Source organism: Pseudophryne corroboree, chromosome 4, assembly GCF_028390025.1.
Source record: "Pseudophryne corroboree isolate aPseCor3 chromosome 4, aPseCor3.hap2, whole genome shotgun sequence".
Lineage (NCBI taxonomy): Eukaryota > Metazoa > Chordata > Amphibia > Anura > Myobatrachidae > Pseudophryne > Pseudophryne corroboree.
In genome coordinates this window covers 610881802-611458517 of record NC_086447.1, presented here as the reverse complement: position 1 = coordinate 611458517, position 576716 = coordinate 610881802, and the positions used below count along the sequence as shown (strand labels likewise).

Below are 576716 nucleotides of genomic sequence, written 5' to 3'. Positions count from 1 at the left end.
TATCTCATGCTGTCCATATGAGCCATCACAAGGCCAGATTACCAGGTACCCACAAGTATTAGCCTGCTATTGCTACAAGCACATGACTACAGTAACAAAAGGAAGTATGTTTTGACTTCTAACCTTCAGCAAGATGCATCATGTAAACCTACTATAATCTGTTATAAATCACCATCCATAAATGTATACCAGAGATGCTATGCTACAGATTGTCTACTGTTCCATTTCATTACAGATTTCATAGAGTATCATCACAACCATACAACAATCACATAACTGCACAAGCATCATTAACCTTAAGCCATTTGTATCTCCAAACTAACTATTCTATGCCAATCATTTCACAACTACTTTAACACAAACACATATTTAAACTATTCTATGCCATTAAGCCATGTGTATACAATACTTAGCCTTCGTAAGATCAGTCCTGGTGATGAGCAAGCCATGCTTCTGGGTGCTAGGTTGGTTCTGAGTGAGTTTAATTTGTTTGATTCTCTTCCTAAAGACCGAGGCCTTCTTTTGTTGTCCTTGGATGCGGAGAAGGCATTCGATCACCTAAATTGGGCCTATATGCATGAAGTGCTGGTGTAATTTGGTTTTACAGATCAAATATTGTCTTCTATCTCTGCTCTATACAGTTCTCCCTCGGCCCAGGTGTTTAGTAATGGTTTTCTATCTACAGCTTTTCCCATTACCGACGGTACCAGACAGGGTTGTCCTCTCTCCCCTCTCGTGTTTGATTTGGCAATTGAACCTCTGGCATCCCTGTTTCGTGGTGATAATGCCTTTCCTGGGGTGACTATGGGTATGTCTTCACATAAATTATGTTTGTTCGCTGATGACGTTATTTTATTCATTTCCGATCCATCGCAAACCCTGTCCTATCTTTAATTAATTTTAGATCAGTACAGTGCAGCATCTTATTATAAATTGAATGCGACAAAAACTGATGCCATTCCTATTAATTTTCCTGACTCTCTTGCTTCCATGCGTAGTGCTTACAATTGGTGCTCAGACTCGATCAGATATTTAGGTGTTAATATCCCAGCTGATGCATCAAAGGTTTTTGAAGTGAATTAGTCACCACTTATTCATTCTCTTACCTCTCTTTCTCATTCTTGGCTTGCATTTGAAATTTCTTGGTTAGGCCATATGGCAGCCTTTAAAATTACCTTATTACCCAAACTTATATACATTTTTCGTACGATCCCCTATATTTTTCCCAAAAAAAGATTTAGTGGCCTGTACTGCTGTTTTAATTAAATATATATGGGCCTCTGGTCCACCTCATTTGGCTCGCTCTAGGATGGTTTAATTTGGTGGATTTGACCTTGAATCATGAGGCTATCATTAGGGTGGGTGTGTCTTGAACAGTTCTCTTGTCCCTCTTTCCCCCTGGAAGATTTATTGAAAACCCCCAAGTCTCTACGTCCATCCCCTAGTACATACTTGCCCTCTACTCAGGCATCTGTTAGTGTGGGATAAGCTGACTGCTAAATTTTCCTCTCCTTTACTTATGCCCCTGAATATTTATTTAAAAACATTAACCAAGGGGGCATGGCCTGGACGGGCATGGAGTCAGTGGCGGAACCAGCGAGCGGTGGGCCCATGTGCGACAAAATGGCTTGGGCCTTCCCCATCCCATCCAAGTCCACCCCCTCACCCCTGGAGAGGATCTGGTGAGGGGGGACCTGCTCAGGGAAGTGGATACCTAGCAACAGTGCCGTAACTAGACATTTTAGCACTGTGTGCAAGAAAGGGCATTGGAGCCCCACCCCTGCATGCAAAAATACATAGTGGCGTGGCTTCGTGGGGAAGGGGTGTGGCCACAAAATAATACCAATTCATAAAACGGTGCACAGTAGTCTCCATTATTCAAATTACACCGCACAGTAGCACCACTACACCAGGTAGAGACCCTTTTACACCTTATGGCGGACAGATTCCTCTTTTTACACATTACAGCAGACAGCGTCCCCTTTTTACACATTACGGCAGACAGCGTCCCCCTTTTTTACACATAACGGCAGACAGCGTGCACTTTTTACACATAACGGCAGACAGCGTCCCCTTTTTACACATAACGGCAGACAGCGTGCCCTTGTTACACATAGCGGCAGACAGCGTACACTTTTTTCACATAACGGCAGACAGCGTGCCCTTGTTACACATTACGGCAGGCAGATTCCCCCTTTTTACACATTGCGGCAGACAGCGTGTCCTTGTTACACATAGCGGCAGACAGCATACACTTTTTTCACATAACGGTAGACAGCGTGCCCTTGTTAAACATAGCGGCAGACAGCGTACACTTTTTTCACATAACGGCAGACAGCGCGCCCTTGTTACACATTACGGCAGGCAGATTCCCCTTTTTACACATTGCGGCAGACAGCGTGTCCTTGTTACACATAGCGGCAGGCAGATTCCCCCTTTTTACACATTGCGGCAGGCAGATTCCCCCTTTTTACACATTGCGGCAAGCAGATTCCCCCTTTTTACACATTACGGCAGGCAGATTCCCTGTTTTTACATATTACGGCAGGCAGATCCCTTATTTTTACACATTGCGGCAGGCAGATTCCCCATTTTTACACATTACGGCAGGCAGATTCCCCATTTTTCCACATAGCGGCAGGCAGATCCCTTATTTTTACACATTGCGGCAGGCAGATTCTCCATTTTTACACATTGCGGCAGGCAGATTCCCCATTTTTACACATTGCGGCAAGCAGATTCCCCATTTTTACACATAGCGGCAGGCAGATTCACAATTTTTACACATTGCGACAGGCAGATTCCCCGTTTTTACACATTGCGGCAGGCAGATTCCCCGTTTTTACACATTACGGCAGGCAGATTCCCCGTTTTTACACATTACGGCAGGCATATTCCCCATTTTTACACATAGCGGCAGGCAGATTCCCCATTTTTACACATTGCGGCAAGCAGATTCCCCATTTTTACACATAGCGGCAGGCAGATTCACCATTTTTACACATTGCGGCAGGCAGAGTCCCCGTTTTTACACATTGCGGCACACAGTCCCCCTTTTTTGTAGAAAAGAAAAAAAAGAGAAAGAAAGAAAGACAGAAAGAAGAATTATACTTACCCTCTCCGCTGGCTCAGGCTCCTCGGTGCAGCGTCAGACGATTCCCGGGCAGTAGAGAATGAGGAGGAGGGAGGTGGAGGAGGGAGCAGCAGCAGCGCTGTGTCATTGGTGGAGGCGCTGCTGCTGCTGCCCCTCTGCTTCACTATAGGCTGTTCTCAGAAGACAGCCTATAGTGAAGCAGAGGGGCAGCAGCAGCAGCGCCTCCACCAGTAACAAAGCGCTGCTGCGGCTCCCTCCTTCACCTCCCTCCTGTCACAACTGAGGGTTTAGGCTGACAGGAGGAAGCCTCAGTTGTAGGGGCTGAAATGAAATTAAACTTGGGAGATTTAATCAGACCCCTGGACATGTAAGCGTAGAAGGATTACCCGAAGGTGTGACCATGACAACCAGGTTAAAAGTCAATAAAAGTTTTATTAACAGACTTCGTGTAAAAACAACAGCATTCACAGTTGATAATAAGCAGTGGCAGATAATACAGTTCCTGGATCACTTTAACCGTAAAAGGTATCACAGAGCACTGGTAGGTTGAAGAACAGATGTTAAAGTCCTTTGATGGAATAACCTTACCAGGCCTGGCTGTAGTAGTGGAGATAGCCGAGGAACACGCCAGTAGGTGTATTAGATGAAGCTGGTAACTGGAATAAACTGTTGTAGTTACTGGATGGAACCAGCCAGGTGGTAGAGACACGGAGTGGATGCTGAATGGAATCAGCCAGGTGATGAAGACACGGAGTGGATGCTGGATGGAACCAGCCAGGTGATGAAGACACGGAGTGGATACTGTAAGGTGCTAGGGAGCGTGGAAACAGAAGAGTTGAAAAGTGGTTAGTGGATACTGCTGGTAAGTAGGGATCCGCTGGAACAACACCGGCACTTTAAGGAAGCTGGAATCTGCTGGAAGCAGATGGGTTAATAGCTGGAAGCTGGAACAGCCACGGAGGACTGCAGAGTCAGGCTGCACCGCAGGATGGAAGGCAGGTGCGGGTCTCTTAGTGGATGCTGGAGACAGGAGCTGGAACCTGGAGAAACAACCACAGGAGAGAGAGACTGGAACAAGGTTTGACAAACAAAGCACTGACCATTTCCTGGTTCAGGCACAGGATACTTATACCTGCTGCAGGGCAGGCATTGGCTGACCAATCATGCAGATTCCACAGTGCAGCAGATTGCTGGAGAAAGAACATGTGACTGGAACCAACATGACTGCGCCCATGTTAGTACTTGGAGGGAAAGCTGGTTTGGAAAACCATGTGGAAACATAGCAGTAATGGCGGCGCTGGCCGCAGAGGACAGGAGATGCCAGATTGACAACTGTACACTGAGACACGTGGATGACAGCGGAGGCCGCGGCAGACATGAAGCACCACTCTGACAACCTGCAAACTATAACACAGGAGCGGCGGCAGAGGCCGCGGAGGACGGGAGACGCCATGCAGGATTCAAACATGGCGCCGCTGTGAAAGCGTCTCAGAGTGACAGGAGGGATATGCAGAGTGTAGACACAGATGAGATCCGGCCTTGGAACGCTGAGCCAGCCTCAGGAGACATCTAAAAGGCAAGTAATGGCGTCCAGATACCCGGATCATGACAGCACCCCCCCCCCCTTTAGGAGTGGCCCGAGGACACTTTTTAGGCTTTAGAGGAAACTTCGAGTGGAAATTCCAGACCAAGGCAGGAGCATGGACGTCTGACGCATTGGTCCAAGAGCGTTCTTTAGGACCATAGCCCTTCCAGTCAATAAGTATATACTGCAACTGACCGTAACGGAAACGTGAATCCAGAATCTTGGCCACCTCATACTCAACTCCCCGTTGAGACTGGACTTTAGTAGCCGGAGGAAGTGCAGAATGAAACCGATTCAGGATCAGCGGTTTCAACTGGGAAACATGGAATGTCCTGGGTATTTTCAAGAAGGGAGGTAACTGAAGTCTGTAAGCAACGGGATTGATGACTTGTTCAATCTTAAAAGGACCGACGTAACAAGGTGCAAACTTCATGCTGGGAACTCTCAACCTCAAATTATTCGTGGACAACCACACACGATCACCCACTTTGAGAGCAGGAATCGCTCTACGCTTCCTATCTGCAAACTTCTTGTACCTGAATGAGGCTTTAAGCAGGGCCGCACGCACATTCTTCCAGTTATTTGAAAACTGACGCAAGGTGACATCCACTGCTGGAACAGAAGTTGCTGGAAGCGGTTGGAATTCTGGAACTTTAGGGTGGAATCCATAGTTGATGAAGAATGGTGTTGAAGAAGATGAGGAATGGTATTGATTGTTGTGGCTGAACTCTGCCCAAGGAAGGAGTTGAACCCAGTCATCTTGGGAAGAAGACACATAAATGCGGAGGAAGGCCTCCAAGTCCTGATTCACCCTCTCGGTTTGACCATTGGTCTGAGGATGGTAAGCTGTAGAAAACTTTAACTTGACTTGGGGGGCTTGACACAAACTTCGCCAAAATTTGGCTACAAATTGTACTCCACGATCAGAGATGATCTCTTCAGGAAGACCGTGAAGTCGGAAGATCTCTTGTATAAACACTTGAGCCAACTTGAAAGCTGATGGAAGACCGGTGAGAGGTATGAAATGTGCCATCTTGGTGAACCGGTCAACTACCACCCAGATGGTATTAAACTTGTTGCACATAGGCAGGTCTGTAACAAAGTCCATCGACAAATGGGTCCACGGTCGACGGGGAACAGATAATGGAACCAGTTGCCCCGCAGGCGACTGGCGGGAGACTTTATGTTGGGCACACTTTGGGCAAGAAGCAATAAACTCCATGACGTCCTTCTTCAGAGTTGGCCACCAATAGGACCTAGAGATAAACTCAAAGGTTTTCTGAATGCCCGTATGTCCGGCAAAACAGGAAGCATGGGCCCAATGCATGAGCTTCTTTCTTAACACCGGCTTCACAAAACTTTTCCCTGGTGGGGGCGTAGAGTCCATCCCTACCGTGGAGAATGCCAACGGATTAATAATAGGATGCTTGTCCGCAGACTCAGACTCATTTTCTTGCTCCCAAGAGCGGGAAAGGGCATCGGCCTTGCGATTCTGAGAGCCCGGACAGAACTGGAGTTTAAAGTCGAACCTGGAAAAGAAAAGTGGCCATCTGGCCTGACGAGGATTAAGACATTGTGCGCTTTTCAGATATAAAAGCTTCTTGTGGTCGGTAAGTATAGAGATTGAATGAGAAGCTCCCTCCAACAGATATCTCCACTCTTCTATAGCGAGCTTGATGGCTAGCAACTCCTGGTCGCCAATGGCATAGTTGCGCTCAGCTGGGGAGAACTTCCAGGAGAAGAAACTGCAAGGATGTAGATGACCATCTGACTTTTCATGGCTGGGCTTAAAGTAATGTTGTGGAATGTGAGAGGGCTCAATGATAAAATTAAGAGGTCCTTGGTGCTCCGCCATATTAGACAATATGCTGCCGACATTGTTTGTCTTATGGAAACTCATTTGGTGGGCGGTAAGATTCTTTCTTTAAAGAGACCCTGGGTGGGATGGGCATACCACTCAATGCACACTTCTGCCTCTCGTGGAGTTTCTGTTCTTATTAGAAGGACCGTCCCCTTTGTGTTGGAGTCAATACAAACGGATCCCTGGAGGAGATATGTGTTTTTGAAATGTAGATTATTTTATGGTCCTGTACTCCTTCTAGCTGTGTATGTGCCTCCCCCTTACTCTCCTGATGTTCTTAAGAAGGCTGCTGGGTTTATGGCCTCATATCCCGGGATATCTATTATTTGCCTGGGGGAGTAATAATGTGTTGGATGTGGCGTTGGACAGGTTCTCTGTATCACCACCTGCTGCGTATCCTGGGAAATCCACTTTTGCTGATGTGGTATCGGGATTGGGCCTGGTCGATCCCTGGAGATTGAGGCATCCATCTCTTAAACAATACTCCTGTTTCTCTCACTCTCATTCTTTGTTCTCTAGGATTGACCTGGCCCTCCTCTCGAGCGACATGGTTTCTCGGGTTAGTGATATTAGGTATGAGCCTAGAGGTATATAAGATCACTCCCCCTTGACCTTTACCTTAGATTTCCACTGTTCTAGGGGCCAGGCCGTATGGAAGTTTAACCCCTTTTGGCTTGTACATATGGGGGATGGCTCTGAATTGGTGGCCGCATGGCGGGAGTTCTTTGAAATGAACATTGCCGAAAAAGCTATTTCTAAATTATGGGACACGTTCAGGGCGTTTCTGAGGGGGACTCTGATTAAACGGGTGTGTAATTTGAAGTCCTCTTATAGGCGTCGGGAGGCTGAGTTGGAGGCCCAGAGTGTCGCTGCGGAATCACAGTATTTTCAGGATTTTTCAGACAGTTCTAAATTAACCTGGCTGTCGGCCCAAAGAGAATGGAAAGATTACTTAATGGAAAAGATTCAGCATAGACTCCTTTTTTCTTCCCATACCTTTTATGCTACTGGTGATAGGCCGGGGACATACCTGGCTTTCCTCGCACGGTGTGATAGGACAACTAATGTTGTGATTGAGATTATAGCCTCAGATGGTGTTTCTTTGACGCAGACTCCACAGATTGCATCTGAATTTGTGTCATATTATAGATGTTTGTACGGCTCTATATTAGATTGTACTTCGTTGCAATTGGACGAATATTTGGACACCGTTTATTTCCCCAACTTGTCCTGTGAAGCTTACGATCTTTTGGAGGCGCCCATCTCACCTGAAGAAATTATGGCTGCTGTTAAGACCTCCCCTGGTGGCAAGGCTTCGGTTTTAGATGGCATACCATCTGAGGTATATAATCAACACTTGGATTTCTTCGTCCCTCATTTACTTGAGTTGTATAGTCAAATTTTTGCACAGGAGTCTCTCCCCCCATCTATGGCGGAGGCAATGATTGTGGTGGTTCTTCCTAAGCCTGACAAGGATCCTAGGAAAGTGGAATCCTATCGCCCTATATCCCTTTTGCCCACTGATGTTAAAATTTTGGCCAAGGTACTGGCGGGTAGATTGAACTCAGTAATCTCTCATATAATACACCCGGATCAGAGGGGATTTATGCCCAATAAATCAACTTCCATTAATCTTAGACGTTTGTTTACTCACAAATTCCCCAAGAAGACTCTTCCTCCTCTATAATTGTTTTCTTAGATGCCGCTAAGGCTTTTGATTCTGTGGAGTGGGACTATTTGTGGGAAATCATGCGTAGATTTGGTATAGGCCCAAATTTCATTAAATATATCTGGTTAATGTACTCCTCTCCTTCAGCTAGAGTGGCGGTAAATTGATTTGTATCTCATTCCTTTCCTTTATCTAGAGGTACGCGACAGGGCTGCCCATTGTCCCCTACTCTGTTTGCCATGACTATTGAACCCCTTGTGTGCCTCTTGAGGGCAGACGTGGGGATCTCTGGTTTTAAAGTGGGTATTCGGGAGGATAGGGTGGCCTTATATGCTGATGACATTCTATTATTTGTGGATCGCTATGCTGAGTCTATGCCTAGGATCTTAAAAATTATTAACAAGTTTGGGCGATACTCTGGGCTCCTGATCAATTGGGAGAAATCCTCTATTATACCACTCCGGGGTGAGATTCCTGCCTCCCCAGTAATTCCTCTCCCATTGCGGTTGGTGGACTCCTTCATATATCTGGGCATTTGGGTGTCTAACGATCCTCAAAATTTCTCCTCCCTTAATATTACACCTCAAATAACGTATCTTTGTGGTAAAGTGAAGACTTGGGGGAAGCTACCATTGACGGTTACAGGGAGAGTTGATATGGTAAAAATGGTCTTCCAGCCTAAACGTTTATATATCTTACAGCAGTCTCCTGTTTATATCCCAATGAAGATTTTCAAACAAATAGATGGTTTGCTTTCCTCTCTAATATGGGCTAGTAAGCGGGCCCGTCTGAAATTGATACCCTGACCAGGACACGGGAATCGGGGGTTTAGCTCTTCCCAACTTCCGTTTTTATTACTATGCGGCACAACTGGCACATGTCTGGGAATGGGTGAACGATCTTGATGCCTTGGCTTTGCTTTCGCTAATGCTGCTTCATGATTATCCCGGTGGTTCCCCACTACAGCTACTCCTCTGCGGCAGCGTCAAAATGTCCACACTGCCACTTATAAAACAATCCATTTTGATTTTGAAATTAATGCATTCTGTGATGCAGGGTCATGGTGTCGATCCTGATACCCCACTGGACAATATTTACGGTCTGCCAGAGCTGTGTCAGCTGCAAGTCCGGGTGGTGTGGGGAAGATGGGGAGTGTACTCTTTGGGCCACTTATATGGTGATGGGATGCTTAAATCATTTCAGCAACTTCAACTAGAACATAATATCCCCTCTGGGTTTTTCTTTCAGTTCCTTCAATTGCGACATGCTTTGGCTGCCCAATTTCCCGATGGCCCTCCAGCCCTCGCTGACTCCCCGGTCAAATCAATGTTGCAGACGCTGGACTCTGGGCACTTGGTTTCTAGAATATATGGTCGTATACTCCAGATGCACCATACTGCTTCTCTTCGGGGTAAGTGGGAGTCGGATGTAGATTTGTTGGCAGATGATGTATGGAAGAGTGCTTTGGGGTCCCATCGGCTCTCCACTTCCTCCATTAGATACCAACAAATACAATTATATGTATTGCATAGGGTGTATATGACCCCAGTGAGGTTGGTGCATATTGGGGGATCTCATAGTTCGGGGTGCCCTAAGTGTGGAAGTCTTGGAGCTGACTTTTGGCATCTGCTTTGGTCATGACCTATGATCTCGGTGTTCTGGAAAGAAGTTATACGTGTCATAATTGATACAGGTATTCCCTATCCCATACTCACGCCTGTAACGTGTGTATTACTGGCTATGGACGAAGAGGCTTTAGATCCGCCCAGCAGGCATTATGTTGTTAATTTATGTGCTCTGGCAAAGGTCTGCATAGCTAGGTTGTGGTTGGCTGGGGAAGCCCCGGTACCTAAGGCATGGATCTCTTTGGTCAATGAAACCATTGCGCATGAAAAGTTTGTGTTCTTGGCTAGGAAAGCAGAAAAAAATAATAATTATGGTTTGGGTTAAGTGAATGGGTTCTAGATATTACAAGGATAAATAAGGCTCAGATGTATATTTATTTATTTATTTTTTGGGGAATTTCAGAGGTGGATAGCCCGTGGCCAGCCATGTTCTGTTGATTTGCAATACTGTTATGCTATTTATGCTTTGCATGTGCTTAAATTGGAAGTGGTATATTAGGAATGTCTTGCTCTAGGACGCCAGTGCTCTGCAGTTGTATGGTTTTGTCTGAATTTGTATCTGTCTGTGTATTATGTGCCCATTTTTATTTTATTTTTTCTCTTTTCTATACTGTTTATATGCAGCTGTCTGTATGCTGGTTATTGTGTCTGTTTTTATTGTTTTTAGTTGGTGTATAAGTTGTTAACGCAAAATTATAAAATCCAATAAAATATTTATTGAATTAAAAAAAAAAAACATTAATCAAATTGATCCCGAATCTGAATTTGTCAAAATGGCTTTTGTGTGGAATAACTGTATTTAGTGACTTGCTGGAGGGGTTGACCTTGCTTTCCTTCTCTGGTCTTCAATGCAAATTTAATATCCCTGCCGCTGAGCTTTTGTCTTATTTCAGATCTGTCATTGGTGGAATCACGTATCTAAGCAAGTGAATCCTGTTAATCCCCTGGTAGCTAAATTGTTTACGTGTTTTACACAATCCAATTCTAAAGGTGACATTACATTTTGGTATAACATTCTCATTGATTTAATCCCTGTTTCTAAGTCTACTGCACAAAGGAAATGGGAAACGGACTTAGGCATTACACTTTCTCTTACCCAATGGAGTAACATTTTTCAGTCCCCATGTACTATGTCCCGGTGCTTAAATCACACCCAGGACCCAACACGGTTCATGTTTTCCAGGTCACCTGTACATTTTTTAAATGTGACAGTTGGTGATACACAGTGCACCTGCTGGGTGACCTGGAAAACGTGAACCTTGTGGGGTCCTGAGGACCGAGTTTGAGAACCACTGTTCTACACCAACTGTTATCTTGCGCTCTCAGTACAGCTCCTCTTTACATTGTCTGGCTTATGTGCTCCATTACAATCTAGCTCAGTGGTAGCCAAACCTGGTCCTCGAGAGCTACCAACAGTTCACGTTTTCCAGCTCACCGGGCAGGTGCACATGTGCAGTTATTACTAACTGTCACATTTTTAAAGATCCACAGGTGGACTCTGTGAGGAGACCTGGAAAACAGGCACTGTTGTTAGCTCTCGAGGACCAGGGTTGGCTACCCCTGGTCTAGCTATATGTTTTTTTTTTTGTTTTTTTTTTTGTTCTCTCTCTGTGATATGATGTTGATGAAGCCATGTATACGTTTTGTGATTTTTTTTCTATGTCTTTGGGATCCTGCCATGTTCCTCTCTCCCTCCCCTACGCATCCCCTTTCTCTTCTTACTGTACCCCTTGAATACCTATTTATTTATTTATTTATGTATTAACAGTTTCTTACACAGCGCAGCATATTTCATTGCACTTTACAATTAGAACAGCAGTAATAAAACAAAACTGGATAAAAACAGACATAGAGGTAGGAAGGCCCTGCTCGCAAGCTTACAATCTATAGGGAAATACAGTAGGCATTGATACACAAGGATAGGTGCTACCTATTGCATAATGGTCCACCTGATTGCTAGGTTCTTAATGAGTTGTATGATATGATCACCCAGCAATTTTGGCCAAGGGTCAGAAGGGTGTGAGAGTAAAGTAAGACAAGATATGTGATGTTATGTGTACTGTACAGAGAGGATGTAATTAGATAGGGAGAAACTGAAGGTTTATGTGGGTGGTTTGGGAATTTGATAGGTTTGTCTGAAGAGGTGAGTTTTCAGGGAACGTTTAAAGGTTTGGAGACTAGAGGGGAGTCTTATTGTGCATAGGAGGGCAATCCACAGAGTGGGTGAAGCACGGATAAAGTCCTGTAATTTTGAGTGTGAACAAGTGATGCGTGTGGATGAGAGACGCAGATCTTGTGCAGAGCGGAGAGGACAGGTAGGGTGATATTTTGAGAAGAGTTTAGAGATGTATGTTGGTGCAGTTTGGTTAATAGCCTTGTATGTAAGTAAAAGTATTTTATATTTAATAAGGTAGAATACCGTTAACCAATGGAGGGACTGACAGAGCGGTTCTGCAGATGCTGAACGTCTAGTGAGGAAGATTAGCCTTGCAGCTGCATTCAAAATGGATTGCAGTGGTAAGAGCCTATGTTTGGGAAGACCAGTCAGGAGACTATTACAATAATCAATGCGGGAGATAATGGGAGCATGGATTAGAGTTTTTGCTGTGTCTTGTGTAAGATATGGTCATATTTTGGATATGTTTCTTAGATGTATGTAACATGATTTTGAGACAAATTGAATGTGGGAAACAAAGGACAGTTCAGAGTTAAGAATGACACCTAGGCAGCGAGCTTGTGGGGTAGGGATGATTGCTGAGTTATCAACAGTGATGGAGATATCAGGTTGGAAACTACTATTGGCCGGTGGAAATATAATTAATTCTGTTTTGTAAATATTAAGTTTGAGGTGGCGAGATGTCATCCAAAATGAAATGGCAGAAAGGCATTCAGTAACTTGGCTCAATACAGATGGTGACAAATCTGGGGAGGATAGGTAGATTTGATTATCATCTGCATACAGACGATACTGAATTCAAAAAGAGCTGATTAGTTTGCCAAGAGATGTACTGTAGTACAGATAGAGAAAAGAAGAGGACCTAAGACTGAGCCTTGCGGTACTCCAACTGAGAGAGGTAGCAAAGAGGAGGTGGAATCAGGGAAACGAACACTGAAGGAGCAATTAGATAAGTAGGATGAGAACAAAGAAAGGGCTGTGTCCTGAAGACCTAGGGATTGTAGTGGTTGTATGAAGAGAGAGTGGTCAACAGTGTTAAAGGCAGCAGACAGATCAAGGAGAATAAGTACTGAGTAATGGCCTTTAGATTTAGCAGTGACCAGATTATCAACTACCTTAGTCAGTGCTGTCTCTGTGGAGTGTTGGCCATGAAATCCTGACTGAAGTGGGTCCAGTAAGCTGTGTGAGTTAAGAAAGTATGTGAGGTGAGTGTAGGCAAGTCTCTCAAGTAGCTTGGATGTTCATGGGAGCTAAGAGATGGGTCGGTAGTTTGAGAGAGTGTTTGGGTCAGAATTGTGTTTTTTTCAGAATGGGACTACTCGCTGCATGCTTTTACAGAGAAGGAAAGATACCAGTAGACAGAGAGAGATTACAGATTTTAGTTAAGGTTGGGATGAGCACAGGAGACAGAGATTTACTAACTTGTGAGGGTATAGAATCAAGAGGAGAGGTAGTAGAGTAGGCAGATGAGAAAAGTGCAGATACTTCATCTTCATTTGTGGGATCAATTGAAGAGAAGGTGTTAGAGGGTTCAGGAAAGGGAATTGAGCAGGTCACTGGCTGTGGAAGTGCATACCATTTAATTTTGGATCTTATCAATCTTGTCCTTGAAATAGAATGCAAGATCTTGCACACTGATAGTGGTTGGTGGGATTTGTGAGGGAGGGGCAAGAAGTGATTTAAATGTATTAAAAAGTCGCTTGGGGTTACAGGCTTGAGCAGAGATGAGAGATTGGAAATATGTTTGTTTGGCAGTGTCCAGAGCACTATGATAGGAGTGGTACACGGTCTTATATGTGAGAAAGTCACTTGAACTACGAGATTTACGCCACTGGCATTCTACTTTACATGAGAGTTTTTGTAGGTGTCTTGTGTATTTAGAGTGCCACGGTTGACATCTAAGTCTATGTGGAGTGTAATGAGTAGCCAGAGCCACTTCATCAAGTGCTGTTTCTAGAGTTTGGTATAAGTGTGATACAGCAGTCTCAGGAGAGGTCAATGTAGAAATTTGTGAGAGCAGTAGTTGCAGAGAGGTAGATAGTTATTGAAAATTAATAGCCTTAATATTACTGTGGGTTAGAGGAGGCTTGGTAGACTTCAGGGACATTGAGTTTGAAGTAATGGAGGAGAGCATGCAGATGATAAGGTTTTGATCTGAGAGAGGGAAAGGAGTGTTAGTAAATTCAGAAACAGAGCATAGTATGGTGAATTCAAGATCAATGCAGTGGCTGTTCTGATGAGTAAGGGAGTCAGTCCATTGGGAGAGGCCAAGAGAGGAAGTTAGAGACAGTAGTTTAGAGGCATGGGGAGATTGTGGACTGTCAATAGAGATATTGAAATCACCCATAATGATGGTGGAGATGTCAGAGCATAAAAAGTGAGGGAGCCAAGCAGAAAAATCTTCCAGAAACTTTGTGGGTTGCCCAGGTTGGTGAAAGATAGCTGCAACACGCAGAGAGAAAGGGGGGAAAATCCTAAAAGAATGTAGTTTAATTTATGTAAATGCGAGTGAAGGAACAGGTGGTAAAACTGAGTGTGTGTTATATTTGAACAGTCAAATTCCAACCCCAGCTACTTTACTATTACTAGGCCTGGGGTTGTGTGTGAAGTGGAAGCCACCATGTGACAGTGCTGCAGGGGAGGCAGTGTCTGAATGTGTGAGCCATGTTTCTGTTATAGCTAGTCTATTGAGTTTTTTTAAAATGAAGAGTTCATGAATAGATGTTATTTGTTGCAAACAGAGCATGCATTCCATAAAGCACATTTTGGTGACTTGGAGGGAGATGGGATACATGTGATTTTTTATAAGGTCATGGATTTCCCGAGTGTAACAAGTACAATACCATCTGGGTGTTAGTTGACCAGTTCACCAAGATGGCTCAATTCATTCCGCTCACCGGTCTTCCGTCAGCTTCCAAGTTGGCTCAAGTCTTCATCCAAGAGATCTTCAGACTACATGGTCTTCTTGAAGAGATTATCTCCGATAGAGGTGTCCAGTTCGTAGCCAAATTCTGGAGAAATCTGTGTTCGGCACTTCAAGTCAAGCTAAAGTTTTCTACGGCTTATCACCCCCAAACTAATGGGCAAACCGAGATGGTGAATCAGGAATTGGAGACCTTCGTCCGAATTTACATTTCCTCTTCTCAAGACGACTGGGTTCATATGCTTCCATAGGCTGAATTTTGTCACAACAACCAGTATCACTCTTCATCCTCCTCCTCGCCATTCCTTTCCAGCTACGGGTTTCAACCAAAGGTTCCAGAGTTTCAGTCGCTTCCAGCTGTCGGTATCTGGACGCCATTACCTGCCGTTTAGGTGTCTTCTGAGACTGGCCCAGCGTTCCAAGTCCGGATCTCATCTGTGTTAACACTCTGCACATCCCTCCTGTCATTCTGAGACACTACCACAGCGGCGCCATGTTTGAATCCAACATGGCGTCTCCCGTCCTCCGCCGCCGTTACTGTGTTATTGCTGCAGGTTCTCAGAATCGTGTATCATGCCTGCCGCGGCCTCTGCTGCCCTCCAAGTGTCTCAGCATATAACAGTCATCTGGCATCTCCTGTCCTCCGCGGCCGGCGCCGCCATTATCACTATGTTTGCACATATCATTTCAAACTAGTTTCCCTCCAGGTTGCAGCATGGGCGCAGCCATGTTGGATTTGATCACATGCCCCAATTCCTCCAATCCACCATCTCTGGAATCTGCATACTTGCCCAGCCAATGCCTGCATAGCAGCAGGTATAAGTATCCTGTGTCTGGGCCAGATAGATGTCAGTGCTTTGAATGTCATACCTTGTTCCAGTCTCTCTCTCCTGTGGTTTGTTTCTCTAGGTTCCAGTTCCTGTCTCCAGCATCCACAAAGAGACCCGCACCTGCTTTCCATCTTGCGGTGCAGCCTGGCTCTACAGTCTTCCGTGGCTGTCCAAGTTTCCAGCTATCTACAATCTGTTTCCAGCAGCCAGCTTTCAACAGATTTCAGCTTCTACTAAACACTGGTGCTGATCCAGCGGATCCTATCTTACCAGCAGTATCCACTACCACCGGTAATCATTTATCAGCTATTCAGTTTCTACGCTCCCTAGCATCTCACATCATTCACTCTGTGTTCATCACCTGGCTGGTTCCATCCAGCATCCACTCCGTGACTTTAGTACCCGGCTGATTCCATTCAGCATCCACTCTGTGTTTTATCACCCGGCTGATTCCACTCAGCATCCACTCCGTGTCTTACCACCTGGCTGGTTCCATCCAGCTGATACAGCAGCATACTCAAGTTACAGATTCACCTGTTACAACTACTGGCATGTTCCTCGGCTATCTCCACTACTACAACCAGGCCTGGTAAGGTGATTCCATCAAAAGACTTTTACATCTGTTCTATACCTACCAGTGCTCTGAGATACCTCCTATGGTTATGTGATCCAGGAACTGTGTTATTTGCCACTGTCTTTGATTTACTTTGAATGCTGCTTGTCATTTCACGGAGTCTGTTAAATAAACTTTTATTTTGAATTTTAAACTGGTTGTCATGGTCACACCTTCGGGTAATCAATCTGCACTTACATGTCCAGGGGTCTGATCAAACCTCCCAGGTTTAACTTCATCTCAGCCCCTACAACTGAGGCTTCCTCCCGTCAGCCTGAACCCTCAGTTGTGACAGTAAGCACTGACCATATGAATCCAGCCGGAGACCAGGATCAAGCGGCTAGACCTATGCAAGAACTGGCAGCCAGACTCGAACATCAGGAGGCTGCACAAGGTCACATCATCCGCTGTCTCCAGGATCTCTCTACTCGGCTGGATGGGATTCAGACGACCCTCCGTGGACCCGGCACGTCTGGTGCGTCCACCACAGTGACTCCAGCAGTAACCCCACCCACCTTGCCCATTTCCATACCACGTCTTCATCTCCAACGCCAGCAAAATTTGACGGATCTTCAAGGTTCTGCAGGGGATTTCTCAACCAATGCGAAATTCATTTTGAGCTTCAACCTGGCAACTTCCCCAGTGACCGTACCAAAGTTGCTTATATTATTTCTCTCCTCAGTGGCTCAGCCCTTGATTGGGCATCACCGTTATGGGAGAAGTCTGATCCCCTGCTGTCCTCCTATACTGACTTTGTAGCATCATTCAGGCGCATCTTCGACGAGCCGGGCCGGGTTTCCTCTGCTTCATCTGAGATTCTCCGTCTACGCCAGGGAACACGTACTGTGGGACAGTATCTTATACAGTTCACAATCCTGGCATCTGAACTGGCCTGGAACGACGAGGCCCTGTATGCTGCATTCTGGCATGGCTTGTCAGAACACATTAAAGATGAGTTAGCTACCAGAGACTTGCCTTCTAAGTTGGATGAGCTAATTTCACTATGCATGAAGGTTGATCTACGGTTCAGAGAGAGAGCAACCGAGCGAGGAAGATCATCCGCTCCTAAATCTTCTGCTCCTCCTCCTCGTCAACCATCTCCATCCAAGGATGAGCCTATGCAAATAGGTCATTCCCGTCTATCTCCCGCTGAGCGCCGAAGACGCCTCTCCGAATCTCTATGGCCCTCATTCCGAGTTGTTCGCTCGGTAAAAATCTTCGCATCGCAGCGATTTTCCGCTTAATGCGCATGCGCAATGTCCGCACTGCGACTGCGCCAAGTAAATTTGCTATGCACTTAGTAATTTTACTCACGGCTTTTTCATCGGTCTGGCGATCGTAATGTGATTGACAGGAAATGGGTGTTACTGGGCGGAAACGGGCCGTTTTATGGGCGTGTGGGAAAAAACGCTACAGTTTCCGGAAAAAACGCAGGAGTGGCCGGAGAAACGTAGGAGTGTCTGGGCGAACGCTGGGAGTGTTTGTGACGTCAAACCAGGAACGACAAGCACTGAACTGATCGCAGATGCCGAGTAAGTCTGAAGCTACTCAGAAACTGCTACGAGGTGTGTAATCGCAATATTGCGAATACATCGTTCGCAATTTTAAGATGCTAAGATTCACTCCCAGTAGGCGGCGGCTTAGCGTGAGCAACTCTGCTAAAATCGCCTTGCGAGCGAACAACTCGGAATGAGGGCCTATGTCTCTACTGTGCAGCTCCGTCGCACACTATCAACGCCTGTCCCAAACGTTCGGGAAACTCCAGATCCTAGCTCGCCAAGGAGAGGGCCGGCTAGGAGTAATGATCTCCTCTCCATCTCCTCATGATTGTAACCTCCCAGTGTCGCTCCAAATTGCTCAACGTTACAGGAACGTCATTGCCCTCCTTGATTCCGGAGCAGCTGGGAATTTCATGACCGATGCTTATGTTAAACGGTGGTCCCTACCCACCGAGAGACTGTCCTCGTCCATCTCTTTGACTGCCGTGGATGGCAGCAAGATTTTTGACACAGTCATTTCCTTAAGGACTCTTCCAGTTCGTCTGAGAGTGGGAGTTCTTCATTCTGAGTATATTTCTTTCCTAGTGATTCCAAGAGCCACACATCCAGTGGTTTTAGGCCTTCCATGGCTCCGTCTCCACAACCCATCGATTGACTGGACGACTACGCATATACTGGCATGGGGTCCCTCCTGTGCTGAGACTTGTTTAGCCAAAGTTCTTCCTGTTTGTTCTTCCTTCCCCAGGTCATCTGATGTTCCACCTCCTCCATATCAAGACTTCACGGACGTGTTCAGTAAAGCCTCTGCTGATATCCTACCTCCTCATAGAGAATGGGACTGCCCAATCGACCTCATTCCAGGGAAGGTTCCACCGCGAGGCCGAACTTATCCGTTGTCTCTGCCTGAGACACACTCTATGGAAGAGTACATCAAAGAGAACCTGGCGAAGGGTTTCATCCGACCATCTTCTTCTCCAGCCGGCGCAGGCTTCTTCTTCGTTAAGAAGAAAGACGGTGGTCTGCGTCCGTGTATCGACTACAGAGGTCTGAACGACATTACCGTTAAGAACCGATACCCTTTACCCCTGATTACAGAACTCTTCGATAGAGTTAGTGGTGCAACCATTTTTACAAAGCTGGACTTGAGGGGTGCCTACAATCTCATCCAGATCCGTGAGGGTGATGAGTGGAAGACCGCCTTTAACACCCGTGATGGACATTATGAGTACCTCGTCATGCCCTTCGGATTGAGCAACGCTCCAGCAGTCTTCCAGCACTTTGTGAATGAGATCTTCAGGGACATCTTATACCGCCATGTCGTGGTTTATCTAGATGACATCCTCATCTTTGCTAATAATCTAGAAGATCATCGTTTCTGGGTAAAGGAGGTTCTTTCCCGTCTCCGTGTCAACCACCTCTATTGTAAATTGGAGAAGTGTATGTTTGAAGTTAAAACCATTCCGTTTCTAGGTTACATTGTGTCCGGTTCCGGACTAGAGATGGATCCTGAGAAACTCCAAGCAATCCAGAATTGGCCTATACCCTTAACCCTCAAAGGGGTCCAGAGGTTCTTAGGGTTCGCCAATTATTATAGAAAGTTTATACGAGACTTTTCCACCATTGTGGCGCCTATCACTGCATTAACCAAGAAAGGTGCTAATCCGCCCAAGTGGTCCGAAAAAGCTATGCAGGCCTTTCACCTTCTGAAGCAACGGTTCATCTCTGCACCAGTTCTGAAACAGCCCGACACCGACTCTCCTTTTATCTTAGAGGTAGATGCCTCCTCCGTTGGAGTAGGAGCGGTGTTATCCCAGAGGGCCAAAGATGGACATCTACATCCTTGCAGTTTCTTCTCCCGGAAGTTCTCCCCAGCTGAGCGCAACTATGCCATTGGCGATCAGGAGTTGCTAGCCATCAAGCTCGCTCTGGAGGAGTGGAGATACCTGTTGGAGGGAGCTTCTCATTCAATCACCATACTTACCGACCACAAAAATCTTTTATATCTCAAAGGCGCACAATGTCTGAACCCTCGTCAGGCCAGATGGGCACTTTTCTTCTCTAGGTTTGACTTTAAACTCCAGTTCTGTCCGGGTTCTCAGAATCGTAAGGCCGATGCCCTTTCCCGCTCATGGGAGCAAGAAAATGAGTCCGAGTCTGCAGACAAGCATCCTATTATTAATCCGTTGGCATTCTCCACGGTAGGGATGGACTCTACGCCCCCGCCAGGGAAAAGTTTTGTTAAGCCAGTTCTAAGGAAGAAGCTCATGCATTGGGCCCACGCTTCCCGCTTTGCTGGACATACAGGCATTCAGAAGAACCTGGAGTTTATCTCTAGGTCCTACTGGTGGCCAACTCTGAAGAAGGACGTTATGGAATTTATTGCCTCCTGCCCAAAGTGTGCCCAACACAAAGTCTCCCGCCAGTCGCCTGCGGGGCAACTGGTTCCATTATCTGTTCCCCGTCGACCATGGACCCATTTGTCGATTGACTTTGTTACCGATCTACCTATCTGCAACAAGTTTAATACCATCTGGGTGGTAGTTGACCGGTTCACCAAGATGGCACATTTCATCCCTCTCACCGGTCTTCCGTCAGCTTCCAAGTTGGCTCAAGTGTTTATACAAGAGATCTTCCGACTTCACGGTCTTCCTGAAGAGATCATCTCGGATCGTGGAGTACAATTTGTAGCCAAATTTTGGCGAAGTTTGTGTCACGCCCTCCAAGTCAAGTTAAAGTTTTCCACAGCTTACCATCCTCAGACCAATGGTCAAACCGAGAGGGTGAATCAGGACTTGGAGGCCTTCCTCCGTATATATGTGTCTTCCTCTCAAGATGACTGGGTTCAACTCCTTCCTTGGGCCGAGTTCAGCCACAACAATCAATACCATTCCTCATCTTCTTCGACACCATTCTTCATCAATTATGGATTCCACCCTAAATTCCCAGAATTTCAACCGCTTCCCGCAACTTCTGTTCCAGCAGTGGATGTCACCTTGCGTCAGTTTTCAAATAACTGGAAGAACGTCCGCGCAGCCCTGCTTAAAGCCTCATCCAGGTATAAGAAGTTTGCCGATAGGAAGCGTAGAGCAGTTCCTGCTCTCAAGGTGGGTGATCGTGTGTGGTTGTCCACGAAGAATTTGAGGTTGAGAGTTCCCAGCATGAAATTTGCACCTCGCTACATCGGTCCCTTCAAGATTGAACAAGTCATCAATCCTGTTGCCTACAGATTACAGTTACCACCCTTCTTGAAAATACCCAGGACATTTCATGTTTCCTTGTTGAAACCGCTGATCCTGAATCGGTTTCATTCCGCACTTCCTCCAGCTCCCAAAGTTCAGACTCAACGGGGAGTTGAGTACGAGGTGGCCAAGATTTTGGACTCACGTTTCCGTTACGGTCAGTTACAGTATCTCATTGACTGGAAGGGCTATGGTCCTGAAGAACGCTCTTGGACCAATGCCTCAGACGTCCATGCTCCTGCCTTGGTCCGAAATTTCCACTCAAAGTTTCCTTTAAAGCCTAAGAAGTGTCCTGGGGCCACTCCTAAAGGGGGGGGTGCTGTCACGAACCGGGTATCTGGACGCCATTACCTGCCGTTTAGGTGTCTTCTGAGACTGGCCCAGCGTTCCAAGTCCGGATCTCATCTGTGTCAACACTCTGCACATCCCTCCTGTTATTCTGAGACACTACCACAGCGGCGCCATGTTTGAATCCAACATGGCGTCTCCCGTCCTCCGCCGCCGTTCCTGTGTTATTGCTGCAGGTTCTCAGAATCGTGTATCATGCCTGCCGCGGCCTCTGCTGCCCTCCAAGTGTCTCAGCATATAACAGTCATCTGGCGTCTCCTGTCCTCCGCGGCCGGCGCCGCCATTATCACTATGTTTGCACATTTCATTTCAAACTAGTTTTCCCTCCAGGTTCCAGCATGGGCGCAGCCATGTTGGATTTGATCACATGACCCAATTCCTCCAATCCACCATCTCTGGAATCTGCATAATTGCCCAGCCAATGCCTGCATAGCAGCAGGTATAAGTATCCTGTGTCTGGGCCAGATAGATGTCAGTGCTTTGAATGTCATACCTTGTTCCAGTCTCTCTCTCCTGTGGTTTGTTTCTCCAGGTTCCAGTTCCTGTCTCCAGCATCCACAAAGAGACCCGCACCTGCTTTCCATCTTGCGGTGCAGCCTGACTCTACAGTCTTCCGTGGCTGTCCAAGTTTCCAGCTATCTACAATCTGTTTCCAGCAGCCAGCTTTCAACAGATTTCAGCTTCTACTAAACACCGGTGCTGATCCAGCGGATCCTATCTTACCAGCAGTATCCACTACCACCGGTAATCATTTATCAGCTATTCAGTTTCTACGCTCCCTAGCATCTCACATCATTCACTCTGTGTTCATCACCTGGCTGGTTCCATCCAGCATCCACTCCGTGACTTTAGTACCCGGCTGATTCCATTCAGCATCCACTCTGTGTTTTATCACCCGGCTGATTCCACTCAGCATCCACTCCGTGTCTTACCACCTGGCTGGTTCCATCCAGCTGATACAGCAGCATACTCAAGTTACAGATTCACCTGTTACAACTACTGGCATGTTCCTCGGCTATCTCCACTACTACAACCAGGCCTGGTAAGGTGATTCCATCAAAGGACTTTTACATCTGTTCTATACCTACCAGTGCTCTGAGATACCTCCTATGGTTATGTGATCCAGGAACTGTGTTATTTGCCACTGTCTTTGATTTACTTTGAATGCTGCTTGTCATTTCACGGAGTCTGTTAAATAAACTTTTATTTTGAATTTTAAACTGGTTGTCATGGTCACACCTTCGGGTAATCAATCTGCACTTACATGTCCAGGGGTCTGATTAAACCTCCTAGGTTTAACTTCATCTCAGCCCCTACAACTGAGGCTTCCTCCCGTCAGCCTAAACCCTCAGTTGTGACACCAGCAACATCAGTACCTGCAGCTGATATCACTCTTCGCTAGTTTCTCCAATACTGGAAGAATGTCTGGGCAGCTCTCCTAAAAGCTTCCTCTAGGTACAAAAAGTTTGCGGACAAGCGCCAGGCAATTCCTGCCCTCAAACTAGGTGAGAGAGTGTGGCTGGCCCCCAAGAATCTCCAATTAAAAGTCCCAAGTATGACGTTTGCTCCTTGCTACATCAGTCCTTTCCAGGTTGAACAAGTCGTCAATCCAGTTGCCTATAAACTCAAGCTGCCTCCATTTCTGAAAATTCCTAGGACATTTCATATCTCCTTTCTCAAGCCGGTGGTCCTGAATTGTTTTCATTCTGTGCTTCCCACTGCACCTAAGGTCCAAACTTAACGGTGTGTTGAGTATGAGGTCGCCAAGATTCTGGACTCATGCATCAGGTATGTCACCTTCAGTACTTGATCGATTGGAAGGGCTATGGCCCTGAGGAATGCTCCTTGACAGATGCATCAGATGTCCATGCTCCTAAGTTGGTCCAGGCTTTCCATGCCAGATTTCCTCGCAAGCCTAAGAGGTGTCCTGGGGCCACCTCTAAAGGGGGGGGGGGTGCTGTCACGATCTGGGTAATTCATCACCATTTCTTACCTTCCAAGTGTCTCCTGAGACTTGCCCAGTGCTCCAAGCCTGGATTCCACCTGCGCTGTCTGCATGCAGCATGCTGTGTAACTTGGCTTCAGTCTCTCACATGCTAAAGTTCAAACAGACTTTCCCTCCAGATTCAAACATGGGCACAGCATGTTTGGATTAATCACATGTTGCTTTACAGCCTATCAGCTGCACTCTGGACTCTGCCTGATTACCCAGCAGCTGCACTCTGGACTCTGCCTGATTACCCAGCCAATACCTGCTTCCCAGCTGGTATAAAAATCCTGCATCAAGGCTGCCTAATCGTCAGTGCATTGGTTGTCTAACCTGTACACATGTCTCTCCTGCTTGTGGATTCTTCTGCTTGTATCTGCAGGTATTCCAGCTCCTGTGATCCAGCTCCACTAAGAGACCCACACCTGTTTCCATCCTGCGGTGTAGCCTGGCTTCTGCAGTTTTCTAGCATTGCTCCTGATCACTTTCCACGATCAGACACCGGCTTCCTGCTTCCAGCATTGGTCCTGCTTCGCTTCCAGCCTCCAGCGGTGTCCTGGTATCATTGATAACTTTACCTTTCTGCAGCACCTCTATCCATATTTCACAGTGTACTTACCATGGTCTACCAGCTTTCCACAGTGCTCCTGAGTCACTGGTATTCTTCTAAGCGGTGCTCCACAGTATCTTCAGTTTTCTTCAACTTCATCAGCGGTATTCCTATATCGCCTGTGTAACGGACGCAGCCCCAGCTGGCTCATAAGGAGTACTTTTTGCCAGCCTGTTTCTGGAATGTAACGGACGCAGCCCCAGCTGGCTCATAAGGAGTACTTTTTGCCAGCCTGTTTCTGGATTCAGTGCATTAGTGTAAAGAGACAGGACAGAACTTGGTTATCACCTATACAGCATGCTGCCTGGATTCCCAATAGAACTGGACATCACATATTATTGTGAAACATTATCCCTCTGTTATGTGTGTTTGTGTTTATCAGGGAATAATATGTCTAGCCTGATGTTTTGTACAGAATGCATATGAAGATGTATATATATGAATGTACTGGTTATTGTGTTATAGTTTGTAAAATAATGTGTCCCCCCCCCCCCATGTGACTGCTTTGATAACCTGTTTGTTTGCTGTTGGAGATACAGCCAGTCTCAGATGTCAGTCCATACACCCCCCTCATTCTTCCCCACACAATGGATTCCAGGCTACACAATCAGATTACTTGAGGTTCATTTAGTTAACATCTATTGTGTGCTAGAGGACATGCCTGGACATGTTAAAGTAGGTCTATCTGAAAGTGTTCTGTAGTCAGCCCCTTTAATGTAACCCACCCAATACAGAGACAGAAGGTGTCGCCTTATGGTAGGACAGACAAAGGTTTGAGGATAATAGAGGCTATGGAAACAGAGAGTGCACGGAAGTTCCTGGCCTGAGAGGAGTGATGTGTTTGGCTTCTGAAAGCTACTGGTAAGAGAGTGCTGCCAGTGTGCTGAGGCCTAGAAGCATTGTTGGAATCCACTGGTTTCAAGAGGCTACTGGACGTGCACTGAGGGAGAGATCTACACAGAAGGTCAGAGAGAGTGGATGTACCTCTGGAGTGGAGACACTGACTAGGCATTGCGGTGCCGACAGTGGCAAAGGGCACTGTGTGAGCTGGTATCCCAGACCAGGACACAGAACTACTGCTGGCATGTGACATCAGGAGACTGTAATTCTAAGCTACTGTGGGGACTTAGTAAGTAAGATACCATCCTGGCATGTAATAGTTACTGTTTTGTGTACTGTGTGTGTATTTTTACAATAAAGGGCATTTGCCACTTTACTAAACTGTTTACCTGAGTGATCAGAGAATCCGTATCTTCACAGCCTGCATCAGTGACCATCCTACCATTGAACCACATTGTCCATCGATGCTCACCATCGAACTCTAAATCTACAGTGGTGAGTTCTGCATACCTTTTCATTCATAACGGTTCCATCCGGCACTCTCTGCAAATTACCAAGTACCATCTACGTCTGTGCATGTGTGTTGCTCCAGCCTCTGTGCACCATCTGCTCGGGAATTACTTTCCTCTCACACCCAGCAAAGGGTCCCGGACAGCAGGGATAAAGTGAGTAGCGGCTCCCAGCAGCAACCTAATTCATAAAGTTCTTCCAGTGAACATATATAATTGAGTCCACATCTGACATTATTTTTATGCTCACAGTGGTCTATGGATCACAGCGGTCAATTAATTCTGCAACACTAAATATCTATTCACCAGTCTCCAGCCACTTTTTACAGATTACAAATCTATATGAGAGAAAGAGCTACATGTATCTATTCAGTTGCAAATCTAGAAAATAGATCCAGTCACTATTGTTACTTTTAACACCGATACTTATCTATTACTGTCTTTTTATTCATACTGCAGAAATTAGCATTTTTACTGTTTAATATGTGCAAAATAAAGATGATTTAATCTTACCCACCGACAATTTATATCATTATGGGAGTTTTCTAGAACTGGTGATGTTGCCCATAGCAACCAGATTGTATCTATTATCTTCTAGAAGCAGCTAGATAAATGCAATGTAGAATCTAATTGGTTGCTATAGATAACATCACCAGTTCTAAAAAAAACTCCTGTGGCACCCCACTGCCGGGAGACCCCTGTGGAGTACCACTGGTGACTGTAAGCAGTAACTGTCCCTGGGCTACTTATAAACTTAATACACTGGATGCGGGACTGTACACTTCTAACCCGGTTGCTAGGCAACCCGGGTGATACAGTGGAAGGTAACCTGGAGGGTGTTCAGACCCAGAGGGGACCGCGGATGCCTGGAGAGTGAGTGCAGGAAGACTAGGAGTGGCGGATTGGCTGGCGCCACCTGGTGATGTCAGGCGCCGGGGAAGTGTGTGAGAAGAAGACAGATGGAGCCTGAGTGAAGTGAAGAGAGATGTGCGGGACTTGTGCTCCCCTGACACCCACACCTGTGACCCAAAGGGAGCCGGTGGAAAGAGTGGCTGGTAGTGACGCCTGCTCCACCTCCCAAGTCACGAGCACGGTTACTCAGCAAAATTATCCCCACTAAACAGCTTCATACATCAGTGGCACGGGGAGGATATTTACCGCTCGGCTGGAGGAGACACTCGTTACATACCGACGGTACTCAATTGGTTGGTATGCAAATGGTCTAATTGTATGGTGACCTTTTCTTCGTTATAGTCACAGTATTGTGTCATAGACACTATTTATACAAATTAACTGATCTCTTCGGATGAACCCTTGGGTGAACTACACCTTATTTAAATACAGGCTTGCCAGCCTATGTGAACATTTTATAATTAATGAATCAGTGCACTGTATTGTGATTTTTATTTAGGGATTATATTCTGATTACTATACCAATAGTTCAGATTAGAGCGACTGTGATACCTTAGCGGGTTTCTTCTTATGATCTAGATGGTTTAAAATTTGTTTGTGTTAAATTGTTTTATCTCATTGTGTGGTCACTCCTGAAGTATATAGTGTATATTATATATTATATATTTTATATATACTATATTTTATTTTTCCTATCCATATCTTGGATTATTAAGAAAACAATTATATTTAAAAGTGATCCTGTTGCGCACAGATTGTTTTTTTCTGTTTAATGCCACCCAGCCTCACTAGACTGTCCCCCCTGTTTTAGTGTCTCTGACCCAATTCATGCTCAAAACCACGGCCAGCCAGACCCCCACCAGCCCATGATGAAGGGCTCCTGAGTTGAGAGAGAACCGGGAAAAATGTCTAGAGACTTTGTTAATCTTCCTGTGCCCTCATTATGCCCTAATTATAGGAAACTGCTCCCTTTTTGTGGTGTGTGTGACAGGTGAACCATCTGTCAGCCGATCAAATCAGACTCTTGATGGTGACAGGTAATCCCTGTCCTGCTGCTCCTTTCAGTGATCTTTTAATGAAAAAAACTGTTAATCCAAATTACTGGGACAATAGAATGTTTGTCGGCTTCGCCGAACTGTTCTAACTGCCCATATTGAAGTTAAGCTGTGAAAGGTCAAATATTCAGAAGTAAAGCAGTGTCAGCTTGCAGCAACCAATAAGTTCATAATCATCTGCTTTATATTGAGGAGATAGGTATTTAGGGGTGTAGTACGGGTGACCGGCGGTCTCCTGACCGCCGGTCACCTTACCGACGCCGGGATCCCGGCAGCATACCGACGCCGGGATCCCGGCGGGGAGGGGCGAGTGCAGCAAGCCCCTTGCGGGCTCGCTGCGCTCGCCACACTGCGGGCTCGGTGGCGACCTGCGGTCGGTGGCGACCATCGGGATAGTGAGCCGTCGGGCTCACGGAGGAGGTCATGTGACTGTCGGTCAGCCGACCGGCGGTCACATGACTACCACCCGTATTTAGCCTTGATTAGCCCAGGCCTCCTTGTGAGTAGTGACTCTACTTACCCAAATTCTGGATAAAGCTGGTCTTGTTGTCCAAGGTAACTTTTGCACATTGATTTGGAATAAATCACTCTTGAGGAAACACTACCAGAAGTCCTGTGCACAGGCCGGACTCTTGAACTCACGTCCTTAAGTGACAGAATAAAAGGGTACCTGGTTTTAGGGTGATACACTGCATGCAGCAGTGAGTTATTCTGTTGTGGTATTGATATTGTGTGAAATTTTATAGTGTTATTGACAATCCGTTAACTGACTCCAGTGCTACTGTTATGCTAAGTCAGGATCAGCGTGACTCCTTCCTCTACTATACAGGTGGAGTCTTATTTAGTGCCACTTTACCCGATGCATCACCTGACCTTGCTTAACAGTATTAACAACATCAGAAAGCAAAAGTGTATGGTTACAGAAGAAATGTTGATCTCATGTGTTGTGTGATATGGAATATTGAAATGTGTTTTGCTACACTAAAGTACTTACCTGATATGTGCAATTGTCCCAGGGTCAGCCTACCTAAGGCTACATTTTCTACAACCCATTATTGCTTAAAATAAATTTGAAGCAGTTAAGCCTTTGTTATTGGTTATTAATCACGAATACATGAGCCAAGGTGATACTTACCTCTCTGCGAAGAAAAGCAGTCAACATCGGTCAAGATACATTCGTTAAGACAAGAATCTGTAGTATCCCTTCCAGAGTGTCACAACTAGAATTTGGCGCCCTACGAACAGGATAATGAATGGGGAAAGAAAATGTCCTCAACAGAACAAAGCAAAGAATCATCAACAACCTCAGAGCCAACACTGACAACTTCTCAGCCAAGCACACCAAAGTCAAAGGCAACCCCACCACCAGCAATGGCCAGTGTGAACCCCAACACACTCCCAAACTACTTTGGGGCACTGTGGTTACCCACATACTCTGGAAATGTGGACAAGAAAGACACAAGCTCATGAACAGAGTTTAAAAACATGTAGTAGGCCATGTTCAGACTCTACCCACTGTCCAAACAGCAGCAAGTAGAAATACTAATTGGGCAGCTGATGTTAGGTTCCTGGTGCTCAGAACAAGGGAGATGTTATGAAGCGAGTCCAGAGCACCAGGACGGAATGCTGGGAAAGGGGAATGGAAAGGGAATAGCCCCTGGCGCCCTATCTCCGTTGTCTCACCCGTGCTGTCAGTACACTCTTGCGAGACTATGGTTGCTTGAGCCCATGGCAGCCGCGTTTGAAGGGCGGATTACGTCTGCCCAACTTCGATGCCCCCTCAGGTCTTAATGAGAGACAAAGAGTGAACCGAGACAGGGTGATAACAAGGGGCCCTCTGACTAAACAACAAGGCCAGGGGCTACTAACAAACCTAAAACCAAAGTATGTGCGGCTTGCCGCCAAAGGAAAAGAACAACAAAGGAAATGCTGACCACACGCCGACACAATACTTTTGTGTACCGGCGGTGACAGCATAAGCAGAACCCTCTGCAAAACACCAGTGACAGAAATAATAAGGGAATACAGCGGCCTAAGCCAACGGACGCGGCCGTGCCGCTACTCACGGAACCGGTACGAATACTGGCAAACGGACAGGAACTCCCAATGCTGCTGACACAGACTCTCAGAACTGGAGGACAGGCAGAATCCCAAACGACAGACCGGTGGACACCAAGAAGCCAGAAACTTGCACAGGCAAAGGTACTGGACCTCAGGACAGGAACGCCTCACGGCAGGACACGGGATCAGACATAGGAATCGACACAGGGACTGACACAGGAATCGACACAGGAAGCTCAGGAACTAGCAGGAACCAAGCTCAGAACTCAAGCAGACTGAAAACCCAGGAATATCACCAGCATCTGTGAATTGCAAACAGCCAGCATATAACAGAGAGGCCTAATTAATAATCCCATGCAGCTGCCTTGTTGCATGATTCCAAACTGACCAGATGCAATTAGCAGCCAGGTGAGGCTGAACACAAGGGAACAAGCTGCAATTACACAGACTCACCAGCGGCAGCAGACAAGAGTATTCTAAAACAGAGCAACAGGAAATCCTGGCATGCAAGACAACTTTATAAACATAAAATAGGAATGAACCACTACCTGTGGTTCATAACAGTATCCCCTCCTTAAGGGTGAGCTCCGAGCACCCCATGACACCCACGGGGAACATAAACAGAAGTATAACATGAAATACAGAACAAAACTGCAAAACAGGAATGAGCCACAGCCGTGGCTCATAACAGCTGAAAGGCTAAGCACTAAGGAAGGTACTATCGTGGCTAACTTATAAAAAAATTAGATAAAGCAAGTCTTCCAGCTATTAGCAATGACGTTTGACACCACTACGTTGGCAGAGCTAAAATCCCGTTTTATATCTTGGAAACAACACCCCGGGGAAGCACTACGTGATTTTGCTTCGAGCCTACAAGAAGTATTGAAGAAAATACAAGACATTGACCCTTCAGAAGTGAAAGAGGTGGACGAAACATTAGACAATCAATTCATCGAAGGTGCAAGCGGAGAAGCACCCAACTTGGACTATTGAGACTCCAATTGCCCAGAGACTCATTCCTGAACTTCAAAGAGGCAGCTATAAAAATTATCGGCCCACTACGAACAAAAGAATCCCACTTCCCGGAGATGCCGGGCTATCAAGAAAAGGGGTATGATGGAGAGAGCCTCCAGACACTGGCACACGACGTGGTTAAATCCAAACAAGCGGTCATACAAACTGGGAAGAAACCTCAGGCTGATTCCATGGCTGACCTAAAAGGTAGAATAGAAGAGCTGACACTGTGGATGGATACCATGAGTCAAGAGCTACAGAGGCTGCTGAGACATACACTCCAAGAAAGGAACGAGTCCAGCTGGAGGACTGGCAGGAGAGAAGGGCGGAATGACCAGTGGGAACCCCCTCCCGGCAGGGGCAGGAGGATCATGGACCAATTTGACTCCTTGGGCCGTCCCATATGTCGGAGGTGTAACCTAAGTGGTCACATCGAGAGGGACTACTGACTGCAGGAGCCTTTAACCATCAACTCCCTGAAGCCAGTGACCAACCCTCAGTGTCAGGCCCGGGTGTTTTTGTGAATCCGTTAACCCGGAACCAACCACAGGTGTAGGTGCTGGGGTATGAAGAAAGCAGGGAGGACGAAGAAAGTTCCGCTTCATATATTTATTAAATAACAATTCAGTAAGGAGTTAAATGACTAGTTGTTAATCATCATTATACTGAAATATTGCAAGAATGGCAGAAATAATATGCAAGAGAAAACTCAAAAATAAATAAAAGAAATGTTCATGGAAACATATGCAAAAACAAGCTGAAGAATAAATGTTGAATTGTCCAAATATAAACAAGCTTTGATGCTGAACTGCAGATTGTGTTTAACTGGTTAATGCAGACATGGTGAATTAACTGTAAGAATTTGCAATGGAGTTTTGAGGGTTAACTGAGAAACTGTGATGAATTATCCTTGTAATGACAACATAGCAAATAAAAAGTACTGAATTGGGTTACTTGCGGGTTCCGGAGATCACTGTGAAACTGTAGTAGAAGACAAGGTGATGAATGGGTTAAATGCAGAGTTGAACAAACGAACAGCTGAGAGAAACAGAATCCTCCAGACTTTGAATGATAGGCAGACTGACAAGGTAACCTCATGCAGGACACTGGGAATCCAACTATTTCCAATAGGAGTGCAATTAACTGACAGCACAGCGGAGAGCCGGTGGATCTTTCAGCAGTGAAGGCTGCAGACGGACCTCTGGGAACGGAGGCGATATCTGGACCACGGGAATCACACAGGAATGCACGGAGAGAGCTCAGAGCTAGAGCACAGCTTTGATACAACAAAGCACTGGCCCAGAGTAACATAATCCCAGCCTACTTAAAGGCAGCACAAGCACGGGATTGGCTTACACCTGCCCACAGGTGTTTTCACAAGTGCTCAGTATTAGCTATTTGGTCTCCAACATGGCCACCTCCTATACAGCAGACACACCGCAGTGCCTTAGGCCATTTGGTCCCCGCACTCACAGTTCCCAGACTCTGCATTACCTGTGCCATTGATCACGCCGTGTCCCCACACGGGCGCACAGCACCGCGAGCAACCGCACTGGCAACGGATGAACCCCAGAACCCGCAAAGTTGAGAGACCGGTTCGTGACAGTACCCCCTCTTCTACGGGTGGTCTCCGAACACCTTTGAACCTTGTCAGGATTTTTGGAGAAGTATTTCTGTACCAGTCTTGGAGCATGAACATCTTCAGAGAAAACCCAGGATCTCTCCTCCGGACCGTAACCCTTCCAGTCGACCAGAAACTGTAAACGTCCATATCGGGAACGTGAGTCCACAATCTCTTTAACTTCAAATTCCTCATTCTGCAAAGAGTGAATTTTAGGAGGTTTGGACTGGGTAGTACGGAACTTATTGAGAATCAAAGGCTTCAGTAAAGATGTATGAAAGGCGTTAGGAATTCTCAAAGACGGTGGCAACTTGACTTTGTATGACACAGGGTTGAGTACCTTTACAATGGGAAATGGACCAATAAACCTGGGAGCAAATTTCTTAGAAGGAACTTTGAACTTGAGATTGCGCGTAGAAATCCAAACTTGGTCTCCCACTTTGTAATTCGGTACAGCTTTACGTTTTCTATCTGCAAAAGATTTATAACGAGCGGAAGTTTTGACCAAGGACTTACGTACACAACTCCAGATGCTAGATAGACGTTGAAGCTCTTGATCTGCCGCTGGAACCTCTAGGGCTGGCAATGGATGAAACTCTGGCACACGAGGATGAAAGCCGAAGTTAATATAAAAGGGCGTAGATTCTGAAGATGAATGGAAGAGATTATTATGAGCAAATTCTGCCAATGGAAGGTAGTCAACCCAGTCATCCTGTGAGGACGATATATATAGCCGGAGAAATGTTTCAAGGTCTTGGTTGACTCTCTCAGTTTGTCCATCTGTCTGAGGATGATATGCAGAAGAAAAGTTCAACTTGACATTTAAAGATGAACAAAGCGACCTCCAAAACTTGGCCACAAACTGTGTTCCCCGATCAGAGATAATTTCTCGAGGAAGGCCATGCAACTTGAAGATTTCAGAGATGAACAATCTGGCTAGTAAAGGGGCTGATGGTAACCCAGTTAATGGAATGAAATGTGCCATTTTCGAAAATCGATCCACTATCACCCAAATGGTATTTCGCCCTTTTGATGGAGGTAGATCGGTCACGAAATCCATTGAGATATGAGTCCATGGTTGTTTGGGTATGGATAGTGGATGTAATAGACCTGGTGGAGAACTTCTTGGACTCTTATGTTGGGCACATTTAGGACATGCTGCTATAAACTCTTGGACATCGGCTTTGAGACGTGGCCACCAATAAGACTGTTGAATAAATTTGAGAGTCTTTAGAACCCCAGGATGACCCATGAAGGAAGAGGAGTGAGCCCAGGTAAGCAGCCGTTTTCGAAGACTTGTGGCGACAAAGGTCTTGCCAAGCGGAGGAACTGGAGAGGTTCGAGTCATTAAAAAGGACGTAGGATTCACAATGGCTTGATTCGTGGTAGCATCATTTAATTCAGAAGAAGCAAAGGACCGGGAAAGGGCATCTGCCTTTTTGTTCTGAGACCCTGGACGATAGGTGAGTTTGAAATCAAATCGTGAGAAGAAAAGCGCCCATCGAGCTTGTCGTGGATTCACACACTGAGCTGACTGCAGATACAGAAGATTCTTATGATCAGTATAAACTGTAATGCGATGTTGTGCTCCTTCTAGAAGGTATCTCCACTCCTCAAATGCCAACTTGATGGCAAGTAACTCTTGCTCACCGATTGCATAATTACGTTCTGCCGGGAGGAACTTACGGGAGAAATATCCACAGGGATGGACCTTTTTATCTTCAAAGACTTGTGACAACACAGCTCCTACTGCTTCTGTAGATGCATCCACCTCTAGTAGAAAGGGACGATTCAAATCAGGCTGTCGAAGAATGGGGGCTGACACAAAGGCTTGCTTTAAATCAGAGAAGGCTTTGATTGCTTCAGAAGACCAGTTCATAGGATTTGCTCCCTTACGAGTTAGGGCTGTGATGGGAGCAGCTAACGTAGAATAATTCTTGATGAATCTCCTATAGAAATTCGCAAAGCCAAGAAATCGCTGAATCCCCTTGAGAGTTGAAGGAGTGGACCAATCTCGGATAGCTTGTACCTTACCTGGATCCATACATAGCTCTGATCCCGAAATGATGTAACCAAGGAACGGTATGGAAGATACTTCAAAAGTGCACTTCTCTAACTTACAATAAAGTTGATTTTTCCTCAGACGTGTCAGTACCTCTTTAACTTGGTGACGGTGAGACTTTAGATCCTTAGAGAATATTAGGATATCATCCAGGTACACTACTAGACACTTGTAGAGAAGATCACGAAAAAGTTCATTCACATAGCTTTGAAAAACTGCAGGTGCATTACAAAGACCAAAGGGCATTACGAGGTATTCGTAATGCCCATCCCGGGTATTAAAAGCAGTTTTCCACTCGTCCCCTGCACGGATGCGGATTAAATTGTAGGCCCCTCGGAGATCCAGTTTTGTAAACACAGTAGCTCCCTTTACCCGGTCAAATAATTCTGGAATTAAGGGTAATGGATACTTGTTTTTCACAGTGATCTCATTGAGTCCACGGTAATCTATGCATGGTCGTAACCCACCGTCCTTCTTCTTAACGAAAAAGAATCCGGCTCCTGCAGGTGAAGAAGATGGTCTGATAAATCCTTTGATTAGATTTTCCTGTATATAGTCAGACATAGCTTGCGTCTCTGGGATGGATAGCGGATAAATTCGTCCCCTAGGAGGGGTTTTGCCTGGAACCAGGACGATTGGGCAGTCCCATTCGCGGTGAGGAGGTAGAGAGTCTGCTGCTTGTTTACTGAAAACATCTGCAAAAGATTGATACACCAGAGGTAGGTCGGGAAGGCTAATTGACCGGAGAGGTACAATAGAGGCTAAACAGTCCTTGGTACAAGATTTCCCCCACGAAAGGACTTCCATGGTTTGCCAATTGAGTTGAGGATTATGTTTCTGCAGCCAAGGTAAACCAAGTATCACATCTTGAGAGGCTTTGGGAATCACGTAGAAGGAGAGGTATTCGGAATGGAGCACACCAACTTTCATCTCGAGACATACGGTTCGATGAGTAATTATACCATCTGGAATTCGACTTCCATCCACTGCTGTAACGGCAACTGCTGCTTCCAGAGGCATGGTTTGAACTTTAGACCGCATGACAAAGGCTGAGGAGATGAAGTTCTCGGCTGCCCCGGAATCTAGGAGAGCTGAAACTTTCACTGTAGAACTTGGAACTTCTAATTGAATAGACAAGGTCGGCTCTTTCCCAGAACGTGATTCTAGAGTAACTCCTAGCTTAACCTCTCTTGAATAAGCTAGGAGCGAGAGTTTCCCGGTCGGAGTTTGCAGAATTTAACTAAGTGTTCGGAGGACCCACAGTACATGCAGAGGTTACCCTGTCGACGACGAAGTCGTTCCTCTTCTGTGAGGCGAGAGCGCCCAATCTGCATAGGTTCTTCTGTCGTTACCGGAGACTGTGAAGAAGAGTCTTGTCGAGGCCTAGGATGATAACGTGGACTGGATCGCTCTGCCCTGGATTTCTCTAAAACATCGCTCCTTGTAGCGTAGGTCAAGTTTGTTACAGAGAGAAATCAATTCATCCAGTTTAGTTGGCACGTCCCGGATAGTTAAATCATCCTTGATTCTCTCTGAAAGTCCATTCCAAAACGCGGCGATCAGGGCCTCCTCATTCCAGTTTAACTCTGAAGACAACGTGCGAAACTGAATAATATATTGACTGACAGGACGTAAACCTTGACGTAAACGGAGAATCTCCAAGGATGCTGAGGTGGTCCTGCCTGGTTCGTCAAAGATTCTCCGGAAGGAAGATACAAACTCTTTGTAGTTAGAGAGGATAGGATCACCTCTCTCCCATAATGGTGATGCCCACTCCAGAGCCTGACCAGAGAGGAGGGCAATAATATATGCGACCTTAGAACGAGCTGATGGGAAACTGGCGGACATCAGTTCGAACTGGATCTCGCATTGATTCAGGAATCCTCTGCAAAGTTTTGGAGTCCCGTCAAACTTACTTGGAGAGGGTAACTGCAAGCGGGACGTAGGCAGCATCACAGGAGAAGCTGTAGTGGTAACTGGGACAACCGGAGTTGGAATCTGAACTTGAGACGTTTTAATAGCTGTATGAAGAGTCTCTAAACGGTCTGCCATAGTTTGCATAAACTGCACTATTTGTGTCTGTATAGACTCCTGGTTTTCCAGACGGGAAAGGATATCTGACGTAGCACCGCCTCCTGCGAATTGGTCACTTGACGGATCCATGTGGCCAGTGCTTACTGTCAGGCCCGGGTGTTTTTGTGAATCCGTTAACCCGGAACCAACCACAGGTGTAGGTGCTGGGGTATGAAGAAAGCAGGGAGGACGAAGAAAGTTCCGCTTCATATATTTATTAAATAACAATTCAGTAAGGAGTTAAATGACTAGTTGTTAATCATCATTATACTGAAATATTGCAAGAATGGCAGAAATAATATGCAAGAGAAAACTCAAAAATAAATAAAAGAAATGTTCATGGAAACATATGCAAAAACAAGCTGAAGAATAAATGTTGAATTGTCCAAATATAAACAAGCTTTGATGCTGAACTGCAGATTGTGTTTAACTGGTTAATGCAGACATGGTGAATTAACTGTAAGAATTTGCAATGGAGTTTTGAGGGTTAACTGAGAAACTGTGATGAATTATCCTTGTAATGACAACATAGCAAATAAAAAGTACTGAATTGGGTTACTTGCGGGTTCCGGAGATCACTGTGAAACCGTAGTAGAAGACAAGGTGATGAATGGGTTAAATGCAGAGTTGAACAAACGAACAGCTGAGAGAAACAGAATCCTCCAGACTTTGAATGATAGGCAGACTGACAAGGTAACCTCATGCAGGACACTGGGAATCCAACTATTTCCAATAGGAGTGCAATTAACTGACAGCACAGCGGAGAGCCGGTGGATCTTTCAGCAGTGAAGGCTGCAGACGGACCTCTGGGAACGGAGGCGATATCTGGACCACGGGAATCACACAGGAATGCACGGAGAGAGCTCAGAGCTAGAGCACAGCTTTGATACAACAAAGCACTGGCCCAGAGTAACATAATCCCAGCCTACTTAAAGGCAGCACAAGCACGGGATTGGCTTACACCTGCCCACAGGTGTTTTCACAAGTGCTCAGTATTAGCTATTTGGTCTCCAACATGGCCACCTCCTATACAGCAGACACACCGCAGTGCCTTAGGCCATTTGGTCCCCGCACTCACAGTTCCCAGACTCTGCATTACCTGTGCCATTGATCACGCCGTGTCCCCACACGGGCGCACAGCACCGCGAGCAACCGCACTGGCAACGGATGAACCCCAGAACCCGCAAAGTTGAGAGACCGGTTCGTGACACTCAGGGGGAAATCGACAATGTAGGTCCAACCCTGGAATAATTGTGTCCCAAATAAGTGGGCCAATGCCCTGTCATCATCAAAATTAATTAATGGGACACCTGTGCTTGCTATGCTCGACACTGGGTCACAAGTAACCACCATCCAGACAGATCACCAGCATTGGGGGGCGACTGACCTTATTCCTCCATCCCCAGCATGGTTGAGACTGTTGGCCAGCAATGGACAAGACATCCAGTGACAGGGATATTGAGAACATATTTCAATATCAGTCGGGCTGAGTTGCACAACCAAGGTTGCCTGATCACCGATGTGGATGACCCGACTGTCCCTCCCACCATCGTAGGGATGAATGTATTGCAGAGCTGCCTAGATGAGCTGATCTCGGCGTTAAAAGTGGAACTTGCCTTGGCCCCGCCTGTTGCCCAGAAGGCTCTAAGTGAGACGATTAGAATTATACAGGGACAACAACAGTTCATTCACCCCACGGAGAAGTCAGCAAAGTGAGAGTTACCAGTCACAGACCCCTGATGTTACAACCAAATGCAGAGACCGTGGTATGGGGAAAGGCCAAGTTCGGTCCCCAAGGGAAGACCTACAATGCAGTGGTTAAAGCATGCCTGACCCCCTGGGATGGACGATATTGCCATTGCAAGGGTTGTAGTCACAGTGACTGGAGGAAGAGTCCCGGTAAGGATCCTTAACCCTAAAGATTATCCTATACGACTCTACCGCCATGAAATCATGGCAAGCCTATCTTGGGTGACCTTTCAGGATGTATTAGAAGTATCCACCATGGTGGCACAGACGCTAACACAGGAGACAGAGCCCACCAAAGAAAAAACTGAATGGTGACGCGACGTCCACATAGGGGATGAGAGTATGTCAGTGGAATGTCGTGAAGGAGTAATACATGTGATCCAGGAGAATGCCGGTAATTTCAGCCAACATCCTGCTGACTGACTTCGGGAAAGTTCGGGACATCCAGCATTATATCCAACTGTAGAAGTTCCCCCAATTAAGGAACACCACCGACTGTTTGCTCCTGCATTGTACCAACTGGTGCGCAAGATGTTGGAAGAAATGAAGGCCTCTGGTGTGATCAGCAAAAGCCACAGTCCTTGGACGGCGCCTATGGTATTGGTGAGGAAAAAGGATGGGAGTCTACGCTTTTGCGTAGATTACTGGAAACTCAACCAGGTGACTCGTAAGGACACGTACCCCTTAAACCATATCGAAGAGTCACTCACCGCACTCAACTCCGCAGCCTACTTTTCAATGCTGGACTTGACCAGTGGCTATTGGCAGGTGGAAGTGGCGGCCGCTGATAGAGAATAGACAGCGTTTACAATGCCTATGGGCCTATATGAGTGACTACGTATGCCATTTAGACTGTGCAATGCCCCAGGAACCTTCCAGGGGATGATGAAGTACTGCCTGGGGAACAAGAATTTCAACATGGTGCTCCTTTACTTAGACGGTGTGATCATCTATTCCAAAACATAGGATCACCTGAGACAACTCAGAGAAGTGCCTGGCGGAGTACGGTCTAAAGCTGAAGCCCTCCAAGTGCCATTTACTAAAGTCCAGTGTCCAGTACTTGGGGAACATTGTACGCACCAATTGGGTCACCCCTGACCCAGAGAAGATTGCTGTTGTCAGAGACTGTCCAGTACCCACAACTGTAAAAGAGGTGAAAAGTTTCCTCGGATTTGTCGGGTACTACCAAAGGTTTGTCCCCAAGTTCGCACAGGTAGCCGGCCCTCTACATGAACTGATACTTGTGGTGTGGACAGAGACCCAACAAACTGCTTTTGATAAACTGAATAATCTGCTGATGGAGGTCCCGATCCTGGCATACCCAGATTGTAGTCGGCCATTCCACCTGTACACCGACACGAGCAACTGAGGCCTCCAGGCTATGCTTTCCCAAGAACAACAGGGCCAGGGACGCGCTATTGCCTATATGAGCAGAAGTCTCAGGTGAACCGAACGCAACAACGCCAAATACAGCAAGGTCAAGTTGGAGTTTTTAGTGCTGGTGTGGGCAATAACTGAAAAATGTAAAGATTACCTTCTAGCAACCCCCTTTGTGGCCTTCACAGATAATAACCCTCTGGCTCTCCTGAATACCGCTAACCTAGGAGCATTAGTGCAACAATGGTATTCCAGCCTGGCGAACTACAATCTCATGATTAAATACTGGAGTGGCAAAGTCAATGCTAATGCCGATGTGCTTGCCCGATTAACCTCAGGAACAGTGCCAGAGGTGGAGACGCCTAGGTTTCAAGCTGCTGTGAACTGCTGGCAAGGGGGTCCCACCAGTGCCCTTGCCCAAACAGAAGCCACTTGGCAACTGCCAGCAGATGATATAGTTTGTGTCAAGATACAAAACTTGAGCCCTATTCTAAGAAAATTGAAAGACATCTTAATATCCGGAAGACTGCTGTCCAAACCAGAGTGCCAGACATTAGACCCTGAACTAATCAAATTATGGAGGCAAAGGGATCGGTTATGAATCCAGAAAGGATTACTGATTCGTCGTGGCTTCAACTCTAGGACCCACTAAGCAATTGTTCAGGTCGTGCTGCCAAGGCAAGACAGCAACATAGTACTGAGGGCTTATCATGACCAATCTGGCCATTTTGACATCCAGAAGCTAGAAGCCACTCTACCACGTCGGTTCTATTGGGTGCATATAAGGGAGAATATCAAAGAATGGAACTCGCGTTGTTCGAACGGTGTTGTCAAGAGGAAGCCCCCTGCAGATCAGCGAGTGACCCTGCACCCCATTGTGATGCATCATCTGCTAGAGTTGGTCTCCATCGACCATGTGAAGCTAGAGCCTAGTCAGAGTAGCTACCAGTATGCAATCACAATTATTGACCACTACTCCAAGTTTGCGGTCGCCCTCCCCATTAAGAATCTGACAGCATCGACGACATCTGAACTGTGCAGAGCTTTCGTGAGACCCTATGGCTACCCGAAGAAAATATTGACAAACCAAGGGTCTACCTTTGAATCCCGCCTGTTTCAAGAGCTGTGCGATCTATTTGGCTGCCGTAAATTACACATGACCACGTACCACCCCCAATGTAATGGCGTGTGCGAACGGTTGAACCAGTTCCTCATTAATATGCTGAGGTCAATACCCGCAAAGAAGAGACGAGATTGGCCCAACCTCCTGTCCGAGATCACATTCCTATATAACAATACGGAGCACAGCACAACTGGATACACCCCATTCTACCTCCTGTTTAGTAGAGAAGTACAATTGCCTGCAGATGTCTGGCTATCCCTCCTGGAGGAAGTCACTCAAGGGGATATGCCGCAAATGGATTGGGTGCTGGAGCACCAGAGACGACTTAAGACCACCTACACCATTGTCAAGCAGCGTACTGAGCAGGGGCAGAAGCGTCAAGCTGATGATTATAACCGCCATGCACATGCTGAATCCCTTACAGTTGGAGAGTTGGTGTGGAAGAAGTGAAATCGTCGCAGTAGTAAACTCGATAGACGTTGGGAGACTACCCATTACAAAGTCATTGAAATTCCATATACAGAAAGTGATGTGTATAGAATTGCAAGCCTTGAAAACGAAAGGTCGATGGTTGTTCATCGCAACCAGTAAAAGAAATGTCTGTCCAGCCATCAAGAGGCGAAAAGACCACAGCCTCCAACTGCAGAGAAGTCAAGTTCACCAGAGCCCTTATGCAGCAACGACCCTATATTTGAGATGTTGAATGTGTTCTGGCCAGTATGGGGACTACACCACCCTACTGGCATGTCTGAAACTGTATCTCTCTTCTGTACTAGAAATTAATCATGTTGATGTGATAGATGTAACTTCTCCTGTGTCAAGGGTCCTAGTTCAAGATACAATGGGGTCAGCCGACACTAGGGAAGTAACGGAAGCACCAGAAGTGAGGAGGTCAGTCCGCACCACGCGGGGCCAAATGCCAGCCCGTTATAGGTGCTAATGTGACTTCTTTTGTTAACTATTTTATTTGTGTGCCATAAAGACACGCCTCCTTTCAGTAGGGCTATTTTTTGCACCCCACTGCTGGGAGACCCCTCTGGAAGACCACTTCTGACTGTAACCAGTAACTGTCCCTGGGTTACCTATAAACTTAATACACTGGATTCAGGACTGTGCACTTCTAACCAAGTTGCTAGGCAACCCGGGTGATACAGGGGAAGGTAACCTGGAGGGTGTTGAGACCCAGAGGGGACCAAGGATGCCTGGAGAGTGAGCGGGGGAAGACTAGGAGTGGCCGATTGGCTGGCGCCAACTGGTGATGTCAGACACCAAGGAAGTGTGCGAGAAGAAGACAGATGGAGCCTGAGTGAAGTGAAGAGAGATGCCTGTGACCCAAAGGGAGCGGTGGAAAGAGTGGTGGGTAGTGATGCCCAAGTCAGATCCCGGTGACCGGCTGAGTACGGCAATGCAGCTGCACCCATACTAGCCCAGGAGAGGGAGAGGAAAAGCTGCACGTGAGTGCAGCAAGAAAGGAGGGTGACCTTGGAGCCGGAGACTCTGGTGTATCATGTGACCGGCGATGTGACTGGCAGGAGCCAGCAACGACAGCAGATTCACAGGTACTGGGGTAGCCATAACCTCTACCAACCAGGCTTCATGCCACCCAGCCTCACTAGACTGTCCCCCCTGTTTTAGTGGCTCTGACCCAATTCATGCTCAATACCACGGCCAGCCAGCCCATGACGAAGGGCTCCTGAGTTGAGCGAGACCCTGTGAAAATGTCTAGAGAATTTGTTAATCTCCCTGTGCCCTCATTATGCCCTAATTATAGGAAACTGCTCCCTTTTTGTGTGAACGGTGTATGTGACAGGTGAACATCTGTCAGCCGCTCAAATCAGACTCTTGATGATGACAGGTAATCCCTGTCCTGCTGCTTATTTCTGTGATATTTTCATGAAAAAACTGTTAATCCAAATTACTGGGACAATAGAATGTTTGTCAGCTTCACCGAACTGTTCTAACTGCCTATATTGAAGTTAAGCTGTGAAATGTAAAATATTCAGAAGTAAACCAGTGTCAACTTAGTTCACAATCATCTGCTTTATATTGAGGAGATAAGTACTGAGCCTTGATTAGCCCAGGCCTCCTTGTGGATAGTGCCTCTACTTACCCCAATTCCGGATAAAGCCGGGCTTGTTGTCCAAGGTAAGATACTTCCTGGAGCATCCTCATAGGCTCCAGATGGCACTGCAGCAGCGATGCTGGCTGCAGTGCGCAATTCCGGCCGATCTGCTAGTCAGATACAGGGGCCATGGAGCAGTGATGGTGCCACCCACGAGGACCTGCTCAGCTGATCCAGTATAATCCAATCCTGCACTGTGCCTGCACACATGACTCACTCATCCAATGGCTGCTGACCAGAGTTCCAGCTGAGTATCATTGCCTTGACCAATGCATAACATCCTGTGCACAGCATGTCTTGGCTCCAGTCTCCTTAGACTCTCCTGTGTCAGAGCTCCATGGTACTACAGGCGCCAGCCATCCAGTTTGGCTGCAGCTCCATCTGCAATCTGCTCCAGTGTTCACCAGCAGTTAGAGACTCACTCCAGGTGCTGCATTACCATTCTTACCTGCTCGTTATCTGTCTGCAGTGCTGTACCATTTCACCTGCACTAGGAAATCTGCTCTGCTTCTCAGCTGTCTCCTGCTAAAGCCAAACCTGGTTCCATTGCTGTTTAGCTACCAACTGCATCCTGTATCCCATCGGTTCCCAGGCCGATTATCATCTGCTCCAATTTATCATCGGTTCCCAGGCTGATAATTATTGAACTCTTGTTCATCATCGGTTTCCAGACCGAACAATCCCCAAGAGACTCTATCAGCTTCCACACTGAATTCTATGCTAATATCATCACTGTTCCAGTTGCATATATTTTGTGTGGGAACTTTCAATAAATATAATTTGTGCACATGCACAGGAATCTACTTCAGCCTCCTCGCTCTCTCCATTGCACCACCACTGACCCACTAGTGCCCCCTCCGGGAAGAGACACAAACACAGACCTGACACTGAGGAGGTACTGGTTAGTACCAGTGCCATATTTACACACAATATATGAGCCCAAGGGTCCATGTGGGCATTGTAGAACAGTGCAGCAATATATAATGCTGGAAATTTGGTGAGTTGTGATCAGAGATGTGATCAAAGTTTCGACTATCAAGATGATTTGAATAATACAAAGAAGATATTTATAGTATATTCTTTGTATTTTTTATATAATTTATCTAGTCAAAACTGTAGAGTATACTGGAGAGTGACACTTGCCCCACTACACTGCACGTCACTGATGCTGGCTAGCCACAATAATCACAATTTTAATAAAGTTGAAACTGTATTGAGGGATACCAATAATAAATGAATCTCCTAAAAACAACCTAAAATAAAACAATGAAATAAATAAAATATATCATCAATAAGTACAGTAATTGTAGTTTTAAAAAATGCACTTCAGACCTTTTATGTTTGCTACTCTTCGGGGATTTGCCAGGATACCTTCTCACGGGTATACAAGCTTTGTGCTCTAAACCAACGGCTAGCATTTGGGTGAACGGTAGGGATTCTGATCTCTTCACCATAGGTAATGGCACAAGCCAATAATGTTTACCGTGACTGTAGAACCTCTTCCCTGTTTAATTCACTCCTCTCCTGATGTTAATAGGATATGGGTTGGAGATGTGGAATATAAATTATTATTATTTGTAGATGATCAAGCTCTCATCTCCCCATACCTCTATCCCACCGTTCTCGTCCACACTTTGGGGTAAATTTACTAAGATTTGTGATTGAGCCTACTGCAGCCTAAATCAATCTCGGATGACATCGACTGTTTGATATTGCAGCTTTTTGACAAAAAATACATGGTAATTTACTAAACGACCATATATTTTTTTAATTCGATTTTACCAATGTCAGTGTCATAGATCGGTCCTCTTCAGTCGATGTAGGCATCCAGGGGTTAAAAAAAATAAAACATGGGGGGCGTGGCTAAGCAGGACATGGAGTAGCAGCCGCATTCAGGTACTCTCCGTCCCATTGATCAAGAAACAATATCCTGGGGTGCCCTCCCGAGCCCCAATTTCACTGGACATTTGTGGGAAGTCTTCAGGACCCACTACATATTTATCCTGTGTGGCTGTGCTCTGAGGTGGCCCTGGATCCAAGGTGTTTGGCCGCGGCCTGTGCTGGAGTCCCAGCTTCCAGTTCCCAACTGGCAGCATCTCCCTGGGCGCAGACTGCTGCTTCTCCCTCAGCACCGCTGCCCGATCTGCAAGAGGGCGCTCTCCCTTGTGCCAGCTGCTATCTCCATGCTGAGGATGCCGGCTGCTGTGGGGTCTGCTTTCTGGGGAGATACGGGCGGCCATTTTGACTAACGCAGACATCCTCTCCCCCTCTTTGTGTCCCAGGAGCTACCAGACTTGTCTGCAGGGGCACTCTCTCCTTCCAGTGCTTGGCACTTTTCCCTCTACTGCTACTAGGTGACGCTGCTACAGGTGGGGAAAAGGTCAGCTGCAATATACCAGCAGAAAAGCCTTTTACCTGGGTGCACGTGGCTGACACATTCTGGAGTGGCAGCTTTGGAGTTCTGCTGGGTGTGGTTCTGCACTCTGCCACCTCTTCAAGTGCCGTGGTGACCACGTGTGTGCCTGCTTCATACTGCAGCTTTGTAAAGTGGAGCCTGAAGGGGGTCTATAGATCCCATATGAATCCCTGCTATTACTGGGCACAAATAGGAAGTAGCTGGCAGCCATCTTGTGTATGCAGTTAAAATACATCATGTACTTTATCAGGTTTGAAAGCCCTTCTATACCTGAGACATACTATTGCTCTCTCTGCTGCAGTATTACTATTTCATGAACGTTCACTTATATACAGTGTTTGCCTACCTATTGTAATATACGCTACTTTATATCTAATTATGGGGAAGCATCACAATAATTCAGCTGCAGGCAGGCTTGAAAGATTTGCACATACTCGGGGGTGGGGGGGGGGGGGGGGGAGTCGACAACACCTGAAAGGGATGAGGACTCCCTTCCTCCAACTTCCCCTAGTTCAAGCTGTTTTGACCATAATTCATCATTATCTACAAAAGGTCAGGGAATGGGTTGGATTGGTCGAAGCCTGTACATCAACACTGGAGAATAAGGTTTCCCCAATGAGTTCCCGTTTAACCTCACTCGATGGTCAGATATCCGATATAATTATAAAATGCTGGATTTGGAGGGCCGCCTTAGGAGGAACAACATTAGTTTCGTAGGATTGCATAAAAAAGAGAGAGGCACTAATCCGGAAAAATTCCTTGAGAAATGGCTGATAAAATGGTTTGGGGTGGAATACTTTTCACTCTTCTTTACTGTAGAAAGAGCACACAGAATTCCATTCCGTTCCCTCCCCCTAGGTGCACCACCACGTACCCTAATTGCCAGTGAGCGGGATGCTATACTCAACCTGGTGTGCAATAAGAGTCCATTAACCTGGAATGGTTCCAGGATCTCGGTGTTCCAAGACTCTGCACTGGAAGTGCAGAAAGAGCATGCCCAATTTATTTAGATTAAAAGACGCCTCAGGGAACTAAATCTGCAATATGCAATGCATTTCTTCAAGGCTTCAGGTCGTGGCTGAGGGTGAGACTAAATTCTTTGCCACACCTAGTGAAGCAGCGCTCTGGCTGGACCAATGGGCTCCGGCTCGGAGGGCTCTTGCGGCTGATCTCTGAAAAGCCTTCTTTACCACATTTGCTTTACGTTTAATGTTTATGTACTATCCAGTATATATAATGTGAAGGTTACTGTTATTGCTATTACTGTTCTTATAAACTTCATCAATACATTTACACAGTTTGGTACTTGGGGTGGTGCCCTTTAGTCATTTTTGATTAGACAGAGAGTAGAGATGAGCGGGTTCGGTTCTCAGAGAACTGAACCCTACCGAACTTTGCCTTCCGAGTTCGGTTCTGAGCCAGGCTTGGGTTTTCCTGCCTGACTTGGAAACCCAAACGCGGAAAAACATCATCATCCCCCTGCCGGATTCTCGTGGTATTTGGATTCCATATAAGGAGCCGCGCGTCGCGACCATTTTCACTCCAGTCTCGGAGAGTGTATTGAGAGGACGTGTCCTCAGTGTTCAGTGTCTGTGTGGGGGCGGGAAAGTGGGGTGGCGAGTTTTGTGCTGTGTTGTGCTGCTCAGTCCAGTCCAGTGTAGTCAGTGTATTGTGCTGCATCAGTCTAGCCAGTCACAGTGTTAGTGTCCTCTGCTGCCATATATCCAGTGTAGCTGTATAAAGTGGTGCTGTGTTGTGATGTCCAGTCCAGTGTAGTCAGTGTATTGTGCTGCATCAGTCCAGCCAGTCACAGTGTTGGTGTCCTCTGCTGCCATACAGTGTAGCTGTATAAAGTGGTGTTGTGTTGTATCAGACTCTAATGGAATTTCTGCGATTGTGCTGTTTGTTGTGCTGCATCAGACCAGTGGTAGTGTCCTGTCCATCAGTCATTCCAGTGACGAGGCAGTCACAGTGGTACACGCTGCTGCTATATGTCCACTGCTGCCGTATAATAATAATAATAATAACAACAACAACAACAACAACAACAACAACAACCGCAACAGTGGGGTAGGTTAGAGTTAGGGGTTAGGGTTAGGGTTGTGCTGCATCAGACCAGTGGTAGTGTCCTGTCCATCAGTCATTCCAATGACGATATATGCTGCTGCTATATGTCCACTGCTACAGTATTATAATAATTATAACAACAACAACAACAACCACAAGTCCCTTACAGTGTTGCTGTGTTGTGCTGCATCAGACCAGTGGTAGTGTCCTGTCCATCAGTCATTCCAGTGACCCAGGCAGTCACAGTGGTATACGCTGCTGCTATATGTCCACTGCTGCCGTATAATAATAATAACAACAACAAGATCCTTACAGTGTTGCTGTGTTGTGCTGCATCAGACCAGTGGTAGTGTCCTGCCCATCAGTCATTCCAGTACCACATATTGGGGTATATTTACTAAGGTCCCGATTTTGACCGAGATTGTGTTTTTTCTTCAAAGTGTCATCTCGGGAATTTACTAAACTTAAATCACGGCAGTGATGAGGGCATTCGTATTTTTTTGGTAGTCCAAGAAAAAAAATACGAATGAATACACCATCGGTCAAACGCGGCTGTTTAGGTATGGTTCACGGTCATTTACTAACCATTCGTATTTGAAATCTCTACCGTGAAAAAGCATTTGCGGCCGTGAAAAAATACAAATCGTAAAAAAGTCCTATAAAAAAGTAGACCTGCTTTTGATAAGAGTGTTTACATGTGTTTTCAATTATACATTAGTCACACCTGAATTTTTTGGACCTTTAAAAGGGTCCCAGGCACATTTTGAGCAACTCTCACTCTGAAATGGCTGCTACCGTGTGTAGTACAGATTTCTTGTTTGCTGGGGGATACCTGAGACTGCTCCATGAGGCTACAAGAATCAGGGCCAGGTAAGTGAACATGGTCAGCAGGTTGTACAGGTGTCGCGGAGGCTGCGCAGGCCTCGTTTTTTTAGGGGGCGTTTAAACTTGAACGCATTGTCCGATGATAGGGTCATACAGATGTTTCGGCTAAATAGAAACAACATTTTCCGTCTGTATGACCTTGTCAAACTGGACCTAGACCCTGAGACAGCACGCTCTCGCTCTGTCTCAGGCCTGCACAAACTCCTGGCTGTGTTGCACTTTATGGCTACTGGGAGCTTCCAGGCTGTGACAGGCAATGTAATTGGTATCTCCCAGCCCACCTTTTCAAAATATTTAAATCAGGTGAGTTTAAACATACATACACGTCTATGTCTAAGTGTTGCTTCTATTATGTATTATAACACAGTATTGCAGGGGTGGCCAACCAGTCAGAGACAAAGAGCCAAGAAATCTTGTTAGGTACATCAAAAAGCCAACTTCGAGCTGAAGGCGCACTTGCAAAAATGGGGTATGACCTTGTGCCTGCTAGGCCACACCCCTGGTATAAAATACATTGAAAAAGCCAGATCCAACAAAAAATAAAATGAAAAAGCCACTTCTACATCAAATAATTGAAAAAGCCAAATCAGCATAAAATATATTGAAAAGCCAGATTCACATAATACACTTCAGTTCCCCCATGTGTCACTCAAGCCAGCACCCGTCTGTGTCACTCCAGCCAGCACCCGCCTGTGTCACTCCAGCCAGCTCCCCTGTGTGTATTTGGCTCCCTCAGTTCTCAGTCTACGTAGTGCTGCTGCATGTCTGGCTGGAGTGCAGCAGTTTACAGATCTCTTGTGGTCACGTGACTTTGAGTGTTGGGAGCCACATTTGAATGAAGAAAGAGCCGCATGTGGCTCAAGAGCCACGCGTTGGCCACCACTGCAGTATTGTATTGATTACAGATCTTGACACTCACCTTATATTTTGTAATGTCCACTCAGGTTTTGGATGTGTTGGAACCCACATAGATGCCTCTATCTGCTTCCCTACCCAGGAGTCGCAGTGGCATGCAGTCAGGGTAGCTTTCTATGAGCTTGCTGGCATGCCCAATGTGCTGGGTGCCATAGATTGCACACACGTTGAGCTGAGACCACCTAGGGGCAGGCAATATATATTTACAAATAGACATTTTGGCCAATCCACTAATGTCCAGGTGGTTTGTGATGCAAATCTCAAAATTATGAGTGTGGTTGCAGGTTACCCTGGCGGCTGCCATGACTCCTTCATCCTCAGTCAGTCATCACTCTTCGATAAGTTTGAGGACGTACAAATGCATGATGGCTGGCTGCTGGGTATGTTCCAAGTGTGTTGTGTGTATGTGTGGTAACTTCAACCTCCTGATTTTTGTATGTGATTTACCATAATCCACATGTCCTAATGTTGGCTATATCTGTATTTCAGGTGATGGTGGTTATGGCTGCTACTCTTGGCTCCTTACTCCATTGTCCCAACCTGATTCTCCTGCTGAACACAATTATAATAATGCACATAAGTCTACGCGGAATGTGATAGAAAGATGTTTTGGGGTGCTGAAATCTAGGTTTCGGTGTCTGGATAAGTCTGCTGGGCTTTTGTTGTATAGTCCCTCAAAGGTGACTAGGATTGTGTTCTGCTGCTGTTTTCTTCATAATATGTGTTTGCGCCAACATCTGCCACATGTTGGTGATGAAGAAAACAGCCAGCAAGTAGGTGAGTTAGATACATCTGGTGACAGTGTGAGTACAGATGTAGGGAGGCAGGTAAGGCAAGAAGTGATTCGGCGTTATTTTAACGGTAAGTATTATTTAGTTATAAATAACCTTGCCTAACCACTTTTCTAAAATGTATTGTAGGTGTGAATGTTGTTTGTATTGCGTTAGTGTTTGTTATTTATACTGTTCTTTACAGTTATACTGTAATTTGAATAACTTACACTGTCACTCATTAGCACATTAAACCATACACATATTGCGTGTTGAAAAATGATTTGCTTGTACACAGGCATTTTTGGTGTAACAATTCCCAAAACTCTATTTTTTAACAACGATTTGCTGCATCCTTCATTTTTTTTTTGGTGTGTGCTGGGTGCAGAGGATTGACCTGGTTCGTTGGTCCGTGTTCTGCTGGAGCATCTAACAGGGGAGGTAACTGGGGTCTGGCTTGGTGTTGTAGTTCCCGAGCTTGAGCTGATTTGTTGGTATGCCAACACATTAATGCTTTGGCTCAGGTTGTGTATGCTTGCAGTCAGTTGGGTATTTGTGGCAGTGTTGCTGGCAATAATTCTGGAGAGGTTTTCGTTTACCAGTTGGTTGTGTCGGATAATTTGTATGAGGGCTTGTTGCTGCCGCTGTTGTTCATCCATGATTCGGAGTAAATTGGCTTGCATTTGACTGTTGTCTGCCCTCATCTGCTCTATCGAATTGGCAATTCTGCCAACCTGAACTATCAGTCTGCCTGAGTTCCGACTGAGGCGAGGAAGATGATGGGGCAGACTGGCAAGGTGTGGGTGTTCAGGCAGGCATAGTGTTGCGCCTGTTGTGTGGCCCAACTGCTCCAAAACTCAGGGGCCATTTGTTGCTGGGGTGGTGTTGGCCTCAATTGGGGGCTATTGGATGTTTGGGGTGATTGTGTTATGTCCTGCTGCGTGGTTGGCTGGGTAGGATCGATGGACTGCAGGTGTAGTGTGTAGGTAGCCTGCTGGTCACTTTCCTGCTGGGCGTCCTCGTCCATGATGGGTGGTTCTGTATGGGGTTGATAACAGCCACTATTTTTTTTTTTTATTATTTCTTTGCTTTACGTAAACATGCCTTACTTAATAATATTCATGTTGTAAATGATACAGAGATTGTGGGCTAAAATTAACTAGGTATCTCACCTTTTTGTAGACATATGTGGCTTCTAACTTTCCATACTCAGTGGAAAAATGATTTAGGGAATTGTCGGACTCTGAACCATAATGAATGTGCAAACACGAAGAACTGTCTCTATTTTAAATGAATGCATTTACAGATTGTGTATGAACCTTCCTTTTGTTAAACACACACAATACATTAAATGTGTTTAGGAACACACTCATAAATTGATCAAGGCAGTTAGTGTTGTGAGCAAAAATTACACAAATAAAATAAAGCACAAATTATTCTTTAAAAATGCATGTAAATGTCTTAAGGTGGCCTATGTTTAGAAATGGTGATGTTGGCCATGCCAAACAATTGGATTATAGATTACATTTATGTTGCTGTTTCTTGCAAAAAAAAAAAAATTATAAATTGGTTGCTATGGGCAACATCACATCTTAAAATGTAACTTCAAAAATAACGTAAAGCCCATGTGCTTGTTGTTTGTGATTATTACCTGGAATAAGAATTAACACAAATACATTAATTTTGCCAGTACACAAACAGTGGTGCAGATGAATTAACCTGGAGAAGACATAAGGAATTGATAAACCAGTGATATGTGCAAGGTGATAAAGGCACAAGCCAAACAGGTCCAATCTGAAATTTTACTGTTAGGATCTGTTTTGCTTCTGCCTTGATCACCTTGCACATATCAGTGGTTTATCACTTCATTATGCCTTATCCAGGTTAATTCATAGACCACACTGTTTTATATTTTTGTTACAAATAACTTTTATGTTTACTAACCAGACAGCTGAGGTGATTGTGGATCCTCGCTTTGTGGACTCGCCAAAATTGCTTGTGGTGGCAAGGACAACACTGCGGAGATGCGCCGTTGGGGTGGTGATGATGGTGCAGCAGATTCAGCCTCAAGACGGCGTCTCTTGGTTGGCCTCCTAGGCACAGTCACCGAGCCCTGTGATGGGCGCCTTAGTGGAGGGGGGTTTGCAGAAGAAGAACCTATGTGATAAGATAAACATTAACATTTTGTGTTTCTATGTGTTTGCTGAATATGTGATTACAGTGAATTCTTACCTGCATTCCCAACATCTGCATCACTTGGCAGTGTTGGCTGTGGCCTGGCTGTGCTGCTTCTCTGGCGTACTGTAGAAATATGAAGAATTACCTTATGACCATTCTTTTTTTTTTACAATGTTTTCTGAAAATCCTTCTTGTAATGTAAACATATGTGGAACCTGATGATAAGTAAACTAAACGATGCTTAAGCTTTTCTGCCTGACTTCATTGGGTGTGTATACTTAAATAAGAATCAATTTCACCAAATAATCCATACACAAAGGCAAATACTGCACAATATTATAATGGTTAAAAACCAAATCACATAGCTTGACACAACCACAATATTGCACGCTAAGGTACCAATTTAAATTCAAACCAGAAAACACTAGGCACAAATATCTGCACAAAAATGTAAAAAAAAAAAAATCATGAAAAACACATCAAACACACAAGGGACATCCCACAACAACACACAATAAACATAAATCCTATGAAATCTTATTCAAAAAACACTTTGCATTAAACATATTTATCACACTTCTTTAAAATACACCTAGGAAGATTTAGTACTGATATCAAATGGAAGGAAAAGGCCAAGGCAACCAGAGAAAAAAAAAAAAGGAAAAAAATATACATAATTGATATTAACACTACATCAGTCATGGCCAACCTGTGGCTCTCAAGATGTAGTAAAACTACACATACCAGCATGCCCTGCAACAGATTTAGCATTCACTAATAGCAAAACTGAGGCAAGGCATGATGGGACTTGTAGTTTGGCAACACTTGTAGAGCCACAGGTTGGCCAGGCCTGCACGACATCACCAACACATTAGAAGAATTAACAAACTGACAATCACAATTAGCTTGATGAAATTTCAAACAACAAAGGACAAAACACAGATGTTTACACTTTAAAATTAAAAAATACAACTCACCATCCTGCCTTGGCCGGTCAGAATCCCGGACATGAGTCGCACCAACCACTTCTGGTGGAAAGATTGCACGCACAGGCTCCTCCCAGTCACGATAAGATGCACGGAAGGGGTGTCCACCCCCGGTTTGACGGGCTGATTTAGCCTCCTTGGCCATCTTCGCCTTGTCACAGCGCTTTATGTCGTAGAAACGCTTACGACACGTGTCCTCGGTCCGCCTCACCACACCCTCACTATTCACAGCCGCAATGACCTTCCCCCAGAGAACAGGCTTCCTACGTGATGACACCTTGGCAGCATCATGGCCAAACAACTGCCTATGATGCCTCATCAGCTCCCGCACCAAAGCCATATTTTCAGCGTAGCTGAATTTAACATTGCACCCAGTCTTTGTAGTGGTGCGTGGCTGCGGAGCCACAACACCATCACTATCACTGGAGGACACAGCAGCAGCCACCCCCTCCTCCTCACTAACCTCCTCCACCTCACTCACCTCCTCCCTCTCACTCACCTCCTCCACCTCACTCACCTCCTCCACCACACTGATCTCTGACTGGGACATAATCAGGACAAACAAGAAATAACACTGAGAAAAAAAAACAGAAAACACACTCCTCTACTACCACTACACACCACACACCCAACTCACACACATACTCACTCGCTCACAAACAATGACAATAGACGTGAAAAAAAACAAGGACATAAAAGTAGACAACCTTTTAAATAACTACACAACAAGTATGACCAGACTACTTACACACACAGTACAGCACTCAACAATCGCAAAAATCCGCCTCAAATCCTCCACAAACTCCAAACAACTCTCCAACTCCTAACACACCTTCCTCTCCACTAGCTAAACCCACGAGGTGCTGACGGTTTGGGGCGTTTTTATAGTAATGTGCACAGACACTCCTCCATCACGAATCAAACCAATCACAGACGAGTGACAAAAACTAAACTTAGAAAAAAAACGCGGCCGGGAACGGAGAAACACTGCCGTGACTAAAATGTGACGCAGTCGTAAAAAAAAACCCTAACACGGCCGCAAAACCACTAAATCGGCCGCATTCTACCTTACAAAACTACGAATGACATCGACATGGGAAAACACGAAAATGAAAAATACGACAACTTAGTAAATTAGTCGTAATAAATTCAAAAAGTTGCAAATTTACACTTTCGATGTCATTCGTGATAGAACTTTAACCTCATTCTGAAAAATATGAATTTTAGTAAATATACCCCATTGTCTTATATAACTCCCAAAAAATAATGGAGAACAAAAATTTGGAGGATAAAATAGGGAAAGATCAAGAACCACTTCCTCCTAGTGCTGAAGCTGTTGCCACTAGCCATGACATAGATGATGAAATGCCATCAACGTCGTCTGCCAAGGGCGATGCCCAGTGTGATAGTAGAGGGCATGTAAAATCCAAAAAGCCAAAGTTCAGTAAAAAGAACAAAAAAAAGAAATTTAAATCGTCTGAGGAGAAATGTAAACTAGCCAATGTGCCATTTATGACACGGAGTGGCAAGGAACGGCTGAGGCCCTGGCCTATGTTCATGGTTAGTGGTTCAGCTTCACTGTCACAACTGAGGGTTTAGGCTGACGGGAGGAAGCCTCAGTTGTAGGGGCTGAGATGAAGTTAAACCTGGGAGGTTTAATCAGACCCCTGGACATGTAAGTGCAGATTGATTACCCAAAGGTGTGACCATGACAACCAGTTTAAAATTCAAAATAAAAGTTTATTTAACAGACTCCGTGAAATGACAAGCAGCATTCAAAGTAAATCAAAGACAGTGGCAAATAACACAGTTCCTGGATCACATAACCATAGGAGGTATCTCAGAGCACTGGTAGGTATAGAACAGATGTAAAAGTCCTTTGATGGAATCACCTTACCAGGCCTGGTTGTAGTAGTGGAGATAGCCGAGGAACATGCCAGTAGTTGTAACAGGTGAATCTGTAACTTGAGTATGCTGCTGTATCAGCTGGATGGAACCAGCCAGGTGGTAAGACACGGAGTGGATGCTGAATGGAATCAGCCAGGTACTAAAGTCACGGAGTGGATGCTGGATGGAACCAGCCAGGTGATGAACACAGAGTGAATGATGTGAGATGCTAGGGAGCGTAGAAACTGAATAGCTGATAAATGATTACCGGTGGTAGTGGATACTGCTGGTAAGATAGGATCCGCTGGATCAGCACTGGTGTTTAGTAGAAGCTGAAATCTGTTGAAAGCTGGCTGCTGGAAACAGATTGTAGATAGCTGGAAACTTGGACAGCCACGGAAGACTGTAGAGTCAGGCTGCACCGCAAGATGGAAAGCAGGTGCGGGTCTCTTTGTGGATGCTGGAGACAGGAACTGGAACCTGGAGAAACAAACCACAGGAGAGAGAGACTGGAACAAGGTATGACATTCAAAGCACTGACATCTATCTGGCCTAGACACAGGATACTTATACCTGCTGCTATGCAGACATTGGCTAGGCAATTATGCAGATTCCAGAGACGGTGGATTGGAGGAATTGGAGCATGTGATCAAATCCAACATGGCTGCGCCCATGCTGGAACCTGGAGGGAAAACTAGTTTGAAATAAAATGTGCAAACATAGTGATAATGGCGGCGCCGGCCGCGGAGGACAGGAGACGCCAGATGACTGTTATATGCTGAGACACTTGGAGGGCAGCAGAGGCCGCGGCAGGCATGATACACTATACTGAGAACCTGCAGCAATAACACAGGAACGGCGGCGGAGGCCACGGAGGAAGGGAGACGCCATGTTGGATTCAAACATGGCGCCGCTGTGATAGTGTCTCAGAATGACAGGAGGGATGTGCGAGTGTTGACACAGATGAGATCCGGACTTGGAACGCTGGGCCAGTCTCAGAAGACACCTAAACGGCAGGTAATGGCGTCCAGATACCCGGATCGTGACAGCACCCCCACCTTTAGGAGTGGCCCCAGGACACTTCTTAGGCTTTAAAGGAAACTTCGAGTGGAAATTTCGGACCAAGGCAGGAGCATGGACGTCTGAGGCATTGGTCCAAGAGCGAGCTTCAGGACCATAGCCCTTCCAGTCAATGAGATATTGTAACTGACCGTAACGGAAACGTGAGTCCAAAATCTTGGCCACCTCGTACTCGACTCCCTGTTGAGTCTGAACTTTAGGAGCTGGAGGAAGTGCGGAATGAAACCGATTCAGGATCAGCGGTTTCAACAAGGAAACATGAAATGTCCTGGGTATTTTCAAGAAGGGTGGTAACTGTAATCTGTAGGCAACAGGATTGATGACTTGTTCAATCTTGAAGGGACCGATGTAGCGAGGTGCAAATTTCATGCTGGGAACTCTCAACCTCAAATTCTTCGTGGACAACCACACACGATCACCCACCTTGAGAGCAGGAACCACTCTACGCTTCCTATCGGCAAACTTCTTATACCTGGATGAGGCTTTAAGCAGGGCTGCGCAGACGTTCTTCCAGTTATTTGAAAACTGACGCAAGGTGACATCCACTGCTGGAACAGAAGTTGCGGGAAGCGGTTGAAATTCTGGGACTTTAGGGTGGAATCCATAATTGATGAAGAATGGTGTCGAAGAAGATGAGGAATGGTATTGATTGTTGTGGCTGAACTCGGCCCAAGGAAGGAGTTGAACCCAGTCATCTTGAGAGGAAGACACATATATACGGAGGAAGGCCTCCAAGTCCTGATTCACCCTCTCGGTTTGACCATTGGTCTGAGGATGGTAAGCTGTGGAAAACTTTAACTTGACTTGGAGGGCTTGACACAAACTTCGCCAAAATTTGGCTACAAATTGTACTCCACGATCCGAGATGATCTCTTCAGGAAGACCGTGAAGTCGGAAGATCTCTTGTATAAACACTTGAGCCAACTTGGAAGCTGACGGAAGACCGGTGAGAGGGATGAAATGTGGCATCTTGGTGAACCGGTCAACTACCACCCAGATGGTATTAAACTTGTTGCAGATAGGTAGATCGGAAACAAAGTCCATCGACAAATGGGTCCATGGTCGACGGGGAACAGATAATGGAACAGTTGCCCCGCAGGCGACTGGCGGGAGACTTTGTGTTGGGCACACTTTGGGCAGGAGGCAATAAATTCCATAACGTCCTTCTTCAGAGTTGGCCACCAGTAGGACCTAGAGATAAATTCAAGAATTTTCTGAATGCCTGTATGTCCATCAAAACGGGAAGCATGGGCCCAATGCATGAGCTTCTTCCTTAGAACTGGCTTAACAAAACTTTTCCCTGGTGGGGGCGTAGAGTCCATCCCTACCGTGGAGAATGCCAACGGATTAATAATAGGATGCTTGTCTGCAGACTCGGACTCATTTTCTTGCTCCCATGAGCGGGAAAGGGCATCGGCCTTACGATTCTGAGAACCCGGACAGAACTGGAGTTTAAAGTCAAACCTAGAGAAGAAAAGTGCCCATCTGGCCTGACGAGGATTCAGACATTGTGCGCCTTTGAGATATAAAAGATTTTTGTGGTCGGTAAGTATGGTGATTGAGTGGGAAGCTCCCTCCAACAGGTATCTCCACTCCTCCAGAGCGAGCTTGATGGCTAGCAACTCCTGATCGCCAATAGCATAGTTGCGCTCAGCTGGGGAGAACTTCCGGGAGAAGAAACTGCAAGGATGTAGATGTCCATCTTTGGCCCTCTGGGATAACACCGCTCCTACTCCAACGGAGGAGGCATCTACCTCTAAGATAAAAGGAGAGTCGGTGTCGGGCTGTTTCAGAACTGGTGCAGAGATGAACCGTTGCTTCAGAAGGTGAAAGGCCTGCGTAGCTTCCTCGGACCACTTGGACGGATTAGCACCTTTCTTGGTTAATGCAGTGATAGGCGCCACAATAGTGGAAAAGTCTCGTATAAACTTTCTATAATAATTGGCGAACCCTAAAAACCTCTGGACCCCTTTGAGGGTTAAGGGTATAGGCCAATTCTGGATTGCTTGGAGTTTCTCAGGATCCATCTCTAGTCCGGAACCGGACACAATGTAACCTAGAAATGGAATGGTTTTAACTTCAAACACACACTTCTCCAATTTACAATAGAGGTGATTGACACAGAGACGGGAAAGAACCTCCTTTACCCAGAAACGATGATCTTCTAGATTATTAGCAAAGATGAGGATGTCATCTAGATAAACCACAACATGGCGGTATAAGATGTCCCTGAAGATCTCATTCACGAAGTGCTGGAAGACTGCTGGAGCGTTGCTCAATCCGAAGGGCATAATGTCCGTCACGGGTGTTAAAGGCGGTCTTCCACTCGTCACCCTCACGGATTCGGATGAGATTGTAGGCACCACTCAAGTCCAGCTTTGTGAAAATGGTTGCACCACTAACTCTATCAAAGAGCTCTGTAATCAGGGGTAAAGGGTATCGGTTCTTGACGGTAATGTTGTTCAGACCTCTGTAGTCGATGCACAGACGCAGACCACCGTCTTTCTTCTTAACGAAGAAGAAGCCTGCGCCGGCTGGAGAAGAAGATGGTCGGATGAAACCCTTCGCCAGGTTCTCTTTGATGTATTCTTCCATGGAGTGTGTCTCAGGCAGAGACAACGGATAAGTTCGGCCTCGCGGTGGAACCTTCCCTGGAATGAGGTCGATTGGGCAGTCCCATTCTCTATGAGGAGGAAGGATATCAGCAGAGGCTTTACTGAACACGTCTGTGAAGTCTTGATATGGAGGAGGTGGAACATCAGATGACCTGGGGAAGGAAGAACAAACAGGAAGAACTTTGGCTAAACAAGTCTCAGCACAGGAGGGACCCCATGCCAGTATTTGCGTAGTCGACCAGTCAATCGATGGGTTGTGGAGACGGAGCCATGGAAGGCCTAAAACCACTGGATGTGTGGCTCTTGGAATCACTAGAAAAGAAATATACTCAGAATGAAGAACTCCCACTCTCAGACGAACTGGAAGAGTCCTTAAGGAAATGACTGCGTCAAAAATCTTGCTGCCATCCATGGCAGTCAAAGAGATGGACGAGGACAGTCTCTCGGTGGGTAGGGACCACCGTTTAACATAAGCTTCGGTTATGAAATTCCCAGCTGCTCCGGAATCAAGGAGGGCAATGACGTTCCTGTAACGTTGAGCAATTTGGAGCGACACTGGGAGGTTACAATCATGAGGAGATGGAGAGGAGATCATTACTCCTAGCCGGCCCTCTCCTTGGAGAGCTAGGGTCTGGAGTTTTCCCGAACCTTTGGGACAGGCGTTGATAGTGTGCGACGGAGCTGCACAGTAGAGACATAGAGACTCGGAGAGGCGTCTTCGGCGCTCAGCGGGAGATAGACGGGAACGACCAATTTGCATAGGCTCATCCTTGGATGGAGATGGTTGACGAGGAGGAGGAGCAGAAGATTTAGGAACGGATGATCTTCCTCGCTCGGTTGCTCTCTCTCTGAACCGTAGATCAACCTTCGTGCATAGTGAAATTAGCTCATCCAACTTAGAAGGCAAGTCTCTGGTAGCTAACTCATCTTTAATGCGTTCTGACAAGCCATGCCAGAATGCAGCATACAGGGCCTCGTCGTTCCAGGCCAGTTCAGATACCAGGATTTTGAACTGTATAAGATACTGTCCCATAGTACGTGTTCCCTGGCGTAGACGGAGAATCTCAGATAAAGCAGAGGATACCCGGCCTGGCTCGTCGAAGATGCGCCTGAATGATGCTACAAAGTCAGTATAGGAGGACAGCAGGGGATCAGATTTCTCCCATAACGGTGATGCCCAATCAAGGGCTGAGCCACTGAAAAGAGAAATAATATAAGCAACTTTGGTACGGTCACTGGGGAAGTTGCCAGGTTGAAGCTCAAAATGGATTTCGCATTGGTTGAGAAATCCCCTGCAGAACTTTGGAGATCCGTCAAATTTTGCTGGCGTTGGAAGATGAAGACGTGGTATGGAAATGGGTAAGGTGGGTGGGGTTACAGCTGGAGTCACTGTGGTGGACGCACCAGACGTGCCAGGTCCACGGAGGGTCGTCTGAATCCCATCCAGCCGAGTAGAGAGATCCTGGAGACAGCGGATGGTGTGACCTTGTGCAGCCTCCTGATGTTCGAGTCTGGCTGCCAGTTCTTGCATAGGTCTAGCCGCTTGATCCTGGTCTCCGGCTGGATTCATATGGTCAGTGCTTACTGTCACAACTGAGGGTTTAGGCTGATGGGAGGAAGCCTCAGTTGTAGGGGCTGAGATGAAGTTAAACCTGGGAGGTTTAATCAGACCCCTGGACATGTAAGTGCAGATTGATTACCCGAAGGTGTGACCATGACAACCAGTTTAAAATTCAAAATAAAAGTTTATTTAACAGACTCCGTGAAATGACAAGCAGCATTCAAAGTAAATCAAAGACAGTGGCAAATAACACAGTTCCTGGATCACATAACCATAGGAGGTATCTCAGAGCACTGGTAGGTATAGAACAGATGTAAAAGTTCTTTGATGGAATCACCTTACCAGGCCTGGTTGTAGTAGTGGAGACAGCCGAGGAACATGCCAGTAGTTGTAACAGGTGAATCTGTAACTTGAGTATGCTGCTGTATCAGCTGGATGGAACCAGCCAGGTGGTAAGACACGGAGTGGATGCTGAGTGGAATCAGCCGGGTGATGAAACACAGAGTGGATGCTGAATGGAATCAGCCAGGTACTAAAGTCACGGAGTGGATGCTGGATGGAACCAGCCAGGTGATGAACACAGAGTGAATGATGTGAGATGCTAGGGAGCGTAGAAACTGAATAGCTGATAAATGATTACCGGTGGTAGTGGATACTGCTGGTAAGATAGGATCCGCTGGATCAGCACCGGTGTTTAGTAGAAGCTGAAATCTGTTGAAAGCTGGCTGCTGGAAACAGATTGTAGATAGCTGGAAACTTGGACAGCCACGGAAGACTGTAGAGTCAGGCTGCACCGCAAGATGGAAAGCAGGTGCGGGTCTCTTTGTGGATGCTGGAGACAGGAACTGGAACCTGGAGAAACAAACCACAGGAGAGAGAGACTGGAACAAGGTATGACATTCAAAGCACTGACATCTATCTGGCCTAGACACAGGATACTTATACCTGCTGCTATGCAGGCATTGGCTAGGCAATTATGCAGATTCCAGAGACGGTGGATTGGAGGAATTGGAGCATGTGATCAAATCCAACATGGCTGCGCCCATGCTGGAACCTGGATGGAAAACTAGTTTGAAATGAAATGTGCAAACATAGTGATAATGGCGGCGCCGGCCGCGGAGGACAGGAGACGCCAGATGACTGTTATATGCTGAGACACTTGGAGGGCAGCAGAGGCCGCGGCAGGCATGATACACTATACTGAGAACCTGCAGCAATAACACAGGAACGGCGGCGGAGGCCGCGGAGGACGGGAGACGCCATGTTGGATTCAAACATGGCGCCGCTGTGATAGTGTCTCAGAATGACAGGAGGGATGTGCAGAGTGTTGACACAGATGAGATCCGGACTTGGAACGCTGGGCCAGTCTTAGAAGACACCTAAACGGCAGGTAATGGCGTCCAGATACCCGGATCGTGACATTCACATGACGATGGAAGCCCTTATCCTCCCCTAGAAAAAATTAAAAGCGTTAAGCTGGAAAGAGCACAGAAAAGAACTGTGCGTTCTCAGATGGTATCACAAATCCCCAAGGATAGTCCAAGTGTGTCAGTGGTTGCGATGCCTGACCTTCCCAACACTGGATGGGAAGAGGTGGCTCCTAACACCATTTGCACGCCCCCTGCAAGTGTTAGAAGGAGCACCCACAGTCCAGTTCCTGATATTCAAATTGAAGATGTCACCGTTGAAGTACATCAGGATGAAGATATGGGTGTATCTGGCGCTGAGGAGGAAGTTGACGATGAGGATTCTGATGGTAATGTGGTTTTTTTTAAGTCAGGCACTGGGGGAGACTCCTGTTGTACGTGGGACGAAGAAGCCCATTGTGATGCCTGGGCAAACTACCAAAAAAGCCACCACTTTGGTGTGGAATTATTTCTCCACAAATCCAAACAACAGGTGTCAAGCCATCTGTTGCCTCTGTCAATCTGTAATAAGTAGGGGTAAGGCTGTTAACCACCTAGGAACATCTTCCCTTATACATCACCTGCTACGCATTCATCAGAAGTCAGTGTCACGTTGTGAAACTTTGGGTAAGAGCATAAGCAGTCCACTGACACCTAAATCCCTTCTTCCTCCTGTACCCAAGCACCTGCCAGCCACACCACCAACTCCCTCAACGTCAAGTTCCTCCTCAGTCAGGAACGTCAGTAGTCCTGCAGGCCATGTCACTGTCAAGACTGAGGTGTCCTCTCCTAACCGGGATTCCTCCATAGGATCCTTGAGTGGTACACCTGCTGTTGCTGCCGCTGCTGTTGTTCCTGTTGGGAGTCGATCGTCCTCCCAGAGGGGAAGTCGGAAGACCGCTTGTACTACTTCCAGTAAGCAATTGACTGTCCAACAGTCCTTTGTGAGGAAGATGAAATATGTCAGCAGTCATCCTTTTGCAAAGCGGATAACTGAGGCCTTGACAGCTATGTTGGTGTTAGATGTGCATCCAGTATACGCCATTAGTTCAGTGGGACTTAGAGAATTGTTTGAGGTACTGTGTCCCCGGTATCAAATCCCATCTAGGTTCCACTTCTCTAGGCAGCCGATACCGAGAATGTACAGAGACGTCAGAAAAAGAGTCACCAGTGTCCTACAAAATGCGGTTGTGTCCAGTGTCCACTTAACCACGGACATGTGGACAAGTGGAACAGGGCAGACTAAGGACTATATGACTGTAACAGCCCACTGGGTAGATGTATGGCCTCCCGCAGCAACAACAGCAGCGGCACCAGTAGCAGCATCTCGCAAACGCCAACTCGTTCCTAGGCAGGCTATGCTATCTATCACCGCTTTCCGTAAGAGGCACACAGCTGACAACCTCTTACGGAAACTGAGGAACATCGCAGAATGGCTTACCCCAATTGGACTCTCCTGGGGATTTGTGATAACGCCACCAATATTGTGCGTGCATTACATCTGGGCAAATTCCAGCATGTCCCATGTTTTGCACGTACAATTAATTTGGTGGTGCAGAATTTTTTTTAAATTGAGAGGGGTGTGCAGAAGATGCTGTCGGTGGCCCGAAAAATTGCGGACCACTTTCAGCATTCTGCCACTGCGTGCCGAAGACTGGAGTGCCAGCAAACACTCCTGAACCCACCATCAACTGAAACAGGAGGTGGTAACGAGGTGGAATTCAACACTCTATATGCTTCAGAGGATGGAGGAGCAGCAAAAGGCCATTCAAGCCTATACATCCACCTATTATATAGGCAATGAGGGGTAATGCACCTGACTCAAGCGGTGGAGAATGATTTCCGTCTTGTGCAAGGTTCTTCAACCCTTCGAACTTGCCACACATGAAGTCAGTTCAGACACTGCCAGCTTGAGTCCGGTCATTCCCCTCATCAGGCTTAGGAGCTAAGACGGAGCGATTCCGCAAAGTATGTGGGACTTGTGGATGGAGACCTTCATTCGCTTTGCCAGTATTCAAGGGTGGTCAATCTGTTGAAATCAGAGCACTACATTTTGGCCACCGTGCTCAATCCTAGGTTTTAAGCCTACGTTGTATCTCTCTTTCCAGCAGACACAAGATTGCAGAGGTGCAAAGACCTACTGGTTAGTAAATTGTCAACTCAAGCGGGACGTGACCCGTCAACAGCTCGTCCTTCAATTTTTCCCACCACTGGGGCTGCAAGGAAAAAGGATAAGATTTCCTAGCCCACCCGCTTGCGGTGATGCAGGGCAGTCAGGAGCGAAAGCTGATATCTGGTCTGGACTGAAGGACCTGCCAACGATTACTGATATGTCTACTGTCACTGCATATGATTCTGTCACCATTGAAAGAATGGTGGAGGGTTATATGAGTGACAGCCTCCAAGTAGGCATGTCAGACAGTCCGTATGTATACTGGCAGGAAAAAGAGGCAATTTGGAGACCCTTGCACAAACTGGCTTTATTTTACCTAAGTTGCCCCCCCCCCCCCCCCCCTCCAGTGTGTACTCCGAAAGACCGGTAACCTTGTCAGTGATCAGCGTAGGAGGATAGTTCCACTAAATGTGGAGAAGATGATGTTCATCAAAATGAATTATAAATTCCTCCAGGCAGACCTTTACCAGCAATTACCTCCAGAAAAAAACACAGGGACCTGTGATGGTGGATTCCAGTGGGGATGAATTAATACTCTGTGAGGAGGATGTACACAGTGAAAGGGGTGAGGAATCGGAGGATGATGATGAGGTCGACATCTTGCCTCTGTAGAGCCAGTTTGTGCAAGGAGAGATTGATTGCTTCTTTTTTGGTGGGGGCCCAAACAAACCAATCATTTCAGCCACAGTCATGTGGCAGACCATCGCTGAAATGATTGGTTTGTTAAAGTGTGCATGTCCTGTTTATACAACATAAGGGTGGGAGGGCCCAAGGACAATTCCATCTTGCACCTCTTTTTCTTCCTTGCATCATGTGCTGTTTGGGGACTAGTTTTTTTTTAAGTGCCATCCTGTCTGCAACTGCAGTGCCACTCCTAGATGGGCCAGGTGTTTGTGCCGCACACTTGTGTCGCTTAGCTTAGTCATACAGCTAATTTATTGCACCTCTTTTTTTTCTTTGCATGAGGTGCGGTTTGTGGCCTATTTTTTAAATCTGCCATCCTGTCTGGCACTGCAGTGCCACTCCTAGATGGGCAGGTGATTTTTCTGCACACTTGTGTCACTTAGCCTAGTCATACAGCTACCTCGGTGCAACGTTTAGGCCCAAAAACAATATTGTGAGGTGTTCAGAATAGACTGGAAATGAATTACCCCCAAATTATGTGATTTTAGCTGTTTTTTAATGTTTTTTTCAAAACTCATCCAGATCCAAAACCAAAACACAAAAGGGTGGTTTTTGCAAAACCAACCCAGATCCAAAACACGGGGATGGAACCAGAACACGAAAAGTGCCCGCCGCACATCTGTAAATTGGAAACGGGCTCATACTTCACCCACCCACAGTTGAGAAGAAAAATATCTGTACATACACATTAACCTATACAAGCCAGTGTATGATACAGTATATGTAATCAAATGCCCATAGGGCTTAGCCTATGTAGGAAAGACTACATGAAAGACAGAATGACAACATAAATCAGCTATAAAATAAGCCCTTGAGGACAAAGAAGTTGATTAGCTGATAGCACAGCACCCACTAGCAACCCTGAAATATAAGTTGGTAGATCATGTAACGCCCATTTAATAAGGGAAGAAGACAGGGGGAGGAAGCTGCTCTAGTTGAAGGCATGGTGGATTTATGATCTGAACACCGTGCCCCAAAAGGGCCAGATTAAGACTATCGGGGGAACTAAATAGCCTCCATGCACTAGTGAGATTTATCTCAGCAATCAGTTAGATCCTTTTTTCCTGCGATCTGGCCGACAGCTTCCTGGGAGCCCTGTGATTGCGATTTGCTACTTGAGTATATTTTTTTTTAAGTAGATTTATTGCATGCGATCTAACGTAATGTGATCCATATGATGTGATAAATCTCAATAGACATTTTTTTCGTGCGATTTCACATATGATTGATCTGTTGAGATGGGCTAAAATAAGCATATATAGGTAATGAGGATGGGCACCAACAGCTTTTATAAACACTTTAGGACAGGAATGTCCAAAGTCCGGCCCGGCGGCCAATTGTGGCCCGTACTGAAATTTCCACCGGCCTGCAGCCTCTGCTCACATTTCCCCTCTGCTCACATTTTCACAGGCCCGCAACCTCTGTGCAGCCGGAAGCAGGCAGAGCAGTAGACGCATGACGCAAAGTGTGGGACGCCAGAGGGCGGGACGCACAGTGAGGACAGTCCAATACAGTGGCGTCACAGCAGCAGCTGATGGTGGGGCCCCGCAAGCGCGCATTTACCTTTCCAGGAGAGGCAGAAGGACTTTCCGGCTTTCTTGCTGCCGGCCGCCACTGTGAAGCTGTGAAGTTTTTGTCATCTTTCTGGTGAGTGTGCGGGTGGTGGGGGCAGGAGTGCTGGACGATGCTGCAGTATGCTGGAGGGAGGGGGGATTAGGGGTATTTGCACACTGTATGGATGATTCTAACAGCGCTGCTTGGGGCATATGATGTGTATCTGGCAGCACTGGGGCCTTTGTGTATCTGGTAGCACTGGGGACATTTGTATATCTGGCAGCACTGCTGGGGGCATTTTTGTATCTAGCAGTACTGCTGGGGGCATACAGTGTGTATCTGGCAGCACTGCTGGGGGCATATAGTGTGTATCTGGCAGCACTGCTTGGGGCATACAGTGTGTATCTGGCAACACTGCTGGGGGCATACAGTGTGTATCTGGCAACACTGCAGGGGGCATATAGTGTGTATCTGGCAGCACTGCTTGGGGCATACAGTGTGTATCTGGCAACACTGCTGGGGGCATACAGTGTGTATCTGGCAACACTGCAGGGGGCATATAGTGTGTATATGACAGCACTCCTGGGGCATACTGTATAATGTGTATCTGGCAGCACTGCTGGGGGCCTAATGTATAATGTGTATCTGGCAGCACTGTGGGGTATTTGTGTATCTGGCAGCACTGCTGGGGGCATATAATGTGTATCTGGCAGCACTGCTGGGGGTATTTGAGTATCTGGCATCACTGCTGGGGGCATTTGTGTATCTCACCAAATCTGGCCCTCTTTGCAAAATGTTTGGACACCCCTGCTTTAGGAGAAGCTGGGACACAAACAGGATACACATGTTGAGGGATATGGGTGGATTTAAACAGTGGTGGACAGTGTTTACAAACAATACTTGGCAGCTAGTGTGTGATTGTTGCAGTTGCTGGGTGTTGGTACTCACTTGCAATCCGATTGAAGTTTGATTTGAAGAAGAAATAAAGTAGTAATAGCAGTGTGCAACTGTACTGATCCACTGCTGCTGGCACTGCTGCTGGTGGGCGTGTATATGGGAGTGTCCAAAGTGCCAGTCAAGTGACTCCTCCGAGCAATCGCATGCGACCAGATCGTAGGTGTACAAATGCACTGCAATGTGCACCTATTTCCGTGTGATTGCGATAAATATTATGGTCAGCCCATATGATCTGTGACTCCGTTGCAAGATGCACGGGAACCCGCCTTGCATCGCAATTGACCGAAAAGGGCATTCGATGTGACACTTTTTATCCAATCTGTAAAAGCAATTAATCACAATCGCATAAAAAGTGCCCATATCGCACTAGTGGATAGGGGCCTTAAGGGGGTGATTCAGACCTGATCGTAGATGTGCTAAATTTAGCACATCTATGATCAATTTCTCTGACATGCGAGGAGATGCCCAGCACAGGGCTAGTCCGCCCCGCATGTCAGGCCCTGCCCCCCCTCACACAAGTACGAAAGCATCGCACGGCAGCGATGCTTTCGCACCCGCCTAGTAGCTCCCTACCTGTGCTGGCAGGCGGCTACCCGCTACATTCTGGGTTACAGCGGCTGCCTCCGCCCGCCCACCCACCCACACAATGGTCCAGACATGCCTGCATTGTCAGAATCGTGCCCCAACAATGGCGTTCTAACGCCATTGACATGCACTCTCCCGCCCAAGGATCACCTCTGCCTGTCAGTCTCTATCGCATCTCACTGGGTCCGCACTAGGCAAAGGGCTTCAGACCGCGATCGCTGTCATTGCAGTGATCGGGTCTGAATTAGGCTCTAAGTTGTGGGGGCCCCCCACCAATAAAATTGACGCCGCCCCTCCGCCTATGCAACTACTATGCCCTTTCTCCAGACTCTCCACTGACTGGAAGCATCATAGCTAGGGTTGTGCAACCATCCCACTCTCTAATAAGGGGAGTGGGAGAGAGGGGATTTGGAAAGAGACAGAGAGGGTGCTAGGAAGGAAGAAAGAGCAAGAGAGAGTGTGTCAGGGAGAAAGAAGGAGATGAGAGAGTTTTACGAAAGACTAGATCCTTGGACCAGTAGAGAGCTCCTACGAAAGATCTTTGAACTTGCAAGATGCCGTGGAGTACTTCAGAACTATTTGGGAATGTGGCTGCCTTGGACTTGCTAGAAGTAAAGGGAAGCTCCAGCTCTATTAGGGTGAGACACCAAGAACCCTCAAGGGTTCACCATTAGCAACCCCACGCTGTTCCCTTAGTGCTCGTTGTGCACATCGGTACTGGACTTAATGCAACCAGCAGTACTAGCTCACCTAATAGACCAGAGATCTCAGACACAACTTGATGAGACTTCGGTACCAATGGGTCTTAGGTGATCCTCCCGTACCAGTGGTAACTGAGAGGTGGAGTAGAACATTGGCAGATGCAGACAGACAGTATGTCAGGGACGGCTGCACTCAGCTGTACTGAGTAACAGCAGTCTGGCCAGATGTATAAGAGCAGTAGTTGCTGATCCATGCAGGACACTAGCAGACGGTCAGGAATGCAGGATTGGTCGAAGCTTGGCCTAGCAGGATGTCAGCAGACAGGGCTGGTATGCAGTGTTAGTAGAAGCTTTATCTTGTAGAGTGTCAGCAACCAGACCAGATGTACTAGATTGTCCATAAGCTTGGCTTTGCAGAATCTTGACTGGCAGACTAGGTCTGCAGAATTGACCTGAGCTTGGCCTTATTAGAGGTTAACGGACAGACCAAGTGTGCAGGATGATTGGCAGACAGATCTGGCATGCAAAATGATCTGAAGCTTAGCCTTGAAAGATGTCACCAGACTGACCAGGCGTGCAGGATAGACCAAAGCTAACCATGCAGGAAGTTAGCTGACAACCCGGATTAGTAGGATTTGCTGGAGCATGAACTTTTGCAGGATATTAACCGACAGACCAGGTTTGCAGGATTGACTGCAGTGTGGACTTGCAGGATATTAATGGACAGACCAGATCTGCAGGGTCACCTGAAGCAAAGGGGCCAGGAAGATCCGGATTACAACACAGAGCCACAAGGGCTCCCGCAGTAACAGCGGACTCTAACCGGCAAGGACAGGAGGGAGAGTCTGGGAGATAAAGAGGAAGAGAGCTAATCTGAAGGCCAGCTGAGGCAAGCCCCTGCTAATGATTAATTCCTAGTAGCTGGTCCATAATCCCCCGCAGTCACCCGGAGTCCATGGTGCCCATCGGGGAAGCCACCGGGCAGAAGCGCTGTGATGTTCCGGTCACCTAGTAACAACCGGGACTAGCACTGATCCGCCACATCAGCTTGTAACAGAGAGAGATTGTGTGTCGAGGAGAGGAGAGGGTTTCACGGAGAGTGTTAGGTCTGTAAGTGTTTTTGTTGGTCAGGGGTGGTAAGGTGGAGGAAACAAGGAGGCTTTAGAAGATTCCTGCACATGTGTGCAATGATATTTATTTAGCACACAGGGGTATGAACAGTCACTGAAGCACAAAAACAATACTGACGGTTTGAGCAGAGAAGCTGACAGAGGTATAACAACAGTCATAGGTGATGATCTGTAAACCAGTGAAATTATTAACAGTGATGACCGGCCTGGAAGCCGATGACAAACATCGATGGTCGACTTGGAAGTCGATGGTAACAGGATCCAATATGCAGACGATAGTAATGCAGCTGAGAACAGTGAACACAGGCAATAGTAACTCCGGAGATTGGTCTGGAAACCAACAGCAATAGGTTCACATAGTCTGTATAGATGCACAAGTCCACAAAGCCAAGCAAGGCCAAAGCAGGAGACAGTCTGTAAATAGCAAGCTGGTTGTTTTAAGTGCCAGATGGAATAGCACAGTGCTGAGCACAGATAAACAACACACAGGTGAGAATGGTAAGTAGCACCTGGAGAGAGTCTCTTACTGCATGCAGAGGTGGAAGCTGACTGCGGAAGGAGTTGTAGCAGAGCAGGACGGCTGGAGCCTGTAGTTCCACGGAGACACTGGAGCAAGGAAATCACTGGAGCAAGGAGACGCTGTACACTGGATGTGACACGTTGTTCAAGGCAATGAGACTGAGCAGATGTTCTGGATTTATGCCCCCTGGTCAGCAGGCATTGGATGCTTGAATCATGTGTGCAGACACAGCACAGGATTGGGTGTTTGCAGGTCAGCTGACCGCAAGTGTCATGGCCGCGCCCATGCTGCACAGATGGTGGGTACACACTAGATGGACTTCAGGGGTACACAATGACAGTGGGCACTGTGTCTGCGGACAGAGCATTCATGCAGCTGCAGACTGGGGACGTGACCTCCGGAGGACTGCACACCAGCGCGCTGGAAAGTGAGATGCCACTGAACGACGATTTCCGACAGAGAGATAGAGAAGAGAGTAGGAGCGACAGGGAAAGAGAGGAGTGTGTGAGAGAGGGAGTGTCAGGGAGGGAGAGAGAGGGAGATTAGAGAGTGAGAATGCCAGGGAAAGAGAGGAGAGTGTGAGAGAAAGGGGGTGTTAGGGAGAGAGGGAGGAGCAAGAGAGAGAGAGAGAGAGAGAGAGAGAGTCACGATCCAGGTAATTCCTTATCAGTATTTACCTTCCAAATGCCTCTTGAGACTGTCCCAGCATTCCAAGCCTGGATTCCATCTGCACTGTCTGCATGCAGCACGCTGCATCTCATTGTCTCAAGTCTCTTCACTGTGATTCTGGCAGCTTCATGGTTAAAACTCACATGCAAGTTGACTTCCGGTTCCGGCGTTGCATGGAGTGACACGCAGCTCGTGTAGCTCCGGTGCCTTCCGCCACTAAAAACCTCATACCGCCCGTTCTGGGCGTCCATTGAGCGGCCTGCCATACCCGCTCACCCCCTGCAGCTCCGGCCACCCTGTATGGACTGTTTTCTGGCCCCCGTGATGCAGGGAAAGAACTCCCGCGCCAGGTCTGAGGTCCGCGGCTCAGCTTCTAAAATGGCCGCCGCGGCCTCCATAGACGCCGGAGCCCGCTCAGCGGCTGCACCCGCTGCTCCTGCAGCCCTTCCCCCCTCCAGCTCTCCTGCCCTGGTGGGCTCCACGGCTGCGGGGACCCCATCGCCCTTAGATGTACCTGGGCACCCGTTATCCTATGCTGACATTGTCAGGGCGGTAAAAGAAACTGTCCAGCCTTTATTCCAGGAACAAACACAGTTGCATGCTGCTGCATTACAGCAGGCTGTCCTGTATATCAAAAGCCAATACAAACAGCTGTCTAAACGTGTTTTGCAAGTGGAACATACTGCTGGTGAGAATTTCCAACAAATCGCCGAACTTTCTGATATCTCTGCTAAACTGCAGAAATCTGAAAACCTGGTATGGTCAAAGATCGACGACCTGGAAAATAGGTCGCTTCACAATAACCTTCGGCTTATCGGGCTTCCAGAGTCGGTTAAGGGACAGGCTCTTTATCATTTCCTCCGACATTCTCTTCCTGATCTTCTTGGAATACCAGATGTTTGCTCGGACCTAGTGGTGGAACGTGCACATAGAATGGGCCCCACCCGCCCCTCCTCCACTTCAACACGACCGCGTGCTGTATTGTTCCGGTGTCTCAACTTTCTCCATAAAGTGGCTCTCTGGTCGGCTTCTCGTCGTGTACGGGATCTTGTTTGGGAAGATGCCAAATTGTTACTCTTCCAGGATTTTTCTCCGGAGCTCACCAGACTCCGCAAGGCATTCTCACCTGTATGCTCTAAATTGGTCCAGGAGGGCCGAAAATTCGCATTGCTCTACCCTGCGCGCCTGAGGATATTTGACGGCACATCCTTTAAGGACTTTCATATCCCGGAGGATGCTGCTGCTTATCTTTCAGAAGCCGCCACCTCTGATTCATCGCTGAAATAGCTGTGCTCTCCTGAATCTGATCTTGAACTCTCCTCTCCCCTTGTTGCTCTGTTGCCGCATATTTTTCTTTCCCTAAACTTGTGGACTATGTGATCCTCTGTTGGTCTATTTGGACTTGTTCACCACATCCATGCTGGTCCTATAGGTGATGTATATGTACCTCTGAAGTAACATAAGTGCATTCTCTGTTATGCGTTCCCATGTATACATGTTTGTTCTTTTGAAGTTATATGTCCATGCTACCCGTTGTGTGTTCAACCTCCACCTGTTTGATAATATCTAGGCCCTCACCTCCATGCCCCCATCTCCCCCTCCCTTCTCCTCCCATCCCCTCCCCCCCCCCCCTCCCCTATGCTGCTCGATATAGTGGTATTGGCTAGGAGCAATGTCCTCCTCGCTGTATACGGTTACTGCCCCAGTTGACTTACCGTGAAGTCACATTCTCATTGTTATTGCGGAACCCCCCGGTGGGTCTTGTTTCTTTTTCTCTTTTCTATGTCTATATTGCCTTTTTGTCTACCCCTTCACTCCCTCCCTCCTGTGTCTCTCTCTCTCCTCTCCATTACCTGTGGGATTGTAGTATGTTTTCATTTGTGATTGCCCCAAGTCATTTGTCTTATGTCTGCCATTAAAGTGGGTATGTGGAACGTGGGGGGTATTCACTCTCCCATCAAACGGAAGAAAATACTGCTTTATTTAAATAAAATGCATATGGATCTAATGTTTTTGCTGGAAACGCACCTTCTTTCCCCGGAGGCCCAAAAGCTGGGTGTCCTCGGTTAGCAGGTGCTTTCTGATGCTCCTTACTCCTCTAAGGCGAGGGGTGTACTTATCCTTGCTTAACGCAACCTGCATATAGAGGTTCTCACCTCTTTGTGTGATCCTGCTGGTAGATTCCTTATTCTTGACATTTTACTTCATAACACCAAATATGTTTTATGTACTGTTTATGCCCCAAATTCTTATTCAAAGGTATTTTTCAAGAGTCTCATTACTAAATTGTGCCCATTTATGTCTCTCCCAATGATTGTGGGCGGAGACTTCAATGTTGTGATCTCCGCTTATATGGACTCGAATTCCTCCGCTCGTGCACGCCCTCCCCCTGTCCTAGGTGTCCCCTTCTTTGCTCATCAATTACATCTGACTGATGCTTGGAGATTCCTTCACCCTACTGATAGTACTCGTGTCTCTCGGCTGCCCATGGCACCTTGTCCAGAATTGATTTTTTATTGCTGTCGGATTCTCTGATCCCTCAAAGTAGTGAGGCTCAGATGGAAACGATATCCCTTTCTGATCATGCCTTGGTCTGGGTTTGCTTAACTACTTCGCTAGATCGCTGCTCTTCTAAGTGTTGGCGTTTCCCGACTTCCTTTACCTCCTCATTGCAGTTTCGGAATAGGTTGGAGACATTTTGGGAGGAGTTCAGACTGGATAATGCAAGCACTTTTGAGACTGATCCTTTACTGTTTTGGCAGACCTCCAAGGCAGTTCTCCGGGGTAGGCTTGTGGAAAATGTTTCCTCGAGAAAGAATCAGTTTCTTTCTGAATTTAAAACATCTCAACGATGCTTAACGGATGCTTACCAACAATTTAAACAGTCTCCCTCTCCTGCCTCAAAGAAAACATACTTAGAATGTAAATCCCAATTTAACACTGTATTAGCACTAGTGGGAGATTGTCATACCTTTCACAAAAACCACAGTTTTTACAGATTTGGCAATAAAACAGCCCGTCTCCTTTCTAATCTTCTGAGGGGATCTGTGCCTTCCTCGGTGATCCAGTCGCTTAAACGCGGTGATGGCTCGTTGGCTACTAAGTCTGTAGACATGGTGCAACTCCTCTCAGAATTTTACGTGGACATTTATGCCCATTCCCCTGTTGATGTCCCCACTAAAAGTTCTTTCTGGCATTCTGTCTCCCTACCCCAAATCCCGCCTTCAGTTGCTGAGGGCTTCTGCTCCCCAATTACTGCTCAAGAGGTGGAGGCTGCTATCAAACATTTAAAACCCTTAAAAGCCCCTGGACCTGATGGGTTCTCTGGCGAATTCTATAAAATGCTCCAGCCTAAACAGCTGGATATTTTGGTTCTGGTGTTTAATGCAATTCTAACCTCTCACTCCCTCCCTTTATACTTTAATGATGCTCTGGTCCGTCTTCTTCCCAAGCCCGGGAAAGATCCCCATCTCCCCGACTCCTACCGCCCCATTTCTCTCCTCAATGTTGACTATAAACTTTTTACAAAAAATATTGCTGACAGATTAAAGGGAGTGCTTCCCTCAATTATTCATCCGGATCAAACCGGTTTCATCTTGGGTAGGCATTCCACTAATAATATCCATAAAGTTCTTGCAGCGGCTAGCTGGTTGTACTCCAGCAGAGACCGAGACCCCAATACGTGCTGTCATTGGACGCGGAGAAGGCATTTGACCTTGTTACTTGGGATCACCTGCATACCATGCTGGAGAAGTTTGGGTTTCCGCTGGACCTGATTAACATGCTCCGAAATTTATATTCCCCCTCCTCTTCCCGTATTATGTGTAATGGCTACTTATCTGCACCCATTCCCCTTCACAGGGGCACCAGACAGGGCTGCCCCCTCTCCCCACTCTTATTTGCCATCGCCATAGAGCCCTTGGCTATTAAGTTGCGTCACCTTCCCGGATACTCTGGAGTTCTGGTCCGTGACCATGAGCTTCGTGTGAGTTTATTCGCGGATGATATGCTCCTCTTTATTTCAAATCCTGAAACCTCTATCCCACCAATTATGCAAGTCATCATTACTGAGTTTGGTACCTTTGCAGGGTATCGTGTTAATGATTTCCAAGTCTGAACTCTTCCCCCTCACTCCGGCTGCTTGTACGCGCACCTCCTCACCTGTCCTTACTCAATTCCAGATGAATACTACGAAACTTAAATATTTAGGTATATATTTTCCAGTAAATATCTCAGATTTATATTCGGCCAACTATACAGAGGTTTTTAACAGGGTATCACAGTTGCTGTCCACCTGGTCCTCTCTACCTGTCTCTCTATTAGGGAGAGTAGCCATCCTGAAGAGCATTGTGTTCCCTAAAATCCCTTATCTCCTCCAGATGATCCCTATCCAGCCCCCTAGCAAAGATTTATTGTTATATGATAAACTGTTTTCTAAATTCCTTTGGAACTATAAGAGATCTCGGATCTCCCTTCCTAAGCTTAAGCTCCCTCGCGCTAAGGGTGGGCTGGCGGTCCCTGACCTCTTGGCATTCTTCCGGGCTGTGAATTTTAGATATATCTCGGATTGGCTATTAGGCACCTCCTCATATGTTAATTATGATGTAGAGCAAGATCTTGTATATCCCTACGATCTCAGAGCGTTGCTACACACCCCAAAACCCCTCCTCCCATCTCTGGCGCGTTTTAATATTCTTTTTTGGGATATTTACCGCTCTTGGGGAGCCATAAACAAAGCTCTACACCGAAACTCAGAATATTCCCCTTTTATTACTTTTTGCGGAAACCCCTGTTTCACTCCACCTTTTGACAATACCAAATTCCTTGCGTGGAAGTCTAGGGGCATTGCCCTTATTCGTGACATATTTGACCCAGGTGGACTTGTGCTGTCATTTGCGCAATTAGCCGAGAGACACGGTGTGCTCTCATCTGATTTCTTTATGTTTCTCCAAGTTCGTCATTTTGTACAATCTCTCCCCATCCCTCCTGTGCACGAGCGGAGGATGGACCCTCTGTCCCCCTTATTGGTCACGTTACCGACTCTTTCATACAAAGTCAGCTGGTTGTACCAGGATTTGTTACCTAGCAAGCCTGATGTTCTCTGGCCCCCTATGTTATCTAAATGGTCAAGTGAGTGGTCCTGGGATCCGGAGGTGAACTGCTTCCTTTACCCCCTCCCCTCTATCCTGAAAGCCCTGCATTCTGCTCAGCTTCAGGAAATCCACTTTAAATTCTTACATCGGGCTTATATTGCCTCAGGACAGCATAAATATATGGTCTCTACAGACTCTGGACACTGTCTCAAGTGTAAAGCACCGAATGCCCTTTTTATGCACAATTTCTGGCACTGTCCAAAGATTAAAAGGTTCTGGAATAAGATACTGTGGTATGTAAGATCTACTTTCCAGATTGTGCTCCCTGACAAAGCCTAATATATCCTATATTAAACACTCTAAAAGGTTAATGAACACAGTACGCAATTGGCGTATGGAATACCGTAAGAGTACGCACGTAGCGTAACAAACGCTTAGCCGTGGACGAGACGCACGAGCGGCACGTTCGCTCGCGGCTTAAAAACGTAAAGGCAAGCACGCTATAGGCTGCCGACTAACGTAATGATATGCTATCAGCGTAGCGGATGCTCGAGACCACGAGGAGATCACGAGCGGCGCTGACGCTCACAGAGTTAAACCTTTGTAACAATATCATAAACAATGTACTTATATTGTAAACCTTTGTGCAGTGATAAGGTGTAAATGCAACACAGTGTAACTTTGTTAGTTTAAAAGCTGTATGAGCGAATCTTACGCTCTGAGAACCCTTTAGCAATATAATAAACACTCAAATACCGGTCTAAGGGTCTAACACCTTTTAAGGGAGAGAATGAACGTTCAATCGCAAAAGAATACACAATACAAGTTATACACTACCAAACTAACATAAAATACCTAACCGAGTTACTACACGTTAAAATACAACAAAGACACAAATACATTTAAGGGGGAAGGAGAGAGAGAATGGCTTACAACAAAATAGGAGATAAATATGGTTGCAGAGAACTTACGCACAAGGGGAACAATCGCAAGCGCCTTTCTGGATATCCAGCTCCCGATTATCAGTGATGAGAACCGTTGAGAAGAGTAGAGAGCTGGCCCAGATCGGCTTGTCTTTTTATACACTACACACAATACAGTACAATGGTCCCTACATTCTTATTGTTCATTGGACACAGGAATTCGTCTTTGCATTATAACAAAAGGTCATAGGTTGGTTCATACAGGTGGGCTGTGACTATTCCAAACTGCTCAGGTGGGAGGGAAACTGGGTTTCCCGCCGCATGGGTAATAAAGTGCAAATATAGTAAATGTCTATAAACTTCTTATGTCCATAACTATACGCACGAGCGAGTAATCCGCTTCAAACCAACACCGGAATATTGCTAATTATATTCTCTTCCGATGGATACTAAACACCACTGTGTAACCCCTGTCTGACCCTTCGTATCAAACAAAGAGGAATCTCTTTGTCCCCGAACATGCTACATTAACTAAACTTTCAGATTCTATCAAAGGGACCATAATCTACAAAATACATTATATGACTAAAATATGTAACGATCGAGTCGCCCGCTAGACGCACACAAACTCTACCGTAAATGCGCATACCTCGCGCCTGCGAGTGCACGCGGCTGCGAGTATACGCACGCACGGGAGGGCTCATGCACGTGCAGCGGGCACACGCATGAGGTGCATATATGGCAATGTGCAGCGTGATATTTTTCTGACTTTGACAGTCCACCCTTTGGCAGTCACCAATAACTGCCACTTCCTAAAACAGTTCAAAAAGAGAAAAATATATGTCATGTATAATACATTTCTATGATTGGGTAGGGGAAAAGAGAAGGAGGTGGGAGAACGGTATGACCTAGTGAGATAGCAGAAGCATGTGTGTATGAATCCATGTTTGGGGGGTCATGTATCATCGTGCCGTACGTGTTTTAAATCAAGCTTCGAGGTATTGCGAAGTATACATTTGAATTCCTTCTTATCCCGTGGTACGGGTCTGTGGATGGGCTGTCAAACTTTACCGAGCTCTTTTCGGCTTTTGGTTGCAACAAAATGGGGGAGCACATTTTAGTTGATGATACATGAATGGGGGGATATGTGAGTGCTGATATCTGTGCCTATATTCCCTATCGACTATGTGTGTCATTACCTGAAGGTTGTAGAGATGAAGATAAGAAGCAATTATGGTAAATGCAGTCGTAAACTATGTGAGTTTAATATACATTTGTTGATTGAAGTCTTGTCTGGTGTCTTGTCTTGATGTACATGTTGACTGTAGTCTCTTTGGGCTTTTGCCAAAATGCGAGCAAAAGCTTTCTCAATGTCCATACTTACAAAAGTGTTGGGCTATCGTAAAATTTTAAAATTGCTAGGGATATTGGGGGTCTATGGCATTGTCCATCAATTGTCTGTGTAAAAGGTTGTCAAATTCTTCTTCCAAGCGGATGTCTTTGTACCTTGGAGAAAAACAAAGGCGAAACGGGTGAAAGAAACGGACCGTGGAATCACATTTTCATCACAACATTGTATCAATGGTTGGGTCGTAAATCAAATCAGTCGTTGTTATTACAGTATCTTCACTTCTTAAACTCATCACTCGGGCGCTACGTTTACACTTTGTTAAACCCCGAACGCATCTAAATATCAGACCGACCAATATGATGACACCCAGAATACACAAAAGAAATTTCCCTACATCCATGATAATTCCTTGAGCCCATTCTCCTAAACCAGAGAACCAATTTCGCGGGTTCAACCATGACACCCAACCGGTCAGCTCATTACCCACAGCAGCGAGGGTGAGATTGTGTCTCCTGCGGAACTCCCACTTTAATTGGAGAATGTCGTCCATCTTTTGGTCTATGACCTCGACCGGGTCCTCGGTGCTATTCGTAATATAAGTGCAGCATTTTACGCCGTACTGCGTTGCCAGTGTGACACAATATCCACCTGTCACTGCCGTGAGATAATTAAGAACCATCCTATGCTGAACCAGTTCTGTTTTATAAGCTTGGAGCTCCCTTCCGGTATACCTGAATGTGTCATCATACATTTCAGTGATATTGTCTAGTAAATTTGCAAGCGCAGATATATATTTATAATTTATCACTCCTCTGGCGGTACGAGTGATATCTAACGCGATTAGGAATTGAATCCCGGTGGATTCATGGATCAGGTCAGAGGCCGGATGCTCTGTTCTTTCTATCAGGTGCCGTTTAACGAGGTGCTCGTAATGAGTGTGAGTATAAGGAGCTTGGGCACTGCGGTGAATATCCTTCATTTTAGTGTGGGATACGGTCATTACCTCAGGCAGTACTTTTCCAATATAACATAACCCTTCTGAGTTTGGGGCAAGCCACTTATACGCCTTCCTCCCGCATATGAAGTATGCATCATTGGGGAGAACATATGGGACGGAGTAGGACATTACCATATTACAAATTTTCCATAGGAAATCTCCTAACCCTAATTCTCCCATCTGTTTAGTACACGTATCTGTTTGTACGATATGTGCACAGTATCCTGGTGATACTTCTCCAACTCTCATGATCCTACTTCCTAGGGTATACCTATATCGGAAATATTTTCCACTACCAGCTATGTGGCGTATAAGTTCTGTATCTGTAGGCATTCTATCGGCTCTGTATGAAAAGGTCATGGTTTGGTTATTGGATTTCGGGGATTGGAAATGTTAAAACATACTAGGGATCTATCCACATGATATTGGTGGAGCTTCAAACTAGGAGGACTGGAGATATTAAACCTCCTGTCCACCGGCCTCCCACCACTTAGCTCAAGTACCTCCCCTATAGTTAAAGGGAATGGCACTAATCCTGATTTGCTATGGCCTTGAGGTACTTGAGAGCATACCCAACAATCTGTCTGATTTAACACTTTACCCACTAAGGAGTGATAGTCACTCAATGGATGCCGGTCCATGTGGATATTAAAACTGGACTGACATTTCTTGATGCACCCATCCTCAACTACACTGTCACAGAGTCTACAGATACAGTTTTCTTCAGCTAAAAATCCTTCACAATTCCTCCTATTGCCAATGCTATCGGATCGTTTTCTGATACTCGCCTTTGCTTGATGATTATGTTGTTCCTGGAAATCTACGCCTCCAACTTTGTCATCAGAACCCATTCCAGAACCTCTCTCGACCTCCATGGTACTCTCGCCGGAACAGACTGCTCTGGTCAACATCATGGTCAACAGGAAAATCCGGATCACAGTCTCTTGGGGCAAGTCCATCTTATAGGAGGAAATGGAGAAGAATGAGAAGGGGGAAAGAAATAATTGAGGGAGATGGGATGGGAAGTGGAGAAAAACAATAAAAGGGAACAGGGAATCGACAACTGCCTCCGATCTTATTATTCTCAATGCTCAGGTGCCGTCTCAGTCCTCCTGAAACAGACACTCCAGTGATACAACTTCCTCTACCGTCTGTTCTTTATCACGGGACCTCTCTGGATCAGCAACCTTCTTACAATGGGACGAATGAACCCAAGTCTCTCTCTCGGCAACCTTCAATGCTGTCGTGCTAATCAATAAGACTTGATATGGTCCTTCCCATCTGTCAATAAGGCAACCTGAGCGTAGAAAATTCCGTATCATTACATAATCCCCAGGTTCAATGTCATGACAATTACTATCTGGCAGATCAGGAATCACCAACTTCAAATTATCATTCTGATTCCTTAGCTGTTTACTCATCTTAACCAAATACTTTACAGTCACTTCATTGTTACACTTCAAATTATCCTGAGGGTTAATCATAACATGCGGTTGTCGACCGAACAGAATTTCAAAAGGGGACAGATTAAGAGGGGACCTGGGAGTGGTTCTGATGCTGTATAATACAATGGGCAAAGCTTCTGGCCATGTCAATCCTGTTTCCGCCATAACTTTGCTCAATTTATTTTTAATAGTGCTGTTCACTCTTTCTACTTTCGCACTCGCCTGGGGGCGGTACGGAGTGTGCAGCTTACTATCAATTCCCATCAACTTACACATTCCTTGAAAGACATCACCTGTAAAATGGGTACCCCTATCACTTTCAATTATTCTAGGGATACCGTATCTACACACAAATTCCTGCACAATTTTCTTAGCAGTAAACATAGCGGTGTTTGTGGCCGCAGGAAATGCTTCGACCCAATTTGAAAACACATCTATACAAACTAGTACATACTTCAAATTTCGACAAGGGGGTAATTGTATGAAATCAATTTGTATCACCTGAAAAGGGCCGCCTGTAGGTGGGATATGAGATGGTTCTGTTGGTATTGCCTTTCCGATATTCTTCCTCAAGCAGGTGAGGCATGTCATTGCCCTTTTTCCCGCATGGGAAGAAAATCCTGGGGCGCACCAATATGCTCTTACCAACTTGCACATCCCTTCCTTGCCTAGATGAGTCAGCCCATGTGCTGCTTCCGCTAAGCTTGGAAGGTATGCTCTGGGTGCCACTGGTTTACCCTGCCCATCTGTCCAGAGTCCTGAGGACTCCTGGCCATATCCTTTTGCTCTCCAAACTGCCTTTTCCTGTGTGGAACACAAATTTTGCATTTCACACAATTTCTGTGTGTTGACGGTATTAAATACCATCAGTTGTGTGGTGTCTGTCTGTCTGGGGGTACCAGCTGCTAACTTAGCAGCTTCGTCTGCTCGGCTGTTACCAAGTGATACCGGGTCTTGGTTATATGTATGTGCTTTACACTTGATAACAGCCACTCTGTCGGGTTCCTGTATCGCTGTTAGAAACCTTTTGATGTGAGCTGCATGCGCTACCGGTGTACCAGCTGCCGTCATGAAATTTCTGAGGCGCCATAGGGCTCCGAAATCATGGACTACTCCGAATGCGTATCTAGAATCGGTATAGATATTGGCTGATTTGCCCTTAGCCAATTCACATGCTCTGGTTAGGGCAACCAGTTCAGCAACCTGGGCTGAGTGAGGTGGGCCTAGCGGTTCTGCTTCTATGGTGCCTTGGTCATCTACGACTGCGTATCCAGTACACAAGTCTCCCGAGTCCGTCTGTCTGTGACAACTACCGTCAGTGTAGAAAGTAAGTTCTACATCTTCCAGTGGGTTGTCACTGATGTCAGGCCTTGCCGTGAAATTTTGGGTCAAATATTCCATACAATCATGCGTGTCATCCCCTGTCTTAAATCCTCCTTCACTATTACTCTCATCCTCCACCTTTTGTGCCTGTCCAGGCACACCTGGGAGATACGTTGCCGGATTTAATGCACTGCATCTCTTTATGGTGATGTTTACGGGGGCCATTAATGCCAATTCCCATCTTGTAAACCGTTCTGATGAGACGTGTCTAGTTTGAGCCGAATTCAGCAAGGCTGACACTGCATGTGGTGTATGGATTGTGAGGTTGTGTCCTAGCACTACATCTTCGCTTTTTGTTACTAGCAATGCTATCGCAGCGACACTTCGCAAGCATGTGGGGAGGGATCGCGCTACCGTATCTAGCTGAGCGCTGTAGTATGCTACCGGCCTGCTGGCATCACCGTGCTTTTGGGTTAGGACGCCTGCCGCGCAACCAGCACTTTCTGTTCCGTACAGCTCAAAGGGTTTCCCATAGTCAGGCATACCTAATGCCAGTGCCTGTGTTAGGCACTGTTTAAGTCTCTCAAATGCCATCTCGGATTCGTCTGTATGCGAGATCCTATTAGGTTTATTTGATGAGACCATCTCCTGCAAAGGTAATGCTAGAATGGAAAAACCTGGGATCCAGTTACGGCAATACCCACACATTCCTAAAAACGTTCTGATCTGTTGCTGGGTTTGTGGCAGAGTCATGTCTCGAATTGCTTGAATTCTATCAGCGGTCAGGTGTCTCAGTCCTTGTGTCAGACAGTGTCCCAGATATTTTACTTTAGTCTGGCATAATTGCAACTTGTCTTTGGAAACCTTGTGTCCTGTGTCTGAAAGATGAAACATGAGCTGTTTCGTATCTTTCAGGGACGCTTCCAGTGAATCTGAACATAGTAGTAGATCATCCACATACTGTATCAATATTGATCCACTCTCTGGTTGGAAAGACTGTAAACAATCATGCAAAGCCTGTGAAAATATACTTGGGCTGTCTATGAAACCTTGTGGTAATCGAGTCCATGTGTATTGGACTCCTCTGTATGTGAATGCAAACAAATATTGGCTGTCAGGGTGCAGAGGTACCGAGAAGAAGGCGGAGCAGAGGTCAATAACAGTGAAAAATTTTGCAGTGGGAGGGATTTGCATAAGGATGACAGCTGGATTTGGCACTACGGGGAACTGACTCTCAACTATTTTGTTAATCCCCCTTAGATCCTGCACTAGCCTGTAACCCCTCCCCCCACTCTTTTTCACAGGGAAGATGGGACTATTGGCAGTGCTGGATGTTCTTACCAGAATGCCCTGTTGTAGCAAGCGCTCTATTACGGGGTATACTCCTAACTCCACCTCTGGCTTCAGAGGGTATTGTGGGATTTTTGGAGCTATCCTACCATCTTTTACTTGTACAACGACTGGAGCTACGTTTGCCATTAATCCAGTGTCTTGTCCATCTTTAGTCCAAAGTGACTCTGGTATTTGGGATGTCATTTCTTCTACCTGGGATGAACTCCTATTTATCATAACGGTATGTGACATTAATTTTGATGGGGAGTCTAGCATGTCTCATACTTCCTGAGCGTGATTCTCAGGTATGTCTAAGAATACACCTTCAGGAGTACAATATATGACGCACCCCATTTTACACAATAAATCTCTTAGTCGGTGCCGATGCAGCCAGCAAAAAGGAATGCTTGGTATGCAAAGGCCCTATTGTAATCTCTGCTGGTTTGCTAACAGGGTAGTGCTGTACTACTCCCGTTACTCCCATGGCTGGAATTGTCTTACCAGTGGTTCTCATGCCCACTGTCGAATTTATCACTGATTTGGCCGCCCCCGTATCTACAAGGAAATTTAATGATTTACCAGCTACATCAATTGTGATCTCGGGTTCACTTCCAAGACTTGCAATCAATTTCACTGGCTGCAGATTACAGGTGTGGCCACACCCCTATTGGGTATGGTGACCTCCCTGAATCGCGCTGGCAGCAATTACTTGTGATGTGGGTAGATGGGAACTATCAGGGATTTGCCAGTCTCTTCTTGGGGGATACCTTTTGGTTTCCCCTGCATGTGGCTCATAGCTCCGCCCTTTCGGTCCTTGATCCCAATGTCTCGTATCAGGTCGTTGTCTATAGGGTTGATATGAATTTTGTATTGGTTTTGTTTTACAATCACGTGACATGTGTCCCTCTCTGTGACAACTATAACATTTTATACCTCTTGACTTACCCACAGGGGTCACAGTTCTGGGCTGAGGTGGTGGCCCAGTAGTAAGAGCCTGTATGCTTACAGCCATTAATTTATCACTCTGTGACTCCCTGTGTCTGATGATATTCCGATCATGCCCAGCAGCAGCCTCTCCCAATGCATCCACCGACATACCTCTCCAATCAGGCCTAGTGGTTTGTATTCTATTCCTTAAAACCTCTTTTAGACCGTCCATTAATACTGAAACAGCTACTTCCCTGTGGTGTACATTAGTTTTAATGTCATCTATACCAGTGTACCTAGCCATATCCTGCAGAGCCCGGTGAAAATACTCTGGTGTGGATTCACCTTCTTTTTGTTTTATTGTAAAGATTTTATTCCACTTTACTACTGCAGGAAAATATACCCCTAACTGTAAGTTGATTCTCTTTACATTATCCTGATTATACTCGTCTGTTAGTGGTACTTCCTCATCTAACTTGCAATCAGCGATAAACTTTAACGGATCAACACTGGGGGGTAAACATGCCCTCAAAACTGTCCTCCAATCTTTGTTATTTGGCTCTGCAGAATTTCCTAGCTCCCTAATATACTTTTGACATGCAACTAAGTCTTTCCTAGGATCAGGGAATTCAGACATCATTGATCTTAATTCTGCTCGGGAAAAGGGACAGTGCATGGCGATGTTCCTGACAGCTGCTAGGGAGAGTGCTGATATTGTTGTGGGCTCATCCTCTTGGTCACAATCCTGGGGAAAGTTCAAAACAGGGTACAACTTGCACGGATTAGTGTTAGCATTGATTACTTTAGTTACATTATCTTTAACTTCTATACATTTAACATGACCCTGAGTGCCATTCTCTGCAACCAATTTCTCTCCAGGTATGTATGGTGGTGGGGGTGCAGTGGCTATCAGTTTCCTGATAGGGTTAGATCCAGTGGCTTGCGCCAACCCCCTTTGTATTTCACCTTCCTGTTGCCACAATGTTAAATAATCATAATGTCTAATACGCCTTTTTGAAGATTTAATCAGGCAAACTCTTCTCCTTAAATTCTATAATACTTCTGGGTTAAAACTACCTACCCGGGGAAACTTTTCCCCGTCATGCACAGTCATCCTTTCCCATTCATTGCACAACATTTCTGTGTGATGACCATATTTCTCACACATGATATACCTTGCCGACCCGATTGGTCGGTTTACTAAATCAACCTGAACCTGGGTTGATCGCCCCTTACCTGAACAACTGGCCCCCATCTCTGCAGGTGCTGCTTTCACTACCTCTGACTTCAAATCAGGGTCTTCGGCAACCCTAACAGAAACCAAGATGCTCGGGGTAAGGCTGCGGTGGGGGTTTTGCTCCGAAGTCCGCCCACTTAACTCCCGTCCACGCTGGCCAATACGGCGACCAAAGTTCCCAGAGGTTCCGTACCCAACCTAGGGCACCTAAGTACGTCTACTTGCTCGGGCGTGTGGGAGTGTCTTACCCTCCCCAGCAAGTATCAGTCGCTGGAATGTCCCTGAGTGATCAGGCTACTTCCCTTAAAATAAAAAAAAATTACACAAATCACGTTAACAATGTGCAAGAAGCGTTCTTCTGAATTCAAGACACGCTAATGCACACAATCACATGCGGTACAATCGTATCTGCACACAAGCAACTAATCTTATGTGCGGAACGATCAACGGAATTGAAAATTTCTGCTGCAAATTCCTTCAGTAATGAGCTTCTTTGGCCTATATGGGTCTCGCACCAACCCTCTTCGGTTGTGCTCTCTACTTCTAGTCTGCTGTACCTGAACCTCCTGTTCTGTGACCTCCTGGTCTGTGACCTCCTGGTCTGTTATGTACAGCAGACTCTACTGCTCATTAATATGTCGAGACTAACCAAGCCACCCCACGATATCACTCTCGCTGGTGTACCTCTTTCTACTGGCCTATGGTTCCCACTTCCGTAATAAAAGAGAAATCTTATATATACACACTCTTACAATCGAACACTCTTATTTCTGTATAGAATTCCTTTCATTCAGTAATAGTCTAACCCAGAAGAATTGCAACACATAAAGTCTTTTTTTTCTTTTAACTTTAAACTTTTGGATTTGAGATAGATTTGTGTTATTTTCGCGTTACTTCCTTATCGCTATTAAAACAATACTATCGTGCGGTTTGTATTATGTGGGCGTATCCGTACGCTCCGTTGCGTGATATACGCTCCGTGCATCGACCCTTGCGTTGCGTACGCCCTGCCCTTGTAAGGACACGTGTACGCAGACCAAGTACGTCCACAGTAACACACTACACGTTTATCAATGTGAATGATCTTTAACAGTAATCCTTCACTGAACACCACTCAAATCTCCCTTGTATTCTAGGCGAGATTGTGTGCGTGCCTTTTACAATTATTCCCTTAAATGTTGCTTTTTATCTTTTAACTATTAATAACACCAAATGTCTCAGCACGTTTATCACTAGTGTGTGGCAATCAGGAGAATGAGGTACGGACAAATAATACTAAACAAGAAATACAGGTGTGTGTGCTTATGCGTACGTTCGCAAAACATAAACTAAACAGGTTTTAAAAGACAATAACGTACTGTTCCTACCTTCCGGTTCCGGATTCCTTCAGCACTCCTTACTAAGCGAAGCAGACGCTTATCTGGTCAGCACTACGAGGAATATTACCTCCCGCCCTTTGCTGACCGATAATGTGTGCTGAAATTACCTAGTGCAGATATGTGAAGAGCGGGCGAGTCCCCAATTGACAAAGCCTAATATATCCTATATTAAACACTCTAAAAGGTTAATGAACACAGTACGCAATTGGCGTATGGAATACCGTAAGAGTACGCACGTAGCGTAACAAACGCTTAGCCGTGGACGAGACGCACGAGCGGCACGTTCGCTCACGGCTTAAAACGTAAAGGCAAGCACGCTATAGGCTGCCGACTAACGAATTGATACGCTATCAGCGTAGCGGACGCTCGAGACCACGAGGAGATCACGAGCGGCGCTGACGCTCACAGAGTTAAACCTTTGTAACAATATCATAAACAATGTACTTATATTGTAAACCTTTGTGCAGTGATAAGGTGTAAATGCAACACAGTGTAACTTTGTTAGTTTAAAAGCTGTATGAGCGACTCTTACGCTCTGAGAACCCTTTAGCAATATAATAAACACTCAAATACCGGTCTAAGGGTCTAACACCTTTTAAGGGAGAGAATGAACGTTCAATCGCAAAATAATACACAATACAAGTTATACACTACCAAACTAACATAAAATACCTAACCGAGTTACTACACGTTAAAATACAACAAAGACACAAATACATTTAAGGGGGAAGGAGAGAGAGAATGGCTTACAACAAAATAGGAGATAAATATGGTTGCAGAGAACTTACGCACAAGGGGAACAATCGCAAGCGCCTTTCTGGATATCCAGCTCCCGATTATCAGTGATGAGAACCGTTGAGAAGAGTAGAGAGCTGGCCCAGATCGGCTTGTCTTTTTATACACTACACACAATACAGTACAATGGTCCCTACATTCTTATTGTTCATTGGACACAGGAATTCGTCTTCGCATTATAACAAAAGGTCATAGGTTGGTTCATACAGGTGGGCTGTGACTATTCCAAACTGCTCAGGTGGGAGGGAAACTGGGTTTCCCGCCGCATGGGTAATAAAGTGCAAATATAGTAAATGTCCATAAACTTCTTATGTCCATAACTATACGCACGAGCGAGTAATCCGCTTCAAACCAACACCGGAATATTTCTAATTATATTCTCTTCCGATGGACACTAAACACCACTGTGTAACCCCTGTCTGACCCTTCGTATCAAACAAAGAGGAATCTCTTTGTCCCCGAACATGCTACATTAACTAAACTTTCAGATTCTATCAAAGGGACCATAATCTACAAAATACGTTATATGACTAAAATATGTAATGATCGAGTCGCCCGCTAGACGCACACAAACTCTACCGTAAATGCGCATACCTCGCGCCTGCGAGTGCACGCGGCTGCGAGTATACGCACGCACGGGAAGGCTCATGCACGTGCAGCGGGCACACGCATGAGGTGCATATATGGCAATGTGCAGCGTGATATTTTTCTGACTTTGACATCCCTCTGGACCCAGCAGCGCTCCATGGCCTTAACACTACAGCCTGGTGTTTACCCCCCTCTCAAGCTCATTATGTCCCGTTTCTGTATGTTTTGCTGACTTTGGGAAAGAAATTGATTTTAAATCATTGGATATATAGAACTTCTCCCTCTCTTGCTAACCTCAAGTCCCTTCTTACTACTATGTTATATTTTGAGCATCAATCTACTCTCCCAGACCTTGACCGTAATGCTCTGCGTTTCTACAAGAAGTGGGGACCGTATATTGACTCTCTGCCATCTCCCCAACAACTCCACGTTCTAAAAATATTTGACTCACTTAGTTGGGATTCTTATCGCCATTATGTATTTCTATTGGTGATAATCCCCTTCTGGCCCCTAGGTGACACTCGTTCCCTTCCCATTGGCACGGAGCGGGATGGTCCCTTCGCTACTTATGTGTGTGCCGTGCTTCAAAGGTTTTAGCATCTGCAACCCCCCCCCCCTCCTCCTCCCTATTAATTCATATCCATGTCTCTGTTGTTCTGCTCTTTTTCTTTCTCTGTTGCTGTATTATTAATTTCGTTAGTATGTATTAGTGTGCAGATTTTATACTGTATATTGCACTTTGGGTCTGGACTTTTGACAATATGTACTACTGTTGGTGTGAAGCTGCATTGACACGGTTTCCCACGCTGTTTAAACTTACCCACGGCGTTAGTGGTGGTTCTCAATGCTTAGTCTTACCCTCTGTTGCCTACCTGTACCAGGCATATATTTCATCTGCACTTTGTATTGTACTGTACTGCATTGTTTTTCTATGTCTTTTGTGGAAAAAACCCAATAAATATATAAAAAAAAAAAAAACTCACATGCAAGTTACAAACAGTCTTTCCCTCCAAGTTCAAACATGGGCGCAGCCATGTTTGTTTTCATCACATGTTACTTTTCAGCCTATCAGCTGCACTCTGGACTCTGATTACCCAGCAGCTGCACTCTGGACTCTGCCTGATTACCCAGCCAATACCTGTTTCCCAGCTGGTATAAATATCTGCAAAAAAGGAGTTTCTGATCTGTCAACCCAAGGAGGGGCGATGATAACAACCCTGAGAGAGGTGTCTGATTCGTCAACCCCAGTCGGGGTCACCAAAGTTTCAACCCCAAGGGAAGTATCCAGAGCCAAGTTCCCAGATGGAAATTTTTGTGCTACAGATGCAGTTATGAACTCCTGATTGCCGTCTTCAGAGAGCATCACCCTGTTGGCATCCAGCATGGACCAGGTCCAGGATGGTCTAACTGAACACTCGGATACCACTCATTCTGGTTCTAACCGGATTCTGACTGCTTCAGTTCCAGCTGATTCAACGGTCTCCAGACTCAATCCGGTTCTATCCGTCTGTCTGAAGATTCCTTCAGTTCCAGCCGATTCCAATATCTCTGGACCCAATCCGGTTCTATCCGTAGGTCCAAAGACTCCTTCAGTTCCAGCTGATTCAACTGTCAATCCGAAGACTCCTCCGGTCCCAGCCGGTTCAAGCTTTTCCGGACCCAATCCGGTCCCATCCATCTGTCCGGATCAGCCTCCTTCGGTTTCAGCCGATTCCAGCACCTCCGGATCTAATCCGGTTCTATCCGTCGGTCCAAAGTCTCCGCCGGTCTCAGCTGCTTCAAGTTTGTCTGGACTCAATCTGGTCTCGTCCATAGGTCCGGTACAGTCTCCTCTGGTTCCAGCCATTTCAAGTTCATCAGGATTTAATCTAGATCCTTCTGTTTGTTCAGGTAAAGAACTTATTAGAAGTGTCCTGGGGCCACTCCTAAAGGGGGGGGGGGGGTACTGTCACGATCCAGGTAATTCCTTATCAGTATTTACCTTCCAAATGCCTCTTAAGACTGTCCCAGTGTTGAAAAAGGGGGGGGGGGGACCTGGACTGCACATCCCATTATAAAAATATCAACATGTGCCATCATGCTGAGGCTACTAATACTATGCTGGAGGAAGAGATATGCAGATGCACACTCTTAGCACTAAGAACACGGATAGTAAAAATAATTTAAACAAACCCTCACAATTAACATAGAGTATAATTGAAGTTCTTAGCACACATTTGCGCAAATATGCGGGCCCATGTACCGCGGCCAGGTGACTTCATTACATGGGTCCCTAACATTCTTAATACTATCACATTCTATAAATTTATTCAGGACTTACCTCTAAATAGGGCCTTACCAATGTGTGATCTGAAATGCAGGAACCCAGCAAATTAAAACACCTGAGGGTGAATGGGGGAGTGCCAATACCAGAGGAAGGAAGCCTTGCCTTCCAGTGTACAATATATACACCAGGGATGGGGTACCTTTGGCCCTCCAGCTGTTGTTGAACTAAACATACCAGCATGCCTTGCTACAGTTTTGCTATTTGGCCATGCTAAAACTGTTGCAGGGCATGCTGGGATGTGTAGTTCAACAACAGCTGGAGGGCCGAAGGTTCCCCATCCCTGATATACATAAATAGAGTGAAAAAAGGGGGGGACCTAAACTGTCCAGCTTTCCAAGCCTGGATTCCATCTGCACTGTCTTCATGAGGCACGCTGCATCTCATTGTCTCAAGTCTCTTCACTTTGATTCTGGCAGCTTCATGGTTAAAACTCACATGCAAGTAACAGTCTTTCCCTCCAAGTTCAAACATGGGCGCAGCAATGTTTGTTTTCATCACATGTTACTTTTCAGCCTATCAGCTGCACTCTGGTTTCTGCCTAATTATCCAGCAGCTGCACTCTAGACTCTGCTTAATCAGCCAGCCAATCCCAGTTTCCCAGCTGGTATAAATATCCTGTTTCTGGGCTGGAAAGTTGTGAGTGCTTCAGTTGTCATCCTAGTGAAACCAGTCTCTTCCTATTGTGGGCGTTCCTGCCTGCGATCTCCACTAGAGACTCACACCAGTTCCACTCTCCATGGTGCAGCCTGACTCTGCCGTGTCTCATCATTGCATCCTGTGACCGGCAGTTATCCGACACCGACTTCCAGCGGTGCTCTACCTTGCCAGTCACCATCGGTGTTCCTCCATCAATCTCCAGTCACCATCGGTGTTCCGCCATCGATCTCCCATTGCACCCTGCGTCTGGCAAATTACTATAACACCGGCTTCCAGCATTCCAGCTTCCCTGTTCCTGTATTCCGGTAATCTGCGCTCTCAAGCATCTCCTGTATATGCTCTCAAGCATCTCCTGTATATGCTTACAAGGATCACCTACATAACTCCTCGCTCTCAAGCTACAGTTTGCATTCCAACATTATTAACACAGCTCTTCAGTGCATTGGTGTGGTAAAGGACTCACCATCTCCAGGTCCTTTAAGACTGTTCTATTGCACCACACCTAGAGACTTCCTATGTGCATCTCTGAGAGCTGAGACTTGTCATCCTGTTACCATACTGCTAACTGTCGCTATCATTTGTGAGCTGAGTTCATTTAATAAACCTGTTGAACATATTTATTTATTTATTTATTTATTTATTAACAGTTTCTTATATAGCGCAGCAAATTCCGTTGCGCTTTACAATTTGAAATAACAATAACAAACTGGGTGATAACAGTCATAGAGGTAGGAAGGCCCTGCTCGCAAGCTTACCTCTGTTGTCATGGTCACGCCTTCGGGCTTTAGGTACTGCAGGTTCACGCATGTCCAGGAGTCCTATCTGGCCTCTCACATTTAAGTATACCTCAGCCCCTACAACTGAGGCTTCCAGTAGTGAGCACCAGCCCTCAGTTGTGACAGAGAGAGAGAGAGAGAGAGAACACTACCTGTTACAGCATCTCAGATCTCTGATGGGGGCTGGAACATCATGGCATTAGGCCCCTTCCCCTTCCCCATACAGCCTCAAATTGCAGCATTATGTCTGTGAAGAGGCAGAGCTCCAATAGTCAGTCACGCCCACCCACTGTAGAGAGATGGAGACAAAGATGTCTCCGTCCCAAAAGACAGCAATCATTGCCTGCAACTGTCCAGTAAAGGTGCGGAGTGGGATGGGTCAGGGGAATGTTAACAGCCGTGTGGGGGCCACTCGACAACTGCCCAGTCTGCTACAAACCTATAATCCAGTCATGGGCCCCAATGGGGTAAATTAGAATCTATGGCTATCATGCCAAATGTAAAATACTAAGTCCACTTATACATCTATTGTATTTTTCCTGTTAAAGAAACAAAATTATATTGTAGGCTTAAAATAATGGGATCAGTGGCGAAACTAGCGGTGGTACAGCCGGTGCATTGTACTGAGGCCCGCCACAGTGAAGGGACCCACAGGATCACACTGACTCATTATACTGTATGCCAGCCAGGTCCGTGGGCCGCCAGTCCTCCAGTACTGTACAGCAGCTGCCTGAGACCTAATGTACAACAGCTGCCTGAGCTGGCAGCTATTACCTCTCTATTACCTCTCTATTACCTCTTTATTCAGAGTTGTTAGCAAGGGTTAGGTTGGAAATGCCGGCAATTGGGATGCCAGCAGTCAAAATACCGACTGCGGCATCCCAATAATGAGAATCCTGATAGTGGGAAGTAAAGTATACTTACCTTCCGCCCTCTGGCCCCCTAACCCTCCCTCTCCGCAACCTAAACCTAACCCTCCCACCCCTGAAACCTACCCCTAATCCTCCATGGTGGTGTCTGAACCTAATTCCCCCTAACCCCGTGGCTTACCTTTCTGGCGCCGGTGTTGTGTACCTTTGTCAAGATGCCGATGCTAAAGAAGTAAGCAATTGGGCAAAACCATGGGGGTTATTCAGATCTGATCGCTTCTATGCGTTTTCGCTGCACAAACAGATTTATGTGCAGCTCTGCTACCAAAGCGTACGCACACTTACACAGCGTTTTTCCCTCCCCCTGTAAGTGGTGACTATCTGATCTCAGGGCAGCAAAGAACGCAGCCCAGTGATCAGATTTTAATTGTGCCCCATGTTGCATTGCAGGTAGGGCAGACATAACATGTGCTGAGAGAGTCTGGGTGGGGTGTTCAACCTGAAATCTAAATTGCAGTGTAAAAATAAAGCAGCCAGTATTGCTAAAAACTCTGAATAACCCCCTGAGTGTGGTCCAGTCAGAAGGGGAGGAGGGTCCTCGGTCCTCTCTTCTCTCTCGCAATTGCTCCCACCCCCACTCCCTTCCTGAGGCTATCCTTGCCACTGGGGATTTGACTATCCCTGTCGTTAAACCCAAGAAGGACTCGGAGACACTATTCCCAGCACTGCAGTTCTGGGCCCAGGTAAGAAAATTGTAATACTATATATTTGTCATCCACTTGCTGTCACTTTCTCCCTGTCACCCATTGCTTTCACCCTCTTCCTGGCATTACCCACTCCCTGTCACCCTCTCAGTGGCATTGCCCTATCCCTGTCACCCATTGCTGTCACCCTATCATTGGTGTCACCTTCTCCATGTCACCCTCTGCTGTCACCCTCCCTCTGGTTTCACCCACTGTTGTCACTCTCTCCATGGTGTCACCCTCTCCCTATAACACATGGCTGTCACTCTCTCCCTGGCGTTACCCTCTCCCTGTTACCCACTGCTGTGACCCTCAGGTTAGTTGAACCAACTGCGGGGCCTGTGTACTGAAGGGGTGTAACAAATCTGGGAGGCATGGTCATACTCCTTTAAAGAAAAAAAAAAGAGAGAAAACTTTGTAGTGCTCTGTCTGTGTCCCCCTCAGTCAGCAACAGGGCCACGTAATTAGTCCCAACTTCCCCCCTCTACCCCCTCAGTCTGTAGTAACAGTTTTTATAGATAGATATAAATCGATCTGTCTATAATATGAAACATGTAACATGTAATTGTATACTACGTTTTGTGGGCAGGGAAACATCAGGCCCTCAGCCAGCTAAGGTCTGGTGTGTGCAGTTAGTGATGAGGCAGTGCCACATTACAGGCTCCGTTCAGGGTGCCCAGTGCAGATTCTTCAGCGGCTTCATACCCATCTCCCTAGTCACAGCTGTCACACTTGCACATTCGGCCACTAACACCACTCGTTGGGAGCGTATGCTACACACTATAAGCTCCACTCATGAAGGGGGAGCGGTCCATTCCGAATTTCCAGTGGATTCTATCTTTTACCCAATCCTAATTTTTAATTTCTCTTACGTCCTAGAGGATGCTGGGGTCCACATTAGTACCATGGAGGTATAGACGGTTCCACTAGTAGCCACTGGCACTTTAAAAGTTTGAGAGTGTCGTCTGGCTCCTCCCTCTATGCCCCTCCTACCAGACTCAGTTTAGTGCCCGGAGGAGCCGGTCACAGATAGGGGAGCTCTTAGAGCTTCTTTAGTTTTATTTTTTTCTAAGAGTTATTTAGGCACAGGTAGGCTGCTGGCAACAGCCCCCCTGCTTCGTGGGACTAATGGGGGGAGTAGTGTCCACCCTGAGGGGTCTGAGCCACTATCTCCGCTGACAGGACACTGAGCTCCTGAGGGTAATGAACGTTACCCGCCCCAGGCGACCGCTCACTCCCGCAGCATGCCGCCATCCCCTTACAGAGCCAGAAGATTCCGGTGGCGAGTAAGTCACCGCCCCCCCCTGGCAAGCGGGGAGCCGGTGTGAAGATGGCGGCAACAGGGTAGGAGCGCAGTATTAATTGCGCTCCAGAAGCTCAGCGGTACATGGTGCGGTGCTGTGAGGGGCGCCCTGAGCCATCGCCAATACCCTACACTGGTCGCAAGCCTGTCAGGGACCTCAGTTACACTGCCAGTAACAATCCTCAGGCCAGTATAAAAAAATGAAGAGCGGGAAGCAGCGCCATGTTCAGGGGGTGGAGCTTCTCCTCAGAGCGGACCCAGCAGCGTTCAGCGCCATTTTCCTGCCTGCAGATACTCTACAGAGACGCCGACAGGGAGAGCGGTCCTTCCAAGCAACTCCTGCTATCCTGTGCGGTACTAGGGGGTTGTAGAAGGGGGGGGGGGGCTGTGTAAATACTGTGTAGTCTATTAAGGTATACAGTAAACGCCAGGTAGTGGTATTGTATCTACCTAGGAAAGCGCTGTGTGTGGGTTGGTTCCAATCTCTGTGTTTCTCTGTGGCCTTCTTGGGGGGAAATTGTCTGACATTTCCCTGTGTGTGTGTGTGTGTGTGTGTGTGACATAGGGACTCTGTGTCTTATGCTGCAGAGGACATTTCCTCTCAGGAGGAATCCATTCCATGTGCCAGGAATGTAATGTTTTATCTCAGATCCCTATTAATGAGCCTGAGTGGTTAACCTCTATTAAAGGTATGATCTCTCAGACCTCTACTAGGGTAGCTCATACTGAGACTGAAACAAAGGTTTTAAAGAAATCTATGGCAGTTTGGTCAGGTTCTGTCCCTATTTCTTCAAAATCCTCTAGCACATACCCACAGAAACTTGCACTTGCCCAGATTATGCAAGATGACACGGATACCGACTCTGACACGGCAGACGGTGATGGGGATGTGCTGAGGGGGGCGGCATCCCTTGCAAAGGGGGTGCAGCTAATGATTGAGGCCATTGGAGATGTGTTCAATATTTCTGACACAACACCTGAGCAGGTTGAGGTGGTTTACTTCACAGACAATAAGAAAGCCTCGCTAACCTTCCCTGCGTCTAAAGATTTAAATGCTTTATTTGAAAAATCCTGGGAAAACCCGGAGAAAGAATTCCAGATCCCAAAAAGGGTTCTGGTTGCTTTTCCCTTCACTGAGGAAGATAGGAAAAAATGAGACAACCCACACATAGTTGATGCGTCTGTTTCCAGACTGTCGAAGAAGGTGGTTTTACCTGTCCCTGGATCTACCGCGTTAAAATAACCGGCTGATCGTAAGATTGACACTACGCTCAAATCCATATACACTGCTTCAGGGGTGGCGTTGAGGCCTACTATTGCCTGTGCATAGATCTCTGAAGCTATAGTAAAGTGGCCAGGCACATTACTAGAGGATTTGGATTCACTGGATAAAAGTGACATTGAATTATTTTTACGTAACATACAGGATTCTGCGGGAGTCATGGTCGAATCCATGAAGGACTTGGGTACGCTGACTACAAGGATATCTTCCATGTCTGTCTCAGCTCGCAGGGGACTCTGGCTACGCCAATGGTCCGCAGACGCGGAATCCAGGAGAAGTGTGGAGAACCTACCCTACACAGGTCAGGCTCTATTTGGGGAAGCATTGGATGCGTGGATTTCCACGGCAACCGTGGGTAAGTCACCTTTTCTTCCCTCAGCTGCGCCTTCTACGAAGAAACCTTTTTTCTTCTTCGGCATCGTAGTCCTTTCGAACTACTAAGACAAAAAAGTCCAAGCCTTTGTTAGGGTCTCCTGCCCTGTGCTGCCACGTCGTCATGGCAACCGGGAGACAAGTGCTAGCGGAGTAACCTGAGCGCAGCTGATACTCCGGTTCGGGTCTTTTGCTGTGCAGTGGTTACAGGCATGGGATCCGGTGCTGGTTTTTGTGCTCACAGTCTGTGAGGTCTGACGGGGGCGTGGACAGCACCTGCTTTATAAGGCCTCTTCTCAGGTTAAGCAGATGCTGCTGAATCTTTGTTGGTTAGTCAGTTCCTGAAAGTTAGCCAGTACTGTGTAGCTTTGTATTTTGTTGTTGCTTACGGCAAATAGGCCTGGGCATTTGGTACTACACTCTGCCAATCCAGACCTAGCAGTAAGACTGGAGTCAGTCGTTTAGCCTGCTGAGGTTCTTTTGCTATTCTGTGAACCCAGCAGGTTTGTGGCTGTACTTTCAGACCTGCCTGCATAATCCTCTCTCACTGTGCCATGTGTCAGTTTAGTGGCAGTAAGCTGAACCTGGGCCCTGCAAGTGAGAATTAGGATTGTGGAGACTCTCCTTGTGTCTATTATTCCATCTCTGACCAAGGAGTTTACTGCCACACCCGTTGGTAACCCTTTAGGGTTTTGCTGTTGCCCTTAGCAACAGCATTTCGGGTTCTCTACGTATTAAAACACAACATCTTGCTTTTTCCATCTGAGCATTTCTAATACTAGGGAGACACCCAGTTTCTTAGCCTCTGGGCTTCTCTGTTCACTCTGTGTTGGTTTTGTTACCCTATCACCTTCTGTGTACGTTATGTCATATTTCCCAGTCTGTCTGTGAGTTCATTTGTTTTGCATCCCTCTCTGTTCAGACACCAGTACATTCCTGCAGGCACTGGTGTGTATAACAGTTCAAACACCAGTACATTCCTGCAGGCACTGGTGTGCATAACAGCCTCCTACTACCTTCTTTAGAGGTGGGTGGGCAAAATCTAAAAAGCCTGCACCTGCAGGCTCCCAGGACCGGAAGCCTGCTTTTAGTACCTCAAAATCCTCAGCATGATGGTGGACCACGCAGCCTGGAGGACGGGCTGGACGGTGCGAGACTCAGAAGTTTCAGCCACATCTGGGTGTAGTCCGGCCTGGATCCCTGGGTACAGAATATTGTGTCTCAGGGGTACAGGCTGGAGTTTCAAGAAACCCCACCTCACCGATTCTTCAAATCAGGCTTGCCAGCTTTACTGACAGACAGAACTGTCCTGTCACACGCCATAGGCGGCGTTCACCGCGCTTACCCCTGCGTGCTTGCTGGTCTGTGTTGCGGCCTCCGCCTTCGGTGGTCCACGGGCTCCGGTGTCTGGCTGACGCGGCTCCCGGCGGTTCTCTGGGGCAGGGGCGCCGCCATGACACCCGGCATCACGTGGGCGGAGAGCAGGTGACGTCATCAGACTGTTCCGCCAATCCAGTGGAGGAGTGAGATTCAAAGTCAGACGCCGGGCAGAGCCTCGGCACCTGAGTATCGTCTTTTCCCCTGACGTGAATGCCAGTGCTCTTGTTCCCGACGTATCTCTCTGCAGTCGTACCCCAGTGTGTCCGGCACTTCCAGCTGCCAGTTGCTGCACAGTTCAGCGTATACTGCGGCTGGTGTGTTTCTCTGCAATCCAGTCACCAGTGCTTTTTGGAGTCAGCGTGTGCTGCGGGCTGAACACCGCTCTCAAGTTCTACAAATCATCAGTGTCTTTAATCACCGCTCTCAAGTTCTACAAATCATCAGGGTCTTTAATCACCGTTCTCAAGTTCTACAAATCATCAGTGTCTTTAATCACAGTTCTCAAGTCATACAAATCATCAGTGTCTTTAACCACCGCTCTCAAGTTCTACAAATCCTCAGTGTCTTTAATCACCGCTCTCAAGTCATACAAATCATCAGTGTCTTTAACCACCGTTCTCAAGTTCTTCAAATCATCAGTGTCTTTAACCACCGCTCTCAAGTTTTATAAATCATCAGTATCTTTAGTCACCGCTCTCAAGTCATACAAATCATCAGTGTCTTTAACCACCGCTCACAAGTGTTTCAAATCGTCAGAGTCTTTAACCACCGTTCACCAGTTCTTCAAATCACCAGTATCTTTACAAACATCACTTACAAGGTCTTCAGTCATTATTATCTTGTACCAACACTCACAAGTACTTCTTTTCCTGGAATCCTTTGCATTGCTTACAAGTTCTCCTATAGGCCTGGACATTTCCCCATACGTTCCTTCTCTGCTATGTGACCTTGTGTTGCTCTCTTCCTGCAATAAAGTTCTTTAATATTTTCACCAAGCTTTACTGTCAGAGTCCTGTATGAGGAAGACCTATATTAAGCCATCCCTGTTCCGACCCAACTGTGGTTCCTCTCCCCTACCATCGGGAGAACCCCCGAGTTCACAACACCCCCAACCTAGGTCAGTGACAGTATACTCAGGCCTCGTGGACCCGGGGGATCGGAGCCCAGAGGCAAGTACCATCCAGGACTTGATTTCTCGAGTACAAAGTCAGCAAGCAGCACAGGGCCAGGTGATGCATTATCTCCAGGTATTGTCTGGCCGGCTAGATCAAATTCAGACTTCTCTGGCTTCAGTAGTACCGGTCCCAGCTCCAGTACCTGCTCCAGTGGTTGTTTCTAGTAATGTTCCATCCTCCTCTGGATCCAGGTCACGCCTTCAGCTCCCTACTCCTTCTCGCTATAATGGGAATCCTAAGAATTGCAGTGGTTTTCTCAATCAGTGCGAGGTACATTTTGAACTTCTTTCACATAACTTCCCTACTGATCGATCCAAGGTGGCATACATTATTTCTTTGCTCGAGGGTTCAGCGTTGGATTGGGTGTCTCCGTTATGGGAGCGATCTGATCCATTGGTTTCTAGTTACACCAATTTCATTGCGTCATTCTGGAGGATCTTTGATGAGCCAGGCAGGACGACCGCTGCCTCTGCAGACTTGCTTCGTGTCCGACAAGGCTCTCGTTCAGTGGGACAGTATGTGATTAATTTTCAGACCATAGCCTCAGAACTGCGTTGGAATAATGATGCCCTTCGGGCTGCCTTTTGGAACGGGCTCTCCGATCGTCTAAAGGACGAGTTGGTCACTAGAGATTTGCCGGATTCTTTAGAACAGTTGATCTCGCTCTGTGTAAAGGTGGATCTTCGCATGCAGGAATGAGGTGGCGAACGTAGTCGGTCAGATCGATCAAGGGACTGACCTTTTCCGTCTAAGCAAACAGTTATTCCAAGTCCTGATGAACCCATGCAGATTAAACGATCTCGGCTGTCCCCAGAAGAACGTCAGCGTCACCGTGAGGGTAGACTCTGCCTCTACTGTGGAGCCGCGGATCATTTTCTCAAGTTTTGCAAGTCTCGTCCGGGAAACGGGCAGTCCTAGCTTGTTCCGGAGGAGTCGAGCTAGGGGTTTCTTCTAAACCTTCTCCGTCAGTGGACTGTTTACTCTCCGTGTCTCTGTTCTCCGAGTCAATAGCCAAACCCGTTAAGGCTCTGCTGGACTCAGGGGCTGCAGGAAATTTTATCTCCCTTTCCTGTGCTCAGAATCTGGGTTTTCAGCTACGGTCGGTCGAACGACCTTTTACGTTGACTGCTATCAATGGTACCCAAATTTCTAACGGTCTGATTTCAAGTTATACAGTACCAATCAAACTGCAAGTGGGAGCTCTGCATCAAGAACATCTGGATTTCCTAGTGATTCGGGAGATGCCCCACGATCTGGTTCTTGGCCTTCCTTGGCTTAAACTTCACAACCCTCACGTCGACTGGAGTTCGACACAAATAACATCTTGGAGTCCTTTTTGTCATTCAAATTGTCTCACCCTTGTCTATCCGCTCCGTGTACCTTCCAAGTCAGATGAAGGGCTCATTCCGGAGGCCTATCGGGAGTTTTCTGACGTGTTCTCGGAGCAAGCGGCCAATCTGCTACCACCGCATAGACCCTGGGACTGTCCCATTGAGCTCATTCCGGGGAAAATGCCACCTCGGGGTCACACTTATCCCTTATCATTACCCGAGACTCAAGCTATGTCGGACTATATCAAGTCTAATCTGCAGAAAGGATTCATCCGCCCCTCTACCTCCCCGGCGGGGGGCGGGTTTCTTTTTTGTGAAGAAGGACGGAGGGCTAAGACCATGTATTGACTATCGTGGTCTAAATGATGTCACCATTAAGAATAAGTATCCTTTGCCGCTCATTACGGAGCTCTTTGATAGAGTTCGTGGAGCCCGAGTTTTCACCAAGCTTGATTTAAGGGGAGCTTATAATTTGATACGTATCCGTCAGGGAGACGAATGGCCTTCAATACCAGGGACGGGCATTACGAGTACCTGGTAATGCCGTTTGGCCTCAGCAACGCCCCTGCCGTCTTCCAGGGATTCATTAACGAAGTCTTTAGGGATATGCTATACCTAAGTGTCGTGGTATATTTGGATGACATTCTGATATTTTCTAAAAATCTCACAGAGCACAGAATACAGGTCAAAGAGGTACTTCTTCGATTACGAGAGAATCATCTTTATGGCAAGATTTCCAAATGTACCTTTGAGGTTTCTTCTATTCCATTTCTTGGTTACATCATTTTGGGCACGGAGCTTCGTATGGATCCCGAGAAACTCACTGCCATCCGGGACTGGACTCAGCCTCTTTCTTTGAAAGCGGTACAACGATTTCGGGCTTTGCAAATTACTACCGTAAATTCATAAAGGGATTCTCTACCATCGTGGAACCTATTACTGCCCTAACCAAGAAGGCTTCTGACCCAAGTCATTGGTCCTCCGAAGCTGTAGCAGCGTTCGCTCAGTTAAAGGCAGCCTTTATGTCCGCTCCAGTACTTCAGCAACCAGATTTTTCAAAACCATTCTTTTTGGAGGTTGATGGTTCCACGGTAGGCATAGGTGCGGTGCTTTCGCAGTACGCTCCAGATGGGAAGTTAAACTCATGTGGTTTCCATTCTCACAAATTCTCTCCTGCGGAACAGAATTACACCATTGGAGACAAAGAACTTTTGGCAATAAAATCTGCCTTAGAGGAATGGAGATATCTTTTGGAAGGTGCTAAACACCTAATTACAATTTTCACTGATCAAAAGAATTTGCTGTACCTCAAGACGGCCCAGTGCTTGAATCCCCATCAAGCTAGATGGGCGCTCTTCTTTACTCGGTTTTCGTTTGTCATTAAGTACCGGGATGGGACTTTTAACACCAAGGCTGATGCTTTATCCCGTTCCTTAACAGCTTCGGATGAGGAGAATTCCGTTGAGAAGGTTTTGATTCTCAGTCCAGTTTCTATGTCGGCGGCTCCCACCGCTCTGGGTCCTCCTCCTGGGAGAATGTCTGTGCCAGCTAAATTTCGACCAAGGTTGTTGCAGTGGGCTCATACTTCCAAGTTTTCCGGTCATCCTGGAGTTCAAAAGATGTGGGCGGTTCTACGAAGGTCTTACTGGTGGGACACTATGAAGAAGGATATTCAAGATTATGTCAACTCATGTCCTCAGTGTGCTCAGCACAAAATTCCTCGTTTGCCTCCTGCGGGGTTGTTGCATCCACTGTCCATTCCTCAGAGGCCTTGGACCCATATCTCTATGGACCTCTCTCTCCCAGGGTCACCATACTGTCTGGGCAATTATCGACCGTTTCTCTAAGATGGCACATATTGTACCTTTGACTGGGTTACCATCAGCTCCCAAGTTGGCTTTGTTATTTATCCGAGAACACTTCCACCTGCACGGCTTACCTCAGGAAATCATCTCTGACCGGGGGGTACAATTCACTGCAAGATTCTGGAGAGCTCTCTGTACGGCCTTACAAATAAAACTCAAGTTTTCATCCGCTTACCATCCACAGACCAACGGGCAAACTGAACGCGTCAATCAAGATTTAGAGACTTTTCTCCGTGTTTATCTCTCTCCCTCGCAAGATGATTGGGTGGAACTGTTGCCATGGGCCGATGTTGCCCATAATCATCTGTACCATCCTTCGACTGGTGAGTCCCCATTTTTTCATTAAATATGGGTTTCATCCTCAAGTTCCTGAATTACCCATTTGTCCTCCGGAGGATGTTCCTGCTGCAGCCTCTACTCTTCGGCACTTCAGTCAAATTTGGAGTTGAGTTCATGCTAATCTCAAGAGAGTCTCCGGCCGCTATAAGTTCTTTGCGGATAGGAAGCGACGAGCAGCTCCCCAATACAAGGTTGGTGACAGGGTATGGCTCTCCACCCGCAACCTCCGGTTAAGGGTGCCCACTATGAAGTTCGCCCCAAAGTTTATTGGTCCTTACCCCGTGTTACAAGTCCTGAATCCGGTTGTCTGCAAATTGGGATTGCCTTCCCACCTCCGGATACCAAACTCCTTTCATGTTTCTCTCCTTCGCCCACTTATTTTAAACCGGTTCCATTTAAAGTCCCCGAGGCCAACCTCTGCAGAGTCTGAAGCTGGGACGGTCTTTGAAATCAAAGCTATTCTTCACAAGAATCTACAGTATTTAGTGGAGTGGAAAGGTTTTGGCCCCGAGGAGAGGAGCTGGGTCAAGGCTACTGAAGTTATGGTTTCCCGACTGGTGCGGATTTTCCATTCCCGACATCCAACAAAACCTGGAAAGTGTCCGGGGGCCACTCCTGGAGGAGGGGGTACTGTCACACGCCATAGGCGGCATTCACCGCACTTACCCCTGCGTGCTTGCTGGTCTGTGTTGCGGCCTCCGCCTTCGGTGGTCCACGGGCTCCGGTGTCTGGCTGGCGCGGCTCCCGGCGGTTCTCCGGGGCAGGGGCGCCGCCATGACACCCAGCATCACGTGGGCGGAGAGCAGGTGACGTCATCAGACAATCCAGTGGAGGAGTGAGATTCAAAGTCAGACGCCGGGCAGAGCCTCGGCACCTGAGTATTGTCTTTTCCCCTGACGTGGATGCCAGTGCTCTTGTTCCCGACGTATCTCTCTGCAGTCGTACCCCAGTGTCTCCGGCACTTCCAGGTGCCAGTTGCTGCACCGTTCAGCGTATACTGCGGCTGGTGTGTTTCTCTGTAATCCGGTCACCAGTGCTTCTTGGAGTCAGCGTGTGCTGCGGGCTAAACACCGCTCTCAAGTTCTACAAATCGTCAGTGTCTTTAAACACCGCTCTCAAGTTCTACAAATCATCAGTGTCTTCAATCACCGCTCTGAAGTTCTACAAATCATGAGTGTCTTTAATCACCGCTCTCAAGTTCTGCAAATCATCAGTGTCTTTAATCACCGCTCCCAAGTTTTGCAAGTTGCCAGTGTCTTTAATCACCGCTCTCAAGTTCTACAAATCATCAATGTCTTTAATCACCGCTCTCAAGTTCTATAAATCATCAGTGTCTTTAACCACCGCTCCCAAGTTTTGCAAGTTGCCAGTGTCTTTAACCACCGCTCTCAAGTTCTACAAATCATCAGTGTCTTTAATCACTGCTCTCAAGTCATACAAATCATCAGTGTCTTTAACCACCGTTCTCAAGTTCTACAAATCATCAGTGTCTTTAACCACCGCTCTCAAGTTTTATAAATCATCAGTATCTTTAGTTACTGCTCTCAAGTCATACAAATCATCAGTGTCTTTAACCACCGCTCACAAGTGTTTCAAATCGTCAGAGTCTTTAACCACCGTTCACCAGTTCTTCAAATCACCAGTATCTTTAAAAACATCACTTACAAGTTCTTCAGTCATTATTATCTTGTACCAACACTCACAAGTACTTCTTTTCCTGGAATCCTTAGCATTGCTTACAAGTTCTCCTATAGGCCTGGACATTTCCCCATACGTTCCTTCTCTGCTATGTGACATTGTGTTGCTCTCTTCCTGCAATAAAGTTCTTTAATATTTTCACCAAGCTTTACTGTCAGAGTCCTGTATGAGGAAGACCTATATTAAGCCATCCCTGTTCTGACCTAACTGTGGTTCCTCTCCCCTACCATCGGGAGAACCCCTGAGTTCACAACACCCCCAACCTAGGTCAGTGACATGTCCTACTGGAAGCTATCCAGAAATTGGAAAAGTCAGAGGTCATTGTCCCAGTTCCACCTCATATGCACAACGTGGGTTACTATTCAAACCTATTCGTGGTACCCAAACCGGATGGTTTGGTCAGACCAATTTTGAACTTGAAATCATTGAACCCTTATCTAAGGACGTTCAAATTCAAAATGGAGTCTCTGAGAGCGGTGATCTCAGGTCTGGAGGAGGGAGTTTCTGGTATCCTTAGATATCAAGGATGCGTATCTCCACATTCCGATTTGGCCTCCACACCAGACTTATCTCAGATTTGCACTGTTAGACAGTCACTGTCAGTTTCAGGCACTGCCATTCGGTCTCTCCACGGCACCGAGGGTGTTCACCAAGGTGATGGCAGAGATGATGGTTCTCCTCCGCAGACAGGAAGTGAACATAATTCCATACCTGGACGATCTGCTGATAAAGTCATCAGGCAGGGGGAGGCTGTTGCAGTTTATTGCTCTCATGACTTATCTGCTTAGGGTCCATGGTTGGATCCTGAACCTTCCAAAGTCACATTTGGAGCCGACAAGGAGATTGTCTTTCCTGGGAATGATCCTCGACATGGAAGTGCAGAGGATGTTTCTACTGGTGGAGAAAGCGTTGGTGATACAATCAATGGTCCGGGATTTCCTGAAGCCAGCCTGGGTATTGATTCATCAGTGCATTCGTCTTCTGGGGAAGATGGTTGCTTCTTACGAGGCTCTGCAGTTTGGAAGGTTCATGCTCGATCCTTCCAGTTGGATCTCCTAGACAAGTGGTCGGGTTCTCATCTACATATGCACCTGAGGATACGTCTGTTGCTGAAAGCAAGGATTTTATTCCTCTGGTGGCTACAAATGCCTCACCTTCTGGAGGGCCACAGGTTCGGGATTCAGGACTGGATGCTTCTAACCATGGACGCAAGTCTCCGGGGCTGGGGCGCAGTCATTCAAGGGGAAACCTTCCAAGGAAGGTGGTCAAGCGTGGAATCCGGTCTTCCAATAAACATTCTGGAACTAAGAGCCATGTACAACAGTCTTCTGCAAGTGATACATATTCTGAAAGATCAGGCCATTCAGGTTCAGTCGGACAATGTGACGACAGTGGCCTACATAAACCGACAAGGTGGAACGAAGAGCAGAGCTGCAATGTCAGAGGTAACAAAAATTATCCTCTGGGCGGAAAAGCACGCAGTGTCGCTGTCAGCAATCTTCCTTCCAGGAGTGGACAACTGGGAAGCAGATTTCCTCAGCAGGCACGATCTCCATCTAGGAGAATAGGGCCTCCATCCGGATGTGTTCACAGAGTCTTTGGGGCGTATCTCAAATAGACATGATGGCCTCACGTCTCAACAAGAAACTTCAGAGGTACGGTTCCAGGTCGAGAGACCCACAAGCAGTGGCGGTGGATGCCCTGGTAACACTGTGGGTGTTCAAGTCAGTGTATGTGTTCCCTCCACTTCCTCTCATTCCAAGAATTCTAAAACTCATAAAGACAACAAGGGTTCAGGCAATTCTAATTGCTCCAGACTGGCCAAGGAGAGATTGGTACGCGGATCTTCTGGACAATGCTGGAAGATCCGAGGCCTCTTCCTCTTCGCAAGGATCTTCTGCAACAGGGGCCGTTCGCTTATCAAGATTTACCGTGGCTACGTTTGACGGCATGGAGGTTTAACGCCAGATCTTAGCCCGGAAGGGTATTCTGAGCAAGGTTATTCCTACCCTGATACAGGCTAGGAAAGGAGTAGCGTCTAAACATTATCATCGCATTTGGAAAAAATATGTGTCTTGGTGTGAATCCAAGAAGTTTCCAATGGTGGAGTTTCAACTTGAACAGTTTCTCCTCTTCCTACAAGCAGGTGTGGCTATGGGCCTGCATTTGGGATCCATAAAGGTCCAGATTTCGGCTTTATTCATTTTCTTCCAGAAACAATTGGCTGCCCTCCCTGAGGTTCAGACTTTTTTGAAAGGGGTTCTGCACATCCAGCCTCCATTTGAAGCACCTACGGCGCCCTGGGATCTAAACATGGTGTTACAGTTCCTCCAATCGGATTGGTTCAAACCTCTACCGGAGGTTGAGGTCAAGTTTCTCACGTGGAAGGCTGTCACTTTGTTGGCCTCAGCTTCTGCTAGACGTGTGTCGGAATTGGGGGCTTTGTCCTGTAAAAGCCCCTACTTATTCTTCCATGAAGATAGAGCTGAGCTCAGGAGGCGTCAGCAGTTCCTTCCAAAGGTTGTGTCGGCTTTTCATATCAACCAACCTATTGTGGTGCCAGTAGCTAAAGACTCTGTGATTACATCAAAGTCCTTGGATGCTGTGAGGGCTTTAAAGATCTATGTGAAGAGGACTGCTCGTCATAGGAAATCGGACTCTTTGTTTGTCCTTTATGATCCCAAGAAAATTTGGTGTCCTGCTTCAAAGCAGACGATTTCTTGCTGGATCAGGTTCACTATTCAGCATGCATATTCTACGGCAGGATTGCCATGTCCAAAATTTGTTAAGGCCCACTCTACTTATAAGGTGGGTTCTTCCTGGGCGGCTGCCCAGGGAGTCTCGGCTTTACAACTTTTCCGAGCGGCTACTTGGTCAGGGTCGAACACGTTTGCTAAGTTCTACAAGTTCGATACTTAGGCCTCTGAGGACCTAAAGTTTGGTCAATCAGTTCTGTACTAGGAGCTTTTGTACATCCCCATGGTACTAATGTGGACCCCAGCATCCTCTAGGAAGAGATAATAGGATTTTAATTACCTACCGGTAAATCCTTTTCTCGTAGTCCGTAGAGGATGCTGGGCGCCCGCCCAGCGCTTCGTTATCCTGCAGTAGTTACTTGGTTCAGTACTGCTTTGTTCTTAGTTACATACTGAGTTGTTACTTAGTTCAGTAATTTTATTCAGCTTTTGCTGTGTTTTCAAGCTAGTTAGGTTGATTTGCATTGTTTGTATAAGCAGGTGTGAATCTCGTCACTATCTGTGTAAAATTCTTCTCTCAAAGTTGTCCGTCTCCTCGGGCACAGTTTCTAGACTGGGTCTGGTAGGAGGGGCATAGAGGAAGGAGCCAGCCCACACTATTAAACTCTTAAAGTGCCAGTTGCTACTAGTGGACCCGTCTATACCTCCATGGTACTAATGTGGACCCCAGCATCCTCTAGGACGTAAGAGAAATTAAAAATTAGGATTGTGAAAAAGATGGAATCCACTGGAAATTCGGAATGGACCACTCCCCCTTCATGAGTGGAGCTTATAGTGGACCTGTCTATACCCCATGGTACTAATGTGTACCCCAGCATCCTCTACGGACTAAGAGAAAAGTATTTACCGGTATTTAATTAAAATCCTATCCCCCCCCCCCCTAATGATTTGGATTTTAATCTGTATTGTGTGTGTGTGTGTGTGTGATGGGGGGAATATACTGACATGGTACAGCTGTGAGACTCATACTGCTTTTATATCGCTAAAGCAGGTCGCATGGGACTCCTTTCCGACTGGCGGCACCAACCCAGCATATTGCCAGGTTGGTGACATGCGCGGTGATGTGTCTGAAAGAAGAGCATGGAGATCAGATTGTCTCCAAGCGCCGTCCCAATAGTGTGAATGGGTACCGGGTCGTATCGACCCGGCAACCTGTTCACACTGTGCACCTGACCCGGTAATATCCCGGGAATATCCCTGCTTTATTCCTGTGTTGAAATACCGGGTCAGGTGACCCTGGAAATCGGAACCTACCCTTTTCACACCGCATCTAGACCCACATCAACTCGACAATATACCGGGTTATTTGTGTGGTGTGAAAGGGGTATCACAGAGTTCTGTGCGCACATGGCATGGGATGGTACAGAGCTTCTCTTTCCCTTTTTGCTGGGTTTTATTAATAACTAATATGGCCTCTATTAGCAAAATGGACAGAACCCAAAATAAAAATAAAAAAATACAAGTGTTCCATAAGAGATTGGACACAAAGCCTATGTATAGTGTATGGTACAATGATAATGTCACTGGCTGCCTGGCTATGTGCCAGGTTTGCTGGCCACTATAATGAACTGTACTGTAAATAATGCTGGGTACACACTGGCAGATATATCGCCCGTTCTACCTGGAGTCCGGATACCAATTTATTGGTGCATCGTTGTGTTTGTACGGCTAGTCATCCAACCACCGTACACATGCTGCGGCAGGAGGCGGTGATTGACGGCTGAACTGGCCGTACGCATGTAAATGACCGCCCAGTTTGTGATGTCAGTCATGAAAGATCAGGTAGTGTGTTTGCCAGTGGTTCTTAAACTTTTTTGAGTCATGACACCCTAGACTATCAGAATTTTTTTATGGCGCCCCTAGGCCAAAAGTTTCTTAATTTAATATTTATTTCTAAATTTCTTGATAAGTAAATTGTGCTTATATGTCATCCTTAGGCTCAGTTATGTGGTCAGGGACAAGATTTGCTTCTTTTCGTCCACATATTTTATGACTGCTAGACACCAGCACTGGTTTTGCCTATTACATTGACCATGAATAATTTGAATTGGTCCTGGACCACCAATCCAGGGCATCCCTGCAAGTGTTCCGAGGCACTTCATGGTACACAGTTTGAGAACCACTGGTGTATGCACAGCACACTGTCTGATCCGTCTATAGACCTATCTACAGATTAATTCATTTACAAGTGTGTACCCAGCATAATTCTGACCAGTGTGTACTTTGCCAAACATTAGCAGTGCAGTCCCTTATGGAAAATGCCAGTAATCTGCACAGTCTACGACATAGTGCAGCCGTACCCAACATCCTCCGCTATCGGGTTCATATATATGTAAATCGGGCTCTGATACTAGCCAGTGCCTCCCCAGCCCATATCTCCCACAGCACAGCGTCTATTCACTGGAGTCACAAAACGCTGGGCATGCCCCCTCAGTGACGAAAATGGGGCGTGGCTCGCGATCGTGGGTCCTCCCGTGAAGCCACACCCCATTTTCTAAGGCCACACCCTTTTTCGGGCTTTACGGCGCGTGTGTCCCTTTCTCTCAATATCAAAAGTTGGGAGGTATGCCAGCCATTAACCTCATTGCACGTCACTGCTATTTATAACTCTCTAAGGCTTAATAAATGGGGGCCCAAGTCAGGTAAAGGACTCCTGATGTCACCAGTGGGAGGAGCAAGGCCAGAACATGGTACAGGTTGAGTATCCCATATCCATATATTCCGAAATACGGAATATTCCGAAATACGGACTTTTTTGAGTGAGAGTGAAATAGTGAAACCTTTGTTTTTTGATGTCTCAATGTACACAAACTTTGTTTAATACACAAAGTTATTAAAAATATTGTATTAAATTACCTTCAGGCTGTGTGTATAAGGTGTATATGAAAAATAAATAAATTGTGTGAATGTAGACACACTTTGTTTAATGCACAAAGTTATAAAAAATATTGGCTAAAATGACCTTCAGGCTGTGTGTATAAGGTGTATATGTAACATAAATGCATTCTGTGCTTAGATTTAGGTCCCATCACCATGATATCTCACTATGGTATGCAATTATTCCAAAATACGGAAAAATCCCATATCCAAAGTACCTCTGGTCCTAAGCATTTTGGATAAGGGAGACTCAACCTGTACCTGAAATATTCCATCACAGGCTTGCTAGCCACAGGATTACTAAAGGGAGTAGTTGTTGGCATGGTTAGTGAAAGAACTATTCTGCCAGCCTAGCTCCTCTCTGTGACATCAGAGATCCTTTAACCCACTTGGGCCCAGATTTATCAAGCCTTGGAGTGATAAATAGCACAATGATAAAGTGCCAGCCAACCAGCTCCTGTCATTTTGCAAAAACAGCCTGTGACATTGAAGTTAGGAGCTGATTGGCTGGTACTTTATCACTGCTGTTTATAACTCCCTTAGCTTGATAAATGGGGTTCTTGGTTCTAGCATCTGCCATTAACAAGTGGACATTATCACACCGCTGGGATACAGTCGTTAGGTTGACACAGCTTAGGTCGACAGTCATTAGGTCGACATGGAAAAAGGTCGACATGAGTTTTTCACATTTTTTCTCAAATTTTTGGCTTTTTCCATACTTCACGATCCATGTGGACTACGATTGGAACGGTAACCCGTGCCGAGCAAAGCGAGGCACCTTGCCCGAAGTGCAAGGGGACACAGTGCACTAATTGGAGTTCCCCGTCACTTTCCGAAGAAAACGACACCGAAAACAGTCCAAAAACTAATTTCGACCTTTTCACCTGTCGACTTAATCCCCATGTCGACCTATTGCATGTTGACCTTCAGCATACTTGCCTACCTGACCCTCTCCATGAGGGAGAAAATGCTCTGTCCCTGGACTTTCATGGTAATGTATGATTGCCATCACCTGTGGTGAAACACCTTTCTTATCAATTACCCAGCTCACCACAGGTGATGGCAATCATACATTACCAGGAAAGTCCAGGAACAGAGCATTGTCTCCCTCATGGAGAGGGTCAGGTAGGCAAGTATGACCTTCAGTGGTCAACCTAAGTTGAGTCGACCCAACGACCCATATCCCACACCGATCTGGTGCACGTTCTCTTCTACTGCCTCAAGTTAGGATTTAATAGTTGCAATAGTAAAACCGTCTGTGTTTATTGGACTCGGAGCGACGAAAAAAACACAAATTGTACTTCGTGTATCAAGTGCCAGCACTAATCATGGCCGCCAATGTGCACTCTGGTCACTGCGCATGCCCTGTGTGATCGCGCTTTCCATAGGACAGAAGCATGTTTGTTACACACGTGTTCTCTCTGCCTGTTCCTCTGCAGGCTACGTGTATAATGGCCGCTAACGTAACTGTAGTAGAATTGGGGTTCCTGCAGGAGAGTGAATCGTGGCGGTTGCTCAGCCCGCAGTTCCCCAGTAAGGCAGGCGGCCGACCAGCCTGGTTGGGTGAGGCAGGTGTGCCGGGTCCTGAGGCGCTGCAGTGTGGTGTGTGCGGGAAGCCCCTCGCCTTTTTGCTACAGGTGTACGCGCCGTGCACCGGGAGCTTCCACAGGACTGTCTTCCTCTTCTGTTGCCGCGATCCCAAATGTCACCAGGTGGCAGAAAATCGCTGCTTCAAAGGTATCCTTGCATGATGGCCGGATCTGGCTGGCACCGTGGGCATCATCCTAGCACACGTGTATATTATATGCTTCGCAGAGGTGCTCGCTGACCTAGTTAAAGAAAGATTTGTGGTTAGAGCCAAATTCAGGAAATGCTTTGCTTATTAATCTTCATATTGACTATAAAATCATAATAATCATTATTAAAACTCATTAGAATGGTTGAAAAGCGCAAATACACTATTACACTGACCTGGACTAACATGGAATGTAAATTGGAACCATGGGCTCAACAATGAACTTTTTTTCCTTACCCCAAAATATCTGTAACTGTATCCATAGACCCCCATTATAAAATAACTTCACCCTGCTTCATTGGGTGGTTGTGTATCAATAATAGTACCCTCCCACCGCAAAAGCAAAATTATTATTCTCCCCTCCTGCGTAATTTAACATTATTTGATGCCTCCCCCACTAGTGATAGATCTCCCCCTGAGGGTAACCCTCCTCTCCCACACATGCAGCGCCCCCCCATGCTGGATGCAGCTGCAAAGAGCAGCCAAATTATGATCGGGTAGGAACTAAGTTACCCTCCCCAAATTGTAATCTCCGGCGCATGCGTTAGTCTAGACCAGGCATTCCCAACCACGGTCCTCAAGGCACACCAACAGTGCAGGTTTTAGTGATATCCAAGCTTCAGCACAGATGGTTAAATCAAAATAACTGAGCTACTAATTAAGTCACTTGTGCTGAAGCCTGGATATCACTAAAACCTGCACTGTTAGTGTGCCTTGAGGACCGTGGTTGGGAATGCCTGGTCTAGACTGTCAGTCGCATGGCATTCTGAGGCTTGATTCTGGCAGTGATGTAGGCGGTCAGAGACTGCTGTGTCACTGCAGTGAGTCCAGTGAGCTAGAGGAGATTTAACAAGTGCAGAACGGATCTCCTAATCTAAAAGCCGGGCATCGCATGTGTTGCGACCTTGCCAGCTAACGTACTCCTGGCTCCGGTCGCATCACATTTGACGCGCTGCCAAGCAGGTAGTTAAATGATGATCCCAATGTGCTACGTACATTTGACGCGCTGCCAGGCAGGTAGTTAAATGATGATCCCAATGTGCTACGTACAATTGTATATGTGCAAATGATAAATTATACTTCAATGCTGATTGGTTGCCGTGGGCAACTTCTCCACTGGCTCACTTCTCCACACTTTTCACTGCTTCATGAATAGACCCCTAGGTATCCAAGGAACAAATATATATTTTCCTGTAATAATTATGGGTAAAAATAGAGGTTTAAATCTATGATTACAAATGACATATACACACAAAAAGCATTTCACACATAAACGCTGTATTTTTTTTTTTAATGTTATTTAAATGTCATTAGTGTATTCCAACTAGCGATATGTTCATGGCACATATTAAGTTTATGGTCTGGCTTGTAATCGCCATGGCAGATAACCGTGCGCTAATGCAGTGGCGCGGACTGTTTTTCATTTCAATCTGCAAGGAGCTTGCAGGCTGCACTTAAAGTGAATTTCTGTTTGAGCCTGAGGGAGGTTTAACAGAAATCCGCAATAAGGGCCTAAAGGTGTGTACACACGGTAAGATATTTTCTTCCGATTCTGACTATATAGTCAGAATCGGAAGAAAATATAGTGCAGATCGCAAGGTGACAGTCACCTTGCGATCCCGATCCGATGCCGATGCGCGGCCCCGCGCGGTCGGCATCGGAAGAAAAAATAGGCTGTGCAGGCAAGTCAATCCTGACTATCTCTATAGAAGAGATAGTCAGGATTGAAATCGCACATAGCCAGCATCGCAAGCACAGTTATTATGTGCTTGCGATACTGGCTAAGTGCCGACCCGGCCCCCTGTCGCACGGTGAGAATCGGATAAGTCCGAATCTCACCGTGTGTATGCACCCTAATTCAGTATGGGTTGTAGTTGTGCAAAAAAATCGCACAACTACAACCCTATACATTGACATGTCCTCCCCAAAAGTCCTCCCCACCCGCTAACATGCAAGCGCTTTGCTAAGCAGAGAAGCGCTCGCATGATAAGGGTAGCTTCTGCCTGCGCAGCCTAGCTGTAAAGGCAGATAGCTATTCGCCATCTTTGTAGCTGCCGTCGCCCGCCCCACTAACTGTCCAGACACACCTGCGTTGTCCAGACTGTGCCCCCCCCAAACGGTGCATCGACACCCACAAAATGCAGCGTTGCCGTCCACACCGGCTCTTAGAAGATGATCGCTCATGTGCACACCAGTGCGGAAATTGGTAAATAGCGATTTCCGCACTTCTGCAGGGCTTACTGAATTAGCCCCTAAGTGCCCTTATTGCTGGTGCTGCAAATGCATTAACTCATAGCTCAGTGTACTTATCCCTGAACCTATGGCTTAACGTGAATTAGTTGCAGATTTACCACCCGTAGAAAAGGGGTAGTAATTGAATAGCTCTGGGGTTATAAATCCAAGGTTACAACTCTCTTTTCTCTGACGTCCTAGTGGATGCTGGAAACTCCGAAAGGACCATGGGGAATAGCGGCTCCGCAGGAGACTGGGCACAACTAAAGAAAGCTTTTAGGTCACCTGGTGTGCACTGGCTCCTCCCACTATGACCCTCCTCCAAGCCTCAGTTAGATTTTGTGCCCGGCCGAGGTTGGATGCACACTAGGGGCTCTCCTGAGCTTCTAAAAAGAAAGTATATAATTAGGTTTTTTATTTTACAGTGAGACCTGCTGGCAACAGGCTCACTGCAGCGAGGGACTAAGGGGAGAAGAAGCGAACCTACCTGCTTGCAGCTAGCTTGGGCTTCTTAGGCTACTGGACACCATTAGCTCCAGAGGGATCGACCGCATGGAACTGGCCTTGGTGTTCGGTCCCGGAGCCGCGCCGCCGTCCCCCTTACAGAGCCAGAAGCAAGAAGAGGTCCGGAAAATCGGCGGCAGAAGACATCAGTCTTCACCAAGGTAGCGCACAGCACTGCAGCTGTGCGCCATTGCTCCTCATACACACTTCACACTCCGGTCACTGAGGGTGCAGGGCGCTAGGGGGGGGCGCCCTGAGCAGCAATAAAAACACCTTGGCTGGCAAAAATACCATAATATATAGCCCCAGAGGCTATATATGTGATAATTACCCCTGCCAGAATCCATAAAAAAGCGTGAGAATAGTCCGCAAAAAAGGGGCGGAGCTATCTCCTTCAGCACACTGGCGCCATTTCTCCCTCACAGCTCCGCTGGAAGGAAGCTCCCTGGCTCTCCCCTGCAGTCTACAAGGGTAAAAAAGAGAGGGGGGGGGGCACTAAATTTAGGCGCAGTATATATAACAGCAGTTATAGGGGACATAATTCAGTTAGTCCCTGCATTATATAGCGCTCTGGTGTGTGCTGGCATACTCTCACTCTGTCTCCCCAAAGGGCTTTTGTGGGTCCTGTCCTCTTTTAGAGCATTCCCTGTGTGCGTGCGGTGTGTCGGTACGGCTGTGTCGACATGTTTGATGAGGATAATGATGTGGAGGCGGAGCAGCTGCCTATAGAAGGGATGTCACCCCCTGCGGGGCAGACACCTGAGTGGATGGACTTATGGAAGGAATTGCGTGCACGTCTCGACTCCTTACACAAAAAATTTGACGACATGCCAAATGCGGGACAGCCGGCTTCTCAGCTCGTGCCTGTCCAGGCGTCTCAAAGGCCATCGGGGGCTCTAAAACGCCCGCTACCTCAGATGGCAGACGCGGATGTCGACACGGATACTGACACCAGTGTCGACGACGATGAGTCTAGTCTAATGTCCACTAAGGCCATTCGTTGCATGATTGAAGCAATGAAAGAGGTGTTACAAATTTCTGATATAAACCCAGGTACCACTAAAAAGGGTATTATGTTTGGGGAGAAAAAACTACCCGTAGTTTTTCCCCCATCAGAAGAATTAAATGAAGTGTGTGAAGAAGCGTGGGCTTTCCCTGATAAAAGATTGGTAATCTCTAAGAAGTTACTAATGGCGTTCCCTTTCCCGCCAGAGGATAGGTCACGTTGGGAGACACCCCCTAGGGTGGATAAAGCGCTCACACGTTTGTCTAAAAAGGTGGCACTACCGTCTCCGGATACGGCCGCCCTCAAGGAACCTGCTGATAGAAAGCAGGAGGCGATCCTGAAGTCTGTATATACACACTCAGGCATTATACTTAGACCAGCTATTGCGTCAGCATGGATGTGCAGTGCTGCCGCTGCGTGGTCAGATTCCCTGTCAGAAAATATTGACACCCTAGACAGGGACACTATTCTGCTAACCATAGAGCATATAAAAGACTCAGTCTTATACATGAGAGATGCACAGAGGGAGATCTGCCGGCTGGCATCTAAAATAAGTGCATTGTCCATTTCTGCTAGGAGAGGCTTATGGACTCGCCAGTGGACAGGGGATGCAGATTCAAAAAGGCACATGGAAGTTTTGCCTTATAAGGGTGAGGAGTTATTTGGGGATGGTCTCTCGGACCTAGTTTCCACAGCAACTGCTGGGAAGTCAGCATTTTTACCCCATGTTCCCTCACAGCCTAAAAAGGCGCCGTTTTATCAGGTACAGTCCTTTCGGACTCAGAAAAACAGGCGTGGAAAAGGCGGGTCCTTTCTGTCCAGAGGCAGAGGTAGGGGAAAAAGGCTGCAACAAACAGCAGGTTCCCAGGAGCAAAAGTCCTCCCCCGCTTCTTCCAAGTCCGCCGCATGACGGTGGGGCTCCACAGGCGGAGCCAGGTCCGGTGGGGGGCCGCCTCAAAAATTTCAGCGATCAGTGGGCTCGCTCACAGGTGGATCCCTGGATCCTGCAAATAGTATCTCAAGGGTACAAACTGGAATTCGAGGCGTCTCCACCCCACCGGTTCCTAAAATCTGCCTTGCCGATTACTCTTTCAGACAGGGAGGCTGTGCTAGCGGCAGTTCACAAGCTGTATTCCCAGCAGGTGATAATCAAGGTGCCCCTACTTCAACAAGGACGGGGTTACTATTCCACACTGTTTGTGGTACCGAAACCGGACGGTTCGGTGAGACCCATTTTAAATTTGAAATCCTTGAACACATACATAAAAAAATTAAAGTTCAAGATGGAATCGCTCAGGGCGGTTATTGCAAGCCTGGACGAGGGGGATTACATGGTATCCCTGGACATCAAGGATGCTTACCTGCATGTCCCCATTTACTATCCTCACCAGGAGTACCTCAGATTTGTGGTACAGGATTGCCATTACCAATTCCAGACGCTGCCGTTTGGACTCTCCACGGCACCGAGGGTGTTTACCAAGGTAATGGCGGAAATGATGATACTCCTTCGAAGAAAGGGAGTTTTAATTATCCCGTACTTGGACGATCTCCTAATAAAGGCGAGGTCCAAGGAGCAGTTGTTGGTGGGAGTAGCACTATCTCAGGAGGTGCTACACCAGCACGGTTGGATTCTGAATATTCCAAAATCACAGCTGGTTCCGACGACACGTCTACTGTTCCTGGGTATGATTCTGGATACAGTCCAGAAAAAAGTGTTTCTCCCGGAGGAGAAAGCCAAGGAGCTGTCATCTCTAGTCAGAGACCTCCTGAAACCAAAACAGGTATCGGTGCATCACTGCACACGGGTCCTGGGAAAGATGGTGGCTTCTTACGAAGCAATTCCTTTCGGCAGGTTCCATGCCAGAATCTTTCAGTGGGACCTGTTGGACCAATGGTCCGGATCGCATCTTCAGATGCATCGCCTAATAACCCTGTCTCCAAGAACCAGGGTGTCTCTGCTGTGGTGGCTGCAGAGTGCTCATCTTCTAGAGGGCCGCAGATTCGGCATACAGGACTGGGTCCTGGTGACCACGGATGCCAGCCTTCGAGGCTGGGGGGCAGTCACACAGGGAAGGAACTTCCAAGGACTATGGTCGAGTCAGGAGACTTCCCTACACATAAATATTCTGGAACTAAGGGCCATTTACAATGCCCTAAGTCAGGCAAAATCCCTGCTTCTACACCAGCCGGTACTGATCCAGTCAGACAACATCACGGCAGTCGCCCATGTAAATTGACAGGGCGGCACAAGAAGCAGGATGGCAATGGCAGAAGCCACAAGGATTCTCCGATGGGCGGAAAATCACGTACTAGCACTGTCAGCAGTGTTCATTCCGGGAGTGGACAACTGGGAAGCAGACTTTCTCAGCAGGCACGACCTCCACCCGGGAGAGTGGGGACATCATCCAGAAGTCTTCACGCTGATTGTAAATCGATGGGAACGGCCACAGGTGGACATGATGGCGTCCCGCCTAAACAAAAAAACTAGAGAGATATTGCGCCAGGTCAAGGGACCCTCAGGCGATAGCTGTGGACGCTCTAGTGACACCGTGGGTGTACCAGTCAGTTTATGTGTTCCCTCCTCTGCCTCTCATACCAAGGGTGCTGAGAATAATAAGAAAACGAGGAGTAAGAACAATACTCGTGGTTCCGGATTGGCCAAGACGAGTGTGGTACCCGGAACTTCAAGAGATGATCTCAGAGGACCCATGGCCTCTGCCGCTCAGACAGGACCTGCTGCAGCAGGGGCCCTGTCTGTTCCAAGACTTACCGCGGCTGCGTTTGAGTAACTGCAAAGCATTATCACCGCATATGGCGGAAATATGTTGCTTGGTGTGAGGCCAAAAAGGCCCCAACAGAGGAATTTCAACTAGGTCGATTTCTGCATTTCCTACAAGTAGGAGTGACTATGGGCCTGAAATTGGGCTCCATTAAGGTACAGATCTCGGCTCTGTCGATTTTCTTCCAGAAAGAACTAGCTTCACTACCTGAAGTTCAGACGTTTGTGAAAGGAGTGCTGCATATTCAGCCCCCGTTTGTGCCTCCAGTGGCACCTTGGGATCTCAACGTGGTGTTGAGTTTCTTAAAATCACATTGGTTTGAGCCACTTAAAACCGTGGATCTAAAATATCTCACGTGGAAAGTGGTCATGTTATTGGCCTTGGCTTCAGCCAGGTGTGTGTCAGAATTGGCAGCTTTGTCATGTAAAATCCCTTATCTGATTTTCCATATGGATAGGGCGGAATTGAGGACTCGTCCTCAGTTTCTCCCTAAGGTGGTATCAGCTTTTCACTTGAACCAATCTATTGTGGTGCCTGCGGCTACTAGGGACTTGGAGGATTCCAAGTTACTGGACGTAGTCAGGGCCTTGAAAATTTATGTTTCCAGGACGGCTAGAGTCAGGAAAACTGACTCGCTATTTATCCTGTATGCACCCAACAAACTGGGTGCTCCTGCTTCTAAGCAGACTATTGCTCGCTGGATTTGTAGCACAATTCAGCTGGCGCATTCTGCGGCTGGACTGCCGCATCCTAAATCAGTAAAAGCCCATTCCACAAGGAAGGTGGGCTCATCTTGGGCGGCTGCCCGAGGGGTCTCGGCTTTACAACTTTGCCGAGCTGCTACTTGGTCAGGGGCAAACACGTTTGCAAAATTCTACAAATTTGATACCCTGGCTGAGGAGGACCTTGAGTTCTCTCATTCGGTGCTGCAGAGTCATCCGCACTCTCCCGCCCGTTTGGGAGCTTTGGTATAATCCCCATGGTCCTTTCGGAGTTCCCAGCATCCACTAGGACGTCAGAGAAAATAAGATTTTACTCACCGGTAAATCTATTTCTCGTAGTCCGTAGTGGATGCTGGGCGCCCATCCCAAGTGCGGATTGTCTGCAATACTTGTACATAGTTATTGTTAACTAAAGGGTTATTGTTGAGAGGCTCAGTTGTTTTCATACTGTTAAACTGGGTATAGTATCACGAGTTATACGGTGTGATTGGTGTGGCTGGTAGGAGTCTTACCCGGGATTCAAAATCCTTCCTTATTATGTCAGCTCGTCCGGGCACAGTGTCCTAACTGAGGCTTGGAGGAGGGTCATAGTGGGAGGAGCCAGTGCACACCAGGTGACCTAAAAGCTTTCTTTAGTTGTGCCCAGTCTCCTGCGGAGCCGCTATTCCCCATGGTCCTTTCGGAGTTCCCAGCATCCACTACGGACTACGAGAAATAGATTTACCGGTGAGTAAAATCTTATTTTCTCTAACGTCCTAGTGGATGCTGGGACTCCGTAAGGACCATGGGGAATAGACGGGCTCCGCAGGATACATGGGCACTTTAAGAAAGAATTTAGATTCTGGTGTGCCCTGGCTCCTCCCTCTATGTCCCTCCTCCAGACCTCAGTTAGTTGGAATCTGTGCCCGGACGAGCTGGGTGCTGTTCAGTGAGCTCTCCTGAGCTTGCTGTAAGAACGTATTTCTCTGACGTCCTAGTGGATGCTGGGAACTCCGTAAGGACCATGGGGAATAGCGGCTCCGCAGGAGTCTGGGCACAACTAAAGGAAAGCTTTTAGACTACCTGGTGTGCACTGGCTCCTCCCACTATGACCCTTCTCCAAGCCTCAGTTAGATTTTTGTGCCCGGCCAAGCTGGATGCACACTAGGGGCTCTCCTGAGCTCTTAGAAAGAAAGTATAATTTAGGTTTTTTATTTTACAGTGAGACCTGCTGGCAACAGGCTCACTGCAACGAGGGACTAAGGGGAGAAGAAGCGAACCTACCTGCTTGCAGCTAGCTTGGGCTTCTTAGGCTACTGGACACCATTAGCTCCAGAGGGATCGACCGCATGGAACTGGCCTTGGTGTTCGGTCCCGGAGCCGCGCCGCCGTCCCCCTTACAGAGCCAGAAGCAAGAAGAAGTCCGGAAAATCGGCGGCATGAAGACTTCTGTCTTCACCAAGGTAGCGCACAGCACTGCAGCTGTGCGCCATTGCTCCTCATACACACTTCACACTCCGGTCACTGAGGGTGCAGGGCGCTGGGGGGGGCGCCCTGAGCAGCAATAAAAACACCTTGGCTGGCAAAACAATTACAATATATAGTCCCAGAGGCTATATATGTGATAATTACCCCTGCCAGAATCCTTAAAAAAGCGGGAGAAAAGTCAGCGAAAAAGGGGCGGAGCTATCTCCCTCAACACACTGGCGCCATTTCTCCCTCACAGTTCCGCTGGAAGGAAGCTCCCTGGCTCTCCCCTGCAGTCTACACTACAGAAAAGGGTAAAAAAGAGAGGGGGGGCACTAAATTTAGGCGCAGTAAATATTATAGCAGTTATAGGGGACATAATTCAGTTAGTCCCTGCATTATATAGCGCTCTGGTGTGTGCTGGCATACTCTCTCTCTGTCTCCCCAAAGGGCTTCTGTGGGGTCCTGTCCTCTGTTAGAGCATTCCCGGTGTGTGTGCGGTGTGTCGGTACGGCTGTGTCGACATGTTTGATGAGGAAAATTATGTGGAGGCGGAGCAGATGCCTATAGAAGTGATGTCACGCCCTGCGGGGCAGACACCTGAGTGGATGGTTTTATGGAAGGAATTACGTGCAAGTGTCGACTCCTTACACAAAAAATTTGACGACATGCCAAATGCGGGACAGCCGGCTTCTCAGCTCGTGCCTGCCCAGGTGTCTCAAAGGCCATCAGGGGCTCTAAAACGCCCGCTACCTCAGATGGCAGACGCAGATGTCGACACGGATACTGATACCAGTGTCGTCGACGATGAGTCAAATCTAATGTCCACTAGGGCCATTCGTTGCATGATTGAGGCAATGAAGGAGGTATTACACATTTCGGATATAAACCCAAGTACCACAAAAAAGAGTATTATGTTTGGGGAGAAAAAACTACCCGTAGTTTTTCCCCCATCTGAAGAATTAAATGAAGTGTGTGAAGAAGCGTGGGCTTTCCCCGATAAAAGATTGGTAATCCCTAAAAAATTACTAATGGCGTTCCCTTTCCCGCCAGAGGATAGGGCACGTTGGGAAACACCTCCTAGGGTGGATAAAGCGCTCACATGTTTGTCTAAAAAGGTGGCACTTCCGTCTCCAGATATGGCCGCCCTAAAGGAGCCTGCGGATAGAAAGCAGGAGGCGATCCTGAAGTCTGTATATACACACTCAGGCATTATACTTAGACCAGCTATTGCGTCAGCATGGATGTGCAGTGCTGCCGCTGCATGGTCAGATTCCCTGTCAGAAAATATTGACACCCTAGACAGGGACACTATTCTCCTAACCATAGAGCATATAAAAGACTCAGTCTTATACATGAGAGATGCACAGAGGGAGATCTGCCGGCTGGCATCTAAAATAAGTGCATTGTCCATTTCTGCTAGGAGAGGCTTATGGACTCGCCAGTGGACAGGGGATGCAGATTCAAAAAGGCACATGGAAGTTTTGCCTTATAAGGGTGAGGAGTTATTTGGGGATGGTCTCTCGGACCTAGTTTCCACAGCAACTGCTGGGAAGTCAGCATTTCTCTATCGTCCTAGTGGATGCTGGGGTTCCTGAAAGGACCATGGGGAATAGCGGCTCCGCAGGAGACAGGGCACAAAAAGTAAAGCTTTTCCAGATCAGGTGGTGTGCACTGGCTCCTCCCCCTATGACCCTCCTCCAGACTCTAGTTAGATTTTTGTGCCCGGCCGAGAAGGGTGCAATCTAGGTGGCTCTCCTAAAGAGCTGCTTAGAGAAAGTTTAGCTTAGGTTTTTTATTTTACAGTGAGTCCTGCTGGCAACAGGATCACTGCAACGAGGGACTGAGGGGAGAAGAAGTGAACTCACCTGCGTGCAGGATGGATTGGCTTCTTGGCTACTGGACATTAGCTCCAGAGGGACGATCACAGGTACAGCCTGGATGGTCACCGGAGCCGCGCCGCCGGCCCCTTGCAGATGCTGAAGTTAGAAGAGGTCCAGAATCGGCGGCTGAAGACTCTGACAGTCTTCTAAAGGTAGCGCACAGCACTGCAGCTGTGCGCCATTTTCCTCTCAGCACACTTCACACGCTGTCACTGAGGGTGCAGGGCGCTGGGGGGGGGCGCCCTGGGAGGCAAATGTAAACCTATATACTGGCTAAAAATACCTCACATATAGCCCCCAGAGGCTATATGGAGATATTTAACCCCTGCCAAACTTCACTAAAGAGCGGGAGACGAGCCCGCCGTAAAAGGGGCGGGGCCTATCTCCTCAGCACACAGCGCCATTTTTTCTCTCACAGAAAGGCTGGAGAGAAGGCTCCCAGGCTCTCCCCTGCACTGCACTACAGAAACAGGGTTTAAACAGAGAGGGGGGGCACAAATTGGCGATATAAATATATATATAAAGATGCTATTAGGGAGAAACACTTATATAAGGTTGTCCCTATGTAATTATAGCGTTTTTTTGGTGTGTGCTGGCAAACTCTCCCTCTGTCTCTCCAAAGGGCTAGTGGGGTCCTGTCCTCTGTCAGAGCATTCCAGGTGTGTGTGCTGTGTGTCGGTACGTGTGTGTCGACATGTATGAGGACGATGCTGGAGGAGGCGGAGAAATTGCCTGTAATGGTGATGTCACTCTCTAGGGAGTCGACACCGGAATGGATGGCTTATTTAGGGAATTACGTGAGAATGTCAACACGCTGCAAGGTCGGTTGACGACATGAGACGGCCGACAAACAATTAGTAACGGTCCAGGCGTCTCAGAAACACCGTCAGGGTTTTTTTTATAAAAAAACGCCCATTTACCTCAGTCGGTCGACACAGACACAGACACGGACACTGAATCCAGTGTCGACGGTGAATAAACAAACGTATTCCTCATTAGGGCCACACGTTAAGGGCAATGAAGGAGCTGTTACATATTTCTGATACTACAAGTACCACAAAAAAGGGTATTATGTGGAAGTGAAAAAACTACCTGTAGTTTTTCCTGAATCAGATAAAATAAAATGAAGTGTGTGATGATGCGTGGGTTTACCCCGATAGCAAATATTGGCGTTATACCTTTTCCCGCCAGAAGTTAGGGCGCGTTGGGAAACACCCATTAGGGTGGATAAGGCGCTCACACGCTTATCAAGTGGCGTTACCGTCTCCAAATACGGCCGCCCTCAAGGAGCCAGCTGATAGGCAGCTGGAAAAATATCCAAAAAAGTATATACACACAGACGGTGGTTATACTGCGACCAGCGATCGCCATCAGCCTGGAGATGCAGTGCTGGGTTGGCTTGGTCGAATTCCCTGACTAAAAATATTTTATTGATATAGAGCATTTAATAGGATGCATTCTATATATATGTATGCGAGATGCACAGAGGGATATTTGCACTCTGGCATCAAGATAAGTGCGTTGTCCATATCTCCCAGAAGATGTCATGGACACGACAGTGGTCAGGTGATACAGATCCCATACGGCACATGGAAGTATTGCCGTATAAAGGGAAGGAGTTATTTGGGGTCGGTCCGTCGGACCTGGGGGCCACGGCCACAGCTGGGAAATCCAACCTTTTTACCCCAAGTTACATCTCAGCAGAAAAAGACACTGTCTTTTCAGCCTCAATCCTTCCGTTCCCATGTGGGCAAGCGGGCAAAAAGCCAGTCATATCTGCCCAGACATAGAGGAAAGGGAAGTAGACTGCAGCAGGCAGCCCCTTCCCAGGAAAAGAAGCCCTCCACCAGTGGGGGGGTAGTCTCAAGAGTCTCAGCGCGCAGTGGGATCACTCGCAAGTTGACCCCTAGATCATACAAGTATTATCCCAGGGGTACAGATTGGAGAGTCGAGACATTTTTTCCTCGCAGGTTCCTGAAGCCTGCTTTACCAACGGCTCCCTCCGACAAGGAGGCAGTATTGGGAAAAAAAATTCACAAGCTGTATTTCCAGCAGGTGATAATCAAAGTACCCCTCCTACAACAAGGAAAAGGGTATTAGTCCTCCACACTATATTGTGGTACTGAAGCCAGACGGCTTGGTGAGACATAGTCTAAATCTGAAATCTTTGAACACTTACATAAAAAGGTTCAAATCAAGATGGAGTCACTCAGAGCAGTGATAGAGAACCGGAAAAAAGGGGACTATATGGTGTCCCTGGACATCAAGGATTACCTCCATGTCCAAATTTGCCCTTCTCAACAAGGGTACCTCTGGTTCGTGATACAGAACTGTCAATATCAGTTTCAGACGCTGCCGTTGAATTATCCACGGCACCCCGGGCCTTTACCAAGGTAATGGCCGAAAAGATGATTCTTAAAAGAAGAAAGGCATCTAAATTATCCCTTACTTGGACGATATCCTGAAAGGGACAAGTTTCCAGAGAACAGTTGGAGGTCGGAAAAGAACTATCTAAAGTAGTTCTACGACAGCACGAGTGGATTCTAAATATTCCAAAAATCGCAGCTGTTTTCCGATGATACGTCTGCTGTTCCTAGGAATGATTCTGGGCATAGTCCAGAAAGAGGTATTTCTCCTGGAGGGGAAAGCCAGGGAGTTATCCGACCTAGTCAGAAACCTCCTAAATCCAGGCCAAGTATCAGTGCATCAATGCACAGGAGTCCTGGGAAAAATGGTGGCTTCTTACGAAGCGATTCCATTCGGCAGATCTCACGCAAAAACTTTTCAGGGGGATTTGCTGGACGAATGGTCCGGATCGCATCTTCAGATGCATCAGCGGATAACCCTGTCTCCAAGGACAAGGGTGTCTCTTCTGTGGGGGCTGCAGAGTGCTCATCTTCTAGAGGGCAGCACATTCAGCATTCAGGACTGTGTTCTGGTGACCACGGATGCCAGCCTGAGAGGCTGGGGAACAGTCACACAAGGAAGAAATTTCCAAGGAAGTGTGGTCAAGTCTGGAGATTTCTCTCCACATGAATATACTGGAGCTAAGGGCAATTTACGATGCTCTGAGCCTAGGAAGACCTCTGCTTCAAAGTCAACCGGTGCTGATCCAGTAGGACATCATCATGGCAGTCGCCCACGTAAACAGACGGGGCGGCACAAGAAGCAGGAGGGCAATGACAGCAAGGATTCTTCGCTGGGCGAAAGATCATGTGATAACACTGTCAGCAGTGTTCATTCCGGGAGTGGACAACTAGGAAGATTTCCTCAGCATAAATGAATTCCACCCGGAAAAGTGGGAACTTCATCTGGAAGTTTCCACATGTTTGTAAACCGTTGGGAAAGACCAAAGGTGGTTATGATGGCGTCCCACATGAAGCGCCAGGTCTAGAGACCCTCAGGCAATAGCTGGGACGCTCTGGTAACACCGTGGGTGTACCAGTCGGTGTATGTGTTCCCTCCTCTGCCTTTCATACCCAGTGTATGGAGAATGATAGGAAGGAGAGGAGTAAGAACTATACTCGTGGTTCCGGTTTGGGCCAAGAAGAACTTGGTACCCGGAACTTCAAGAGATACTAGAAAGGATCTTGATTCAGCAAGAATCATGTCTGTTCCATGACTTACCGCAGCTGCGTTGACGCCAGGGCGGGTGAACGCCGGATCCTAAGGGAAAAAGGCATTCCGGAAGAGGTCATCCCTACCCTGGTCAGAGCCAGGAAGGAGGTGACCGCACAACATTATCACCGCTTAGGTGAAAATATGTTCCATGGTGTGAGGCCAGGAAGGCTCCACGGAAGAATTTCAACTAGGTTAATTCCTACATTTCCTGCAAGCAGGAGTGTATATGGGTCTCAAATTGGGGTCCATTAAGGTTCAAATTTCGACCGGTCGATTTTCTTCCAGAAAGAAATTGGCTTCAGTTCCTGAAGTCCAGAAGTTGTTAAGGGAGTACTGCATATACAACCCCTTTTTGATGTCTCCAGTGGCACTGGGCGATCTCAACGTAGTTTGGGATTCCTAAAATCACATTGTTTTAAACAACTCAAATCTGTGGATTTGATATATCTCACATGGAAAGTGACCATGCTGTTGGTCCTGGCCTCGGCCAGGCGAGTGTCAGAATTGGCGGCTTTATCTCACAAAGCCATATCTGATTGTCCATTCGGACAGAGCAAAGCTGTGGACTCGTCCCCAGTTTCTCCCTAAGGTGGTGTCAGCGTTTCACCTGAACCAGCTTATTGTGGTGCCTGCGGCTACTAGGGACTTGGAGGACTCCAAGTTGCTGGATGTTGTCAGGGCCCTGAAAATATAGTTTCCAGGTCGGCTGGAGTCAGGAAATCTGACTTGCTGTTTATCCTGTATGCACCCAACAAGCTGGGTGCTCCTGCTTCTAAGCAGACTATTGCTCGTTGGATTTGTAGTACAATTCAGCTTGCACATTCTGTGGCAGGCTTGCCACAGCAAAAAATATGTAAATGCCCATTCCACAAGGAAGGTGGGCTCATCTTGGGCGGCTGCCCGAGGGGTCTCGGCATTACAACTCTGCCGAGCAGCTACGTGGTCGGGGGAGAACACGTTTGTAAAATTTTACAAATTTGATACCCTGGCAAAAGAGGACCTGGAGTTCTCTCATTCGGTGCTGCAGAGTCATCCGCACTCTCCCGCCCGTTTGGGAGCTTTGGTATAATCCCCATGGTCCTTTCAGGAACCCCAGCATCCACTAGGACGATAGAGAAAATAAGAATTTACTTACCGATAATTCTATTTCTCGGAGTCCGTAGTGGATGCTGGGCGCCCATCCCAAGTGCGGATTATTCTGCAATACTTGTACATAGTTATTGTTACAAAAATCGGGTTATTGTTGTAGGAAGCCGTCTTTCAGAGGCTCCTTTTGTTATCATACTGTTAACTGGGTTTAGATCACAAGTTGTACGGTGTGATTGGTGTGGCTGGTATGAGTCTTACCCGGGATTCAAAATCCTCCCTTATTGTGTACGCTCGTCCGGGCACAGTACCTAACTGGAGTCTGGAGGAGGGTCATAGGGGGAGGAGCCAGTGCACACCACCTGATCTGGAAAAGCTTTACTTTTTGTGCCCTGTCTCCTGCGGAGCCGCTATTCCCCATGGTCCTTTCAGGAACCCCAGCATCCACTACGGACTCCGAGAAATAGAATTATCGGTAAGTAAATTCTTATTTTTTACCCCATGTTCCCTCACAGCCTAAAAAGGCGCCGTTTTATCAGGTACAGTCCTTTCGGACTCAGAAAAACAGGCGTGGAAAAGGCGGGTCCTTTCTGTCCAGAGGCAGAGGTAGGGGAAAAAGGCTGCAACAAACAGCAGGTTCCCAGGAGCAAAAGTCCTCCCCCGCTTCTTCCAAGTCCGCCGCATGACGGTGGGGCTCCACAGGCGGAGCCAGGTCCGGTGGGGGGCCGCCTCAAAAATTTCAGCGATCAGTGGGCTCGCTCACAGGTGGATCCCTGGATCCTGCAAATAGTATCTCAAGGGTACAAACTGGAATTCGAGGCGTCTCCACCCCACCGGTTCCTAAAATCTGCCTTGCCGATTACTCTTTCAGACAGGGAGGCTGTGCTAGCGGCAGTTCACAAGCTGTATTCCCAGCAGGTGATAATCAAGGTGCCCCTACTTCAACAAGGACGGGGTTACTATTCCACACTGTTTGTGGTACCGAAACCGGACGGTTCGGTGAGACCCATTTTAAATTTGAAATCCTTGAACACATACATAAAAAAATTCAAGTTCAAGATGGAATCGCTCAGGGCGGTTATTGCAAGCCTGGACGAGGGGGATTACATGGTATCCCTGGACATCAAGGATGCTTACCTGCATGTCCCCATTTACTATCCTCACCAGGAGTACCTCAGATTTGTGGTACAGGATTGCCATTACCAATTCCAGACGCTGCCGTTTGGACTCTCCACGGCACCGAGGGTGTTTACCAAGGTAATGGCGGAAATGATGATACTCCTTCGAAGAAAGGGAGTTTTAATTATCCCGTACTTGGACGATCTCCTAATAAAGGCGAGGTCCAAGGAGCAGTTGTTGGTGGGAGTAGCACTATCTCAGGAGGTGCTACACCAGCACGGTTGGATTCTGAATATTCCAAAATCACAGCTGGTTCCGACGACACGTCTACTGTTCCTGGGTATGATTCTGGATACAGTCCAGAAAAAAGTGTTTCTCCCGGAGGAGAAAGCCAAGGAGCTGTCATCTCTAGTCAGAGACCTCCTGAAACCAAAACAGGTATCGGTGCATCACTGCACACGGGTCCTGGGAAAGATGGTGGCTTCTTACGAAGCAATTCCTTTCGGCAGGTTCCATGCCAGAATCTTTCAGTGGGACCTGTTGGACCAATGGTCCGGATCGCATCTTCAGATGCATCGCCTAATAACCCTGTCTCCAAGAACCAGGGTGTCTCTGCTGTGGTGGCTGCAGAGTGCTCATCTTCTAGAGGGCCGCAGATTCGGCATACAGGACTGGGTCCTGGTGACCACGGATGCCAGCCTTCGAGGCTGGGGGGCAGTCACACAGGGAAGGAACTTCCAAGGACTATGGTCGAGTCAGGAGACTTCCCTACACATAAATATTCTGGAACTAAGGGCCATTTACAATGCCCTAAGTCAGGCAAAATCCCTGCTTCTACACCAGCCGGTACTGATCCAGTCAGACAACATCACGGCAGTCGCCCATGTAAATCGACAGGGCGGCACAAGAAGCAGGATGGCAATGGCAGAAGCCACAAGGATTCTCCGATGGGCGGAAAATCACGTACTAGCACTGTCAGCAGTGTTCATTCCGGGAGTGGACAACTGGGAAGCAGACTTTCTCAGCAGGCACGACCTCCACCCGGGAGAGTGGGGACATCATCCAGAAGTCTTCACGCTGATTGTAAATCGATGGGATCGGCCACAGGTGGACATGATGGCGTCCCGCCTAAACAAAAAAACTAGAGAGATATTGCGCCAGGTCAAGGGACCCTCAGGCGATAGCTGTGGACGCTCTAGTGACACCGTGGGTGTACCAGTCAGTTTATGTGTTCCCTCCTCTGCCTCTCATACCAAGGGTGCTGAGAATAATAAGAAACCGAGGAGTAAGAACAATACTCGTGGTTCCGGATTGGCCAAGACGAGTGTGGTACCCGGAACTTCAAGAGATGATCTCAGAGGACCCATGGCCTCTGCCGCTCAGACAGGACCTGCTGCAGCAGGGGCCCTGTCTGTTCCAAGACTTACCGCGGCTGCGTTTGAGTAACTGCAAAGCATTATCACCGCATATGGCGGAAATATGTTGCTTGGTGTGAGGCCAAAAAGGCCCCAACAGAGGAATTTCAACTAGGTCGATTTCTGCATTTCCTACAAGCAGGAGTGACTATGGGCCTGAAATTGGGCTCCATTAAGGTACAGATCTCGGCTCTGTCGATTTTCTTCCAGAAAGAACTAGCTTCACTACCTGAAGTTCAGACGTTTGTGAAAGGAGTGCTGCATATTCAGCCCCCGTTTGTGCCTCCAGTGGCACCTTGGGATCTCAACGTGGTGTTGAGTTTCTTAAAATCACATTGGTTTGAGCCACTTAAAACCGTGGATCTAAAATATCTCACGTGGAAAGTGGTCATGTTATTGGCCTTGGCTTCAGCCAGGCGTGTGTCAGAATTGGCAGCTTTGTCATGTAAAATCCCTTATCTGATTTTCCATATGGATAGGGCGGAATTGAGGACTCGTCCTCAGTTTCTCCCTAAGGTGGTATCAGCTTTTCACTTGAACCAATCTATTGTGGTGCCTGCGGCTACTAGGGACTTGGAGGATTCCAAGTTACTGGACGTAGTCAGGGCCTTGAAAATTTATGTTTCCAGGACGGCTAGAGTCAGGAAAACTGACTCGCTATTTATCCTGTATGCACCCAACAAACTGGGTGCTCCTGCTTCTAAGCAGACTATTGCTCGCTGGATTTGTAGCACAATTCAGCTGGCGCATTCTGCGGCTGGACTGCCGCATCCTAAATCAGTAAAAGCCCATTCCACAAGGAAGGTGGGCTCATCTTGGGCGGCTGCCCGAGGGGTCTCGGCTTTACAACTTTGCCGAGCTGCTACTTGGTCAGGGGCAAACACGTTTGCAAAATTCTACAAATTTGATACCCTGGCTGAGGAGGACCTTGAGTTCTCTCATTCGGTGCTGCAGAGTCATCCGCACTCTCCCGCCCGTTTGGGAGCTTTGGTATAATCCCCATGGTCCTTTCGGAGTTCCCAGCATCCACTAGGACGTCAGAGAAAATAAGATTTTACTCACCGGTAAATCTATTTCTCGTAGTCCGTAGTGGATGCTGGGCGCCCATCCCAAGTGCGGATTGTCTGCAATACTTGTACATAGTTATTGTTAACTAAAGGGTTATTGTTGAGAGGCTCAGTTGTTTTCATACTGTTAAACTGGGTATAGTATCACGAGTTATACGGTGTGATTGGTGTGGCTGGTAGGAGTCTTACCCGGGATTCAAAATCCTTCCTTATTATGTCAGCTCGTCCGGGCACAGTGTCCTAACTGAGGCTTGGAGGAGGGTCATAGTGGGAGGAGCCAGTGCACACCAGGTGACCTAAAAGCTTTCTTTAGTTGTGCCCAGTCTCCTGCGGAGCCGCTATTCCCCATGGTCCTTTCGGAGTTCCCAGCATCCACTACGGACTACGAGAAATAGATTTACCGGTGAGTAAAATCTTATTTTCTCTAACGTCCTAGTGGATGCTGGGACTCCGTAAGGACCATGGGGAATAGACGGGCTCCGCAGGATACATGGGCACTTTAAGAAAGAATTTAGATTCTGGTGTGCCCTGGCTCCTCCCTCTATGTCCCTCCTCCAGACCTCAGTTAGTTGGAATCTGTGCCCGGACGAGCTGGGTGCTGTTCAGTGAGCTCTCCTGAGCTTGCTGTAAGAACGTATTTCTCTGACGTCCTAGTGGATGCTGGGAACTCCGTAAGGACCATGGGGAATAGCGGCTCCGCAGGAGTCTGGGCACAACTAAAGGAAAGCTTTTAGACTACCTGGTGTGCACTGGCTCCTCCCACTATGACCCTTCTCCAAGCCTCAGTTAGATTTTTGTGCCCGGCCAAGCTGGATGCACACTAGGGGCTCTCCTGAGCTCTTAGAAAGAAAGTATAATTTAGGTTTTTTATTTTACAGTGAGACCTGCTGGCAACAGGCTCACTGCAACGAGGGACTAAGGGGAGAAGAAGCGAACCTACCTGCTTGCAGCTAGCTTGGGCTTCTTAGGCTATTGGACACCATTAGCTCCAGAGGGATCGACCGCATGGAACTGGCCTTGGTGTTCGGTCCCGGAGCCGCGCCGCCGTCCCCCTTACAGAGCCAGAAGCAAGAAGAAGTCCGGAAAATCGGCGGCATGAAGACTTCTGTCTTCACCAAGGTAGCGCACAGCACTGCAGCTGTGCGCCATTGCTCCTCATACACACTTCACACTCCGGTCACTGAGGGTGCAGGGCGCTGGGGGGGGGCGCCCTGAGCAGCAATAAAAACACCTTGGCTGGCAAAACAATCACAATATATAGCCCCAGAGGCTATATATGTGATAATTACCCCTGCCAGAATCCTTAAAAAGCGGGAGAAAAGTCAGCGAAAAAGGGGCGGAGCTATCTCTCTCAACACACTGGCGCCATTTCTCCCTCACAGTTCCGCTGGAAGGAAGCTCCTTGGCTCTCCCCTGCAGTCTACACTACAGAAAAGGGTAAAAAAGAGAGGGGGGGGCACTAAATTTAGGCGCAGTAAATATTATAGCAGCTATAGGGGACATAATTCAGTTAGTCCCTGCATTATATAGCGCTCTGGTGTGTGCTGGCATACTCTCTCTCTGTCTCCCCAAAGGGCTTCTGTGGGGTCTTGTCCTCTGTTAGAGCATTCCCGGTGTGTGTGCGGTGTGTCGGTACGGCTGTGTCGACATGTTTGATGAGGAAAATTATGTGGAGGCGGAGCAGATGCCTATAGAAGTGATGTCACGCCCTGCGGGGCAGACACCTGAGTGGATGGTTTTATGGAAGGAATTACGTGCAAGTGTCGACTCCTTACACAAAAAATTTGACGACATGCCAAATGCGGGACAGCCGGCTTCTCCGCTTGTGCCTGCCCAGGTGTCTCAAAGGCCATCAGGGGCTCTAAAACGCCCGCTACCTCAGATGGCAGACGCAGATGTCGACACGGATACTGATACCAGTGTCGACGACGATGAGTCAAATCTAATGTCCACTAGGGCCATTCGTTGCATGATTGAGGCAATGAAGGAGGTATTACACATTTCGGATATAAATCCAAGTACCACAAAAAAGAGTATTATGTTTGGGGAGAAAAAACTACCCGTAGTTTTTCCCCCATCTGAAGAATTAAATGAAGTGTGTGAAGAAGCGTGGGCTTTCCCCGATAAAAGATTGGTAATCCCTAAAAAATTACTAATGGCGTTCCCTTTCCCGCCAGAGGATAGGGCACGTTGGGAAACACCTCCTAGGGTGGATAAAGCGCTCACACGTTTGTCTAAAAAGGTGGCACTTCCGTCTCCGGATATGGCCGCCCTAAAGGAGCCTGCGGATAGAAAGCAGGAGGCGATCCTGAAGTCTGTATATACACACTCAGGCATTATACTTAGACCAGCTATTGCGTCAGCATGGATGTGCAGTGCTGCCGCTGCATGGTCAGATTCCCTGTCAGAAAATATTGACACCCTAGACAGGGACACTATTCTCCTAACCATAGAGCATATAAAAGACTCAGTCTTATACATGAGAGATGCACAGAGGGAGATCTGCCGGCTGGCATCTAAAATAAGTGCTTTGTCCAATTCTGCTAGGAGAGGCTTATGGACTCGGCAGTGGATAGGGGATGCAGATTCCAAAAGGCACATGGAAGTTTTGCCTTATAAGGGTGAGGAGTTATTCGGGGATGGTCTCTCAGACCTAGTTTCCACAGCGACAGCTGGGAAATCAGCATTTTTACCCCAGGTTCCCTCACAGCCTAAAAAAGCGCCGTTTTATCAAGTACAGTCCTTTCGGACCCAGAGAAACAGGAGAGGAAAAGGCGGGTCCTTTCTGTCCAGAGGCAGAGGTAGGGGAAAAAGGCTGCAACAAACAGCAGGTTCCCAGGAGCAAAAGTTCTCCCCCGCTTCTTCCAAGTCCGCCGCATGACGGTGGGGCTCCACAGGCGGAGCCAGGTACGGTGGGGGGCCGCCTCAAAAATTTCAGCGATCATTGGGCTCGCTCACAGGTGGATCCCTGGATCTTGCAAGTAGTATCTCAGGGGTACAAACTGGAATTCGAGGCGTCTCCCCCCCGCCGTTTCCTCAAATCTGCCTTGCCAACGACTCCCTCAGGCAGGGAGGCTGTGCTAGAGGCAATTCACAAGCTGTATTCCCAGCAGGTGATAGTCAAGGTGCCCCTACTTCAACAAGGACGGGGTTACTATTCCACACTGTTTGTGGTACCGAAACCGGACGGTTCGGTGAGACCCATTTTAAATTTGAAATCCTTGATCACATACATAAAAAAGTTCAAGTTCAAGATGGAATCGCTCAGGGCGGTTATTGCAAGCCTGGACGAGGGGGATTACATGGTATCCCTGGACATCAAGGATGCTTACCTGCATGTCCCCATTTATCATCCTCACCAGGAGTACCTCAGATTTGCGGTACAAAATTGCCATTACCAATTCCAGACGCTGCCGTTTGGACTGTCCACGGCACCGAGGGTGTTTACCAAGGTAATGGCGGAAATGATGATACTCCTTCGAAAAAAGGGAGTTTTAATTATCCCGTACTTGGACGATCTCCTAATAAAGGCGAGATCCAGGGAGCAGTTGTTGGTAGGAGTAGCACTATCTCAGGAGGTGCTACACCAGCACGGTTGGATTCTGAATATTCCAAAGTCACAGCTGGTTCCGACGACACGTCTACTGTTCCTGGGAATGATTTTGGACACAGTCCAGAAAAAAGTGTTTCTCCCGGAGGAGAAAGCCCAGGAGCTGTCATCTCTAGTCAGAGACCTCCTGAAACCAAAACAGGTGTCGGTGCATCACTGCACGCGAGTCCTGGGAAAGATGGTGGCTTCTTACGAAGCAATTCCTTTCGGCAGGTTCCATGCCAGAATCTTTCAGTGGGACCTGTTGGACCAATGGCCCGGATCGCATCTTCAGATGCATCGGCTAATAACCCTGTCTCCAAGAACCAGGGTGTCTCTGTTGTGGTGGCTGCAGAGTGCTCATCTCCTAGAGGGCCGCAGATTCGGCATACAGGACTGGGTCCTGGTGACCACGGATGCCAGCCTTCGAGGCTGGGGGGCAGTCACACAGGGAAGAAACTTCCAAGGACTATGGTCGAGTCAGGAGACTTCCTTGCACATAAATATTCTAGAACTAAGGGCCATTTACAATGCCCTAAGTCAGGCAAAACCCCTGCTTCTACACCAGCAGGTACTGATCCAGTCAGACAACATCACGACGGTCGCCCATGTAAACCGACAGGGCGGCACAAGAAGCAGGACGGCAATGGCAGAGGCCACAAGGATTCTCCGATGGGCGGAAAATCACGTGCTAGCACTGTCAGCAGTGTTCATTCCGGGAGTGGACAACTGGGAAGCAGACTTCCTCAGCAGGCACGACCTCCACCCGGGAGAGTGGGGACTAAATCCAGAAGTCTTCACGCTGATTGTAAATCGTTGGGAACGGCCACAGGTGGACATGATGGCGTCCCGCCTAAACAAAAAACTGGAGAGATATTGCGCCAGGTCAAGGGACCCTCAGGCGATAGCGGTGGACGCTCTAGTGACACCGTGGGTGTACCAGTCAGTTTATGTTTTCCCTCCTCTGCCTCTCATACCAAAGGTACTGAGAATAATAAGAAAATGAGGAGTAAGGACAATACTCGTGGTTCCGGATTGGCCAAGAAGAGCTTGGTACCCGGAACTTCAAGAGATGATCTCAGAGGACCCATGGCCTCTGCCGCTCAGACAGGACCTGCTGCAGCAGGGGCCCTGTCTGTTCCAAGACTTACCGCGGCTGCGTTTGACGGCATGGCGGTTGAACGCCGGATCCTAAAGGAAAAGGGCATTCCGGAGGATGTCATTCCTACGCTGATTAAAGCCAGGAAAGATGTAACGGTAAAACATTATCACCGCATATGGCGGAAATATGTTGCTTGGTGTGAGGCCAATAAGGCCCCAACAGAGGAATTTCAGCTGGGTCGATTTCTGCACTTCCTACAGGCAGGAGTGACTATGGGCCTAAAATTAGGCTCCATTAAGGTACAGATATCGGCTCTGTCGATTTTTTTCCAAAAAGAACTAGCTTCACTACCTGAAGTTCAGACATTTGTAAAAGGAGTGCTGCATATTCAGCCCCCCTTTGTGCCTCCAGTGCCACCCTGGGATCTCAACGTGGTGTTGAATTTCCTAAAATCACATTGGTTTGAGCCACTAAAGACCGTGGATCTAAAATATCTCACGTGTAAAGTGGTCATGTTATTGGCCTTGGCTTCGGCCAGGCGTGTATCAGAATTGGCGGCTTTGTCATTTAAAAGTCCTTATCTGATTTTCCATATGGATAGGGCACAATTGAGGACTCGTCCCCAGTTTCTCCCTAAGGTGGTATCTGCTTTTCACTTGAACCAACCTATTGTAGTGCCTGCTGCTACTAGCGACTTGGAGGATTCCAAGTTACTGGACGTAGTCAGGGCCTTGAAAATGTATGTTTCCAGGACGGCTGGAGTCAGAAAAACTGACTCGCTATTTATCCTGTATGCACCCAACAAACTGGGTGCTCCTGCTTCTAAGCAGACTATTGCTCGCTGGATTTGTAGCACAATTCAGCTGGCGCATTCTGCGGCTGGACTGCTGCATCCTAAATCAGTAAAAGCCCATTCTACAAGGAAGGTGGGCTCATCTTGGGCGGCTGCCCGAGGGGTCTCGGCTTTACAACTTTGCAGAGCTGCTACTTGGTCAGGGGCAAACACGTTTGCAAAATTCTACAAATTTGATACCCTGGCTGAGGAGGACCTTGAGTTCTCTCATTCGGTGCTGCAGAGTCATCCGCACTCTCCCGCCCGTTTGGGAGCTTTGGTATAATCCCCATGGTCCTTACGGAGTTCCCAGCATCCACTAGGACGTCAGAGAAAATAAGAATTTACTCACCGGTAATTCTATTTCTCGTAGTCCGTAGTGGATGCTGGGCGCCCGTCCCAAGTGCGGATTGTCTGCAATACTTGTACATAGTTGTTGTTCACAAAAGGGTTATTGTTATGAGCCATCTGTTGAGAGGGTCAGTTAAATTTCATACTGTTAACTGGATATAGTATCACGAGTTATACGGTGTGATTGGTGTGGCTGGTATGAGTCTTACCCGGGATTCAAAATCCTTCCTTATTGTGTCAGCTCTTCCGGGCACAGTATCCTAACTGAGGCTTGGAGGAGGGTCATAGTGGGAGGAGCCAGTGCACACCAGGTAGTCTAAAAGCTTTCTTTTAGTTGTGCCCAGACTCCTGCGGAGCCGCTATTCCCCATGGTCCTTACGGAGTTCCCAGCATCCACTACGGACTACGAGAAATAGAATTACCGGTGAGTAAATTCTTATTTTTATTAGGTTTTTTATTTTCAGGGAGCTCTGCTGGCAACAGACTCCCTGCATCGTGGGACAGAGGGGAGAGAAGCAGCCCTACTCTCTGAAGCTCTTAGGCTACTGGACACCATTAGCTCCAGAGGGATCGTACACAGGATCTCACCCTCGTCGTCCGATCCCAGAGCCGCGCCGCCGTCCCCCTCGCAAAGCCGGAAGACAGGAGCTGGGTGAGTATGAGAAGCAAGAAGACTTCGAAATCGGCGGCAGAAGACTCCGTTCTTCACATGAGGTAACGCACAGCACTGCAGCTGTGTACCATTGCTCCAAACACACCTCACATACACATACTCTGGTCACTGTAAGGGTGTAGAGCGCAGGGGGGGGGGGGGGGGGTGCCCTGGACAGCATATGGACCTCTGTTGGCAAAAGTACTCATATGTAGAGTTGGGCACTGTATTTATGTATGAGCCCCCGCCAAAAAGATATGTATTTCAGCGGGTCAGAAGCCCGCCGTCGAGGGGGCGGGGCTTCTCCCTCAGCACTCACCAGCGCCATTTTTTTCTCCACAGCTCCGCTGAGAAGAAGCTCCCCAGGCTCTCCCCTGCAGATCACGGTAGAAAAGGGTAAAAGGAGAGGGGGGGCACATAATTAGGTGCTAAAAACACAATATACAGCAGCTACTGGGTTAACATTAAGTTACTGTGTTATTCCTGGGTTATATAGCGCTGGGGTGTGTGCTGGCATACTCTCTCTGTCTCACCAAAGGGCCTTGTGGGGGAACGGTCTTCAAAAAGGGCATTCCCTGTGTGTGTGGTGTGTCTGTACGCTTGTGTCGACATGTCTGATGAGGAAGGCTATGTGGAAGCAGAGCGGGAGTAAATGAATGTGGTGTCTATGCCGACAGCACCGACACCTGATTGGATGGATATGTAGAAGGTTTTAAATGATAATGTTAATTCCTTACATAAAAGGTTGGAAAAAGCTGAAGCCTCAGGACAGTCAGGGTCCCAACCCATGCCTGATCCTATGTCGCAGAGGCCAACAGGGTCTCAGAAGCGCCCACTATCCCAAATTATTGACACGGATACCGACATGGATTCTGACTCCAGTGTCGATTACGATGATGCAAAGTTACAGCCAAAATTGGCTAAATCCATCCGTTATATGATTATAGCTATTAAGGATGTGTTGCACATCACAGAGGAAACCCCAGTCCCTGACAGGAGGGTTCATATGTATGGGGAAAAGAAGCCGCAGGTAACTTCCCCCCTCACACGAGCTCAATGAGTTATGTGAAAAGGCTTGGGAATCTCCAGATAAAAAACTGCAGATTTCCAAAAGGATTCTTATGGCGTATCCTTTCCCGCCAACGGACAGATTACGCTGGGAATCCTCCCCTAGGGTGGACAAAGCTTTGACATGCTTATCCAAGAAGGTAGCCCTGTCGTCACAGGATACGGCTATCCTCAAAGATGCTGCGGATAGAAAACAGGAGGGTAACCTGAAGTCCATTTATACACATTCAGGTACCTTACTGAGGCCGGTAATCGCGTCGGCTTGGGTGTGTAGTGCTGTAGCAGCATGGACGGATACCTTATCTGAGGAACTTGATACCTTAGACAAGGATACTATATTAATGACCCTGGGGCATATTAAAGACGCTGTCCTTTTATATGAGAGATGCTCAGAGAGACATTAGCCTACTAGGTTCTAGAATAAATGCTATGTCGATTTCTGCCAGAAGGGTCCTGTGGACTCGGCAATGGACAGGTGATGCCGACTCAAAAAGGCACATGGAGGTTTTACCTTATAAGGGTGAGAAAATGTTTGGGGAGGGTCTCTCGGACCTGGTCTCCACAGCTACGGCTGGAAAGTCAAATTTTTTGCCATATGTTTCCTCACAGCCTAAGAAAGCACCGTATTACCAAATGCAGTCCTTTCGATCACAGAAATACAAGAAAGTCCGATGTGCGTCCTTGCTTGCCAGGGGCAGGGGCAGAGGAAAGAAGCTGCACAACACAGCTAGTTCCCAGGAACAGAAGTCCTACCCGGCTTCCACTAAATCCACCGCATGACGCTGGGGCTCCACCGACGAAGCTAGGCCCGGTGGGGGCGCGTCTCCGAAATTTCAGCCACAAGTGGATTCACTCCCAGTTGGATCCCTGGGCAATAGGTATTGTGTCTCAGGGATACAAGCTGGAATTCGAAGAGATGCCCCCTCACCGATACCTCAAATCGGCCCTGCCAGCTTAGAGAGGGAAATAGTGTTAACTGCAATTCACAAATTGTATCTTCAACAGGTGGTGGTCAAGGTTCCCCTCCTTCAACAAGGAAAGGGTTATTATTCGACCATGTTTGTGGTACCGAAACCGGACTGTTCGGTCAGACCCATATTGAATTTAAAATCCCTGAACATGTACCTAAAAAGGTTCCAGTTCAAGATGGAATCGCTGAGAGCATTCATTGCAAGCCTGGAAGGGAGGGATTTTATGGTGTCTCTGGACATAAAGAATGCATACCTTCATGTCCCCATTTATCCACCTCATCAGGCGTACCTCAGATTTGTGGTACAGGATTGTCATTACCAATTTCAGACGTTGCCGTTTGGTCTCTCCATGGCTCCCAGAATATTTACCAAGGTAATGGCGGAAATGATGGTACTCCTGCGGAAGCAAGGGGGTCACAATTATCCCATACTTGGACGATCTCCTCATAAAAGCGAGGTCAAGAGAGCAGTTGCTGATCAGCACATTCTTTGGAAGTGTTACAGCAACACGGCTGGATTCTAAATATTCCAAAGTCGCAGTTGGTTCCTACGACTCGTCTGCCTTTCCTGGGCATGATTCTGGACACAGACCAGAAAAAGGTTTATCTCCCGATAGAGAAAGTTCAGGAACTCAAGACACTGGTCAGGGACCTATTAAAACCAAAACAGGTGTCAGTACATCACTGCACTCGAATCCTGTGAAAGATGGTGGCATCATACGAGGCCATTCCCTTCGGCAGGTTCCATGCGAGGACCTTTTAATGATACTTACTGGACAAATGGTCCGGATCACATCTTCAGATGCATCGGTTAATCACCCTATCCCCCAGGGCCAGGGTGTCTCTCCTGTGGTGGCTGCAGAGTGCTCACCTTCTCGGGCCGCAGATTCGGCATTCAGGACTGGATCCTGGTGACCACGGATGCAAGCCTCCGAGGGTGGGGAGCAGTCCCACAGGGAAGTAATTTCCAAGGTCTGTGGTCAAGTCAGGAGACTTGCCTTCACATCAACATCCCGGAACTAAGGGCCATTTACAACGCCCTACGTCAAGCAGAGACCCTGCTTCGCGGTCAACCTGTTCTGATTTAGTCAGACAACATCACCACTGTGGCTCATGTAAACCGACAAGGCGGCACAAGGAGCAGGGTGGCGATGGCGGAAGCCACCAGAATTCTTCGCTGGGCGGAGAATCACGTAAGCGCACTGTCAGCAGTGTTCATCCCGGGGGTAGACAACTGGGAAGCAGACTTCCTCAGCAGGCATGACCTCCACCCGGGGGAGAGGGGACTATTGCAAGTCGGTGGGAACTGCCACAGGTGGACATAATGGCAACCCGCCCCAACAAGAAACTACAGAGGTATTGCGCCAGGTCAAGAGACCCTCAGGCGATAGCTGTAGACGCCCTAGTGACACCGTGGGTGTTCTAATCGGTCTATGTATTTCCTCCTCTTCCTCTCATACCCAAGGTGTTGAGAATCATAAGAAAAAGGAGTGAGAACAATACTCATTGTTCCGGATTGGCCAAGAAGGACTTGGTATCCAGATCTGCAAGAAATGCTCACAGAGGACCCGTGGCCTCTTCCTCTAAGACAGGACTTGTTGCAACAAGGGCCCTGTCTGTTCCAAGGCTTACCGCGGCTGGGTTTGACGGCATGGCGGTTGAACGCCGGATCCTAGCGGAAAAAGGTATTCTGGATGAGGTCATTCCTACGCTGATAAAGGCTAGGAAGGACGTGACAGCTCAACATTATCACCGTATATGGTGAAAATATGTTGCTTAGTGTGAGGCCAGGAATGCCCCTATGGAGTAATTCCAGCTGGGCCGTTTCCTTCACTTCCTACAGTCAGGAGTGACTTTGGGCCTAAAATTGGGTTCCGTTTAGGGCCAGATTTCGTCCCTATCCATTTTCTTTCAAAAAGAGCTGGCTTCTCTACCTGAAGTTCAAACGTTTGTGAAGGGAGTGCTGCATATTCAGCCCCCTTTTGTGCCCCCGGTGGCACCTTGGGATCTTAACGTGGTGTTGAGTTTCCTGAAATCCCACTGGTTTGAACCACTCAAAATGGTGGAATTGAAATATCTCACGTGGAAGATGGTCATGCTACTAGCATTGGCTTCGGCTAGGCGTGTGTCAGAATTAGCGGCTTTGTCACATAAAAGCCCCTATCTGGTTTTCCATGCGAATAGAGCAGAGTTGCGGACCCGTCCACAATTCCTGCCAAAAGTGGTTTCATCTTTTCATATAAACCAACCTATTGTGGTGCCTGTGGCTACTACTGACTTGGTGGATTCCGTGTTGCTTGATGTGGTCAGGGCTTTGAAGGTTTATGTAGCCAGAACGGCTAGAGTCAGGAAAACAGACTCTTTGTTTATCCTGTATGCTTCCAACAAGCTTGGTGCGCCTGCTTCAAAGCAAACTATTGCTCGCTGGATCTGTAACACGATTCAGCAGGCTCATTCTGCGGCTGGATTGCCGCTGCCAAAATCAGTTAAGGCCCATTTCACTAGGAAGGTGAGCTCTTCTTGGGCGACTGCCCGAGGGGTCTCGGCATTACAGCTGTGCCGAGCGGCTACTTGGTCAGGTTCAAACACTTTTGCAAAGTTCTGCAAGTTTGATACCCTGGCTGAGGAGGACCTTGTGTTTGCTCGTTCGGTGCTGCAGAGTCATCCGCACTCTCCCGCCCGTTTGGGAGCTTTGGTATAATCCCCATGGTCCTTACGGAGTCCCCAGCATCCACTAGGACGTTAGAGAAAATAAAATTTTACTTACCGGTAAATCTATTTCTCAAAGTCCGTAGTGGATGCTGGGCGCCCGTCCCAAGTGCGGACTTCTTCTGCAATACTTGTATATAGTTATTGCTGCAATAAGGGTTATGCTATTGTTGCATCTGGGTTGAACTGATGCTCTGTTGTTGTTCATACTGTTGACTGGGTAAGTTTATCACAAGTTATACGGTGTGATTGGTGTGGCTGGTATGAATCTTGCCCTGGATTTCCAAAATCCTTTCCTTGTAATGTCAGCTCTTCCAGGCACAGTTTCTCTAATACCCCTTTTACACTCGCATGAAAATCCCGGGATTTTGCACGTGAACGCGCATCATCCCGGGATTTTTGTCAGTGTGAAAAAGGGTACAGGGACAATTTCCCGGGTCGAGCATCCCGGGATTTCAACCCTAGTCTCGACCAGGGTTGGTCCCGGGACCGTCCCGGGAAGCTGTGTAGTGTGAAAGGGCCCGTCCCGGGATTCACTATGTCGGGACTGTTAAAAGGCCTCGGATTGGAGCTTTCTTGGGCTCAGAAAAGATGATGTCATCTTTTCTGAGCCCAAGGCCATTTCTAATGACATACATATGAATTTGCAGGGATATCCCGGGATCAGTGTAAATGGGGCTGTCCAGGGTCGATCCCAGGTCTTAATGCAGTGTGAAAGGGGTCAGTCCCGGGAATGCATCCCGGGAGTGACCTGGGAGTGCGAGTGTAAAAGGGGTATAACTGAGGTCTGGAGGAGGGACATAGAGGGAGGAGCCAGAGCACACCAGAATCTAAATTCTTTCTTAAAGTGCCCATGTCTCCTGCGGAGCCCCTCTATTCCCCATGGTCCTTACGGAGTCCCCAGCATCCACTACGGACTACGAAAAATAGATTTACCGGTAAGAAAAATCTTATTTTAAATCCGGTCCTAAATGTACACATTACAGCTGCCTCCATTATTGTTTGTATGGACTTTTACCAAATAAATAAATAAATATATATATATATATATATATATATATATATATATATATATAGGCTGAGCAGTTACAAAATATGGTTGGTAGCTATGTTCACCCTTTTTTTTTTTTAAATGTTAATGGATACACATCTCCCATGGTTATTGTAGTTTCAAGATGAGACTGGTGCCTGAGTGCATCATTGTGTATATATAATTCTATATGTTTAAAACATAAGGATATGTGGGTGAGGTAAAGAAGATCTACAGTGTCTATGTAGACTGTTATTAGGTTGACCTCATATGGTCAACATGCATTAGGTCGATAGGGACAAAAGGTATACAGTGGATAAAGTTGACATCTGTGGCAAGCGGAGCGAGCCACCAAGCCTGAAGCGTGGTGAGCATCAAAGTTTCTATTGATCGGGGTCAGATAACCGTAAAAAAAAAAAAGGAAAATCCAAGATTTACCACAAAAAAACCCCAAAACGTGTTGACCATTGCACTGTCGACCTTTCATCTGTCAATCTTTTGTACCTGTCGTCCTAATGCATGTCGACCATTCACTGTTGACCTAATGACTAAACATTATCAATGTATTATACCACACCCATTATTGCAGTGGTATGAAATGGGACAGGCATTGAAGATGACCAGGACATTAGGTGGATTTTGGTATTCATTCTCTATAGTTTAGGACTACGCCTAAGCAATACAAGTATCTTCTTGTCATCAGAAATCCATTGTGTGTTTTTATGTACGTTTGCTAAAATATTGCAGCCCTCCCAACGTGTTGAAAGCTGGAGTTGGAACTTCTCTCGTGTCGAAGACTTCCAAAAGGGGGCGTGGCTTTGCAGCAATGCTGTGATCACAAGCCACGCCCCCATTATCCGTCACACTGGGGGCAAGCCTAGTGCTCTGTGAGCTGCTGGCATAACCCCAGACCCTCTGGTCAAGATTTATCAAGCCTTGGAGAGTGATAAATTGCATGGTGATAAAGTACCAGCCAATCAGCTCCTAACTGCCATGTTACATGAAAAATAGAAACATAGAAACATAGAATTTGTCGGCAGATAAGAACCACTTGGCCCATCTAGTCTGCCCCCTCTTTTTTTTTTTTTTTTTTTTTATACATTATTTTTTATCTCTAACCTTATTTGATCCTTATTTCTTTGTAAGGATATCCTTATGTCTATCCCATGCATGTTTAAATTGCTCTACTGTCTTAGCCTCTACCATCTCTGATGGGAGGCTATTCCACTTGTCCACTACCCTTTCTGTGATGACAGTAGCTGATTGGCTGGTACTTTATCACCGTACTTTATCACTGTGCAATTTATCAGTCTCCAAGGATTGATAATTCTAAACCTTTGTCTCCTGTGAAAAGCGTGTATTCACCAGAGAGCAACCAAAGAAACGGGACTGTCCCGCAAAAATCTGTTGGGATGTATGATATTGTGCATTTTATGTAAAGGAATATATTTATTGTAAACACTTGTTCTCGTTTAGTTTTTAGAAATCAACTGCCTCGGAAAAATACTACTTATTCTTATGGCCCACCACCTGATTCACCCCCATGTGATGGAGAAAACTCTACAAGATTTCAGTTGAAATGTGGCCTTCGTCTCTGTAGAGTTTGTGGCTGTTTGGGGCCAAAGTCATGCTCAAAATGTCATAAAGTGAATTTCTGTAGCAAATTGCATCAAGTGATGGACTGGAAGCTACAACATAAGCAGTTATGCAGTGAAGAGTTTGGTAAGTAGGGTATTAAACAGTATTTCTGTACCGTCCTTCGTGGATACTGGGGAATTCTAGTACTGTGGGAAATAGAGCGGTCCGCAGGAGCACTGGCACATAATAAAAACTCTGCTGTATGCTGACTGCTCCCTCTATGCCCCTCCCCATGACTCAGTCTTAGAAAATGTGCCCCAGGAGCTGGGTGCACATCTCAGAGCTGCAAGAAATTTATTTTACAGGTACACTGTCTGTCATTCAGTGTACCTGCTTCAAGGGATTCAGGGAAGGGTTGCAGCCAAACTTAATAGAGAGTTAATGGTCTGTTTCCCTGCTGCCAGGACACTGAGCTCCTGAGGTGCTGTTCTCAGTTAAATTGCGGAGTGAGCCCACACCAGCCGAAGAGACACAGATCGTTGGTGTGGTGAGTAAACACCAGGGTCCCGACAAGCGGGTCCCTGGTGATAATGGCGGCAAGATAGGACGGCGTTCCCCGGCTCTGGTCACGTCGCGGTGCCCCCTGCTCCTCTAACCTAGCCATGTCAGAGCCCGAGGTGCGCCCTGGGGCCCTAAGGGAGACAATTTAGGCTGTCTGGGCTATATATTCAGGCCAGGATAAACGCTGCGGGGCCGTGCGCCATCAAGTGGGTGGGGCTTTCCGAAGAGCGGGACCAGAGCAGCAAGAAGCGCCATTTCACCTCAGAGCTGCAGCTGCTAACACACACTGAACCACCATTGTTGTCTGGTATTCTAGTGGGTCATAAACCGGCTGGGGGGCACTGTAATTGGCAGTGGATGCTTCAAAAAGCATTTAGGTGCTATTTTATAACTATTAAGACTCAGCCTGGGCTGAGCTAGTGTGCTGGTCCCTTCATCTCTCCTGTCTCTCCCCTGTACCAGGTCCGGGTCACTGCTTTAGGGGGCTGGTTTGGGCTATAGCTGGGTAAATAACATATATATAATATATATTGTACTGCTGTAATTTTTTATTTTATAGTTGCTGTATTAAGTGTGGTACTTAGCAACTTGTCTGACAGCCAGCCTATGTGTAATATATGCAACGTGCTACCAGCATCTCAAGATTCCCTGTGGTGTACCCAGTGTGCAATACCCTCACAGTGTGCAAGTGGAGGGCCTGATTGGCTAGAGTCCTTTAATTTAAAAACAATAATGCTGAAATAGCCACTGGTAGGCAGGAATGTCAAGCTCTTAGACAGTCTATTGATGCTGGAAGGTCTGCTCCTAGAGACCTCGGTCAGCCCATGCAGGCTCCTCTGAGAATCCCACATAAGCGTGCACTCCCTCTTGTGCAGTCTGACTCAGAGTCAGAATCCCAGGATTGGGAAGAGGGAGAGGTAGAATGGGAACAAGAAGGTTCTTTAACTCCTGGGGTTGAGGCCCTTATTTACGTTATACGTGAAGTACTCCACATACCCGATAAAGAATCAGAAATGCAAGAGGAATTACACTTTAATGTTAAACCCAAATCCTCCCGCCACTTTCCCAGACTCTAAGGAATTGGACACCTTAGCTAAGCAAGCATGGGTGAACCCTGATAAGAAATTCCTTATCCCTAAGAGGGTGCTAAATACCTTTCCTTTTCCTGCAGAAGATAGGAAGGTGTGGGAAAATCCGCCTATGGTTGACACTTCTGTATCCAGATTATCCCGAAAATTGGTATTACGGGTTGAGTATCCCTTATCCAAAATGCTTGGGACCAGAGGTATTTTGGATATCGGATTTTTCTGTATTTTGGAATAATTGCATACCATAATGAGATATCAAGGTGATGGGACCTAAGTCTAAGCACAGAATGCATTTATGTTACATATACACCTTATACACACAGCCTGAAGGTAATTTTAGCCAATATTTTTATAACTGTGCATTAAACAAAGTGTGTGTACATTCACACAATTCATTTGTTTCATATACACCTTATACACACAGCCTTAAGGTCATTTAATACAATATTTCTCTATCGTCCTAGTGGATGCTGGGGTTCCTGAAAGGACCATGGGGAATAGCGGCTCCGCAGGAGACAGGGCACAAAAGTAAAGCTTTCCGATCAGGTGGTGTGCACTGGCTCCTCCCCCTATGACCCTCCTCCAAGCCAGTTAGATTTTTGTGCCCGGCCGAGAAGGGTGCAATCTAGGTGGCTCTCCTAAAGAGCTGCTTAGAGAAAGTTTAGCTTAGGTTTTTTATTTTACAGTGAGTCCTGCTGGCAACAGGATCACTGCAACGAGGGACTTAGGGGAGAAGAAGTGAACTCACCTGCGTGCAGGATGGATTGGCTTCTTGGCTACTGGACATCAGCTCCAGAGGGACGATCACAGGTACAGCCTGGATGGTCACCGGAGCCTCGCCGCCGGCCCCCTTGCAGATGCTGAAACATGAAGAGGTCCAGAATAGGCGGCAGAAGACTCCTCAGTCTTCTAAAGGTAGCGCACAGCACTGCAGCTGTGCGCCATTTTCCTCTCAGCACACTTCACACGGCAGTCACTGAGGGTGCAGGGCGCTGGGAGGGGAGCGCCCTGGGAGGCAAATGAAAACCTATTTGGCTAAAAAATACCTCACATATAGCCTCCGGGGCTATATGGAGATATTTAACCCCTGCCAGAATACACTAAAGAGCGGGAGACGAGCCCGCCGGAAAAGGGGCGGGGCCTATCTCCTCAGCACACAGCGCCATTTTCCTTACACAGCTCCGCTGGTCAGGACGGCTCCCAGGTCTCTCCCCTGCACTGCACTACAGAAACAGGGTAAAACAAGAGAGGGGGGGCAAAATAGTGGCAAAAATTATATTATAAAAGCAGCTATACAGGGAGCACTTATTATAAGGCTATCCCTGTCATATATAGCGCTTTTGGTGTGTGCTGGCAAACTCTCCCTCTGTCTCCCCAAAGGGCTAGTGGGGTCCTGTCTTCGTTAAGAGCATTCCCTGTGTGTCTGCTGTGTGTCGGTACGTGTGTGTCGACATGTATGAGGACGATATTGGTGTGGAGGCGGAGCAATTGCCAAATATGGGGATGTCACCTCCTAGGGGGTCGACACCAGAATGGATGCCTTTATTTATGGAATTACGGGATAGTGTCAACACGCTAAAGCAGTCGTTTGTCGACATGAGACGGCCGGACAATCAGTTAGTGCCTGTCCAGGCGCCTCAAACACCGTCAGGGGCTGTAAAACGCCCTTTGCCTCAGTCGGTCGACACAGACCCAGACACAGGCACTGATTCCAGTGGCGACGGTGACGAATCAACCGTATTTTCCAGTAGGGCCACACGTTATATGATTTTGGCAATGAAGGAGGCGTTACATTTAGCTGATACTACTGGTACCACTAAACAGGGTATTATGTGGGGTGTGAAAAAACTACCTATAGTTTTTCCTGAATCAGAAGAACTAAATGATGTATGTGATGAAGCGTGGGTTGCCCCCGATAAAAAGATGCTAATTTCAAAGAAGTTATTAGCTTTATACCCTTTCCCGTCAGAGGTTAGGGCGCGCTGGGAAACACCTCCTAGGGTGGATAAGGCGCTCACACGCTTATCTAAACAAGTGGCGTTACCCTCTCCTGAGACGGCCGCACTTAAAGATCCAACAGATAGGAGGATGGAAAATATCCAAAAAAGTATATACACACATACAGGTGTTATACTACGACCAGCTATAGCGTCAGCCTGGATGTGCAGTGCTGGAGTAGTTTGGTCAGAGTCCCTGATTGAAAATATTGATACCCTGGATAGGGACAATGTTTTACTGTCTTTAGAGCAAATAAAGGATGCATTTCTTTATATGCGTGATGCACAGAGGGATATATGCACACTGGCATCACGGGTAAGTGCTATGTCCATTTCGGCCAGAAGAAGTTTATGGACGCGACAGTGGTCAGGCGATGCGGACTCAAAACGGCATATGGAAGTTTTGCCGTATAAAGGGGAGGAGTTATTTGGAGTCGGTCTATCAGATTTGGTGGCCACGGCTACAGCCGGGAAATCCACCTTTTTACCTCAAGCTACTCAACAACAAGAACTAGGAAAAAAGATCTGCACTCTCAAATTTCATATTAAGAAATAGTAAAGTGAAATAAATCACTTCTAATAACCCCAATACAAAAATTAAAGATTTAATATACATCAATCTTGGGGGTGCTACCTAAGACAACCAATGAGCAACACATGATATGGAAGAAAGAGAATGGGGTTGTACTGGTAAGGTGCACAGGGGATAAATTAAAACATAACTTTTATTGTCACATTAAGAGGCCGTAAACCGGTCAGCATAGCGAAATATATGGTTAAAATTACGTATAGAAAAAGAATAAGGTGCTCTAAGATAGAAAAATAGTGAAATTAAAAATATCTCCACTTCGATGATTGCAAAAACTATCGATGGAAGTTGATTGGAATACTAATGAATTCACAAATAAATCTGTAATGTATACTATGAATAAATCAAGCCCACAATTGATGGCTACAGAAAACTTCCAAATCCCAGTGTCCGCTATGGTATGTGTATATTCTTATAGATCCTTTGTATGTCTCACACACACTACGACCAACAGCCCATATGTGTCAATAAATTATTTCCTTTTTCTCAACTTTGTAGTAGAACAAGGAGTTGGTGTTTAAACGGATTTGTATGCCCTGGATTTGCTATCCTATACCGCTCGAGCGTTCACTCCTAATGTATACACACAGCCGTATCGCCAGTGGTGTAAAGTGAATAAGGTGTATTGATCAATGAAACTGAGCGATGTTTCATAAGGCGTGTGTCATTATGCTCATTGGGAATTAAAGAGACAACTTTATTGCGAAATTGACTAAATTGCGAGTGTGTTCTTCTATCACATAAACACTTCAATCACAAAAGTTACTTGTTTCTACCCCACTGTAACAGCAAAATAACTGTATCTGGATGGGGTTAATTAGAATGCTGATATTAAATGTGCGAGCAAGGGTTGGCACATTCGTTTGTGCCGTCAGATTAGATACCCTCAGTATTGATATTCATTATGATCCTGAATTGGCTACATTATAGTTTATCTGCTCCCCGTGACCACAGGTGAAAAATATAGAAATGGTAATAGAGGCACTTGTAGGAGTGATTTAAAAAGAATTATAGTCCGATTATAAGGTACTTCCTCAATTAGCAGTGTGCTAGCATGGTTTACTATCGTGAACACACTACCATGACTAATTGATTAATTATAATCCGATTGTAAAGTACTTCCTCAATTAGCAGTGTGCTGATATGGTTTACTATTGTATATACACTTAATACTGACTAATTTAGAGGATATTTCTAGCTGTAAAATCCAGGAACAAACGTACTGCTACGGCATATATTCAATCAGCATTGATCCACTTATCTGGCATTCCCGTGCATGTCACTTAGCCCGGTATCAAACCCTGTAAGTACGTGCTATAACGATGGTACTCAAAACATTATGTGGGTGAACATGCTGCATTGATATCTAATGAGTTAGCATTTGTCTAATTAACGGGTATTCCCGTCGTGCAGCAGTCCCTGCTTTTCAACCGCAGACTTTTCAACCGCAGCCCTTTCGTTCCTTTAAAAACAAGAGAGCAAAGGGATATTCATATCTGCCACGAGGCAGAGGAAGGGGGAAGAGACACCAACAGGCAGCTCCTTCCCAGGAACAGAAGCCCTCCCCCGCTTCTACAAAAGCCTCAGCATGACGCTGGGGCTTCTCAAGCGGACTCGGGGGCGGTGGGCGGTCGTCTCAAGAATTTCAGCGCGCAGTGGGCTCACTCGCAGGTAGATCCCTGGATCCTGCAGATAATATCTCAGGGGTACAGGTTGGAACTAGAGACAGATCCGCCTCGCCGTTTCCTGAAGTCTGCTTTACCAACGTCCCCCTCCGAAAGGGAGACGGTTTTGGAAGCCATTCACAAGCTGTACTCTCAGCAGGTGATAGTCAAGGTACCTCTTCTACAACAGGGAAAGGGGTATTATTCCACTCTATTTGTGGTACCGAAGCCGGACGGCTCGGTAAGACCTATTCTAAATCTGAAGTCCTTGAACCTGTACATAAAGAAGTTCAAGTTCAAAATGGAGTCACTCAGAGCAGTGATAGCGAACCTGGAAGAAGGGGACTTTATGGTGTCCTTGGACATCAAGGATGCGTACCTCCACGTTCCAATTTACCCCTCACACCAGGGGTACCTCAGGTTCGTTGTACAAAACTGTCACTATCAGTTTCAGACGCTGCCGTTCGGATTGTCCACGGCACCTCGGGTCTTTACAAAGGTAATGGCCGAGATGATGATTCTTCTTCGAAGAAAAGGCGTATTAATTATCCCATACTTGGACGATCTCCTAATAAGGGCAAGGTCCAGAGAACAGCTAGAGAGGGGATTAGCACTGTCTCAAGAAGTGCTAAAACAGCACGGCTGGATTCTGAATATTCCAAAATCCCAGTTAATGCCGACAACTCGTCTGCTGTTCCTAGGGATGATTCTGGACACGGTTCAGAAAAAGGTTTTTCTCCCGGAGGAAAAAGCCAAGGAGTTGTCCGAGCTTGTCAGGAACCTCCTAAAACCAGGAAAGGTGTCTGTACATCAATGCACAAGAGTCCTGGGAAAAATGGTGGCTTCTTACGAAGCAATTCCATTCGGCAGATTCCATGCACGAATTTTCACAGAGGGATCTGTTAGACAAATGGTCAGGGTCGCATCTTCAGATGCACCAGCGGATAACCCTGTCTCCAAGGACAAGGGTATCTCTTCTGTGGTGGTTGCAGAGTGCTCATCTATTGGAGGGCCGCAGATTCGGCATACAGGATTGGATCCTGGTGACCACGGACGCCAGCCTGAGAGGCTGGGGAGCAGTCACACAAGGAAGAAACTTCCAGGGAGTGTGGACGAGCCTGGAAACGTCTCTTCACATAAACATTCTGGAACTAAGAGCAATCTACAATGCTCTAAGCCAGGCAGAACCTCTGCTTCAAGGAAAACCGGTGTTGATCCAGTCGGACAACATCACGGCAGTCGCCCATGTAAACAGACAGGGCGGCACAAGAAGCAGGAGTGCAATGGCAGAAGCTGCAAGGATTCTTCGCTGGGCAGAGAATCATGTGATAGCACTGTCAGCAGTGTTCATCCCGGGAGTGGACAACTGGGAAGCAGACTTCCTCAGCAGACACGACCTTCACCCGGGAGAGTGGGGACTTCATCCGGAAGTCTTCCACATGCTGGTAACCCGTTGGGAAAGACCAATGGTGGACATGATGGCGTCTCGCCTCAACAAAAAACTGGACAGGTATTGCGCCAGGTCAAGAGATCCGCAGGCAATAGCTGTGGACGCGCTGGTAACGCCTTGGGTGTACCAGTCGGTGTATGTGTTTCCTCCTCTGCCTCTCATACCAAAAGTATTGAGAATTATACGGCAAAGAGGCGTAAGAACGATACTAGTGGTTCCGGATTGGCCAAGAAGGACTTGGTACCCGGAACTTCAAGAGATGATCACGGAAGATCCGTGGCCTCTACCTCTAAGGAGGGACTTGCTTCAGCAGGGTCCCTGTCTGTTTCAAGACTTACCGCGGCTGCGTTTGACGGCATGGCGGTTGAACGCCGGATCCTAAAGGAAAAAGGCATGCCGGAAGAAGTCATTCCTACTTTGATTAAAGCAAGGAAGGAAGTAACCGTGCAACACTATCACCGCATTTGGCGAAGATATGTTGCGTGGTGCGAGGATCGGAGTGCTCCGACGGAGGAATTTCAACTGGGTCGATTCCTACATTTCCTGCAATCAGGATTGTCTATGGGTCTCAAATTGGGATCTATTAAGGTTCAAATTTCGGCCCTGTCGATTTTTTTTTCAAAAAGAATTGGCTTCAGTTCCTGAAGTCCAGACTTTTGTTAAGGGAGTGCTGCATATACAGCCTCCTGTGGTGCCCCCAGTGGCACCGTGGGATCTCAATGTGGTTTTGGAATTTCTAAAATCTCATTGGTTTGAACCACTAAAAAAGGTGGATTTAAAATATCTCACATGGAAAGTGACCATGTTATTAGCCCTGGCTTCGGCCAGGAGAGTGTCAGAACTGGCAGCTTTATCTTACAAAAGCCCATATCTGATTTTCCATTCGGACAGGGCAGAACTGCGGACTCGTCCGCATTTTCTCCCTAAGGTGGTGTCAGCATTTCATCTGAACCAGCCTATTGTAGTGCCTGCGGCTACAAGTGACTTGGAGGACTCCAAGTTACTGGACGTTGTCAGAGCATTAAAAATATATATTGCAAGGACAGCTGGAGTCAGAAAATCTGACTCGTTGTTTATATTGTATGCACCCAACAAGATGGGTGCTCCTGCGTCTAAGCAGACGATTGCTCGTTGGATCTGTAGCACAATCCAACTTGCACATTCTGTGGCAGGCCTGCCACAGCCTAAATCTGTAAAGGCCCACTCCACAAGGAAGGTGGGCTCATCTTGGGCGGCTGCCCGAGGGGTCTCGGCATTACAACTTTGCCGAGCAGCTACGTGGTCAGGGGAGAACACGTTTGTAAAATTTTACAAATTTGATACTCTGGCTAAGGAGGACCTGGAGTTCTCTCATTCGGTGCTGCAGAGTCATCCGCACTCTCCCGCCCGTTTGGGAGCTTTGGTATAATCCCCATGGTCCTTTCAGGAACCCCAGCATCCACTAGGACGATAGAGAAAATAAGAATTTACTTACCGATAATTCTATTTCTCTGAGTCCGTAGTGGATGCTGGGCGCCCATCCCAAGTGCGGATTATCTGCAATAATTGTACATAGTTATTGTTAACTAATTCGGGTTATTGTTTAGGAAGCCATCTTTCAGAGGCTCCTCTGTTATCATACTGTTAACTGGGTTTGATCACAAGTTGTACGGTGTGATTGGTGTGGCTGGTATGAGTCTTACCCGGGATTCAAAATTCCTCCCTTATTGTGTACGCTCGTCCGGGCACAGTACCTAACTGGCTTGGAGGAGGGTCATAGGGGGAGGAGCCAGTGCACACCACCTGATCGGAAAGCTTTACTTTTGTGCCCTGTCTCCTGCGGAGCCGCTATTCCCCATGGTCCTTTCAGGAACCCCAGCATCCACTACGGACTCCGAGAAATAGAATTATCGGTAAGTAAATTCTTATTTTCTCTAACGTCCTAAGTGGATGCTGGGGACTCCGTAAGGACCATAGGGAATAGCGGCTCCGCAGGAGATTGGGCACATCTAAAGAAAGCTTTAGGACTATCTGGTGTGCACTGGCTCCTCCCCCTATGACCCTCCTCCAAGCCTCAGTTAGATCTCTGTGCCCGAACGAGAAGGGTGCATACTAGGGGCTCTCCTGAGCTTCTTAGTGAAAGTTTTAGTTTAGGTTTTTTATTTTCAGTGAGACCTGCTGGCAACAGGCTCACTGCATCGAGGGACTAAGGGGAGAAGAAGCGAACTCACCTGCGTGCTGAGTGGATTGGGCTTCTTAGGCTACTGGACATTAGCTCCAGAGGGACGATCACAGGCCCAGCCTGGATGGGTCCCAGAGCCGCGCCGCCGGCCCCCTTACAGAGCCAGAAGGCAGAAGAGGTCCGGAAAATCGGCGGCAGAAGACGTCCTGTCTTCAACAAGGTAGCGCACAGCACTGCAGCTGTGCGCCATTGCTCTCAGCACACTTCACACTCCGGTCACTGAGGGTGCAGGGCGCTGGGGGGGAGCGCCCTGAGACGCAATAATAAACACCTTGGATGGCAAAAGAATGCATCACATATAGCTCCTGGGCTATATGGATGCATTTAACCCCTGCCAAAATACATAGAAAAACGGGAGATAAGGCCGCCGATAAGGGGGCGGAGCCTATCTCCTCAGCACACTGGCGCCATTTTCCCTCACAGCTCAGTTGGAGGGAAGCTCCCTGTCTCTCCCCTGCAGTCACTACACTACAGAAAGGGTTAAAAAGGAGAGGGGGGCACAAATTAGGCGCAGTATTAAAGATACAGCAGCTATAATGGGAAAAACACTTATATAAGGTTATCCCTGTATATATATAGCGCTCTGGTGTGTGCTGGCAAACTCTCCCTCTGTCTCCCCAAAGGGCTAGTGGGATCCTGTCCTCTATCAGAGCATTCCCTGTGTGTGTGCTGTGTGTCGGTACGTTTGTGTCGACATGTATGAGGAGAAAAATGATGTGGAGACGGAGCAGATTGCCTGTAATAGTGATGTCACCCCCTAGGGGGTCGACACCTGAGTGGATGAACTGTTGGAAGGAATACGTGACAGTGTCAGCTCTGTATAAAAGACAGTGGTTGACATGAGACAGCCGGCTACTCAGCTTGTGCCTGTCCAGACGTCTCATAGGCCGTCAGGGGCTCTAAAGCGCCTGTTACCTCAGATGGCAGATATAGATGCCGACACGGATACTGACTCCAGTGTCGACGGTGAAGAGACAAATGTGACTTCCAGTAGGGCCACACGTTACATGATTGAGGCAATGAAAAATGTTATTACACATTTCTGATAATACGAGTACCACCAAAAAGGGGTATTATGTTCGGTGAGGAAAAACTACCTGTAGTTTTCCTGAATCTGAGAAATTAAATGAGGTGTGTGATGATGCGTGGTTTTCCCCCGATAACAACTGATAATTTCTAAAATGTTATTGGCATTATATCCTTTCCCGCCAGAGGTTAGGGTGCGTTGGGAAACACCCCCTAGGGGGGATAAAGCGCTCACACGCTTGTAAGGGCTCTACCCTCTCCTGAATGGCCGCCCTTAAGGATCCTGCTGATAGAAAGCAGGAGGGTATCCTAAAATGTATTTACACACATACTGGTGTTATACTGCGACCAGCAATCGCCTCAGCCTGGATGTGCAGTGCTGGGTTGGCGTGGTCGGATTCCCTGACTGAAAATATTGATACCCTAGATAGGGACAGTATATTTTTGCCTATAGAGCATTTAAAAGATGCATTTCTATATATGCGTGATGCACAGCGGAATATTTGCCGACTGGCATCAAGTCTAAGTGCGTTGTCCATTTCTACCAGTAGAGGGTTATGGACACGTCAGTGGTCAGGTGATGCGTATTCCAAACGGCATTTGGAAGTATTGCCTTATTAAAGGGAGGAGTTATTTGGGGTCGGTCTTTCAGACCTGGTGGCCACGGCAACAGCTGGGAAATCCACGTTTGTACCCCAGGTCGCCTCTCAACATGAGAAGACGCCGTATTATCAGGCGCAGTCTTTTCGTGGACAAGCGGGCAAAAGATTCCTCATTTCTGCCCCGTGACAGAGGGAGAGGAAAAAGGCTGCAGAAATCAGCCAGTTCCCAGGAACAGAAACCCTCTCCCGCCTCTGCCAAGCCCTCAGTATGACGCTGGGGCTTTACAAGCAGAATCAGGCATGGTGGGGGGCCCGTCTCAATGAATTTCAGCGCGCAGTGGGCTCACTCGCAAGTAGACCCCTGGATCCTTCAGGTGATATCTCAGGGGTACAAATTGGAATTCGAGACGTCTCCCCCTCGCCGTTTCCTAAAGTCGGCTTTACCGATGTCTCCTTCTGACAGGGAGACAGTTTTGGAAGCCATTCACAAGCTGTATTCCCAGCAGGTGATAATCAAGGTACCCCTCCTGCAACAGGGAACGGGGTATTATTCCACACTGTTGTGGTACCGAAGCCGGACGGCTCGGTGAGACCGATTCTAAATCTAAAATCTTTGAACACTTACATACAGAGGTTCAAATTCAAGATTGAGTCACTCAGAGCAGTGATTGTGAACCTGGAATAAGGGGACTACATGATGTCTCGGGACATCAAGGATGCTTACCTTCATGTCAAAATTTACCCTTCTCACCAAGGGTACCTCAGGTTTATGGTACAGAACTGTTCAGTTCAGACGCTGCCGTATGGATGGTCCACGGCACCCCGGGTCTTTACCAAGGTAATGGCCGAAATGATGATATTCCTTCGAAGGAAGAGAATTTTAGTTATCCCTTACTTGGACGATTCCCTGATAAGGGTAAGATCCAGGGAACAGTTGGAGGTCGGTGTAGCACTATCTCAGGTAGTGTTGCGGCAGCACGATTGGATTCTCAATATTCCAAAATCGCAGCTGGTTCCGACGATTTGTCTTCTGTTCCTAGGGATGATCCTGGACACAGTCCAGAAAAAGGTGTTTCTCCCGGAGGAGAAAGCCAGGGAGTTATCCGAGCTAGTCAGGAACCTCCTAAAACCGAGCCAAGTCTCAGTGCATCAATGCACAAGGGTTCTGGGTAAAATGGTGGCTTCCTACGAAGCAATCCCATTCGGCAGATTCCACGCAAGAACTTTCCAGTGGGACCTGCTGGACAAATGGTCCGGGTCGCATCTTCAGATGCATCAGCGGATAACCCTGTCACCAAGGACAAGGGTGTCCCTCCTGTGGTGGTTGCAGAGTGCTCATCTTCTAGAGGGCCTCAGATTCGGCATTCAGGACTGGGTCCTGGTGACCACGGATGCCAGCCTGCGAGGCTGGGGAGCAGTCACACAGGGAAGGAATATCCAGGGCTTATGGTCAAGCCTGGAGACATCACTTCACATAAATATCCTGAAGCTAAGGGACATTTACAATGCTCTAAGCTTAGCAAGACCTCTGCTTCAAGGTCAGCCGGTGTTGATCCAGTCGGACAACATCACGGCAGTCACCCACGTAAACAGACAGGGTGGCACAAGAAGCAGGAGGGCAATGGCAGAAGCTGCAAGGATTCTTCGCGGGGCGGAAAATCATGTGATAGCACTGTCAGCAGTATTCATTCCGGGAGTGGACAACTGGGAAGCAGACTTCCTCAGCACGACCTCCACCCGGGAGAGTGGGGACTTCACCCAGAAGTCTTCCACATAATTATAAACCGTTGGGAAAAACTCGACAGGTATTGCGCCAGGTCAAGGGACCAACAGGCAATAGCTGTAGACGCTCTGGTAACACAGTGGGTGTACCAGTCAGTGTATGTGTTCCCTCCTCTGCCTCTCATACCCAAGGTACTGAGATTGATAAGATGGAGAGGAGTAAGCACTATATTTGTGGCTCCGGATTGGCCAAGAATGACTTGGTAACCGGAACTTCAAGAGATGCTCACGGAGGATCCGTGGCCTCTACCTCTAAGAAGGGACCTGCTCCAGCAAGGACCCTGTCTGTTCCAAGACTTACCGCGGCTGCGTTTGACAGCAGGGCGGTTGAACGCCGGATCCTGAAGGAAAAAAAGGCATTCCGGATGAAGTCATCCCTATCCTGATCAAAGCCAGGAAGGATGTAACCGCAAAACATTATCACCGCATTTGGCGAAAATATGTTGCGTGGTGCGAGGCCAGTAAGGCCCGACTGAGGAAATTCAACTGGGTCGATTCCTACATTTCCTGCAAACAGGAGTGTCTATGGGCCTGAAATTGGGGTCCATTAAGGTTCAAATTTCGGCCCTGTCAGTTTTCTTCCAAAAAGAACTAGCTTCAGTCCCTGAAGTTCAGACGTTTGTAAAAGGGGTACTGCATATACAGCCTCCTTTTGTGCCTCCAGTGGCACTTTGGGATCTCAATGTAGTTTTTGGGTTCCAAAAGTCACATTGGTTTGAACCACTTAAATCTGTGGAGTTAAAATATCTCACATGGAAAGTGGTCATGCTGTTGGCCCTGGCCTGGGCCAGGCGCGTGTCAGAATTGGCGGCTTTATCCTGTAAAAGTCCTTTTCTGATTTTCCATTCGGACAGGGCGGAATTGAGGACTCGTCCTCAGTTTCTCCCTAAGGTTGTTTCAGCGTTTCACCTGAACCAACCTATTGTGGTGCCTGCGGCTACTAGGGACTTGGAGGACTCCAAGTTGCTAGACGTTGTCAGGGCCCTGAAAATATATGTTTCCAGGACGGCTGGAGTCAGGAAATCTGACTCGCTGTTATCCTGTATGCACCCAACAAGCTGGGTGCTCCTGCTTCTAAGCAGACTATTGCTCGTTGGATTTGTAGTACAATTCAGCTTGCACATTCTGTGGCAGGCCTGCCACAGCCAAAAATCTGTAAATGCCCACTCCACAAGGAAGGTGGGCTCATCTTGGGCGGCTGCCCGAGGGGTCTCGGCTTTACAACTTTGCCGAGCAGCTACTTGGTCAGGAGCAAATACGTTTGTAAATTCTACAAAATTGATACCCTGGCTGAGAAGGACCTGGAGTTCTCTCATTTGGTGCTGCAGAGTCATCCGCACTCTCCCGCCCGTTTGGGAGCTTTGGTATAATCCCCATGGTCCTTACGGAGTCCCCAGCATCCACTTAGGACGTTAGAGAAAATAAGAATTTACTTACCGATAATTCTATTTCTCGTAGTCCGTAGTGGATGCTGGGCGCCCATCCCAAGTGCGGATTGTCTGCAATACTGGTACATAGTTATTGTTAACAAAAAATCGGGTTATTGCTGTAGTGAGCCATCTTTTCTAGAGGCTCCTCTGTTATCATGCTGTTAACTGGGTTCAGATCACAAGTTGTACAGTGTGATTGGTGTGGCTGGTATGAGTCTTACCCGGGATTCAAAATCCTTCCTTATTGTGTACGCTCGTCCGGGCACAGAATCCTAACTGAGGCTTGGAGGAGGGTCATAGGGGGAGGAGCCAGTGCACACCAGATAGTCCTAAAGCTTTCTTTAGATGTGCCCAGTCTCCTGCGGAGCCGCTATTCCCTATGGTCCTTACGGAGTCCCCAGCATCCACTACGGACTACGAGAAATAGAATTATCGGTAAGTAAATTCTTATTTTTTAATAACTTTGTGTATTAAACAAAGTTTGTGTACAGTGAGCCATCAGGAAACAAAGGTTTCACTATCTCACTCTCACTCAAAAAAGTCTGTATTTCGGAATATTCCGTATTTCGGAATATTTGGATATGGGATACTCAACCTGTACCAGTACCAGGGGCCATTTCGTTAAGAGTCAACTGACCACAAAATTGAGAATACTCTCAAGCCGCTGTATAAAGCAGCTGGGGTAGCCCAACGTCCCATAGTGGTCTGCGGGTGGATAGCTAGAGCTATAGTAAAGTGGTCAGATGCTGCCATTACAGGTTTTGACACTCTTCCTCAGGAAGATATAGTTACACTGTTACAGCACATGCAGGATGCTGCACAGTTTGTGTGAGGCAGTGAAGAAACTCTGCCTCATACACGGACGTACTACGGCCTTGGCAGTCTCAGCTCGCAGAGCTTTATGGCTGCGACAGTGGTCGGCTGATGCAGATTCTAAAAAGGGAGTAGAAAATCTTCCTTTCTGCTGCGGGGTACACTGGGCTCCACAAGGAATTACATCGGGGTGTACAGTAGGATCTTGATCCGAGGCATCAACAGGCTCAAAGCTTTTGACTATTCCCAAGATGCACAGCGCTGCCTCCTCTATAACCCCGCCTCCATGCCAGTGAGCTCAGTTTGTAAGTTGGTGCCTTGCAGTATGCAGGCACTTAACAGGAGGCTGCCCTAAGCAGCCTTTTCAGAGCTTCGTTTTACAGACTGAAAACAGAGAAAATGTAAAGAAGACTTCCAGGGCTGCTGCAGGCACAGTCTGATAGACTTTCCTGCGTGCAGCTCCATCACCCCCAGCGGCGCTGTATACTCCTGCGCCGTGGTTGCCGGGTCACTACAGCGGAGGCACCGGCTTCTTCCATCCTAACGTGAGTCACACACACGGCGCAGTCTCCCAGATCGCAGGGCCGCAGACAAAGGGGGAGGTAAGGGGCTTCTGTGCCACACTTTAATGCGATCCAGCGTGGCCGATTACTGGGCTGATGTTCCACTAGCCACCAGGGTTTATATTATGGGCACAGGTCAAGGGGGATGTTGTACCAAATTGCCCCCGCTTTATCTTAACTGCCCACACACCCGGTGGGGATGCCAGCAGGGGGAGCAGGTCTGACCTGAGGCCCCTCCCCTCAACCCCAGGGCGCCATTTCAGCAATGTTCCTGCCCTGGAGCTGCTTTCCTCTCTCATTCCCGATCAGCAGCCATTACAGATAGAGCCTTGCTGTTTCCTGGGATTGCTGGGGCAAATCCTCCTCTGTGGAACCGCCTGACTGCCAGTGCTGTGCTTCCTACAGGATACTTGAGTATTCTACCTGTCACTGAGACTGTGTTAGTTAAGAAAGAGTGCATACCTTCAGGGTTGTGTGGTAAAAACACCCCCTGATATACATCCAGTGCTTACTGTGTTTATTATATCTATAGTTATCACATATAGCCATACTGAGTATTACTTTGTATTGCTAGTACAGTGCAATTTATGGTACATAATTTCTCTTACGTCCTAGAGGATGCTGTGGAGTCCAAAAGGACCATGGGGTATAGACTGATCCGCAGGAGCTTGGGCACACTATAAAGACTTAAACTCCCTCTATGCCCCTCCTCCAGACCTCAGTTAGACTTTGTGCCCAGGAGTGATGGGTCACACACTAGGGGAGCTCTACTGAGTTTCTCTAAAAGACTTTGTTAGGTTTATTATTTTCAGAAAGACCTGCTGGCTACAGGCTCCCTGCAGCGTGGGAGTGAGGGGAGAGAAGTCAGACCTACTTCTTCTTAGTTCTCTGCTTCTCAGGCTACTGGACACCATTAGCTCCAGAGGGTTCGATCACTTGGTGCGCCTAGCTTCCCGGAGCCATGCCGTCAACCCCCTCACAGAAGCCAGAAGACAGAAGCAGGGTGAGTATTAGAAGAACAGAAGACTTCAGTGACGGCGGAAGACTTCAGTAACAGAGGTAACATGCAGCGGTCGCACTGCGCTCCATGCTCCCACACACCAACGGCACTCACAGGGTGCAGGGCGCTGGGGAAGGGGGGGGGGGGGAAGGAGCGTGCCCATGGCAGCAAGTTACTGAGGCTCTTTTAAACAAAAAAAGGCTGGCTTGAGTTGTTATTCGGTGCCCGGGCACCGTGTCCGCTACCCCGCCAGCATGTCGCAGCGGTCCCGCTGCGCGCCATTGCTCCTACACACCAACGGCTGGTATCGGGGGCAGGGCGCAGGGAAGGGGCGTCCTGGGCAGTATGTTTTAAATTATTTTTACACTCCCAGAACACGTATACAGTGGGTAGCCACTGTATATGGTCCCCTGCCTGTATATAATGGTTTTAATATAGGGGGCTACCGTGCGCCGATAACGGGCGGGGCTTAGCCCTCACAGCAAGAGACAGCGCCATTTTTAATCAATGTCCCCACCAAAACGTGTACAGCACAAACAAGGGGGGGCACATATTGTTAGTGTTATGTAGGAATGTATAACACTATTTAATTTGGAAATGGGCATGTACTCATGGTTGTGTATACTCTCTGTGTGCTCCCTGTTAGATATACACTTGTATCGACATGTGTGAATGTTCTGTCACTAACGCCTCTGGGGTTCATTGTCTGCATCGCCGATGCCTGTTTGGTGCTTGATACAGTAGATACTGAGTCAACAGATTGGTTGTGTTATACTTGTTCATAGTAAACACGGTATGGGAGACACAGTAGTATGTGGGAGACCCTGTCTGCACCAACTGTTATTACCGGGTGTAAATTGACATGCTGTAACTAACTTATACCTGTATGTATGTATGTATATGTGTGTATATGTGTGTATGTATACATATATATATATATATATATATATATATATATATATATATATATATATATATATATATATATATATATATATATATTTATATGGTTCGGTTCCGTGAGTCTGTAGCTCGGGCACAGACATGGTTTTATTTGTGGGGGAATGTTATTAAAATTATTTATGTATAATTCCCTCGGGGTCGCAAGTATGTTATCTTGCCTGGTTACTACTCCCTGCTGTCGACGATTACTAGGTTTTCTGTCAACTATAATGTTTCCTGGTAGAGCCACAACTGCGGATTCAGTACATGGTCATACACATTCAAAACACATTAATGTCACTTGGGTCCCAAAGGGACAATCCGCTTATATGTATGTTATATGTAAATATAGGTATGATATGTGTATTACAATATGTATATTCATCTTATGATTTATAATGAATGCTGAAGTAATAGTATTCTTTCTCATGTGCTGGTCGCTCTGTTGATAAAGCTCTAGGTCGGCCGTGACGAGTGGGTCTCCCGTCCTCTCAAGGAGTTCGAATGTTTATTCTTTGCCAGCGGCGGAGAGAATACTGTGAAAGTCAATTCCTGGTCGACACGGCGTCCTGTCACAAAGGATCGGATACAGGAAGCTAAGTGATATTTTATTTCTATTCTTTGGACTTATTTGCATTACATGCACATGAGGGAGTGTTTATATTCGAAAGGACATCCAATAAAATTATCCTGCAGAGATGGGGGATTTTCCTTATGTTGGGTTTTCTCTATATATCGCGGCAGGCTACAGTGCGTATACAAGAGGTGGCCGGGGAAATTCTGAGGCTGACTCCGACAGATACTGGAGTTTTGGGTGTAGTATGGTATGCCGGCGCTCGGGCTCCCGGCGACCAGCATACCGGCGCCGGGAGGCCGACCGCTGGCATACCGACAGCGTGGCGAGCGCAAAGGAGCCCCTTGCGGGCTCGCTGCGCTCGCCACGCTACGGGCACGGTGGCTACACGCGCCACACTATTTTATTCTCCCACCAGGGGGGTCGTGGACCCCCACGAGGGATTATACTTGTCGGTATGCCGGGTGTCGGAATTCCGGCGCCGGTATACTGTGCGCCGGGATCCCGACATTCGGCATACAGAAGACCAACCGGAGTTTTTTCCCTGGGTCGGTGTGCTGCTGTTTGGGGATGCCTTAGTTCAGTCAATCTCGGCGGATACTCCTGATAAATCTAACTTGGTGAGATAGATTCCCTCACAACGGTTGGTGGCGCATTCTTTTGTGGGATGCAGTCGCTTTAACTAGTTCGATGCTGTTCTTTTTTCCTTTCTGGGCAGATGGAGGGTGAAAAGGTAAGTGTTCTGCAGCCTTGGTAGGTTCGCAGAAGCAGATGTCGTTTTCTGTTTCTCACACATCCACCACATGGTGCTGAGTCTACCTGCCTGGACCCCACTCCGGTGGGGACTCGTCTACTACTTTTCAGTTAGTCCGGGAATAGTCCAGGACCCGTGAGTTACTTGTAGAATCCAGAGGGGGACTGTCTGGAGTTACAGATGTTTCCCCTCACTGTTTTCCTAATAGATCTTACCGTTTCCCCTCTGGAAGGGGAGGTAATACACGACGCCATATCAGAGGTGCGTCAGGTTCAGGGCCTTGTCCTCCGGTCCCGGTTATAAAAAAAAAAAAAGATTACGTGCGTTGTTTTACGAATTCACCTGGAGGGATAGCCAGGATGGTCTTTGCCATTTTCACTGGAGTGATGGTAGTATGATGGTTTTCTTTAAATAGTAAGATCCATTGTTATTCTGTAATGAGATGTTCGCCTGATTGAGGCGAGGTCTAGTAACAAGTGGTGCAACTCGTTGTTTCTCTCTGACTGTTCTTCAACACAGGGAAGGGCCGTTGTTCCCAACGGCGCAGAGGTCGGAGGTGGTATCAGAGTAGATACTGAATGGTTGAGGTTCTGTGCTTTCCTGTGGAATGAGGTCTGAGGATCCTGAGTCGGATCAGATTTGCAGTGCCAATCCATCTATATGTTCCGTTGATGAAGTTGTGTGCGGCCTAAGAGGCCTTTTCGGTTAGCCGGTCAAATGCCAGAGTGGTTTTCACGGGACCTGTTGGGAATGTGGTCCGGGTCTCACTGCCACATGCACCGGAATATAATTCTAATGGCCAGGATATCGCTCCTGTGGTGTCTGCTCAGCTCTCACCTCCTAGAGGGACGAAGGTATGGGATCCAGGATTAGATACCGGTGTCCATGTATGCAGATCTCCGAGGCTGGGGAGCAGTACTTGCATGGGAAGTATTTCCAGAGGAAAAGGTCAAGCTGTGAAGCTTGTCTACAATAAGTTTTCTTGAAGTAAGAGCTATTTTCAGTGAACATATTCTTCGTGATCTGCCCGTGTTAATTCTGTCGGACGATTTGACAGCAGTGGCGTAAGTAAGCCGCTAGGGCGGAACAAGGAACAAAGAGGCAATGGCAGAAGCTGAAATAGTTTTCCGCTGGGTGAAAAGACTGGTAAACGTTATATTAGCAGTCTTCGTTCCAGACGTAAACGGCGGAGAATTAGATTTCCTCTGTAGACGCGCTCTCCATCCGGAGAAGCATTGAGAAGTTTACAGAAGTGACAAGTCTGTGAGGAGTGCCTTAATTGGGCATGTTGGCGTCTCGCCTCAACGAGAGACCTCAGGAATTTGGTTCCGGGTCAAGGGACACTCAAGCTATAGCAGTGGACGCCCTTGTGACACCTTGGGTGTTTTCAGTCGGTCTGTGTGTCCCCTCCGCTTTCACTCTGCTGAAGGTGATAAACCTAAGAAGAACAGAGGTTCTGGCGATCCTCATTGTTCTTCAAGATTTATTCATAGAAGATCCGTGGCCTCTTCCTCTACGGGAGGAACTGTTACAGCAAGATCCGGGCGTGTATCAGGACTTACCGCGGCTGCGTTTGACGGCGTGGCTGTTGAACGCCATATCCTAGTCCGATCGGGTATTCCCAGTGGGGTCATTTCCACACTTCTTCAGGCTAAAAAAGAAGTAACGATGAAGCCTTAACACCGTATTTGGCGTAAATATGTGTCTTGGTGTAAATCTAAGAAGCTTCCTACGGCAGACTTTTAGCTGAGTCGTTCTTTCTCCATTCTTTGCAAGCAGGTGTGGATGCAGGCCTATAGTTAGGCTCTGTTTCAGGGCTGTTTTGGCTTTGTAAATTTTTTTTTTTTTTTTAAGAATTGGCCACCTTTCCGGAAGTTCAGACTTTCGTGAAAGGAGTATTGCACATCCAACCTCCATTGGTGCCCCATTGGCACAGTGGGCTCTTGACGTGGTGTTGCGTTTCTTGTGTCTCACTGATTGGAACCTTTATTAAAGGTTGTGTTAACATTTCTCTCTTGGAGAGTGGTCATGCTTCAAAAATCTGCCTAGTTTGCTGCCTGTGGTAACTTCAGCATTGGCTGATTCAATGTCTCTCGATGTAGTCAGGGCTTTGAAGATTTATGTCGCCAATGATGCTGGGCGCCCGCCCCAGTGCGTACTGTGTCTGCAGTTACGGATTTTGGTTGCACTTTGTGGTGTTTCTTTGTCAGACTATCGCTGACGTTGTTCATGCCATGGCATGTGGTTTCTTGTTATTGGTTGGGTTGACAAACAAGTTGTGTTACATATTCTCTCAGCATATGGCTGTTTGGTTTTCATACCGTGGGCTGGTATTCTGTTGAAGGCCATGTCTTGCGGTATGTTCGTGGTGTGAGCTGGTATAACACTCACTGTGTTTAAATTATAAATTCTTTCCTCGAAATGTCTGTCTCTCCTGGGCACAGTTTTCTAACTGAGGCCTGGAGGAGAGGCATAGAGGGAGAAGCCAGTTCACACGCAGTTTAAGTCTTTATAGTGTGCCCAAGCTCCTGCGGATCTGTCTATACCCCATGGTCCTTTTGGAGTCCCCAGCATCCTCTACGGACTAGGAGAAAAGGATTTACCGGTAGGTACTAAATTCCTATTTTCTGCATGGTATGCTTGCGACTATATATATATATATATATATATATATATATATATATATATATATATATATATATATATATATATAGTGTGTATGTATGTATATATATATATGTATATGTGTATTCTGTGTGTGTGTATGTAGCTGCTGTGTGGTTGCCTTATTGCAGGGTATTTCACTCAGCGTGCTATTCCTATATTGCTATACCTGAGGGGGCCAAGTGTTTTCAGGTTTTTCTCTGCAAATAATATAGGATTGTTTCACAAGATATAGTAATGGGGTATTTTTACTTGTAATTTATAGTCACCATATATCCTATATCTATTGAACTCCAGGTCTGTGCCTTCTTCGGCTTATTCTCTGAGAGTTTTCGTTAGGTATAGTGCTGCTAGACTTTGTACCTGGTTGCCCATTACTGTGCTCATAGTTATGTCTGCTATACGTGGCAATGACGTTGGGGTCTCTACCACACTGCGTGGTTGTGAGGCCTCGGACGTACTGGAGGATAATTTAGAAGCTGAGAGTTCAGGTTCAGGGGGTTCCTTACCCCCCAGTGGGTCGGTTGTGCTTGGGGCATCACAAGACCCACCTTCGGCTACATTCACCATATTGTTAAATACGCTTGTGACTAAATTGACGCACCCTGTGGGACCACCTCTGCCACTACCACAGTTTATGGTCCCCGCTGTGAACCTGCCATGAGCGGATCTGCTTTCCACTCAGTTACAGCATTTGAACTGATCCATGTCTAAATCTAAGGGTCATTCTCGCCCACATAAGACTAAGTCGTCTTCTAGAAGGGCGATTACCTCCTCCCAACCCACGGTTTTGACCGACACGTCTTCTGAGAAGGAGGAGGACGGTGCATATACTGACCCCACTGACACTGATGTTTCAGATGGGGAAGTTATCCGTGGATGTCTCGGATTTGATTGAGGCGATATGGATCATTTTTCAAGTGTCTGGTGATTCTGAGCCTGAAACCGTCTCTAGGAAACCAGATAGGTTTAAGCGTAAGAAGGTGGTTAAACAAGTTTTACCCTATTCTAAACACCTGATTGACATACGTCAGGAATCATGGGAAAATCCGGGAACTAAATTTACACCGAATAAGAGACTGTTGGCTCGCTATCCTCTCTCTGTGGAGGTGTGTATAAATTGGGAAACTCCTCCGCCTGTAGATTTTCATGTGGCGCGTATGGTTGTTTCCTCTGCTTTGCCAGTAACTACCGTCACCTCTCTGAAGGAACCGACGGATCGTCGTGTGGAGGGCTGCTTAAAAGCAATTTATACTCTTTCGGGGGCTGTGCAAATGCCAACTATTGCAGCGATTTGGGCTGCTGAAGCTGTTGAGGCGTGGGCTCAGGAGCTCGAGGCGGAACTGTTCTCCGATGCATCTGAGCATGCTCGACAATGTCTCTCATATATTGCCACGGCTTCTCTGTACCTTAAGGAGGCGGCCTCAGATGCCGGGGTGCTTGCGGCCGAGGCTGCTACTGCATCCGTTTTGGCCAGACGTATCCTTTGGTTGAGATCCTGGTCGGTAGATTTGGTTTCCAAGAAAACCTTGGAGGTGCTTCCTTTCAAGGGAGATATTCTCTTTGGAGAAGACCTCAATAAGATTGTGGCTGATCTGGCTACCTAGTACGGCTCCTTCAACACAGAAGGCTAAAAGTACTTTCCCTCGGCCCTTTTGTACTCCAGGTAAAGCAAAATGTCAGGCGTACCCAAAGCAAACTCGTGCTTCCAGGCCTGCCAAGCCCAGACCGAAGCATGCCTGGGCCGCCTGTCAGCCAGCTTCCAAAACTGACAAGCCTGCCGCATGACGGGGCGGGCCTCCCTCTGGGGGATCCCAGGGTGGGGGGGGGGGCGACTTCTGGGTTTTACCCAGGAATGGTTAAAGACCACTTCAGATACCTGCGTGAGGGAAGTCGTTGCTCGAGGTTACGCCATACCCTTCAAGAATCGTCCCCCTCATCGATTTTGCCCGACAGATGTGCCTCTGGTTCCGGCAAAAGCAAACACGTTGCACTCGTTGGTACATTCCCTCCTGTCCACAGGAGTGGTGGTACAGGTGCCTCTGACTCAGGGGCACGGGGTTCTATTCACAGCTGTTTCTAGTCCCGAAACCGAATGGGTCCTCGCGGCCCATTCTCAATCTGAAGTCCTTGAACAAGCATGTGCGGATCTCCAAGTTCCGTATGGAAACGCTGCACTCTGTTGTTCTGGCCATGGAGCCTGGGGACTATATGGTCTCCCTGGACCTACAGGATGTCTACCTACATATTCCTATTGCTGTATCTCATCAGCAGACTTGCGGTTTGCGGTGGGCAACCTTCATTACCAATTTCGGGTGTTACCCTTTAGTTTGACAACGGCTCCGCGAGTTTTCACCAAAGTAATGGCAGGCTTGACGGCTACACTCCGCCGTCAAGGGGTCAGGATACTAACATACCTAGATGATTTGTTGATCCTGGTGAGTTCCCCAGAAAGTCTCCTGTGTCATCTCGATCTGACAGTCCAATGCATGGCAGCCCACGAGTGGCTGATCAACTGGAAGAGATCCTCCCTGGTCTCGGCTCGGAGCATGGTACACCTGTGATCGTTGTTGGACACTCACAACCAGCGGTTGTTCTTGTCTCAGGAGAAAGTCCTGAAACTTCAGGACAAGATCCGATGCTTCCTATCCCGTCCACAAGTGTCGATCCATTCGGCGATGCAAGTGTTAGGTCTCATGGTGTCGGCTTTTGACATCATGGAGTATGTTCAATTCCATTCTCGCCCTCTACAGAAGTTGATTCTGTCCCAAGTGGGACGGCCTACCTCACCGGATCAGATCTCGCATGATCTCCCTATCTCCGGAGGTCCGCCTGTCACTGAGCTGGTGGCTTCAGGACCAACAATTGAGCAAGGGTTGTCCCTTCTGGATATCCAGCTGGGTCCTGCTGACGACGGATGCCAGTATGAGAGGTTGGGGCACGGTGTTGGAGCAACACTCTTTTCAGGGTCAGTGTACCAAGGAGGAGTCACTACTCCCGATAAACATTCTGGAACTGTGGGCAGTGTTCAATGCGTTGACAATGGCCCGGCATCTCATACAGAACAGACCTGTTCAATTACAATCTGACTACACCACCACGGTGGCGTATATCAATCATCAGGGTAGCACTCGAAGCCGCATGGCAATGAAGGAAGTATCAAGGATTCTTCAGTGGACAGAATGCCATCTGCCGGCCATATCAGCAGTGTTAATTCCGGGCGTTCTGAACTGGGAGGTGAACTATCTCAGTCATCAGGACGTGCACGCCGGAGAATGGAGCCTACACCCAGAGGCGTTTCAACTTCTCGTGGATATGTTGGGCCTCCCAGATGTGGACTTGATGGCGTCTCGACACAATCGCAAGGTGCCGGTCTTCGGAGCAAGGACAAGGGATCCTCAAGCAGCGTTCGTGGATGCTCTGTCAATCCCGTGGAACTTTCGGCTGCCGTATGTGTTTCCTCCGGTGTCACTCCTGCCCAGAGTAATACGGATGTAAAAGCAAGAAAGAGGAAACCTACTTCTAGTCGCTCCAGCGTGGCCCAGACGGCACTTGTTCTTCGATCTACAGGGCCTTTCTTTGGATCGTGCCCTTCTACTTCCACAACGACCAGACGACCTCGTTCAGGGTCCGTGTGTTTGCCAGGATTTGGCCTGGCTGGCTTTGACGGCAAGGCTCTTGAGGCTTCCGTCCTGAGGGCCAAGAGTTTTTCTGAGGCGGTCGTTCAAACTATGTTGAAGGCCCGCAAGCCGGCTTCTGCTCGGATATACCATAGGGTCTGGAATGCTTCCTTTACTTGGTGTGCGTCTCACAATCATGACGTTTTCAAGTTTAGTACGGCCAAACTTTTGGCCTTTCTACAACAAGGCCTGAATTTGGGCCTGCGTCTGGCATCCCTCAAGGTTCACATCTCTACCTTGTCGGTTTGGTTTCAGAGAAAGATTGCTACCCTACCTGATGTCCATACATTCACTCAGGGTGTGTTGAGGATTCATCCTCCTTATGTGCCACTTGTGGCCCCGTGGGATCTGTTGGTAGTTTTGGAGGCCTTGCAAGAGTCCATTTGAGCCTCTTACCTCTGCTGACCTTAACTGGCTTTCCCTTAAGGTGCTGTTCTTGCTGGCTATTGCTTCGGCAAGAAGGGTCTCGGGCTTGGGTGCCCTATCCTATAAGTCTTCCTATTTGATTTTTCACCGTGACCGGGCGGTGCTTCGAACACGCCCAGGTTATTTACCCAAGGTGGTGTCTTCCTTCCACCTTAACCAGGAGATTGTGGTTCCGGCCTTTAATTCTTCTGAATTGTCTTCCAAAGAGCGTTCTTTGGATGTGGTATGGGCTCTCCGTATCTATGTGAAGAGAACTTCCTCCATTAGGAAATCCGATTCTCTTTTTGTGTTTGGTTTCACAAATGTGGCTGGCCTGCTTGCAAGCAGACCCTGGCCAGATGGATTAGAATGGTGATTGCACATGCTTATGTACAAGCTGGTCGTCCGGTTCCTGCTACCATCAAAGCCCATTCTACTCGGACGGTTGGACCTTCTTGTGCAGCCCACCGTGGTGCGACCCTTGAACAATTATGCAAGGCGGTGACGTGGTCCTCAGTGAACACGTTTATCAGGTTCTATGCCTTTGATACTGCCGCTTCCCAGGATGCTTCCTTTGGACGCCGGTTTCTTGTGCCCGCTACTGTGCGTCCCCTCCCGTGAGGAACTGCTTTGGGACAACCCCAATGTAATTCCTTGTGGAGCCCAGTGTACCCCGCTGCAGAAAACGAGATTGATTGTAAGAACTTATCGTTGTTAAATCTCTTTCTACGAGGTACACTGGGCTCCACAAGGCGCCCACCCTGACACACTTAGCTTTTTTGGGTTAGTTTTGGCATAGCCGCTGACACCCTCTCCTGTGGTGAGTGTGTGGTGTAATTGGCTACGATCGGTTGTCGTCTCTGGTACCTGCTACTGCATTGGGCTGGTTAACGAAACTGAGCTCACTGGCATGGAGGCGGGGTTATAGTGGAGGCGGCGCTGTGCATCTTGGGAACAGTCAAAAGCTTTGAGCCTCGGATCAAGATCCTACTCTACACTCCGATGTAATTCCTTGTGGAGCCCAGTGTACCTCGCAGAAAGAGATTTAACAACGGTAAGTTCTTACCATAAATCTCGTTTTTACAGGGGAGGCATTATTTGGAAAAGAACTCAACAAATGGATATCTCAGGCCACGGCGGGAAAATCCACATATTTGCCAACAGTGCCTCCACCTGCCAGACGTACCTATACAGGGTCTGCACTGCAGTCCTTTCGTGCCAAATTTGAGGCAGTGGTGCCTCTTCAGCAACCAGAGGAACTCGTAGTAGGTTTCATAGGCCAGCAGCACTACTGCCACTAAGCCCGCTGCACGACTGGTGGCCCATTCTGAGGGGCGATATCCAGGTGAGCACTCAGTTGATACACTTTGCCCAGCAGTGGGCGCTGACGTGTGGGGATCCTTGGGTGAGGGATCTCGTTTCACAAGGGTATCGCCTAGAATTTCAAGAACTCCCAGCTTCACCTGCAGCAAGAGTTACCTTGCAAGAGGCCATTCAACGGCTTCTGTTAACAGAAGTAATTATTGCAGTACCCCATCAGCTACGAACGCAATGGTTCTAATCAAGTTTTTCTCCGGCAGGGTCCACAGGTTATCCACAACATAACAATGGGATATGATGGAGCGACAGCGGATTGGCACCAAACGATCATAAGCTTTCAGTCCAACCAGGATGCAACGGGCCCGTCCACACATCCCTGCCCACTGGCTCAGGCAAATCAGTTTTTTGTTTGGTGTGGCAGGACCCGGACCATGGTCAGAGGGCTGCTGTTCTATGGCAGCCCTAGGCTTTCTTATTTCATTTTTATAGCCTTACTATGTTTTTGAGCGATCTTTCTTAACAGCGTCTTATACGCATATTGGAAAGAGTCACCCCAACAACTCTCAGCCAGGTCGCAACAACACTTACCCATGTGTACAGTGCTGTCTTGGCGGGTGTCTGTGTCGGATATACTAGCAGGTCCAGCAGACGTTACCAGACTGTGGCTAGAGCACGGGGAAGAAGGTAAGGTATTCCCCGTAGTCTGGGAATATGGACACAGCCGCACTGTATTGGAAGGAGACTATCAAACAGTAGCTGACGCGCCGCCACCACGGGTGCTCCAGCGTTAGGCCTTAGGGATCATAAGGCACCAGGAATACTATGAGGCTGCGATCGCTAGGGTTGATGTCAGCGGTGGGGAGTTGGACGCTCTCCTGGTCGCCCCTCCCCCCAGTTCATGACCAATTTCCGCGAGTCTCCCGCCATGAACTCGTTCGCAGCATAGTCCGCTGCGTCTGTGTTCACTAAGCGCTACCGCGAGGAGACCCGGTCACAATACAGGCGTCTGTATGGCTGGTGCGTCTGTGTTCACTAAAAGTTCCCGGAGCGGTGGTGTGCACTAGTAGCGTCTGGATCCACTCAGCGTTCACTAACGTATTGATCGATCTTGGAAGTGAGGTGAGTCTCCCTGTATCCCACTCTACTGAGTACGGGTTATACAGCACTAAATTTCTGTCTATTTTTTTCAGTATGAATAGTTACATTTAAGTGCCTATTGCGTATGAGTCTGTGTACATTACTTGTGTCTGAATACGTTAAGATCTGTATAAAACAGAAATCAGTAATATGTACTCCTACATACTTTAAAATGTGTTAGTAGTTGATTATGTGCTCATATGACTAATATATAACATGTGACTGACTGCTAGTGTGATTGCTGACTTTTATATATGTTTGTCAGTTGGTCTTCTGATCCTCAATGCTGGTGCATGGGTAGTGGTCAGATTGATATCACTTTAGAACGATAAAGTGGTTACAGTCACAAATTATGTAGTATACTGTGAAAGTGATGATTATCATGTCTAAGAGCGGCAAAAGTGACGAAAGTACACTTACAGTAACACCAACACTCATATCATGTTGTCTTGCAAAAACTGTGTTATCCTCTCTGATCTGTTACAGGGTGGTTTATGTGTAAAATGGTTTGCTTTTCAGCATAATACAAGGCCGATCCCTGATCTATGTCAAGTACAGATAAATTCCCCTTGGGCGATGTTTGCACAGACCTTGTCCAGTATAGCTGAAAGGTTAATTCCTACAGCGTCATTACCAGGAATAGGGTTCACTATTAACCCATACATTCTGCTCTCTACCTACGGCAGGGATGGGGAACCTTCGGCCCTCCAGCTGTTGTTGAACTACACATACCAGCATGCCTTGCTACAGTTTTGCTATTTGGCCATGCAAAAACTGTTGCAGGGCATGCTGGTATGTGTAGTTCAACAACAGCTGGAGGGCCGAAGGTTCCTCATCCCTGACCTACGGTATCCCCAACAGCTTCTCCAATAAAACAAGCTGATAAACAGAGTGTAAATAAATCATCAACTGCACAGGCTACACATGATTCATCAGACGATGAAAGCTCTACATACTCGACTTTGGCATACAAAAAAACAGGTAGAGGTTATCAGCTTAGTGAATATAGCTGAATTTAAGACCAGTAAAGGCCTTTCTATCCTCAGAGGATCAGCAGAGCCTGTGTTAAAAATAAGGTACCTATGTTTAAACGTCCCAAAAAATAGGGTCTCCGCATGGGGGGACCCTAGCAGCTGGTGGAAATCATGGAAAAGGTTTGGGCTATACCCAATAAGGAATATAGGTTCTCAGTAAATGGGATTCCAAATATCCTTTTCCAGCTGGGGACTGTTTAAAATAGAAAGTGCCTCCTAAAGTAGATACGTATATCATTGATAGTGGGAAAATCTATATGGCCTTTGCCGTCAACGTCAAAAGAGGGATGGTTTTTTGAAAACCATATTGTCTCTGGGGCAGTCATAAGGCCAGCCATGACTTCACCTTGCAGTCTACAGCCACACCACACTGGATAGGCTCACTAGATCTTGGAAGCTAAGCAGTGTTGGGCCTGGTTAGTTCTTGGATGGGAGACCAACTTGGAATACCAGGTGCTGTAGGTACATTGGGCTGAGGTACTGGAAGACAGGTTTTCAGCGCCTGCACGGGAGCAGGAATCCCATATAGCTCATATGGACAATAATGTTCTAGGGCAGTGATGGCTAACCTTGACACCCCAGCTATTGTTGAACTACACATCCCAGCATTCCCTGCATCAGTTTTGCTATTTGGCCATGCTAAAACTGATGCAGGGCATGCTGGGATGTGTAGTTCAACAGCTGGCATGTCAAGGTTAGCCATCACTGTTCTAGGGCGTCAGTATTACAAATAGCTGCTCGCAGAGCAGTTTTGCTTACATACATGCAAAGCTGATTTAGAATAAAGAAGGTTCTGGAAACTTTGCCTTTGGCTGGAAGTTTCTGTTTGGGAAGGAGTTAACATATTCTGGAGTCAGAAACAGACTCCAAGAAGGTCACGTTTCCTTCCACATATAATCCCAAACCTAGGGTCCAGTTTTGGCCTTGTCGGTCATAAAGGAACGTAACAGCCCCAATACAATAAGTTTGGTAAGGCAAAGAAGCAAAGGCAACCAGAGAGCCAGCTTCCAAACCAGAGGATAAGCCATCAGCATGATGGTGCGGGCCTCCTTCTGTGGGACCCCAAAAGGATTGGGGGCTGACTTCAGTTTGCACAGATCTGGTAGAAGTCTATAAACAGATGCCTGGGGGCAAGAAGCGGTATCTCTAGGTTATGTTTTCCCTTCTAGAAGCATCCTCCTCGAACGTTTTTCTGTTCCAGTCAGTCTGTGGTAGAGGCGAAGGACAGGGGTGTGCAAGAAGCAGTTCAGAAATTGCTTTTGTTAGGAATAGTCATTCCAGTAACCCCTGCACAATAGGGACAGGGGGTTTTACTCCAACCGGGGTTGGGTTCAGAAGGATCCTTTCACCCCATTCTCAAAATCCTAAACAGATAAGTTTGGGTACCACGGTTCACATGGCGACGTTGCACTCCATAGTTTTTGCATGGAGCCAGGAGAGATTACATGGTATCCCTGGATAGTCAGGATGCTTACCTACAGCACTGTTCCATCAGTGTTATCTCAAGGTTTACCATTCTCCAGCAACATTTTCAGTTCCAGACCTTACCCTTTGGGTTAGCCACAGCCCCCAGAGTATGTACCAAAATTATGATTATGATAGCAGCTTATCTCCGCAAGAAGAGGATAAGAAAATTGCCATACCTCGACTACCTTTTTTATCCTGGCACAATCACAGGAAAAGCTTCTGTGCCATCTCCAACAGACAGTGACTTGTCTGCAGAGGCACGGGTCATTCATAAATTGGGCAAAGTCATCTCTGGTTCCGTCACAACGGATGACTCACTGTGGGGCTGTACTGAATTCAAGTCTGCAGAAAATTGATTACCTCGGAACAAGATATCCAAGGTACAGTCAAGTACTCAGGAGTTGTTACACAGTCAAACAATATCAATCCACCCAGCTATGCGACTGATGGGTTTGATGGTGTCAGCAATCGACATGGTGGAGTATGAACAATCTCACTCAAGACCTCGGCAGCCTCTGATTCTGGCCAGATGGAATGGAATTCATCAGACAATAAATAAACAGACTATGGTACTTTCACACAAGGTAAGAAAGTCATCAGCCTGGTGGCTACAGACATTCCATCTAGACAAAGGGAGAACCTTTTTGGATATCAGATGGGAGATCCTGACAACAGATGCTAGTCTTCAGGGCTAGGGAGCAGTGTCCGGAAGATTATGGTTCCAGGGACAATGGACCACAGAAGAAAGTTGCCTGCCAATAAATCGGTTAGAACTTTGTGCCATATATATATATATAGCAATGATTCAGGCAAAGGACACTCTTCAAGGAAGACCAGTCCAGATCCGCTCGGACAATTTAACGGCAGGGGCGTACCTCAACCATCAGGGAGGAACGCGCAGCCAAACAGCAATGAAGGGGGTAAGTCACATACTAAAGTGGGTAGAACTCCATCTTACAGCATTGTCCGCAGTATTCGTTCCGGGAGTCCTAAACTGGGAAGCGGACTTTCTCAGTCGACACACCATTCAAGCAAGCGAATGGGCTCTACACCCGGAAGTCTTTCAGACTCTGGTAGATAAGTGTGGTTTGCCAAATATAGATCTCATGACGTCCCATCTGAACAACAAAGTGCCCGCATACAGGTCAAGAACAAAGGATTCCGGAGCGATCTTTGTGGACACCTTGTCAGTGAAATGGGATTTTCATCTGGCGTATCTATTTCCTCCGATCATCCTGCTACCAGGGTGGTGAGGAAAAAAAAAGAAGCTAAGGGTGCCGTGATTCTAATAGCTCCGGCTTGGCCCAGAAGGCATTGGTACACAGATCTGCAGAGAATATCGATGGATGATCCACTTCTGCTCACTCAACGTCCAGATCTACTAATGCAGGGTCTTGTTATCACAGGCATCTGGATCGACTATCGTTGACAGCGTGGCTCTTGAAACCTCTATCCTGAAGTTAAGAGGATTCTCGCTACAGGTAATTCAGACAATGCTCAGAGCGTGGAAACCCTCCTCAGCTCGCATTTATCACCGAATATGGTAGGCCTATATTCATGGTGTAGTGAAAGAAATATGGACCCGAAGTCTTTCCAAGTTTCCTGGGTCTTAGATTTCCTTCAGGCGGGAATGGATAAGGGTTTGAAGGTGGCTTCCTTGAGAGTACAAGTATCAGCATTGACTGTATGGTTCCAAAAGAAAATTGCCAACCTACAGGATGTGCGTACTTTTTCCAGGTATTGCTGCGCATTCAACCTCCTTTTCTCTAACGTCCTAAGTGGATGCTGGGGACTCCGTAAGGACCATGGGGAATAGCGGCTCCGCAGGAGACTGGGCACAAAAGTAAAGCTTTAGAACTACCTGGTGTGCACTGGCTCCTCCCCCTATGACCCTCCTCCAAGCCTCAGTTAGATTTTTGTGCCCGAACGAGAAGGGTGCACACTAGGTGGCTCTCCTGAGCTGCTTAGTGAAAAGTTTAGTTTTAGGTTTTTTATTTTCAGTGAGACCTGCTGGCAACAGGCTCACTGCATCGAGGGACTAAGGGGAGAAGAAGCGAACTCACCTGCGTGCAGAGTGGATTGGGCTTCTTAGGCTACTGGACATTAGCTCCAGAGGGACGATCACAGGCCCAGCCATGGATGGGTCCCAGAGCCGCGCCGCCGGCCCCCTTACAGAGCCGGAAGACAGAAGAGGTCCGGAAAATCGGCGGCAGAAGACGTCCTGTCTTCACCAAGGTAGCGCACAGCACTGCAGCTGTGCGCCATTGCTCCTCAGCACACTTCACACTTCGGTCACTGAGGGTGCAGGGCGCTAGGGGGGGGCGCCCTGAGCAGCAATAAAAACACCTTGGCTGGCGAAAATACATCACATATAGCCCCCAGGGCAATATGGATGAATTTTAACCCCTGCCAGAATCCATAAAAAAGCAGGAGAAAAGTCCGTGAAAAAGGGGCGGAGCCTATCTCCTCAGCACACTGGCGCCATTTTCCCTCACAGCTCAGTTGGAGGGAAGCTCCCCTGGCTCTCCCCTGCAGTCACTACACTACAGAAAGGGTTAAAAAAGAGAGGGGGGCACTAATTAGGCGCAGTATTAACAATACAGCAGCTATAAGGGGAAAAACACTTATATAAGGTTATCCCTGTATATATATAGCGCTCTGGTGTGTGCTGGCAAACTCTCCCTCTGTCTCCCCAAAGGGCTAGTGGGGTCCTGTCCTCTATCAGAGCATTCCCTGTGTGTGTGCTGTGTGTCGGTACGTTTGTGTCGACATGTATGAGGAGAAAAATGATGTGGAGCAGATTGCCTGTAATAGTGATGTCACCCCCTAGGGGGTCGACACCTGGGTGGATGAACTGTTGGAAGGAATTACGTGACAGTGTCAGCTCTGTATAAAAGACAGTGGTTGACATGAGACAGCCGGCTACTCAGCTTGTGCCTGTCCAGACGTCTCATAGGCCGTCAGGGGCTCTAAGCGCCCGTTACCTCAGATGGCAGATATAGACGCCGACACGGATACTGACTCCAGTGTCGACGGTGAAGAGACAAATGTGACTTCCAGTAGGGCCACACGTTACATGATTGAGGCAATGAAAAATGTTTTACACATTTCTGATAATACGAGTACCACCAAAAAGGGGTATTATGTTCGGTGAGGAAAAAACTACCTGTAGTTTTCCTGAATCTGAGAAATTAAATAAGGTGTGTGATGATGCGTGGGTTTCCCCCGATAACAACTGATAATTTCTAAAATGTTATTGGCATTATATCCTTTCCCGCCAGAGGTTAGGGTGCGTTTGGAAACACCCCCTAGGGTGGATAAAGCGCTCACACGTTTGTAAGGGCTCTACCCTCTCCTGAGATGGCCGCCCTTAAGTATCCTGCTGATAGAAAGCAGGAGGGTATCCTAAAATGTATTTACACACACACTGGTGTTATACTGCGACCAGCAATCGCCTCAGCCTGGATGTGCAGTGCTGGATTGGCGTGGTCGGATTCCCTGACTGAAAATATTGATACCCTAGATAGGGACAGTATATTTTTGCCTATAGAGCATTTAAAAGATGCATTTCTATATATGCGTGATGCACAGCGGAATATTTGCCGACTGGCACCAAGTATAAGTGCGTTGTCCATTTCTACCAGTAGAGGGTTATGGACACGACAGTGGTCAGGTGATGCGGATTCCAAACGGCATTTGGAAGTATTGCCTTATTAAGGGGAGGAGTTATTTGGGGTCGGTCTTTCAGACCTGGTGGCCACGGCAACAGCTGGGAAATCCACGTTTGTACTCCAGGTCGCCTCTCAACATGAGAAGACGCCGTATTATCAGGCGCAGTCTTTTCGTGGACAAGCGGGCAAAAGGTTCCTTATTTCTGCCCCGTGACAGAGGGAGAGGAAAAAGGCTGCAGAAATCAGCCAGTTCTCAGGAACAGAAACCCTCTCCCGCCTCTGCCAAGCCCTCAGTATGACGCTGGGGCTTTACAAGCAGAATCAGGCACGGTGGGGGGCCCGTCTCAATGAATTTCAGCGCACAGTGGGCTCACTCGCAAGTAGACCCCTGGATCCTTCAGGTGATATCTCAGGGGTACAAATTGGAATTCAAGACGTCTCCCCCTCGCCGTTTCCTAAAGTCGGCTTTACCGATGTCTCCTTCTGACAGGGAGACAGTTTTGGAAGCCATTCACAAGCTGTATTCCCAGCAGGTGATAATCAAGGTACCCCTCCTGCAACAGGGAACGGGGTATTATTCCACACTGTTGTGGTACCGAAGCCGGACGGCTCGGTGAGACCGATTCTAAATCTAAAATTTTTGAACACTTACATACAGAGGTTCAAATTCAAGATTGGGTCACTCAGAGCAGTGATTGCGAACCTGGAATAAGGGGACTACATGATGTCTCGGGACATCAAGGATGCTTACATTCATGTCCAAATTTACCCTTCTCACCAAGGGTAAAACTCGACAGGTATTGCGCCAGGTCAAGGGACCCTCAGGCAATAGCTGTAGACGCTCTGGTAACACCGTGGGTGTACCAGTCAGTGTATGTGTTCCCTCCTCTGCCTCTCATACCCAAGGTACTGAGATTGATAAGATGGAGAGGAGTAAGCACTATATTCGTGGCTCCGGATTGGCCAAGAAGGACTTGGTAACCGGAACTTCAAGAGATGCTCACGGAGGATCCGTGGCCTCTACCTCTAAGAAGGGACCTGCTCCAGCAAGGACCCTGTCTGTTCCAAGACTTACCGCGGCTGCGTTTGACGGCATGGCGGTTGAACGCCGGATCCTGAAGGAAAAAAGGCATTCCGGATGAAGTCATCCCTATCCTGATCAAAGCCAGGAAGGATGTAACCGCAAAACATTATCACCGCATTTGGCGAAAATATGTTGCGTGGTGCGAGGCCAGTAAGGCCCGACGGAGGAAATTCAACTGGGTCGATTCCTACATTTCCTGCAAACAGGAGTGTCTATGGGCCTGAAATTGGGGTCCATTAAGGTTCAAATTTCGGCCCTGTCAATTTTCTTCCAAAAAGAACTAGCTTCAGTCCCTGAAGTTCAGACGTTTGTAAAAGGGGTACTGCATATACAGCCTCCTTTTGTGCCTCCAGTGGCACCTTGGGATCTCAATGTAATTTTTGGGTTCCAAAAGTCACATTGGTTTGAACCACTTAAATCTGTGGAGTTAAAGAAAGTGGTCATGCTGTTGGCCCTGGCCTGGGCCAGGCGCGTGTCAGAATTGGCGGCTTTATCCTGTAAAATCCCTTATCTGATTTTCCATTCGGACAGGGCGGAATTGAGGACTCGTCCTCAGTTTCTCCCTAAGGTGGTTTCAGCGTTTCACCTGAACCAATCTATTGTGGTGCCTGCGGCTACTAGGGACTTGGAGGACTCCAAGTGCTAGACGTTGTCAGGGCCCTGAAAATATATGTTTCCAGGACGGCTGAAGTCAGAAAATCTGACTCGCTGTTTATCCTGTATGCACCCAACAGGCTGGGTGCTCCTGCTTCTAAGCAGACTATTGCTCGTTGGATTTGTAGTACAATTCAGCTTGCACATTCTGTGGCAGGCCTGCCACAGCCAAAAATCTGTAAATGCCCACTCCACAAGGAAGATGGGCTCATCTTGGGCGGCTGCCCGAGGGGTCTCGGCTTTACAACTTTGCCGAGCAGCTACTTGGTCAGGAGCAAATACGTTTGTAAAATTCTACAAAATTGATACCCTGGCTGAGGAGGACCTGGAGTTCTCTCATTTGGTGCTGCAGAGTCATCCGCGCACTCCCGCCCGTTTGGGAGCTTTGGTATAATCCCCATGGTCCTTACGGAGTCCCCAGCATCCACTTAGGACGTTAGAGAAAATAAGAATTTACTTACCGATAATTCTATTTCTCGTAGTCCGTAGTGGATGCTGGGCGCCCATCCCAAGTGCGGATTGTCTGCAATACTGGTACATAGTTATTGTTACAAAAAAAAAAAAAATCGGGTTATTGCTGTAGTGAGCCATCTTTTCTAGAGGCTCCTCTGTTATCATGCTGTTAACTGGGTTTAGATCACGAGTTATACGGTGTGATTGGTGTGGCTGGTATGAGTCTTACCCGGGATTCAAAATCCTTCCTTATTGTGTACGCTCGTCCGGGCACAGTATCCTAACTGAGGCTTGGAGGAGGGTCATAGGGGGAGGAGCCAGTGCACACCAGGTAGTTCTAAAGCTTTACTTTTGTGCCCAGTCTCCTGCGGAGCCGCTATTCCCCATGGTCCTTACGGAGTCCCCAGCATCCACTACGGACTACGAGAAATAGAATTATCGGTAAGTAAATTCTTATTTTGTTCCTCCTACAGTGCCTTGGTACTTAAGTCTAATCCTCAAAGCCCTTCAAGATGCTCCGTTTGAACCACTTAATAAAGTGGATCTTAATTGGTTGACAGCTAAAGTACTCTTTCTACTGACTATGTCATCAGCTAGAAGATTTAGGAGCGCTGTCATGTTCACTTTTTCAGCTTTTTTTTTTTTCTATCCAGATAAAGCAGTTCTCAGAACTAGGTCTAGGTATCTTCCTAAGGTGGTGTCTAAATTCTGTCTTAATGAAGAAATTGAAGTCCCGTTTTTTTTCAGGTATCGGGACTTTCTGCGGGAGATGCGTCGCGGGACATAGTCCGAGCATTAAGGATCTACATGAATCGCACCAGTGCCATCAGAAGGACAGATTCTGTCTTCATTTTCTACAGAATCCACAAGAGTGGATGGCCTGCTAATAAATAGACGCTGGCTGGAGGACTTCGAATGACTATTTCAGAAGCATATTCTCAAGCGGATCTCCCTGTTCCTGCTAATGTCTCTGTTCACTCTACTCGTAAGGTAGGTCCTTCATAGGCAGCACAACATGGTGCTTCAGCAGAACAGATTTGTAAGGCAGCCACATAGACTTCCAATAACACATTCATTAGACATTATGTTTGGATACTTTTGCCTCTCATGACGCTGAATTCGGGCGTAAGGTTCTCCTGTCCAATCAGGAGCGTCCCCACCACTAAAATTGCTTTGGGAAATCCCATTGTTATCCTGTGGATAACCTGTTGACCCAGCCAGAGAAATATACGCTATGGTAAGAACTTAACGTTGATAACGATATTTCTCCTAAGTCCACAGGGATCCCACCTTGACGCACCTGATTTGAGGATCTTGCTTCTCACTAACCTCTCCCTTCTTGTACGGAAGGGTGTGCATGTGTGTTCTTCTCGCCTGATTAGGGCTCTACATGATGCTCCTGCCTAAATGCTTTGGAATCCAACTGATTTGCCTGAGCCAGTGGGCGGGGATATGTGGACAGGCCCGTTGCATCCTGGGAGGACTGAAAGCTTGTGATTGTTTGGTGCCAATCCGCTGTCGCTCCATCATATCCCATTGTTATCCTGTGGATAACCTGTGGACTTAGGAGAAATACCGTTATCAACGGCAAGTTCTTACCATAACGTATATTTCTCTATCGTCCTAAGTGGATGCTGGGGTTCCTGAAAGGACCATGGGGAATAGCGGCTCCGCAGGAGACAGGGCACAAAAGTAAAGCTTTTACAGGTCAGGTGGTGTGTACTGGCTCCTCCCCCTATGACCCTCCTCCAGACTCCAGTTAGATTTTTGTGCCCGGCCGAGAAGGGTGCAATTCTAGGTGGCTCTCATAAAGAGCTGCTTAGAGAGTTTAGCTTAGGTTTTTCATTTTACAGTGATTCCTGCTGGCAACAGGATCACTGCAACGAGGGACAGAGGGGAGAAGAAGTGAACTCACCTGCGTGCAGGATGGATTGGCTTCTTGGCTACTGGACATGAAGCTCCAGAGGGACGATCACAGGTACAGCCTGGATGGTCACCGGAGCCACGCCGCCGGCCCCCTCACAGATGCTGAAGCAAGAAGAGGTCCAGAATCGGCGGCTGAAGACTCCTGCAGTCTTCTTAAGGTAGCGCACAGCACTGCAGCTGTGCGCCATTTTCCTCTCAGCACACTTCACACGGCAGTCACTGAGGGTGCAGGGCGCTGGGGGGGGGCGCCCTGGGAGGCAAATGAAAACCTTTAAAAAGGCTAAAAATACCTCACATATAGCCCCAGAGGCTATATGGAGATATTTACCCCTGCCTAAATGTACTAAATAGCGGGAGACGAGCCCGCCGAAAAAGGGGCGGGGCCTATCTCCTCAGCACACGGCGCCATTTTCTGTCACAGCTCCGCTGGTCAGGAAGGCTCCCAGGTCTCTCCCCTGCACTGCACTACAGAAACAGGGTATAACAGAGAGGGGGGGCAGAATAAATGGCAATATATTAATATAAAAGCAGCTATAAGGGAGCACTTAATCATAAGGCTATCCCTGTCATATATAGCGCTTTTTGGTGTGTGCTGGCAGACTCTCCCTCTGTCTCCCCAAAGGGCTAGTGGGTCCTGTCTTCGTATAGAGCATTCCCTGTGTGTCTGCTGTGTGTCGGTACGTGTGTGTCGACATGTATGAGGACGTTATTGGTGTGGAGGCGGAGCAATTGCCAAATATGAGGATGTCACCTCCTAGGGGGTCGACACCAGAATGGATGCCTTTATTTGTGGAATTACGGGATAACGTCAACTCGCTTAAGCAGTCGTTTGCCGACATGAGGCGGCCGGACACTCAATTAGTGTCTGTCCAGGCGCCTCAAACACCGTCAGGGGCTGTAAAACGTCCCTTGCCTCAGTCGGTCGACACAGACCCAGACACAGGCACTGATTCCGGTGGTGAAGGTGACGAATCAACCGTATTTTCCAGTAGGGCCACACGTTATATGATTTTGGCAATAAAGGAGATGTTACATTTAGCTGATACTACAGGTACCACTAAACAGGGTATTATGTGGGGTGTGAAAAAACTACCAGTAGTTTTTACCGAATCAGAAGAATTAAATGACGTGTGTGATGAAGCGTGGGGTGCCCCGATAAAAAACTGCTAATTTCAAAGAAGTTATTGGCTTTATACCCTTTCCCGCCAGAGGTTAGGGAGCGCTGGGAAACACCTCCTAGGGTGGACAAAGCGCTAACACGCTTATCAAAACAAGTGGCGTTATCCTCTCCTGAGACGGACGCACTTAAAGATCCATCAGATAGGAGGATGGAAAATATCCAAAAAGGTATATACACACATGCAGGTGTTATACTACGACCAGCTATTGCGACTGCCTGGATGTGCAGTGCTGGGGTAGTTTGGTCAGAGTCCCTGATCGAAAATATTGATACCCTGGACAGGGACAATATTTTACTGTCGTTAGAACAAATAAAGGATGCATTTCTTTATATGCGTGATGCACAGAGAGATATCTGCACACTGGCATCACGGGTAAGTGCTATGTCCATTTCGGCCAGAAGAGCTTTATGGACACGACAGTGGACAGGCGATGCGTAGAGGAGTTATTTGAGGTCGGTCTATCGGATTTGGTGGCCACGGCTACGGCCGGGAAATCCACCTTTCTACCTCAAGTCACTCCCCAACAGAAAAAGGCACCGACCTTTCAACCGCAGCCCTTTCGTTCCTTTAAAAATAAGAGAGCAAAGGGCTATTCATATCTGCCACGAGGCAGAGGACGAGGGAAGAGACAGCAACAGGCAGCTCCTTCCCAGGAACAGAAGCCTTCCCCGGCTTCTACAAAAGCCTCAGCATGACGCTGGGGCTTCGCAAGCGGACTCGGGGCGGTAGGCGGTCGTCTCAAAAATTACAGCGCGCAGTGGGCTCACTCGCAGGTAAATCCCTGGATCCTGCAGATAATATCTCAGGGGTACAGGTTGAAATTAGAGACAGAGCCACCTCGCCGTTTCCTGAAGTCTGCTTTACCAACGTCCCCCTCAGAAAGGGAGACGGTTTTGGAAGCCATTCACAAGCTGTATTCTCAGCAGGTGATAGTCAAGGTACCTCTTCTACAACAAGGGAAGGGGTATTATTCCACTCTATTTGTGGTACCGAAGCCGGATGGCTCGGTAAGGCCTATTCTAAATCTGAAGTCCTTGAACCTATACATAAAGAAGTTCAAGTTCAAGATGGAGTCACTCAGAGCAGTGATAGCGAACCTGGAAGAAGGGGACTTTATGGTATCCTTGGACATCAAGGATGCGTATCTCCACGTTCCAATTACCCCTCACACCAGGGGTACCTCAGGTTCGTTGTACAAAACTGTCACTATCAGTTTCAGACGCTGCCGTTTGGTTTGTCCACGGCACCTCGGGTCTTTACAAAGGTAATGGCCGAGATAATATTTCTTCTTCGAAGAAAAGGCGTATTAATTATCTCATACTTGGACGATCTCCTAATAAGGGCAAGGTCCAGAGAACAGCTAGAGATGGGTTTAGCACTATCTCAAGAGGTGCTAAAGCAGCACGGATGGATTCTGAATATTCCAAAATCCCAATTAATGCCGACAACTCGTCTGCTGTTCCTGGGGATGATTCTGGACACAGTTCAGAAAAAGGTTTTTCTTCCCGAAGAAAAAGCCAAGGAGTTATCTGACCTGGTCAGGAACCTCCTAAAACCAGGAAAGGTGTCTGTACATCAATGCACAAGAGTCCTGGGAAAAAATGGTAGCTTCTTACGAAGCAATCCCTTTCGGCAGATTCCATGCAAAGGGATCTGTTGGACAAATGGTCAGGGTCGCATCTTCAGATGCACCTGCGGATAACCCTGTCGCCGAGGACAAGGGTATCCCTTCTGTGGTGGTTGCAGGAGGCTCATCTATTGGAGGGCCGCAGATTCGGCATACAGGATTGGATCCTGGTGACCACGGATGCCAGCCTGAGAGGCTGGGGAGCAGTCACACAGGGAAGAAATTTCCAGGGAGTGTGGTCGAGCCTGAAAAAGTCTCTTCACATAAGCATTCTGGAACTAAGAGCAATCTACAATGCTCTAAGCCAGGCGGAACCTCTGCTTCAAGGAAGACCGGTGTTGATCCAGTCGGACAACATCACGGCAGTCGCCCATGTAAACAGACAGGGCGGCACAAGAAGCAGGAGGGAAATGGCAGAAGCTGCCAGGATCCTTCGCTGGGCGGAGAATCACGTGATAGCACTGTCAGCAGTATTCATCCCGGGCGTGGACAACTGGGAAGCAGACTTCCTCAGCAGACACGACCTTCACCCGGGAGAGTGGGGACTTCATCCAGAAGTTTTCCACATGCTATTAAACCGTTGGGTAAAACCAATGGTGGACATGATGGCGTCTCGCCTCAACAAAACACTGGACAGGTATTGCGCCAGGTCAAGAGATCCGCAGGCAATAGCTGTGGACGAGCTGGTAACACCTTGGGTGTACCAGTCGGTATATGTGTTTCCTCCTCTGCCTCTCATACCAAAGGTATTGAGGATTATACGGCAAAGAGGAGTAAGACTAGTGGCTCCGGATTGGCCAAGAAGAACTTGGTACCCGGAACTTCAAGAGATGGTCACGGACGATCCGTGGCCTCTACTTCTGCGAAGGGACCTGCTTCAGCAGGGTCCTTGTCTTTTTCAAGACTTACCGCGGCTGCGTTTGACGGCATGGCGTTGAATGCCAGATCCTAAAAGGAAAAGGCATTCCAGAAGAAGTCATTCCTACCTTGATAAAGGCAAGGAAGGAAGTCACCGCGAAGCATTATCGCCGTATTTGGCGAAAATATGTTGCGTGGTGCGAGCAGCGGAGTGCTCCGATGGAGGAATTTCAACTGGGTCGTTTTCCTACATTTCCTGCAATCAGGATTGTCTATGGGTCTCAAATTGGGATCTATTAAGGTTCAAATTTCGGCCCTATCAATATTCTTCCACAAAGAATTGGCCTCAGTCCCTGAGGTCCAGATTTTTATCAAAGGAGTACTGCATATACAGCCTCCTGTGGTGCCTAAGGTGGCACCGTGGGATCTAAATGTAGTTTTAGATTTCCTCAAATCCAATTGGTTTGAACCACTAAAGAATGTGGATTTGAAATATCTCACATGGAAAGTGACTATGTTACTGGCCCTGGCTTCGGCCGGGAGAGTATCTGAACTGGCGGCTTTGTCTTATAAAAGCCCTTATTTAATTTTCCATTCGACATAGGGCAGAGCTGCGGACGCGTCCGCATTTTCTCCCTAAGGTGGTATCAGCGTTTCACCTGAACCAGCCTATTGTAGTGCCTGCGGCTACAGACGACTTGAAGGACTCCAAGTTGTTGGACGTTGTCAGAGCCTTAAAAAATATACATTTAAAGGACGGCTGGAGTCAGAAAATCTGACTCGCTGTTTATACTGTATGCACCCAACAAGTTGGGTGCACCTGCTTCTAAGCAGTCGATTGCTCGTTGGTTTTGTAACAAAATTCAACTTGTACATTCTGTGGCAGGCCGGCCACAGTCTAAATCTGTTAAGGCCCATTCCGCAAGGAAGGGGGGCTCATCTTGGGCGGCTGCCCGAGGGGTCTCGGCATTACAACTCTGCCGAGCAGCTACGTGGTCAGGGGAGAACACGTTTGTAAATTTTTACAAATTTGATACCCTGGCAAAGGAGGACCTGGAGTTCTCTCATTCGGTGCTGCAGAGTCATCCGCACTCTCCCGCCCGTTTGGGAGCTTTGGTATAATCCCCATGGTCCTTTCAGGAACCCCAGCATCCACTTAGGACGATAGAGAAAATAAGAATTTACTTACCGATAATTCTATTTCTCGGAGTCCGTAGTGGATGCTGGGCGCCCATCCCAAGTGCGGATTATCTGCAATACTTGTACATAGTTATTGTTAACTAATTCGGGTTATTGTTTAGGAAGCCATCTTTCAGAGGCTCCTCTGTTATCATACTGTTAACTGGGTTTAGATCACAAGTTGTACGGTGTGATTGGTGTGGCTGGTATGAGTCTTACCCGGGATTCAAAATCCTCCCTTATTGTGTACGCTCGTCCGGGCACAGTACCTAACTGGAGTCTGGAGGAGGGTCATAGGGGGAGGAGCCAGTACACACCACCTGACCTGTAAAAGCTTTACTTTTGTGCCCTGTCTCCTGCGGAGCCGCTATTCCCCATGGTCCTTTCAGGAACCCCAGCATCCACTACGGACTCCGAGAAATAGAATTATCGGTAAGTAAATTCTTATTTTCTCTGACGTCCTAGTGGATGCTGGGGACTCCGTAAGGACCATGGGGAATAGACGGCTCCGCAGGAGACTGGGCACATCTAAAGAAAGATTTAGGACTATCTGGTGTGCACTGGCTCCTCCCCCTATGACCCTCCTCCAAGCCTCAGTTAGATTTCTGTGCCCGGCTGAGCTGGATGCACACTAGGGGCTCTCCTGAGCTCCTAGAAGAAAGTATAGTTTAGGTTTTTTATTTTCAGTGAGACCTGCTGGCAACAGGCTCACTGCAACGAGGGACTAAGGGGAGAAGAAGCGAACCTACCTAAGTGGTGGTAGCTTGGGCTTCTTAGGCTACTGGACACCATTAGCTCCAGAGGGATCGAACACAGGACCCGACCTCGTCGTCCGTTGCCGGAGCCGCGCCGCCGTCCCCCTTACAGAGCCAGAAACAAGAAGGTGGTCCGGAAAATCGGCGGCTGAAGACTTCTGTCTTCTCCAAGGTAGCGCTCAGCACTGCAGCTGTGCGCAATTGCTCCTCATGCACACCACACACTGCGGTCACTGATGGGTGCAGCAATAATAACACCTTGGCTGGCAAAACTAACACCATATATAGCCCCAGAGGCTATATAGGTGTATATTAACCCCTGCCAGAAACGATAAAATAGCGGGAGAAAGCCCGCCGAAAAAGGGGCGGAGCCAACTCCCTCAGCACACTGGCGCCATTATTCCCTCACAGCTTCGCTGGAAGGAAGCTCCCTGGCTCTCCCCTGCAGTCCTGCACTACAGAAAGGGTAAAAAAGAGAGGGGGGGCACAATTTAGGCGCAGTATATATAATATATAGGCAGCTATAGGGGAAAACACTCTGTATAGTGATATCCCTGTGTTATATAGCGCCCTGGTGTGTGCTGGCATACTCTCCCTCTGTCTCCCTAAAGGGCTTTGTGGGGTCCTGTACTCTGTAAGAGCATTCCCTGTGTGTCTGCTGTGTGTCGGTACTGCTGTGTCGACATGTATGATGAGGATAATGATGTGGAGGCGGAGCAAATGCCTGTGAATGTGATGTCACCCCCTGCGGGGTCGACACCAGTGTGGATGGACTTATGGAAGGAATTACGTGACAGTGTCAGCTCCTTACATAAAAGGTTTGACGACATAGGACAGCCGGCTACTCAGCTTGTGCCTGTCCAAGCGTCTCAAATGTCATCAGGGGCTATAAAACGCCCGCTACCTCAGATGACAGATACGGATGTCGACACGGATACCGACTCCAGTGTCGATGATGATGAGACGAGTGTACCCTCCAATAGATCCACCCGTTATATGATTGAGGCTATGAAAAATGTATTACACATTTCTGATGATACCCCAGGTACCACAAAAAAGGGTATTATGTTTGGTGAGAAAAAACTACCAGTAGTTTTTCCTGCATCTGACGAATTAAATGAGGTGTGTGAGGAATCGTGGTCTTCCCCAGATAAGAAATTGATCATTTCTAAACGGTTAATGGCTGCGTACCCTTTCCCGCCAGAGGATAGGTCACGCTGGGAAACACCCCCTAGGGTAGATAAAGCGCTGATACGCTTATCAAAGAAGGTGGCACTACCGTCGCCGGATACGGCCGCCCTAAAAGAACCTGCTGATAGAAAGCAGGAAAGTACCCTAAAAGCTATATACACACACACTGGCATTATATTGAGACCCCCGCTATTGCATCAGCTTGGATGTGCAGTGCTGCTGCTGCGTGGTCAGACTCCCTGTCGGAAAACATTGATACCATGGATAGGGACATATTTTGCTAACGATTGACCATATTAAAGACGCGGTCTTATACATGCGTGATGCACAGAGGGATATTTGCCGGCTGGCATCAAAAATAAGCGCTATGTCCATTGCCGCCAGACGGGGGTTATGGACTAGGCAATGGTCAGGTGATGCCGACTCCAAGCGGCACATGGAAGTTTTACCCTATAAAGGGGTGGAACTTTTTGGGGAATTTCTTTCAGACCTCGTTTCCACAGCTACTGCTGGGAAATCGACTTTTTTGCCACAGGCTACCCCACAGCAAAAGAAAGCACCGTATTATCAGGTACAGTCCTTTCGGCCCCAGAAAAATAACCGGGCTAGAGGCTCATCCTTTCTGCCGAGGGGCAGAGGAAGGGGGACAAAGCTGCAGCGCACAGCTAGTTCCCAGGAGCAGAAGTCCTCCCCTGCGTCCGGTAAGTCCACAGCATGACGCTGGGGCTGCTCAGGCGGAATCGGGAACGGTGGGGGCGCGTCTCAGGTTTTTCAGCACACAGTGGGCTCTCTCACAAGTGGATCCCTGGGTCCTTCAAGTAGTATCTCAGGGGTACAGGCTGGAATTCGAGACGTCTCCCCCCCGCCGTTTCCTAAAATCTGCCTTGCCGGCAACTCCCTCTGCCAGGGAGGCAGTGTTGGTGGCTATTCAAAAACTGTATTCAGAGAAAGTGATCGTCAAGGTACCCCTCCTTCAACAAGGAAAGGGTTACTACTCCACAATGTTTGTGGTACCGAAACCGGACGGTTCGGTGAGACCCATCTTAAATTTCTCTAACGTCCTAAGTGGATGCTGGGACTCCGTAAGGACCGTGGGGAATAGCGGCTCCGCAGGAGACTGGGCACAAAAGTAAAAGCTTGAACTAGCTGGTGTGCCCTGGCTCCTCCCCCTATGACCCTCCTCCAAGCCTCAGTTAGATTTTTGTGCCCGAACGAGAAGGGTGCATGCTAGGTGGCTCTCCTGAGCTGCTTAGAGTAAAAGTTTATTTTAGGTTTTTTATTTTCAGTGAGTCCTGCTGGCAACAGGCTCACTGCATCGTGGGACTAAGGGGAGAAGAAACGAACTCACCTGCGTGCAGAGTGGATTGGGTTTCTTAGGCTACTGGACATTAGCTCCAGAGGGACGATCACAGGTTCAGCCTGGATGGGTCCCGGAGCCGCGCCGCCGGCCCCCTTACAGAGCCAGAAGAACGAAGAGGTCTGGTGAAATCGGCGGCAGAAGACGTTCCTGTCTTCAACTAAGGTAGCGCACAGCACTGCAGCTGTGCGCCATTGCTCTCAGCACACTTCACACTCCGGTCACTGAGGGTGCAGGGCGCTGGGGGGGAGCGCCCTGAGACGCAATAAAAACAGAAATACCTTAGGATGGCAAAAGAAATACATCACATATAGCTCCTGGGCTATATGGATGTATTTAACCCCTGCCAGTTTTCCAGAAAAAAGCGGGAGATAAGGCCGTCGTGAAGGGGCGGAGCCTATCTCCTCAGCACACAAGCGCCATTTTCCCTCACAGTTCCGCTGGAAGGACGGCTCCCTGACTCTCCCCTGCAGTCCCTACAGAATCAGGGTAAAAACGAGAGAGGGGGGGCACTATTGGCAGCTAAAATTATAAACAGCAGCTATAAAGGGAGTAACACTTATATAAGGTTATCCCTATAGATATATATAGCGCTCTGGTGTGTGCTGGCAAACTCTCCCTCTGTCTCCCCAAAGGGCTAGTGGGGTCCTGTCCTCTATCAGAGCATTCCCTGTGTGTGTGCTGGGTGTCGGTACGATTGTGTCGACATGTATGAGGAGGAAAATGATGTGGAAGCAGAGCAATTGCCTGTATTAGTGATGTCACCCCCTAGGGAGTCGACACCTGACTGGATGGTTGTATTTAAAGAACTACGTGACAATGTCAGCACTTTACAAAAAACTGTTGACGACATGAGACAGCCGACAAATCAATTAGTGCCTGTCCAGGCGTCTCAGACACCGTCAGGGGCGATAAAACGCCCGTTACCTCAGTGGGTCGACACAGACCCAGACACGGATACTGAGTCCAGTGTCGACGGTGAGGAGACAAACGTAATGTCCAGTAGGGCCACACGTTACATGATCACGGCAATGAAGGAGGCATTGAACATTTCTGACACTACAAGTACCACAAAGAAGGGTATTATGTGGGGAGTGAAAAAACTACCAGTAGCTTTTCCTGAGTCAGATGAATTAAATGAGGTGTGTGATAAAGCGTGGGTTTCCCCCGATAAAAAAGTGCTAATTTCTAATAAATTATTGGCACTATACCCTTTCCCGCCTGAGGTTAGGGTGCGTTGGGAAACACCCCCTAGAGTAGATAAAGCGCTCACACGTTTATCTAAACAAGTAGCGTTACCGTCTCCTGATACGGCCGCCCTCAAAGAACCAGCGGATAGAAGGCTGGAAAATATCCTGAAGGGTATATACACACATACTGGTGTTATACTGCGACCAGCAATCGCATCAGCCTGGATGTGCAGTGCTGGAGTTGCGTGGTCGGATTCCCTGACTGAAAATATTGATACCCTGGATAGGGACAGTATTACTAACTATAGAGCATTTGAAGGATGCATTACTATATATGCGTGATGCACAGAGGGATATTTGCACCCTGGCATCAAGAGTGAGTGCTATGTCCATTTCTGCCAGAAGAGCGTTATGGACGCGACAGTGGTCAGGGGATGCGGATTCCAAACGACATATGGAAGTATTGCCGTTTAAAGGGGAGGAGTTATTCGGGGCCGGTCTATCGGACCTGGTGGCCACGGCAACGGCCGGAAAGTCCACCTTTTTACCCCAGGTCACCTCTCAGCAGAAAAAGACACCGTCTTTTCAAACTCAGTCCTTTCGTTCCCATAAGTACAGGCGGGCAAAAGGCCACTCATTTCTGCCCCGGGGCAGAGGAAGAGGAAAAAGACTGCACCAGGCAGCCTCTTCCCAGGAGCAGAAGCCCTCCTCTGCTTCTGCCAAGTCTTCAGCATGACGCTGGGGCTTTACAAGCGGACTCGGACACGGTGGGGGCCCGTCTCAAAAATTTCAACGCGCAGTGGGCTCACTCGCAAGTGGACCCCTGGATTCTGCAGGTAGTATCACAGGGGTACAAACTGGAATTCGAGACGTCTCCCCCTCGCCGGTTCCTGAAGTCTGCTCTACCAAAGTCTCCCTCCGACAGGGAGGCAGTTTTGGAAGCCATTCACAAGCTGTATTCCCAGCAGGTGATAATCAAGGTACCTCTCCTACAACAGGGAAAGGGGTATTATTCCACGCTGTTTGTGGTACCGAAGCCGGACGGCTCGGTGAGACCAATTTTAAATCTCAAATCCTTGAACACTTACATAAAGAGGTTAAAATTCAAGATGGAGTCACTCAGAGCAGTGATAGCAAACCTGGAAGAAGGGGACTATATGGTGTCTCTGGACATCAAAGATGCTTATCTCCACGTCCCAATCTACCCTTCTCACCAAGGGTACCTCAGGTTTGTAGTACAAAACTGTCATTATCAGTTTCAGACGCTGCCGTTTGGATTGTCCACGGCACCTCGGGTCTTTACCAAGGTAAGGGCCGAAATGATGATTCTTCTTCGAAGAAAAGGCGTTTTAATTATCCCTTACTTGGACGATCTCCTGATAAGGGCAAGGTCCAGGGAACAGTTAGAAGTCGGAGTAGCACTATCTCAGTTAGTGTTACGTCAGCACGGGTGTATTCTAAATATTCCAAAATCGCAGCTGATTCCAACGACACGTCTCCTGTTCCTAGGAATGATTCTGGACACAGTCCAGAAAAAGGTGTTTCTCCCAGAGGAGAAGGCCAGGGAGTTATCCGAGCTAGTCAGGAATCTCCTAAAACCAGGCCAGGTGTCAGTGCATCAGTGCACGAGGGTCCTGGGAAAAATGGTGGCTTCTTACGAAGCGATTCCATTCGGAAGATTCCATGCAAGAACGTTTCAGTGGGATCTTCTAGACAAATGGTCCGGATCGCATCTTCAGATGCATCAGCGGATAACCCTGTCGCCAAGGACAAGGGTGTCTCTTCTGTGGTGGCTGCAGAGTGCTCATCTACTAGAGGGCCGCAGATTCGGCATTCAGGATTGGATCCTGGTGACCACAGATGCCAGCCTGAGAGGCTGGGGAGCAGTCACACAGGGACAAAATTTCCAGGGCTTGTGGTCAAGCATGGAAACATCTCTTCATATAAACATTCTGGAACTAAGGGCCATTTACAATGCCCTAAGTCAAGCAAAACCCCTGCTTCAGGGTCAGGCGGTATTGATCCAATCGGACAACATCACGTCAGTCGCCCACGTAAACAGACAGGGCGGCACGAGAAGCAGGAGGGCGATGGCAGAAGCTGCAAGGATTCTTCGCTGGGCGGAGAAGCATGTGTTAGCACTGTCAGCAGTGTTCATTCCGGGAGTGGACAACTGGGAAGCGGACTTCCTCAGCAGACACGACCTTCACCCGGGGGAGTGGGGACTTCATCCAGAAGTCTTCCAAGAGATGGTAAACCGTTGGGAAAAACCAAAGCTGGACATGATGGCGTCCCGTCTCAACAAAAAACTGGACAGATATTGCGCCAGGTCAAGGGACCCTCAGGCAATAGCGGTGGACGCTCTGGTAACACCATGGGTGTACCAGTCAGTGTATGTGTTCCCTCCTCTGCCTCTCATACCAAAAGTACTGAGAATCATAAAAAGGAGAGGAGTAAGAACTATACTCGTGGTTCCGGATTGGCCAAGAAGGACTTGGTACCCGGAACTTCAAGAGATGCTCACGGAGGACCCGTGGCCTCTACCTCTAAGAAAGGACCTGCTCCAGCAGGGACCTTGTCTGTTCCAAGACTTACCGCGGCTGCGTTTGACGGCATGGCGGTTGAATGCCGGATCCTGAAGGAAAAAGGTCATTCCAGAAGAAGTCATCCCTACCCTGATAAAGGCCAGGAAGGATGTAACCGCGAAACATTATCACCGCATTTGGCGAAAATATGTTGCGTGGTGCGAGGCCAAAGAGGCCCCTACAGAGGAATTTCAACTGGGTCGCTTCCTACATTTCCTGCAAACAGGACTGTCTATGGGCCTAAAATTAGGGTCCATTAAGGTTCAAATTTCGGCCCTGTCGATTTTCTTCCAAAAAGAACTGGCTTCAGTGCCTGAAGTCCAGACGTTTGTCAAAGGGGTACTGTATATACAGCCTCCTTTTGTGCCCCCGGTGGCACCTTGGGATCTCAATGTGGTTTTGGGGTTCTTAAAATCACATTGGTTTGAACCACTCACCACTGTGGAATTAAAATATCTCACATGGAAGGTGGTAATGCTGTTAGCCCTGGCTTCAGCCAGGCGTGTCTCAGAATTGGCGGCTTTATCTTATAAAAGCCCTTACCTGATTTTTCACACGGATAGGGCAGAATTGAGGACTCGTCCTCAATTTCTCCCAAAGGTGGTTTCAGCGTTTCACGTGAACCAGCCTATTGTGGTGCCTGCGGCTACTAGGGACTTGGAGGACTCCAAGTTACTGGACGTAGTCAGGGCCCTGAAAATATATATTTCCAGGACGGCTGGAGTCAGGAAATCTGACTCGCTGTTTATCCTGTATGCATCCAACAAGCTGGGTGCTCCTGCTTCTAAGCAGACGATTGCTCGTTGGATTTGTAGTACAATTCAGCTTGCACATTCTGTGGCAGGCCTGCCACAGCCAAAATCTGTAAAAGCCCATTCCACAAGGAAGGTGGGCTCATCTTGGGCGGCTGCCCGAGGGGTCTCGGCTTTACAACTTTGCCGAGCAGCTACTTGGTCAGGGGCAAACACGTTTGCTAAATTCTACAAATTTGATACCCTGGCTGAGGAGGACCTGGAGTTCTCTCATTCGGTGCTGCAGAGTCATCCGCACTCTCCCGCCCGTTTGGGAGCTTTGGTATAATCCCCATGGTCCTTACGGAGTCCCAGCATCCACTTAGGACGTTAGAGAAAATAAGAATTTACTTACCGATAATTCTATTTCTCATAGTCCGTAGTGGATGCTGGGCGCCCATCCCAAGTGCGGATTGTCTGCAATACTTGTATATAGTTATTGTTACAAAATTCGGGTTATTATTGTTGTGAGCCATCTTTTCAGAGGCTCCTTCGTTTATCATACTGTTAACTGGGTTCAGATCACAGGTTGTACGGTGTGATTGGTGTGGCTGGTATGAGTCTTACCCGGGATTCAATATCCTTCCTTATTATGTACGCTCGTCCGGGCACAGTATCCTAACTGAGGCTTGGAGGAGGGTCATAGGGGGAGGAGCCAGTGCACACCAGCTAGTTCAAGCTTTTACTTTTGTGCCCAGTCTCCTGCGGAGCCGCTATTCCCCATGGTCCTTACGGAGTCCCAGCATCCACTACGGACTATGAGAAATAGAATTATCGGTAAGTAAATTCTTATTTTAAAAGCCTTGAACACTTATATCAAAAGGTTCAAGTTCAAGATGGAATCGCTCAGGGCGGTTATTGCGAGCCTGGAGGAGGGGGATTACATGGTATCCCTGGACATCAAGGATGCGTACCTGCATGTCCCCATTTACCCTCCGCACCAGGAGTACCTCAGATTTGTGGTACAGGACTGTCACTATCCGTTCCAGACGCTGCCGTTTGGATTATCCACGGCACCGAGGGTCTTTACCAAGGTAATGGCCGAAATGATAATACTCCTTCGCAAGAAGGGAGTTTTAATTATCCCGTACTTGGACGATCTCCTGATAAAGGCGAGGTCCAAAGAACAGTTGATAGGGGGGGTGGCACTTTCTCAGGAAGTGCTACAACAGCACGGCTGGATTCTAAACATTCCAAAGTCACAGCTGGTCCCGACGACACATCTTCTGTTCCTGGGAATGATTCTGGACACAGACCAGAAAAGATTGTTTCTTCCACTGGAAAAAGCCGAGGAATTGTCATCTCTGGTCAGAGACATCCTAAAACCAGGAAAAGTGTCGGTACATCAATGCACACGAGTCCTGGGAAAAATGGTAGCTTCGTACGAAGCAATTCCATTCGGAAGGTTCCACGCAAGGACGTTCCAGTGGGACCTGTTGGACAAATGGTCCGGGTCCCATCTCCAGATGCAACAGCGGATAACCCTGTCGGCCAGAACCAGGGTGTCGCTGCTGTGGTGGCTGCAGAGGGCTCATCTACTAGAGGGCCGCAGATTCGGAATACAGGACTGGGTCCTGGTGACCACGGATGCCAGCCTTCGGGGCTGGGGGGCAGTCACAAAGGGAAGAAATTTCCAGGGACTGTGGTCAAATCAGGAGATTTCTCTTCACATAAATATCCTGGAGCTAAGGGCCATTTACAATGCCCTAAGCCAGGCAAGACCCCTGCTTCAAAACCAGCCGGTACTGATCCAGTCAGACAACATCACGGCGGTCGCCCATGTAAACAGACAGGGCGGCACGAGAAGCAGGATGGCGATGGCAGAAGCCACAAGGATTCTCAGATGGGCAGAGAATCATGTGTTAGCACTGACGGCAGTGTTCATTCCGGGAGTGGACAACTGGGAAGCAGACTTCCTCAGCAGGCACGACCTCCACCCGGGAGAATGGGGACTTCATCCGGAAGTTTTCCAAATGCTGGTCAACCGGTGGGAAAAACCACAGGTAGACATGATGGCGTCCCGCCTCAACAAGAAGTTGAAAAGATATTGCGCCCGGTCAAGAGACCCTCAGGCGATAGCGGTGGACGCTCTAGTGACACCATGGGTGTACCAGTCGGTTTATGTGTTTCCTCCTCTACCTCTCATACCCAAGGTACTGAGAATAATAAGAAGGCGAGGAGTGAAAACCATACTCGTGGTTCCGGATTGGCCAAGAAGAGCTTGGTACCCGGAACTTCAAGAGATGCTTACAGAGGACCCTTGGCCTCTGCCGCTCAGACAAGACCTGCTGCAGCAGGGACCCTGTCTGTTCCAAGACTTACCGCGGCTGCGTTTGACGGCATGGCGGTTGAACACCGGATCCTGAAGGAAAAGGGTATTCCGGAGGAAGTCATCCCTACCCTGATCAAAGCCAGGAAGGATGTCACCGCAAAACATTATCACCGCATTTGGCGAAAATATGTTGCTTGGTGTGAGGCCATGAAGGCCCCGACGGAGGAATTTCAACTGGGTCGATTCCTGCACTTCCTGCAAGCAGGGGTGACGTTGGGCCTCAAATTGGGGTCCATAAAGGTCCAGATTTCGGCTCTGTCGATTTTCTTCCAAAAAGAACTGGCTTCACTGCCCGAAGTTCAGACTTTTGTCAAAGGAGTTCTGCATATTCAGCCTCCTTTTATGCCCCCAGTGGCACCTTGGGATCTCAATGTGGTTTTGGCATTCCTGAAATCACATTGGTTCGAACCACTTAAGACTGTGGATTTAAAATATCTCATGTGGAAAGTGGTCATGCTGTTGGCCTTGGCGTCGGCCAGGCGGGTTTCAGAATTGGCGGCTTTGTCTTGTAAAAGCCCTTATCTGATTTTCCATATGGATAGGGCAGAATTGAGGACTCGTCCTCAGTTTCTCCCAAAGGTGGTCTCAGCTTTTCACTTGAACCAACCTATTGTGGTGCATGCGGCTACTAGGGACTTGGAGGATTCCAAGTTGCTGGACGTAGTCAGGGCCCTAAAAATGTATATTTCTCTAACGTCCTAGTGGATGCTGGGGACTCCGTCAGGACCATGGGGAATAGCGGCTCCGCAGGAGACAGGGCACAAAAGTAAGCTTTTAGGATCACATGGTGTGTACTGGCTCCTCCCCCTATGACCCTCCTCCAAGCCTCAGTTAGGTTTTTGTGCCCGTCCGAGCAGGGTGCAATCTAGGTGGCTCTCTTAAAGAGTTGCTTAGAAAAAGTTTTTAGGTTCTTTATTTTCAGTGAGTCCTGCTGGCAACAGGCTCACTGCTACGAGGGACTTAGGGGAGAGAAGTGAACTCACCTGCGTGCAGGATGGATTGGCTTCTTAGGCTACTGGACACCATTAGCTCCAGAGGAAGTCGGAACACAGGTCTCGCCCTGGGGTTCGCCCCGGAGCCGCGCCGCCGACCCCCCTTGCAGATGCTGAAGATTGAAGAGGTCCGGAACCAGGCGGCAGAAGACTTTCAGTCTTCATCAGGTAGCGCACAGCACTGCAGCTGTGCGCCATTGTTGTCAGCACACTTCACACAGCGGTCACGGAGGGTGCAGGGCGCGGGGGGGGGGCGCCCTGGGCAGCAATGTATACTACCTGTATGGCGAAAAATACATCACATATAGCCCTTGAGGCTATATGGATGTATTTAACCCCTGCCAGATATCACAAACTCCGGAGAAGAAGCCCACCGAAAAGGGGGCGGGGCCTATTCTCCTCAGCACACAGCGCCATTTTCCCTCACAGAAATGCTGGTGGGAAGGCTCCCATGCTCTCCCCTGCACTGCACTACAGAAACAGGGTTAAAACAGAGAGGGGGGGCACTGATTTGGCGATATGAATATATATTAAATGCTATAAGGGAGGAACACTTATATAAAGGTTGTCCCTGTATAATTATAGCGTTTTGGTGTGTACTGGCAAACTCTCCCTCTGTCTCCCCAAAGGGCTAATGGGTCCTGTCCTCTATCAGAGCATTCCCTATGTGTGTGCTGTATGTCGGTACGTGTGTGTCGACATGTATGAGGAAAATGTTGGTGAGGAGGCGGAGCAAATTGCCTGTAATGGTGATGTCACTCTCTAGGGAGTCGACACCGGAATGGATGGCTTATTTATGGAATTACGTGATAATGTCAACACGCTGCAAGCCGGTTGACGACATGAGACGGCCGGCGATCAAATTAGTACCTGTCCAGGCGTCTCAAACACCGTCAGGGGCTGTAAAACGCCCATTTACCTCAGTCGGTCGACACAGACCCAGACACGGACACTGATTTCAGTGTCGACGGTGAAGAAACAAACGTATTTTCCTTTAGGGCCACACGTTAAGGGCAATGAAGGAGGTGTTACATATTTCTGATACTACAAGTACCACAAAAAAGGGTATTATGTGGGATGTGAAAAAACTACCTGTAGTTTTTCCTGAATCAGATAAATTAAATGAAGTGTGTGATGATGCGTGGGTTTCCCCCGATAGAAAATTATTGGCGGTATACCCTTTCCCGCCAGAAGTTAGGGCGCGTTGGGAAACACCCCTTAGGGTGGATAAGGCGCTCACATGCTTATCAGAACAAGTGGCGGTACCATCTACAGATAGAGCCGTACTTAAGGAGCCAGCTGATAGGAGGCTGGAAAATATCCTAAAAAGTATACACACACATGCTGGTGTTATACTGCGACCAGCGATCGCCTCAGCCTGGATGTGCAGAGCTGAGGTGGCTTGGTCGGATTCCCTGACTAAAAATATTGATACCCTTGACAGGGACAGTATTTTATTGACTATAGAGCATTTAAAGGATGCATTTCTATATATGCGAGATGCGCAGAGGGATATTTGCACTCTGGCATCAAGAGTAAATGCGATGTCCATATCTGCAAGAAGATGTTTATGGACACGACAGTGGTCAGGTGATGCAGATTCCAAACGGCACAAAGATGTATTGCCGTATAAAGGGGAGGAGTTCTTTGGGGTCGGTCCATGGGACCTGGTGGCCACGGCAACTGCTGGAAAATCCACAGTTTTTTACCCTAAGTCACATCTCTGCAGAAAAAGACACCGTCTTTTCAGCCTCAGTCCTTTCGTCCCTATAAGAGTCATATCTGCCCAGGGATAGAGGAAAGGGAAGAAGACTGCAGCAGGCAGCCCATTCCCAGGAACAGAAGCCCTCCACCGCTTCTACCAAGTACTCAGCATGACGCTAGGACCGTACAGGACCCCTGGATCCTACAAGTAGTATCCAAGGGGTACAGATTGGAATGTCGAGACGTTTCCCCCTCGCAGGTTCCTGTAGTCTGCTGTACCAATGTCTCCCTCCGACAGGGAGGCAGTATTGAAAACAATTCACAAGCTGTATTCCCAGCAGGTGATAATAAAATTACCCCTCCTACAACAGGGAAAGGGGTATTATTCCACACTATATTGTGGTACTGAAGCCAGAAGGCTAGGTGAGACCTATTCTAAATCTGAAATATTTGAACACTTACAAAGGTTCAAATCCAGATGGAGTCACTCAGAGCAGTGATAGCGAACCGGGAAGAAGGGGACTATATGGTGTCCCGGGACATCAGGGATGCTTGCCTCCATGTCCCAAAATTTGCCTTTCTCACCAAGGGTATCTCAGGTTCGTGGTACAGAACTGTCACTATCAGTTTCAGACGATGCCGTTGGATTGTCCAAGGCACCCCGGGTCCTTACCAAGGTAATGACCGAAATGAGGATTCGTCTTCAAAGAAAATGGACGACCTCCTGATAAGAACAAGGTCCAGAGAACAGTTGGAGGTCGGAGTAGCACTATCTCAAGTAGTTCTACGACAACACGGGTGGATTCTAAATATTCCAAAACCGCAGTTGTTCCGACGACACGTCTGCTGGTCCTAGGGATGATTCTGGACACAGTCCAGAAAAAGGTGTTTCTCCCAGAGGAGAAAGCCAGGGAGTTATCCGAGCTAATCGGGATCCTCCTAAAACCAGGAAAAGTGTCAGTGCATCATTGCACAAGAGTCCTGGTAAAAATGGTGGCTTATTACGAAGCGATTCCATTCGGCAGATTTCACGCATGAACTCTTCAGTGGGATCTGCTGGACAAATGGTCCGGATCGCATCTTCAGATGCATCAGCGGATAACCCTATATCCAAGGACAAGGGTGTCTCTCCTGTGGTGATTACAGAGTGCTCATCTTCTAGAGGGCCGTAGATTCGGCATTCAGGATTGGATGCTGGTGACCACGGAGGCCAGCCTGAGAGGCTGGGGAGCAGTCACACAGGGAAAAAATTTCCAGGGAGTGTGATCAAGTCTGGAGAATTCTCTCCACATAAATATACTGGAGCTAAGAGCAAATTTATAATGCTCTAAACTTAGCAAGACCTCTGCTTCAAGGTCAGCCGGTATTGATCCAGTGGGATAACATCACGGCAGTCGCCCACGTAAACAGAAAGGGCGGCACAAGAAGCAGGAGGGCAGTGGCAAAACTGCAAGGATTTTTCGCTAGGCGGAAAATCATGTGATGGCACTGTCAGCAGTGTTCATTCCGGGAGTGGACGACTGGGAAGCAGACTTCCTCAGCAGGCACGACCTCCACCCGGGAGATTGGGAACTTCATAGGGAAGTTTTCCGCATGATTGTGAACCGTTGGGAAAGACCAAAGGTGGACATGATGGCGTCCCGCCCGAACAAAAAACGGGACAGGTATTGCGCCAGGTCACGAGACCTTCAGGCGATAGCTGTGGATGTCCTGGTAACACCGTGGGTGTAACAGTCGGTGTATGTGTTCCCTCCTCTGCTTCTCATAACCAAGATATTGAGAATTATAAGACGTAGAGGAGTAAGAACTATACTCGTGGCTCCGGATTGGCCAAGAGGGACTTGGTACCCGGAACTTCAAGAGATGCTCATAGAGGACTAATGGCCTCAGGAGCTAAGAAGGGACTTGCTTCAGCAAGTACCATGTCTGTTCCAAGACTTACCGCGGCTGCGTTTGACGGCATGGCGGTTGAACGCCGGATTCTAAGGGAAAAGGCATTCCGGAAGAGGTCATACCTACCCTGGTCAAAGCCAGGAAGGAGGTGACCGCACAACGTTATCACCACATGTGGTGAAAATATGTTGCGTGGGTGAGGCCAGGAAGGCCCCACGAAGAAATTTCAACTAGGTCGATTTCTGCACTTCCTGCAAACAGGAGTGTCTATGAGCCTCAAATTGGGGTCCATTAAGGTTCAAGTTTCGGCCCTGTAGGTTTTCTTCCAGAAAGAATTGGCTTCGGTTCCTGAAGTCCAGACGTTTGTCAAGGGAGTATTGCATATACAGCCCCTTTTGTGCCTCCAGTGGCACCGTGGGATCTCAACGTAGTGTTGGGATTCCTCAAATCATATTGGTTTGAACCGCTCAAATCTGTGGATTTGAAATATCTCACATGGAAAGTGACCATGCTGTTGGCCCTGGCCTCGGCCAGGCGATTGTCAGAATTGGCGGCTTTGTCTTACAAAAGCCCATATTTGATTTTCCATTCGGACAGGGCAGAACTGCGGACTTGTCCCCAGTTTCTTCCTAAGGTGGTGTCAGCGTTTCACCTGAAACAACCTATTGTGGTGCCTGTGGCTACTAGGGACTTGGAGGACTCCAAGTTGCTAGACGTTGTCAGGGCCCTGAAAATATATATATATATATAAATTCCAGGACGGCTGGAGTCAGAAAGTCTGACTGGCTGTTTATATTGTATGCACCCAAAAAGCTGGGTGCTCCTGCTTCTAAGCAGACTATTGCTCGTTGGATTTGTAGTACAATTCAACTTGCACATTCTGTGGCAGGCCTGCCACAGCCAAAATCTGTAAATGCCCATTCCACAAGGAAGGTGGGCTCATCTTGGGCGGCTGCCCGAGGGGTCTCGGCTTTACAACTTTGCCGAGCAGCTACGTGGTCAGGGGGGAACACGTTTGTAAAATTCTACAAATTTGATACCCTGGCTGAGGAGGACCTGGAGTTTCTCTCATTCGGTGCTGCAGAGTCATCCGCACTCTCCCGCCCGTTTGGGAGCTTTGGTATAATCCCCATGGTCCTGACGGAGTCCCCAGCATCCACTAGGACGTTAGAGAAAATAAGATTTTACTTACCGATAAATCTATTTCTCGTAGTCCGTAGTGGATGCTGGGCGCCCATCCCAAGTGCGGATTGTCTGCATTACTTGTACATAATTATTGTTACAAAAATCGGGTTGTTATTGTTGTGGGCCATCTTTTCAGAGGCTCCTTCGTTGTTATCATACTGTTAACTGGGTTCAAATCACAGGTTGTACGGTGTGATTGGTGTGGCTGGTATGAGTCTTACCCGGGATTCAAGATCCTTCCTTATTGTGTACGCTCGTCCGGGCACAGTACCTAACTGAGGCTTGGAGGAGGGTCATAGGGGGAGGAGCCAGTACACACCATGTGATCCTAAAAGCTTACTTTTGTGCCCTGTCTCCTGCGGAGCCGCTATTCCCCATGGTCCTGACGGAGTCCCCAGCATCCACTACGGACTACGAGAAATAGATTTATCGGTAAGTAAAATCTAATTTTCCAGGACGGCTGGAGTCAGAAAGACTGACTCGCTGTTTATCCTGTATGCACCCGCCAAGCTGGGTGCTCCTGCTTCTAAGCAGTCTATTGCGCGCTGGATTTGTAGCACTATTCAGCTGGCGCATTCTGCGGTAGGCTTACCGCAGCCTAAATCTGTAAAAGCCCATTCCACACGGAAGGTGGGCTCATCTTGGGCGGCTGCCCGAGGGGTCTCGGCTTTACAACTTTGCCGAGCTGCTACTTGGTCAGGGGCAAACACGTTTGCAAAATTCTACAAATTTGATACCCTGGCTGAGGAGGACCTTGAGTTCTCTCATTCGGTGCTGCAGAGTCATCCGCACTCTCCTGCCCGTTTGGGAGCTTTGGTATAATCCCCATGGTCCTTACGGAGTCCCCAGCATCCACTAGGACGTCAGAGAAAATAAGAATTTACTCACCGGTAATTCTATTTCTCGTAGTCCGTAGTGGATGCTGGGCGCCCATCCCAAGTGCGGATTGTCTGCAATACCTGTACATAGTTATTGTTACAAAAAATCGGGTTTTGTTGTGAGCCATCTCTTCAGAGGCTCCAGTTGTTATCATACTGTTAACCGGGGTTCCTATCACGTGTTATATGGTGTGATTGGTGTGGCTGGTATGAGTCTTACCCGGGATTCAAAAATCCTTCCTTATTGTGTCAGCTCTTCCGGGCACAGTTCCTAACTGAGGCTTGGAGGAGGGTCATAGGGGGAGGAGCCAGTGCACACCAGATAGTCCTAAATCTTTATTTAGATGTGCCCAGTCTCCTGCGGAGCCGTCTATTCCCCATGGTCCTTACGGAGTCCCCAGCATCCACTACGGACTACGAGAAATAGAATTACCGGTGAGTAAATTCTTATTTTCTCTGACGTCCTAGTGGATGCTGGGAACTCCGTAAGGACCATGGGGAATAGACGGGCTCCGAAGGAGACTGGGCACTCTAAAAGAAAGATTAGGTACTATCTGGAGTGCGCTGGCTCCTCCCTCTATGCCCCTCCTCTAGACCTCAGTTAGAATCTGTGCCCGGCCAGAGCTGGGTTCTCCTAGTGGGCTCTCCTGAGCTTGCTAGAAAAGAAAGTATTTGTTAGGTTTTTTATTTTCAGTGAGATCTGCTGGCAACAGACTCACTGCTACGTGGGACTGACGGGAGAGAAACAAACCTACCTGCTTGCAGCTAGCTTGTGCTTCTTAGGCTACTGGACACCATTAGCTCCAGAGGGTTCGAACACAGGGCCTGACCTCGATCGTCCGTTCCCGGAGCCGCGCCGCCGTCCCCCTTGCAGAGCCAGAAGACAGAAGAGAACGACGAAATCGGCGGCTGAAGACTCCTGTCTTCATTAAGGTAGCGCACAGCACCGCAGCTGTGCGCCATTGCTCCCACAGCACACCACACACTCCAGTCACTGTAGGGTGCAGGGCGCTTGGGGGGGGGGGGGCGGGGGCCCTGGGCAGCAATTATTATACCTTTTGGCAATAAAAATACACATATACAGTCTAGCACTGTATATGTGTAAAAACCCCCGCCATTAAGTTACACAAAACGCGGGACAGAAGCCCGCCACTGAGGGGGGCGGGGCCTTCTTCCTCAGCAAACCAGCGCCATTTTCCCTTCACAGCTCCGCTGGAAGCAGCTCCCCAGGCTCTCCCCTGCAGTATCCTGATACAAGAAGGGTAAAAAAGAGAGGGGTGGCACATAAATTTAGGCGCAAATAAGATAATTAAGCAGCTATTGGGAAAAATCACTTATTATAGTGTAAATCCCTGTGTTATATTGCGCTGTGGTGTGTGCTGGCATATTCTCTCTCTGTCTCCCCAAAGGACTTTGTGGGGTCCTGTCCTCAGTCAGAGCATTCCCTGTGTGTGTACGGTGTGTCGGTACGGCTGTGTCGACATGTTTGAGGAGTGTTACGTGGAGGCGGAGCAAGGGCAGATAAGTGTGGTGTCGCCCCCGACGGGACCGACACCTGATTGGATGGATATGTGGAAGGTCTTAACCGACAGTGTCAACTCCTTACATAAAAGGTTCGATGACGCAGCAGCCTTGGGACAGCCGGGGTCTCAGCCCGCGCCTGCCCAGGCGACTCTGAAGCCGTCAAGGGCTCATAAACGCCCGCTAGCTCAGATGGTGGACACAGATGTCGACACGGAGTCTGACTCCAGTGTAGATGAGTTTGAGACAAATGTACAGTCTACAAAGGCCATCCGATGCATGATTACTGCAATGAAAGATGTATTGCACATTTCTGACATTAACCCGGTTACTACCAAGAAGGGTATTATGTTTGGGGAGAAAAAGCAGCCAGTGACTTTTTTCCCCATCTGATGAATTAAATGAATTGTGTGAAGAAGCGTGGAGTTCCCCTGATAAGAAACTAGTGATTTCTAAGCGGTTACTGCTGGCGTACCCTTTTCCGTCAACGGATAGGTTACGTTGGGAAACATCCCCTAGGGTGGAAAAGGCGCTCACACGCTTATCTAAAAGGGTGGCACTGCCGTCTCAGCATACGGCCGCCCTAAAGGAGCCTGCGGATAGAAAGCAGGAAGCTATCCTGAAGTCTGTGTATACACACTCCGGTACTCTACTGAGACCTGCTATTGCTTCAGCCTGGATGTGTAGTGCTGCAGCAGCATGGACTGATACCCTGTCAGACAACATTGATGCCCTCGACAGGGATACTATTTTGCTAACCCTAGAACATATAAAAGACGTCGTCTTATATATGCGGGATGCCCAGAGGGACATTTGCCTGCTGGCATCTAGAATTAATGCAATTCCAATTTCTGCAAGGAGAGTATTATGGACTCGGCAGTGGACAGGTGATGCTGATTCTAAAAAACACATGGAGGTTTTGCCTTATAAGGGTGAGAAATTGTTTGGGGACGGTCTCTCGGACCTCGTATCCACAGCAACAGCTGGGAAGTCGACTTTTTTACCTCCGGTTCCCTCACAGCCTAAGAAAGCACCGTATTATCAAATGCAGTCCTTTCGGCCTCAGAGGCGCATCCTTTCTGGCCAGAGGCAAGGGTAGAGGAAAGAAGCTGCACCAGGCAGCCAGTTCCCAGGAACAAAAATCCTCCCCTGCTTCCACTAAGTCCACCGCATGACGTTGGGGCTCCACAGGCGGAGCCAGGTGCGGTGGGGGCGCGTCTCCGAAACTTCAGCAACCAGTGGGTTCGCTCACAGGTAGATCTCTGGGCTGTACAAATTGTATCTCAGGGATACAAGCTGGAGTTCGAGCCGACTCCCCCTCGCCGTTACCTCATATCAGCCTTGCCAGCTGCTCCCAGGGAAAGGGAGGTAGTACTGGCGGCAATTCACAAGCTGTACCTCCAGCAGGTGATCATCAAGGTCCCCCTCCTTCAACAGCGAAGGGGTTACTAGTCCACAATGTTTGTGGTACCGAAACCAGACGGTTCGGTGAGACCCATTCTGAATTTAAAATCCTTGAACACTTATATAAAGAAGTTCAAGTTCAAAATGGAATCGCTCAGGGCGGTTATTGCAAGCCTGGAAGAGGGGGATTTTATGGTGTCGCTGGACATCAAGGATGCTTACTTGCATGTCCCCATTTACCCACCTCACCAGGAATACCTCAGGTTTGTGATACAGGACTGTCATTACCAATTCCAGACGTTGCCGTTTGGTCTCTCCACGGCACCGAGAATATTTACCAAGGTAATGGCCGAAATGATGATACTCCTTCAGAAGAATGGAGTTATAATTATCCCGTACTTGGACGATCTCCTCATAAAGGCGAGGTCCAGAGAGCAGTTGTTGGTCAGCGTAGCACTCTCTCAGGAAGTGTTGCAACAGCACGGCTGGATTCTGAATATCCCAAAGTCGCAGCTGATTCCTGCGACGCGTCTGCTTTTTCTGGGCATGATTCTGGATACAGAACAGAAGAAGGTGTTTCTCCCGGAGGAGAAGGCCCAGGAATTGTCATCTCTGGTCAGGGACCTCCTGAAACCAAAACAGGTGTCGGTGCATCACTGCACGCGAGTCCTGGGAAAGATGGTGGCTTCTTACGAAGCAATTCCCTTCGGCAGGATCCATGCAAGGATCTTTCAGTGGGATCTGTTGGACAAATGGTCCGGATCGCATCTTCAGATGCATCGGTTGATCACCCTGTCCCCGAGGGCCAGGGTGTCTCTGCTGTGGTGGCTGCAGAGTGCTCATCTTCTCGAGGGCCGCAGGTTCGGCATACAGGACTGGGTCCTGGTGACCACGGATGCAAGCCTCCGAGGATGGGGGCAGTCACTCAGGGAAGAAACTTCCAAGGACAGTGGTCAAGTCTGGAGACTTCACTACACATAAATATACTGGAACTAAGGGCCATTTACAACGCCCTAAGTCAAGCAGAGCCCCTGCCAAAACCAACCAGTACTGATGCAGTCAGACAACATCACGGCGGTCGCCCATGTAAACCGCCAGGGCGGCACAAGAAGCAGGATGGCGATGGCAGAAGCCACAAGGATTCTTCGATGGGCGGAGAATCACGTGCTAGCACTGGCAGTAGTGTTCATTCTGGGAGTGGACAACTGGGAAGCAGACTCCCTCAGCAGGCACGACCTCCACCCGGGAGAGTGGGGACTTCATCAAGAAGTCTTCACACAGATTGTAAATCGTTAGGAACTGCCACAGGTGGACATGATGGCGTCCCGCTTCAACAAAAAGCTAAAAAAATATTGCGCCAGGTCAAGGGACCCTCAGGCGATAGCTGTGGACGCACTAGTGACACCGTGGGTGTACCAGTCGGTTTATGCGTTCCCTCCTCTTCCTCTCATACCCAAGGTACTGAGGATAGTAAGAAAGAGAGGAGTAAGAACTATACTCATCGTTCCGGATTGGCCAAGAAGAACTTGGTACCCAGAACTGCAAGAAATGATCTGAGGACCCATGGCATCTGCCTCTCAGACAGGACCTGTTGCAACAGGGGCCCTGTATGTTCCAAGACTTACCGCGGCTGCGTTTGTCGGCTTGGCGGTTGAACGCCGGATCCTAACGGAAAAGGGCATTCCGGATGAAGTGATTCCTACGCTGATAAAAGCTAGGAAGGATGTGACAGCCAAGCATTATCACCGTATATGGCGAAAATATGTTGCTTGGTGTGAGGCCAGGAAGGCCCCAACAGAGGAATTCCAGCTGGGTCGATTCCTGCACTTCCTACAGTCAGGTGTGACTATGGGCCTAAAATTAGGATCCATAAAGGTCCAGATTTCGGGCCTATCCATTTTCTTCCAAAAAGAACTGGCTTCACTGCCTGAGGTTCAGACGTTTGTAAAGGGAGTGCTGCATATTCAGCCTCCTTTTGTGGCACCTTGGGACCTTAACGTTGTGTTGGATTTCCTGAAATCCCACTGGTTTGAGCCACTTAAGACCATGGAGCTTAAATATCTCACGTGGAAAGTGGTCATGCTATTGGCCTTAGCTTCGGCTAGACGTGTGTCAGAATTGGCGGCTTTGTCATGTAAAAGCCCCCATCTGATTTTCCATATGGACAGGGCAGAATTGAGGACTCGTCCCCAATTTCTCCCTAAGGTGGTGTCATCGTTTCATTTGAACCAACCTATTGTGGTGCCTGCGGCTACTAGGGACTTGGAGGATTCCAAGTTGCTGGACGTAGTCCGGGCTTTGAAAATTTATGTTTCCAGGATGGCTGGAGTCAGGAAAACTGACTCGCTATTTATCCTGCATGCACCCAACAAGCTGGGTGCTCCTGCTTCAAAGAAAACTATTGCTCGCTGGATCTGTAGCACGATTCAGCTGGCACATTCTGCGGCTGGACTGCCGCATCCTAAATCAGTAAAAGCCCATTCCACAAGGAAGGTGGGCTCTTCTTGGGCGGCTGCCCGAGGGGTCTCTGCTTTACAGCTTTGCCGAGCTGCTACTTGGTCGGGTTCAAACACCTTTGCTAAGTTCTACAAGTTTGATACCCTGGCTGAGGAGGACCTTGAGTTTGCTCATTCGGTGCTGCAGAGTCATCCGCTCTCTCCCGCCCGTTTGGGAGCTTTGGTATAATCCCCATGGTCCTTACGGAGTTCCCAGCATCCACTAGGACGTCAGAGAAAATAAGACTTTACTCACCGGTAATTCTATTTCTCGTAGTCCGTAGTGGATGCTGGGCGCCCGTCCCAAGTGCGGACTCTCTGCAATACATGTATATAGTTATTGCTTAACTAAAGGGTTATTGTTATGAGCCATCCGTTAAATGAGGCTCAGTTGTTTGTTCATGCTGTTAACTGGGTATGGTTATCACGAGTTGTACAGTGTGATTGGTGTGGCTGGTATGAGTCTTACCCTGGATTCCAAATCCTTTCCTTGTTGTGTCAGCTCTTCCGGGCACAGTTTCCCTAACTGAGGTTTGGAGGAGGGGCATAGAGGGAGGAGCGAGTGCACACCAGATAGTACCTAATCTTTCTTTTAGAGTGCCCAGTCTCCTTCGGAGCCCGTCTATTCCCAATGGTCCTTACGGAGTTCCCAGCATCCACTACGGACTACGAGAAATAGAATTACCGGTGAGTAAATTCTTATGTTTTGTGGTTCCCAAACCGGACTGTTCGGTGCGCCCGATTTTTAAATCTAAAAAACCTGAACCCTTACTTAAGGGTTTTCAAATTCAAATTGGAATCACTGCGGTCAGTGATATCCAGTCTAGAGGAGGGGGAGTATTTAGTGTCCCTAGACATCAAGGACGCGTACCTACATATCCCAATTTGGTCGCCTCATTTAGCGTTTCTACGTTTTGCAGTGCTGGACCAGCATTACCAATTTCAGGCGCTACCATTTGGCCTTTCTACAGCCCCAAGAGCGTTTACAAAAGTGATGGCGGAGATGATGCTCCATTTACGCCTGAAGGGTGTCAAAATAATATCTTACCTGGACGACCTTTTGTTAAAAGCCAGCTGCAAGGAGATGCTGTTACACAGCATAGAGGTGACGGGACAATTACTAACTAATCACGGATGGATTCTAAATCTTCAGAAGTCTCATCTAGACCCGTCTAAGAGAATTTTGTTCCTGGGGATGATTCTAGACACAGTTCAAAAGAAAGTGTTCCTTATGAGGGACGAGGTCTTGACCATCCGAAACATGGTCCAAGCACTTCTGGGACCAAAGAGGTTGTCAATTCACCTCTGCATACAGTTGCTGGGCAAGATGGTGGCCTCTTACGAGGCGATACAGTCCGGCAGGTTTAATGCCAGACCGTTTCAATTAGACCTGCTAGACAAGTGGTCAGGTTTGCATCTCCACGTGAAACAGCGGATAGCGCCATCGCCAAGAGCACGAATTGCCTTGCTATGGTGGCTTCAGATGCCTCATTTACTGGAGGGCCGAAGCTTCAATGTCCATTCCTGTCCATCACTGACAACGGATGCCAGCCTCGAGCTGGGGGGCAGTGACCCAGGGAGTCCAGTTCCAGGTGAGGTGGTCCAGTCAAGAGGCCACTCTCCCGATCAACATCCTGGAACTCCGAGCAATATACAATGCTTCTTCAGGTTTTCCCATTATTGCAAAATCAGTCAATTCAAGTGCAGTAGGACAACGCCACAGAAGTGGCGTACATAAATCGACAACGAGGAACAAGAAGCATACCCGCAATGCGGGAACTGTCTAAGATCCTCCTTTGGGCAGAGTTGCATGCAAGAGCAATCTCTGCCATATTAATTCCAGGAGTGGATAATTGGGAAGCAGACTTCTTCAGCAGACACGACCTTCACCCAGGAGAGTGGGGTCTTCACACTCAGGTATTTTTAAATGTTGATCCACAGGTAGGGTTGTCCACGGATAGACTTGATGGCATCACGCCTCAACAAGAAACTCAACCGTTATCACTCCAGAACAAAGGATCCACTAGCAACAGCAGTGGACGCTCTCACGGCCCCGTGGCCGTACAGACTAGTATATCTGTTTCCTCCTATCCCTCTCATAAAAAGAGTACTAAATAGGGAGAGAGTGCAGGCGATTCTGATCACCCCAGATTGGCCCAGAAGGGCCTGGTACGCAGATCTCCTGGAGGATCCGTGGCCGCTCCCCCTGAACAGTGACCTTCTACAACAGGGTCCTTCTGTCTATCCAGACTTACAGCGGCTACGTTTGACGGCATGGAAGTACTGAGGGAGAAAGAAAGTGTGTGATCCTTCTGTCATTTCTACCCTGATACACGCCCAAAAAGGGGTTACGTCAAAGCACTACCACCGCATTTGGAAGAAATATGTAGAGTGGTGTGAGAGTGAGGGTTATCCTCCTGTGGAGTTCAGCCTTAGTAGGTTTCTCCTTTTTCTGCAATCAGGTGTGAATCTGGGACTACGTTTGGGTTCCATCAAGGTACAGATCTCGGCTCTCTCCGTCTTCTTTAAGAAACAATTGGCTTTGTTGCCGGAGGTGCAGACCTTTCTAAAGGGTGTTCTGCGCATACAACCATGTTATGTTCCTCCCACAGCTCCGTGGGATTTGAACGTGGTTTTGACTTTTCTCCAATTGGACTGGTTTGAGCCGTTACGTACGGTAGAATTGAAATACCTGATGTGGAAAACAGCCGTGCTGTTGGCGTTGGCTTCTGGCAGACGTGTGTCAGAGTTGGGGGGGCCTTATCTTGTAAGAGCCCATACCTGAGATTTCATAAAGATAAAGCTGAGTTACGGACTCGCCCACAATTTTTGCCGAAAGTAGTGTCCGCTTTTCATGTAAACCAGCCAATTGTGGTTCCGGTTTTAGGTCACACCACAAATGTCTCACGTTCCTTGGACGTGGTAAGGGCGATTAAAATTTATGTCCATAGGACTGCGCGTCACAGGCTTTTTGTCCTCTATGATGTGACCAAGATTGGTCGACCGGCGTCTAAGCAGTCTATAGCTAGATGGCTTCAGTTGACTAAACAACAAGCCTATACTTCGGCTGCTCTGCCGGTTCCGAAGTCTGTTACAGCTCATTCGACAAGATCGGTGGGTTTCTCCTGGGCGGCTGCCCGGGGTCTCTCAGCCTTACAATTGTGCCGAGCAGCTACCTGGTCTGGTTCGAACACTTTTTTTGTCAAGTTTTATAAGTTCGATACGTTGGCCAAGGATGACCTTCAGTTTGGTCAGGCAGTTTTACAGGGGTCTTGGCACTCTCTAACCGTTTTGGGAGCTTTGGGACTTTCCCACAGTACTACAATTTCCCAGTATCCACGAAGGACGTTAGAGAAAATAGGAATTTAGTTACCTACCGGTAATTCCTTTTCTCGTAGTCCAGAGTGAATACTGGGCACCCGCCTCAGTGCTTTGTTCCTGCTTACCGGGTAATATCTGTTCGGGACTGCTTGTTGCTGTCCTTGCTTATCAGTGGCTAGTTCAATTTATCCGGGTTTCATTAACACTTTCCTGTTATGGTTATTTTGAATGTTATTACATATTGGTTACGCTGTTGTGTGTTGCGGTGTTGCCACACCTATTGTATTGATAATATTCCTCCTTCGAGGTATGTTCCATCTCCTGGGGCACAGTTTCCTGGACTGAGTCATGGGGAGGGGCATAGAGGGAGAAGCCTGCACACAGCAGAGTTTTTATTATGTGCCAGTGCTCCTGCGGACCGCTCTATTCCCCACAGTACTAGAATTCCCCAGTATCCACTCCAGACTACGAGAAAAGGAATATCCAGTAGGTAACTAAATTATTATTTTATATTTATTGAAGATCTCCATTATTTAGTATTCCTTTCTCTATAAACTGCTAAAAATACCCTGCAACGTTTGTCCTTGGTCGCTCCTATCTTATGTGCTGTTTATTCATCCGACTGGACCGGGAGCCTTTTGGAACAAAAGTGCAGTGCGTACGCACCATTCTTTTGATTACGCTGCAGCTGCTGGTCTTTTCTTTTGTCATTAGAAACAGTGGCATGTTCAGGCTTGAAACAATCACTGGTATAATTCAGAAAAATGATGGGCAGTATATAAAAGATTACTATAATTTCATTCTACATTTGTGTTACCAGTTAATGGAAGCAGCATTGCTGCCCTTCTCTTCCTTTGTTATACTGCGTGATTGTTGTTCCTTGCATGGAAAATAAAGAATAGTTCCCACTAAAATAGAAAATTCAGTTTTAGAGGGGAATATCCTGAATTCTGTAAATGAGAGTGCATGATGTTGTGCTTCCAACACAGCTTGTTAAGAGACAAGCCTGCACACCGAACTCTAGGAATCTAGGGAATATAATCTTTTTGAATATTCTGTTTAAATGCTCAGTTTTGTGTGTAATTACATAAACCCTCCAGAAAGCTAAAGTTTATTCATTATGTACATCTCTCTGGTAGAACAGTCTTCATTTTTAAACAGTGCTTCTCTCACTGCCTCCTTATAACCAATATAAAGCTGCTGTCATTTCATGCTTCCATAGCTTGCCTTCCCTGCCTAATAAAAATGCATATACAGTATAAGAGAAACCCCATATATTACCATAAAAAGGCTTCAGATTCTAAAGGAAAACTCCAAACATTAGGTAAATAAGCAAGATAGGGAAAGGAGAGGTTGATAATTTGTGGACAATAATTGATATCTGCTAACGGGTTGGATCAGTAGTTTATATAAAGACGTGAGTAGCAGGAAACCAATCTTTCTCATACGTCCTAGAGGATGCTGGGGACTCCGTAAGGACCATGGGGTATAGACGGAATCCGCAGGAGACATGGGCACACTATAAGACTTTGAATGGGTGTGAACTGGCTCCTCCCTCTATGCCCCTCCTCCAGGCTACAGTTAGATTCTGTGCCCAGGAGAGACTGGACACACACTAGGGGAGCTCTACTGAGTTTCTCTAAAAGACTTTGTTAGGTTTCTCTTACGTCCTAGAGGATACTGGGGACTCCGTAAGGACCATGGGGTATAGACGGGCTCCGCAGGAGACATGGGCACTCTAAAGACTTTAGAATGGGTGTGCACTGGCTCCTCCCTCTATGCCCCTCCTCCAGACCTCCGTTAGATCTTGTGCCCAGAGGAGACTGGGTGCACTGCAGGGGAGCTCTCCTGAGTTTCTCTGAAAAATACTTTTTTGTTAGGTTTTTTATTTTCAGGGAGCGCCGCTGGCAACAGGCTCCCTGCATCATGGGACTGAGGGGAGAGAAGCAGACCTACTTAAATAATAGGCTCTGCTTCTTAGGCTACTGGACACCATTAGCTCCAGAGGGTCGGAACGCAGGTCTCACCCGGCCGTTCGTCTCGGAGCCGCACTGCCGTCCTCCTCACAGAGCCAGAAGATTGAAGCCGGGTAAGTATTAAGAAGAAAGAAGACTTCAGATCTTCACTGAGGTAACGCTGCGCGCCATTGCTCCCACACATACACACACAGCGGGCACTGTAAGAGTGCAGGGCGCAGGGGGGCACCCTGGGCAGCAATATTAACCTCAAGGGACACTGGCATAGAGATTAGGTACGGCAGAGGCGGTATATTGAAAAACCCTCCGCCAGTATAAATAAGTTGAGCTGGACCGAAGCCTGCCGCTGAGGGGGCGGAGCTTGATCCTCCAGCACTAACCAGCGCCATTTTCTCCACAGCACACTGCAGAGAAGCTGGCTCCCCGGACTCTCCCCTGCTGAACACGGTTACAGAGGGCAAAAAAGAGAGGGGGGGGGGGGGGGCACATTTAATTGGCGCAGTGAGTAAAGCGCTGTACTACTGGGATTTTATTCCGGTGGCGCTGGGTTGTGTGCTGGCATACTCTCTCTCTGTCTCTCCAAAGGGCCTTATTGGGGGACTGTCTCCATATAGATATATTCCTGAGTTTGTGGGGGTGTCGGTACGTGTGTGTCAGCATGTCTGAAGCGGAAGGCTCATCTAAGGAGGAGGTGGAGCAGATGATTGTGGTGTCTCCGTCTGCAACGCCGACACCTGATTGGTTGGATATGTGGAATGTTTTAAATGCAAATGTGTCTTTATTACATAAGAGATTGGACAAAGCAGAGTCCAGGGATAGAACAGGGTGTCAATCCATGGCTTTGACTGTGTCACAGGGCCCTTCAGGGTCTCGGAAACGTCCACTGTCCCAAATACCGACACGGATTCTGACTCCAGTGTCGACTACGATGAGGCGAGGTTACACCCAAGGGTGGCCAAAAGTATTCATTATATGATTATTGCAATAAAAGAGGTTTTGCATATCACAGATGACCCCTCTGTCCCTGACACGAGAGTATGCATGTTTAAGGAAAAGAAGCCTTAGGTAACCTTTCCTCCATCTCATGAGCTGAATGAGTTATTTGAAAGAGCTTGGGAAACTCCAGACAAGAAACTGCAGATTCCCAAGAGAATTCTTATGGCGTATCCTTTCCCGGCACAGGACAGGTTACGGTGGGAATCCTCGCCCAGGGTGGACAAGGCTTTAACGCGCTTGTCCAAAAAGGTGGCGCTACCGTCTCCAGACACGGCGGCCCTCAAGGATCCTGCTGATCGCAGACAGGCGACTACCTTAAAATCAATTTATACACATACGGGGGTGCCTTGCTCAGACCGGCAATAGCGTCGGCTTGAGTTTGTAGCGCTGTGGACAGATACCTTGTCAGCTGACATTGATACCCTAGATAGGGATACCATTTTATTGACCTTAAGTCATATTAAAGACGCAGTCCTATATATGAGAGACGCTCAGAGAGACGTTGGGCTGCTAGATTCGAGAGCCAACGCCATGTCGATTTCTGCTAGGCGAGCCCTGTGGTCTCGCCAATGGACGGGTGATACCGACTCAAAGAGACACAATATCAGATGCAGTCCTTTCGGTCGCATAAGTCCAGAAGGGTTCGGGGCTCTTCCTTCCTCGCCAGAGGTAAGGGTAGAGGGAAAAAAATGCCTGCTACGGCTAGTTCCCAGGAGCAGAAGTCCTCCCCAGCTTCTACTAAATCCACTGCATGATGCTGGGGCTCCACTGAGGTAGTCCGCCCCGGTGGAGGCACGTCTTCGACTCTTCAGCCATGTCTGGGTTCAATCAGACGTGGATTCTTGGGCGATGGAACTTGTATCCCAAGGATACAACCTGGAATTCGAAGAGGTGCCTCCGCGCCGATTTTTCAAATCGGCTTTACCAGCTTCTCCCCCAGAGAGGGAGATGGTTTTAGCTGCAATTCAAATGCTGTATCAACAGCAAGTGATTGTCAAGGTTCCCCTATTCAACCCTGTTTGTGGTTCCGAAACCGGATGGCTCAGTCAGGCCCATTCTAAATCTAAAATCCCTAAACCTGTACTTGAAAAAGTTAAAATTCAAGATGGAATTACTCCGGGCGGTTATCTCCAGCCTGGAAGGGGGGATTTTATGGTGTCACTAGACATAAAGGATGCATACCTTCATGTCCCCATATATACCCCTCATAAGGCGTACCTGATATTCGCTGTACAGGACTGTCATTACCAGTTTCAGACGTTGCCGTTTGGGCTTTCCACGGCCCCGATGATTTTCACCAAGGCAATGGTGGAAATGATGGTGCTCCTGCGCAGGCAGGGAGTCACAATTATCCCGTACTTGGACGATCTCCTGATAAAAGCGAGATCGAGAGATCAGTTGCTGAAAAGCGTGTCGCTCTCCCTGAGAGTGCTGCAGCAACATGGCTGGATTCTGAATCTGCCAAAGTCACAGTTTGTTCCAACGACTCGGCTATCTTTCTTTGGCATGATTCTGGACACGGAACAAAAGAGGGTTTTTCTCCCAATGGAAAAAACCCAGGAACTCCAGAACATGGTCAGAGACTTGTTAAAACCGAAAAGAGTGTCAGTCCATCAATGCACTCAAGTACTGGGAAAGATGGTGGCGACTTACGAGGCCATCCCCTTCGGCAGGTTTCATGCGAGGACATTTCAGTGGGACCTTCTGGACAAGTGGTCCGGGTCCCATCTTCAAATTCATCAGAAAATAAGCCTGTCCCCCAGGGCAAGGGTGTCTCTCCTGTGGTGGCTGCAGAGTGCTTACCTTCTAGAGGGTCGCAGGTTCGGCATTCAAGACTGGGTTCTGGTGACCACGGACGCGAGCCTCCGAGGATGGGGAGCAGTCACACATGGAAGAAATTTTCAGGGAACATGGTCAAGCCAGGAGGCTTGTCTACACATCAACATACTGGAATTAAGGGCCATATACAACGGCCTATGACAAGCGGAGAATCTTCTTCGCGACCTACCGGTTCTGATTCAATCAGACAACGTCACAGCCTTGGCTCATGTAAACCGCCAAGGCGGGACAAGGAGCAGAGTGGCAATGGCGGAAGCCACAAGGATTCTGCGCTGGGCGGAAAATCACGCAAGCGCTCTGTCAGCAGTCTTCATTCCGGGAGTGGACAACTGGGAAGCAGACTTCCTCAGCAGACACGATCTCCATCCAGGAGAGTGTGGACTTCATCAAGAAGTTTTTGCAGAGATAACAAGTCTTTGGGGACTTCCTCAAATAGACATGATGGCGTCACGCCTCAACAAGAAGCTTCGGAGGTATTGTGCCAGGTCAAGGGACCCTCAGGCAGTAGTGGTGGACGCCCTGGTGACACCATGGGTATTTCAGTCGCTCTATGTATTCCCTCCTCTACCTCTTATCTCCAAAATATTGAAAATCATAAGAAGAAAAAGAGTGCAGACAATACTCATTGTTCCAGATTGGCCTCGAAGGGCCTGGTATTCAGATCTTCAGGAGATGCTCACAGAAGATCCATGGTCTCTTCCTCTCAGAGAGGACCTGTTGCAGCAGGGGCCCTGCGTGTTCCAAGACTTACCGCTGTTACGTTTGACGGCATGGTGGCTGAACACCGAATCCTAGCTGGGAAAGGTATTCCGGAGGAAGTCATCCCTACTCTGATAAGGGCTAGGAAGGAGGTGACGGCGAAACATTATCACCGTATCTGGAGGAAGTATCTGTCTTGGTGTGAATCCAAGAAGGCTACTACGGAAGACTTTCAGCTGGGTCGTTCTTCTCCATTCTTTGCAAGCAGGTGTGGGTGCAGGCCTAAAGTTAGGCTCTATTTAAGTGCGGTTTTGGCCTTATAAATTTTCTTTCAAGAAAGAATTTGCAACCTTTCCGGAAGTTCGGACCTTCGTGAAAGGAGTACTGCACATCCAACCTCCATTTGTGCCCCCATTGGCACCGTGGGACCTTTTCGTGGTGCTGCGTTTTCTTGTGTCGCACTGATTGGAACCTTTATGAAAGGTTGTGTTCAAATTTCTCTCTTGGAGAGTGGTCATGCTTTTGGCTTTGTCGTCCGCAAGGCGGATTTCGGAAGTAGCGGCTTGGTCTCACAAGAGCCCCTGTTTGATCTTCCAGGTGGATAGAGCGGAATTGAGAACTCTGATAATAGTTCTGCCAAAAGTGGTTTCAGTGTTTCGCAAAAACCAGCCTATTTGATGCCTGTGGTTACTTAAGCATTGGCTGATTCAAGGTCTCTCGATGTAGTCAGGGTTTTGAATATTTGTCGCCAATTTGGCTCATATTGGGAAAACAGAGGCTCTTTTTGTCCAGTATGCTCCCAGCGTGATTGGGGTGCCTGCGTCTCTGCAGTCTGTTACACACTAGATCTGTGATACGATTCGGCGTGCTCGTTCTACGGCTGGATTGCCGTTACCGAAGTCGGTGGAGACCCATTCTACTAGGAAGATGGGCTCTTCTTGGGCGGATGCCCGAGGAGTCTCGGCGGTTCAACTTTGCCGAGCAGCTACTTGGTCGGGTTCAAACACTTTTGCTAAGCTCTACAAGTTTGATACCCTGGCTAATGGGGACCTCATGTTTGCTCAATCGGTGCTGTAGAGTCGTCCGCACTCTCCCGCCCGGTCTGTAGCTTAGGTATAAACCCCATGGTCCTTAGGGAGTCCCCAGCATCCTCTAGGACAGGGGTGGGGAACCTCCGGCCCACGGGCCGTATAAGGCCCGCAAAGCCGCTTCTTCGGCCCGCCTGCTTCTCTCAGTGAGACACGCCGCCGCTCAGTCCGGCGGCAGCATGTCTCAGCCAGGTATACAGATGCCCCCCCACAGTGCCAGGTATACAGATGCCCCCCCACAGTGCCAGTTATACAGATGCCCCCCCACAGTGCCAGGTATACAGATGCCCTCCCACAGTGCCAGGTATACAGATTACAGATGCCCCCCCCACAGTGGCAGGTATACAGATGCCCCCACAGTGGCAGGTATACAGATGCCCCCACAGTGCCCCCCCCCATGCTGCTTACCGCTCCCTTCGACGGGACACAGGAGAGCGCGGCTATGACGGGTGGCGACGTGTAGAACTTGAGACCACCCGCCGATTCGTGAGCCAATCAGAGCTCGTGGACCGGCAGCCAATCAGGAGCCACGGCTGGCGGTCCGCAAGCTCTGATCGGCTCTTAAACGGCGGCTGGTTTCAAGTCCTACACGCCGCCACCCAACATAGCCGCGCTCTCCTCCGTGTCCCGTCGAAAGGAGCGGTAAGCAGCACGGGGGGGGGGGGGGGGCACTGTGGGGGCATCTGTATACCTGGCACTGTGGGGGGGGCATCTGTATACCTGGCACTGTGGGGGGGCATCTGTATACCTGGCACTGTGGGGGGGCATCTATATACCTGGCACTGTGGGGGGGCATCTGTACACCTGGCACTGTGAGGGGCATCTGTACACCTGGCACTGTGAGGGGCATTTGTATACCTGGCACTGTGGGGGCAATTGTGGATCTGGCACTGCACTATTTTCTTGGCGCGCGCACCTCCGGCGTGCACACACACTACCTCTAAGGGGCAGACCTACTGGGGGGCAGGGTAACTTTTTAAGATGAGAATTTTTGTATGGCCCCCGAAGGATTTTATAAATATCCAAATGGCCCTCGGTAGAACAAAGGTTCCCCACCCCTGCTCTAGGACGTATGAGAAAATAGGATTTTAATACCTACCGGTAAATCCTTTTCTCTTAGTCCGTAGAGGATGCTGGGCGCCCGTACCAGTGCGTACTGTGTCTGCAGTTATTGGTTATGGTTACACTCTTGTAGTGTTTCTTTCCTGTCAGGTTGTTGCTGACGTTGTTGATGCCATGCGTTGTGTTGACACACAGGTTGTGTTACATATTCTCTCCGCATGTGGCTGTGTATTGTTCATGCTGTTGGCTGGTATTCTATTGCATGCCACGTTCTGCGGTATGTTCGAGGTGTGAGCTGGTATGACACTCACCGTGTTTAAACAATAAATTATTTCCTCTAAATGTCCGTCTCCCTGGGCACAGTTCTCTAACTGAATTCTTTAGGAGGGGCATAGAGGGAGGAGCCAGTTCACACCCATTCAAAGTCTTGTAGTGTGCCCATGTCTCCTGCAGATCCCGTCTATACCCCATGGTCCTTACGGAGTCCCCAGCATCCTCTACGGACTAAGAGGAAAGGATTTACCGGTAGGTATTAAAATCCCATTAACAATGTGATGTACCATTTCATCACATCGCTATGAACGGTTTACACTTAACCACCTAATAAACTATTACAATATGAAAGTGTAAAAGGAGGGTATGTATTAGCCAAATGGATGTATGAAAGTTTGTCACTGTACAATATTTAAAAAAATAACAGTTCATGAAATGTTGCAGCAATTTCTTCACTAATATTTTGCTTAATTTTTCAGATGTGAACAGTGTTGAAGTTCCAGATCACAAATTTCTGTTTCCAGAATATGAACTTGTCACAGAACCTGAGGAGCTGGTTTCTGATACAAATCCAGTTGAAGAATATAACCTAGCGGCTGGGATGGATGTGGAAATATGCCCAACTGAAGTGACATTGCCAAATATTGGTAAAATACCAATGGGGGAGACATTTGTTGGGTGTTAAACTGCTTTGTCGATCTTTTCTGCAGTTTAGAAAGTAATTTGCATACATGGGTGACTGGGCAACAAGGCATTACTGAAAATCAATCCAGATAACTGTGGGGAAGGAGGTGGTGCCCATGGCACTTGATAAGATTGTAGCTGTAAGAAATATTGGGGTATATGCAATTGCGGGCGAATCGCGGCAAATTATCGCCGTTTTTTTAATTCGACACAATTCGACAGGTGAATTCCGGCAGGTGGCTGCCGGAATTCACCATATTCAATGAAAAACGGATTCGACATTCCCGCGGGCGAAAAAAGGCCGATTTGCCGGATTTTGCCGCGATTTAAAAAAACGGGGAAAAACGGGAAAAACCCGGAAAAAAATGGCGTGGGGTCCCCCCTCCAAAGCATAACCAGCCTCGGGCTCTTCGAGCCGGTCCTGGTTTTAAAAATCCGGGGAAAAAATTGACAGGGGATCCCCCGTATTTTTAAAACCAGCACCGGGCTCTGCGCCTGGTGCTGGTGCAAAAAATAAGGGGGACAAAAAGAGTAGGGGTCCCCCGTATTTTTCACACCAGCATCGGGCTCCACTAGCTGGACAGATAATGCCACAGCCGGGGGGTCACTTTTATACAGTGCCCTGCGGCCGTGGCATTAAATATCCAACTAGTCACCCCTGGCCGGGGTACCCTGGGGGAGTGGGGACCCCTTCAATCAAGGGGTCCCCCCCCCCAGCCACCCAAGGGCCAGGGGTGAAGCCCGAGGCTGTCCCACCCATCCAAGGGCTGCGGATGGGGGGCTGATAGCCTTCAGAAAAATGTCAGAATATTGTTTTTTCCAGTAGTACTACAAGTCCCAGCAAGCCTCCCCCGCAAGCTGGTACTTGGAGAACCACAAGTACCAGCATGCGGGAGAAAAATGGGCCCGCTGGTACCTGTAGTACTACTGGGAAAAAAAATACCCAAATAAAAACAGGACACAGACACCGTGACAAGTAAAACTTTATTACACACTGCCGACACACACATACTTACCTATGTTGACACGCCGACTGCCACAGTCTCCGACGATCCAAGGGTACCTGTGTAAAAAATTAGGCTCACCTGCCAGGGTCCAGAGAGATAAATCCACGTCCAGAGATAATCCAGGTACTTGGCAAAAAAAAAAAACACGAAATCCCGATCCAGCGGACTGAAAGGGGTCCCATGTTGACACATGAGACCCCTTTCCCCGAATGTGCCGGGACCCCACGTGACTTCTGTCACTGAGGTCCCTTCAGCCAATCAGGAAGCGCTACTCCGTGGCACTCACCTGATTGGCTGTGCGCTGTCTGAACTCAGACAGCGCATCGCACAGCGCCCTCCATTATATTCAATGGTGGGAACTTTGCCGTCAGCGGGGGGGTTACCTGCGGTCAGCCGCTGACCGGCGGGTGACCTCACCGCTAGCCGCAAAGTTCCCACCATTGAATATAATGGAGGGAGCTGTGCGATGCGCTGACAGCACAGACGCGCACAGAGCCAATCAGCAGAGTGCAAGGACGTTGCACTCGCTGATTGGCTGAAGAGACCTTTCAGTGACAGCAGTCACGGAGAGGTGTCTCTGCATTCGGGGAAAGGGGTCCCATGTGTCAACATCGGACCCCTTTCAGTCCGTCTGGTACGGGTGTCCGGTTTGTTTTTTTGACAAGTTCGTGGATTTATCTCTGGACCATGGATGAGGTGAGTATATTTATCTTTTCTTTTCTCTAACGTCCTAAGTGGATGCTGGGGACTCCGTCAGGACCATGGGGAATAGCGGCTCCGCAGGAGACAGGGCACAAAAATAAAGCTTTAGGATTAGGTGGTGTGTACTGGCTCCTCCCCCTATGACCCTCCTCCAAGCCTCAGTTAGGTTTTTGTGCCCGTCCGGGCAGGGTGCAATCTAGGTGGCTCTCCTAAAGAGCTGCTTAGAAAAAGTTTTTAGGTTTTTTATTTTCAGTGAGTCCTGCTGGCAACAGGCTCACTGCATCGAGGGACTTAGGGGAGAGAATTTCAACTCACTTGCGTGCAGGATGGATTGGATTCTTAGGCTACTGGACACCATTAGCTCCAGAGGGAGTCGGAACACAGGTCTCACCCTGGGGTTCGTCCCGGAGCCGCGCCGCCGACCCCCCTTACAGATGCTGAAGATTGAAGGTCCGGAAACAGGCGGCAGAAGGCTCTTCAGTCTTCATGAAGGTAGCGCACAGCACTGCAGCTGTGCGCCATTGTTGTCACACACTTCACACCAAGCGGTCACGGAGGGTGCAGGGCGCTGCTGGGGGCGCCCTGGGCAGCAATATTTAATACCTTTATGGCAAAAGAATACATCACATATAGCCATTGAGGCTATATGTATGTATTTAACCCATGCCAGATATCTAAAACTCCGGGAGAAAAGCCCGCCGAAATAGGGGGCGGGGCTTATTCTCCTCAGCACACAGCGCCATTTTCCTGCTCAGCTCCGCTGTGAGGAAGGCTCCCAGGACTCTCCCCTGCACTGCACTACAGAAACAGGGTAAAACAGAGAGGGGGGGCATTTTTTGGCGATATTTTGATATATTTAAGCTGCTATAAGGAACAACACTTATATAAGGTTGTTCCCATATATATTATAGCGCTTGGGTGTGTGCTGGCAAACTCTCCCTCTGTCTCCCCAAAGGGCTAGTGGGGTCCTGTCTTCGATAAGAGCATTCCCTGTGTGTCTGCTGTGTGTCTGTACGTGTGTGTCGACATGTATGAGGACGATGTTGGTGTGGAGGCAGAGCAATTGCCGATAATGGTGATGTCACCCCCCAGGGAGTCGACACCGGAATGGATGGCTTTGTTTATGGAATTACGTGATAATGTCAGCACATTACAAAAATCAGTTGACGACATGAGACGGCCGGCAAACCAGTTAGTACCTGCCCAGGCGTCTCAGACACCGTCAGGGGCTGTAAAGCGCCCTTTACCTCAGTCGGTCGACACAGACCCAGACACAGACACTGAATCTAGTGTCGACGGTGATGAAACAAACGTATTTTCAAGTAGGGCCACACGTTATATGATCACGGCAATGAAGGAGGCTTTGCATATCTCTGATACTGCAAGTACCACAAAAAGGGGTATTATGTGGGGGGTGAAAAAACTACCTGTAGTTTTTCCTGAATCAGAGGAATTAAATGATGTATGTGATGAAGCGTGGGTTAACCCAGATAGAAAAGTGCTAATTTCAAAAAAGTTATTAGCATTATACCCTTTCCCGCCAGAGGTTAGGGCGCGCTGGGAAACACCCCCTAGGGTGGATAAGGCGCTCACACGCTTATCAAAACAAGTGGCGTTACAGTCTCCTGATACGGCCGCCCTCAGGGATCCAGCTGATAGGAGACTGGAAACTACCCTAAAAAGTATATACACACATACTGGTGTTATACTGCGACCAGCCATCGCCTCAGCCTGGATGTGCAGTGCTGGGGTCGTCTGGTTGGATTCCCTGACTGAAAATATTGATACCCTGGATAGGGACAGTATTTTATTGACTATAGAGCAATTAAAGGATGCTTTCCTTTATATGCGAGATGCTCAGAGAGATATTTGCACTCTGGCATCGAGAGTAAATGCGATGTCCATATCTGCCAGAAGGAGTTTATGGACGCGACAGTGGTCAGGTGATGCGGATTCCAAACGACATATGGAAGTATTGCCGTATAAAGGGGAGGAATTATTTGGCGTCGGTCTATCGGATCTGGTGGCCACGGCAACTGCCGGAAAATCCACCTTTTTACCTCAGACCCCCTCCCAACAGAAAAAGACACCGTCTTTTCAGCCGCAGTCCTTTCGGTCCTATAAGAACAAGCGGACAAAAGGACAGTCATATCTGCCTCGGGGCAGAGGAAGGGGTAAGAGAGGGCAGCAAGCAGCCCCTGCCCAGGAACAGAAGCCCTCTCAGGGTTCTGCAAAGCCCTCAGCATGACGCTGGGGCCTTACAAGCGGACTCAGGAGCGGTGGGGGGTCGACTCAAGAATTTCAGCGCACAGTGGGCTTGCTCACAGGTGGACCCCTGGATCCTGCAGGTAGTATCTCAGGGTTACAGGTTGGAATTCGAGAAGTCTCCCCCTCGCAGGTTCCTAAAGTCTGCTTTGCCAACGTCTCCCTCAGACAGGGCGACGGTATTGGAAGCCATTCACAAGCTGTTTTCTCAGCAGGTGATAGTCAAGGTACCCCTCCTACAACAGGAAAAGGGGTATTACTCCACGCTATTTGTGGTACCGAAGCCGGACGGATCGGTAAGACCTATTCTAAATCTGAAATCTTTGAACCTGTACATACAAAAATTCAAGTTCAAGATAGAGTCACTCAGAGCAGTGATAGCGAATCTGGAAGAAGGGGACTTTATGGTGTCCCTGGACATAAAGGATGCTTACCTGCATGTCCCAATTTGCCCTTCACATCAAGGGTACCTCAGGTTCGTGGTGCAAAACTGTCATTATCAGTTTCAGACGCGGCCGTTTGGATTGTCCACGGCACCTCGGGTCTTTACCAAGGTAATGGCCGAAATGATGATTCTTCTGCGAAGAAGAGGCGTATTAATTATCCCTTACTTGGACGATCTCCTGATAAGGGCAAGGTCCAGAGAACAGCTGGAGGACGGAGTAGCACTAACCCGACTAGTGCTGCAACAACACGGGTGGATTCTGAATTTTCCAAAATCTCAGTTGACCCCGACGACACGTCTGCTGTTCCTGGGAATGATTCTGGACACGGTTCAGAAAAAGGTGTTTCTTCCGGAGGAGAAAGCCAGGGAGTTATCCGAACTTGTCAGGAACCTCCTAAAACCAGGGAAAGTGTCTGTGCATCAATGCACAAGAGTCCTGGGAAAGATGGTGGCTTCTTACGAAGCGATTCCATTCGGCAGATTCCACGCACAAACTTTTCAGTGGGTTCTGCTGGACAAATGGTCCGGATCACATCTGCAGATGCATCAGCGGATAACCTTATCGCCACGGACAAGGGTGTCTTTTCTGTGGTGGTTGCAGAGTGCTCATCTGTTAGAGGGCCGCAGATTCGGCATACAGGACTGGGTCCTGGTGACCACGGATGCCAGTCTGAGAGGCTGGGGAGCGGTCACACAGGGAAGAAACTTCCAGGGAGTATGGTCAAGCCTGGAGATGTCTCTTCATATAAATATACTGGAGCTAAGAGCGATTTACAATGCTCTAAGTCTGGCAAAACCCCTGCTTCAGGGTCAGCCGGTGTTGATCCAGTCGGACAACATCACGGCAGTCGCCCACGTAAACAGACAGGGCGGCACAAGAAGCAGGACAGCAATGGCAGAAGCTGCAAGGATTCTTCGCTGGGCGGAAGATCATGTGATAGCACTGTCAGCAGTATTCATTCCGGGAGTGGACAACTGGGAAGCAGACTTCCTCAGCAGACACGATCTACACCCGGGAGAGTGGGGACTTCATCCAGAAGTCTTCCACATGATTGTGAACCGTTGGGAAAAACCAATGGTGGATATGATGGCGTCCCGCCTCAACAAAAAACTGGACAGGTATTGCGCCAGGTCAAGAGACCCTCAGGCAATAGCTGTGGACGCTCTGGTAACACCGTGGGTGTTCCAGTCAGTGTATGTGTTCCCTCCTCTGCCTCTCATACCAAAAGTACTGAGAATTATACGGCAAAAGGGAGTAAGAACGATACTAGTGGCTCCGGATTGGCCAAGAAGAACTTGGTACCCGGAACTTCAAGAGATGCTCACGGAGGATCCGTGGCCTCTACCTCTAAGACGGGACCTGCTTCAGCAGGGACCGTGTCTATTCCAAGACTTACCGCGGCTGCGTTTGACGGCATGGCGGTTGAACGCCGAATTCTAAGGGAAAAAGGCATTCCGGAAGAGGTCATTCCTACACTGGTAAAAGCCAGGAAGGAGGTGACTGCACAACATTATCACCGCATTTGGAGGAAATATGTTGCGTGGTGTGAGGCCAGGAAGGCCCCCACGGAGGAATTTCAACTGGGTCGATTCCTACATTTCCTGCAAACAGGATTGTCTATGGGCCTCAAATTGGGGGTCCATTAAGGTTCAAATTTCGGCCCTGTCGATTTTCTTCCAGAAAGAATTGGCTTCAGTTCCTGAAGTCCAGACTTTTGTAAAAGGAGTACTACATATACAGCCCCCGGTTGTGCCCCCAGTGGCACCGTGGGATCTTAATGTAGTCTTGGATTTTCTCAAATCCCATTGGTTTGAGCCGCTCAAATCGGTGGAGTTGAAGTATCTTACATGGAAAGTAACCATGCTACTGGCCCTGGCTTCAGCCAGGAGAGTATCAGAATTTGCGGCTTTATCATATAAGAGCCCATATCTGATTTTCCATACGGACAGGGCAGAACTGCGGACGCGTCCTCATTTTCTGCCTAAGGTGGTGTCAGCGTTTTACCTGAACCAGCCTATTGTGGTGCCTGCGGCTACTAACGATTTGGAGGATTCCAAGTTGTTGGACGTGGTCCGGGCATTGAAAATATATATTTCAAGAACGGCGGGAGTCAGAAAGTCTGACTCACTGTTTATATTGTATGCACCCAACAAGATGGGTGCTCCTGCTTCTAAGCAGACGATTGCTCGTTGGATTTGTAGCACAATTCAACTTGCACATTCTGTGGCAGGCTTGCCACAACCTAAATCTGTCAAGGCCCATTCCACAAGGAAAGTGGGCTCATCCTGGGCGGCTGCCCGGGGGGTCTCGGCATTACAACTCTGCCGAGCTGCTACTTGGTCAGGGGCAAACACGTTTGCAAAATTCTACAAATTTGATACCCTGGCTGAGGAGGACCTTGAGTTCTCTCATTCGGTGCTGCAGAGTCATCCGCACTCTCCCGCCCGTTTGGGAGCTTTGGTATAATCCCCATGGTCCTGACGGAGTCCCCAGCATCCACTTAGGACGTTAGAGAAAATAAGAATTTACTTACCGATAATTCTATTTCTCGTAGTCCGTAGTGGATGCTGGGCGCCCATCCCAAGTGCGGATTGTCTGCAATACTTGTACATAGTTATTGTTACAAACAAATTCGGGTTGTTATTGTTGTGAGCCGTCTGTTCAGAGGCTCCTACGTTTGTCATACTGTTAACTGGGTTCAGATCACAAGTTATACGGTGTGATTGGTGTGGCTGGTATGAGTCTTACCCGGGTTTCAATATCCTTCCTTATTGTGTACGCTCGTCCGGGCACAGTATCCTAACTGAGGCTTGGAGGAGGGTCATAGGGGGAGGAGCCAGTACACACCACCTAATCCTAAAGCTTTATTTTTGTGCCCTGTCTCCTGCGGAGCCGCTATTCCCCATGGTCCTGACGGAGTCCCCAGCATCCACTACGGACTACGAGAAATAGAATTATCGGTAAGTAAATTCTTATTTTCAGGTACCCCTGGATTCTACTTGGAGAAGAGGACCGATGTCGGCGTGTGAACATAGGTAAGTATGTGTGTGTCGACGTATGAAATAAAGTTTTACTTTCACGGTGTCTGTGTCCTGTTTTTATTTGGGTATTTCCCCCCCCAGTAGAACTACAGGTACCAGCGGGCCCGTTTTTCTCCCGCATGCTGGTACTTGTGGTTCTCCAAGTACCAGCTTGCGGGGGAGGCTTGCTGGGACTTGTAGTTCTTCTGGAAAAAACAATATTCTCTGAATTTTCTCAATGCTATCAGCCCCCCATCCGCAGCCCTTGGATGGGTGGGACAGCCTCTGGCTTCACCCCTGGCCCTTGGGTGGCTGGGGGGGGGGACCCCTTGATTGAAGGGGTCCCCACTCCCCCAGGGTACCCTGGCCAGGGGTGACTAGTTGGATATTTAATGCCACGGCCGCAAGGCACTGTATAAAAGTGACCCCCGGCTGTGGCATTATCTGTCCAGATAGTGGAGCCCGATGCTGGTGTAAAAAATACGGGGGACCCCTACTCTTTTTGTCCCCCATATTTTTTGCACCAGCACCAGGCGCAGAGCCCGGTGCTGGTTTTAAAAATACGGGGGATCCCCTGTCAATTTTCCCTCCGCTTTTTTAGAACCAGGACCAGCTCGAAGAGCCCGAGGCTGGTTATGCTTTGGAGGGGGGACCCCACGCCATTTTTTTTCTGAATTTTACCATTCCATCTAAAAAAATAAATAAAATAATTTTTTTTAAAAATAAATAAATAAATAATACTTGTGCCTCCAAAAAAGACAAACCAAGTACCTAATCCCTTCTAATATAAATAGATAAGCTATTATCAATAAAAAAAACACAAAAAAAAACATGTTTTACATTTTTTTAATTAGTTTCACCCACCAAAGTGTGGCGGATTGAAAATGACGAATTTACTGTCTAAAAGCACTGTTGTCGAATTTCCAAACTTCAATTGAATACACTTTGGTCGAATTGCAGCACTTGTATCATTGCAGAAAAGTCGAATTTGACAAAAGTCGAATTTCAAAAAGTCGAATTTTGAAAGTCCGTTTTTTGGACGGAAAGCACTGAATTGCATTTTTTTTTGGGCAAAAAATTCCCGAAATTCGACCGCAATTGCATATACCCCATTGACTCTCATATTTTGGCTTTGACTATCTTTACTTGAGGTTTTGACTGTGCCAATTTTGACTATACTTTCAATTTGTACACAATATAGTCAAGATTGACTTGCCTGCACAGTCTATCTTTTCTTGCGATACCGACCCCATGGGAACACGTATCGGTATCGCAAGCTGTGTACACATTTTGCTGCGTAGGAGAAGCATCCCAGCTAATATAGAATGGAGGCTAGCCTGCAGGCTGGGATCATTGTGGTGCAGTTTTGTCATCAGCTTCTCTCCTCTACAGCTGTTAGCCTCTTCAGGAAGGCTAGGTATCTGATTGTATTGTCTATTCCTGCCTTTTGTTTTTTTCCAGTGATTGTGCAGTTGCTCAGTGATCTGTGTTTGATTACCTGTTTGAGGGGTTTTGTTCTGCTTGCGTCCACTGCAAACAGTGGGACCAAGTGTGGACTATGATGGACAAATCGAAACCCATCAATGTAAAAAGTGCTACTATGTCATTGTGTTTCACTTGCGCCCAGTGTAATATTAAATTCCTGTTGAGACAGGTAGACTTTGAGGCGTTGTATGCGACCTGTCATACAGGCATCGGAGGCGCTGCATCTGCCCTGTGGCTCTGAGTCAGTTGGTCTCCGACTTAAAGCTAAAAGCTCTTCAGCATGAGGATCAGATTAGGGTGGCTGCTGTGTCTGGTTCCTCGATGAGGGGAACCGAGTCACTTGCTCCTGGCAGTGCTGTTCCTCAATTGGTGCCTGATTCGCCTTGACTTCGTACCATGGAGCACACGGCGTCGGGTTTTGAAAAAAGTTTCTTATTTGAAGATCTGAAGCTGTGCTAGGCATATAAGCATCTTCTTTCACAACTCAGTGAGGGGGCTGGGGGAGAGGGCCTTCCTGGCTAGGTGCCCTTAAATAATATGATGTTTGATATGTCATCACAACTCACTGCTAATGTTCAAAAACTCAGTTACTACAACAGGCTGTTGGAGACTTAGCTGCCAGGGCAGATGTTACACAGTCCCCCCTCTCTAACTCAGGACCACAAAAGCGTGGTTTATCTGCTCTACTCTCTGATTCAGATGAAGATGTGCAGGAGGATGGGGAGGACTTGGATCCTGTTAGTGGGGATTCCACTTCTGCTCAGAGTATTGAACTCCGGGACGTGCTAAAACTACCTCTAGAGGACGCTGCGTCACAGCAGTTGTTTTTCTTTACACAGTACAAGCCTAATGTCACTTTCCCTGATTCTGCAGAGTTGGATGACCTGTTTAAGTTAGCCTGGAAAAATCCAGACAAAAAATACCAAGTGTCAAAAAGATTTTTGCACACTTTCCCTTTGCTCCTGATGGTAGGAAATTCTGGAAAGAACCCCCGGGGGTTGACGTATCAGACGTGTCAAAAAAGGCGGTGCTGCCTGCCCCGGGCTCCTTTACCATAAAGGACCCTGTGGACAGAAAAATAGAGACAACACTAAAGTCTGTCTACCTAGCAGCAGGTGTATCGCAAAGGCCGGTCATAGCGGTTTGCTGGATGACCCATGCCATTCACACATGGGCTTCTCAAATTCAAGAGGGCCTCTCCGGGGATATGCCTCTGGTCACTACGGTGACTTTCCTGAAGCACATTCAGGACATTGCACGTGTCCTGTGTGACTCCCTCAAGGAGATGGGCAATATTAATGCTAGGACCTCTGCCATGGCAGTGTTGGAGCGCAGGGCCTTGTGGTTGCGTCAATTGATAGCGGACGCAGAATCCAAGCGCAATGTGGAATCTCTCCCCTTTTCTTTTACGTTCTAGAGGTTACTGGGATCCATTTAGTACCATGGGCTATAGACTCCTGAAGAGTTTTCTGCATTTATTTTCAGACAGGGCATTGAGGGGGCGGGGCTTCACTATGAGCGGATCCAGCAGCTCACCAGCGCCATTTTCCTTCTGCAGTGGACACAGACAGACTGGCAGGGAAGTGCAGCTCCTCCACAAGGACTCCAGATTACCTCAGCGGTACCAGGGGGTCATAGCAACGGGGGGAGCAATATTAGAATACTAAGCCCCTATTAAGGGTACTTAGTTTGCGACCCAGTTACGCTTGGCATTTGCTATAAAGGTGCGGTGTGGCTGGCTCCATCATACTCTGTGTCTTCCTAGAGGGCTCTGTGTAGATCAACTGTGCTTTTAACCTTTCTCCTGTGTGGGTGTGTTCTTTGACATTTTACAATGTCAAGGGAGTGTGTCTCGTGCACGGCAGAGTGTTTTTCTTCCCCAGGGGGATCACTACAGTGTACTCAGGATAGTACACATTCTTTCGGACAGCAAAATGTAAAAATAATACCAAAGGTTCTTCTACAGCCTTTAAAGGCAATAGAGGTAAACCCAGAAAACAAGCAACTGCAGGTTCACAGGAACAGAACTCCGGTTCTGCTTCCTCAAAGTCTTCAGCATGACGGTGGACCGCACTGACTGGAAGACAGGCAGGTGGGAGCTCGATTTAAGAGATTTCAGTCACATATGCGCGACATCATGCCAGGATCCCTGGTTCAAAGAGCTCATCGCTCAAGGGTACAGACTGGAGTTTCCCACCTCACAGAGTCTTCAAATCAGGCTTAAAATTCTGGATGCAATTCAAAAACTGGTACAGACTCAGATCATTGTTCCAGTTCCACCTCAGCTAAAGAACAAAGGTTATTATTCCAACCTGTTTGTGGTACCGAAACCGGACTGCTTGGTAAGACCAATTTCTCTTACATCCTAGAGGATGCTGGGGACCACATTATCACCATGGGGTATAGATGGGTCCACTAGGAGCCACAGGCACTTTAAGAGTTTAACAGTGTGGGCTGGCTCCTCCCTCTATGCCCCTCCTACTAGACTCTGTTTAGAAAATGTGCCCGGAGGAGCCGGTTACAGCTAGGGGAGCTCCATAGCAGTTCTTCTAGTTTTATTTTTTTGATTAGAGTTTAGGCACAGGGAGGCTGAAGGCAACAGCCTCCCTGCTTCGAGGAACTTAGAGGGGGAGTAATGTCGAACCCTGAGAAGTTTATGGCCACTATCTCCGCTGACAGGACACTGAGCTCCTGAGGGTGATGATCATTAGCCGCCCCAGGCGACAGCTCACTCCAGCAGCATGCTGCCATCCCCTAACAGCCAGAAGATCCTGGAGGCGAGTGAGTCACCGGCGCCCCAGCAAGCGGGGAGCCGGTGTAAAGATAGCGGCAACAGGATGGGAGCGCGGTACTAACTACGCTCCGGAGGCTTGGCGGTACACAGTGCGGCGCTATGAGGGTTGCCCTGAGCCAGCGCCTATACCCTACACTGGTCACTCCGGCTGTCAGGAACCTAGGTACCGCTGCCAGGACCATACCTCAGGCCAGTATAAAGTTTTAAAAGCGGGAAGCAGCGCCATGTTTCAGGGGGCGGAACTTCTCCTCAGAGCGGACCCAGCAGCGTTCAGCGCCATTTTCCTCTCTGCAGATCCAGCTACAGAGACGCTGACAGGGAGAGCTGTCCCTCCACACGACTCCAGCTATCCTATGTGGTACCAGGGGTTTGTAGAAGGGGGAGGAGGCTGTATAATTACTGTGTAGTCTATTAGGGTACACAGGCTAGGGTACACAGGCAGCACCAGGTATTTTGTTATACCTACCTTATTAGGCGCTGTGTGTGGGATGGCTCCAAGCTCTGTGTTTCTCTGAAGGTTCTTGGGGAAAAACTGTGTGTGACATTTTCCTGTGTGAGTGTAGTGTATGTTTCTCACATAACCATGTCCAGGGACTCTGTGTCTTATGCTGCAGAGGATATTTCTTCTCCAGAAGAATCCATTCCATGTACCCAGGAATGTAATGCATTGTCTCAGATTCCTTTTAATGAGCCAGAATGGCTAACTTCTATTAAGGGAATGATCTCTCAGATCTCTACTAGGGTAGCTCATACAGAGACAGAAACCAAGGTTTTAAAGAATTCTATGGCTGTTTGGTCAGGTTCTGTTCCTATTCATTTTCAATCCCCTAACCTATTCCCAAAGAAACGTGCACTTGCCCAGATTATGCAAGATGACACAGATACCGACTGACATGGCAGACGGTTGTGGGGATGTGCTGAGGGGGCGGCATCCCTGGTTAAGGGGGTGCAGCTCATGATTGAGGCCATTAGAGATGTGTTAAACATTACTGACACACCACCTGAGCAGGTTGAGGAGGCTTACTTCACAGACAATAAGAAAGCCTCGCTATCCTTCCCTGCGTCTAAAGATTAAAATGTTTTATTTGAAAAATCCTAGGAAACCCCGGAGAAAAAATCCCAGATCCCCAAGAGGGTTCTGATTGCTTTTCCCTTTCCTGAGGAGGATAGAAAAAGATGGGAAAACCCATCCATAGTTGACGCTTCTGTTTCCAGACTGTCAAAAAGGTGGTTTTACCTGTTCCTGGATCTACCGCGTTAAAAGAACCGGCTGATCGTAAGATTGACACTACGCTCAAATCCATATACACTGCTTCAGGGGTGGCATTAAGGCCTACTATTGCCTGTGCATGGATCTCAAAAGCTATAGTAAAGTGGTCAGGCACGTTACTAGAAGACTTAGATACAATGGATAGAAGTGACATTGAACTGTTTTTACGTAACATACGGGATTCTGCGGGGTTCATGATGGAATCCTGGGTACGCAGAATGCACGGATATCGTCCATGTCTGTCTCGGCTCGCAGGGGACTCTGCTACGCCAATGATCGGCAGACGCGGAATCCAGGAGAAGTGTGGAGAACCTACCATACACAGGTCAGGCTCTGTTTGGGAAAGCGTTGGATTCGTGGATTTCCACGGCAACCGCGGGTAAGTCACTGTTTCTTCCCTCAGCTACGCCTTCTACGAAGAAACACTTTTCTTCATCCACATCGCAGTGCTTTCAGACCGCTAAGACAAAAAAGTCCAAGCCCACTACCACTTTATCTATTTCTTCATCCACATCGCAGTGCTTTCAGACCGCTAAGACAAAAAAGTCCAAGCCCACTACCACTTTATCTAACGTCCTAGAGGATGCTGGGACTCCGTAAGGACCATGGGGATAGACGGGCTCCGCAGGAGACATGGGCACTTTAAGAAAGACTTTGACTCTGGGTGTGCACTGGCTCCTCCCTCTATGCCCCTCCTCCAGACCTCAGTTTGATACTGTGCCCAGTGGAGACTGGGTGCATTTCAGGAGCTCTCCTGAGTTTCCTGTAAGAAAGCATTTTTGTTAGGTTTTTTATTTTCAGGGAGCCTGCTGGCAACAGACTCACTGCATCGAGGGACTGAGGAGAGAGAAACAGACCCACTTCTCTGAGTTTCAGGGCTCTGTTTCTTAGGCTACTGGACACCATTAGCTCCAGAGGGATCCGGTACGCAGGTCTCACCCTCGCCGTCCGTCCCAGAGCCGCGCTGCCGTCCTCCTCGCAGAGCCGGAAGAAAGAAGCCGGGTGAGTATGTGAGGAAAAGACCATCACTGAGGTAACGCACAACACTGCAGCTGTGCGCCATTGCTCCCCTTCACCTCACACACCTCGGTCACTGTAAGGGCGCAGGGGGGGTGGGCGCCGTGGGCAGCAATATAAACCTCTCTTATGGCAAATACACATATATACATGTACAGCTGGGCACTGTACATGTATATAAAGAGCTCCCGCCATGTTATTGGAAAATTTGAGCGGGACAGAAGCCCGCCGCCGAGGGGCCGGGGCTTCTACCTCAGCACTCACCAGCGCCATTTTTCTCCACAGCACCGCTGAGAGGAAGCTACCCGGACTCTCCCCTGCTTGACACACGGTGAAAGAAGGGTTTTTAAGCAAGGGGGGGGGGGGGGGGGGCACATAATTGGCGTATGTGTGTGTGTGTGTGTGTGTGTGTGTGTATATATATATATATATATATATATATACAACAGCGCTACTGGATAAACATACTGTGTTTTCTCTATCGTCCTAAGTGGATGCTGGGGTTCCTGAAAGGACCATGGGGAATAGCGGCTCCGCAGGAGACAGGGCACAAAAAAGTAAAGCTTTACTAGGTCAGGTGGTGTGCACTGGCTCCTCCCCCCATGACCCCCCTCCAGACTCCAGTTAGATTTTGTGCCCGAACGAGAAGGGTGCAATCTAGGTGGCTCTCCTAAAGAGCTGCTTAGAGAAAGTTTAGTTTAGGTTTTTTTCTTTACAGTGAGTCCTGCTGGCAACAGGATCACTGCAACGTGGGACTTAGGGGGAAAGTAGTAAACTCACCTGCATGCAGAGTGGATTTGCTGCTTGGCTACTGGACACCATTAGCTCCAGAGGGATCGAACACAGGCCCAGCCGTGGAGTCCGGTCCCGGAGCCGCGCCGCCGACCCCCTTGCAGATGCTGAAGCGTGAAGAGGTCCGGAAACCGGCGGCTGAAGACTCCTCAGTCTTCATAAGGTAGCGCACAGCACTGCAGCTGTGCGCCATTTTCCTCTCAGCACACTTCACTGGGCAGTCACTGAGGGTGCAGAGCGCTGGGGGGGGGCGCTCTGAGAGGCAAATATAAACCTTATACAAGGCTAAAAATACCTCACATATAGCCCATAGGGGCTATATGGAGATATTTAACCCCTGCCTGACTGGAAAAATAGCGGGAGAAGAACCCGCCGAAAAAGGGGCGGGGCCTATCTCCTCAGCACACGGCGCCATTTTCTGTCACAGCTCCGCTGGTCAGAACGGCTCCCAGGTCTCTCCCCTGCACTGCACTACAGAAACAGGGTAAAACAGAGAGGGGGGGCACATTAATGGCTATATATATATATATATTAAAGCAGCTATAAGGGAGCACTTAATATAAGGATATCCCTTGTATATATAGCGCTTTGTGGTGTGTGCTGGCAGACTCTCCCTCTGTCTCCCCAAAAGGGCTAGTGGGTCCTGTCTTCATTAGAGCATTCCCTGTGAGTTTGCGGTGTGTGTCGGTACGTGGTGTCGACATGTATGAGGACGATATTGGTGTGGAGGCGGAGCAATTGCCAAATATGCAGATGTCACCCCCCAGGGGGTCGACACCAGAATGGATGCCTTTATTTGTGGAATTACGTGATGGTTTATCTTCCCTTAAACAGTCAGTTGAGGACATGAGGCGGCCGGACAATCAATTAATGCCTGTCCAGGCGCCTCAAACACCGTCAGGGGCTGTAAAACGCCCTTTGCCTCAGTCGGTCGACACAGACCCAGACACGGGCACTGATTCCAGTGACGACGGTAGAAATTCAAACGTATTTTCCAGTAGGGCCACACGTTATATGATTTTGGCAATGAAGGAGACGTTACATTTAGCTGATACTACAGATACCGTAAAACAGGGTATTATGTATGGTGTGAAAAAACTACAAACAGTTTTTCCTGAATCAGAAGAATTAAATGACGTGTGTGATGAAGCGTGGGTTGCTCCTGATAAAAAGTTGATAATTTCAAAAAAGTTATTGGCATTATACCCTTTCCCGCCAGAGGTTAGGGCGCGCTGGGAAACACCCCCTAAGGTGGACAAGGCGCTCACACGCTTATCCAAACAAGTGGCGTTACCCTCTCCTGAGACGGCCGCACTTAAGGATCCATCAGATAGAAAGATGGAAGTTATTCAAAAGAATATATACACACATGCAGGTGTTATACTACGACCAGCTATAGCAACTGCCTGGATGTGCAGTGCTGGAGTAGTTTGGTCAGAATCCCTGATTGAAAATATTGATACCCTAGATAGGGACAATGTTTTACTGTCGTTAGAACAAATAAAGGATGCATTTATCTATATGCGTGATGCACAGAGGGATATTTGCACACTGGCATCTCGGGTGAGTGCTATGTCCATTTCAGCCAGAAGAGCCTTATGGACACGACAGTGGACAGGCGATGCGGATTCAAAACGTCACATGGAGGTTTTGCCGTATAAAGGGGAGGAGTTATTTGGAGTTGGTCTATCAGACTTGGTGGCCACGGCTACTGCCGGGAAATCCACTTTTTTACCTCAAGTCACTCCCCAACAGAGAAAGGCACCGACCTTTCAACCGCAGCCTTTTCGCTCCTACAAAAATAAGAGAGCAAAGGGCTTGTCGTACCTGCCACGAGGCAGAGGAAGAGGGAAGAGACACCAACAGGCAGCTCCTTCCCAGGAACAGAAGCCCTCCCCGGCTCCTGCAAAAACCTCAGCATGACGCTGGGGCCTCTCAAGCGGACTCGGGGACAGTGGGGGGCCGTCTCAAAAATTACAGCGCGCAGTGGGCTCACTCGCAGGTAGACCCCTGGATCCTGCAGATAATATCTCAGGGGTACAGGTTGGAATTAGAGACGGATCCTCCTCATCGTTTCCTGAAGTCTGCCTTACCAACCGTCTCTTCCGAAAGGGAGAGGGTGTTGGAAGCCATTCACAAGCTGTACGCTCAGCAGGTGATAGTCAAAGTACCCCTATTACAACAAGGAAAGGGGTATTATTCCACTCTATTTGTGGTACCGAAGCCGGATGGCTCGGTAAGGCCTATTCTAAATCTGAAGTCCTTGAACCTCTACATAAAAAAGTTCAAGTTCAAGATGGAGTCACTCAGAGCAGTGATAGCGAACCTGGAAGAAGGGGACTTTATGGTATCCTTGGACATCAAGGATGCGTATCTACACGTTCCGATTTACCCCGCACACCAGGGGTACCTCAGGTTCATTGTTCAAAACTGTCACTATCAGTTTCAGACGCTGCCGTTCGGATTGTCCACGGCGCCTCGGGTCTTTACCAAGGTAATGGCCGAGATGATGATTCTTCTTCGAAGAAAAGGCGTATTAGTTATCCCATACTTGGACGATCTCCTAATAAGGGCAAGGTCCAGAGAACAGCTGGAGACAGCTTTAGCACTATCTCAAGAGGTGCTAAGACAACACGGGTGGATTCTGAATATTCCAAAATCCCATTTAATCCCGACAACTCGTCTGCTGTTCCTAGGAATGATTCTGGACACGGTTCAGAAAAAGGTTTTCCTTCCAGAGGAAAAAGCCAAGGAGTTATCCGATCTGGTCAGGAACCTCCTAAAACCAGGAAAAGTGTCAGTACATCAATGCACAAGAGTCCTGGGAAAAATGGTGGCTTCTTACGAAGCAATTCCATTCGGCAGATTCCATGCAAGAATATTCCAAAGGGATCTGTTGGACAAATGGTCAGGGTCGCATCTGCAGATGCACCTGCGAATAACCCTGTCACCAAAGACAAGGGTGTCACTTCTGTGGTGGTTGCAGAAGGCTCACCTATTAGAAGGCCGCAGATTCGGCATTCAGGATTGGATCCTGGTGACCACGGACGCCAGCCTGAGAGGCTGGGGAGCAGTCACACAAGGAAGAAACTTCCAGGGAGTATGGACGAGTCTGGAAAAGTCTCTTCACATAAACATTCTGGAACTAAGAGCAATCTACAATGCTCTAAGCCAGGCGGAACTTCTCCTGCAAGGAAAGCCGGTGTTGATTCAGTCGGACAACATCACGGCGGTCGCCCATGTAAACAGGCAGGGCGGCACAAGAAGCAGGAGTGCAATGGCAGAAGCTGCCAAGATTCTTCGCTGGGCGGAGAATCACGTGATAGCACTGTCAGCAGTGTTCATCCCGGGCGTGGACAACTGGGAAGCAGACTTCCTCAGCAGACACGATCTTCATCCGGGAGAGTGGGGTCTACATCCAGAAGTCTTCAACATGTTAATAGACCGTTGGGAAAGACCAATTGTAGACATGATGGCGTCTCGCCTCAACAAGAAACTGGACAAATATTGCGCCAGGTCAAGAGATCCACAGGCAATAGCTGTGGACGCACTGGTAACTCCTTGGGTGTACCAGTCAGTGTATGTGTTTCCTCCTCTGCCGCTCATACCAAAGGTATTGAAGATCATACGGCAAAGAAGAGTAAGAACAATACTAGTGGTTCCGGATTGGCCGAGAAGGACTTGGTATCCGGAACTTCAAGAGATGCTCACGGACGAACCGTGGCCTCTACCTCTGAGAAGGGACCTGCTACAGCAGGGTCCCTGTCTTTTTCAAGACTTACCGCGGCTGCGTTTGACGGCATGGCGGTTGAACGCCAGATCCTAAAAGGGAAAGGCATTCCAGAAGAAGTCATTCCTACCTTGATTAAGGCACGGAAGGAAGTCACCGTGAAACATTATCACCGCATTTGGCGAAAATATGTAGCGTGGTGCGAGGATCGGAGGGTTCCGACGGAGGAATTCCAACTGGGTCGTTTCCTACATTTCCTGCAATCAGGATTATCTATGGGTCTCAAATTGGGATCCATTAAGGTTCAAATTTCGGCCCTGTCAATATTCTTCCAAAAAGAATTGGCCTCTGTCCCTGAGGTCCAGACTTTTGTCAAGGGAGTACTGCATATACAGCCTCCTGTGGTGCCTCCGGTGGCACCGTGGGATCTAAATGTAGTTTTAGATTTCCTCAAATCCCATTGGTTTGAACCATTGAAAAAGGTGGATTTGAAATATCTCACATTGAAAGTGACTATGTTACTAGCCCTGGCCTCTGCCAGGAGAGTATCTGAATTGGCGGCTTTATCTTATAAAAGTCCTTATCTAATCTTCCATTCGGATAGGGCAGAACTGCGGACTCGTCCGCATTTTCTCCCTAAAGTGGTATCAGCATTTCATCTGAACCAACCTATTGTGGTGCCTGCGGCCACTAGCGACTTGGAGGACTCCAAGTTGTTGGACGTTGTCAGAGCCTTAAAAATATACATTGCAAGGACGGCTGGAGTCAGAAAATCTGACTCGCTGTTTATATTGTATGCACCCAACAAGTTGGGCGCACCTGCTTAAAAGCAGTCGATTGCTCGTTGGATTTGTAACACAATTCAACTTGCACATTCTGTGGCAGGCCTGCCACAGCCTAAAACTGTAAAAGCCCACTCCACAAGGAAGGTGGGCTCATCTTGGGCGGCTGCCCGAGGGGTCTCGGCATTACAACTCTGCCGAGCAGCTACGTGGTCGGGGGAGAACACGTTTGTAAAATTTTACAAATTTGATACCCTGGCAAAGGAGGACCTGGAGTTCTCTCATTCGGTGCTGCAGAGTCATCCGCACTCTCCCGCCCGTTTGGGAGCTTTGGTATAATCCCCATGGTCCTTTCAGGAACCCCAGCATCCACTTAGGACGATAGAGAAAATAAGAATTTACTTACCGATAATTCTATTTCTCGGAGTCCGTAGTGGATGCTGGGCGCCCATCCCAAGTGCGGATTATCTGCAATACTTGTACATAGTTATTGTTAACTAATTCGGGTTATTGTTAAGGAGCCATCTTTAAGAGGCCCTTTCTGTTGTCATACTGTTAACTGGGTTTAGATCACAAGTTGTACGGTGTGATTGGTGTGGCTGGTATGAGTCTTACCCGGGATTCAAAATGCCTCCCTTATTGTGTATGCTCGTCCGGGCACAGTACCTAACTGGAGTCTGGAGGGGGGTCATGGGGGGAGGAGCCAGTGCACACCACCTGACCTAGTAAAGCTTTACTTTTTTGTGCCCTGTCTCCTGCGGAGCCGCTATTCCCCATGGTCCTTTCAGGAACCCCAGCATCCACTACGGACTCCGAGAAATAGAATTATCGGTAAGTAAATTCTTATTTTTTCCTGGGTCATATAGCGCTGCGGTGTGTACTGGCATAATCTCTCTTGGACTCTCCAAAGGGCCTGGTGGGGAACCTGTCTTCAGAAAAGAGCTTCCCTGTGTATGTGTGGTGTGTCGGTATGTGTGTGTCGACATGTCTGAGGTTGAAGGCTCACCTAAGGAGGAGGGGGAGTGTATGAATGTTAGGTCTCCGTCGGCAGTGCCGACACCTGACTGTATGGATATGTGGAATGTTTTAAGTGCTAATGTTAATTTCTCTAATGTCCTAGTGGATGCTGGGGACTCCGTAAGGACCATGGGGAATAGACGGGCTCCGCAGGAGACAGGGCACTTTAAGAAAGAATTTGGATACTGGTGTGCTCTGGCTTCTCCCCCTATGTCCCTCCTCCAGTCCTCAGTTTGAATCTGTGCCCGGACGAGCTGGGTGCTACTTAGTGAGCTCTCCTGAGCTTGCTATAAAAGAAAGTATTTTGTTAGGTTTTTTTATTTTCAGAGAGATCTGCTGGCAACAGACTCTCTGCTACGTGAGACTGAGGGGAGAGAAGCAGCCCTGCTCACTGAAGATAGGTCCTGCTTCTTAGGCCACTGGACACCATTAGCTCCAGAGGGATCGTACACAGGATCTCACCCTTTGTTGTCCGATCCCGGAGCCGCGCCGCCGTCCCCCTCGCAGAGCCGGAAGACAGAAGCCGGTGAAAGAAGCAAGAAGACTTCGAAATCAGCGGCAGAAGACTCCAGTCTTCATACTGAGGTAGCGCACAGCACTGCAGCTGTGCGCCATTGCTTCCACACTACACCCACATACTCCGGTCACTGTAGGGTGCAGGGCGCAGGGGGCGCCCTGGGCAGCAATTAGAGACCTCTTGGCAAAAGTGGGCATATATACAGTTGGGCACTGTATATATGCATGGGCCCCCGCCATATTTTTACACAGAAACGCAGGACAGAAGCCTGCCGCTGAGGGGGCGGGGCTTCTTCCTCAGCACTCACCAGCGCCATTTTCTCTCCACAACTCCGCTGAGAGGAAGCTCCCCAGGCTCTCCCCTGCAGAAACATGGTAGAAGAGGGTAAAAAGAGGGGGGGGGGGGGGGGGGACATAAATTAGGCCAAAAACAGTATATACAGCAGCTACTGGGTTAACACTAAGTTACTGTGTGATTCCTGGGACATATAGCACTGGGGTGTGTGCTGGCATACTCTCTCTCTGTCTCTCCAAAAGGCCTTGTGGGGGAACTTTCTTCAAAAGAGCATCCCCTGTGTGTGTGGTGTGTCGGTACGCTTGTGTCGGCATGTTTGACGAGGAAGGCTATGTGGAAGCAGAGCGGGAACAAATGAATGTGGGGTCGCCGCCGACACCCGATTGGATGGATATGTGGAAGGTTTTAAATGATCATGTTACTTCCTTGCATAAAAGGTTGGATAAAGCTGAAGCCTTAGGACAGCCGGGGTCTCAGCCCATGCCTGATCCTATGTCGCAGAGGCCGTCGGGGTTTCAGAAGCGCCCACTATCCCGAATTGTTGACACAGATATCGACACGGATTCTGACTCCAGTGTCGATTGCGATGATGCAAAGTTACAGCCTAAATTGGCTAAAGCCATCCGTTATATCATTATAGCAATGAAGGATGTGTTCCACATCACAGAGGAAACCCCAGTCCCTGACAAGAGGGTTTATATGTATGGGGAAAAAAGGCAAGAGGTGACCTTTCCAGCTTCACATGAGCTAAATGAGTTATGTGAAAAGGCTTGGGAATCTCCAGGTAAAAAAACTGCAGATTTCCAAACGGATGCTTATGGCGTATCCTTTCCCGCCAACGGACAGGTTACGCTGGGAATCCTCCCCTAGGGTAGACAAAGCTTTAACACGCTTATCCTAGAGGGTAGCCCTGCCGTCACAGGATACGGCCACCCTAAAAGATGCTGCGGATAGAAAGCAGGAGGGTACCCTGAAGTCCATTTATACACATTCAGGTACCTTACTAAGGCCGGCGATTGCTTTGGCCTGGATGTGTAGTGCTGTAGCAGCATGGACGGATAACTTATCTGAGGGACTTGATACCTTGGACAAGTATACTATATTACTGACCCTGGGGCATATAAAAGACGCTGTCCTATATATGAGAGATGCTCAAAGAGACATTAGCCTACTGGGCTCTAGAATAAATGCAATGTCGATTTCTGCCAGAAGGGTCCTGTGGACTCAGCAATGGACAGGCGATGCCGACTCGAAAAGGCACATGGAGGTTTTACCTTACAAGGGTGAGGAGTTGTTTGGGGAGGGTCTCTCGGACCTGGTCTCCACAGCTACGGCTGGAAAGTCAAATTTTTGGCCATATGTTCCCTCTCAACCTAAGAAAGCACCGTATTACCAAATACAGTCCTTTCGATCACAAAAAGGCAAGAAAGTCCGAGGTGCGTCCTTTCTTGCCAGAGGCAGGGGTAGAGGAAAGAAGCTGCACAATACAGCTAGTTCCCAGGAACAGAAGTACTCCCCGGCTTCCACTAAATCCACCGCATGACGCTGGGGCTCCACAGGCGGAGCTAGGCTCGGTGGGGGCGCGTCACCGAAATTTCAGCCACAACTGGGTTCACTCCCAGGTGGATCCCTGGGCTATAGAGATTGTGTCTCAGGGATACAAGCTGGAATTCGAAAATACCCCCTCACCGTTACCTCAAATCGGCCCTGCCAGCTTCCCCCTTAGAGAGGGAAATAGTGTTAGCTGCAATTCACAAATTGTATCTTCAGCAGGTGGTGGTCAAGGTTCCCCTCCTTCAACAAGGAAAGGGTTACTATTCGACCATGTTTGTGGTTCCGAAACCAGACTGTTCGGTCAGACCCATATTGAATTTTAAATCCCTGAACATATACCTGAAAAGGTTCAAGTTCAAGATGGAATCGCTCAGAGCGGTCATCGCAAGCCTGGAAGGGGGGGGATTTTATGGTGTCTCTGGACATAAAGGATGCTTACCTTCATGTCCCCATTTATCCACCTCATCAGGAGTACCTTAGATTTGTGGTACAGGATTGTCATTGCCAATTCCAGACGTTGCCGTTTGGTCTCTCCACGGCACCGAGAATATTTACCAAGGTAATGGCGGAAATGATGGTGCTCCTGCGACGGCAAGGAGTCACAATTATCCCATACTTGGACGATCTCCTCATAAAGGCGAGGTCCAGAGAGCAGTTGCTGATCAGCGTAGCACGCTCTCGGGAAGTGTTACAACAGCACGGCTGGATTCTAAATATTCCAAAGTCGCAGTTGATTCCTACGACTCGTCTGCCCTTCCTGAGCATTATTCTGGACACAGGCCAGAAGAGGGTTTATCTCCCGATGGAGAAGGCTCAGGAGCTCATGACACTGGTCAGAGACCTATTAAAACCAAAACAGGTGTCGGTGCATCACTGCACGCGAGTCCTGGGAAAGATGGTGGCATCATACGAGGCCATTCCCTTCGGCAGGTTCCATGCGAGGACCTTTCAATGGGATCTGTTGGACAAGTGGTCCGGATCACATCTACAAATGCATCGGCTAATCACCCTATCCCCCAGGGCCAGGCTCTGTCTGCTGTGGTGGCTGCAGAGTGCTCACCTTCTCGAGGGCCGCAGATTCGGCATTCAGGACTGGGTCCTGGTGACCACAGACTCAAGCCTCCGAGGGTGGGGAGCAGTCACACAGGGAAGAAATTTCCAAGGTCTGTGGTCAAGTCAGGAGACTTGCTTTCACTTCAATATCCTGGAACTAAGGGCCATATACAATGCCCTACGTCAAGCGGAGACCCTGCTTCGCGACCAATCGATGCTGATTCATCAGACAACATCACTGCAGTGGCTCATGTAAACCGCCAAGGCGGCACAAGGAGCAGGGTGGCGATGGCGGAAGCCACCAGAATTCTTCGCTGGGCGGAGAATCACATAAGAGCACTGTCAGCAGTGTTCGTTCCGGGAGTGGACAACTGGGAAGCAGACTTCCTCAGCAGGCACGACCTCCACCCGGGAGAGTGGGGACTTCATCAAGAAGTCTTCACGCAGATTGCAAGTCGGTGGGAACTGCCACAAGTAGACATGATGGCATCCTGCCTCAACAAAAAGCTACAGAGGTATTGCGCCAGGTCAAGAGATCCTCAGGCGATAGCTGTAGACGCACTAGTGACACCGTTGGTGTTCCAGTCGGTCTATGTGTTTCCTCCTCTTCCTCTCATACCCAAGGTGCTGAGAATCATAAGAAGAAGAGGAGTGAGAACAATACTCATTGTTCCGGATTGGCCAAGAAGGACTTGCTATCCAGAGCTGCAAGAAATGCTCACAGAGGACCCATGGCCTCTGCCTCTAAGACAGGACTTGTTGCAACAGGGGCCTCGTCTGTTCCAAGACTTACCGCGGCTGCGTTTGACGGCATGACGGTTGAACGCCGGATCCTAGCAGAAAAAGGTCATTTCTACGCTGATAAAGGCTAGGAAGGACGTGACGGCTAAACATTATCACCGTATATGGTGAAAATATGTTGCTTGGTGTGAGGCCAGGAATGCTTCCTACAGTCGGGAGTGTCTTTGTGCCTAAAATTGGGTTCCATTAAGGTCCAGATTTCAGCCCTATCCATTTTCTTTCAAAAAGAACTGTCTTCTCTACCTGAAGTTCAGACGTTGTAAAGGGAGTGCTGCATATTCGGCCCTCTTTTGAGCCTCCAGTGGCACCTTGGGATCTTAACGTGGTGTTGAGTTTCCTGAAGTCACACTGGTTTGAGCCACTTAAAACCGTGGAGTTAAATTTCTCACGTGGAAGGTGGTCATGCTATTAGCCTTCGCTTCAGCTAGGCGTGTGTCAGAATTAGCGGCTTTGTCACATAAAAGCCCCCATCTGGTTTTCCATATGGACAGGGCAGAATTGCGGACCCGTCCGCAATTTCTGCCAAAAGTGGTGTCATCTTTTCATATGAACCAACCTATTGTGGTGCCTGTGGCTACTCGTGACTTGGAGGATTCCGAGTAACTTCATGTGGTCAGGGCTTTGAAGGTTTATGTAGCCAGAACGGCTAGGGTCAGGAAAACAGAGTCTTTGTTTATCCTGTATGCTTCCAACAAGCTTGATGCTCCTGCTTCACAGCAAACTATTGCTCGCTGGATCTGTAACACGATTCAGCAGGCTCATTCTGCGGCTGGATTGCCGCTGCCAAAATCAGTTAAGGCCCATTCCACTAGGAAGGTGGGCTCTTCTTGGGCGGCTGCCCGAGGGGTCTCGGAACTACAGCTGTGCCGAGCTGCTACTTAGACGGGGTCAAACACCTCAGCAAAGTTTTATAAGGTTGATACCCTGGCTGAGGAGGACCTCATGTTTGTTCAATCGGTGCTGCAGAGTCATCCGCACTCTCCCGCCCGTTTGGGAGCTTTGGTATAATCCCCATGGTCCTTACAGAGTCCCAGCATCCTCTAGGACGTTAGAGAAAATAAGATTTTAAACCTACCGGTAAATCTTTTACTCGTAGTTCATAGAGGATGCGGGGCGCCCGTCCCAAGTGCGGACTACTTCTGCAAGACTTGTATATAGTTATTGCTTACATAAGGATTATGTTATAGTTTTCATCGGTCTTGCACTGATGCTATGTTGTTTTTCATACTGTTAACTGGGTAGTATATCACAAGTTATACGGTGTGATTGTTGTGGCTGGTATGAATCTTGCCCTTGGATTACAAAAATCCTTTCATCGTGCTGTCCGTCTCCTCTGGGCACAGTTTCTCTAACTGAGGTCTGGAGGAGGGGCATAGAGGGAGGAGCCAGTGCACACCCAGAGTCAAAGTCTTTCTTAAAGTGCCCATGTCTCCTGCGGAGCCTGTTTATCCCCATGGTCCTTACAGAGTCCCAACATCCTCTACGGACTACGAGAAAAAGATTTACCGGTAGGTTTAAAATATTATTTTTCATTAGAGGTGGGCGTGCAAAAGCCTGCTTCTGGTTCCTTTCAAATCCTCAGCTAACTGTGAACTGCACAGCCTAGGACTGACTGGTGGGTGTAAGGCTCAGACGTTTCAGCCACGCCTGGATCCCTGGGTACAGGATATTGTGTCCAAGGGGTACATACTGGAGTTTCAAGAACTCCCCGATTATTCAAGTCAGACTTGCCAGCGTTACTGACAGACAGGGCTGTCCTACAGGAAGCCATTCAAAAATTGGAAAGGTCAGTGGTCCTCGTTACAGTTCCACCGCATATGCAAAACAAGGGTTACTATTCTAACCTTTTCGTGGTACTGAAACCGGATGGTTCGGTCAGACCAATTTTGAACTTGAAATCATTAAACACTTATCTGAGGGAGATCAAGTTCAAAATGTAGTCTCTGAGAGCGGTGTTCTCAGGTTTGGAGGAGGGGGAGTTTCTGGTATCCCTGGATATCAAAGATGCATACCCCCACATTCCGATTTGACCGCCACACCAGGCTTATCTCAGGTTTGCACTGTTAGACAGTCACTATCAGTTTCAGGCACTGCCATTCGGTCTGTTCACGGCACCGAGGGTGTTCACCAAGGTGATGGCAGAGATGATGGTTCTCCTCCGCTGACTGGAAGTGAACATAAATCCATACCTGGATGATCTGCTGATAAATTCATCAGCCAGGGGGAGGCTGTTGCAGTTTATTGCTCTCATGACTCATCTGCTTAGGGTCCATGGTTGGACCCTGAACCTTTCCGAAGTCACATTTGGAGCCGACAAGGAGATTGTCTTTCCTGGGGATGATCCTCGACACTGGAGGAAAAAGCGTTGGTGATTAAAACTACGGTCCGGGATGTCCTGAAGCTAGCCCGGGTATCGGTTCATCAGTGCATTCGCCTTCTGGGGTAGATGGTTGCCTCCTACGAGGCTCTACAGTACGGAAGATTCCATGTTCGACCATTCCAACTGGATCTCCTAGACAGGTGGTCGGGTTCTCACCTACATATGCACCTGAGGATACGTTTGTCTCCGGAAGCAATATTTTAACTCCTCTGGTGGCTGCAAATGTCTCATCTTCTGGAAGGCCGCAGGTTCAGGATTCAGGACTGGATCCTTCTAACCACGGACGCAGATCTCCAGGGTTGGGGCGCAGTCACTCAAGGGGAAATTCTCCATGGAAGGTGGTCAAGCCTTGTATCCAGTCTTCCAATAATCATTCTGGAACTAAGAGCCGTTGATAATGTCTATATTATCTTAAAACACAAAGCTATACCTCTTGATACACTTTTACCGTTGAGCCGCTATGGCCGCTAGACTGGATACACGTGCTACGCACTTTGTACGCTATTTGCGTACAGAGTCCTGCACGTCGTACGCACTTGGCGTACACACGCCGCGCTGAGTATACAGAGTACACACAGCGAGCGCACACGATTAATAACCTTTAAATCTTGTTAATGATACATTGTAATGATATGCTTACACTGTAAACCCTTAACAGCAAAGTACTTAAACCTTAAGTAGCGCTGACGGTATAAAGTACCCGCAGTGCGTACACCTTACCAATACCAATACACCTTATACAGATAAATACACTTTAAAGCCCTTGCAGGAAAGTGAAGACACCACACTGATTTGTAGTTGAAACCACAGGGTTCTAAGGCCACTGTGGATTTGTTCCAAAAGATAAAACAATACAAATCATACACTACAGGCTAACAAGTAAATCTAAACAGAATAATGGCTACAGAGAATGTACATACGTGAGAATGTTCGCAAGCGCAACCCGGTCCGGTCCTCCGCCATCTGATAGATAACGTTGTGAGCCTTCTGTCTGACTAAGCCTGCTGTAGGCTCTCTTTATTCACTTCATCCAAAACATAACACACTGGATACTGTAATCTCTTTGTCCATTGGACACAGGGATGGTCATTTACATTACAGGAGAGGTCATAGGTGGATTTGAATAGGTGGGCGATGTCTTTCCCCAACTGCTCTTGTGGGTGGTCTCCTCTGGATTCCCCCCGCATACATAATATACAGTAAACACAGTTAATGTTCATATTCTACTTTTGCACATAACTATACGCAGGAACAAGCGATCTTTCTCAAACCAACACCAGAATGTTTCCCTTAAAATACCCTACAGCTGGATACCAAACACCACCTTGTAACCTTGTTCTGTCCCCTCCTATCCTGTAAAGGTGAATCCCTTTGTTCTGTTATCATTTTAAACAGCTATTTCTTCTGATGTGGTGCAGGGAGGCTATGTGTACATTGTGCACTATTTGGATTAAATATGTAATGTTTTGATAGCCCTCTATGCGCACACAAACCCTACCGTAAATACGCATACCACGCGCTAAGGCGCATGACCGCGGGGAGCGACCTTACGCAAATTGCGGATATGTGCACACATAGCAGAACGAGTGCGCGCGCAGGGGCCATGTGTGTGTGGTTTGTACTTGGTGTGTGTGCTTCAATATTTTTCGACTTTGACAGTCCACCCTTTGGCAGTCAATAATAACTGCCACTATCTAAACATTAAACAGAAAAATATACCATACAATATCTACAGATGATTGGATGGTAGGAGGAGAGGTGTAGGCGAGAAATGGATGACCTAGTGGGATAGTAAACGCATGTATGTATGAAATCCATCTGGGGGGCATGTACATGTTCTAGATAAGCTTCAAGGTATTGCGAAGTATACATTAAATCCTTCTTATCCCGTATTAAGGGTCTGTAAGTGGGCCAACAAACACTACCGAGCTCTTTTCGGCTTCTTGTTCCAACAAATGGGGTGCACATTTAGTTGATGATACATGGAGTGGGGGAACATATGTGAATGCTAATATATGGGTATTACCTATCGACTATGTGTGACACTACCTGAAGGTTGTAGAGATGAAGATAAGACACGTATCACAAATACATTCACATAACATTTGTGCAATCGTTCTTGTGTGTTGGTTGAAGTCTTGTCCGGATGGGTGTATCTTTGCTGAAAGTGTCAATCAAAGTCTTTTCTGGATGGATGTAGTGTTCATCAAAGTCTTTTCCGAATGGATGTATTTTTGCTTGAGGGAAAACAAAGGAGAAACGGGTGAAAGAAACGGACTGTGGAATCACGTCTTATCACTACATTGTCTCTATTGATCGGTCATAAATTAAATCAGTTGTTGTAACAATGCCCCCGCTCTTTAAACTCATTACTTTGGAACCGTGCTTGCGCCGCGTTAAAACTCGAACACACCTAAATATCAAGCCAATCATTATGACAACTCCCAGGATACAAAGGAGAAACTTTCCTACACTCACGATAACATTTTGAGCCCATTCTCCTAAACCTGAGAACCAATTGCGTGGGTTCAACCATGGTACCCAGCCGGTCAGTTCATTACTCACAGCAATAAGGGTAAGGCTGTGTCTCCTTCGGAACTCCCACTTCAACTGTAAGATATCGTCCATCTTTTGATCTATGACCTCGGTCGGGTCATCAGGGCTGTTTGTAATATACGTGCAGCACTTCACACCATACTGAGTTGCTAAGGTGACACAGTACCCTCCCTTCACCGCTGTGATATAATTGAGAACCATCCTGTGCTGGATCAGTTCCGTTTTGTAAGCTTGCAACTCCCTCCCTGTATACCTGAAGGTGTCATCATACATCTCGGTGATATTATCTATCAGGTTCGCTAGCGCATGAATATACCTATAATTTATAATTCCTCTGGCGGTACGGGTGATGTCTAACGCAAGAAGGAAATGAATCCCGGTGGATTCGTGGATCAAATCAGAGGCTGCGTGCTCTGTTCTATCTATAAGGTGTCTCTTAACGATGTGTTCATAGTGAGTGTGAGTGTAAGGAGCTTGAGCATTGCGGTGAACGTCTTTCATCTTATTATGGGTTATGGTCATAACTTCTGGCAACTCTCTTCCAATGTAACACAATCCCTCGGAGTTTGGGGCAAGCCACTTAGACGCCTTCCTCTCTCATATGAAATATGCATCATCGGGGAGAACATATGGGACAGAATATGACATTACCATATTGCAAACCTTCCAAGTGAAAAATCCTATCCCTAACTCTCATCTGTTCAGTACACGTATCAGGCTGTATGTTATGCGCACTGTACCCTGGTGATACTTCTCCAACACGCATGGTCTTACTTCCTAGAGTATACCTGTACCGAAAATACCTCCCACCGTCGGCTATTTGGCGTATAAGTTCAGGGTCTACGGGCATTCTGTCAACACTGTGTGAAAATGCCATGGTTTGGTTATTCCATGTTACTTCCCAATTTCCCGGCTTTCGGGGATTGGAAATGTTGAAACATACTAATGATCTATCCACATGATATTGGTGGAGCTTCAAACTAGGGGGCTTATAAATATTACATTTCTTGTCCACCGGTCTCCCACCCCATTATTCAAGTACCTCATCTATTGTTAAAGGGTACGGTACTAGTCCTGACTTGCTCTGACCTTGAGGTAGCTGTGAGCACACCCAGCATTCTGTTCGGTTTAAAACCTTACCCACTAATGAGTGATAGTCACTCAATGGATGACGGTCCATGTGTATATTAAGGCTGGACTGACATCTCTGGATGCACCCGTCCTCAACTATGTTTTCACAATTTTTACAGATACGATTTTCCTCAGCCAATAACCCTTCACAGTGTCTCCTAGTTTCTTGACTACCAGATTGTTTTCTAATACTCGCCTTTGCTCGGTGGATGTGTTGCTCTTGGAATTCTACAATTCCGTCCTTGTCATTAGAACCCATTCCAGATCCTTTCTCGACCTCTCTGGTACTCTCACCGAAACAGACTGCTCTGGTCAACAACAGGGCAACCCGGAATGCAGTCTCTTGGGTTAAGTCGATCTTGTTAAGGGGTGAGAAAAGGAAACAAGAAGGGGGAGGAAAGGAGGGTAATGGGAGATGGAGAATATAATAAAAAGGAAAAAGAAAACTGGTACGACAACCGCCTCTAGTATTGTTGTTCTCCGTGCTCAGATACCGTCTCAACAGTGCTGCCTCTCAGTCTTCTCGGAACAGACGCTCCAGTGATACAATATTCTTTCCAAGTCAGCGACCTTTCGGTTGGGCCGTGCCCACCTGGGTGTCCTGTATGGTGGCTGCTGGAGAAAGTGCCGATATCGTGCTGGGTTCATCTTCTTGCTTGTAGTCCTGAGGGAAGTTTAAAACGGATGCAACTTGCACGGGTTAGAATTAATACATTTATCAGTTTTACTCTTATCGTCATTAATACATTTATCAATTTTACTCTTAGCATATATCAGTATGTCATTGTCTGTAGCCACTTTCTTCCCTGTAATATATGGTGGTGGTGGTACGGTTGCCATCAGTTTCCTGCTAGGGTTGGAACCGGCTGTGTAAGCTAATCCCCTTTGCATATCACCCTCCTGTTGCTATAAATGTAAAAAATCTGTATGTCTAATCCTTTGTTTTCTGGATTTTATTAGACATATCCTTCTCCTTAAATTTTGCAACACCTCTGGACTAAAACTGCCTACCTAAGGGAATGGTTCCCTATCTTCCGCAGTCATACGTTCCCATTCATTGCATAAAACCTCTGCGTGTGATCCATATTTCTCTGACGTCCTAGTGGATGCTGGGAACTCCGTAAGGACCATTGGGAATAGACGGGCTCCGCAGGAGACTGGGCACTCTAAAAGAAAGATTAGGTACTATCTGGTGTGCACTGGCTCCTCCCTCTATGCCCCTCCTCCAGACCTCAGTTAGAATCTGTGCCCGGCCAGAGCTGGATGCACCTAGTGGGCTCTCCTGAGCTTGCTAGAAAAGAAAGTATTTGTTAGGTTTTTTTATTTTCAGTGAGATCTGCTGGCAACAGACTCACTGCTACGTGGGACTGAGGGGAGAGAAGCAAACCTACCTGCTTGCAGCTAGCTTGTGCTTCTTAGGCTACTGGACACCATTAGCTCCAGAGGGTTCGAACACAGGGCCTGACCTCGATCGTTCGTTCCCGGAGCCGCAGTCCCCCTTGCAGAGCCAGAAGACAGAAGAGAACGACAAAATCGGCGGCTGAAGACTCCTGTCTTCATTAAGGTAGCGCACAGCACTGCAGCTGTGCGCCATTGCTCCCACAGCACACCACACACTCCGGTCACTGTAGGGTGCAGGGCGCTGGGGGGGGGCGGCGGCGCGCCATGGGCAGCAATTATAAATACCTTTTGGCAAAAATACACATAATACAGTCTCCGGACTGTATATGTGTAAAACCCCCCGCCATTAAAGTACATAAAACGCGGGACAGAAGCCCGCCGCTGAGGGGGCGGGGCCTTCTTCCTCAGCACACCGGCGCCATTTTTTCTTCACAGCTCCGCTGGAAGGAAGCTCCCCAGGCTCTCCCCTGCAGTATCCTGGTACAAAAAGGGTGAAAAGAGAGGGGGGTGGCACATAAATTTAGGTGCAAAATTTGTATATACAGCAGATACTGGGTAAACACAGAGTTGTAGTGTAATCCCGGGGTTATATAGCGCTGGGGTGTGTGCTGGAATACTCTCTCTGTCTCTCCAAAGGGCCTTGTGGGGGAACGGTCTTCAAATAGAGCATCCCCTGTGTGTGTGGTGTGTCGGTACGCGTGTGTAGACATTTCTGAGGTAAAAGGCTCCTCTAAGGAGGTGATAGAGTGGATGTGTGTGTGGGAGGGTGTCTCCGTCGACAACGCCGACACCTGTTTTTATATGTGTAAGTGCTAAGGTGAGTTTATTGCACAAAAGGTTAGGAAACAGAAAGGAAATCTACCCTGGTCTGTCCCTATGTCACAGAGACCTTCAGAGTCTCTCAATGCTCACTATCCAAAATAACAAACACTGGTATCGACACGGAGTTTAACTCCACTCTCGACTACGATAATGCAAAGTTACAGCCAAGAGGGCTAAAAGATATTTAATATATGATTATTGGAATAAAAGATGATTTGCATATCACTGATAACTCATCTGTCCCTGACACGAGAGTACACATGTTAAGGGGAAGAATGCTGAGGTAAATTTCCCTCCTCTCATGAGGAAAAAGAGCGGGAATCTCCAGACAAGAGACGGCAGCTTCCCACAAGAGAATTCTCAGGCTGTATCCTTTCCCCACTAGGGCCAGGATGTGTTGAGAATCTTCCCCTAGGGTGTCCTGTTTGCACAGACGGTAGCACTAGCTATTCTCAGGGATCCTGCAGATAGTGTGCACATTCTAGTATACTACCCAGACCGGCGATTGTGTCGGCATGGGTTTATAGCGCTGTGGCAGCGTTGACAGGTACCTTATCAGCAGAGATTGAGACCCTAGTATGCAAATAGATATAAATATATTAAAGATGCTGTCTTAAGTGATAGATATATAATTATAAAGCATGCCCAAAGAGACATGAGTATACTGGGTCCTAGAGTCAAAGCTATGTCGATTTCTGCTTGACGTGTCCTGTAGAATATGCATTGGACAGATCATGCAGACTTAAGAGGCATATGGAAGGCTGAGGATTGTGTGGAGAAGGGTTCTCGGGCCTGGTCTCCACAGCTATAGCTGGTAATTCTGCTAGTTTGCCTTATATTCCTGCACAGCCTAGGAAAGCACGACATTATTAAATGCAGCTTTTCGAATAAAGAAACAAGAAAGTCTGAGGTGCGTCCTTTCTTGTCAGAGCCGGGGGCAGAGGAAAGAAGCTGCACAACACAGCTAGTTCCCAGGAACAGAAGTCCGCCCCGGCCTCTACAAAAATCCACCGCATGTCGCTGGGGCTCCACAGGCGGAGCTAGGCCCGGTGGGGACACGCCTTCGTAAGTTCAGCCACAAGTGGGTTCACTCCCTGTGAATAGATATTGTGTCTCAGGGATACAAGCTGGACTGTGAGAAGATGCCCCCTCACCGACGGCCCTGAGGGCTTCCCCCCAAGAAAGGGAGCCAGTGTTAGCTGCAATTCACAAATTGTATCTTCCCCTCCTTGAACAAGAGGGTGTTGTTATTCGACCATGTTGTAATCCCGAAACCAGACGGTTCGGTCAGACCCATATTGATTTAAAATCCCTGAACATATACCTGAGAAGGTTCAAGTTCAAGATGGAATCGCTAAGAGCGGTCATTGCAAGCCTGAAAAGGGGGAGACTTTATCGTGAATCGGGACATAAGGGATGCATACCTTCATGTCCCCATTTATCCACCTCATTAGGTGTACCTCAGAATTGCGGTACGGGATTGTCATTACCAATTTCAGACGTTGCCGTTTGGTCTCTCCATGGCCCCGAGAATATTCACCAAGGTAATGGCGGCTATGATGGTGCTCCTGCGGAAGCAAGGTGTCACTATTATCACGTACTTGGACGATCTCATAAAAGCGAGATCAAGAGAGCAGTTGATGAACAGCGTATCACTTTCTCTGGAAGTGTAACGGCAACACGGCTGGATTCTATATATTCCAAAGTCGCAGTTGGTTCCTATAGCTCATCTGCCTCTCCTAGGCATGATCCTAGACACAGACCAGAAAAGGGTTTATCTCCCGATAGAAAGAGCCAGGAGCTCATGACACTGGTCAGGAAACTATTAAAACCAAAACAGGTGTCAGTGCATCACTGCACTCGAGTCCTGGGAAGGATGGTGGCATCATACGAGGCCATCCCCTTAGGCAGGTTCCATGCGAGGACCTTCCAATGGGACTTACTGGACAAGTGGTCCGGATCACATCTTCAGATGCATCGGTTAATCACCCTATCCCCCAGGGCCAGGGTATCTCTGCTGTGGTGGCTGCAGAGTGCTCACCTTCTCGAGGGCCGCAGATTCGGCATTCAGGACTGGGTCCTGGTGACCACGGATGCAAGCCTCCGAGGGTGGGGGGCAGTTACACAGGGAAGAAATTTCCAAGGTCTGTGGTCAAGTCAACAGACTTGCCTTCACATCAATATCCTGGAACTAAGGGCCATATACAACGCCCTAAGTCAAGCGGAGATCCTGCTTCGCGACCAACCGGTTCTGATCCAGTCAGACCGCAGGGGCTCATGTAAACCGCCAGGGCGGCACAAGGAGCAGGGTGGCGAGGGTAGAATCCACCAGAATTCTTCGCTGGGCGGAGAATCAAGTAAGCGCACTGTCAGCAGTGTTCATTCCGGGAGTGGACAACTGGGAAGCAGACTTCCTCAGCAGGCACGACCTCCACCCGGGAGAGTGGGGACTTCATCAGGAGGTCTTACCGCAGTTTGCAAATTGAAGGGAACTGCCTCAGGTGGACTAGATGGCGTCCCACCTCAATAAAAAGCTTAAAAAGGTTTTACGCCGGGTCAAGGGACCCTCAGGCGATAGCTGTGGTCGCACTAGTAACACCGTGGGTGTTCCAGTCGGTCTATGTATTCCCTCCTCTTCCTCTCATACCCAAGGGCTGAGAATTGTAATAATAGGAGGAGTGAGAACAATATTCTTTGCTCCGGATTGGCCAAGATGGACTCGGTACCCGGAACTGCAAGAAATGCTCTCAGAGGACCCATGGCCTCTGCCTCTCAGACAGGACTTGTTGCAATAGGGGCCCTGTCTGTTCCAAGATTTACCGCGGCTGCATTTGTCGGCATGGCGGTTGAACGCCGGATCCTAGCGGAAAAGGGCATTCCGGATGCAGTTGTTCCTACGCTGATAAAGGCTAGGAAAGACGTGACAGCAAGACCTTTTCACTGTATATGGCGAAAATAGGTTGCTTGGTGTGAGGCCGGGAAGGCCCTACAGAGGAATTCCAGCGGGGTCGATTCCTGCACTTCCTACAGTCAGGAGTGACTATGGGCCTAAAATTAGGATCCATAAAGGTCCAGATTTCGGCCCTATCCATTTTCTCTCAAAAGAACTGGCTTCACTGCCTGAAGTTCAGACGTTGTTACGGGGGTGCTGCATATTCAGCCTCCTTTTGTGCCACCAGTGGCACCTTGGGATCTTAACGTTGTGTTGGATTCCTGAAATCCCACTGGTTTCAGCCACTTAGGACCGTGGAGCTAGGATATCTCACGTGGAAAGTGGTCATGCTATTGGCCTTAGCTTCGGCTAGGCGTGTTAGAATTGGTGGTTTTGTCATGTAAAAGCCCCTATCTGATCTTCCATATGGACAGTGCAGAATTGAGGACTCGTCCCCAATTTCTCCCTAGGGTGGTATCATAGTTTCATTTGAACCAACCTATTGTGGTGCCTGCGGCTACTAGGGACTTGGAGGATTCCAAGTTGCTGGACGTAGTCCGGGCTTTGAAAATTTATGTTTCCAGAACGGCGGGAGTCAGAAAGTCTGACTCGCTGTTTATTCTGTATGCAGCCAACAAGGTTGGCGCTCCTGCTTCGAAGCAGACTATTGCTCACGGGATCTGTAGCACGATTCAGCTGGCTCACTCTGCGGCTGGATTGCCGCATCCAAAATCAGTAAAAGCCCATTCCACAAGGAAGGTGGGCTCTTCTTGGGCGGCTGCCCGAGGGGTCTCGGCTTTACAGCTTTGCCGAGCTGCTACTTGGTCGGGTTTAAAACACGTTGGCTAAGTTCTACAAGTTTGATACCCTGGCTGAGGAGGACCTTGAGTTTGCTCATGCGTTGCTGCAGAGTCATCCGCACTCTCCCGCCCGTTTGGGAGCTTTGGTATAATCCCCATGGTCCTTACGGAGTTCCCAGCATCCAGTAGGACGTCAGAGAAAAAAAATAAGATTTTACTCACCGGTAATTCTATTTCTCGTAGTCCGTAGTGGATGCTGGGCGCCCGTCCCAAGTGCGGACTCTCTGCAATACATGTATATAGTTATTGCTTAACTAAAGGGTTATTGTTATGAGCCATCCGTTAAATGAGGCTCAGTTGTTGTTCATACTGTTAACTGGGTATGGTTATCACAAGTTGTACAGTGTGATTGGTGTGGCTGATATGAGTCTTACCCTGGATTCCAAATCCTTTCCTTGTTGTGTCAGCTCTTCCGGGCACAGTTTCCCTAACTGAGGTCTGGAGGAGGGGCATAGAGGGAGGAGCCAGTGCACACCAGATAGTACCTAATCTTTCTTTTAGAGTGCCCAGTCTCCTGCGGAGCCCGTCTATTCCCCATGGTCCTTACGGAGTTCCCAGCATCCACTACGGACTACGAGAAATAGAATTACCGGTGAGTAAATTCTTATTTTCTCACACATTATGTACCTCGCCGACCCGTTGGGCCGCGGAATGTCAACCTGAACCCTGGTTGATCGTCCCTTACTTGAGCAACTGGCCCCCATCTTTTGCAGGTATTGCCTTCTCAGCTAATTCCTACAAAAAAACAAAATACTCAGTGGTAAGGCAACAGTGAAAGTTCTCCGAGCGCTCTCACCCACTCACGCCCACGTTGGCCAATACACCTAAACACTGTTGTCAGCGCCGGTCATACCCAACCTAGGGCCCTGTGTGACCTCTGTTTACTGAGTGTGTGTGGGAGTGACTTACCCTTCCCAGTAAATATTGGTCGTTGGAGATTTCCTGAGTGACCAGCGAAACTCCCTTAAAATAAAAAACTGTTACACAAATCACGTTGCGTGTGCTACAATTAGCGTCTATGATCCCGCGTTTTTACGCAAATGTCGTAAAGGGTATCACATTGAGTTAAATATTGCACACACTAACGCGCTGTACAATCGCACGGCGTATAGGTAACTGTTATCCGCTGTACGACCAATGGAATCGTTTTTCACGCTGCGAAACCTCAGCCTGAGCTTTTCAGAACAGGCCTATATGGGTACTACGCCAACCCCCGGGGCTGCGCTCTCTATACAACTCACCGCTGACCTTTTTGGCTACGGTATTCAGAGCTTCGCGTGACTTTGTCAGCGGTTTTCCTGCTTCGCTGACCTCTTGGTCTGCTGTTATTCTAATTGCTCCTTTGTCAATGAATCAATGTTAACGTGAGAAAGCCACTCCCACGCCACCAAGTGTCCACTCACCTGATGTGGTCTCCTACGGGATCCCGAATTCCCTGGGTCCACAAAACCTTTATTGTTTGCACACTCAAGCTCGTTCACTCATATACACTTAGGTTTTTCTGTACAGAAAATTAACTTTCATTCAGATAAAACAGCCTTAGTACCAGAGGTGACACAGTAAGACCAGGTTCTTTTAAACTAAATATTGGAAACTGAACAAATTTGTGCTATTATCGCGTGGCTATCGTATCGCCTAAACTGAAACATTGGTATTGTGCGATTTGTATTTAGTGGGCGTACCTGTACGCACGGTGCGTAAACACGCCACGTGTGTAGGCCTTTTCGTTGCGTACGCAGTCCCGAATGTTGTCCGAGACACGTGTACAAAGGCCGTACGTCCGCAGTACTACAAATCCCACACTTCTATAAATGTAAGCGATATTTAACTATAATCGCTCACTTAACACTACACACAGTTTCCACTGTATCAACCTTTACAACTAGGCCAGGCTTTGTGTGCGTCTTACACTTGCTCCCTTAAATATTAACTCTATATTTTAACTAAATAGCAACACATTTTTCAGTACAGGTCAAAATGAATCTAGTAATCGCTAATTCAAATGGTATGATTCAGATTGTATAGCCATCTTGCAGAACATACATTGATATAAACACACACATAATTATAATATATATATGTACCATTCACTGGTCTCTTGAGACTCATTTACCCATTAAGTACTTCTAATTTGCATATGAATGCTATGTGCTATTGGTTGCCTGTAAAGGTGTTTTTTTTTTTTCACTGTTAGGAAAAAGCAGTTACACAGGTTAATTTGTATTTCAATGGCTATCTTACAGCAAGCAGAGTTAACTGAATCCTAGAGGTAAAAGGAAAAAAAAACTTTGTTTATATCTCTGTCTCGTTCTTACATCAAGTATTCATCTTACTATTAACTTTCATTAAGGCCCATCTGAAACTATTTGTAATTGACTAGGGCATGGGTTAAATAAATGCATTGGTAACGCCTAAATTGTGATTTCTTTTTGACCAAGGACGGCTGATTATTCTTGAGCAGACTGAAAATCAGCCATTTAGAAAAAAGGACCTTCCCAAAATGGCCGCTGCTCCTCCCCCTTCCACATTTATGAGGGTTACACAAATTGGTGGACATGCCATGTGGTTAGTCCAAAATGGAGGACAAACCATGCGGCTTCCTTTGTCACAAAGAAATCACACACCATGCAAGCCCCTGAAGTTATTTTAGGCCTGAGTTAAAAAAAAACTGTATCAAGGCTTTTGCAGCAACTTTTAAATGTACTTTTACCCTATTTAACAGATAAGCAATCCAATCTGAATCAAACACAATATGACCCATTTGAACCTTGTTTTGCAACAATAAAAATACATTTTATCATCTTAAATATTATGAGAAACGCCTTGTCCCTTAAAATTTCCTATCAGCTTCTTACTGATACCACAACAATACATTAACGTGGATGTTTTTTCGTCAGCATTTTGCGATGCGTCCATCATTAGCCGGTCAATTACAGCCGCGTTTGTAATGTACAGTGCATCATTAAGAACGTGATATCCCGTGAGAGCCCCCAATTGATAATGTCTATATTATCTTAAAACACAAAGCTATACCTCTTGATACACTTTTACCGTTGAGCCGCTATGGCCGCTAGACTGGATACACGTGCTATGCACTTTGTACGCTATTTGCGTACAGAGTCCTCCATATGGTATGCACTTGACGTACACACGCCACGCTGAGTATGCAGAGTGTACACAGCGAGCGCACACACAATTGATAACCTTTAAATCTTGTTAATGATACAATGTAATGATATGCTTACACTTTAAACCATTAACAGCAAAGTACTGTAATGATGTTATACCTTAAACCTTAAGTAGCGCTGACGGTATAAAGTACCCGCAGTGCGTACACCTTACCAATACCAATACACCTTATACAGATAAATACACTTTAAAGCCCTTGCAGGAAAGTGAAGACACCACACTGATTTGTAGTTGAAACCACAGGGTTCTAAGGCCACCGTGGATTTGTTCCAAAAGATAAAACAATACAAATCATACACTACAGGCGAACAAGTAAATCTAAACAGAATAATGGCTACAGAGAATGTACATACGTGAGAATGTTCGCAAGCGCAACCCGGTCCGGTCCTCCGCCATCTGATAGATAGCGTTGTGAGCCTTCTGTCTGACTAAGCCTGCTGTAGGCTCTCTTTATTCACTTCATCCAAAACATAACACAATGGATACTGTAATCTCTTTGTCCATTGGACACAGGGATGGTCATTTACATTACAGGAGAGGTCATAGGTGGATTTGAATAGGTGGGCGATGTCTTTCCCCAACTGCTCTTGTGGGTGGTCTCCTCTGGATTCCCCCCGCATACATAATATACAGTAAACACAGTTAATGTTCATATTCTACTTTTGCACATAACTATACGCAGGAACAAGCGATCTTTCTCAAACCAACACCAGAATGTTTCCCTTAAAATACCCTACAGCTGGATACCTAACACCACCTTGTAACCTTTTTTTTCCCCCTCCTATCCTGTAAAGGTGAATCCCTTTGTTCTGTTATCATTTTAAACAGCTATTTCTTTCTGATGTCGTGCAGGGAGGCTATGTGTACATTGTGTACTATTTGGATTAAATATGTAATGTTTTGATAGCCCTCCATGCGCACACAAACCCTACCGTAAATACGCATACCACGCGCTAAGGCGCATGACCGTGGGGAGCGACCTTACGCAAATTGCGGATATGTGCACACACAGCAGAACGAGTGCGCGCGCAGGGGCCATGTGTGTGTGGTTTGTACTTGGTGTGTGTGCTTCAATATTTTTCGACTTTGACACCGTGTACAACTGCGAGATCGTGCCATTAAAGTACAGTCGGACAATGTAACGACGGTTGCCTACATCGACAGGACGGAACAAAGAGCAGAGCAGCAATATCAGAGGTAAATAGGATCCTCCTCTGGGCAGAAAGGCATGCACTGGCGCTGTCAGCAATCTTCATTCCGGGAGTGGACTGGGAAATAGACTTCCTCAGCAGATACGACCTCCACCCAGGAGAGTGGGGCCTCCACCCGGAGGTATTCGGGTGCTTGACACGTCGGTGGAGAATTCCACAGATCAACATGGTGGGGTCTCGTCTCAACTAGAAGCTTAGGCGGTATTGTTCCAGGTCGAGAGACCCACAGGCAGTGGCGGTGGACGCTCTGGTGGCTCCATGTGTTTCCACCACTTCCACTGATCCCAAGAATTCTCAAAGGAATAAAAAGGGTAAAGGTTCAAGTAATTCTCATTGCTCCGGATTGGCAAAGAAGGGCTTGGTACGCAAATCTACTGGAAATGCTCCTGGAGGATCAGTGGCCTCAACCTCTTAAGAGGATCTTCTGCAATAGGGGCCGTTCGTCTATCAAGACTTACCACGGCTACATTTGACGCCGTGGAGGTTGAGCGTCAAATTCTAGCCCTGAAAGGGTTTCCGGACAGGGTAATTCCTACCTCGATCCAAGCCAGAAAAGGGGTAACGTCTAAACATTACCACAGTTTTCTGAGAAAATACGTCTCTTGGTGTGAAAACAGGAAATTTTCTGTGGTGGATTTTCAACTGTGACATTTTCTGCAGTCAGGTGTAGATGTGGGCCTACGCCTGGGCTCCATAAAAGTCCAGATTTTGTCTTAATCCATTTTCTTTAAGAAACAGTTGGCTTCCCTCCCTGAGGTTCAGACGTTCTTGAAAGGTGTTCTGCACATCCAACCGCCCTTTGTGCCTTCCACGGCACCTTGGAATCTCAACGTGGTGTTGTAGTTTCTACAATCTGAATGGTTTGAGCCTTTACAGGAAGTTGATGTAAAGTTTCTTACGTGGGAGACCGTCACACTATTGGCCTTGGCTTCTGCAAGACGTGTGTCGCAATTGGGGGCGTTGTCTCACAATAGCCCCTATTTAATTTTTTATGAAGATAGAGCTGAACTCAGAACTCGTCAGTAATTTCTTCAAAAGGTGGTGTCTGCGTTTCATATCAACCAACCTATTGTGTTATTACTCCAATCTGTTTGTGGTTACCGACACCTCTACTACTTCAAAGTCCCTGGATGTTGTGAGGGCTTTGAAAATCTGTGAAGCGGCTCGTCACAGAAAATCGGACTTGCTGTTTGTGCTAAAATTGGGTGTCCTGCTTCAAAGCAGTCTATTGCTCGCTGGATCAGGTTTACTATCCAGCATGTTTACTCTACGGCAGGTTTGCCGGTTCCTAAATCTGTACAGGCCCACTCGACTAGGTCGGTGAGTTCTTCCTGGGCGGCGGCCCGGGGTGACTTCGCTTTACAGCTCTGCCGTGCGGCTACTTGGTCAGGTTCGAACATGTTTCCTAAGTTCTACAGGTTCGATACTTTGGCCTCTGAGGACCTTCAGTTTGGTCAAACAGTTCTGCAGCAACCTCAACACTGTCCCACCCGGTTTGGGAGCTTTGGTACATCCCAATGGTACTGTATGGACCCCAGTATCCTCTAGGATGTAAGAGAAAATAGGATTTTAATTACCTACCGGTAAATCCTTTTCTCCGTAGTCTGTAGAGGATACTGGGTGCCCGCTCAGTGCTTTGTGTGTTCCTGCACTGTTACTTGGTTAAGTATTGTTTTTGGTTCAGCTGTTGCTGTTCCTCATCAAGTTGGTTAGCATGGTTTTCCTCTTGTTTGTGTGTGCTGGTTCGAATCTCACCGCTGTCCTTTAAATCCATATCTCAAGGTATGTCCGTCTCCTCGGGCACAGTTTCTAGACTGAGTCTGGTAGGAGGGGCATAGAGGGAGGAGCCAGCGCACACTATTGATTTCCTAGTTAACCCGTCTATACCCCATGGTACTAAATGGACCCCAGTATCCTCTACGGACTACGAGAAAAGTATTTACCGGCAGATAATTAAAACCCTCTTTTCTGGGGAATGGCTCTTTTGGGGTTGAGTTGGATACGTGGATTTCTAAAGTTACAGCGGGGAAATCCTACCCGGTAGGCATTCCTACCCAGGGCCGTCTGTTCAGTCCTTTCGGTCTAGCAGATTTCAATCTAGGGCCAGAGGTGCCTCCAATGCGACTAGAGGTACCAGAGGTAAGACAAGAATACCTGCAAACACTGGTTCTCAGGAACAGAGCACCAGTTCTGCTTCCCGTAAGTCCTCAGCATGACTGTGCCCACCCACCCTGAGGGGATCCCGAGGTGGGAGTACGACTGCGTCACTTCAGCCGCATCTGGGAAAGCTCTTGTAAGGATATCTGGATAAGAGGCTTCATTTCTCAGGGCTACAAGCTGGAGTTCGACGGTGTCTCCTCTCCAACGATTTTTCAAATCAAGCTTACCAGCTTTGGAGGATACGCAAGTTACGTTGCAACAGGCCACCCAAAAGTTGGTCCAGTTCCACGTCATTGTTCCAGTACCAATACAACAACGGGGAAAGGGATATTACTCCAACATGTTTGTGGTACCGAAGCCGGACAGTTTGGTAAGGCCCATTTCTCTAACGTCCTAAGTGGATGCTGGGGACTCCGTCAGGACCATGGGGAATAGCGGCTCCGCAGGAGACAGGGCACAAAAATAAAGCTTTAGGATCAGGTGGTGTGTACTGGCTCCTCCCCCTATGACCCTCCTCCAAGCCTCAGTTAGGTTTTTGTGCCCGTCCGAGCAGGGTGCAATCTAGGTGGCTCTCTTAAAGAGCTGCTTAGAAAAAGTTTTTTTAGGTTTTTTATTTTCAGTGAGTCCTGCTGGCAACAGGCTCACTGCATCGAGGGACTTAGGGGAGAGAATTTCAACTCACCTGCGTGCAGGATGGATTGGATTCTTAGGCTACTGGACACCATTAGCTCCAGAGGGAGTCGGAACACAGGTCTCACCCTGGGGTTCGTCCCGGAGCCGCGCCGCCGACCCCCCTTACAGATGCTGAAGATTGAAGGTCCGGAAACAGGCGGCAGAAGGCTCTTCAGTCTTCATGAAGGTAGCGCACAGCACTGCAGCTGTGCGCCATTGTTGTCACACACTTCACACCAAGCGGTCACGGAGGGTGCAGGGCGCTGCTGGGGGCGCCCTGGGCAGCAATATTTTATTACCTTAAGGCAAAAGAATACATCACATATAGCCATTAAGGTTATATGTATGTATTTAACCCATGCCAATTATCTAAATCCACGGGAGGAAAGCCCGCCGAAATAGGGGGCGGGGCTTATTCTCCTCAGCACACAGCGCCATTTTCCTGCTCAGCTCCGCTGTGAGGAAGGCTCCCAGGACTCTCCCCTGCACTGCACTACAGAAACAGGGTAAAACAGAGAGGGGGGGCATTTTTTGGCGATATACTGGATATATTTAAGCTGCTATAAGGAACAACACTTATATAAGGTTGTTCCCATATATATTATAGCGCTTGGGTGTGTGCTGGCAAACTCTCCCTCTGTCTCCCCAAAGGGCTAGTGGGGTCCTGTCTTCGATAAGAGCATTCCCTGTGTGTCTGCTGTGTGTCGGTACGTGTGTGTCGACATGTATGAGGACGATGTTGGCGTGGAGGCAGAGCAATTGCCGATAATGGTGATGTCACCCCCCAGGGAGTCGACACCGGAATGGATGGCTTTGTTTATGGAATTACGTGATAATGTCAGCACATTACAAAAATCAGTTGACGACATGAGACGGCCGGCAAACCAGTTAGTACCTGCCCAGGCGTCTCAGACACCGTCAGGGGCTGTAAAGCGCCCTTTACCTCAGTCGGTCGACACAGACCCAGACACTGAATCTAGTGTCGACGGTGATGAAACAAACGTATTTTCAAGTAGGGCCACACGTTATATGATCACGGCAATGAAGGAGGCTTTGCATATCTCTGATGTTGCAAGTACCACAAAAAGGGGTATTATGTGGGGGGTGAAAAAACTACCTGTAGTTTTTCCTGAATCAGAGGAATTAAATGATGTATGTGATGAAGCGTGGTTTAATCCAGATAGAAAAATGCTAATTTCAAAAAAGTTATTAGCATTATACCCTTTCCCGCCAGAGGTTAGGGCGCGCTGGGAAACACCCCCTAGGGTGGATAAGGCGCTCACACGCTTATCAAAACAAGTGGCGTTACCGTCTCCGGATACGGCCGCCCTCAAGGATCCAGCAGATAGGAGACTGGAAACTACCCTAAAAAGTATATACACACATACTGGTGTTATACTGCGACCGGCCATCGCCTCAGCCTGGATGTGCAGTGCTGGGGTCGTCTGGTTGGATTCCCTGACTGAAAATATTGATACCCTGGATAGGGACAGTATTTTATTGACTATAGAGCAATTAAAGGATGCTTTCCTTTATATGCGAGATGCGCAGAGAGATATTTGCACTCTGGCATCGAGAGTAAATGCGATGTCCATATCTGCCAGAAGGAGTTTATGGACGCGACAGTGGTCAGGTGATGCGGATTCCAAACGGCATATGGAAGTATTGCCGTATAAAGGGGAGGAATTATTTGGCGTCGGTCTATCGGATCTGGTGGCCACGGCAACTGACGGAAAATCCACCTTTTTACCTCAGACCCCCTCCCAACAGAAAAAGACACCGTCTTTTCAGCCGCAGTCCTTTCGGTCCTATAAGAACAAGCGGACAAAAGGACAGTCATATCTGCCTCGGGGCAGAGGAAGGGGTAAGAGAGGGCAGCAAGCAGCCCCTGCCCAGGAACAGAAGCCCTCCCAGGGTTCTGCAAAGCCCTCAGCATGACGCTGGGGCCTTACAAGCGGACTCAGGAACGGTGGGGGGTCGACTCAAGAATTTCAGCGCACAGTGGGCTTGCTCACAGGTGGACCCCTGGATTCTGCAGGTAGTATCTCAGGGTTACAGGTTGGAATTCGAGAAGTCTCCCCCTCGCCGGTTCCTAAAGTCTGCTTTGCCAACGTCTCCCTCAGACAGGGCGACGGTATTGGAAGCCATTCACAAGCTGTTTGCTCAGCAGGTGATAGTCAAGGTACCCCTCCTACAACAAGGAAAGGGGTATTACTCCACGCTATTTGTGGTACCGAAGCCGGACGGCTCGGTAAGACCTATTCTAAATCTGAAATCTTTGAACCTGTACATACAAAAATTCAAGTTCAAGATGGAGTCACTCAGAGCAGTGATAGCGAATCTGGAAGAAGGGGACTTTATGGTGTCCCTGGACATAAAGGATGCTTTACCTGCATGTCCCAATTTGCCCTTCACATCAAGGGTACCTCAGGTTCGTGGTGCAAAACTGTCATTATCAGTTTCAGACGCTGCCGTTTGGATTGTCCACGGCGCCTCGGGTCTTTACCAAGGTAATGGCCGAAATGATGATTCTTCTGCGAAGAAGAGGCGTATTAATTATCCCTTACTTGGACGATCTCCTGATAAGGGCAAGGTCCAGAGAACAGCTGGAGGACGGAGTAGCACTAACCCAAGTAGTGCTGCAACAACACGGGTGGATTCTGAATTTTCCAAAATCTCAGTTGACCCCGACAACACGTCTGCTGTTCCTGGGAATGATTCTGGACACGGTTCAGAAAAAGGTGTTTCTTCCGGAGGAGAAAGCCAGGGAGTTATCCGAACTTGTCAGGAACCTCCTAAAACCAGGGACAGTGTCTGTACATCAATGCACAAGAGTCCTGGGAAAGATGGTGGCTTCTTACGAAGCGATTCCATTCGGCAGATTCCACGCACGAACCTTTCAGTGGGATCTGCTGGACAAATGGTCCGGATCGCATCTGCAGATGCATCAGCGGATAACCTTATCGCCACGGACAAGGGTGTCTCTTCTGTGGTGGTTGCAGAGTGCTCATCTGTTAGAGGGCCGCAGATTCGGCATACAGGACTGGGTCCTGGTGACCACGGATGCCAGTCTGAGAGGCTGGGGAGCGGTCACACAAGGAAGAAACTTCCAGGGAGTATGGTCAAGCCTGGAGATGTCTCTTCACATAAATATACTGGAGCTAAGAGCGATTTACAATGCTCTAAGTCTGGCAAAACCCCTGCTTCAGGGTCAGCCGGTGTTGATCCAGTCGGACAACATCACGGCAGTCGCCCACGTAAACAGACAGGGCGGCACAAGAAGCAGGACAGCAATGGCAGAAGCTGCAAGGATTCTTCGCTGGGCGGAAGATCATGTGATAGCACTGTCAGCAGTATTCATTCCGGGAGTGGACAACTGGGAAGCAGACTTCCTCAGCAGACACGATCTACACCCGGGAGAGTGGGGACTTCATCCAGAAGTCTTCCACATGATTGTGAACCGTTGGGAAAAACCAATGGTGGATATGATGGCGTCCCGCCTCAACAAAAAACTGGACAGGTATTGCGCCAGGTCAAGAGATCCTCAGGCAATAGCTGTGGACGCTCTGGTAACACCGTGGGTGTTCCAGTCAGTGTATGTGTTCCCTCCTCTGCCTCTCATACCAAAAGTACTGAGAATTATACGGCAGAAGGGAGTAAGAACGATACTAGTGGCTCCGGATTGGCCAAGAAGAACTTGGTACCCGGAACTTCAAGAGATGCTCACGGAGGATCCGTGGCCTCTACCTCTAAGACGGGACCTGCTTCAGCAGGGACCGTGTCTATTCCAAGACTTACCGCGGCTGCGTTTGACGGCATGGCGGTTGAACGCCGAATTCTAAAGGAAAAAGGCATTCCGGAAGAGGTCATTCCTACACTGGTAAAAGCCAGGAAGGAGGTGACTGCACAACATTATCACCGCATTTGGAGAAAATATGTTGCGTGGTGTGAGGCCAGGAAGGCCCCCACGGAGGAATTTCAACTGGGTCGATTCCTACATTTCCTGCAAACAGGATTGTCTATGGGCCTCAAATTGGGGTCCATTAAGGTTCAAATTTCGGCCCTGTCGATTTTCTTCCAGAAAGAATTGGCTTCAGTTCCTGAAGTCCAGACTTTTGTAAAAGGAGTACTACATATACAGGCCCCGGTTGTGCCCCCAGTGGCACCGTGGGATCTTAATGTAGTCTTGGATTTTCTCAAATCCCATTGGTTTGAGCCGCTCAAATCGGTGGAGCTGAAGTATCTCACATGGAAAGTAACCATGTTACTGGCCCTGGCTTCAGCCAGGAGAGTATCAGAATTGGCGGCTTTATCATATAAGAGCCCATATCTGATTTTCCATACGGACAGGGCAGAACTGCGGACGCGTCCTCATTTTCTGCCTAAGGTGGTGTCAGCGTTTCACCTGAACCAGCCTATTGTGGTGCCTGCGGCTACTAACGAGTTGGAGGATTCCAAGTTGTTGGACGTGGTCCGGGCATTGAAAATATATATTTCAAGAACGGCGGGAGTCAGAAAGTCTGACTCACTGCTTATATTGTATGCACCCAACAAGATGGGTGCTCCTGCTTCTAAGCAGACGATTGCTCGTTGGATTTGTAGCACAATTCAACTTGCACATTCTGTGGCAGGCTTGCCACAACCTAAATCTGTCAAGGCCCATTCCACAAGGAAAGTGGGCTCATCCTGGGCGGCTGCCCGGGGAGTCTCGGCATTACAACTCTGCCGAGCTGCTACTTGGTCAGGGGCAAATACGTTTGCAAAATTCTACAAATTTGATACCCTGGCTGAGGAGGACCTTGAGTTCTCTCATTCGGTGCTGCAGAGTCATCCGCACTCTCCCGCCCGTTTGGGAGCTTTGGTATAATCCCCATGGTCCTGACGGAGTCCCCAGCATCCACTTAGGACGTTAGAGAAAATAAGAATTTACTTACCGATAATTCTATTTCTCGTAGTCCGTAGTGGATGCTGGGCGCCCATCCCAAGTGCGGATTGTCTGCAATACTTGTACATAGTTCTTGTTACAAAAAAATCGGGTTGTTATTTGTTGTGAGCCGTCTGTTCAGAGGCTCCTACGTTTGTCATACTGTTAACTGGGTTCAGATCACAAGTTATACGGTGTGATTGGTGTGGCTGGTATGAGTCTTACCCGGGGTTCAATATCCTTCCTTATTGTGTACGCTCGTCCGGGCACAGTATCCTAACTGAGGCTTGGAGGAGGGTCATAGGGGGAGGAGCCAGTACACACCACCTGATCCTAAAGCTTTATTTTTGTGCCGTCTCCTGCGGAGCCGCTATTCCCCATGGTCCTGACGGAGTCCCCAGCATCCACTACGGACTACGAGAAATAGAATTATCGGTAAGTAAATTCTTATTTTTTAATCTAAAGTCCTTGAACCCTTACTCAGGGTTTTCAAGTTCAAGATGAAACCCTTAAGAGCAGTGATTGCGGCCCTGGAGGAACAGGAATTCATGGTTTCCCTGGATATCAAGGACGCCTACCTTCATATTCCAATTTGGCCACGTTATCAGGCTTATCTGATATTTGCCCTACTGGACGATCACTACCAGTTCCAGGCACAGCTCCGAGGGTATTCTCAAAGGTAATGGTGGAGATGATGTTCCAGCTACGGGTCCAGGGGGTCAATGTTGTCCCATACCTGGATGACCTTCTAATAAAAGCAAGATCCAGGGAGCTTTTATTGCTCCATATCGACCGCACTATCCAACTTCTGTCACACCATGGGTGGAATCTCAATTTACAGAAGTCCCACCTGGAGCCAACTCGGCGGCTCCTGTTCCTCGGGATGTTACTGGATACTGTGGCCCAGAAGGTGTTCCTCCTGGAGGACAAGGTGAGAACACTTGAGGAGATGGCCCGCATGGTGCTCCGACCTGCTCGAGCATCTATCCATCTTTGCATAAGATTTTTGAGGTATATGTTTGCCTCATACGAGGTGATCCAATATGGATGGTTCCATGCCAGAAAATTTCAGTTTTATGTCCTGAGCAAGTGGTCCAGATCACATCTACTGATGCACCAGATGATATGGCTGTCACCTCAGGCCAAGATTTCCCTCTTGTGGTTGCTGGGCCAAGATTTCCCTCTTGTGGTTGCTGCAGTCTTCCAATCTCCTGGAAGGCCGGAGTTTCGAGATTCAGGATTGGATCCTCCTCATGACAGATGCGAGTCTGAGAGGATGGGGCGCTGTCACCCAAGGGGCTCAGTTCCAGGGAGGTGGTCAGCCCACGAAGCCCTCCTTCCGATCAACATTCTGGAACTTTGGGCGATCTACAATGCTCTGCTTTAGGCCTCTCCTCTACTCAAGGATCACACAATCCAAGTACAGTCGGACAACGCCACAGCAGTGGTGTACATCAATTGGCAAGGAGGACAAAAAGTAGAGCCTGCATGCGAGAGGTGTCAAAGATACTCCTCTGGAAAGAAATGCAAGAGCGAAGTCCGCAATCTTCATTCCGGGAGTGAACAACCGGGAAGCGGACTTCTTGAGTCCTCACTATCTCCACCCGGGGGTGTCGGGGCTCAACCATCAGGTGTTTTAGCAGCTCATTGACCGGTGGGACTTTCCACAAATAGACATGATGGCTTCTCGACTCCACAAGAAGCTTCACTGGTATTGCTCATGAACCAGGGACCCTCATGCAAGGGCAGTGGATGCACTGACGTCGCCTTGGCCTTACCGGCTGGTCTACCTGCTTCCTCCGATTCCGTTGCTCCCAAGGGTGCTCAAGCAAATCAGAAATCATTGAGTCCAGGCAATTCTGATTGCGCCAGATTGGCCTCGGTCGTTGTGGTACGCGGATCTTCTAGACATGTCCATCAAAGACTCTTGGTCTCTACCACTAAGAAGAGATCTTCAAGGACCGTTCATCTACCCGGACTTACGGCGACTTCGTTTGACGTCATGGAGGTTGAGCGGAACATCCTAGCTCACAAGGGCCTTTCAAAAAGAGTCATTGCTGCAGTACCATGGTTCAGACCAGGAGATCTGTGACGTCAAAACACTCATCATATCTGGAGGAGATATGTCTCTTGGTGCGAGAAACACTCGTATCTGCCTGCGGAGTTCCACTTGGGACGTTTCCTCTGTTTCCTGCAGGCTGGTGTGGATAAGGGCTTACGTCTGGGTTCAATTAAAGTCCAGATTTCGGCCCTCTCAACTTTCTTCTAGAAGAAATTGGCAGTATTGCCAGAAGTTCAGACCTTCTTGCAAGGAGTATTTCACATTCATCCTCCTTTTGTGCCACCCACTGCTCCCTGTCTTTTTAATGTAGTGTAGGATTTTCTACAGTCCTCCTCCTGGTTTGAACCTCTGATGACGGTAGAAGACAAGTACCTCACGTGGAAGACGGTGTTGTTACTGGCCCTGGCTTCCGCTAGATGTGTCTCAGAATTGGGGGCATTATCGTGTAAAACTCTCTACTTGGTCTTTTACGAGGACAGAGCGGAGCCCAGGACTAGGCAGCAGTTCCTGCCGAAGGTTGTCTATGCGTTCCACGTTAATCACCCTATTGTGGTTCTGTCAAGTTCTGGCACTTCTGCTCCTCCGGAGACATTGGATGCTGTGCGAGTATTGGCAATCTATGTCAAGAGAACGGCTCTGATCAGAAAGATGGATTCCTTGTTCGTGCTCTGATGCGCAGGAAAAGGGTTGTCCTGCTTCGAAGCAGTCCATTACTCGTTGGCTTAGACTTACTATCCAACAAGCCTATTTGTCGGCAGCCTTGCCTGTTCTCTGAATGCCCACTCTGCAAGATCGGTGTGCTCTTTCTGGGCAGCTGCCCATGGAGTCTCGTCCTTGCAACTTTGCCGAGCTACCTGGTCGGGGAAGAACACTTTTGTAAAATTCTACAAGTTCGATACCCTGGCCAAAGAGGATTCACAGTTTGGGCAGGTGGTGCTGCAGAAGTCTCAGCACATTCCCACCCGTTCTGGAAGCTTTGGGACGTCCCCATCGTACTAAGTCTCCCCAATATCCCTTATTCATGCTAGAGAATATAGGATATTAATTACCTACCAGTAAATCCTTTTCTTGTAGTCCATAAGGGATATTGGGCACCCGCCTCAGTGCGTTAACTTTTCTGCAGGTTCTCTTTCTATGGGTACCTGTTCAGCTGTTGCTGTTTGTTGTTTCCAGCAATTGCTGGTTGTTTTATGTTCGTGGTGTGCTGATGTGTAAATCTCACCACTTATTGTTACGTTCCTTCTTTCAAGTATGTCCTTTCTCCTTAGGGCACTGTTTTACCTATAACTGCCTGTGGGAGGGGGCATAGAGGGGAGGAGCCAGCACATCCAGTGAAAAAATTTAAAGTGCACCGTCTCCTTTGGACCCCGTCTATACCCCATTGTACTAAGTCTCCCCAATATCCCTTATGGCAGTCATGTCCAAACTGCGGCCCTCCAGCTGTTGTGAAACTACATATCCCAGCATGCCCTGACACGTTTTTGCTGTCAGAGAATGCTAAAGCTGTGTCAGGGCATGCTGGGATGTGTAGTTTCGCAACAGCTGGAGTGCCGCAGTTTGGACATGCCTGCCTTATGGGCTACGAGAAAAGGATTTACTGGTAGGTAATTAAAATCCTATTTTCTTCCAGTGGTCCTTTACAGAATTCGAATTTGGAAGAAGGTGAATTTACTGAGGATGTCATTGTCCTGGAGGGTGAGAATCAGGAGTCTTCCTCGAGTAGCGCGACAGAGGAACTCATTTCTACTCTCTGGACTGCTTGTATAAGGATTCCCAAGTGGAGGCTGTGGATGCGTTCAAGCTTCAACACAGGAAGGTCGTTACTTTTCCTTCAGATCTCTTGGATCTCATCAAGGAAGCCTGAAGGGCACCAGATAAGAAGTGCTCCGTTACTCAGAAAATTGTATCCCTTTATCCACTTCCAGCAGATCATGGGTCTGGTTCATAGATGGTCGAAAGTGCAACCATGCATGCATGTATGGAACATTGTATTTCCATTCAATCTCCAGGAAGGGCATTCAGGAGACGTCTCAGTAGAACATGGGTTTTCAACCTGTGGCCCTCCAGCTGTTGTAGACCTACACATCCCAGCATGCCCTGCTCAGTTTTAGCATGCCTTACTAGCAACACTGTGGCAGGGCATGCTGGGATGGTGCAGTTCAATAGCAGCTGGAGGGCCGCAGGTTGAAGATCCATGCAGTAGAAGATCATTTTCAAATGGAATCTCTCAGATCAATGATTCACTACATGGTGGCCAACAAATTCTCCTCTGTTTTGCAGTCAGATCTGATCGCCGTCTGTTCCAGGCTCTACCATTCGATAAAGCCATTGCTCTGCCCATTTTCTCCAAAATCATGTCTCTAATGGTGAGTTTGCTGGCCGGCCAGTTCGTATTCAGTCGGACAACGCCACGGCAGTGGCATATGTAATTCATTATGGAGGCACAACAAACAGTGCGGCAGCGAAGGTGAAGTCAACCCAAATTCTTTCCTTGGCAGAGGCCTGTGTTCTTACACTCTTTGTTCATACTGGGAGTAGACAATTGGGAAGCAGACTTCCTCAGCAGAACCACGTTTCGCCCAGGGGAGTGGTTTCTCATTGCAGAGGTTTTTCAGCAGTTGGTTTGGAAGTGCGGCCTTCCACGGGTGGATCTCATGTCCTCTCAACACAACTTCAAGGTTCCACAGTTTTGTGCAAGATCCAGGGACACACAGGATTTTTATCTAGCGTATCTGTTTCCACCGACTCCAATATTGCATTGACTACTTAAGCGCATTATAGATTCAAGGGGTGATGGTAATCCTAGTAACTTCAGGCTGACCATGCAGATTGTGGTATGTCGGCATTCTCAAAATGTGGGTAGGCCCCAGGTGTAGTCTTCCACTTCGACCAGACCTGCTGCAACAAGGTTCTTTTTTACATGAGGGTCTTCCTCGTTTGGCATTAATGGCCTGACTTTTGAGACTGAGCTTTTGAAAACTAAAGGTTTTTCTCACTCTGTGCCAGTACTTTAAAAGGGGATATGGTCGTTAGGTCAATAATCATTACTATGCTGTGAGGCCAGAAACCAGTTTTATCACGCAATTACCACAAAGTATGATGACTCTACATCTTGTGATGTGAGAAGGGTTCTTACCTCCAAGTTTCACCTTTCTCGTTTCTTTGCTTCAGAAGGGTTTGGAGGCCTGTTTGAAGCTTTGTTCTTTGAAAGTACAAACTTCGGCCCTGTCAATTCATTTCCGGTGGCGCTTGGCACTTCTTCCAGAGGTTCGAACATTTTTACAAGGCGTTTTGTACCTTGGGATGTTAATCTGGTCCTAACAAGCAGGCTCCATTTGATCCGTAAGATTCAGTGAATCATCATTTCGTTACATGGAAGCTGATCTCTCTTATGTCTATTTCCTCAGCTCGGTGTGTTTCCGAGTTGGGGTCTTTGTCTGGCAAGCTGCCTTTTTTCATATCCTTTGGTGATAGAGCGGTTCTCTGTAATGTTCCTGCATTACAGCCGAAAGTTGTTTTAGCTTTTCACTTAAACTAGGAAATTCTTTCCTGTTTTTCCTCTTTCAGCGGCTTCCTAGAATTGGATTTGCTCGACGAAGTCTGAGCTCTGCAGAATCTACTTAGACAAGACTGTTTATGTCTGACGCACAGTGCTTGTTCTGGCTTGGTTGTCCAGCTACAAAGCAGACCATTGCGCGTTGGATCATCACTCGAACCTATTCTAGTGCGGGACAACCAGCACCAGACCGGGGGTGTCATTGCATTCCACTAGGGCTGTGGTGACCTCCTGGGTAGCTGGTCTTGTGTCCACACGTTTACTTGTTCTTATCATTTTCATGTTTTTGCATCTGGCGATGCCCACTTAGTGTTTCAGTCAGGCAGCCTGAGTGTTCCCTCCCCTGGTGGCAGCCGTTAAACGTTGCATCGGCCAGTGTCCCTTATTTTGCTGAAAGAGAAAAGAGGATTTTCTGGTCACTTACCGTTAAATCCTTTTCTTTGAAGCAGGCTGTGGGACACGGAATCTCTCCCTCATGATCAGTCGTGCTGGGTTTTTAGTTCTTGATCATTCATTCCCTACTGGTTTCTTTTATTGTTATAACAGTTTTACTGGGTTACTGCTACTCCTTACCAGACTCTTTTAAAGGGTACGGGTCATTGGGTCGACTCAACTTAGGTCGGCAGTCATTAGGTCGACCACTGAAGGCCGACATGGGAATTAGGTCGACATGAGTTTTTGGACTGTGTTTGGTGTCGTTTTCTTCGTAAAGTGACGGGGAACCCCAGTTAGTGCACAGTGTCTCCTCGCACAATCGTAGACGACGTGGATCGTCAAGTATGGAAAAATCCAAAAAATGAAGAATTTTTTTTTGTGGAAAACTCATGTCGGCCTAGTACATGTTGACCTATTGACCATGTCGACCTAATGACTGATAACCTAACGACCATATCCCCTTTTAAAGTACTGGCATTATGGGGTTGCGTGATGGGGTATGGGGAAGATTATTTATAGCTATAGAGAATTTATAGCTATAGTTTGTGTTTACTCCAGCTTTCCCAACCTACTACCCCATGGTCCAGTGCCCCCCAGCCTGCTTTAGAGAATAGGATTCAATGGTAAGTGACCAAAAATTCTCTGTTCTGAAGCTTCAGATTACAATATACTGTACAACAAAATTCTGTTCCTAGTTTTAAAGTTGCGCTTAGATGTCCACCTTGGATATTCACCTTACGGAGTACTCTTGTTTCAGAATCATTCATTGATGACCTGTCCTTAGATGAGAGTGAATTGTCAGCTATGGCAAAGCATGAGACTGAAGAAGAAAAGTTTTTTAACAAATTCAAGAAACGCATTTCAACTGAACCTGAACAGGTAAAACATTTTTCACCATTACATTATACAAGAAAAGCATGATTTGAAAATATTTGTATTGCTGCTCAGTACAGTTTCTGCAGAAGGGTACGTATATTTCCACAGGGAAACATTGGGGTGTAGAGATGGATCTGGATCCAGGCACCAACAGGTTAAAGTTTTAGCTGTCCCAGGATGCTTTGGGACCCTCCTCTGTAACCCCGCCTCCAAGTACTGTGAGCTCAGTTTTGAAGTTTGTGCCTGCAGTAGCAGGTCACTAAACGGGGGCAGCCCTGAAAGCTTTACAGAATTAACTTTTCAACAAGGGCTAGCAGCGTTGTAAGTCTAAGAGACTTCAGTGCTGCAGCTTCATCACCCTCCATGCGTGCATACTCCCGTTGGCTTGCTCGGGTACTTGCAGTGGGAACATTCACGGTACAAGGCACTTCTGTGAGAAGCTTCCCGGGATTGCGTGGCCGTCACCGGGGGCAGGTTACTGAAGATTTTAACAGCTGGCACCCAGAAATACCTCGTATTTCACTTGGCTGTATCTTGAATTGATGCCATCGATGGGCATGAAGGATTCGTACGATCGATAACTGGCTGATTCCATATTCTGCTGACAAATGTTGTGTGCTACGTTGTGGGCTCTTCACAAAGGATGCCAAAACCATTGTTGAGATTGTCTCGTCAGTTGTACTTTTTGGATGAACACTCCGTTACTTGTCAGCCACAGTCCCAGTTTCTCGGAATTTGGATATTAGGCACCTGACAGTGTTATGTGAAATTGGAGGTCTTTATGGGTGCCGGTTGTTAAAATCTGCAGCTATAACACGGAAACTTTGTTCTCCAGACATCAAAATGACCTCCATTCTTTCCTCTTTTGTCAAAGCCATCTTCAGTTACCTGCAACAAAAAAAGTTTTGTCACTTTTGAACCATAACTGCTATTTCAAATCTGTTTGTAGCAATACTCTTTTGAGCAAATTCTGATGATGTTTGACAAGTTACACGACCCCCTGTCCATTTGTAAAAACTGACTTGGATTCAAGATGGCCGATTTCAAGATGGCGCCCATGTTCGGTACATACCCTAAAAGATAGGCAACCTCACTCATATCTACTGGAGTATTCCGTTTTTCCATTTCCTGTACAGTTTTTGAAACAAAAGGGTGTACTGCGACTTTTGAATCACCCTGTATATATCCTGCTCAAAAAAAATAAAGGGAACACTAAAATTACACATCCTACATCTGAATGAATGAAATATTCTTATTAAATACTTTGTTCTTTACATAGTTGAATGTGCTGACAACAAAATCACACACAAATTATCAATGGAAATCAAATGTTTTAACCCATGGAGGTAATGTCCTTAAAACAAGTCAAAATAAGGCTCAGTAGTGTGTGTGGCCTCCACGTGCCTGTATGACCTCCCTACAATGCCTGGGCATGCTCCTGATGAGGTGGCGGATGGTCTCCTGAGGGATCTCCTCCCAGACCTGGACTAAAGCATCCGCCAACTCCTGGACAGTCTGTGGTGCAACGTGGCATTGGTGGATGGAGCGAGACATGATGTCCCAGATGTGCTCAATGGATTCAGGTCTGGGGAACGGGCGGGCCAGTCCATAGCATCAATGCCTTCGTCTTGCAGGAACTGCTGCGACACTCCAGCCACATGAGGTCTAGCATTGCCTTGCATTAGGAGGAACCCAGGGCCGACCGCACCAGCATATGGTCCCACAAGGGGTCTGAGGATCTCATCTCGGTACCTAATGGCAGTCAGGCTACCTCTGGCGAGCACATGGAGGGCTGTGCGGCCCCCCAAAGAAATGCCACCCCACACCATTACTGACCCACTGCCAAACCGGTCATACTGGAGGATATTGCAGGCAGCAGAACGTTCTCCTTGGCGTCTCCAGACTGTCACGTCTGTCACGTGCTCAGTGAGAGCCTGCTTTCATCTGTGAAGAGCACAGGGCGCCAGTGGCGAATTTGCCAATCTTGGTGTTCTCTGGCAAATGCCAAAAGTCCTGCACGGTGTTGGGCTGTAAGCACAACCCCCACCTGTGGACGTCGGGCCCTCATACCACCCTCATGGAGTCTGTTTCTGATCGTTTGAGTAGACACATGTACATTTGTGGCTTGCTGGAGGTCATTTTGCAGGGCTCTTGCAGTGCTCCTCCTGTTCCTCCTTGCACAAAGGCGGAGGTAGCGGTCCTGCTGCAGGTTGTTACCCTCCTATGGCCTCCTCCACGTCTCCTGATGTACTGGCCTGTCTCCTGGTAGCGCCTCCATGCACTGGACACTACGCTGACAGACACAGCAAACCTTCTTGCCCCAGCTTGCATTGATGTGCCATCCTGGATGAGCTGCACTACCTCAGCCACTTGTGTGGGTTGTAGACTCCGTCTCATGCTACCATTAGAGTGAAAGCACCGCCAGCTTTCAAAAGTGACCAAAACATCAGCCAAAAAGCATAGGAGCTGAGAAGTGGTCTGTGGTCACCACCTGCAGAACAACTCCTTTATTGGGGGTGTCTTGCTAATTGCCTATAATTTCCACCTGTTGTCTTTCTTTAGTCTCACACCCTCCTGACACTTGGATAACTTTGTGGGGTATCATCATACAACCCATTAAGAACCTAGCAATCTGGTGGACCATTATGCAATAGGTAGCATCTATCCTTGTGTATCTATGCCTATTTCCCTATAGATTGTAAGCTTGCGAGCAGGGCCTTCCTACCTCTGTCTGTCTGTTTTTACCCAGTTTTGTTCTATTACTGTTGTTCTAATTGTAAAGCGCAACGGAATATGCTGCGCTATATAAGAAACTGTTAATAAATAAAAAATAAATACATTTTCCATTTGCACAACAGCATGCGAAATTGATTGTCAATCAGTGTTGCTTCCTAAGTGGACAGTTTGATTTCACAGAAGTGTGATTGACTTGTAGTTACATTGGGGTATATGCAATTGCGGTCGAATTCGCGGCAATTTTCGCCGTTTTTTAATTCGACTCAATTCGACAGGTGAATCCCGGAAGGTGGCTTCCGGAATTCACCATATTCAATGAAAAACGGATTCGCCAGAGTCGCGGGCGAAAATCGGCCGATTTGGCGGATTTTGCCGCGATTTTAAAAAACGGTAAAAAAACGTGAAAAACCCGGAAAAAAAAATGGCGTGGGGTCCCCCCTCCAAAGCATAACCAGCCTCGGGCTCATCGAGCTGGTCCTGGTTCTAAAAATGCAGGGGGAAAATTGGCCAGGGATCCCCCTTATTTTTAAAACCAGCACCGGGCTCTGCGCCTGGTGCTGGTGCCAAAAATACGGGGGACAAAAGGAGTAGGGGTCCCCCGTATTTTTAACACCAGCATCGGGCTCCACTAGCTGGACAGATAATGCCACAGTCGGGGGTCACTTTTATGCCGTGCCCTGCGGCCGTGGCATTAAATATCCAACTAGTCACCCCTGGCCGGGGTACCCTGGGGGAGTGGGGACCCCTTCAATCAAGGGGTCCCCCCCCCCCAGCCACCCAAGGGCCAGGGGTGAAGCCCGAGGCTGTCCCCCCCCCCATCCAATGGGCTGCGGATGGGGGTTTTGATAGCCTTTTGTGATAATAAAAAGATATTGTTTTTTCCAGCAGTACTACAAGTCCCAGCAAGCCTCCCCCGCAAGCTGGTACTTGGAGAACCACAAGTACCAGCATGCGGGAGAAAAACGGGTCCGCTGGTACCTGTAGTACTACTGGGAAAAAAATACCCAAATAAAAACAGGACACACACACCTTGATAGTAAAACTTTATTACACACTACCGACACACACATACTTACCTATGTTGACACGCCGACTGCCACGGTCTCCGACGATCCGAGGGTACCTGTGAAAAAATTATACTCACCTTCCAGCGTCCAGAGGTACATCCACGTCCAGAGAGTAAAATCCACGTACTTGTTTAAAAAAAAAAAACGCAAAAACCCGCTCCATACCGAACTAGAAAGGGGTCCAATGTTTTCACATCAGACCCCTTTCTCCCGAATGCCGGGACATCACGTGACTGCTGTCACTGACGTCCCTTCAGCCAATCAGGAAGCGCTACTTCCGTGGCGCTCACCTGATTGGCTGAGCGCTGTCTGTACTGTGACAGCGCATCGCAAAGCCGCTCCATTACTTTCAATGGTGGGAACTTTGCGGGTAGCGGTGGGGTCACCCGCCGGTCAGCCGCTGACCGGCGGGTGACCTCACCGCTAGCCGCTAAGTTCCCACCATTGAATATAATGGAGGGAGCTGTGCGATGCGCTGTCACAGTACAGGCAGCGCTCAGCCAATCAGGTGAGCGCAACGAAGTTGCGCTTCCTGATTGGCTTAGAGACCTTTCTGTGACAGCTGTCACTGACAGGTCTCTCTGCATTCGGGGATAGGGGTCTCATGTGTCAGCATGGGACCCCTTTCAGTTCGGCATGGAGCGGGTGTTCGGTTTGTTTTTTTGCCAAGTACGTGGATGTATCTCTGGACCATGGCTGAGGTGAGTATATTTAACTTTTCTTTTCAGGTATCCGTGGATTCTACATGGAGAAGAGGACCGATGTCGGCGTGTGAACATAGGTAAGTATGTGTGTGTCGACGTATGAAATAAAGTTTTACTGTCGACGGTGTGTGTGTCCTGTTTTTATTTGGGTATTTTTTTCCCAGTAGTACTACAGGTACCAGCGGACCCGTTTTTCTCCCGCATGCTGGTACTTGTGGTTCTCCAAGTACCAGCTTGCGGGGGAGGCTTGCTGGGACTTGTAGTACTGCTGGAAAAAACAATATCTTTTTATTATCACAAAAGGCTATCAGCCCCCCCATCCGCAGCCCATTGGATGGGGGGGGACAGCCTCGGGCTTCACCCCTGGCCCTTGGGTGGCTGGGGGGGGGGACCCCTTGATTGAAGGGGTCCCCACTCCCTCAGGGTACCCCGGCCAGGGGTGACTAGTTGGATATTTAATGCCACGGCCGCAGGGCACTGTATAAAAGTGACCCCCGGCTGTGGCATTATCTGTCCAGCTAGTGGAGCCCGATGCTGGTGTGAAAAATACGGGGGACCCCTACTCGTTTTGTCCCCCGTATTTTTTGCACCAGCACCAGGCGCAGAGCCCGGTGCTGGTTTTAAAAATACGTGGGATCCCCTGTCAATTTTTCCCCCGCATTTTTAGAACCAGGACCAGCTCGAAGAGCCCGAGGCTGGTTATGCTTTGGAGGGGGGACCCCACGCCATTTTTTTTTATGATTTCACCGTTCCAGCATAAAAAATAAAAAATAAAAAAAAAATAATATTTTAAAAAATATATAAATAATATTTGTGCCTCCAAAAAAAAAAAAAAAAAAGTACCTAATCCTTTCTAATATAAATAGATCTGCTATTCCCCCCCAAAAAAACACAAAAAAAAACATGTTTAAAATTTTTTTATTTGTTTTCACCCTCCAAAGTGTGGCGGATTGAAAATGACGAATTTGCTGTCTAAAAGCACTGCTGTCGAATTTCCAAACTTGAATTGAATATGCTTTGGTCGAATTGCAGCACTTATATCATTGCAGAAAAGTCGAATTTGCAAAAATTCGAATTTCAAAAAGTCGAATTTTGAAAGTCCGTTTTTTGGTCGGAAAGCACTGAATTGCATAGGCGATTTTTTTTTTTTTTGGTCGAAAATGACCCGAAATTCGACAATTTCGGGAATTCGACCACAATTGCATATACCCCATTGTGTTGTTTAAGTGTTCCCTTTATTTTTTTTTGAGCAGTGTATAAGTACTGTATATTACATCTGTGTTGCAGTCGCATTATACCCTGTTCTCTTTATTTGTGCTTGCACTGTGTATGTACACTTTGTTGCTCAGTATTATTATGTCTAGCAAAAAGGGCCGCAAACAGGTTGAAGCCCCTATAGTAGGATCATGCAGAGTGTGCTCAGCCAGTTTAACTGAGAACATGTTACATGATAATCTCTGTACTCTGTTATACACTGCCCAGTCAGTCAGCAGCTCCTGTCCCTGTACAGGAGCCTCCGTGGGCAGCTTTCACCTCATTGTTTGGCACCCTGGTAGAGGCCTGGTGCCCCTTATAGGCCTGCCAGTGGCAGTGCCTCCCCAAATGGTCCCTATGGTTAATTCACGTGGGCAGATGATTTGTCTTATCAGCTACGGATTTTAAACCAAAGTTCCCTCTGGGTACACCCGTGCCTTTAGTAACTGTGGGCTACTTCTTCCTCTCAATCCACTGTCCTCTCTGTTCTTTCATCTGAAGAGGAGGGGGGAGCATATAGCCCAATCTGACACAGATTGTGGTGCTGCAGATAAGGAGGCTCCTTTAACTGTTGATGTCCCTGACCTGATAGAAGCTAATAACCGTATTCTCCAACTCACTGAGGAGGAATCTACACTAGGACAAAGAAAACTGATACATTTAAAAGACAGAAGGTGGTTTAAGCTGTATAACCCCATTCTGATCATTTATTGTACATCAGATGGGAACCCTGGAATACTCACGGCAAAAGTTTCCGGTCTCAAAAAGGGGAATTAGCTTGTTATCGTCTGCCTGAGGACATCTGTAAGAAAAGGGAAAATCCTCCTCTGGTGGATTCGTATGTCACTCGCCTCATGGTATCATTCACTCTACCTGTTGCTACGGTCACTTCCCTAAGGAAACCGACCAATAAACGTATTGAAGGTTGCCTGAAGTCTATTTACTCCCTTGCAGGTGCTGTCCATAGACCAACTATAGCTGCCCCATGGGCAGCAAAGACGATTGAGGCTTGGGTACGGGCACTAGACAATGAGCTGCGCGATCATATTTCAGAGGAATCCAGAGAATACCTGTCTCATATTAAAACAGCTTTTTATTACATTCAGGAAGCTTTGTCTAAGCTTTTTGTGTTTGCTGCCAAGGTGTCAGCTACGTCTGTTCTATAGTGCCCTATTTTGTGGTTGAGGTCATGGAAGGTGGACCTGGATTCTAAGAAAACTTTAGAAATCTTCCCCTTTACTGGGGATATTCTGTTTGGGGAAGAATTAATAAGATTGTGTCTTATTTGGCGGCTACCAATACAGCATTCCTTCCCCCCTTGAATCCTTTGAAGAAGGTCAAGGGTACCACATTTTGCTCCTTTCTCTAGCATCCATAGGGGATATAGAGGGAATCTAGTACGATGGGGTATAGATGGGGTCCAAAGGAGCCGGTGCACTTTAAATTTCTTCAATTGGGTGTGCTGGCTCCTCTCCTCTATGCCCCCTGCCACAGGCAGTTTAGAAAAAAGTGCCCTCAGGAGAGTATGCACACTCTGCAATCTCCAGAGAATTTTCTTCTGTTTCTTTTAAAATCTTTGTTATTTTCAGTATGCTGTTTGGGCAACAGCATACCTGCACCGTAGGAGTTAGGGGGGTGGTCACCGACCTTGTGAGGTGTCCGAGCCGCTTCCCCGCTGCAGGACCACCGTCCTGAGAGGTGGTTGTACAGCGGGGCACTGCGCCTTTGCGGTCACAATCGCCGCACACCCCTAACACCGCCTGAAGGTGACGACAGTGGGGAGTACAAACTAGGGGCCTCGCAAGGGGGGTCCCCCGGTTCTTGGTGCAGCAAAAATGCAGTGGTGGCATACGGGACCCTCCTATAGCCCCCTGTGTACACTGGCACTCGGTTGTGGTAACAGGTATTTATATTATGTCTTGCACCAAAAGGAAACCTTTTCCAGTATAAATAAGAGTATAGCTCCGGTGCCATTGCAGGGGGCGGAGCTACCGCAGAGCAGGACTAGCAGCTTCTTGGCGCCTTCCTCTGCTTCCAGTAGCAGCAGCAGGAACACAGCTCCTCCAACACTCCAGATACATATAGTGGTGTTAGAAAGAGGTAGAACTCCCTGGATGGCGGACATGTTCTCTCATCTCTCTGCAAAAAGTCATTAGACACAGTGACTGCAGCAGACCTGGTTGCAAGAGGCAGAGGACAGACCCTTCTCCCTATCTCAGGGCCACATACACGTGGGCTGCCTGCCTACTCTCCGTAACTGATGAAGAGGGACAGAAGGAGAGGGAGGAGATGGAGCCTATTATTGAGTATTCATCTCCTGCACAAGGGCTTGAGCCCCTCATAATTGCTATCAGGGATGTGTTAAAACTCCCAGTAGAAGACGATACAGTAAAGCAGTTTTTCTCCTCACAGAAAATGGTTAGCGTCACTTTCTCTGATTCTAAGGAATTGGATGATATGTTTAAAGTTGACCTGAAAAAATCCTGATAAATTCCAGGTGGCCAGACGCTTCTTAACTCTTTCCCATTTTCTCCTGAAGGCAGGAAAATCTGGGAAGATCCCCTGGCTGTTGACGTCTCTGTCTAAAGAGGCGGTGTTACCGGTCCCTGGCTCCTCGTCTTTTGAAGGACCCTGGGGTAGAAAACTAGAAGACTACACTGAAGTCGGTTTCACAGCAGCTGGTATATCACAAAGACCTGTGATAGTGGGTTGCTGGTTGACACATGTCATTCACACCTGGGCGGGCCAGTTCAACAGGGCCTCGCGGGGGATATGTCTCTGGTGAGTATGGTTACTCTGATCAAACACATTCAAGATACTGCACACGTCCTGTGCGACTCTATTAAATAGATAGGCGCTATTAATGTGAGTACTACTGCCATGGCAGTGTCGGCGTGCAGAGCTTCATGGCTGCGCCAGTGGATAGCGGATGCAGATTCCAAGCGTAGTGTGGTGCCTCTCCCTTTCTCAGGGGAGTGGCTATTCGGGGTTGAGTTGGTTTTGTGGATTTCCAAAGCTACTGCGGTGAATTCCATGTTTCTCCCCTCTGGGGCCCCACTGGCTAGACGTTCCTACCTGGGGCCATCTACTCGGTCCTTTCGGACCGCTATGTTTTGATCTTGAACCAGAGGCGCCCCAAATGCTGCACGAGGCACCAGAGTTAAGGCAAAAAAGCCAGCAGCTGCAGGTTCCCAGGAACAAAGCACCCGTCCTGCTTCCACTAAGGCCTCAGCATGATGGTGCCCGCCCATCCCGAGGGGATCTCTTGGTGGGAGCTCGCCTGCGTCACTTTAGCCGCATCTGGGAAAGTTCCTGCCAGGATACCTGGGTACAGGACCTCCTTTCTCATGGCTACAAGCTGGAGTTAGACGGTGCTCCTCTCCACCAATTTTTCAAATCTAACTTAACAGCTTTGGAGGATACGCGTATTATGCTGCAACAGGCCATCCTAAAGTTGGTCCAATCCCAAGTCATTGTTCCAGTGCCACTGCAACAACAGGGACGTTCCTGGTACCGAAAACGGATGGTTCGGTAAGGCCCATTTTGAATCTAAAATCCTTCAACTCTTACAAGTTCGAGATGGAATCCTTGCGAGCAGTGATTGCTGGTCTGGAAGATCGGGAGTTCATGGGTTCCCTGGATATAAAAGATGCCTGTCTCCATATCCCGATTTGGCCACCTCATACGGCTTACCTGAGGTTTGCCCTGCTGAACGATCACTACCAGTTCCAGGTGCTACCCTTCGGCCTGTCAGCAGCTCCGATGGTGTTCACAAAGGTGATGGTCGAGATGATGTTCCAACTCCGGGTCCAGGGGGTCAATGTTATCCCTTACCTGGATGATCAAAGTAAGATCTAGGGAGCTTTTATTGCTCCATATAGAACATGCTATCTAGCTTTTGTCACACCATGCGTGGATCCTCAATTTACAGAAGTCCCACCTGGAGCCAACTCAGAGGCTCCTGTTTCTGAGAACGATGCTGGATACTGAAAGTGTTCCTCCCAGAGGACAAAGCGAGAACACTCCAGGAGATGGACCAAATGATTCTACGGCCTACTCGAATATCCATCCATCTTTGCATTAGATTGCTGGGGAAAGTGGTAGCCTCATACGAGGCGATCCTGTATGGAAGGTTCCATGCCAGAACATTTCAGTTGGATCTCCTGAGCAAGTGGTCCGGATCACCTCTTCAGATGCACCGGTTAATACGGTTGTCACCTCAAGCCAGCATTTCCCTCCTGTGCTGGCTACAGTCCTCAAACCTGCTGGAAGGTTGACGTTTCGGGATTCAGGATTGGATCCTCCTCATGACAGATGCGAGTCTGAGAGGATGGGTAGCTGTCACCCAGGGGTTCAGTTCCAGAGTAGGTGGTCAGCCCATGAAGCCCTACGTCCGATCAACATTCTGGAACTTAGGGCAATCTACAATGCTCTGCTTCAGGCCTCTCCTCTGCTCAGGGATCACGCGATCCAAGTACAGTCGGACAACACCACAGCAATGGTGTACATCAATCGACAAGGAGGGACAAAGAGCAGGGCCTGCATGCGAGAGGTGTCAAAGATACTCCTCTGGGCAGAAAGAATTGCAAGAGCAATGTCCGCAATCTTCATTCCGGGAGTAGACAACTGGGAAGCGGATTTCCTGGATTTCCTGGTCACGATCTCCACCCAGGAGAGTGGGGGCTTCACCATCAGGTGTTTCAGCAGATCATCGACCGATGGCGCTGCCCACAAATAGACATGATGGCTTCTCGACTCAACAAGAAGCTTCGTTGGTATTGCTCACGAACCAGGAACCCTCAGACAAGGGAAGTAGATGCACTGACGTTTCCGTGGCCTTACCGGCTGGTCTGCCTGTTTCCTCTGATTTCACTGCTCCCAAGCGAATCAGGAATCAAGGAGTCCAGGCAATTCTGATTGCCCCGGATTGGCCTCGGAGGGCTTGGTATGCGGATCTTCTGGACATGTCCGCCGAAGACCCTTGGCCTCTGCCACTGAGAAGATATCTTCTTCAACAAGGACTGTTCATCTACACTTACGGCGACTTTGATGGCATGGAGGTTGAGCGGAACATCCTAGCTTGCCTTTCCAAAACGGTTATTGCTACCATGGTGCAGACCAGTAAACCTGTGATGTCAAAACACTATCATCATATCTGGAGGAGATATGTCGTTTGGTGCGAGGACCGCACGTATCCGCCTGCGGAGTTTCACTTGGGACGGTTCCTCAGTTTCCTGCAGGCTGGTGTGGATAAGGGCTTGCGTCTGGGTTCCATTAAGGTTCAGATTTCAGCGCTCTCGATTTTCTTCCCAAAACAATTGACGGTATTGCAGTTCAGACCTTTTTGCAAGGGGTGCTTCACATTCAACCTCCTTTTGTGCCTCCCACAATGCACTGGGACTTGAATGTAGTGTTGGCATTTCTACAGTCCTCCTCCTAGTTTGAACCTCTGACGGTAGAAGACAAGTACCTCATGTGGAAGACTGTGATGATATTGGACCTGGCTTCTGCTAGGCGTGTCTCAGAATTGGGGGCCTTATCATGTAAAAGCCCTTACGTGGTCTTTTATAAGGACAGAGCGGAGCTCAGGACTAGGCAGCAGTTCCTGATGAAGGCCGTCTTTGCGTTCCACTTGAATCAACCTATTGCGCTTCCGTCAAGTTCTGCCACTTCTGCTCCTCTGGAGGTATTGGATGCTGTGCGAGCCTTGAAGATCTATGTCAAGAGAACGGCTCTGATCAGAAAGATGGATTCCTTGTTCGTGCTCTATGATGCACAAAAAAAGGGTTGTCCTGCTTCGAAACAATCCATTGCGCATTGGTTTAGGCTTACTATCCAACAGGCCTATATGTCATCAGCCTTGCCATTTCCACAGTGTCTGAAGGCCCGCTCTACAAGGTTGTTGGGGTCTTCCTGGGCCGCTGCCCGTGGAGTCTCGTCCTTGCAACTATGCCGAGCTGCTACCTGGTCGGGGAAGAACACCTTTGTGAAGTTCTACAGGTTTGATACCCTGGCCAAAGAGTATTCCTAGTTTGGGCAGGTGCTGCTGCAGACGTCTAAGCACATTCCCTCCCGTTCTGGAAGCTTTGGGATGTCCTCATCGTACTAGATTACCCCAATATCCCTTATGGATGCTAGAGAAAATAGAATTTTAATTACTTACCGGTTAATTCTTTTCTCGTAGTCCATAAGGGATATTGGGCACCCACCTCAGTGTGTGGACTTTTTCGCAGGTTTTCTTTTCTAAGGTTACCTGTTCAGCTGTTGCTCTTTTGTTACCGGCCATTGCTGGTCGTTTTTACGTTAGTGTTGTGCTGGTGTGTAAATCTCACCACTCTCGTTTTGTTCCTTCTCTCAAGTATGTCCTTTCTCCTTTGGGCACTATTTTACCTATAACTGCCTGTGGGAGGGGGCATAGAGGGGAGGAGCCAGCACACCCAGTTGAAGAAATTTAAAGGGCACCGGCTCCTTTGGACCCAGTCTATACCCCGTTGTACTAGATTCCCCCAATATCCCTTATGGACTACGAGAAAAGGATTTACTGGTAAGTAATTAAAATCATATTTTGGACCTCAGGGTAAAGCGAAAGGATAGTCTTTCCCTAAATCCTCCAAGCTTAAGACCAAGCTGTCCTGGGCAACTCGTCAGCCTTCCAATAAGCCTGACAAGTCCACAGCATGAGGGGACGGGCCTCCCCCTGGGACCCCAGAGGGGAAGGCTGACTTCGGCACTTTGACCAGATTTGGCATATGACCACTTCAAATGCTTCGGTGCTAGAAGTTGTGTAATCCCGTTCAAGGGACTTTCCCCTCTACAGTACTATACTATGGGCCTTCCATCGGACCCGGTAAGGGCGTAGACTCTGCAAACGGTGGTCAATTCTGTCCTTCATATGGGAGTGAATATGCCAGTCCCAAAGGGGCAGAGGTGGTTACTTGACCCTGTTTCTTGTTCCGAAGCCCAATGGGTCTCACCGGCCTATTCTCGACCTCAAATCGTTGAACAGGTTTGTGAGAGTATCCCAAGTTTCACATGGAAACTTTGCGCTCAATAGTTCTGGCCATGGTACCTGGAGACTTCATGGTATCGCTGGATATACAGGATGCATATCTGCATATTTCTCTAACGTCCTAAGTGGATGCTGGGGACTCCGTCAGGACCATGGGGTTTAGCGGCTCCGCAGGAGACAGGGCACAATAATAAAAGCTTTTAGGATCAGGTGGTGTGCACTGGCTCCTCCCCCTATGACCCTCCTCCAAGCCTCAGTTAGATCTTTGTGCCCGGCCGAGAAGGGTGCAATCTAGGTGGCTCTCCTGAGCTGCTTAGAATAAAAGTTTAAGTTAGGTTTTTTATTTTCAGTGAGTCCTGCTGGCAACAGGCTCACTGCTACGAGGGACTTAGGGGAGAGAAGTAAACTCACCTGCGTGCAGGATGGATTTGCTTCTTAGGCTACTGGACACCATTAGCTCCAGAGGGAGTTGGAACACAGGTCTCACCCTGGGGTTCGTCCCGGAGCCGTGCCGCCGACCCCCCTTGCAGATGCCGAAGTTGAAGAGGTCCAGAGGTCCAGAAACAGGCGGCAGAAGACTTTCAGTCTTCATAAGGTAGCGCACAGCACTGCAGCTGTGCGCCATTGTTGTCAGCACACTTCATACCAGCGGTCACTGAGGGTGCAGGGCGCTGGGGGGGGGGCGCCCTGGGCAGCAATGTATTATACCTTTTTTATGGCTAAAATACATCACATATAGCCCTTGAGGCTATATGGATGTATTTAACCCCTGCCAGATCTCACAAACTCCGGGAGAAGAGCCCGCCGTTTTAGGGGGCGGGGCCTATTCTCCTCAGCACACGGCGCCATTTTCCTGCTCCGCTCTGCTGTGAGGAAGGCTCCCAGGCTCTCCCCTGCACTGCACTACAGAAACAGGGTTAAAACAGAGAGGGGGGGCACTTATTTGGCGATATGATTACATATGTGAAAATGCTATAAGGGAAAACACTTGTATAAGGGGTTGTCCCTGTATAATTATAGCGTTTTTGGTGTGTGCTGGCAAACTCTCCCTCTGTCTCCCCAAAGGGCTAGTGGGGTCCTGTCCTCTATCAGAGCATTCCCTGTGTGTGTGCTGTGTGTCGGTACGTGTGTGTCGACATGTAGGAGGACGATGTTGGTGAGGAGGCGGAGCAAATTGCCTGTATTGGTGATGTCACTCTCTAGGGAGTCGACACCGGAATGGATGGCTTATTTAGGAATTACGTGATAATGTCAACACGATGCAAGGTCGGTTGACGACATGAGACGGCCGGCAAACAAATTAGTACCTGTCCAGGCGTCTTCAGACACCGTCAGGGGCTTGTAAAAACGCCCATTTACCTCAGTTGGTCGACACAGACACGGACACTGACTTCAGTGTCGACGGTGAAGAAACAAACGTATTTTCCTTTAGGGCCACATGTTACATGTTAAGGGCAATGAAGGAGGTGTTACATATTTCTGATACTACAAGTACCACAAATAAGGGTATTATGTAGGGTGGGAATAATCTACTTGTAGTTTTTCCTGAATCAGATAAATTAAAGTGTGTGATGATACGTGGGTTTCCTCCGATAGAAAATTATTGGAGGTATACCTTTTCCCGCCAGAAGTGAGGGCGAGTTGGGAAACACACCTTAGGGTGGATAAGGCACTCACACGCTTATAAAAACAAGTGGCGTTACCGTCTCCAGATACGGCCGCCCTCAAAGAGCCAGCTGATAGGAAGCTGAAAAATATCCTAAAAAGTATATACACACATACTGGTGTTATACTACGACCAGCAATCGCCTCAGCCTGGATGTGCAGCGCTGGGGGGGCTTGGTCGGATTTCCTGACTGAAAATATTGATACCCTTGACAGGAACAATATTTTATTGACTATAGAGCATTTTAAGGATGCATTTCTATATATGCGAGATGCGCAGAGGGATATTTGCATTCTGGCATCAAGAGTAGATGTGATGTCCATATCTGCCAGACGATGTTTATAGACACGACAGTGGTCAGGTGATGCAGATTCCAGACGGCACATGGAAGTATTGCCGTATAAAGGGGCGGTCCATCGGACCTGGTGGCCATGGCAACAGCTGGAAAATCCACTTTTGTTACCCCAAGTCACATCTCAGCAGAAAAGGACACAGTCTTTTCAGTCTCAGTCCTTTCGTACCCATAAAGGCAGGCGGGCAAAAGGCCAGTCATATCTGCCCAGGGTTAGAGGAAAGGGAAGAAGACTGCAGCAGGCAGCCCATTCCCAGGAACAGAAGTCCTCCACAGCTTCTGCCAAGTCCGCAGCATGACGCTGGGGCCATACAAGCGGACTCAGGTGCGGTGGGGGGTCATCTCAAGAGTTTCAGCACGCAGTGGGCTCACTCGCAAGTGGACTCCTGGATCCTACACGTAGTATCCCAGGTGTACATTGGAAATTCGAGACGTCTTCCCCTCACAAGTTCCTGAAGTCTGCTTTACCAACGTCTCCCTCCGACAGGGAGGCAGTATTGGGAAAAAAATTCACAGGCTGTATTCCCAGCAGGTGATAATCAAAGTACCCCTCCTACAACAAGGGAAGGGGTATTATTCCACACTATATTGTGGTACTGAAGCCAAACGGCTCGGTGAGATCTAAAAGATTTGAACAATTACATACAAGGGTTCAAATCAAGATGGAGTCACTCAGAGCAGTGATAGCGAACCAGGACGATATGGTGTCACTGGATATCAGGGACGCTTACCTACATGTCCAAATTTTGCCCTTCTCACCAAGGGTATCTCAGGTTCGTGGTACAGAACTGTCACTATCAGTTCAGACGCTGCCGTTTGGATTGTCCACGGCACCCCGGGTCTTTACCATGGTAATGGCCGAAATGATGATTCTTCCTAAAAGAAATATGGACGCTTTCCTGATAAGGGCAAGGTCCAGAGAACAGTTGGCGGTCGGAGTAGCACTATCTCAAGTAGTTCTACGACAGCACGAGTGGATTCTAAATATTCCAAAATCGCAGCTTTTTCCGACGACACGTCTAATGTTCCTAGGAATGATTCTGGACACAGTCCAGAAAAGGATGTTTTCTCCCTGAGAAGAAGACCAGGGAGTTATCCGAGCTAGTCAGGAACCTCCTAAAACCAGGAAAAGTATCAGTGCATCATTGCACAAGGGTCCTGTGAAAAATGGTGGTTTCTTACAAAGCGATCCCATTCGGTAGATTTCACGCAAGAACCTTTCAGTGGAATCTGCTGGGAAAATGGTCCGGATCGCATCTTCAGATGCATCAGCGGATAACCCTGTCTCCAAGGGCAAGGGTGTTTTCTTCTGCGGTGGCTGCAGAGTGCTCATCTATGAAAGGTCCGCAGATTCGACATTCAGGACTGGGTCCTGGTGACCACGGATGCCAGCCTGAGTGGCTGGGGAGCAGTCACACAAGGAAAAAATTTCCAGGGAGTGTGATCAAGTCTGGAGACTTCTCTCCACATAAATATACTGGAGCTAAGGGCAATTTACAAGGCTCTAAGCTTAGCAAGACCTCTGCTTCAAGGTCAGCCGGTATTGATCCAGTGGGACAACATCACGGCAGTCGCCCACGTAAACAGACAGGGCGGCACATGAAGCAGGAGGGAAATGGCAGAAACTGCAAGGATTCTTCGCTGGGCGAAAAATCATGTGATAACACTCTCAGCAGTGTTAATTCCGGGAGTGGAAAACTGGGAAGCAAACTTCCTCAGCAGGCATAACCTCCACCCGGGAGAGTGGGGACTTCAGCGGGAAGTCTTCCACATGATTGTAAACCGTTGGGAAAAACCAAAGGTGGACATGATGGCGTCCCGCCTGAACAAAAAATTAGACAAATATTGCGCCAGGTCAAGGGACCCTCAGGCAATAGCGGTGGACGCTCTGGTAACACTGTGGGTGTACCAGTCAGGGTATGTGTTCCCTCCTATGCATCTCATACCAAAAGTACTGAGAATCATAAGAAGGAGATGAGTGAGAACGATACTCGTGGTTCCGGATGGGTCAGGAAGGACTTGGTACCCGGAACTTCAAGAGATGCTCACGGAAGAACCGTGGCCTCTACCTTTAAGAAAGGACCTGCTCCAGCAGGGGCCTTGTCTGTTCCAAGACTTACCGCGGCTGCGTTTGACGGCATGGCAGTTGAACGCCGGAACCTGAAAGGGCATTCCAGATGAAGTCATCCCTACCCTGGTCGAAGCCAGGAAGGATGTAACCGCAAAACATTTTCACCGCATTTGGCGAAAATATGTTGCGTGGTGTGAGGCCAAGAAGGTCCCTACAGAGGAATTCCAACTGGGTCGTTTCCTACATTTCCTGAAAACAGGACTGTCTATGGGCCTAAAATTAGGGTCCATTAAGGTTCAAATTTCGACCCTGTCAAATTTCTTCCAGAAAGAACTGGCTTCAGTGCCTGAAGTTCAGACGTTTGTAAAAGGGGTACTGCATATGCAGCCTCCTTTTGTGCCCCCAGTGGCACCTTGGGATCTCAATGTTGTTTTGAGTTTCCTAAAGTCACATTGGTTTGATCCACTCACCACTGTGGAATTAAAATATTTCACATGGAAGGTGAAGATTCTATTAGCCCTGGCTTCAGCCAGGCGTGTGTCAGAATGGGCGGCTTTATCATATAAAAGCCATTACTTAATTTTTCATTCTGACAGGGCAGAATTGAGGACTCGTCCTCAATTTCTCCTTAAGGTGTTTTCTGTTTTTCACATCAACCAACCTATTGTGGTACCTGCGGCTACTAGGGACTTGGAGGACTCCAAGTTACTTGACGTTGTCAGGGCCCTGAAAATATATGTTTCCAGGACAACTGGAGTCAGAAAATCTGACTCGCTGTTTAGCCTGTATGCACCCATCAAGATGGGTGTTCCTGCTTCTAAGCAGACGATTGCTCGCTGGATTTGTAGTACAATTCAGCTTGCACATTCTGTGGCAGGCTTGCCACAGCCAAAATCAGTAAAAGCCCATTCCACAAGGAAGTGGGCTCATCTTGGGCGGCTGCCCGAGGGGTCTCGGCTTTACAACTTTGCCGAGCTGCTACTTGGTCAGGGGCACACCCTGACTGAGGAGGACCTGGAGTTCTCTCATTCGGTGCTGCAGAGTCATCCGCACTCTCCCGCCCGTTTGGGAGCTTTGGTATAATCCCCATGGTCCTGACGGAGTCCCCAATATCCACTTAGGACGTTAGAGAAAATAAGAATTTACTTACCGATGATTCTATTTTTCGTAGTCCGTAGTGGATGCTGGGCGCCCATCCCAAGTGCGGATTGTCTGCAATACTTGTACATAGTTATTGTTACAAAAATCGGGTTATTCTTGTTGTGAGCCGTCTTTTCAGAGGCTCCTTCGTTGTTATCATACTGTTAACTGGGTTCAGATCACAGGTTGTACGGTGTGATTGGTGTGGCTGGTATGAGTCTTACCCGGGATTCAATATCCTTCCTTATTATGCACGCTCGTCCGGGCACAGTATCCTAACTGAGGCTTGGAGGAGGGTCATAGGGGGAGGAGCCAGTGCACACCACCTGATCCTAAAAGCTTTTATTATTGTGCCCTGTCTCCTGCGGAGCCGCTAAACCCCATGGTCCTGACGGAGTCCCCAGCATCCACTACGGACTACGAGAAATAGAATTATCGGTAAGTAAATTCTTATTTTCTATTGCCAAGTCGTATCAGCAGTGCCTGCGGTTTGCTATTGACATCCTTCATTATAAATTCCAGGCCATTTGGACTGACTACAGCTGCTTGTGTCTTTACCAAGATTATAGCTGTTATGACTGCCTACCTTTGTCGGCAGGGAATATGAATTCTGCAGTATCTGGACGTTCTTCTGCTACTGGCGAAGTGAATGGAAGTTCTCAGTCAATTCCAACTGTTGGCAGCCTTCCTTCAGGCACACGGTTGGCTGATAAACTGGAAGAAGTCCTCTCTGGTCCCATCACAGAGCATGGTACACCTAGGGGCACTTCTGGATATGCACAATTGAAGATTGTCTCTACCCCCAGAGTCAGTTTTTTTTTTTTTTGACGATTCAGGACAGGATACGTCATTTCATTCATCGTCCCAGGGTGTCCATACACTCGGCGATGCATATACTTGGTCTGATGGCGTCATCCTTCGACATGATTGCCTGATGGCAGGATGTAAGCAATGCAGAGATGTTCAAAGCATGATACAGGGGGATGGAGGAGCAGCCTCAGGACTAGGTTATGCATCGGAAGGGTACGCTTTGATGAAAAGGTTGGTTTTCAATGCCCGTTTGAAGCTTTGCAAGGTTGGGGAGAGTCTAATGGAGCGGAGGAGCGCGTTCCAATGAAGGGGTGCAGCATGGGCAAAATCTTGATCTCGAGCAGGGGAAGCAGGGTAGAGGAGAGGCGACCGTCATTGGCTGACCGTATGGGGCGGGCGGGAGGTAGTATGAAGGGAGAAGGGGTTGGAGATGTAGGGAGCAGTGAAATTAGAGATGGCCTTGTATGTGAGGGTGAAGAGTTTGAAGAGAATTCTCTAGGGGAATGGTAGCAGATTTTGTCGAAGGGTGTGGCAGACATGCCTAGATGTGTAAAATCGGAGGGTAGCAAGTGAGGCCAGTGAGGAGAACATTGCAGTAGTCGAGTCTTGAGATGGACCAGTGAGTGGATGATAAGTTAAGTTGCACTCTGGGAGAGAAATGGCCTGATGCAAGCAATGTTGCGTAGCTGGAACCGACAGGATTACGACAGAACTTGGATGTGGGGTGCAAAGGAAAGGGAGGAGTCGAGAGTGACTCCCAAGCAGCGGAGTTGGGGAACGGGGAAGATGATGGTGTTGTCAACAGTGATAGAGATATTGGTAGGGGGTGTTACTCTGGCTGTGGGAAAGATAATGAGTTCAGTTTTGTCCATGTTGAGCTTCAGAGAGTGCTCAGACATCCAGAAGGAGATGGCGGAGAGGCAGCTGTAAACCTGAGAGAGGACAGAGAGGGACAGATCAGGAGAGGTGAGGTAGAGTCGTGTGTCATCAGCATAGAGGTGGTATTGAATGCCCCCAGGGAAGAGATGTACAGGGAGAATAGAAGGGGGCAGAGGACAGAACCCTGAGGGACACCAATAGGAAGGATGGAAGGGTGTGCCGGAGGCAGACACCGAGAAGGAGCGGTTAGTGAGGGTAAGAGGTAAACCGGTCAAGACAATGCTAGAGAGGCCAATGTTTTGGAGTGTGCGGAGGATGATCCACGATAAGCAGAGAGATGTGGCCCCTGGATTTGGCTAAAAGCAGGTCATTGGTGACTTTCACCTGGACAGTCTTGGTGGAGTGGGCGAAAGCCAGATTGTAGTGGATCAAGGATGGAGTTGTCAGGTAGCTTGTGAGACGGCTGTAGACCAGTCGTTCAAGTAGTTTGGAGGCAGAATGGGAGAAGAGAGATAGCTAGTGGGTGATGAAGGGTCGAGGTTGTTTTTTTTTTTTTTTTTTTTTAGAATAGGTGAGACCAGAGCATGTTTGATTGGAGAGGGAAAGATGCCGGTAGAGAGCGATAGGTTAAAGAGGTGAGCAAGGTGGGAGCAGGCAGTGGGGGAGAGGTGGCGGATAAGACGGGAGGGGGTCCAAGGGCAGGTTGAGGGGGGAGGATAAGATGAGGGAGTGGACTTCCATGTCTGTAGTGATAATGTCAAATATTACCTTTAAACATAAAGCTATATACTAAAACCGCTAGACCACGTGCACGTGTTACGCACTTTGTACGCTATATGCGTACAGAGTCCTGCACGTGGTACGTACTTGGCGTACACACGCTGCGCTGAGTGTACGGAATACACACAGCGGGCGCACACACAGTCGATAACCTTTAAACCTTGTTAATTAAACACACTAAGAATTTACTTATACTCTAAACCTTAATAATCAAATACTGTAACGATGTAACGCTTAAACCCTTTAACAATGAGTATGCTGTTTGAGCGATTAAGACGCTAAGAGAGCCCTATGCAGGAAAGTGAAAACGCAACACCTGGTTTGGATTTAAAACCACAGCAGCTCTAACACCGCCGTGGATTGTTTAGAGAAAAAGGGGAAAAACAATACAAGTTATACACTACAAGCTAACAAAGAAATCTAACATAATAACAGAGAATAAAACATATAATGGTGAACAATGGCTACAGAGAAATATACATACGTGGGGAACCTTTCGCAAGCGCGACCTGGAGTCCAGTCCTCAGCTGTTCAGATAGAAAGCCTTCAGAGACAAAAAGGCTGGCCAGGCAACAGTGGTCTATATATACACAACATACATTCACACTACAATGGTATCTGTAATCTCATTGTTCATTGGTCACAGGGATGTGTCTACATTATAGCAAAGGTCATAGGTGGATTTGAACAGGTGGGCTGTGTCTTTCCCCAACTGCTCTGGTGGGAGGTATCCTCAGGATTCCCGCCGCATGTGTAATTTACAGCAAATACAGTTAATGTTCATAATCTACTTCTGTACATAACTATACGCAGGAGCAAGCGATTCTTTCCTAACTAACATCGGAATGTTACCCTTAAAATACCCTACAGCTGGATACTAGACACCACCTTTCAACCTTTATCTGACCCTTCCTATCATGCAAAGAGGAATCTCTCTGTCCAGGAACAATTTAAACTAATCATACTTGCTAACATTGTCTAGGGGAATATTAACTATAAAATGCACTATGTGGGTTAAATATGCTACGAGCGAGTCGCACGCTACACGCTCACAAACTCTACCGTAAATGCGCATACCACGCGCCAAGGCGCATGGCCGTGGAAGCTCCGTTACGCAAAGTGCGGATATGCGCACGCACGGCAGAGCGAGTGCACGCACAGCGGGCATGTGCATGGGGTTAGTACAAAAGGATATGCATCATGATATTTTTTGACTTTGACAGTAGTGGGACGGAAGGAGGAAAGGGTGGGCTAGATGGAGGGGAAGGATGATGGGGCAGCAGAGGGGTGACTGGAGGAGATATCGTTTTGGATTTCCTCAATTTTGGAGATGGAGGCAAAGTCAGTGGCATTGAGGTAGGAAGGGAGTGGAGGAGGAGCGGGGCGAAGGAGAGTGTTGAAAGTTTCAAAGAGACGACGTGGACTGGAGGAATGAGAAGAGAGGAGTACTTGGAAAAAGGATTGCTTGGCGAGGGAAAGAGTAGACCTGTAGGAAGAGAGAACAAACGTGAAATGGAGGAAGTCCGCCAAAGAGTGAGATTTCCTCCAGGAGCGTTCAGCGGAGCGTGAACATTTTTGTAAGTAACGTGTTAGTTTGGTGTGCTAGGGTTGGGGTTTAGAGCGGCAGAGGGTGACAGAGGAGATGGGGTCCGCAGAGTCGAGAGCAGCGGTTAAGGAAGAGTTATAGAAGGGGAGGCCGCCTGGTTGGGACAGGTCATAGTGGAAAGAGGAGAGAGGAAAGTCTCGAGGGAGGACAGGAATGCGGAGTCGAGAGACCCGAGATTGCGTCTGTTGATGGTGGGTCTGTGCGTGGAGAGAGGAAGTGAAAAGAGTGAAAGAAATCAGATGGTGGTTAAAGAGAAGGAAGGAAAAGTTTGAGAAACCATAGAGATCACATCGGTGGGTGAAGACAAGGTGAAGGGAGTGGCCGAGATTGTGAGTAGGGAAGGAGGTCCATTGAGAAATTCCAAAGGAGGAAGAAAGGGCAAAAAGATTAGTGGAAGCAGCATTAGTGATGTCAATAGGGATGTTAAGGTCACCGAGGATGATAAGAGGGTAGGTCACAGGAGAGAAAGTAGGGAAGCCAGGCAGCAATGTTGTCAAGGAATGGTGAACAGCAGCCAGGGGGAGGGGGGGGGGTGTAGATCACTGCCACAAGGAGGTGAATGGGGTAGAAGAGGTGGATAGTTTGGACCACAAAGGTGGAGAAGGTGAGGGAAGGCTCATGTGGGATGACACGAAAGGTACAGTTTGGGGAGAGAAGGATGCCCACGCCTCCACCCCCAGGTCAGGACTGACCGAGTTGAAGTAGAGGCCTCCATAGGAGATGGAAGCAGGGGAGGTGGTGTCAGAGGAGGAGAGCCAGGTTTCAGTGATTGGGAGAAGGTTAAAAGAGTGGGAGATGAAGAGGTCGTGGATAGTTGGCACCTTGTTGCAGATTGATCTCGCATTCCAGAGTGCACAGGAGAAAGTAAGGGAGGGGACAGGGGATATGGGGATCAGGTTGGCTGGGTTCTGAATGCATGTGGGTGATGAGAGGGTGTGTGTGGTAAAAGCAAAGACAGTGCAAACAGGAATTTTTTGAAAATAATGGAAGTAACGGAAAGGCTGAGATTGTTACACGGTGGATGTAGATAGTATAACTGAGGAGCAAAAAGCGATGTGTGAGTGCAGTAGGGCTGTTAGTTAATCAGCAGGGAGTTCAGTGTCCAGGCTGCAGGCGTTGGTGGTAGTGGATTAGATAACTCACTGTAGAATGTTGATTGCAGTTCTTTCTTTTTCATCCACTAGGGGTCACTGGAGTACTCTTGGGATATGGATGGCTTCCACCGGAAGAAGGCACTGAATAAATTAATTTTTGAGACTACTCCTCCCCTCCATATCCTCGAGCACTTCAGTGTTTTTTCTGTGCTCGACACAGTTAGAAGGCATAGTGGAGCTCGTCCACAAAGTATTGGAATTTTTTCTAAGTTTTTTTTTTTTTCCTTTCAAGGATTTCCACGTCCTTTCCCCCCTTCTAACAGGCGTGGGTCAGGGACAGTGGAAGCGTCTGAGAACAGCCGTGAGTGTCGGACCTCTCTGTAAAGAGCTCCCTCACTCCACCTGCAGGCTGCCTGCAAAAAGCTGGACGGAGCTTGGATGAGAAGCCCCGTCATAGACTTTTGTTACGGTCCAGGTATGTTGGGTAGGGGCGGTCAGCTTATGCTGCCGCCCCACTATTGGGGATTGTATTGGGCATGTTTACTCACTAACGACCGCTGCCCGGAGCGCGTGTGCATAGGCCGCTTCACGGCTCTATGCAGCGCGCTCTCACTCTCCGCCGCTCCCAGCATCTTAAGTTACCTAGCAGACCGCTGCTCCCTGCGCCGCAGCAGCCGATATGTTCCCCGCTGCCTGGCTACACAGGAGGCCACTCCACTCTATGCTGTGTGTGGCGGGCCGTGAGCGCGTGTGCATAGGCCGCTCCACGGCTCTATGCAGTACGCTCTCTGCTCCCGCTGACCGCCCGCATCAGCCGAGGAGTTCCCCGCTGCCTTGGCATACAGGTACAGGCCGCTCACACGGCCCTATGCAAAGTTCCACAGGCCCCGACCCGGTGCTGTACACGGAGGTCGTGGGGGTGGGGGGAGACATTAGCAGTATTGGCAGTGTTAAGCTTTGTAGAAAAACTTGGTACTTAACATGTTTAATGTTCTCCTGTCTGTTCCAGGATTCCTATATTACATCTCGGCTTAAGAGTGGTACTAGGGGAATTTGGGGGTCAGTTTTCTTATTGCTGGCAGGCACTGCACTTGCCTGATATATACAAGGAACTTTGGTGTTATTACTGAGTCGTGCAGACTGTCTGTGTGTAGTTTGTATTGTCTGTCTTTATAATGAGTAAGACACCAGCAAAATCTAAGAAACATTTTTCATGTCATGTCTGTAAGAGTGTGTTGCCTGATGGATCCACCACATGTACAGCATGTGTTGTTAATACAGCCACAAATACGATTTCCACAGAAGTAAAGCCAGCATCTCTGGACCCTCCATGGGCTTTACTTGCAGATGTATTAGTTGGTTTACAATCAGAGCTGGCCGCCTCTCGTGAAGAAAGAGAGGCGGCAAGATCTGAGTTTAAAATGAGACCATTTGAGTTACCAGGGGAGTCTCAATCTGGTCAGAGGTCCACCTTGAGTGGAAAAGATAAGTTTCCTTTTCCTAATAATTTTCCAGTCTCTGGGATACTAGACCTCACTGAACATGAGTATGAGGAGGGCGAAATAGACCAACAGTCAGATAGTGACGATTTTGATAGCCCAGGTATTGATAATCTCATCAGAGCAGTACGTCAGTCGCTGGAGTTTACGGAAACTGAGGAGCCCCTGACGAATGATGAGGTAGTCTTTACTAAACGACAGAGATCTCCGATGTGTTTCCCTATTTCGGAATCTCTTAATAAAATGTTACTGGAAACACGGAAGAATCCGGATAAACGGTTTTCTATACCTCGTAGATTTAAATCGAGTTACCCGTTTCCAGAGTCCATGACAGCTACATGGGAGAACCCACCATCGGTGGATTCATCCGTATCTAAACTTACAAGGAAGTTAACCATACCAGTACCAACTGCTACTACGCTTAAAGACCCTGCAGATCGTAAAATAGAGGCTATGCTAAGGTCCATGTATACAGCAGCTGGAGTGCTGCTGAGACCTGGGTTGGTTGGCATTTGGGTTACTAAAGCATTAATGGTATGGATAAAAGAGCTCAAGTCGGCTCTGCAAGATGACCATCTTATACTTCTCGCGGATCAAATCTGGGAAGCTGCTGAATATCTATGTACAGCTTCTACTGACGTCTGTCAGCTTACTTCTCGCCTGTCCTCATCGCTAGTCATAGTACGACGAGCACTTTGGCTGCGTTCTTGGCAGGCGGAGACGGAGGTTAAAAAAGGTATAGAGGCATTGCCTTATGATGGCGAGAAGCTTTTCGGTCCTGAATTGGACAAATGGATTTCTGAGGCTACTGGAGGAAAGTCTGTGTTTCTTCCATCGCCTACAACTATACCTAAACGGAAATATTCTGGTCCGGCGTTCAAATCCTTTAGAACTCAGCCCTTTCGTGGGCAGGGCACAGGAGCAGTCACGCCTGGTAGAAGAGGTCGGGGACGTAGTGCCCGACAATCCAATGCACGTCGTCAAGACACTAAGACCACTAACAAACCAGTGGCATGACGGGCTCCCAGCCCATCTCGGATCTCCAATTGTGGGAGCACGCCTTCAGAGCTTTCAGGGGGCGTGGCTGCAGACGTCCACAGATGGGTGGATCCGCAATTTAGTATTAGAGGGTTACAAAATAGAGTTCGATTATCTTCCGACAGGAAGATTTTTCACGACAGGACTGCCTGTGTCGGACGACAAGAAAGCAGTTCTGCAGGTTGCCATTCAGTCTCTGCTGAATGCTGCAGTTGTAATTCCGGTCCCCGTGCAGGAACAGGGGCAGGGTTATTATTCCAGTCTGTTTCTGGTACCAAAACCAGATGGCTCAGTCAGGCCAATATTGAACCTAAAAGGTCTCAATCATTACGTCACTTACCACAGATTCAAGATGGAATCTCTCAGGTCAGTAATTGCAGGGTTAGAGCCACAGGAATTCATGATTGCACTGGATCTCAAAGATGCGTACTTACACATTCCGATTTGGCCACCTCACCAGAGTTTCTTAAGGTTTGCAATAAGGCGAGACCATTACCAGTTTCAGGCTCTGCCGTTTGGCCTCTCATCAGCGCCTCGGGTATTCACCAAGGTAATGTCCGTGATGATAGCTCATCTCAGGTCCCTAGGAGTAATAATTGTTCCGTATTTGGACGATCTACTCATAAAGGCTCCGTCTCAACAATTGCTTCTCCAGCATGCTTTGCTAACGTACAATGTACTAGTTCAGCACGGTTGGATAGTCAGTTTAAAGAAATCACATCTAATTCCGTGTCAACGACTTCAATTCCTAGGGATGATTCTCGATACAGTAAATCAAAAGGTTTACCTGCCACAACAGAAAGTACAGGTCATTCGTCATCTGGTGCAATTAGTGCTCAAGCCACGCACAGTCTCAGTACATTTGTGCATTCGCCTTTTAGGCACAATGGTGGCGGCTTTCGAAGCACTTCAGTTCGGAAGATTTCACTCACGTCCGTTTCAACTGGAGGTGTTAGCGCAATGGTCGGGATCACATCTGCAGATGCACCACAGGGTGAGATTGTCGCCACAAGTCAGGGTGTCTCTTCTCTGGTGGTTAAAAATACACAATCTATCTGCAGGGAGACGATTCGGCGTCGTGAATTGGATAATTCTGTCAACAGACGCAAGTCTCAGAGGTTGGGGAGCTGTAGTTCAGAGTTATCGGCTCCAGGGCCTCTGGGCAGATCACGAAAGATCGCTATCCATAAATGTTCCGGAACTCAGGGCGATTTACAATGCTCTAAGACAAGCAGTGTACATGTTTCGTTTTCAGACTGTTCAGGTGCAGTCAGACAATGCGACGGCAGTCGCATACATAAACAAACAAGGAGGAACGAGAAGCCGCATGGCAATGCGGGAAGTAGCTCGGATCCTCAGATGGGCCGAATATCACCAGGTGATATTGTCGGCAGTGTTCATTCCGGGAGTGGACAACTGGGAGGCAGATTTTCTCAGTCGTCGGGATTTTCATCCAGGAGAGTGGGCATTAAATCCAGAAGTGTTTCAGATGTTGATCCAGAGGTGGGGTTACCCTCAGGTGGATCTGATGGCATCCCGCCACAATCATCAGGTGTCACGATATGTGTCCAGAACAAGAGATCCAGGGGCAGTGGCGGTGGATGCTCTCACAGCCGCGTGGCCGTACAGCCTCGTGTATCTGTTTCCACCGTTTCCGCTGCTCCCGCTGTTGCTAAAACGGATCAAGAGAGGGTCCGTCACAGTCATACTAATAGCGCCTCATTGGCCTCGGAGAACTTGGTTCTCGGATCTCCTCGGTTTACTCGCAGACGATCCGTGGCCACTCCCACTACGTCCGGACCTGTTACAACAGGGTCCGTTCCTTTACCCCGATTTAGCGCGGCTGCGTTTGACGGGGTGGCTGTAGAAAAGGCCATCTTGAGAAGAGAGGGCATTCCGGAGTCTGTTATACCAACCATGGTACGAGCTAGGAAGCCGGTTACGGCAGCTCATTATTACAGAATCTGGCGTACTTATATAGGTTGGTGTGAAGCTCGGAAGTTTCCGACATCATCTTTTAATTTATCCCGTCTTTTGTTATTTTTACAGATGGGGTTAGATGGAGGACTACGTCTTTCCACACTAAAGGGGCAGGTATCTGCGTTGTCAATTTACTTTCAAAGGAAATTGGCCTCGTTGCCGTCAATACATACGTTTCTACAGGGTGTAATGAGGATACAGCCTCCTTTCATTCCACCTACAGCACCATGGGACTTGAATCTGGTTTTAGATTTCTTACAGTCCGATTACTTTGAACCCTTACAACAAGTGGATATTAAATTTCTCACTTGGAAAACGATTTTTCTTTTAGCCTTAGCTTCGGCTAGGCGAGTTTCAGATCTGGGTGCCTTGTCGTGCAAGTCACCGTATTTAGTTTTTCATGATGACAGAGCGGAACTTCGGACGAATCCCGCTTTTCTACCAAAGGTAGTGTCGTCTTTTCACATCAATCAACCAATAGTAGTTCCGGTATTAACAGAGAATGCTGAAACGTTGGATGTGGTTCGCGCATTACGCGTCTATGTATCCCGAACGTCTACGGTTCGTAAGACGGATACGTTGTTTGTTCTCTATGATGCGGCCAAGAGAGGGGTTGGCCAGCCTCTAAGCAGACCTTATCCAGATGGATCAAACTGACCATACGTCAGGCTTACCTTCATGCTAGGTTACAGCCACCTACATCAGTAACAGCTCATTCCACACGTTCTGTGGGAACGTCATGGGCAGCGAGTCGTGGGGCTTCTACGACACAGCTTTGCCGTGCGGCTACTTGGTCTTCAGTGCACACGTTTGTGCGCTTTTACAAGTTTGATACGTTCGCGGCATCAGCATCTAGCTTTGGCCGTTTAGTGTTACAAGTGCCAAACAGCTCTCCCGCCACGGAGGAAACTTTGGTACATCCCAAGAGTACTCCAGTGACCCCTAGTGGATGAAAAAGAAAGTAGGATTTTGGTACTTACCAGGTAAATCCTTTTCTTTGAATCCATAGGGGGCACTGGACGCCCACCCAGAGCAGTTTATCTGTTTTAGGAAGTTCAGTGGTTCTTATGGTAACACACTTTCACGACTGGTTTAAATTTAACAAAGGTTAATCAGTTAGGGTGTCAACTGTTTAGTTGTCTGTTACGTTTTGTGTCAACTTTATTGTTGTCCGTGAGATTATAGGTAATTCTCCTTTTGTCAATCTCTCTATCGATCCTGTTCGGCTCAGTAAAAAACACTGAAGTGCTCGAGGATATGGAGGGGAGGAGTAGTCTCAAAAATTAATTTATTCAGTGCCTTCTTCCGGTGGAAGCCGTCCATATCCCAAGAGTACTCCAGTGCCCCCTATGGATTCAAAGAAAAGGATTTACCTGGTAAGTACCAAAATCCTACTTTTTGTGGAGGTGGGGAAAATAGTCTGCTGTCGTTCTACTGTTTATCTCCAGTCTATCTTCGAAGTTCATATTAATATTATCCTCATACTTTACGCTAACATACTTCACAGCCAGCGGCTTCACAGCCTAACATGTACTGATTAATTAGAAATACATACATGGATACAGGCTTGATTGCTAGCAGCACCAACCCTCTGAAACTTCACCCACATCAAAAGTTTTACCCTAGGTGTGAACATCAACAGACCAGTACATCCCCCACTAATACACAGTGATTTCCTACTTTAGTAGAGGCTAGGAATAGCTAATTAAAAAGTATAGTTGCAGTTACTTAAGAGATTACATATATGCATGTAACAGTTGCAGGAGTGAGAGATAAAGTTGCAGTTACCTGAGGAAGACAGAGAAGATAGGGGTCAGCAGAAGCATCTCCGGTCTATCTCCGAAGTTCATATTAATATTACCCTCATACTTTACGCTAACATACTTCACAGCTAAGCTACTTCACAGCCTAACATGTACTAACATGTAGACAGTCTGATGCCCTCCTTATCCTCTTCGGATTTCACAAGCGGGGCTGGCCTGCTAATAAGCATACGCTGGCCAGATGGATTAGAATGGTGATTGCACAAGCTTATACTCAAGCTGGTCTTCCAGTTCTAGCTATGATCAATGTCCATTATACTCGGTCTGTTGGACCTTCTTGGGGGTCATGCCGTGGGGCATCCACTGAACAATTGTGCAAGGTGGATACAGTGTCTTCAGTGAACACGTTTCTCAGGTTCTACGCTCTTGATACGTTCGCCTCCCAGGATGCTTCCTTTGGACACCGGATTCTCATGTCCGCCCAGGCACATCCCTTCCCTTGATGTACTGCTTTAGTACATACCGGTTGTTTCCCTATGTACCCTGCTGCAGAAAGTAAGCGTTATGGTAGACTTACCATTGTTGACTCTTTCTGCGAAGTACATAGTCCACAGGGCGCCCAACCTGACACATCTGTCTTCTTTGGGTTTGTATGGCATTGGCCTCTGGTTACCCTCTCCTGTCAGAAGAATGTATTCTTGTGTGCCTAACATTTTCCTTCTCTCTTGGCTGCTTCCTGCATTTTAACTGGTTAACAAAAACAGGCACTCATTCTCGTGACAGAGGTCAATAAATCCAGACCAGAATTGACGTTCATTTGAAGACATATCAGTGTGAAAAATATTAAACACAATTTACCAACAAATTACAAGTGTGTTATACATACCTATGTATTCTACATACCTATGTGAATGTTATGCCTATTCACATAATCACACAGCGTTAGGCCCATTACACATAATTACACGTCCGTAATGCCCATTATACATAATACCATAATACCAAATAATAATAATACAATAATACAAAATAATATAATACCTAATAATAATAATAATACCAAATAAAAAAAGTGGCATAATACCAGTAAAATGCAGCCCACTACTCATGCACCCTGTCCCCATGTGCCTCCCATAATCATTGGTGGTGTAGAGTGGCATAAATACTGTGAAATGCAGCCCACTACACATGCATCCTATCCTCATGTGCCTCCCATAATCACTGGTGGTGTACAGTACCACTTCTGTATGCAGCTCACTATTCATGCACTCTGTAGCCATGTGCCTTCCCATATGGTTGTTGGTGGTGTAGAGTGGCAGAATACTCGCTTTTCTTAACGTCCTAGAGGATGCTGGGGACTCCGTAAGGACCATGGGGATAAACGGGCTCCGCAGGAGACATGGGCACTTTAAGAAAGAATTTAGTTCCTGGTGTGCACTGGCTCCTCCCTCTATGCCCCTCCTCCAGACCTCAGTTTGATACGGTGCCCAGACGAGCTGGGTGCTTTTCAGTGAGCTCTCCTGAGTTTACTGATAGAAAGTATTTTGTAAGGTTTTTTATTTTTAGGGAGCTCTGATGGGAACAGACTCCCTGCATCGTGGGACTGAGGGGAGAGAAGCAGCCCTACTCTCTGAAGCTAGGTCCTGCTTCTTAGGCTACTGGACACCATTAGCTCCAGAGGGATTGGTACGCAGGATCTCACCCTCGCCGTCCGTCCCGGAGCCGCGCCGCCGTCACCCTAGCAGAGCCGGAAGATAGAAGCCGGGTATGAGAAGAAAAGAAGACTTCACAGGCGGCAGAAGACTTCATGATCTTCACTAGAGGTAATGCACAGCACTGCAGCTGTGCGCCATTGCGCCCACACATCTCACATACTCTGGTCACTGTAAGGGTGCAGGGGCGGGGCGCCCTGGGCAGCAATATAAACCTCTTATTTGGCAAAAAGGAGCATATATACAGCTGGACACTGTATATATGCATGAGCCCCCGCCAATTTTACACTTTTAGCAGGACAGAAGCCCGTCGTCGAGGGGGCGGGGCTTCTCCCTTAGCACTCACCAGCGCCATGTTTTTCTCCAAAGCACCGCTGAGAGGAAGCTCGCCGGACTTCCCCTGCTTATTAGAAGAGAGGGTTTTAAAGAAGAGGGCGGGGCATGTAATTCGGCACAGATAATAACAGCGCTACTGGGTAAACATTAAATTGCTGTGTTTTTTCCTGGGTCATATAGCGCTGGGGTGTGTGCTGGCATACTCTCTCTCTGTCTCTCCAAATGGGGGAATTATGGGGGAATTATCTTCAGATGAGCATTCCCTGAGTGTGTGGTGTGTCGGTACGTGTGAAGTAAAAGGCTCTCCTAAGGAGGAGATGGAGCAAATGTGTGTGTGAGTGGTGTCTCCGTCGACAACGCCGACACCTGATTGGATATGTGAAATAAAGTGCTGAGGTAAATTTATTGCACAAAAGATTAGAGAACAGACAGTGAATCTACACAGGTCTGTCCCTATGTCGCAGAGACTTTCAGAGTTTCACAATGCTCACTATCCAAAATAATAGACACTGATATCGACACGGAGTCTGATTCCAGTGTCGACTACAATAATGCAAAGTTACAGCCAAAACTGGCAGAAAAGTATTCAATATATGATTATTGTAATAAAAGATGTTTTGCATATCACTGATGACTCATCTGTCCCTGACACGAGGGTGCACATGTTTAAGGGGAAGAAAGCTGAGGTAAATTTCCCTCCTCTCATGAAGAAAAAGAGCGGGAATCTCCAGACAAGAAGCTGCAGCTTCCCAAAAAGAATTCTCAGGGAGTATCCTTTCCCTGCTAGGGCCAGGATACGATGGGAATCTTCCCCTAGGGTGGACAAACCCTTTGTCACGTTTACCCAAAAGGTAGCGCTGACTTAACAGCTATCCTCAGGGATCCTGCAGATAGCTTGCAGTAAAAGTACTTTGAAGTCCATTTACACACATTCTGGTACACTACTCAGACCGGCGATTGTGTCGGCATGGGTTTATAGCGCTGTAGCAGCGTGGACAGACACCTTATCAGCAGAGATTGAAACCCTAGATAAGGATACCATGGTATTGACTAGTATATGTATGTATATATGTATGTGTATATATATATAAGATGCTGTCTTTTATATATATATATATATATATATATATATATATAAAACATGCCCAAAGAGACCTTAGTCTACTGGGTTCTAGAGTCAGCGCTATGTCGATTTCTGCTAGAAGTGTCCTGTGGAACATGCAATGGACAGGTGATGCCGACTAAAAGAGGCATATGGAAGGTTTACCTTACAAGGCTGAGGAATTGTTTGGAGAAGGGCTCTCGGACCTGGTCTCCACAGCTATAGCTGGTAATTCTGATCTTTTGCCTTATATTCCCTCACAGCCTAAGAAAGCACAACATTATCAAATGCAGTCCTTTCGGACGCAGAATAACAAGAAAGTACGAGGAGCGTCCTTTCTTACCAGAGGTAAGGGTACAGGGCACAGCTAGTTCCCAGGAACAGAAGTCCTCCCCGGCCTCTACTACATCCAACGCATGACACTGGAGCTCCGCTAAAGGGAGTCCGCCCCAGTGGGAGCACGTCTTTGACTCTTCAGCCACATCTGAGTTCACTCACAGGTGGTTCCCGGGACAATAAAAAATTGTTTCTCAGGGTTACAAGCTGGAATTCGAAATGTGCCTCGCCGTTTTTTCCTTATCGGACCTACCGGCTTCTCCCCCAGGAAGGGAGATAATATTAAATACAATACGGGAGGTAGTATGAAGGGAGAAGGGGTTGGAGATGTAGGGAGCAGTGAAATTAGAGATGGCCTTGTATGTGAGGGTGAAGAGTTTGAAGAGAATTCTCTAGGGGAATGGTAGCAGATTTTGTCGAAGGGTGTGGCAGACATGCCTAGATGTGTAAAATCGGAGGGGAGCAAGTGAGGCCAGTGAGGAGAACATTGCAGTAGTCGAGTCTTGAGATGGACCAGTGAGTGGATGATAAGTTAAGTTGCACTCTGGGAGAGAAATGGCCTGATGCAAGCAATGTTGCGTAGCTGGAACCGACAGGATTACGACAGAACTTGGATGTCGGGTGCAAAGGAAAGGGAGGAGTCGAGAGTGACTCCCAAGCAGCGGAGTTGGGGAACGGGGAAGATGATGGTGTTGTCAACAGTGATAGAGATATTGGTAGGGGGTGTTACTCTGGCTGTGGGAAAGATAATGAGTTCAGTTTTGTCCATGTTGAGCTTCAGAGCGTGCTCAGACATCCAGAAGGAGATGGCGGAGAGGCAGCTGTAAACCTGAGAGAGGACAGAGAGGGACAGATCAGGAGAGGTGAGGTAGAGTCGTGTGTCATCAGCATAGAGGTGGTATTGAATGCCCCCAGGGAAGAGATGTACAGGGAGAATAGAAGGGGGCAGAGGACAGAACCCTGAGGGACACCAATAGGAAGGATGGAAGGGTGTGCCGGAGGCAGACACCGAGAAGGAGCGGTTAGTGAGGGTAAGAGGTAAACCGGTCAAGACAATGCTAGAGAGGCCAATGTTTTGGAGTGTGCGGAGGATGATCCACGATAAGCAGAGAGATGTGGCCCCTGGATTTGGCCAAAAGCAGGTCATTGGTGACTTTCACCTGGACAGTCTTGGTGGAGTGGGCGAAAGCCAGATTGTAGTGGATCAAGGATGGAGTTGTCAGGTAGCTTGTGAGACGGCTGTAGACCAGTCGTTCAAGTAGTTTGGAGGCAGAATGGGAGAAGAGAGATAGCTAGTGGGTGATGAAGGGTCGAGGTTGTTTTTTTTTTTTAGAATAGGTGAGACCAGAGCATGTTTGATTGGAGAGGGAAAGATGCCGGTAGAGAGCGATAGGTTAAAGAGGTGAGCAAGGTGGGAGCAGGTAGTGGGGGAGAGGTGGCGGATAAGACGGGAGGGGGTCCAAGGGCAGGTTGAGGGGGGAGGATAAGATGAGGGAGTGGACTTCCATGTCTGTAGTGATAATGTCAAATATTACCTTTAAACATAAAGCTATATACTAATACCGCTAGACCACGTGCACGTGTTACGCACTTTGTACGCTATATGCGTACAGAGTCCTGCACGTGGTACGTACTTGGCGTACACACGCTGCGCTGAGTGTACGGAATACACACAGCGGGCGCACACACAGTCGATAACCTTTAAACCTTGTTAATTAAACACACTAAGAATTTACTTATACTCTAAACCTTAATAATCAAATACTGTAACGATGTAACGCTTAAACCCTTTAACAATGAGTATGCTGTTTGAGCGATTAAGACGCTAAGAGAGCCCTATGCAGGAAAGTGAAAACGCAACACCTGGTTTGGATTTAAAACCACAGCAGCTCTAACACCGCCGTGGATTGTTTAGAGAAAAAGGGGAAAAACAATACAAGTTATACACTACAAGCTAACAAAGAAATCTAACATAATAACAGAGAATAAAACATATAATGGTGAACAATGGCTACAGAGAAATATACATACGTGGGGAATCTTTCGCAAGCGCGACCTGGAGTCCAGTCCTCAGCTGTTCAGATAGAAAGCCTTCAGAGACAAAAAGGCTGGCCAGGCAACAGTGGTCTTTATATACACAACATACATTCACACTACAATGGTATCTGTAATCTCATTGTTCATTGGTCACAGGGATGTGTCTACATTATAGCAAAGGTCATAGGTGGATTTGAACAGGTGGGCTGTGTCTTTCCCCAACTGCTCTGGTGGGAGGTATCCTCAGGATTCCCGCCGCATGTGTAATTTACAGCAAATACAGTTAATGTTCATAATCTACTTCTGTACATAACTATACGCAGGAGCAAGCGATTCTTTCCTAACTAACATCGGAATGTTACCCTTAAAATACCCTACAGCTGGATACTAGACACCACCTTTCAACCTTTATCTGACCCTTCCTATCATGCAAAGAGGAATCTCTGTCCAGGAACAGTTTAAACTAATCATACTTGCTAACATTGTCTAGGGGAATATTAACTATAAAATGCACTATGTGGGTTAAATATGCTACGAGCGAGTCGCACGCTACACGCCCACAAACTCTACCGTAAATGCGCATACCACGCGCCAAGGCGCATGGCCGTGGAAGCTCCGTTACGCAAAGTGCGGATATGCGCACGCACGGCAGAGCGAGTGCACGCGCAGCGGGCATGTGCATGGGGTTAGTACAAAAGGATATGCATCATGATATTTTTCGACTTTGACAGTAGTGGGACGGAAGGAGGAAAGGGTGGGCTAGATGGAGGGGAAGGATGATGGGGCAGCAGAGGGGTGACTGGAGGAGATATCGTTTTGGATTTCCTCAATTTTGGAGATGGAGGCAAAGTCAGTGGCATTGAGGTAGGAAGGGAGTGGAGGAGGAGCGGGGCGAAGGAGAGTGTTGAAAGTTTCAAAGAGACGACGTGGACTGGAGGAATGAGAAGAGAGGAGTACTTGGAAAAAGGATTGCTTGGCGAGGGAAAGAGTAGACCTGTAGGAAGAGAGAACAAACGTGAAATGGAGGAAGTCCGCCAGAGAGTGAGATTTCCTCCAGGAGCGTTCAGCGGAGCGTGAACATTTTTGTAAGTAACGTGTTAGTTTGGTGTGCTAGGGTTGGGGTTTAGAGCGGCAGAGGGTGACAGAGGAGATGGGGTCCGCAGAGTCGAGAGCAGCGGTTAAGGAAGAGTTATAGAAGGGGAGGCCGCCTGGTTGGGACAGGTCATAGTGGAAAGAGGAGAGAGGAAAGTCTCGAGGGAGGACAGGAATGCGGAGTCGAGAGACCCGAGATTGCGTCTGTTGATGGTGGGTCTGTGCGTGGAGAGAGGAAGTGAAAAGAGTGAAAGAAATCAGATGGTGGTTAAAGAGAAGGAAGGAAAAGTTTGAGAAACCATAGAGATCACATTGGTGGGTGAAGACAAGGTGAAGGGAGTGGCCGAGATTGTGAGTAGGGAAGGAGGTCCATTGAGAAATTCCAAAGGAGGAAGAAAGGGCAAAAAGATTAGTGGAAGCAGCATTAGTGATGTCAATAGGGATGTTAAAGTCACCGAGGATGATAAGAGGGTAGGTCACAGGAGAGAAAGTAGGGAAGCCAGGCAGCAATGTTGTCAAGGAATGGTGAACAGCAGCCAGGGGGAGGGGGGGGTAGATCACTGCCACAAGGAGGTGAATGGGGTAGAAGAGGTGGATAGTTTGGACCTCAAAGGTGGAGAAGGTGAGGGAAGGCTCATGTGGGATGACACGAAAGGTACAGTTTGGGGAGAGAAGGATGCCCACGCCTCCACCCCCAGGTCAGGACTGACCGAGTTGTTGAAGTAGAGGCCTACATAGGAGATGGAAGCAGGGGAGGTGGTGTCAGAGGAGGAGAGCCAGGTTTCAGTGATTGGGAGAAGGTTAAAAGAGTGGGAGATGAAGAGGTCGTGGATAGTTGGCACCTTGTTGCAGATTGATCTCGCATTCCAGAGTGCACAGGAGAAAGTAAGGGAGGGGACAGGGGATATGGGGATCAGGTTGGCTGGGTTCTGAATGCATGTGGGCGATGAGAGGGTGTGTGTGGTAAAAGCAAAGACAGTGCAAACAGGAATTTTTTGAAAATAATGGAAGTAACGGAAAGGCTGAGATTGTTACACGGTGGATGTAGATAGTATAACTGAGGAGCAAAAAGCGATGTGTGAGTGCAGTAGGGCTGTTAGTTAATCAGCAGGGAGTTCAGTGTCCAGGCTGCAGGCGTTGGTGGTAGTGGATTAGATAACTCACTGTAGAATGTTGATTGCAGTTCTTTTTGTGGAGGTGGGGAAAATAGTCTGCTGTCGTTCTTCTGTTTATCTCCAGTCTATCTTCGAAGTTCATATTAATATTATCCTCATACTTTACGCTAACATACTTCACAACCAGCGGCTTCACAGCCTAACATGTACTGATTAATTAGAAATACATACATGGATACAGGCTTGATTGCTAGCAGCACCAACCCTCTGAAACTTCACCCACATCAAAAGTTTTACCCTAGGTGTGAACATCAACAGACCAGTACATCCCCCACTAATACACAGTGATTTCCTACTTTAGTAGAGGCTAGGAATAGCTAATTAAAAAGTATAGTTGCAGTTACTTAAGAGATTACATATATGCATGTAACAGTTGCAGGAGTGAGAGATAAAGTTGCAGTTACCTGAGGAAGACAGAGAAGATAGGGGTCAGCAGAAGCATCTCCGGTCTATCTCCGAAGTTCATATTAATATTACCCTCATACTTTACGCTAACATACTTCACAGCTAAGCTACTTCACAGCCTAACATGTACTAACATGTAGACAGTCTGATGCCCTCCTTATCCTCTTCGGATTTCACAAGCGGGGCTGGCCTGCTAATAAGCATACGCTGGCCAGATGGATTAGAATGGTGATTGCACAAGCTTATACTCAAGCTGGTCTTCCAGTTCTAGCTATGATCAATGTCCATTATACTCGGTCTGTTGGACCTTCTTGGGGGTCATGCCGTGGGGCATCCACTGAACAATTGTGCAAGGTGGATACAGTGTCTTCAGTGAACACGTTTCTCAGGTTCTACGCTCTTGATACGTTCGCCTCCCAGGATGCTTCCTTTGGACACCGGATTCTCATGTCCGCCCAGGCACATCCCTTCCCTTGATGTACTGCTTTAGTACATACCGGTTGTTTCCCTATGTACCCTGCTGCAGAAAGTAAGCGTTATGGTAGACTTACCATTGTTGACTCTTTCTGCGAAGTACATAGTCCACAGGGCGCCCAACCTGACACATCTGTCTTCTTTGGGTTTGTATGGCATTGGCCTCTGGTTACCCTCTCCTGTCAGAAGAATGTATTCTTGTGTGCCTAACATTTTCCTTCTCTCTTGGCTGCTTCCTGCATTTTAACTGGTTAACAAAAACAGGCACTCATTCTCGTGACAGAGGTCAATAAATCCAGACCAGAATTGACGTTCATTTGAAGACATATCAGTGTGAAAAATATTAAACACAATTTACCAACAAATTACAAGTGTGTTATACATACCTATGTATTCTACATACCTATGTGAATGTTATGCCTATTCACATAATCACACAGCGTTAGGCCCATTACACATAATTACACGTCCGTAATGCCCATTATACATAATACCATAATACCAAATAATAATAATACAATAATACAAAATAATATAATACCTAATAATAATAATACCAAATAAAAAAAGTGGCATAATACCAGTAAAATGCAGCCCACTACTCATGCACCCTGTCCCCATGTGCCTCCCATAATCATTGGTGGTGTAGAGTGGCATAAATACTGTGAAATGCAGCCCACTACACATGCATCCTATCCTCATGTGCCTCCCATAATCACTGGTGGTGTACAGTACCACTTCTGTATGCAGCTCACTATTCATGCACTCTGTAGCCATGTGCCTTCCCATATGGTTGTTGGTGGTGTAGAGTGGCAGAATACTCGCTTTTCTTAACGTCCTAGAGGATGCTGGGGACTCCGTAAGGACCATGGGGATAAACGGGCTCCGCAGGAGACATGGGCACTTTAAGAAAGAATTTAGTTCCTGGTGTGCACTGGCTCCTCCCTCTATGCCCCTCCTCCAGACCTCAGTTTGATACGGTGCCCAGACGAGCTGGGTGCTTTTCAGTGAGCTCTCCTGAGTTTACTGATAGAAAGTATTTTGTTAGGTTTTTTATTTTTAGGGAGCTCTGATGGGAACAGACTCCCTGCATCGTGGGACTGAGGGGAGAGAAGCAGCCCTACTCTCTGAAGCTAGGTCCTGCTTCTTAGGCTACTGGACACCATTAGCTCCAGAGGGATTGGTACGCAGGATCTCACCCTCGCCGTCCGTCCCGGAGCCGCGCCGCCGTCACCCTAGCAGAGCCGGAAGATAGAAGCCGGGTATGAGAAGAAAAGAAGACTTCACAGGCGGCAGAAGACTTCATGATCTTCACTAGAGGTAATGCACAGCACTGCAGCTGTGCGCCATTGCGCCCACACATCTCACATACTCTGGTCACTGTAAGGGTGCAGGGGCGGGGCGCCCTGGGCAGCAATATAAACCTCTTATTTGGCAAAAAGGAGCATATATACAGCTGGACACTGTATATATGCATGAGCCCCCGCCAATTTTACACTTTTAGCAGGACAGAAGCCCGTCGTCGAGGGGGCGGGGCTTCTCCCTTAGCACTCACCAGCGCCATGTTTTTCTCCAAAGCACCGCTGAGAGGAAGCTCGCCGGACTTCCCCTGCTTATTAGAAGAGAGGGTTTTAAAGAAGAGGGCGGGGCATGTAATTCGGCACAGATAATAACAGCGCTACTGGGTAAACATTAAATTGCTGTGTTTTTTCCTGGGTCATATAGCGCTGGGGTGTGTGCTGGCATACTCTCTCTCTGTCTCTCCAAATGGGGGAATTATGGGGGAATTATCTTCAGATGAGCATTCCCTGAGTGTGTGTGGTGTCGGTACGTGTGAAGTAAAAGGCTCTCCTAAGGAGGAGATGGAGCAAATGTGTGTGTGAGTGGTGTCTCCGTCGACAACGCCGACACCTGATTGGATATGTGAAATAAAGTGCTGAGGTAAATTTATTGCACAAAAGATTAGAGAACAGACAGTGAATCTACACAGGTCTGTCCCTATGTCGCAGAGACTTTCAGAGTTTCACAATGCTCACTATCCAAAATAATAGACACTGATATCGACACGGAGTCTGATTCCAGTGTCGACTACAATAATGCAAAGTTACAGCCAAAACTGGCAGAAAAGTATTCAATATATGATTATTGTAATAAAAGATGTTTTGCATATCACTGATGACTCATCTGTCCCTGACACGAGGGTGCACATGTTTAAGGGGAAGAAAGCTGAGGTAAATTTCCCTCCTCTCATGAAGAAAAAGAGCGGGAATCTCCAGACAAGAAGCTGCAGCTTCCCAAAAAGAATTCTCAGGGAGTATCCTTTCCCTACTAGGGCCAGGATACGATGGGAATCTTCCCCTAGGGTGGACAAACCCTTTGTCACGTTTACCCAAAAGGTAGCGCTGACTTAACAGCTATCCTCAGGGATCCTGCAGATAGCTTGCAGTAAAAGTACTTTGAAGTCCATTTACACACATTCTGGTACACTACTCAGACCGGCGATTGTGTCGGCATGGGTTTATAGCGCTGTAGCAGCGTGGACAGACACCTTATCAGCAGAGATTGAAACCCTAGATAAGGATACCATGGTATTGACTAGTATATGTATGTATATATGTATGTGTATATATATATAAGATGCTGTCTTATATATATATATATATATATATATATATATATATATATATATATATATATAAAACATGCCCAAAGAGACCTTAGTCTACTGGGTTCTAGAGTCAGCGCTTTGTCGATTTCTGCTAGAAGTGTCCTGTGGAACATGCAATGGACAGGTGATGCCGACTAAAAGAGGCATATGGAAGGTTTACCTTACAAGGCTGAGGAATTGTTTGGAGAAGGGCTCTCGGACCTGGTCTCCACAGCTATAGCTGGTAATTCTGATCTTTTGCCTTATATTCCCTCACAGCCTAAGAAAGCACAACATTATCAAATGCAGTCCTTTCGGACGCAGAATAACAAGAAAGTACGAGGAGCGTCCTTTCTTACCAGAGGTAAGGGTACAGGGCACAGCTAGTTCCCAGGAACAGAAGTCCTCCCCGGCCTCTACTACATCCAACGCATGACACTGGAGCTCCGCTAAAGGGAGTCCGCCCCAGTGGGAGCACGTCTTTGACTCTTCAGCCACATCTGAGTTCACTCACAGGTGGTTCCCGGGACAATAAAAAATTGTTTCTCAGGGTTACAAGCTGGAATTCGAAATGTGCCTCGCCGTTTTTTCCTTATCGGACCTACCGGCTTCTCCCCCAGGAAGGGAGATAATATTAAATACAATACGGGAGGTAGTATGAAGGGAGAAGGGGTTGGAGATGTAGGGAGCAGTGAAATTAGAGATGGCCTTGTATGTGAGGGTGAAGAGTTTGAAGAGAATTCTCTAGGGGAATGGTAGCAGATTTTGTCGAAGGGTGTGGCAGACATGCCTAGATGTGTAAAATCGGAGGGGAGCAAGTGAGGCCAGTGAGGAGAACATTGCAGTAGTCGAGTCTTGAGATGGACCAGTGAGTGGATGATAAGTTAAGTTGCACTCTGGGAGAGAAATGGCCTGATGCAAGCAATGTTGCGTAGCTGGAACCGACAGGATTACGACAGAACTTGGATGTCGGGTGCAAAGGAAAGGGAGGAGTCGAGAGTGACTCCCAAGCAGCGGAGTTGGGGAACGGGGAAGATGATGGTGTTGTCAACAGTGATAGAGATATTGGTAGGGGGTGTTACTCTGGCTGTGGGAAAGATAATGAGTTCAGTTTTGTCCATGTTGAGCTTCAGAGCGTGCTCAGACATCCAGAAGGAGATGGCGGAGAGGCAGCTGTAAACCTGAGAGAGGACAGAGAGGGACAGATCAGGAGAGGTGAGGTAGAGTCGTGTGTCATCAGCATAGAGGTGGTATTGAATGCCCCCAGGGAAGAGATGTACAGGGAGAATAGAAGGGGGCAGAGGACAGAACCCTGAGGGACACCAATAGGAAGGATGGAAGGGTGTGCCGGAGGCAGACACCGAGAAGGAGCGGTTAGTGAGGGTAAGAGGTAAACCGGTCAAGACAATGCTAGAGAGGCCAATGTTTTGGAGTGTGCGGAGGATGATCCACGATAAGCAGAGAGATGTGGCCCCTGGATTTGGCCAAAAGCAGGTCATTGGTGACTTTCACCTGGACAGTCTTGGTGGAGTGGGCGAAAGCCAGATTGTAGTGGATCAAGGATGGAGTTGTCAGGTAGCTTGTGAGACGGCTGTAGACCAGTCGTTCAAGTAGTTTGGAGGCAGAATGGGAGAAGAGAGATAGCTAGTGGGTGATGAAGGGTCGAGGTTGTTTTTTTTTTTTAGAATAGGTGAGACCAGAGCATGTTTGATTGGAGAGGGAAAGATGCCGGTAGAGAGCGATAGGTTAAAGAGGTGAGCAAGGTGGGAGCAGGTAGTGGGGGAGAGGTGGCGGATAAGACGGGAGGGGGTCCAAGGGCAGGTTGAGGGGGGAGGATAAGATGAGGGAGTGGACTTCCATGTCTGTAGTGATAATGTCAAATATTACCTTTAAACATAAAGCTATATACTAATACCGCTAGACCACGTGCACGTGTTACGCACTTTGTACGCTATATGCGTACAGAGTCCTGCACGTGGTACGTACTTGGCGTACACACGCTGCGCTGAGTGTACGGAATACACACAGCGGGCGCACACACAGTCGATAACCTTTAAACTTTGTTAATTAAACACACTAAGAATTTACTTATACTCTAAACCTTAATAATCAAATACTGTAACGATGTAACGCTTAAACCCTTTAACAATGAGTATGCTGTTTGAGCGATTAAGACGCTAAGAGAGCCCTATGCAGGAAAGTGAAAACGCAACACCTGGTTTGGATTTAAAACCACAGCAGCTCTAACACCGCCGTGGATTGTTTAGAGAAAAAGGGGAAAAACAATACAAGTTATACACTACAAGCTAACAAAGAAATCTAACATAATAACAGAGAATAAAACATATAATGGTGAACAATGGCTACAGAGAAATATACATACGTGGGGAATCTTTCGCAAGCGCGACCTGGAGTCCAGTCCTCAGCTGTTCAGATAGAAAGCCTTCAGAGACAAAAAGGCTGGCCAGGCAACAGTGGTCTTTATATACACAACATACATTCACACTACAATGGTATCTGTAATCTCATTGTTCATTGGTCACAGGGATGTGTCTACATTATAGCAAAGGTCATAGGTGGATTTGAACAGGTGGGCTGTGTCTTTCCCCAACTGCTCTGGTGGGAGGTATCCTCAGGATTCCCGCCGCATGTGTAATTTACAGCAAATACAGTTAATGTTCATAATCTACTTCTGTACATAACTATACGCAGGAGCAAGCGATTCTTTCCTAACTAACATCGGAATGTTACCCTTAAAATACCCTACAGCTGGATACTAGACACCACCTTTCAACCTTTATCTGACCCTTCCTATCATGCAAAGAGGAATCTCTCTGTCCAGGAACAGTTTAAACTAATCATACTTGCTAACATTGTCTAGGGGAATATTAACTATAAAATGCACTATGTGGGTTAAATATGCTACGAGCGAGTCGCACGCTACACGCCCACAAACTCTACCGTAAATGCGCATACCACGCGCCAAGGCGCATGGCCGTGGAAGCTCCGTTACGCAAAGTGCGGATATGCGCACGCACGGCAGAGCGAGTGCACGCGCAGCGGGCATGTGCATGGGGTTAGTACAAAAGGATATGCATCATGATATTTTTCGACTTTGACAGTAGTGGGACGGAAGGAGGAAAGGGTGGGCTAGATGGAGGGGAAGGATGATGGGGCAGCAGAGGGGTGACTGGAGGAGATATCGTTTTGGATTTCCTCAATTTTGGAGATGGAGGCAAAGTCAGTGGCATTGAGGTAGGAAGGGAGTGGAGGAGGAGCGGGGCGAAGGAGAGTGTTGAAAGTTTCAAAGAGACGACGTGGACTGGAGGAATGAGAAGAGAGGAGTACTTGGAAAAAGGATTGCTTGGCGAGGGAAAGAGTAGACCTGTAGGAAGAGAGAACAAACGTGAAATGGAGGAAGTCCGCCAGAGAGTGAGATTTCCTCCAGGAGCGTTCAGCGGAGCGTGAACATTTTTGTAAGTAACGTGTTAGTTTGGTGTGCTAGGGTTGGGGTTTAGAGCGGCAGAGGGTGACAGAGGAGATGGGGTCCGCAGAGTCGAGAGCAGCGGTTAAGGAAGAGTTATAGAAGGGGAGGCCGCCTGGTTGGGACAGGTCATAGTGGAAAGAGGAGAGAGGAAAGTCTCGAGGGAGGACAGGAATGCGGAGTCGAGAGACCCGAGATTGCGTCTGTTGATGGTGGGTCTGTGCGTGGAGAGAGGAAGTGAAAAGAGTGAAAGAAATCAGATGGTGGTTAAAGAGAAGGAAGGAAAAGTTTGAGAAACCATAGAGATCACATCGGTGGGTGAAGACAAGGTGAAGGGAGTGGCCGAGATTGTGAGTAGGGAAGGAGGTCCATTGAGAAATTCCAAAGGAGGAAGAAAGGGCAAAAAGATTAGTGGAAGCAGCATTAGTGATGTCAATAGGGATGTTAAAGTCACCGAGGATGATAAGAGGGTAGGTCACAGGAGAGAAAGTAGGGAAGCCAGGCAGCAATGTTGTCAAGGAATGGTGAACAGCAGCCAGGGGGAGGGGGGGGTAGATCACTGCCACAAGGAGGTGAATGGGGTAGAAGAGGTGGATAGTTTGGACCTCAAAGGTGGAGAAGGTGAGGGAAGGCTCATGTGGGATGACACGAAAGGTACAGTTTGGGGAGAGAAGGATGCCCACGCCTCCACCCCCAGGTCAGGACTGACCGAGTTGTTGAAGTAGAGGCCTACATAGGAGATGGAAGCAGGGGAGGTGGTGTCAGAGGAGGAGAGCCAGGTTTCAGTGATTGGGAGAAGGTTAAAAGAGTGGGAGATGAAGAGGTCGTGGATAGTTGGCACCTTGTTGCAGATTGATCTCGCATTCCAGAGTGCACAGGAGAAAGTAAGGGAGGGGACAGGGGATATGGGGATCAGGTTGGCTGGGTTCTGAATGCATGTGGGTGATGAGAGGGTGTGTGTGGTAAAAGCAAAGACAGTGCAAACAGGAATTTTTTGAAAATAATGGAAGTAACGGAAAGGCTGAGATTGTTACACGGTGGATGTAGATAGTATAACTGAGGAGCAAAAAGCGATGTGTGAGTACAGTAGGGCTGTTAGTTAATCAGCAGGGAGTTCAGTGTCCAGGCTGCAGGCGTTGGTGGTAGTGGATTAGATAACTCACTGTAGAATGTTGATTGCAGTTCTTTTTGTGGAGGTGGGGAAAATAGTCTGCTGTCGTTCTTCTGTTTATCTCCAGTCTATCTTCGAAGTTCATATTAATATTATCCTCATACTTTACGCTAACATACTTCACAGCCAGCGGCTTCACAGCCTAACATGTACTGATTAATTAGAAATACATACATGGATACAGGCTTGATTGCTAGCAGCACCAACCCTCTGAAACTTCACCCACATCAAAAGTTTTACCCTAGGTGTGAACATCAACAGACCAGTACATCCCCCACTAATACACAGTGATTTCCTACTTTAGTAGAGGCTAGGAATAGCTAATTAAAAAGTATAGTTGCAGTTACTTAAGAGATTACATATATACATGTAAAAGTTGCAGGAGTGAGAGATAAAGTTGCAGTTACCTGAGGAAGACAGAGAAGATAGGGGTCAGCAGAAGCATCTCCGGTCTATCTCCGAAGTTCATATTAATATTATCCTCATACTTTACGCTAACATACTTCACAGCTAAGCTACTTCACAGCCTAACATGTACTAACATGTAGACAGTCTGATGCCCTCCTTATCCTCTTCGGATTTCACAAGCGGGGCTGGCCTGCTAATAAGCATACGCTGGCCAGATGGATTAGAATGGTGATTGCACAAGCTTATACTCAAGCTGGTCTTCCAGTTCTAGCTATGATCAATGTCCATTATACTCGGTCTGTTGGACCTTCTTGGGGGTCATGCCGTGGGGCATCCACTGAACAATTGTGCAAGGTGGATACAGTGTCTTCAGTGAACACGTTTCTCAGGTTCTACGCTTTTGATACGTTCGCCTCCCAGGATGCTTCCTTTGGACACCGGATTCTCATGTCCGCCCAGGCACATCCCTTCCCTTGATGTACTGCTTTAGTACATACCGGTTGTTTCCCTATGTACCCTGCTGCAGAAAGTAAGCGTTATGGTAGACTTACCATTGTTGACTCTTTCTGCGAAGTACATAGTCCACAGGGCGCCCAACCTGACACACCTGTCTTCTTTGGGTTTGTATGGCATTGGCCTCTGGTTACCCTCTCCTGTCAGAAGAATGTATTCTTGTGTGCCTAACATTTTCCTTCTCTCTTGGCTGCTTCCTGCATTTTAACTGGTTAACAAAAACAGGTACTCATTCTCGTGACAGAGGTCAATAAATCCAGACCAGAATTGACGTTCATTTGAAGACATATCAGTGTGAAAAATATTAAACACAATTTACCAACAAATTACAAGTGTGTTATACATACCTATGTATTCTACATACCTATGTGAATGTTATGCCTATTCACATAATCACACAGCGTTAGGCCCATTACACATAATTACACGTCCGTAATGCCCATTATACATAATACCATAATACCAAATAATAATAATACAATAATACAAAATAATATAATACCTAATAATAATAATACCAAATAAAAAAAGTGGCATAATACCAGTAAAATGCAGCCCACTACTCATGCACCCTGTCCCCATGTGCCTCCCATAATCATTGGTGGTGTAGAGTGGCATAAATACTGTGAAATGCAGCCCACTACACATGCATCCTATCCTCATGTGCCTCCCATAATCACTGGTGGTGTACAGTACCACTTCTGTATGCAGCTCACTATTCATGCACTCTGTAGCCATGTGCCTTCCCATATGGTTGTTGGTGGTGTAGAGTGGCAGAATACTCTCTTTTCTCTAACGTCCTAGAGGATGCTGGGGACTCCGTAAGGACCATGGGGATAAACGGGCTCCGCAGGAGACATGGGCACTTTAAGAAAGAATTTAGTTCCTGGTGTGCACTGGCTCCTCCCTCTATGCCCCTCCTCCAGACCTCAGTTTGATACGGTGCCCAGACGAGCTGGGTGCTTTTCAGTGAGCTCTCCTGAGTTTACTGATAGAAAGTATTTTGTTAGGTTTTTTATTTTTAGGGAGCTCTGATGGGAACAGACTCCCTGCATCGTGGGACTGAGGGGAGAGAAGCAGCCCTACTCTCTGAAGCTAGGTCCTGCTTCTTAGGCTACTGGACACCATTAGCTCCAGAGGGATTGGTACGCAGGATCTCACCCTCGCCGTCCGTCCCGGAGCCGCGCCGCCGTCACCCTAGCAGAGCCGGAAGATAGAAGCCGGGTATGAGAAGAAAAGAAGACTTCACAGGCGGCAGAAGACTTCATGATCTTCACTAGAGGTAATGCACAGCACTGCAGCTGTGCGCCATTGCGCCCACACATCTCACATACTCTGGTCACTGTAAGGGTGCAGGGGCGGGGCGCCCTGGGCAGCAATATAAACCTCTTATTTGGCAAAAAGGAGCATATATACAGCTGGACACTGTATATATGCATGAGCCCCCGCCAATTTTACACTTTTAGCAGGACAGAAGCCCGTCGTCGAGGGGGCGGGGCTTCTCCCTTAGCACTCACCAGCGCCATGTTTTTCTCCAAAGCACCGCTGAGAGGAAGCTCGCCGGACTTCCCCTGCTTATTAGAAGAGAGGGTTTTAAAGAAGAGGGCGGGGCATGTAATTCGGCACAGATAATAACAGCGCTACTGGGTAAACATTAAATTGCTGTGTTTTTTCCTGGGTCATATAGCGCTGGGGTGTGTGCTGGCATACTCTCTCTCTTTCTCTCCAAATGGGGGAATTATGGGGGAATTATCTTCAGATGAGCATTCCCTGAGTGTGTGGTGTGTCGGTAAGTGTGAAGTAAAAGGCTCTCCTAAGGAGGAGATGGAGCAAATGTGTGTGTGAGTGGTGTCTCCGTCGACAACGCCGACACCTGATTGGATATGTGAAATAAAGTGCTGAGGTTAATTTATTGCACAAAAAATTAGAGAACAGACAGTGAATCTACACAGGTCTGTCCCTATGTCGCAGAGACTTTCAGAGTTTCACAATGCTCACTATCCAAAATAATAGACACTGATATCGACACGGAGTCTGATTCCAGTGTCGACTACAATAATGCAAAGTTACAGCCAAAACTGGCAGAAAAGTATTCAATATATGATTATTGTAATAAAAGATGTTTTGCATATCACTGATGACTCATCTGTCCCTGACACGAGGGTGCACATGTTTAAGGGGAAGAAAGCTGAGGTAAATTTCCCTCCTCTCATGAAGAAAAAGAGCGGGAATCTCCAGACAAGAAGCTGCAGCTTCCCAAAAAGAATTTTCAGGGAGTATCCTTTCACTACTAGGGCCAGGATACGATGGGAATCTTCCCCTAGGGTGGACAAACCCTTTGTCACGTTTACCCAAAAGGTAGCGCTGACTTAACAGCTATCCTCAGGGATCCTGCAGATAGCTTGCAGTAAAAGTACTTTGAAGTCCATTTACACACATTCTGGTACACTACTCAGACCGGCGATTGTGTCGGCATGGGTTTATAGCGCTGTAGCAGCTTGGACAGACACCTTATCAGCAGAGATTGAAACCCTAGATAAGGATACCATGGTATTGACTCTAGTATATGTATGTATATATGTATGTGTATATATATATATATATATATAAGATGCTGTCTTATATATATATATATATATAAAACATGCCCAAAGAGACATTAGTCTACTGGGTTCTAGAGTCAGCGCTATGTCGATTTCTGCTAGAAGTGTCCTGTGGAACATGCAATGGACAGGTGATGCCGACTAAAAGAGGCATATGGAAGGTTTACCTTACAAGGCTGAGGAATTGTTTGGAGAAGGGCTCTCGGACCTGGTCTCCACAGCTATAGCTGGTAATTCTGATCTTTTGCCTTATATTCCCTCACAGCCTAAGAAAGCACAACATTATCAAATGCAGTCCTTTCGGACGCAGAGTAACAAGAAAGTACGAGGAGCGTCCTTTCTTACCAGAGGTAAGGGTACAGGGCACAGCTAGTTCCCAGGAACAGAAGTCCTCCCCGGCCTCTACTACATCCAACGCATGACACTGGAGCTCCGCTAAAGGGAGTCCGCCCCAGTGGGAGCACGTCTTTGACTCTTCAGCCACATCTGAGTTCACTCACAGGTGGTTCCCGGGACAATAAAAAATTGTTTCTCAGGGTTACAAGCTGGAATTCGAAATGTGCCTCGCCGGTTTTTCCTTATCGGACCTACCGGCTTCTCCCCCAGGAAGGGAGATAATATTAAATACAATTCACACATTGTATCTCCAACAGGTGGTGCTCAAGGTTCCCCTCCTGCAAAAAGGAAGGCGAATATGACTCAACCTTGGCTGTAGTCCCGAAACCGTATGGTTCGGTCAGACCTATTTTTAAAATTAAAATCTCTGAACCTATACGGGAAAAGGTTAAAATTTAAAGTGGAATCGCCCAGAGCGATCATCGCCAGCCTGGAAGGGGGGGATTTGATGGTGTATCTAAATATAAAGGCTGCATACCTTCATGTTCCCATTTATCCACCCAATCAGGCGTACCTGACAATTGCGGTACAGGATTGTCATTACCAATTTCAGGGTAATTGGTGGAAATAATGGTACTCCTACGCAAGCAAGGAGTGACAGTTGTCTCATACTTGGACAATCTCCTAATAAGGGCAAGATCAAGAGAGCAGTTGTTGAACAGCGTGTCACTTTTGCTGAAGGTGTCACAGCAACACGGCTGGATTCTCAATTTCCCGAGGTCACAGTTGGTTCCTATAACTCGTCTGCCCTTCTTGGGTATGATTCTGAATACAGACCAGAAATTGGTTTACCTTCAGATAGAGAAGGCCCAGGAACTCATGACTCTAGTCAGGGACCTATTGAAACCAAGACAGGTGTCAGTGCATCACTGCACTCGAGTCCTGGGAAAAACATTCCCTTCAGCAGGTTCCATGCGAGGACTTTCCAATGGGACCTACTGGACAAGTGGTCCGGGTCACATCTACAGATTCATCAGTTGATCACCCTATCCCCCAGGGCCAGGGTATCTCTCGTGGTGGCTGCAGAGTGCTCACCTTCTAGAGGGCCGTAAATTCGGCATTCAGGACTAGATCCTGGTGACCACGGACGCGAGCCTCCGAGGCTGGGGAGCAGTCACACAGGGAAGAAATTTCCAAGGTCTTTGGTCAAGTCGAGAGACTTGTCTTCACATCAACATATTGGAACTAAGGGCCATATACAACGCCCTACGTCAAGCGGAGACCTTTCTTCGCGACCAACCGGTTCTGATCCAGTCAGACAACGTCACCGCAGTAGCTTATGTAAACCGCCAAGGCGGCACAAGGAGCAGAGTGGCGATGGCGAAAGCCACCAGAATTCTTCGCTGGGCGGAGAATCATGTAAGAGCACTGTCAACAGTGTTCATTCCGGAAGTGAACAACTGGGAAGCAGACTTCCTCACCAGACATACGTCCTGGAGAGTGGAGACTTCATCAGGAAGTCTTCGCACAGATTGCAGTTCGGTGGAGACTGCCACAGATAGACAGGATGGCGTCCCGCCTCTACAAAAAGCTGCAGAGTTATTGCACCTGGTCAAGAAACCCTCAGGCAGTAGCGGTAGACGCCCTAGTGACACCGTGGGTGTTCCAGTCAGTCTATGTATTTCCTCCTCTTCCTCTCATACCCAAGGTTTTGAGAATAATAAGAAAAAGAGGAGTGAGAACAATCCTCATTGTTCCAGATTGGCCACGAAGGATCTGGTATCCGGATCTGCAGGAAATGCTTACAGAAAATCCGTGGCCTCTTCCTCTAAGGCAGGACCTTTTGCAACAGGGCCCATGTCTGTTCCAAGACTTACCGCGGCTGCGTTTGACGGCATGGCGGTTGAACGCCGGATCCTAACGGAAAAAGGCATTCCGGATGAGGTCATTCCTACGCTGATAAAGGCTAGGAAGGACGTGACATCTTAACATTATCACCGTATATGGCGAAAATATGTTTCTTGGTGTGAGGCCAGGAATGCTTTTACGGAAGAATTCCATCTGGGCCGTTTCCTTCACTTCCTACAAACTGGAGTGAATTTGGGCCTAAAACTTAGGCTCCATTAAGGTTCAGATTTCGGCCCTATCCATTTTCTTTCAAAAAGAGTTGGCTTCTCTACCAGAAGTTCAGACGTTTGTAAAAGGAGTGCCGCGTTTTCAGCCTCCTTTTGTGCCTCCGGTGGCACCTTGGGATCTTAGCGTGGTGTTAAGTTTCCTAAAGTCACACTGGTTTGAACCACTTAAAACGGCGGAGTTAAAATATCTCACGTGGAAGGTGGTCATGTTATTAGCCTTGGCTTCGGCTAGACGTGTGTCCGAATTAGCGGTTTGTCACATAAAAGCCCCTATCTGGTTTTCCATATGGATAGAGCAGAATTGCGGACCCGTTCGCAATTTCTGCCGAAAGTGGTATCATCTTTTCATATGAACCAACCTATTGTGGTGCCTGTGGCTACACGTGACTTGGAAGATTCCGAGTTACTTGATGTGGTCAGGGCTTTGAAAATTTACGTGGCCAGAACGGCTAGAGTCAGGAAAACCTAAGCGCTGTTTGTCCTGTATGCATCCAACAAGATTGGTGCCCCTGCTTCAAAGCAAACTATTGCTCGCTGGATTTGTAACACGATTCAGCAAGCGCATTCTACGGCTGGGTTGCCGTTACCAAAATCGGTCAAGGCCCATTTCACTAGTAAGGTGGGGTCTTCTTGGGCGGCTGCCCGGGGTGTCTCGGCACTACAGCTGTGTCGAGCTGCTACTTGTCGGGTTCAAACACTTTTGCAAAATTCTATAGGTTTGATACCCTGGTTATGGAGGACCTCATGTTTGCTCAATCGGTGCTGCAGAGTCATCCGCACTCTCCCGCCCGTTTGGGAGCTTTGGTATAATCCCCATGGTCCTTACGGAGTCCCCAGCATCCTCTAGGACGTTCGAGAAAATAAGATTTTACTTACCGGTAAATCTATTTCTCGTAGTCCGTAGAGGATGCTGGGCGCCCGTCCCAAGTGCGGACTTCTTCTGCAATACTTGTATATAGTTATTGCTTCAATAAGGGTTACGTTATAGTTGCATCGGTCTTGCACTGATGATTTGTTGTTCATACTGTTAACTGGGTAGTTATCACAAGTTATACGGTGTGATTGGTGTGGCTGGTATGAATCTTGCCCTTGGATTAACAAAATCTTTTCCTTGTACTGGCCATCTCCTCTGGGCACAGTTTCTCTAACTGAGGTCTGGAGGAGGGGCATAGAGGGAGGAGCCAGTGCACACCAGGAACTAAATTATTTCTTAAAGTGCCCATGTCTCCTGCGGAGCCCGTCTATCCCCATGGTCCTTACGAAGTCCCCAGCATCCTCTACGGACTACGAGAAATAGATTTACCGGTAAGTAAAATCTTATTAAAACTTGTCGTCTCCCTCTTGCAGCACACTGCCATAGCTTGCTGTCACCCTCTGCGCAGTGAATAAACAAAATGGGCAGTTGGGAGTGGCTGTGATGACGTAGATCGGTATCGTAAGCTAATATCGGCCACCACTGGAAACGTGCGATATGCACTAGATAGTACACAATATAGTCAACATTGTCTTGCCTGCACAGTCTATTTTTCTTGCGCTACCGACCCCACGGGACCCGCATCAGTATCTCAAGCTGTATACTAGATTGTTAGCTCTTCAGAGCAGGGCCCTCTTTCCTCTTGTAGTCGAAAGCACTCTTTTCGGCACACTTCACTCGCAGCTCTCTCCTACACAGCGACCATCTTTTCCCGCTTTCTCTCCTGCTGGCAAAGGCTCATCTCTATCTATGGCCGCCAGCCCCAAGTAGTACGATGATTACTCCCTCGCCACTTACATCTTAGCTGTATTATGTTTTGAGAATTGTGGTGCTCTTTATTTACTGTAATGTGCTCTTTATTTACTGTAATGCTAAGTTTTGTCTCCCTGTACTGTCCTTTGTACGACTCTGCGAAACACTTGTGGCACCTTTTAAATAAAATGTAATAATATACACATGGTTATGTGCTAACTTTTCTTACAATTTTGACTATATAGTCAAAATCGCAAGCACATATCGCACCGTGTGTATGCACCTTAAGAAACAGTACAAGTAAGCCCGTACCCTTACTTGGTTATTACTTGCTGACAATTACTATCGATGTCATCAACTTCCCCACAGTCGCATGTGAGAGGAGAGCTAGCCTCACACCATGCAATATCTGTTAGTGAAATGTAGTGCTGCACTACTCTGATGCATAAATCTGCCGTAGGTGGTGATTGGCTGTTGCTCACGAAATGTGATCTACAACTTTAGTCACAGCTGCATGATTTCCTTTATTTATATGCATTTTAAACAGATGAATTTTAAATATTTCATATTGGTCTACATAAGAGAAGTTGTACATACTCGTCTGGTTCAATGGATTGACAGGCATTATGTTGACAGATAAAAGGTCAACAATGCTTAAGGTATAAAAGTCACCCTTTTTTGGGAAGGGGGGAGGGGATCTTGAATATTTCATTTTTGTGACTACCATTAGTACAAAAGTGTCGACAATTGTCATGTCAACCTTTTGACCCTGTCGGCCTAATGCATATCGACCAATACATTGTTGATCGATCATCCAGACACCACTCAGCTGCACTTGGTTTTGATAAATGTGTTGAAATGTGCCTGTGATATTATGTAAAAAGAACAGTTGTTTATTTAATACATGTTTCTCCAGCAGGGTCCACAGGTTATCCACAGGATAACAATGGGATATGATGAAGCGACAGCGGATTTGCACCAATCGGTCAAAGCTTTTCTGGCCTCCCAGCATGCAACTGGCCCGTCCATATATCTCTGCCTCCTTGCTCAGGCAAATCAGTTTTTTGTTTGGTGCGGCAGGAGCCGGACCATGGTCAGAGGGCTGCTGTTTTTTAGCAGCCCTAAGCTTTCTTATTTTATTTTTATTGTCTTACTATTTTTCTGAGTGATCTTTCTAAACAGCGTCGTGTACGTACCTTAGAAAGAGTCGCTCCAACAACTCTCCGTCAGGTCGTGACAACACTTACCCATGAGTACAGTGCTGTTTCGGCGGGCGTCTGTGTCGGATATACTAACAGGTCCAGCAGACGTTACCAGGCTGTGGCCGGAGCACAGGGAGAAGGTAAGGCATCGGTTCCGCTAAGAAGGGGAATACTGACACAGCCGCACTGTTTTGGGAGGAAACCACAAAACAGTCGCTGACGCGGCTGCCACCTAGGGTGAACAAGCACTAGGCCTTAGGGATCAGAGGCTCCAGGAATAGTATGAGGCATCGATCCCTAGGGTTGATATCAGCAGTGGGGAGTCGGACACTCTCCTGGTCGCCCCTCCCCCCGGTTCATGACCAGTTTCCTCAGAGTCTCCCGCCATGAACTGTTTCCCGCTTCCATCTCAGACGCTGTACACGAAGGGGACCCAGTCGCAGCATAGGCGGCTGTGTGACTGGTGCATCCGTGTTCACTATAGGTTCATGGAGCGGCAGTGTACACTAGTAGCGTCTGGATCCACTCAGCGTTCACTAACGTATTGATCGGTCCTGGAAGCGAGGTGAGTCTCCCCGTATCCCACTCTACTGCATAAGGGTTATACATCGCTAAGTCTCTATCTACCCTTTTGAGTACGAGTAGTTAGATAAGTGCCTATTGCATAGCAGTCTGTATACATTTACTGTTGTTTCTTTCGCATTGCGTCTGAACACGTTAGATCTGTTTAAACATGATGCAGTAATTTGTTCTCCTACATACTTAAAATGTAGTTGATGATGTGCTCATATTGCTTATTATACTAATGTATACCATGTGACTGACTGCTAGTGTGATTGCTGACTTTACTATATTTATGTCAGTTTATTTCGATCCTCAATGCTGGTGCATGGGTAGGGTCGAATTGTATATCACTTTAGAAATTTAAAGTGATTACAGTCACAAATTGTGTAGTACACTGTGGAAGTGTTATTTATCATGTCTAAGAGCGGCATAGGTGAGGAAGGTACACTCACAGCAACACCAACACTCATATCCTGTTTGTCTTGCAAAGCTGTGTTATCCTCTCAGGATCTTGTTCAGGATAGTTTGTGTGCAAATTGTTTTAGCTTTCACCAGGAGTTATTGAAAAATACAAGGCAGATTCAGGTGCAGATGGATCCACCTTAGGCTATGTTTGCACAGACTTTATCCAGTATAGTTTAACGGATAATTCCTCCAACTCCTGTACCAGGGATAGGTTACACTATTAACACATACATGCAGCTCCCCACCTATGGTGTATCACTTCCAGCAGCAGCTTCTCAAAAGAAACAAGCTGATAAACCGGTGGTAAGTAAATATTCACCCACACAGACTACACATGATTCATATGAGGATTCATTGGAAGATAAAAGCTCAATTAATTAAACTTTGGCATACGACGAGGAGGAGGAAGGTCTCGACTCAGTGGATATTACTGAGTTAATTAAAGCAATGAAAGCCATTCTATCCTTAGAGGATTCAGCAGAGCCTGTGTTAAAAACCAAGGCACCTATGTTTAAATGTCTCAAAACAGTTAAAACTGAGTTTCCAGGGTCAGATCAGCTGACGGAAATTTATGGAGGAGGCTTGGGCTACGCCCAATAAGAAGTTTAGAATTCCTAAGAAATGGAATTCCAATTATCCTCTTCCAGCTTGGGATTGTTTAAAAAGGGAGGTGACTCCTAAAGTAGATACGCATGTAATTCGATTAGTGCGAAAATCTACATAATCTTTGCCTTCAACATCATTAAATGATGTCACGGATAAGAGAGTGGATGGTTTTCTAAAAAACATTTTTCTCATACGTCCAGGAGGATGCTGGGGACGCTTCAAGAACCATGGGGTATAGACGGGATCCGCAGGAGACATGGGCACTTTAAGACTTTTAAAGGGGTGTGAACTGGCTCCTCCCTCCATGCCCCTTCTCCAGACTCCAGTTTAGAATCTGTGCCCAGTGAGACTGGTTGCACAATGGGGAGTTTTCCAGAGTTTCTCAGAAAAAGACTTGCGTTACGTTTATTATTTTCATGGAGAACTGCTGGCAACATTCTCCCTGCATCGTGGGACTTGGGGGAGAGAAGCAGACCTACTTCTGTGAGTTTCAAGGCTCTGCTTCTTAGGCTACAGGACACCATTAGCTCCTGAGGGTATGAACGCTAGGTATGCCTAGATGCTTGTTCCCGGAGCCCGCCGTCACCCCCCTTGCAGAGCCAGAATTCATAAGACGGGTGAGTAGAAGATCAGAAGACTTCAGTGACGGCTTGGAGGTACCGCACAGCTGCCGCGCTGTGCGCCATGCTCCCACACACAGCGGCACTACAGGGTGCAGGGTGGGGGGAGGGCGCCCTTTGCAGCATGTAAATCCTCTTTACACCTGGCACAAGTGGTTTTTAAGTTCCTAGGCACTGAATCCGGGCCCCTGCCAGTATTAATATTGAATAAAATAGCGGGGCTGAAGCGCGCCATTAAGGGGGCGTGGCTTAGCTATCACAGCTCTCATCAGCGCCATTTTCTCTCCACAGAGCTGCAGAGACGCGGGCTTTCCTCTCCCCTGCTGTACAAGTAACGGTGCAAAAAAAAAGGGGTGGCACAGTATATTTGGTGCTATTTAATGTAATATAAAGCGCTAACAGGTCTGGGACTTTATATAAAAGTGTTCAGAACCGGGATATGCGCTGGGTTGTGAGCTAGCAAACTCCCTCTGTGTTTCTTTGACAGGCTTTACTGTGGGTCTGTCCCATATATGCCCAGTGTGTTTGTGTGTGTCGGTGCATGTGTGTCGACATGTCTGAGGCAGAGTGCTCTTCCCAGGAGGTGACTGGATTAGGGAAAGAAATGGCTGTGGGAGTGACCCTGTCGGCACCGCCGACTCCTGATTGGGTAAATGTTCTGAGTGCTTTGAATGCGAATGTGGCTCGGTTGAATAAAAGATTGGATAAATCGGAGTCTCAAAACCAGACATGGAAAAAATCTGTAGAGGATGTGTTGTCCCAGGTTCAGACCCCCTGGGGGTCACAAAAGCGTTCATTTACCCAGATAGCAGATACAGATACCGACACGGACTCTGGTGTCGACTATAGTGATGCCAGATTAAATCCAAAACTGGCTAAGAGCATTCAGTACATGATTGTGGTGATAAAAGATGTGTTGCATATCACGGAGGACCCTGCTGTTCCTGATACAAGGGTCTGTATGTTTAAAGGAAAGAAACCTGAGGTAACGTTTCCTCCCTCTGAACACGCTTTTGGAACAGGTCTGGGGAAATCCTGACGAGAAGTTTCAGATTCCCAAGAGAATTCCGGTGGCATATCCGTTCCCCCTCGGGGGATAGGGAAAAGTGGGAGTCACCCCCCACTGTGGACAAAGCTTTATCACTGCTGTCCAAAAAGGTGGCGCTGCCGTCCCCTGAAACGGCAACCCTAAAGGAACCTGCGGATCGTAAGCAGGAAAATACTTTGAAATCCATTTGTCACTACGGGTACGCTGCTCAGACCTGCCGTGGCTTCGGCATGGGTAAATAGCGCTATTGAAAAATGTGCAGATAACTTGTCATCTGATATAGATACCCTGGACAGGGATAATGTTCTTTTGACACTGGGTCATATCAGGGACGCTGCAGCCTATCTAAAGGAAGCTGCGAGGGATATTGGCCTTTTGGGATCAAGGGCCAATGCCATGGCAGTCTCAGCCAGGAGAGCATTGTGGATTCATCAATGGAATGCTGATGCGGACTCTAAGAACGCTATGGAGTTTCTGCTGTATAAAAGTGGTGTCTTGTTTGGTGACGCCCTCACTGACCTGGTATCTACGGCTACCGTGGGTAAATCGTAATTTTTTCCTTATGTTCCTGCACATCAAAAGAAAACGCACCACTATCAGATGCAGTCCTTTCGGCCCAATAAATACAAAAAAGACAGAGGGACTTCCTTCCTTGCTTCTAGAGGAAAGGGGAAAAGGTCACCGGCTGTGGCAAGTTCCCAAAAGCAGAAGTCCTCCCCGGCTGCTGCTAAATCCACCGCATGACGCTGGGGCTCCTCTGAGGGAGTCAGCACCGGTGGGGGCACGTCTCAAACTCTTCAGTCAATTCTGGGCTCGTTCGGCCCTAGACCCATGGGTTTTAGAAATAGTGTCCCAGGGTTACCAACTAGAGTTTCAAGACGTTCCCCCTCACCGATTTTTCAAATCGTCCTTACCAGCTTCCCTTCAGGACAGGGAGGTAGTATGCGAAGCAATACAAAAATTGTGTCTAAATCAGGTAATTGTCAGGGTTCCCCTGTCGCAACAGGGAGAAGGCTTTTATTCCAGCCTGTTCGTGGTCCCGAAGCCAGACGGCTCAGTCAGACCAATCCTGAACCTCAAATCCCTCAATTTCTACCTAAGGAAATTCAAATTCAAGATGGAATCTCTCCGCGCAGTGATCTCCAGTCTGGAGGAGGGGGAGTTTATGGTGTCGGTAGATATAAAGGATGCCTACTTGCATGTTCCCATTTATCCTCCACATCAGGCTTTTCTGAGGTTTGCGATGCAGGATTGCCGTTATCCGTTTCAGACGTTGCCGTTTGGTCTGGCCACGGCTCCGAGAATTTTCACCAAAGTAATGGCGGAAATGATGGTTCTTCTGCGCAAGCAGGGAGTCACAATTATCCCGTACTTGGACGATCTCCTGATAAAGGCGAGATCCAAGGAGCAATTATTGCAGAACATTACGCTCTCCCTGACAATTCTGCAACAACATGGTTGGCTCCTAAACCTGCCAAAATCACAGTTGGTTCTGACAACACGGCTGTCATTCTTGGGTATGATTCTGGACACAGACTTGCAGAGAGTCTTTCTTCCAGTGGAAAACTCTGGAAATTCAGAACATGGTCAAACAGATTCTGAAACCGGCAAGAGTGTCGATTCATCAATGCACTCGGTTGCTGGGGAAGATGGTGGCGGCCTACGAAGCCATTCAGTTTGGCAGATTCCATGCCAGGGTGTTTCAGTGGGACCTGTTGGACAAGTGGTCCGGGTCGCACATGCACCGGAAAATAATCCTGTCCTCAAGGACCAGAATCTCCCTCCTGTGGTGGATCCCGAACCTGCGCCCCTCATCTCTTAGAGGGTCGCAGGTTCGGGATTCAGGATTGGATCCTGGTGACCACGGATGCAAGTCTCCGAGGCTGGGGAGCAGTCATACAGGGAAAAATTCCCAGGGAAAATGGTCAAGCCAGGAAGCTTGTCTGCACATAAACATTCTGGAATTAAGGGCCATTTACAACGCCCTTCTGCAAGCGGAACATCATCTTCGCGGTCTGCCCGTCTTGATTCATTCGGACAACATAACAGTAGTGACAAGTCGTTGGGGAACTCCTCAAATAGACATGATGGTGTCTCGCCTCAACAAGAATCTTCAGAGATGTTGTTCCAGGTCGAGGGACCCTCAAGCAATAGCGGTGGACGCCCTAGTGACACCGTGGGTGTTTCAGTCGGTCTATGTGTTCCCTCCACTTCCACTCATTTCAAAAGTGATAAAGATCATAAGAAGAACAAGGGTTCATGCGATACTCATTGTTCCAGACTGCCCAAGGAGGGCCTGGTATCCGGATCTTCAGGAATTACTCATAGGAGATCCCTGGCCTCTTCCTCTATGAGAGGACCTGTTACAGCAGGGGCCGTGCGTGTATCAAGACTTACCGCGGCTGCATTTGATGGCATGGCAGTTGAACGCCAAATACTAGCCCGAAAGGGTATTCCCAATGAAGTCATTCCCACACTGCTTCAGCCTAGAAAAGAAGTAACGGCGAAACATTACCACCGTATTTGGAGAAAATATGTGTCTTGGTGTGAATCTATGAAGGCTCCTACGGAGGAATTTCAGCTGGGGTGTTTTCTCCATTTTCTGGGGTGTTTTCTCCATTTTCTGCAGGCAGGTGTGTATGCGGGCCTAAAGTTAGGCTCCATTAAAGTAAAATTTCGGCCTTATCAATTTTCTTTCATAAAGAATTGGCCTCCCTTCCAGAAGTTCAGACTTTCGTGAAAGGCGTGCTGCACATTCAACTACCCTTTGTGCCCCCAGTGTCACCATGGGATCTTAATGTGGTGTGGCAGTTCCAGCAATCTCATTGGTTTGAACCTTTACGCAAGGTTGAATTGAAATTCCTCACTTGGAAAGTGGTCATGCATCCGCAAGGCGGGTGTCTGAGTTAGCGGCTTTGTCTCACAAAAGCCCCTATTTTATCTTCCATGCAGATAGAGCGGAGTTGAGAACTCGTCAGCAATTTCTGCCAAAAGTGGTTTTATCGTTTAACGTGAACCAGCCTATTGTGGTGCCAGTGGCTACTGAAGCCTTGGCGGATTCGAAGTCTCTCGATGTGGTCAGAGCTTTGAAGATTTATGTCGCCAGAACGGCTCAGATTAGGAAAACGGAGGATCTGTTTGTCCTGTGGGCTCCCAACAAGATTGGGGCTCCTGCTTCCATGCAAACTATTGCACGCTGGATCTGTAATACGATTCCGCAGGCTCATTCTACGGCGGGATTGTCATTACCGAAATCTGTGAAGGCCCATTCTACCAGAAGGTGGGCGCATCCCGGGCGGCTGCACGAGGGGTCTCGGCATTACAGCTTTGCCGAGCAGCTACTTGGTCGGGATCAGACCCCTTTGCGAAGTTTTACAAGTTTGATACCCTGGCTGATGAGGACCTCTTGTTTGGTCATTCGGTGCTGCAGTCATCCGCACTCTCCCGCCCGTTCTAGAGCTTTGGTATAAACCCCATGGTTCTTGAAGCATTCCCAGCATCCTCTAGGACGTATGAGAAAATAGGATTTTAATACCTATCGGTAAATCCTTTTCTCTTAGTCCGTAGAGGATGCTGGGCGCCCATCCCAGTGCGTACTGTATCTGCTGTTATTAGTTATGGATACACACATGTTGTGTTGCGTTAAGTCAGAATGTTGCTGACGTTATTCATGCCGTCGCATGCGTTGTGTTGAATGCCATGGTGTACATCATGTTTGTGGTGTGAGCTGGTATGTATCTCACCTTAGTTTAAATTAAATAAATCCTTTTTCTCAAAATGTCCGTCTCCCTGGGCACAGTTCCTATAACTGGAGTCTGGAGGAGGGGCATAGAGGGAGGAGCCAGTTCACACCCCTTTTAAAGTCTTAAAGTTCCCATGTCTCCTGCGGATCCCGTCTATACCCCATGGTTCTTGAAGCATCCCCAGCATCCTCTACGGACTAAGAGAAAATAATTTACCAGTAGGTATTAAAATCATATTTTTACCTGTCTGGGGCAGTCATAAGGCTAGCCATGGCTTCCAGCTTGGATGGCAAAGGCAGTGGCTGCCTGGGCTGAAGCATTGGAGGGGGTTTTTTCTATAGCTTCTAGAGAGCAAAAATCCCATATAGCTCATATAAAACAGGCTGCAATGTTCCTGGAAGCAGCAGCATTGGATATGGCTACTATTGCCGCCAGTGCATCAGCTTCAAAAATAGCTGCTCGCAGGGTTTTTTCTCTACATACGTGGAAAGCTGATTCAGAATCTAAGAAGGTTTTGGAATGTTTGCCCTTTTCTGGAGATATCTTTTTGGTAAAGAATTGACAAATATTCTGGAGTTAGAAGCAGACTCCAAGAAGGTCAAGTTTCCTTCCACATACAATGTCATACCTAAAGTTACGGCTTTTCGGTCTCAAGTAAAAGCTAAAGGAAATGTGATGGCAAGCAGCCCCAATACAAGAAGTCTGGTAAGACTAAATAAGCATTTGGCTACCAGAGGACCGGTTGGGAAAACAGATAAGCCATCAGCCTGATGGTACAGGCCTCCACCTGGGGGACCAACTTCTTCAGTTTGCACAGATCTGGCAGCAGTTTACAACAGATGCCTGGGTGCAGGAAGCGGTATCTCTAGGTTATGCTTTTGCCTTCAAGAAGCACCCTCCTCAAAGGTTTTTTAGTACCAGCCCGTCTCGGGTATAGACGAAGGCCAGGGCTTTGTTAGAAGCAGTTCAGAAATTGCTTCACTCAGGAGTAGTCATTCCAGTTCCTCCTGCACAACAAGGACAGGGATTTTACTCCAACCTGTTTTTAGTTCAGAAGCCAAATGGATAATTTCGGCCCATTCTCAATCTCAAAGTACTGAACAAATACATTTGGGTACCTCGGTTTCACATGGAGACGTTACGTTCCATCATTTTGGCCATGGAGCCAGGGGATTATATGGTATCCCTGGATATACCGAATGCATACGTACATGTTCCTATAGCACTGTCCCATCAGTGCTATCTCAGGTTCGCTATCCTCCAAGAGCATTTTCAGTTCCAGGCCCTACCTTTTGGGTTAGCCACAGCTCCCAGAGTATTTACCAAGATTATGGTGGTAATGGCAGCTTATCTCCGCCAGCAGGGGATAAGAATATTTCCATACCTCGACAATCTTTTAATCCTGGCACAGATGCAGGAATTGCTCTTACGTCATCTGCAACAGACAATAACGTGTCTGCAGAAACACGGGTGGCTCATAAATTGTGCAAAATCGTCTCTGGTTCTTTCACAACGGATGAGTCACTTGGGGGCTGTACTGGATTCAAATCTTCAGAGAGTAATTTTACCTCTGAATAAGATATCCAATGTCCAGTCAAGGATTCAGGACTTGTTACACAGTCAAAAGGTATCCATTCACGCAGCAATGTGCGTGATGGAGTTGATGGTGTCAATATTAGACATCGTGGAGTATGCACAATTCCACTCGAGGCCTCTGCAGCGTCTGATTCTTGCCAAATGGAATGGGTTGCATCAGACAATAAAAACACACTGTTTCTTACGATAGAAGTAAGAAGGTCATAAGCCTGGTGGCTACAGATATCCCATCTGGACAAGGGGAGATCCTTTTGGATATCAGATTGGGAAATTCAGACACCAGTCTCCAGGGCTGGGGAGCAGTGTCAGGAAGGTTGTGTTTTCTGGGGCAATGGACCAAGGAAGAAAGTTGCCTGCCAATAAACAAATTGGACCTTCAGGCCATATACATGACACTGATTCAGGCAAAGGACATTCTTCGGGGAAACCAGTCCAGATCTGCTCAGACAATGCGACGGCAGTAGCGTACCTCAACCATCAAGGAGGAACTCGCAGCCGCAAAGTGATGGAGGTAAGTCACATACTAAAGTGGGCAGAACTTCATCATCAAGCCTTGTCCGCAGTGTTCTTTCCGGGAGTCCTAAACTGGGAAGCGGACTTTCTCAGTCAACACACCATTCTGGCAAGCGAATGGGCTCTACACCCAGCGGTCTTCCAGACTCTGGTAGACAAGTGGGGGTTGCCAGAGAGAGTTCTCACGGCGTCCCGTCTGAACAACAAAGTGCTCACATACGGGTCAAGAACAAAGGATCCCAGAGCGATCTTTGCGAATTCCCTGTCGGTGAGATGGGATTTTCATCTGGCTTATGTGTTTCCTCTAATCACCCTATTACCCAGGGTGGTGAGAAAGATAAAGCAAGGAAAAGGGGCCGTGATACTAATAGCTCCGGCTTGGCCCAGAAGACATTGGTAAACAGATCTGCAGAGGATGTTGCTGGATGTTCCACTTCTGCTCCCTCAACGTCCAGATCTACTGATGCAGGGTCCTTGATATCACTGACATCTGGATCGACTGTCTTTGACGGCGTGGCTCCTGAAATCTCTATCCTGAAGTCGAGGATTCTCAGAGCAGGTAATTCAAACTATGCTCAGAGCAAGGAAACCTTCCTCAGCTCACATTTATCACCGAATATGGCAAACCTATATTCATTGGTGCAGTGAACGGAAAATGGACCTTAAATTTTTCAGTTTCCAGAGTCTTAGCATTCCTTCAGGCAGGACTGGATAAAGGTTTGAAGGTGGCTTCCTTGAGAGTGTATCCGCATTGACTGTATGGTTCCAAAAGAAAATTGCCAATTTACAGGATGTGCGCATTCCACCTCCTTTTGTTCCTCCAACAGTGCCTTGGGACTTAAGTCTAGTCCTGAAAGCCCTTCAAGTTGCCCCATTTGAACCACTTAATAAAGTGGATCTTAAATGGTTGACAGCTAAAGTTCTCTTTCTACTGGCTATGGCGTCAGCTAGAAGAGTATCTGATTTAGGGGCATTATCATGTCATTCCCCATTTCTGATTTATTTTTTTTATCCAGATAAAGCATTTCTCAGAACTAGATCTGGGTATCTTCCAAAGGTGGTGTCTAAATTCCACCTTAATGAAGAAATTGTAGTCCCGGCTTTCCAGGTACCGGGCCTTTCTGCGGGAGATGCATTGCTGGACGTGGTCCGTGTATTAAGGATCTACGTGGATTGTACCAATGACATCAGAAAGACAGATTCTCTCTTCATTCTCTACGGATTTCACAAAAGAGGATGGCCTGATGACGCTGGCAAGATGGCTTCGGATGACGATTTCAGAAGCATATTCTCAAGCTGATCTCCCGGGGATGGCTAATGTCTCTGCTCACTCTACTCGTAGGGTAGGTCCATCTGGGGCAGCACAACGTGGTGCTTCAGCAGAACAGATGTGTAAGGCAGCCACATGGTCTTCCATTAACACATTCATTAGACAGTATGCCTTGGATACCTTTGCCTCTCATGACGCTGAATTTGGGCGAAGGATTCTCCTGTCCAATCAGGAGCGTCCCCACCACTAAATTGCTTTGGGAAATCCCATTGTTATCCTGTGGATAACCTGTGGACCCTGCCGGAGAAATATACGTTATGGTAAGAACTTACCGTTGTTAGTGGGGATCCCACCCTGACGCACCTGATTTGAGGATCCTTTTACTAACTAACCACTTCCTTCTTGTACGGAAGGGTGTGTATGTGTGTTCTTATCGCCTGATTAGGGCTATTTATGCCTTGAGCTTTGGAATACAACTGATTTGCCTGAGCAAGGAGGCGGGGATATATGGACGGGCCCGTTGCACGCTTGGAATACAACTGATTTGCCTGAGCAAGGAGACGGGGATATATGGACGGGCCCGTTGCATGCTGGGAGGCCGGAAAAGCTTTGACCGATTGGTGCAAATCCGCTGTCGCTTCATCATATCCCATTGTTATCCTGTTGATCCTGTGGACTTAGGAGAAATATCGTTATTAACGGTAAGTTCTTACCATAACGTATATTTCTCTGACGTCCTAGTGGATGCTGGGAACTCCGAAAGGACCATGGGGAATAGCGGCTCCGCAGGAGACTGGGCACAACTAAAGAAAGCTTTTAGGTCACCTGGTGTGCACTGGCTCCTCCCACTATGACCCTCCTCCAAGCCTCAGTTAGATTTTGTGCCCGGCCGAGGTTGGATGCACACTAGCTCTCCTGAGCTTCTAAAAAGAAAGTATATAATTAGGTTTTTTATTTTACAGTGAGACCTGCTGGCAACAGGCTCACTGCAGCGAGGGACTAAGGGGAGAAGAAGCGAACCTACCTGCTTGCAGCTAGCTTGGGCTTCTTAGGCTACTGGACACCATTAGCTCCAGAGGGATCGACCGCATGGAATTGGCCTTGGTGTTCGGTCCCGGAGCCGCGCCGCCGTCCCCCTTACAGAGCCAGAAGCAAGAAGAGGTCCGGAAAATCGGCGGCAGAAGACATCAGTCTTCACCAAGGTAGCGCACAGCACTGCAGCTGTGCGCCATTGCTCCTCATACACACTTCACACTCCGGTCACTGAGGGTGCAGGGCGCTAGGGGGGGGCGCCCTGAGCAGCAATAAAAACACCTTGGCTGGCAAAAATACCACAATATATAGCACCAGAGGCTATATATGTGATAATTACCCCTGCTAGAATCCATAAAAAAGCGGGAGAATAGTCTGCGAAAAAGGGGCGGAGCTATCTCCTTCAGCACACTGGCGCCATTTCTCCCTCACAGCTCCGCTGGAAGGAAGCTCCCTGGCTCTCCCCTGCAGTCTACACTACAGAAAAGGGTAAAAAAGAGAGGGGGGGGCACTAAATTTAGGCGCAGTATATATAACAGCAGCTATAGGGGACATAATTCAGTTAGTCCCTGCATTATATAGCGCTCTGGTGTGTGCTGGCATACTCTCACTCTGTCTCCCCAAAGGGCTTTTGTGGGTCCTGTCCTCTGTTAGAGCATTCCCTGTGTGTGTGCGGTGTGTCGGTACGGCTGTGTCGACATGTTTGATGAGGATAATGATGTGGAGGCGGAGCAGATGCCTATAGAAGGGATGTCACCCCCTGCGGGGCAGACACCTGAGTGGATGGACTTATGGAAGGAATTGCGTGCACGTGTCGACTCCTTACACAAAAAATTTGACGACATGCCAAATGCGGGACAGCCGGCTTCTCAGCTCGTGCCTGTCCAGGCGTCTCAAAGGCCATCGGGGGCTCTAAAACGCCCGCTACCTCAGATGACAGACGCGGATGTCGACACGGATACTGACACCAGTGTCGACGACGATGAGTCTAGTCTAATGTCCACTAAGGCCATTCGTTGCATGATTGAAGCAATGAAAGAGGTGTTACAAATTTCTGATATAAACCCAGGTACCACTAAAAAGGGTATTATGTTTGGGGAGAAAAAACTACCCGTAGTTTTCCCCCCATCAGAAGAATTAAATGAAGTGTGTGAAGAAGCGTGGGCTTTCCCTGATAAAAGTTTGGTAATCTCTAAGAAGTTACTAATGGCGTTCCCTTTCCCGCCAGAGGATAGATCACGTTGGGAGACACCCCCTAGGGTGGATAAAGCGCTCACACGTTTGTCTAAAAAGGTGGCACTACCGTCTCCGGATACGGCCGCCCTCAAGGAACCTGCTGATAGAAAGCAGGAGGCGATCCTGAAGTCTGTATATACACACTCAGGCATTATACTTAGACCAGCTATTGCGTCAGCATGGATGTGCAGTGCTGCCGCTGCGTGGTCAGATTCCCTGTCAGAAAATATTGACACCCTAGACAGGGACACTATTCTGCTAACCATAGAGCATATAAAAGACTCAGTCTTATACATGAGAGATGCACAGAGGGAGATCTGCCGGCTGGCATCTAAAATAAGTGCATTGTCCATTTCTGCTAGGAGAGGCTTATGGACTCGCCAGTGGACAGGGGATGCAGATTCAAAAAGGCACATGGAAGTTTTGCCTTATAAGGGTGAGGAGTTATTTGGGGATGGTCTCTCGGACCTAGTTTCCACAGCAACTGCTGGGAAGTCAGCATTTTTACCCCATGTTCCCTCACAGCCTAAAAAGGCACCGTTTTATCAGGTACAGTCCTTTCGGACTCAGAAAAACAGGCGTGGAAAAGGCGGGTCCTTTCTGTCCAGAGGCAGAGGTAGGGGAAAAAAGCTGCAACAAACAGCAGGTTCCCAGGAGCAAAAGTCCTCCCCCGCTTCTTCCAAGTCCGCCGCATGACGGTGGGTCTCCACAGGCGGAGCCAGGTACGGTGGGGGGCCGCCTCAAAAATTTCAGCGATCAGTGGGCTCGCTCACAGGTGGATCCCTGGATCCTGCAAATAGTATCTCAAGGGTACCAACTGGAATTCGAGGCGTCTCCACCCCACCGGTTCCTAAAATCTGCCTTGCCGATTACTCCTTCAGACAGGGAGGCTGTGCTAGCGGCAGTTCACAAGCTGTATTCCCAGCAGGTGATAATCAAGGTGCCCCTACTTCAACAAGGACGGGGTTACTATTCCACACTGTTTGTGGTACCGAAACCGGACGGTTCGGTGAGACCCATTTTAAATTTGAAATCCTTGAACACATACATAAAAAAATTCAAGTTCAAGATGGAATCGCTCAGGGCGGTTATTACAAGCCTGGACGAGGGGGATTACATGGTATCCCTGGACATCAAGGATGCTTACCTGCATGTCCCCATTTACTATCCTCACCAGGAGTACCTCAGATTTGTGGTACAGGATTGCCATTACCAATTCCAGACGCTGCCGTTTGGACTCTCCACGGCACCGAGGGTGTTTACCAAGGTAATGGCGGAAATGATGATACTCCTTCGAAGAAAGGGAGTTTTAATTATCCCGTACTTGGACGATCTCCTAATAAAGGCGAGGTCCAAGGAGCAGTTGTTGGTGGGAGTAGCACTATCTCAGGAGGTGCTACACCAGCACGGTTGGATTCTGAATATTCAAAAATCACAGCTGGTTCCGACGACACGTCTACTGTTCCTGGGTATGATTCTGGATACAGTCCAGAAAAAAGTGTTTCTCCCGGAGGAGAAAGCCAAGGAGCTGTCATCTCTAGTCAGAGAGCTCCTGAAACCAAAACAGGTATCGGTGCATCACTGCACGCGGGTCCTGGGAAAGATGGTGGCTTCTTACGAAGCAATTCCTTTCGGCAGGTTCCATGCCAGAATCTTTCAGTGGGACCTGTTGGACCAATGGTCCGGATCGCATCTTCAGATGCATCGCCTAATAACCCTGTCTCCAAGAACCAGGGTGTCTCTGCTGTGGTGGCTGCAGAGTGCTCATCTTCTAGAGGGCCGCAGATTCGGCATACAGGACTGGGTCTTGGTGACCACGGATGCCAGCCTTCGAGGCTGGGGGGCAGTCACACAGGGAAGAAACTTCCAAGGACTATGGTCGAGTCAGGAGACTTCCCTACACATAAATATTCTGGAACTAAGGGCCATTTACAATGCCCTAAGTCAGGCAAAATCCCTGCTTCTACACCAACCGGTACTGATCCAGTCAGACAACATCACGGCAGTCGCCCATGTAAATCGACAGGGCGGCACAAGAAGCAGGATGGCAATGGCAAAAGCCACAAGGTTTCTCCGATGGGCGGAAAATCACGTACTAGCACTGTCAGCAGTGTTCATTCCGGGAGTGGACAACTGGGAAGCAGACTTTCTCAGCAGGCACGACCTCCACCCGGGAGAGTGAGGACTTCATCCAGAAGTCTTCACGCTGATTGTAAATCGATGGGAACGGCCACAGGCGATAGCTGTGGACGCTCTAGTGACACCGTGGGTGTACCAGTCAGTTTATGTGTTCCCTCCTCTGCCTCTCATACCAAGGGTACTGAGAACAATAAAAAAACGAGGAGTAAGAACAATACTCGTGGTTCCGGATTGGCCAAGACTAGTGTGGTACCCGGAACTTCAAGAGATGATCTCAGAGGCATACAGGACTGGGTCCTGGTGACCACGGATGCCAGCCTTCGAGGCTGGGGAGCAGTCACACAGGGAAGAAACTTCCAGGGCCTATGGTCAAGTCAGGAGACTTCCCTACATATAAATTCTGGAACTGAGGGCCATTTACAATGCCCTAAGTCAGGCAAGACCCTTGCTTCAAAACCAGCCGGTACTGATACAGTCAGACAACATCACGGCAGTCGCCCATGTGACCCGACAGGGCGACACAAGAAGCAGGATGGCAATGGCAGAAGCCACAAGGATTCTCCGATGGGCGGAAAATCACGCACTAGCACTGTCAGCAGTGTTCATTCCGGGAGTGGACAACTGGGAAGCAGACTTCCTCAGCAGACACGACCTACACCCGGGAGAGTGGGGACTTCATCCAGAAGTCTTCCTGCTGTTGGTAAACCGTTGGGAAAGGCCACAGGTGGACATGATGGCGTCCCGCCTCAACTAAAAGCTAAAGAGATATTGCGCCAGGTCAAGGGACCCTCAGGCGATAGCTGTGGACGCTCTAGTGACACCGTGGGTGTACCAGTCGGTTTGTGTTCCCTCCTCTGCCTCTCATACCAAAGGTACTGAGAATAATAAGATGGCGAGGAGTAAGAACGATACTCGTGGTTCCGGATTGGCCAAGAAGGGCTTGGTACCCGGAACTTCAGGAAATTATATCAGAGGACCCATGGCCTCTGCCGCTCAGACAGGACCTGCTGCAGCAGGGGCCCTGTCTGTTCCAAGACTTACCGCGGCTGCGTTTGACGGCATGGCGGTTGAACGCCGGATCCTGAAGGAAAAGGGCATTCCGGAGGAAGTCATTCCTACGCTGATTAAAGCCAGGAAAGATGTAACTGCAAAGCATTATCACCGCATATGGCGGAAATATGTTGCTTGGTGTGAGGCCAAAAAGGCCCCAACAGAGGAATTTCAACTAGGTCGATTTCTGCATTTCCTACAAGCAGGAGTGACTATGGGCCTGAAATTGTGCTCCATTAAGGTACAGATCTCGGCTCTGTCGATTTTCTTCCAGAAAGAACTAGCTTCACTACCTGAAGTTCAGACGTTTGTGAAAGGAGTGCTGCATATTCAGCCCCCGTTTGTGCCTCCAGTGGCACCTTGGGATCTCAACGTGGTGTTGAGTTTCTTAAAATCACATTGGTTTGAGCCACTTAAAACCGTGGATCTAAAATATCTCACGTGGAAAGTGGTCATGTTATTGGCCTTGGCTTCAGCCAGGCGTGTGTCAGAATTGGCAGCTTTGTCATGTAAAATCCCTTATCTGATTTTCCATATGGATAGGGCGGAATTGAGGACTCGTCCTCAGTTTCTCCCTAAGGTGGTATCAGCTTTTCACTTGAACCAACCTATTGTGGTGCCTGCGGCTACTAGGGACTTGGAGGATTCCAAGTTACTGGACGTAGTCAGGGCCTTGAAAATTTATGTTTCCAGGACGGCTAGAGTCAGGAAAACTGACTCGCTATTTATCCTGTATGCACCCAACAAACTGGGTGCTCCTGCTTCTAAGCAGACTATTGCTCGCTGGATTTGTAGCACAATTCAGCTGGCGCATTCTGCGGCTGGACTGCCGCATCCTAAATCCGTAAAAGCCCATTCCACAAGGAAGGTGGGCTCATCTTGGGCGGCTGCCCGAGGCATCTCGGCTTTACAACTTTGCCGAGCTGCTACTTGGTCAGGGGCAAACACGTTTGCAAAATTCTACAAATTTGATACCCTGGCTGAGGAGGACCTTGAGTCATCCGCACTCTCCCGCCCGTTTGGGAGCTTTGGTATAATCCCCATGGTCCTTTCGGAGTTCCCAGCATCCACTAGGACGTCAGAGAAAATAAGATTTTACTCACCGGTAAATCTATTTCTCGTAGTCCGTAGTGGATGCTGGGCGCCCATCCCAAGTGCGGATTGTCTGCAATACTTGTACATAGTTATTGTTAACTAAAGGGTTATTGTTGAGCCATCTGTTGAGAGGCTCAGTTGTTTTCATACTGTTAAACTGGGTATAGTATCACGAGTTATACGGTGTGATTGGTGTGGCTGGTAGGAGTCTTACCCGGGATTCAAAATCCTTCCTTATTATGTCAGCTCGTCCGGGCACAGTGTCCTAACTGAGGCTTGGAGGAGGGTCATAGTGGGAGGAGCCAGTGCACACCAGGTGACCTAAAAGCTTTCTTTAGTTGTGCCCAGTCTCCTGCGGAGCCGCTATTCCCCATGGTCCTTTCGGAGTTCCCAGCATCCACTACGGACTACGAGAAATAGATTTACCGGTGAGTAAAATCTTATTTTTTCTACAGGTTTTGAGGTATTGCCGTGGTGGGGGGCCCCTGTGGATTTCACTCCAGAATGTCCCAGAAGAGATCGATATCCCTAACTGTGCATGTGGAGCCAAAAGGCTGTTTGAATTCCAGGTAATAAAGCAGAATTCACCGTGTGTTTGAGCTGCCCCTTTGGACTTAGTTTATATTTCCTACCATATATAGACACTAGGGTTATTTATATTTTTTATATTTTGGTGTATCAGAAAAAAATCTATGCAAATATTGGAGCACATACAAAAGCCAGGAATTGAAGTCATGATCTCAGTGCTGGAGGCAGTAATTTTAGCCACTATGCCATTCGCTTTTTAGAACCTCACCGTAGTATTAGGTCTCATTTACAGCTATCCAGTGTTTTGTAATTTTCACATGTTAATAAACACACAAAAAGCGCATTCAAAATAAGTTAAATAATGCTAATGTTGTCTTTTCTGACACTGTGTTCTAAAACTGTACCCATTTGCATACAAATTTAGAACAGTGCATGACAAATTATCATGCAGTTCAGTTTATTGCACTACCAGTACAAAAAATTGTATTGTAAAAATAGATCAAAGTTGAAAACGCATATTCATTTTCAAACGTTTTTACCCGTTTTCCCAGCCTGTATGTGAACAATTCTAATGTTTCCAGAATAAAAACTTGCCTGATGTACAGCCCAGCTCATGATTTTAACAGAGATTTCGACTTGAACTGGCAGTAGGAGATTTTTACTAACTATGCAAGCGATTTTGTCTATGGCCGATTTTGGCTAACCCATTTAAGCAAGGGGATGCTTTTTCTTTTCCAGCGACCTAGCCAAAATTGACTTGCCTGCACAGTCTATTTTTAGCAGCGATGGCGACCTGGTGGGGACGCGCATTGCTATCGCTGCCTGTGTACACACACAGCGATATGCACTAACTTTCTGAGCGATTTTGACTAGATACACTCCGTGTATGGATCTTAACACTTTGCTTTTAATTCTTCCCACTTCATAGAACCCATTAAAGGACAGGATTTCACTAGAAAACCAAAACAGAATGAGCATTATAGATCTATATATATAGATCTCTTATGCTGTACACAAGACCAAAGAGTAAAAGTTAAAGCAGTGTAGTGAACGTGCAGAAAAATAACAGTATCCTTTTCACTATGTACACTTTAACAGGGATGTACTACGTTATACCGACGATCGGGATCACGACCACCGGAATGCCGGCAGTGGGGCGAGCGCAAAAAAACCCTTGCGGGCACGATGCCTGCTATCGCCGCGGGCAGGTGGCGCGCCACACTATTTATTCTCCCTCCAGGGGTGTTGTGGATCCTCCAATAGGGAGAATAGTTGTCGGTATGCCGGCTGTCGGGATACCGGCACAAGGGGCTCTTTTGCGCTTGCCCCGCTGCCGGCATTCTGGCGGTCGGGATCACAGTGCCGGTATGCAGGGCGCCAGGATCCCGACTGCCGGCATATTGAATGCCTCCCCTGTAACAGGCATCCTACTGTCTCTATTTCTCTTTCAGTACCTGCCGGCATATTGAATGCCTCCCCTGTATCAGGCATCCTACTGTCTCTATTTCTCTTTCAGTACCTGCCGGCATATTGAATGCCTCCCCTGTAACAGGCATCCTACTGTCTCTATTTCTCTTTCAGTACCTGCCGGCATATTGAATGCCTCCCCTGTAACAGGCATCCTACTGTCTCTATTTCTCTTTCAGTACCTGCCGGCATATTGAATGCCTCCCCTGTAACAGGCATCCTACTGTCTCTATTTCTCTTTCAGTACCTGCCGGCATATTGAATGCCTCCCCTGTAACAGGCATCCTACTGTCTCTATTTCTCTTTCAGTACCTGCCGGCATATTGAATGCCTCCCCTGTAACAGGCATCCTACTGTCTCTATTTCTCTTTCAGAACCTGCCGGCATATTGAATGCCTCCCCTGTATCAGGCATCCTACTGTCTCTATTTCTCTTTCAGTACCTGCCGGCATATTGAATGCCTCCCCTGTATCAGGCATCCTACTGTCTCTATTTCTCTTTCAGTACCTGCCGGCATATTGAATGCCTCCCCTGTAACAGGCATCCTACTGTCTCTTTCTCTGACGTCCTAGTGGATGCTGGGAACTCCGTAAGGACCATGGGGAATAGCGGGCTCCGAAGGAGGCTGGGCACTCTAGAAAGATTTATGACTACCTGGTGTGCACTGGCTCCTCCCACTATGACCCTCCTCCAAGCCTCAGTTAGATCTTGTGCCCGGCCGAGGTTGGATGCACACTAGGGGCTCTCCTGAGCCCTTAGAAAGAAAGTATAGATTTAGGTTTTTTATTTTCAGTGAGACCTGCTGGCAACAGGCTCACTGCAGCGAGGGACTAAGGGGAGAAGAAGCGAACTCGCCTGCTTGCAGCCGGATTGGGCTTCTTAGGCTACTGGACACCATTAGCTCCAGAGGGATCGACCGCAGGCCCAGTCCTTGGTGTTCGGTCCCGGAGCCGCGCCGCCGTCCCCCTTACAGAGCCAGAAGCAAGAAGAGGTCCGGAAAAACGGCGGCAGAAGACATCAGTCTTCACCAAGGTAGCGAACAGCACTGCAGCTGTGCGCCATTGCTCCTCATACACACTTCATACTCCGGTCACTGAGGGTGCAGGGCGCTGGGGGGGGGCGCCCTGAGAAGCAATAATAACACCTTGGCTGGCAAAAACTCCACAATATATAGTCCCAGAGGCTATATATGTGGAAAATACCCCTGCCAGAATATGGAAAAAAGCGGGAGAATAGATCCGCTGGAAGGAAGCTCCCTGGCTCTCCACTGCAGTCTACACTACAGAACAGGGTAAAAACAGAGGGGGGGGGCACTAAATTTAGGCGCAGTATAAATTATATAAAAGCAGCTATAGGGGACATAACTCAGTTAGTCCCTGCATTATATAGCGCTCTGGTGTGTGCTGGCATACTCTCACTCTGTCCCCCCAAAGGGCTTTTGTGGGTCCTGTCCTCATTGGAGCATTCCTTGTGTGTGTGCGGTGTGTCGGTACGGCTGTGTCGACATGTTTGATGAGGAGACTTATGTGGAGGCGGAGCAGATGCCGATAAATGAGATGTCGCCCCTGTGGGCCGACACCAGAGTGGATGGATAGGTGGAAGGTATTAACCGACAGTGTCAACTCCTTACATAAAAGGCTGGATGACGTAACAGCTATGGGACAGCCGGCTTCTCAGCCCGCGCCTGCCCAGACGTCTCAAAGGCCATCAACGCTCCCTCAGATGGCAGACACAGATGTCGACACGGAGTCTGACTCCAGTGTCGACGAGGTTGAGACATATACACAATCCACTAGGAACATCCGTTACATGATCCCGGCAATATAAAATGTGTTACACATTTCTGACATTAACCCAAGTACCACTAACAAAGGGTTTTATGTGTGGGGAGAAAAAGCAGGCAGTGTTTTGTTCCCCCATCAAATGAGTGAATGAAGTGTGAAAAAGCGCGGGTTTCCCCGATAAGAAACTGGTAATTTCTAACAAGTTACTGATGGCGTACCCTTTCCCGCCAGAGGATAAGTTACGCTGGGAGATATCCCCTAGGGTGGATAAGGCGCTCACACGTTTGTCAAGGTGGTACTGCCGTCTTAGGATACGGCCACTTTGAAGGTACCTGCTGATAAATAGCAGGAGGCTATCCTGAAGTCTGTATTTACACACTCAGGTACTAGACTGAGACCTGCAGACTGCTGCAGCGTGGTCTGTACCCCTTTCAAACAGGGATACTATTTTGCGAACATAAGACGTCGTCTTATATATGAGGGATGCACAGAGGAATATTTTGCCGGCTGGCATCCTGAATTATTGCAATGTCCATTCTGTCAGGAGGGTATTGGAGACCCGACACTGGACAGGTGATACTGACTTTAAAAGGCACATAGAGCCTTATGAGGGTGAGGAATTGGTTGGGGATGGTCTCTGGGACCTCGTATCCACAGCAACAGCTGGGATAAAAATATTTTACCTCAGGTTTCCTCACAGCCTAAGAAAAGCACTGTATTATCAGGTACAGTCCTTTCGGCTTCAAAAAAGCAGGCGGGTCAAACGAGGGAAGAGGGAAAAAGCTGCACCAGCAGCCAGTTCCCAGAATCAAAATTCTTCCCCTGCTTCCTCTGAGTCCACCGCATGACGCGGGGGCTCCACAGGCGTAGCCAGGTACGGTGGGGGGCCGCCTCAAAAAAATTTCAGCGATCAGTGGGCTCGCTCACAGGTGGATCCCTGGATCCTTCAAGTAGTATCTCAGGGGTACAAGCTGGAAGTCGGGGCGTCTCCCCCCCGCCGTTTACTCAAATCTGCCTTGCCGACAACTCCCTCAGGCAGGGAGGCTGTGCTAGAGGCAATTCACAAGCTGTATTCCCAGCAGGTGATAGTCAAGGTGCCCCTACTTCAACAAGGCCGGGGTTACTATTCCACACTGTTTGTGATACCGAAACCAGCCAGTTCGGTGAGACCCATTTTAAAATGGAAATCCTTGAACACTTACATAACAAAGTTCAAGATGGAATCGCTCAGGGCGGTTATTGCAAGCCTGGACGAGGGGGATTACATGGTATCCCTGGACATCAAGGATGCTTACCTGCATGTCCCCATTTACTATCCTCACCAGGAGTACCTCAGATTGTGGTACAGGATTGCCATTACCAATTCCAGACACTACCGTTTGGACTGTCCACGGCACCGAGGGTGTTTACCAAGGTAATGGCAGAAATGATGATACTCCTTCAAATAAAGGGAGTTTTTATTTATCCCATACTTGGACGATCTCCTTATAAAGGCAAGGTCCAGGGAGCAGTTACTGGTCGGAGTAGCACTATCTCAGGAGGTGCTAAAACAGCATGGCTGGATTCTGAACATTCCAAAGTCACAGCTGGTTCCTTCCACTCGCTTACTGTTCCTGGGGATGATTTGGGACACAGAACAGAAAAAAGTGTTTCTCCCGCAGGAGAAAGCCAAGGAGCTGTCATCTCTAGTCAGAGACCTCCTAAAACCAAAAAGGGTATCGGTGCATCGTTGCACACGAGTCCTGGGAAAAATGGTGGCTTCATACGAAGCAATTCCATTCGGCAGGTTCCATGCGAGGACCTTCCAGTGGGACCTCTTAGATAAGTGGTCGGGATCGCATCTTCAAATGCATCAAATGATAACCCTGTCTCCAAGAACCAGGGTGTCTCTACTGTGGTGGCTGCAGGGTGCTCATCTTCTAGAGGGCCGCAGTTTCGGCATACAGGACTGGGTCCTGGTGACCACGGATGCCAGCCTTCGAGGCTGGGGAGCAGTCACACAGGGAAGAAACTTCCAGGGCCTATGGTCAAGTCAGGAGACTTCCCTACATATAAATTCTGGAACTGAGGGCCATTTACAATGCCCTAAGTCAGGCAAGACCCTTGCTTCAAAACCAGCCGGTACTGATACAGTCAGACAACATCACGGCAGTCGCCCATGTGACCCGACAGGGCGACACAAGAAGCAGGATGGCAATGGCAGAAGCCACAAGGATTCTCCGATGGGCGGAAAATCACGCACTAGCACTGTCAGCAGTGTTCATTCCGGGAGTGGACAACTGGGAAGCAGACTTCCTCAGCAGACACGACCTACACCCGGGAGAGTGGGGACTTCATCCAGAAGTCTTCCTGCTGTTGGTAAACCGTTGGGAAAGGCCACAGGTGGACATGATGGCGTCCCGCCTCAACTAAAAGCTAAAGAGATATTGCGCCAGGTCAAGGGACCCTCAGGCGATAGCTGTGGACGCTCTAGTGACACCGTGGGTGTACCAGTTGGTTTGTGTTCCCTCCTCTGCCTCTCATACCAAAGGTACTGAGAATAATAAGATGGCGAGGAGTAAGAACGATACTCGTGGTTCCGGATTGGCCAAGAAGGGCTTGGTACCCGGAACTTCAGGAAATTATATCAGAGGACCCATGGCCTCTGCCGCTCAGACAGGACCTGCTTCAGCAGGGGCCCTGTCTGTTCCAAGACTTACCGCGGCTGCGTTTGACGGCATGGCGATTGAACGCCGGATCCTGAAGGAAAAGGGTATTCCGGAAGAAGTCATTCCTACGCTTATTAAAGCCAGGAAAGATGTTACGGCAAAGCATTATCACCGCATATGGCGGAAATATGTTGCATGGTGCGAGGCCAAAAAGGCCCCAACAGAGGAATTTCCACTAGGTCGATTTCTAAATTTCCTGCAAGCAGGAGTGAATATGGGCCTAAATCTAGGCTCCATTAAAGTACAGATCTCGGCTCTGTCGATTTTCTTTCAAAAAGAACTAGCTTCAGTACCTGAAGTTCAGACATTGTGAAAGGAGTGCTGCATATTCAGCCCCCGTTTGTGCCCCCTGTGGCACCTTGGGATCTCAACGTGGTGTTGAGTTTTCTTAAAATCACATTGGTTTGAGCCACTAAAAACCGTGGATCTAAAATATCTCACGTGGAAAGTGGTCATGTTATTGGCCTTGGCTTCAGCCAGGCGAGTGTAAGAATTGGCGGCTTTCTCATGTAAAAGCCCTTATCTGATTTTCCATATGGATAGGGCAGAATTGAGGACTCGTCCCCAATTTCTCCCTAAGGTGGTGTCAGCGTTTCACCTGAACCAGCCTATTGTGGTGCCGGCGGCTACTAGTGAATTGGAGGACTCCAAGTTGCTAGACGTTGTCAGGGCCCTGAAAATATATGTTTCCAGGACGGCTGGAGTCAGAAACTCTGACTCGCTGTTTATCCTGTATGCACCCAACAAGCTGGGTGCTCCGGCTTCTAAGCAGTCTATTGCTCGCTGGATTTGTAGTACAATTCAGCTTGCACATTCTGTGGCAGGCATACCACCGCCAAAATCTGTAAATGCCCATTCCACAAGGAAGGTGGGCTCATCTTGGGCGGCTGCCCGAGGGGTCTCGGCTTTACAACTTTGCCGAGCAGCTACTTGGTCAGGGGCACACACGTTTGCAAAATTCTACAAATTTGATACCCTGGCTGAGGAGGACCTGGAGTTCTCTCATTCGGTGCTACAGAGTCATCCGCACTCTCCCGCCCGTTTGGGAGCTTTGGTATAATCCCCCTGGTCCTTACGGAGTTCCCAGCATCCACTAGGACGTCAGAGAAAATAAGAATTTACTCACCGGTAATTCTATTTCTCTGACGTCCTAAGTGGATGCTGGGGACTCCGTCAGGATCATGGGGATTAGCGGCTCCGCAGGAGACAGGGCACAAAAATAAAAGCTTTAGGACTAGGTGGTGTGCACTGGCTCCTCCCCCTATGACCTTCCTCCAAGCCTCAGTTAGGTTTTTGTGCCCGGCCGAGAAGGGTGCAATCTAGGTAGCTCTCCTGAGCTGCTTGGAATAAAAGTATAGACTTAGGTTTTTTTATTTTCAGTGAGTCCTGCTGGCAACAGGCTCACTGCATCGAGGGACTAAGGGGAGAAGAAGCGAACTCACCTGCGTGCAGAGTGGATTGGGCTTCTTGGCTACTGGACATTAGCTCCAGAGGGACGATCACAGGCCCAGCCATGGATGGGTCCCGGGGCCGCGCCGCCGGCCCCCTTACAGATGCTGAAGACAGAAAAGGTCCAGAAATCGGCGGCAGAAGACGTCCATGTCTTCATAAAGGTAGCGCACAGCACTGCAGCTGTGCGCCATTGCTCTCAGCACACTTCACACCGCGGTCACTGAGGGTGCAGGGTGCTGGGGAGGGCGCCCTGAGACGCAATGAAAACACAATATATGACTAAAAATACATCACATATAGCTCCTGGGCTATATGGATGTATTTAACTCCTGTCATTTTACCTCAGAAAAAGCGGGAGAGAGGCTGCCGAGAAGGGGGCGGAGCCTATCTCCTCAGCACACAAGCGCCATTTTTCCACACAGCTCCGCTGGTAGGAAGGCTCCCAGACTCTCCCCTGCACTACAGAAACAGGGTAAAAAAGAGAGGGGGGGCACTTATTTGGCTAGATATAGATATATTGCAGCTATAAGGGATAGACACTTATTTATAAGGTTGTCCCTATACATATATAGCGCTTTGGTGTGTGCTGGCAAACTCTCCCTCTGTCTCCCCAAAGGGCTAGTGGGGTCCTGTCCTCTATCAGAGCATTCCCTGTGTGTGTGCTGTGTGTCGGTACGCGTGTGTCGACATGTATGAGGAGGAAAATGGTGTGGAGGCGGAGCAATTGCCTGTATTAGTGATGTCACCCCCTAGGGAGTCGACACCTGACTGGATGGTCTTATTTAAGGAATTACGTGATAGTGTCAGCACTTTACAGAAAACTGTTGATGACATGAGACAGCCGGCAAATCAGTTAGTGCCTGTCCAGGCGTCTCAGACACCGTCGGGGGCTCTAAAGCGCCCATTACCTCAGTCGGTCGACACAGACACTGACTCCAGTGTCGACGGTGAAAAAAACAAACGTATTTTCCAGTAGGGCCACACGTTACATGATCACGGCAATGAAGGAGGCTTTGCATATTTCTGATACCCTTTTTTGTGGTACTTGTAGTATTATGTGGGGTGTGAAAAAACTACCCGTAGTTTTTCCTGAATCAGAAGAATTAAATGAAGTGTGTGATGATGCGTGGGTTTCCCCCGATAAAAAACTGCTAATATCTAAGAAATTATTGGCATTATACCCTTTCCCGCCAGAAGTTAGGGCGCGTTGGGAAACACCCCCTAGGGTGGATAAGGCACTCACACGCTTATCAAAACAAGTGGCGTTACCGTCTCCTGATACGGCCGCCCTCAAGGAACCAGCTGATAGGAAGCTGGAAAATGTCCTAAAAAGTATATACACTCATACTGGTGTTATACTGCGACCAGCGATTGCCTCAGCCTGGATGTGCAGCGCTGGGGTGGCTTGGTCGGATTCCCTGACTGAAAATATTGATACCCTTGACAGGGACAGTATTTTATTGACTATAGAGCGTTTAAAAGATGCGTTTCTATATATGCGTGATGCACAGAGGGATATTTGCACCCTGGCATCAAGAGTAAGTGCGATGTCCATTTCTGCCAGAAGATGTTTATGGACACGACAGTGGTCAGGTGATGCGGATTCCAAACGGCACATGGAAGTATTGCCGTATAAAGGGGAGGAGTTATTTGGGGTCGGTCTTTCGGACCTGGTGGCCACAGCAACAGCTGGAAAATCCACCTTTTTACCCCAACTCACCTCTCAGCAGAAAAAGACACCGTCTTTTCAGCCTCAGTCCTTTCGTCCCCATAAGGGCAAGCGGGCAAAAGGCCAGTCATATCTGCCCCGGGGTAGAGGAAAGGGAAAAAGACTGCAGCAGACAGCCTCTTCCCAGGAACAGAAGCCCTCCACCGCTTCTGCCAAGTCCTCAGCATGACGCTGGGGCCTTACAAGCGGACTCAGGTGCGGTGGGGGGTCGTCTCAAGAAATTCGAGACGTCTCCCCCTCGCAGGTTCCTTAAGTCTGCTTTACCAACGTCTCCCTCCGACAGGGAGGCAGTATTGGAAGCAATTCACAAGCTGTATTCCCAGCAGGTGATAATCAAACAGGGAAAGGGGTATTATTCCACACTATTTGTGGTATTGAAGCCAGACGGCTCGGTGAGACCTATTCTAAATCTGAAATCTTTGAACACTTACATACAAAGGTTCAAATTCAAGATGGAGTCACTCAGAGCAGTGATAGCGAACCTGGAAGAAGGGGACTATATGGTGTCCCTGGACATCAAGGATGCTTACCTTCATGTCCCAATTTGCCCTTCTCACCAAGGGTACCTCAGGTTCGTAGTACAGGACTGTCATCAATTTCAGACGCTGCCGTTTGGATTGTCCACGGCACCCCGGGTCTTTACCAAGGTAATGGCCGAAATGATGATTCTTCTTCGAAGAAAAGGCGTCTTAATTATCCCTTACTTGGACGATCTCCTGATAAGGGCAAAGTCCAGGGAACAGTTGGAGGTCGGAGTAGCACTATCTCGGGTACTGCTACAACAGCACGGCTGGATTCTAAATATTCCAAAATCGCAGCTGATCCCAACGACACGTCTGCTGTTCCTAGGGATGATTCTGGACACAGTCCAGAAAAAGGTGTTTCTCCCGGAGGAGAAAGCCAGGGAGTTATCCGAGCTAGTCAGGAACCTCCTAAAACCAGGAAAAGTGTCAGTGCATCATTGCACAAGGTTCCTGGGAAAAATGGTGGCTTCTTACGAAGCGATTCCATTCGGCAGATTTCACGCAAGAACTTTTCAGTGGGATCTGCTGGACAAATGGTCCGGATCGCATCTTCAGATGCATCAGCGGATAACCCTGTCTCCGAGGACAAGGGTGTCTCTTCTGTGGTGGCTGCAGAGTGCTCATCTACTAGAGGGCCGCAGATTCGGCATTCAGGATTGGATCCTGGTGACCACGGATGCCAGCCTGAGAGGCTGGGGAGCAGTCACACAGGGAAGAAATTTCCAGGGAACGTGGTCAAGTCTAGAGACTTCTCTCCACATAAATATACTGGAGCTAAGGGCAATTTACAATGCTCTATGCCTAGCAAGACCTCTGCTTCAAGGTCAGCCGGTGCTGATCCAGTCGGACAACATCACGGCAGTCGCCCACGTAAACAGACAGGGCGGTACAAGAAGCAGGAGGGCAATGGCAGAAGCTGCAAAGATTCTCCGCTGGGCGGAGAATCATGTGATAGCACTGTCAGCAGTGTTCATTCCGGGAGTGGACAACTGGGAAGCAGACTTCCTCAGCAGGCACGATCTTCACCCGGGAGAGTGGGGACTTCACCCAGAAGTCTTCCACATGATTGTGAACCGTTGGGAAAGACCAAAGGTGGACATGATGGCGTCCCGCCTCAACAAAAAACTGGACAGGTATTGCGCCAGGTCAAGGGACCCTCAGGCAATAGCTGTGGATGCTCTGGTAACACCGTGGGTGTACCAGTCAGTGTATGTGTTCCCTCCTCTTCCTCTCATACCCAAGGTACTGAGAATTATAAGACGGAGAGGAGTAAGAACTATACTCGTGGCTCCGGATTGGCCAAGAAGGACTTGGTACCCGGAACTTCAAGAGATGCTCACAGAGGACCCATGGCCTCTGCCGCTAAGAAGGGACTTGCTTCAGCAAGGACCCTGTCTGTTCCAAGACTTACCGCGGCTGCGTTTGACGGCATGGCGGTTGAACGCCGGATTCTAAGGGAAAAAGGCATTCCGGAAGAGGTCATACCTACCCTGGTCAATGCCAGGAAGGAGGTGACCGCACAACATTATCACCGCATTTGGCGAAAATATGTGGCGTGGTGTGAGGCCAGGAAGGCCCCCACGGAGGAATTTCAACTGGGTCGATTCCTGCATTTCCTGCAAACAGGAGTGTCTATGGGCCTCAAATTGGGGTCCATTAAGGTTCAAATTTCGGCCCTGTCGATTTTCTTCCAGAAAGAATTGGCTTCAGTTCCTGAAGTCCAGACATTCGTCAAGGGAGTACTGCATATACAACCCCCTTTTGTGCCTCCAGTGGCACCGTGGGGTCTCAACGTAGTTCTGGGATTCCTCAAATCACATTGGTTTGAACCGCTCAAATCTGTGGATTTGAAATATCTCACATGGAAAGTGACCATGCTGTTGGCCCTGGCCTCGGCCAGGCGAGTGTCAGAATTGGCGGCTTTGTCTCACAAAAGCCCATATCTGATTTTCCATTTGGACAGGGCAGAACTGCGGACTCGTCCTCAGTTTCTCCCTAAGGTGGTTTCAGCGTTTCACCTGAACCAACCTATTGTGGTGCCTGCGGCTACTAGGGACTTGGAGGACTCCAAGTTGCTAGACGTTGTCAGGGCCCTGAAAATATATGTTTCCAGGATGGCTGGAGTCAGGAAAACTGACTCGCTGTTTGTCCTGTATGCACCCAACAAGCTGGGTGCTCCTGCTTCTAAGCAGACGATTGCGCGTTGGATTTGTAGTACAATTCAGCTTGCACATTCTGTGGCAGGCCTGCCACAGCCAAAATCTGTAAAGGCCCATTCCACAAGGAAGGTGGGCTCATCTTGGGCGGCTGCCCGAGGGGTCTCGGCTTTACAACTTTGCCGAGCTGCTACTTGGTCAGGGGCAAACACGTTTGCAAAATTCTACAAATTTGATACCCTGGCTGAGGAGGACCTGGAGTTCTCTCATTCGGTGCTGCAGAGTCATCCGCACTCTCCCGCCCGTTTGGGAGCTTTGGTATAATCCCCATGGTCCTGACGGAGTCCCCAGCATCCACTTAGGACGTCAGAGAAAATAAGAATTTACTTACCGATAATTCTATTTCTCGTAGTCCGTAGTGGATGCTGGGCACCCATCCCAAGTGCGGATTGTCTGCAATACTTGTACATAGTTATTGTTACAAAAATCGGGTTGTTATTGTTGTGAGCCATCTTTTCAGAGGCTCCTCTGTTATCATGCTGTTAACTGGGTTCAGATCACAAGTTGTACAGTGTGATTGGTGTGGCTGGTATGAGTCTTACCCGGGATTCAAAATCCTTCCTTATTGTGTACGCTCGTCCGGGCACAGTATCCTAACTGAGGCTTGGAGGAGGGTCATAGGGGGAGGAGCCAGTGCACACCACCTAGTCCTAAAGCTTTTATTTTTGTGCCCTGTCTCCTGCGGAGCCGCTAATCCCCATGGTCCTGACGGAGTCCCCAGCATCCACTACGGACTACGAGAAATAGAATTATCGGTAAGTAAATTCTTATTTTCTCGTAGTCCGTAGTGGATGCTGGGCGCCCATCCCAAGTGCGGATTGTCTGCAATACTTGTAAATAGTTATTGTTAACTAAAGGGTTATTGTTGAGCCATCTGTTGAGAGGCTCAGTTGTTTTCATACTGTCAAACTGGATATAGTATCACGAGTTGTACGGTGTGATTGGTGTGGCTGGTAAGAGTCTTACCCGGGATTCTAAATCCTTCCTTATTATGTCAGCTCGTCCGGGCACAGTGTCCTAACTGAGGCTTGGAGGAGGGTCATAGTGGGAGGAGCCAGTGCACACCAGGTAGTCATAAATCTTTCTAGAGTGCCCAGCCTCCTTCGGAGCCCGCTATTCCCCATGGTTCTTACGGAGTTCCCAGCATCCACTACGGACTACGAGAAATAGAATTACCGGTGAGTAAATTCTTATTATTTCTCTTTCAGTACCTGCCGGCATATTGAATGCCTCCCCTGTAACAGGGATCTCTATTTCTCTTTCAGTACCTGCCGGCATATTGAATGCCTCCCCTGTATCAGGCATCCTACTGTCTCTATTTCTCTTTCAGTACCTGCCGGCATATTGAATGCCTCCCCTGTATCAGGCATCATACTGTCTCTATTTCTCTTTTAGTACCTGGGGGAAACTTGGGGGGGGAGGGGGGGGGGGCAGGAGTATAGCTGGTTCAGAGGAGTGTGGGCACTAGAGAGTTAAAGCTTTCAGTGCAGTTCACGCTCCTCCTCCCCTATACCCTTCCCAGTTCTGCCGGTTTGGTTCTAGTGCCCTTATGTGGTGGCTAGCTGTCTTTAAGCTTTTTTTTTTTTTTAAGCCTTTTCTTTTTTTCTTTTACTTTTGCATTGGAGCTGCAGCGCTCACTACTCTACTCAACTACTACCAGCGCAGGTGGGCTGTGCTCCATCGCCTGAGACTTCAGTGAGGAAAGCCTGCGTCCGCTGGGTACATGCGGCAGACCTCAATCTGTGTAGGGGGACACTGGGGGGGTGCGATTAGTGAAGGCCCAGTGTGCTGCTCTTCTCACCAACCACTACGGATATTTCTGTCCCAAAACATGACGTTGCCTGACATGACAGCGCAGGGGTCCCTGGCAGGTTGACCAGTGGTTGTATTGGGGTGTCTTCACTGTTTCTTTTCTTTTGACTGTGTGAATTATGTATGTGTGTGCTGCTCTCTCATAAGGGGAGTACACACGTAGTAATGTTCACTTAATTTATAAGCAATCTGACTAGATTGCTTAGAAATTAAGAACACATCGGTCCGTGTGTAGGAGTGCCAGCGACAACGATGTGCAGCCCCGCGCGTCGCTATTGCCGTGGGTGACATGAGCGTCCCCCCTTCCCCTCTGCTCTGCACACATCACGATGTGTGCTGAGCGGTCTGTGCTAGATCGCTCAGCCCACATCTCCCCCATGTGTACCCCCCTATAGTCTGCTTCTTCTATAGTGGTGCAGCTGGTTATAGGAGTAGGAGCACCTGTTATCTACATAGGATTGTATTATTTTCTGCAGGTTATTATTCACAGAGCGTGTGTTGGTTTATTATTGTGTGTCTCTGCAAACTGGTAACACATTTATTTACCCTGTACCTCCCTTATGGTTTCCTCAGACCACTGTGGTGCCCTGGCAGGTGATTGTGTCTCTGTGCTACTTTTATGCACGTTGCTTTCGGATTGCTCCTTTTAGGGTGCTTGCTGTATTTCTCTTACGTACTAGAGGATACTGGGGTTCCATTTATGACCCTGGTGTATGGACTGGTCCACTAGTAGCCATGGGCACTTTAAGAATTTGATAGTGTTGGCTTGCGCCTCCCTTTATGCCCCTCCTACCAGACTCAGTTTAGAAAATGTGCCCGGAGGAGCCGGTCACGCTTATGGATGCTCCTGAAGAGTTTTCTGCATTTATTTTTCTGTTTTGTTATTTTCAGGCAGGGCTGGTTGGCTCCAGCCTGCCTGCTTCGTGGGGGGGCAACCTCTTGAAGGGTTAATAGTCCCGTTTCCCGCTGACAGGACACTGAGCTCCTGGGGGAACTATTCGCAAGCCCCACCACGGCGATCGTACATTCCCACAGTGAGCCGCCACCCCTAACAGAACCAAAAGTTAGAAGAGTGGTGAGTACTAAGCCGGCTTCCCGACTAGCAGGTCGCCGGCCATTATGGCGGCATGAGGGTACGGAGACACAGTACACAGCTGCGTCTGAGTACACTGTACACAGTACCCACACTGGCAAAAACAGCCTTGAAACGGTTTTAACTCCATTTTAAGCACCAGATTACCTCAGCCAGTATTAAAAAAAAAAAGCGGGAAGACTGCGTGCCATTGAACGGGCTGGGCCTTCACTATGAGCGGAACCAGCAGCTCACCAGCGCCATTTTCCCTCTGTAGTGGGCACTGTCGCTGACTGACAGACGTGCATCTCCTCCAGAGAGACTCCAGATTACCTCAGCAGTACCAGGGGGTTGTAGCAGGGGGAAGCGATTCTTACTAGGGTATTCAATTATCCGCAAATTCGCGGCAATTTTTCGGCTGATTTTTTTTTCGCGGCAATTGGGCGAAAATTGCCGCGAAAACGCTCCGTTTTTCGACCTATTCAATTTCAAACGGATTTCACGTGATAATTCTTGCAGCGAAAAGTGCAGGTGAAAATGGGGAAATCAGCCTGTACCCCAAAAAATGCTAAACTAACAGGAAAACTGAAGAGAAGTGTGTTAGAGATCACATTAGAGAGTTTTTGGTGACTTAAATTGTGTGAAATGGATGTTATATGCATTTTTTTAAAAATGCAAAAAAATGATAGAAAGCAAGTTTTTTTGAGCAAAATAAATGCTCATTAAATTTGGGGTATATGAAAATGGGTATAAGTATATATTTGGGTCATTTTAGGGTACTTTAAAAAAAAAGTGGAAACAGACCGATTACTCCCATCTGCAAGCCTAATAAACAACTGTCCCACTCATAAAGCACCCCAATATACCTGTCCCATACCTTGAACCCCAATTTCCATCACTTTTTACTTTTTCACCCCAAAAATGACATGTCATTATTGGCCAATTAAAAATAATTAAAAACTTCAACGAGCTTAATTAGTCATTAAGGGGGGTGTCCCAGGAGTTCTGTACCATATCCAAACATTTTTACCTTAAAATAGTGAATTTTCCCAACTTTTCACCTCCTTCAGAGTAGGTGAAGTGAAATTAGTGAAAAACTTATGAACGATAAATTTTCCTGGAAAATTTAATAGGCTGTAATTGCGTTTCGCGGGTAAAGTCCGGTTTTTCGCGCTAAAACTGCACTTTTCGCGCAAAAAGTCCGTTATCGCAGCTAATTGAATATACCCCTTAGTGTACGAAGTCCCTTATCAGGGTACTTAGTCTGCGACCTGGCTAAGTTTGGCATTAGCAGTAAGGGCGCGGTGGGGGCTGGTTCCAACTAACTCTGTGCCTCCCTGAAGGGCTCTTTGTGTGTTAATTGTGCTTAACCTTTTCGTGTGTGTGCTGTTACTTTTACAGTATGTCAGGCAAAGAGTGTGTTTCTTGTACAGCGGAGTGTTCCTCTTCACCAGGGGGCTCACTACTGGGTACTCAGTGCAGTGCACCTTCCCAGAGTAGCAGGGCTGAACCGGATTGGGTTACTTCCATTAAGGGAATGATCTCAAATATTTCTACAAAGCTATCCCGCAATGAGAGAGAGACGCAATACTTAAGACAAACTGTGGATGAGTTTATGAATAGAGACTCAGTCCCCAAACCCAGCGTCTCAATCCTCTCCCATTTGTCTGCAAAAATGATCTCTGGCACATTTCCTGCAGTCTGATGCTGACGGGTCAGAAATGGAGGAGGGTGAGGTGGATTTGGAGGGGGGATGCTACTCTGTCACAGGGAATAGAGGCTCTTATAGAGGCTATCAAAGATGTTCTGCAAATTCCTGATAAGGTGTCAGAGGAGTATGAGGAATCTTATTTTAATGTAAAAAAGAACTGTGGGTGAATCCTGATAAGAAATTTCAAATCCCTAAAAGGTTGCTCTCATCTTTTCCTTTTCCCCTAGAGGATAGGAAAAAAATGGGAAAATCCACAGATAGTGGACGCATCAGTCTCTAGGCTGTCACTTAATATTGTATTGCCTGTCCCTGGTGCAGCCTCCCTAAAAGATATGGCTGATCGTAAAAATTGAGACTACACTCAAATCTTTGTACACAGCTGCTGGGGTGGCCCAAAGACCCACTATTGCATGTGCGTGATCACAAAAGCCATTGCTAAATGGTCAGGTAACCTAATTGGGGGGTTAGATTCCTTTTCTAGGGGGGATGTTGTTTTACTCCTGCAGCATATACAGGACTCTGCGAACATTATGGTGGAAGCCATAAAAGAGATTGGTTTGCTTAATGCACGCACCACTGCTATGGCAGTGTCAGCACGCAGGGTCTTGTAGCTACGCCAGTGGACTGCTGATGCGGACTCAAGGAAAGGCGTGGAAGGCCTGCCATTCACAGGAGAGGCCTTGTTTGGAGACAAACTAGACAAATGGATCTCTAAAGCTACTTGCGGGTAAGTCTACGTATCTTCCTTCCGCAGCTCCCCCAGCCAGGAAGCTTATTCATCTTCAAATTTACAGTCCCTTCGGACAGCCAAGTTTAAGCGAAAATCCCAGAGGTGCTTCTACGTCTTCCAGAGGTGCAAGAGGTAAACCATGCAAACCAGCAACTGCAGGTACTCAAAACAGAGCTCAGGCTCTGCTTCCTCAAAGCCTTCAGCATGACTGTGGACCGTGATGCCTGGAGGACTGCCTGGAGTGTTCAGGTGGGAGCCCGACTAAATTTCTTCAGTTACATCTGGTCAGGTTCGTGCCGGGATCCCTGGGTCATAGATCGTATTTCCCAGGGCTACACACTGGAGTTCCAAGACCTCCCACCTCACAGATTCTTCAAATCAGTCTTACCAGCTTCACAAGAGGCAAGTATAACTTTAAAGCAGGCCATACAAAAACTGGTACAGACTCAAGTAATTGTTCCAGTTCCACCTCATCTGCACAACAAGGGGTACTATTCCAACTTGTTTGTAGTACGACCAATTTTGAATCTCAAGTCCTTCAATCCGTTCTTAAGAGTGTTCAAGTTCAAGATGGAGTCTCTGAGAGCGGTGATCTCAGGTCTGTATGAAGGTGAATTCCTTGGCCGCCTCATCAGGCTTATCTTTGGTTTGCAATGCAGGACTGTCATTACCAGTTCCCGTCCCTGCCATTTGATCTTTCCACGGCACCAAGGGTATTCACCAAAGTGATGGCAGAGATGATGTTTCTCCTTCACAAGCAGGGAGTGAACATAATTCCGTACCTGGACGATCTTCTGATAAAGGCACCGTCCAGGGAGAGGTTGCTGGACAGCATTGGCCTCTCAACCAAACTTCTCCAGGATCACGGGTGGATACTGAACCTTCCAAAATCTCACCTAGAGCCAACATGGAGGCTCCCATTCCTGGGAATGATACTGGACACGGAGTCGCAGAAAGTGTTCCTTCTGTTGGAAAAGGCATTGGTAATCCAGTCGATGGTTTGGGATGTCCTTAAGCCAACCCGGTGCATCTATGCATTCGCTGTCTGGGGAAAATGGTGGCCTCTTACGAGGCGCTGTAATACAGAAGGTACGCAAGACCCTTCCAGCTCGATCTGTTGGACAAATGGCCGCATCGCATCTTCACATGAACCAGAGGATTCGTCTGTCGCCAAAAGCCAGGATCTCCCTTCTGTGGTGGCTACAGATTTCTCACCTCATCGAGGGTCGGAGGTTCGGAAATTCAGGACTGGATCCTGTTAACCACGGACGCAAGCCTCAGAGGTTGGGGAGCAGTCACCCAGGGGGTGCAGTTTCAAGGAAGATGGTCAAGTCAGGAAGTCACCCTTCCAATCAACATTCTGGAACTCGGGGCCATATACAACGCCCCCTTCTGCAGGCCTCCTAACTTCTTCAGGATCGGGCCATTCAGGTCCAGTCGGACAATGTGACGGCAGTGACGTACGTAAACTGACAGGGCGGAATGAAAAGCAGAGCAGCAATGTCAGAGTTGTCAAGAATTCTTCGCTGGGCAGAAAGAAACGCTGTGGCGTTGTCAGCGGTCTTCATTCCAGGAGTAGATAACTGGGAAGCAGACTTCCTCAGCAGACACGACCTGCACCCGGGGGAGTAGGGCCTTCACCCGGAAGTGTTCAGGTGCTTGACATGTGGAGATACCCACACATCTACATGATGGAAAAGCAGGGCCCAGACGCACTGTCACAGCTGCCAATAAGGGATAGTCAGTTCCAAAAAAAACAGTAATGTAAAAAAGAGTTTCTCTGACGTCCTAGTGGATGCTGGGTACTCCGTAAGGACCATGGGGAATAGCGGGCTCCGCAGGAGACTGGGCACTCTAAAAGAAAGATTAGGTACTATCTGGTGTGCACTCCTTCTATGCCCCTCCTCCAGACCTCAGTTAGAATCTGTGCCCGGCCCGAGCTGGTTGCACACTAGGGGCTCTCCTGAGCTCCTAGTAAAGAAAGTATTTGTTAGGTTTTTTATTTTCAGTGAGATCTGCTGGCAACAGACTCACTGCTACGGGGGACTAAGGGGAGAGAAGCGAACCTACCTGCTTGCAGCTAGCTTGGGCTTCTTAGGCTACTGGACACCATTAGCTCCAGAGGGATCGAACACAGGCCCAGCCGTCCCCCTTACAGAGCCAGAAGCAAGAAGATCATCCTGAAAATCGGCGGCTGAAGACTTCGGTCTTCATTAAGGTAGCGCACAGCACTGCAGCTGTGCGCCATTGCTCCCTATGCACACCACATACTCCGGTCACTGATGGGTGCAGGGGGATGGGGGGCGCCCTGGGCTGCAATTAGAGTACCTTACATTGGCAAATGGCACATAATATAGCCTAATAAGCTATATATGTGCAAAAATCCCCTACCATAATATAAATATAAGAGCGGGAGAAGTCCGCCGAAAAAGGGGCGGGGCTATCTCCCTCAGCACACTGGCGCCATTTCCTCTTCACAGCTCCGCTGGAAGACAGCTCCCCATGCTCTCCCCTGCAGTTTCCAGGCTCAAAGGGTAAAAAAGAGAGGGGGGGCACTAAATTTAGGCGCAAACTGTATATGAAAAGCAGCTATAGGGATAAATCACTTTCTGTTAGTGTAAATCCCTGATTAAATAGCGCTGTGGTGTGTGCTGGCATACTCTCTCTCTGTCTCCCCAAAGGACTTTGTGGGGTCCTGTCCTCAGTCAGAGCATTCCCTGTGTGTGTGCGGTGTGTCGGTACGGCTGTGTCGACATGTTTGATGAGGAGGCTTATGTGGAGGCGGAGCAGGTGCCGATAAATGTGATGTCACCCCCTGCGGGGCCGACACCAGAGTGGGTGGATATGTGGAAGGTATTAACCGACAGTGTCAACTCCTTACATAAAAGGTTGGATGACGTAACAGCCGTGGGACAGCCGGCTTCTCAGCCCGCGCCTGCCCAGGCGTCTCAAAGGCCATCAGGGGCTCAAAAACGCCCGCTACCTCAGATGGCAGACACAGATGTCGACACGGAGTCTGACTGCAGTGTCGACGAGGATGAGACATATACACAATCCACTAGGGGCATCCGTTGCATGATTACGGCAATGAAAAATGTGTTACACTTTTCTGACATTAACCCAAGTACCACTAAAAAGGGTATTATGTTTGGGGAGAAAAAGCAGCCAGTGTTTTTTCCCCCATCAGATGAGTCGAATGAAGTGTGTGAAGAAGCGTGGGCTTCCCCCGATAAGAAACTGGTAATTTCTAAAAAGTTACTGATGGCGTACCCTTTCCCGCCAGAGGATAGGTCACGTTGGGAGATATCCCCTAGGGTGGATAAGGCGCTCACACGTTTGTCAAAAAAGGTGGCACTGCCGTCTCAGGATACGGCCGCCTTGAAGGAGCCTGCTGATAGAAAGCAGGAGGCGATCCTGAAGTCTGTATATACACACTCAGGTACTATACTGAGACCTGCAATTGCCTCAGCATGGATGTGTAGTGCTGCTGCAGCGTGGTCTGATACCCTGTCAGATAATATTGATACCCTCGACAGGGATACTATTTTGCTAACCATAGAGCATATTAAAGACGTCGTCTTATATATGAAGGATGCACAGAGGGATATTTGCCGGCTGGCATCCAGAATTAATGCAATGTCCATTTCTGCCAGGAGGGTATTATGGACCCGGGATGGGGATGGTCTCTCGGACCTCGTATCCACAGCAACAGCTGGGAAGTCGACATTTCTACCTCAGGTTCCCTCACAGCCTAAGAAAGCACCGTATTATCAGGTACAGTCCTTTCGGCCTCAGAAAATCAAGCGGGTCAAAGGCGCTTCCTTTCTGCCCAGAGGCAAGGGAAAAAGCTGCACCAGACAGACAGTTCCCAGGATCAAAAATCTTCCCCCGCTTCCTCTAGAGCCAGGTGCCAGGTGCGGTGGCCAGGTGCGGTGGGGGCTCGTCTCCGGAACTTCAGCGACCAGTGGGCTCGCTCACAGGTGGATCCCTGGGTTCTGCAAGTAGTATCACAGGGATACAAGCTGGAGTTCGAGGCGACTCCCCCTCGCCGTTACCTCAAATCAGCCTTGCCTGCTGCCCTCAGAGAAAGGGAGGTAGTACTGGCGGCAATTCACAAGCTGTATCTTCAGCAGGTGATAATCAAGGTACCCCTCCTTCAACAGGGACGGGGTTACTATTCCACAATGTTTGTGGTACCGAAACCAGACGGTTCGGTGAGACCCATTCTAAATTTAAAATCCTTGAACATTTATATAAAAAAGTTCAAGTTCAAGATGGAATCGCTCAGGGCGGTTATTGCAAGCCTGGAAGAGGGGGATTTTATGGTGTCATTGGACATCAAGGATGCTTACCTGCATGTCCCCATTTATCCACCCCACCAGGAGTACCTCAGATTTGTGGTACAGAACTGTCATTACCAATTCCAGACGTTGCCGTTTGGTCTGTCCGCGGCACCGCGGGTATTTACCAAGGTAATTGCCGAAATGATGATGCTCCTCCGAAAGAAGGGAGTCATGATTATTCCGTACTTGGGCGATCTCCTTATAAAGGCGAGGTCCAAAGAGCAGTTGCTAGTCAGCGTAGCACTATCTCAGGAAGTGCTGCATCAGCACGGCTGGATTCTGAATATCCCAAAGTCTGGACACAGAACAGAAGAAAATCTTTCTCCCGGAGGAGAAGGCCCAGGAATTATCATCTCTGGTCAGGGACCTCCTGAAACCAAAGCAGGTGTCGGTGCATCACTGCACGCGAGTCCTGGGTAAGATGGTAGCTTCTTACGAAGCAATTCCCTTCGGCAGGTTCCATGCAAGGATCTTCCAGTGGGATTTGTTGGACAAGTGGTCCGGATCGCATCTCCAGATGCATCGGTTAATCACCCTGTCCCCGAGGGCCAGGGTGTCTCTGCTGTGGTGGCTGCAGAGTGCTCATCTGCTCGAAGGCCGCAGATTCGGCATACAGGACTGGGTCCTGGTGACCACGGATGCAAGCCTCCGAGGTTGGGGGGCAGTCACCCAGGAAAGAAACTTCCAGGGACAATGGTCGAGTCAGGAAACTTCCCTACACAAATATTCTGGAACTAAGGGCCATTTACAACGCCCTGAGTCAAGCAGAACCCCTGCTTCAAAACCAACCGGTTCTGATTCAGTCAGACAACATCACAGCGGTCGCCCATGTAAACCGCCAGGGCGGCACAAGAAGCAGGGTGGCAATGGCAGAAGCCACAAGGATTCTTCGATGGCCGGAGAATCATGTGATAGCACTGTCAGCAGTGTTCATTCCGGGAGTGGACAACTGGGAAGCAGACTTCCTCAGCAGACACGACCTCCACCCGGGAGAGTGGGGACTTCATCCAGAAGTTTTCCAGCTGATTGTAAACCGTTGGGAACGGCCACAAGTGGACATGATGGCGTCCCGCCTCAACAAAAAGCTAAAAAGATATTGCGCCAGGTCAAGGGACCCTCAGGCAATAGCTGTGGACGCTCTAGTGACACCGTGGGTGTACCAGTCGGTTTATGTGTTTCCTCCTCTTCTTCTCATACCCAAGGTACTGAGGACAATAAGAAGGAGAGGAGTAAGAACTATACTCATTGTTCCGGATTGGCCAAGAAGAGCTTGGTACCCAGAACTTCAAGAAATGATCTCAGAGGACCCATGGCCTCTGCCGCTCAGACAGGACCTGCTGCAGCAGGGGCCCTGTCTGTTCCAAGACTTACCGCGGCTGCGTTTGACGGCATGGCGGTTGAACACCGGATCCTAAAGGAAAAGGGCATTCCGGAGGAAGTCATTCCTACGCTGATTAAAGCTAGGAAGGATGTGACCGCAAAACATTATCACCGCATATGGCGGAAATATGTTGCTTGGTGTGAGGCCAGGAAGCCCCCAACGGAGGAATTTCAGCTGGATCGATTTCTGCACTTCCTACAGTCAGGGGGTGACTATGGGCCTCAAATTGGGTTCCATTAAGGTCCAGATTTCGGCTCTGTCGATTTCTTCCAAAAAGAACTGGCTTCACTGCCTGAAGTTCAGACATTTGTTAAAGGAGTGCTGCATATTCAGCCCCCTTTTGTGCCTCCAGTGGCACCTTGGGATCTCAACGTGGTTTTGGATTTCCTAAAGTCGCATTGGTTTGAGCCACTTAAAACCGTGGAGCTAAAATATCTCACGTGGAAAGTGGTCATGCTGTTGGCCTTGGCTTCGGCCAGGCGTGTGTCAGAATTGGCAGCTTTGTCTTGTAAAAGCCCTTATCTGATTTTCCATATGGATAGGGCGGAATTGTGGACTCGTCCCCAATTTCTTCCTAAGGTGGTATCAGCGTTTCATTTGAACCAACCTATTGTGGTGCCTGCGGCTACTCGGGACTTGGAGGATTCCAAGTTGCTGGACGTAGTCAGGGCCCTGAAAATGTATGTTTCCAGGGCGGCTAGAGTCAGGAAAACTGACTCGCTATTTATCCTGTATGCACCCAACAAGCTGGGTGCTCCTGCCTCAAAGCAGACTATTGCTCGCTGGATCTGTAGCACGATTCAACTTGCACATTCTGCGACTGGACTGCCGCATCCTAAATCTGTAAAAGCCCATTCCACGAGGAAGGTGGGCTCTTCTTGGGCGGCTGCCCGAGGGGTCTCGGCTTTACAACTTTGCCGAGCTGCTACTTGGTCGGGTTCAAACACATTTGCAAAATTCTACAAGTTTGATACCCTGGCTGAGGAGGACCTTGAGTTTGCTCATTCGGTGCTGCAGAGTCATCCGCACTCTCCCGCCCGTTTGGGAGCTTTGGTATAATCCCCATGGTCCTTACGGAGTACCCAGCATCCACTAGGACGTCAGAGAAAATAAGAATTTACTCACCGGTAATTCTATTTCTCGTAGTCCGTAGTGGATGCTGGGAGCCCGTCCCAAGTGCGGACTCTCTGCAATACATGTATATAGTTATTGCATAACTCAAGGGTTTTGTTATGAGCCATCTGTTAATGAGGCTCAATTTTGTTTTCATACTGTTAACTGGGTATAGTTATCGCAAGTTGTACGGTGTGATTGGTGTGGCTGGTATGAGTCTTACCCTGGATTCCAAATCCTTTCCTAGTAATGTCAGCTCTTCCGGGCACAGTTTCCCTAACTGAGGTCTGGAGGAGGGGCATAGAGGGAGGAGCCAGTGCACACCAGATAGTACCTAATCTTTCTTTTAGAGTGCCCAGTCTCCTGCGGAGCCCGCTATTCCCCATGGTCCTTACGGAGTACCCAGCATCCACTACGGACTACGAGAAATAGAATTACCGGTGAGTAAATTCTTATTATAACTGGCGCTATGTGTTTCTCCAATATTAATACACAATCGTGGATGAATTAAAAAAAAATGCAATTTAATGACTTAACAACACATATGACATATAAAATTGATTAACCCAATAAAAGCATATGCTTAGGGCATAAATAGAGCTGAGAATGAAATAATGATAGCTGCTGATAAGTGTCCAAAAAGGATCCCAGACTGAAACAATATAATTAGTTCCCTGGGGAAAATGATGTTAGATACAGCTGGTGTTACCCATGTGTCAAGCTGCTATCACCACACGTGTCCTGTGCTTCAAAGGATCCTGATATGGACTTTTAATCCTTGCTTTTGGAATTTACTCTGTGGGACTATACCATTACAGCATCGATTGGAGAGACCCAGCTTTCATGCAACAGTCACAGCTTTTTGCTGTTAAATTTCCAAGCCTCTGGAAGTCTCCGTCGCCATGGGTAACACCAGCTGTATCTAACATAATTTTCCCCAGGGAACTAATTATATTGTTTCAGTCCGGGATCCTTTTTGGACACTTATCAGCAGCTATCATTATTTCATTCTCCGCTCTATTTATGCCCTAAGCATATGCTTTTATTGGATTAATCAATTTTATATGTCATATGTGTTGTTAAGTCATTAAATTGCATTTTTTTTTAATTCATCCACGATTGTGTATTAATATTTGAGAAACACATAGCGCCAGTTATACTCTTTTTTTTTTTATTGTATTTTTTTATACATCTACATGATGGCCTCTCGTCTCAACAAGAAGCTCAAGCGGTATTGTTCCAGGTCGAGAGACCCACAGGCAGTGGCGGTAGACGCTCTAACGACTCCATGGGTCTATCAGATGGTGTACGTGTTTCCTCCACTTCTTCTGATACCAAGATTTCTCAAAAGGATAAAAGGGAAAAGGTTCAAGAAATACTCATTGCTCCGGACTGGCCAAGAAGGGCCTGTTACGCGGACCTTCTGGAGATTTTCCTCGAAGATCCGTGGCCTCTACCTGTTCGCGAGGATCTTCTGCAACAGGGCCCGTTTGTCTATCAGGACTTACCGCAGCTACGTCTGATGGCATGGAAGTTGAACGGCTGATTCTAGCCAGAAGAGGGATCCCTAACAAAGTTATCCCGACTATGATCCAAGCCAGGAAGGGGGTAAAGTCTAAACATTACCACCGTATTTGGAAGAAATACGTCTCTTGGTGTGAGGGCAGAAAATATTCTGCTGTGGAATTTCATCTGGGACGTTTCCTGCTTTTTCTGCAGGCAGCTGTGGATGTGGGCCTACGTCTGGGCTCCATAAAAGTCCAGATTTCGGCCTTGTCTATTTTCTTTCAAAAACAATTGGCTTCTCTCCCTGAGGTCCAGACGTTTTTGAAGGGTGTTCTGCGCATCCAACCTCCCTTTGTGCCTCCCACGGCACCTTGGGCTGCAGTTCCTCCAATCGTACTGGTTTGAAAAGTTACAGGAGGTTGACGTAAAGTACCTTATGTGGAAGACCGTCACACTGTTGGCCTTGGCTTCTGTAAGATGTGTGTCGGAGCTAGGGGCGTTGTCTCACAAGAGTCCCTAATTAATTTTTCATGAGGACGGAGCTCAACTCAAAACTCGTCAGCAATTTCTTCCTAAGGTGGTGTCCGCGTTCTACATCAACCAACCTATTGTGGTTCCGGCTGTTACGGACACCTCTGCTACTTCAAAGTCTATGGATGTCGTGTGGGCTTTAAATGTGTATGTAAAGAGAACAACTCGTCACAGGAAATCCGACTCGCTGTTCGTTCTATATGATCCCAATAAAATTGGGTGTACTGCTTCAAAGCAGGCAGTTACAATCAATAAAAATGTTGTCTGCGCTTGTGTAAAAGCAGCTCAGATAAAATGGATAATTATAGGTTAAAAAACGAGCGCTGAATGATACGTGTAAAATGTGTGTGGCACCTGTAAAAAAGAGTAATGGTTAATTCTTAAAAAGCTTCAGTTTAGATCTCTTGGGATATGTATAGGTTGGTGGTATCCAGATGTGAATATAAAGTCCGGAATCTAACTGTCCCTAACTTACCCACTGGGATTCCTCAGCCGTTGATGTTGATATGAGGGCTGTCCATGGCCGGCTTTGTAAGTCGCGGTTCTCACCGCTGCGTCCAGCGGGAGAGAGATGTAGTAGAAAGGCCGGAAAGTGAGACGTCAGTCCGGATCCGCCAAGCTGCGGTGGTATCCCCGTGGGTAAGTTAGGGACAGTTAGATTCCGGACTTGATATTCACATCTGGATACCACCAACCTAACCATTTCCCAAAAGAGCTATAAACTGAAGCTTTTTAAGAATGAACCATTACTCTTTTTTTTACAGGTGCCACACACATTTTACACGTATCATTCAGCACTCGTTTTTTAACCTATAATCAAAGCAGGCAGTTGCCCGCTGGATCAGGTTCACTATCCAGCATACTTATTTCATAAGTCTGGTAGGAGGGGCATAGAGGGAGGAGCAGCCCACACTATCAAATTCTTAAAGTGCCCATGGCTCCTAGTGGACCCGTCTTTACCCCATGGTACTAAATGGAACCCCAATATCCTCTACGGACTACGAGAAAAGGATTTACCGGTAGGTAATTAAAATCCTATTTTTCATATACCATGTCGCAGAAAGGAAGATTCTAATGCTGTCTCAGAGAAGGGTGCCTCTATACTTTCCTGTAGTAGAGACCAGGATGTTTTTATACCTTCTGGCCAGGACCAGGGTGGCCTAAGTGATTCTTGATCTGCAATGGCCAGGGTCTCAGGTTGCTTCTCCGCCATTAATACCAGGATGGGTTTCCAGCCTCTCTCAAGCGATATCAGAACTGGCGAAGTTGGCTCTTTCTTTGCAGCCAGAACTTGAAGGTATAGCCTTTCTCAGTCGATCCAAGGTTTGGTTCAGGTTTCTGCATCTCTACAGCAGATGCTGGATCCAGCCTTCTAAGAGAGTATTGCCCACGCCTTTACAGTTTGATTATGATTCTGACTGTGAGGCCGTCTCCTTACCTTATTTATAGCAAGACTTCAATGTAGAATTGTCCTCTGTCCATGAGGAGGAGCATTATAGTCCGGTGATTGTGGAAGGCCTGATTTGCTATGTCCAGATCAGTTTTGCATATCAAGGACTAAGAAGGCAGAGGCGGTACCGTTTCAGTGATTGGCTCAGTTGGAGAGTCTCCTATTGAGAAACCTGAACTGTTCACAGTAAACACTTCCAGGTGTGTAAGTGGTTTCGGTCTTTATCCTCTCTCTCAGACTGATCGGTCTTGGTGGAAAGTCCCTCCTCCTCCACACTCATTGCACAGTTGGCTACGGCTACCACACTTCCTTTGCCGAATGTTGCTTCTCTGAAAGATGCCATGGACAGGAAACTTGAGAGGTTCCATAAGACAATTCTTTGGAAATGGGTGCATCCATGTGCCTGGTGGTGGCCTCCACTTGGGTTGCCAAAGCTTTTGAACATTGGGCTGATTACTTATACGTTTGGGGGTTCCACGAACGGATATATTCTCTATTGTCAAAAATGTTGTGATTCTGCGGCCTATCCTAGCGAGGCCTCTTTGGACTCCTGCATCCTTTCTGCCAGAGTCTTGTTCACTTGGGGGCTCTCTCGGACACACAGGCCGAAAGAGTTTTTCTACCATGGGACAAGATTGCCTCTCGCCATTCGTTGATCTGGTCCTTTATAAAGCTGCGGAGAGTGAAGCATCTCTGCATGCGAGTTCTGGGGAACATGATGTCTACCTTTTCATATGGTGGAGTTTGCTCAGTTTACGCCAGAGCCCTGCAGGTGGAGATTCTCTCCAAGTGGAACGGCTCTTCAACACAGATTAAAGGTTAAAATAAAATAATTGGGTGTGAGAAGCTTGAGGTGTTGGAATTTGTGCGAGAATGCCTGTATTTTTGAAACTGAAATCATTTATAAGGCAAAGTTGGGTTGGTTTTGCCTTGTAAATGATTGACGCTTTAAATATATGGGTATTCTCACAAAAACTTCCGCACCTCTGGCTTCTCGGAGCCCAGGACTTACTCCTACAGTGTGATGAGAACAGGCTGATTGGGTCCGGAACTGACATCACATACCCTCCCTGAAAACGATTAGAACGCCTGCGTTTTCCCCGACACTCCTAGAAAACGGACAGTTGCCGCCTACAAACGTCCTCTTTCTGTCAATCGGCATGCGAATGGCTGTGCGATTGAAATTTTTGCACCAGTTGGTCGCTGTTTGGCGATGCACATGCGCATTGCGGTGCATAAGCATGCGCAGTCTATCGACAATCGCACAGCAGTGATCAGGTCTTTAGTGCACTTAGAACTCCAGAGTCGCTGTGCGTCTTACTGGCATTATCGAAAAGGAAGCCAGGTTCTAGTTTCCCTGTATCCTGCTCTCCGGAGTCAGGTGATACAGCACTGATTTCCTACCTACCTCTGTGGTTTTGCGTAGTTTAAGTGCCTAATGCAAATGAGCAACAGTGTACATACATTGCTGTATTATTCGCTAGTCTTCCTGTATCCTGCTCTCTGGAGCTAGGAAATACAGTATTGTTTTCCTACCTACACCTTAGGGTAGGGGTGGGCAAAATACGTCCCGCGGCCCGCATGCGGCCCGCGAACCAATACTGCCCAGCCCGCTGCCTCCCACTAGCCCGCAATAACAAGCGGCCCGACTGGCTGAGCTGCTTGTCATTGCGCTGCAGTACCTTCAAGCTGCCAGTACTCCTGAGGAAATCCTGCTCGCTATCTCACGGCCGCATCACGTGATGCGGCACATCGGCTGGCAATGTCCCCCTGCTGCTGGATGTCCTCCCTGCTGGATCCTCCACTGAAATGACAGTGGCAGCAGCCGGGACTGCTCCGGGGAACATTGCAGCATCTGACTGCTATGTAACCCAGACCTCCTATTCTGTACCTATACTTTCTTATTGCCACCCGTAACACACTGTGACCCCATGCCTACTTACGAATGCCTCTGCTCCGGGAAGTCATTGCTGTAATTCCGCCGCTGCTGTGGTAAGCTTCCCGGCACCAGTTGCGCTGCTTTCTAAACCCGGCAGCGCTGTGACTGCTAAGGATTACGCTGCTGGGTTCAGAGAGCAGCACAACTGGTCCCGGGAAGCTTACAGAGCAGCGGCGGCATTACAGCAATGACTCCCAAAGCAGCAGCATTTGTAAGTAGGCATGGGGTCCCCCTGCTGGATCCGCCACTGTGTCATTTTCGGATGTGAGTGCTAGTTAACGGGTTTCTCTGCCACAGATACTGTAGTTGCCTCGGGTGCTGCCAGGATACAGTAGACCAAGATTGCATATATTGTTGAGTAAGTCTGCTGAGTGCCACATGTATGTATGTATGTATCTATCGATAGATATATATAGATATATACACATACACATAAAATATATCTATTGTGTGTGTGTGTGTGTGTGTGTATATATATATATATATATATACACATATACACACACACACACACACACACACGACTTGTATAGTGATATTAAAACTTATGTCATAAAATACCTATGGCATACTGCAAATTCCAACGTTTCAATTGCCCTTTATTACCGATTTTCCTCGGGACAATCGCTAATAAAGGGCATTTGAAATGCTGCAAGTCCTGTATGTATACAACGTGCTTGCGTGCATGAGCAGCGAGTGAACTGCAATTGTCAGTCACAACGAGGAATTCGTTGCAAAATGAGTGACAGAAAGACTGTGTGTTGCGGTGATATTGGGGAGTGGTCGGCCAAACGCGGGGATGTCATGGCCGTTCATATGGCGTTTTCTGGGCGTGCATACATTATCTGTTGTGATCTTACTTGCTACTGGAGAGCCCTCTGTGTCCCAGGAGAGCTGCTCAGACTGTGCCTCTTCAGAGGCACTAAAAATCTGTGTGACAACCCAATTTGTGACAGTGGTACCGATGTATCAAATCTTACTGCATTTTTAGTGATAGGTATGGTTTATTCAAGATATTGTGTGTGCGGCCCTCAAATACTCACTGGAAAGTGTTAAGTGGCCCCCCAGCTGAAATAATTGCCCACCCCTGCCTTAGGGTATTGTGTAGTTGAAAATGTGCCCATTTTGTGAATGTATATTTATGAAACTATGCAACACCTACATTAATATCATGTTTGACCTGTGAAACAGTGTTAACCCCTCAGGACTTTGTGCAATATGGTTTGTGTGCTAACTGTTATAGGTTCACAAAAAAGCGCAAATTTGTTGAGTAACTGACCTTAGGCCAGGAACCTGCACAAGAACCTCCTTGGGCATCTTTTGCAAAGGTTCTATTGAGTATAGCAGATCGCTTGGCTGTACTGGCTATATCTCCAGGTATGGGGTATCCACAAAACCCTTCCGGATTTATGCAATAACCCCCATGGATGAATGTGCTGTCACACTCAGTCCAAGATTTGGCTTAGACCTCAGCTGCCTTTCATCAGTTGTTACAGGCAGACAGGCCCAGAAATTTGAAAACAGATAGACAGGGGGCACATCCCTCACAATCTACAGTTTTCAGAATATAAGGGTACTTCAGATGATGAAGCTGAATTCTCTTTTTCTCTCTCTCTCTCTCTCTCTCTCTCTCTCTCTCTCTCAACCTAAAGAGAAGAGGAGCACCATACTTTAGTGGGTATACCTGACTTAATTCATACAGTAAAATCCATATTGTCAATGGAGATTTTAGAGTCTGTACTAAAATCTAAGGCTCCAATCATTAAACGTCCAAAAACAGTAAAAGCTGAATTTCCAAACTCAGATCAGTTGACAGAAATTATGTAGGAGGCATGGGTAACACCCAGTATGAAGTTTGTTACCAAAAAAAATGGTCTCTTATTATCGTTTCCTGCCTGTGGACTATGTTAAAAGGGAAGTACCTCCCAAGGTAGATGCTCATGTAGCTCAACTAGTGCACAAATCTACATTACCTGTGCCTTCAACATCATTGAATGAACAGACAGAAAAATTGATAGTTACCTCAAGACTGTATTTTCCCTAACAAGGGCAAGTACCAGACCAGCTATTGCCACGGCATGGGTGGCCAAAGCAGTATCAGGCTGGGCGGAATCTTTGGAGAATGATTTCTCAGTTCAGTACAATTATCCCATTTAGCGAATATAAAGAAAGCAGCTGCCTATATGGAAGAAGCAGACCTAGATATGGGTATATTAGCTTCTTGGGCTTCAGCTTCCTCAGTAGCAGCTCGCAGAGCAGTTTGGCTACGTTCATTGAAGGCTGAAACGGAGTCCAAAAAGGTATTAGAATCCCTACCCTTTGTTGGAAATAGTTTTGTTTTGAACAGAATTGGACAATTCTATCATCTGAGGCAAACTCTAAAAAAAAGCGGGGTTTCCCTCGACATCGACATCTAAAACCTAGATTTCCTGCTTTTAGGTTCTTTCGGCCACAAGGTAAAGAAAACTGAAAGGCTTATGTCAAACTATTAAATAAAACTGTTAAGTCTAAGGCCAAACAGGCTTTGCCTACCAGGCGCCTGACTTCTAAACCAGAAGACAAGTCTCCTGCCTGATGGCAGGGTGGGAGGCCGACTTCTTCAATTTGCACAGGTCTGGCAGCAGTCCACCACAGATACCTAGGTGCTAGAAGCGGTGTCTCATGGGGTATACGGTCATTAGGATCGACAACACTTAGGTCGACAGCCATTAGGTCGACCACTATTGGTCGACATGGTCTCTAGGTTCACATGGTCTCTAGGTTGACATGGTTATTAGGTCGACATGGGAAAAGGTCAACGTGAGTTTTTAGCTTTTTCCATTTTTGAACTTTTTCATACTTTACGATCCACGTGGACTACAATTGGGATAGTAACCTTGTTGCTCGCCATGCGAGGGGACACGGTGCACTAATTGGGGTTCCACGTCACTTTACAAAGAAAATGACATACAAAAAAAGTAAAAATACTCATGTTGACCTTTTTCCATGTCGACTTAGTACATGTCGACCAATAGTGACCCATATACGTCTCACGGGTACGCCTTCTTTTAAGAAGTGCCCCCCTTAGTTCTTTTGTACCAGCACGCCGCCAGTGGCAACTAAGGCCAGGGCGCAACAAGATGCAATTCAGAAGTTGCTACAATCAGGAGTGATAGTACCAGTTCCCTCAGCACAACGAGGACTAGGTTTCTATTCTACTCTGTTCCTGGTTCAGAAGCAAGATGGGTCTCACTAACCCATTCTCAATCTCAAAGCTTTGAACAAATATATTTGTGTGCCTCGATTCCATATGGAAACATAACAGGCCATTATCCTGGCAATGGAGGCAGGGGATTTCATGGACATTCAAGATGCTTACCTACATGTACCAATAGCACCTTCCCATCAGTGCTATCTGAGGTTCACAGTCCTCCAGCAACATTTTCAGTTTCAGGCACTACCCTTTGGGCTTGCCACAGCTCCAAGGGTGTTTAACAAAATTGTGGTGGTGATGGTAGCTCACCTTCATTGTCGGTGAATAAGTATTTTCACATACCTAGACTACTTGCTGATCCTGGCACAATTACAGGAAACCCTCCACTGCCATCTACAAGTGACAATAGCATGCCCACAGGCACATAAATGGGGCAAAGTCCTCCCTGGTTCCATCCCAATGGATGATGCACTTAGGGGCTGTATTGGATATTAGTCTTACGAAAATCTTTCTACCTCTGGACAAAATATTCCCGATACAGAGGAGAATCCGTGGATTGCTACACAGTCGGAGAGTATCCATCCATTCAGCAATGCAGATACTGGGATCAATGGTCTCGGCATTCGACGTGGTAGAATGTGCCCAGATCCATTCAAGATCCCTTCAACATCTGATTCTTTCCAGATGGAATGTACAGCGTCAGACGATAAGAAGCCAGACAATGACCCTTCCACAGGAAGTACGTCAGTCATTAGCCTGGTGGCTACAGACGTCCCACTAAGACAAAGGTCGACCCTTTTCGATCTCAGACTGGGTGCTTCTGACAACTGATGCCAGTTTCCAAGGCTGGGGAGCTGTAACAGAGCAGTATTCTCTCCAGGGGCATTGGACGAAGGAAGAAAGTTGTCTGCCAATCAATGTCCTGGAACTTCGAGCCATCTACATGGCACTCACCCAGGGGAAGGAAGTGCTTCACAGCAAACCGATTCAGATTTGGCCTGACAATGCCACTGCAGTAGCGTACCTCAATCAACAAAGAGGCACTCACAATCTGAGGGCAATGAGGGGAGGTAAGCTGCACATTCAAGTGGGCAGATCTTCATCATCCAGTCATGTCCACAGTATTCATACCCAGAGTCCCAAATCGGGAAGCAGACTTCCTCAGCCAGCATGACATTCGGGCAGGCGGATTGGCCCTGCATCCAGAAGTCTTTCAAATTCTGGTAAACAAATGGGGACTGCTGGAAGTGGACCTTATGGCTTCACGTCAGAACAACAAGGTACCAGTATACGGGTCAAGAACAAGGGATCACGAAGCAATCTTTGTGGATGCCCTGGCTGTGAGATGGAAACTTTCATCTGGCATATGTCTTTTCACCAATCTCCTTGTTGCACAGGGTGATTTGAAAATTCAAACAGGAAGGGGGCGCCGTCATATTAATATTCTGTAGACACTCTGTTCCTACTGTCTCTACGCACACCTGGATCGGCTGTCTTTGACGGCATGGCACTTAAAACTTCCAAAATAAAAGCAAAGGGCTTTTCACAGGTGTTCATTCAAACAATGCTTAAAGCAAGGTAGCCACACTCAGTCTGCATCTATTACCGAATATGGCATGCTTATTTTTAATGGTGCTCTGCTAGAAAATATGACCCAAGGTCCTTCAGAGTTTCAAGAATCTCCTTGGGACCTAGGACTGGTTCTCAGGGCACTGCAAGATGCCCCATTTGAACCCTTGCAACGGGTGGATTTCAAATGGTTGACAACCAGAGTTCTCTTTCTAGTGGAAATTGATTCAGCTAGAAGAGTATTAGATTTATTGGTACTGTCGTGTCGACAGTACCAATAAATCTAATACTCTTCTAGCTGAATCAATTTCCACTAGAAAGAGAACTTTGGTTGTCAACCATTTGAAATCTACCCGTTGCAAGGGTTCAAATGGGGCATCTTGCAGTGCCCTGAGAACCAGTCCTAGGTCCCAAGGAGATTCTTGAAACTCTGAAGGACCTTGGGTCATATTTTCCTCCCATTTCTGTTATTTCATACGGACAGAGCGTTTCTGTGAACTAGATCTGGATATCTTCCTAAGGTGGTCTCAAAATTCCGTATGAATGAAGAAATAGTTGTTCCGGCCTTTAAATTGCAGAATCTTTCTGTGGGACGTAGTTCGTGCACTAAGGATCTATGTGGATCGTACCAGTGCCATCAGAAGAACAGACACTTTGTCGTATACGGATTCCACAAGAGAGGATGACCTGCCAATAAGCAAACATTGGTTAGATTGCTTCGGATGACTATCTCAGAAGCCTACTCTCAAGCCGATCTCCCTATCTCAGATAATGTCTCTACCCATTCAGTCGGTCCTTCATGGGCAGCCCAGTGGAACTTCAGCCGAGCAACTCCGTAAGGCAGCCACATGGTCATCCATAAATAAATTTGTCAGACATTATGCCTTTGATACCTTTGCCTCTCAGGATGCTGCGTTTGGGCGTAGGATTCTATTGTCAAATCAGGAGCGTACCATCCCTTAATTTCTGCTTTGGGACATCCCTATGTATATCCTTTGGATCTACTGTGGACCTCGATGGAGAAAACAAGAGTTATGGTAGACTTGGCATTTGGAAGTTCCAGTACTTGATAAAGCAAGCTCCTACCAAGTTCTGGAGAGTAACCCGCATCGGGATAAATTAATAATAGTTTGCGTTACAAAGTTGGGGTGCCTTCAAATCCGTTCAAATCCTAATTTTGGGAATTCACACATGTATGTGAAGAACAGAAGGGTTAAAGGCTCCCAAAGGTGCTACCACCTGGTTTAGAGAAGGATATAAAATGCAAATCCCCAAGAGAAGGGAAGAGAAAAAGAAACCAGGTACAATTCGAGGTGCACACTACCCAACTAACGATTTTTAATGTAATTGTTGTCAAAAATGTATATCCACAGCAGCAATATCAAATACAGGCTTAAATACGGTACCCAATGACCTAAATTATTACTTAAGATTATTATTCTTGTGGGACTTAAATATGTCCTTTATTAATAGAGCGAAATATTAAAATCCAAAGAAAAAAATGTGATAGAAAATAAACATAATGTGAATAAAGATTTAGAAACAAAGCTGATGTGTTATTCCCTTTATGTGCTTCCTTATAATTGTTTCAAATGTACATACACATGCATGTATTTATACAGAAGTGTATCAGTGCTAGATTTATTCGAGACCTATAATTTCCGTGTTAAATAGAGCTTGTACCATATATCACAAAAATAAATATATTACCTTACTTTTAAGTCACAAGCTGATATTGCAACAATTAAGCACTATTCCTGTCATACAAGCTTTGAGTATGGTGAGATATTTCTTATAGGCCCTACACACTGGCCGATCCACCGCCGAGCTGCCCGACGGCGGATATGGGCGATCCCCCCGTCACCCGGCTGCATTGAAGTGCAGGCAAATATGGACGAGATCGTCCATATTGGCCTGCATGTACAGCCGACGGGGGACCAGCGATGAACGAGCGCGGGGTCGCGCATTGTTCATCACTGGAGCCTCCACACTGCACAATATGAACGTTATCTCGTTCATTAATGAACGAGATCGTTCATATCGTGCAGTCATGTCGGCCAGTGTGTAGGGCCCATAAGTGTGGTAAATTGGGATAGATGAAACACTGTTGCTAAGTATGTGACTCATGCAATGGATCCTGGAACTATGGGGGTAATTCTAAGTTGATCGCAGCAGGATTTTTGATAGCAATTGGGCAAAACCATGTGCACTGCAGGGGAGGCAGATATAACATGTGCAGAAAGAGTTAGATTTGGATGGGTTATTTTATTTCTGTGCAGGGTAAATACTGGCTGCTTTATTTTTACACTGCAAATTAGATTGCAGATTGAACACACCACACCCAAATCTAACTCTCTCTGCACATGTTATATCTGCCTCCCCTGCAGTGCACATGGTTTTGCCCAATTGCTATCATAAATCCTGCTGCGATCAACTTGGAATTACCCCCTATATACAGTACAGAAACCTGTTACATATATTACCTAAACACATAGAGAGCTGAAAGATCTTAGATAACTAGATATTTCAAAATGTGTCTAAAGGGGAAATCACTTAATTCTTTATGTTGCATACAATTCCCCTGCCATCTCTCGTGTTGAATATTAATGACAGCGTGATCCACAGCACTTAAGTGGAGTACTGATAAATATAAGAGACAAGCGTTCAAAACTCCCTCTGTAACATTGGCACATTAGCTTTTAATTATATGTCCTAACATTTTGTATGCAACACTGTCCCTGTGTTCAGTGAACACTCAGTGCAATTGTTAATTGATTTATAGCTGCATACTAGTAATATACAGTATCATACATATATATTGAATTACTGTTCTTGTTAAATCACATACAGGGTTACTATCTCCTGGTATTCATGCAAAGTGTAATACGCTTGCATATACACATTCAAACATGGTTAGCGCTATTTAAGAGATGCTAATATGTCCTGCACAGGCACAATCTAAGATCTTTCAATACGAGAGTTGACTGTCGCTAACTTGTACTGTATATGAATACATCGATACATACAGGCATAACAGGAATAAGAGATTTATACCTCTTGCATATTTATCAAACATCTGTTTGTAAAAAACAAGAATTTACTCACCGGTAATTAAATTTCTCGTAGTCCATAGTGGACGCTGGGTACTCCGTAAGGACCATGGGGTATAGACGGGCTCCGCAGGAGACTGGGCACTCTTAAAAGAAAGATTAGGTACTATATCTGGTGTGTACTGGCTCCTCCCTCTATGCCTCTCCTCCAGACCTCAGTTAGGGAAACTGTGCCCGGAAGAGCTGACATTACTAGGAAAGGATTTGGAATCCAGGGTAAGACTCATACCAGCCACACCAATCACACCGTACAACTTGTGATAACTATACCCAGTTAACAGTATGAATAACAAATGAGCCTCATTAACAGATGGCTCATAACAAAACCCTTTAGTTAAGCAATAACTATATACACGTATTGCAGAGAGTCCGCACTTGGGACGGGCTCCCAGCATCCACTACGGACTACGAGAAATAGAATTACCGGTGAGTAAATTCTTATTTTCTCTGATGTCCTAGTGGATGCTGGGTACTCCGTAAGGACCATGGGGATTATACCAAAGCTCCCAAACGGGTGGGAGAGTGCGGATGATTCTGCAGCACCGAATGAGCAAACTCAAGGTCCTCCTCAGCCAGGGTATCAAACTTGTAGAATTTTGCAAATGTGTTTGAACCCGACCAAGTAGCAGCTCGGCAAAGTTGTAAAGCCGAGACCCCTCGGGCAGCCGCCCAAGAAGAGCCCACCTTCCTCGTGGAATGGGCTTTTACTGATTTAGGATGCGGCAGTCCAGCCGCAGAATGTGCAAGTTGAATCGTGCTACAGATCCAGCGAGCAATAGTCTGCTTTGAAGCAGGAGCACCCAGCTTGTTGGGTGCATGCAGGATAAATAGCGAGTCAGTTTTCCTGACTCCAGCTGTCCTGGAAACATAGTGTCACAACTGAGGGCCTGAGCTGACGGGAGGCAGCCTCAGTTGTAGGGGCTGAGATGTACCGGAACCTGGGAGGTTGTATCAGACCCCTGGACATGTAAGTAACATGAATAATAACTGCCCGAAGGCGTGACCACGACAACTTAGATAAAAGTCAATGATGTTTATTATGACAACTCCGCATCACAGCAGCAATAAAAGAAAACGTAAAAGTCAGCAAAGAATAAATACAGTTCCTGAGTACTACAGCATGGCAGGAGCCACAGGGCACTGGTAGTGTGAGATAGTTCTTATGATCTTCTAGATGGAAAGTCCTTACCAGGCCCGGCTGTAGCAATGGAGATAACCCAGGATTATACCAGCTGGTGTTCCAGGAAGAGCTGGGTTGCTGAAGGTAAAACAGCTGCTGTGGATACTGGCTGGAACCAGACTGTTGTTAGCACGGAGTGGATACTGGCTGGAACCAGTTAAATAATAAATGAACTTTGGGAGCGATGAAATGTGAACTGAAATGTAGAACTTGAGAGCGGAGAAATAATAATTCCGGTGGAGAGTGGTAAAGTGTAGAAAGGACACCGGCCCTTTAAGGGAAGCTGTACTCTGCTGGAAGCTGAGGCTGGAAGCAGGTAGTGTTGTAGCTGGAAACAGATGAATCCACAATGGATTGGAGAGTCAGGCTACACCGCAGGTGGAATGCTGGTGCGGGTCTCTATGGTGGAAGTCTTGAGACAGGAGCTGGAACCTGGAAGACAATCATAGAAGAGAGACAAACAGGAACTAGGTTTGACAACCAAAGCACTGACGTCTTCCTTGCTCAGGTACAGCTTACTTATACCTGCAGCAAGGAAGGGGTTGGCTAGGCAATTATGCAAATCAACAACACAGACAGCAGATTGGTGGAAATGATCAGATGACAGAATCCAAGATGGCTGCGCCCATGCAGACACTTGGAGGGAAGTTTGGTTTGTAATCCATGTGGTCTGGGAAACAGTAATGGCGGCGCCGGCCACCGGAGACAGGAGACGCCAGGCTGATAGATGCACATTTAACCACGCGGGCACAGCGGAGGCCGCGGCTGATGAAAAGACCACTCTGTATGTGGAAACTCAGGAACAGCGGAATCCGGTCCTGGAACGCTGAGCCCGCCTTAGGAGGCATCTGAAGGGTAAGTAATGGCGTCCAGATACCCGGATCGTGACAGCACCCCCCCCTTTAGGAGTGGCCCCAGGACACCTCTTAGGCTTTAAAGGAAACTTTGCGTGGAAATTTCGGACCAAGGCAGGAGCATGGACGTCAGAGGCATTGGTCCAAGAGCGTTCTTCAGGACCATAGCCCTTCCAGTCAATGAGATACTGAAGTTGACCGTAACGGTGACGTGAGTCCAGGATCTTGGCCACTTCATACTCAACGCCTCGTTGAGTTTGGACTTTCGGAGTTGGTGGAAGTGAGGAATGAAACCGATTCAAGATTAGCGGTTTCAACAGGGAAACATGGAATGTCCTGGGTATTTTTAAGAAGGGAGGTAACTGGAGTCTGTAAGCAACAGGATTGATGACTTGATCAATTTTGAAAGGACCGATGTAGCGAGGTGCAAACTTCATACTGGGAACTCTTAACCTCAAATTCTTCGTGGATAACCATACCCGATCACCCACCTTGAGAGCAGGAACTGCTCGACGCTTCTTATCCGCAAACTTCTTGTACCTGAACGATGCCTTGAGCAGAGCTTATCGTACGCTCTTCCAGATATTGGCAAACTGATGCAAGGTGATATCCACTGCGGGAACAGAAGTTGCTGGAAGCGGTTGGAACTCAGGGACTTTAGGGTGGAATCCAAAGTTGGTGAAGAATGGTGTTGAAGAAGATGAAGAATGATACTGGTTGTTATGACAGAACTCGGCCCAGGGAAGTAATTGAACCCAGTCATCTTGAGAGGAGGACACATAGATGCGGAGGAAGGCCTCCAAGTCCTGATTCACCCTCTCAGTTTGACCATTGGTCTGAGGATGGTAAGCCGTGGAAAACTTTAACTTGACTTGGAGGACTTGACATAAACTTCGCCAGAATTTGGCTGTGAATTGAACTCCTCGATCTGAGATAATTTCTTCTGGAAGACCGTGGAGTCGGAAGATCTCTTGTATGAATACTTGAGCCAACTTGGAAGCTGACGGAAGACCGGTGAGAGGAATGAAGTGTGCCATCTTGGTGAACCGGTCAACTACCACCCAGATGGTATTGAACTTGTTGCACATGGGCAAATCTGTAATAAAATCCATCGACAAATGGGTCCATGGTCGACGGGGAACAGATAGTGGAACCAGTTGCCCCGCAGGCGACTGGCGGGATACTTTATGTTGAGCACACTTTGGGCAAGATGCAATAAACTCCAAAACGTCCTTTTTCAGAGTTGGCCACCAATAGGACCTAGAGATAAACTCCAGGGTTTTTTGGATACCTGTATGTCCGGCAAAACGGGAAGCATGGGCCCAATGCATGAGCTTCTTCCTTAGTGTCGGCTTCACAAAACTTTTCCCTGATGGGGGCGTAGAGTCCATCCCTACCGTGGAGAATGCCAACGGATTTATAATAGGATGCTTGTCTGAAGACTCTGACTCATTTTCTTGCTCCCATGAGCGGGAAAGGGCATCGGCCTTGCGATTCTGAGAGCCCGGACAGAACTGGAGTTTAAAGTCGAACCTGGAAAAGAAAAGTGCCCATCTGGCCTGACGAGGGTTGAGACATTGTGCGCCTTTTAGATATAGAAGGTTCTTGTGGTCTGTAAGGATGGTGATTGAATGAGAAGCTCCCTCCAACAGATATCTCCACTCCTCTAGAGCGAGCTTGATGGCTAGCAACTCCTGGTCGCCAATGGCATAGTTGCGCTCCGCTGGGGAGAACTTCCGTGAGAAGAAACTGCAAGGATGTAAATGACCATCTTTAGCCCTCTGAGATAACACCGCTCCTACTCCAACGGAGGAGGCATCCACCTCTAAGATGAAAGGAGAGTCGATGTCAGGCTGTTTCAGGACAGGTGCAGAGATGAACCTCTGTTTTAAAAGATGAAAAGCTTGCATGGCTTCTTCAGACCACTTGGACGGGTTAGCACCCTTCTTGGTGAAAGCAGTAATAGGCGCCACAATGGTGGAAAAGTCTCGTATAAACTTTCGGTAATAATTGGCGAACCCTAAGAACCTCTGGACCCCTTTGAGGGTTAAGGGTACCGGCCAATTCTGGATTGCTTGTAGTTTCTCAGGATCCATCTCTAGTCCGGAACCGGACACAATGTACCCTAGAAACGGAATGGACTTGACTTCAAAGACGCATTTCTCTAATTTGCAGTTGATTGACACGGAGACGGGACAGAACCTCCTTTACCCAGAAACGATGTTCCTCTAAATCGTTGGCAAAAATGAGGATATCATCTAGATAGACCACGACATGACGGTATAGAATGTCTCTGAAGATCTCATTGACGAAATGCTGGAAGACAGCTGGAGCATTGCTCAATCCGAAGGGCATGACGAGGTACTCATAATGTCCGTCACGGGTGTTAAATGCGGTCTTCCACTCGTCACCCTCACGGATCCGGATGAGATTGTATGCACCTCTCAGGTCCAGCTTTGTAAAGATGGTAGCTCCGCTAACTCTGTCAAAGAGCTCAGTAATCAGGGGTAAAGGATAGCGGTTCTTGATGGTAATGTCGTTCAAACCTCTGTAGTCGATGCACGGCCGCAGACCACCATCTTTCTTCTTTACAAAAAAGAAGCCTGCGCCGGCTGGAGAAGAAGAAGGTCGAATGAACCCCTTTGCTAGGTTCTCTTTAATGTATTCCTCCATAGAATGTGTCTCGGGGAGAGACAACGGATAAGTTCGGCCTCGAGGTGGAACCTTCCCTGGAACGAGATCAATCGGGCAGTCCCATTCTCTATGAGGAGGAAGGATATCAGCAGAAGCTTTACTGAACACATCCGTGAAATCTTGATATGGAGGAGGTGGAACATCAGACGACCTGGGGGAGGAAGAACAGACAGGCAACACTTTAAACAAACATGTCTTAGTACAGGAGGAACCCCATGCCAGGATTTGCGTAGTCGTCCAATCAATTGTAGGATTGTGAAGACGGAGCCATGGAAGGCCCAGGACCACAGGATGTGTGGCTCTTGGAATCACTAAAAATGAAATAAGTTCGGAATGAAGAACTCCCACTCTCAGACGAACTGGTAGAGTCCTTAGAGAAATAACTGTATCAAAAATTTTACTGCCATCCACAGCAGTTAAGGAAAAGGACGAAGGAAGTCTCTCGGTGGGTAGGGACCACCGTTTAACATAGGCTTCAGTAATAAAGTTCCCAGCTGCTCCGGAATCCAGGAGGGCAATGACGTTCTGATAACGTTGAGCAACTTGAAGCGAGACTGGGAGGTTACAATCTTGAGGAGATGGAGAGGAGATCATTACTCCTAGCCGGCCCTCTCCTTGGCGAGCTAGGATTTGGAGTTTCCCGGACGTTTGGGACAGGCATTAATGGTGTGAGACGGAGCTGCACAATACAGACAGAGAAACTCGGAGAGACGTCTTCGGCGCTCAGCAGGAGTTAAACGGGAACGGCCAATTTGCATGGGTTCATCTGTAGTTGGTGACAGTTGGCGAGGAGGAGGAGTAGAAGATTTTGGAGCAGATGATCTTCCACGCTCAGTTGCTCTCTCTCTGAAACGCAAGTCAACTTTCGTACAAAGTGAGATTAGCTCATCTAACTTGGAGGGTAAGTCTCTGGTAGCTAACTCATCTTTAATACGCTCAGATAAACCATGCCAGAATGCAGCATACAGGGCCTCGTCGTTCCATGCCAGTTCGGATGCCAGGATCTGGAACTGTATAAGATATTGTCCTACAGTACGTGATTCCTGGCGTAAACGGAGAATCTCAGACGAAGCTGAAGTTACCCGGCCTGGCTCGTCGAAGATGCGCCTGAATGTTGACACAAATGCAGTGTAAGAAGATAGCAGGGTGTCGGACCTCTCCCATAACGGTGATGCCCAATCAAGGGCTGAGCCACTGAGAAGAGAAATAATGTAGGCAATTTTTGTACGGTCACTGGGAAAATTGCCAGGTTGTAGCTCAAACTGAATCTCACACTGGTTGAGAAATCCCCTGCAGAATCTTGGAGATCCGTCAAATTTTGCTGGCGTTGGAAGATGAAGACGGGGAGCAGAAATGGGTAAGGTGGGTGGGGTTATAGCTGGAGTCACTGTGGTTGACGCACCAGACGCGCCTGATCCACGGAGAGTTGTCTGAATCCCATCCAGCCGAGTAGAGAGATCCTGGAGACAGCGGATGATGTGGCCCTGTGCAGCCTCCTGATGTTCTAGTCGGGCTGCCAGTTCTTGCATCGGCCTGGCCGCTTGATCCTGGTCTCCGGCTGGATTCATTAGGTCAGTGCTTACTGTCACAACTGAGGGCCTGAGCTGACGGGAGGCAGCCTCAGTTGTAGGGGCTGAGATGTACCGGAACCTGGGAGGTTGTATCAGACCCCTGGACATGTAAGTAACATGAATAATAACTGCCCGAAGGCGTGACCACGACAACTTAGATAAAAGTCAGTGATGTTTATTATGACAACTCCGCATCACAGCAGCAATAAAAGAAAACGTAAAAGTCAGCAAAGAATAAATACAGTTCCTGAGTACTACAGCATGGCAGGAGCCACAGGGCACTGGTAGTGTGAGATAGTTCTTATGATCTTCTAGATGGAAAGTCCTTACCAGGCCCGGCTGTAGCAATGGAGATAACCCAGGATTATACCAGCTGGTGTTCCAGGAAGAGCTGGGTTGCTGAAGGTAAAACAGCTGCTGTGGATACTGGCTGGAACCAGACTGTTGTTAGCACGGAGTGGATACTGGCTGGAACCAGTTAAATAATAAATGAACTTTGGGAGCGATGAAATGTGAACTGAAATGTAGAACTTGAGAGCGGAGAAATAATAATTCCGGTGGAGAGTGGTAAAGTGTAGAAAGGACACCGGCCCTTTAAGGGAAGCTGTACTCTGCTGGAAGCTGAGGCTGGAAGCAGGTAGTGTTGTAGCTGGAAACAGATGAATCCACAATGGATTGGAGAGTCAGGCTACACCGCAGGTGGAATGCTGGTGCGGGTCTCTATGGTGGAAGTCTTGAGACAGGAGCTGGAACCTGGAAGACAATCATAGAAGAGAGACAAACAGGAACTAGGTTTGACAACCAAAGCACTGACGTCTTCCTTGCTCAGGTACAGCTTACTTATACCTGCAGCAAGGAAGGGGTTGGCTAGGCAATTATGCAAATCAACAACACAGACAGCAGATTGGTGGAAATGATCAGATGACAGAATCCAAGATGGCTGCGCCCATGCAGACACTTGGAGGGAAGTTTGGTTTGTAATCCATGTGGTCTGGGAAACAGTAATGGCGGCGCCGGCCACCGGAGACAGGAGACGCCAGGCTGATAGATGCACATTTAACCACGCGGGCACAGCGGAGGCCGCGGCTGATGAAAAGACCACTCTGTATGTGGAAACTCAGGAACAGCGGAATCCGGTCCTGGAACGCTGAGCCCGCCTTAGGAGGCATCTGAAGGGTAAGTAATGGCGTCCAGATACCCGGATCGTGACACATAGATTTTTAGGGCCCGGACTATGTCCAGCAACTTGGAATCCTCCAAGTCCCGAGTAGCCGCAGGCACCACAATAGGTTGGTTCAAATGAAAAGCTGATACCACCTTTGGGAGAAATTGGGGACGAGTCCTCAATTCTACCCTGTCCATATGGAAAATCAGATATGGGCTTTTACACGACAAAGCTGCCAATTCTGACACACGCCTGGCCGAAGCCAAGGCCAATAGCATGACCACTTTCCACGTGAGATATTTTAGCTCCACGGTTTTAAGTGGCTCAAACCAATGTGATTTTAGGAAATTCAACACAACGTTGAGGTCCCAAGGTGCCACTGGAGGCACAAAGGGGGGCTGAATATGGAGCACTCCCTTAACAAACGTTTGAACTTCAGGCAGTGAAGCCAGTTCTTTTTTAAAGAAAATAGATAGGGCCGAAATCTGGACTTTTATGGAACCCAATTTAAGGCCCATAGTCACTCCTGACTGTAGGAAGTGCAGAAATCAACCCAGCTGAAATTCCTCCGTTGGGGCCTTCTTGGCCTCACACCAAGCAACATATATTTTCACCATATGCGGTGATAATGTTTTGCTGTCACATCCTTCCTAGCTTTTCTCAGCGTAGGAATGACTTCATCCGGAAAGCCCTTTTCCCTTAGGATCCGGCGTTCAACCGCCATGCCGTCAAACGCAGCCGCGGTAAGTCTTGGAACAGACAGGGCCCTTGCTGTAGCAGGTCCTGTCTGAGCGGCAGAGGCCATGGGTCCTCTGAGATCATTTCCTGAAGTTCTGGGTACCAAGTTCTTCTTGGCCAATCCGGAACAATGAGTATAGTTCTTTCTCCCCTTTTTCTTATTATCCTCAGTACCTTGGGTATGAGAGGAAGAGGAGGGAACACATACATGGACTGGTACACCCACGGTGTCACTAGAGCGTCCACAGCTATCGCCTGAGGGTCCCTTGACCTGGCGCAATATCTTTTTAGCTTTTTGTTGAGGCGGGACGCCATCATGTCCACCTGTGGCCGTTCCCAGCGATTTACAATCAGCTTGAAGACTTCTGGATGAAGTCCCCACTCTCCCGGGTGGAGGTCGTGTCTGCTGAGGAAGTCTGCTTCCCAGTTGTCCACTCCCGGAATGAACACTGCTGACAGTGCTAGCACGTGATTCTCCGCCCATCGAAGAATCCTTGTGGCTTCTGCCATTGCCATCCTGCTTCTTTTGCCGCCCTGTCGAATTACATGGGCGACTGCCGTGATGATGTCTGACTAAATCAGGACTGGCTGGTTTTGAAGCAGGGGTTCTGCTTGACTCAGGGCGTTGTAAATGGCCCTTAGTTCCAGAATATTTATGTGTAGGGAAGTTTCCTGACTCGACCATTGTCCTTGGGTGACTGCCCCCCAACCTCGGAGGCTTGCATCCGTGGTCACCAGGACCCAGTCCTGTATGCCGAATCTGCGGCCTTCGAGCAGATGAGCACTCTGCAGCCACCACAGCAGAGACACCCTGGCCCTCGGGGTCAGGGTGATCAACCGATGCATCTGGAGATGCGATCCAAACCACTTGTCTAACAGATCCCACTGAAAGATCCTTGCATGGAATCTGCCGAAGGGAATTGCTTCGTAAGAAGCTACCATCTTTCCCAGGACTCGCGTGCAGTGATGCACCGACACCTGCTTTGGTTTCAGGAGGTCCCTGACCAGAGATGATAATTCCTGGGCCTTCTCCTCCGGGAGAAACACCTTTTTCTGTTCTGTGTCCAGAATCATGCCCAAGAACAGCAGACGCTTTGTAGGAATCAGCTGAGACTTTGGGATATTCAGAATCCAGCCGTGCTGATGCAGCACTTCCTGAGATAGTGCTACGCTGACTAGCAACTGCTCTTTGGACCTCGCCTTTATAAGGAGATCGTCCAAGTACGGAATAATTATGACTCCTTTCTTTCGGAGGAGCATCATCATTTCGGCCATTACCTTGGTAAATACCCGCGGTGTCGTGGACAGACCAAACTGCAGCGTCTGGAATTGGTAATGACAGTCCTGTACCACAAACCTGAGGTACTCCTGGTGGGGTGGATAAATGGGGACATGCAGGTAAGCATCCTTGATGTCCAAAGACACCATAAAATCCCCCTCTTCCAGGCTTGCAATAACCGCCCTGTGCGATTCCATCTTGAACTTGAACTTTTTTATATAAATGTTCAAGGATTTCAAATTTAGAATGGGTCTCACCGAACCGTCTGGTTTCGGTACCACAAACATTGTGGAATAGTATCCCCGTCCCTGTTGAAGGAGGGGTACCTTGATTATCACCTGCTGAAGATACAGCTTGTGAATTGCCTCCAGTACTACCTCCCTTTCTTTGAGAGCAGCAGGCAAGGCTGATTTGAGGTAACGGCGAGGGGGAGTCGCCTCGAACTCCAGCTTGTATCCCTGTGATACTATTTGCAGAACCCAGGGATCCACCTGTGAGCGAACCCACTTCTTCTATGCATGTACTAAATGTAAGGTATGCCAATATGTTAATAAGGATCATAAACAATTTTTTAATTCCAATAATACCAAATCATGGAAAATTAAGGGGAAATTAAGCTGTCTTAGTTCATATGTGATTTATCTTTTAGAGTGTAAGTGTGGGAAACGCTATGTAGGCAAAACTAAGCGAGTGCTTAAATTGAGGATTTTGGAGCACACACGTAATATCATTCATAAAGTTGAAAACCATAGTGTGCCACGACATTTCACAAATTGCTGTGATTCACAATTACGAGGTTTTTCATTTAAAGCTATTGAGCGGGTAGAATTGGATGAGAGGAAAGGTAACATCCTCAATTTGCTTTCAAAGCGAGAAACCTTTTGGATCTACACACTAAACACACTGGCTCCAGATGGTCTGAATGAAGGCTGTGATATTGTGCCATTCTTGGAAGGCTGACTCTGTGTGCATGTATGTTAGAGTATACCAGTGGCAGCGGCTACGTCCCGACTGGTGTTCTCGAATAGCATATACGCGGCGGATGACTGAAGAGAACAAGCACATTAGCTTTAAAGATCAGAACGATTCTAATTAATTTCCACTGGCATTTTTTAGAGAAAAATAGTGTATAAAAGTATTACACATAGGGTAGGATGCAGACCTTTGCGTGAATGGATCATACGAACTAATTTGCTGTTCATTTATGTATGAGATGGACTCCAGCTGTAATGTTAATTAATAGGTTCATTGATGTAAAACCGTGTAAGGTTATTATTAGTCTTTGATAATCGATAATGAAAATATGGATAATTTGAGCTTATCTTTTGTGATGTAATTGTGAAATGCCAATGGTTTATAAGTTGTATGAATTGTCTATTTGTATTTTTAAGTGAAATCATGTTGTAATTAATTCATTGAGAACAATACCTAGAACGGGTATATAAAGAGATCAAGTTGTTAATTAACCACACCCCCTGACGAAGTACCTGACGTACGAAACGCGTTGGGCGTGGCTAAGTGACGTAGACGCCGTGACGTCATCCTCCGGATTCAGAGCCGGAGACTAGACGAGCTGTGGTTCGGGAGATATACCGGCTAAGTTGCAGTGGAAACACCATGCTGATGAATTTTAACCTTTAATGTATGTAATCAAATGCTACAAAGTAAAAGTTGTTACTTCTTATATAATCAAGAGTGCGCTCTCCATTTTTCGACAGTCTTTACCTTTACTCCAGTGGCTTGGAGGGGATCTGAAGCTGCACTCATTGTGATATCATAAACTCTGATTCACAACAGTTCCTGTTGCGCAACACCTGAACACTTTGAAAGATATATATATATATATATATATATATATTTTTTTTTTCTTTTTTCTTTTTTTCTTTCCTCTAACGCAGGGGTGGGCAATTATTTCAGCTGAAGGGCCACTTGACACTTTCCTGTCAGTATCCGAGGGCCGCACACAAAATAGCAGCTCCCCCACGTGCCAAAAATATAGGGACGTGGCTTCATAGGGAAGGGGTGTGGCCAAAAAATAATATAGATACATATTAGGCTGCACAATAGTCTCCATTATTCAAATTATGCCACACAGTAGCGCCACTTACACATTACGCCAGGTAGAGCCCCTGTCACACATTACGCCAGGTAAAGTCCCCTTTTACACATTACGGCAGGTAGAGCTCTCTTTTACACAGTATGGAAGATAGAGTACCCTTTTTACACAGTACGGAAGGTAGAGCCCCCTTTTACACATTACGGCAGGTAGAGTCCCCTTTTACACATTAACATTTTATTTGGGATAATCATTGCACAGCAAGCAAATTATCCAGTGTCTTATGGCCCCTGGGGAAAGGTGTGACACAGTGACAGAACACGGGTGGTGTGACGCGGTGACAGAACACGGGGGGTGACACGGTGACAGAACATGTGGAGTTGAGTCAGTGACAGAACGCAGGGGTGACACAGTGACAGAACACGTGGGGTGTGACACAGTGACAGAACACGGGGGTGTGACATGGTGACAGAACACGGGGGTGACACGGTGACAGAACATGTGGGGTTGAGTCAGTGACAGAACACGGGTGGTGTGACGCGGTGACAGAACACGGGGGGTGACACGTGACATAACATGTGGAGATAAGTCAGTGACAGAACGCGGGGGTGACACGGTGACAGAACATGCGGGGTGTGACAGTGACAGAACACGGGGGTGTGACGCGGTGACAGAACACGGGGGTGACACGGTGACAGAACATGTGGGGTTGAGTCAGTGACAGAACACGGGGGGGTGCTTAGGGGTGGTACAGCGAGCGTTAAAGATCTCCCCCCTAACCTAAAAACAGTCTGACGCCACTGCCTGCACACACAAACATATACACACACACTCTCACATATACACACACACACACACACACACACACACACACACACACTTTCTTTCTCTTACTCACTTTTTCCATTAACTTATCTGGCTGGCTGGCAGTGGCAGGAAGGATGGATCTGTAGCAGTTGCTCTTGTCCCGTGTAGCTCCGCCCCCTGAGGTCCGTGTAGCCCCGCCCCATCATCCTCGCATAGCTCCGCCCCTTTTGGCTGACCATGAACACTGCCGTTGTCACTGGAGGCGGGAGGGGGAGGCTACAAGGCAAGAAGATAATAGTGTGGCAGGCGCCGTGCAGCAGCAGCAGGGGAGACAGGCGCCGGCGGCTTGTTGTAGGTACTGCAGAGCAATGACAAGCAGCTCAGCCTGTCGGGCCGCTTGTCATTGCGCACTGGGGGGAAGCAGTGGGCCGGGTAGGATCGGTTTGCGGGCCGCATCCGGCCCGCGGGCCGTATTTTGCCCACCCCTACTCTAACGTCTGGATGCTGGGGACTCCGTAAGGACCATGGGGAATAGACGGGCTCCGCAGGAGACTGGGCACTTTAAGAAAGATTTAGTACTACATCTGGTGTGCACTGGCTCCTCCCTCTATGCCCCTCCTCCAGACCTCCGTTAGAATCTGTGCCCGGCCAGAGCTGGTTGCACCCTAGGGGCTCTCCTGAGCCTCCTAGATAAGAAAGTATTTGTAAGGTTTTTTATTTTCAGTGAGCTCTGCTGGCAACAGACTCACTGATACGAGGGACTGAGGGGAGAGAAGCAAACCTGCCTGCTTGCAGCCGGGTTGCGCTTCTAGGCTACTGGACACCATTAGCTCCAGAGGGTTCGAACACAGGCGGTCCGTTCCCGGAGCCGCGCCGCCGTCCCCCTCACAGAGCCAGAAGCACTGAAGTCCAGGAGAAGCAAGAAGACTTCGAAATCGGCGGCACGAAGACTTCTGTCTTCACTAAGGTAGCGCACAGCACCGCAGCTGTGCGCCATTGCTCCCCAGCACACTTACACACTCCGGTCACTGTAGGGTGCAGGGCACTGGGGGGGAGGGCGCCCTTGGCAGCAATAATGTACCTTTTGGCAAAAAGACCCATATATACGCCATTTCTCTAACGTCCTAGTGGATGCTGGGAACTCCGTAAGGACCATGGGGAATAGCGGGCTCCGAAGGAGGCTGGGCACTCTAGAAAGATTTATGACTACCTAGTGTGCACTGGCTCCTCCCACTATGACCCTCCTCCAAGCCTCAGTTAGATCTTGTGCCCGGCCGAGGTTGGATGCACACTAGGGGCTCTCCTGAGCCCTTAGAAAGAAAGTATAGATTTAGGTTTTTTATTTTCAGTGAGACCTGCTGGCAACAGGCTCACTGCAGCGAGGGACTAAGGGGAGAAGAAGCGAACTCGCCTGCTTGCAGCCGGATTGGGCTTCTTAGGCTACTGGACACCATTAGCTCCAGAGGGATCGACCGCAGGCCCAGTCCTTGGTGTTCGGTCCCGGAGCCGCGCCGCCGTCCCCCTTACAGAGCCAGAAGCAAGAAGAGGTCCGGAAAAACGGCGGCAGAAGACATCAGTCTTCACCAAGGTAGCGAACAGCACTGCAGCTGTGCGCCATTGCTCCTCATACACACTTCATACTCCGGTCACTGAGGGTGCAGGGCGCTGGGGGGGGGCGCCCTGAGAAGCAATAATAACACCTTGGCTGGCAAAAACTCCACAATATATAGTCCCAGAGGCTATATATGTGGAAAATACCCCTGCCAGAATATGGAAAAAAGCGGGAGAATAGTCCGCGGAAAAGGGGCGGAGCTATCTCTCACAAGCACACTGGCGCCATTTCTCCTTCACAGATCCGCTGGAAGTAAGCTCCCTGGCTCTCCACTGCAGTCTACACTACAGAACAGGGTAAAAACAGAGGGGGGGGGGGCACTAAATTTAGGCGCAGTATAAATTATATAAAAGCAGCTATAGGGGACATAACTCAGTTAGTCCCTGCATTATATAGCGCTCTGGTGTGTGCTGGCATACTCTCACTCTGTCCCCCCAAAGGGCTTTTGTGGGTCCTGTCCTCATTGGAGCATTCCTTGTGTGTGTGCGGTGTGTCGGTACGGCTGTGTCGACATGTTTGATGAGGAGACTTATGTGGAGGCGGAGCAGATGCCGATAAATGAGATGTCGCCCCTATGGGCCGACACCAGAGTGGATGGATAGGTGGAAGGTATTAACCGACAGTGTCAACTCCTTACATAAAAGGCTGGATGACGTAACAGCTATGGGACAGCCGGCTTCTCAGCCCGCGCCTGCCCAGACGTCTCAAAGGCCATCAACGCTCCCTCAGATGGCAGACACAGATGTCGACACGGAGTCTGACTCCAGTGTCGACGAGGTTGAGACATATACACAATCCACTAGGAACATCCGTTACATGATCCCGGCAATATAAAATGTGTTACACATTTCTGACATTAACCCAAGTACCACTAAAAACAAAGGGTTTTATGTGTGGGGAGAAAAAGCAGGCAGTGTTTTGTTCCCCCATCAAATGAGTGAATGAACTGGTAATTTCTAACAAGTTACTGATGGCGTACCCTTTCCCGCCAGAGGATAAGTTACGCTGGGAGATATCCCCTAGGGTGGATAAGGCGCTCACACGTTTGTCAAGGTGGCACTGCCGTCTTAGGATACGGCCACTTTGAAGGTACCTGCTGATAAATAGCAGGAGGTTATCCTGAAGTCTGTAATTACACACTCAGGTACTAGACTGAGACCTGCAGACTGCTGCAGCGTGGTCTGTACCCCTTTCAAACAGGGATACTATTTTGCGAACATAAGACGTCGTCTTATATATGAGGGATGCACAGAGGAATATTTTGCCGGCTGGCATCCTGAATTATTGCAATGTCCATTCTGTCAGGAGGGTATTGGAGACCCGACACTGGACAGGTGATGCTGACTTTAAAAGGCACATAGAGCCTTATAAGGGTGAGGAATTGGTTGGGGATGGTCTCTGGGACCTCGTATCCACAGCAACAGCTGGGATGAAAATATTTTACCTCAGGTTTCCTCACAGCCTAAGAAACGCACTGTATTATCAGGTACAGTCCTTTCGGCTTCAAAAAAGCAGGCGGGTCAAACGAGGGAAGAGGGAAAAAGCTGCACCAGCAGCCAGTTCCCAGAATCAAAATTCTTCCCCTGCTTCCTCTGAGTCCACCGCATGACGCGGGGGCTCCACAGGCGTAGCCAGGTACGGTGGGGAGCCGCCTCAAAAATTTCAGCGATCAGTGGGCTCGCTCACGGGTGGATCCCTGGATCCTTCAAGTAGTATCTCAGGGGTACAAGCTGGAAGTCGAGGCGTCTCCCCCCCGCCGTTTACTCAAATCTGCCTTGCCGACAACTCCCTCAGGCAGGGAGGCTGTGCTAGAGGCAATTCACAAGCTGTATTCCCAGCAGGTGATAGTCAAGGTGCCCCTACTTCAACAAGGACGGGGTTACTATTCCACACTGTTTGTGGTACCGAAACCAGCCGGTTCGGTGAGACCCATTTTAAAATGGAAATCCTTGAACACTTACATAACAAAGTTCAAGATGGAATCGCTCAGGGCGGTTATTGCAAGCCTGGACGAGGGAGATTACATGGTATCCCTGGACATCAAGGATGCTTACCTGCATGTCCCTATTTACCTTCCTCACCAGGAGTACCTCAGATTGTGGTACAGGATTGCCATTACCAATTCCAGACACTACCGTTTGGACTGTCCACGGCACCGAGGGTGTTTACCAAGGTAATGGCAGAAATGATGATACTCCTTCAAAAAAAAGGGAGTTTTTATTTATCCCATACTTGGACGATCTCCTTATAAAGGCAAGGTCCAGGGAGCAGTTACTGGTCGGAGTAGCACTATCTCAGGAGGTGCTACAACAGCATGGCTGGATTCTGAACATTCCAAAGTCACAGCTGGTTCCTTCCACTCGCTTACTGTTCCTGGGGATGATTTTGGACACAGAACAGAAAAAAGTGTTTCTCCCGCAGGAGAAAGCCAAGGAGCTGTCATCTCTAGTCAGAGACCTCCTAAAACCAAAAAGGGTATCGGTGCATCGTTGCACACGAGTCCTGGGAAAAATGGTGGCTTCATACGAAGCAATTCCATTCGGCAGGTTCCATGCGAGGACCTTCGAGTGAGACCTCTTAGATAAGTGGTCGGGATCGCATCTTCAAATGCATCAAATGATAACCCTGTCTCCAAGGACCAGGGTGTCTCTACTGTGGTGGATGCAGGGTGCTCATCTTCTAGAGGGCCGCAGTTTCGGCATACAGGACTGGGTCCTGGTGACCACGGATGCCAGCCTTCAAGGCTGGGGAGCAGTCACACAGGGAAGAAACTTCCAGGGCCTATGGTCAAGTCAGGAGACTTCCCTACATATAAATTCTGGAACTGAGGGCTATTTACAATGCCCTAAGTCAGGCAAGACCCTTGCTTTAAAACCAGTCGGTACTGATACAGTCAGACAACATCACGGCAGTCGCCCATGTGACCCGACAGGGCGGCACAAGAAGCAGGATGGCAATGGCAGAAGCCACAAGGATTCTCCGATGGGCGGAAAATCACGTACTAGCACTGTCAGCAGTGTTCATTCCGAGAGTGGACAACTGGGAAGCAGACTTCCTCAGCAGACACGACCTACACCCGGGAGAGTGGGGACTTCATCCAGAAGTTTTCCTGCTGTTGGTAAACCGTTGGGAAAGGCCACAGGTGGACATGATGGCGTCCCGCCTCAACAAAAAGCTAAAGAGATATTGCGCCAGGTCAAGGGACCCTCAGGCGATAGCTGTGGACGCTCTAGTGACACCGTGGGTGTACCAGTCGGTTTATGTGTTCCCTACTCTGCCTCTCATACCAAAGGTACTGAGAATAATAAGATGGCGAGGAGTAAGAACGATACTCGTGGTTCCGGATTGGCCAAGAAGGGCTTGGTACCCGGAACTTCAGGAAATGATATCAGAGGACCCATGGCCTCTGCCGCTCAGACAGGACCTGCTTCAGCAGGGGCCCTGTCTGTTCCAAGACTTACCGCGGCTGCGTTTGACGGCATGGCAATTGAGCGCCGGATCCTGAAGGAAAAGGGTATTCCGGAAGAAGTCATTCCTGCGCTTATTAAAGCTAGGAAAGATGTTACGGCAAAGCAGTATCACCGCATGTGGCGGAAATATGTTGCATGGTGCGAGGCCAAAAAGGCCCCAACAGAGGAATTTCCACTAGGTCGATTTCTACATTTCCTGCAAGCAGGAGTGAATATGGGCCTAAGTCTAGGCTCCATTAAAGTACAGATCTCGGCTCTGTCGATTTTCTTTCAAAAAGAATTAGCTTCAGTACCTGAAGTTCAGACATTGTGAAAGGAGTGCTGCATATTCAGCCCCCGTTTGTGCCCCCTGTGGCACCTTGGGATCTCAACGTGGTGTTGAGTTTTCTTAAAATCACATTGGTTTGAGCCACTAAAAACCGTGGATCTAAAATATCTCACGTGGAAAGTGGTCATGTTATTGGCCTTGGCTTCAGCCAGGCGAGTGTCAGAATTGGCGGCTTTATCATGTAAAAGCCCTTATCTGATTTTCCATATGGATAGGGCAGAATTGAGGACTCGTCCCCAATTTCTTCCTAAGGTGGTGTCAGCGTTTCACCTGAACCAGCCTATTGTGGTGCCGGCGGCTACTAGTGAATTGGAGGACTCCAAGTTGCTAGACGTTGTCAGGGCCCTGAAAATATATGTTTCCAGGACGGCTGGAGTCAGAAACTCTGACTCGCTGTTTATCCTGTATGCACCCAACAAGCTGGGTGCTCCTGCTTCTAAGCAGTCTATTGCTCGCTAGATTTGTAGTACAATTCAGCTTGCACATTCTGTGGCAGGCATACCACAGCCAAAATCTGTAAGTGCCCATTCCACAAGGAAGGTGGGCTCATCTTGGGCGGCTGCCCGAGGGGTCTCGGCTTTACAACTTTGCCGAGCAGCTACTTGGTCAGGGGCAAACACGTTTGCAAAATTCTACAAATTTGATACCCTGGCTGAGGAGGACCTGGAGTTCTCTCATTCGGTGCTACAGAGTCATCCGCACTCTCCCGCCCGTTTGGGAGCTTTGGTATAATCCCCATGGTCCTTACGGAGTTCCCAGCATCCACTAGGACGTTAGAGAAGATAAGAATTTACTCACCGGTAATTCTATTTCTCGTAGTCCGTAGTGGATGCTGGGCGCCCATCCCAAGTGCGGATTGTCTGCAATACTTGTAAATAGTTATTGTTAACTAAAGGGTTATTGTTGAGCCATCTGTTGAGAGGCTCAGTTGTTTTCATACTGTCAAACTGGATATGGTATCACGAGTTGTACGGTGTGATTGGTGTGGCTGGTAAGAGTCTTACCCGGGATTCTAAATCCTTCCTTATTATGTCTGCTCGTCCGGGCACAGTGTCCTAACTGAGGCTTGGAGGAGGGTCATAGTGGGAGGAGCCAGTGCACACCAGGTAGTCCTAAATCTTTCTAGAGTGCCCAGCCTCCTTCGGAGCCCGCTATTCCCCATGGTCCTTACGGAGTTCCCAGCATCCACTACGGACTACGAGAAATAGAATTACCGGTGAGTAAATTCTTATTTTTTCACACAGATTTAAGCGGGACAGAAGCCCGCCGCTGAGGGGGCGGGGCCTTCTTCCTCAGCACACCAGCGCCATGCTTACTTCACAGTTCCGCTGGAAGCAAGCTCCCTGGGCTCTCCCCTGCAGTATCCAGGTACTCCAAGGGCAAAAAGAGAGGGGGGGCACATAAATTTAGGCGCAAAATGGTATAATTCAGCAGCTACAGGGTAAACACATTGTAGTGTAAATCCCTGGGTTATATAGCGCTGTGGTGTGTGCTGGCATACTCCTTCTCTGTCTCCCCAAAAGCCTTAGTGGGGTCCTGTCCTCAGTCAGAGCATTCCCAGTGTGTGTGCGGTGTGTCGGTACGTCAGTGTCGACATGTTGGATGAGGCAGGGTATGTGCTGCGGTGTCGACACAGAGTTGGATGGATATGTGGAAGGTGGTAAATTATAATGTAAACTCCTTACACAAGAGGTTGGACAAAGCTGAAGCCTTGGGACAGTCAGGGTCTCACCCAGTGCCTGATCCCACAGGGCAGGGGCCGTCAGGGTCTCACAAGCGTCCACTGTCTCAGTTAGTTGACACGGATGTCGACACGGAGTCTGACTCCAGTTTCGACGACGATGAGGCTAAATTGTAGCCTAAAATGACTAAAGCCATCCGATACATGATTATAGCAATGAAAGATGTGTTGCACATTGCTGAGGAAATCCCTGTCCCCGACAAGAGGATTCATATGTTTGGGGAGAAAAAACAAGAGGTTACTTTCCCCCCTTCACATGAGTTAAATGAATTATGTGAAAAAGCCTGGGAATCCCCTGAAAAGAAGGTCAAAATTCCCAGGAGGCTGCTTATGGCGTATCCTTTCCCGCCAACGGACAGGTTACGCTGGGAAGCCCCTCCCAGGGTAGACAAGGCGTTGACACGCTTATCCAAGAAGGTGGCCCTACCATCTCCGGATACGACCGCCCTCAAGGATCCTGCAGATAGAAAGCAGGAATCAATCCTGAAAGCTGTGTATACACATTCGGGTACTATCCTGAGGCCTGCCATTGCGTCGGCATGGATGTGCAGCGCAGTAGCAGCCTGGACAGATTCTCTGTCTGAGGAGTTAGAAGACATATGGAAGTTTTACCATATAAGGGTGAGGAATTATTTGGGGACGGTCTTTCAGACCTGATTGCCACGGCGACCGATGGGAAGTCAAAATTCTTGCCGTATGTTTCCTCACAGCCTAAGAAAGCACCGTATTATCAAATGCAGTCCTTTCGTCCCCCAAAGACCAAAAAGGTCAGAGGTGCATCTTTCCTTGCCAGAGGTAAGGGAAGAGGAAAAAAGCTGCATCAAGCAGCCAGTTCCCAGGAGCAGAGGTCCTCCCCGGCCTCCTCTAAATATGACGCTGGGGCTCCACAGGCGGAGCCAGGAGCGGTGGGGGCGCGTCTCAAGATTTTCAGCCACCAGTGGGTGTGTTCACGGGTGGATCCTTGGGCGATACAAATTGTGTCTCAGGGATACAAGCTGGAATTCGAAGAGACGCCCCCCTCAACGTTTCCTAAAATCTGCCTTGCCGGCTTCCCCCATGGAGAGGGAAGTAGTGCTGGCGGCAATTCACAAACTATATCTCCAGCAGGTGGTGGTGAAGGTTCCCCTACTTGAGCAGGGAAGGGGTTACTACTCCACCATGTTTGTGGTACCGAAACCGGATGGTTCGGTCAGACCCATTTTGAATTTAAAGTCCCTGAACATTTATCTAAAGAAATTCAAATTCAAAATGGAATCGCTCAGAGCGGTCATTGCAAGCCTGGAGGAGGGGGATTTCATGGTGTCCCTGGACATCAAGGATGCTTATTTGCATATTTCCATTTTTCCTCCTCATCAGGAGTACCTCAGGTTGTGGTACAGGACTGTCATTACCAATTCCAGACGTTGCCGTTTGGCCTGTCCACGGCACCGAGAATATTTACCAAGGTGATGATACTTCTTCGGAAGCAAGGAGTTACAATTATCCCATACTTGGACGATCTCCTCATAAAGGCGAGGTCCAGAGAGCAGTTGCTGATCAACGTGGCACACTCTCAGGAAGTGTTGAGACAGCACGGCTGGATCCTGAATATTCCAAAGTCGCAGCTGATTCCTACGACACGTCTGCCCTTCCTGGGCATGATTCTGGACACGGACCAGAAGAAAGTGTTTCTCCCGGAGGAGCAGGCTCAGGAGCTCGTGACTCTGGTCAGAGGCCTCCTAAAACCAAAACAGGTATCGGTGCATCATTGCACGCGAATCCTGGGAAAGATGGTGGCGTCTTACGAGGCCATTCCATTCGGCAGGTTCCATGCAAGGATATTTCAGTGGGACCTGTTAGACAAGTGGTCCGGATCGCATCTTCGGATGCACCGGCTAATCTCCCTGTCCTCCAGGGCCAGGGTGTCTCTTCTGTGGTGGCTGCAGAGTGCTCACCTACTAGAGGGTCGCAGGTTCGGCATACAGGACTGGGTCCTGGTGACCACGGATGCAAGCCTCCGAGGGTGGGGGGCAGTCACTCAGGGAAAAAACTTCCAAGGACTCTGGTCAAGTCAAGAGACTTGTCTGCACATCAATATCCTGGAACTAAGGGCAATATACAATGCCCTGACTCAAGCGGAGCCGCCGCTCCGAGAAAAACCAGTGCTGATCCAGTCAGACAACATCACTGCGGTCGCTCATGTAAACCGCCAGGGCGGCACAAGAAGCAGGGTGGCAATGGCGGAAGCCACCAGGATTCTTCGTTGGGCGGAGAATCACGTGCAAGCACTGTCAGCAGTGTTCATTCCGGGAGTGGACAACTGGGAAGCAGATTTCCTCAGCAGACACGACCTACACCCGGGAGAGTGGGGACTTCATCCAGAAGTCTTCTCGCAGATTGTAAATCGATGGGAACTGCCACAGGTGGACATGATGGCGTCCTGTCTCAACAAAAAGCTAAAAAGATATTGCGCCAGGTCAAGGGACCCTCAGGCAATAGCTGTGGACGCTCTGGTAACACCATGGGTGTTCCAGTCAGTCTACGTGTTTCCTCCTCTACCTCTCATACCCAAGGTGTTGAGGATCATAAGGAAAAGAGGAGTAAGAACAATACTCATTGTTCCGGATTGGCCAAGAAGAACTTGATACCCAGAACTGCAAGAGTTGCTCTCAGAGGACCCGTGGCCTCTGCCGCTCAGACAGGACCTGTTGCAACAGGGGCCCTGTCTATTCCTATGCTAATAAAGGCTAGGAAGGACGTGACAGCAAAGCATGATCACCGGATATGGCGAAAATATATTGCTTGGTGTGAGGCCAGGAAGGCCCCTACAGAGGAATTCCAGCTTGGGAGATTCCTACATTTTCTGCAGGCAGGAGTGACTATGGGCCTTAAACTGGGGTCCATAAAGGTCTAGATTTCGGCCCTATCCATTTTCTTTCAGAAAGAACTTGCTTCACTGCCTGTGGTTCAGACATTTGTTAAAGGAGTGCTACATATTCAGCCCCCTTTTGTGCCACCAGTGGCACCGTGGGATCTCAATGTAGTTTTGGATTTTCTGAAATCCCACTGGTTTGAGCCACTTAAAACAGTGGAGCTCAAGTATCTCACGTGGAAAGTGGTCATGCTTTTGGCCTTGGCTTCGGCCAGGAGGGTGTCAGAATTGGTGGCTTTGTCCTGTAAAAGCCCCTACCTGATTTTCCATGAAGAAAGGGCAGAATTGCGTACCCGCCCGCAGTTTTCTGCCGAAGGTGGTGTCATCTTTTCACCTGAACCAACCTATTGTGGTACCTGCGGCTACTCGTGACCTGGAGGACTCCGAGTTACTCGATGTAGTCCGGGCTTTGAAGATGTATGTGTCTAGAACAGCTGGGGTCAGAAAAACTGAGGCGCTGTTCATTCTGTATGCACCCAACAAACTGGGTGCACCTGCTTCAAAGCAAACTATTGCTCGCTGAATCTGTAACACGATTCAGCAGGCTCATTCTGCGGCAGGATTGCCACATCCAAGATCAGTAAAGGCCCATTCCACGAGGAAGGTGGGCTCTTCTTGGGCGGCTGCCCGAGGGGTCTCGGCATTGCAACTTTGCCGAGCAGCTACTTGGTCGGGTTCAAACACCTTTGCTAAGTTCTACAAGTTTGATACCCTGGCTAAGGAGAACCTTGAGTTTGCCCATTCGGTGCTGCAGAGTCATCCGCACTCTCCCGCCCATTTGGGAGCTTTGGTATAATCCCCATGGTCCTTACGGAGTCCCCAGCATCCACTTAGGACGTTAGAGAAAATAAAATTTTACTCACCAGTAAATCTATTTCTCGTAGTCCGTAGTGGATGCTGGGCGCCCGTCCCAAGTGCGGACTTTTCTGCAATACGTGTATATAGTATTGCGTAATACAGGGTTTTGGTTATGAGCCATCTGTTCAGTTAGGCTCAGTTATGTTCATACTGTTAACTGGGTAAGTTTATCACAAGTTACACGGTGTGATTGGTGTGGCTGGAATGAATCTTACCCTGGGTTCCAAATCCTTTCCTTATTATGTCAGCTCTTCCGGGCACAGTTTCCTTAACTGAGGTCTGGAGGAGGGGCATAGAGGGAGGAGCCAGTGCACACCAGATGTATTACTAAATCTTTCTTAAAGTGCCCAGTCTCCTGCGGAGCCCGTCTATTCCCCATGGTCCTTACGGAGTCCCCAGCATCCACTACAGACTACGAGAAATAGATTTACCGGTGAGTAAAATCTTATTATACAAACAGAAAGTTTAGCACTCACCAAAGCAAGCTCACTTATTTTCACAACATCAGTAAATAAATGATGGGGGTTTAGTTAGTGAATTGGCCAATGCACGGAAGCCTGCAAACCGCTCGCCAAGGTACCCCATCTTCATGCAGGTCCTACACTATCACAGAGTCTCAAAAATTAAAACCTAGCAACTGTATCACACATAATATAACTGCAAATATGCCCACTTGGTTTACTGTGTATCTGCCAAATACTCCATGGCTTTTAAAGGTACACTAGTCACCTGACACTGGCTGATAAATTACTAAAGAACAGCTGACTCAGGTTTAAGATAATTGGTCTTGCATAGAGGGGTGCATGAACAAAGCTTGTGGCCACAGTTAATGAGTTAACCAAAGATTAACCCTACTATATACCAACAAATATAAAACCACAGCACTCACCACCTCAGAAGTGGGGTGCAGTGTCTGCACTCACCACTCATAGGGTGGGGTACATGTAGCCCATGACCACCTACTTAAAATTATACAAACAGAAAGTTCAGCACTCACCAAAGCAAGCTCACTTATTTTCACAACATCAATAAATAAATGATGGGGGTTTAGTTAGTGAATTGGCCAATGCACGGAAGCCTGCAAACCGCTCGCCAAGGTACCCCATCTTCATGCAGGTCCTACACTATCACAGAGTCTCACTGCCGGTTTGGCAGTGGGTCAGTAATAATGTGGGATGGCATTTATTTGGGGGTACCTCGCCAGAGGTAGCCTGCCTGCCATTAGATACCGAGATGAGATCCTCAGACCCCTTGTGAGACCATATGCTGGTGCTGTTGGCCCTTGATTCCTCCTAACGCAAGACAATGCTAGACCTCATGTGGCTGGAGTGTGTCAGCAGTTCCTGCAAGACGAAGGCATTGATGCTATGGACTGGCCCGCCAGTTCCCCAGACCTAAATCCAATTGAGCACATCTGGGACATCATGTCTCGCTCCATCCACCAATGCCACGTTGCACCACATACTGTCCAGGAGTTGGCGGATGCTTTAGTCCAGGTCTGGGAGGAGTTCCCTCAGGAGACCATCCGCCACCTCATCAGGAGCATGCCCAGGCGTTGTAGGGAGGTCATACAGGCACGTGGAGGCCACACACACTACTGAGCCTCATTTTGACTTGTTTTAAGGACATTACATTGGATCAGCCTATAGTGTGTTTTTCCACTTTAATATTGAGTGTGACTCCAAATCCAGACTTCCATGGGTTAATAAATTTGATTTCCATTGATAATTTTTGTGTGATTTTGTTGTCGGCACATTCAACTATGCAAAGAACAAAGTATTTAATAAGAATATTTCATTCATTCAGAGCTAGGATGTGTTATTTTAGTGTACCCTTTATTTTTTTGAGCAGTGTGTGTGTGTGTGTGTGTGATATATATACATACACCACCGCCACATATACACCCACCACCACCACATATATACACCCACACACCACCACCACATATACACCCACACACCACCACCACATACAGTATATGCACACACATCACCACCACATATACACCCACGTACCACCACCACACATATATATATACACACACACCCCACCACATATACACACCCCACCACACACACACACACACACACACACACACACAACCACATATATACATACACACACCTATATATGTATATATCCGTATATATACACACACACACAGCACCGCATATATATATACACACACACAGCACCACATATATATACACACACCACCGCATATATACACACACACCACCACGTATACACACACACCACATACATACATACATACATATATATATATATATATATATATATATATACATACAGTTGTGCTCATAAGTTTACATACCCTAGCAGAATTTGTGATTTTCTGGCCATTTGTCAGAGAATATGAATGATACCTCACAAATTTTTCTTTCACTCATGGTTAGTGGTTGGGTGAAGCCATTTATTGTCAAACAACTGTGTTTACTCTTTTTAAATCATGACAACAGAAACTACCCAAATGACCCTGATCAAAGGTTTACATACCCCAGTTTTCTCTAACGTCCTAAGTGGATGCTGGGGACTCCGTCAGGACCATGGGGAATAGCGGCTCCGCAGGAGACAGGGCACAAAAAGTAAGCTTTTAGGATCACATGGTGTGTACTGGCTCCTCCCCCTATGACCCTTCTCCAAGCCTCAGTTAGGTTTTTGTGCCCGTCCGAGCAGGGTGCAATCTAGGTGGCTCTCCTAAAGAGCTGCTTAGAAAAAGTTTTTTAGGTTTTTTATTTTCAGTGAGTCCTGCTGGCAACAGGCTCACTGCATCGAGGGACTTAGGGGAGAGAATTTCAACTCACCTGCGTGCAGGATGGATTGGATTCTTAGGCTACTGGACACCATTAGCTCCAGAGGGAGTCGGAACACAGGTCTCACCCTGGGGTTCGTCCCGGAGCCGCGCCGCCGACCCCCCTTACAGATGCTGAAGATTGAAGGTCCGGAAACAGGCGGCAGAAGGCTCTTCAGTCTTCATGAAGGTAGCGCACAGCACTGCAGCTGTGCGCCATTGTTGTCACACACTTCACACCAGACGGTCACGGAGGGTGCAGGGCGCTGCTGGGGGCGCCCTGGGCAGCAATATATAATACCTTTTATGGCAAAAGAATACATCACATATAGCCATTAAGGCTATATGTATGTATTTAACCCATGCCAAATGTCTAAAACTCCGGGAGAAAAGCCCGCCGGAATAGGGGGCGGGGCTTATTCTCCTCAGCACACAGCGCCATTTTCCTGCTCAGCTCCGCTGTGAGGAAGGCTCCCAGGACTCTCCCCTGCACTGCACTACAGAAACAGGGTAAAACAGAGAGGGGGGGCATATTTTGGCGATATTTTTATATATTTAAGCGGCTATAAGGAACAACACTTATATAGGGTTGTTCCCATATATATTATAGCGCTTGGGTGTGTGCTGGCAAACTCTCCCTCTGTCTCCCCAAAGGGCTAGTGGGGTCCTGTCTTCGATAAGAGCATTCCCTGTGTGTCTGCTGTGTGTCGGTACGTGTGTGTCGACATGTATGAGGACGATGTTGGCGTGGAGGCAGAGCAATTGCCGATAATGGTGATGTCACCCCCCAGGGAGTCGACACCGGAATGGATGGCTTTGTTTATGGAATTACGTGATAATGTCAGCACATTACAAAAATCAGTTGACGACATGAGACGGCCGGCAAACCAGTTAGTACCTGCCCAGGCGTCTCAGACACCGTCAGGGGCTGTAAAGCGCCCTTTACCTCAGTCGGTCGACACAGACCCAGACACAGACACTGAATCTAGTGTCGACGGTGATGAAACAAACGTATTTTCAAGTAGGGCCACACGTTATATGATCACGGCAATGAAGGAGGCTTTGCATATCTCTGATACTACAAGTACCACAAAAAGGGGTATTATGTGGGGGGTGAAAAAACTACCTGTAGTTTTTCCTGAATCAGAGGAATTAAATGATGTATGTGATGAAGCGTGGGTTAACCCAGATAGAAAAATGCTAATTTCAAAAAAGTTATTAGCATTATACCCTTTCCCGCCAGAGGTTAGGGCGCGCTGGGAAACACCCCCTAGGGTGGATAAGGCGCTCACACGCTTATCGAAACAAGTGGCGTTACCGTCTCCTGATACGGCCGCCCTCAAGGATCCAGCTGATAGGAGGCTGGAAACTACCCTGAAAAGTATATACACTCATACTGGTGTTATACTGCGACCAGCCATCGCCTCAGCCTGGATGTGCAGTGCTGGGGTCGTCTGGTTGGATTCCCTGACTGAAAATATTGATACCCTGGATAGGGACAGTATTTTATTGACTATAGAGCAATTAAAGTATGCTTTCCTTTATATGCGAGATGCGCAGAGAGATATTTGCACTCTGGCATCGAGAGTAAATGCGATGTCCATATCTGCCAGAAGGAGTTTATGGACGCGACAGTGGTCAGGTGATGCGGATTCCAAACGACATATGGAAGTATTGCCGTATAAAGGGGAGGAATTATTTGGCGTCGGTCTATCGGATCTGGTGGCTACGGCAACTGCCGGAAAATCCACTTTTTTACCTCAGACCCCCTCCCAACAGAAAAAGACACCGTCTTTTCAGCCGCAGTCCTTTCGTTCCTATAAGAACAAGCGGACAAAAGGACAGTCATATCTGCCTCGGGGCAGAGGAAGGGGTAAGAGAGGGCAGCAAGCAGCCCCTGCCCAGGAACAGAAGCCCTCCCAGGGTTCTGCAAAGCCCTCGGCATGACGCTGGGGCCTTACAAGCGGACTCAGGAACGGTGGGGGGTCGACTCAAGAATTTCAGCGCACAGTGGGCTTGCTCACAGGTGGACCCCTGGATTCTACAGGTAGTATCTCAGGGTTACAGGTTGGAATTCGAGAAGTCTCCCCCTCGCCGGTTCCTAAAGTCTGCTTTGCCAACGTCTCCCTCGGACAGGGCGACGGTATTGGAAGCCATTCACAAGCTGTTTGCTCAGCAGGTGATAGTCAAGGTACCCCTCCTACAACAGGGAAAGGGGTATTACTCCACGCTATTTGTGGTACCGAAGCCGGACGGCTCAGTAAGACCTATTCTAAATCTCAAATCTTTGAACCTGTACATACAAAAATTCAAGTTCAAGATGGAGTCACTCAGAGCAGTGATAGCGAATCTGGAAGAAGGGGACTTTATGGTGTCCCTGGACATAAAGGACGCTTACCTGCATGTCCCAATTTGCCCTTCACATCAAGGGTACCTCAGGTTCGTGGTGCAAAACTGTCATTATCAGTTTCAGACGCTGCCGTTTGGATTGTCCACGGCACCTCGGGTCTTTACCAAGGTAATGGCCGAAATGATGATCCTTCTACGAAGAAGAGGCGTATTAATTATCCCTTACTTGGACGATCTCCTGATAAGGGCAAGATCCAGAGAACAGCTGGAAGACGGAGTAGCACTAACCCAACTAGTGCTGCAACAACACGGGTGGATTCTGAATTTTCCAAAATCTCAGTTGACCCCGACGACACGTCTGCTGTTCCTGGGAATGATTCTGGACACGGTTCAGAAAAAGGTGTTTCTTCCGGAGGAGAAAGCCAGGGAGTTATCCGAACTTGTCAGGAACCTCCTAAAACCAGGGACAGTGTCTGTGCATCAATGCACAAGAGTCCTGGGAAAGATGGTGGCTTCTTACGAAGCGATTCCATTCGGCAGATTCCACGCACGAACTTTTCAGTGGGATCTGCTGGACAAATGGTCCGGATCGCATCTGCAGATGCATCAGCGGATAACCTTATCGCCACGGACAAGGGTGTCTCTTCTGTGGTGGTTGCAGAGTGCTCATCTGTTAGAGGGCCGCAGATTCGGCATACAGGACTGGGTCCTGGTGACCACGGATGCCAGTCTGAGAGGCTGGGGAGCGGTCACACAAGGAAGAAACTTCCAGGGAGTATGGTCAAGCCTGGAGATGTCTCTTCACATAAATATACTGGAGCTAAGAGCGATTTACAATGCTCTAAGTCTGGCAAAACCCCTGCTTCAGGGTCAGCCGGTGTTGATCCAGTCGGACAACATCACGGCAGTCGCCCACGTAAACAGACAGGGCGGCACAAGAAGCAGGACAGCAATGGCAGAAGCTGCAAGGATTCTTCGCTGGGCGGAAGATCATGTGATAGCACTGTCAGCAGTATTCATTCCGGGAGTGGACAACTGGGAAGCAGACTTCCTCAGCAGACACGATCTACACCCGGGAGAGTGGGGACTTCATCCAGAAGTCTTCCACATGATTGTGAACCGTTGGGAAAAACCAATGGTGGATATGATGGCGTCCCGCCTCAACAAAAAACTGGACAGGTATTGCGCCAGGTCAAGAGATCCTCAGGCAATAGCTGTGGACGCTCTGGTAACACCGTGGGTGTTCCAGTCAGTGTATGTGTTCCCTCCTCTGCCTCTCATACCAAAAGTACTGAGAATTATACGGCAAAAGGGAGTAAGAACGATACTAGTGGCTCCGGATTGGCCAAGAAGAACTTGGTACCCGGAACTTCAAGAGATGCTCACGGAGGATCCGTGGCCTCTACCTCTAAGACGGGACCTGCTTCAGCAGGGACCGTGTCTATTCCAAGACTTACCGCGGCTGCGTTTGACGGCATGGCGGTTGAACGCCGAATTCTAAAGGAAAAAGGCATTCCGGAAGAGGTCATTCCTACACTGGTAAAGGCCAGGAAGGAGGTGACTGCACAACATTATCACCGCATTTGGAGGAAATATGTTGCGTGGTGTGAGGCCAGGAAGGCCCCCACGGAGGAATTTCAACTGGGTCGATTCCTACATTTCCTGCAAACAGGATTGTCTATGGGCCTCAAATTGGGGTCCATTAAGGTTCAAATTTCGGCCCTGTCGATTTTCTTCCAGAAAGAATTGGCTTCAGTTCCTGAAGTCCAGACTTTTGTAAAAGGAGTACTACATATACAGCCCCCGGTTGTGCCCCCAGTGGCACCGTGGGATCTTAATGTAGTCTTGGATTTTCTAAAATCCCATTGGTTTGAGCCGCTCAAATCGGTGGAGATGAAGTATCTTACATGGAAAGTAACCATGCTACTGGCCCTGGCTTCAGCCAGGAGAGTATCAGAATTGGCGGCTTTATCATATAAGAGCCCATATCTGATTTTCCATACGGACAGGGCAGAACTGCGGACGCGTCCTCATTTTCTGCCTAAGGTGGTGTCAGCGTTTCACCTGAACCAGCCTATTGTGGTGCCTGCGGCTACTAACGAGTTGGAGGATTCCAAGTTGTTGGACGTGGTCCGGGCATTGAAAATATATATTTCAAGACGGCTGGAGTCAGAAAGTCTGACTCACTGCTTATATTGTATGCACCCAACAAGATGGGTGCTCCTGCTTCTAAGCAGACGATTGCTCGTTGGATTTGTAGCACAATTCAACTTGCACATTCTGTGGCAGGCTTGCCACAACCTAAATCTGTCAAGGCCCATTCCACAAGGAAAGTGGGCTCATCCTGGGCGGCTGCCCGGGGAGTCTCGGCATTACAACTCTGCCGAGCTGCTACTTGGTCAGGGGCAAACACGTTTGCAAAATTCTACAAATTTGATACCCTGGCTGAGGAGGACCTTGAGTTCTCTCATTCGGTGCTGCAGAGTCATCCGCACTCTCCCGCCTGTTTGGGAGCTTTGGTATAATCCCCATGGTCCTGACGGAGTCCCCAGCATCCACTTAGGACGTTAGAGAAAATAAGAATTTACTTACCGATAATTCTATTTCTCGTAGTCCGTAGTGGATGCTGGGCGCCCATCCCAAGTGCGGATTGTCTGCAATACTTGTACATAGTTATTGTTACAAAAAAATCGGGTTGTTATTTGTTGTGAGCCGTCTGTTCAGAGGCTCCTACGTTTGTCATACTGTTAACTGGGTTCAGATCACAAGTTATACGGTGTGATTGGTGTGGCTGGTATGAGTCTTACCCGGGGTTCAATATCCTTCCTTATTGTGTACGCTCGTCCGGGCACAGTACCTAACTGAGGCTTGGAGGAGGGTCATAGGGGGAGGAGCCAGTACACACCATGTGATCCTAAAAGCTTACTTTTTGTGCCCTGTCTCCTGCGGAGCCGCTATTCCCCATGGTCCTGACGGAGTCCCCAGCATCCACTACGGACTACGAGAAATAGAATTATCGGTAAGTAAATTCTTATTTTTAATACCGTGTATTGCCCCCTTTAACATCAATGACAGCTAGAAGTCTTTTGTGGTAGTTGTAGATGAGGCTCTTTATTTTCTCAGATGGTAAAGCTGCCTATTCTTCTTGGCAAAAAGCCTCCAGTTCCAGTAAATTCTTGGGCTGTTTTGCATGAACTGCACGTTTGAGATCTCCCCAGATTGGCTCAATGATATTGAGGTCAGGAGACTGAGATGGCCTCTCCAGAACCTTCACTTTAGTCTGCTGTAGCCAATGACAGGTCGACTTGGCCTTGTGTTTTGGATCATTGTCATGTTGGAACGTCCAAGTACGTCCCATGCGCAGCTTCCGGGCTGATGAGTGCAAATTTTCCTCCAGTATTTTCTGATAACATGCTGCATTCATCTTGCCATCAATTTTGACCAAGTTTCCAGTGCCTTTGTAGCTCACTAATCCCCAAAACATCAGCGATCCACCTCCGTGTTTCACAGTAGGAATGGTGTACCTTTCATCATAGGCCTTGTTGACTCCTCTCCAAATATAATGTTTATTGTTGTGGTCAAAAAGTTCAATTTTGGTCTCATCACTCCAAATGGCTTTGTTCCAGAAGTTTTGAGGCTTGTCTCTGTGCTGTTTGGAGTATTGTAAGCGGGATGCTTTGTGGCATTTGCGTAGTAATGGCTTTCTTCTGGCGACTCGACCATGCAGCCCATTTTTCTTCAAATGCCTCCTTATTGTGCATCTTGAAACAACCACACCACTTTTTTTCAGAGAGTCCTGTATTTCCGCTGAAGTTATTTGTTGCTTTTTCTTTACATCCCGAACACTTTTCCTGGCAGTTGTGGCTGAAATGTTTGTTGGTCTACCTGACCGTGATTTGGTTTCCACAGAATCCCTCATTTTCCACTTCTTAATTAGAGTTTGAACACTGCTGATTGGCATTCTCAATTACTTGGATATCTTTTTATATCCCTTTCCTGTTTTATACAGTTCAATAACCTTTTCCCGCAGATCCTTTGACAATTCTTTTGGTTTCTCCATGACTCAGAATCCAGACACGTCAGTGCAGCACTGGATGAAAGATGCAAAGGTCTTTCAGGAGCCAAGAAACTCACTGACCTTTTATACACACACACTGATTACAAGAAAACAGATCACAGGTGAGGATGGTTACCTTTAGTAGCCATTCAAACCCGTTTGTGTCAACTTGTGTGCATGTTATCAGGCCAAAATCTCCAGGGTATGTAAACTTTTGATCAGGGTCATTTGGGTAGTTTTTGTTGTCATTATGATTTAAAAAGAGTAAACACAGTTGTTTGACAATAAATGGCTTCACCCATCCGCTAACCATGAGTGAAAGAAAAGTTTGTGAGTTATCATTCATATTCTCTGACAAATGGCCAGAAAATCACAAATTCTGCTAGGGTATGTAAACTTATGAGCACAACTGTATGTATGTATGTATGTATGTAATATATATATATATATATATATATATATATATATACATACATATATATATATGTGTGTGTATGTGTGTATATATATATATATATATATATATATATATAAAAAATATGTACCGGTATGTATGTGCGTTTATATGTGTGCATATGTATGTGTATATATATATATATATGTGTGTGTGTGTGTATATATATATATATATATATAATCACTGCTTATCTGGCATATGGGAGTGATTGTATATATGGGAAAGTACTTCTATATCCATAGACAATATAATATATATCTGTATGTATTGTACATAAGTGATCTACTGTGTATATATGAAAACTCTGCTCCTATCATACACAGGGATGTGTGTGTGTATGTATATATATATATATATATATATATATATATATACACACACACACGCACACACACTTTGTCCAAGGCGTCACTCTGAAATAAACAAATACAGATACACTGCTGGTAAGTTTGTATCTGTATTTGTTTATTTCGGAGTGCCGCCTTGGACAAAGTATACTTCCTGCTACACGTGGGCAGCAAGATTTGGATGGCACCCGGCGTCTTACATTGGAATTCAGCAAGGGAGTGCCGGTATTCTCTATGTATGTATGTATGTATGTGTGTGTATGTGTGTGTGTGTATATGTATATATATATATATATATGTGTGTGTGTGTATGTGTATATATATATATATATATATATATATATATATAGCAGCAAGAAGAAACAAACGGCACTCAGGAATTCCAAAATGGTTATATCAGGTCCTGACGACGGAGATTAAAGGTCTCCGAAACGTAGACCAGATATAACCATTTAGAAATTCCTGAGTGCCGTTTGTTTCTTCTTGCTGTCTATTATTCCTACTCGGGCACCGGAATCAGCTGTTTCCAATATTGGAGTGCCGGACACCACTGTGCATTATATATATATATATATATATATATATATATATATATATAATAGCAGGTATTCGGCACTCCCAGATAATTAGATCAACTTGCCCGGTGCCCTCCACAGCATAGCAGCAATGTTGGATGTACAAATAGGCGGCACTCTCTGACTTTTTAGTGTACAAGAAAAGAGATGACCCCCTCTTGTTAGCTTGACGTTTCGGTTTTATTAACCGTCATCAGAAGATACAAAAGATACAACAAACAATCTTAATATAACATTGACTCACCACGTGCAGCGTCCCCGGAGCCCCGGCAGACCCATATCCGGTTGCGTCATCACATGTAGACACCACTGCCCACTTGATGACGTATACCCGGCTCTAAGTGCATACCCATCACCATGACAACACACAGCATTGGAAAAATGCAAATCAATAAAACTGCGGACTCTGTAAAACAAAGAGTATAGCAGATATTCCAAGAGATATCCATGTAAAACAATCGGACTAAACAATCACCCTTATATATTCAAGAAGAACACTTAGAAAAGTTCCCCCTCATAAAAAACATGATAAAGACAGTGTCTCATTGAGACCGTTTGGAGCCACCGTGTCTAATCGGTGTATCCAGTGGGCTTCTTTTTGCAATAAAACTTTATGTCTATCACCACCTCGTTTAGATGCCTGCACTTGCTCTAGCATCTTATACCGTAAAGTGGCCAATGTATGATGATGTTGTCACGATCCGGGTATCTGGACGCCATTACCTGCCGTTTAGGTGTCTTCTGAGACTGGCCCAGCGTTCCAAGTCCGGATCTCATCTGTGTCAACACTCTGCACATCCCTCCTTGTCATTCTGAGACACTATCACAGCGGCGCCATGTTTGAATCCAACATGGCGTCTCCCGTCCTCCGCGACCTCCGCCGCCGTTCCTGTGTTATTGCTACAGGTTCTCAGTATAGTGTATCATGCCTGCCGCGGCCTCTGCTGCCCTCCAAGTGTCTCAGCATATAACAGTCATCTGGAGTCTCCTGTCCTCCGCGGCCGGCGCCGCCATTATCACTATGTTTGCACATTTCATTTCAAACTAGTTTTCCCTCCAGGTTCCAGCATGGGCGCAGCCATGTTGGTTTTGATCACATGCTCCAATTCCTCCAATCCACCATCTCTGGAATCTGCATAATTGCCTAGCCAATGCCTGCATAGCAGCAGGTATAAGTATCCTGTGTCTAGGCCAGATAGATGTCAGTGCTTTGAATGTCATACCTTGTTCCAGTCTCTCTCTCCTGTGGTTTGTTTCTCCAGGTTCCAGTTCCTGTCTCCAGCATCCACAAAGAGACCCGCACCTGCTTTCCATCTTGCGGTGCAGCCTGACTCTACAGTCTTCCGTGGCTGTCCAAGTTTCCAGCTATCTTCAGTCTGTTTCCAGCAGCCAGCTTTCAACAGATTTCAGCTTCTACTAAACACCGGTGCTGATCCAGCGGATCCTATCTTACCAGCAGTATCCACTACCACCGGTAATCATTTATCAGCTATTCAGTTTCTACGCTCCCTAGCATCTCACACCATTCACTCTGTGTTCATCACCTGGCTGGTTCCATCCAGCATCCACTCCGTGACTTTAGTACCTTGCTGATTCCATTCAGCATCCACTCCGTGTCTTACCACCTGGCTGGTTCCATCCAGCTGATACAGCAGCATACTCAAGTTACAGATTCACCTGTTACAACTACTGGCATGTTCCTCGGCTATCTCCACTACTACAACCAGGCCTGGTAAGGTGATTCCATCAAAGGACTTTTACATCTGTTCTATACCTACCAGTGCTCTGAGATACCTCCTATGGTTATGTGATCCAGGAACTGTGTTATTTGCCACTGTCTTTGATTTACTTTGAATGCTGCTTGTCATTTCACGGAGTCTCTTAAATAAACTTTTATTTTGAATTTTAAACTGGTTGTCATGGTCACACCTTCGGGTAATCAATCTGCACTTACATGTCCAGGGGTCTGATTAAACCTCCCAGGTTTAACTTCATCTCAGCCCCTACAACTGAGGCTTCCTCCCGTCAGCCTAAACCCTCAGTTGTGACAGTAAGCACTGACCATATGAATCCAGCCGGAGACCAAGATCAAGCGGCTAGACCTATGCAAGAACTGGCAGCCAGACTTGAACATCAGGAGGCTGCACAAGGTCACACCATCCGCTGTCTCCAGGATCTCTCTACTCGGCTGGATGGGATTCAGACGACCCTCCGTGGACCTGGCACGTCTGGTGCGTCCACCACAGTGACTCCAGCTGTAACCCCACCCACCTTACCCATTTCCATACCACGTCTTCATCTTCCAACGCCAGCAAAATTTGACGGATCTCCAAAGTTCTGCAGGGGATTTCTCAACCAATGCGAAATCCATTTTGAGCTTCAACCTGACAACTTCCCCAGTGACCGTACCAAAGTTGCTTATATTATTTCTCTTTTCAGTGGCTCAGCCCTTGATTGGGCATCACCGTTATGGGAGAAATCTGATCCCCTGCTGTCCTCCTATACTGACTTTGTAGCATCATTCAGGCGCATCTTCGACGAGCCAGGCCGGGTATCCTCTGCTTCATCTGAGATTCTCCGTCTACGCCAGGGAACACGTACTGTGGGACAGTATCTTATACAGTTCAAAATCCTGGCATCTGAACTGGTCTGGAACGACGAGGCCCTGTATGCTGCATTCTGGCATGGCTTGTCAGAACGCATTAAAGATGAGTTAGCTACCAGAGACTTGCCGTCTAAGTTGGATGAGCTAATTTCACTATGCACGAAGGTTGATCTACGGTTCAGAGAGAGAGCAACCGAGCGAGGAAGATCATCCGTTCCTATATCTTCTGCTCCTCCTCCTCGTCAACCATCTCCATCCATGGATGAGCCTATGCAAATTGGTCGTTCCCGTCTATCTCCCCCCTGAGCGCCGAAGACGCCTCTCCGAGTCTCTATGTCTCTACTGTGCAGCTCCGTCGCACACTATCAACGCCTGTCCCAAACGTTCGGGAAAACTCCAGACCCTAGCTCGCCAAGGAGAGGGCCGGCTAGGAGTAATGATCTCCTCTCCATCTCCTCATGATTGTAACCTCCCAGTGTCGCTCCAAATTGCTCAACGATACAGGAACGTCATTGCCCTCCTTGATTCCGGAGCAGCTGGGAATTTCATAACCGAAGCTTATGTTAAACGGTGGTCCCTACCCACCGAGAGACTGTCCTCGTCCATCTCTTTGACTGCCGTGGATGGCAGCAAGATTTTTGACGCAGTCATTTCCTTAAGGACTCTTCCAGTTCGTCTGAGAGTGGGAGTTCTTCATTCTGAGTATATTTCTTTTCTAGTGATTCCAAGAGCCACACATCCAGTGGTTTTAGGCCTTCCATGGCTCCGTCTCCACAACCCATCGATTGACTGGTCGACTACGCAAATACTGGCATGGGGTCCCTCCTGTGCTGAGACTTGTTTAGCCAAAGTTCTTCCTGTTTGTTCTTCCTTCCCCAGGTCATCTGATGTTCCACCTCCTCCATATCAAGACTTCACGGACGTGTTTAGTAAAGCCTCTGCTGATATCCTTCCTCCTCATAGAGAATGGGACTGCCCAATCGACCTCATTCCAGGGAAGGTTCCACCGCGAGGCCGAACTTATCCGTTGTCTCTGCCTGAGACACACTCCATGGAAGAGTACATCAAAGAGAACCTGGCGAAGGGTTTCATCCGACCATCTTCTTCTCCAGCCGGCGCAGGCTTCTTCTTCGTTAAGAAGAAAGATGGTGGTCTGCGTCCGTGCATCGACTACAGAGGTCTGAACGACATCACCGTCAAGAACCGATACCCTTTACCCCTGATTACAGAGCTCTTTGATAGAGTTAGTGGTGCAACCATTTTCACAAAGCTAGACTTGAGGGGTGCCTACAATCTCATCCGAATCCGTGAGGGTGACGAGTGGAAGACCGCCTTTAACACCCGTGACGGACATTATGAGTACCTCGTCATGCCCTTCGGATTGAGCAACGCTCCAGCAGTCTTCCAGCACTTTGTGAATGAGATCTTCAGGGACATCTTATACCGCCATGTCGTGGTTTATCTAGATGACATCCTCATCTTTGCTAATAATCTAGAAGATCATCGTTTCTGGGTAAAGGAGGTTCTTTCCCGTCTCCGTGTCAATCACCTCTATTGTAAATTGGAGAAGTGTGTGTTTGAAATTAAAACCATTCCATTTCTAGGTTACATTGTGTCCGGTTCCGGACTAGAGATGGATCCTGAGAAACTCCAAGCAATCCAGAATTGGCCTATACCCTTAACCCTCAAAGGGGTCCAGAGGTTCTTAGGGTTCGCCAATTATTATAGAAAGTTTATACGAGACTTTTCCACCATTGTGGCGCCTATCACTGCATTAACCAAGAAAGGTGCTAATCCGTCCAAGTGGTCCGAGGAAGCTACGCAGGCCTTTCACCTTCTGAAGCAACGGTTCATCTCTGCACCAGTTCTGAAACAGCCCGACACCGACTCTCCTTTTATCTTAGAGGTAGATGCCTCCTCCGTTGGAGTAGGAGCGGTGTTATCCCAGAGGGCCAAAGATGGACATCTACATCCTTGCAGTTTCTTCTCCCGGAAGTTCTCCCCAGCTGAGCGCAACTATGCCATTGGCGATCAGGAGTTGCTAGCCATCAAGCTCGCTCTGGAGGAGTGGAGATACCTGTTGGAGGGAGCTTCCCACTCAATCACCATACTTACCGACCACAAAAATCTTTTATATCTCAAAGGCGCACAATGTCTGAATCCTCGTCAGGCCAGATGGGCACTTTTCTTCTCTAGGTTTGACTTTAAACTCCAGTTCTGTCCGGGTTCTCAGAATCGTAAGGCCGATGCCCTTTCCCGCTCATGGGAGCAAGAAAATGAGTCCGAGTCTGCAGACAAGCATCCTATTATTAATCCGTTGGCATTCTCCACGGTAGGGATGGACTCTACGCCACCACCAGGGAAAAGTTTTGTTAAGCCAGTTCTAAGGAAGAAGCTCATGCATTGGGCCCATGCTTCCCGTTTTGCTGGACATACAGGCATTCAGAAAACCCTTGAATTTATCTGTAGGTCCTACTGGTGGCCAACTCTGAAGAAGGACGTTATGGAATTTATTGCCTCCTGCCCAAAGTGTGCCCAACACAAAGTCTCCCGCCAGTCGCCTGCGGGGCAACTGGTTCCATTATCTGTTCCCCGTCGACCATGGACCCATTTGTCGATGGACTTTGTTTCCGATCTACCTATCTGCAACAAGTTTATTACCATCTGGGTGGTAGTTGACCGGTTCACCAAGATGGCACATTTCATCTCTCTCACCGGTCTTCCGTCAGCTTCCAAGTTGGCTCAAGTGTTTATACAAGAGATCTTCCGACTTCACGGTCTTCCTGAAGAGATCATCTCGGATCGTGGAGTACAATTTGTAGCCAAATTTTGGCGAAGTTTGTGTCAAGCCCTCCAAGTCAAGTTAAAGTTTTCCACAGCTTACCATCCTCAGACCAATGGTCAAACCGAGAGGGTGAATCAGGACTTGGAGGCCTTCCTCCGTATATATGTGTCTTCCTCTCAAGATGACTGGGTTCAACTCCTTCCTTGGGCCGAGTTCAGCCACAACAATCAATACCATTCCTCATCTTCTTCGACACCATTCTTCATCAATTATGGATTCCACCCTAAAGTCCCAGAATTTCAACCGCTTCCCGCAACTTCTGTTCCAGCAGTGGATGTCACCTTGCGTCAGTTTTCAAATAACTTGAAGAACGTCCGCGCAGCCCTGCTTAAAGCCTCATCCAGGTATAAGAAGTTTGCCGATAGGAAGCGTAGAGCGGTTCCTGCTCTCAAGGTGGGTGATCGTGTGTGGTTGTCCACGAAGAATTTGAGGTTGAGAGTTCCCAGCATGAAATTTGAACCTTGCTACATCGGTCCCTTCCAGATTGAACAAGTCATCAATCCTGTTGCCTACAGATTACAGTTACCACCCTTCTTGAAAATACCCAGGACATTTCATGTTTCCTTGTTGAAACCGCTGATCCTGAATCGGTTTCATTCCGCAATTCCTCCAGCTCCCAAAGATCAGACTCAACGGGGAGTCGAGTACGAGGTGGCCAAGATTTTGGACTCACGTTTCCGTTACGGTCAGTTACAGTATCTCATTGACTGGAAAGGCTATGGTCCTGAAGAACGCTCTTGGACCAATGCCTCAGACGTCCATGCTCCTGCCTTGGTCCGAAATTTCCACTCAAAGTTTCCTTTAAAGCCTAAGAAGTGTCCTGGGGCCACTCCTAAAGGGGGGTGTGCTGTCACGATCCGGGTATCTGGACGCCATTACCTGCCGTTTAGGTGTCTTCTGAGACTGGCCCAGCGTTCCAAGTCCGGATCTCATCTGTGTCAACACTCTGCACATCCCTCCTGTCATTCTGAGACACTATCACAGCGGCGCCATGTTTGAATCCAACATGGCGTCTCTCGTCCTCCGCGGCCTCCGCCGCCGTTCCTGTGTTATTGCTACAGGTTCTCAGTATAGTGTATCATGCCTGCCGCGGCCTCTGCTGCCCTCCAAGTGTCTCAGCATATAACAGTCATCTGGAGTCTCCTGTCCTCCGCGGCCGGCGCCGCCATTATCACTATGTTTGCACATTTCATTTCAAACTAGTTTTCCCTCCAGGTTCCAGCATGGGCGCAGCCATGTTGGATTTTATCACATGCTCCAATTCCTCCAATCCACCATCTCTGGAATCTGCATAATTGCCTAGCCAATGCCTGCATAGCAGCAGGTATAAGTATCCTGTGTCTAGGCCAGATAGATGTCAGTGCTTTGAATGTCATACCTTGTTCCAGTCTCTCTCTCCTGTGGTTTGTTTCTCCAGGTTCCAGTTCCTGTCTCCAGCATCCACAAAGAGACCCGCACCTGCTTTCCATCTTGCGGTGCAGCCTGACTCTACAGTCTTCCGTGGCTGTCCAAGTTTCCAGCTATCTTCAATCTGTTTCCAGCAGCCAGCTTTTAACAGATTTCATCTTCTACTAAACAACGGTGCTGATCCAACGGATCCTATCTTACCAGCAGTATCCACTACCACCGGTAATCATTTATCAGCTATTCAGTTTCTACGCTCCCTAGCATCTCACACCATTCACTCTGTGTTCATCACCTGGCTGGTTCCATCCAGCATCCACTCCGTGACTTTAGTACCTGGCTGATTCCATTCAGCATCCACTCTGTGTTTCATCACCCGGCTGATTCCACTCAGCATCCACTCCGTGTCTTACCACCTGGCTGGTTCCATCCAGCTGATACAGCAGCATACTCAAGTTACAGATTCACCTGTTACAACTACTGGCATGTTCCTCGGCTATCTCCACTACTACAACCAGGCCTGGTAAGGTGATTCCATCAAAGGACTTTTACATCTGTTCTATACCTACCAGTGCTCTCTGAGATACCTCCTATGGTTATGTGATCCAGGAACTGTGTTATTTGCCACTGTCTTTGATTTACTTTGAATGCTGCTTGTCATTTTACGGAGTCTCTTAAATGAAACTTTTATTTTGAATTTTAAACTGGTTGTCATGGTCACACCTTCGGGTAATCAATCTGCACTTACATGTCCAGGGGTCTGATTAAACCTCCCAGGTTTAACTTCATCTCAGCCCCTACAACTGAGGCTTCCTCCCGTCAGCCTAAACCCTCAGTTGTGACAGATGTGATTTGAAGTGTTTAGCAACAGGCTGCTCTATGGTTTTACCCTCTAATATTTGTTTAATGGCACTTCTATGTTGTGACATCCGTTCCTTGAAAAGGCAGGACGTCTTGCCAATGTAATACAATCCGCAAGGACATTTGATGCAATAAACGACAAATTTGCTTGTGCATGTGAGGACCTGTCTGATCTTAATCTTTTGTCCCGAATGGGGATGCACAATATAATCCCCTGTCTCGAGATACAAGCAAGTGGTGCAACCTGTGCACTTGTAATTCCCTGGCTTGCGAGATAAAAAGGTGGTATCTGCTGCTGTTAACCGTGAAATATCATTATGTACTATCAAGTCTCGTATATTACTACCTCTTTTATAACATGGCAATATTTTACTTGTTCTAATGCTCGAGAGGTCCGGATCAGACTGAATAACCGGCCATACTCTCTTAGCAGTTTTAATGAGATTTTCACTTGCAGTGGTGTAACTTGATACATATATCACAGATTTATCGACTGCCCTTTTATCACCGGTGTTATGAACTGGTATTTCTCTATCGTCCTAGTGGATGCTGGGGTTCCTGAAAGGACCATGGGGAATAGCGGCTCCGCAGGAGACAGGGCACAAAAGTAAAGCTTTCCGATCAGGTGGTGTGCACTGGCTCCTCCCCCTATGACCCTCCTCCAAGCCAGTTAGATTTTTGTGCCCGGCCGAGAAGGGTGCAATTCTAGGTGGCTCTCCTAAAGAGCTGCTTAGAGAAAGTTTAGCTTAGGTTTTTTATTTTACAGTGAGTCCTGCTGGCAACAGGATCACTGCAACGAGGGACAGAGGGGAGAAGAAGTGAACTCACCTGCGTGCAGGATGGATTGGCTTCTTGGCTACTGGACATCAGCTCCAGAGGGACGATCACAGGTACAGCCTGGATGGTCACCGGAGCCGCGCCGCCGGCCCCCTTGCAGATGCTGAAGTAAGAAGAGGTCCAGAATCGGCGGCTGAAGACCCTTGCAGTCTTCTAAAGGTAGCGCACAGCACTGCAGCTGTGCGCCATTTTCCTCTCAGCACACTTCACACGCAGTCACTGAGGGTGCAGGGCGCTGGGGGGGGGGCGCCCTGGGAGGCAAATGTAAACCTATATACTGGCTAAAAATACCTCACATATAGCCCCCAGAGGCTATATGGAGATATTTAACCCCTGCCAAACTTCACTAAAGAGCGGGAGACGAGGCCGCCGGAAAAGGGGCGGGGCCTATCTCCTCAGCACACAGCGCCATTTTCTCTCACAGAAAGGCTGGAGAGAAGGCTCCCAGGCTCTCCCCTGCACTGCACTACAGAAACAGGGTTTAAACAGAGAGGGGGGGCACTAATTGGCGATATAAATATCTATATAAAGATGCTATTAGGGAGAAACACTTATATAAGGTTGTCCCTATATAAAATTATAGCGTTTTTGGTGTGTGCTGGCAAACTCTCCCTCTGTCTCTCCAAAGGGCTAGTGGGTCCTGTCCTCTATCAGAGCATTCCCTGTGTGTGTGCTGTGTGTCGGTACGTGTGTGTCGACATGTAGGAGGACGATGTTGGTGAGGAGGCGGAGCAATTGCCTGTAATGGTGATGTCACTCTCTAGGGAGTCGACACCGGAATGGATGGCTTATTTAGGGAATTACGTGATAATGTCAACACGCTGCAAGGTCGGTTGACGACATGAGACGGCCGACAAACAATTAGTACCGGTCCAGACGTCTCAAAAACACCGTCAGGGGTTTTAAAACGCCCGTTTACTTTAGTCGGTCGACACAGACACAGACAGGGACACTGAATCCAGTGTCGACGGTGAATAAACAAACGTATTCCTTATTAGGGCCACACGTTAAAGGCAATGAAGGAGGTGTTACATATTTCTGATACTACAAGTACCACAAAAGAGGGTATTATGTGGGATGTGAAAAAACTACCATAGTTTTTCCTGAATCAGATAAATTAAATAAAGTGTGTGATGATGCGTGGGTTCCCCCCGATAGAAAATTATGGGCGGTATACCCTTTCCCGCCAGAAGTTAGGGCGCGTTGGGAAACACCCCTTAGGGTGGATAAGGCGCTCACACGCTTATCAAAACAAGTGGCGGTACCGTCTATAGATAGGGCCGTCCTCAAGGACCAGCTGACGGGAGGCTGGAAAATATCATAAAAAGTATATACACACATACTGGTGTTATACTGCGACCAGCGATCGCCTCAGCCTGGATGTGCAGAGCTGGGGTGGCTTGGTCGGATTCCCTGACTAAAAATATTGATACCCTTGACAGGGACAGTATTTTATTGACTATAGAGCATTTAAAGGATGCATTTCTATATATGCGAGATGCACAGAGGGATATTTGCACTCTGGCATCAAGAGTAAGTGCGATGTCCATATCTGCCAGAAGATGTTTATGGACACGACAGTGGTCAGGTGATGCAGATTCCAAACGGCACAAAGGTGTATTGCCGTATAAAGGAAGAGGAGTTATTTGGGGTCGGTCCATCGGACCTGGTGGCCACGGCAACTGCTGGAAAATCCACCGTTTTTACCCTAAGTCACATCTCTGCAGAAAAAGACACCGTCTTTTCAGCCTCAATCCTTTCGTCCCTATAAGATCATATCTGCCCAGGGATAGAGGAAAGGGAAGAAGACTGCAGCAGGCAGCCCATTCCCAGGAACAGAAGCGTTCCACCGCTTCTGACAAGTTCTCAGCATGGCGCTGAGACCGTACAGGACCCCTGGATCCTACAAGTAGTATCCCAGGGGTACAGATTGGAATGTCGAGACGTTTCCCCTTCGCAGGCTCCTGAAGTCTGCTTTACCAAGGTCTCCCTCCGACAAGGAGGCAGTATGGGAAAAAATTCACAAGCTGTATTCCCAGCAGGTGATAATTAAATTACCCCTCCTACTACAAGAAAGGGGTATTATTCCACACTATATTGTGGTACTGAAGCCAGAAGGCTAGGTGAGACTTATTCTAAAAATTTTTTTTGAACACTTACAAAGGTTCAAATCAAGATGGAGTCACTCAGAGCAGTGATAACGAACCAGGAAGAAGGGGACTATATAGTGTCCCGGGACATCAGGGATGCTTACCTCTATGTCCCAAATTTGCCCTTCTCACTAAGGGTACCTCAGGTTCGTGGTGCAGAACTGTCACTATCAGTTTCAGACGCTGCCGTTTGGATTGTCCACGGCACCCCGGGTCTTTACCAAGGTAATGGCCGAAATGATGATTCTTCTTCGAAGAAAAGGCGTCTTAATTATCCCTTACTTGGACGATCTCCTGATAAGGGCATAGTCCAGGGAACAGTTGGAGGTCGGAGTAGCACTATCTCGGATACTGCTACAACAGCACGGGTGGATTCTAAATATTCCAAAATCGCAGCTGATCCCGACGACACGTCTGCTGTGCCTAGGGATGATTCTGGACACAGTCCAGAAAAAGGTGTTTCTCCCGGAAGAGAAAGCCAGGGAGTTATCCGAACTAGTCAGGAACCTCCTAAAAACAGTGCACCATTGCACAAGGGTCCTGGTAAAAATGGTGGCTTCCTACGAAGCAATTCCATTCGGCAGATTTCACGCAAGAACTTTTCAGTGGGATCTGCTGGACAAATGGTCCGGATCGCATCTTCAGATGCATCAGCGGATAACCCTATATCCAAGGACAAGGGTGTCTCTCCTGTGGTGGTTATAGAGTGCTCATCTTCTAGAGGGCCGCAGATTCGGCATTCAGGATTGGATGCTGGTGACCACGGAGCCCAGCCCGAGAGGCTGGGGAGCAGTCACACAAGGAAAAAATTTCCAGGGAGTGTGATCAAGTCTGGAGACTTTTCTCCACATAAATATACTGGAGCTAAGGGTAAATTTATAATGCTCTAAGCTTAGCAAGACCTCTGCTTCAAGGTCAGCCGGTATTGTTCCAGTGGAAAAAACATCACGGCAGTCGCCCACGTAAACAGACAGGGCGACACAAGAAGCAGGAGGGCAATGGCAAAAACTGCAAGGACTTTTCGCTGGGCGGAAAATCATGTGATAGCACTGTCAGCAGTGTTTCATCCCGGGAATGGAAACTGGGAAGCAGACTTCCTCAGCAGGCACGACCTCCACCCGGGAGAGTGGAAACTTCATCGGGAAGTTTTTTCCACATGATTGTAAACCGTTGGGAAATACCAAAGGTGGACATGATGGCGTCCCGTCTGAACAAAAAACGGGACAGGTATTGCGCCAGGTCAAGAGACCCTCAGGCAATAGCTGTGGACGTTCTGGTAACACCGTGGGTGTACCAGTCGGTGTATGTGTTCCCTCCTCTGCTTCTCATACCTAAGGTGCTGAGAATTATAAGACGTAGAGGAGTAAGAACTATACTCATGGCTCCGGATTGGCCAAGAAGGACTTGGTACCCGGAACTTCAAGAGATGCTTACAGAGGTCTTATGGCCTCTGCCGCTAAGAAGGGACTTGCTTCAGCAAGTACCATGTCTGTTCCAAGACTTACCGCAGCTGCGTTTGTCGGCATGGCGGTGGAAAGCCGGATCCTAAGGGAAAAAGGCATTCCGGAAGAGGTCATTCCTACCCTGGTCAAAGCCAGAAAGGAGGTGACCGCACAACATTATCACCACATGTGGCGAAAATATGTTGCGTGGTGTGAGGCCAGGAAGGCCCCACAAAGAAATTTCAACTCGGTCGTTTCCTGCATTTCCTGCAAACAGGAGTGTCTATGGGCCTCAAATTGGGGTCCATTAAGGTTCAAATTTCGGCCCTGTCGATTTTCTTCCAGAAAGAATTGGCTTCAGTTCCTGAAGTCCAGAAGTTTGTCAAGGGAGTATTGCATATACAACCCCCTTTTGTGCCTCCAGTGGCACTGTGGGATCTCAACGTAGTTCTGGGATTCCTCAAATCACATTGGTTTAAAACCAGTCAAATCTGTGGATTTGAAGCATCTCACATGAAAAGTGACCATGCTCTTGGCTCTGGCCTGGACCAGGCGAGTGTCAAATTGGTGGTTTTTTTCTCAAAAAAGCCCATATCTGTTTGTCCATTCGGACAGGGCAGAGCTGCGGACTCGTCCCCAGTTCTCTCCCTAAGGTGGTGTCAGTGTTTCACCTGAACCAGCTTATTGTGGTGCCTTGCACCTACTAGGGACTTGGAGGACTCCAAGTTGCTAGATGTTGTCAGGGCCCTGAAAATATGTTCCAGGACGGCTGGAGTCAGGAAAACTGACTTGCTGTTATCCTGTATGCACCCAACAAACTGGGTGCTCTTGCTTCTGAGCAGACTATTGCTAGTTGGATGTGTAATACAATTCAGCTTGCACATTCTGTGGCAGGCCTGCCACAGCCAAAATATGTAAATGCCCATTCCACAAGGAAGGTGGGCTCATCTTGGGCGGCTGCCCGAGGGGTCTCGGCTTTACAACTTTGCCGAGCAGCTACTTGGTCAGGGGCAAACACGTTTGCTAAATTCTACAAATTTGATACCCTGGCTAAGGAGGACCTGGAGTTCTCTCATTCGGTGCTGCAGAGACATCCGCACTCTCCCGCCCGTTTGGGAGCTTTGGTATAATCCCCATGGTCCTTTCAGGAACCCCAGCATCCACTAGGACGATAGAGAAAATAAGAATTTACTTACCGATAATTCTATTTCTCGGAGTCCGTAGTGGATGCTGGGCGCCCATCCCAAGTGCGGATTATCTGCAATACTTGTACATAGTTACAAAAATCGGGTTATCATTGTTGTGAGCCATCTTTTCAGAGGCTCCGCTGTTATCATACTGTTAACTGGGTTTAGATCACAAGTTGTACGGTGTGATTGGTGTGGCTGGTATGAGTCTTACCCGGGATTCAAAATTCCTCCCTTATTGTGTACGCTCGTCCGGGCACAGTACCTAACTGGCTTGGAGGAGGGTCATAGGGGGAGGAGCCAGTGCACACCACCTGATCGGAAAGCTTTACTTTTGTGCCCTGTCTCCTGCGGAGCCGCTATTCCCCATGGTCCTTTCAGGAACCCCAGCATCCACTACGGACTCCGAGAAATAGAATTATCGGTAAGTAAATTCTTATTTTTTGGTTCAAGCATAGCACGTTTTTTTGCATCTTGTAACAGTTTGTTGCTATACCCCCTTTCATTATACTATCAAGTGTAAAAGTATATTGATCACTTTTTACAGCCAGTAATTCAATGTGAAGCCACATACCTAAAGGATACGACCACTTTTCTAAGTAAACTCAGACAAATTGATATGGTTCCCGATACCTGTTGGCTTTGTACGGCAGATGTAATCAGCCTATATACCAGTATCCCGCATGAACGGGGACTGGAGGCTGTTAGAACACTAATAGAGGGAAACCCTAATTATACTGGTCCTGAAATTAATTTCTTTATGTCGCTTATACATCTTACACTCTATAGAAATTATTTTCTTTTCAATAACGAATTTTTTAAGCAAGAAAAAGGCTGTGCGATGGGGTCTTGTGCCGCACCGGCATACGCCAATTCTTTTATGTTTGGGGTAGAGAAGGCTCTCTTCTTTTCCAATGATCAGCAAACATCAGATATAGCGATGTACACCCGCTATATCGATGACGTCTTTATGCTGTAGACAGGTACATATGATGATTTCATAGAGATGATGCAAAGGGTTAATCAGTTAGATAAATCTATAAAATTTACCTTTGACATACAATCCACTAGCATACATTTTCTAGATGTTAAAATTACCAAATCACATGGTAAACTGATCACTTCAGTGTACAACAAGCCCACGGATGTGAACAGTTTGTTACTATCCTCCAGTCGTCATCCGAAATCGTTAAAAAATGGGTTACCATACTCGCAATACCTTAGGGTACACCGTATCTGTACGAACACAGATGATGAATTGGTACAAATGGATTTAATGACTAGAAGATTTCTTGAAAGGGGGTATAGCAACAAACTGTTACAAGATGCAAAAAAACGTGCTACTTGAACCAAAAATACCAGTTCATAACACCGGTGATAAAAGGGCAGTCGATAAATCTGTGATATATGTATCAAGTTACACCACTGCAAGTGAAAATCTCATTAAAACTGCTAAGAGAGTATGGCCGGTTATTCAGTCTGATCCGGACCTCTCGAGCATTAGAACAAGTAAAATATTGCCATGTTATAAAAGAGGTCGTAATATACGAGACTTGATAGTACATAATGATATTTCACGGTTAACAGCAGCAGATACCACCTTTTTATCTCGCAAGCCAGGGAATTACAAGTGCACAGGTTGCACCACTTGCTTGTATCTCGAGACAGGGGGTTATATTATGCATCCCCATTCGGGACAAAAGATTAAGATCAGACAGGTGCTCACATGCACAAGCAAATTTGTCGTTTATTGCATCAAATGTCCTTGCGGATTGTATTACATTGGCAAGACGTCCTGCCTTTTCAAGGAACGGATGTCACAACATAGAAGTGCCATTAAACAAATATTGGAGGGTAAAACCATAGAGCAGCCTGTTGCTAAACACTTCAAATCACATCATCATACATTGGCCACTTTACGGTATAAGATGCTAGAGCAAGTGCAGGCATCTAAACGAGGTGGTGATAGACATAAAGTTTTATTGCAAAAAGAAGCCCGCTGGATACACCGATTAAACACGGTGGCTCCAAACGGTCTCAATGAGACACTGTCTTTATCATGTTTTTTATGAGGGGGAACTTTTCTAAGTGTTCTTCTTGAATATATAAGGGTGATTGTTTAGTCCGATTGTTTTACATGGATATCTCTTGGAATGTCTGCTATACTCTTTGTTTTACAGAGTCCGCAGTTTTATTGATTTGCATTTCTCCAATGCTGTGTGTTGTCATGGTGATGGGTATGCACTTAGAGCCGGGTATACGTCATCAAGTGGGCAGTGGTGTCTACATGTGATGACGCAACCGGATATGGGTCTGCCGGGGCTCCGGGGACGCTGCACGTGGTGAGTCAATGTTATATTACGATTGTTTGTTGTATCTTTTGTATCTTCTGATGACTGTTAATAAAACCGAAACGTCAAGCTAACAAGAGGGGGTCATCTCTTTTCTTGTACACTAAAAAGTCAGAGAGTGCCGCCTATTTGTACATCCTATATATATATATATATATATATATATACACACACACACACACACACACACACACACGCACACACATAGCTGGAAGCCATTTTAACACAACTTCCTGGCTTCTTTTCCAGGAATTTGGTGTAGCCTACAACACTCAGCCACTGGAGGGTGCAGGTGTGTTAGGACTTTCTGTGCAGCACATATTTAACATATTTTAGTGTGTACCAGGTGCAGTACATTCTGGCTTATACACTCTTGAGTAACATTTCTCTAACGTCCTAGTGGATGCTGGGGACTCCGTCAGGACCATGGGGAATAGCGGCTCCGCAGGAGACAGGGCACAAAAGCAAGCTTTTAGGATCACATGGTGTGTACTGGCTCCTCCCCCTATGACCCTCCTCCAAGCCTCAGTTAGGTTTTTGTGCCCGGCCGAGAAGGGTGCAATCTAGGTGGCTCTCTTAAAGAGTTACTTAGAAAAAGTTTTTAGGTTCTTTATTTTCAGTGAGTCCTGCTGGCAACAGGCTCACTGCATCGAGGGACTTAGGGGAGAGATTTTCAACTCACCTGCGTGCAGGATGGATTGGATTCTTAGGCTACTGGACATAGCTCCAGAGGGAGTCGGAACACAGGGCTCGCCCTGGGGTTCGTCCCGGAGCCGCGCCGCCGACCCCCCTTGCAGACGCTGAAGATGAAGAGGTCCGGAACCAGGCGGCAGAAGACTCTGTCTTCATCAGGTAGCGCACAGCACTGCAGCTGTGCGCCATTGTTGTCAGCACACTTCACACAGCGGTCACGGAGGGTGCAGGGCGCTGGGGGAGGGCGCCCTGGGCAGCAATGTATAATACCTGTATGGCGAAAAATACATCACATATAGCCCTTGAGGCTATATGGATGTATTTAACCCCTGCCAGATATCTAAAACTCCGGAGAAGAAGCCCGCCGAAAAGGGGGCGGGGCCTATTCTCCTCAGCACACAGCGCCATTTTCCCTCACAGAAAGGCTGGTGGGAAGGCTCCCATGCTCTCCCCTGCACTGCACTACAGAAACAGGGTTAAAACAGAGAGGGGGGGCACTGATTTGGCGATATGTATATATATTAAAATGCTATAAGGGAGGAACACTTATATAAAGGTTGTCCCTGGATAATTATAGCGTTTTGGTGTGTGCTGGCAAACTCTCCCTCTGTCTCCCCAAAGGGCTAGTGGGTCCTGTCCTCTATCAGAGCATTCCCTATGTGTGTGCTGTATGTCGGTACGTGTGTGTCGACATGTATGAGGAAAATATTGGTGAGGAGGCGGAGCAAATTGCCTGTAATGGTGATGTCACTCTCTAGGGAGTCGACACCGGAATGGATGGCTTATTTATGGAAATTACGTGACAATGTCAACACGCTGCAAGCCGGTTGACGACATGAGAGGGCCGGCGAACAAATTAGTATCTGTCCAGGCGTCTCAAACACCGTCAGGGGCTGTAAAATGCCCATTTACCTCAGTCGGTCGACACAGACCCAGACACGGACACTGATTTCAGTGTCGACGGTGAAGAAACAAACGTATTTTCTTTTAGGGCCACACGTTAAGGGCAATGAAGGAGGTGTTACATATTTCTGATACTCCAAGTACCACAAAAAAGGGTATTATATGTGAGGTGAAAAAACTACCTGTAGTTTTTCCTGAATCAGATAAATCAAATGAAGTGTGTGATGATGCGTGGGTTTCCCCCGATAGAAAATTATTGGCGGTATACCTTTTCCCGCCAGAAGTTAAGGCGCGGTGGGAAACACCCCTCAGGGTGGATAAGGCGCTCACACGCTTATCAGAACAAGTGGCGGTACCATCTACGGATAGGGCCGTACTTAAGGAGCCAGCTGATAGGAGGCTGAAAAATATCCTAAAAAGTATACACACACATGCTGGTGTTATACTGCGACCAGCGATCGCCTCAGCCTGGATGTGCAGAGCTGAGGTGGCTTGGTCGGATTCCCTGACTAAAAATATTGATACCTTTGACAGGGACAGTATTTTATTGACTATAGAGCATTTAAAGGATGCATTTCTATATATACGAGATGCGCAGAGGGATATTTGCACTCTGGCATCAAGAGTAAATGCGATGTCCATATCTGCAAGAAGATGTTTATGGACACGACAGTGGTCAGGTGATGCAGATTCCAAACGGCACAAAGATGTATTGCCGTATAAAGGGGAGGAGTTATTTGGGGTCGGTCCATGGGACCTGGTGGCCAGGGCAACTGCTGGAAAATCCACCGTTTTTTACCCTAAGTCACATCTCTGCAGAAAAAGACACCGTCTTTTCAGCCTCAGTCCTTTCGTCCCTATAAGAGTCATATCTGCCCAGGGATAGAGGAAAGGGAAGAAGACTGCAGCAGGCAGCCCATTCCCAGGAACAGAAGCCCTCCACCGCTTCTACCAAGTTCTCAGCATGACGCTGGGACCGTACAGGACCCCTGGATCCTACAAGTAGTATCCAAGGGGTACAGATTGGAATGTCGAGAGGTTTCCCCCCTCGCAGGTTCCTGTAGTCTGCTGTACCAATGTCTCCCTCCGACAGGGAGGCAGTATTGAAAACAATTCACAAGCTGTATTCCCAGCAGGTGATAATAAAATTACCCCTCCGACAACAAGGAAAGGGGTATTACTCCACACTATATGGTGGTACTGAAGGCTAGGTGAGACCTATTCTAAATCTGAAAAATTTGAACACTTACAAGGGTTCAAATCCAGATGGAGTCACTCAGAGCAGTGATAGCAAAGAACAAGGGGACTATATGGTGTCCCGGGACATCAGGGATGCTTACCTCCATGTCCCAAAATTTGCCTTTTCTCACCAAGGGTACCTCAGGTTCGTGGTACAGAACTGTCACTATCAGTTTCAAGACGATGCCGTTGGATTGTCCAAGGCACCCCGGGTCCTTACCAAGGTAATGACCGAAAGGAGGATTCGTCTTCAAAGAAAATGGACGACCTCCTGATAAGAACAAGGTCCAGAGAACAGTTGGAGGTCGGAGTAGCACTATCTCAAGTAGTTCTACGACAGCACGGATGGATTCTAAATATTCCAAAACCGCAGTTGTTCCGACGACACGTCTGCTGGTCTTAGGGATGATTCTGGACACAGTCCAGGAAAAGGTGTTTCTCCCAGAGGAGAAAGCCAGGGAGTTATCCGAGCTAATCGGGATCCTCCTAAAACCAGGAAAAGTGTCAGTGCATCATTGCACAAGAGTCCTGGTAAAAATGGTGGCTTATTACGAAGCGCTTCCATTCGGCAGATTTCACGCAAGAACTCTTCAGTGGGATCTGCTGGACAAATGGTCCGGATCGCATCTTCAGATGCATCAGCGGATAACCCTATATCCAAGGACAAGGGTGTCTCTCCTGTGGTGATTACAGAGTGCTCATCTTCTAGAGGGCCGCAGATTCGGCATTCAGGATTGGATGCTCGTGACCACGGAGGCCAGCCTGAGAGGCTGGGGAGCAGTCACACAAGGAGTGTGATCAAGTCTGGAGAATTCTCTCCACATAAATATACTGGAGCTAAGAGCAAATTTATAATGCTCTAAGCTTAGCAAGACCTCTGCTTCAAGGTCAGCCGGTATTGATCCAGTGGGATAACATCACGGCAGTCGCCCACGTAAACAGAAAGGGCGGCACAAGAAGCAGGAGGGCAGTGGCAAAACTGCAAGGATTTTTCGCTAGGCGGAAAATCATGTGATAGCACTGTCAGCAGTGTTCATTCCGGGAGTGGACGACTGGGAAGCAGACTTCCTCAGCAGGCACGACCTCCACCCGGGAGAGTGGGAACTTCATCGGGAAGTTTTCCGCATGATTGTGAACCGTTGGGAAAGACCAAAGGTGGACATGATGGCGTCCCGCCCGAACAAAAAATGGGACAGGTATTGCGCCAGGTCACGAGACCTTCAGGCGATAGCTGTGGACGTCCTGGTAACACCGTGGGTGTAACTGTCGGTGTATGTGTTCCCTCCTCTGCTTCTCATAACCAAGGTATTGAGAATTATAAGACATAGAGGAGTAAGAACTATACTCGTGGCTCCGGATTGGCCAAGAGGGACTTGGTAACCGGAACTTCAAGAGATGCTCACAGAGGACTAATGGCCTCGGGAGCTAAGAAGGGATTTGCTTTCAGCAAGTACCATGTCTGTTCCAAGAGGAACCGTGGCATCGGCCTTTAAGAAAGGACCTGCTCCAGCAGGGACCTTGTCTGTTCCAAGACTTACCGCGACTGCGTTTGACGGCATGGCGGTTTGAACGCCGGATCCTAAGGGAAAAGGCATTCCGGAAGAGGTCATACCTACCCTGGTCAAAGCCAGGAAGGAGGTGACCGCACAACGTTATCACCACATGTGGTAAAAATATGTTGCGTGGGTGAGGCCAGGAAGGCCCCACGAAAAAATTTCAACTAGGTCGATTTCTGCACTTCCTGCAAACAGGAGTGTCTATGAGCCTCAAATTGGGGTCCATTAAGGTTCAAGTTTCGGCCCTATAGATTTTCTTCCAGAAAGAATTGGCTTCAGTTCCTGAAGTCCAGACGTTTGTCAAGGGAGTATTCCATATACAGCCCTTGTGTGCCTCCAGTGGCACCGTGGGATCTCAACGTAGTGTTGGGATTCCTCAAATCATATTGGTTTGAACCACTCAAATCTGTGGATTTGAAATATCTCACATGGAAAGTGACCATGCTGTTGGCCCTGGCCTCGGCCAGGCGATTGTCAAAATTGGCGGCTTTGTCTTACAAAAGCCCATATTTGATTTTCCATTCGGGACAGGGCAGAACTGCGGACTCGTCCCCAGTTTCTTCCTAAGGTGGTGTCAGCGTTTCACCTGAAACAACCTATTGTGGTGCCTGCGACTACTAGGGACTTGGAGGACTCCAAGTTGCTAGACGTTGTCAGGGCCCTGAATATATATATATATATATATATATATATAATTCCAGGACGGCTGGAGTCAGAAAGTCTGACTTGCTGTTTATATTGTAGGCACCCAAAAAGCTGGGTGTTCATGCTTCTAAGCAGACTATTGCTCGTTGGATTTGTAGTACAATTCAGCTTGCACATTCTGTGGCAGGCCTGCCACAGCCAAAATCTGTAAATGCCCATTCCACAAGGAAGGTGGGCTCATCTTGGGCGGCTGCCCGAGGGGTCTCGGCTTTACAACTTTGCCGAGCTGCAACTTGGTCAGGGGCAAACACGTTTGCTAAATTCTACAAATTTGATACCCTGGCTGAGGAGGACCTGGAGTTCTCTCATTCGGTGCTGCAGAGTCATCCGCACTCTCCCGCCCGTTTGGGAGCTTTGGTATAATCCCCATGGTCCTGACGGAGTCCCCAGCATCCACTAGGACGTTAGAGAAAATAAGATTTTACTTACCGATAAATCTATTTCTCATAGTCCGTAGTGGATGCTGGGCGCCCATCCCAAGTGCGGATTGTCTGCATTACTTGTACATAGTTATTGTTACAAAAAAATCGGGTTATTATTGTTGTGAGCCATCTTTTTTAGAGGCTACTTCATTGTTATCATACTGTTAACTGGGTTCAAATCACAAGTTGTACGGTGTGATTGGTGTGGCTGGTATGAGTCTTACCCGGGATTCAAGATCCTTCCTTATTGTGTACGCTCGTCCGGGCACAGTACCTAACTGAGGCTTGGAGGAGGGTCATAGGGGGAGGAGCCAGTACACACCATGTGATCCTAAAAGCTTGCTTTTGTGCCCTGTCTCCTGCGGAGCCGCTATTCCCCATGGTCCTGACGGAGTCCCCAGCATCCACTACGGACTATGAGAAATAGATTTATCGGTAAGTAAAATCTTATTTTTTTTACTGATGTCTGTGTGCATGATGGGTAAAACTAATAGTTACTTTATGGAATTAGTTACCTTATGGAACTACCACTTGCACAGTGTCTTGTAAATACGGGTACAAATACGAACTCTACCCTGATGCTCTTTGGGCAATGATGGCAGCTGTGTTGTATTCTCACGATTCAGTGCCAGACCTGACATCTCAGTAGGAACAAGAGTAAAGTGAATTAGGCCAGGACTCAGATAGTGAGGTTTATGATAGTCCGGCCATTGATAATCTCATCAGGGCAGTTGTCCAGGCTTTACATTTTTCTGAAACTGAGGATCCTCTTTTAAATGATGAAGGTTTGTTTGAAAAAAAAAAGAGAGAACACCTGTGTGTTTTCCTTATTCAGAATCTCTTAATAAGCAGTAAACGAAAGCATGGAAGATTCCAGATAAACGGATTGCTATGCCTAGGCGGTTCCGGTTTTCCTACCCATTCCCAGGGTCTGACAACTAAATGTGAAAATTCACCAACAGTGGATTACTCTGTGTCAAAACTTTCAAAAAAGTTAACCATTCCAGTCCCCGCTGCAATGACTAAAAGACCCGTCAGAGCGTAAGCTAAAAGCTATGCTAAAGTCAATGTGTACAGCATTTACACTGCTTTAGTTGGAGTTTGGGTTAACAAGGCTGTCGTTGCATGGGAAACACAGCTCAAGTTGGGCCTACAACAAGATCTTCCCTTAGACCAGTTTATACTTCTTGCTGGTCACATCTGTTAATCTGCTGAGTATTTAGGTACAGCATCTATGGACGTCAGCCAGGTTTGTTCTCGGCTTTCAGCTTCACTGGTTGTGGCCCGACGGGCGCGTTGGCTGCGTTCTTGGCAGGCACCCGCAGAGTCAAAACGAGGAATAGAAGTGTTGCCTTTCGCTTGCGAGATGTTATTTGGTCCTAAATTGGACAAATGGATTTCTCAGGCTACTGGGGGAAAATCTGTTTCCTGCACCAGTTCTCAAACGGAAATACGCTGGACCAGCGTTCAAATCTTTTAGACCTCAGTCCTTTCGAGGCCATGCTAGAGGAACAGCCTTACAGAGTAGACGTGGTAGAGGATGTGGTTTCCAACAAACCAATAACAGTCGTCGGTACACAAAGTCCGCTGACAAGCCAGTGGCATGACGGGCTTCCAGCCCATCTCAGATATTCAGTTGTGAGAGCATGACTTCAAACGTTTCACTTGGCTTTGTTTCAGACATCCACAGATAGGCGGATCCGCAATTTAGTCTTCAATGGTTACAAAATAGAGTTCGATTGTCTACCACCAATGCGGTTTTTAAAGACAGGCCTATCTGTGGCAGAAAACAAAAAGGCGGTTCTGCAGACCGCGGTTCAATCTCTTGTAGATTCTGCCGTTTTGATTCAGGTTCCAGTTCACCAACAGGGTCACGGTTTTTATTCCAGTCTTTTTGTAGTACCAAAGCCAGACGGCTCGGTCAGACCGATATTGAACCTGAAGGGGCTCAATCAGTACGTCACTTACTACAGATTCAAGATGGAATCCCTGCGGTCAGTGATTACAGGTTTGGAACCACAGGAATACATGATTTCACTGGATCTCAAGGATGCGTATTTACACATTCCAGTTTGGCCGCCACATCAGGCGTACTTCGGGTTTGCAGTACAACAAAACCATTATTAATTTCAGGCACTACCGTTTGGTGTCTCATCAGCGCCTCGGGTATTTACAAAGGTTATGTCTGTGATGATAGCTCATCTCAGATCCCTGGAAGTGATAACAGTTCCATACTTAGACGACCTTCTCATCAAGGTTCTGTCTCAACATGCCTTACTGACGTACAGTGTACTAGTTCAGCACAGTTGGATTGTCAACTTCAAAACGTCAAGCCTTGTCACGTGTCAAAGTATTCAATTTCTAGGAATGATTCTGGATACGGTGGATCAACAAATTTACCTACCAGAACAGAAAGTGCAAAGTTTTCGTCATCTGGTACAGTTAGTGCTAAAACCACGGACAGTCTCGGTGCATTTGTGCATTCGACTGTTAGGAAAGATGGTGACGCCTTTGAAAGCACTCCAGTTCGATAGATTTCACTTGCGTCCCTTTCAACTGGATCTTCTAGTGGTCAGGCTCTCCTCTACAAATTCATCACATGGTGCTGTTGTCTCCAAGGGCCAGAGTATCGGACGCAAGTCTCAGAGGTTGGGGAGCAGTGGTCCTACATTATCAGCTTCAGGGTCTTTGGTCAGACCGACATGGATTACGGTCAATAAATGTCTTGGAGCGGGTGGTCCTCAGTATGCCGACTGACGGATCCCGGCGCACAGTATACCGGCGCCGGGATCCCGACAGCCGGCATACCTACACTTATTCTCCCTCGTGGGGGTCCACGACCCCCTGTAGGGAGAATAAAATAGCGTGGCGCGCGTAGCGTGTCGATCACAGCGAGCCCGCAAGGGGCTCATTTGCGCTCGCCACACTGTCGGTAAGCCGGCGGTCGGGCTACCGGCGCTGGTCGACGGGAGCCCGACGGCCGGCATATCGTAGTGAACCCCTTGGAACTCAGGGCAATTTACAACGCTCTGCGTCAGGCAGTTAATTTGCTCCATTCTCAGACTGTTCAGGTTCAGTCAAACAACGCAACGGTGTTGCATACATCAACAATCAAGTAGGGACTCGAAGTCGCATGGGCATGCGAGAAGTTGCTTGATTCCTCAATTGGGCCGAACATCACCAAGTGATGTTCGGCGGTCTTCATTCCAGGAGTGGATAACTGGAAAGCAGATTATCTCAGTCGTCAGGATTTTCATCCAGGTGAATGGGCTTTACATCAAGAAGTGTTCCAGATGTAAGTCCAGCGGTGGGTTTACGCACAGGTGGATCTAATGGCATCTCGACAAAATCATCAGACACCCAATTATGTGTCCAGAACAAGAGATCCAAAGGCAGTGCCAGTGGATGCTCTCACCATATCGTGACCGTACAGCCTCGTGTATCTATTTCCACCGTTTACGCTGCTTCCTCGGTTGCTAAAGCGGATCAAACGAGAGTCCACGACCATCATACTTGCGGCGCCTCATTGGCCTCTGAGAGTGTGGTTCTCGGATCTCCGAAGTCTACTTGCAGACGATCCATGGCAGCTTCCGCTATGTCTAGACCTACTACAATAGGCCGCTCTCTTAAGACGAGAGGGCATTCCACAGTCGGTTATATCAACTATGTTACATGCTAGAAAGCCAGTTACAGCAGTTCATTATCACAGGCTTTGGCAAACTTATATAGGTTGGTGTGAACCTCAGAAGTTTCCTATATCTTCTTTCAAGTTATCCAGTCTTTTGCTATTTTTACAGGCAGGCTTAGATGGAGGATTACGTTTAGCTACACTAAAGGTGCAGGTCTCTGCCTTGTCAATTTTTTTCAAAGGCTTTTGGCTCTTTTGCCAACAGTTCACACTTTGCTGCAAGGTGTCCTTAGAGTTCAGCCTCCATTCATTCCACCTACAGCTCAATGGGACTTGAATCTACAGTAGTTTGGATTTTTTGCAGTCTTCAATTTTTGAACCCTTGCAACACATGGATGTTAAGTTTCTAACTTGGAAAACAGTTTTTCTATTAGACTTAGCTTCAGCAGGGCGTGTTTCAGAATTGGGTGCCTTGTCATGCAAGCCACCGTATCTGGTATTTCATGATCACAGAGCGGAACTTTGGACGAATCCAGCTTTTCTACCTAAAGTAGTCTCTTCCTTCCACATCAGTCAACCAATCGTAGTTCCTGTTTTTTTCAGAAGATTCAGGTACTCCAGTTACTTTGGATGTGGTACGCGCATTCCGTGTTTATGTAGCCCGAACATCAACAGTACGTTAAACACATACATTGTTTGTTCTCTATGATGCAGTTAAGATAGGGTGACCTTGGCTACATGGATTAAGCTGCCCATTCGTCAAGCTTACTTTCATGCTAATCTAAAACCTCCATCTATTTAAGCACATTCCACACGTTCTGTGGAAACATTATTGGCAGCAGGTCGTGGAGCTTCTACAACGCAACTTTACAGTGCGGCTACATGGTCATCAGTGCACACGTTTGTGCTTTTTTACAAGTTTGATACGTTTGCGGCATCAGCATCTAGCTTTGGCCGTCTAGTGTTACAGGTGCCAAACAGCTCTCCTGCCCAAGGGGGAAACTTTGGTACATCCCAAGAGTACTCCAGTGAACCCTAGTGGATGAAAAAGAAAATAGGATTTTGGTACTTACCATATAAATCCTTTTCTTTGAATCCACAGGGGGCACTGGACGCCTGCCCAGAGCAGTTTCATCTGGTTTGTGGTAAGTTCAGTAAATCTTATGGTAACACATTCTCGAGGTATCTTGGCAGTATGGAGGGGGTGGAGGGTTACTAATTTAAATGTACCTATCCCTGCTAACGCCCCGTCCATATTCCAAGAGTACTCCAATGCCCCCTGTGGATTCAAAGAAAAGGATTTATCTGGTAAGTACCAAAATCCTATTTTTGGATGACTCCATGGTGTTCCAGAGTTCCCCCAGGTACTGAAAAAAAATCCTGATTTTGGTTCTAACTGTACCTGCTCAATCTGTTTATGTGAAGTCCTGGTGGACACTGGATGCCCTCCTATTTGCTCCTGCCCTTGCTTTAGGGTTTATTATATAATTGTCTGTAGTTTATTTATTATTATTATTTATTAACAGTTTCTTATATAGCGCAGCATATTCCATTTCGCTTTACAATTGGAACAACAGTGATAAGACAAAACTACTGGGTAGTAACAAACAGACATAGAGGTAGGAAGGCCCTGCTCACAAGCTTACAATCTATAGGAAAATAGGCATTAATACACAAGGATAGACGCTACCTGTTGCATGATTGTTTCATCCAGATTGCAGAGTTTCTTTGTGGTCTGTATGATATAATCACACAGAAATGATGACCAGAGGTCAGGAGGATGCAAATTGAAGAAATAGGAACATACTGTATGTGTGACCTGTACAGAATGGATGTAATTAGATATTAATATTTTTGAAGGTCTTGTTGCAGTTATGGAATGTGACAAGCTTGCCTGAAGAGGTGAGTTTTCAGGAAATGTTTGAAGAGAGGAGGAGAGTCTTTATTGTGTGTGGGCATTCCGCAGAGTAGGTGCAGCCCGAAGGAAGTCCTGCGATCATGAATGGGAGCGAGTAATCCATGTATGTGTGCATGAGACAGACGCAGATCATGTACAGAGTGGAGAGGTTGAGTTGGGATATATTTTGAGATAAGTGAAGAGATGTATGTTAGTGTAGTTTGGTTAAGAGCCTAATATGTAAGTAAAAGTTTTTTAGTTGAATACGGTAGAATACAGGCAGCCAGTGGAAGGACTGATAGAGCGGATCAGCAGATGATGAACGTCTAGCGAGGAAGGATTAGCCTGCTTTCAAAGCTGCATTCAAAGTGGATTGTAGTGGTGCAAGTCTTTTTTAACAACATTTTTTTTTTTTTTTTCTAAGTAAGACCAGTATTGAGACTGTTGGCAAAATAAATGCGGGATATAATATTTGCATGGATTTTTGCAGTGTCTTGACTACGATACGGTTGTCTTTTGGATATGTTTTTTTAGATGTATGTAACATACTGCAGACAGATGGAATGTCAATAGAACTCATATCTGAGCCAGTGTTGTTTATGAGTTGTTTCTAACAATTTTTCTCTAACGTCCTAGTGGATGCTGGGGACTCCGTAAGGACCATGGGGAATAAACGGGCTCCGCAGGAGACTGGGCACTCTAAGAAAGATTTAGTACTACTGGTGTGCACTGGCTCCTCCCTCTATGCCCCTCCTCCAGACCTCAGTTAGAATCTGTGCCCGGACAGAGCTGGGTGCATTTTAGTGAGCTCTCCTGAGCTTGCTAATAAGAAAGTATTTTAGTTAGGTTTTTTATTTTCAGAGAGCTTCTGCTGGCAACAGACTCCTCTACTATGAGGGACTGAGGGGAGAGAAGCAAACCTACTAACTGCGGCTAGGTTGCGCTTCTTAGGCTACTGGACACCATTCGCTCCAGAGGGATCGAACACAGGAACCTAACCTTGGTCGTCCGTTCCCAGAGCCGCGCCGCCGCCCCCCTCGCAGAGCCAGAAGACAGAAGCCGGCGGGTTGAAGCAAGAAGACGTCAAAATCGGCGGCATAAGACTCCTGTCTTCATATGAGGTAGCGCACAGCACTGCAGCTGTGCGCCATTGCTCCCACATTACATCCACACACTCCGGTCACTGTAGGGTGCAGGGGGGGTGGGGGGGCGCCCTGGGCAGCAATTCAGTACCTCCTGGCAAAAGCAGCATATGTACAGTTGGACACTGTAATATGCATTATCCCCGCCATTATTTTTACACAAAATCGCGGGACAGAAGCCCGCCGCTGAGTGGGCGCGGCCTTCTTCCTCAGCACTCACCAGCGCCATTTTCTCTCCACAACTCCGCTGAGAGGAAGCTCCCTAGGCTCTCCCCTGCAGAAGCACGATACAGAGGGTGAAAAAGAGAGGGGGCACATAAATTTGGCGTAAAAACAATATATACAGCAGCTACTGGGTTAACATTAAGTTACTGTGTGATTCCTGGGTCATATAGCGCTGAGGTGTGTGCTGGGATACTCTCTCTTTGTCTCTCCAAAGGGCCTTGTGGGGGAACTGTCTTCAAATAGAGCATCCCCTGTGTGTGTGGTGTGTCGGTACGTGTGTGTCGACATGTCTGAGGTAAAAGGCTCCCCTAAGGAGGAGATAGGGCAAATATGTGTGTGAGAGGGTGTCTCCGTCGACAACGCCGACACCTGTTTGGATATGTGTAAGTGCTAAGGTGAATTTGTTGCACAAAAGATTAGAGAACAGACAGGAAATCTACCCATGTCCCTATGTCACAGAGACCTTCAGAGTCTCACAATGCTCACTATCCAAAATAATAAACACTGATATCGACACTGAGTTTGACTCCAGTGTCGACTACGATAATGCAAAGTTACAGCCAAAATGGCAGAAAGGTATTCAATATATGATTATTGTAATAAAAGATGATTTGCATATCACTGATGACTCATTTGTCCCTGACACAAGGGTACACATGTTAAGGGGAAGAAAGCTGACGTAAATTTCCCTCCTCTCATGAGGAAAAAGAGCGGGAATCTCCAGACAAGAGACTACAGCTTCCCACAAAAAATTCTCAGGCAGTATCCTTTCCCCACTAGGGCCAGGATGTGATGGGAATCTTCCCCTAGGGTGTCACGTTTGCCCAGAAGGTAGCACTAGCTATTCTCAGGGATCCTGCAGATAGCGTGCACCTTCTGGTACACTACTCAGACCGGCGATTGCGTCGGCATGGGTTTATAGCGCTGTGGCAGCGTGGACAGGTACCTTATCAGCAGAGATTGTGACCCTAGTATGCATATAGATATATATATATATGTATATATAGAGATATATATATTAAAGATGCTGTCTTACGAGATATGTGTGTATATATATATATATATATATATATATAAAACATGCCCAAAGAGACATGAGTTTACTGGGTCCTAGAGTCAAAGCTATGTCGATTTCTGCTTGACGTGTCCTGTAGAATATGCAATGGACAGATGATGCCGACTTAAGAGGCATATGGAAGGCTGAGGATTGTGTGGAGAAGGGTTCTCGGACCTGGTCTCCACAGCTATAGCTGGTAATTCTGATATTTTGCCTTATATTCCTGCACAGCCTAGGAAAGCACATTATCAAATGCAGCCTTTCAAATAAAGAAACAAGAAAGTCCAAGGTGCATCCTTTCTTGCCAGAGGCGGGGGCAGAGGAAAGAAGCTGCACAACACAGCTAGTTCCCAGGAACAGAAGTCCTCCCCGGCCTCTACAAAAATCCACCGCATGTCGTTGGGGCTCCACAGGCGGAGCTGGGCCCGGTGGGGGCACGCCTTCGTAAGTTCAGCCACAAGTGGGTTCACTCCCTGTTATATTCCTGGGCAATAGATAGTGTCTCAGGGATACAAGCTGGACTTTGAGAAGATGCCCCATCACCGACGGCCCTACCGGCTTCCCCCCACGAGAGGGAAACAGTGTTAACTGCAATTCACAAATTGTATTTCACCAGGTGGTGGTTAAGGTTCCCCTCCTTCAACAAGGAGTGGGTTATTATTCGACCATGTTGTAGTCCCGAAACCAGACGGTTCGGTTGGACCCATATTAAATTTAAAATCCCTGAACATATACCTGAAAAGGTTGAAGTTGAAGATGGAATCGCTAAGAGCGGTCATTGCAAGCCTGAAAGGGGGAGATTTTATGGTGACTTGGGACATAAAGGAATCATACCTTCATCTCCCCATTTATCCATCTCATCAGGCGTACCTCAGAATTGCGGTACGGGATTGTCATTACCAATTTCAGAGTTGCCGTTTGGTCTTCCTCGGCCTTGAGAATATTCACCAAGGTAATGGCGGAAATGATGGTGCTCCTGCGGAAGCAAGGTGTCACTATTATCACGTACTTGGACGATCTCCTCATAAAAGCGAGATCAAGAGAGCAGTTGCTGAACAGCGTATCACTTTCTCTGGAAGTGTAACGGCAACACGGCTGGATTCTATGTATTCCAAAGTCGCAGTTGGTTCTTACAGCTCATCTGCCTCTCCTAGGCATGATCCTAGACACAGACCAGAAAAGGGTTTATCTCCCGATAGAGAGAGCTCAGGAGCTCATGACACTGGTCAGGAATCTATTAAAACCAAAACAGGTGTCAGTGCATCACTGCACTCGAGTCCTGGGAAGGAGGGTGGCATCATACAAGGCCATTCCCTTCGGCAGGTTCCATACGCGAACCTTCCAATGGGACTTACTGGACAAGTGGTCCGGATCACATCTTCAGATCCATCGGTTAATCACCCTATCCCCCAGAGCCAGGGTGTCTCTCCTGTGGTGGCTGCAGAGTGCTCACCTTCTCGAAGGTCGCAGATTCGGCATTCAGGACTGGGTCCTGGTGACCACGGATGCAAGCCTCCGAGGGTGGGGGGCAGTCACACAGGGAAGCAATTTCCAAGGGCTGTGGTCAAGGCAAGAGACTTGCCTTCACATCATTATCCTGGAACTAAGGGCCATATACAACGCCCTAAGTCAAGCGGAGACCCTGCTTCGCGACCAACCGGTTCTGATTCAGTCAGACACTATCACCGCAGTGGCTCATGTAAACCGCCAAGGCGGCACAAGGAGCAGGGTGGCGATGGGAGAAGCCACCAGAAATCGCTGGGCGGAGAATCACGTAAGCGCACTGTCAGCAGTGTTCATTGCGGGAGTGGACAACTGGGAAGCAGACTTCCTCAGCAGGCACGACCTCCACCCGGGAGAGTGGGGACTTCTTCAAGAAGTCTTCGCGCAGATTGTAGGTCGGTGGGAACTGCCACAAGGGGACGTGATGGCATCCCGCCTCAACAAAAAGTTACGGAGGTATTGCGCCAGGTCAAGAGATTCTCAGGCGATAGCTGTAGACGCACTGGTGACACCGTGGATGTTCCAGTCGGTTTATGTGTTTCCTCTTTTTCCTCTCTTACCCAAGGTGCTGAGAATCATAAGGAAAAGAGGAGTGAGAACAATACTCATTGTTCCGGATTGGCCAAGAAGGACTTGGTATCCAGAGCTGCAAGAAATGCTCACAGAGGACCCATGGCCTCTGCCTCTAGGGCAGGATCCGTTGCAGCAGGGACCTTGTATGTTCCAAGACTTACCGCAGCTGCGTTTGACGGCATGGCGGTTGGACGCCTGATCCTAGTAGAAAAAAGGGATTCCGGATGAGGTTATTCCTACGCTGATAAAGGCTAGGAAGTACGTGACGGCTAAACATTATCACCGTATACGGCTAAAATATGTTGCTGGGTGTGAGGCCAGGAAGCCTCTACAGAGGAATTCCAGCTGGACCGTTTCCTTCACTTCCTACAGTCGGGAGTGATTGGTGTCCATTAAGGTCCAGATTTCGGCCCTATCCATTTTCTTTCATACAAAAACTAGCTTCTCTACCTGAAGCTCAGACGTTTGTAAAGGGAGTGCTGCATATTCAGCCCCCTTTTTGTGCCACCAGTGGCACCTTGGGATCTTAACGTGGTGTTGAGTTTCCTGAAATCTCACTGGTTTGAGCCGCTTAAGACCGTGGAGTTAAAATATCTCACGTGGAAAGTGGTCAAGAATTGGCGGCTTTGTCATGTAAAAGCCCCTATCTGGTTTTCCATATGGACAGGGCAGAATTACGGACTCGTCCGCAATTTCTGCCAAAGGTGGTGTCATCTTTTCATTTGAACCAACCTATTGTGGTGCCTGCGGCTACTCGTGACTTGGAGGATTCCAAGTTACTAGATGTAGTCAGGGCTTTGAAGATTTATGTAGCCAGAATGGCTGGAGTCAGGAAACCTGACTCGCTGTTTATCCTGTATGCATCCAACAAGCTGGGTGCTCCTGCTTCAAAGCAAACTATTGCTCGCTGGATCTGTGACAGGATTCAGCAGGCTCATTCTGCGGCTGGCTTGCCGCCTCCAAAATCAGTAAAAGCCCATTCCACAAGGAAGGTGGGCTCTTCTTGGGCGGCTGCCCGAGGGGTCTCGGCATTACAGCTTTGCCGAGCAGCTACTTGGTCGGGTTCAAACACTTTTGCAAAGTTCTACAAGTTTGATACCCTGGCTGAGGAGGACCTTGTGTTTGCTCATTCGGTGCTGCAGAGTCATCCGCACTCTCCCGCCCGTTTGGGAGCTTTGGTATAATCCCCATGGTCCTTACGGAGTCCCCAGCATCCACTAGGACGTTAGAGAAAATAAGATTTTACTCACCGGTAAATCTATTTCTCGTAGTCCGTAGTGGATGCTGGGCGCCCGTCCCAAGTGCGTCTTCTTCTGCAATACCTGTATATAGTTATTACTTAAATAAGGGTTATGTTATGGTTGCATCAGGTTTGTCTGATGCTCTGTTGTTGTTCATACTGTTGACTGGGTATGTTATCACAAGTTATACGGTGTGATTGGTGTGGCTGGTATGAGTCTTACCCTGGATTCCAAAATCCTTTCCTTGTAATGTCAGCTCTTCCGGGCACAGTTTCCTTAACTGAGGTCTGGAGGAGGGGCATAGAGGGAGGAGCCAGTGCACACCAGTAGTACTAAATCTTTCTTTAGATGTGCCCAGTCTCCTGCGGAGCCCGTCTATTCCCCATGGTCCTTACGGAGTCCCCAGCATCCACTACAGACTACGAGAAATAGATTTACCGGTGAGTAAAATCTTATTTCTCTGACGTCCTAGTGGATGCTGGGAACTCCGTAAGGACCATGGGGATTAGACGGCTCCGCAGGAGACTGGGCACATCTAAAGAAAGATTTAGGACTATCTGGTGTGCACTGGCTCCTCCCCCTATGAGTCTCCTCCAAGCCTCAGTTAGATTTCTGTGCCCGGCTGAGCTGGATGCACACTAGGGGCTCTCCTGAGCTCCTAGAAAGAAAGTTTAATTTAGGTTTTTTATTTTACAGTGAGACCTGCTGGCAACAGGCTCACTGCACCGAGGGACTAAGGGGAGAAGAAGCGAACCTACCTTAGTGGTGGTAGCTTGGGCTTCTTAGGCTACTGGACACCATTAGCTCCAGAGGGATCGCACACAGGACCCGACCTCGTCGTCCGTTCCCGGAGCCGCGCCGCCGTCCCCCTTACAGAGCCAGAAGCAAGAAGGTCCGGAAAATCGGCGGCTGAAGACTTCTGTCTTCTCCAAGGTAGCGCACAGCACTGCAGCTGTGCGCCATTGCTCCTCATGCACACCACACACTTCGGTCACTGATGGGTGCAGGGCGCTGGGGGGGGGGGCGCCCTGAGCAGCAATAAATAACACCTTGGCTGGCAAACTGACACCATATATAGCCCCAGAGGCTATATAGGTGTATATTAACCCCTGCCAGAAATATTAAAATAGCAGGAGAAAGCCCGCCGATAAAGGGGCGGAGCCATCTCCCTCAGCACACTGGCGCCATTTTCCCTCACAGCTTCGCTGGAAGGATCGCTCCCTGGCTCTCCCCTGCAGTCCTGCACTACAGAAAGGGTAAAAAAGAGAGGGGGGGCACAAAATTATGCGCAGTATAATATATATATATATGCAGCTATATGGGGAAAACACTCTTTATAGGTGATATCCCTGTGGTATATAGCGCTCTGGTGTGTGCTGGCATACTCTCCCTCTGTCTCCCCAAAGGGCTTTGTGGGGTCCTGTCCTCTGTCAGAGCATTCCCTGTGTGTGTGCTGTGTGTCGGTACCGCTGTGTCGACATGTATGATGAGGAAAATGATGTGGAGGCAGAGCAAATGCCTGTAAATGTGTTGTCACCCCCTGAGGGGTCGACACCTGTGTGGATGGACTTATGGAAGGAATTACGTGACAGTGTCAGCTCCTTACATAAAAGGTTTGACGACATAGGACAGCCGGCTACTCAGCTTGTGACTGTTCCAGCGTCTCAAATGTCATCAGGGGGTTTAAAACGCCACTACCTCAGATGACAGACACAGATGTCGACACGGATACCGACTCCAGTGTCGACGACGATGAGACTAGTGTACCCTCCAATAGGTCCACCCGTTACATGATTGAGGCAATGAAAAATGTGTTACACATTTCTGATAGTACCCCAGGTACCACAAAAAAGGGTATTATGTTCGGTGAGAAAAAACTACCAGTTTCCTGAGGAATTAAATGAGGTGTGTGAGGAAGCCTGGACTTCCCCCGATAAGAAATTGATAATTTCTAAAGGTTATTGGCAGCGTACTCTTTCCCGCCACAGGATAGGTCACGTTGGGGAACATCCCCTAGGGTAGATAAAGCGCTTAAACGTTTATCAAAACAGGTGGCACTACCGTCTCCGGATACGGCCACCCTAAAGGATCCTGCCAATAGAAGGCAGGAAGCTACCCTAAAAGCTATATATACACACACGGGCATTATATTGCGACCAGCGATTGCATCAGCATGGATGTGCAGTGCTGCTGCTGTGTGGTCAGATTCCCTGTCGGATAATATTGATACCCTGGATAGGGACAATATTTTGCTGAGGGGTGGAATTGTTGGGGATGGTCTTTCAGACCTCGTTTCCACAGCTACTGCTGGGAAATCGACATTTTGCCACAGGCTACCCCACAGCAAAAGAAAGCACCGTATTATCAAGTACAGTCCTTTCGGCCCCATAAACACAAGAGGGCTTGAGGCGCATCCTTTCTGCCGAGAGGCAAAGGTAGAGGGAAAAAGCTGCAGCATACAGCCAGTTCCCAAGTGCAAAAGTCCTCCCCCGCGTCCGGTAAGTCCACAGCATGACGCTGGGGCTTCACAGGCAGACCCGGGTACGGTGGGGGCCCGTCTCAGAAATTTCAGCACACAGTGGGTTCTCTCACAGGTGGATCCCTGGATCCTTCAAGTAGTATCTCAGGGGTACAGGCTGGAATTCGAGACGTCCCCCCCCCCCCCCCCGCCGTTTTCTAAAATCTGCCTTACCAGCAACTCCCTCTGTCAGGGAGGCAGTGTTGGTGGCTATCCAGAAACTATATTCACAGCAAGTGATTGTCTAGGTACCCCTCCTTCAGCAAGGAAAGGGTTACTATTCCACAATGTTTGTGGTACCGAAACCGGACGGTTCGGTGAGGCCCATCTTAAATTTAAAATCCTTGAACACTTATATCAAAAGGTTAAAGTTCAAGATGGAATCGCTCAGGGCGGTTATTGCGAGCCTGGACGAGGGGGATTACATGGTCTCCCTGGACATCAAGGATGCGTACCTACATGTCCCCATTTACCCCCCTCACCAGGAGTACCTCAGATTTGTGGTACAGGACTGTCAATATCAGTCCAGACGCTGCCGTTTGGGTTATCCACGGCACCAAGGGTCTTTACCAGGGTAATGGCCGAAATGATGATACTCCTTCGCAAGAAGGGAGTTTTAATTATCCCGTACTTGGACGATCTCCTGATAAAGGCGAGGTCCAAGGAACAGTTGGTAGTGGGGGTAGCACTTTCTCGGGAAGTGCTACAACAGCACGGCTGGATTCTCAATATTCCAAAGTCACAGCTGGTCCCGACGACACGTCTTCTGTTCCTGGGAATGATTCTGGACACAGACCAGTAAAAAGTGTTTCTTCCAGTGGAAAAAGCCGAGGAGTTGTCATCTCTAGTCAGAGACCTCCTAAAACCGGGACTGGTGTCGGTACATCAATGCACACGAGTCCTGGGAAAAATGGTAGCTTCGTACGAAGCAATTCCATTCGGAAGGTTCCACGCAAGGACTTTCCAGTGGGACCTGTTGGACAAATGGTCCGGGTCCCATCTCCAGATGCAACAGCGGATAACCCTGTCGGCAAGGACCAGGGTGTCGCTGCTGTGGTGGCTGCAGAGGGCTCATCTACTAGAGGGCCGCAGATTCGGAATACAGGACTGGGTCCTGGTGACCACGGATGCCAGCCTTCGGGGCTGGGGGGCAGTCACACAGGGAAGAAATTTCCAAGGACTGTGGTCAAATCAGGAGATTTCGCTTCACATAAATATTCTGGAGCTAAGGGCCATTTACAATGCCCTAAGCCAAGCAAGGCCCCTGCTTCAGAACCAGCCGGTACTGATCCAATCAGACAACATCACGGCGGTCGCCCATGTAAACAGACAGGGCGGCACAAGAAGCAGGAGGGCAATGGCAGAAGCCACAAGGATTCTCCGATGGGCGGAAAATAATGTGTTAGCACTGACAGCAGTGTTCATTCCGGGAGTGGACAACTGGGAAGCAGACTTCCTCAGCAGGCACGACCTCCACCCGGGAGAATGGGGACTTCATCCAGAAGTCTTCCAAATACTGGTAAACCGGTGGGAAAGACCACAGGTGGACATGATGGCGTCCCGCCTCAACAAAAAGCTAAAAAGATATTGCGCCAGGTCAAGGGACCCTCAGGCGATCGCTGTGGACGCTCTAGTAACACCGTGGGTGTACCAGTCGGTTTATGTGTTTCCTCCTCTGCCTCTCATTCCCAAGGTAATACGAAGGCGAGGAGTGAAAACTATACTCGTGGTTCCGGACTGGCCAAGAAGAGCTTGGTACCCGGAACTTCAAGAGATGCTTTCAGAGGACCCTTGGCCTCTGCCGCTCAGACAGGACCTGCTGCAGCAGGGGCCCTGTCTGTTCCAAGACTTACCACGGCTGCGTTTGACGGCATGGCGGTTGAACCCTGGATCCTGAAGGAAAAGGGCATTCCGGAGGAAGTCATCCCTACCCTGATCAAAGCCAGGAAGGATGTCACCGCAAAACATTATCACCGCATTGGCGAAAATATGTTGCTTGGTGTGAGGCCAGAAAGGCCCCAACGGAGGAATTTCAACTGGGTCGATTCCTGCATTTCCTACAAGCAGGGGTGACGTTGGGCCTCAAATTGGGGTCCATTAAGGTCCAGATTTCGGCCCTGTCGATTTTCTTCCAGAAAGAACTAGCTTCCCTGCCTGAAGTTCAGACTTTTGTCAAGGGAGTTCTGCATATTCAGCCTCCTTTTGTGCCCCCAGTGGCACCTTGGGATCTCAATGTGGTTTTGGAGTTCCTGAAATCACATTGGTTTGAACCACTTAAGACTGTGGATGTGAAATATCTCACGTGGAAAGTGGTCATGCTGTTGGCCCTGGCTTCGGCCAGGCGTGTGTCAGAATTGGCGGCTTTGTCCTATAAAAGCCCTTATCTGATTTTCCATATGGATAGGGCAGAATTGAGGACTCGTCCTCAGTTTCTCCCGAAGGTGGTATCAGCGTTTCACTTGAACCAGCCTATTGTGGTGCCTGCGGCTGCTGGGAACTTGGAGGATTCCAAGTTACTGGACGTAGTCAGGGCCCTGAAAATTTATGTTTCCAGGACGGCTGGAGTCAGGAAAACTGACTCGCTGTTTATCCTGTATGCACCCAACAAACTGGGTGCTCCTGCTTCTAAGCAGACTATCGCGGGCTGGATTTGTAGCACTATTCAGCTGGCGCATTCTGCGGTGGGACTACCGCAGCCTGAATCTGTAAAAGCCCATTCCACAAGGAAGGTGGGCTCATCTTGGGCGGCTGCCCGAGGGGTCTCGGCTTTACAACTTTGCCGAGCTGCTACTTGGTCAGGGGCAAACACGTTTGCAAAATTCTACAAATTTGATACCCTGGCTGAGGAGGACCTGGAGTTCTCTCATTCGGTGTTGCAGAGTCGTCCGCACTCTCCCGCCCGTTTGGGAGCTTTGGTATAATCCCCATGGTCCTTACGGAGTTCCCAGCATCCACTAGGACGTCAGAGAAAATAAGAATTTACTCACCGGTAATTCTATTTCTCGTAGTCCGTAGTGGATGCTGGGCGCCCATCCAAAGTGCTGATTGTCTGCAATACTTGTAAATAGTTATTGTTACACAAATCGGGTTATTATTGCGAGTCATCTGTTCAGAGGCTCCTTTTGTTATCATACTGTTAACCGGGGTTCCTATCACGAGTTATATGTGTGATTGGTGTGGCTGGTATGAGTCTTACCCGGGATTCAAAATCCTTCCTTATTGTGTCAGCTCTTCCGGGCACAGTGTCCTAACTGAGGCTTGGAGGAGGGTCATAGGGGGAGGAGCCAGTGCACACCAGATAGTCCTAAATCTTTCTTTAGATGTGCCCAGTCTCCTGCGGAGCCGTCTATTCCCCATGGTCCTTACGGAGTTCCCAGCATCCACTACAGACTACGAGAAGTAGAATTACCGGTGAGTAAATTCTTATTTTTTTTATATTTTCTGGACATTTATAATATATTTTATTGTTGATTCGTTTGAATAAATATGTATTTGTATCTCGTTTCCCTTATGTTACATTTTGATAATCTCATCTCATTAGTGTAGCAGTGCTGGTTACCTTTTTTTTTTTTTTTTCTTCTGTAAAAAAAACTAAACAAAAACAAGATGAACTAGTCCAGTTATGTAGCCAGGAGCTCATTAGGGTGGAACAGATCATTGCATTGCACAATGTTCTGGTTTTGACGTTCAATAGAACAAAAAGTAGGTACATTACGGAGAACTTAGTACAGTTTGTAAGAATATACACCAGCCAACCGTGTCGACATTACTGGTAACTGTAAATGGTAAGACTAGTTTGCATATATAATAAACAAGGGAGAGCAGAACTTGACCAGCGTATAGTCTGCCTCCATTTGGATGCCACCGTGCTGCTGACCACCTTCCTCTTGGATTAAAGTTGTGTATACATGTAACGGAGAGCATTTCTGTGCTAATGCTAGGACATTGAAAATTGCATCAAACATGTACATTCCAGTTCCTTTGCTTACTATTATTTTGTTTATCCCAGGTAATGCCACAGTTATTGAACCATCTAAAAGTGGACAGCCTTCAGGAGAGCATTGATTGGGGCATTCTGGTAGTATATACATGCTCTTCTAACTGCATTGCAGAAACACAGTATGCCGAGGAATTCCTGTGGAAACAAGATGTGCCGGCAGACACAATATAATATGTACTGATTTGCAACGTCTTTATGCATTCATATATCCTCCGAAAGAAAATTGCTATATTGTATATTTGAATGGTTTGACAAAGTTATTGCACTTTATTTAACAGCTATGTGTTGAAAATGACAATCTCAGCAAATAGATGACATGCTTTGAGAAGCCCCACTGTATAGCTTCTGTTTATATCACTGCTATACTCACAGTACTGTGGGAGTATTAACTGAAAGCAACCAAATAACTGACTGCAGCCTATTAGTTTGTAGTCTGCACTTTAGTCCATCAAATTTTGTATTGTAATGTACTCTTCAAACATGTCTCCGTTTTTTCTGTTTTATAAAGAGTAACAAAAGAATGAGTCAGTAGATTTCATTATATACTTCATGGTTTATTTTAACATATTTAATTAAGAAATCTGCATTCATACAATGTCTTTTCTCTTACGTCCTAGAGGATGCTGGGGTCCACATTAGTACCATGGGGTATAGACAGGTCATCCATAAAATGTCTTTGTTTTCACTAGCAAGACAAATACTCTGGCAATATACAGAAAGTTATGTTTTTTGAAGTTGAATGTTCAGGAAGAGTTTACAGTGCTAGGTTGTCACTTGGTGAACATGTCACCAACACATATTTTAAGCACCCTAATTATGGGATGAACCAATGTTCATGAGCCCCTCACATGAGAAACTGGTCCATAATGATATAAGTCCCTTCTAATGAATGTTAAGCTAGGTACACACTAAGCGATCACTCGCATCCGTGCATTGCGGGCAGTGCGTATACCCAATATGCGGTGTGCCTGCAGTCGCTAGCGACGTCAGGTTTGATGTCCTGCATATCGCTAGCGATCACATGTATTCTAATGAAGGACGGAACAATGATCATTCTTGCCTTCATTAACATTGCTCATTGTGTACCTAGGTATCGATATGTCGTCTGGGTACAAACCACTCCAGTGTGTAACCAGCTTAAGTTAAGCAGTTCCTCTATTTTGTTACTTGTGCACTGATTGTTGCATACTAGTTCAAACAGGTTCAATTCAACATCCGTGAGAAATGTATTTTATGTAACCATGTTAAAACTGTACAATAAAATTTCTGTTTTAGCATATTGCATAGTTCCCATTTATTTATTTTTTCTATACAGCAAAACATGTTACAAATAGCATTTTATGTTTTTGCATACAAATTCTGTGATCTGTTACAAAACCAAAAACTACTGTATTTTATTTTAATGTGCTGTGTGCATGTGCGTGCACATGTCCACTGTAATTTAGTGAGTGTTTCGTAAAGTGAACATTACCACATCCTTAGGGGATTTAAAATAAACTAGGAAAGCATTTATGGCACAAAGGGGGGTAGTGGCCCGAATGTTTTCAGTTTTGCATGGGTTATGTGGCAATGCAAAATTGTGGATGTACTTTCATTAATCTGTTTTTTGCAAACAGCAGAGATCACTTTGCTTCTAGTTATAGATGAACAAGGATAATAAAGGTACTGGCTTAAAAAAAATAAAAAAGAAAGGACTTTGGTGCGGGTGGGGGATTGCTGCATGGGATGGAGCTTTGCAGCAATGCACACACACTTCTGTTCCCATAGGGACTTTTTGAAATTTAATAATGTTTATTAAAGACTATAAATATGGAAAAAGTACACCCACAAAGAATACAATGATAAAACATACAAATAGCAACGCAGGCATGCATAATGACATAAGATGACACTGAGCCATGGTCCATAGGAAAATAAGAAGACTAATAACAAAGTAATATTCTTGTATGTGGCAAATAAAGAAAAACAAAGTTGCAAGAATAACTGGGTAATAGGATATAATAACGTTAACAGACCAGTGGGTATGAATAAGTGATGGTGGCCATGATACGAAGAAACAGACATCAATGGAGAGTGATAAACTGGAGAGAGAGAAACTACCAACCCACCAGCTACTGTAATTTTTCAAACAGAGCCGATTTGGCTGGTAATTTGCCTCTCCACTTTATCACTTCTTGAAGGCTTAATGCATCTTCCCCCATGTTATATATTATGAACATATGATACAAAATGAGAAGCTGAAGGCGCCATTCAGATCCACATGGCTTAAAGCCAAGATATTAGCGGGGTGTAGGTTACATTCGACCAATATAGTAGAAAATTTCCCAAACAGCAAGAGAGTGGATAACCCAAATAAACACTTCCATGGCTACTGATGTATCCTATGGATAACCATTGCCCCACTAATGATTGATGTCATATACTAACAAAACTGCTCCTTTGGATGACAAGTAATAAAATGGTCTCCTAATTTGGCATATGGAATAAACCCTTAGTTTGGAGTCACTAAAATTCATGTCACTTTGTTGAATATTATGATTTTTATGGATGAATTGCTGTTAATTTTACATGATTTCAGATTATATATGTTTGTATTTTGAAAAGTATTTGTCTCAGATTAAAATTTCTGACCTTTTATCACTATTGTGTATGTCTGTTTGATAAGCGCTCCAGCACCGCACACTGGTGACTGCAGCCGTAGCGTATCAAGGAGCAAGTTAGCCGGCTCCCTGCTTGCAGGGCAGCGAGTGGCTGGATCACCCGTACTCTCACTGGTCCACCAGAGTACAGGCAGTGGAGACACTGTGACGGCAGTGGGGACATATTGAGACAGTCACTGGCGCGATGCAGGCACAGTGGGCAGCCATTTCTCTGGGGGCTCCATATCAGCAGGGGGATGTGGGTTCTCCCCATTAGCTTCTCCCCAGGCCTTTCAGAGCATTCTTACTGCAGGATTCCTGCCACGCCTCTCCCTTACTGCAGAAGAATCAGAATTTATTGACCAAGTACACTTTCGTGTAACTAATTTTGTCTCCGGTCAACTGCACACCAGAAAACATACATACATATAACATCATACATTCACATTCGGGAGGCAGTCAGTTTACTGCCTGTCGGGATCCCGGCGGTCAGAATACCGATGGTGGAATCCCGACACCACCGCCAGCTGGTTACCCCTCTTGGGTGGTGGCCACGCCACCACCCGTAGGGGAATAGGACCCTGTGGCGACCAAAGGTCACCACTGGGCCCAAAGTGTGGCGAGCACAGCGGGCCCGAAGCGCGGCAAGCTCAACCAGCCCACGCGGGAATACGCTGCGCTCACCGCCAGAATCCTGGCTGTCGGGCTCCCTTCGTTGGCCTCCTGACTGCCGGGATCTTGTATTGATCCCTCACATTCACAATAGATAAAATACATAAAAATGTACACTTAAAATGGCACCCTCTTATGGATAGAAACTAATGCGAAACTAAATAAACGATTCAAGTGTTCAGCAAGTTAACCGCTTGCTGGGAAAAACTGTTCCAGTGTCTAATGGTTTTTTCTAGTATCCATAAAGGATATTGGGGAGACTTGGTACAATGGGTATAGACGGGGTCCAAAGGAGCCAGTGCACTTTAAATTTCTTCACTGGGTTTGCTGACTCCTCCCCTCTATGCCCCCTCCCACAGGCAGTTTGGAAAAAAGTGCCCTCAGGAGAGTATGCACATCTCTACAGGTCCAGAAAGACTTTTATTGTTTTCGGTATGCTGTTTGGGCAACAGCATACCTGCACCGTGGGGGGTTGGTCACCGGCCTTGTGAGGTCTCAGAGCCGCTTCCCCACTGCAGGACCACCATCCTGAGAGGTTTCTTCAGCGGAGCACTGCGCCTTAGCTGTCGAAATCGCAGCACGCCGCACACCCCTAACTTATGCCTGAAGTCGAGTGGTGAGTACAAACTGGGGGCCCCGGTAGGAGGGTCCCCCGGTTCATGGTGCGGCTGAACGCGGGCGCGGCATATGGGACCCTCCTGGGAGGGACCCGCTAGAGCCCCCTGTGTAAACTGGCTAGCAATGGCTTAAACTAGCACTTCTGTGATGTTTTTACGCACTTTAGGAGACATTGCCAGTATAAAAAACTTTGTAGCTCTGGCGCCATTGGGGGGGGGCGGAGCTATCTCGGAGCAGGATCAACGGCATTTTGGTGCCTTCCTCTGCTTACTGCAGCAGCAGAAGGTACTCCCAGCTCCTCCTAACACTCAGAAAATGCTGGAAAACTGGTACAGGGTGTAGCAAAGGGGGAGAGCCGCTATTGTACACTATCTGTCCTATACAGGACTGAAATCATTAGTGTTTTACTGTGCTATAATAAGCTGACAGCCTCATTGGGGCTGTGTAGCTGGCGTGTGCTGGTCTCTCAATGTATCTCTCCCTCTCTCACACACAGTAAGGGCAGGCTTGATAAGTTTTACTGTCTATGTGCATGTCATTGTGATTACTGTGAACATGGGTAAACACAAACTATGCAGTGTGTGCCACACCAGATTCTCTCCCTTATCATCTGATTGTATCATGTGAACAATGCTGCCAATCTTCACAACTCAGTGAGGGGGCTGGGGGAGAGGGTCAAGAGCACTCCTGGTTAGGGCCCCTTAAGAATATGATGTCTGATATGTCAACACAACTCACTGCTAATGTTCAGAAAACTGCTACTACAACAGTCTGTTGCAGACTTGGCTGCAAGGGCAAATGTTACACTGCCCCCCCCCCCCCCCCCTCTCTAACTCAGGACCACAAAAGCATGGTTTAGCTGCCTTACTGTCTGATTCAGATGAGGATATACCGAGGATGGGGATGACTTGGATCCCGTTAGTGGGGATTCCGCTTCTGCTCGGTATTGAACCCCTCATTGTGGCTATACAGGACATGCTAAAGCTCCCTCTAGAGGACGCTGCATCACAGCAGTCGTTTTTCTTTACACAGAACAAGCCTATTGTCACTTTCCCTGATTCTGCAAAGTTAGATGACCTATTTAAGTTAGCCTGGAAAAATCCAGACAAAAAATACCAAGTGTCAAAAAGATTTTTGCACACTTTCCCATTTGATCCTGAAGGTAAGAAATTCTGGGAAGAACCCCGGGAGTTGACGTATCAGTCTCTCCACTATCAAAAAAGGTGGTGCTGCCTGCCGTGGGCTCCTTTACCATAAAGGACCCTGGGCACAGAAAAATAGTTACTACACTAAAGTCTATCTACACAGCAGCAGATGTATCGCAAAGGCCGGTCATAGCGGGTTGCTGGATAACCCATGCCATTCACATGTGGGCCTCTCCGGGAATATGCCACTACGGTGACTCTCCTGAAGCACATTCAGGACACTGCACGCGTCCTGTGTGACTTGCTCAAGGAGATGGGCAATCTTAATGTTAGGACTTCTGCCATGGCAGTGTCGGCGCGCAGGGCCTTGTGGTTGCATCAGTGGATAGCGGGCTCAGAATCCAAGCAGTGTGGAATCTCTCCCCTTTTCTGGGGAATGGCTGTTTGGGGTTGAGTTGGATACGTGGATTTCCAAAGTCACTGCATGGAAATCCACGTTTCTCTGACGTCCTAGTGGATGCTGGGAACTCCGTAAGGACCATGGGGAATAGCGGCTCCGCAGGAGACTGGGCACAACTAAAGAAAGCTTTAGGACTACCTGTTGTGCACTGGCTCCTCCCACTATGACCCTCCTCCAGACCTCAGTTAGATTTTTGTGCCCGGCCGAGCTGGATGCACACTAGGGGCTCTCCTGAGCTCCTAGAAAGAAAGTATATTTTAGGTTTTTTATTTTACAGTGAGACCTGCTGGCAACAGGCTCACTGCAACGAGGGACTAAGGGGAGAAGAAGCGAACCTACCTGCTTGCAGCTAGCTTGGGCTTCTTAGGCTACTGGACACCATTAGCTCCAGAGGGATCGACCGCAGGACCCGTCCTTGGTGTTCATTCCCGGAGCCGCGCCGCCGTCCCCCTTACAGAGCCAGAAGCAAGAAGATGGTCCGGAAAATCGGCGGCAGAAGACTTCAGTCTTCACCAAGGTAGCGCACAGCACTGCAGCTGTGCGCCATTGCTCCTCATGTACACCTCACACTCCGGTCACTGATGGGTGCAGGGCGCTGGGGGGGGGCGCCCTGAGGGCAATATTAGACACAATATATAGTCCCAGAGGCTATATATGTGATAAATACCCCTGCCAGAATCCATAAAAAAGCGGGAGAAAAGTCTGCCGAAAAAGGGGCGGGGCTATCTCCCTCAGCACACTGGCGCCATTTTCTCTTCACAGTGCAGCTGGAAGACAGCTCCCCAGGCTCTCCCCTGTAGTTTTCAGGCTCAAAGGGTTAAAAAGAGAGGGGGGGGCACTAAATTTAGGCGCAATATTGTATATACAAGCAGCTATTGGGGAAAATTCACTCAGTTATAGTGTTAATCCCTACATTATATAGCGCTCTGGTGTGTGCTGGCATACTCTCTCTCTGTCTCCCCAAAGGGCTTTGTGGGGTCCTGTCCTCAGTCAGAGCATTCCCTGTGTGTGTGCGGTGTGTCGGTACGGCTGTGTCGACATGTTTGATGAGGAGGCTTATGTGGAGGCGGAGCAGATGCCGATAAATGTGATGTCGCCCCCTGTGGGGCCGACACCAGAGTGGATGGATAGGTGGAAGGTATTAACAGACAGTGTCAACTCCTTACATAAAAGGCTGGATGACGTAACAGCTGTGGGACAGCCGGCTTCTCAGTCCGCGCCTGCCCAGGCGTCTCAAAGGCCATCAGGGGATCAAAAACGCCCGCTCCCTCAGATGGCAGACACAGATGTCGACACGGAGTCTGTCTCCAGTGTCGACGAGGTTGAGACATATACACAATCCACTAGGAACATCCGTTGCATGATCACGGCAATAAAAAATGTGTTACACATTTCTGACATTAACCCAAGTACCACTAAAAAAGGGTTTTATGTTTGGGGAGAAAAAGCAGGCAGTGTTTTGTTCCCCCATCAGATGAGTGAATGAAGTGTGTGAAAAAGCGTGGGTTCCCCCGATAAGAAACTGGTAATTTCTAAAAAGTTACTGATGGCGTACCCTTTCCCGCCAGAGGATACGTTACGCTGGGAGATATCCCCTAGGGTGGATAAGGCGCTCACACATTTGTCAAAAAAGGTGGCACTGCCGTCTTAGGATACGACCACTTTGAAGGTACCTGTTGATAAAAAGCAGGAGGCTATCCTGAAGTTTGTATTTACACACTCCGGTACTAGACTGAGACCTGCAATTGCCTCAGCATGGATAGTGCTGCTGCAGCGTGGTCTGTGACCCTGTCAAACAGGGATACTATTTTGCTAACATAAGAGCATATTAAAGACGTCGTCTTATATATGAGGGATGCACAGAGGGATATTTTGCCGGCTGGCATCCAGAATTAATGCAATGTCCATTCTGCCAGGAGGGTATTAGAGACCCGGCACTGGACAGGTGATGCTGACTTTAAAAGGCACATAGAGATTCTGCCTTATAAGGGTGAGGAATTGTTTGGGGATGGTCTCTGGGACCTCGTATCCACAGCAACAGCTGGGAAGAATTTTTTTTACCTCAGGTTTCCTCACAGCCTAAGAAAGCACTGTATTATCAGGTACAGTCCTTTCGGCTTCAGAAAAGCAAGCGGGTCAAAGGCGCTTCCTTTCTGCACAGAGACAAGGGAAGAGGGAAAAAGCTGCACCAGTCAGCCAGTTCCCAGAATCAAAATTCTTCCCCCGCTTCCTCTGAGTCCACCGCATGACGCGGGGGCTCCACAGGTGTAGCCAGGTAAGATGGGGGGCCGCCTCAAAAATTTCAGCGATCAGTGGGCTCGCTCACAGGTGGATCCCTGGGTCCTTCAAGTAGTATCTCAGGGGTACAAGCTGGAATTTGAGACGTCTCTCCCCCGCCGTTTCCTCAAATCTGCCTTGCCGACAACTCCCTCAGGCAGGGAGGCTGTGCTAGAGGCAATTCACAAGCTGTATTCCCAGCAGTTGATAGTCAAGGTGCCCCTACTTCAACAAGGACGGGGTTACTATTCCACAATGTTTGTGGTACCGAAACCGGACGGTTCGGTGAGACCCATTTTAAATTTGAAATCCTTGAACACATACATAAAAAAAATTCAAGTTCAAGATGGAATCGCTCAGGGCGGTTATTGCAAGCCTGGACGAGGGGGATTACATGGTATCCCTGGACATCAAGGATGCTTACCTGCATGTCCCCATTTACCATCCTCACCAGGAGTACCTCAGATTTGTGGTACAGGATTGCCATTACCAACATAAAACCCTCTAAAAGGTGGAAGAACACAGTACGCTATTGGCGTATGGTATACCGTAAGGGTACGCACGTTGCGTAACAATCGCTTAGCCGTAGTCGAGACGCTCGAGCGTCACGTTCGCTTACGGGCAAGAGATCACAGGCAGGCACGCTATAGGCTGCCGACTAACGTAATGATACGCTATTAGCGTAGCGGACGCTCGGGACCACGAAGAGATCACCAGCGGCGCAGACGCTCACAATGTTAAACCTTTATAACTATACCATAAACAATGTACTTATACTGTAAACCCTTGTGCAATGATAAGGTGAAAATGCAACACAGTGTAAGATGGTTTACACTAAAGCTGTTTGAGCGATAGAGACGCTCCTATTACCCACTGCAATGTAATGAACACACACACAATACCGGTCTAAGGGTCTAACGCCTTTTAAGGAAATGAATGAACGTTCAAAAAGAATAAAACAATACAAGTCATACACTACCAATATAACATAGACTACCTAACCAGATAACTACACATGAAATACAATAGCAGTACAATAACAATATAAGAGAAAGAGAGAGAAAGAGGAGAAGAGAGAGAGAGAGATATATGGCTCACAATAACAAGAAAGACAATATGATTGCGGAGAAAACTTACGCTCAAGGGAAACAATCGCATGCGCCTCTGGATATCCAGCTCCCGATTATAAGCAATGAGAACCGTTGAAGAGAATAGAGAGCTGGATCAGGTCGGCTTGTCCTTTTATACCCTACACATAATACTGTACAATGGTCCCTATATTCTTATTGTTCATTGGACACAGGAATTCGTCTTCGCATTATAACAAAAGGTCATAGGTTGATTCATACAGGTGGGCTGTGACTATTTCCAACTGCTCAGGTGGGTGGGAAACTAGGTTTCCCGCCGCATGGATAATAAAGTGCAAATAATAGTAAATGTCCATAAACTTCTTATGTCCGTAACTATTCGCACGAGCGATTAATCCGCTTCAAACCAACACCGGAATATTGCTAATTATATACTCTTCCGATGGATACTAAACACCACTGTATAACCCTTGTCTGACCCTTCGTATCAAACAAAGAGGGATCTCTTTGTCTATGAACATGCTACATTAACTAAACTTTCAGATTCTATCAAAGGGACCATAATCTACAAAATACATTATATGGTGAAAATATGTAACGATCGAGTCGCACGCTAGGCGCACATAAACTCTACCGTAAATGCGCACACCGTGCGCCTGCGGGTGCACGTAACAGCGGGTATGCGCACGCACGGGAGAGCGTACGCATGCGCAGCGGGGACACATATGAGGTGCAAATATGGCAGTGTGCATCATGATATTTTTTCTGACTTTGACAGCACCGAGGGTGTTTACCAAGGTAATGGCAGAAATGATGATACTCCTTCGAAAAAAGGGAGTCTTAATTATCCCGTACTTGGACGATCCCCTTATAAAGGCGAGGTCCAAGGAGCAGTTGTTGGTCGGGGTAGCACTTTCTCGGGAAGTGCTACAACAGCACGGATGGATTCTAAACATTCCAAAGTCACAGCTGGTTCCTACCACACGCCTACTGTTCCTGGGGATGGTTCTGGACACGGAACAGAAAAAAGTGTTTCTCCCGCAGGAGAAAGCCAAGGAGCTGTCATCTCTAGTCAGAGACCTCCTGAAACCAAAACAGGTATCGGTGCATCACTGCACACGAGTCCTGGGAAAAATGGTAGCTTCCTACGAAGCAATTCCATTCGGCAGGTTCCATGCAAGAACTTTTCAGTGGGACCTCTTGGACAAGTGGTCGGGATCGCATCTTCAGATGCATCGGCTGATACCCTGGTCCTTGGAGACAGGGTTATCTCTACTGTGGTGGCTGCAGAGTGCTCATCTTCAAGAGAGCCGCAGATTCGGCATACAGGACTGGGTCCTGGTGACCACGGATGCGAGCCTCCGAGGATGGGGAGCAGTCACTCGGGGAAGAAACTTCCAAGGGCAGTGGTCAAGTCTGGAGACTTCACTACACATAAATATACTGGAACTAAGGGCCATTTACAACGCCCTGAGTCAAGCGGAGCCCCTGCTTCAAAACCAACCGGTGCTGATTCAGTCAGACAACATCACAGCGGTCGCCCATGTAAACCGCCAGGGCGGCACAAGAAGCAGGATGGCAATGGCAGAAGCCACCAGGATTCTTCGATGGGCGGAGAATCACGTGCTAGCACTGTCAGCAGTGATCATTCCGGGAGTGGACAACTGGGAAGCAGACTTCCTCAGCAGGCACGACCTCCACCCGGGAGAGTGGGGACTTCATCAGGAAGTCTTCACACAGATTACAAATCGTTGGGAAAGGCCACAGGTGGACATGATGGCGTCCCGCCTCAACAAAAAGCTAAAAAGATATTGCGCCAGGTCAAGGGACCCTCAGGCGATAGCTGTGGACACACTAGTTACACCGTGGGTGTACCAGTCGGTTTATGCGTTTCCTCCTCTTCCTCTCATACCCAAGGTGCTGAGGATAGTAAGAAAGAGAGGAGTAAGAACAATACTCATCGTTCCGGATTGGCCAAGAAGAACTTGGTACCCGGAACTACAAGACATGATCTCAGAGGACTAATGGCCTCTGCCTCTCAGACAAGACCTTTTGCAGCAGGGGCCCTGTCTGTTCCAAGACTTACCGCGGCTGCGTTTGACGGCATGGCGGTTGAACGCCGGATCCTAATGGAAAAGGGCATTCCAGTTGAAGTGATTCCTACGCTGATAAAATCTAGGAAGGATGTGACAGCCAAGCATTATCACCGTATATGGCGGAAATATGTGGCTTGGTGTGAGGCCAGGAAGGCCCCAACAGAGGAATTCCAGCTGGGTCGATTTCTGCACTTCCTACAGTCAGGGGTGACTATGGGCCTCAAATTGGGGTCCATAAAGGTTCAGATTTCGGCCCTATCTATTTTCTTTCAAAAAGAACTGGCTTCACTTCCTGAAGTTCAGACGTTTGTTAAGGGAGTGCTGCATATTCAGCCCCCTTTTGTGCCTCTAGTGGCACCTTGGGATCTTAACGTTGTGTTGGATTTCCTAAAATCTCACTGGTTTGAGTCACTTAAGACCGTGGAGCTAAAGTATCTCACGTGGAAGGTGGTCATGCTGTTGGCCTTAGCATCAGCTAGGCGTGTGTCAGAATTGGCGGCTTTGTCATGTAAAAGCCCATATCTGATATTCCATATGGACAGGGCAGAATTGAGGACTCGTCCCCAATTTATCCCAAAGGTGGTATCAGCGTTTCACTTGAACCAACCTATTGTGGTGCCTGCGGCTACTCGGGGCTAGGAGGACTCCAAGTTCCTTGATGTAGTCAGGGCTTTGAAAATTTATGTAGCCAGGACGGCTGGAGTCAGAAAAACTGACTCGCTGTTTATCCTGTATGCACCCAATAAGCCGGGTGCTCCTGCTTCAAAGCAGACTATCGCCCGCTGGATCTGTAATACGATTCAGCAGGCTCATTCTGCAGCTGGATTGCCGCATCCAAAATCAGTAAAAGCCCATTCCACAAGGAAGGTGGGCTCTTCTTGGGCGGCTGCCCGAGGGGTCTCGGCATTACAGCTTTGCCGAGCTGCTACTTGGTCGGGTTCAAACACGTTTGCAAAATTCTACAAGTTTGATACCCTGGCTGAGGAGGACCTTGAGTTTGCTCATTCGGTGCTGCAGAGTCATCCGCACTCTCCCGCCCGTTTGGGAGCTTTGGTATAATCCCCATGGTCCTTACGGAGTTCCCAGCATCCACTAGGACGTCAGAGAAAATAAGAATTTACTCACCGGTAATTCTATTTCTCGTAGTCCGTAGTGGATGCTGGGCGCCCGTCCCAAGTGTGGACTATCTGCAATACATGTATATAGTTATTGCTTAACTAAAGGGTTATTGTTATTAGCCATCCGTTGAATGAGGCTCTGTTGTTGTTCATACTGTTAACTGGGTATGGTTATCACGAGTTGTACGGTGTGATTGGTGTGGCTGGTATGAGTCTTACCCTGGATTCCAAATCCTTTCCTTGTAATGTCAGCTCTTCCGGGCACAGTTTCCTTAACTGAGGTCTGGAGGAGGGGCATAGAGGGAGGAGCCAGTGCACACCAGATAGGACCTAATCTTTCTTTTAGAGTGCCCAGTCTCCTGCGGAGCCCGTCTATTCCCCATGGTCCTTACAGAGTTCCCAGCATCCACTACGGACTATGAGAAATAGAATTACCGGTGAGTAAATTGTTATTTTTATTTACAGACAGGTACCTGGCAAATGCCTGTCTGCATGAGGAACTTATGGGGGGAACCCGTCCAGACCTTACAGAGAGGTAGGGCCCCGGGTACCCTGTTACCAGGACATCGGTCATGGGGGGGATCTCAACCGCAGTCATATAGAGGGTTTGCGCTGGAGCCCTGCAGCCTGCCGCCTTCTCCTAACAGCCGAAATACAAGCAGGTGAGTTTACACTGGGTCCCGAGTAGTGGGATCCCTGGTTCACTGGTGGCAAAAGAGCGATCGGGCACACTGCCCTAATGAGAGGGCTCCTGTTCCTGATTAGGCTGTGTTAACTCCATTGCAGTGCGTGCCATCACAGGGGCATAGCTAAGCAGAGCAGGACATCTTAGCCGCGCGTGCAGACAGAGTGGAGCGGCTGCAGAGATGCCACGGCCTGCAGCCGCTCCACCTGAAACTGGTGTACAGTGGGGAGTAGTTGTGGGGGAACAATTTAAAATCTGTGATGCTATTAAGTGACTCCAGAATATCTACTGCTTGGCTACAGCGCGCATATAGGCAGTGTGCTGGTTTTTCTTACTCTGTGTTTCCTCCTGTTTGCTGTTTTGGTTCATTACTGCTTGCCGGAAGGATACGTACTTTTTCCTGTGTGTGTTTGTTATACTGTAATATATATTATAGATCTAAATATAGTTAGACTTGTATGACTATACAAGAGAGCGCAAGATAATGAAAAAATAGAAACAGTTTATTAAAATATTAAAAATGTTGATCATATAAAAACAACAATGTTGCTGAATATATAGAGCATTAAAGTCCACTGACCATCACTGATAAACTACCAATTGAACAATATTGTCCCATGTGATTTATAATTGAATGTCCAGTTGTTCCTTATGGACAAAGATTGAATATTGATATACAGAGTATCCCACTTCAGACTCTATACAGGAACATTGAAGAGCAGAAACACAGTGATTTGAAGATACCTCTGCAAATGATGTGATCACATATGCATGCTTATTGTGCTTATTTGAAAGCTGCCTGAAAGGAGTATGATTTTGAAATCTCCTAGCCAGCGTCTTGCATCCCTGTTCACCCCCCACACACATCCGTCAAGACGGCTAAATGCTCACCGCAGATGAAATGATGATGAAATAGCCGTGTCCTATGGCACAAGGACAGCCGGACAATGCTGGAGCAGCGGTGTAGAGACGATGGCAGGTCCCAAGTGCGGCAGTGTGCCGACGTTGGCAAGTCCCGGGGGGGGGGGCAGCTGGATCTGCTCGACAAATGGTTGGGTTAGCATCTTCACATGCACCACCTGGACCGCCTGTCACCACAAACAAGAATATCCCTTCTGTGATGGTTACAGACCTCCCATATCGTGGAGGGTTAAGTCTTCGGAACGCAACATTGGATGTTGTTAACCAACAATGCGAGCCTCAGGGGCTGGGGAGTAGTGACCCAAGCGGCTTAGTTTCATGGAAGATGGTTACCACATGAGACCACCCTCCCAATAAACATCTTGGAACTAAGGGCAATTTACAACGCCCTCCTTCAGGCTTTCCACCTGTTATGCAATCGGGCCATTTAAGTACAGTCAGACAATGCCACGGCGGTGGCATACATCAACCGGCAAGGCGGAGCAAAGAGCAGGGCGGCTATGGGCCTAATTCAGACCTGATCGCTGCTGTGCCAGACAGTCGACGGCTGTCGACAGTCGACGGCTGTCTCAGCCCTGCAGTCGCCTCTGCCTGATTGAGAGGCAGAGGCAGTTGAGGGGCGGGTTGACGGCTTTTGGCCGCCGTTTTAGGGGCGCAGTCTGGGCAATGCAGGCGTGCCCGGACCATGCGAGGGGCGGGCCGCAGTGGCTGCGTGTCGTCACACAAAGCCGCTGCGACCCGGACAGCAACGAGTAGCTCCCTGCCAGCGTGTAGGAGCTGCGCTGGTAGGGAGCAACTCTTCAAGTACAAAAGCATCGCCGCTGTGTGATGCTTTTGTACTTGTGCGGCGGGGTAGCCCTGTGCTGGGCATCCCCCCGCATGTCAGGGAAGCTGATCGCAGATGTGCTAAATTTAGCACATCTACGATCTCGCCTGAATTAGGCCCAATGAGAGAGGTAACCAAAATCCTCTTCTGGGCAGAAAGACATGCCAATGCAATTTCGGCCATATTCATTCCGGGAGTGGACAACTGGCAGGCAGACTTCCTGAGCAGGCAAGATCTCCACCCGGAAGAATGGGGTCTTCATCCTCAAGTCTTCCAGCAGATAGTATCCTGATGGGGTTGGCCACAAATAGACTTGATGGCATCTCAACACAACACAAAGCTTCAGTGTTACTGCTCTAGGACAAGAGACCCACAGGTGACAGTTGTGGAAGCATTAACCGCACCCTGGAATTTTCAGACAGTCTATCTGTTCCCTCCATTCCCATTACTGCCAATAATCTTAAAACGACTAAAGAAAGAGAGGGTTCATGTGATTTTTTTTTTAAATTCTTTATTTATACCAGGAGAAACAAAAAGGCTTACAAAACAGAATCAGTTGTACAATAAAAGGTGAAAATCAGTCTCCATGGAATTTTTTTCACAAATAATTGGGGAGAGACAACAATACGTCGTCTGCAAAAAGCGAAATCTTAGAATCCTGCGAGCCTACCTTCACTCCCCGAATTCTGTCAGAGTTCAATGACCATGGCAAACACCAGGGGAAAGAGAGGACATCCCTGTCTCGTGCCATTGGATAACGGGAAGGGAGGGGATAATATTCCATTTGTAAGGACCTTAGCTATAGGGGAAGAGTAGAGGGCAGAGACTCCTGTCAAGAATTCCGCCGATATCCCAAACGCCTGTGGAGTCTGAAATAAGAAAGGCCATGAAATACGGTCGAACGCCTTTTCGGCGTCGAGAGAAAGGATAATAGATGGGGTTTGTCTGCAGTTCAACAATTGAATAAAGTCGATTGCTCTCCTAGTGTTGTCCCTGGCTTGACGCCCCGGGATGAATCCCACCTGGTCATAATGTATCAGACCCGGGAGCACACCATTGAGGCGAGTAGCCAAAATTTTTGCATAAAGTTTAATATCCAAATTCAATAGGGATATCGGCCGATAGCGCAATTACGAGGATCCCTGCCCTCCTTGTGGATAACTATAACCCTGGCCTCCAGCATAGTGCTTGGGAATGGGGTGCCATGTAGTACAGCATTGAACAATACCCTGAGATGGGTGACCAGAATGGAGGCAAATTTTTTTATAATATGAAGCCAAGAAGCCATCAGGGCCTGGAGCCTTAGAAGATTTAAGATTCCTCAGAACGGCAGTAATTTCTTCATCAGTTATATCCTTATTCAACTCCGAAGAGTCGGATTCAGATAGCCGAGGGAGATTAGCCTGATGCAAGAATTCCAATATTACAACATCCTGGGGACCGGGACCTGAATCAGCAGAATTTAAATTATAAAGCTTAGTATAATAGTCCCAGAACACCCTGTTTATACCATCTGGGGCATATGTGACCTCCAGGGAGAAAACAAGAAAAAGACAAAATAACCTTGTGTGGAAGCACTCTTTGGTTAAATATGACATAAATGGATAGTAGAGGGGAGGACCCATTCGAGTCCTTCCTCTAAAGAATTGGATAAAACTTGACTTTTAATGATTAACTATAAAAATTCACTATAGGTGAACAAAAAGTGGTAATAAAAATCTAGATTGCCATTGTACCAAATATGGTTCTAGATATGGCAGGTGAAAATATTATTGTGATTGTTGTATATTTGTTTGAGGAAAACAATATATACAGGTCACAGAGATGATCGGAATGTAAGGTAAGCTTAGAAGAAAGTAGTATGAGGATTTCCTGAAGGAAAAAGGCCCACAGCACCTAGTATTCCCTGGAGGTCTCCCATCCACGTACTGACCAGGCCATACCTGCTTAGCTTCCAAGATCGGACGTGATCGGGCGCATTCAGGATAGTATGGCCGTGGGCTGATTGTATCAAGAATTACTAGTGATGTTTGTGCTGATTGGGAAAAGGGCCTAAGTATTCAGCTGAGAGAATATGTGAGAATATGAGGAAATGGTTAATATAATGTAAAGGTCTCCTGAAAAAATGGCCCACAGCACCTAGTATTCCCTGGAGGTCTCCCATCCATGTACTGACCAGGCCATACCTGCTTAGCTTCCAAGATCGGACGTGATCGGGCGCATTCAGGATAGTATGGCCGTGGGCCGATTGATTCAAGAAATGAGTGGACACACTTCTACTTTCTGTATAGATTGAAAACAGGGCATATGTGACCTCACCAGAATCGGTGTGCACCGCCAGAATATTATTCCGTGATCGCTGTGCTCTAAGACGGGATGCCAGGATTCTATCGGCTTTGTCCCCCTTCTCATAGAAGGTCTGATTAAGCCTCCGCAGAGTCCTTGCCGTACGCTCTGACAAAGAAAACGATATCGCAGACCTCGCTTCCAGCGAGGTTGCCGGGGGTAGGGGAGAGTTTATGCTGGCGCTCAAGGTTCTGGAATTTAGTGGAAAGGGAGAGGAAGCTAACTTCCTGGGTCTTTTTAAACCTGGACGCCTGACTGATCAGATGACCACGCAAAACAGCCTTGTGTGCTTCCCATAAAATAATAGGTGAAGTTTCCGGGAGATCGTTAAGCAGAAAATAGTCAGTGAGGCAGTTTTTAATCTGGTTAGTAACTTCCTGGCTATGTAATAGGGAATCGTTCAACCGCCAAGAGGCAGGAGGGGGACGAGGGGCAATAGAATGGAGATCGACAGTGATCGGGCAGTGTTTGGACCATATCATAGGGAGTATACTAGTGGATTTAAGTTTAGAGGACAGGTTCCGGCTGAGTAGGATCATGTCTATCCTAGAATAGGACTTATGTACAGGGGGAAAAAAAGTATAGTCCCTAGACAGAGGGTCAGTTAGTCTGTAAGAGTCAAATAGCAATTGGAGTTTCAAAAGATCTAGCAATGCGAGAGTTGCCAAAGACGGGCGTTTAGGAGTAGAAGATCGAGGAGAGGGAGGGGAGGATCTATCCAACGAGGCGTAAAGCACCTCATTAAAGTCGCCTGCCACTATGACTTCCCCCCTACAGAGTCTAAATGTGCATTCAGTCTCCAAAAAAAGGTGGCCTAATTTTGGTTCGGTGCGTAGACGTTAACAAGGATACCCAAAATATTATTACATTTCCCAATAAGAATGAGCATTCTACCCGATTTATCTACATGACTGTCTACTAATTCGAACGTAAGATGGGCAGCTAACAAGATGGAGACCCGCCTTTTCTTGTGTGTAGCATCACATGCATGAAATGTAAGAGGGTAAGCCTTAGACTTTAAGTCAGGATGAAGGGATTTCTTAAAGTGGGTTTCTTGTAAAAAAAACGATATCACCCTTGGCCTGTTTAAGGGAGAGAAAGAGCTTGGTGCATTTGTTAGGGCTGTTCAAACCTTTAACATTATGTGAATAGATTCTAAGAGCCATGACCAACGAGTTTTTGGAACGCCTCACCACATCCCTGGGGACAGCGCAGCCCTGCAACAAACCAAATCAAAAACGTCATAAACATACATGGCAATCGGCATACATCATTATACATCTGAACACGAAAAGAAATACACAGGAACAGGAGAGACAAAACACGGGAAAAGTAGGGAAGATTGGGGACCAGAAGAAATCACATCTGGTCTAGTGTGCCGGTCACGGAACACCAAAGAGGGGTCACTAGGTGACAACAACCGGACTCGTGTATAAGACCCAACTATGGTGGTCATTCCGAGTTGTTCGCTCTGTATTTTTTTTCGCATCGCAGCGATTTTCTGCTTATTGCGCATGCGCAATGTTCGCACTGCGACTGCGCCAAGTAAATTTGCTATGCAGTTAGGATTTTTACTCACCGCATTACGAGGTTTTTTCTTCGTTCTGGTGATCGTAATGTGATTGACAGGAAGTGGGTGTGTCTGGGCGGAAACTGGCCGTTTTATGGGCGTGTGGGAAAAAACGCTACAGTTTCTGGGAAAAACGCGGGAGTGGCTGGAGAAATGGAGGAGTGTCTGGGCGAACGCTGGGTGTGTTTGTGACGTCAAACCAGGAACGACAAGCACTGAACTGATCGCACTGGCAGAGTAAGTCTCGAGCTACTCAGAAACTGCACAGAGATGTCTTTTCGCAATATTGCGAATCTTTCGTTCGCAATTTTAAGAAGCTAAGATTCACTCCCAGTAGGCGGCGGCTTAGCGTGTGCAAAGCTGCTAAAAGCAGCTTGCGAGCGAACAACTCGGAATGAGGGCCTATGGGGACGCGTCCTGGCCAGGCCGGGTGCATCAAGGACAGTGGACACTTACCAACATGTGTCCCGAGCCTAGGGACCAGTGTTAAAGGAATAGAAAATTAAACAACACTTCCTAGTTCCCACTACCATACAGGATACCTAGTAATATAATAATAACAACTATCTAACGTTGAAACAAATATTATCTTAGGCGGAGGATAGCATTAACAAACAATAAAACAAAATGTGTCAGATCCAGTACAGAAGGATACATGTCCCGTAAGGGGAGCCTCATCCCTATACCCTCCCAGTATGCACATCTACAGTAGGAAAAGGTCAAAAGCTAGACATACACGCCTGGTACGTGGGAAACAGGGCCAGTAGGTGGAACGGAAAAAGAGAAAAATTACGTCTCCACAATACATGCACTTGCAGAAATAACAGATTACAATATTGAAACAGTAATTAAACATGGAAGGCATCAGGTAGGAGGGCCAACAGAGGCAGATTTCCGTGCAGAGGGCACTCGCAACCAGTTTCGGTTCAAGGAGCGTCTGGGAGTAGCAGTCGCCTCTATGGAAGAGGCCTCGCACATTCGTTGCGGGGACTCAGACAAGGTCGAATGAAGAGAAAGGTCCAGGGTACGCAGGTGTCCTTTAGCTTCAGCTATGTCCCTAGTCGAGTGGAGACGGTTATGATGCCATATCAGAATGCAAAAGGGGAAACCCCATCTGTAGCGAATGCCATTGTCCCGAAGAGCCGAAGTAATGGGTCGGAATTCCTTCCTATTAAGTAGGGTGCTAGGTGCAATATCTTGGAATATTTGAAGATAATGTCCCAGGAATTCCAGCTTGGAGAGCTTCCTAGCCTCTCTAAGCACGTTCTCATTAGCCGTATAGTAATGGCATCGCAGGATAACATCTCTGGGCTGTGCCGAATTTTGAGAACGGGGGCGGAGAGCACTATGAGCCCTATCCAACAAGAGTTGGTCTTCCGGTGTTGATGGCAGGAGGTGCACAAACAGTTTCTTAAGGTAATCATGTAGGGACGTCACATCAATGTCTTCAGGGATACCTCGGATGCGGAGATTATTCCGTTGCGCCCTATTGTCATGGTCTTCTTGGCGTTCCAGGAGTAACTGCATTTCCTGCTTTAGGCCGTTCATTTTCGTCACCCATTCCCTGTTGGAAAGCGACACTTCATCCATTTTAGACCCTAACTGCTCTGTTCTGTCTCCTTGGTCGGTAACGTCAGCCTTAAGAGAGGCAATGGCTTTATGTACCTTCGCCTGCACCGCCTGTACTGATTTCCTCGTCTCCTGAATTTCACGGAAAAGCCTTTGAAGATCTTTCCGGGTCAATGGGGAATGATCTGAGTCCCCCGAATCCGATATATCTGATAGCGAGGGATCCCCCTGTCCCAGAGATTTAGTATTTGAGTAAGCAAATTTTTTCAGGCTCTGGTTCAAATCCGCTCCGTGTTGCTTTTTGTTACTTCTGGGCATGATGGAACGTATGCGTAGAACAGCTTGAAAAGATCACTGCATTACAGAGTTAGAAAAGTCCCGGTAGTAGGGATAGTATACGGTGAATATTATAGAAGATCCCAAGACTCAGAGCAGAATTCTGCGGATCACATTATAAGGAAAGTCGGCTCTCTCAGGCAGCTGGAATCAAACAATAAAGCCACCAGTAGATGGAGCTCCAGCTTCGAGTATCATAGATGAAGCAAGGCAGCCGAGGCAAAGAAGAAATACAGTAGTAGTAGAGGCCCTAAGGGGGGATCCCCACTGATAACCAACACCGTGGTGCAGTGCGGTCAGGCCCCCAATTGTGGTGAATTTATAGGAGGGATCCAGTTAGAATAAGGATAGAGATATATGCTATGGGGGGTGGAGATCTCCTTTCTTTTCCCCACATCTCCCCCCCAGTGGTCCCAAGCGGTAGGAAGGGTGCCTACCAGGTGGAGGGCCCCAGCCACGGACCAGCCAGTAGCCAGGGCACCTCACTGTGACCACCAGCCAGTGGGAGTGGCAGGAGCTCCGCAGAGCCCTTATGCAAAATGGGCACCGGCATCAGGAGAGGATGGAGCATCCAGGGCCCAGCGCCTCACAGGTACTACTGACCGGGCTCCCCGGGTGTCAGGGGTAGAGAAACGGGAGGTGCCAGGTTTATGGTGCAGGAGGGAGCACCTCCCGGCCAGCCGCAGAGGTGTCCGGTCCGATTGCGGGCTTCCGGGAGCACGTGGCGGCGGCCTCCGCCACTACAGCTCCCGGCTCAGCAGGCGGAAACAGGCCTCGGGGCGGACGCAGGGAATGGAGCCCGCTTACCCGCTCCACCAGGCACACACAGGGGGGATAAACAGATCAGCGTAGAAGTGGAGGGAGCCAGACACAGTAGGAGCCTGGGTGCCGGGCAGAGCAGATGTAGCTACGATTCCCACGGCGGGGAACTCCTGGCACCGGTCGCAGTAGAAATAGAGCCCCCAGCTTCTGGAGGGTGTGCAGGCCCCAACCCGCAAGGAGGCAGGAGGTCCCCTCCAGCTCCGGGACCTCACACACCAGGTACAGGGGAGATAGGGGTGGAATGCAGGAAGCAGGGAAAGCTATATAGGCACTGCAATAGGGCCAGAAAAGTCACTTTAGGGGGCTGAGTGTGGGAGCTCCCCTCAAACACGTCTTCCCTGCTTGCCTGCCAGGCCACACCCAGTTCAGGCAATTTTAATCGTCCGATTGGCCTTGCAGAGCTTGGTACGCAGATCTCCCTGTTGGCAGACGACCCCTGAACTCATGAGTTCTTCTTGGGCAGCTGCTCGAGGAGTCTCGGCCTTGCAGTAATGTAGGGCCGCAACCCGGTTGGGTACAAACACATTTGTGAAATTCTATGACTTTGATACCCTGGCGTCTGAAGACACTAGGTTTGGCTGTTTGGTATTACAGGGATCTCAGCTCACTTCCGCCCATGATGGGAGCTCTGGGATGTCCCCATTGTAATTCACCATCCCAGTATCCCCTATGGATGTTAGAGAAAATGGGATTTTGGTACTTACCGGTAAATCCTTTTCTCATAATCCATAGTGGATACAGGGCGCCCACCTCTGTGCTTCGTATCTTCATGAATTTTGTTTGGGTTGTTTGTGTGTAAGCGTCTGTGCATTTTGCTTTTGCTGTTTCTGTTTCTCCTTGTTCGGTTGTATTGCTCAGTTTCTCCTGTTGTTCTGTTCTGTTATTCCTCCTCTTGAGGTATGTTCCGTCTCCTTCGGGCACAGTTTTCTAGACTGGTCTGAAGGAAGAGTGCATAGAGGGGAAGAGCCAGCACACACTATGTTGAAGAAATTTAAAGTGCTCCGGGTCCAATGGACCCATCTATACCCCATTGTAATTCACCATCCCAGTATCCCCTATGGACTACGAGAAAAGGATTTACCGGTAAGTACCAAAATCCCTCTATAGCACCTGCCTGATGGATTTGGAATAGGGAACAGCCAGGATGTGACTGATCCCTTATAATATTAGTTGCCTGTGACTTGGAGCAGCCTTTGCTACACTGCACACTGCCTCAAGAGTGTCTCTGGACAGCTGAGCTCCTGTTCCCCTGTATGCCTCAACCTCAGGTCAGGTTATACATTTCTAGCTCACACTTTTCTTTCTGGTGTGTGTGTGTGTGCCCGAGTGCGCGCTTGTGTGTGTGTGTGGGGGGGTTGCCATTTTCAGTTTTATTTTTCATCTATTCCAGTGTTTCTTTTAGTCTTGCTTTCTTTATTTCAGTCTTTTACTGTATGGATTTTTCTCCCCTTTGCCTCACTTCTTTATCACTGTTCTAGTGCGACTGTCACACACATTGCACTTTTCCTATAGTCACAACTTTGCCTGGTACACTAACATGTCTTCCAAGGACAAAGTACGTAAGGAGACAGGAGCTCCTGTGGTGCACACATGTATATCCTGTGCTGATGCTTTCTCCACAGGATCAGGTACAGGATAGCCTCTGCGTCTGATGTTACGTGGACACACAGCATCTAACCAGGAGCCAGCTTGGGCAGCCTCTTTAACACCGGTGATATTGCAGCTAGCGGAACATTTGTCTGTCACCCGCACAGTCTACTCCAGGAACCCAACCTGCTGCACCGATGCAGTCTGATCTGCAGCCACCCACCTTGGAACCGCCACGGGTGAGTACCCTCTCACAGTCAGTACAGGGTTTAGTGCAGGTGTCGGCATCCTTCCAGCAGATGCTAGACAAGGGCAGGGGTTCCAAACAAAGGGGCTAATTCAGACCTGATCACTGCTGTGCATTTTCGCACAGCGTGCGATCAGGTCTGAAGTGCGCATGCATATGCACCGGAATGTGCAGGTGCAACGGGCAACAGCAACGGGAATTGCCGGGCAGTGATCGCAAGGAGATTGACAGGAAGAGGGTGTTTGTGGGTGGCAACTGACCGTTTTCAAGGAGTTTCCGGAAAAATGTAGGAGGGACCAGGCGTTTGGAGGGAGTGTTTCTCATGTCAGCTCCAGCCCCGATCATTGCACTGGAAGATTAAGTCCTGGGCTGCGCAGAGACTGCACAAAATTAGCTTGTGCAGCTTTGCTACACATCGAAATGCACACTTGCACAGTGAATTCCCCCTCTCCCTGTAGGCGGCGACTACCTTATCGCAGGTATGCAAAAAATGCACCTTAGCGATCAGGTCTGAATTACCCCCAAAGTGCACCGAGGAGAGGTAGTTTTATCCCGCAGTTTGAAGGCGCTTCAGAGTCAGAAGCATCTTTGGACTAGAGGACAGTATGTCTTTTTCTAAAGAAGTAGACGCTTCTTTGGTCCAGGATGAGGTTCCATCTCGATTGGACGTGGAGGCCCTGGTCAGAGCGGTGAGAGGTCCTGACTATTGAAGAAGAGGAAGTTGCTCCCAAGTGTAAAGTTCCAGTCTTCAAGCAAAAAAAGAAGACCTTAGTGCAATTCCCCAAGTCCACGCAGCTGGAGCTGGAGCTTTTATCTGAGGCATAGGCAAAGCCTAATCGCTGCTTTCAGGTACACCTGTCTATTTTCTATCCGCTCCCAGCGGAGGACCGTACTAAGTGGAAGTCTTCTCCTCCAGTGGATGCACATGTTGCTCGACTGGTTAAGAGTTCTACCCTGCCTATCCCTAATATGGCTTCTTTTAAAGAACCAACAGATAGGAAGTAGGAAAACTGCCTTAAAGTTATTTATTCCCACATGGGTGCCAGCCCTAGCATCTGCTTGGGTAGCTAAGGCCCTTGGTGATTGGGTGCAGGCCCTGACAATGGGACATCTAGGGACAAGTTGCTACCGACAGTAACTCATATCCAGCAGGCTGCTTCATATTTGGGGGAGGCTGCCCTGGATGCTGGAATTCCAAGGCATTGGCTTCCTCCATTTCATCTAATGGAGAGCCCTCTGGCTTCATTCTTAGCGAGCTGATTCAGATTCCAAAAGGGCACCGGAGGGCTTTATCTTACACAGTAGACATTCTTTTCAGTCCAGAATGGACAAGATTCTAGCCACTGCAGTGGCATACAAGACCGCCTTTCTCCATTCCGCAGCAGCTCTAAAGTCGAGAGCTTCAAATTTTCAGTCCTTTCGTCCGCAAGGTAAGGTCAAGGGCCAATCCTTTTCAAAGTTTCAGGCCTCTTCCTCCACAAGACCACCAAGCAACATGGCAAACAGTCCTAGCCTACCAAACGCCCGTACCCTAAGCATCTGAGAAGTCCACAGCCTGACAGGATGGCCCTCCACCTGGCGGACCCCAGCATGGCAGGCCGATGTTTTCTTTTTTCAGGCACCTAGATGGGAACCACGATGGACGCATGAGTGAGCGAGATGGTCATCAGAGGCTACGCCCTTACCTTCCGGCGATGGCCTCCAAGCCAATTTTTTTCAACAAGCTTGCTGACAGTTCCAGAAAAAGCTAGAGCTCTGTGGGAGTTCATCCGTCCTCTCCTGGCCTTGAAGGTATTATTCCCGTCCCAATGGCACAGAGAGGCAGGGGCTTTTATGCCAACTTGTTCGTTTCATCCAATCTTCAACCTCAAGTTCCTGAACAGGTATCTTCGGACTCCAAAACTCTGAATTGAATCTGCATTCCATCAATTTATCGCTGGACCTTGGAGATTCATGGCCTCCCTGGACCTCCAAAAGGTTGGGACTCGTGGGGGGGGGGGGGGGGGGGGGGGGGGGGGGCATGGGGGATTGAGATATCATCCTCCCCTGTTGCTGAAGGAGAGACGGCAGTCCTTCACTGTCCATTTTTGGTGGAAAAGATACATATGTGTGTGCTGGTCATTGGTTTCCTTCTGTATTGTTCCAAAACATAATTTAATCCAGCGCTAGCCGTGAAGTTATTCCAGCCATGACATTGAGACAGAAGTAGCAGTCTAGTCTTCACCCCTACAATAAATTCAAACTTGGAATCTGCACCAACACATAATAATAATAATAATAATAATAATAATAATAATAATGTTATTAATATAGCGCTCTTTCTCCAAACAGGGCAGCTCAGGGACGAACACCCTTGCTCAGTTAGGACTGGGGTTGACGGCAATTTAGCAAGGCTTTTATAAGCATGCACAGTTCATTTCTTCCATGTATTTCAAAGGAGGCTGATCCATTATTCTTAAAAAAGATCATTGGGGGTTATTCAGGTTTGTTAGCAAATCCAAAACAGTTATCAATTGGGCAAAACCATGCTGCACTGCAGGTGGGGCAGATGTAAAATGTGCAGAGAGAGTTACATTTGGGTGGGTTATATTGTTTCTGTGCAGATAAATACTGGCTGCTTTATTTTTATACTGCAATTTATATTTCAGTTTAAACACACCTCACCCAAATCTAAATCTTTCTGCACATGTTACATCTGCCCATAGGACCTAATTCAAGGTTGATTGCAAAACAAGATTATCCTCTAATGGGCAAAACCATGTGCACTGCAGATGGGACAGATATAACACATGCAGAGAGAGTTAGATTTGGGTGGGGTGTGTTCAAACTGAAATATAAATTGCAGTGTAAAAATAAAGCAGCCAGTATTTACGCTGCGCAGAAACAATATAACCAACCCAAATCTAACTCTCTTTGCACATGTTATATTGGGTGTGTATCGGGATGCCGACGTTCGGGATCCTGGCGGTCAGCATCCCAACTGCCTACCATCACCCATACCCCTCAGAGCACATGTGCATCCTGTATGTGTCCCATTACTGGACCCAAAGTGGGTTTAACCTGTTGATGCCCATCTTGATTACCTGCCACTTTACCCCTCTTGTGTCCCATTGCTTACTACTGTCCCAGAGTGGGTTTAACCTGTTGATGTTTAATGATGACACATTGCTTACAAAATTAACTTTTTTTAAAATAATTTTTCAACCATAAAAAACATTTTTAAACCCTAATAAAACATCACTTAATAAACATAATTAAAAACCTATAAACATTTAACTTAATTACCATAAAGAAAAATATTAACAATAATCATAACTAAAACAACAACTAAAACTTTTATTTATCCTTTGTTTTGTCTTTCGATATGTCTGTAGACAAGAATGTGGAAAGTGCTGGTGGAGATTTCCAAGCCTTTTTATGTGTCAGCCAATGTTTAGTGGGTCAAAAAGATTTGGGAGAACCTGCGATCCATCTTTATTAAAGAGCACAAAAAGATAGAGGAGTCAAAGCGGGCCAGTGCAGGCACAGACGAGATGTACAAGCCTAGTCTATGATATTTTAACGTGATGACCTTCATATTAGATAAAAAGCCAGCAAGAGTTAATGATATACGTTCTTGAGACTGATAGGTTTTTTAATAGTCAATGATTTATAGTTGAGAAAAAATGAAGCTGTTTACTGTGTTCTTTGCATTATCAAATAGAGCAAGATATATATTGATCTCACAACCACAGCATTGCTCAACAGATACTGTCTTATAAGTACCGATTGCGCCACTGCAGCACTTAGCAGCATAAATTGGTTGTGGTAGATGTGGATTTTATTAATTACAATCAGTACGGTCATAAGGATTGGAAAAAAATAATTTCTCTTACGTCCTAGAGGATGCTGAGGTCCACACTAGTACCATGGGGTATAGACGGGTCCACCAGGAGCCATTGGCACTTTAAGAGTTTGAGAGTGTGGGCTGGCTCTATGCCCCTCCCACCAGACTCAGTTTAGAAAATGTGCCCGGAGGAGCCGGTCACAGCTAGGGGAGCTCTACAGAGCTTTTCTAGTTAAAGTTATTTTTAGAGTTTATTTTTTTACAGGAGTCTGTTGGCAACAGCCTGCCTGCAACAGGGAACTAAGGGGGGGAGCAGTGTCCACCCTGCGGGGTCTGAGCCACTGTCTCCGCTGACTGGACTCTGAGCTACAGAGCGGTCTGATCGTTCTCCGCCACAGGGGAATGCTCGCCCCAGCAGCATTCCGCCAATCCCTCACAGAGCTGAAGAGTGGTGAGTGAGACACCGACCCCCCTAGCAAGCGGGGGGCCAGTGTGAAGATGGCGGCAACTGGGAGGGAGAGCAGTATTAACTGGGCTCCTGTGAAGGTTCAGAAGCACATGGTGCGGCACTGTGAAAGGCGCCCTGAGCCAGCGTTTATCCCCACACTGGTCCACAAGTCTGTCGGGTTCTGCGGATCTCAGCCAGCATGTTTTTACCTCAGGCCAGTATAATCTATGAGAGCGCCATTAAGGGGATGGAGCTTCTCCTCAGAGCAGACCCAGCAACGTTCCAGCGCCATTTTCCTGCCTGCACAGCGCTGGATGGAAGAACAGCAGCTCCAACTGTCAGCTCAAACTGTCAGCTCCAACTGTCAGTACACGGTACCAGGGGGCTGTAGAAGGGGGAGGGGAGGCTGTTACTGAAGGAAGATATGTAGTGCATTTGAACCAAAGCAGATGTGTGCTGACAACTTAAATACACAATCATGTTTGTGTTTCTTCCTTCTTTCTTCCATCCTTTGTATTATTAAGGTAGCAGAATATAATTAATGACTAATGACATAAGAAAAAGAAAAAAAACAGAAAACAAAGCTGCTCCAGGTGAGGCTTGAACTTACAACCTCAGCCTTGCTCAACAGATACTGTCTTATAAGTACCGCACGCTGACCAATTGCGCCACTGGAGCACTTAGTAGAATAAGTTGTTTATGCTAGATGTGGATTTTATTCAATACAATCAGTACAGTCATAAGAATTGAAAAAGAAAATCATTTTTGGTGATGAATGATGAGCAACAAAGGAACATGCATGCCAAATGGCACTTGAATAAGCAGTCCACGGTGATAGAAAAGTTTAAAAAAACAACAACAACAATGTTATCATAATAAATGTCATGTTTTAGCTTCTGTGGTCATTTTTTGCAAGCTAAACACTACAAGACTGTTGTACAGTTGAAGCAAGGATAAAATATCAACTACAGTGATAAGACACTTGCTGTAATGCCTTCCAACCCAGGTGAGACTTGAACCCACAACCCCTGTCTTATGAGGATAGTGACTTATCCATTATGCCAGTGGTGCTTACGGATGATTCTATTGAAGACTGATAGGTTTTTAATAGTCAATTATTTATTTTTGAGAAAAAGTGAAGCTGTTTACTGTTTTTTTGCATTACCAAGTCCAGCAAGAAATGTGCTGGTACTATCCAGAGCTGTCAGTGTGGATTATCATGCTATATTGCAGAAAATCAATTTGATGCAACTGCTTTACCAACAGTATGTTAATCTTTTCCATTGCTGTTTTGTTGGCTGACTGAAGGAAGATATGTAGTGCATTTGAACCAAAATAGATGTGTGCTGACAACTTAAATACACAATCATGTTTGTGTTTTTTCTTCCTTTCCTCCATCCTTTGTAATATCATATTAAATATTAAGGTAGCAGATTATAATCAATGACTAATGACATAAGAAAAAAAAAAGTAAACAAAGCTGCTCCAGGTGAGGCTTGAACTCACAACCTCAGCCTTGCTCAACAGATACTGTCTTATAAGTAGCGCAAAATGACCAATTGCGCCACTGGAGCACTTAGTAGCATAAATTGGTTATGCTTTATGTGGATTTTATTCAGTACAGTCATAAGAATTGAAAAAGACAATCATTTTTGGTGATGAATGATGAGCAACAAAGGAACATGCATGCCAGATGGCACTTGAATAAGCTGTCCACGGTGATAGAAAAGTAAAAAAAAATAAAAACAACAACAATGTTATCATAATAAATGTCATTTTTTAGTTTTTGTGGTCATTTTTTGCAAGCTAAACACTGCAAGACTGTTGTACAGTTTAGACAAGAATAAAATATAAACTCTAGTGATGAGACACTAGCTGTAATGACTTCCGCCCCAGATGGGACTTGAACCCACAACCCCTGGCTTAGGAGGACAGTGACTTATCCATTATGCCAGTGGTGCTTACTGATGTTTTTAATGAAGACTGATAGGTTTTTAATAGTCAATTATTATTTTTTGAGCAAAAGTGAAACGGTTTACTGTGTTCTTTGCATTACCAAGTCCAGCAAGAAATGTGCTGGTACTATCCAGAGCTGTCACTATGGATTATCATGCTATATTGCAGAAAATCTATTTGATGCAACTGCTTTACCAACAGTATGTTAATCTTTTCCATTGCTGTTTTGTTGGCTGACTGAAGGAAGATATGCAGTGCATTTGAACCAAAGCAGATGTGTGCTGACAACTTAAATACACAATCATGTTTGTGTTTTTTCTTCCTTTCTTCCATCCTTTGTAATATCATATTAAATATTAAGGTAGCAGATTATAATCAATGACTAATGACATAAGAAAAAAAAAGTAAACAAAGCTGCTCCAGGTGAGGCTTGAACTCACAACCTCAGCCTTGCTCAACAGATACTGTCTTATAAGTAGCGCAAAATGACCAATTGTGCCACTGGAGCACTTAGTAGCATAAATTGGTTATGCTTTATGTGGATTTTATTCAGTACAATCAGTACAGTCATAAGAATTGAAAAAGACAATAATTTTTGGTGATGAATGATGAGCAACAAAGGAACATGCATGCCAGATGGCACTTGAATAAGCTGTCCACGGTGATAGAAAAGTAAAAAAAAATAAAAACAACAACAATGTTATCATAATAAATGTCATTTTTTTAGTTTCTGTGGTCATTTTTTGCAAGCTAAACACTGCAAGACTGTTGTACAGTTTAGACAAGAATAAAATATAAACTCTAGTGATGAGACACTAGCTGTAATGACTTCCGCCCCAGATGGGACTTGAACCCACAACACCTGGCTTAGCAGGACAGTGACTTATCCATTATGCCAGTGGTGCTTACTGATGTTTTTAATGAAGACTGATAGGTTTTTAATAGTCAATTATTATTTTTTGAGCAAAAGTGAAACGGTTTACTGTGTTCTTTGCATTACCAAGTCCAGCAAGAAATGTGCTGGTACTATCCAGAGCTGTCACTATGGATTATCATGCTATATTGCAGAAAATCTATTTGATGCAACTGCTTTACCAACAGTATGTTAATCTTTTCCATTGCTGTTTTGTTGGCTGACTGAAGGAAGATATGCAGTGCATTTGAACCAAAATAGATGTGTGCTGACAACTTAAATTCACAATCATGTTTGTGTTTTTTCTTTCTTTCTTCCATCCTTTGTAATATCATATTAAATATTATGGTTGCTGATTATAATCAATGACTAATGACATAAGAAAAAGAAAATAAACAGTAAACAAAGCTGCTCCAGGTGAGGCTTGACCTCACAACCTCGGCATTGCTCAACAGATACTGTCTTATAAGTATCGCAAAATGACCAATTGTGCCACTGGAGCACTTAGCAGCATAAATTGGTTATGCTTTATGTGGCTTTTATTCAGTACAATCAGTACATTCATAAGAATTGAAAAAGACAATCATTTTTGGTGATGAATGATGAGCAACAAAGGAACATGCATGCCAGATGGCACTTGAATAAGCTGTCCATGGTGATAGAAAAGTAAAAATAATAAAAACAACAACAATGTTATCATAATAAATGTCATTTTTTAGTTTCTGTGGTCATTTTTTGCAAGCTAAACACTGCAAGACTGTTGTACAGTTTAGACAAGGATAAAATATAAAATCTAGTGATGAGACACTAGCTGTAATGACTTCCGCCCCAGATGGGACTTGAACCCACAACCCCTGGCTTTGGAGGACAGTGACTTATCTATTATGCCAGTGGTGCTTACTGATGTTTTTAACGAAGACTGATAGGTTTTTAATAGTCAATTATTATTTTTTGAGCAAAAGTGAAACGGTTTACTGTGTTCTTTGCATTACCAAGTCCAGCAAGAAATGTGCTGGTACTATCCAGAGCTGTCAGTATGGATTATCATGCTATATTGCAGAAAATCAATTTGAAGCAACTGCTTTACCAACAGTAATCTTTTCCATTGCTGTTTTGTTGGCTGACTGAAGGAACATATGCAGTGCATTTGAACCAAAGCAGATATGTGCCGGCAACTTAAATTCACAGCCATGTTTGTGTTTTTTCTTTCTATCTTCCATCCTATGTAACATCATATTAAATATTCAGGTAGCAGATTATAATCAATGACGATGATCTAAAAAAAGAAAAAAGAAATAATCAAAGCTGCTGCAGGTGAGGCTTGAACTCACAATGCTTGCAGTGCTTAACAGATACTGTTTAATAAGCACCAGGTGATGACCAATTGCGCTACTGTAGTACTTACCAACACAAGTTGGTTGTGGTAGATGTGGATTTTATTCAATACAATCAGTTCAGTCATAAGACTTGGAAAAAAAAAATTCTGGTGATGAATGATTAGCAACAAAGGAACATGCATGCAAGATGGCACTTGAATAAACTGTCCACGGTGATAGAAAAGTTTTATAAAAACAAAACAACAATATTATCATAATAAATATCATATTTTAGCTTCTGTTGTCATATTTTGCAATCTAAACACTATAATACTCTTGTACAGATGAAGCAAGGATAAAACATCACCTCTAGTGATAAACTGGTTGCTGTAATGACTTGCATTCCCGATGGGACTTGAACCCACAATTCCTGGTTTAGGAGAACAGTGTCTTATCCATTAGGCCACTGGGGATTAACAATGTTCTGACTTGAGACTGATAGATTTTAATAGTCAATGATTTATTGTTGAGAAAAAATGGAGCAGTTTACTGTGTTCTTTGCATTACAAAATCCAACAAGAAATGTGCTGGTACTAACCAAAGCTTTCATTATGGATTATTATGCAATATTGCAGAAAATCAATTTGATACAACTGCTTTACCAACAGTATGTTAATCTTTTCAATTGCTGTTTTTTGGCTTACTGAAGGAACATATGCAGTGCATTTGAACTAAAGCAGATATGTGCTGACAACTTAAATTCACAGTCATGTTTGTGTTTTTTCTTACTTTCCTCCATCCTTTGTAATATCATATTTAATGTTCAGGTAGCAGATTATAACAATGACTGAGGACATAAGAAAAAGAAAAAAAACAGTAAACAAAGCTGCTCCATGGGAAGCTTGAACTCACAACCCCAGCATTGCTCAACAAATACTATTTTATAAGTACCACACACTGACCAATTGCACAACTGGAGTATTTACCAACATAAATTGGTTGTGGTAGATGTGGATTTTATTCAATACAATCCATTCAGTCATAAGAATTGAAAAAGAAAACATTTCTGGTAATGAATGAGGAGCAACAAAGAACATGCATGCCAGATGGCACTTGAATAAACTGTACACGGTGATAGAAAAGTTTTAGAAAAACAAAACAACAATGTTATCATAATAAATGTAATTTTTTAGCTTCTGTGGTCATATTTTGCAAGCTAAACACTACAATGCTCTTGTACAGATTGTCAAAGTCGAAAAATATCATGCTTCACATTGCCATATACTAACCCCAATGCGCACGCCCGCTGCTCGTGCATGCAGTCTGCCGTACGTGCACATGTCCGCAAATTGCGTACACTCGCTCTGGCGATTACGCGCGTGGCATGCGTATTTACGGTAGAGTTTATGAGCTTGTAGCAGACGACTCGTTTATAGCATAGTTAACCCATATTGCGTGTTTTATAGGTAATAGTCCCCTTAATAATATCTGCGAGTATGTTTAGCGTAAATGGTTCATGGACTTGGGAATTCCTCTTTTCATGATACAAAGGGTCTGACAAAGGTTGAACAGTGGTGTCTGGTACCTAACTGAAGAGTATTTTATTAGAAACAATCCGGTGCTGGTTAGGTAGAGATTAATCGCTCCTGCGTATAGTTATGTCTATGAGTAGTTTATGGACATTTACTGTATTTGCGGTTCATTATCCATGCGGCGGGAATCCTGAGGATACCTCCCATCTGAGCAGTTTGAAATAGTCACAGCCCACCTGTTCAAATCCACCTATGACCTTTTGTTATAGTGCAGAGAGACATTCCTGTGTCCAATGAACAATGAGATTGTAGGGCCCTTTGTAGTGTACAGTATGTTGTGTATATAAAGACCCCCATAGCCAGACCAGCACTCACTTCTCTCCATAAAGGTTTTCCCTGTGATGACTGAGAGCTGGTTTCCAAATTGCACCTGCGAGTCATTCCCACGTGTGTAAGTTTCTCTGTGGCCATTTCGTTACTCTGTATGTATGCAAGTGTTCTCTTTTAGCTAACCTATAAGTGTTTGCCATTTATTCCCTTTCTGTTTATTTGTATTTGCAATCGTTCGCTATTGTGTATATTTCTGTTTAGTTATTCTGTTTAGTTATTAATGTTAGGACTGTAGTGTATGAGCTGTAACTGTTTCTTTTCCCTTTTACTTACTAAACTCATCTAGTAAAGGTGTTGGAACCTTAGCAAGGAGTGTGTGTTTTATTAGTTATTATATAGGGTTTCTGAGCGTCTTGATCGCTCCAACAGCTTTCATAGGATAAGGGTTAAGCAGCGTTACATTGTGGTAATATTACAGTAATAAGGTTTACAGCATAAGCATACCCTTACAGTGTGTTGAGATAAAGGTTTTCTGTGTGTAATTCAGTGAGCGTCAGCGCCGCTCGTATTCCACTCTCGCGGTACAGCGTCTGCTACTCCAACAGCGTAGCATTACGGTACTCGAGCCGCCTATAGCGTGCTCGATACTAAGCGTAAGCTGTGAGCGAACGTGCCGCTCATGCGTCTCGTCCACGGCCTAGCGTCTGCTACGCTAAGTGCGTACCATTACGGCACCTCATGCGCCTATTGCGTACATTGTCTTTAATAAGTATATAGCTTAGGTTCAAGATAAATAATTAGCTTTATCAATTGGGGGCTAGTCCGGTCCACCTCATATCCGCAGTCAGGCGACGACACGCAGACTTTATCGATCAGCAAAGGGCGAATAGGTAGTATCTTGTAGTGCTGATCAGATGAGCGTCTGCGTCTGATTCTCTTGGTTTGTAGGGATGCTGGTGGAATCCGGAACCGGAAGGTAAGAACGGTAAGCTATTGTATTTTAAATCTGATTTAAATTTCTGTACTAATACAAATTGCATACGCAACACATACACCTGTCTTTTCATTTGTGTATTTTTCATATATCTCCTTCCGGTTTGCCATTTGCATTTGATAACGTGCTGAGAAAAATTTGTTGCTATTTTAGTTCAAAGTAAGATTAAATACTTAAAGGGAGTAATTGTAAAGCACGCACATAGCCTGGCCTAATTAAAGGTTGATACAGTGGAATACTGTGTGATGTGCGGTAAGCGATTATAGTTAAATATCGTTTACATTTATAGAAGCGTGTTACTTGTTTTACTGCGGACGTATCTAGGCTGTGTACACGTGTCTCTCAAGTAGCGTGTATTACGCAACGTGCGTACAGATGCGCCCGCTAAATACAAATCACACGATAACATTGTTTTAGTATGGCGATATGGGAGCAACGCGATAATAGCACAAATTGATTTCAGTTTCCTAAAACTAGTTTAAAAAGATCCTTCTCTTGTTGCAACTCCTCTGGGATTAGCCTGTGTTACCTGAGTGAAAGGAAATTTTCTGTACAGAAAAGTTAAAGAATATGAGGTGAAAGAGCGTGTGTATGCAAAAGTTTTTTTTCTCTTTGGTGAACCTTAGAAATCGAGCCTCGTAGGTGTACATCCGTGAAGTGATATCGCGTGGTGGCGTGGGAGGCATCTCGCGTTAAATAAATATATTCCGCGCCCAAGAAAGGGTTGGCAACGCAAAAGAGAGCAAGTAGTGCTATAGCCGACCAGGAGGTCCGTTAAGGTAAAAGGTAAGACCCATATAGGCTTGTTTTTAAGAAGCTCCGGCTGAAGGTTTCGCAGCCCAAACAACTGATTCCGCTGGTCGTAAGGCGTATAAATAATAGTTATTTATACGAAGTGCGACTGTACCGCATGTAATTGTGTGCATTAGTTTGTTACCTTGATACCCACTAAGATTTACTGTGGGATCATAAACGCTATTTGTACATTCTAACGTGATTTGTGTAGGTTTTTTTTAATTTTAAGGGAGGTTCGCTGATCACTCAGGAATTCTCCTGCAACTGATATTTACTGGGGAGGGTAAGTGCTCTGCGGATAACTCCCATATGCCCCAGTAAATAGAAGTTCAGGATTCAGGGGCCCTAGGTTGAGTACGCCAGCGCTAAAGCAGCGTGTGGGCGTATTGGTCGACGTGGGCGAGAGTGTGTGAAGGTACTCGTTAAGCTTTCACTGTCGCCTTACCTCTGGGAACTTGTTTTTTTTTGTAAGGGTTCGCTGAGAAGGCAACGCCTGCAAATAATGGGGGCCAGTTGCCCAAGTAAGAGGCGATCAACCAAGGTTCAGGTTGATGTTATTCCGCGCCCAGCCGGGTCGGCGAGGTACATAATGTGTGAGAAATATGGATCACACGCAGAGGTATTATGCAATGAATGGGAACGAATGACTGTGCATGATGGGGAAAAGTTCCCACGAGTAGTCAGTTTTAGTCCTGAGGTGTTACAAAATTTAAGGAGAAGGATATGTCTAATTAAATCCGGCAAGCAGCGGATCAGACATTATGATTATTTACAGTTATGGCAACAGGAAGGAGATACACAAAGAGGATTGGCTCAAGCGGCTGGTACAAACTCTATCAGGAAACTGATAGCCACCGCACCCCCACCATACATGGCAACTAGAGAACAAATGGCTGCAGAGAATGACATACTGGGATATGATGATAATTGTGCACTTAGTAACTGTATTATTAATGATAAGAGTAATTGTAATAAATGTAATAATGATAGAAGGAAAACTGATAAATGTACAAATTCTAACCCGTGCAAGTTGCACTCCATGTTAAACTTCCCTCAGGATTACAAGCAAGAAAGTGAGCCCAGCACGATGTCGGCACCTTTTCCAGCAGCCATCATACGAGACACCCAGGTGGGCACGACCCAATAGGTAAAGGCAGTAGTCAAACCCCCTAACGGAGGGTCAGGTGAGGTCGTGTCCACAGGTAAGTACGGTATTGTATGTCATACACAGACAAATGCACCTCATAAAGTAGTAGTTTATGTGTTAATGGATGGTTTAAAGGAAGTATTGAGGACGAGGGTACAGACCACCCAACCATGTTGGCGAGGTTTGTCGGTGGCTACTTTGAGAGAGGCCGCTATTGATCATGATCGGAACATCACGAGACACAGGGAGTCACAGGAGGGTAAGAAGCCCCAGACCCCTGTGGGTAAGTCGAATGTGATAAGATGTTATAGCTGCCAGAAGGAAGGTTATTATGCACGAGATTGTATGTTTAAAGATCTACAGAAGGTATATCAACCCCCTAGACAACAACATAACCGTGGTATCCAAGGAATCAGGGAAGCACAGGGAGAGCGGTCAATGGTGATGAGCATCCAAACACTAGAGGACGCATCAAATTGACCGAAACCCCAGGCCACTGGCACATGGAGGAAGCCAAGGGTTTGTTATTTTTGTAAAAGAGAAGGGCATTATGCCAGCAACTGTAACAGCCCACATAAAGTCAGACCCCCTAGACAAGAACACGAGCAAAGTCATGACACACGAAATTGTAATCAGGGATCACATATGAAGAATCTTGGGCCGCACCAGTAATGTGCAGCCAGTAAAGTTGATCATTAGCCTTGATAGTAAGCCTGAGGTTACAGTTAATGTAATTGGAAGGTCAGTTCCTGGTAGACACATGGACGGCCGGGTAAACTTTGTAATTTATCTTTAATATGTTTTCTTCTCATCTGTAACTTTCACCAACAGAACTCAAACATCACATGGCTACTTGTTTTTTTCAGAGGTCTACCTAACCCCAGTATGTCTTACCAGCATCGTTGTGTTTGGCCAGACACAAAGGGTGGAGAGGGGAAATACTGGTGGGGGGGGGGGGGGGGGGAGATTATGCAGAGATACTGGTGGACATGTTGATGTGACAGCCTGTTGATGAAAATCTGATAATGTTTTTTTATCCTTTTCAAATTGTTCTCTCTCTTTTTGGTTCTTTCATGTTTAACGGATGGTATGTCACACATCAGTTAGACAAATGGTAATGCAAGATTTTATGCTCCTTACAGAAAGATCGCTGATTTGGAAAGAATATTGTATCACCGGAGTGTTCGTTTTGGGAAGACTGAGAGACAGCACCTTTGAGATGACATCTGAGCAAGAAGAACAACAAGACCAGAGGACAAATCATCGTAACAAGTTTTTTCCCCTTCAATTATTTTCTGTACCCCCATTACAACTTTCCCTTTCTCCTCCTGTAAGATGGACTCGCCCCAAGAGACTGCAGTCCGTGTTTTCCTGTTGACCCTGTTGTTGACCAGAGCAGTCTGTTTTGGTGAGAGTACCAGTGAGGTCGAGAAAGGATCTGGAATGGGATCTGATGATCAGGATGGAGGCGTAGAGTTCCAAGAACAACACAATCACCGAGCAAAGGCGAGTATCAGAAAACTATCTGGTAGCCATGTTATCAATAGACATTGTGAAGGATTGTTAGCTGAAGAGAATTGTATCTGTAGGAATTGTAACAACATAGTTGAGGACGGCTGCATCAAGGAATGTCAGTCCCGTTTTAATATCAATATGGACCGGCATCCATTGAGTGACTATCACTCATTGGTGGGTAAAGTGTTAAAACAGACAGACTGTTGGGTGTGCTCACAAGTACCTCAAGGTCATAGAAAGTCAGGACTAGTGCCATACCCTTTAACGGTAGATGAGGTACTTGAGTTAAAGGGTGGGAGACCGGTGGACAAGAGATTTAATATTTCTAGTCCTCCTAGTTTGAGGCTCCATCAATACCATGTAGATAGGTCCCTAATATGTTTTAACATTTCCAATCCCCGAAAGCCGGGAAATTGGGAAGTGTCATGGAACAACCAAACCATGACCTTTTCACACAGAGCCGACAGAATGCCCATAGATTCAGAGCTTATACGCCACATAGCCGACAGTGGAAAATATTTCCAGTATAGGTACACCCTAGGAAATAGGATCATGCGAGTTGGAGAAGTATCACCAGGATACTGTGCACATGTCATACAGCCTGATACGTGTACTAGACAAATGGGAGAGTTAGGGATAGGACTGTTTTCATGGAAGGTTTGTAATATGGTTATGTCATTTTCTATCCCATATGTTCTCCCCGATGATTCATATTTCATATGTGGGAGAAAGGCGTATAAGTGGCTTGCCCCAAACTCAGAGGGATTGTGTTACGTTGGAAAAGTACTGCCTGAAGTAATGACCATTGCCCATAACAAAATGAAAGACATTCACTGCAGTGCCCAATCTCCTTACACTCACACTCATTACGAACACATCGTTAAAAGACACCTTGTAGATAGGACAGAGCATGCGGCCTTTGATTTGATTCACGAATCCACCGGGATTCAATTCCTACTCGCATTAGATATCACCTGTACCGCCAGAGGAGTTATAAATTATAGGTATATATCTGCGCTAGCGAACCTGTTAGATAATATCACTGAGATGTATGATGACACCTTCAGGTATACCGGGAGAGAATTGCAAGCTTACAAAACGGAACTGGTACAGCACAGGATGGTTCTAAATTACCTCACAGCAGTGACAGGAGGGTATTGTGTCACCCTAGCAACTCAATATGGTGTGAAATGTTGACATATATCACAAACAGCACTGAGGACCCATCAGAGGTCATAGATCAAAAGATGGACGATATCTTGCAATTGAAATGGGAGTTCCGAAGGAGACACAACCTAACCCTTGCTTCTGTGGGTAATGAACTAACCGGCTGGGTATCATGGTTGAACCCACGAAATTGGTTCTCAGGTTTAGGAGAATGGGCTCAAAATGTTATCGTTACTGTAGGGAAGTTCCTCCTATGTATCCTAGGAATTGTCGTAATGATTGGTCTGATATTCAGATGTGTTCGGATTCTAACAAATTGCAAGCGTAGTACCAAATTGATGAGTCTGAGGAGTGAGGGCATTGTAACAACTACTAATTTGATATATGACCCGTCAATCAAGACAATGTTGTGATAAAATGTGATTCCACGGTCCGTTTCTTTCACCCGTTTCTCCTTTGATTTTCTCCGAGGTACCAAGAGATCCACCTGGAAGAAGAATTTGATGACCTTTTATACAAGACCACTGATCAACTATGTCACAGACACCTAATGAGCTTTTTAGAGACTGTAATTCTTTTTTTTATGGACACTTGAAAAAGCTTTTTGTTTGCCATTTAACCTTAAAGCTACAGTAAAGACCCGACGATCCCGACAAGACATCAACAAGACCTCTATCGGCGACTGTATACTAAACCTCACATAGTTATATGACTGCATTTATAACGTCTGTTTCTTATCTTCATCTCTACAACCTCCAGGTAGTAGCCCACATAGTCGACAGGTGATTTTCACATACTAGCATCCACATACTCTCCCCCTTCATATATCATCAACTAATGTGCACCCCCATTTGTTGTAACCAAAAGCCGAAAAGAGCTCGGTAGAGTTTGACAGCCCATCCACAGACCCTTAATACGGGATAAGAAGGATTCAAATGTATCCTTCGCAATACCTCAAAGCTTGATTTAGAACACGTACGGCACGATGATACATGACCCCTCAGACATGGATTTCATACACACATGCTTTTACTATCTCACTAGGTCATATCTTTCCCACCTTCTCCTCTCCTCCCTCTACCCAATCATAAAAAGGTATTTACATGATGACATATATTTTTCTGTTTGAATTGTTTAGGAAGTGGCAGTTATTGGTGACTGCCAAAGGGTGGACTGTCAAAGTCGAAAAATATCATGTTTCACATTGCCATATACTAACCCCAATGCGCACGCCCGCTGCTCGTGCATGCAGTCTGCCATACGTGCACATGTCCGCAAATTGCGTACACTCGCTCCGGCGATTACGCGCGTGGCATGCGTATTTACGGTAAAGTTTATGAGCTTGTGGCGGACGACTCGTTTATAGCATAGTTAACCCATATAGCGTGTTTTATAGGTAATAGTCCCCTTAATAATATCTGCGAGTATGTTTAGCGTAAATGGTTCATGGACTTGGGAATTCCTCTTTTCATGATACAAAGGGTCTGACAAAGGTTGAACAGTGGTGTCTGGTACCTAACTGAAGAGTATTTTATTAGAAACAATCCGGTGCTGGTTAGGTAGAGATTAATCGCTCCTGCATATAGTTATGTCTATGAGTAGTTTATGGACATTTACTGTATTTGCGGTTCATTATCCATGCGGCGGGAATCCTGAGGATACCTCCCATCTGAGCAGTTTGAAATAGTCACAGCCCACCTGTTCAAATCCACCTATGACCTTTTGTTATAGTGCAGAGAGACATTCCTGTGTCCAATGAACAATGAGATTGTAGGGCCCTTTGTAGTGTACAGTATGTTGTGTATATAAAGACCCTCATAGCCAGACCAGCACTCACTTCTCTCCATAAAGGTTTTCCCTGTGATGACTGAGAGCTGGTTTCCAGATTGCGCCTGCGAGTCATTCCCACGTGTGTAAGTTTCTCTGTGGCCATTTCGTTACTCTGTATGTATGCAAGTGTTCTCTTTTAGCTAACCTATAAGTGTTTGCCATTTATTCCCTTTCTGTTTATTTGTATTTGCAATCGTTCGCTATTGTGTATATTTCTGTTTAGTTATTCTGTTTAGTTATTAATGTTAGGACTGTAGTGTATGAGCTGTAACTGTTTCTTTTCCCTTTTACTTACTAAAATCATCTAGTAAAGGTGTTGGAACCTTAGCAAGGAGTGTGTGTTTTATTAGTTATTATATAGGGTTTCTGAGCGTCTTGATCGCTCCAACAGCTTTCATAGGATAAGGGTTAAGCAGCGTTACATTGTGGTAATATTACAGTAATAAGGTTTACAGCATAAGCATACCCTTACAGTGTGTTGAGATAAAGGTTTTCTGTGTGTAATTCAGTGAGCGTCAGCGCCGCTCGTATCCCACTCTCACGGTACAGCGTCTGCTACTCCAACAGCGTAGCATTACGGTACTCGAGCCGCCTATAGCGTGTTCGATACTAAGCGTAAGCTGTAAGCGAATGTGCCGCTCGTGCGTCTCGTCCACGGCCTAGCGTCTGCTACGCTAAGTGCGTACCATTACGGCACCTCATGCGCCTATTGCGTACATTGTCTTTAATAAGTATATAGCTTAGGTTCAAGATAAATAATTAGCTTTATCAAGATGAAGCAAGGATAAAACATCAACTCTAGTGATGAGATGGCTGCTGTAATGACTTCCAACCCAGATGGGACTTAAACCCATAATCTCTGAATTAGGCCAGTGCCTAATGACTGAGGACATAAAAAAAAAAAAAGTAAACGAAGCTGCTTCATGTGAGACTTGAACTTACAAACCCAGCATTGCTCAACAAATACTGTCGTATAAGTACCACACACCGATCAATTGCGCAACTGAAGTATTTACCAACACAAATTGGTTGTGGTAGATGTGGATTATATTCAATACAATCTGTTCAGTCATAAGAATTGTAAAAGAAAAAAATTCTGGTGATAAATGATGAGCAACAAAGAAACATGCTTGCCAAATGGCACTTGAATACACTGTCCACGGTGATAGAAAATAGGATTTTAATACCTACCGGTAAATCCTTTTCTCTTAGTCCGTAGAGGATGCTGGGGACACCAAAAGAACCATGGGGTATAGATGGGATCCGCAGGAGACATGGGCACTTTAAGACTTTGGAAAGGGGTGTGCACTGGCTCCTCCCTCTATGCCCCTCCTCCAGACTCCAGTTATAGGAACTGTGCCCAAGGAGACGGACAAATTTCGAGGAAAGGATTTATTGTGGACGCCAAAGCCAACAGGATTACCACTTTCCAAGTGAGAAACTTCAACTCCACCGTCTGTAAAGGCTCAAACCAATGCGATTGAAGGGACTGCAACACCACGTTAAGATCCCATGGTGCCACAGGGGCACAAATGGAGGTTGGATGTGAAACATACCCTTCACAAAAGTTTGAACTTCTGGAAGGGAGGCCAATTGCTTTTGAAAGAAAACCGATAAGGCTGAAATTTGAACCTTAATTGAGCCCAACTTTAGGCCCGCCTCTACACCTGCTTGTAGAAAATGGAGATAACGTCCTAGCTGAAACTCTTCCACAGGAGCCTTCTTGGATTCACACCAAGATACATACTTCCTCCAAATGCGGTGGTAATGTTACTCCCTTCCTGGCCTGAAGAAGTGTGGGAATGACTACACTGGGAATACCATTCCGTGCTAAGATCTGGCGTTCAACCGCCATGCCGACAAACATAGCCACGGTAAGTCTTGGTATACGCACGGCCCCTGCTGTAACAGGTCCTCGCACAGAGGAAGAGGCCAGGGATCTCCTATGAGTAGTTCCTGAAGATCTGGATACCAAACCCTCCTTGGCCAATCTGTGACAATGAGGATCGCTTGAACCTTTGTTCTTATGATCTTTAGAACTTTTGGAATGACAGGAAGTGGAGGGAACACAGTGCATCCACTGCAATTGCTTGGGGGTCCCTGGACCTGGAACAATATCTCTGAAGCTTTTTGTTGAGGCACGACACCATCATGTCTATGTGAGGAATTCCCCAATGACTTGTGACTTCTGTGATGGAGGCTACATTCTCTTGGATGGAGATCATGTCGGCTGAGAAAGTCTGCTTCCCAGTTGTCCACTCCTGGAATGAAGATTGCTGACAGCGCTCTTGTATGCTTCTCTGCCCAGCGGAGAACCTTTGTGACTTCTGCCATCACCGCTCTGCTTTTTGTTCCGCCTTGGCAGTTTATGTACGTTACTGCTGTCACATTGTTCGATTGGATCAGCACGAGCAGTGTGCGAAGATGTTCCGCCTGCACAAGGCCGTTGTAAATGGGCCTTAACTCCAGAACGTTTATGTGGAGACAAGTTTTCTGGCTTGACCATCTTCCTTGAAAGTTTACCCCTTGCGTGACTGCACCCCATCCTCAGAGACTTGCATCCGTGGTCATTAGGATCCAGTCTTGGATTCCAAACCTACGTCCCTCCAGGAGGTGAGAGCTGTGCAGCCACCACAGGAGCGGTTCTGGTCTTTGAAGACAGGACCATCTTCCGGTGCATGTGCAGGTGGGATCCGGACAACTTGTCCAAAAGGTCCCACTGAAATACTCTGGCATGGAATCTGCCAAACTGAATGGCCTCGTAGGTCGCCACCATCTTCCCCAACAACCGAGTGCACTGATGGATTGACACTCTTGGTGGTTCAGAATTTGAATGACCAGGCTCTGAAGTTCCTGAGCCTTTTCCACCGGAAGAAAAATTCTCTGTAGTTTTGTGTCCAGTATCATCCCTAGAAATGACAACCTCGTTGCCTGAATCAACTGTGATTTTGGCAAGTTCAGGAGCCAACCGTGTTGTTGAAGAACTGTCAGAGACAGGGCCACGTTTTTCACCAACTGGTCGCTGAATCTCGCCTTTATCAGGAGATCGTCCAAGTACAGGATAATTGTGACTCCTTGATTGCGAAGGAGAACCATCATTTCCGCCATTACTTTGGTGAAAATCCTCAGAGCCGTGGACAGACCAAACGGCAACATCTGAAATTGGTAATGACAATCCTGAAATGCAAACCTCAGGTATAGAAATTGAGGGATTTCAGGTTCAGGCTTGGCCTGACTGAGACATCCGGCTTCGGAACAACAAAAAGACTTGAATAAAAGCTCGCATTTGAAGCCAAATTGTTCAAAAACAGCTCTGCAAGAAAATATCTGCGAATCCAACGTTACCATAAGTGTGTCATATATCTGCACTTGCACACGGGGTGAGAACATCTACCTAATTGAATTAAGTAATATGAATAGAGGTTGTGCAGCAGCCACAGAAAGGGTTAAGCTCTACAGTTTGTCACTAAATTACATTGTTGCAATTTAGCTGGGAGCTGCAATAATTACTCTAATACATAACACAGCCAACACTTCTATATTCACACAATATACTGCATGGTGAATATAGAAGTGGTGCTTACTAAACAGCACCTCCTACTGCATTCCACATCACCGCTGGTCACACTCATATCAGGCCGATAATGCTGAATACTATGCTATAGTGGTGCTTACTATATAACACCAGGTGCTGTGCAGTGGTCAAAACACACTAACTGGTCCCATGCTGTTGTTGAAGTAAAGGCTGTGAATGCCAAATTGCTTTCTCACAAATATTTAAAAGGCCCACACTAATATATACTGCAGACGCCAGGTGCATCTTATTACCATATACGATAAAAGTGCGCTGTACATCGCAAAACACTGCATCCCATAAGAGTAAACAATACACCCACACATTATCTGTGTTCCAAAGCTCATTCATGAATATATTTGTTATTAAAAGGATATGGATTCAACATGTTACAATGTACAGTATACCTATAGTTACAACTCATACAGTAAGCAGTTAATACATACAGTTACATACAGTTACATACAGTTACAGTTACAGGCCAGCATACAATACCATTATCCTTAAGTTATATAACTTCGTCTTTCCATATCACTCTCTCTCTCTCCCTGTAAAATCATGCAGTAACTGGTCTGCCAGCAACTCTTTCATCCTCTGGTACCAAACAGCCACTGACTTCCTGTGTGATCAGCAATGTGTTATCTAGTTTGGGGGAGGGAATTTACTCATTCATGATGAGTCACTAGTCTCTTTTTATATGATAAACAGGTTCAGCCTTGGAGACGTCCAAAGGGGCTGGCCTGAGCTTCCTGTCCACTACCTGCTTGGAATATCTATTGTTCTAATAAAAGTGATTTTAGCTTTTATACATTTAATCATAATTATTTGTTGCAATGTCCTACAACTTAATAACAAGTATCAAATGAATCTACACATTAATCTGCTTGTTTTAATACCAAATATGACAGGTGTATCTGGTTTCATTCCCATAATACACATACATGACATTACTTCATTATATAATTTTAAATTATCATGATGTCTGGCGCTTGATATTATTATAATTATGTACTGCATTAAATAAGTGTCGAATCCATCTCTGTGGCATGTCCATGTAAATGCGTGTGTTACCATATTTTGCTGTGCTCGCTGCGCGTATTTGCAAGTATAGCGACTCATAATGTGTGTAGTTTGTATGTTCTTTTTATGTAATATTTTTTACTTCAACAGACGACCCTTTGGCAGCAAACAATAACTGCCATCAATTATTAACATAAGAAAAGAAAATATTTCAGACAATAATCGGTGACCTAGACACAAGTATGTATTCATTTCGCAAATCAGACACTTGACTATATTTGGGAAAGACAGGGAGGAGGACGAGACATCCTCTATATGCACTCAGCGGTCACTGGGACAACATTCAACCTATAGAGTATGCTGGGACAGTGCTTTGGCCTATCTTGTCTGATTTGCACGAACATTTCACACATACATGTACGTACGTCTTTGTACACTGATGTTCGGATTCGATTGAGGTCCTGCTGGGTAGATGAAGAAGACACAAACAAATTGTGACAATGACATATAAAATTTTCATGATCTACATATTCCTATCATTTTCTGAACATTGTTTCCATTTCTGGAACGTATGCTCGGTCTGTCTAATCATTGAACAAGGGTTATAAGTAGTGTCCTTCCTAAATAACATAAACCTTCAGAGTTCGGGGAGAGACACTCATAAACCTTTCTTCCACATATATTAATGAGCTCTTTATCTGCAATGTGTGAATAGCCATTGTCTGATTGTTCCTGATTACCTCTGAACTTCATAACTACTAGACCTTTGATTTTTCTCTGATTTTAACAAACTGATTGGCTAATCCTGGGATCCTATAAGTAAATCACTCCTTCCTCCAGAACTAGTTCCAGTCCCACTCTCAACTCCTCATAAAAAAACCTCACAAAAATAGAATATCCTGAAAAAAATGTTGTCAGCGGAAAAGCGAGAAAAGAGAAATAGAACAAAACAACTCTTGTTCATAACAAATCAATTACAATGACTGGTCTTTCTGCAATCCTTTAGTACGCTCAGGTAGTGTTCAACAGTGCCGCCTATCAGTCTTCACGGAACAGAGTCTCTGGTGATACTTTTGCGATCTCACTCCATTTACGAGTTCCTTCCGGACTACCGACTTTCCTGCAATGGGAATCGTGGATCCAAGTCTCTCTCTCTCGGCTACTTTCACTGGGATAGTGCTGTCAACAAAACTTGGTATGGTCCTTCCCACCTGTCTATTAGGCAACCTGAGCGTAAGAACAATCACACAGTCTCTTGGTTCACAATCAAGACAGTTAGTATTTGGCATACCAGCAATCTACAGTTTCAAGTTCTTTTGTCAAGTTCTCAAATGCTGGCTCATCTCAATAAGGTACTGTACTGTCACCTCATTGGTGTATTTCTGATCATTGTGCAGATCAATCATGACATGAGGTTGTCTTCCAAAAACAACCCAAAAAGACACAAATACCAAAACAAAAACAAATTTCGAAGAGGGTAATTCGTTGAGTGAAGATCTGGGAGTGGTTCCGAAGCTACATAATACTAGTGGCAGTATCTATGATCACAATAGTACAATTTCAAGCTTTGCTCCTACTTCTAGGGGCACCATTGTCTACACACAAATTTCTGCACAATTTTTCTTTGTGGTAAACACAGAAGCATCCGTCGCGGCAGGAAATGCCTCTACCCAGTTTGAGAAAACATCAGTGCACACCAATACATAACAATAATTCCTAAAGGGTGTTAACTGTACGAAGTCGATTTGTATTTCCTGAAAAGATCCATCTGCAGGAGGGATATGGTATGGCTCTGTTGGTATTGCTTTACCAATATTCTTCCTCAAGCAAGCAAGACAGGTCATTGCTCTCTTACCTGCATGAGAATAGAATACTGGCACACACCAGTAGGCTCTCATCAGCCTGCACATACCCTCTTTGCCTAGATGAGTCAGACTGTGTGCCACCTCAGCTAGACTTGGAAGGTATGCTCTGGGGGCTACTGGCTTACCGTGTCCACCTGTCCACAGTCCTGAGGACTCCTGGCCATACCCCTTTGCCCTCCAGACTGCCTTTTCCTGTAGGGAACACAAATTTTTCATTTTAATTTACTATCGTGTGTTTGCAATGTAGAGTACCATGAGTATAACTAAAAAAAAAAAAGCTTCTCTAGAGGAGAGAAAGAAGAAGAAAATGAAAAAGAAAATGTCAGGTTTGCCATTCACCAAAAGGATCTTGTGATGTTCAATAGCACACTATCTAAGATTAGCTACTGTGACCCCTTTCCAATTTTGCAAAGAAGGCTGCACCCTGACACTCAATGCCTTATTGAGCCCGTCCATTTGCACAGAGACAGCCACCTCCCATTTGCCGAATTAGTGTTTACCAGTGGTCTTATCCAGATGGAGAGTTTTCTATTACTGCAAGAGACAAAAAAAAAAAAAGTTTAACAAGCTTCTGGGTCATGCGAAGTATTCATTCAATCCTTCTCATCCCGTATTAAGGGTCTGTACATGGTCCAACAAACATATCAGTGTCTATACAAAATTTCCCTTCACCAGTATTCCTATTCTCCACCCTTTGTGCATGACATGTCACACTGCAGTAATACTGGTGTTATCGTGCTGTTGAGATATACTGGGTTTGGGCAGAACTCTGAAGGACCTAGGCATGTGGAGTTTGTTCTGTACTTGGGTCCATGTATTGTACCACCCTGTGTGAATGCAAAAGATGAAGAGGAAACTGTAGAGAAACTGAATAGAGGTTGGTAACAGATGAGTTTGTAGAGGTGAAGATTTTATAAAAATTTGACAACTGGATTGGGCACTACGGGGAAGTGATTCTCTACTTGGTCTACTCCCCTTAAAAAAAAATCTGTGTTTGTCGTATCGCTATTGGGACTATCCCAGCCATCAATCCAGTGTCCTGTCCATCCTAAATTCATAGGGAACCCGGTATCTGTGAGATAATTTCCTCTACCTGTGATGGACATGCAGTAGAATGCGACATTAGTCTTCGTGGGTGTCTAACATACTTTGTACTTCCTGAGCGGGAGCACAGTATATGTATATCATATCTAACAAAATTAAGTTAATCAGGGGCCATTTCTGCTAGGAATAAGAAGCAAAAGTTTAGAGGCCCCATCTTAACCCCAGCAAGTTTTGTCAAAGGGTAATGTTGCATTTATTTTGTTCTTCCCATTAGCCGAATCTGTGTTTTCTACATGGCTTATGATTCCTTACTATATGTCCCTTGGTCCCGTTTATGTGTTTAATAATGTGGCTTGTGTTTTCTGTCTAGGGGATATATATTGACTATGTGTCCTACTACTCCTACAATCTCTGGCAAAATGCCCTTCCTTCCTACAAGTGTAACATATTATTGACCATTAGGGATCTGGGGTTTGGACTGATGGGTCTTTCCTGTATGTTCCAGTATACTTACCGTCCTCAACCTCTCCACCTGTTGTTCTCTGCGCCTAGCACTATTCTTGTGATGTTCAATAGCACATTATCTAAGATTAGCTACTGTGACCCCTTTCCAATTTTGCAAAGAAGTCTGCACCCTGACACTCAATGCCTTATTGAGCCCGTCCATTTGCACAGAGACAGCCACCTCCCATTTGCCGAATTAGTGTTTACCAGTGGTCTTATCCAGATGGAGAGTTTTCTATTACTGCAAGAGACAAAAAAAAAAAAAAAAAAAAGTTTAACAAGCTTCTAGGTCATGCGAAGTATTCATTCAATCCTTCTCATCCCGTATTAAGGGTCTGTACATGGTCCAACAAACATTTCCAAGCTCATCTTGACTAGGGGCATTACTAGGAATGAATACTTCTTATATGGTAACTGAATAAATACCCGGGTGTTACCTTGTCTCTGTCCGCTTTCCTACTGGCAAATACTAATGTGCGGACAGGTTTTTCTCCATTTCTGACGTTACTTTCTTGATTTTTTTTGTTTTATATATATATATATTTTTTTTTTGGTTTTACTCTATATGTACACGAATGATACCATACTTACCTGTTCCACTGGTCTCAGCTACTTCCCCCACAGGCTACTGCTCTTCTTTTACTGGTTGGATACTCCTCTGGGTGCATGAGAAATGGCTGAAAACAATCAGGTCACCTTCTCCTCCTAAATAAAACTTCAACATTCATTAGTACATATATAGGTTACAGTCATATTTTTCATATTTTTATTATTTTCTATAGTTTGTATGCTAGCCGTAACTGCTTCCACATCTACATATGGCGGTGTACTTGCATTCTCTTCTTTTTTCTTCCTACTTTATTGTTGCTACAAGTTCAAACAGTTCTTATATTTCCATTCTTGTCTTATATGACTTTGGTTAGACATACCACCTGCAATACCTTAGGATCAAACTCACCAACCCCTCTTGCTGCCACAGGTTTAAACAATTTATATGTCTGACCCTTTGTTTTTGGGATTTTATCAGACATATCCTTATCCTTACGTTCTGCAATACCTCTGGTTCAAAGCTGCCCACCTTAGGGAATGGTACCCTACCTTTTTCAGTCATACATAACCATTCATTGCAAAAAGCCTCCGTGTGTGAACCATACTTTTCACACATAATAAACCTTGCTGACCCTCTCAGTCGCAATTCTGACCTTCTCGGTCCCGGTCTGACCTTCTCGATCCCAACTCTTCTGCAGCCTGAACCCTAGCTACCAAACGCCCACTGCTTGTGCAATTGGATCCCATCGCAGACTTTTTGCCAATAAATGCAATCCCCAATGCACACCGCAGATAGATGGTGAAAGACACCTAGCACTTTCACTCGCTCCTTCTCCGCTGAGTACCACGACTCACTCCAATAGTGAACACCGTGTACCCAGTGAGGCCCTATTGGAAGTGATAGGAGTGACTTACCTTTTCCAATAAATATCTGCCGCTTGGAGATTTTCCTGAGAGAGACCAGCGAAAACTCCCTATACACTTATACACAAATCAGGCTTGCGTGTGCTCTACACAGCACTAATGATACCTCGATTCTATGCAAAAAGCTCGTAAAAAGGGATATTAAGTTGCGCTATCTATCGCACCCACAAACGCACAGTCCAATCGCACAGCGTATAGGTACTTGTTACCTATCTGCCATACAACCACGGGTCAATGTACAAACTGTGACCCTCAGCTCGGAGCGTAACAAAAAAACTTTTTACTTCAATACTACACAATGCACAATTCCCTATTATGCTCCTCTGCAAATATCCTCACAATTTGCGTATTAAACCTTATACTAACGTGAGTCAGCCGCCTCACGCCACCAAGCCTCCACTTACTTGATGTACCACACAACGGGATCCCGAATTCCCTGGGTTCAAGGTCCACTCACTCCTACATTCGCTCACTCAAATACACTTTGGTTTTTCTGTACAGAAAATTTAAATTCATTCAGATAGGCAGCTTTACCCCCAGAGGCAATACAGTTTAAACAAAAGTTTTATACTAATCTGCTTTTGAAATCTGCTAGTTATGTGCTACTGTATTAAATGTCTACTATCCCACCTTTGAACTAAACGACACTGTTGTGTAATTTGTACTTAGCGCCCGCATTCTTACGCACTTTACATAAACACGTGACTGTGCGTGTCTCTTACGCTGCGTGCGCAGTCCTTTACGTTGTCCGAGACACGTGTACAAAACCCTGCGTCTGCAATAAAAAAAAAATCACACAGCTCTATAAATGTGAACAATACTAATTGCTATTGCCCACTAGACACAACTTGTTCTGTATAAACTTTTATGCAGACCTGCATTTTGTGTCTTTACACTTACTTCCTTAAAATACTGTTATTTCAAATTTACCTATAGAGCAACAAATGTATCCTATTTCACACAGATCTATAATGACTCTAGCAATAATCTATAATTTAAATTATATGATTCAGATTGGATAGCTATCTTGCAGAACATACACTGATATAAATATACACATAATTATAATAATATTATATATATATGTACCATTCACTGGTCTCCTATGAGACACCTTACCTCTTATTTGCATATCAAAGCTATTTGCTTTTCCACTGCTAAAAAAAAGCAGTTACACAGGTTAATTTGCATTTCAATGGCTATCCTATAGCAAGCAGATTCTACAAGTCTTGGAAGGAAAAAGAGAGAAAAAAACCTGTGTGCAATTTCTTTTTACCAAGCCAAGCATTTATCTTACCATTTACTCTCACTAGGCCCAATTGAAACTATTTGTAATTGACTATGGCATGGGTTAAATAAATGCATTGGTTACTCATAAATGGTGTTTGATGTGACCAAGGAAACTGATTTTTCTGAGCAGAGTGAAAATCAGCTATTTAGAAAATGACCTTCCTGAAATGGCCACTGCTCCTCCCCCTTCCACATCCATGAGGTTTACACAAAATGGTGGACAGGCCATGTGGTTAGTCCAAAATGGAGGACAGACCATGCGGCTTCCTTTGTCACAAAGAAATCACACATTATACAAGCACCTGAAGTTATTTTAGGCCTGAGTTAAAAAAAACTTTATCAAGGCTATGCAGCAACTTTTAAATGTACTTTTAAACCTACTTAACAGGTAAACAATCCAATCTGAATCAAACACAATATGACTTATTTGAACTTTGTTTTGCAACAATAAAAATAAATTTTAGCATCTTAAATATTATGAGAAACACATTGTCCCTTGAAATTTCATATCATTGGCTTACTGATATTACAACAATACATGTGGATGTTATTTTCATCAGCGTCGCGATGCGTCCATCGGAGCCGTCGATTACAGTCGCGTTTGTAATGTACAGTGCATCATTAAGACCCTGATATCCCGTAAGAGCACTCATCTGTGAATGCCAAATTGCTTTCTCACAAATATTTAAAATGCCCATTCTAATATATACTGCAGACGCCAGGTGCATCTTATTACCATATACGATAAAAGTGCGCTGTACATCGCAAAACACTGCATCCCATAAGAGAAAACAATACACCCACACATTATCTGAGTTCCAAATCTCATTGATGTATACATTTGTTATTAAAAGGATATAGATTCAATATATTACAACGTACAGTATACCTATAATTACAACTCATACAGTAAGCTGTTAATACATACAGTTACATACAGTTACAGTTACATACAGTTACAGGCCAGCATGCAATACCATTATTCTTATGTTATATAAATTCGTCTTTCCATATCACTCTATCTCTGTAAAATCATGCAGGAACTGGTCTGCCAGCAACTTCTTCATCCTCTGGTACCAAACAGCCACTGACTTCCTGTGTGATCAGCAATGTGTTATCTAGTTTGGGGGAGGGAACTTACTCATTCATGATGAGTCACTAGTCTAATTTTATATGCTAAACAGGTTCAGCCTTGAGGACGTCCAAAGGGGCTGGTCTGAGCTTCCTGTCCACTACCTGTTTGGAATATCTATTGTTCTAATAAAAGTGATTTTAGCTTTTATACATTTAATCATAATTATTTGTTGCAATGTCCTACAACTTTATAACAAGTATCAAATTAATTTACACATTAATCTGCTTGCTTTAATACCAAATATGACAGGTGTATCTGGTTTCATTCCCATAATACACATACTTCATTACTTCATTATATAATTTTAAATCATCATGATGTCTGTGTTATGAACCACAGGTAGTGGTTCATTCCTATTTTATGTTTATAGTTGTCTTGCAGGCCAGGATTTCACGTTGCTCTGGTTTAAGAATACTCTTGTTTGCTTCCGGTGGTGAGTCTGTGTAATTGCAGCTTGTTCCCATGTGTTCAGCCTCACCTGTCTGTTGATTGCACCTCTCAGTTGTGCAGCAGGGCAGCTGCACGACATAATTAATTAAGACTCTGTTATATTCTGGCTCAGTGCAATTCACAGACGCTGGTGATATTTCCTGAGTTCCAGAGTTCTTGAGTTCTGAGCTCTTCTCTGCCAGTTCCTGAGCTCCTGTCTAGCAGTATCTGTCTAGCTGCTTCCAGTGTCGGTTCCTGAGTGTCGGTTCCTGTGTCGATTCCAGTTTCTAATCCTGTGTCCTGCCGTGAAGCGTTCCTGTCCTGGAGTCCTGTGACTTTGTCTGTGCCTGGGCGAGTGTCTGGCTTCTTGGTGTCCACCGGTCTGTCGTTTGGGATTCTGCCTGTCCTCCGGTTCTGAGAGTCTGTGTCGGCTGCATTGAGGGTTCCTGTCCGTTTGCCAGTATTTTTACCAGTTCGTGAGTAGCGGCTTCGCCGTGTCTGTCAGCCTAGGCCGCAGTATTCTTTGGTTATATTTGGTTACTGGTGTTTTGCAGAGGGTTCTGCTTATGCTGTCACCGCCGGTACACAACAATATTGTGTCGGCGAGTGGACAGCATTTCCTTGGTTGTTCTTTTCCTTTGGCGGCGTGCCGCACATATATTTAGTTTTAGGGTTGTTAGTAGCCCCTAGCCTTCTGTTTGTTTTAGTTAGAGGTCCCCTTGTTATTATCCTGTCTCGGTTCACGCTTTGTCTCACTTTAAGACCTGGGGGCATCGGAGTTGGGCAGACCTAATCCGCCCTTCAAACGTGGCTGCCGTGGGCCCAAGAAACCATAGTCACTCAGGCGTGAATTGACCACACGGGTAAGACAACGGAGGTAGGGTGCTAGGGGCTATTTCCACACCACACCTTATTTCAGCCTCACGTTCTGGTGCTCAGGACTCACTACGCAACATCTCCCTTGTTCTGAGCACCAGGAACCTAACATTATTACCAGCCATACAACAAAAAAGAAACAAAACTAAATAGTAGTTTTTTCTTTTTTGGTCCAGAGTCCTGTCAAAAATCCAGTCCTGTCTAGAACTCAGTGTGCAGGGTTTAGAATGTCCGGTGTTTAGAATCCAGTCCTGTCTAGAATTCAGAGTGCAGAATCCAGTCCGGTGTTTAAAAATCCAGTCCGGTGTTTAAAAATCGTGTCTAGTCTTGTCTTGTCTAGTTTGAAATCCTCCTATGCCTACTATGCAAGCCCTGCAAGCATCTCTCTCAGCCCTGAATTCTGCTTTCAGTGCTTTGAAACCTGAGCGGCTGGAAGTTTTGCAGCAATCCTTAAAGCAACTGCAAAACCTTCTGACTAAAATTTTGCTTATCTTGCCAGAAGTTATTGAGAGTTCATCTACCTCTAAAGAGACTCTTGCTCACAATATGGTGACAAGAGAATCGTCAGGTTTAATTAGAGAGAAAAAGTTTGAAAGTTTTCTGCGGCCCGGGCTCTCAGAAGAGGAGCGTCTGCATCGCAGAAACTTAGATTTATGCCTATATTGTGGGGGTTTAGGCCACTATCTGCAGACCTGTGAGTTGCGCAAGCCAAAGTGTGGTGACAAGTCTTGCCCTCTGGCCAAGTTGAGTCAGGATACAAGACCTACTCCTGTCTCAACTGTGGCAGAGGTGCTTGTCACACAACCCACACTAAAAAGCACTCTGTCCTATAATTGGGGTCCTTGGGCTAGGGAGCCCCATTATAGTTTCAGGAACCAAAGGAGAATGTTTCTCTCCTCACTTGATTTTCCTGTTGAAGCAAAGTTGCAAACCCCTGGAGTGGTGCCCGATGCCCAGGGTCCTGGAGTTGTGCCCAATGCCCAGGGTCCTGGAGCGGTGCCCGATGCCCAGGGTCCTGGAGCGGTGCCCGATGCCCAGGGTCCTGGAGCAGTGCCCGATGCCCAGGGTCCTGGAGCGGTGCCCGATGCCCAGAGTTCTGGAGCGGTGCCCGATGCCCAGAGTTCTGGAGCGGTGCCCGATGCCCAGAGTTCTGGAGCGGTGCCCGATGCCCAGAGTTCTGGAGCGGTACCCGATGCCCAGAGTTCTGGAGCGGTACCCGATGCCCAGAGTCCTGGAGCGGTACCCGGTGCCCAGAGTCCTGGAGTGGTACCCGGTGCCCAGAGTCCTGGAGCGGTACCCGATGCTCTAGGTTATAGAGGGACATCGAATATTATAGCTCAGATGTCAATACCAGAAGGGGTCTCAGAAGCTGTTACCCCAGGTAAGGACTTGAAAGGCGCAACCCAAGAAAGGGTATCTAAAACCATAGTTCTAGAAGGGAACTTGAGAAGCAAAACCCCAGAAGGGATATTTGAAGTAATATCCCCAAGTGGGGTCTCGAGAGACGCAGCCCCAAAGAAGGGTCTAGAGGTCGCTTCCCCAGGAAAGAACTTAAGAGGCATAGCGTTAGTGGAGGTTCTGAAGGTTATAGCTTCAGCAAAAGTCCCGGAAGTCATAGTCCCTGAAGAAGTTTCGATAATTATCGACTCAGAGAGGGAGGCCGACGGCCCGGTCCCAGTAAAAGAATCCGAGGTGCTGACCCCAGCAGGGTTCCCGAAGGCCACTGCCCCGGGTGGGGTTCAGAAAGTCACTGCCCCGGGTGGGGTTCAGAAAGTCACTGCCCCGGGTGGGGTTCAGAAAGTCACTGCCCCGGGTGGGGTTCAGAAAGTCACTGCCCCGGGTGGGGTTCGTTTGGGATTCTGCCTGTCCTCCGGTTCTGAGAGTCTGTGTTGGCTGCATTGGGGGTTCCTGTCCGTTTGCCAGTATTTGTACCGGTTCCGTGAGTAGCAGCTTCGCCACGTCCGTCAGCCTAGGCCGCAGTATTCTTTGGTTATATTTGGTTACTGGTGTTTTGCAGAGGGTTCTGCTTATGCTGTCACCGCCAGTACACAACAGTATTGTGTCGGCGAGTTGACAGCATTTCCTTGGTTGTTCTTTTCCTTTGGCGGCGTGCCGCACATATATTTAGTTTTAGGGTTGTTAGTAGCCCTTAGCCTTCTGTTTGTTTTAGTTAAAAGTCCCCTTGTTATTATCCTGTCTCGGTTCACGCTTTGTCTCACTTTAAGACCTGGGGGCATCGGAGTTGGGCAGACCTAATCCGCCCTTCAAACGCGGCTGCCGTGGGCCCAAGAAACCATAGTCACTCAGGCGTGAATTGACCACACAGGTAAGACAACGGAGGTAGGGTGCTAGGGGCTATTTCCACACCACACCTTATTTCAGCCTCACGTTCTGGTGCTCAGGACTCACTACGCAACATCTCCCTTGTTCTGAGCACCAGGAACCTAACATTATTACCAGCCATACAACAAAAAAGAAACAAAACTAAATAGAAGGTTTTTTCTTTTTTGGTCCAGAGTCCTGTCAAAAATCCAGTCCTGTCTAGAACTCAGTGTGCAGGGTTTAGAATGTCCGGTGTTTAGAATCCAGTCCTGTCTAGAATTCAGAGTGCAGAATCCAGTCCGGTGTTTAAAAATCCAGTCCGGTGTTTAAAAATCGTGTCTAGTCTTGTCTTGTCTAGTTTGAAATCCTCCTATGCCTACTATGCAAGCCCTGCAAGCATCTCTCTCAGCCCTGAATTCTGCTTTCAGTGCTTTGAAACCTGAGCGGCTGGAAGTTTTGCAGCAATCCTTAAAGCAACTGCAAAACCTTCTGACTAAAATTTTGCTTATCTTGCCAGAAGTTATTGAGAGTTCATCTACCTCTAAAGAGACTCTTGCTCACAATATGGTGACAAGAGAATCGTCAGGTTTAATTAGAGAGAAAAAGTTTGAAAGTTTTCTGCGGCCCAGGCTCTCTGAAGAGGAGCGTCTGCATCGCAGAAACTTAGATTTATGCCTATATTGTGGGGGTTTAGGCCACTATCTGCAGACCTGTGAGTTGCGCAAGCCAAAGTGTGGTGACAAGTCTTGCCCTCTGGCCAAGTTGAGTCAGGATACAAGACCTACTCCTGTCTCAACTGTGGCAGAGGTGCTTGTCACACAACCCACACTAAAAAGCACTCTGTCCTATAATTGGGGTCCTTGGGCTAGGGAGCCCCATTATAGTTTCAGGAACCAAAGGAGAATGTTTCTCTCCTCACTTGATTTTCCTGTTGAAGCAAAGTTGCAAACCCCTGGAGTGGTGCCCGATGCCCAGGGTCCTGGAGTTGTGCCCAATGCCCAGGGTCCTGGAGCGGTGCCCGATGCCCAGGGTCCTGGAGCGGTGCCCGATGCCCAGGGTCCTGGAGCGGTGCCCGATGCCCAGAGTTCTGGAGCGGTGCCCGATGCCCAGAGTTCTGGAGCGGTGCCCGATGCCCAGAGTTCTGGAGCGGTGCCCGATGCCCAGAGTTCTGGAGCGGTACCCGATGCCCAGAGTTCTGGAGCGGTACCCGATGCCCAGAGTCCTGGAGCGGTACCCGGTGCCCAGAGTCCTGGAGTGGTACCCGGTGCCCAGAGTCCTGGAGCGGTACCCGATGCTCTAGGTTATAGAGGGACATCGAATATTATAGCTCAGATGTCAATACCAGAAGGGGTCTCAGAAGCTGTTACCCCAGGTAAGGACTTGAAAAGCGCAACCCAAGAAAGGGTATCTAAAACCATAGTTCTAGAAGGGAACTTGAGAAGCAAAACCCCAGAAGGGATATTTGAAGTAATATCCCCAAGTGGGGTCTCGAGAGACGCAGCCCCAAAGAAGGGTCTAGAGGTCGCTTCCCCAGGAAAGAACTTAAGAGGCATAGCGTTAGTGGAGGTTCTGAAGGTTATAGCTTCAGCAAAAGTTCCGGAAGTCATAGTCCCTGAAGAAGTTTCGATAATTATCGACTCAGAGAGGGAGGCCGACGGCCCGGTCCCAGTAAAAGAATCCGAGGTGCTGACCCCAGCAGGGTTCCCGAAGGCCACTGCCCCGGGTGGGGTTCAGAAAGTCACTGCCCCGGGTGGGGTTCAGAAAGTCACTGCCCCGGGTGGGGTTCAGAAAGTCACTGCCCCGGGTGGGGTTCGTTTGGGATTCTGCCTGTCCTCCGGTTCTGAGAGTCTGTGTTGGCTGCATTGGGGGTTCCTGTCCGTTTGCCAGTATTTGTACCGGTTCCGTGAGTAGCAGCTTCGCCACGTCCGTCAGCCTAGGCCGCAGTATTCTTTGGTTATATTTGGTTACTGGTGTTTTGCAGAGGGTTCTGCTTATGCTGTCACCGCCAGTACACAGCAGTATTGTGTCGGCGAGTGGACAGCATTTCCTTGGTTGTTCTTTTCCTTTGGCGGCGTGCCGCACATATATTTAGTTTTAGGGTTGTTAGTAGCCCTTAGCCTTCTGTTTGTTTTAGTTAAAAGTCCCCTTGTTATTATCCTGTCTCGGTTCACGCTTTGTCTCACTTTAAGACCTCGGGGCATCGGAGTTGGGCAGACCTAATCCGCCCTTCAAACGCGGCTGCCGTGGGCCCAAGAAACCATAGTCACTCAGGCGTGAATTGATCACACAGGTAAGACAACGGAGCTAGGGTGCTAGGAGCTATTTCCACACCACACCTTATTTCAGCCTCACGTTCTGGTGCTCAGGACTCACTACGCAACATCTCCCTTGTTCTGAGCACCCGGAACCTAAGAGTCTGGCGCTTGATATTATTATAATTATATACTGCATGAAATAAGTGTCGAATCCATCTCTGTGGCATGTCCGTATAAATGCGTGTGTTACTATATTTTGCTGTGCTCGCTGCGCGTATTTGCAAGTATAGCGACTCATAATGTGTGTAGTTTGTATGTTCTTTTTATGTAATATTTTTGACTTCGACAAGGCCTATACACATGGTGAGATTCGGGCTATGCCTGATTCTCACTATGCGACAGGGGCTAGGTCGGCGTAGCAAGCACATAATGAGTGTGCTTGCGATACTGACTATGTGCGATTTTGGCTAAGTGTCAATTTTGACTATCTCTTCTATAGAGATAGTCAAAATTGTCTTGCCTGCACAGTCTATCTAGGCTTGCAATGCCGGGACCGCGCATTGGCATTGAATCAGGATGGCAAGGTGACTATCACCTTGCGATCTGCACTAACTTTTCTTACGATTTTGACTACATAGTCAAAATCATAAGAAAATATCTCACCATGTTCCATTAGTGTTCCAGTGGGGCACTGAGTGTTCCAGTGGGTGACCATATAGAACCTGTACAGTATGGGTTGTTATGCTATTTATACTCTGTATGTTCTGACAGATTAAACACCCCTGCAACGAAGTCGGATTAACAACAAAACATGTTGGGTGCAGCTTGCCGAAGGAGACGTGGTAACATCAGACACCGCTCAGAGTGATTTGAATCTATGATGTAAGTGAGCATTTATTGTGGAGTAGAGTTTTTAAATATACTCAGTAGTGTGCACTTTACTTTACTCTTTTATATAACTATCTATGGGCCTAATTCAGACCTGATCGTAGCCATGCTAAATTTTGGACGGCTACGATCAGTTACTCAAACAAGTGGGGGGATGCCCAGCATGTCAGGCCCTAGCCCCCCTTCCCCCTGGCACAAGTACTAAAGCATTGCACAGCTGCTGTCAGTGAGGCAGTGATGTGCTGCTATGATTGAGGCAGTGATGTGATGCTGTCAGTGAAGCAGGGATGTGCTGCTGTCAGTGAAGCAGGGATGTGCTGCTGTCAGTCAGGCGGGGATGTGACAGGGAAAGTGGATGACTCAGGAAGGGGTGATAGGGAGATAGTGGATCTCCCTATCACCCCTTCCTGAGTCACCCACTTTCCCTGTCACCCCTGCTTCAGTTACCCACAATCTCCCAGTCACCGCTGCCTCTGTCAACCACTATACCTGTCACCCCTGCCTCAGTCACCCACTATACCAGTCACCCCTGCTTCAGTCAACCAGTATTTCTGTCACCCCTGCCTCAATCAACCACTATCTCCATATCACCCCTGCCTCAGTCACCCACTATATCTGTCACCCCTGCCACAAACACCCACTATCCCTTTCACCCCTGCCTCAGTCACATACAGTCTCCCTATCACCCCTTTCTCAGTCACCCACTATCCCTGTCACCCCTTCCTTAGTCACCAACCATCTCCCTATTACCCCTGCCTCAGTCACCCACTATCTCTGTCACCACTGCCTCAGTCATCCACTACCCTCCAGTCACCTTTGCCTCAGTCAGCCACTATCCCTGTCACCCCTACCTCAGTCACCCACTGTCCCTGTCACCCCTGCCACACTCACCCACTATCTCCCTATCACCCCTGCCCCAGTCATTTACTATCCCTGTCATCCCTGCCTCAGTCACCTACTTACTTCCCCAAACCCTTCCTATTACCTCTCCCTCAGTAACCCACTATCTCCCTGTCACCCCCTGCCTCAGTCGCCCACTATCTGTCACCCCCTGCCTCAGTCACCCACTATCGCTGTCACCCCTGCCTCAGTCACCCACTATCTCTTCAGCACCAAAACAGTACTTTAAGTTTTGTGGGTGGTATTTTAGTTGGATTTAACCGCTTTCATGTCTAATCCTGATGCTTTTGGGTGCTTAAAGAGTAATGCACTTGATCAGGACAGCTTTTCCTTGGGAGAAAAATGTACTTGAACAGGACATCTTTCCCTTTCCAATACCTTGCCTCTGCAATGACATACACAGTGGTAAACTCTGGGCAATGCTTTGTAGATTAAGACCTAACAGAATACTTTCTAGTCTCTGTAGTTTGGGAGAAGAATGCACTTGAACAGGACAGCTTTTCCTTTTTTAATGCTACCAACACCGTTTTCTTGATACATTCCATTTTTAAACTTATTCATTCATTTATGTACCAGTAGTTAGAAGTATAAGAACTGTAACAGAAATCACCAGCTCATCTACAGCCACACCACACTGGATATGCCCAATCTCATCTGATGTTAGAAGCTAAGCAGTGTTGGGCCTGGTTAGTTCTAGCATTTGAGACCACCTGGGAATACCAGGTGCTATAGGAAGTTTTATACTCCCAACACCATTCTCTTTATGCATTCCATTTTGAAACTTTTTCATTTATGTACCAGTAGTTAGAAGTAGAATAACTCTAACAGAAAGAGCTAAAATCATCTACTGCAGCATCACACTGGATATGTCCAATTTCATCTGATGTTGGAAGCTAAGCAGTGTTGGGCCTGGTTAGTTCTTGGATGGGAAACCACCTGGGAATACCAGGTGCTGTATGTGTTTTTATACTACCAGTACCGTTTTCTTGATACATTAAATTTTTAAACGTATTCATTTATGAAACCAGTAGTTAGAAGTAGAAGAGCTCTAACAGAAACTACCAAGCAAATCTACAGCCACACCACACTGGATATGCCCAATCTCATCTGATCTAGGAAGCAAAGCAGTATTGGGCTTGGTTAATACATGGATGGTAGCCCGCTTGGGAATACCAGATGCTGTAGGTGTTTTTATACGACCAACACCGTTTTCTCGATACAGTCCATTTTTAAACTTGTGGAGTCTTATTTTGTATCTACTTCTTATCTACATTTAATTCCCTTCCTCTAATCAAGGCATTTTTAAATGCTGGGGGGCTGACTTGATGCCAGGCCTACCCAGGCCTCAGGCCTGAATTTGAATGTTTTTGCGAACTAACATGTACTAAGCAGTGATAAAAGTGGAGAAGCCAGGCAGTGGAGAAGTTGCCCAAGGCAACCAATCAGCAATGATGTAACATTTCTAATTTGCATACTTTAAAAGTATACAGAGCAGCTGATTGGTTGCCATGGGTAACTTCTTTTTGTGGGCATTGTTTTGTGTCCAGACCGGTGGCAGGTGGAGTGCATTTGCTGGGAAGGTAGGGAAGACCTCAGATGTGCTGCATCTCCTGATGTGCGTCTCCCTCACGTTGCTGTCAGCAAGCAAATGCATTCTAGACACCCCATTCCAAGCTTATTGTGACATCACAGAACAAGCATCATAGAACAGGCATGCTAGACCATGAGTCTTCAACCTGCGGCCCTCCAGCTGCTGTGGAACTATACTTCCCAGCATGCCCTGCCTCCGTTTTAGCATGGTCTCCACGGAGGAATTTATTATAATTAATTTTGATGAACATCTTCTTCTCCACATTTTCTGGAAGTAACCTCCTACACCGATCATTGACAAGGTGACCGGCTGCACTAAACACCCTTTCGGAGTACACACTGGAGGGGGAGGGGGCAACTTATGTAAAATAAAGGCAGTTTTTGCAAGGGCCTCCAAATTGTCTCTTTTTCCTGCCAGTATTCGTACGGACTGTCTGACATGCCTACTTGGATGCTGTCACTAATATAATCCTCCACCATTCTTTCAATGGTGACAGAATCATATGCAGTGACCGTGGACGACATGTCAATAATCGTTGGCAGGTCCTTCAGTCCAGACCAGATGTCAGCACTTGCTCCTGACTGGCCTGCATCACCGCCTTTGGGTGGTTTTGGAAATGTTATCCTTTTCCTGGCAGCTCCAGTGGTGGTAGAAAATTACGGAGGAGCTGTTGGCAGGTCATGTTCCGCTTGACTTGACAATTGTCTTACCAGCAGGTCTTTGAACATCTGCAGACTTGTGTCTGCTGGAAAGAGAGATACAACATAGGCTTTAAATATAGGAATGAGCACGGTGGCCAAAATGTAGTGCTCTGATTTTAACAGATTGACCATCCGTGAATCCTGGTTAAGCGAATGAAGGGCTCCATCCACAATTCCCACATGCCTAGCAGAATCGCTCCGTGTTAGCACCTACTTCAAATCGCTTCAACTGCTTCTGCAAAAGGCTGATGATGGGAATGACCTGACTTAGGCTGGCAGTGTCTGAACTGACTTCACATGTGGCAAGTTCAAAGGGTTGGAGAACCTTGTACAACATGGAATTAATTCTCTACTGCGCTTGAGTCAGGTGCATTCCCCCTTCTTTGCCTATATCGTAGGCAGATGTATAGGCTTGAATGGCCTTTTGCTGCTCCTCCATCCTCTGAAGCATATAGAGGGTTGAAGTCCACCTCATTACCACCTCTTGCTTCAGCTAATGGCAGGGTATGTTCATGAGTGTTTGCTGGCGCTCCAGTCTTCGGCACACGGTGGCTGAATGCCGAAAGTGGCCCACAATTTTTCGGGCCACCGACAGCATATCCTGCGTGCCCCTGTCGTTTTTCAGAAAATTATGCACCACCAAATTAATTGTATGTGCAAAACATGGGATGTGCTGGAATATGCCCACATGTAATGCACGCACAATATTGGTGGCATTGTCGATATCACAAATCCCTAGTAGAGTCCAATTGGGGATTGCCAATCTGTGATGATGTTCCTCAGTTTCCGTAAGAGGTTGTCAGCTGTGTGCCTCTTATGGAAAGCGGTGATACAAAGCGTAGCCTGCCTAGGAACGAGTTGGCATTTGCAAGATGCTGCTACTGGTGCCGCCGCTGTTGTTGCTGCGGGAGGCAATACATCTACCCAGTGGGCTGTCACAGTCATATAGTCCTTAGTCTGCTCTGCTCCACTTGTCCACATGTCCGTGGTTAAGTGGACAGTGGGTACAACTGCATTTTTTAGGACACTGAGGACACTTTTTCTGACCTCTGTGTACATTCTCGGTATTGCCTGCCTAGAGAAGTGGAATCTAGATGGGATTTGGCACCAGGGACACACTACCTCAAGCAATTCTCTAAGTCCCTGTGAACTAACGGTGGATACCGGATGCACGTCTATCACCAACATAGTTGTCAAGGCCTGAGTTATCTGATTTGCAACAGGATGACTGCTGTGATATTTCATCTTCCTCGCAAAGGACTATTGGACAGTCAATTGCTTACTGGAAGTAGTACAAGTGGTCTTCCGACTTCTCCTCTGGGATGACGATCGACTCCCAGCAGCAACAACAGCAGCAACAGCAGCAGTAGGCATTACACTCAAGGATCCATCGGAGGAATCCCAGTTAGGAGAGGACTGGTCAGTCTTGCCAGTGACATGGCCTGCAGGAGTATTGACATTCCTGTCTAAGGAGGGAATTGACATTGAGGGAGTTGGTGGTGTGGTTTGCAGGAGCTTGGGTACAATAGGAAGAAGGGATTTAGTTGTCAGTGGACTGCTTCTGCTGTCACCCAAAGTTTTTGAACTTGTCAATGACTTCTGATGAATGCGCTCCAGGTGACGTATAAGGGAGGATGTTCCTAGGTGGTTAACGTCCTTACCCCTACTTATTACAGCTTGACAAAGGCAACACATGGCTTGACACCAGTTGTCCGCATTTCTGTTGAAATAATTCCACACCGAAGAGGTGATTTTTTTTGTATTTTAACCAGGCATGTCAATGGTCTTATTCATCCCACGGACAACAGGTTTCTCCCCAGGTGCCTGACTTAAACAAACCACCTCACCATCAGAATCCTCATCAATTTACTCCTCAGTGCCAGCAACACCACAAACCTGAGGTACTGCTGATGAGACACTGCAATAGGAATATGCAGGTAGGCATACTGTATGTCCAGGGAGACCATATAGTCCCCAGGCTCCAAGGACCGAACAATAAAGCACAGAGTTTCCATATGAAACTTGGAGACCCGCACATACTTGTTCAAGGACTTCAGATTAAGAATGGGCCACGAGGACCCGTCCAGTTTTGGGACTAGAAACAGCGGTGAATAGTACCCCTTGCCTCTCTGAGCCAGAAGCACCTGTACTACCACTCCTGTGGACTGGAGGGAATGTACCGCCGAATGCAGAGTGTTTGCCTTTGCCAGGTCCAGAGGAACATCTGTCAGGCAAAATCGATGAGGGTGAAGATTCTTGAAGGGTACAGCGTAACCTCGAGTGACGACTTCCCTTACCCAGGCATCCGAAGTGGTCTTCAACCATTCCTGGGCCAAAGCTAGAAGTCGGACCCCCACCCTGGGATCCCCCAGAGGGAGGCCCACTCCGTCATGTGGCATGCTTGTCAGTTTTGGAAGCAGGCTGATGGGCAGCCCAGGCTCGCTTCGGTCTGGGCTTGGCAGGTCTGGAAGCAAGAGCTTGCTTTGGGTATGCCTGACCTTTTGCTTTACCTGGAGGACTAAAGGGCCAAGGGAAAGTACTTTTAGCCTTCTATGTGGTAGGAGCCATTCTAGGTAGGCAAGCTGTTTTAGCAGTAGCCAGATCAGCTACAATCTTATTGAGGTCTTCTCCAAAGAGAATGTCTCCCTTGAAAGGAAGTACCTCCAGGGTTTTCTTGGAATCCATATCCACCGACCAGGATCTCAACCAGCTGTATAAAGTATAACCTTGGAACTGTCTCTCCACTCCCCGTTATCCTGGCTTTCCTCCACCAGTGTCCAGACTCACTTGCTGAAGCTCGGCCACTTCTTCCTTGCTTCCTAGCAGCCGGCTCCTGGATCACTGCGCAGCAGAGGTGCTTGGGAGACGGGAGGGGGCGGAGCAATCAGGAAGGCAGCTGCATTGCTGCCTGGCTATCTGCGGTGTGATAAGAAGCTAGGGGCACCCCACCTCAGGCAGTGCTGCAGCAAGCAGTGGTGGCGGTGAGGCTGCTGGGCTAGGTTTTGAAAATGGTGGAAAGAAGGGTGTTACAGCATGAAATGTACAAACTGCCAGCCTCCGCCTCGCAGACCCTTTGTCTATTTAGTAGGAAGGGCACGGAACGGCCGGGGGGAGGGGGGGTGATGGAGGAAGCCCCTTTAGGGCTGGAGCCCAGCGGCAAGTGACTCCATTGTCTCTGGCAGTTCCGCCCCTGGACTAGAAGAATGGTCAAGAACATGGCAACATTTAATGCCAAGAAATGCAAAATTATACACGTCTTAAAAATGCAAAGGCTAACTATAATATTAGGGGCATTATAATTAGTGATGAGCACCGGAAATTTTTCGGGTTTTGTGTTTTGGTTTTGGGTTCGGTTCCGCGGCCGTGTTTTGGGTTCGAACGCGTTTTGGCAAAACCTCACCGAATTTTTTTTGTCGGATTCGGGTGTGTTTTGGATTCGGGTGTTTTTTTAAAAAAAACCCTAAAAAGCAGCTTAAATCATAGAATTTGGGGGTCATTTTGATCCCAAAGTATTATTAACCTCAATAACCATAATTTCCACTCATTTTCAGTCTATTTTGAACACCTCACACCTCACAATATTATTTTTAGTCCTAAAATTTGCACCGAGGTCGCTGGATGGCTAAGCTAAGCGACTCAAGTGGCCGACACAAACACCTGGCCCATCTAGGAGTGGCACTGCAGTGTCACGCAGGATGGCCCTTCCAAAAAACACTCCCCAAACAGCACATGACGCAAAGAAAAAAAGAGGCGCAATGAGGTAGCTGTGTGAGTAAGCTAAGCGACCCTAGTGGCCGACACAAACACCTGGCCCATCTAGGAGTGGCACTGCAGTGTCACGCAGGGTGGCCCTTCCAAAAAACACTCCCCAAACAGCACATGACGCAAAGAAAAAAAGAGGCGCAATGAGGTAGCTGTGTGAGTAAGCTAAGCGACCCTAGTGGCCGACACAAACACCTGGCCCATCTAGGAGTGGCACTGCAGTGTCACGCAGGATGGCCCTTCCAAAAAACACTCCCCAAACAGCACATGACACAAAGAAAAAAAGAGGCGCAATGAGGTAGCTGTGTGAGTAAGCTAAGCGACCCTAGTGGCCGACACAAACACCTGGCCCATCTAGGAGTGGCACTGCAGTGTCACGCAGGATGGCCCTTCCAAAAAACACTCCGCAAACAGCACATGACGCAAAGAAAAAAAGAGGCGCAATGAGGTAGCTGTGTGAGTAAGCTAAGCGACCCTAGTGGCCGACACAAACACCTGGCCCATCTAGGAGTGGCACTGCAGTGTCACGCAGGATGGCCCTTCCAAAAAACACTCCCCAAACAGCACATGACGCAAAGAAAAAAAGAGGCGCAATGAGGTAGCTGTGTGAGTAAGCTAAGCGACCTTAGTGGCCGACACAAACACCTGGCCCATCTAGGAGTGGCACTGCAGTGTCACGCAGGATGGCCCTTCCAAAAAACACCCCCCAAACAGCACATGACGCAAAGAAAAATGAAAGAAAAAAGAGGTGCAAGATGGAATTGTCCTTGGGCCCTCCCACCCACCCTTATGTTGTATAAACAGGACATGCACACTTTAACCAACCCATCATTTCAGTGACAGGGTCTGCCACACGACTGTGACTGAAATGACGGGTTGGTTTGGACCCCCACCAAAAAAGAAGCAATTAATCTCTCCTTGCACAAACTGGCTCTACAGAGGCAAGATGTCCACCTCATCATCATCCTCCGATATATCACCGTGTACATCCCCCTCCTCACAGATTATCAATTCGTCCCCACTGGAATCCACCATCTCAGCTCCCTGTGTACTTTGTGGAGGCAATTGCTGCTGGTCAATGTCTCCACGGAGGAATTGATTATAATTCATTTTAATGAACATCATCTTCTCCACATTTTCTGGATGTAACCTCGTACGCCGATTGCTGACAAGGTGAGCGGCGGCACTAAACACTCTTTCGGAGTACACACTTGTGGGAGGGCAACTTAGGTAGAATAAAGCCAGTTTGTGCAAGGGCCTCCAAATTGCCTCTTTTTCCTGCCAGTATAAGTACGGACTGTCTGACGTGCCTACTTGGATGCGGTCACTCATATAATCCTCCACCATTCTTTCAATGGGGAGAGAATCATATGCAGTGACAGTAGACGACATGTCCGTAATCGTTGTCAGGTCCTTCAGTCCGGACCAGATGTCAGCATCAGCAGTCGCTCCAGACTGCCCTGCATCACCGCCAGCGGGTGGGCTCGGAATTCTGAGCCTTTTCCTCGCACCCCCAGTTGCGGGAGAATGTGAAGGAGGAGATGTTGACAGGTCGCGTTCCGCTTGACTTGACAATTTTGTCACCAGCAGTTCTTTGAACCCCAGCAGACTTGTGTCTGCCGGAAAGAGAGATCCAAGGTAGGTTTTAAATCTAGGATCGAGCACGGTGGCCAAAATGTATTGCTCTGATTTCAACAGATTGACCACCCGTGAATCCTTGTTAAGCGAATTAAGGGCTCCATCCACAAGTCCCACATGCCTAGCGAAATCGCTCTGTGTTAGCTCCTCCTTCAATGTCTCCAGCTTCTTCTGCAAAAGCCTGATGAGGGGAATGACCTGACTCAGGCTGGCAGTGTCTGAACTGACTTCACGTGTGGCAAGTTCAAAAGGTTGCAGAACCTTGCACAACGTTGAAATCATTCTCCACTGCGCTTGAGACAGGTGCATTCCACCTCCTATATCGTGCTCAGTTGTATAGGCTTGAATGGCCTTTTGCTGCTCCTCCAACCTCTGAAGCATATAGAGGGTTGAATTCCACCTCGTTACCACTTCTTGCTTCAGATGATGGCAGGGCAGGTTCAGGCGTTTTTGGTGGTGCTCCAGTCTTCTGTACGTGGTGCCTGTACGCCGAAAGTGTCCCGCAATTCTTCTGGCCACCGACAGCATCTCTTGCACGCCCCTGTCGTTTTTTTAAAAATTCTGCACCACCAAATTCAAGGTATGTGCAAAACATGGGACGTGCTGGAATTTGCCCAGATTTAATGCACACACAATATTGCTGGCGTTGTCCGATGCCACAAATCCACAGGAGAGTCCAATTGGGGTAAGCCATTCTGCGATGATCTTTCTCAGTTGCCGTAAGAGGTTTTTAGCTGTGTGCGTATTCTGGAAAGCGGTGATACAAAGCGTAGCCTGCCTAGGAAAGAGTTGGCGTTTGCGAGATGCTGCTACTGGTGCCGCCGCTGCTGTTCTTGCGGCGGGAGTCCATACATCTACCCAGTGGGCTGTCACAGTCATATAGTCCTGAGCCTGCCCTGCTCCACTTGTCCACATGTCCGTGGTTAAGTGGACATTGGGTACAACTGCATTTTTTAGGACACTGGTGAGTCTTTTTCTGAGGTCTGTGTACATTTTCGGTATCGCCTGCCTTGAGAAATGGAACCTAGATGGTATTTGGTACCGGGGACACAGTACCTCCAACAAGTCTCTAGTTGGCTCTGCAGTAATGATGGATACCGGAACCACGTTTCTCACCGCCCAGGATGCCAAGGCCTCAGTTATCCGCTTTGCAGCAGGATGACTGCTGTGATATTTCATCTTCCTCGCAAAGGACTGTTGGACAGTCAATTGCTTGGTGGAAGTAGTAAAAGTGGTCTTACGAGTACGACTTCCCCTCTGGGATGACCATCGACTCCCAGCAGCAACAACAGCAGCGCCAGCAGCAACAGGCGTTACACGCAAGGATGCATCGGAGGAATCCCAGGCAGGAGAGGACTCGTCAGAATTGCCAGTGACATGGCCTGCAGGACTATTGGCATTCCTGGGGAAGGAGGAAATTGACACTGAGGGAGTTGGTGGGGTGGTTTGCGTGAGCGTGGTTACAAGAGGAAGGGATTTACTGGTCAGTGGACTGCTTCCGCTGTCGCCCAAAGTTTTTGAACTTGTCACTGACTTATTATGAATGCGCTGCAGGTGACGTATAAGGGAGGATGTTCCGAGGTGGTTAACGTCCTTACCCCTACTTATTACAGCTTGACAAAGGCAACACACGGCTTGACAAATGTTGTCCGCATTTCTGTTGAAATACTTCCACACCGAAGAGCTGATTTTTTTGGTATTTTCACCAGGCATGTCAATGGCCCTATTCCTCCCACGGACAACAGGTGTCTCCCCGGGTGCCTGACTTAAACAAACCACCTCACCATCAGAATCCTCCTGGTCAATTTCCTCCCCAGCGCCAGCAACACCCATATCCTCCTCATCCTGGTGTACTTCAACACTGACATCTTCAATCTGACTATCAGGAACTGGACTGCGGGTGCTCCTTCCAGCACTTGCAGGGGGCGTGCAAATGGTGGAAGGCGCATGCTCTTCACGTCCAGTGTTGGGAAGGTCAGGCATCGCAAACGACACAATTGGACTCTCCTTGTGGATTTGTGATTTCGAAGAACGCACAGTTCTTTGCTGTGCTTTTGCCAGCTTGAGTCTTTTCATTTTTCTAGCGAGAGGCTGAGTGCTTCCATCCTCATGTGAGGCTGAACCACTAGCCATGAACATAGGCCAGGGCCTCAGCCGTTCCTTGCCACTCCGTGTGGTAAATGGCATATTGGCAAGTTTACGCTTCTCCTCTGACAATTTTATTTTAGATTTTTGAGTCCTTTTTTTACTGATATTTGGTGTTTTGGATTTTACATGCTCTGTACTATGACATTGGGCATCGGCCTTGGCAGACGACGTTGCTGGCATTTCATCGTCTCGGCCATGACTAGTGGCAGCAGCTTCAGCACGAGGTGGAAGTAGATCTTGATCTCTCTCTATTTTTGGAACCTCAACATTTTTGTTCTCCATATTTTAATAGGCACAACTAAAAGGCACCTCAGGTAAACAATGGAGATGGATGGATACTAGTATACTTATGGATGGACGAGCAACTGCCGACACAGAGGTAGCTACAGCCGTGGACTACCGTACTGCGTCTGCTGCTAATATAGACTGGATGATAATGATATAAAAAATATATATATATCACTACTGCAGCCGGACAGGTATATATTATATAATGACGGACCTGCTGGACACTGTCAGCACTGCAGACTCCTAAAGTAAGCTACTAGTATCAAGAAGATAGAAAAAAAAAAACACCACGGGTAGGTGGTATACAATTATGGATGGACGAGCGACTGCCGACACAGAGGTAGCTACAGCCGTGGACTACCGTACTGCGTCTGCTGCTAATATAGACTGGATGATAATGAGATATAAAATATATATATATATATATATCACTACTGCAGCCGGACAGGTATATATTATATAATGACGGACCTGCTGGACACTGTCAGCTCAGCACTGCAGACTCCTAAAGTAAGCTACTAGTAGTATCAAGAAGATAGAAAGAAAAAAAACACCACAGGTAGGTGGTATACAATTATGGATGGACGAGCGACTGCCGACACAGAGGTAGCTACAGCCGTGGACTACCGTACTGCGTCTGCTGCTAATATAGACTGGATGATAATGATATAAAAAATATATATATATCACTACTGCAGCCGGACAGGTATATATGATATAATGACGGACCTGCTGGACACTGTCAGCTCAGCACTGCAGACTCCTAAAGTAAGCTACTAGTATCAAGAAGATAGAAAAAAAAAAACACCACGGGTAGGTGGTATACAATTATGGATGGACGAGCGACTGCCGACACAGAGGTAGCTACAGCCGTGGACTACCGTACTGCGTCTGCTGCTAATATAGACTGGATGATAATGAGATATAAAATATATATATATCACTACTGCAGCCGGACAGGTATATATTATATAATGACGGACCTGCTGGACACTGTCAGCTCAGCACTGCAGACTCCTAAAGTAAGCTACTAGTATCAAGAAGATAGAAAAAAAAAAAAACACCACGGGTAGGTGGTATACAATTATGGATGGACGAGCGACTGCCGACACAGAGGTAGCTACAGCCGTGGACTACCGTACTGCGTCTGCTGCTAATATAGACTGGATGATAATGATATAAAATATATATATATATCACTACTGCAGCCGGACAGGTATATATTATATAATGACGGACCTGCTGGACACTGTCAGCTCAGCACTGCAGACTCCTAAAGTAAGCTACTAGTATCAAGAAGATAGAAAAAAAAAAACACCACGGGTAGGTGGTATACAATTATGGATGGACGAGCGACTGCCGACACAGAGGTAGCTACAGCCGTGGACTACCGTACTGCGTCTGCTGCAGTGCTAATATAGACTGGATGATAATGATATAAAAAATATATATATATCACTACTGCAGCCGGACAGGTATATATTATATAATGACGGACCTGCTGGACACTGTCAGCAGAATGCGTTTATAGAATAAAAACACCACACGACGAGTGTTTAACTTTTTCAGGCAGACAATCACAATATACTGGTGGTCAGTGGTCACTGGTCAGTCACACTGGCAGTGGCACTCTGGCAGCAAAAGTGTGCACTGTTAAAATATGTACTCCTGCTATAACTGCTCCCCAGTCTCCCCCACAATTAAGCTGTGTGAGCAGTGAGCACTCAGCACAGTCAGATATACAGTATTACATAGATGATGCAGCACACTGAGGCTGAGCACAGATATGGTATGTGACTGTGTCACACTGTGTATCGTTTTTTTTCAGGCAGAGAACGGATTAATTAAACTGGTGGTCACTGGTCACACTATCAGCAAGTAGTACTCCTAATATGCTCCCCAAAATTAGTAAATCAAGTGTCTCTACTACTCTCTAGTCTACTCTAAACGGAGAGGATGCCAGCCACGTCCTCTCCCTATCAATCTCAATGCACGTGTGAAAATGGCGGCGACGCGCGGCTCCTTATATAGAATCCGAGCCTCGCGAGAATCCGACAGCGGGATGATGACGTTCGGGCGCGCTCGGGTTAACCGAGCAAGGCGGGAAGATCCGAGTCTGCCTCGGACCCGTGTAAAAAGCGTGAAGTCCGGGGGGGTTCGGTTTCCGAGAAACCGAACCCGCTCATCACTAATTATAATGGCAAGTACTGAGGAGGTAAGCAATCTAAGTATTACTATTTCAGGTGAGCAATGTAACAAAGCAATAGGAAAGGCAAGTCAGATGCTTGTTTTCATAGGGAAAGGAACCAGTAGCAGAAAGAAGTAATAATGCCACTGTATAGGTCCTTGGTACTGCCACATTTAGAATCCTGTGTTCAGTACCGGAAGCCATATCTCCAGAAGGCTATAAATACATTAGGGCAACTAAAATGGTGCATGGCCTACATCACAAAACTTACCTGGAAATACTAAAAGATGTTGATGTGTATAGTTTGGAGCAAAGAAGGGAAGAGGGAACATACAGTAATAGAAACATTTAAATATATAGGGAGGAATGTAATAGGGTGTGAGAATCAGAAAGTGAGAGATTTTGTGAGAGTTTTCCTGTTTTTTTTTTAAAGTGGCAATCATTTACATGGCAAAACCAGGTTTATTTTGCCATGTAAAGGATTGCCACTTTAAAAAATCAGGAAAAATCTCACTTTCTAATTGTCACACCTATTACATTCCCCCATCAAGTTTTTAACAAGGTACAGGAAGGTGCAAATGCGCTTTAAGAGGGGAAGGGGTCCGTGTATAGCAGGCATGTCCAAACTGAGGCCCTCCAGCTGTTGAGAAACTACACATCCCAGCATGCCCTGACACAGCTTTAACATTCTCTGACAGCAAAACTGTGTCAAGGCATGCCGGTATATGTAGTTTCACAACAGCTGGAGGGCCGCAGTTTGGACATGCCTGGTGTACAGGCTCCAATTGGGCCCCCTCCTCTCTGGAGATGCAGTAAACTCTGTCATTGCACCACAGTCTACCATGCATCTTCAGGTCTCCAGAAACAGGGACACCGTATTGCGTTCCCGGGGACATTTCTATTGTGTATGCTCAAATCACCAGAAAATGGCCATGGAGGCCATTTCCCCAGTGATTTATGCAGCTCTGCAAATGGCGTCAGGCCAATGGAGCAGTAAGTATACTTAAATGGGTGCAGGGTGTGCAGTGTGTGTGGGACCCCCTGTACCCAGGGGCCTGTGTGCACCACACACTTTTCACCTGTTATAGATACACCAGTGGGAGCAGAGCCGGCCATAGGCATAGGCAAACTGGGCAATTGCCTAGGGCATCTGGTGTGCATAGGGGCACAAGCAGCTTCTGCTGATTAAAATTATATGCAACATGCCTATATTCTGTGTGTAGCATTTCATATGCAGATACAGCCACAGTCACACACAGTATATAGGCATGCCGCATATCATTTTAATCAGCAGAAGCTGCTTGTGCATCCTTGCCACATAGCAATGCAAATAAGATGTATTTTCATAAAAAATAGGCACCCGACATTAGCAGTTGACTCACGCCAGGAACTATATGTGTCATTATGTATATAAGGGCATTAATAATGTGTTACATATGTGTAAGGGGCACTATGTGTGCCATTATGTGTATAAGGGCATTAACAATGTGTGGCATATTTGTAAGGGAAATTATGTGTATAAGGGCATTAATAAGGGTTGGCATAATGTGTAAGGTGCATTATATTTATAAGGACATTAATAATGTGTGTCATGTGTAAGGGGCATTACTGTGTGGTATTATATGTATAAATGCATCACCAATGTGTGGCATTATGTGTACAAGGTGCTTTACTGTGTGGGGTAATGTATAGAAAGGGCACTACTGTGTGGTCTAATGTGAATGAAGAGCAATATGGTGTGGTGTAATGTGAATAAGGAGCAATTCAGTGTGATGTAATGTGAAAAAGGGGCATACTGTGAGGAGTAACATATATAAGGTAAAGTGGTACTACTGTGTGATGTAATGTGAATAAGGGACACTCGCATTATAAATTGTGAAAAAGTTGCACTACTGAGAGGCATAAGTTGAATTTGGGGTACTATTGTGTGGCCATGCTCCTTGCCAGCAAAAACGCATACCTTTTTGGGCTGTGCGCCGAATGTGCACACAGTTCTTATTTAAATGACAGGGGGTAGGAAAACAAAAAAAATGACTGCTATGGGTTGGGGGTGATGGTGCTGGGATATGGGTGCAGGGTCAGAGGCGGAACCAGCGATGGTGCAAGGGGGCACCAGCAAAAATCTTGCCTAGGGCATCATATTGGTTAGGGCCGGCTCTGAGTGGGAGGGTGACATTTTCAAAGGAAGAGAAGTATTACACAGTTAAGTGACATTATTGACTAACCGATTCAGAGCCCCTTACTCAGTAGGGTTCGCTGAGCTGTCCTTTTAGACAGGTCTGGTAGCCCGCAGGTTCATTTTGACGGTGATCTGCTCAACTATAACATGTCAGTTGGCCCTCATGCACCTTTGTAGCCGACACTCACCTCTCACATCAATGGCAAATGGTGCTCCGAAGTCGCCACATTGGTTATTTGCAATTGTGCCATTTGTCCAGTCACAATACACCTTCACCACAGCAGCACACGAATAGTTCCCAATTGCACTGTTTCAGAAATACTGCCGCTCTTGGCCCAAAAGCCATAATAAATTCCTTCTTGCAACTCTGATAAATCGCCCTTTTTAACATGACAGCAACGAGTGATATATGTGCAGACGGCCTATCATCACACCCCTTATATACCTACCAAGCCAGAGCACCACACATTACATATTTCATGGGCTACACGCTGCCTACATCAAATATAGGAAGTGGTCATAATAATGTGACTCGACTGTGTAATACAAAAGGACATTCACCGAGCCTGGGAAAAGGGGCGGGTCTTCACAGGGATGGGCATGTCTTAAATAGAGGGGCAGGGCTTCACGGCAGCACCTGTTTTTAGACCATTGAAGGCACGAAAAGGGGGCGGGGATTTGCGGGAGGGGCAGGGCTGTGTGTCCAGACACCTCATTTTTTTGTCACTGGGTGGTGAGGGCTGACTCCCAGGGGTGCTATCCCTGAAGTGCTGGCTCCTACACAATGACAGGAGCTGAGTGTTGCACATAATATAACAGTGCAGTACTCGGCTCCTGTCACTGTGCAGGAGCAGGCATTTTGGTGTCACGCCTCGGCGGGTGACACCCGGGAGTGGCCCGCACCCTCCGCTTCCCCCTTGTGACACCACTGCCTGGAGGGATATAGGTTCAGGGAGAAAGTGAGGAAAAATTACTTCACAGAAAGTGTAGTGGATAAGTGGAATAGCTTTCCTAAGAGGTGGTAGAAGCTGATACAATAAAGCAATCTAAACATGCCTGGGGTAGACATAAGGATATCCTAACAAAGAACCAAGTACAGATAGGGTTTGATGTTATAATTTTACCCAGAGCCGGCGCTACCTGCTCTGCAGAGTCTGCAAAGCAGGGAGGTGCTGGGTTAGAGAGGCGCTTTCCCTGCTCTGTGACTCTGCTGCTGTGCGCTGCTGCTGGCTCCGCTGCACCTGTCAGACTCTGTGACAGGCAGCGCTTAAGCGGTGCCAGCAGAATGAAGCTCCGCTCCAAACCACCCACTGATCTCCCCTCCATTCCATTCCTCCCTCCCAGTAGAGTAGAGCACTCAGCGGCAGGAGGGGTTACATAACAGTCTGAAACTCCATCCCTCTGCACTTGGGTTTTTGAGCCCTTCCCCCTCTACATGCTGATGCACGAAGCTTGTCTGTGTTAAGGGCAGCCCAACACAGCAGTGAGTTTGACTCTTGGAAAACCTTGTTCTGTACAGGAATTTTATGAATTCTAATGTTGCAAGTGTGTGCTTCCAATTTTTTCAGAATAATTTTTTTAAGTGGCACTGCTACCGGGGCACGTTTTTTCTGCCACGCCTGCGTTTTTCCAAGCACTCCCTGAAAACGGTCAGTTGACACCCAGAAACGCCCCCTTTCTGTCAATGTCCTTGTGACCAGCTGTGTGATTGGAATCATCGCTAGAACAAGTGCAAAACCACAATGGACTTTGTACCCGTACGATGCGCGTGCGCATTACGGAGCATACGCATGCGCAGATTAGCCGTTTTTTTTCCAATGATCACTACACAGCGAACAACTGTGTATGTCATTGCAGAGGCAAGATATTGGAAAGGAAAAGATGTCCTGTTCAAGTACATTTTTATCCCAAGGAAAAGCTGTCCTGTTCAAGTGCATTACTGTTTAACCACCCAAAAGCATCAGGTTTAGACATGAAAGCGGTAAAATCCAACTAAAATACCACCCACAACACTTAAAGTACTGTTTTGGTGCTGAAATAGGACACTGCACATTTCTGCTTACCACTTCAGGAGGCCGCAAGCAGAAATGTCTGCACCGTTGTCAGTAGGTGACCGAGGCAGGGATGACTGGGAGATAGTGGGTGACTGAAGCATGTATGAGTGAGTTATAGTGGGTGACTGAGGCCGGGGTGACTGGGAGATAGTCAGTGACTGAGGCAGGGGTGTCTGGGAGATAGTGGGTGACTGAGGCAGGTGTGACAGTGATAGTGGGTGACTGAGGCAGGGGGTGACCGAGATAGTGGGTGACTGAAGCAGGTGGTGACAGGGAGATAGTGGGTTACTGAGGGACGGGTGATAGGAAGGGGTTGGGTAAGTATGGGAAGAAAGTGGTTGACTGAGGCAGGGATGACAGGGATAGTAAATGACTGAGGTATGGGTGATAGGGAGATAGTGGGTGAGTGTTGCATGGGTGACAGGGACAATGGGTGACTGAGGCAGGGGTGACTGTGATAGTGGGTGACTGGGAGGTAGTGGGTGACAGAGGCAGTGGTGACAGAGATAGTGGGTGACTGAGGCAGGGGTAATAGGGAGATGGTTGTTGACTAAGGAAGGGGTAACAGGGATAGTGGGTGACTGTGGCAGGGGTGACAGATATAGTGGGTGACTGAGGCAGGGGTGATATGGAGATAATGGTTGACTAAGGCAGGGGTGACAAAGATAGTGGGTGACTGAGGCAGGGGTGACTGGGAGATAGTGGGTGACTGAGGCAGGGTTGACAGGTATAGTGGTTGACGGAGGCAGCGGTGACTGGGAGATAGTGGGTAACTGAGGCAGGGGTGACAGGGAAAGTGGGTGACTCAGTCAGGGGTGATAGGGAGATTGTGGGCAGCACATCCCTGCCTCACTGACAGCAGCATATCTCCACCTCACTGACAGCAGCACATCCCTGCCTCACTGACAGCAGCACATCCCTGCCTCACTGACAGCAGCATATCTCCACCTCACTGACAGCAGCACATCCCACCTCACTGACAGCAGCATATCTCCACCTCACTGACAGCAGCACATCCCTGCCTCACTGACAGCAGCACATCCCTGCCTCACTGACAGCAGCACATCCCTGCCTCACTGACAGCAGCACATCCCTGCCTCACTGACAGCAGCACATCACTGCTTCACTGACAGCAGCACATCACTGCTTCACTACCAGCAGCACATCACTGTCTCACTGGCAGTAGCACATCCCTGCCTTACTGACAGCTGTATATAGGGCCTAATTCAGACCTGATCTCTGCTGTGCATATTCACACAACGGGCAATAAGGTCTGAACTGCGCATGCGCTGGTGACGCAGTGCACCGGCGTATGCAAGAGATGCGATCGGCATCTCTGCCCAGTGATCGCCTCTGCATGATTGACAGGCAGAGGTGGTCACTGGGTGGAAGGGGTCGGGCCGGTGGCATTGTGCTGCCATTTTGGGGGCGTGGTTCATGCAATGCAGACATACCCGGACCATGTGGAGGCGGGCCGCGGCGGCTGCGTGACCCAGACAGCAGTAGCTGTGCTGGTAGGGAGCTTCTCGTCAGGTAGAAAAGCATTTCCGCTGTGCAATGCTTTTGTACTTGTGCCGGGGAAAGGGGGGCTAGGGCCTGACATGCTGGGCATCCCCCCACTTGTTTGAGTAACTGATCGCAGCCATGCAAAATTTTGCATGGCTACAATCAGGTCTGAATTAGGCCCATAGATAGATATTTAAAAGAGTAAAGTAAAGTGCGCACTACTGAGTATATTTATAAAACTTTACTCCACAATAAATGCTCACTTACATCATAGATTCAAATCACTCGGAGCAGTGTCTGATGTTACTACATCACCTTCGGCAAGCCGCACCCAACATGTTTTGTTGTTAATCCGACTTCGTTGCAGGGGTGTTTAATCTGTCAGACCATACAGAGTATAAATAGCATAACAACCCATACTGTACAGGTGCCCCCCACACATTCTATATGGTCACCCACTGGAACACTCAGTTCCCCACTGAAACACTAATGGTGTGTACACATAGGCCAATATTTACTAAAAAATCGAATTTGTCCGATTTCCAACACGGGAATTCACTAAGCACAAATCTCGGCAGTGTTTGGACTATTCGTAATGGTTTGAATGACAAAGTTCAGAAATATGAATGAATAGACCATCGGTCAAAAGCGGCTGTTATTTCATACAACACGGGTATTCACTATTCATTTGTATGTGGGTGTTAGTCTCTGAGTGCTCAATTGCGGTCGTATTTTTTTACCAATCGTAAAAAAAATCATAAAAAAATAGACCTGCTTTTTTCAGCCGTGTTTACATGTGTTGACACTTACAAATCATTCACACCTGATTTATCATGCCTATAAAAGGGACACAAACTTGTCTCATCCAAAATAATTTATTGCCTTATGTTTGCTGGAGTAAATTTGGAGTTTTAAAAGTCAATACACATTTTTCAACATATATCCATTATTACACACATTAGTGTTAAAAGTTAAAATATTTTTAATTTTGTGTGTTGTGCCTCAGTTTTTTAAATATGATTACTCATTTTTTACACACACAAACATGCCACAACAATAACGTCATTAATTTTGGTTATTAAAATATTTAAATTTACACAAACATATTAGGACACTTTTACACAACTCTATTGTGTTTTTCTTGTAAAGTCGTCTACAGAAGAAATGTAAACCAGTTTTAATTCACATTGTAAGTTGCATTGGTCATGGATGATTATGCCTGGCTGCCAAATATTGTGTCTGCAGGATCTGAGAATGATTGGAATCTAGAAAGAGTAATGATTAGAAAGAAATCAAGTGGTCTGGGTACTTCCTGCTAAAGACATTCTGCCTGGCTGCCAATTATTGTGTCTGCAGGATCTGAGAATGATTGGAATCTAGAAAGAGTAATGATTAGAAAAAAAATCAAGTGGTCTGGTTACTTCCTGCTAAAGACATTCTGCCTGGCTGCCAATTATTGTGTCTGCAGGATCTGAGAATGATTGGAATCTAGAAAGAGTAATGATTCGAAAAAATCAAGTGGTCTGGTTACTTCCTGCTAACATCTATGTGCAGCTCAAACAACATTTCCCTCCTCCATAAAAATTCAAAGATGGTAAAGAATAAATGTGCGTACAAATTTCCTGTTGCTGTTTGTAAGTTATAATTAATGATGTTGTACAAATTGTCAAGAAACTAAGTGTTATATCTATTTTGACAAACATACACTTACTAAGTATTTTGATTTATTTCTCTGAAATGTAAAATGTGAGGGTTATTTGTTAATTTTTTTTGGGTGGCTGCTTGTCCTGCCCTTTGCCTTTACCACTGTCATGGTGGCGTGCTCTGGTGGAGCGTCTTGGTGGTGATGACACTGGCGTGATATTTGGAGTACTCGTACCAGAACTGCTGCTTGTTTGCTGTTGGTGCATGGATCTGAGTGTTTCATTGAGGTTAGCGAGGGTGGCATTGAGTTCACATGTAGCAGCATTTTGATTGTCTACAATTCAGAATAAAGTTTCATTTATCTTTTGATTGTTTTGAAAACTGTTCATATGCTTTGCTGTTGTCTGTGCTGTTCTTCCATTAGTCTGTGCTGTTCTTCCATTATGCGCTGTAAGTTGCCCATGACCTGTGTAATGTCTGCACGCATGAGTTTCATGGTATTGCCAATTCTCGTGGTTTGTTAATTTTGTCTACTCATATTTCTGGTTAATCTTCTGAGGTGACATGGTAGGCTTGCAAACATTTGTGTCTGCCTATGCAGGCAATCTTCATTAGTGGCCTGCTGTCTAGCCAAAATGTTCCAAAACATGTGATCAGGGCCTTGTGTTACTGGTGTTGTTGGGCTGTGTTGTGGTGGTTGTGTGCTTTGCTGTGGTGGTGTACTCACAGGTGCTGGGGGGCTGATTCCTTGGCTTAATGGCTGCATTTCTAACATGATTGTCTCACCCATGCCACTGTGTTGCTATTGTTGCGGAGGGATGCTGTTACCAGGACTAGAAGCTGTAATTTTACTAAAATATCCGTTAGTTATCCATATGTTTGATAAATTATAACAAATCACTAAACATGGAACACATGTCATTGACTGTTGCTTTCAGATATCCTGCCTAGCAACATCATCACTCATAACTTAAATACATACATATGCCTGTTTGTGGCAAATGTGTCTGGTTACTTCATTGTGAAAGCAAACACATTTGTTTTATTGTAGATCACATATACTCCACCATAAAAACACATTGTAATCCATAATGTGTTACCTTATAGTTTTTCAAAAACAAACATAGTAATGTTTTTATATGTATTTGGTAATGTTAGGTCAAACACACATGTGATAATTTGTTAAACAACCTTACTATTTTCCAAAATTACACATGAGTTTATGTTGCAGCATCTTACACACAATGTGCTACTGTATGGCTGAAGTGGACATACATATCTTTACAGGATGTGGACAAGGCCATTTTGCTAGGATTCCATTTCATGTTTTACTGACTTCGGTAAGTATATCATATTTTGATGTGTTTTGACTTAATGCGTTTAAGTAAAAGTGTTATTACGATCTGAAAATCTTAAATTTACATCAGTTTGATACTCACAATCAAGATGAGGGGAGTGTGGTTCACGTCTTGGAGGTGTGTCCAAAATTTGGAGTGGGGGGACCGAACATACTGTCGATAATTTTCGTGGCGGGGTAGCCTGCTGTGGTTGGCCCTGGACATCAGACCTTGCTTTCTTTGCTGCCACATGTTTTTTTTTGGTGGTGTGTTACAGAAGTTCCACTTCTGCTGCTCCAGACTTCTTTTGATGGACCTATTATTGAAAGTTAAATTTTGTTATGGCCATTCCTTTACAAACATACCCTATACTACAATGGACACTTTACCTGCTTCCGCAGCGTCATCATCATTATCATCAGATGTCATGGGAGTTACTGTAAGACGACCAGTACTGCTTTTTTTGTAACACTGTAAAACCAAAATAAAAAATCATGTATTCATGCTATTGTTGATACATCCACCCATTATGCTTATAAACATTAATTATTTAAAAAAATGCTTGTTTTTTTTGGAATAAAAACATAAGGACCCTAAACCAAAAAACCACTACATAATACAATAAACATTGTCAAATAGCCATATGCACTATGGAAAGTGCAACACAGGAAAACATGTACAGGACACAGACATAGGACACAAGTAAAAATACATACACTAACAACCAAAAACACACACATCTTCATTTTGTAATGAAAGGAAAAATATTACCGATGCAATATAGAAATTGCTCTGTGATGTGGCACTCCAAACACACATTACCACTATATGAGCCAAACAAAAACAACCCCCCCCCCAAAAAAAAAGTAAGGTCATAGAATGTTAATGCAAATACACATGCTCACCATTCTTCCTGGGCCTATCTGAATCCCGGACATGGGTTGCAGAGACTACTTCAGGAGGTATTACACTCCGCATGGACTCCTCATACTCCAGATATCTTGCAATATAGGGCTGCCCACCACCGGTTTTTCTAGCAGACTTCGCCTCCTTGGCCATTTTGGACTTGACACGTCGCTTTATGTCATAGTACCGTTTGCGGCACGTGTCCTCCGTCCGCTTGACCACCCCCTCACTATTGACTGCAGCAACAACTTTCGCCCACAACACCGTCTTCTTCCGTGTTGGCACCTTGGCGACCTCAGGCCCAAATAGCTGCCGCTGATACTTCCTCAGCTCCCGCACCAATGCCACATTTTCTGCATAACTAAACTTGACATTCCACCCAGTCTTAGTAGTGGTGCGTGGCTGCGGAGCTGTCTGACTGTCACTATCACTGTCACTTGAGGCTGCTGCAGCAACCTCACCCACCTCCTCCATCTCACTAACCTCACTCACACTCACCTCCTCCACCTGACCGACCTCCTTCCCCTCACTCACACCCACCTCTGAGTCACACATAATTGTGTGTCTAAACACTTAACACAGAAAAATAAAAAGACAAACAACACACTCCTCCACTACCACTGCACAAATCACACACACACACACACACACACACACACACACACACACACACACACACACACACACACACACACACACACACACACACACACGGGACTATAAAGAAAAAATACTTAAACCAAAAATGACAAAACCACAAAAAACAAGACTACAAGAATGACAAGACTACTTTCAAACACAATACTACACTCAGAAATCGCAAACAACACTCCTCACCAAACCAAAAACTCACCTACCTCCACAGCAGAACCTCCCTCCTCACCACTAACTAAACCCACGAGGTGCGGACGGTTTGGGGCGTATTTATATGGTTGCGCACAGACACTCCTACATCTGAAACACAACCAATCATGAACGGGGATGAAAAACGAAACTAAAAGTGAAAATGCGGCCGGGGTTTAAAAAAAACCCTGCCGCGTTTAACTTGGAAAATAAACAAGCAAAAACAACAAAAACACGTACGCAAACGACAATGACGGCCGTAAATGTGCCAAAAAAAATGTCTGGCATCGACATCGGAAAACACGAAAACCATAAAGTCGACTGCTTCGTAACTTGGCATATATAGTTTCAAAAAGTTGCATGAAAATGCACCCGATACTAAACGAGTTAAAACTAGAGATGAGCGGGTTCGGTTCCTCGGAATCCGAACCCGCCCGAACTTCAGGTTTTTTTACACGGGTCTGAGCGACTCGGATCTTCCCGCCTTGCTCGGTTAACCCGAGCGCGCCCGAACGTCATCATCCCGCTGTCGGATTCTCGCGAGGCTCGGATTCTATCGCGAGACTCGGATTCTATATAAGGAGCCGCGCGTCGCCGCCATTTTCACACGTGCATTGAGATTGATAGGGAGAGGACGTGGCTGGCGTCCTCTCCGTTTATAGAGAAGAGAGTGAGACTAGAGTAGAGAGAGACACAGTATTACTTTAGTAATTTTGGGGAGCATTAGGAGGAGTACTACTACTTGCTGAAGTGATAGTGTGACTGTATATCTGACTTGTGGGGGAGACAGTGGGGAGCAGTTAGAGTCTGAGAGCAGGAGTACATATTTTAACGTACAGTGCACACTTTTGCTGCCAGAGTGCCACACTGCCATTGTGACCACACTGACCACCAGTATATATTGTGATTGTCTGCTTAGGAGTACTACTTGCAAGTTGCTGATAGTGTGACCAGTGACCTGACCACCAGTTTAATTAATCACCACCAGTTTAATATATATATATAATTGTATATAATATATATATAATTGTATACCACCTACCCGTGTTTTTTTTTTCTTTCTTCTTGATACATACTACTATAGTAGCTTACTGTAGCAGTCTGCGGTGCTGCTGAGCTGACAGTGTCCAGCAGGTCCGTCATCAGTCATTACATAATAAATATATATACCTGTCCGGCTGCAGTACTAGTGATATTATATATATATATATTAATTTCATCTCATTATCATCCAGTCTATATTAGCAGCAGACACAGTACGGTAGTCCACGTCTGTAGCTACTTCTGTGTCGGCAGTCGCTCGTCCATCCATAATTGTATACCACCTACCCGTGTTTTTTTTCTTTTCTTTCTTCTTGATACATACTACTATAGTAGCTTACTGTAGCAGTCTGCGGTGCTGCTGAGCTGACAGTGTCCAGCAGGTCCGTCATCAGTCATTACATAATAAATATATATACCTGTCCGGCTGCAGTACTAGTGATATTATATATATATATATATTAATTTCATCTCATTATCATCCAGTCTATATTAGCAGCAGACACAGTACGGTAGTCCACGGCTGTAGCTACCTCTGTGTCGGCAGTCGCTCGTCCATCCATAATTGTATACCACCTACCCGTGGTTTTTTTTTTTTCTTTCTTCTTGATACATACTACTATAGTAGCTTACTGTAGCAGTCTGCGGTGCTGCTGAGCTGACAGTGTCCAGCAGGTCCGTCATCAGTCATTACATAATAAATATATATACCTGTCCGGCTGCAGTACTAGTGATATTATATATATATATATATTAATTTCATCTCATTATCATCCAGTCTATATTAGCAGCAGACACAGTACGGTAGTCCACGGCTGTAGCTACCTCTGTGTCGGCAGTCGCTCGTCCATCCATAATTGTATACCACCTACCCGTGTTTTTTTTTTTTCTTTCTTCTTGATACATACTACTATAGTAGCTTACTGTAGCAGTCTGCGGTGCTGCTGAGCTGACAGTGTCCAGCAGGTCCGTCATCAGTCATTACATAATAAATATATATACCTGTCCGGCTGCAGTACTAGTGATATTATATATATATATATTAATTTCATCTCATTATCATCCAGTCTATATTAGCAGCAGACACAGTACGGTAGTCCACGGCTGTAGCTACCTCTGTGTCGGCAGTCGCTCGTCCATCCATAATTGTATACCACCTACCCGTGGTTTTTTTTTTCTTTCTTCTTGATACATACTACTATAGTAGCTCACTGTAGCAGTCTGCGGTGCTGCTGAGCTGACAGTGTCCAGCAGGTCCGTCATCCGTCATTACATAATAAATATATATACCTGTCCGGCTGCAGTACTAGTGATATTATATATATATATATATATATTAATTTCATCTCATTATCATCCAGTCTATATTAGCAGCAGACACAGTACGGTAGTCCACGGTTGTAGCTACCTCTGTGTCGGCAGTCGCTTGTCCATCCATAATTGTATACCACCTACCCGTGGTTTTTTTTTTTTCTTTCTTCTTGATACATACTACTATAGTAGCTTACTGTAGCAGTCTGCGGTGCTGCTGAGCTGACAGTGTCCAGCAGGTCCGTCATCAGTCATTACATAATAAATATATATACCTGTCCGGCTGCAGTACTAGTGATATTATATATATATATATATATTAATTTCAACTCATTATCATCCAGTCTATATTAGCAGCAGAAACAGTACGGTAGTCCACGGCTGTAGCTACCTCTGTGTCGGCAGTCGCTCGTCCATCCATAAGTATACTAGTATCCATCCATCTCCATTGTTTACCTGAGGTGCCTTTTAGTTGTGCCTATTAAAATATGGAGAACAAAAATGTTGAGGTTCCAAAATTAGGGAAAGATCAAGATCCACTTCCACCTCGTGCTGAAGCTGCTGCCACTAGTCATGGCCGAGACGATGAAATGCCAGCAACGTCGTCTGCCAAGGCTGATGCCCAATGTCATAGTACAGAGCATGTAAAATCCAAAACACCAAATATCAGTAAAAAAAGGACTCCAAAATCTAAAATAAAATTGTCGGAGGAGAAGCGTAAACTTGCCAATATGCCATTTACCACACGGAGTGGCAAGGAACGGCTGAGGCCCTGGCCTATGTTCATGGCTAGTGGTTCAGCTTCACATGAGGATGGAAGCACTCAGCCTCTCGCTAGAAAAATGAAAAGACTCAAGCTGGCAAAAGCACCGCAAAGAACTGTGCGTTCTTCGAAATCACAAATCCACAAGGAGAGTCCAATTGTGTCGGTTGCGATGCCTGACCTTCCCAACACTGGACGTGAAGAGCATGCGCCTTCCACCATTTGCACGCCCCCTGCAAGTGCTGGAAGGAGCACCCGCAGTCCAGTTCCTGATAGTCAGATTGAAGATGTCAGTGTTGAAGTACACCAGGATGAGGAGGATATGGGTGTTGCTGGCGCTGGGGAGGAAATTGACAAGGAGGATTCTGATGGTGAGGTGGTTTGTTTAAGTCAGGCACCCGGGGAGACACCTGTTGTCCGTGGGAGGAATAGGGCCGTTGACATGCCTGGTGAAAATACCAAAAAAATCAGCTCTTCGGTGTGGAAGTATTTCAACAGAAATGCGGACAACATTTGTCAAGCCGTGTGTTGCCTTTGTCAAGCTGTAATAAGTAGGGGTAAGGACGTTAACCACCTCGGAACATCCTCCCTTATACGTCACCTGCAGCGCATTCATAATAAGTCAGTGACAAGTTCAAAAACTTTGGGCGACAGCGGAAGCAGTCCACTGACCAGTAAATCCCTTCCTCTTGTAACCAAGCTCACGCAAACCACCCCACCAACTCCCTCAGTGTCAATTTCCTCCTTCCCCAGGAATGCCAATAGTCCTGCAGGCCATGTCACTGGCAATTCTGACGAGTCCTCTCCTGCCTGGGATTCCTCCGATGCATCCTTGCGTGTAACGCCTACTGCTGCTGACGCTGCTGTTGTTGCTGCTGGGAGTCGATGGTCATCCCAGAGGGGAAGTCGTAAGCCCACTTTTACTACTTCCACCAAGCAATTGACTGTCCAACAGTCCTTTGCGAGGAAGATGAAATATCACAGCAGTCATCCTGTCGCAAAGCGGATAACTGAGGCCTTGACAACTATGTTGGTGTTAGACGTGCGTCCGGTATCCGCCGTTAGTTCACAGGGAACTAGACAATTTCTTGAGGTAGTGTGCCCCCGTTACCAAATACCATCTAGGTTCCACTTCTCTAGGCAGGCGATACCGAGAATGTACACGGACGTCAGAAAAAGACTCACCAGTGTCCTAAAAAATGCAGTTGTACCCAATGTCCACTTAACCACGGACATGTGGACAAGTGGAGCAGGGCAGGGTCAGGACTATATGACTGTGACAGCCCACTGGGTAGATGTATGGACTCCCGCCGCAAGAACAGCAGCGGCGGCACCAGTAGCAGCATCTCGCAAACGCCAACTCTTTCCTAGGCAGGCTACGCTTTGTATCACCGGTTTCCAGAATACGCACACAGCTGAAAACCTCTTACGGCAACTGAGAAAGATCATCGCAGAATGGCTTACCCCAATTGGACTCTCCTGTGGATTTGTGGCATCGGACAACGCCAGCAATATTGTGTGTGCATTAAATATGGGCAAATTCCAGCACGTCCCATGTTTTGCACATACCTTGAATTTGGTGGTGCAGAATTTTTTAAAAAACGACAGGGGCATGCAAGAGATGCTGTCGGTGGCCAGAAGAATTGCGGGACACTTTCGGCGTACAGGCACCACGTACAGAAGACTGGAGCACCACCAAAAACGCCTGAACCTGCCCTGCCATCATCTGAAGCAAGAAGTGGTAACGAGGTGGAATTCAACCCTATATATGCTTCAGAGGTTGGAGGAGCAGCAAAAGGCCATTCAAGCCTATACAATTGAGCACGATATAGGAGGTGGAATGTACCTGTCTCAAGCGCAGTGGAGAATGATTTCAACGTTGTGCAAGGTTCTGCAACCTTTTGAACTTGCCACACGTGAAGTCAGTTCAGACACTGCCAGCCTGAGTCAGGTCATTCCCCTCATCAGGCTTTTGCAGAAGAAGCTGGAGGCATTGAAGGAGGAGCTAAAATGGAGCGATTCCGCTAGGCATGTGGGACTTGTGGATGGAGATACAATTCCATCTTGCACCTCTTTTTTCTTTCATTTTTATTTGCATCATGTGCTGTTTGGGGAGTGTTTTTTGGAAGGGCCATCCTGCGTGACACTGCAGTGCCACTCCTAGATGGGCCAGGTGTTTGTGTCGGCCACTAGGGTCGCTTAGCTTACTCACACAGCTACCTCATTGCGCCTCTTTTTTTCTTCTTTGCGTCATGTGCTGTTTGGGGAGTGTTTTTTGGAAGGGCCATCCTGCGTGACACTGCAGTGCCACTCCTAGATGGGCCAGGTGTTTGTGTCGGCCACTAGGGTCGCTTAGCTTACTCACACAGCTACCTCATTGCGCCTCTTTTTTTCTTCTTTGCGTCATGTGCTGTTTGGGGAGTGTTTTTTGGAAGGGCCTTCCTGCGTGACACTGCAGTGCCACTCCTAGATGGGCCAGGTGTTTGTGTCGGCCACTAGGGTCGCTTAGCTTACTCACACAGCTACCTCATTGCGCCTCTTTTTTTCTTCTTTGCGTCATGTGCTGTTTGGGGAGTGTTTTTTGGAAGGGCCATCCTGCGTGACACTGCAGTGCCACTCCTAGATGGGCCAGGTGTTTGTGTCGGCCACTAGGGTCGCTTAGCTTACTCACACAGCTACCTCATTGCGCCTCTTTTTTTCTTTGCGTCATGTGCTGTTTGGGGAGTGTTTTTTGGAAGGGCCATCCTGCGTGACATTGCAGTGCCACTCCTAGATGGGCCAGGTGTTTGTGTCGGCCACTAGGGTCGCTTAGCTTACTCACACAGCTAGCTCATTGCGCCTCTTTTTTTCTTTGTGTCATGTGCTGTTTGGGGAGTGTTTTTTGGAAGGGCCATCCTGCGTGACACTGCAGTGCCACTCCTAGATGGGCCAGGTGTTTGTGTCGGCCACTAGGGTCGCTTAGCTTACTCACACAGCTACCTCATTGCGCCTCTTTTTTTCTTCTTTGCGTCATGTGCTGTTTGGGGAGTGTTTTTTGGAAGGGCCATCCTGCGTGACACTGCAGTGCCACTCCTAGATGGGCCAGGTGTTTGTGTCGGCCACTAGGGTCGCTTAGCTTACTCACACAGCTACCTCATTGCGCCTATTTATTTCTTCTTTGCGTCATGTGCTGTTTGGGGAGTGTTTTTTGGAAGACCCATCCTGCGTGACACTGCAGTGCCACTCCTAGATGGGCCAGGTGTTTGTGTCGGCCACTAGGGTCGCTTAGCTTACTCACACAGCTACCTCATTGCGCCTCTTTTTTTCTACTTTGCGTCATGTGCTGTTTGGGGAGTGTTTTTTGGAAGGGCCATCCTGCGTGACACTGCAGTGCCACTCCTAGATGGGCCAGGTGTTTGTGTCAGCCACTAGGGTCGCTTAGCTTACTCACACAGCTACCTCATTGCACCTCTTTTTTTCTTTGCGTCATGTGCTGTTTGGGGAGTGTTTTTTGGAAGGGCCATCCTGCGTGACACTGCAGTGCCACTCCTAGATGGGCCAGGTGTTTGTGTCGGCCACTAGGGTCGCTTATCTTACTCACACAGCTACCTCATTGCGCCTCTTTTTTTCTTCTTTGCGTCATGTGCTGTTTGGGGAGTGTTTTTTGGAAGGGCCATCCTGCGTGACACTGCAGTGCCACTCCTAGATGGGCCAGGTGTTTGTGTCGGCCACTAGGGTCGCTTAGCTTACTCACACAGCTACCTCATTGCGCCTCTTTTTTTCTTCTTTGCGTCATGTGCTGTTTGGGGAGTGTTTTTTGGAAGGGCCTTCCTGCGTGACACTGCAGTGCCACTCCTAGATGGGCCAGGTGTTTGTGTCGGCCACTAGGGTCGCTTAGCTTACTCACACAGCTACCTCATTGCGCCTCTTTTTTTCTTCTTTGCGTCATGTGCTGTTTGGGGAGTGTTTTTTGGAAGGGCCATCCTGCGTGACACTGCAGTGCCACTCCTAGATGGGCCAGGTGTTTGTGTCGGCCACTAGGGTCGCTTAGCTTACTCACACAGCTACCTCATTGCGCCTCTTTTTTTCTTTGCGTCATGTGCTGTTTGGGGAGTGTTTTTTGGAAGGGCCATCCTGCGTGACATTGCAGTGCCACTCCTAGATGGGCCAGGTGTTTGTGTCGGCCACTAGGGTCGCTTAGCTTACTCACACAGCTAGCTCATTGCGCCTCTTTTTTTCTTTGCGTCATGTGCTGTTTGGGGAGTGTTTTTTGGAAGGGCCATCCTGCGTGACACTGCAGTGCCACTCCTAGATGGGCCAGGTGTTTGTGTCGGCCACTAGGGTCGCTTAGCTTACTCACACAGCTACCTCATTGCGCCTCTTTTTTTCTTCTTTGCGTCATGTGCTGTTTGGGGAGTGTTTTTTGGAAGGGCCATCCTGCGTGACACTGCAGTGCCACTCCTAGATGGGCCAGGTGTTTGTGTCGGCCACTAGGGTCGCTTAGCTTACTCACACAGCTACCTCATTGCGCCTATTTATTTCTTCTTTGCGTCATGTGCTGTTTGGGGAGTGTTTTTTGGAAGACCCATCCTGCGTGACACTGCAGTGCCACTCCTAGATGGGCCAGGTGTTTGTGTCGGCCACTAGGGTCGCTTAGCTTACTCACACAGCTACCTCATTGCGCCTCTTTTTTTCTACTTTGCGTCATGTGCTGTTTGGGGAGTGTTTTTTGGAAGGGCCATCCTGCGTGACACTGCAGTGCCACTCCTAGATGGGCCAGGTGTTTGTGTCAGCCACTAGGGTCGCTTAGCTTACTCACACAGCTACCTCATTGCACCTCTTTTTTTCTTTGCGTCATGTGCTGTTTGGGGAGTGTTTTTTGGAAGGGCCATCCTGCGTGACACTGCAGTGCCACTCCTAGATGGGCCAGGTGTTTGTGTCGGCCACTAGGGTCGCTTATCTTACTCACACAGCTACCTCATTGCGCCTCTTTTTTTCTTTGCGTCATGTGCTGTTTGGGGAGTGTTTTTTGGAAGGGCCATCCTGCGTGACACTGCAGTGCCACTCCTAGATGGGCCAGGTGTTTGTGTCGGCCACTAGGGTCGCTTATCTTACTCACACAGCTACCTCATTGCGCCTCTTTTTTTCTTTGCGTCATGTGCTGTTTGGGGAGTGTTTTTTGGAAGGGCCATCCTGCGTGACACTGCAGTGCCACTCCTAGATGGGCCAGGTGTTTGTGTCGGCCACTAGGGTCGCTTAGCTTACTCACACAGCTACCTCATTGCGCCTCTTTTTTTCTTTGCGTCATGTGCTGTTTGGGGAGTGTTTTTTGGAAGGGCCATCCTGCGTGACACTGCAGTGCCACTCCTAGATGGGCCAGGTGTTTGTGTCGGCCACTAGGGTCGCTTAGCTTACTCACACAGCTACCTCATTGCGCCTCTTTTTTTCTTCTTTGCGTCATGTGCTGTTTGGGGAGTGTTTTTTGGAAGGGCCATCCTGCGTGACACTGCAGTGCCACTCCTAGATGGGCCAGGTGTTTGTGTCGGCCACTAGGGTCGCTTAGCTTACTCACACAGCTTCCTCATTGCGCCTCTTTTTTTCTTTGCGTCATGTGCTGTTTGGGGAGTGTTTTTTGGAAGGGCCATCCTGCGTGACACTGCAGTGCCACTCCTAGATGGGCCAGGTGTTTGTGTCAGCCACTAGGGTCGCTTAGCTTACTCACACAGCTACCTCATTGCACCTCTTTTTTTCTTTGCGTCATGTGCTGTTTGGGGAGTGTTTTTTGGAAGGGCCATCCTGCGTGACACTGCAGTGCCACTCCTAGATGGGCCAGGTGTTTGTGTCGGCCACTAGGGTCGCTTATCTTACTCACACAGCTACCTCATTGCGCCTCTTTTTTTCTTTGCGTCATGTGCTGTTTGGGGAGTGTTTTTTGGAAGGGCCATCCTGCGTGACACTGCAGTGCCACTCCTAGATGGGCCAGGTGTTTGTGTCGGCCACTAGGGTCGCTTATCTTACTCACACAGCTACCTCATTGCGCCTCTTTTTTTCTTTGCGTCATGTGCTGTTTGGGGAGTGTTTTTTGGAAGGGCCATCCTGCGTGACACTGCAGTGCCACTCCTAGATGGGCCAGGTGTTTGTGTCGGCCACTAGGGTCGCTTAGCTTACTCACACAGCTACCTCATTGCGCCTCTTTTTTTCTTTGCGTCATGTGCTGTTTGGGGAGTGTTTTTTGGAAGGGCCATCCTGCGTGACACTGCAGTGCCACTCCTAGATGGGCCAGGTGTTTGTGTCGGCCACTAGGGTCGCTTAGCTTACTCACACAGCTACCTCATTGCGCCTCTTTTTTTCTTCTTTGCGTCATGTGCTGTTTGGGGAGTGTTTTTTGGAAGGGCCATCCTGCGTGACACTGCAGTGCCACTCCTAGATGGGCCAGGTGTTTGTGTCGGCCACTAGGGTCGCTTAGCTTACTCACACAGCTACCTCATTGCGCCTCTTTTTTTCTTTGCGTCATGTGCTGTTTGGGGAGTGTTTTTTGGAAGGGCCATCCTGCGTGACACTGCAGTGCCACTCCTAGATGGGCCAGGTGTTTGTGTCGGCCACTAGGGTCGCTTAGCTTACTCACACAGCTTCCTCATTGCGCCTCTTTTTTTCTTTGCGTCATGTGCTGTTTGGGGAGTGTTTTTTGGAAGGGCCATCCTGCGTGACACTGCAGTGCCACTCCTAGATGGGCCAGGTGTTTGTGTCGGCCACTAGGGTCGCTTATCTTACTCACACAGCTACCTCATTGCGCCTCTTTTTTTCTTTGCGTCATGTGCTGTTTGGGGAGTGTTTTTTGGAAGGGCCATCCTGCGTGACACTGCAGTGCCACTCCTAGATGGGCCAGGTGTTTGTGTCGGCCACTAGGGTCGCTTATCTTACTCACACAGCTACCTCAGTGCGCCTCTTTTTTTCTTTGCGTCATGTGCTGTTTGGGGAGTGTTTTTTTGAAGGGCCATCCTGCGTGACACTGCAGTGCCACTCCTAGATGGGCCAGGTGTTTGTGTCGGCCACTAGGGTCGCTTAGCTTACTCACACAGCTACCTCATTGCGCCTATTTTTTTCTTCTTTGCGTCATGTGCTGTTTGGGGAGTGTTTTTTGGAAGGGCCATCCTGCGTGACACTGCAGTGCCACTCCTAGATGGGCCAGGTGTTTGTGTCGGCCACTAGGGTCGCTTATCTTACTCACACAGCTACCTCATTGCGCCTCTTTTTTTCTTTGCGTCATGTGCTGTTTGGGGAGTGTTTTTTGGAAGGGCCATCCTGCGTGACACTGCAGTGCCACTCCTAGATGGGCCAGGTGTTTGTGTTGGCCACTAGGGTCGCTTATCTTACTCACACAGCTACCTCATTGCGCCTATTTTTTTCTTTGCGTCATGTGCTGTTTGGGGAGTGTTTTTTGGAAGGGCCATCCTGCGTGACACTGCAGTGCCACTCCTAGATGGGCCAGGTGTTTGTGTCGGCCACTAGGGTCGATTAGCTTAGTCATCCAGCGACCTCGGTGCAAATTTTAGGACTAAAAATAATATTGTGAGGTGTGAGGTATTCAGAATAGACTGAAAATGAGTGGAAATTATGGTTTTTGAGGTTAATAATACTTTGGGGTCAAAATGACCCCCAAATTCTATGATTTAAGCTGTTTTTTAGTGTTTTTTGAAAAAAACACCCGAATCCAAAACACACCCGAATCCGACAAAAAAAATTCTGTGAGGTTTTGCCAAAACGCGGTCGAACCCAAAACACGGCCACGGAACCGAACCCAAAACCAAAACACAAAACCCGATAAATTTCAAGTGCACATCTCTAGTTAAAACACTACACAAACCGACTCAAACACGAATATTAGTAAATATAGGCCATGGCGAGATATTTTCTTATGATTTTGACTATATAGTCAAAGTCGTAAGAAAAGTTAGTGCAGATTGCAAGGTGGAAGTCACCTTGCCATCCCGATTCGATGCTGATGCGGTCCCGGCATCGCAAGCCTAGATAGACTGTGCAGGCAAGACAATTTTGACTATCTCTATAGAAGAGATAGTCAAAATTGACACATAGGCAGTATCGCAAGCACACTCATTATGTGCTTGCGATGCTGACCAAGCCCCTGTCGCATAGTGAGAATCGGGCATAGCCCGAATATCTCACCGTGTGTATAGGCGTTTACTTCAACAACAGCATGGGACCAGTTAGTGTTTTTGACCACTGCACAGCACCTGGTGTTATATAGTAAGCATCACTATGGCATAGTATACAGCATTATGGGCCTGATATGAGTGTGACCAGCGGTGATGTGGGACGCAGTAGGAGGTGCTGTTTAGTAAGCACCACTTCTATATTCACCATGCAGTATATTGTGTGAATATAGAAGTGTTGGCTGTGTTATGTATTAGAGTATATGTATTAGAGTAATTAATTATTGCAGCTCCCAGCTAAAATTTCAACAATGTAATTTAGTGACAAGTTGCAGAGATTAACCCTTTCTGTGGCTGCTGCACAACCTCAATTCATATTGCTGAATTCAATTAGGGAGATGTTTTCACCCCACGGGCAAGCGCAGGTATATGCACACTTATGGTAACGTTGGATTCGCAGATATCTTCTTGCATGGCTGTTTCTAAACAATTTGGCTTCAAATGTGAGATTTAAAAATGCGACCCCCGCCACCATTGGCATTAAAAAGTGTGCCCATCCCCATAGATATAAAAAAAAACTATATTTGCGTGGGCGCTCCCGACGGGATGGGGGGCGTGACCTCTCAAAAATGGGTTTGGTCTCCATAAAATGGGCGTAGCCTTGCAGGAAAAGACTTACACCCCAGTTTTTGACCCTGCACCAACAGACCTCGGTCACCACAGGGAAAAAAGTACAGTAATTTCAACCATGTTAAAACTGAAACGTGAAACTCTTAGCATCTAGCAGTTATTGTAAAAGTAATTAGAAGCTTTACTGTAGGGCATAATGTATCACGGATATTGTGGTGTGTGACATAATATGTTCCAAAGGGCATTAATGTGTGGGGCACACATTAATGCCCTTTGGAACATATTATGTCACACACCACAATATCTGTGATACATTATGCCCTACAGTAAAGCTTCTAATTACTTTTACAATAACTGCTAGATGCCAAGAGTATCACGCGTTGGGTGTCATGCTCATTGCCAGGGGTTTCACCCTCTGGGTGTCATGCTCATTGCCAGGGGGAACGCAGTAGGAGGTGTTATATAGTAAGCACCACTATGGCATAGTATAGAGCATTATGGCCTGATCTGATTGTGAGCACTGGTGATGTTGAGTGCAGTAAAGGATGTTTTCCATTTGAGTTGCGTTGCAGATACATCCCAATGGGGATCATATAGTTGCCCAGAACAGATTCTGACAGTGGGTGCCTCTGTCCTTGGACATTAGGACGCACAGATGTACACCAGGGAAGGGGTGTGCAGTGCTGGATTTCCCATTAGGAACGTGAGGCACCTCCTGGGAGCGGCACACTAGGCTGTTGTCCGTACCACCTTACAGAAGTGGACTTCCCACCAAGCAGCACAAGTGGGAGCATGGTGCCCAATGGGTCTTCAGAGGCCCACAGAAAGGCTGCCACTGATATAGAGTCTCTGCACACCAAATATTGTTGCACCACCAGTTAATTCAGTACCTGATTTATGGGGACAGCGTCGTCTCTCCTCTTCAGCCTGCGCGTGCCGCTCTGTCTCACGAGTACGGAGTGTGAATTGCTATGTCAAACGCAGAGAGAGTAGCTGTGGTAAGCAGAGCACACTGGAAGGGAGTGATCATCACTTGCATCCATGACCTCTGTACAGCACAGGGAGATCACAAGGCCCATGCAAACAGGAAAGTAGAAGTAAGAGGAATGTGTTGCAAAGGTCCTCAGAAGGTGCATATAGGTGTGTGTGTGTTGGGTGGGGTGGGGGGAGACGGCCAATAATGTTGTGCCTAGGGGCGGCCAGACCCCTAAATCTGCCACTGGGTCTGTGTGGTGAGATTAGCATGTTGTTACAGGCCCAACTGCAGCAAAAGACCCTGGCCCATTAGGGCTGCTTCCAGATATTTCTCGAGCTGGTTTTCCATCCTTATCCACTCCTACATCTGTGACTAGGCCCTCCTTTACTCCCACATATAGAAAGAGTAAATATGTTTTAGGAAGGGCCAAAGAGTTGCCTCATATGGCTTACATACTATTTACCAGCAGGTGGGATGCTGGCTGTCAAGATCCTGACAGCGGCATTCCGCCTGCCAGAATGCCAGCAGTAAGGGAAAGCACTAAGAGTTCCCTTGAGTGATCGCTGCATCCGCTACAGGTTCTATTCTCACTCTATGGGTGTTATGGACACTCACGAGTGGTAGTAACCCCTGTACGCTAGGAATATGGCTACCAGCATTGTTGGCAGTCAGGATTCCGGCATTGGTATCCTGACCGCCGGGATCCTGACAGCCAGCAAATTGATTACATTCCCCTCAGATATATAACATGGGATTAAAATCTTAAAATCATTAACCAAATAGGTTTAAAAAGGTTACATAAAAGCTATTTATGTATTTATTCATTAAAGTTTTTAAGTTGTATTTTACAACCATACAATGATATGATATATAATGTATCATATAATGCATTACATAATGTTGATGGCATTGAATCATCTCTGCCATGACTAGTGGCAGCAGCTTCAGCACTAGGTGGAAGTGGATCTTGATCTTTCCCTATTTTACCCTCCACCAGATACTATGGGCACTAAGTGGCACTGCGATCGTGGGCATTTATATAAGTGGCACTGCTGCCGTGGGTATGTATATAACTGGCACTGCTACTGTGGGCATGTATGTAAGCAGCACTGCTACCGAGGGCATGAATATAAGTGGTACTGTTACCGTGGGCCTACCACAGCACCCTACAGCAGCAAGATGCAGCACAAGACACTGGACTATTAGTAATGTACTGTAGTATACTGAGCACCACAATGCAGCACAAGACAATGAGCAGTGATACTGAGCACTGATGAGGATACTAGAACTGACACTGAGCAGCAAGATGCAGCACTGGACTATTAGTAATGTCCTAGATGGGCCAGGTGTTTGTGCTGCCCACTTGGGTCGCTTAGCTTAGTCATCCAGGGACCTTGGTGCAAATTTTAGGACTAAAAATAATATTGTGAGGTGTTCAGAATATACTGGAAATTAGTAGAAATTATGGTTATTGAGCTTAATACTATAGGATCAAAATAACCCCCAAATTCTATAGTTTTAGCTGTTTTTGAGGTTTTTAAATAAATCACCCGAATCCAAAATGTATCCGAATCCAAAACCCGAAAGGGTGGTTTTGCCAAAACGCATCCGAATCCAAAACACGACTGCGGATCCGAATCCAAACACAAAACACGAAAAATGGCCGCTGCACATCTCTAGTTAGGGGAGAGGTATGTAGCCTTGTAGACTAAGCACAGGTATATCTATAAAAATATACAATCTAATCTTTAACCAACCAATACAAGAAAGTATTTAATGTGAAAATGCAAAACACTGGACTAATTGGAGGTGCGCCCTAAAGCAAATTACAATTTTAGGATTAGGGGGTTTGGAAAGACCTCTAGTGTATACACTGTATATACATTTTAAGATAGGAAGGTACAAATTACATATTCACATTGCATCTATGGGCTGGATTCAAATGTCCCTTTCCTCCCTCAATCGTGCCCGTCAGCAGCTATTCTAATGTTGCTGCCAACGGGTGTGACACGTTTATTTCAGCTCGCTACCCCCAGGAATAACAAGCTGAAATGTGTGCAAAGAGACCCATTTGGGCACCCAAACGGTGTCTTTTCATGATCACACCCATTACTTTATTCAGGTTTAGGTGCTTTGCGCACCTAAACCCGGGTGTAATGGGTGCAATAATTGGGGGCATTTGAATTTCCCTTATATGTATGTGTGTATGAACAGACACCTCAGTTTCCATCCATTCTACTCCCGCCCCCTACTCTGTCAGACCCCTCCCCCTCTACTTTTCTGACCCCAAATGTCACTCATTCTTGTTGAGTGCTGGTGGGCCCATTCAGAATTTTGCTATGGGGCCCACAAATGTCTAGTTACGTCCCTGGGTGGGGTTATAGAGGAGGTGGTGCAAGGCATCCTGGGAACAGTCAAAGCTTTAGCCTGTTGATGCCTTGGATCAAGAACCAACTATACACACCGATGTTAGTGTAGTTCCTTTTGGGGTTAAGGTTTTTCAGAAAGTTACAGGGTTTTTTAAATTTAGTAAAATATGCCCCATTTTAAAGATAGGGCATTTAAATTTGTTACGCCTGCGCAGTACATAGCAGCCTGCAGGGCATGTACAGTGGATTCATTTGGGTGCACAAACATTGCCGGCTCCTGGTCGCAAACTGAAATTATTGTGTGTAAGTGGAATTAGCGGTGTTTATGTCATACAGGGGGTGGGGGAGTTTTATGGTTGGTGGTGGACATCCTCCAACATAAAATCTAGTTTAAAGTTCCGGTCAGCTATCAATAAATACCGTCTGACCTTTTAAATCTAGCTATTGGTGTCTATGTCTTTATTTGTAGTGTTAAGCTAGTTTAAAGTTAAAGTATAAGTGATCACAATAAAATTATTGGCACCCTATATATATATATATATATATGTCCCAGAGGGATGAACAAGAATAATCATCTCTCTATATTTCTCACGTAGGCGTGTGGATTGTTGTCCTAAAATCACACCATCCCTATTGACAATTTGACACAGGCCAACTCGATTGGTACCCTGGCTGGCCCTAGTGGTGACTTGGTCAGTGTCGGCACTCCTGCCCAAGGACGATGCCGGCTCACTATTGTGTAATGATATATTATGGATATTCATAACTTTTGGACACATCTGACCTAATTCAAGTGGGCATTCCCACCCAATTCCCCCCCCCCCCCTCTTTCTGAGCTGTATAGCCCTTAGTTATGTACTTATCCCTATAGCGCTTGAACGCACAGGGCATCACTTTTTCATAATTTTTTCACATATATTTACTTCATATATGTATAGGTCGATCAGTATTATTGCCTTAACTGGTGCGACGCGCGTAGCGCACACCACAATGTATGTTTATTCTTGATTAATGTATATTGGCTATGTGTGGTTTCCCAGGTCCCCGATATACCGTTAATAACACCCCCTGTGTATATAGTATATATTAGATTGCTAATTTGTTGTATTCATAGTGTCCCAGACATGACCCACGGCCCCGCCTCCTGCCATCGCACACAGTAACTAGTTGGAACGCATAGCGCTATTAGCGTGGAGCGCATGACTTCCGGTTTTACCGGAAGTGACGGAGTGACACCACGGGTTGCCATGGTTGCCGGCGGCACAGCCGCAGATAGAATGCGGCTAACCGCGGCAGGCATTAGGGGCTTCTTTAACCACATTACTCCACACGGCCTACATGGGGGCACCAATTACAGCTATGATTAGTTATAGCACTGCTCCGGACGGAACGCGACTTCAGGTTGACCGGAAGTGACGCGGCCAGCAGCAGCTAGACACATGACTATTCTTTCATTAACACTTAGGTATATAAGGGGCCTGGGAGGCCCTATGCAGGTCCTGGTTCCCCTTTTGATGTTGCTGCTGATGCTACCGATGTCTTGACTTTATACTGACTGGCATATACCTTGAGAAAGGTCCGAGCACAGGACCGAAACGTTGGTGAGCCCTCTATGTGTATATATTTTGGTGACATGAAAGTTACATGGAACCAAGCTTTTGAATAAGTGACTTTAATATTTACATCATATTGCGCAAGTCTGGAGAGTGCTATCTTTCTCCACTGCTATGTGGAGATACACTGTACTATATATATATATATATATATATATATATTTATATATATATATATATATACAGATCTATATATATATATATATATATATACATATACACAGGTTGAGTATCCCATATCCAAATATTCAGAAATACGGAATATTCCGAAATACAGACTTTTTTGATTGAGCGTGATATAGTGAAACCTTTGTTTTTTGATGGCTCAATGTAAACAAACTTTGTTTAATACACAAAGTTATAAAAAATATTGTCTTAAATGACCTTCAGGCTGTGTGTATAAGGTGTCAAAGTCAAAAAATATCGTTATTCTCATTGCCTTGTACTAACCCCATGCACATGCCCGCTGCTCGTGCATTCAGTCTGCTGTACGTGCACGTCCGCAAGTTGCGTACGCTCGCTCCAGCGAGTACGCGCGGTATATGCGTATTTACGGTAGAGTTGTGTGCGTCTGGCGGGCGACTCGATCGCTACATATTTAATCTTTATGGTGTGTTTTATAGGTAATAGTCCCCATAATAATATCTGTAAGTATGTTTAGTGTTACTGGTTCATGGACAGAGAAATTCCTCTTTGCATGATACGAAGGGTCAGACAGGGTCTGAGCGGTGGTGTTTAGTACCTAACTGAAGAGTATTTTATTAGAAACAATCCGGTGCTGGTTAGGTAGAGATTAATCGCTCCTGCGTTTAGTTATGTCTATGAGTAGTTTATGGACATTTACTGTATTTGCGGTTCATTATCCATGCGGCGGGAATCCTGAGGATACCTCCCATCTGAGCAGTTTGAAATAGTCACAGCCCACCTGTTCAAACCAACCTATGACCTTTTGTTATAATGCGAAGACAGGTTCCTGTGTCCAATGAACAATGAGATTGTAGGACCATTGTATTGTTACTGTATGTTGTGTATATAAGGCAGCCAGCCTGGGCCAGCTCACTCACTTCTCTCCACAAGGTTTTCATCATTAATTAACTGAGAGCTGGTTTCCAGGACTGCGCTAGCGATCATTCCCACGTGTGTAAGTTTCTCTATGACCATCTTATCCTCCTTCTATGTTTTTTTGCCATTTACTCTCTCTCTCACTGTTACTGTTTATGACTATGCCGCTTTTGTATATTCATGTCTAGTTATTCTGTTTAGGTATTAATGTTAGTTTTGTAGTGTATAAGCTGTTAACTGTACTTTTCCTTTTTACATACTAAGTATCGTCAGTAAAGGTGTTGGATCCTTAGCAAGGAGTGTGTGTTTCATTAGTTAGTACAGAGGGTATTCTGAGCGTCTTAATCGCTCCAACAGCTTTTATATTACTAAGGTCAATAAGCGCTACATCATTACAGTGTTACAGTACTAAGGATTACAGTGTAAGCATATTCTGTGTTTAAAGTTTATAAAGGTTACTGTCTGTGTGTGCACTCGCTGTATGTATTCCGTACACCCAGCGCAGCGTGTGTACGTAACTTGCGTACCACGTGCGAGGTCTTCATACGCAAATAGCGTACGAAGTGTGTAGCACGTGCACATGGTTTAGCGGCCATTACGGCTACACGGTATTAGTAAATAGCTTATGTGATAAGATAAATAATTAGCTTTATCAATTGGGGCCTCGTCCGTCCTCCTCATATCCGCACTAGCGAAAACACGCATACTTTATCCGTCAGCAAAGGGCGGAAAGACATTGGGGATACGGTAGTGCTGACTAGATAAGGGTCTGCATCGCCTAGTTGTAGGAGTGCTGGTGGAATCCGGAACCGGAAGGTAAGAACAATACGCTATTGTCTTTTAAAACTGTTTATTTCTGTTTAATACGCATTGCATACGCAACACACGCACACACCCGCATTTTTTTTTTTCATTTGTGTACTTTCACATATCTCGCCTTCCTGTTTGCCATTTATCATTGATAACGTGCTGAGAAAGATTTGTTGCTATTGGTAGTTAAAAATAAAGATTTATATTTAAAGGAGTAATTATAAAGACACGCACACAGCCTGGCCTAATTAAAGGTTGATACAGTGGAATCTGTGTGGTGTACAGAAAATGATCATAGCTAAATATCATTTGCATTGATAGACACGTGTTATTTGTATTACTGTGGACGTGTCGGGCCTGTGTACACGTGTTCCTAACAAAGGGCGGAACAAGCGTACGCAACGCAAGGGCTTACACACGTAGCGTATATTACGCAACTGAGCATACGGGTACGCCCACTTAATACAAAACACACGATAACATTGTTCTAGTAAGGCGATACGGAAGCAACGCGATAATAGCGCAAGTTAATCTCAGTGTCCAAAATTTTAAATCCTTCTCTAGTTGCAACTCCTCTGGGACTAGCCTGTGTTACCTGAGTGAAAGGAATTTTCTGTACAGAAAAAAAAAAAAGTAAAGAGTATATGAGGTGAAAGAGTGTGTATATATATATATATATAAGTTTCTCATTTTGTTTGGAACCCCCGGAAGTCGAGTTCTCGTGAGGTACACCCGTGAAAGTGATAGCGCGTGGTGGCTTGGGAGGCATCCCTTGTTAAATATTGAAATAAGAGCATTTGAAGTACAGCAGACTAGGAAGTCTACTGTAGATACAGACCAGGAGGTCCAGGTACAGCAGACTAGGAAGTCTGCTAGAGATAGAGTCAATACCCATATAGGCCATTACGCTCTGGCTGAAAGGAATTCGCAGCCGCAATTATCGATTCCGTTGGTCATAAGGCGCATAAGTATAGATACTCATACGCAGTGCGATTGTACCGCATGTAAGTGTGTGCATTAGTTTGTAACTTGATACCCAGTACCAAAAGCGTACGCTCTGTGGGATCATAAACGCTATTTGTACATTCTAACGTGATTTGTGTAAAAATTTTTTATTTTAAGGGAGGTTCGCTGATCACTCAGGAATTCTCTAACCACCGATACTTGCTGGGGAGGGTAACCTACTCCCACACGCCCCAGTATATAAAGGCGCATAGGGGCCCTAGGTTGGATACGCAGCGCTGAGTCAGTGATTGCAGTATTGGCCAATGTGGGCAAGAGTGGGTGGAAGCACTCGGTTGAACTTTCACCGTCGGCTTACCCCGGGCAACTTGGTTTTTGTAAGGGTTCGCTGAAGACCCTGATTTTGAAGGTCAGAGGTAGTGAAAGCAACACCTGCAAAGATGGGGGCCAGTTGTTCAGGTAAGGGACGATCAACCCAGGTTCAGGTTGATTTGGTAACCCGGCCAATAGGGTCGGCAAGGTATATCATGTGTGAAAAATACGGATCACACACAGAGCTTTTGTGCAATGAATGGGAAAGAATGACTGTACATGATGGGGAAAAGTTCCCACGAGTAGGCAGTTTTAGTCCTGAGGTGTTACAAAATCTAAGGAGAAGGCTATGACTAATTAAATCTGCGAAGCAGCGGATCAGACATTATGATTATTTACAATTATGGCAACTGGAAGGTGAAATACAGAGAGGATTGGCTCAAGCGGCTGGTTCAAACCCTATCAGGAAACTGATAGCCACTGCACCACCACCACCATACATGACAGGAGAGAAAGTGGTTACAGAGAATGGCACACTGGTGTATGATAAACATGCACTTAGTAAATGTATAGATGTTAAGAATAACGTAACTAAGATTGTTGATGCTAATACTAACCCATGCAAGCTGTACCCTGTTTTAAACTTTCCCCAGGATTGCGACCAAGAAGATGAGCCCACCACAATATCGGTACTCTCTCTAGCAGCCACCATACAAGAGACTACAGTGGGCGTGTCCCAACCAGTAAGAGCAGTATCAAAGGCCCCTAGTGGAGGGACAGGTGAGGTCGTGTCGGCAGGTAAGTACGGTACAGTACACTATGCAGAAACCATTACACCACATGTTGTAGAATCAACTCAGAGTGATGTTATTGAACTTAATCCCGTCAGGGTAATTGCGGTCCCAAATGGGAAAACTGACACTTCAGGAGTCACTCCTGTCAGGAACATCGCCATGCACTGTCCCTTTTCCCGAACGGAATTAAGGTCAATGATGTCTGAATTCCCTGATCCTAGGAAAGATCTAGTTGCAAGCCAGAAGTACATTAGAGAGCTAGGAAATTCTGTAGAGCCCAATAACAAAGATTGGCGGACATTGCTGAGGGCATGTTTACCACCCAATGTCGACTCAGTGAAATTTATTGCTGACTGTAGATTAGATGAAGAGGTACCCCTTACTGAGGAGTACAATCAAGATAATGTAAGAAGAATCAATTTGCAGCTACAGATGTAGCCAACTTTATCTTGACTGTTTCTCCGCCGAGACGGGCGTCTAGCCACGCTAATGCGATAGCTGAGTTTCATCACAGGCAGGCGCGTTGAGACGATCTAGATACTCATCATGCATTACACATCTCCACCACTGTGTCGCTAATGCTCCACTAATCCAGTACTTTCGATCGTACAGTATAGCGGCGGATTGATCTACAGCTCTGGCAATACTGTAGGCGTAACGGGAGGCGGTGGAAAAAGTATGGAGTATTGTACAGTACAGTATGTGTATGGAGACGCAACTACAGTAATTGTGTAAAAGGAAGAATGTACAGTACAATGCATAAACACCGTGCTTTTAAAATATATGAGCGTCTGAGTTCGCTAATGCATAATGGGAATGGAGGACTAGCAGGAGGCGGAGGAAAACACCGTGCTTTACAAATGCGAGCGTCCGAGTCCTCTAAGGCATAAACCAACAGCAATGGGGCGGGGGCCGGGCGCTGTTTGCAGTACTTTCACACATGAAATTGGAAATCTCTCATGAGGCGTCGTGGGCTAGGGGTGAAGGCTCCCACCTCCCTCGCTGGGAGTCCAGGGTTCGAGACCTGATGTGCTTTCTTTCTTTTCTTTTTTTTTTTCTGTAATAATGCACTGTATTATTTTATTTACATTGTAAGACAGTCAATGGAAGGATGCACACAGGTTTCACATAAATCAAAGTACATCTGCAGGAGCGATTCTTTACGCTAAATGCACCTAAACAGCGGGAATGAAATGAGTGTATTCTGACGCTACCAACTGAGCAAAACAGTACTGTAGATCTTCAGCGTTTGTGTATTGCACAGGACCTGAATTTCCTCCCTGTGCAGGCCCCCAGGGGGGAAGGGCGATGGGGGTAGGGGGGAGACGATGGAAAATACTGTGCCTTTGAAATGCAATTACAGTACATGAGCGTCCGAGTACACTACGGCATACTGTAAACCAACACCAATGGGAAGGAAGTGCCAACCTTATTTTTAATGTGTTCCCGTGACATTCACTTTAAAAAAAAAAAAAATTCTCTCCAATACAGTACATCCAATGGAAGGATGCACACAGGTTTCACATAAATCAAAGTACATCTGCAGGAGCGATTCTTTACGCTAAATGCAACCTACAGTACGGTACTGTAAGTGAGCAAAATAGTACTACAGTGGGCGTTTGTGTATTGCACATGACCTGCATTCCCTCCCTGTCTACTGCATGATCTGTGCAGGCTCCCATGGGGGAAGGGCAACAGGCTAGCAGGAGGCGGAGGAAAACACCGTGCTTTACAAATGCGAGCGTCCGAGTCCTCTAAGGCATAAACCAACAGCAATGGGGCGGGGGCCGGGCGCTGTTTGCAGTACTTTCACACATGAAATTGGAAATCTCTCATGAGGCGTCGTGGGCTAGGGGTGAAGGCTCCCACCTCCCTCGCTGGGAGTCCAGGGTTCGAGACCTGATGTGCTTTCTTTCTTTTTTTTTTTTTTTTCTGTAATAATGCACTGTATTATTTTATTTACATTGTAAGACAGTCAATGGAAGGATGCACACAGGTTTCACATAAATCAAAGTACATCTGCAGGAGCGATTCTTTACGCTAAATGCACCTAAACAGCGGGAATGAAATGAGTGTATTCTGACGCTACCAACTGAGCAAAACAGTACTGTAGATCTTCAGCGTTTGTGTATTGCACAGGACCTGAATTTCCTCCCTGTGCAGGCCCCCAGGGGGGAAGGGCGATGGGGGTAGGGGGGAGACGATGGAAAATACTGTGCCTTTGAAATGCAATTACAGTACATGAGCGTCCGAGTACACTACGGCATACTGTAAACCAACACCAATGGGAAGGAAGTGCCAACCTTATTTTTAATGTGTTCCCGTGACATTCACTTTAAAAAAAAAAAAATTCTCTCCAATACAGTACATCCAATGGAAGGATGCACACAGGTTTCACATAAATCAAAGTACATCTGCAGGAGCGATTCTTTACGCTAAATGCAACCTACAGTACGGTACTGTAAGTGAGCAAAATAGTACTACAGTGGGCGTTTGTGTATTGCACATGACCTGCATTCCCTCCCTGTCTACTGCATGATCTGTGCAGGCTCCCATGGGGGAAGGGCAACAGGCTAGCAGGAGGCGGAGGAAAACACCGTGCTTTACAAATGCGAGCGTCCGAGTCCTCTAAGGCATAAACCAACAGCAATGGGGCGGGGGCCGGGCGCTGTTTGCAGTACTTTCACACATGAAATTGGAAATCTCTCATGAGGCGTCGTGGGCTAGGGGTGAAGGCTCCCACCTCCCTCGCTGGGAGTCCAGGGTTCGAGACCTGATGTGCTTTCTTTCTTTTTTTTTTTTTTTTCTGTAATAATGCACTGTATTATTTTATTTACATTGTAAGACAGTCAATGGAAGGATGCACACAGGTTTCACATAAATCAAAGTACATCTGCAGGAGCGATTCTTTACGCTAAATGCACCTAAACAGCGGGAATGAAATGAGTGTATTCTGACGCTACCAACTGAGCAAAACAGTACTGTAGATCTTCAGCGTTTGTGTATTGCACAGGACCTGAATTTCCTCCCTGTGCAGGCCCCCAGGGGGGAAGGGCGATGGGGGTAGGGGGGAGACGATGGAAAATACTGTGCCTTTGAAATGCAATTACAGTACATGAGCGTCCGAGTACACTACGGCATACTGTAAACCAACACCAATGGGAAGGAAGTGCCAACCTTATTTTTAATGTGTTCCCGTGACATTCACTTTAAAAAAAAAAAAATTCTCTCCAATACAGTACATCCAATGGAAGGATGCACACAGGTTTCACATAAATCAAAGTACATCTGCAGGAGCGATTCTTTACGCTAAATGCAACCTACAGTACGGTACTGTAAGTGAGCAAAATAGTACTACAGTGGGCGTTTGTGTATTGCACATGACCTGCATTCCCTCCCTGTCTACTGCATGATCTGTGCAGGCTCCCATGGGGGAAGGGCAACAGGCTAGCAGGAGGCGGAGGAAAACACCGTGCTTTACAAATGCGAGCGTCCGAGTCCTCTAAGGCATAAACCAACAGCAATGGGGCGGGGGCCGGGCGCTGTTTGCAGTACTTTCACACATGAAATTGGAAATCTCTCATGAGGCGTCGTGGGCTAGGGGTGAAGGCTCCCACCTCCCTCGCTGGGAGTCCAGGGTTCGAGACCTGATGTGCTTTCTTTCTTTTTTTTTTTTTTTTCTGTAATAATGCACTGTATTATTTTATTTACATTGTAAGACAGTCAATGGAAGGATGCACACAGGTTTCACATAAATCAAAGTACATCTGCAGGAGCGATTCTTTACGCTAAATGCACCTAAACAGCGGGAATGAAATGAGTGTATTCTGACGGACTGTGCATCTTCGGTATTTGTGTATTGCATAAGACCTGTGAAGGCTCCCAGGAGGGAAGGGCGTAGGGCAAGACAGTGGAAAATACTGTGGTCAAAGAAAGGGCATATTTAAAACTAAGGGAAACTGTCACAAAGTACAGTAACTACAGTACTGTACGTTGAATGCCTGGACCGCATGACGTCTGAGACGCACGACGTCTGAGGCGCACGACGTCTGAGACGCTCATTGAGCATAAGGACGGTTATGGCTGCTGCACGGGACCGTCCCTATGCTCTTGGTGAGCTGCGTCTCCTCGTTCGCTGGCGGGACAGAACTCTCGCCAGCAACGAGGAGAAAGTGAGGGCATACCGGAGGGCCAGCAGGGACATCCTCCGGAAGTATAACAGGAGGAGAACGGTGAGGTCTCTCCAGAGGAGGTGGAGTGACCTCGTGAGGCGGACCCCACGACGCCTGCAGGCCATAAGGGATTGTAAGTACAGTACATTACTGTAGATAACTGTACTTTAAGTTACTGTAGTTACAGGTACAGTACATTATAGCAGGGGCTGCTGTAGCAGCAGGTATCCGGTCTATACAGCACTGTACAGTATTTGTGGTAAACAAATGGTTAAACAAGGACCAAACATTAACCCGGGTCAAAAGGTCAATTTGTTTTTTTGCGTCGACCTAGATGGTGCGGCTTTTGAAATTGGTTGACACCAGTTACTGTAGGTTGACATGGTCGTTAAGTTGACATGGAAAAAGATCGACATGCGTTTTACAAAAACAAAAACAATCGTGCAGTGTACTGTATACACATGTGGTAATTGCAGTTTTTTGTGTAGTGTACATTGTATCATATTTTGCAGGGAAATGTGCAGTTTGTCATATCACGCAGTCGTGCAGTGCATTGTGTGGTTTAATTGCAGTGTGCCGAAATTTGTGTTTCAGATAGTACAGTGTTCTAAGGGATGTTACTTTGGCAGAAATTATTCTAAGGGATGTTACAGTGGCCTAATGTGTTCTGACGTGCATTACTCTTGCATAAGGTTCATGACTGGCAGATCTCTACTTTGTGACGTAATGTGGATATACTACTGCACTACTGTGACGTACAGTAACGTGAATAAGGTGCTCTACTGTGTGACACAACGTGAATCAAGGACAGTACTGTGACGTGAATACGGTGCTCTACTGTGTGACACAACGTGAATCAAGGACAGTACTGTGACGTGAATAAGGTGCTCTACTGTGTGACACAACGTGAATCAAGGACAGTACTGTGACGTGAATACGGTGCTCTACTGTGTGACACAACGGGAATCAAGGACAGTAATGTGACGTGAATAAACTGCACTACTGTGACATGACGTGAATAAGATGAATTCAGGTGAGTACTGCATCATCTGTCATGAAATCAATTTGTAATGTATGTACAGTAATGAACAGTACTGAGATGGTTAAGGGTGGGAGGGCTGCATGCTGATGTGTGTCATAATGTTTATAAGGGCAATGCTTATGTGTGTTACAATGTCTATAAAGGTAGTGTTCTGTCTAATACCCTGGACCTACTGTACTGTAGCGATACTGTAAGTGTACTGTATGTCACATTTAGAAATGTGCCCCTTAAGTTTTGAAGACAGTACAGTACACTATGCCCTCCTGAGTGATTAGGTGCAGGGTACTAGAATGAACAATTCCATTTATTGTGATGTCATAAAGATGCTGTCAATGTTGAATTTCATTGGCTGTACAGTATGCTGCCATTATACTGTATATATATTTTTACAGGGCTGGTAGCACGACGTCACAGGAGGCGGGACAGGCGCCGCCAAGCTGGTAAGTATTGTCAAATACAGTAGTGTACAGTACATAGTGATTTCTATAGTCCCAACCCCCTGTCCTGACCATCACAGATAACTCGCTGCAATCCGTTAATGTTAAGAATGTCTGTTTACAAAACTAAATGTAAATATTAAACACAAAGTATAAATAACATTGTAGATAGCTGAATACCCGTGCTTCGCTACGGGATGAGGATGGTAAATTCCAGTGATAGTTGTTTGTTAATTTACGTTTGTTGGCGATCTAGTATATAGTACTGTATACTTTAAGCATACTGTATCTTGCTTCTCTGATGCAGATTGTTTATTGGCCGGACCCCTTTTTGGTCCTGGATACTGTGCAGTACATGTTTCAAATTGACAGCTTCACTTACAGTACTGTTATTTTTTTTCCCACAGTACCACCACCACCACCACCTGCTGCGCTGCCAGGTATTGTGTAACGAGAATTCTGGTGCTACTGTCATCGTTGTTACACTACTGTACATGTGTCCTGGATACTGTGCAGTACATGTTTCAAATTGACAGCTTCACTTACAGTACTGTTATTTTTTTTCCCACAGTACCACCACCACCACCACCACCACCACCACCACCTGCTGCGCTGCCAGGTATTGTGTAACGAGAATTCTGGTGTGACTGTCATCGTTACACTACTGTACATGTGTCCTGGATACTGTACAGTACATGTTTCAAATTGACAGCTTCACTTACAGTACTGTTATTTTTTTTCCCACAGTACCACCACCACCACCACCACCTGCTGCGCTGCCAGGTATTGTGTAACGAGAATTCTGGTGCTACTGTCATCGTTGTTACACTACTGTACATGTGTCCTGGATACTGTGCAGTACATGTTTCAAATTGACAGCTTCACTTACAGTACTGTTATTTTTTTTCCCACAGTACCACCACCACCACCACCTGCTGCGCTGCCAGGTATTGTGTAACGAGAATTCTGGTGCTACTGTCATCGTTGTTACACTACTGTACATGTGTCCTGGATACTGTGCAGTACATGTTTCAAATTGACAGCTTCACTTACAGTACTGTTATTTTTTTTCCCACAGTACCACCACCACCACCACCACCACCACCACCACCTGCTGCGCTGCCAGGTATTGTGTAACGAGAATTCTGGTGTGACTGTCATCGTTACACTACTGTACATGTGTCCTGGATACTGTACAGTACATGTTTCAAATTGACAGCTTCACTTACAGTACTGTTATTTTTTTTCCCACAGTACCACCACCACCACCACCACCTGCTGCGCTGCCAGGTATTGTGTAACGAGAATTCTGGTGCTACTGTCATCGTTGTTACACTACTGTACATGTGTCCTGGATACTGTGCAGTACATGTTTCAAATTGACAGCTTCACTTACAGTACTGTTATTTTTTTTCCCACAGTACCACCACCACCACCACCTGCTGCGCTGCCAGGTATTGTGTAACGAGAATTCTGGTGCTACTGTCATCGTTGTTACACTACTGTACATGTGTCCTGGATACTGTGCAGTACATGTTTCAAATTGACAGCTTCACTTACAGTACTGTTATTTTTTTTCCCACAGTACCACCACCACCACCACCACCACCACCACCACCTGCTGCGCTGCCAGGTATTGTGTAACGAGAATTCTGGTGTGACTGTCATCGTTACACTACTGTACATGTGTCCTGGATACTGTACAGTACATGTTTCAAATTGACAGCTTCACTTACAGTACTGTTATTTTTTTTCCCACAGTACCACCACCACCACCACCACCTGCTGCGCTGCCAGGTATTGTGTAACGAGAATTCTGGTGCTACTGTCATCGTTGTTACACTACTGTACATGTGTCCTGGATACTGTGCAGTACATGTTTCAAATTGACAGCTTCACTTACAGTACTGTTATTTTTTTTCCCACAGTACCACCACCACCACCACCTGCTGCGCTGCCAGGTATTGTGTAACGAGAATTCTGGTGCTACTGTCATCGTTGTTACACTACTGTACATGTGTCCTGGATACTGTGCAGTACATGTTTCAAATTGACAGCTTCACTTACAGTACTGTTATTTTTATTCCCACAGTACCACCACCACCACCACCACCACCACCTGCTGCGCTGCCAGGTATTGTGTAACGAGAATTCTGGTGTGACTGTCATCGTTACACTACTGTACATGTGTCCTGGATACTGTACAGTACATGTTTCAAATTGACAGCTTCACTTACAGTACTGTTATTTTTTTTCCCACAGTACCAACACCACCACCACCACCACCTGCTGCTGCATCCGAGAGCTCCGGAAGTGGTAATAATTACTTTTTGTTACAGACACACTAGTTTCCTACAGTATTACTGTAATTTTTGTATTTTACAATACTTGTCATCTTTTACACACAGACCGCCTCGTAATTGATACAGAGGAGGAGCTCATTCCCATTGATTCGGGGGAAGAGGAGCCAGATTATAGTAAGTACAGTAGGATTTTCTCAAGCCCATTCTTAAAAGTATTGACCAAGTCCACTTTTATTACTTTTCAGGCAGGGAATTCCAAACATGTACTGTACAGTATTTCCCTCACTGTGAAGACCCCTTTTCGCCTCTGTGCGAAATCGCCTCTACTTCAACAAGAGTTACTGTGCACGTGTCCTCTGTGTCCATCTTATCAAAAACCGTTCCTGTGTATTGTCCCCTTACTGTATACAGTATATTTGTAAAGGTTAATCATGTCCCCTCTTAATCTCCAATGTAAACATGCCTAGCCTGCCTTTCCTTGTATTCCATCTTCTCAATCCACTTCATCACTTTGGTCGCCCGCCTCTAAACCTTTTGTAGTTCCACGATATCCATTTTGTATTATGGTGCCCAAAATTGTGCATCCGACCCACCCTCCACTAGCCTAACCCTCCAATCATACTCTGAATCCACACTCTGCATTCTGAATGCCGGGATCCAGACAGCAGGTCTTTTAAATACAGTACTGTATGTCCCCTACCGCTGGACAGTCATTCTGCTCCTACTGTATTATGAATATATCTCTGCCTCCTGTAGCACTGTACTACTGTGCAATTTTGTAGTAACTGTACTCTACTGTATTTTGTTTATAATATTTTTTTATTTTCAACTCAGTAATTATTGACAGTGAGGATGAGGATGAAAAACCCTCTCCCCAACAACCCTCTCCCCAACTTGGTAAGTAAACTGCAGTATTGTACTGTACTGTACATTGTGTTAAACCAATGGGTTGGGTTTGCGTGACCAGCAGTCAGGATTCTAGCGGTCAGGTGACCGACAGTGGCATCCTGATTGCAGCAACCCCAACAGGGTGAGGTACGGTATCCTAACCCTCCTCCACTACCCCCTGATTCTGGCCTCGACATTCTCGTCTCTGTGTGCGAAATCTACTCTCTTTTTTTATTTATTTATCTTTGCATCATGTGATGTTTGGGGAAAATTGTTATAAGGTTTGATGTAAAAAAAAGGTTAAAAAAAAGAGGCAGATTAGATGGGCAAAGTGGTTCTTACAGTATTTGTCATCAAATTCTATGTTTCTGTATGCAGACCCTCCAACATGACCCGCCGCACTGCTCTGTTTCTAGACTTCCCTCTTAATTTATGATTTCCATCACCTGTGTTGAACTAGTTATATGATAAGAAAGCTGTTTCTTCACAGGTGATGGCAATAATAAATTAAGAGGGAAGTCCAGAACCAGAGCATTTTGTACCTAGTGGGGCGGGTCATGTTGGAGGGTATGTGTATTTCCTGGAATGAACCTTTTTTTTTTTCACATTAATGTTTTTTTTCACAGGCCCTACACTGGAACAGGCCATGGAGGAGGAGGAGGATGATGATGATGCTGCTGCATTTAGTGGTAAGAATTATTACTGACATTGATCTGATGCCATCAGAGTAGCACTTTTCATCAGATTTTTCTGGCAAATGCGTAGAAATCGGATGAAAATTGTTTTTGTTTGAACTGGTGATATTGCCCATACAGTAGCAACCGATCACATCCCACATTAACATTTACAGTATCTAGTTACACTTACAGACGATAATACAGTACAGTAGGTAATATTTGATTGGTTGCTACTGTATGGACAACATCCTGTTCTAAAAAAAACACCCATCTTACTCAATTTCTCTCTCTCTCTCTCTCTCTCTCACCCCTTGTCACTGTCTCTCCATTCATCTCTCTAGATACTGTCAGTGATGAATTTCCCATTAGGCACGAGAGGCACGTACTGTACCTAGTGGCGGCATCTGTTTGGGGGCCTCAGTTGGATGCTTACAGTATGCTAATACTGTCATCCCAAAAATTACCACTACAGTAACTGCTAAATATTTTAAGTGTACTGTACAATATGCACATACAGTACTGTACAGTATACATAATTCAAAAGAAAAAAGAGTTGCTACAGTACCTTATTCTAGTCATAATCACCGGCATACGGGTCACTCACAAATTTTCTGATGGTCTCGGTGGGGTCCCTTGGAATCACCATGCCTGTCACAAGCATACCTTTTTTTACCCACCTGACACTGGGCCTGGACACTAGTGTACTATTACTATACTTTTTACTGTATACTGTATCTTATAATATTCTTCTCTTTTACCCACAGACGACGAGCCAGAATACATTTTTGGTAAATATACTGTACAGTAGCAATAGTTGGTACTGTAATTACAGTATTTTTTTTTCTCCAACATTATTTTAAGTCAAACTGATATGACTAACTGTACTGTATTTTATCTTTTTACAGTCCGTCGCCAACCAGTGGAGGAGACACCTGGTAATAAAATAGAAATACATAATGCACTGTACTGTATTCTAACTTACTGTAACATGTATAACACTGAGCTGATCATCTTCACACCCTCTGACATAACCTTACAGTACAAACTGTACTTTCTCTCCTTTTTCACCCTCTTCACTCCACAAATGCATGCTGCGTTTCCTGACTACTGATATAATAGTGTGTAGAGCGTAGCGAGGCACCGTGCCCACCGCGTGGCGAGCGAAGCAAGCATGCAAGGGGCTGCTTTCCGCTCGCCGCCCATGTCGGGATTGTGTGGTCGGGATTCCGGCGTCTGTATTTTGACTGCCGGGATCCCGTCCAGCGGGATTACGTACTGATCTCCAGTCTGAGCCTGCCCTAGGCATAGGCATACTTGCCAAATGCCCAGGGGCACAAGCAGCTTCTGCTGATTAATATGATATGCAGCATGCCTACAGTATATTCTGTGCATACAAAATGCATTACTAATGTGCAGCATTATGTGTATACAGTACTTTGTTGTGTAACATATACTGTAGCAAGGGCACTACTGTGTGGTCTAATGTGAACAAAGAGCAATATGATGTGATGCAATGTGAATAAGTGGGAATACTTTGAGGAGTAATGTGGTACTATCATATGATGTAACGAGAAAAAGAGACACTATTGCATGATATGTTGTGAATAAAGTTGCAGTACTGTGTGGCGTCATTTCAGATTGGGGAATTACTGTGTGGCCTTGCCCCTTCCCAGCAAGAACATGCACCGTTTTGGGATGCACACCGAATGTGCACACTGTTGCTATTTTAAACATACAGTACAGTAAGTTGGAGGAGCACCAAAATGAGGACTGCTATGGTTGAGGGGTGATGGTGCTGGGAAAGGGGTACAGGCTCAGAGGCGGAAATAGCATCTGTGCAAGGGGGCAGCATCCAAAAACTTGACTAGGGAATCATATTATTTATGGCTGGCTCTGAGTACAGTCCACTATTATGGATAGTACTCCCTACAACACCACCTACAGTACTGTAACCCTCTTTTTTCTGAAGCGGTCATGAAATGTCATGACTGCTAATACATACAGTAAATGTCTACAGTATTTGTACTGTGGTGTTTAATTCCTTTGACAATTTGTTTATGACCTATTGAAGCTAAACTCTTGTACAGTACTTTATATTTTGAATACCAGCAATACAGTATAATACTGTACCTACAGTATACAGTAATAATTGTTTACTATTTGAATGTGACTAAATGTTTTTTTTTCTCCAATATAGTGCCAATTATTTATGGGGGCCCCAGACAGGGGCAAGATAGGTGGGCTGGCCCAGAAGCGGGCAGGCAGCAGCCCACTTATACAAGAGGTAAACTAAAGCAATGTTTAAATTACCTCGACAGCGTACAGTAGTGTTTGATTTACTGTACTGACAATACAGTACTGTACATTGTACAGTAAATAACAATATTGTCTAATATAGAGTAAAGTACTGTATTGCCATTACTACACTGTAAAGTATTCAGTATTTGTTTTGTAATACTGTCCTTTTTTTCCCACAGAACAGTTGCAGCGTGCCATCCAGCTCCTGCGGGTGGTGGTCCACCTCCTAGTGGACCACTTTTTTAATTTGTTATTGCGATTAATTTAATTTTATTTAATAAAAATTTTTGTTCTTGTACTCCATTGTATAGTATCTTTTTCTACTGTATAAGATAGGCATACTGTACACCATACAATTATCTGGCAGATAATCTGCAAGATCTGGCTGTTTGTAATGAAATTCTCTCCTAATTTAGCTGTGGTGTACAGTACCTCCTGAGTGTGCTGGGGTGCTTTCTGGCCAGTTTGGGGTGATTTGGAGCAAGTTTGGTCGGCCATCTGGCCGACATGTGCTGTCGACTGTTTGGCAAACATGTGTTTTCACTCCAGCATGTGTGTGTCAGGCATTTTGTGTGTGTCAGGCATTTTGTGTGTGTCAGGCATTTTGTGTGTGTCAGGCATTTTGTGTGTGTCAGGCATTTTGTGTGTGTCAGGCATTGCTGTGTGGTTCCACAAATGTTAGCGTGTCAAAGTGCTGACCACTGACACCACTATTTCACTTTGTACCGCATGCCTTTTGTGGAACCACACAGCCCAGCATGACTTATTGCTGGGCTGTGTGGTTCCACAAATTTTCTTGGAAAACAAATGAACATGAGTGTCTTTACTTTAATACTTTTTTTTTTTTTTCCCCACAGATATCTATATACACAAGAAAAGAATGTAACGAAGAACAAACTACTTTTTTGTTTTAATTAACTTTCAAACTTTATTTAAAAAAAAACACCTTTTTTTTCTTCAATAAACTTTTAAAAATAGAAGTTTCCTGTGGTTTTTATTAAAATATGAAATGCAAGATGCCTAACCAAGTTGTTTTACATACAGTATACCACTCTTAATTAAATTCCCATCATACAGTAGTACTAATTTATACAGTACAGGAAGTTGGGAATACAAACATTGGAAACCACGTCATGTTTATTTTAAGAAACACTTTATTTACGGACAAAATCATTTGGAACATGTAACATCACACATACTGTACTGTATTGTAATAAAGCCAACATCACACATACTGTACGGTACTTTAATCAAAAGGTAACAGCACAAATACAGTAACAATATCAACTTTAACATTTTTATAATTTATTTTTTTGTGGTGGTGGTGCGGGGTAATGGTTTTTGTACTTTATTTTTAGGTTTTGCTTTTTTGAATTATTTTTCGTTTTTGTCTTTTGCTTTTTAACACTGTCGCATACGGACACCAGAATAGAGGACTGACAACAGCAGCCCCTGGATGGAAACGCAGCCCAAGGCCCCAGATGGACACAGCACAATGGACTCGGCTGCTACTGGATAGATACAGCAGCGCCCAAAAAATCAACAGGAATAAAAGGGGCAACTTGTAACAGGCCCTTACATTACCAGGAA

General features: G+C 47.2%; 1 protein-coding gene and 4 pseudogenes across 2 annotated transcripts; 3 read left to right on the top strand and 2 right to left on the bottom strand.

The window, feature by feature from the left end:
- Window positions 1–110851: 110851 nt before the first annotated feature.
- Window positions 110852–462001, top strand: PDCD2 (programmed cell death 2). Of its 2 annotated transcripts, XM_063917635.1 has the most exons (6): window positions 110854–111192; window positions 143911–144156; window positions 221415–221582; window positions 277214–277335; window positions 349107–349220; window positions 459374–462001. In XM_063917635.1, the coding sequence occupies exons 1-6, from the start codon at window positions 110907–110909 to the stop codon at window positions 459533–459535; spliced, it is 1098 nt and encodes a 365-aa protein (XP_063773705.1). In that variant the 5' UTR covers window positions 110854–110906; the 3' UTR covers window positions 459536–462001. The 2 variants fall into 2 exon arrangements, with proteins under 2 accessions (XP_063773706.1, XP_063773705.1); XM_063917636.1 differs by lacking the exon at window positions 349107–349220 and having other exon boundaries at window positions 110852–111192.
- Window positions 462002–475793: 13792 nt separating this feature from the next.
- On the bottom strand, window positions 475794–475911 carry LOC134912587 (5S ribosomal RNA; annotated as a pseudogene).
- A 125-nt stretch (window positions 475912–476036) lies between these two features.
- LOC134912599 (5S ribosomal RNA) lies at window positions 476037–476154 on the bottom strand (annotated as a pseudogene).
- Window positions 476155–520572: 44418 nt separating this feature from the next.
- Window positions 520573–520691, top strand: LOC134912901 (5S ribosomal RNA; annotated as a pseudogene).
- A 108-nt stretch (window positions 520692–520799) lies between these two features.
- On the top strand, window positions 520800–520918 carry LOC134912962 (5S ribosomal RNA; annotated as a pseudogene).
- Window positions 520919–576716: the final 55798 nt, after the last annotated feature.

Excerpts from the sequence above, each read along its gene's own strand:
- PDCD2 (XM_063917635.1), top strand. The coding sequence starts at position 110,907 with ATGGCCGCTAACGTAACTGTAGTAGAATTGGGGTTCCTGCAGGAGAGT. Across the intron at positions 221,583-277,213 it reads AGTGACATTGCCAAATATTG|AATCATTCATTGATGACCTG; the intron begins GTAAAATACCAA and ends CTCTTGTTTCAG. Across the intron at positions 349,221-459,373 it reads AAAGGCTGTTTGAATTCCAG|GTAATGCCACAGTTATTGAA; the intron begins GTAATAAAGCAG and ends TGTTTATCCCAG.